The sequence below is a fragment of the Pongo pygmaeus genome, chromosome 12 (assembly GCF_028885625.2).
Source record: "Pongo pygmaeus isolate AG05252 chromosome 12, NHGRI_mPonPyg2-v2.0_pri, whole genome shotgun sequence".
NCBI classification, from domain to species: domain Eukaryota; kingdom Metazoa; phylum Chordata; class Mammalia; order Primates; family Hominidae; genus Pongo; species Pongo pygmaeus.
In genome coordinates this window covers 94,167,038-94,666,717 of record NC_072385.2, presented here as the reverse complement: position 1 = coordinate 94,666,717, position 499,680 = coordinate 94,167,038, and the positions used below count along the sequence as shown (strand labels likewise).

Sequence of the window (499,680 nt, the reverse complement as noted above, 5' to 3'; positions counted from 1 at the left end):
AAAATTAGCCTGGCATGGTGGTAGGCACCTGTAATCCCAAATACTTGGGAGGCTGAGGCAGGAGAATCGCTTGAACCTGGAAGACGGAGGTTGCAGTGAGCTGAGATCATGCCATTGCACTCCAGCCTGAGTGACAGAATGAAACCCCATCAAAACAAACAAACAAACAAGAAACAAACAAAAAAGAAGAGAGGGGTCTGGTTCAGGTTCTGATAGTCTGAAAAGCCTGCCATAGCTGGAACCTCATCTCTGCTACCCACAAGTGGTGTTCATATCGACACAAGCATCCTATTTTTGTGTGTTTTTATTTTCTTTTTGCTTTAATAAAATAGTGATGGGGTCTTGCTATGTTGCCTAGTCTGGTATTGAACTCTTTGGGCTCAAACGATCCTCCTGCCTCAGCCTTTCAAAATTCTGGAATTACAGGTGTGAGCCACCACACTCCACACTTGGCCTAGCATCCTTTTTTAAATACACCTTTTATTTTCAATAATTCTAGATTTATAGAAAAGTTGCAAAGATAACATTGATAATTCCTTTACATTCCTCATCTGGCTTTGCCTAATGTTAATATCGTATGAAACTATGGTACAGAAACCAACAGTGGTCCATTAAACTCCCGACTTTATTTTAATTTCACCAGTTTTTCCACAAATGTTTTTTTCCTGTTCTAGTATTCAATCCAGGATCCCACATTGCATTTCATTATTGTGTCTCCTCAGCCTCCTCTGCTCTGTGACAGTTTCTTGGTTAATAGTTGTGAGGAATACTGGTCAGGTATTTTGTAGACTGTCCCTCAACTTGAGTTTGTTTCATGTTAATTTCTCATAATTATACTGGAGTTATGGATTGTGGGAAGAATTACCAGAGGTACGGTGCCCTCATTACTCCAGATAGGGGGTACATGACGTCAACATGATTTATACTGGTGATGTTCACCAGGTCACATGATTACAGTGGGCTCTGCCAGGTTTCTCCTTTGCAAAGTCTCAGTTTTTTTCCCCTTTCCACACTCTGTTCTTTGGGAGACAGTCACTAAGTCCAACCCATTCTCAAGGGGAAGGCGAGCTAAGCTCCACCTCTTGGAGGGAGTAGTGTCTACATAACAGTACTTGGAATTCTTCTGTAAGAAGGATTGCTCCCCACCTCCCAGTTTATTTATTTATTCAATAATTTTTATAAATAGGCTTCCTTTTAATTAAAAGTAATAAATCCTCTTAAGTAAAAGGAGTCAGGTCATGACTTATGCTTTTAGCAAATTGACCATCCCAGGTGAGAAAGAATAGACTCCTCTAGAGGCTGCTATTGGACATAAGAACAGGGGCTCTGAATATAGATTAATTTCAGCTCTGCCACATGTCAGCTGTATTACCTAGGATCAGTTTCTTAATTTTTCTACTCAGTTTTCCTTTTTATAAAAAAATGGAAACACAAATACTAACAATACTATTATTATATGGGGGTATAAAGATTCGAGGAGCTAACTCACTTTAAACCAATGGAATAGGATCTTGCACAAAGTAATATTAAGTAATATTAATATGTACTATTAGGTAGTTTTTTTAATTTTGTTTTTGTGGGTTTTTTTTTTTTTTTTTTTGAAACAGAGTCTTGCTCTGTCACCCAGACTGGAGTACAGTGGTATGACCTTGGCTCGCTGCAACCTCCGCCTCCTAAGTTCAAGCGATTCTTGTGTCTCAGCCTCCTGAGTAGCTGGGATTACAGGTGTGTGCCACAATGCCCAGCTCACTTTTGTATTTTTAGTAGAGATAGGGTTTCACTGTGTTGCCCAGGCTGGTGTCAAACTCCTGGCCTCAAGTGATCTATCTGCCTCAGCCTCCTGAAGTGCTGGGATTACAGGCACTATTAGGTGTTATTACTTCCATGATTTAATTCTAGTAAATTAAGAAATATAAATGTACATGTGCATATAAGTACATGCAGAGTAACAGAAAATCAGTGATTGATGGTATCATTAGTGATTTTTATTTTCTTTATTTGTTTGTACATTCTAAGTTTCTATAACAAACCTTTATCATTTTTTAAATAAGAAAAAAATAATAAAAGTTAGTCCCCAGATTGGTAACATCTGGCACTGCTGAAAGTGTGGAAAATGACCACTGTCTCATACCACTGCTGGGAAGAAAACTTGCTAAATCTTTTTCTGAAGTATCTTGGCAATAAGTATCATAAACATTAAAATGTTGCAGACTACCTGACTCAGCAATTCCATTTCTAGCTATTTATCCAGATGAATTTTTTTTTTTCTTTTTGAGATGGAGTCTTGCTCTGTCTGCCCAGGCTGGAGTGCAGTGGTGTAATCTTGGCTTACTGCAACCTCCACCTCCTCCACAATCCACACCTACCCCCGACTTTATTTATTTATTTATTTATTTTAATTTTTTTTGAGACGGAGTCTCGCTCTGTCCCCCAGGGTGGAGTGCAGTGGCATGATCTTGGCTCACTGCAAGCTCTGCCTCCCAGGTTCATGCCATTCTCATGCCTCAGCCTCAGTAGCTGGGACTATAGGCACCCGCCACCACATCCGGCTAATTTTTTGTATTTTTAGTAGAGACAGGGTTTCACCGTGTTAGTCAGGATGGTCTCGATCTCCTGACCTCGTGAACCACCCGCCTCGGCCTCCCGAAGTGCTAGGATTACAGGCGTGAGCCACCGCACCCGGCTTTTTTTTTTTTTTAAGACAGAGTCCTGCTCTGTCGCTCAGGCTGGACACTGCAACCTCCGCCTCCCGGGTTCAAGCAATTCTCCTGCCTTAGCCTCCCAAGTGGCTGGGATTAGCACCAGCCACCATGCCAGGCTAATTTTTGTATTTTTAGTACACAGGGTTTCGTCATGTTGGCCAGGCTGGTCTCAAACTCCTGACCTCAAGTGATCCACCTGCCTCAGCCTCCCAAAGTGCTGGGATTACAGGCATGAGCCACTGCGCCTGGCCTCCAGATATTATACAGTATACATGCACAAAGATTTATCCATACAAATATTCATGCATCAATTATGAAAGCAAACACTGGTAACAACTGAATGCCCATATATGAATTTTAGTACTGTGTGGCCAAATAATCATTTTGTAGAAGAGCATTTAATAATATTTAAAAACTGTTCACAATACATTTAAGTGACAAAGGGCAGTTATAAAAATTATGGCCAGTATAATTTTATTTCTGTAAAATAGAAAACACACAGTATTATCTAAATGGCAATAGTTATTATCTCAGGATAGGGAGATCATGAGTGACTTCCTATTTTTTATCTGGGGTTATCTATATTTTCCAGTTTGCCTACAAAAAAAAAACTATATTATTTTTGGATATAGAAAAGCCAGTACTATTTTTAACATGCCAATCATAGAAAATTTGGGAAATATAAAAGCAGACTGCAAAGCAGTATTATAGGATGATCATATAAAACATTCACCAAGCACTTAATTTTACTTGTCTCTTAAGAAAGAGGGATTGTGGCCAGGTGCAGTGGCTCACGCCTGTAATCCCAGCACTTTGGGAGGCTGAAGTAGGCTGATCACTTGAGGCCAGGAGTTCCAGACCAGCCTGGCCATTGTGGCAAAACGCTGTCTCTACTAAAAATACAAAAATTAGCCGGGAATGGTGATGGTCGCCTGTAAGCCCAGCTACTTGGGAGGCTGAGGCAGAAGAATCGCTTTAACCTGGGAGGTGGAGGTTGCAGTGTCCAGCATGAGCGACAGAGCAAGACTTTGTCTTAAAAGAACATGGGGGTGGGTGGGGAGGGAGGTGCAGATTGCGGGGAAATATTTGGAGGTTTAATTTTTTTTTTTTTGCAATTTTTGTATATTGCTATTATCTCTATAATCTGAAAACTAATACAGATTTTTAAAACCCCTTTTTTAAAAGGTCTTTGCCATATTTCACTATGCCCTAAAATTATCCTGTTTCTGGACTTTTAGGTTAATTTCCACGTTTTCATTATTATAAATCATGATAATGCTGTGATTAAGATCTTTGTTCTCAAACCTTTTTCTGAGTTCATTACATGCTATGATTAAATTTGAAGAAGGGGAATTCCTAGCTCAGTTTGTGTATACTCATCTTAAAGCATTTTGCTTGAAATGCATGCTTGCGTATATAAAGAACAACAGATTCAACTTTCTGTTTCCTAGTTGAAATCAACAAGACTCTTTAGTTTATGGTTTTTAATTTACTCAAAGATTTTCTCATGAGAAAAATGTATTCTCTTTGGAAATACATTCCAGAGTCTTACTTGGAAATAATTTCTCAACCCCAATAGGAGCTTTAAAATCTGGCCTAATACTCTACCACAGAGAAATGGAGGCAATAGGTCAATGTTCATGATTCATTAAGCTAATAATATAGTGGGGGCCGTTTCACTGGTGATATTCTAAGATAGACTTGAAAAGAAAGAAGTCATCATTCCCTGGTTTTGTTTTGTTTTGTTTTTGAGATGGAGTCTTGCTCTGTCACCCAGGCTAGAGTGCAGTGGTATGATCTCAGTTCAATGCAACATCTGCCTCCTGGGTTCAAGCAATTCTCCTGACTCAGCCTCCTGAGTTCTTGGGATTACAGGCATATACCACCAGGCCCGGCTACTTTTTGTATTTTCAGTACAGATGGGGTTTCGTCATGTTGGCCAGGGTGGTCTCAAACTCCTGACCTTGTGATCCGCCAGCCTTGGCCTCCCAAAGTGCTGGGATTACAGGTGTGAGCCACCGCACCTGGCTAATTTTTCTATTTTTAGTGGGATGGAGTTTTACCATGTTGGCCAGGCTGGTCTCGAACTCCTGACCTCAGGTGACCTGCCCTCCTCAGCCTCCCAAAGTGCTGGGATTACAGGCATGAGCCACCGTGCCCAGCATCATTCCCTGGTTTTATCATCTATTCTATTAAAAAGATATATATATATAGTGGTGCTTTAAAGACAGTTTCATTGAAATTTAATTGATATGCCATAAAATTCACCATTTCCAAATATGCAATTCAGTGTTTTTTTAAGTCACAGATTGTGCAACTATCACTACTATTTATTTTTTAACAATTTCATCATTCTTGCTTTTTGAAATTGTTTTTCCATTTTATTTTATAATTATTATACATAAAAGTGGCTTCAAACCCAGTTAAATAAGGTAATAAAGAGACATAAGTAATTAAACAAATATGGTTTTGACCACCTATTTAATCTATGTTTACCATTTCTTTTGGTCCTTTAATTTTTTCAAGGCTTCAGTTTCTTTATCTGTAAAATCAGAATTTTGGTGTGATCCCACAAAAGACTCCCTGATTTAAATTCTATCTTTTTATGTAGCATTCATATGACTGTTCACATTTCATGATAATTTTAATGCTGTCACTTTGGTTAGAGTCAAGCCTTGCATATACAGAAGAATATGCAGATAACTTTATTTACAAGTATGATGAGATGTCCACAGAAAGAGATCATTTTGGGCTGGGTACAGTGGCTCACGCCTGAATCCCAGCACTTTGGGAGGCTGAGGTGGTGGATCACTTGAGGTCAGGAGTTCCAAACCAGCATGGTCAACATGGTGAAACCCTGTCTCTACTAAAAATACAAAAATTAGCTGGGCATGGGGGCACACACCTGTAATCCCAGCTACTTGGGAGGCTGAGGCAGGAGACTTGCTTAAATGTGGGAGGCGAAGGTTGAAGGTTGCAGCGAGCCAAGATCATGCTACTGCACTCCAGCCTGGGCGACAGAGTGAGACTCTGTCTCAAAAAAAAAAAAAAAAAAAAAAAAAAGATCATTTTGTTATAGTTGGGAGGTAGCCATGCTAAGGACACAGTGTTCTTACACAGTTGTTTTAACTAAGGTTGGCATTAGAGAAATCACAAGTTATCAAGATGTAAAAGTTGATGGGAAATTGAAAATGGCCCAAGCAAGGGACTTGGCTTTAGGGAGTCAGTGCTTACCAACTTTAAATGCAAAAATAAGTTAAAAATTTGGTGGAAATTTTCTGAAATTTTTAAAGGGGCTCTGCCGCTTTCTGGCTACCTCTCTGAACCTGAGATTTCTCATTTGTAAAATGTGGATAACAAAACCTACTTCCTATGTTGTCTGGGAAAGTAAAGAAGAGAAAATAGATAAAGCATCCAGTACAATGCCTGGCATCTGACGAAGGCTTAATGCACTTTAGTTCTCTTGAACTGGTTAATGTACGAAGAACTTAAAGGCAATCAGAAAAGAGGTAATAGTACATGTATGTTGGGGAAATGTTGGTCAAAGGATACAAAATTTCAGTTAGAAGGAATAAGTTCAAGAGGTCTGTTGTACAACATAGTGACTCTAGTTAATAACAATGTAATGCATTTATAAAAATTGCTATGAGAATAGACTATATGTGTTCTTACCACACACAAAAAGATAAGTATGTGAGGTAATGTATATGCTAATTAGCGCAATTTAGCCATTCCACAATGTATATTACTTCAAAACAACATCTGTATACGCTATGTATTATTTTTATTCATTAATTAAAAAGTAAAAATAGTATGTATATGTAACTATGATATTTGCATAAATGGGTAAAATTAAAATGAGTTGAAAAAGCCATAATTTAGCTCTATTATGTATTAATGATTTGTATTTCAATATATGATAGCTGCTTTATATTTAGAATATTGATTTAAATTATTTCTTTCCTTTTTACTACATTAGGTTTGAGATTTCTCCAGTTATTTCATGCTTCTTCCCTGTTTTGATGCTGTGAAATTCCCTAAAATATTAAACTGCATTGGTCATTATTGTTCTAAGGGTTTAGAATTTCTGACAATTAGGAAAAAAAAAAAAACAAAAAACACTAAGTTTGTCCAAGATAAAGTAAGTGATAGTTAGCAAGTTCAGATAAAATTCAAAATACTGTAAATGATGTTCTGGGACTTTTACATACTGAGAGAGTGCTGGAAAATCTTCTGGCAGTGTTGCTAGATGGAGCCTTCTTGGGACCCTGGCCAAGGATTTACTTTAATCCTTAGGAATTTCGCAATTTGAAATTGAAGTTTCAATTTCACTTGCATTTAATAGCTATGCACATTCTTCTTTGTCAATGTTATCGATCAAAGGGCCTGTTGTGCACTTATTAGGTAAGAACAGCATTCTTCCTCTTCGGAGTGGCGTCCAGCTCATCTATTTATGGCATGCTATCATATGGCAAAAAGGAGTTGAAAGTGCTTACAAAGGCAAGACTGAACAGCAGCAACAACAAAACAAAAACCAAGCCCAGTGTTGAATAACAAAACATCTTCTACCTCTATCATTGGCTTGCTTAAAAAATAAAAGCTGGGCTTTTTCTTGCAAAGCAACTACACCCTCAGGATCCATTTGCCACTGTAGTGCTAGCAGCTCTCCACAGCAGACAAGACGGAGAATGGAGATCTCAGAGCAGATCAGGAAGGTGGAAAGATGCTGTACTAGTTTCTTCCCTGTGAAGCGGGAGGAGCGCGATTCCTAGCCAGGCCCTCTCTCTATGCTCACCTCTCAATTCAATCTGCAACAGACCTGAGAAAAGGAGGGTGGATGGGGACACAGGGGCAGGACAATAGATGGATGACAGCTGTTTGTTATGTCATTTTATTTAATTAATTAATTTTTTTTTTGAGACAGTCTCACCCAGTTGCCCAGGCTGGAGTGCAGTGGCATGATCATGGCTCACTGCAACCTCCGCCTCCTGGGCTCAAATGATTCTCCCACCTCAGCCTCCCGAGTAACTAAAATTACAGACACTGGCCACCACACCTGGCTAATTTTTGTATTTTTTATAGAGATGGGGTTTCACCATGTTGACCAGGCTGGTCGAACTCCTGACCTCAAGTGGTCCACCCACCTTGGCCTCCCAAAGTGCTAGGATTACAGGCGTGAGCCACTGCCCCGGCCTGTTACATCATTTCACAAAGTGTCTTAGCTGGAAGAATCCTTAAAATCATCTAATGCAGCTCGATACCCCTTATTACAGACTGAGGGGCCAGCGAGAGAAGCGGACATACCCAATGCTGTGAGGTTAGGTAGCAGAGGTGGCCCTAGATCCCAGCCAAGGTGTTTTCCACTTTCCTACACTTTGATGGATCTCTTTGGAAGAACAGACGGCTAAGGTCTGAGTTGGTAAATTTCCAAAGCAGACACGGTTTGCTATAGGCAAATTTCCAGCATCTCTGTTTCTCTCTTGTGGTGCCCTCCACTCCCAACCCCTAAGAAAAGCCCCAGTGCCCTCCTGTTGCCCTGTGGTCACCCAACAGTCCTACCACCCCAGCCCCACATCCATTTTCTCACCATACCGATGACAAACAGCTCTTGGGAAAGCTATCTCTTTAAAACTGGTACTTAATCTCCCTAATCTTCTCAGTGGGATTGCTTTGAAACTCTAACTTCTAATTACATTCTAATTTTTAAATGTTAAATATTTAAAGCAGAACGAGAAAGGGATTTTTAATCTCTTCTAGGCCAACCAGTCAATAGTGCAGATTTAGTTATGGTCTTGCTCAATTTTCAAGTCAAAAAGGGCTCAACAAGAAGGGAAAAGCAAGCTGGTATGCAGATACTTTGTTGTAGGTGGGAAGTACTGTGAGCTCTCAGGGTGTGAACCCAGTAGAGCTCTCAGGAGTTTGGAGCAGTAGCAGCCCTGGGTTACATCTGGAAATTGTATTTAGAAATTGAAGAGGGGAATTCCAATGAATGCCTTGAAGTCAATTCATGACTAAGAACGCTTAATTAATTAATTAAGACAGAGTCTTGCTCTGTTGCCCAGGCTGGAGTGCAGTGGCACGATCTCGGCTCACTGCAGCCTCCACTTCCTGGGTTCAAGCGATTCTCCTGCCTCAGCCTCCCAAGTAGCTGGGATTACAGGCGTGTACCACCACACCTGGCTAATTTTTATATTTTTAGTAGAGACAGGGTTTCACCATGTTGCCCAGGCTGGTCTTGAATTCCTGACCTCAAGTGATCCGCCCGCCTCAGCCCCTCAAAGTGCTGGGATTACAGGCGTGAGCCACTGCGCCTGGGCAAGAACCCATAATTTAGAGGGAATATTTGATGGAGTCAATTTTGGTGAAGGATTGTTTTTCCCAAATGGGATTACCTTTAAAAATAAGAAGGTGTACAGCATCCAGAGAGATATCAATCTTTAAAATATATTGTAGGGATTTATTTGAATTCAATCTAAGGTTATTTTCAAATGTAGTTTATATAAAATAGCGCTGGTTTTTGCAGGGAGTTCTTATATTAGACACAATTAAATATAGAGTGATTTTCTCTGATCTGGAAATTGTAGGTAGTAGAAGGGGGAGATTAGCAAATTTGGGAAGAAGGAAATTGGATAATGGAACCGATCTTTGTCAGAGCAGAGAGTAGAATACTGGGGATTTGATGAAGGATGAAACTGATGAATAGGAAAGGGATTCAAATCCAAGAAAAGTAGATATTAGCTGGAGAGGAGAGTAATTAGGAAAGAGGAGGGAGGAACAGTGGAAAAAAGATATTGAAATGGGGACTTCTTCAAGATAAATAACAGGTAGGGATTTTTTTTTTTTTTTGAGGCAGAGTCTCACTCTGTCGCCCTGGCTGGAGTGCAGTGGCTCAGTCTCAGCTCAGTGCAACCTCCAGGATTACAGGTGTGTACCACCATGTCCAGCTAAATTTTGTATTTTTAGTAGAGATGGGGTTTCACCATGTTGGCCAGGCTGATCTTGAACTCCTGACCTCAAGTGATCCACCCTTCTTGGCCTCCCAAAGTGCTGGGATTACAGGTGTGAGCCACCACACCCTGCCACAAGCATGGATTCTTTCTAGCTAGTACTTTCTTTTCCTTTTTTTTTTTTTTTTTTTGAGACAGGGTCTTGATCTGTTGCTTAGGCTGGAGGGCAGTGGTTTGATCACAGCTCACTGCAGCCTCCATCTCCTCGTCTCAAGTCATCCTCCCACCTTAGCCTCCCTAGTATTAATAGTTGGGACTACAGGTGTGTGCCACCATGCCTGGCTAATTTTTTCATCTTTTGTAGAGATGAGGTCTCGTCACATTGCCCAAGCTGGTCGCCTCAGCCTCCCAAAGTGCTGGGATTACAGGCGTGAGTCAGCACCCCTGGCCACCAGCTAGTACTTCTAATGGTTCCTTTTCTATTTTTTTCACTGCAACTATTTCTCAAGGATTAGAACTGAATTTTCTTCTTACTCATAGCACTTCCTCACTGCCTCAGGAAAATAAATTGCTCATATGATTTTAGTGGCCAGAATATACAGCTTTAATTAAAATTTGTGTTTCTGAGCTGAGTGCCATGGCTCAAGCCTGTAAACCCAGCACTTTGAGAAGCCGAAGTGGGCACACAGCTTGAGCTCAGGAGTTCAGGACCAGCCTGGGCAACATGGTGAAACCTGTCTCTACTAAAAATACAAAAATTAGCCAGGCATAGTGGTGTGCATCTGTAGTCCCAGCTGCTTGGGAGGCTGAGGTGGGAGGATGGCTTGAGCCCAGGAGGCGGAGGTTGCAGTGAGCCAAGATCATGCCACTGCACTCCAGCCTGGGTGACACAGCGAGACTCTGTCTGGAAAAAAAAAAAAAAAAAAAATTGTGGTTCTAGCCCAGTTCGCCTATCCTTTCCCTAATTGTTTTTTACACCTAATCACTATAAGAAACACAATGACTGTCTAATAGACGCAATATTAAATTTGTTTTGTGTCTTCCAAACCAAAAATGTTTTTTCTTCAAAACTTAGTGATACGACCCCAGCCACTCTTCTGCCTGTGATCATTCCAATCCCTCAGGAGATCTCTTGGAGTCATAGTCAGATTTATTTCATGATGTTCCTGTTGGTGTTTCCTTTAAGTTTTCTGGTGAGGTCTTATGTCTTTCAGGTTAAGCTTATTAGGCTGTTTCCTCTTGGTGGCTGCGTATCCACTGAGGGCTGATTTTCTCCAGGTGATAGTGTTTGCTAAACAATAAGCAAACTTTTTCAAAGAGTGTCAATGAACTAAATTGGTGTAAAGAAAATAACCTGACATTTTTTTTTGCTGTAAGATAAGAGCCTTTTCATATTAGGAATGTAAAAGCCACCAAATGGAAGATACAAGCAATTGGGTAAGATGAGGTTTCATGCTTCTTGGGGAGGGAACATGGCAACTACTGCATTAAAAAAAATTCTATGAGGGCGCTTATGGTAGCTCTTGCCTGTAATCCCAGCACTTTGGGAGGCTAAGGCAGGAGGAGAGCTTGAGGCCAGGAGTTCAACTGGCCTGGGCAACATAGTGAGAACCCCCATCTCTACAAAAAAAAAAAAGCCATGCCCAGCTACTTGGGTGACTGAGGTGGGAGGATCACTTGAGCCCAGAAGTTTAAGGCCAGCCTGGGCAACATAGTGAGACTCCTGTTCCTTCAGTTTTTTTTATTTTGATACTGAATTTTGCTCTTGTTGCCCAGGCTAGAGTGCAGTGGCACAATCTTGGCTCACTGCAACCTCCGCCTCCTGGTTTCAAGAGATTCTCCTGCCTCAGCCTCCCAATTCACTGGGATTACAAGCGCCCGCCACCACGCCCAGCTAATTTTTTGGTATGTTTTAGTAGAGACAGGGTTTCACCATGTTGGTCAGGCTGGTCTCAAACTGCTGACCTCATGATCCACCCGCCTCGGCCTCCCAAAGTGCTGGGATTACAGGCGTGAGCCACCGCGCCCGGCCCTTGAGACTCCTGCTCCTTAAAAAAGAAAAAAACAAAAATGGAAGTTTCCTTTTAGGCCACTGTGAAAACTTGAGCAAATTTCTTTTTTCTTTTTTTTTTTTGTTTTTTTTTTTGAGACGGAGTCTCTCTCTGTGCCCAGGCTGGAGTGCAGTGGCGCGATATCAGCTCACTGCAAGCTCTGCCTCCCGGGTTCACGCCATTCTCCTGCCTCAGCCTCCCGAGAAGCTGGGACGACAGGCGCCCGCCACCACGCCTGGCTAATTTTTTTTTTTTTAATATTTTTAGTAGAGATGGGGTTTCACCGTGCTAGCCAGGATGGTCTCCATCTCCTGACCTCGTGATCCGCCCGCCTTGGCCTCCCAAAGTGCTGGGATTACAGGCGTGAGCCACCACGCCTAGCAAACTTGAGCAAATTTCTAGCATGTGTTCATATATTTGGTAAAATACAATGTTTGGACCATTTCTTTAATACACTGCTTTAGATTTCCCCTATATGGTGCTCACACATGTTTTATGAGACCCTTGGAAGTATAGCAGCCTTGACTGGGTAGGTGGTGAGGACAGACTCCCTAGAATGTACTTAGAGTTCTAGGTTAAATAACATCAGATCTTATGCCTTATCTTAACTGTGCATATTATTTGGGAACGTGTTCAACTGTAATGCAATCTAAAAATATACTCTGTTTTGGCTGGGCACGGTGGCCTGTAATCCCAGCACTTTGGGAGGCCGAGGCGGGTGGATTGCCTGAGCGCAGGAGTTCGCAACCAGCCTGGGCAACATGGTGAAACCGTCTCTACTAAAATACAGAAAATTATCCAGGCGTGGCGGTGTGTGCCTGTAGTCCCAGCTACTTGGGAGGCTGAGGCAGGAGAATTGCTTGAACCTGGGAGGCAGAGGTTGCAGTGAGCCAAGATTGTGCCACTGCACTCCAGCCTGGGCAACAGAGTGAGACTCTCTCTCAAAAAAAAAAAAAAAATATATATATATATATATATATACTCTGTTTCAGTTACGTATTGCTGCATAACAAATCATCCCAAAATTTGGTGGCTTAAAACAATGATTTATTATTTCTCACAATTCTGTAGGTTGGCTAGGCTCAGCTGGGCAGTTAACCTGTTCCACTTGGTGCTGGCTGGGGATCCTTGTTTGGCTATATTTGGCGGGTGGCTGCGTGGAGTTGGAAGGTCCAGGAAGTCTTCACTCATGTGTCTGGCCCTTTAAGTGCTTCTCCAAGGGTCTCTGTCTCTCTCCATGTGGTATCTTAATAGTCCAGCCTAAGCTCTTTTGCAGCGGGGTAGCTGGCTTCCCCAGAAAGGGAACAGAAGCTTCCAGGCCCTCCAAGGGCTAGGTCCAGAAATGGCACAGCATCACCTCTGCTGCATTCTGTGTGCCTCAGGAAATCACAAGGCCAGCTTGGACTCAAGGTAGGGACAGAGGAGGACAACTTCACCTCCTGATAAAAGGAGTGGCAAAGTATTATTGCAAAAGGCATGTAGGCTAGGAGAAATTGTCACAGTCATCAATGGAAACAATCTGCTATGCTCTTTTTAACACAGACGCCATTAAAAAGAATAAAAGCGGAACTATTAGTTCAAAAGAAAATAAAAGAATTGGAGCATATTTAAATAGTGACCTCATTCATTATTTTATAGTTGTTTTTCTCTCTTTTGATCATCAGTCTGAGTTTGGTCTTCAGCCCTTTTCACCTTTTACAACCCACAACAGAAATTACTGTGATAGCCTGGAAATGAAGATGCAAGAAAGTTTCATATCCTGTAGCTTCAGTATTATAAGGGATCAGATAAATATTTTGATAAATTGAAAGAAAAAGAATCTTACAGCCTCAAAGTAAAGTTGTAAAGATTTTCTCAAGGATAAGCATCTAGTTAGTTAGACTGGAAAATATTTTGTTAGTTTTTCCATTTGTAAGAATTTCCAACCCAAGGCACACACAAAAAAAGTTTGCCATGCCAGCTGTTCAGATATTCCAACCAATAGGAAATTAAATAACAAGTTGTGGAATTTACATATGAAGATGACAGTTTTTCTCATTTAAATACGAAGTATTAGAAAATTAATGAATAGCTGAGTTGAATAGAAATTAGGGGACAGAAATATTTCTTTTATTAAAATAAGCTAAAGAACATAGTCAAGTTATATATACAAATATAAAGTCGCCAAAATATTTAATCTTATATGTGGGTTTTCAGAGTATCTTAAGCTAAATTTTTAAAAACCATAATATTATGTATATTTAACATAATAAAACTAAAATTGCTTTTAGTGAATTGTTTCTAGTAGTTTAAATTACGATTAGGCTAATTATCAATGTTAACTAACATATAGCTACAACTTCAAGTGATTTGAAATATACCTTCTTCTACACAAATATGTTCTAAAATAGTAAATGGACACACAGAATCTTCAATATGACAATATTTAGACATATAATCAATGAGTAGTGTTCATAACAGAAAGAAAAATTTTAACTTTAAAAATACAAGTCATTTATATGCCTGTTGAGTAGGATTACCAATTCTCAGCTTGAGCAAATTTTGGGGTAAATTAAAAGCTGACTGAGCCAGGCCGGGCGCGGTGGCTTACGCCTGTAATTCCAGCACTTTGGGAGGCTGAGGCAGGTGGATCACCCAAGGTCAGGAGTTCAAGACCAGCCTGGTCAACATGGTGAAACCCCGTCTATATATATATATATATATATATATTTTTTTTTTTACCCCGTCTATATTAAAAATACAAAATTAGCTGGTGTGGTGGCTCATATCTGTAATCTTAGCTACTTAGGAGGCTGAGGCAGGAGAATCACTTGAACCCAGGAGGCGGAGGTTGCAGTGAGCTGAGATAGTGCCATTGAAACTCCATCTAAAAAAAAAAAGAGAGCCTGAGTCCTTGTTTTTTTTTTTTTTTTTTTTTGAGATAGAGTCTCACTCTGTTGCCAGGCTGGAGTGCAGTGGTGCGATCTCAGCTCACTGCAACCTCCGTCTCCTGGGTTCAAGTGATTCTCCTGCTTCAGCCTCCCGAGTAGCTGGGACTATAGGCGCATGCCACCATGCCCAGCTAATTTTTGTATTTTTAGTAAAGACGGGGTTTCACCATGTTGGCCAAGATGATCTCAATCTGTTGACCTCGTGATCCGCCCGCCTTGGCCTCCCAAAGTGCTGAGATTACAGGCATGAGCCACTGCACCCGACTTGAGACCTTGCTTTTGAAACAAAAATGTATACAATTCAGATATATCTGTAAAATTTAATTATCATTTACTGAAACTACTAAAAGTGTTGCTGAAGTTAAAACTTGATTAAATGTTCTTCCTTGATGATATGCATCATTTCCAATTCTTTGATGAAAACATCAAAGAATGATTACATATTACTCTGCATTTTAAAAACACACCTATTTTATTTACACTCATTAAAATCTAGTGATAATTAGCTTCAAAACCCACTTTCATTTAGAAAATGTAACCTGTGTTAGATGGTTGCCTGTAAACTATTATTGGCTTGATGGAGCTAGTGGGGTGTAGTCGTGTGTGTGTTCGCGTGAGTGTGAAAGCAAGGCAGGAAGACAGAGATGAGAGAGAGGAAGATAACTCCTGGCTCCTGGCTAGATCATAAACACTACAATTTTATCATGGTGTTGTTAATGAAAAACACTCTCTAGAAAGCCTCTTGTAGTGGGAGACATGACCAGGATACAAACACTGTGTGCCATAGAGAATCACAGAAGTTTAGAGTTGAAAGGGAGACTTAGAAATGATCTAGCTTCACTACTCTCTTACTTTCCAAATGAGAAAACAGCAAAGTTACAGAAGGCACAGAAAAGTTAAATGCTGTGTCAAGGATACACAGAGAGTTGCAGTTTAGACCTAGAACCTAGCTGTCCAAACTTCCAGACCAAATGATTTTTCTATTTATATTCTCTAATGACCACTCTTATTATTTCATTTTATTTTTTGAGACAGGGTCTCACTCTGTCACCCAGGCTGGAGTGCAGTGGCATGATCTCAGCTCACTGCAACCTCTGCCTCCTGGCTCAAGCAAACCTGTCACCCAGGTTGAAGTGCAGTGGCACAATCATGGCTCACTTCAGCCTTGACCTCCTGGGCTCAAGGAATCCTCCCACTTCAGCCTCCCAAGTACAGGCCCATGCCACCACTCCTGGCTAACTTTTGTATTTTTTGTGGTAGAGACAGAGTTTTGACATGTTGCCCAGGCTGGTCTCAAACTCCTGGGCTCAAGCAATCCAACTACCTTGGCCTCCCAAAGTGCTAGGATTACAGGCGTGCACCACCATGCCTGGTCCTAACTACTACTCTTAAACACCTTTAGTCTTCTACTAAAACAAGAATGAAGTTGTTAATTTTCATATAAAACAAACAACACTCCAGCCTGGAGACTGAGTGGGACCCTGTCTCCAAAAAAAAAAAGAAAAGAAAAAAAAGATAAAACAAACAAACACATATGCAGAACATTAACTTGTGAGTGGCATTTTATCTTTATGTCCTAAAAATCTGTATCTTTGTGATGAAGCTAACACTGACTCCCCAGTGTTTAGTTTTTCTTTTTGTTGTTGTTGCTGTTGTTGTTGTTTTTGAGACAGAGTCTTGCTCTTGTCACCCAGGCTGGAGTGCGAAGGCACGATCTTGGCTCACTGCAACCTCCACCTCCTGGGTTCAAGCGATTCTCTTGCCTCAGCCTCCCGAGTACTTGGGATTACAGGTGCCTGCCACCACGCCTGGCTAATTTTTGCATTTTTAGTAGAGACGGGGTTTCGCCATGTTGGCCAGGCTGGTCTCGAACTCCTAACCTCATGATCTGCCCACCTCGGTCTCCCAAAGTGCTGGGATTACAGATGTGAGTCACCACGCCTGGCCTTCCGGTTTTTTAAGGATATTAATGTTTGCAAAATTTTAGGATCATTCCTCTTCTGGTGGTATTTTTTAATTAAAAAAAATATTTTTTTTTGAGAATTCTGTGACCAGGATTAGAAATCAATAGTGGTGACAAATGACTAAGAAAGTGCTAACTTTTTTGAAACTTGTAATTTTATGGCAAGTAAGCTAAAGGAGCACAAAACGTCTTCAGGTCAGGCTAATTCCTGTAATCTCAGCAGTTTGGTAGGCCAATGTGGGTGGATCACTTGAGGTCAAGAGTTCGAGACCAGCCTGGCCAACATGGTGAAACCCCATCTCTACCAAAAATACAAAAATTAGCTGGGCATGGTGGCACATGCCTGTAATCCCAGCTATTCGGGAGGCTGAGGCAGGAGAATCGCTTGAACATGGGAGGTGGAGGCTGCAGTTAGCTGAGATTATGCCACTGCACTCCAGCCTGGGCAACAGAGAGAGACCGTCTCAAAAAAAAAAAAAAAAAAAAGATTTTCAAAATAACCTTAATTTTGTGGTTGGGAAATCTGCAAGTGCAATGAAGAACCATGATACACCTAATTTAGAAGGAAAAAAAAAACCTACTTTCTGTTTCAACTCTTCATTCCCCGAGAACTTAGTTTTTACCCTTTACTCAATCATCTCCCTTATCCCAAGGATTCAAAAGCTTCTTGAATACAACTTTTCAGCAATTCAGTCTAGTTGAAGTAATCTTCAAAAAGTGATCTCCTAAAAGGGCTTTGTGGTTGGGGCAAGTTGGAACAATTACATTCAAATATCACCAGGACTGAAATAGAGACTAAAGACAGAGCCCAAGCACATAGGCCTCCAGGGCTGAGAGAGGTCTAACGAAATGTCCTTTATGTTGGAGCTCTAAGAATAGGCAAAGTCGGCATTTTGAATGGCCTGAAAATACTGTGAAAAGCAAACAAACTAAAAAACAAACAAACAAAAAACTGTTTGGAGACCCTAAGATACGTGTGTGTGGAAAGCCTGATAAGATACGTGTGTGTGGAAAGCCTGATAAGATACGTGTGTGTGGAAAGCCTGAGGAAACCAAGGCGGGAAGGGGCCACAAAGAGGCGGAGCACAGAGGAGTGTTCAGGCGGCGTCACTCACCATGATGGCGCAGTATTTGGACAGCATCGGGAAGGAACTGCATAAACAAATTAAAAGGCTTGAAAGTTGGCATAAGTAAGACAGAACCCAGGTGATCCAGAAACTGCACAAGAGCCTAACAGAAACTCATAATTACGGGATCAAGTAGGCTTCGGTGAAGAGTCCGGGACAAGACTATTTGCTAAAGATAAAAAATGCATTACACAGGCTGGGCATGGAGGCTCATGATTGTAATCCCAGCACTTTGGGAGGCTGAGGCAGGCGGATCACGAGGTCAGGGGTTTAAGACCAGCCTGGCCAACATGGTGAAACACCATCTGTACTAAAAATACAAAAAAAATTAGCTGGGCACGGTGGCACACACCTGTTATCCCAGCTACTGGGGAGGCTGAGGCAGGAGAATCGTTTGAGCCTGGGAGGCAGAGGTTGCAGTGAGCCAAGATTGCGCCATTGCACTCCAGCCTGGGCATGACAGGGTGAGACTCTGTCCCCGCTCCAAAAAAAAAAGAAAAAGAAAAAGAAAAAAAGGCATTGCACAATTTGGGAACCAGATGCTGAAGAGCAACTGTTGTTCATGGGCTGAAGGGTGTGAGAGAATTTGTGTAGTACAGAGGTGAAAGATATGTATTTGAAACAGGAAGGAGTTACAGCTTGAGACTTGGGACCCTGGGCAACGCAGGCAGCAGCAATGCTATGCTGTGGCCTGGGCCACCCAGGGACAATTAAACAGGCACATGGCATCAGAAACTGATTTTTCTTTTCTTTTCTTTCTTTTTTTTGAGATGGAGTCTTGCTCTGTTGCCCAGGCTGGAGTGCAGTGGTATGATCTCAGCTCACTACAATCTCCGCCTCCTGGGTTCAAGTGTTTCTCCTGCCTCAGCCTCCCGAGTAGCTGGGATTACATGCGCCCACCACCACGCCAGGCTAATTTTTGTATTTTGAGTAGAGACGGGGTTTCACCATGTTGGCCAGACTGGTCTCGAACTCCTGACCTCAGGTGATCCGCCTGCCTTGGCCTCCCAAAGTGCTGGGATTACAGGCATGAGCCACTGTGCCTGGCCTTTTTATTTTTCTTCATGGTAATATGACTATATTAGAGCATTTTTCTAAGCATTAGATGCTCTCTCCTGTCCCCTCCCCAGTGACACCTAAGTGATGGATTTGTCTGAGGAAACAAAAGAGAAATGCTAGTTTGAATTAATTTTTTAATGCAAGCAAAAATAAGGAAAGACAGTCACCCCACCATCCCTGCCAAAAACTTCGTTGTTATTTGAAACATAATTACAAGCAAAATGGGCAATGGAATACTGTCTTATTTTCTGCATGTGTATGTGTATATCATATTTTATGTGCGTATATATGGATATGCATAAATATATTATCTGTATAGATACATAATATATAGAGATATATATTTAGGATAGCTAGAGCAGTATGAGTGGTTTGGTAATAAGAAGGCTTAAATGAAAAACATTATGAAAGCTAAAAATAAATTGTTCAGGAAAGTTGCCTTTTATCTTTTATTTCTCATTTTCTTTGCACCCATGGTATCGTCCTGTTAAAAATGCAGGAAACCGGCGGGGTGTGGTGGGTCACACCTGGAATCCTTTGGGAGGGCGAGGTAGGCAGATTGCTTGAGCCCAGGAGTTTGAGATCAGCCTGGGCAATATACCAAGACCTTTTCTCTACAAAAAATTAGCTGGGGCCGGGTGCGGTGGTTCACGCCTGTAATCCCAGCACTTTGGGAGGCTGAGATGGGTGGATCACGAGGTCAGGAGATCGAGACTATCCTGGCTAACACAGTGAAACCCTTTCTCTACTAAAAATACAAAACAATTAGCCGGGCGTGGTGGTGGGCGCCTGTAGTCCCAGCTACTAGGGAGGCTGAGGCAGGAGAATGGCGTGAACCTGGGAGGCGGAGCAGCTTGCAGTGAGCCGAGATTGTGCCACTGCACTCCACCCTGGGCGACAGAGTGAGACTCCATCTCAAAAAAAAAAAAAAAAAAAATTAGCTGGGCGTGGTGGCATGTACCTGTAGTCCCAATTACTTGAGAGACTGAGGCAGGAGGATTGCTTGAGCCCAGGAGGTCGAGGGTCCAGTGAGCCACGCTTGCGCCACTCCATCCTTGGTCACAGAGTGAGACCCTGTCTCAAAAAGAAAAAAAGCAAGAAATATACAAATTTGAAAAGGTATATTCCTGATAACAAGATGAAAATAAGAAGGCCTTACTTAACAGGTTATATTTACACTAAGAATGTAGGCCAGATCAGATCAGCTCACTTAAAAAGTCCTTCCTTGCTGGGCGTGGTGGCGCACTCCTGTAATCCCAGCACTTTGGGAGGCCGAGGTGGGAGGATCACTTGAGCTCAGGAGTTAGAGACCAGCCTGGGCAACATAGCGAGACCTTATCTCTACAAAAAAAGTTAAAAATTAGCCAGGTGTGGTGGCACCCGCTGTAGTCCCAGCTACAGGCTGAGGTGGGTGGATCACTTGAGCCGGGGAGGTACAGGTTGCAGTGAGCTGTGATTGCGCCACTGCACTCCAGCCTGGGTGACAGAGCAAGACCCTGTCTCAAAAAAAAAAAAAAATCCTTCCCGTGAACAAAAAGCTATTGTTTAGATGTCATAATTCCTTATTAAATGGATGCTTCTACATAACTGAATGAGATTCTCCGGGAGTTTATGTGTTTCTAAATGCGGAAGACTTTTAGACATGAACATAGGATATTATGTTTCTTCAATAATAATATATCCTTAACTCTTGGTGCTGGACATAGAAAATTTCTGGAATAAAGTGTATTTGCAAAATTTGACAACATTCAGTTAAGTATGCCAGACACAGGAGCAGAAATGAGTTAACAAAATACTCTTTAATTTTTCCTGATAGGAATATCACTGATTGTGCCTTTTTGCCTAACAGTGATAGCCCTATGCTATTATTTTATATGAGCTCCTTGTTAGCAAACTAAAAGTACTTTTAAATATTCTGCATCATTTTTGATGTCCACGATAAAAGGCACCTAATATGGTGCTGCAAAATTTATAATTTTAAGTATATATTTACAAATACATGTATATACGTATGTGTATATACGTATGTATGTCAAGTTTAGTTGGGAAAATATATATATATTTATATTATTATGTATATATATATTACTATGTATATATATATTTATATTATATATATATATACATAGGTATGTCAAGTTTGGTTGGGAAAATATCCCAAAGTAAATTCAGCTCAGTTATTGAGGGGTTTGCTTTGCTTTGTTGTTTTGTAAGAGATATGAAATAATATTAACTGAAAGATAATCTTCCTGCTCTTGTGTTTACAAACCAACCTGATTAAGATGCACTCACTAGTTTTGAGCTGTACAGTTTCATAGAGGCTATGGATGCAAACGTTTGCAAGAGAGTACTGGCCATGAGCTATTTAGACAACACATCCAGGAGGATCGGCTTGGGTCCTGAGATGACTTAGACAGGAGGAGAAAAGGATAAGGAATGGTGATATAGCAAAGGACAGCAGACGACAATTATCCGAGGGCGTTACTGATGAGGATGGCAATTCCTTGTCGTTGGTCCACTGTTTGCTCTGTATTGGAATTTGTATGTAATTTTCTCTAGCTAGCTTTAAAAATAGAATCATCAATGCCTCATGAGACAGACAAAGGAGAGCCTGCCGTGGAATCTAGAGATAAACCTGAATGACTTTTCAAGGTTCCCTTTCTACACCAATATAAAAACACAGAACAAGATACCAGCATTACTCAACAGACCTGGTTACAATAAGTATGAATTACAATGCAGGAACATATGTCATTTCTTACACAAACAGTGAGGCAGCCTATTTGATATTGCTTTAAGAAATTATGTGGTCAGCTGAAGCAAGATGACACATGTAAATCTTTTTCATAAATCAAAGTATAAGCTCACAAATTCTCCATATAAATAGGCTCAGGAGGGGCTGCTCTGATGAAATTGAAAATGTCTCTTCCATATGTGCAGTTTTAGGCTTTATAACATTTAAAGAAAATATTCTAAAAGATAAAGTTGGCATGTAAAAGCACGGGGAAAGGAATCAGCAATGATCAGAGCAAAACAATTCTAGAAGGCATCTTAATTTTCATATGGCTCATTTGCATTTGAAACACTGAGAATTCCTATCTCACTTGTACAAAATGTGTACATATTAAATTACTTTGCACTTGAAAGAACATTTTCCTAAATGTTTGGAAGATGATCAAATTTTAACTGGAGGACTTGTTTTCTTCCATCAGGTGTGGGGGAGATGTGGCTTCCTGGTATGAGAGGCAATAGTTGATTCTAATAGCAGAACAAGACAAAAATAAGAAAGTAAATTGAAAACAATTCCTATTTGTACAGTTTGATTGAAAGATGATAAGACAAGCGGATACTTATGGTACAAAGATGTCAAAAGACATCAATTTTAAAATTAAGTAGGGTTACCTTTCCAAAAATTGAGATTCTCTGATACCTGAAAATTAGGTTCTATTACTTATTCTAGGATACCCATGGATATACTACTATTTATTTCAGTACACTTAATCTGAGTATCTAGTCAATACTTTAAAGGTAGATGCCCATCAGCTACTATACAATAATTCCAGGAGACTACATTGTACCCATCTCAAAAAAATTATTTGTTTTTTGGACACCATTTCACTCTGTTTCAGCCTGTTGCCCAGGCTGGAGTGCAATGGTGCAATCTCGGCTCACTGCAACCTCTGCCTCCAGATTCAAGCGATTCTTGTGCCTCAGCCTCCCAAGTAGATGAGATTACAGGTGTGAGCCACCATGCCCAGCTAATTTTTGTATTTTTTGATAAAGACAGAGTTTCATCATGTCGGCCAGGCTGTTCTTGAACTCCTGACCTCAGGTGATCCACCTGCCTCAGCCTTCCAAAATGCTGGGATTACAGGCGTGGGCCACCCACCTGGCCTCAAATTTTTAATAGCTAGGATATTGGCAGAATAGCAAAGGCTTAAAACCTCTTTACTATCAACTTTAAACATTATTTAGTCTTAAGGAAACCACAGTGAATGAAAAGATTTTTTTCTGTAACATTTATTTTCTGATATGGTAAAATATCTAGGATTCAGGTGTGTCTCCTGAAGGAAAACCAGAACTTGAAAGGCACCCCTGTCTTTCTCTTGGCCTGGCTCCCTGGGCACCTCACTTGAAGGAGACAGCTGCTTAGGACCGGCCTCATGTAGGTGCTACAGGGGGACCCACCATGCAGCGGTGGATAGAATGCAGTTTACAGAGGATGGAGAACATGGGCTGATGTCTGTAAATGAGATTCTCTAGGTGCATGCTGCCTTTTGTGTTTCTTTCCTTTTGCTGCCTCTGGGCCTTTTGGAAGGCCTTGTTCACAGTCCCTGATCTGTATCAGCTGGGTTACAGGCATTGAAGGAAGGGTAGCACAGCTGTAAACCCAAGCAGAGAGCTGGAGCTGTGAAGGGAGAGAGCACCCAAGCCCTCGAGGCAAGGCAAGGTCTGTGACAGATTCCCAGGTAGACAGTGATTAGGGCAACCAGGAGGCCAGCTGGGGCAGCTGACACTGTGCAACCTCCCAGGCCAGTGTGGGGGGGAATCCAGTGAGTTGTTCTTTTTTTTTTTTTTTTTTTGAGATGGAGTCTTGCTCTTGTTGCCCAGGCTGGAGTGCAGTAGCACGATCTCAGCTCACTGCAACCTCCGCCTCCAGGGTTTAAGCGATTCTCCTGCCTCAGCCCCCCAAGTAGCTGGGATTACAGGCGCCCACCACCATACCCGGCTAATTTTTGTATTTTTAGTAGAGATGGGGTTTTGCCATGTTGGCCAGGCTGGTCTCGAACTCCTGACCGCGTGAGCCACCCGCCTCGGCCTCCCAAAGTGGTGGGATGTTTTTATTTATTTATTTTTTATTATTATTTTTGAGATGAAGTCTCACTCTGTTGCCCAGGCTGCAGTGCAGTGACACAATCTCAGCTCACTGCAACTCTGCCTCCCGGGTTCATGCAAGTCTCCTGCCTCAGCCTCCCAAGGAGCTAGGATTACAGGCGCCCACCACCATGCCTGGCTAATTTTTGTATTTTTAGAAGAGATGGGGTTTTGCCATGTTGGCCAGGCTGGTGTCAAACTCCTGACCTCAAGTGATCTGCCTGCCTCGGCCTCCCAAAGTGCTGGGATTACAGGCGTGAGCCACCGCGCCAGCTGAGATGTTTTTAACAGGAGAGTGTCCTTTTACACACAATTCACACTGTCTTTCAGATTGCTCCCTCAGCGATCTTTAATTTTTTTTGTTGTTATTTAAGTATAAGCTGCATTGGGCTTGATTTGCAAACATTTAATAGCAAAAGGTAAAATGGCCCATGTAATCAAAATATGGATACCTAGAGATTTTGGATACACAGAAATGATTTAACATTTCATCTTCTGGATTAGTTTGATTTTTCTCTCCCAACAAACTTCTATTTTTACTATTAAAAGGTTGGGAAAAGACAACACTTTCTTCCTTTATGGAAAACATGCTAATGAGAAGACAAATGACTGAAAATTAGATTGAAGATGAAAGATTAAGCAAACGCAAACTGTGAAAATTGCTAGCGTCTGATGAATTGGAAATTACTAACTCAGTTTATTATTAGGCAATGTTCGTCTACTTATTTATTTTAATAATATTAAGGACCTTCTATGTGTCAGATACTGTTTCAGGTGCCAGGTTTACAAGGCGAGAAAAAGCCCTGAACCAAAACAAACCTATTTCCATGGAGTTTACGATTTAACTTCAAAGTTTTCTGAAAGCAAGTGAAGGACAGTCACCTGATAAATTGCAGAATTAATGTTTGTCATAAGAGTCACCACACTGTTCTGCAATATTGGCCCATTGGGTAGAATTTGGTTCCCAGACGTCTGGGTTTCATTCCTTTGTACCTGGCAGATCTTGGTTTTGAGAAAAAGCCTAGGAAAGGCAGACTTAGGTGCCTGCTGTGGGTGAAAAGATGGAAGAGTCAAGTTACCTTTATTGCACATCTGGAGGCTACAGAAAGGCACTTGGATTCCTTTGCAATGCTGGCAAAACTCAGTCCTGTTGGAATCAGCATTTTATTATATGAAGTTGTTATATTATGGGTATATGATCTTGTGGGTGGGATATCCAATCAGAGCAGCCAAAGAGTTGTGTAACGATTTGATTCAGGTGTGTTCGGAATAAGATTTTTTGCAATAATCTTGATATTTTCATAGTTCTATGGTTTTATTACATCAATTACCAATATTTATTAAGCTAGACAAATACAACTACACCAGTACAAATGAAAGGTCTTGGTGTCCACCTTGTCTCACTTTGAAAGGCAGACAAACAAAAACAAAAATGGAATTCTTTTTATAGCACTTTAACTTTGGAGCGGAAGTACCTGCTGGCGTCTTCTGTTTCTTCCTTCATTACGTGCTTTTCTTTTAATTTGGTCCTCTTGAAAAGAATCAAAGTAGGAGCTCTCCAGGAGTTGGGAACAGGTTAATCTGTCATCTGGATTCATCTTCAGACACCCCTTTGGAGGAAGAGAACAGCAAAGAAGATGTTAAGGGAGGGGCTCATTCTGTCACCGTGCCCACAAACTGAATAACTTGTTAGCATAAATATGAGTTTAGAAAATCTTCAAGTCTGTGTATTATCAAGTAGTTGGAGCTTGCTAATAGCTAGGATTGCTCTTCTTTTTGCTACTTCAAAGTCTTTTGAGGGCAGAATGAATGGATGGTCAGTGTCTCTCTGAAAGAGGCTACCTGTAGATCCGGGGTTCCCACCAATGACATTTTAAAATCACCACTGAAAGCAAATCGTTTATAGCAGTCTGCAGAGTGTAGTCCCTGGACTAAAAACATCGGCGTCACAGGAACTTGCTAGAAATGCGAAGTCTTGGGTCCTATGCCCCGCCTGCCAAAGGGAATCGAGGCACTGGAGGTGGAGCCCGGCAGTTTGTGTTTAAGAAGCTCTCTGGGTGATTCCGATGCCCATATGCTCAGGTTTGAGAACCACTGGGTTAAGGAGACGACTGAGGAAGTGAGAACCTCAGTCATGAGAATGAACCTGAAACAAGGACAAATTGACTATATATTCATATAAAAATAACTACAGGCAAAACAGAAAAGGTGACATTATGACCCTTCTATATTTGAGACCATTAGAAGCCTCTAGGTCGGCTTCTGAGAGTGGGCAGGAGTATCACAGCAGAGGGGTCAGTGGGGATCCTGACACAAAGAGGTTTTCTCTGAGAAACACTGATACTCCAGCCAGACAGTGGGACTTTGCCCATCAATAAACACAGACTATGATCCATAAAGAGCAGCTTTAAGCCAGACCTGGTGGCTCATGCCTGTAATCCCAGCACTCTGGGAGGCCGGAGGTCTAGACCAGCCTGGGTAACATAGTGAGACCCCATCTCTCCTTTATTTGCATTTTTAAAAGGAGCAGCTTTACAATACCCAGGCACAGATGACCTGACAATTATTACCTTCCATCATAAGAGAGAAATAAGGATCACCACCATCACATTGTTTTGAGGCATTCTCAAGCCCACACAATTGCGTTGCCTGAGACTGCCCCAGCCGGGCACTGCCCTGTGGTGTCAGTTCCTCCCTGACCCCAGCTGACCTCCGATCTCTGAGATCCCTGAAGCTGCCTGCCCCTAAGCAGTGTCACCTGGCCCTTGGCGTGGGATCTGATTAGTCCTGTTCTTCAAGAAACAATCCTGCTCAGTAAAACTAGACTTACCTGTCCCTCCATGTCAACTGCCTGGTCCAAGCAGATGACCCCTAATTAATGACCCATGCCATATATCAACTCCAGCTGCTGCTGGAAAAGCATTCTCCTCAAATCCTGTCAGGGCTATAATTAGGAGAGAAAGACTTTTTTTTTTTTTTTGAGACAAACTCTCATTCTGTCACCCAGGCTGGAATGCAGTGGCGCCACCTCAGCTCACTGCAAACTCCACCTCCCAGGTTTGAGCGATTCTCATACCTCAGCTTCCCAAATAGCTGGAATTATAGGCATGCACCACCATGCTGAATACATTTTTGTATTTTTAGTAGAGACAGGTTCACCATGTTGGCCAGGCTGGTCTCAAACTCCTGACCTCAAGTGATCTGCCCGCCTCGGCCTCCCAGTGCTGGGACTACAGACGTGAGCCACTGCACCCGGCCAGAAATACTATTTTGAATACAAACTGTGATAGTCTCTATTTCTTTATCACTCTATTCTGGCTTTTGCTTCCACTGTTCCATTAAAGTGGCTCTTGTTATTAATACCTCTGACCTCTACTTCCATATCCTTCAACCCATGATGTATTTTGAATTCTCTCTCGTCTCAATAGTATTAGACACTACTGGCCAAGCCCTCCTTGAAACTTTGTTTCTCTTTGGCTTCTCTAATCTCTCACTTTCCTTGCTGCTCCCTCCTGGCCACTCCTTTTCAAACCAGCCTTTGCCAGTTTACCTTCTTCTCTACTATGTTCTCCACTATGGCTGGATAAAATTCCTCAAGGCCAAATCCTAGCCACCCCTTTTTTTCTCATCTGTTCTTGGTTTCGGTGATCCCTTTGCTGCCTGTGGCTTCAATTATCAAAGTTTACCAGAGATTTCCACATCTACAATTCCATTCCAGACCTCCCCTATGAACTCTAGACCTGCAGGTGCAACTGCTTACTTAACATCTAGCTCGAGGTCCCTGTTATGGGTTGAGTTGTGTCGCCGCAAAAATATGTATGTTGAAGTTCTAAGTCCCAGTACCTCAGAATGTTAACTTATTTGGAAATAAGGTCTTTGCAGATGTAATTAGTGAAGACAAGGTCATAATGGCATGGAGTAGACCGCCTAACTCAATTACAATTGGTTTCCTTATAAGAAGAGGGAAGATGGTGTAGACAGACACACAGAGAGAATGCCATGCTATGATGGAGGTAGAAATTGGAGTTACATTGTCACAAGTCAAAGAATGCCTGGGGCTATGAGAAGCTGGAAGAGGCAAAGAAAGAACCTCACCAAGAGTTTTCAGAGAAAGCCCAGACCTGCCAATACCTGAAAAACCAATACAGGCACTGTACCCTTGCCACCTCTTCTACTTTATTCCCCATATATCCATCATAATTAAGTCCTATCGGTTTTCCTTTCAAATATATCTTGAATTTATTCACGTTGATTTTATTTTTTATTTTTTAAAGATGAGGTTTCACTGTCGCCTAGGCTACAGTGCAGTGGCACAATCATGGCTCACTGCAGCCTTCAACTCCTGGGCTCAAGCAATCCTCCCGCCTTAGCCTCCAAGTAGCTGGGACTAAAGGCAAGTGCCACCATGCCTGGATAATTTTTATTTATTTTTTATGTTTTGTAGACACAGGGTCTGACTTTGTTGTCCAGGCTGGTCTCAAACACCTGGGCTCGAGTGATCCTCCTGCCTTGGACTCCTAAAGTGCTAAGATTACAGGCATGAGCCACCATGCCCAGCCTCATTCATGTTTTTATATGGGCTTTCAAAACTATTGAAATCTAGTCCATCACTAAATACCCATGAATTTTCATTTTAAAGAACATTTTTAGATTCTTAGAAGACACTGCTAATGCTGAGCTCTCGCCATGGCGTCTGAGCTGGAACAATGTCCTGCTTGATTAATTCTGAAGCATTGAGATGAGCTGAGTAGAATTGAGGCTTCTGAGTCCTTGCCTGCCTGGATTAATAACTTTTTGTATATCAAGAAACTGAAGAATTAATCAGAGGTGTTCCCTGTAGATGTGCTCCTAACCCAGAAAACGTCTTGAAGATGAGAGATGAGAAATCAAAACTGTAAAGTCCAAGTCAGGATCCTTTTCTTAAATCCAAACTTCAAATTTCACAGAAAACGCTCCAATAAAATTTCTAATAGTCTATAGTCTTCTTCTTGATGGACCAGCTGAAGCTGATATAAGGATAGGATGGTCATGACTATGGAAATAAATGAGTAATAAATAAGAAAGATTGTGCTCATGGTCTCATTTTAAACCTAATGAAGAGAACACAAAAGACCTGCCATAGATTGGCCACTGCATGCCACCACTCTCCTTGACTCTGCCATTGCCAAATACGCCATCCACCTGAGCAGTCCCTGCATAGGTTATGATTCGGTCCCATGGGATAAACACCAGTTACGGTAGCCAGTACTTATTTGCCATTAAAGATGTCTTGGGCCGGGCACAGTGGCTTACGCCTGTAATCTCAGCACTTTGGGAGGCCAAGGTGGGTGGATCATGAGGTCAGGAGATGGAGACCATCCTGGCCAACATGATGAAACCCTGTCTCTACTAAAAATACAAAAATTAGCCCAGTGTGGTGGCACGTGCCTGTAGTCCCAGTTACTTGGGAGGCTGAGGCAGGAGAATCGCTCGAATCTGGTTGCTGGAGGTTGAAGTGAGCAGAGAAATCCAGCCTGGGTGACAGAGCAAGACTCTGTCTCAAAAAAAAAATGTCTCAATTGCAAAGAATTAAAGTCTTCTTTCATCTAACATGGGGCAGGAGTCTATAAGATAGTGTGTGGCCCATGAAACAGCACAATCCTTGATGCACCGAGAGGATTCTTGGGTCTTAGGTTGATACTTATGGGTCCAAATAAGATAGTTGAGTAACAAACCTAGCTTCATCTAAAACCTTAGGCAGCCAACCAGGGCTTTTCATCTTTGGAGATGAGGAGAGGGAACTTGTCCTACATCTTGCAGTTTTCATGCCCCAAAGTTGCTTTCCAGGGAACTACAGGTTGTCTCTGGCTTCCATCTGAGAATTCTTTGGGCTTGCAGTGCTTGATGCCTCCCTTCTCCCTTGAAGGTTTTGCTAAATTGCAGGTGGGTCAGAACAACCTGTCAAGAACAAGGTCACGGAACTGCGCTTCTAGGACAGGACCTGCTGAGTGCTGGGTGAAAGCAGGTCTGGGCAGTAAGATAGGGCAGATGGCAGCTGAGGTCAGATGGAGCAATGGTATCGGGAGTCCGAGAGCACAGGGGTATCAGGCTCTGACTCTCAGGAGGACCTAGGTTGAAGCACTCCAGCACTCTGGATAGCACCATGGCAGTGACTAGCACTTGCACAAAGGCTGGTCTACAAAGTTGACTCTAGGTCACCCAAATGGCCCCACCGTCTAGATCAGATGAGTCTCAAACTGAGCTGTTTATCGTAATCACCTAAGGGCATGTTTAAAGATACACATGCCAAGGTTCCACTCATGAAAATTCTCCTTCTGAATCTGAGGATAGATATTGGAATCCATATTTTTCAAAAGCTCCCAGGCCATTCTGATGAATAGCCACATTTGGAAGACACTGCTATAGACAGAACTTAATTGATTGTTAAAGATAGATACCCTCTCTGGTATCCTCATACCCTTTGTCCAATGAGCTTTTGGTATACACAATGGATGGCAGGGTCATACACCTTCTAGTGTGGTCCCATTTGGTCAAGCATGAATGGCAGACTAGGCATAGGTAAGTTTCTTCTGCTTTTTATTTGAATCTGTCCTTGGTTTGGCATCTCTCTTGGGCCTACTGCAGGAGCTAGGTCTGGTGTCTGCATGGCTCTGATTTTGCCTCATCTACTAATGTTAATAGATATGTTAGAACAATTACTGCTTAAACCACTGATGTCCCTTTAACTGGAATTGTTTTATAGTTCTTTATCATTTTCAATGACTACATCCTATTTTGGCATTATTTAATCCACTGTCCACCCCTCCTCAAATTACCAGCTTCAGTCATTACAATTTATAGCTAAAAAGAGTTAGAATTAATTCTTAAGTACCTTCATGAAGTTCAGAGCCACAGGATGAGCATCTGAGAACTTTTCCTCAAGAGTTTCCTGAAAAACAAAGTTAAAACATTCAATATTACATAAGAACAAAGTAATATGTGTGTGTATATATGTGTGTATGTTTATGTGTGTGTGTGTGTGTGTGTGTGTGTGTATATTTAGAGACAGGGTCTCCCTCTGTCTCCCAGGCTGCAGTGCAGTGGCATGATCATAGCTTACTTTAACCTTGAACTCCTGGGCTCAAGAGATTTTTCCACCTCAGCCTCCTAAGTATCTAGGACTACAGGTGGGTGCCACCACACCCACCTAATTTTTAATTTTTTTGTAGAGATGGGGTCTTGCTATGTTGCATGAGCTGGTCTCAAACTTCTGGCCTCAAGTGATTCTTCTGCCTCAGTCTCCCAAAGTGCAGGGATTATAGGGGTGAGCCAACTCATCTGGCCTATATTTTGAATATATTAGTAATAACAACACTTTAAAGAAAGACTCTCTAGTAGGTTAGATAATTCATTTTAAATATATATATATACATATATACATATATATACACATATACATATATATACACATATACATATACATATATATATATATTTTTTTTGAGACAGAGTCTCTGTCGCCCAGGCTGGAGTGCAGTGGTGGCACGAACAAGGCTCACAGCAAGCTCCGCCTCCCGGGTTGACGCCATTCTCCTGCCTCAGCCTCCCGAGTAGCTGGGACTACAGGCGCCCGCCACACGCCCGGCTAATTTTTTGTATTTTTAGTACAGACGGGGTTTCACTGTGTTCGCTAGGATGGTCTCGATCTCCCGACCTAGTGATCCACCTGCCTCAGCCTCCCAAAGTGCTGGGATTACAGGTGTGAGACACCGCGCCCGGCTTTAAATATATTTTTTAAATCATACTGTTATATAATTGTACACTGTAGTGTAAAGATCTGAAATACATAAAACTGAAGTTATTTTCTTAATTTCACAATGTCTTGCAGTTGATGCTGGGTAAATGTGGGTTCCAAATGCTCCCATCTGAAATCCTACAACAGTGCTATAAAATCTGTGCCTGATCTACTTCTAAGGATGCTTTTGAGTATTCATGAAAATACATTGGACTACATGCATAAGAGGACTACAGAAATCAAAAGAATGAAAAACACAACATACAGAATGATGAGGAAAGAAGGGGATGGAGATGCCTGAAAGATAATGGTGGGAAACTTAAGACACTTAAGTTTGTTGTAGTTTATTCTTTAAACACATGTTATATAAATATTCCTTTGTAACCTTTAACCTTGCAGTTCAACCTTTAACCTTGTATTACATTTGTTAAAGGTTTTAACAAAGACAATAAAAAAGAAAACCAGTATATAAATCAAGATATTATATGAAATAATTGATTTAAAATGAACACGGTGTCTAGAGATGGTTGGGACCATTTGGACCTCAGGTTATTTGGACAGTTCACATCTATCACAGATCATGATTTGCCTTCTCAGACTTTGCCCCATCCCCGAATGGCTCTGACTCCAGCATAGTTGGAGTGCGGACACATGCTTTTCCTGACAGTTTTTTCTTTTACAGGCAGATTCTGGACCATATGGAGCTTTAAAGAGCATAGCCTGAACTTAGGTAACACACACAGGAAGTCAATGTCTACAGAGAGTAAGAGAGAGAGTCAAGTAGTCATTGATATGTTTGCAAATAAAGGCAAAGACCATTGCAAGAGTAGAGAGATGATCCCTGTGATTTGGAGTTTAATGAGTACAATGGGGATCATTTTGTAAAACAACCTCCCATGTAAAAATATATGTTGTGAAAAAAGCTTTTGATTGATTTGAGCTTTGTTTTACAAGCCGAAAAAATTTTAAATGCATTTTTTTCAAAATAAAGAAGACTACTATAAGTAGTTTTTATGAGAATATAATTATTTAAGGGAAAATTCTCCTAAGGCTTTGACCAATGGATTAAAAGTATGTAGTATCTAAGATACTAAATATATTTTCACTTTAAATTTAACATTAATTTTTGAATAGATAAGACAAGTAAACATTTAAAGCATTTTTCCTGGCTCATTGTAATGTAGTTTTTATATAGTTTCTTCAATATTTGTGATATGGTTTGGCTCTGTGTCCCCACCCAAATCTCATCTCAAATTATAACCCCCATGTGTCGAGAGAGGGAGGTGATTGGATCATGACGGGGGTTCCTCCATGCTGTTCTCATGATAGTAAGGGAGTTCTTATGAGATCTGATGGTTTTAAAAGCGGCAGTTTTCCCTTGTGCCCTCACCCCTCTCTCCTGCCGCCTTGTGAAGAAGGTGCCTGCTTCCCCTCCTGCCATGATTGTAAGTTTCCTGAGGCCTCCCCAGCCATGCAGGACTGTGGGTCAATTAAATCTCTTTCCTTTATAAATTACCCAGTCTCGGGGAAGTTCTTTACAGCAGTGTGAAAATAGAATAATACACTGTGTTAATATGTCACAAGGAAAACAGAAGCCAAAAACACAAATATTAAAAAAGAAACAGGCCAAGTATGGTGGCTCATATGAGTAATTCCAGCATTGGGGAGGCTGAGGTGGGAGGATCACTTGAGTCTCGGAGGTTGAGGCCGCAGTGAGCCATGACCTTGCCATTGCACTCCAGCCTTGGTGACAGAGTGAGACATCATCTCAAAATAAATAAATAAATAAATAAATAAATAAATAACAACTACCTCTTTAAAGAAAGCAGCAACACAAGTAATAAAACATTCAAAATAGAGCAGCTTACCATGTCTTCTGGTTCAGGTATACTGATGCCATGGAAAAACTGGTTACTTTTAAAGATTGATTGATGTCTTGGGATTAATTTTCCTGTAAAATACAAACCACATAATTCATCATAAATTTGGCAAAGAATAATCAAGTGTTTAAATGGTTAATGCCTGAAGGCCAGGCATGGTGGCTCACACCTGTAATCCCAGCACTTTGAGAGGCCAAGGCAGGTGGATCACTTGACGTCAAGAGTTCGAGACCAGCCTGGTCAACATGGTGAAACCCCGTCTCTACTAAAAATACAAAAATTAGCCAAGCGTGGTGGTCCATGCCTGTAATCCCAGCTACTCAGGAGGCTGAGGCAGGAGAATTGCTTGAACCTGGGAGGCAGAGGTTGCAGTGAGCTGAGATCATGCCATTGCACTCCAGCCTGGGCGACAGAGCAAGACTCCATCTCGAAAACAAAACAAAACAAAACAAAACAAACAAACAGAAAACAAAAAACAGGGTTAATGCTTGAAGTGCAGGTGTGAAAGAAATATTGTGCCTGATTGTTCCCTCCAGAGATGAGAGGAATGGGATTCTGCAGATGCATGCCTTCTCAGGTAAGGCCAGTTCTCCCAAACCAGTCTCTTTGTCACATGTGGTCACCATTCAGCCTCCATCAAAAGGTGAAGGCTGGGTGCGGTGGCTCCCACCTGTAATCCCAGCACTTTGGGAGGCCGACGGAGGTGGATCATGAGGTCAAGAGATCGAGACCATCCTGGCCAACATAGTGAAACCCCGTCTCTACTAAAAATACAAAAAATTAGCTGGGTGTGGTTGTGCGCACCTATAGTCCCAGCTACTTAGGAGGCTGAGGCAGGAGAATCACTTGAATTTGGGAGGTGAAGGTTGCAGTGAGCCAAGATCATGCCACTGCACTCCAGTCTGGCAACAGAGTGACAGTCTGTCTCAAAAAAAAAAAAAAAAAAGACAAGGTGAGAGAATGGTACTACGGTCTTTACACACATTATCTCATTTAATCTCATAAATGAGATTTTATGAGACTTCATCTCATAATCTCACAACAATAGTTGTTATTATTATTATTTTTTCAGACAGGGTCTCTCTCTGTTGCTAAAACTGGAGTGCGGTGGCACGATCATGGCTCACTTCAGCCTCGATCTCCATCTCAAGCAATCCTTCCATCTTAGCCTCCCGAGTAGCTGGGACTACAGGCATGCGCCATCGTGTCCAGCTAATTTTTAAAAACTTTTTGCAGATATGGGGTCTGCCTATGTTGCCCAGCCTGGAGTAGTTGCTATTTTAAATCCCCATTGTACCAATGAGGAAAATGAGGCTTAGAGAAATTTAATAACTTGTCCAAGATCACACAGTAACTTAACAGATCCAGGATTTAAACTCAGGTATGTAATGTAAATTTCCAGAATCTTTTTAGGGAATGAATCAGACAAACAAAGTGTGGCCTGTAGTGGTACTCTACCCCACATTTTTCATGTTGCAGAATTTTCCATAATATGTTGGAACTGAACAGGGAACTGTCCAGCAGCCATGCTGCCAGGAGAGCCTGTGGGAAGGAATTAACAAATTCTCATTTTGCGTGTAGACGTATCACTTTCTTTGCATCCATGCTGTTGGCATGAAGCTGTGGCTCACTTTTCAGGTTATGCTGACACATAATGAAAGCTCACAAAAGAAACCCTTGGAGTCCCATTCCTATTCTGCACTTATCTGGCTATATGACTTCAGGCCAATCATGGAAGCTCCCTAAGCCTCTGTTTCCTCGTTTATACATAGGCACAATTTAAAACATTATAACTTCCTTAACAGGTTTTTCTTAAGACTGAAAAAGATGATGCGTATGAAAGTAATTTGTAAATTCTTAAGTACTATACAAAGAAGATGTGTTAACATTATTCTAAACTTCAGCAGCCACCCCTAATCAGGAAGTAAAATCAGACTCTTAAGCTCTTGGGCAGGAGTCTGCCAAACTACGACCTGAGGGCCACATCTGGCCTACTGCCTGTTTCTGTACAGCTTGTGACCTCAGAATTGGTTTTACATTTTTAAGCAGATTTTTAAAAGTCAAAAAAGATTTTTTGATATTGTTACATGTGAAAACTACAAGAAATTAAAATTTCTGTGTCCATAAATAAAGTTCTGTTGGAACACAGCTATGCTCATTTGTTGACATGCTGTGTATTGCTGCTTTTGCACTGCAATAGCAGAGTTGGGGAATTGCAACAGAGACTGTGCAGCCTGCATAACCTAAAATATTTACCATACAGCTTTTTATAGAAACAATTTGCTGATTCCTGCTCTAGAGTAAAGGGGGGAACCTCTTTTACAGTGGACAGAAATTGCATTTGATCAAATATCTTAGATTAAGCTCTAGGCAGCTGACTCATATCCTTATCCCTATCTTAGTCCGATATGGAAAGTAAATGTATAGTTTATTCCATGGCTAATTGACTTTTCCTGGAAAGGGATCTGAGAGCTCCCTGAGAGGAGTCACGGTTCTACATGTTTAGAAAAGGATTGGGCTTTGGCTACAACCCAGACCCCAGAACAACCATCCTGAGTGGCACTTTGAAGAAGCAATAAAACTCTTGTTTTTTATTTATTTTTATTTATTTATTTATTATTATAGTAACATATGAATGCTATAACATTTCAGCAACTCTGTCGCCATAAAATGCAATTCATACCTAGTGTTCTGATTATCAGATAAAGTTGGTCCACATCTGATTTTCCAGGCCACAGTGGCTGGCCTGTCAGGAGCTCTGCAAAAACGCAACCAATAGCCCATATATCGACTGAAGAACCATACTGAGTATCTCCCACAAGAAGTTCAGGAGCTCGGTACCATCTCGTAGCTACATAATCGGTGTAGGCATCTCCTGGAACTGCAAATGCATCAATCAGATCACGTAAGTCAATTCTCCCAACATGTGAACTGCTCCCAAGAACACATCAGGCATTCAGGCTTCGATAACCATCAGAGGCCATGATACTCTTAACGGTTAATGCAGTGAGGCACTAATTGAGGAAACAGTTACTGTGCATTGAGATAGTAAATTTGACATTCAAGAGCACTTTGGATAATTAACATCTATTATTACTCCAAATTGGGGTGGCAGGTGGTGTGGTAGGGATAGGGGGAATGAGAATTTCCGGAGTGTGACTTTAAGTCTAAACCGCGTTGTTGGTTTCCACTTTACCATCAGCACAGTGGTTGTTGTGCGCTGAATTGCGTCCCCTCAAAAGATAGGTTGAAGTCCTAATTCTTGCTATCTGTGAATGTGACCTTATTTGGAAATAAGGTTTTTGCAGATGTAATTAATTAGTTAAGATGAAGTCATACTAGATTAGGGTGGACTCTAAATCCAATGACTTGAATCCTTACAGGAACACAGAGACACGGAGAATGCCATGTGATGAGGCAGAGATTGGAGTGATGCAGTTGCAAGCGTAGGAATGCCAAGTTTTCCCACATCCATCAGAAGCTGGGCTAGAGGCCGGGCATGGTGGCTCATGCCTCTCATCCCAGCACTTTGGGAGGCCAAGGCAAGCAGATCATTTGAGGTCAGGAGTTTGAGACCAGCCTGGGCAACATGGCAAAACCCTGTCTCTACTAAAAATACAAAAATTAGCCAGGCATGGTGGCACGTGCTTGTCGTCCTAGCTACTTGAGAAGCTGAGGCAGGAGAATCACTTAAACCTGTGGAGGCTGCAGTGAGCCGTGATCGTGCCACTGCACTCCAGCCTGGGGGACAGAGTAAGACTCTAACTCACACGTATACAAAAAAAGAAGCTAGGATAGAGACATGGAAGGGTCCTCTCCTACAGCCTTCAGAGGGAATGTAGCCCTGCTGAAACCTTGATGGCAGACGTCTGGCCTCCAGAATTGTGAGAAAATAGATTTCTGTTGTTTTCAGCCACTCAGATTGTGGTAATGTATCATGGCAGCCCCAGGAAACTAATGCAGCACTAGACAATTGCATAAATTAATTTTTCTATCCAAATGTGTTAACTTAGGACCCACTGTGACAAAAACCTCAATTTGACTCCTTGTACTATGTATGAGTCATGTGTGGTATGTGATAGACAGATGACAGAGAGCTAGGTGCACCCTCAGTGCCCAGCCCTGTCCTATGCCACAGGTGTGGACTGCCTGGACCCAAGGCACCTGCCTCCAAGTGAGTGGAAGCCAATCCCAGAATCATCACAGGACCCTGAACGATCAGGAGCCATACAAATGCATTACAGAGGAGGAACAATTGGAAAGCAGCCCGGCTTGCAGAGATGAGGTAATGGGCAATTATCCTTAGTAAAGTCGTCGGGTAGCCCCAAAGACACTGCCACAAAAGGCAGCTCAGAAAATAGCGGCTGCAGCTCAGGTCAGAGAACAGTCCTCATAGGAGTGGGAAAAGGAAATAATCTTTACTTGCTCATTGCTCTTTTATAAAGTTCTATAAACTTTTGAAGGATAAAAATTAATAAATGCCATAATGGAAATTTGGAAAATGGAGAATAAGAAGGAAAATAACAACCACTAACAATTTTCGCTATTCACAGGCTAAGTCAGCTGTTTTATTTGTTTGGAACATTTTTCGACTTAAAAGTCATATATGCTCACTGCAGAGAATATGAAAAAATACATAAGAAAACAGAAAGAAGGTAAATAAATCCAAGTTTTACCACCCAAAGGTACTTTGTGTTAATCTTTTGGTGTATTTTGTTCAAGTCTTTTTCTTATTTACAGCATAGTTCTGCGTACCACTTTTTTGGAGGCAGGGTCATGCTGTCCCCCAAGCTAAAATGCAGTGGCACAATCATAGCTCACTGCGGGTTTGAACTCCTGGGCTCACGCGATCCTCCTGCCTCAGCCTCCTGAGTAGCTGGGACTATAGGGGCTTGAAACCATGCCTGGCTAATTAAAAAAAAAAAATTTTTTTTTTTTATTGGTATAGATAGAGGTCTCACTATGTTGCTCAGGCCTGTACAAGTACTTTTGATCATACTACATATAAAATTCTGTGTCCTGATTTTTTTCATTGAATTCTATGCATTTATCATGTTATTATAAACTCTTCCTAAACTTGAGTTTAACGGCTGCATAACAGCTTACCAAGTGTATATGCCAGGATTTACTTTACCTTACCCAAATTTTCCAATATTTTGTCACTATAAATAACACCACATTATTTTTCAATAATCCCTGCACAAAGCTTTTTCTGTATTTAGAATTATTTCAAGGCCCGGCACAGTAGCTCACGCCTATAACCCCAGCACTTCGGGAGGCCAAGGCAGGCGGATCGTGTGAGCCCAGGAGTTTGAGGCCAGCCTGGGCAACATGGTGAAATCTTGTCCCTACAAAAAAATTAAAAAATCATCTAGGCATGGTAGCATGCGCCTGTGGTCCCAGCTACATGGGAGGCTGAGGCAGAAGGATAGCTTGAGCCTAGGAGGTTGAGGCTGCAGTGAGCTACGATCATATCACTGCCCTCCAGCCTGGGCTACAGAGCGAGACTCCATCTCTAAAAAAAAAAAAAAAAAAAAGAGCCAGGTTTGGTGGCTCAAGCCTGTAATCCCAGCACTTTGGGAGGCTGAAGGGGTTGGATTACTTGAGCCTAGGTAGTCGAGACCAGCCTTGGCAAAATGGTGAAATCGCTCTCTGTTAAAAAAAAAAAAAAAGAATTATTCCTTTAGGATGATTTTCTATGGCTGGAATTATTAGATTGAGAGGTGTAAACATCATTTATAAAATTATTATTATTATTATTATTATTATTGTTGTTTTTGAGATGGAGTTTCGCTCTTATTGCCCAGGCTGGAGTTCAATGGCACAATCTTGGCTCATCGCAACCTCCACCTCCCGGGTACATGCGATTCTCCTGCCTCAGCCTCCCAAGTAGCTGGGATTACAGAAATACGCCACCATGCCCGGCTAATTTTGTATTTTTAGTAGAGACGGGGTTTTTCCACGTGGGTCAGTCTGGTCTCGAACTCCTGACCTCAGGTGATCTGCCTGCCTTGGCCTCCCAAAGTGCTGGGATTATAGGCATGAGCCACCGTGCCTCGCCCATTTATAAAATTATTAAAGAAATTTATGTTCTTTGTAGAAAACTTGGAAAATACAAAAAAGCATAAAGAAGAAAATAAAACATCACCCATCACCCAGAGAGAAACCAAGTTAACCTTTTGGAATAGAATTGGGACCAGTCTGTGTGTGCAGCTATGTGTTCTTTTTCACTTAGCCCTATGTTGTGAGCTGGAGCATTTCTCATGTCATTAAAATCCTTTAAAAATATATTTTTACAGTATTAAGTCAGATAACTTCTTTAGCCATTTCCTTATTTCTGAATGATTGGGTTCCTCTTAATTTTTTTCTCAGTAATAAATGGTTCTACAATGAACATTATGTTCTATTATTTTGGGGGGTAGTATCTTGGATTATGAGAGATTCCTAAAAGCGAAATTAAAGATACAAAGGGCACTAGTACTGCTTTCTCAAGGATTTGTTTGAAACTGTGTTCCCACTAAAAACAATCTCGTGAGCTCTGAGTAGTTATTGTTTGAAAAATCTGGCTGGGCACGGTGGCTCACACCTGTAATCCCAGCACTTTGGGAGGCCGAGGTGGGAGGATCACTTGAGGCCAGAAGTTCGAGATCAGCCTGGGCCCCATGGTGAAACACTGTCTCTACCAAAAATACAAAATTTAGCCGTGTGTGGGGGTGTACATCTGTCGTCCCAGCTACTTGGGAGGCTGAGGTGGGAGGCTTGAGCCCTGGAGGTGGAGGTTGCAATGAGCTGAGATAATGCCACTGCACTCCAGCCTGGGTGACAGAGTGAGACTCTGTCTCAAAACAAACAAACACACACACAAACAAACAAACAGAAAACACTCTGCCAGCTTCATCGGTGAAGAGTAGTATTTTAATGTGCATTTATTCGGTATCAGTGAAGAGGAAGATTATTTCATGTTATTAGCCTTTTCTTTCATCTGTCAACTGTCAATATCTTGCTAATTTTTCTACTCAGAGCTTTTGTGGTTTTCTTTTAAACCAATTTATATTCGCTCTTATCTATCAACCTATTACCAATTTTGAACTATTCTCTCCTTTGGTTATTGACTTTAAAATTTTTATCTCTCTGTGTGTATCTATATATCTATATATAGGAGGAGCTTAAATTTATTTTGTGGTAAAATACACATAATATAAAATTTACCACTTAACCATTTAAGATTGTACAATTCAGTGGCATGAAGTACATTCAGTGTTGCACAACCATCACCACTATGCACCTCCAAAGTTTTTTCCATCATCCTAGCCTGAAACTCTGTATCCTTTAAACAACAACTCCCCATTCTCCCTTCCCCCAGCCCTGATAACCACTATTCTTTTTTGTCTCCATGAATTTGACTATTCTAGGTAGAGCATGTAAATAGAATCATACACTATTTGTCCTTTTCTGTCTGTCTTATTTCACTCAGCTTAGTGTTTTCAAGGTGCATCCATGTCGTAGCATATATCAAAATTTCATTTCTTTTTAAGATTGAGTAAGATTTCATTATATGTATATACCACATTTTGTTTATCCACTCATCCTTGATGGACATTGGTTGTTTCCACCTTTTGTCGTTGTGACTAATCCTACTATAAGCATTGGCATACAAATATCTTCAAGTCCCTGCTGTCAATTTTTTTGGGTATGTACCTAGAAGTGGAATTGTTGGATCATACAGTGATTCTATGTTTAATTTTTTGAAGAACTGCCATACTGCTTTCCACAGCAGTTGCACCATTGTACATTTCCACTAGCAATGCATGAGGGCTCTAATTTCTTCATATCTTTAGCAACACTTGTTATTTTGTTCTGTGTGTTTTTAAAAAATAATAGTCATCCTAATGGGTGCAAAGTGGTATCTCACTGTGGTTTTGATTTGCATATCCCTAATGATTACCGTAAGCATCTTTCATGTTCTTATTGGCCATTTGTATATCTTCCTTCTTACTTTTTATTTTTTACATTTTTAATTAATTTTTTTTTTTTTTTTTTTTTTTGAGACAGGGTCTCACTCTGTCACCTGGGCTGGAGTGTAGTGGTGCAATCTCGGCTCACTCCAACCTCTGTTTCCTGGGTTCAAGCGACTCTCATGCCTCAGACTCCTGAGTTAGCTGGTATTACCGGTGTGAGCCACTGCACCCTGCCTTATATACCTTCTTTAAAGAAATGTCTATTCTGATGGTTTCTGAGGAAAATGGTGGATAGGAGGCAGGACTAACTTGCAGGTACGACTTGGATGGACACAGCAGCGTGTGGAGACTTACATCATGAACTTTTGCTCCAAGAACTACCACAGGAACATACCAGGAAAGCCAAGAGAATCCACAGACCCTTTGAAGAAGGTGGATTACTGCTGCAGGATCTGTGGGACAGCCAAGGAGCTCCGAAGACAAAGGTCATATTCTCCTGGGAGCTCTATAGCCCCACCCACTGCCTGATCCACCCTATGCTACTGAAGCTGATGTGCTCTTGAGAGCACCGCCTCCTGGCTGGAGGTTAACCAACATAAAACTAGTGCACATAACAAAAATACAACCAAGTCAACCAACATAAAACCAGTGTGCTTAACAAAAATACAACCAAGGACCCTCATAGAGTCCACTTCGCTCCCCTGCTACCTCTACCAGAGCAGGTGCTGGTATCCATGGCTGAAAGACCTGACAATGGATCACATCACAGGACTCTTTGCAGACACTTCCTAGTACCAGCCCAGAGCCTGGTAGCTTCTCTGGGTGGCTAGATCCAGAAGAGAAATAACAATGAATGCAGTTCAGCTCTCAGGAAGCCCCGTCCCTAGGGGAAAGGGGAGAGCACCACATCAAGGGAGCACCCCATGGGACAAAAGAATCTGAACAGCAGCCCCCAAGTCCCAGATCTTCCCTCTGACATAGTCTACCCAAATGAGAAGAAACCAGAAAAACAATCCAGTAACAAGATGACAAAATAAGGTTCTTTTTTTTGAGATGGAGTCTTGCTCTGTCACCTAGGCTGGAGTGCAGTGGTGTGATCTTGGCTCACTGCAACCTCTGCTTCCTGGGTAGAAGTGATTCTCCTGCCCCAGCCTCCCAAGTAGCTGGGACTACAGGTACATGCTGCCACGCCCAGCTAATTTTTGAATTTTTAGTACAGACAAGGTTTAGCCATGTTGGCCAGGCTGGTCTCGAATTCCTGACCTCGGGTATCTGCCCACCTTGGCCTCCCAAAGTGTTGGGATTACAGGCGTAAGCCACTGTGCCTGGCCCAAAACAAGGTTCTTTAACACTTCCAAAAGATCACACTAGCTCACCAGCAATGGATCCAAGCCAGGAGAAAAATCTCTGAATTGACAGAAAAAGAATTCAGAAGGTCAACTATTAAGCCAATTAAGGAGGCACCAGAGAAGGATGAAGTCCAACCTAAAGAAATAAAAAAAGATGCAGGATATGAATGGAAAAATCTCCAGTGAAACAGAGAGCATAAATAAAAAAACAATCACAACTTCTGGAAATCAAGGACATGCTTAGAGAAATGCAAAATGCACTAGAAAGTCTCAGCAACAGAGTTGCACAAGTTCAAGAAAGAACTTCAGAGCTTGAAGACGAGACTTTCAAATTAACCCAATCTGTCAAAGACAAAGAAAAAAAGAATTAAAAAAATGAACAAAGCCTCCAAGAAGTTTGGTATTATGTTTAACTATGAAACTTAAGAATAATTGGTGTTCCCAAGGAAAAAGAGAAATCTAAAAGTTTGGAAAACGTATTTGAGGGAATAATTGAGGAAAACTTCCCCGGCCTCGCTAGAGATCTAGACATCCAAATACAAGAAGCTCAAAGAACGCCTGGGAAATTCATTGCAAAAAGATCATCGCCTAGGCACATAGGCATCAGGTTATCTAAAATCAAGACGAAGGAAAGAATATTAAGGATTCTGAGGCAAAAGCATTGGGTACTACAAAGGAAAACCTATCAGATTAACAGCAGATTTCTCAGTAGAAACCCTACAAGCTAGAGGGGATTGAGGTCCTATCTTTAGCCTCCTTAAACAAAACAATTATCAGCCAAGAATTTTGTATCTAGTGAAACTAAGCTTCATAAATGAAGGAAAGATATAGTCTTTTTCAGACAAACAAATGCTGAGAGAATTTGCCACTGCCAAGCCAGCACTATAGGAACTGTTAAAAGGAGCTCTAAATCTTGAAACAAATGTTTGAAATACACCAAAGCAGAATCTCCTTAAAGCATAAATCTCACAGGACTTATAAAAACAGCAACACAATGAAAAAAACCCAGGGTATTCAGGCAACAAGTAGCATGATGAATAGTACCTCACATCTCAATACTGATGTTGGATGTAAATGGCCTAAATGGTCCACTTAAAAGATACAGAATGGCAGAGTGGATAAAAATTCACCAACCAAGTATCTGTTGTCTTTATGAGATTCACCTGACACATAAGGACTCACATAAGCTTAAAGTAAAGCGGGGGAGAAAGGTATTCCATGCAAATGGACACTAAAAGTGAGAGCAGGAGTAGCTATTCTCATATCAGACAAAACAGACTTTAAAGTAACAGCAGTTAAAAAAGACAAAGAGGGACATTATATAATGATAATAAAAAAAAAAACTAGTCCAACAGGTAAATATCACAATCCTAAATATATATGCACCTAACATTGGAGCTTCCAAATTTATAAAACAATTACTATTAGACCTAAGAAATGAGATAGTAACAATAATAGTGGGGGACTTCAATACTCCACTGACAACACTAGACAGGTCATCAAGACAGAAAGTCAACAAAGAGACAATGGACTTAAACTATACCCTACAACAAATGGACTTAACAGATATTTACAGAACTTTCTACCCAACAATTGCAGAATATACATTCTGTTCATCAGCACATGGAACATCTGCCAAGATAGACCATATAATAGGCCACAAAACAAAAAAATTTAAGAAAATTGAAATTATAGCAAGAACTCTCTCAGATCACAGTGGAATAGAATTGGAAAGCAACTCCAAAAGGAATCCTCAAAACCATGCAAATATATGGAAATTAAATGACCTGCTCCTGAATGATTGTTCAGTCAACAATGAAACCAAGATAGAAATTTAAAAATTCTTTGAACTGAACAATAATAGTGACACAACCTAGCAAAACCTCTGGGATACAGCAAAGGCAATACTAAGAGGAAAGTTTAGAGCATTAAATGCCTACATCAAAAAGTCTGAAAGAGCACAAATAGACAATCTAAGGTCACATTTCAAGGAGCTAGAGAAACAGGAAAAAAACAAACCTAAACCCAGCAGAAGAAAAGAAATAACCAAGATCAGAGCAGAAGTAAATGATATTGAAACAACAACAACAACAACAAAAACCCACAAAAGACAAATGAAACAAAAATCTGGTTCTTTGAAAAGATAAATAAAATTGATAGGCCATTAGCAAGATTAACCAAAAAAAGAAGAGAGAAGATCAAACTAAGCTCAATTAGAAACGAAACAGGAGATATTATAACTGATACCACAGAAATACAAAAGATCACTCAAGGCTCCTATGAATACCTTTACGTGCATAAACTGGAAAACCTAGAGGAGGATGGATAAATTCCTGGAAATATGCAACCCTCCTAGATTAAACCAGGAAGAAATAGAACCTCTGAACAGACCAATAACAAGCAGCGAGATTGAAACGATAATTAAAAAGTTACCAGTGAAAAAAAGTCCAAGACCAGAGAGATTCACAGCTAAATTCTATCAGACATTCAAAGAAAAATTGGTACCAATCCTATTGACACTATTCCAAAAGACAGAGAAAGGGAATCCTCTCTAAATCATTCTATGAAGACAGTATCACCCTAATAACAAAACCAGAAAAGGACATAACAAAAAAAGAAAACTACAGAGCAATGTCCTTGATGAACATAGATGCAAAAATCCTCAACAAAATACTAGCTAACCAAATCCAACAGCATGTCAAAAAGATAATCCACCATGATCAAGTGTATTTCATACCAGGGATGCAGGGATGGTTTAACATCTGCAATCAATAAATGCGATACACCACATAAACATAATTAAAAACAAAAATCACAAGGTCATCTCAATAGATGCAGAAAAAGCACTTGACAAAATTCAGCATTGCTTTATGATGAAAACCCTCAGCAAAATCAGCATAGAAGGGACATACCTTAAGGTAATAAAAACCATTGATGACAAACCCACAGTCAACATTATACTGAATAGGGAAAAGTTGAAAGCATTTCCCCCGAGAATTAGAACAAGACAAGGATGCCCACTTTCACCACTTCTATTCAACATAGTACTGGAAGTCCTAGCTAGAGCAATCAGACAAGAGAAAAAAATAAAGGGCATCTAAATTGGTAAAGAGGAAGTCAAACTTTTGCTGTTGGCTGATGATATGATCATATACGTAGAAAACCCTAAGGACTCCTTCAAAAAGCTCCTAGAACTGGTAAATGAATTCAGCAAAATTTTAGGATAACAAAATTAATGTACACAAATCAGTAGCCCTGCTATATACCAACAACAACCAAGCTGAGAATCAAACCAAGAACTCAACCCCTTTTACAATAGCTGCAAAAAAATAAAATACTTAGGAATATACTTAACCAAGGAGGTGAAAGACCTCTATAAGGAAAACTACAAAACATTGCTGAAAGAAATCAAAGATGACACAAACAAACGGAAACACATCCTGTGCTCATGGACGGGTAGAATCAATATTGTGAAGATGACCATACTGCCAAAAGCAACCTACAAATCCAATGCAATTCCCATCAAAATACCCCCATCATTCTTCACAGAGCTAGAAAAAACAATCCTAAAATTCATATAGGACCAAAAAAAGAGCCCGCATAGCCAAAGCAAGACTAAGCAAAAAGAACAAATCTGGAGGGATTATCCTACCTAACTTCAAACTATACTATAAGGCCATAGTCATCAAAGCAGTATGGTATTGGTATAAAAACAGGCATATAGACCAATGGAACAGAATAGAGAAACCAGAAATAAAGCCAAATACTTATAGTCAAATGATCTTTGACAAAGCAAACAAAAACATAAAGTGATGAAAGGACACCTTATTAAACAAATGGTGCTGGTATAATTGGCAAGCCACATGTAGAAGAATGAAACTGGATCCTCACCTCTCACCTTATACAAAAATCATCTCAAGATGGATCAAAGACTTCAATCTAAGACCTGAAACCATAAAAATTCTAGAAGATAACACTGGCTTAGGCAAAGACTTCTCATGACCAAGAACCCAAAAGCAAATGCAACAAAAACAAAGATAAATAGATGGAACTTAAACTAAAAAAGCTTCTGCACAGCAAAAGAAATACTCAGCAGAGTAAACAGACAACCCACAATGTGGGAGAAAATCTTCACAATCTAAACATCCAACAGAGGACTAATATCCAGAACCTACAAGTAACTCAAATCAGCAAGAAAAAACAAACCATCCCATCAAAAAGTGGGCTAAGGACATGAATAGACGTTCTCAAAAGAAGATATACAAATGGCTAACAAAAACATGAAAAAAATGCTCAACATCACTAATTATCAGGGAAATGCAAATCAAAACCATAATGCGATACCACCTTACTCCTGCAAGAATGGCCATAACCAAAAAAATTAAAAAAAAAAAAAAACTACAGATGTTGGCATGGATGTGGTGAAAAGGGAACACTTCTACACTTTGAAGGGAATCTAAATTAATACAACCACTATGAAAAACAGTGTGGAGATTCCTTAAAGAACTAAAAGTAGATCTACTATTTGATCCAGCAGCCCCACTCCTGGGTATCTACCGAGAGGAAAAGAAGTCATTATATAAAAAATATACTTGCACATGCATGTTTATAGCAGCACATTTGCAATTGAAAAAATATGGAACCAGCCCAAATGTCCATCAATCAACAAGTAGATTAAAAAAATGTGGTATATATATACCACAGAATACTACTCAGTCATACAAAGGAACAAAATAATGGCATTTGCAGCAACCTGGATGGAACTGGAGACCATTATTCTAAGTGAAATAACTCAGGAATAGAAAACCAAACATCTATATTCCAGTAAGTGGGAGCTAAGCTATGAGGACGCAAAAGCATAATAATAATACAATGGACTCTGGGGACTCAGCGGAAAGGGTGTGGGGGGGTGAGGGATAAAAGACTACACATTGGGCACAGTGTACACTGCTCAGGTGGTGGGTGAAACCAAAATCCCAGAAATCACCACCAAATAACTTATTCATATAGCCAAGTGTGGTGGCTAACACCTGTAATCCCAGCACTTTGGGAGGCTGAGGCAGGCAGATGACTTGAGCTCAGGAGCTCAAGACAAACCTGGCCAACATTGCAAAAACCTATCTCTATTAAAAATTTAAAAATTAGCTGGGTGTGGTGGCGGGTTCTGGAAGTCACAGCTACTTGGGAGGCTGGGGCAGGAGAATTGCTTGAACCCAGGAAGCGGAGTTTGCGGTGAGCCGAGATCACACCGCTGCACTCCAGCCTGGGCAACAGAGCAAGACTCTGGACTCTGTCTCAAACAAAACAAAACAAAACAAAACAAAACAAAAGAAAACAAAACAACGAACTTTTTCAAGTAACCAAACACCACCTGTTCCCCAAAAACCTATTGAAATAAAACAACAAAAAAGAAATGTCTATTCAAGTCCTTTGCCCACTTTCAAATTAGTTTTTGTTATTGAGTTATAGTTCTGAACATTCTGGCTATTATTTCTTTATTAGGTATACATTTACTAATATTTTCTCCTTTTCCATGGGTTGCTTTTCATTCTGTTTATAGTGTCCTTTGATGCACAGAAATTTTTAATTTTGATGAAGTCCAATTTATCTATTTTTCCTTTTGTTGCTTGTGCTTTTGGTGTCACATCCAAGAAATCACTGTTAAATTCAATGTCATGAGGCTTTTTGTCTATGTTTTCTTTTAAGAGTTTTATAGCTTTTTTTCTTGTGTTTAAGTTGGTGATTCATTTTGAGTGAATATAATGTAAGGTAAAGGTCCAAGTTCCTTCTTTTGCATGTGGATATCCAGTAGGAGCTTACATTTTTATGTGGATGTCTATTGAGTCAGTGTTAGCGTTTTATCACATAATGGGACCCCTTCCTTTGCCTTTCTCATTATAAATGGCCAACAGTGACCCCAGCAATGACTCATACCAGTACTTAGAAGACTGGAGCTGTAACCAGTGCCTGAGCTCATGTCTTGTGGAGGTTTAAGTCAGCACTAACAAGTTGGCAGTGTCTTGTACTACCACTTTGTTTACAATAATATGGCAAAAGGTATCATTATTGGAATTGCCACAGTGGGTTCACCATTCAGACTTTTGGATATGTTCATGCAGTCAAAATTTCTGAGACAGATGACCCTAATACTGAACTCCGTTCTAAGGTTCTTCATTCAGACAAGAATGACTATGTTTGCTACAGGAAAACTCAGTAGGAAAGCTGACTTGCATATTCAGCTCAGAAATGCAAAGGAAAATGAAAAAGGAAAGGAAAAAAAGAATGCATATTCATGAAAAATCAAAAATATTTATATTTTTGGAAGTATTGCCAGTTTAAGAAGCTTTGCTTGCCCATGGAGAAAAATCCCCAAAAGGAACAATTATGAGGTAACTTTTATATGAAATGCTGCTCTTATGTTCTTAATGCTTGTAATGACATATCTGTGTAGGTTTTTTAACTTATTTTTGTGACTAAATTGGGTATTTTGGTAGTATATAATGGATTTCCAGGAAAAAAAACCCAAATCTATGACACCGCATCTATACCATGCATTGGATGACTATCATTCACTTAATTTCCTAAATTGAGGGTTATATATATTTCAGTAATTGTTTTCTATGTATTTCCTGTATAGTTGAGATCATACTGTATACATATGTTTTCACTTTCCTTTTTCTCTTACCATGTCTTAAACATTTTCCTATGCCACTGAAACTCTGCAAACATCCCTGCTAACGGCAGCCCAGCATTTCATGATACTGATGCACCATGGTACTATGTGCAGCGTTCGTAACTCGATAGTTTTCCAGTGTTTGTCTATTTCTCTTTTCAGCCCCATGGCACAGGGACCAATTATCATGAGGATCCTATTATCTTTACCACAAAGCACAGCAACCTCAGAAAGCCTTGATCAGGTTTTGTTTTTGCCTAACCCTTCCAAATGCATTGCCAAGTCACTCATGTTTGGGTCCCATCAGGATACCAATTATGTCCACACCCAGACTGCGAGGTGTATGTTGCTAATGCATATATTTGTCTGCTGTAAAGTTCTAGATTGAGGGAGAAACAATGATTTGTCCCCCTTTCCCTTCAGTTCCTCCTTGCCTGGAATGATTTCCTTTTTCTTAGCACTGTCTCTGAATCCTCTCTCTTTAATTTTCAGTTTACTCTTCTAGTCTCACCAGCTCTGTGAAGTTTTTTTCAACCACTCTCGCCCACATTAATATCTCCCTCCAGGGAACCGTCTGCACCTTCACTTTAGTACTTTATTGCCAATCATCTTGTATTATTCTTTGTTTCTTTTACTGTAGATTATAAGTGCATGAAGAGCAGAAACGCTTTTAGAAATCTTTTCCTTTCCTATGGGGCAAAGCACAGAAAGGTGACATCTGATAAATTCTAGCTGAATGGAGCAGAGTTGAAGTGCAAACGAATGTACTGACTAAAAGGCTAAAGTGAGATTTTCCTTTTTGAATAACAACAATACAATATTTGGCATATGTCCAATATCCAAAGTAAGAATTTAAACTATGTCATTTTATCATCATCTGAACTGGATATTAGTAAAAAAAAATTGCTACTTACTCAGAATTCGTGCAAACCCAAAGTCACAAATCTTGATTATTCCTTGCTTAGTTATTAGAATATTTTCAGGTTTTACATCTCTGTGAATACACTGTAAGATCATTATTTGATTATTTTTCTGAACCATCAAAATGACAAAGAATAAACATTAACTACTAGTTTAAGTAATAGATACACAGCCTATGAGATAAAAACAAATGTGGGCTTCCTTCATTTTTCTAAAAGAACTTAAATTGGCAGTTTTTCACTTGTAACTCTTGTCATACCAAAATTAAAAATTTTATTAAAATATTGTTTTATTATTGAAAAAATTAAAACTATAATTGTATATGAAAACTGTCTTTTTTTTTTTTTTTTTTTAAAGGAGGGATTATCAGACTGGGTGTGGTGGCTCATGTCCATAATCCCAGCACTTTGTGAGGCCGAGGCGGGAGGATAACTTGAAGCCAGGAGTTTGACACCACTCTGGGCAATGCAGTGAGACCCTGTCTCTACGAAAAAGTTAAAAAATTAGCCAGGCGTAGTGGCATGCACTTGTAGCTACTCGGGAGGCTGAGGCCGAAGGATCACTTGAGCCTCGAAGGTTGAGGCTGCAGTCAGCTGTGATCACACGGCACAGAGCCTAAGCAACTGAGCTAGACCCTGTCTCAAAAACAAAAAATAAAAATAAAAATAAAAAATTAAATTCAAGAAGAGAGTATGATACAATTATTTCTTTCACTTTCTGCTGGGCCCTATTTAAACTGTAAGAGGTAAAACCCTAAATGAGATTAGACTCAGAGTACCTCTAATAACTGCTGCCACCCAAGAGTCACAATTCAGGTTGAAAAACTTGCAGATTTGAGAAATTAGAAAAACATTTAAATGATAACAAAAAGCAAAATTCACTTAGAATGACCATATTATTTATTATCCAAATCAGGAGACTTCCAAGTGTGAAAGAGGGGCCTATTAATAATCATGTCAGGACAACAGGCACAAACCAGGACTGCCCTGGGCGAGCTGGGGCGCACTGTCCCCTATTTAGCAGAGATTCCGAAGCATTCCGCGCCAGGGGATGGGGATCACTTCCACCTTCTCACCACGGAGCTAGCCTGGAACGATCAGCAACACTCCTGAGATGGCCCACGATGCTGTCAGAATCCATACTGGGAAAGTGGGACCCGAGGCACGCTGACCTCAAAACAGCTTTTTTTTTTTTTGAGACGGAGTCTCGCTGTGTCGCCCAGGCTACTCAGTGGCGCGATCTCGGCTCACTGCAACCTCCGCCTCCCGCGTTCAAGCGATTCTCCTGCCTCAGCCTCCCGAGTAGCTGGGACTACTGGTGTGTCCCGAGTAGCTAGGATTACAGGCGCTCACCACCATGCCCAGCTAATTTTGTATTTTTAGTAGAGACTGGTTTCACCATGTTGTTGTCCAGGCTGGTCTTGAATTACTGAGCTCAAGTGATCCGCCCACCTGGGTCTCCCAAAGTGCTGGGATTACAGGCGTGAGCCACCGCGCCTGGACCCCGCTGTTCTTTCATATGCAGCGGCCTTACAATTTGCTGCCTCACCATAATGACCCTGAATGAAGCAGATGCTCCTCGCTGGACAGGAGCGGCCCGGCTAGGGGCCTGGGTGAGGGCAGGCTGAGTAAGCCCGCGCGCACATGGGCATTCCAGAAATGGGTTTCCATGTTGGGGAGGTGCTGTGAGAAAACAGCTCAGACCTTACCCTTCAGAACTTTCCAGTTTATCCACGCTCCCAAAAAAGAAAATGGATGAAAATAATATCGATCTCCACAACTGGACCCTCACAAGGAACTCTGTACTTTTCAAAGCACTTTCAATTCGAAGCATGAATTATTTCATCCTTGCAACAATCCTGTGATTGCAAGTGGCCACTGACAGAGTCCATGAATTAAGTGTCACAATAATCAACTCCTTCTGCCTCCTTTTCTACTATGCTGTCAGGCCCTTTAAGCATTTTTGTCAAACTGACAATTCTGAAATGATTATCTTTGGTTCTCTAATAGCTATCTAGGGAGAGAAAAAGAGCTGAGCTCTAAATTCATTTTAGGTTGCAGAAATGACACTGGCAACAGGAGCTTGTTCCTATTTAGTCTCAATTACTGTCAACTGCTTCATAATTTGTATGAAGAGCAGTTAGAAGAAACTTTTTTAGGTCTCTTAAAAGTACTAAGGCCTTAGACACTAATTAAAAAAAATACATAGGCCGGGCATGGTCGCTGATGCCTGTAATCCTTGCGCTTTGGGAGGCCAAGGTGGGCGGATCGCTTGTGCCCAGGAGTTTGATACCAGCCTGGGCCCAATGGTGAAACTCAGTCTCTACAAAAAATACAAAAATTAGCCAGGTGTGTGGCGTGCACCTTTAGTCCCAGCTACACAAGATGCTGAGATGGGAGGATGGCTTGTGCCCAGGAGGTGGAGGCTGCAGTGAGCCAAGATGGCACCACCGCACTCTAGCCTGTGTGACAGGCTAGAGTCACACAGTGTGAGTCACACAATGTGACTCACACTGTGTGAGACCCTGTCTCAAAAAAAAAAATTGTTGGAATATAAATGAACATAGTTTTGATATCCTACCTTTTAAGCAACACACTTAAGAAATTTAGACTAACACTCTGAGTCAGTAACACTCATAGTTGGTGATTACATTAGAACAGGTTATGTCCTTTAAATGAGTTTGCATCAAGTTCTAGAATTTCTAGACTATGTGTGTAGCATTACCAAGTAAATAGATTTACATCGATATCTGTCCATTGGCCTATACATATGTTTTCTGCATCTAATCCATGTGAAATTTGTAGCACTTATTTTCAACCAAATATACAAAAGGAAATGAAGTATTGATATATTCCCAAGAAACAGGAAAATTTATTTTATAGGAGCAGGTAAGAGAAGTTATTGATTAAGAGTGAGAGGATACTGAAGAAATTTAAAAGGGAGTAAAAATAATTGGAACCTGGCTGGGTGTGGTGGCTCATGCCTGTAACCCAGCACTTTGGGAGGCTGAGGCAGGCAGATCACCTGAGGTCAGGAGTTCGAGACCAGCCTGGCCAACATGGTGAAACCCTGTCTCTACTAAACATACAAAAATTAGCCAGGAGTGGTTGTAGGTGCCTGTAATCCCAGCTACTCGGGGGGCTGATGCAGGAGAATCACTTGACCCTGGGAGGCAGAGGTTGCAGTGAGCTGTAGTTGCGCCACTGGACCCCAGCCTGGGGGACAGAGCAAGACTCTGTCTCAAAATAAATAAATAAATAAAAATTAAAAAATAATTAAAAAATAAATAATTGGAACCATAAGAAACAGGGCGTGGGGGGAAGAAGATGCTTAGACATACAGCATTCACCTACTCCACTGCAAAGCCACACTCAGTGCAAACTCTCTGCAATGCCTCTTGCAATCAGCTTATTTTCCCTCAAAGAACAAGAAACATGCAAGTCTCTGTTAATAAAATAATTTTAATAAGTTGAGCTTTATACACAGTTTTTTTTTTTCTTTTTTTTGAGACAGAGTTGCTCTTTGTTGCCCAGGCTGGAGTGCAGTGGTGCGATCTCGGCTCACTGCAACCTCTGCCTCCTGGGTTCAAGTGATTCTCCTGCCTCAGCCTCCCGTGTCACTGGGATTACAGGTGCTCACTGCTACGCCTGGCTAATTTTTTGTATTTTTTAGTAGAAATGGGGTTTCGCCATGTTGGCCAGGCTGGTCTTGAACTCCTGACCTCAGGTGATCCACCTGCCTTGGCCTCCCAAAGTGCTGGGATTACAGGCATGAGCCACCATGCTCGGCCTTGTACACAGCTTTTAGCAAACAAAGCTCAGGTTGAGTTGTTGTGGCTGACGGGCAATCTTCTTTTTTTTTTGGCTCACAAGCCAGCCTAAAGAGATATCCATGGTATTTTAAAACTGACTTTTAACTTTAAAATCATCTCTGCAAACTTGCACACCAGAAATTGCTTCTTAAATAGCCTGATAAAAACAATAAATAGACTTTTATTATCTGAGAAATTTACTCTCTTTGAGCCTTAGGCATGGATGCTCACACAGCGAGGAGAGACAAAAGCGATCCCCTCCTCAACAACCAAAACATGAGTATCAACAAGATGCTGATGGAGGTTGCAGCCTGACCCACTCCTATCTCAGAAGTCATTTTTGCCAGCTGGGCATGGTGGCTCATGCCTGTAATCCTAGCTCTTTGGGAGGCCGAGGTGGGAGAATCGCTTGAGGTCAGGGGTTTGAGACCACCCTGGACAACACAATGAGACTACCTCTACAAAAAAAAAAAAATTTTTTTTTTAAATTAGCCATGCATGATAGCATGTGCCGTAGTCCCAGTTCCTTGGGAGGCTAAGGTGGAAGGATTGTTTGAGCATGGGAGGCTGAGGTTGCAGTGAGCCGTGAAGGCGCCACTGCATTCTAGCCTGGGAAACAGAGCAAGATTGTGTCTCAGGAAAAAAAAAAAAAAAAAAAAAGAAGTCATTTTTGCCATTTTGAGATGAAGCCCCTGTTCTCTAATCAATACAGCAAATACATAAAAATCCATGGGTTCATTATGGCGTTAAATGGATCACTTTGGTTACCTCACTCTAGTGATATTATAGGGTAAAACAGAACCAAATGAGTGGGTATTTTCTTAAGTCCTGTGCTTCTCCAAATTTAATGTGCACATGAATCACCTGGAGCTCTGGTTAAAATGCAGACTCTGATTCAGCAGGTCTGTAGTGGACCTCAGATTCAGCATTTCTAACAAGCTCCCAGGTGATCTCTATGAACCATAGTTGGAGTAGCAAGGACTGAATCCCTTGGTACTTTAACCTTCAGTGTCCTGCTTAGGATCCCGACTCTGGAGATGATAAGGTGCACATGGTCTCTACAGGTTGAAAGCTGTGAGTCGTCAGCAACACCACTAGGTCAGATTGCCTTTTCTATTCTTTGAGACTATCATGGGAGTTCCTTTAAAAATAAGGAGAGTATAAAGGTTTTAGTTGTATTATTGTGACAGCTTTATATATGGCTTAGATTTTTTTCTTTGCAAACATTTTAATTATAGATAAATAAAAAGACAGATACACAAAGGCTTACCATAAGAAAATGAGAAGCAATTTCCATCTCGGAGGAGGGAAGTTAGTCTGAAAAATTATCTTTTTTGAGACAGAGTCTTGCTCTGTCGCCCAGGCTGGAGTACAGTGGCCCGATCTTAGCTCATTGTAACCTCTGCCTCTCGAGTTCAAGTGATTCTCCCACCTCAGCCTGCCGAGTAGTAGCTGGGATTACAGGCATGCATTGCCATGCCCGGCTAATTTTTGTATTTTTAGTAGAGACAGGGTTTCACCATGTTGGCCAGGCTGGTCTTGAACTCCTCATCTCAGGTAATCTGCCCACCTCAACCTCCCAAAGTCCTGGGATTACAGGCGTGAGCCACCACGCCTAGCCTGAAAAATTACCTATTTTTAATAGAGGCCATATATTATCAATCATAAGTTTTCAGTGTTTTAAAGCTTAGGGTATAGAATGTGTTGTTCCAAGCACAGAAATGACAGCAGTTGCGTTGGTCTACGATAATGTTTGGGTCCACTAGAAATAGTCACAATCAGTTAGGCAGTTTGGGTTGACTGACTGATTGACTCATCCAACCATCCATCCATCCATCCAGTTATTCAATAAATATTTATTGATCACCCTTTATATAAAAACACCCAATTTAGGTATTAAAGAGATACAAAGATAAAGCAGCCACAGACATTGCATTCAAGCTTATAACCAAGTACTCAGAAAGTGTCTGGTTATATAGGGATAAAGTATAAACACTTGTGGAAAGTGGTATTTTTAGAAATCATTTTAACTACCCATAAAACTCCTGCAGCAACTTTGATACCTCCTATAGCATGGTGGAAAGCAACAGAGATAAGGATTCCATTTGGCAACATCTTTATTAAGCATCAGAAAGCACAATTTGCATCATGAAAAACAGGTTTACGTAGTTTGTGAAAAATATCCCTCTACATTAATAGAAAATAAAAGCTTTTGATTTAACCTAATAAAAACTTCACTGACTTTCCTAAAACTAAAGAAAGCTTCCCCTCCGTACTGAAATGTATTCTCATGATCTTGTACTTTCTTTTTCAGCAATCCTAGACTGCTATGATAGACATTCTGCTGGCATCAAAACTGACCATATGGTACTCTGTATCATTGCCTCAGCACTGTCTCTGTCTAGGCATCAACTCAAAAGGGCTAGATATATTTTTTAAAAGCTATCATTGGCTGAGTGCAGTGGTTCACACCTGTAATCCTGGCACTTTGGGCAGCCAAGGCAGGAGTTTGAGGCCAGCCTGGGCAAGATAGTGAGACCCCCGTCTCTACAAAAACAAAAATTGGCTGGGTGTAGTGTCATGTGTCTGTAGTCCCAGCTACTCAGGGAGGCTGAAGTGGGAGAATCACTTGAGCCCAGGAGTTTGAGGCTCAAGGGCGCTATGATCACACCACTGCACTCCAGCCTGGGCAATAGAGCGAGACTGTCCCAAAAATATAATGATATATAGCAAAGGTACCAGGAGCCAACTTGAAGAAGCTCATGTTGGCCTAAGATGGGAAAATCTGAGCATGGGAGAGACCAATAACAGCAAAGAATTGAAAACACCACAATACAAAATTTGTGTTTATAATGGTGCTCCAGCCACCTCTCCCCAAAACTTGTCATTGTTGCTAACATATCATCTCATCACCGTGAGTGTTGATAAATAAAAGTAACCAGAGTCCATGAGGGTGAGTTCTTTTCCATACAATTCCAATTATTAAATGCAGAAGGAATAATAGAATTAGAAAATTACTGTCACGAAATACTAGATACAGGCAATAATCATCATTGGATGCTAAAACCATCAGAGAAACAACGTTGACAGGGAAAATGATAACGGAGGGGACCAAACGAATACCTCCTGAGCCCACTCATCAATTTTAACATTATCGAAAGTGGGACAAGTGGATGCTATACACCTCACGATGGGGATGCGATAGGAAGTGTACAGCACCACATAGGAGGCATTCTTATCTAAAAAAAGCTGAACCTGAATATGATCAAGCCTCTAGATACAAACTCCAATTTACAGGAAATACAAGTGAAAGAACAAGTTAAATTACATACAGGAAACAGTCAGCCAAAATTATTTCTCTAACATAGTCATATTCAAAGTGTGGTTCTTGAACCAGCAGCTTCAGTAGCATCTGGGAAAATATGAGAAATGCACATTCTTGGGGCCCTACCCCAGACCGACTGAATCAGAAACTCTGGGGGCGGGGCCCAGGAAGCTGCGTTTTAACAAGCCCTCCTTGTGATTCTGATGCATGCTCAAGCTTGAGAACTATGGCTATAAAAAATTAATGAATTTTTTTTTTTTTTTGAGACAGAGTCTCACACTGTCACCCAGGCTGGAGTGCAGTGGCACGATCTCGGCTCACTGCAAGCTCCGCCTCCTGGGTTCACGCCATTCTCCTGCCTCAGCCTCCTGAGTAGCTGGGACTACCCGCCACCACGCCCGGCCAATTTTTTGCATTTTTAGTAGAGATGGGGTTTCACCGTGTTGGTCAGGATGGTCTCGATCTCCTGACTTCGTGATACACCCGCCTCGGCCTCCCAAAGGGCTGGGATTACAGGCGTGAGCCACCATGCCCAGCCGGAAACAGTTTTTAAAAAGGAAAGGAAAGGGGGACTTAGATTGCTATAGAGTAAAGGACTTAAGAGACTTAAAAATAATAATTAAAAAAAAAAAAAGTACCATGGAGGATTACACCAGCAATATCCTGAAAACTTACTATTATTTTTGGAGACAGGGTCTCACTCTGATGTCCAGGCTGGACAGTAGTGGTGTGATCTCAGCTCACTGCAACCTCTGCCTCCTGGGTTCAAGTGATTCTCCAGCTCCAGCCTCCCAAGTAGCTAGGATTACAGTTGCGCACCACCATGGCTGGCTAATTTTTATATTTTTTCATAGAGATAGTTTCTCCATGTTGCCCAGGCTGGTCTTGAACTCCTGAGCTCAAAGCCATCTGCCCGCATTGGCTTCCCAAAGTGCTGGGATTACAGGCATGAGCCACCATACTGGCCCTGAAAAATTATTCTCGCCCAATTTAAAAATAGTTTCAGGGGTCACTGGCACTATGGCAAAAGGAATCATTACATTTATTCAAATTTTTAATTCATAAGGAATTAGCAATTTGATTCTTAGAGAAATTGGAAAGAGCCATGAATAATGCATCACTTTTTTCTCATATTTTGAACTTTCTTTTGTTATTCTCTTTTCTTCTTTTTTGCAGAGACAGGGTCTTGCTATGTTGCCCAGGCCTGTCTCAAACCCTGGGGCTCACGTGATCCTCCCACCTCAGCCTCCCAAGGTGCTGGGATTACTGGCTGAACTTCCTTTTGTTTTGTTTCTTTGGCTCTTACTTTCCCTTTGTCTTCAGCTCTCCAAACAAAACCCTGAGCTATTTAGAAGAAAAGAGTCATCATAAAGAAATGAATAAATACATTAGAAAATGTTACTTACGTTATGTATATGACAGAAATTAAGAGCTTGAAGTGTTTGCCATAATACACTTTTGATCACTCCATCAGCAACTCTGAGGGAAAAAATAAAAAAGGAAATGAAAACTCATAGGATAGAGTTCCAGAAGCAAGGGCTGGGAATAGAAGTGGAGTGGTGAGGGACTGTCCTGTTCAAGGAACACCATGCAGAAGGGTCCTAAAAAAAATTTTAGTGAAAATTGGGCTTTACTATCTTTTTATTATGGTTATGTAATTTCCTTTTGTAATTTGAATTTTTTACATCCATAAAATGATGCATGCTTATGAAGATTCAAAAAATATAGAAAAGTAAAGGAATAAAAAAAAGGAAAGGAATAAAAAAAAGAAAAGTAAAGGAATAAAATGTGTTGGGTCAAATCTTGCTACCCCAAAATAACTGCTATAACTTCTGGTGGCTGTCTTTTCAGGCATCTCTGTTCCTCTCGCTCCCTGTCTCTCTCTGTACTTTTTTTTTTTTTTTTTTTTTTGAGGCAGGGCCTGGCTCTGTCACCCAGGCTGGAGTGCAGTGGCACGATCTCAGCTCACTGCAACTTCCTCCTCCCAGGTTCAAGAGATTTGATTCTCCTGCCTCAGCTTCCCAAGTAGCTGGGATTACAGGCACGTGCCACTATACCCGGCTAATTTTTGTATTTTTAGTAGAGACGGGGTTTCGCCATGTTGGCCAGGCTGGTCTTGAACTCCCAACCTCAAATGATCCACCTGCCTCGCCCTCCTAAAGTGCTTGGATTACAGGTGTGAGCCACTATGCCTGGCCAGTATTTACTTTTTAACTTTAACTTTAAAATAAAAACATTCGTATGGTTCAAATTTTAAACATATAAAAGTATATACATGAAGTCTCTCTGACACCTGCCTAGCCACCCATTTATTTTCTTCAATTTCACACCTGACCACTTTGAGAATTTTATGCGTAGAGGTACAAATACCAACATGTACACATATATTTTAGTGGCTCCAGAGGAGATCATTATATGGATGTATCATAATTTACTTAGTCTCCATTGATGAGCAGTTAAGTTCAGCCAATTTTTGGTTCTAGAAACTCTTGAATGAATATCTGTAATCATCCATCTTATGATATTTATGCAATTACCTTCTTAAGGTAAGTTCTAGAAGTGGGATTTCTGAGACCAATGGTAGGCACCCATTACATTTTGATCCTGCAGGGATGAAATTCAGGTAGACCTGAGACTTGATTTTGCAGGAAAAAAGGTATACTTGGAAGATGGCTCTTCAATTCATCCAATTCATGTTGGTGGTAGACACTCAAGTTATTTTGTAATAGTCACTTGTCCCTGGTAAGCAGATAGCCCAAAAGGAGGCCAGGGAAAATAAGGATCTCATAAGAATGAGAGGGTGTAAGCTTCTTGTCCCTGGCAGACTCATCCCTCTGTATAGAAAATACTGGGAAGTATCATGGGCAGGTGTATTTTCCACTGGGGATTCGGGGTCTGGGAAACTTACTCTGTTTGGGAGTATTCTACTTTATGTAACCATCTCCATGAATTATAGCAATTACATTCTCTGTAACTTTTCTATTGGTAGCTTTCCATCACTCACATCACTGTCCCATGATGATGCCTTCACATTTGCACACTGACAAACTACCCTTTCTGAGGAAGGTTATACCCATTTTCACTCCCACCAAACATCTGTGCATCAAAGTCCCTGTCTCCTCATTGTCTTGCCAACATTTGGTTTTGCCAATGTTATGTTTGCCAATCTGTGGTTAAAATAAAAAGATGTCTCACTGTGGTTTTTATTTGCATTTCACTAATTTTTAGTGATTATTATTTTTCACACCCTTATTGGATACTACATTTCTTCTTTTGTGTAATTCCATTTTATGCCTTTATTGCTTTTTAAATTGGTCTGTTCACTGTTTTATTACTGATTTACAAAGACTCAATGTATATCACGGTCTGTTACATATGCTGCAAATATTGTGCTCAGTGTTGTTTGTCTTTCAGCCCTGTTGATGGAGATGCGGCTGTTGTTTGTATATTTTTCAAAAATCTGAAACATAAGGGTTTCTTTTACTAAATGTCAACTGTAAGGATTTTCTTAATTTAAAAAAAATTATATTACGTAATACCCCAAACATATCCATCACTCAGATTTAATATTTTATCATATTTGGATATTTAAATCATATATTTAGATCACTTTTTAAAAATTGAACATGTGCAGATATAGCTGACTTTACAGAACAGTGGGAAGGCCTAGGCATGACTCAGTTATGACACTAGCTACAAGATACCACCGTGTGAGTCTAAAGTATATGCAGAGAAACAGCAAGCAATGTATATGGTATTTTCCTCAGAGCAGTTTCCTGATATTGTACCACAATTATGGTGGCATGCCCTTGACATCAGTGGCCTAGCGGCAACCCTTGACCCCAGTTCTCCTAATTATTAATATTGCAAATGTACCTAATTCTCATGATTAAATCCCTTTCGACTTGAAGTGTCTATTTCCAGCATTGAATACTGATATAACTGTATTCTTCTCCCCACTTCACCGAGAGCCAAACCTGAAGCAACATTGCGTACACTTTTAAAATATGAGGCAGGAAGAATAGTATAGCCATGTTGAGCACTGTGAGACAGGTTGCTTGAGTTCAAATCCCAGATATGCTGCTTCCTACTTTATAATCTTGAACACGTTATTTAAGCTCTCTGCACCTTCAATTTTCCTCATGTGTAATACTAGAATAATATCTCATAAGTTTATTGAGTAATCTATCCCCTCAATGTCTGGTTTTAACACCCACATGGGTTCTGGAGATACAGGTCTGAGATCAGATAAGGCCAGTCGATGGGATTGAGACCCCTGTACAAAGATGGAAGAGGTGCAGAATAGCAAGAGGCCCTGAGGAGAGAAAGAACTGGGAGTGTGGGGAAAACAGTATGAGGCCAGGGTGGCTGACACTTGATTGAAGAAGCCGGGAAGGTTGGCAGAAACCAGTCCACGGAGGGCCTCAGAGATCTAGATCTTGATGAGAAATTTGGATTTTATGCTAAATTCAAAACCATTGAAAGAAATCAGGCAAGGAAGTGACATAATATGGAGAATGGATTTCTGGGAGGCAACATACATACAGAGAGAGAAATTAGGAGGCTAATTCAATAACCCAAGTGAGATTTGGACACTTAGATTATGGTGGCAGCAGTGAGAGGAAGGGAAATGGATTTCAGTCCTTGGGAGGGATTAGCCAGGGTGGAGCACATGCTCCTACTGACGTGGGAACAGAACGCTGGTCTGGTTGGGATCTAAGAGCCTACAGGTGCAGGAGAGTAAGTACTGGAATTGGGAAACAAGGTAGGGGGTAGGATTCAGAAACTGCAAAGCCCCAATTACTAGCCTTAATAACACAGAATGGAGAATGAAGTAATTTCACAGGAAAGTAATTTCATAGGATGTTAAAAATGCCTTTAACATGAAAGAGGATGTTTAAAGGCATCTCACAGGAAGTGTCACATTCGGTTCAGTTAGCTTCCAAGAAGGCAGATTCCGTCAGGGGCAAAACAACACCACTGATCATGCAAAGAGAAGATAGCCATCAAAGAGAACCACAAACCAACACCACAGATCGTGCAAAGAGAAGATAACCATCAAAGAGAATACACATCCACGCGGCGCCCAGTCCAGAAAGATAGAGCGCTGCAGCACCGTTCAGCCACAGGCAGCATTTTTCAAAGCATCTTGGAGCAAAATGAACCTCTGGTGAAATTAAAAGATGCTAAATGTTTAAATATTATATTTTGGGCGAGTGCAAAACCAAATATTCGGTTGGTACAAAAGTAACTGAGGTTCTTGCCGCTGAAAGTAATACTAAAAGTCGTAATGAAGGCCTTAAAGCAAACATGAGACATCACAGTTCAAGTCTGAATGGGTTAACAAGAAAGCGTAACATGATGGGGGAATTCAGACTGAACTGCTCAGAATATGCTCTTTGAACCACTCAGAGGAAGACCTGATGCTGACATCAGAAGTCATTACCTGGAAGTTTGTTATAAAAACTTAACAGGGGAAACTGGATTTCATTATTATTACTCAAGATGAATTCAGTTCTTCTCAGTAAATCTTTACTATTCTAGAATAAAATCCAGCCTTGTTACTATGGCCTACCAGGCTGTTAATAACATTTTACTTCCGTTTCCCTTCCCAACTTTATCTCCTCTCACATCCCTAAACTCACTCCACATCAGCCCATTATTTTCTGCTATTCTCTGAACACGCCAGGCTTATTTTATTATTATTTATTTATTTATTTATTTTTTGAGACAGTTTCACTCTTGTTGCCCAGGCTGGAGTGCAATGGCATAATCTCCGCTCACCGCAACCTCCGCCTCCTGCTTTCAAGCGATTCTCCTGCCTCAGCCTCCCGAGTAGCTGGGATTACAGGCATGTGCCATCACACCCGGCTAATTTTGTATTTTTAGTAGAGATGGGGTTTCTTCATGTTGGTCAGGCTGGTCTTGAACTCCTGACATCAGGTGATCTGCCTGCCTCGGCCTCCCAAAGTGTTGGGATTACAGGCACGAGCCACTGCGCCTGGCCCCCAAGGCTTATTTATACCTTCAATCAGGCTGTTAATAACATTTTACTTCTATTTCTACTTCTATTTCTATGTTTACTTCTATTTCTACTTCTATTAACAGTTTACTGTTCCTTCTACTTCCTTTTAGTTATGAGTAGTTTTCTCTGTTAACTTGACTAGGTTAAGGGATGCCCAGATAGCTGGTAAAACATTATTTCTGCCAGGTGCAGTGGCTCATGCCTGTAATCCCAGCTCTTTGGGAGGCTGAGGCAGGAGGATTGCTTGAGCCCAGGAGTTTGAGACCAGCCTGGGCGACATGGCAAGACCCCACCTCTACTCAAAGTTTCAAAATTAGCCAGACATAATGGTGAGTGTCTGTGGTCCCAGCTGCTCAGGAGACTCAAGCAGGATTTGCTTGAGTTCGGGAGTTTGAGGCTGTAGTGAGCCATGTTCAGGCCACTGCAGAGAGTGAGACAAGTCAAAAAACAAAAAAAACCCAAAACATCATTTGTGGGTGTGTCTGTGAGGGTGTTTCTGGAAGGGATTCACATTTGAATCAGTAGACTGAGTAAAGAAGACCCACCCACAATGGTGAGGGCAGGCAGGCAGGCATCATCAAACCTGTTGAAGGCTTGGATACAACAAAAAGGTAGAGGAAGGGCTGCTTCTCTCTCCTTGAGCTGGGACGTCCATCTTCTCCTGCCCTTGGATGTGGAAGCTCCTGGCTCTCAGGCCTTTGGACTTTGAAGCTCTCTGTCCTCTCGGGCCTTAGGACTTGGCCTGAATTAGACCATCGGCTTTCCTGGATCTCTGGCTTGCAGATGGCAGATTGTGGAACTTCTCTCCCTCCATAATCACACGAGTCAATACCCATAATAAATCTCCTGTTATCAATACCTCTATGTATCCCATTGGTTTTGTTTCTCTGAAGAACCTTGACTAATACACCTCCTGGGCATTCTCTAACTCCATGCTGTGCTTTATTTTTCTTCAAAGACTCATAACTCTTCTTTATTGTTGGACACATCAGAATGTAAATTGCACAAGGGCAAGGACTTTCTCTTGTCCATTATTATACCCCAGCACCTAGAACAGGAACTGGTACCTAATAGGAGCTCAATTAAGCTTGTTTCTCTGGCACTCCCAGAAATTTTATAAACTAAAACCCTGTGACAAATCTTTCTCTTTAAACTAGCTAGAGTGAATTCTGTTGTTGAATCCTGACCAATTCAGGATATGGTACAAGAAGTGGATGTGGGAAACAATCCAAGGCTGTGAGAATCTAGGATTGGGTATCTGATGTAATGGGGACTGAAGGGCAGCATCTAACTACCATTAATGGCTGGGATGCTGGCAGATGGCCACTCAGTAATAAAACAGGTATTTATTTATTTATTTATTTATTTTTTTTGAGACAGAGTCTCACTCTGTCACTCAGGCTGGAGTGCAATGGCGTGATCTTGGCTCACTGCAACCTCTGCATCCTGGGTTCAAGCAATTCTCCTGCCTCAGCCTCCTGAGTAAGTGGGACTACAGGTGCCTGCCACCACACCTGGCTAATTTTTTTTATTTTAGTAGAAACGGGATTTCACCCTGTTGCCCAGAGTGGTCTTGAACTCCTGACCTCAAGCAATCTGCCTGCCTCGGCCTCCCAGAGTGCTGGGATTACAGGTATGAGCCACTGTGCTTGGCCTGAAAAGGGAATTTAAATAATCACCTGAGGCCATCTGGAATAAAATGCCTATTCAAGGCAAGGCTTTGGTGAACTAAGTGTGATAGAACAATATGGGGAACATAAGTAGTAACAGATATGTGAGGTGGTCTGGCTGCTTCTAATTTCACTGGAGAAATTAAAGAAAAAAAAGCACAGGTTCAGAGCTTTAATATCTTGGTTCAAGGCACAGTTAGGACATCAGGCATGTTGATATTTACCCTAAAAGAACCCCTTACTTCTTGTTTCTGTAGGACCCACTTCACAGATCCACTGGGACCTCCATGAGATTACTAAAAAACTGACACAGACGATAACCCTGCAGGGTGCTCAATGACAACAAAGACCGAATTTATGTGAGGATAATTAGTTTCTCAGTTAATGAGACGAGAAGGAGAAATAGCCCAGGAATTGGAATGTGACACTTGAAAGTATTCATGTAACTAAGAGCACCCTAACTTCCTTCCAAACTTCTCTTCTCATAGGAAGTAGCCCCCAAACTTGTACAATGAGGCTTGCCTTGCTGCAGACTCTCAGATCTCACCTGAGGCAGGTGCGTTGTGTGGTGATGCCCGCTGTCTTCAAGCCTTCTCTCCCTACCTCCCCTCAAGGTCTCTAAACCTTAACTAAAGTCTGATCCCAGCATGACCCAGGGGGCCTATAACAAAGTGAAACAGAGGAAGAGGAGATTTACATAGCAAAAAGAACTACAAAATTTTGCTGATTTGTAATGGGGAATGTGTGAAGAAATGGATTTCATGGGTGTTGGACCAGAGGGGAAGAAATATGACTTTAGATTGGGCTGATTATAACAATATGGGTGCAACTTATTCGAGATTCTGGTTTTTTTTTCTTTTTTTTTGAGATGGAGTTCCGCTCTGTTGCTCAGGCTGGAGTGAAGTGGCGTGGTCTCGGCTCACTGCAACCTCTGCCTCCCAGGTTCAAGCAATTCTGTCTCAGCCTCCTGAGTAGCTGGGATTACAGGCACCTGCCACTATGCCCGGCTAATTTTTTTGTATTTTTAGTAGAGACAGGGTTCCACCATGTTGGCCAGGATGGTCTCGAACTCCTGACCTCAGGTGATCTGCCCTCCTCGGCCTCCCAAAGTGCTGGGATTACAGGCATGAGCCACTGTGCCCGGCCCAACTCTTCTTTATGCTGTAATTTAGTCGTTGGGTCCCTTCATTATCTCACCATCCCATGGCTTAATCCACATTCACTACATCGATGATCTTTTTTTTTTTTTTTTTTTGAGATGGAGTCTTGCTCTGTCGCCCAGGCTGGAGTGCAATGGTGCAATCTCGGCTCACTGCAAGCTCCGCCTCCCGGGTTCACACCATTCTCCTGCCTCAGCCTCCTAAGTAGCTGGGACTACAGGCGCCCGCCACCACGCCCGGCTAATTTTTTTGTATTTTTTAGAAGATACGGGGTTTCACTGTGTTAGCCAGGATGCTCTCGATCTCCTGACCTCGTGATCCACCCACATCCGCCTCCTGAAGTGCTAGGATTACAGGTGTGAGCCACCACGCCTGGCCACGTTGATGATCTTATGCCCACACACCAGTTATTTCTCCTACGTGTTTCCTCTAATAAACAATAGTCCAAAAGGCTTAGTATGTATACTAGCTGGTTGTTTATCTCTGTTTGCTATTCATTGGACTTAGGCCTTTAAAAAGACTCTCTTGCCTGTTATTTAAGTAGATTTTAGGAAGGGAGTACAAGTAGAAGACTTCTGTCTTCAAAAAAAAAAAAAGAGAGAGAAGGAAATGACCAGTACACCTAAGAAAACATGCTTATCCTTCCCTATTAATCAAGGAAATTCAAAACTTTTTAGTAAGGTACCATTTCTCATCTGTTAAATTTGGCAAAGATTTTTCAAAAAAGAGATGGTGTCTCACTCTGCTACCCAGGTTAGAGTGCAGTGGCATGATCTCTGCTCAATGCAGCCTCCACCTCTTGAGCTCAAGTGATCCTCCCACCTCAGCCTCCCAACTAGCTGGAACAACAGGCTAGGTTAATTTTTGTAGTTTTTGTAGAGATGGGTTTCACCATGTTGGCCAGGCTGGTCTTGAACTCCTGAGCTCACCTGATCCACCTGCCTCAGCCTCCCAAAGGGCTGGGATTACAGGCATGAGCCACCGCACCCAGCCTCCTTCTCTTTTTTAATGATTTGCTTTCCATGTTCACTGGAAGGTAAGGTGAGGCTCCTTTTCTGTGTGTGCTTTGTTCAATGCTGTAGACTTAGCACTGGCTGGGTGCACAGTCCACATTTATGAAATTTTTTTTTGAATAAATATATTTATTAATTGGATGTTAACCTTTTAAAAATGTTATTTGTAAAATCTGCATAGGTAGATATAAAATTTATTAATTCTGGCAAATAGTTTACCCAATATCTCATTTCTATTTTAGTTTTGTTTATGGTACTTTTTTGTCAAAGGGAATCTCTCAAACTACTGTGATTTAGTATTTGACAGTTAAAAGTCCCTTTTTTCTCGATTTAGTCTTTTTCAAATTTCCAAAAAAACCCTATTGGTATTCTGATTAGAATTTTGTTTAATAAATAAATAAACTGTAGAGGCAATATTTTTATAATCATGAATATTTCCATTTAGAAACATATTCATTTAAATAAAATCCTTACATGACTCAGTTTTGTAGTTGTCTTCATGCAGAGTCAGAACAACTCTTTATCTTTATTCCTAAACTTTTGTTGTTGTTAATATTTGAATGGGATCCTTCTCCACTAGTTTTTTTCTTTTTTTTCTTGAGACAGAGCCTCGCTCTGTCACCAAGGCTGGAGTGCAGTGGCGTGATCTCGGCTCACTGCATCCTCCGCCTCCCGGGTTCAAGCAATCATTGTGCCTCAGCCTCCCGAGTAGCTGGGACTACAGGCACCCACGACCACACCCAGGTAATTTTTATATTTTTAGTAGAGACAGGGGTTCACCATGTTGGCCAGGCTTGTCTCGAACACGTGAGTTCAAGTGATCCACCTGCCTCGGCCTCTCAAAGGCATGCCTTGGCCATCCCAAAGGCATGAGACACTGCACCCAGCCATTTTCTGTTAGATTTTCTAAAGTGCTGTTTGATACAAACGCTGTTAATTTTTGCATGTGGAATTTGTAGTGTTATAGGGGTCACTGTACTGAATTCTACTGATTTTAATAACTCTTTAGGTGGTTCTCTTAGATTTTGTAGATCAGTAATATCTTGCAAATAATGACAATTTTATTTCATTTCCAAAAGCTATGTTTTATTTGTTTTTCTTATTACATTACATTGGCTAGAGTTCTCAGAACAACGTTACATTATAGTGGTGACAGCTGACATCCTTGTCTTGTTCCCTCACTTTAATGAAAGTTCTTTTAGTTTTACCGTTGAGTATAAAATTGGCAGTTGATTTGAAGAGGGGTGGGTGTGCCAACACTTTGGGAGGCTGAGGCAGGTGGATCATGAGGTCAGGAGTTCAAGACCAGCCTGGCCAAGATGGTGAAACCTCATCTCTACTAAAAATACAAAAATTAGCCGGGCATGGTGGCGTGTGCCTGTAATCCCAGCTACTCAGGAGGCAGAGGCAGAGAACTGCTTGAACCCAGGAGGTGGAGGTTGCAGTGAGCTGAGATCGCGCCACGGCACTCCAGTCTGGGCAACACAGTAAGACTCCATCTCAAAAAAAAAAAAAAAACTATTCTTTTAATCCTAGATGCTAGGGATTAAAAAAAAAACATCAGGAAAGGATGTTGAATTTATCAGCATTTCAAATTTTCAAATTTATCAATCATATGTATTTTTTATCTTATTAGTGAATTATATGAATAGGTTTCCTAGTATCAAACCATGGTTCATTCCTTGAACTCAGATAATCCAATACATAATTTAGCCTCAAATTCATTTTGATTTTATATCTGCTGTAGGTTTTTCTCCTAATTATAACTCCTATAGGTAAATCATTGTTTGCCTTTTGAAGACATCCTGAGACTGGATGGGGCAGCCAGACGCATTGTGGTAGAAAGGGGAATTGTGGCTGGGATTTCAAATTTGCCATGGTTAATTCCACAGAAAATGAAACTGAGAACTGGCTGTACAGAATTTCAGTTTCCAGATTACTTACCCATTTGGGTTTCTTTCCAGCTCATTTAAAAGTGTATGATCACAGTATTCAAAAACTAAATGCATTTTCCTTTTTCTCCTGAACACCTCAATGAGGTTCACAAGATTTGGATGTTTTAATTGCTGTGAAAGAATTGAAATGCAAAGTTAAGTGATCTGTTACTAGTAAGAGCTTCTCCCCAGACCCCTTAAAGAAACTTAAAGTTGGAAGAAATTTAAGATTCATCCAATGTACCTATAATAAGTGGTAACAAAATTGCTTGAATCTCTCTGGTGATAGCAAGTAAAGTACGTAACTTAAAATACTGCACTAAAACAAAAAACACTTTATGTATTTTATGGAAATTCGATATATACAAGTCATAAAATAACCTGAGGAGAAAATTGAGGAAATGAAATTATTGAGTAAGGACTATAAAAATAATCAATATCCACTCAGCTTACATATTGCCATGGATTTTATGGATTTAAATCCAGTCTGGATTCTAGTGTTGGCTCCCAGTAATACTCATTCCTAACCATCAAATCGGAATAAACTGTCTATTCTAGAAGTTCCCACAATTAGTCTGTGTTTTAAATTTACTTATTATATGTTCAGCATTGTTCTTTGATTCTGTTGTTCTCTCTTATGCACAGATATTTTGTGTGTTAAATTCTATTCCCAAACTGAAGCATTTCACAAGACAGCCTCTGTTTAATATTGTAAACCCAAGGAAAAATGCTGATTAGGTAGGACAGACTATCACTACAGCGATTAGATAATTTTATCCTCCAAACTATGGTAATGCATAGAAGCCAGGACTATCGCAGGCAAACAGCACATATGGTCACTCCGCCTGTAACTAGGGTGACCACATAATTCAGCATACACACCAGGACACTTTTTTTTTTTCCTCGCTCTGTCACCCAGGCTGAAGTGCAGTGGTGCCATCTCGGCTCACTACAACCTCTGCCTCCTGGGTCCAAGTGATGCTCATGCCTCAGCCTTCGCTGTAGCTGGGACTACAGGTGCGTGCTACCACGCCTGGCTAATTTTTGTATTTTTAGTAGAGACGGGGTTTCACCATGTTGGACAGGCTGGTCTCAAACTCCTGACCTCAAGCAATCCATCTGCCTCAGCTTCTCAAAGTGCTGGGATTACAGGCGTGAGCCACTGGGCCTGGCCACACCAGGACACTTTTGAAAGGGGATGTGAACCAGGCAGGACACTGAGACAAAAACTATACAGCAGAACTGTCTTGGGCAAATCAGGATACATGATCACTCTTATTCCTAACCCATCTTCCCTGTTGTTTTCCCAGTATAGTAGACAAATCTACTTTCCAAACTCTCTACCATTTACCCAGAAAGATATATAGAGAGAACACAGCATTTTGCATATAGTAGAAGCTCAACAAATAGCAGGCCCAGTAGGAAGTTTTAGGTACAGAGACTCACAATGCATGACTCTACCCTCAGTATTTATTAACATAAGCATAGCTTGACCAAAACAAATGTCACCCTAAAACTGTGTGCCTGCTGCTCCACAGCTGGGGAAAAGAGAATCCATTATATATTAAAAATATGCCCAGGCTGAGGCAGGAGGATTGCGTGAACCTAGGAGTTCGAGATCAGCCTAAGCAACACACTGAGACCCCATCTCTCTAAGGGGAAAAAAAAGAAAAGCCCAAAACACCAAACCAATTTGTTTTCTATGTGCTCCACTGCCTAAAAGAGCAGAAAGGCAAAGAGTGGAAGAGACTAGGTCATCTAAAAAGCCAGTGGCTTTGTGCTGCTGCAAAACCACAGTGTGGAAGCAAAGCAGGGTCTCTACTAGGGGAGTAAAAGATTTACAGATACTACAGTTTGATGCAATGCCAAGGTTAAACCTGGTCCAATCTCCTGTCTTTGGGTAGGTCAGCAATTTATATCGCCTTTACAAATGAAGCTAACCTAGCCCAGGAAAACAGTAACTTGCCTAAAGAAAAACAGGTAGTAAGGAGAGAGAGGCAAACAATTTAAATAACAAGACTACGTGAGGAAAGTAAGGTCGATTGATCACAGAAGGAGCTGTTCAGGACATACATGGACACAACACACCAAAAGCAGAAAGATGGACATTCTGACATTCTGAGGGCCTTCATCAGAGACCAAGCTGAGCCGTAATCAGGCTAGTTTTTACCTTACAGCCTCATTCTCAAGTTGGGGCACTTGTAATGCAGAAGGTACTACCTGAGCATTAACTTCATCTGAAGACTTGGGACGGAGAGGCTGACAGGTAAAAAAAAGCATTATTTTTATTAGAAAGCCACACTGCCTGGTTCAGGCCCGCCCTGCAGCTTAGCTCAGTGAGGGTGCCAGAGCTGGCTAGCTGACCGGCGCGCCCTCTGCTGGCTGAGAGGTAATAGTGAACTTTTTTTTTTTTTTTTAATCATGATGGATGTGTTCCTGAAGACTTATCAAGTTATATTTCAAACAAAACCCTAGTATGTATTAGTTGAGGAAACCTGTGGGAAATAATATTTGAAAATGAGAGAAAATATGATAATTATTAGTGACATTATCCTCCCTTACAAACTGAATTTCTGGGGATTTTCTAAAAACCGACGACGTGTCAAAAATGAAGGTTGCCTGTGTGTCCTCGAAATCACAGGGTCTTGTTACATAATGTGTAGCCCACAAACCAGCAGCTTCCGCACTCCCTGCGGAATCTCGGGGCCACCCCAGACCTCCCAACTCAGAATCTGCATTTCAACAAGGTCCCCGGGGATTCCAATGCATATTAACATTTGAGAAGTGCTGCCCCAGACCTCCGTTTCCTCTGCGGAAAATATGGTTGTTGGATAAGAAGCATCTCTAAGGTCGCTTATAGTTCTAAAAGTGTAAGATATTTAGCGTAAGAAAAAATTTACGTTGAGAACTTGGGAATCTTACATGTCAAATCTTATCAGAGTGAAAACAATTATAACAAAAACCTTTATGTAAAAAATGTGTATGTCACCGGGGGTGATATTCAGTATGTCTAAGAACCTGTGGTGCAGTGCAGACAGGAACCAATGAATGTCGATGCCTACCAGGGCACTGGTGCGGTCCTGTGGGACTGACTCTCTGTGCCAGGAGGTGCTCTTTTAGTTGCTGGTTGGTAGGGGAAGTATTTGGAGGGATATCCAGAGGAGGGCCAGGGTTGGGGACGAGTGTAAACACTGGGGTGAGTGGACTTAGGATATTTACTAACAAGAATAAAAGTTCTTTTCAATATAACAATCTATAGCTGTATTCATACACAGACAAAATCAGAGTGGCCAAAGTCCAAAGTGATAATCAACTTATTACCCAAAGGTGCTGATACAAAGGAATTTAAGTCCAATGGGGGAAAAATAACTTTAAAATTCTTTGTAATTTTAGCATGCATATTTCACTCAATTCCATGATATTTTACATATATATAAAGTTAACTTACCTTCAACATACGTATTTCTCTTAGTGCTATTTTCTTAACAACAGGATCATCTTCAGATTCCACAAATTTTTTAATAGCTACTATTTGTCCAGAGGTTTTGTTTCTGCATTTGAATACAACCCCATAAGACCCTTCTCCAATCTTAGCTAATTTTTCATACTTTTCCATTATAGCTGAAGTGACTTAAATTATTATTGTATCGATTGACTTGTAGTACAATGCTGCTCCTGGAAAATAAGGTAGACTTGCCTTAATCAAGCTATAAAAGATAATGTTCTCACAGGTTATATAAAACCAATTTGCCCACATGCCAAAGGTTTATATTCATCAATTAATTGGAAATCCACTTAAAAATATCTGGATATTATTTTGTTAGTTTAGTCCTCTGCAGTTCTTCCAGCTATCAAAAGATTTCATATGCTATTTCTGACAATGGTTCTATGTTGACCTCAGTTGAATTAAAAGAATTTGTGGAAAGGAAACTTATATCCCATCTATTGTTTTCATTATCCTCAAGCAAATAAATGAAATATGATGCTGTAAAATCCAGCTGAAGGAACATTTCATACTCTGGAATATGCTGTTTATCTTTTCTCTTCTAACCCAAGTGCATACACAATGACTAGGAGGAGTTGTGTAAGAAGACATGGTACAAAAAGTGCTATACTTCCACCTGGTGGAGAGAAGAAAGAGCGTGGGCCATTGAACAAAGGAGCCTTTAAAAACACTAACAGGCCAGGCACAGTGGCTCAAGCCTGTAATCCCAGAACTGTGGAAGGCCAAGGTGGGCGGATCACCTGAGGTTGGGAGTTCAAGACCAGCCTAACCAATATGGAGAAATCCCATTTCTACTAAAAATACAAAATTAGCCAGGTGTGGTGGCACATGCCTGTAATCCCAGCTACTCAGGAGGCCCTTGAAGCCAGCTGAGATTGTGCCATTGCACTCCAGCCTGGGCAACAAGAGTGAAACTCTGTCTCAAAAACACAAAACAATAACAAAATCCTTTTAGGGCATTTATTGCTCCTAGCTTTTATTTTCATGGAAGAACAGATTCTTAAGTTCTTAGCCCCAAAAGAAAATAATAAACGCAAAGAAAGCATTCATTCTTCATGAATTCTTTCACATCTATAGCGATTTCTATGGAAATACTGGGTTTTTCTGTTTTGTGTCATCCATTCTTGAATGAATGTTTTGGTGACCGAATTAAACGTTAAACATGATGACTAAGGCCAACATATTTAAATAAATCAGTCTAAGAATTAAAAATAGAAAAATTCTAATTAGTTTCAAAAACCCCAACCCACTTTATCCAGCAGAATCTTGTTAATATAACCTAATAACAATTACAATAATAATGGCACTTAACATTGTTCTATGCAAATTACATAGAATCTGCACAAATATTCTATGAAGTAGGTGTTATTTTTATCCAATTATACAGATGAGAAAAGACACAGTGAAGGTAATACAGAATTAGAACCCAGGCAGTGAGATTTCAAAGAACACAATTTTAACCACTACATTACACAGCCTCTCAGTTAAGTGCAAAAGAATGCATAATTCAGCCAGGCGTAGTGGCTCACACTTGTAATACCAGCACTCTGGGAGGTCGAGGCAGGTGGATCACCTGAGGTCAGGAGTTCGGGACCAGCCTGGCCAACATGGTGAAACCCTGTCTCTACTAAAAATACCAAAAAATTACCCGGGTGTGGTGGCACAGGCCTGTAATCCCAGCTACTTGGGAGGCTGAGGCAGGAGAATTGCTTGAACCCGGGAGGTGGAGGTTGCAGTGAGCTGAGATCGCACCACTGCACTCCAGCCTGGGCGACAGAGCAAGGCTCCGTCTCAAAAACAAAAAACAAAAAATCACCCGGGTGTGGTGGCACAGGCCTGTAATCCCAGCTACTTGGGAGGCTGAGGCAGGAGAATCGCTTGAACCTGGGAGGTGGAGGTTGCAGTGAGCTGAGATCGCACCACTGCACTCCAGCCTGGGCGACAGAGCAAGGCTCTGTCTCAAAAACAAAAACAAACAAACAAACAAACAAAAAGAGTGTATCATTCGAAGAACCACTTTATCCAGGTCTTGGTATTAACAAAATGTCAAGTGAAAGAGTTGACTACTTGTAAATTTCTCTTGTTTCAAATGAGTACACATTTTTTAAAACTTCTCTAATAATATTGTCTTTTCCATCTACAGATTATCTCAATGGTGAAAGAAATCATCTACTTTCACTTGCCACCATAAAAATATACAATGGAGAAAAATGTTTACCTGGATATAATGACTACTGACATACTATTTTTTACAGTGGTGCTTTTTTTGGGGGGGAATGAATTCGATTTCCTCTCTTATTAAAGAAAGAAAATTCAAGCATACACACTCAAGTAACACATGGAAAATCCATCACAGATTATGTTCTGAAAGCCCTATTAGTTATACTGTATTTTTACCTATGTATTATTATTTTAAAGATATTTAGATGTGAGCATGCATACCTTTGCATAGTAATAGATGGCTGGAAAGAGAGTAGGAGAAACTGGGAATTTGCTTTAGAAAGTTATTGGCATCTGGCTGGGATCATTGGCTCATGCCTGTAATCCCAACACTTTTGGAGGCCGAGGTGGGAAGATCACTTGAGCCCAGGAGTTTGAGGTTACAGTGAACTATGATTGTACCACTGTATTACTTCCTGGGTGACAGAGTGAGACCCTGTCTCTAAAATAAAATGCGATAAAGTTATTGGTATAAAACTTTATAGATTTGTTAATTTAACCTACTTGATAAGTACTACAGTCATTGGGGGAAACTATAAATATGACAAGAAGCTTAATTATGAAGTTTTAATTTATGCATTATTTTATTATTTCTCTCTAGGTAGTTGTTTGACCTATTGATGTATGTTTTTTCTTTTTCCTCAACAGATTCAGTAATGACTGATTCCTCAGACTAATATTTAGATCTCGTAATCACATCAACCAAACTGCTAAATACAATAAAATAAAGCTCCAGAAAATAGTACTTCACCTAGTAACCGCTCAATATTTCTGTTTTCAAAAGTCCTACTATATGTTCATGGAAAATGAGTCTGAGTATGCAAGCAGGAATTAGACCAATTCCTGTCAATTCCTTTGTGGAATTTACAGCTCTAATTCCAGCTTACTAGGATTATAACACAGTTTCTGGAGGCAGTAATTCCTAATCTCTTATTTGAGATCCAGACCAACTATCCAACTGCTTGATGAATATCTCTACATGAATGGACACAATCATCTAAAAATTGGAACATTCTAAACCAAATGCCTTCTCTTCTTTCTTATCCTCTGTCCATACCCAATGTTCACAAACATGCTCCACATTATGCCTAAATGGCTTGTCAAGGTACACGTGGTGGGGAGCTTTGAGGTAGCCAAGGACAGTGACTGCTGCCTAAACCTAATCTCTTCATATATCTTCCACGAAGCAATACAAATCAACCAGGACAAATAAAACCACATAAATCCAATGCCTTCAATATAACAAGAAGACATAGGACTCTACAAACTTAGGTAGAAAAGCAAAGCCTAGCTGGGCGCGGTGGCTCACGCCTGTAATCCCGGCACTTTGGGAGGCTGAGGCAGGTGGATCATGAGGTCAGGGGATCGAGACCATCCTGGCTAACACAATGAAACCCCATCTCTACTAAAAATACAAAAAATTAGCCAAGCATGGTGGCGGGCGCCTGTAGTCCCAGCTACTCGGGAGGCTAAGACAAGAGAATTGCTTAAACCCAGGAGGCAGAGGTTGCAGTGAGCCCAGATCATGCCACTGCACTCCAGCCTGGGTGACAGAACGAGACTCCATCTCAAGAAAGAAAAAAAAGAAAAGAAAAGCCTAAATTCTGGAGGGGTTATCTCGAGCTCCCACTGTAAACCTTGGCAGAAGGCAAAGATATGAGAGGGATGAGATCTAAAAAGCTGTAAGAAACACAGAAGAGTAAAAGAAGGGCCTAAGAAAGACTTAAGATCACCTCCTTCCCAAAGAGAAAACACATCACAAGTGTAAAAATACCCTAAGAGTGTCCTGGTAGATCAGAACACTCACTACAAGGAAGGGCTGTAAAAGTACATGGGTCTCAAGGTAGCACTAGTCAGTGTGGCACCATTTTTGGGGAATAAAAGGACAAGAGGGAAGGGAAAGACATCTGCTGGTGACTGGACAGTGAAGGAAAAAAGAAGCGAGAAGGATACGTTTGGCATCTTGCAAGACAAAAGAGAATTCTGAATTGAAGGACATGCGAATCCTCCTATCACCACTAAGACAGGGAAAAAGTGTCATCAATGAAAGAAACTGCACTTTACTACAGTGACAGAAAAGACTCTCTTGGCCTAGGATGATAGCCAGTTTCTAACAGCCAAAACCTGCCCGAGAAATGAAACAGGGGAAAGCCGTCCCCATACAAGCTATTATTGTCAGAAAAAAGAAATGAGAACCCAAAAATTTCAGTTAATGAAAATCATTTACAAAAAAAACACACACACAAAATCTAACCATGAAGCAAAAGAAAACTAACACAAACACTCCAAACTGATTTAAATAGCCTCTCACAATTTGGAGATATGAAAAAGTCACACTGAATCAGAAATTCAAATCACAAGTGGACAAAAATTATTTAAGAAGATATATATATATAGATGAATTTTATTTTTACTTTTTTTTTTTTTTGAGACAGAGTCTCGCTCTGTCACCCAGGCTGGAGTGCAGTGGCACGATCTCGGCTCACTGCAACCTCTGCCTCCCGGGTTCAAGCGATTCTCCTGCCTCCACCTCCTGAATAGCTGGGACTACAGGCGCATGCCACCACTCCTGGCTAATTTTTGTATTTTTTAGTAGAGGTGGGGTTTCACCGTGTTAGCCAGGATGGTCTCGATCTCCTGACCTCGTGATCCACCTGCCTTGGCCTCCCAAAGTGCTGGGACTACAGGCGTGAGCCACCACACCTGGCCTATATTCTTACTTTTTTCTTTTGGCTACTGATGTGTAGATTTGGATAAAAAGATATAAAAAGATAGTTGATTGAACTCAGAAAAGAATCATCAGAAAAAGACAAAATCATATCAGAAATGACTAAATTATGAGATGCTGATAGGAGAATAGATTCAAGTGAAAATTTGATTGGGGCATTAAAGAAAGGCAGAACAGTAATTATGAGAATTAAAATGAAGAAAAAAAGGTAAAAGTTTAGACAGAAAGTTGAAATGGAGACAGGAAAAGAAGTCCCAACATATGTATAACTGGAGTCCCTGAAGAAGACAAAACAATGAAACAGAATCAATAGTTGAAATAATAATCCAAGAAAATTTTCTGGAAATAAAATAAAAGCTAATTATATCTATTGAAAAGGCCCACTAGGTAGTTGGGAAAACTGACCCAGAACAACCAACTCCAAGACATATTTGAATAAAACAATCAAAGATAAAGAAAATACTCTCTGAGCCTCCAGACAAATATATTAAATAAGTGTGAGAGGATTAGAGTGACATCAGACTTATCAAGAGCAATGTACACTACAAAGTAACAGTGCAGCAGCATCTTAAAGAAACTCCAGGGAAAATGAAAACCAAGGATTTTATATTCAGCCAAGCTGTGTCCTTCAAGTTTAAAGCTATAGATAAACATTTAAAATTTTTTTTATTGTTTTTTTTTTTGAGACAGGGTCTTGCTCTGTTGCCCAGTCTAAAGTGCAGTGGTGCAATCATGACTCACTGCAGCCTTGACTTCCCAAGCTCAAGCAATCCTCTCACCTTAGCCTCCCAAGTAGCTGGGACCACACCTGGTTAATATTATTTATTTATTTTTGTAAAGATGGGGTCTTGGTTTGCTGCCCAGGCTGGTCTCAAACTCCTGGGCTAAATTGATCTTCCCACCTTGGCCTTCCAAAATGTTGGGATTATAGGCACGAGCCTCCACACCCAGCTGATATTTTAAAACATGCAAGAACTCAAGGAATACTGTACCCATAGTCCTCTTGAATGTATTGGTGAAAGGCCTTCATCCAACCAAGAGTTGACTAGAAAAATTTCAGCAAAAGGATTTATGGTGAGCATCTGATATATTTAAAGACCAAAGTAAAGGTAGAAACAAGAGTGGAAGAATAAGAAATAAATATTATAAATTCTGACAAAGTAGAAAGTAATGCAACTAAATTATGTTAAAAGAATGAAGAGGGAAAGAAAGATGAACAAGCTTATTGATAATCAAATAGGCAATAGGTGAGAGTAAAAAATGCCCTTAATCTATTTAGGAGGCTGAGGCCTGAGGACTGATTGAGCTCAGGAGTTCAAGACCAGCCTGGGCAATACAGTGAGACCCTATCTCCACAAAAAGATTTTAAAAACTATCTGGGTGTGGTGGTACATGCCAGTAGTCCTAGCTACTCAGGAAGCTGAGGCAGAAGGATGGTTTGAGCCTGGGAGTTCAAGGTTACAGTACAGTAGAACTATGATCATGCCACTGCACTCCAGCTTGTAGACAGAGTGAGACCTTGTATCAAAACAACAACCACCACAATAACAAACACCCCAGAATTGCTATAATATTACCTAGAATGTTAAGTTTTCAACAAAAAAATTAGGAGATAAAACTGGATTTTAGGAGGAAGTAGGAAAGAAGAAGAAAGAAAAAAAAATATGGGACATGCTAAGAAAAAGGAAAGTGTGACTGATACTCAGAAAAAAATGAAGTCAATAAAAATGGATTCTGAGTAGACTCAGATGTTGGATTTAGCTGACAGTCTTCAAAGCAGCTGTTATAAATATGTTCAATAATTAAAGCAAATTATAATATAAAGAATTAAAGAAAAATATGAGGACAATGACTCAATGAAGAGGGAATTTCAATCAAAAAAATGAAAATAAAGAAAAGAACCAAACGGAAATTTAAGAGTAAAAAAAAAAAAAACCAGAAACGAAAAATCCTGTAGATGGGACAAACAGGAGATCTGAGATGACAGAAGAAAGAATCAGTAAAATAGACCAATAAAAAATAGTCAAAATGAAAGAAAGAAGAAAAACAAGATGAACAGAGCCTCAGAGACCGATGGAGGCAAAATCAATAATACCAACAGACATGTAATGAGATTCCCAGAAAGAGAGGAGTAAGCGGAAATGGCAGAAAACAATATTTTATGAAACAATGGCCAAAACCTTCCAAATTTAATGGAAAACATTAATATACAGGTCTGAAAAGTTCAATGAATTCCAAATAGGATAAACACAAAGAAATCCACGCCTTGATACATCATAGCCAAACTACTGAAAGCTAAAGACGACATCTTGAAAAGAGAGAACGATTCGTATACAAGGGAACAACAATATGCATAATGGTTGACTCTTCATCAGAAAAACAATAGAAAACAATAAACAAAAACTGGTTCTTTGAAAAGATCAACAAAAGTGAAGCTCTAGCTAGAGTAGGCAAGAAAAAAGAAAGAAAGAAAAGTTATCAAAATTAGGACCATACTACAGAAATTTAAAAAAATTAAAAGACAATATTCCAAACAAGTTTATGCAACAAAATTAGTCAAGTTGGTTGGACAAGTGCCTGGAAACATACAAAATAATCAAATGGACTCCAGAAGAAATAGAAATCTGATTACAACCATAACAAGTAAATAAATTCAATCAGTAATTAAAAATCTGCCCACAAGGAAAGGCCCAGGATCAGACAGCATCACAGGTAAATACTACCAAACATTACCAAAGAAAAATTAATATCAATCCTTTGCAAACTATTTGAAAAAATAGAAGAGGAGGGAACATGTCTCAACTCATTCTATGTGGCCAATATCACCCTGATAGAAAGTCAGACAAAGAAATCACAAGAACACAGATTATTCTCGTGAATGTAGACACAAGAATCCTTAACAAAATAATTAGCAAACCAAATTCGGAAACATAAAAAAGATTATATATCATGACTCTGTGGTACTTATCTCAGGAATGCAAAGTGGATTTAATACTGAAAATCAATAATGTAAAATACCATATTAATAGAATAAAAGAAAAACATCACATGATCATCTTAGTACACATGAAAAAGGAATTTGACAAAACCCAGCACTCATTCATGATGAATACAAGAGGACTTCCTCAAGGGCATCTGTGAAAAATCTACAGTTAACATCATGCTTAATGATGAAAGATTGAATGTGTTACCCCTAAGACTGGAAAAAAGATGTTTGCTTTCACTATTTTTATTTATCATTGTATTGACAGTTCTTGTCAGTGCAATAAGGCAAGAAAAAGAAATTAAAGGCATATACATTGAAAATGAAAATTAAGGTCAGGCACGGTGGCTCACACCTCTAACCCCAACAGTTTGGGAGGCCAAGGTGGGAGGATTGCTTGAGGCCAAGATTTTGAGAGCAGCCTGAATAACCCAGCAAGAACCCCGTCTCTATAAAATAAATAGTTATTAAATGAAGTGCTCAATATATATGAATAATTTTTTAAAAAAGAAAATAAAAGTAAAACTGTCATTATTCAGAAATGACATGATACTATCTACAGAAAATCCTAATGAATCTATAAAAAGTCTACTAGAAATAATGACCAAGTTTGCAGTGCAGTAGGATACAAGATCAATATGCAAAATAAATCGTCTTTTTATATAATGGCAGCAAACTATTTGAAAATAAAGTTAAGAAAACAATTCCATCCACATTAACGTAAAAATGAATAAAATACTCAGGAATACATTTAACAACTGAAGTGCAAGACCTGCATACTGAAAATTACAAAACACCATTGAAAGAAATTAAAGATCTAAATAAAAGGAGAAAAATGCCATGTTCATGGATTTGAAAACCCAGCAAGACATCAGTTTTTCATAAATTCATCTATAAACTAATTCCTGGCCAGGAGTGGAGGCACATGCTTGTAATCCCAGCTCTTTGGGAGGCTGAGGCAGAAGGATTACTTGAGCCCAAAAGTTTGAGACCAGCCTGGTCATCATAGTGAGACCCTGTCTCTAAAAACATAAAAAATAATTAGCCAGGGTCTAGTGGCCCTCGCCTGTGGTCTCAGCTGCTTGGGATGTTGAGGTGGAAAGATCACCTGAGCCCAGGAGTTTGAGGCTACAGTGAGTTATGACTATGCCACTGCACTCTAGCCTAGGCAATGCAGCAAGACCCTGTGTCTAAAAGCCAAAATAAACAAAATTTAAAAAAATTAATTCCTTATACAAATTCCAACAGGCTTTTTTTGGGTAGAAATTGAAACTAAGATTTATATGGAAATGCACAGGAACCAGAATAGCCAAATCAACTTTGAAAAAGAACAAATTTAGAATATTTATATTTAAAATGTATCTTAAATTTGACTTAAAATTTTACTATAAAGTTATGGTAAATCAAGACTGTGGTACCAGCATAAAGACATATATCAATGAAACATAATAATGAGTCAAGAAATAAACCCTTCTATTTATGGTCAATTGACTTTTTAATTTTTATTTTATTTTTATTTTATTTTTTAAGACAGAGTGTCACTCTGTCACCCAGGCTGGAGTGCAGTGGTGTAATCTTGGCTCACTGCAACCTCTGCCTCCTGGGTTCAAGTGATTCTCCTGCCTCAGTCTCCCAAGTAGCTGGGATTACAGGCGTGTGCCACCATGCCCAATTAATTTTTGTATTTTCAGTAAAGATGGGGTTTCACCATGTTGCCAGGCTGATCTTGAACTCCTGATCTCAAGTGATCTGCTTGCCGTGGCCTCCAAAAGTGCTGGGATTACAGGCATGAGCCACTGCACCTGGCCCAAGTGACTTTTGACAAAGGTGCTGCAGCAATTCGACAAGGAAAGAATAGTCTTTTCAACAAATGATACCAGGACCATTGGATATCCATATGCAAAACAAACAACAAACACACACAGTAGACAGACACCTCATACAATATAGCAAAATTAACTCAAAATGGACAAACACCAAAATGTAAGAGTTAAAACTGTATAACTTCTAGAAAAAAAAAGAGGAGAAAAATCTTTGTGACTTTCAGTTAGGCAGATTTCTTAGATATGACACCATTAAGCATGACTCATAAAAGAAAAAATGGATAAAATGGAATTTATCAACATTAAAATCTTCTGCTCCTCAAAAAATTTCCCCATTAAGAAATTGAAAAGCTAAGCCACAGACTAAAGAAAAATATTAGCAAATCTTATATCTGATAAAATATTTGTATCCAGAATACATAGAGCATGCGTACAACTCAATAGGAGGTTAAACAACCCAATTTAAAAATGGACAAAAGATGTGAATAGACATTTTACCAAAGATACACAAATGTCTACTAAGCACATGAAAGGATGCTGTTAGCCATTAGGGAAGTGTTAATTAAAATTGCAATAAGATAGCATTACATACACATTAGAATGACTAAAATCCAAAGACTGACAATATTAAGTGTTGATAAGATGGAAACTGGAACTCACACACATCACTGGTGAGGATGTAAAGCAGCACAGCTCCATTGGAAAACAGTTTGGCAATGTCTTAAAAGTTAAACATAGGGCCAGGCATGGTGGCTTACGCCTGTAATCCCAACACTTTGGGAGGCTGAGGCGGGTGGATCACCTGAGCTCAGGAGTTCAAGACCAGCCTGGCCAACATGGTGAAACCCCATCTCTACTAAAAATACAAAAAGTAGCCAAGCATGGTGGCGCACACTTGTAATCCCAGCTACTTGGGAGGCTGAGGCAGGAGAATCGCTTGAACCTGGGAGGCGGAGGTTGCAGTGAGCCGAGATTGTGCCACTGCACTCCAGCCTGGGTGACAGAGTGAGACTCTGTCTCAAAAAAAAGTTAAACACAAATTTAACTTAAAAATTAACCATAAACAGCAATTTCACTCCTCAGTATCTATCCAGGAAAAATTTTAAAATAGATCTAACAATGACATGTAAGCAAATGTTCACAGCACCATTATTCATAAGAGGTCCCTATACGGAAAACAATCCAAATGTTCCTCAACTGATGAATGTGTAAACAAAATGTGGATTATCCATGCAACGAAATACTATTCAGCAACAAAAAGGAATGAACTTGTTATAATGTAGATGAACATTAAAAAAAAAAAAAAAAAGAACCAAATGCCCCAAAACATAATGCTAAGTGAAAGAAGACAGACACAAAATCCTACATATTTTATAATTCCATTACAGGAAATTTCTAGAAAAGACAAATGTGCAAGTGAGAAGGGCACATCTCCTCTGTGGTATTCTTGGCAAAAATGCAAAACCTAAATCTAATTATGAGTTAACAATAGACATGGCCAAACCGAAGGGCATTCTACGAATAACTGGCCTGTACTCTTAATAAAAAATGTCAACATCATGAAAGAAAAGATCAAAGCACTGTTCCAGATTGAAGACTAAAGAGATGGGAAAACAAAATTCGATGTGTGATCCTGAACTGGATCCTGGACTGAGGAACAACATGACCATAGAGGATACTACTAAGATAATTGGCGAAATCTAAATTTCGACTGTGGATTTGATATCAGTTTCCTGATTTTGGTAATTTGTACTGTGATTATATAAGAAAATGTCCTAGTTCTTGGGAATACACTGAAGTATTTACGGGTGAAGGGATCTGATGTCTGCAACTTACTCTCAAATGGTACAGAAAAATTAATATGCATGTGTTATACACACACTGAAAAAGAAAACAATAAACAACATAAAAATTGAGCAAAACGTAAACAGTGAGTCCAGATATATGAGTTTATTACACTCTTATTGCCAGCTTGAAATTATTATATCAAGAGTTATTTTAAAGGGTGTTATCTCACTTTTCTCCTTTATATTTACTTTCATTACACCAAAGACATCTTTCTCAAACATCAACAGGATCAGATATCATCATCCTTTCTCGGAAATGTCTTATGGGCTCAAACGCCACAGAATAAAGTTCAAACTGTAATATGATATTTACAGTTCTGTATGCCATGGCCCCAATTTACCTTTCCAGCATCACTTCTCAGATTCTTCCCCAAACACTTCCAGGACTCTAAGCCTCCTTTCATACCCCTGCCTAGAATGTCTGACCCTTAAATCTTCATCTTTTTCAAGTTCAAGTCAAATGTCTTTCTGCTTAGCTTCTCCCAATCCCCAAAAGCAGGCTCTTTCTCTGCTCGCACGCTATGTTAACGACTTCCTTTCACCCTTTCAAAAACATTATCACATTGCCTTCTATTGTTAGCCTATTGTCTGGCACATAGTGGACCTCCATTGTAGCCCTACCATAATGTTATTTTCCAACCTTTCTACTAAATATGTAAAATGACTTACTTTTTAAAGCAAAGGCAATAAGTACATTTTGATTATTAATACAGTACTTGGACAAGAAATCAAGATTAAATGGTAATATAGCTATTGGCAGAAAGTAGATTCAATTGGTTGAAAATACTTTTCTTTTTCCTTTTTTTTTTTTTTTTTTTTTTTTTAACAGACAGGTTCTCACTCTGTCACTCAGGCTGGAGTGCAGTGGCACGATCAGGGCTCACTGCAGCCTGTACCTGCTGGGCTTGAGCAATTCTCCTGCCTCAGCCTCTTGAGTAGCTGAGACTACAGGCATGTGCCACCATGCCTAGCTAATGTTTGTATTTTTACAAACATTAGAGGTGGGGTCTCATTATGTTGCCTAGGCTGACCTTGAATTCCTGGGACCAAGTGATTCTCCCATCTTGGCCTCCCAAAGTGCTGCAGTTACCAGCATGAGCCACCCATGCCTGGCAAATTATTTTTCACAGTCATCTTTGACCTTCAAACTGAAGCTTTATACCTTTTGGCTACAGGGCTTCCTGACTTCAGAATTTACTAAGTATTTGACTCGCAAGTTAAAGCTCTGTGTACAAAGGCAGATAGGTATAGAACTGAGCCCACTTATGATTATCGAAAGAGGTAGATAGATACTTCAGTGGCTCACTAAATTCTTTGAAAATTTCTATTTAATTTCCTTAGTCTCAAGGATTTGCAAAATGATGTACACAGAAACAGAACAGACTTGGAGGTAGGTTATTTTCCATGATTGTATCACAAATCAAGTCCTGAGGACTCAAGCCAGCCTAAGGAATACACTGAAAGAAGGAAAACAAAATCAAGAAAGGGAGAGGTAGAAAAAAAGAACAGCGAAAAAACACATTTTCTAATCTAGGAGCTTTAGGAAACTCTTACGTAAACAGTGGCATTAGGAATGATGGGGATGGCCGGGCGTGGTGGCTCACACCTGTAATCCCAGCATTTTGGGAGGTCGAGGCAGGTGGAGCACTTGAAGCCAGGAGTTCGAGACCAGCCTGGCCAACGTGGTGAAACCCCATTTCTTCTAAAAATACAAAAAAAGTTGCTGGGCGTGGTGTCCTTCCTTTGTAGTCCCAGCTACTTGTGGGGCTGAGGCAAGAGGATCGCTGAACCTGGGAGGTTAAGGTTGCTGAACCTGGGAGGTCAGCGTGCCAAGGTGGCGCCACTGCCCCCAAGCCTGGGGAACAAAGTGAGACCCTGTCTCAAAAAAAAAAAAAAAAAAAAAAGGAATGACGAGGGAAAAAGAGATTTTGAAGACCAGGCCAGATCAGTTAGGGGATCCACAGGCTGTTAAAGTCACAACCTCCTATGTTGTTCTTATTGTTTTCAACCAAACAAAACATGAATTTATATTTAATAAAACTAATCAGTAAAATGGGCCATTAAATCATTGTTTTATCAACATAACACTGAATTATTGAATTTCAAAAGTACACACACCTATTTATAAACCTGTCCAGTTGACAATACAATCAGACTAATTAAAAGCATCCCCAGAAAACCAGAATACCACATAATTATACATAATCTGATAAAGTAATTTTGTTTAAATATATCACATTTCGTGTGTGCACATAACAGATCTGCAAGTCAAGCATAAATCCACTTTATTTCCAGGCCTCTGGTCTTCAGCCTTCTTCATTTAATGACAGTTCTCTTTCTCGGCCATAGGTAGGCCTCCGCCTCGCGCGCTCCTCGGCCCCCGCCGCCGCCCACTCCCCGGGCAGCACCGCTTCCGCCCCGAAGGACCCGCACCGGGTCAGTGCTGCCACCTCTAACCCGACCCTTCCCTTCCAGGGGCCACCGAAGCGGAAGGCGGTCCCGCTTTTCTTTCGGGGAACTTTTCTTGGTTCCCGCAACTGGGATCCGCGGTCTAGACCCCGTGGCTCACCCCATCAACCCCGCACGCTGCCCCCAGTTCCCCCGCCTCTGGCAGAATCCGCACTTACTGCACGGACGAGGCGACGGTGACGCAGCCTCGAGCAGCGCCGAACAGCCCTAGCCCCAGCTCCCGCGCGTGTCGCTCGGAGGAGGCGGCCGTGTACCCAGCGACTTCGGAGCCAGCGGAACCGCCGCAGCGTCTCCCGGGCAACCGGCACGCTAGGGCGCGCGGGGCAGGGCGGCTTCCGGAGCGGGTTTCCCTGGCGCTCGCAGCCCCAGCCCTGATCCTTCCTCTTGGTGGGTATAACCTCGGGGCCGAGCTTGTAGCATCAGGTTGTGAACGGAGCAAAAGTTGCATGAGAACGCTCAGGAAACATTTCAACCCCTTTCCCCTTAATACTGTGATTACACCATGTCCCCTTCTTTCCCAAGGCATCGAGAGCACTAAAAAACAGCACACGTAACTCGAATATTAATTAGTTCGTTTCCCTGCCTGGGCAGAGACCTTCAGTTTGCAAGATTCTCTGTCATTAGTCATTACTTTGCGGTCTTGTTTAATTATCCAAATACCTTTTCAGCAGACTTCTGTAGGTTTTTGCGTGAAAAGCAGCTATGGATCAGAGGCCATTTTCCTAATTCACCTAGCATTGTACTAGTACCTGGGGCCTAAGAATCAGACACAGGTTTGACACCTATTAGGGAAGAAAGTCAATGAAACAAATAATAATGTAATGAATGCTATGTGGAGATAATGTATTACTTGGGAAAGAGAATTTTGGCTAGAGCTTACCCATTTTATTCCCAGGACTAACTTAGAAATGCTATATGTTAATAAGCACACACGTACTTTGTTTCAGCATTAGCAAAATGCTCCCCATGATCATGGCCAGGTTTAGCATCTCCATACTTCCCTAAACAGGTGACTGTCTTCTCCTTTTCTCATCCATCTCATTTCTTTTCCACTTCTTTCATTTGCTTAGATACATGCTCAAATCTCCCATCTTTAACAAACAAAACCAAACCAAAAACCTTTATCTCCTTCTTTTGAGAGCAAATACACTTCCACGAAAGTCAAATACTCATAAAATTCACATCTATCCAATTCCTATATAATTTCCACCATCTATCATGCTATAGAAAAATTTCTCATTAAGTATGCAAGTATCACCTTATGTACAAATCCATCAACCCATTTATATCTTCATGATACTTGCTCTCCAGTTTCTGAAACTGTTGATTCCTAGCTGCTTCTCTCATAAGGAGGCTCTTCACAACCAGGCCCATCTTTTTATGCAGCTTCCTGCCCTATTACTCTGCTTCAGGCACCCGAAACTCTGGTTCATTCAATTCAATGTCACTATTTCTTGAACATGCAGTATTTGCATATGCCTTGGTCTAGGTTACAGGTTCCTACCTTGCTTTCTTCCTGCATATGATAAATTTCTCTTCATCTATCAACAACCTGGTTTACAAATCTTACTACACAAAGCAGAATTAGGCACAACCTCTTGTGCCTTTTTTTTTTTTTGGAAACAGAGGCTCACTCTGTTGCCTAGGCTAAAGTGCAGTGTCACAATCATAGCTCATTGCAGCCTCAAACTCATGGGCTCAAAGCGATTCTCTTGCCTCAGCCTCCCTCCCCAGTAGCTGGGACTATAGGCATGTGCCATTATACTTGGCTAATTTTATTTTTTGTAGAGAAGTAGCCTCGCTATGTAACTCAGGCTGATCTTGAACTCCTAGGCTCAAGTGATTCTCCCACCTCAGCCTCCCAGTGTTGGGATTAGAGATTTGAGCCATCACACCGGGCCTTTACCTTGTTTTAATACTGCTTACTTCTGTTTGCCTTTATTCATCCAAGTGTGCTCCTTGGATGAATACTGGTTGGGAATTAAACCTTTTCCATCTCTTCTCCAGTGCTAGTAAAGTGCCTTGGCTACACTGTAAATAATCACTATATGTTGTATAAGTAATTGTCTCACAAAAGTTAAAAAAAGTCTTTGTTATAATGACTTTTGACTACTTAATATACTTTAACTGTAAATTTTATGTAAATCCTTTTATCTTTATACCAAATTTGGATAAGAAAAATGCCTTTCGGTAAAGCAAAAAATTAAGACAGAAGTTAATATCTCTTGTGCAGAAACAGTGAAAATAAAAATCTGAAATCCAACACCTGGAGAAAAAAATATCTAATTTTAGAAGAAAGAATGAGAGAGTCTGTTTTAGTGGGCAGTGGATATACCACATGTATTTTATATAATAGTCTTGCACAGTGGTTAAGAGAATACACTTTGAATCAAGTGCTGAGGTTCAAATTTTGCTGTATTATTTACCAGCTATAGTCCTGGGCAAGCTGCTAAAACTTTCTGTGCCTGTTTCTTCATCTGTAAAACAGAGTTAATAATACCTCACAGGGGTGCTCTGGGGCTTAAGTGGGATTATATAAAGCATGCAGATGAGTACCTGGCACACATATACGTGGACTGGGAACGTATTATATGCCCTCTTAGTGTTTACCCATTATTTTGTATAGCACATACTTTCACCTCTCCGCCAGTAATGGTGAAAACTAATAGAATCTGTCCTTTGTTTCCTGGTCTCTAATGAAATCAGAGTAACATGTGCAAGCTGAATGATGCCATTAGGCCCATAACCAGTTGATCTCATTCTTCTCAAAACCAGTGTCTATGCAATTAGCTAATAAGAAGATTGCTTTAACTTCAATAAAGACGAAATAGATTGTTTCCAACATTTAAGTGAGTGGCTGTCTTCCTTTTGTGTACATAAAGATCCATAATCAAAAATTCCTGGGTGGAATCTAGAAATTTGCACTTTTAACTATTACCAAAGATGATTCTGAGGCACACTTGGACACACTCAGAAGCACTGATTTAAATTTAGTGCCCACCAGTGGTTTTCATGCTGCGATGCACATCAATCATTTGTACAACTTTATTAAAATATAGGTTACTGAGCCTCAGCCCTCAAGATTATGACTCCAGATATATCTTAGAAAGCTCCTGGGTAATACACAGCCAGTTGTGTATTTGATTTTTTGAAAATGTTTCTAACTGTTTAACAGCTAAATGTGATGACTAACGTTTTTTGAGATATGACCCTTTATATAACTTATGTCTTAAAAACTGAAAAAAAAAAGTGGTTCAGCAAAAGGATAAACTAAACAACCCTGTCAGTAAGAGCCAAGAACAGAATCTTGATCACTTAAAAATCTTCACTTAAAAATCTTTTCCAACAGTCTCTGCTTTTCAGCAAATTGATAATGTTATACTGACAAAGATGTGTCAAAAAAGTCATTAGTCATTAATGATAGGATTATTCACAATGTGGGAAAAGTGATAAATGAACTCAGTTGTTATGGTTATTAGCATCTGTATGATTTTAGATGTGGAAACTGTTAAATTATTCAAGGCCATTGTGACAGGTAGTGGCATAAGCAATAGTGGAAATGGTGCCTCTTGATCCCCAATCCAGTTCTTCCCTCTTCATCTTCCCCTTCCTTACCTCCAGAACTGCATTTCCCAATGCTTCCTTACTTTCTCTAACCCAGGCACTAGCACATTTTTTTCTGTAAAGGGTCAGCAAAGTAAGAATTTTAGGCTTTTCAGACCATATAGTGTTTCAGAAGCCACTCAACTCTAATATTATAGCACAAAAGCAGCATAGACAACATGTAAGTGAATACGTGGTGTTGTGCTCCATTAAAACTTTATTTACAAAAACAGGCAGTAGGCTGGATTGGTCTGAGGACTGTAGTTTGTGGACCCCTGCCTCTAACCAGAAAAGTGTGAATGTTTGACTTTTCTTATCAGGAAGTCAAAGTTTCTGCAAAAGATGCCCTTCTCTCCTGTGTGGAAATATTAATGCTTCATGAAATTGAAATCACATATCAAATACAAATCATGATTTGAGGGACCAAAATTCAGTACTTGAGAATTTAACTATGAAACAAATAAAGCTTTCCCCTCTTAATATATTTTAGTGTTACTATATACAGATTAAACCAGATGACAAGCTACTATACAACAGCATGTTAAAAAACATGTTTATTTTACAATATGTACAATCAGGAACATATTTTAAAACCATTATCAATTAAAATAAATGAAGATCATAAATCACAATTTAGTTTGTTCTTAGTGTATATATTCACATTAAAATATAAAGAACATATACCAAAAAGAGCCAAAAGTGTGCATTTTGCTAAAACCTGGTATATACATATTCCATTGGAAAAAAGCAATCAAAAATGACTTAAACCAAAAATAAGTTCCTGTGATGTGTAGTAACCATTATATTGTTTGTATGAGGTAGTAACTAAATTGTTGTGGCCATGTATTAATACTCTAAGTCAAAAGAAATATGAAAAGGATCATAAAATAAGGCCAACAAAAGTAAAAATTCCAAGAGAAATTTGAACCACTTCACTCTATGGAATGTTACAGTTCTTCAGTGTGATTATATGAAATGTTTAGTGAGGACTCTTTAATAATGCTAATTAATTCTTTGTGCATACTGTAATTCAGACCACAATTGCAGTATTATATCATGGTACCGCTATTCTGTGATTCAAAAATGTTCAAAGGTATTGTTTTTAAGCAAAGACAAGCAATCTTACAGGATTCTGCTTAAATATAAAAAGACCAGTTACTACAACATGTGGTTAATTATAATTGGTTTGCTTCACATAGAAAACAATCCAAATACATTTGTGGAGCCAAATGCTTATAGACAATGTCACAGCTTACTTTTGTGACTTAATACATCACGTATCAATACTTTGTGCAAATATAAACACCAGTGTACTTGCATTAAAATTAAAAACAAGATTATAAAATGATTACAGCCTCCATTACAATTTTAAAAGTTACAAGATTTATATTCATATTACTAAATTACATATAATAAAAATACAAGAGTGTTAAATGTATTGTTTCATTGCCAGCATCCCATTTTGTAATATAGCCACACCCAAGAATATACTAAAGAATTCTTAAAATATTAACCCCAATTGCATTTTCATCAACATTTACATCTGTACAGATAAGACACTTACTTGTACATCTCATAAAAGTACATTATCTACATAAATTCTTAGTGTATGTCTTCAGCAATATGAAGTTTCACAGAAAAAATACTGCCTATATGTACAAAGATTACATAACAATGAATTAAGCACTTGTGTGGTTCAATATGCTAAATATATCCATACCACTTAAAACAAAATTTTCCCCATCTTGTCTCATGCCACAATAAATTACAAAGTAACTGAAGACAGGTTACTGCAGCTTTTGTACAGCTTCAAGCTTCCATTAATGTTGCAGTGGTAGTGTTCTTTCTTTCTAGAGTTAACTGTCAAAGCACAACAATTCTCAGTAACTGTTTTCATGACCCGCCAGGATGTACAAATTGCTATTTGCTGTGGGGTTATCAGTTGGCCTACTTTCCAAAACCACGACCCTAAAAGTAATAAACAAAAAACATATAACAAAACAAAGTTATTCTTGAAAACTAATGTTAGCTCCCAAATTTTCCATTGCTTCTCCAATATGTGCCTCTATAAATGCTGCTCATTTGATCGTGGGCAGAAATCATTTGCTATCACTGTGATTACAGGGCCAGTTCTAGCTCTGGGAAGTAATTTTGCTGTCCACTACCTCCCATCTCTAGGCCAGTGTTCTTCTAAGAGTCAGAAGTGGGGAGAAACCTATATTAGAAATTATTTGGGGGAACTTAATTCTTATTACAAGTTCTAAAAACGATTTGCAGTTCAAGAATCAGAAGCTAAATTGCCAGGGTCTGACCCAGAGACCCAGGCTGCACGACGGATGAATAACGTACTCAGACACTGGTATTCAGTGAAAGAGCGGCTAGGGGGCCAGAGCGCTAACAGAAAGAGTTGTAGCAGCCATGTGCCCTGACTAGCTGTCCCTGCGGGCATTTATTCGGCACAGATTTAATGACAAAGGCTTTGAGTCAACACACTTGTGGGTAATTTATCTGGTTGCCCTCCCCAGGAAACAGCAGTCCTGCCCGCATGATCAAAGGTTGGTTTTAGGACAACATGAGTAAACAAGGTATTTAGATAAACTCCTCTACATTCCTATGTATCTATGCCCTAAGCTTTTAAGAGTGAACAGCTGCCTTCAGCCAAATCTTTTACTGAAGCTATGCAAACCTTCTGGCCTTCCAAGAAGGTTTGTGTCTATTTCCTATAACTTTATCTTTATAATTTCTCCCACTACTCTGACCAATCCCTTACAGTCAATCAGAATAGATCTCCAAAATCCTATCGGCATTAACAACAAAAAGTTCTGTTCATTAACATATGGTATTTCCTCTTTCTTCTGCTGCAAATCAGATGTCAGTATGTTTAATGCAAACTAGTACTGACAGATCCATACATTCCTGTTACTTGGAAGACCAGGTACATTTTCAAAGGCTTTCTAACTTTCTGACTTGTGAAATCTTATAGTGTGAAAAATTCTATGTTGAACATATTGCAGACATTTCAATTCTCTTGAAAAAGAAATCTGTTTCATGCTGGATCTATAAAACACGTTTACTACTATGTATTTAATACAGCCCGTTTTCATACCTGTCAGATCCAAGCAGCCTGAAAATTCTTGTGCTATCTGAAATTTCTTGTGTTACCTGTTCAATTAAAACATAAATTTAATTTCTGAAATTAAAGACACAAAATTTTTAATGGGCACTTCATTATAATTCAACAGAAAAGAAACATAATCCCTAAAATGAAAATATATTCCTGCATGACTGTTAAAGTCAGCATGTAGGTACATCAATTTGTTAGTCGAGGGGAAATGTGGTTAATTTTGAGTTAATCATGAAATGCAGGCAAAGGAAAATGATTTCCTTGTTAAATCATAAGACTTCAAGGGAAAAACTTAAAAGCAAAGCACTAAATCCATTTTATTTATTAGAAACTTTCATCATTTATGTTAACGCTAATGGCAAGGTTACTGGCAGCAGTAAGCTACTTAGATCTGGTTCTTTTACTTAAAAGGCTGCCACGTAGTGTAACAGGAAATATTTAAAAGCCAGACATGCCTTGAGTTTGAATCGCGGTTCTCCCACTTACTGGGCAACGTATGTAATCCGCTAGAAATGGTTTTGCCTTATGCAAGATGGGATTGAAAAGATCTACCATGCAGTAGTGCCCTGCAGTGTTCTTATAAGGATTAGTGGGTATAATGCCTAGCTAAGGAAGTGCTCAATACATAATAATTATCTTTCCCACTTCTTCCTCATTCTCTTGAAATAATATTTTCTAATGACCATATATCCTTCAAGAAGTCCTCAGTGTGACCACCTACCAGTTGGGGAGTTAAGAATAAATATACAAGAAAAAGAGAAACCAACTGTTCACAGCTTACTGAACACAAAATATTATGAATTAGAAGGGCAGTAGCATCTCCCCAAAATTTGGTAGGCTGAAGAAAAAATGGATTTGAAATTAAATTTATTCCATCAATACCCCTACAATTAGATTTTCTGGAAACACCAATGACTCTTAGCTTCTGTTGTAACCCAGCACACCTGCAGGAAACAGCATGCTCAGCACGCTCACTTCAACGCCTGTGGCTCATCATGACTGTGATTACCAATATATTCTGGGGTTTGCCTACTAGAAGAAGCTAACATTTTTGGAGGTGTGTATTGATGGGCTACCTGTGTAGTTCTCAGGTGACTTTTTGGGTGAACTTTTTCCTTTTAGTTTTTAAACCACTTCTGTATTTGTCTGTAATGCTTTTCTTTCTCTGACTAGTGTTTATTAGCTGTTGACTGTTCTTATCTCCCTGCTCAGTTCCTCAGGTGATTTTAGAAAGTGTGAGCCCACTTGTGGGGATTACTTTTAGAAACATAGTAGCAGCCACCTTTTTTTTGGAGGGGGTACGGAGTCTTGTTCTGTCCCCAGGCTGGAGTGCAGTGACGCGATCTTGGCTCACTGCAACCTCCGCCTCCTGGGTTCAAGCGATTCTCCTGCCTCAGCCTCCCGAGTAGCTGGGACTAGAGGCACGCACCACCACACCCGGCTAATTTTTGTATTTTTAGTAGAGACGAGGTTTCACCATGTTGGCCAGGCTGGTCTTGATCTCTTGACCTCGTGATCCGCCCGCCTCGGCCTCCCAAAGTGCTGAGTGTACAGGCATGAGCCACCATGCCTGGCCAGCAGCTACCTTTTAAACACTTACTATAGGTCAGGAACCAGGCCAAGCACATTACATGCTTTGTTTCATTTAATCGTAATAACTCAATTCACAGATGAAAAAATACAGGTAGAAAGAAGTTAGGTGACATGCCAAGGTCACTCAGCTACTAACTAGCTGAACTTGAGACCTGAAGCCTAGTGTCTCAACTCTGGAACCCAGGCTCATGAACACTGTGGTATATTGCTTACTTTGTTAGAAATAAATGCTCTGAGCTTAATGAATGACAGTTTAAGAAACAAATAAGCTTCCTTCCAAGTTACATGACTGAGATTGGCTTGGGGGTACTGGAAGAATTTCTGACAATTTTACGTGCTTGTAACATTCTAGGGGGCAAGTGCCACATCTTGTTCATGTTTATAACCTCAGAACTTTCCGGCATAAATGTTGAACTGACTTGAATATGTCACACAGCTTGGAGTTAAATTATTTCTGTGAGGTAGGAAGGACTCATGAGATGCATAGCTAAAGGTTAATAAAAAGGAAAGGTAAAGGGGGCAAAGAATTATATACATGTCAAATGAATAAGGATGTTGAAAATAAAGAGGCAAGTGGGCTTCCAGAGAAATATAGGACTCTTTACTTATAGTCTGCACTAGTCATTATTTCTGAAGTACAAGGTAGAAAAGGTGCTTAAGGCCAGAGAGAGCCAGCACTAGCACTCTTGCTCCTGGGGTTCCTCTGGGAAAGTTGAAAGAAAATCATAGTTGGCTCACTTTTAGCAGATTAGCAAGTTCTTGTTCTAAATTTCAGAGTGATTATCTGGAAGCATATTAAATATGCACTAAAGTTGTTTGAGTAGTGGAGAGAGAGAGGTAGACATAGAGTATGGGCTACTGACTTTATCAACAGACTAAATACAGTAAGTATTAATAAAGTTAGCCAATCAAGCGTTACTTGTATCGTTTAGGAATCGACTTGTTTGAAGTGGAATTTGATAATGTCTTGTGACTACTTAATGGACATAATTTACTTACCTCATTAGATCTAAAACTTCTACCTTGCATTCCATGTTTCCAGAAAGCTAGCACACTGTCTTGTAGGCACACTAGCAGGCAAGAACAGCTCAATTACTGTTAATAGTACAAAAGTTCAACTGATAAGCATCATTTCATCCCTCTATCTCATACAGCAATATTTCAATTCACAACTAATGTCAGCTATTCCATATTTATATGGCATCTTTACATTTGAAAAGTTTAAAAATATACTATATAGAGCTTATGCATCTTTTTGGTAGGAAAAAATTCACTGAAAATATTTTTGTTATAGTTTTGTTGTATTTTTAGTAGAAATGGGGTTTTACTATGTTGGCCAGGCTAGTCTCAAACTCCTTGCCTCAAGTGATCTGCCTGCCTCGCCCTCCCAAAGTGCCAGGGTTAAAGTCGTGAGCCACTGCGTTCGGCCTGTTTTGTTAATTTTCAAAAATAAAATACTGCAAACATACAGAAAAATACAGAAAACAGCATAAAAATACACGTGTATCCACCACCCAACAATCAGAACCTAACATTCTGCCATTTTTGCTTTAAATAAAAGCAAATACAGCTGGCATCCCCTATGTACCCTGCCCTATTCCCAATTCTGGCCTTTCCTTCCTCCCTGAGATAACCACTATTATAAATTTGGTATTTATCATTCTCATGCATGTTTTTACTATTACTATAAGTTTATACTATCAATATAAATTTTATATTGAATGTTTCCAACCTTCATACATTCAGTAAGATGAACACTGAGGTTATTTCTAGTTTTTCATTATTACAAACAATTTTGCAATAAATATTTTTGTACATCTTGAATACATGTACAAACCTTTCTTGAGGGTAGACACCCATAAATAGAATTACTGAAGCACAGGGCATAAACAGAACAAGATTTAGTTTTGCTTTTTATATTTACATTTTTAATATACTTTTTGGCATGTATTCAGGGAGGAAGAAATCTTATTTTGTTTTCTGCAGGTAACCAACTGTACCAGCATCATTTGTTGAATGGCCCATTTCTTCCCCACTGATACATAATGCCATGAATTTCCATTTACATGTGGGTCTATTTCTGGGCCCTTTCTTCTGTCTCACTCTTCTACCTATTTATTCCTGTGTTGCTACCACACTACCTTAATCATTATGGCTTTATAGTAAGTTTCAATATTGGGTAGAAAAGGATTTGTCAACATTTATTTTATTATTCTTGGTCTTTGGCTCTTCCATATAAATTTATTTTTTATTTTTAAAAATTATTTGTAGAGATGGAGTCTCCCAATGTTGTCCAGGCTGGTCTTGAAACCCTGGGCTCAAGCAATTCTCCTGCCTCAGCCTCCGACAGTGTTGGGATTACAGGCATAAGCCGCCGCGCCTAACCATTCCATATGAATTTTAAGAGCAGCTTATCAAGTGGCACAAAACATCATGTTGGGATTCTTACTGCAGATCCACTGAACCTGTGGATTAACTGAAAAACTGGCATCTTTCTCATTTAAGTCTTTCTACCCATGGACATGATGTAGTTCTTCACTTGCTGAATCTTTTATGTCTTTAAAAAAAATAATTTGGAGTTTCCTAGATAATGATCTTAAAAATGTTTGGATTTCATTTATTCTTATGTATGTTACTTTATTGCCATTGTGAAAGGGATCTTTTTTCCAATTAAGTTTTTCACTGATTATTTAGGAAAGCTATTCTTTGGTGTTACTCATATCCAGCGACCCTGAATTCTCTTATTAACTCTAGTAGTTTATTAATAGGGTTTTATATTCTATGTACATAATCATACCATCAGCAAAAAATGATCTTTTTATCTTTTTCTTTCTAATCCTCATACTTTCCCTTTCTCATCTAATAGACAATAATGAAATGTGATAATAGCAAACATACTTATTTAGTTCTCCATTTTAATGGGAATTAATTTGATCATTAAACATATTTTTAACAGGCTTTGCTAGGTGAAGGACATTCCTTTCTATTCCCAATTTGCTAAGAAGTATTATTAAAAAAAATCATTAATGACAGATTTTACTGAATGCTTTTTGGGCATCTACTGAAGAGTTACATGATTTTCTCTTAATACTTGGTATCGTGTATTACATAAATACATTTTCTGATGCTGAACCATCCTTGCTTTCCTGGGATAGTTTACTATTTGCTAATGTGTAATTCTATTTGCTAATGTGTAATTCTATTTGCTAATATTTTATTTATATTTTTAAAAATGATTTTCATAAGATTATAATTTTTGTTTTCTGTACTAATCTTGTTTGATTTTAGCATCAGTATTAAACATTGATTTATTCAGAATTCCTTGTCTGTAGTCTGAAACAGTTTGCACAGGATAGGGATTATCTCTTCCTTTAATGGGGGAGGTAAATAAAAAAACCATCATGTCTGATTATCAGGTACCACAAGCAATGAACTTGGCTGTGGTTCTCCATCTCCTGTGGGATACTTTCGTAACTGGAGCCCAGCAGGCCTGTTAGCTTCAGACCTGTATACTGCTTTGAGATTCTGCTGTTGATCTTGCTTTTTGAACCTGGCTATGTCTTTGAAAACAGATTCCATTTAACATCTTGATCAGATATCCCTTGAAACTGACTTATTATAATCATTTGTTTGTTGGATGAATGACATTCTAAGTTGGGAGAATGTAGAAAACAGAACCAGGAATAAGACAATGAACTAACTGCCTTTAGCCTTACCCTCTGGTAATATACATACATGCAAATATCTTTATTTCACTGATAAGGAACACCAGAAAAAGTGTGCCTAGTTAAATATTAATCACCATTCATTTTCCCAGCACTATCCTATATAAGATAATTTTCACCTTATTTTTCCTGAATGTAGTCATTTAAAAATATTGATTCTGTCAGAAATCCTTTTCCAGAAAAAAACTCCTATTAAGCAAAATGTGAGAATGACAAGAAGAAACTTCCACATACTTAAAATTCTCTGATCAGCAGATACAACAGCCAAAACATAATCTGATATACTGAGTACTAAATTTTGAAGTACTTATAGAAAAACCCTATAGGAGTCTGGAGGAAATGGGAATTCAAAACTATGTTATAAGAAATGATACTATTTCAAGGCCAGGCGTGGTGGCTCACGCCTGTAATCCCAGCACTTTGGGAGGCCGAGGCGGGTTGATCACGAGGTCAAGAGATCGAGACTAGCCTGGCCAACGTAGTGAAACCCCATCTCTACTAAAAATACAAAAATCAGCCGGGGGTGGTGGCAGGCACCTGTAATCCCAGCTACTCGGGAGGCTGAGGCAGGAGAATCACTTGAATCGGGGAGGCAGAGGTTGCAGTGAGCTGAGACTGCACCATTGCACTCCAGCCTGGGTGGCAGAGAGACTCCATCTCAAAAAAAAAAAAAAGAAATGATATTATTTCTTACAAGGAAGATAACATTATCTACACTACAGTTTATTAAACTATTTTAGAGAATGTGTAAGAATGAAGGCTGATAGTGACCTCATATTTATTATATCCTCTAACTTTATTTTACTTTTTGAGACAAGAGTCTTGTTCCTCACCCAGGCTGGAGTGCAATGGCGCAATCTCAACTCATTGCAACCTCCCCTTCCCAGGTTCAAGTGATTTTCATGCCTCAGCTTCCCAAGTAGCTCGGACTACAGGCGTGTGCCAGCACGCCTGGATAATTTTTGTATTTTTAGTAGACACAGGGTTTCACCATGTTGGCCAGGCTGGTCTGGAACTTCTGGCCTCAAGTGATCCACCCACCTTGGCCTCCCGAAGTGCTGGGATTACAGGCATGAGCCACCATGCCCAGCCGTATCCTTTATTTTAAAAAAAGAACCTTAATAATATCAATCTTTAATTTTGGATAATTAGCAGATAAATTATTTTAAGGAGTTCATAATGCAAAGAATTATAAAACTTTGACTTACCTATTGATTCAATCTGGAAATCAAAGGTGAGTTCTGACGATAATTTCCTGCTAGATTTTAATCTTCCTTGGAGATTTACTATTTTTATACAACCTAGAGGAAAAAAAGTCACTCAGAAACTAAGATAAAAGAAGTCTTATTAAAGTAAGACATTCATAAATAAAAACTTACAGTCCAAGCATACAAGGATGGTATCTCTCTCCAGTTGGGTTACATGAGTAACATTTGTCTGTGGGGTATCTACAACACAAACAAATTTTGGTAAACCTACAGAAACTTTGATACTTAAAGCATGGAAACATTTAAGAAAAAGAATTCTGAGGATAACAGTACTTGAAATGGATACGTCTTTTGTAATACACATGTAGTGACTGAGCCAGGCTATGTGGGTTTAAATGCTGATGCAAGTGCCAAACAATGTAAGTGCTCAACAGAGCATATGTTGGCTGTTGTCAATACTACTGGTAATGCAGAACACATGGATACAGAATGCCGACTGCACTAGAAAACAAACTATACTTAAAATATCCTATAATGCAACTTTTCCTCTTTTAAAAACCAAATTTTCTATTAGTGGGAGATTTGTAAATACATGTAGTTCTCAAACCATGGTTCCTGTATCAACACCATTAGCATCACCTGGGAATTTACAAAAATGAAATTTGTTTTTTTTTGAGCCTGCTGCTCAGGCTGAAATGCTGTGGTGTGATCATGGTTCCCTGCAGCCTTGAAATCCTGGCCTCAAGTGACCCTCCTGACTTAGCCTTCTGAGTAGCTGAGACCATAGGTACACGCCACCATGCCTGGCTAATTAAAAAAAAAAAAATTAAGAGATGGGGTCTTGCTATATTGCCCAGGCTGAGGTTTGTCTATATATGCCAAAACTATGGTCTTTGTGTCAACCTCACCAGCAACACTTGGGAATTCACAGAAATGAAAATTCTCAGGTCCTATGTAGACTATAAATGAACAGCTCTGGGGGTGGGGCTCAGCAATGTCACAAGTCTCCCAGTGATTCTGATGAATGCTCAAGTCTGGTAATTGCTGCTACGTACTACATACTCAACGATCACTCTTACCAATACTCCTAGTAAAGTGATGGAATATGATCAAAAAGGTAACATCACCTCAGGGAGGCAGGGCAACTGGAGTTGTGTAAAATGAAAATTTTCAGGTATACACCATTTAAAAGTACATAAAATACTTAAAATTTCTGAGAGTTACAGAAATGTTAAGTACCCAAGTTTTGTTTTAAATGTTTCCTATGTTAATATACATTTTGTATTCATTTTCTTATTAATGAACATAATCAAAACAATTTGATGCATGTAAAATTCTCTAAAAAGGAAATGTGAAACATATAAAAAGTATTATCAAAATATTAAAAATATTTGAGTCTATATAAATTATTTCCCTTTTATTTGTTTGAAGAAAAAAAGTGCTTTAATTGACATTCGATTTGTAATATTAATTTAATTATTTCCAAGAAAGATTAATGCAAATATGACTTTACGGGTTACCTATACTCAGTGTCCTTCGAGAGACACTGTTATTTAAAATACATATCACCAAAATCAAATAACAACCCAGGTGTATACCTCATTTTATAGCAAGAGGTGTGTTCATGCACAATTGTTTATTAATATATACCAAATATACATACCAACAATATACACAGGACTTTGAGGATCAGATCCTTATATTCATTTCTAAATAAAAACACTGGTGTATGTGCTCTCAGTATCATGTTTTGGCAATGTTTGCTTGATTTAGTTGGTTAGGTAGAGACAGGATTTCATTCTGTCACCCAGGGCGGAGTACAATGGTGCTTGTACTCCTGGGCTCAAGTAATCTTCCTTGACCTCCTGGGCTCAAGTAATCTTCCCATCTTGGCCTCCCTGGTAGGCGGGACTACAGGCATGCACCACCATGCCCAGCTAACTTATATGTAATTTTTTTAGAGACAGGGTCTTGCTACATTGCCCAGGCTGTTCTTGAACTCCTGGACTCAAGCGATCCTCTCACCTTGGCCTCCCAAAGTACTGGGATTACCAGTGTGACCCACCATGCCCCGCCAGCCAATGTTTTAAATGTGTCATATGAATTAGCTATTTTAAAGAGAGTAAACTTTCCTTCTTCCAGTTTAATAATAGTTATTGAAGACTGGCAGTGTATGCAGTTTTTGCTTAATAAGAGATACAGTAAACTTACTACTTATAAAACCAGTATATGTTTTACCCTTAATAATTCCATCAAAATTACAAACCTGATTCTGTAAACCACGAAGAGGTAGAATTTGGATTGACCGTCTCAAATCGAACCACTTGGTTGAAGTCTCTACCTCTACTGACACCAACACAAACTAAAGGGTACTCCTGTTCAGGAACTACCAGCATTTCAAACATTCTAAGTGGACACGGTATAGGAAAATCTATGTGCTAGAGAAAGAAACAAAAATAATTAAACCAAGGAAAATAAAACCAAATAATTCTATGAGAATACTATAAAACAGCTTTCTACAATAAAGACTGCATCTTGTCACAGAAATTCAGGTAATGCAGAAAAATCTAAATTATGTACTTTCTTTTATAAAGATTTTAAGTTTACCACCGCAAAATATTTTAAAGTTATAATTACATGATTTTAGGACATTAAGGCTGGAAGGGAATCTATAAGTCATGTGTCCAACCCTCTCTTTTCAGAGTTGGAAACTAGGGCCCAGGAACTGGGTGACCAGCCCATGGTCCCCTGGCCTTTGTGGCAGAGTCTCCTGTCTCCCAATTTGATGCTTCTTCAGTTATACTCCTCTGCCTTCTTAATCAACTGAGCAAACATGGATGAGAGAAGTGAAATGCTAATTAGCAAGAGACACTCCTCTTGTAAGATGTGAGCAGAAAAAGTCATAAATTAAAAAAAATTAGCTTCACATCTGAAGTGATTTTATCAAATCGACTCAGTTATAATACAACCCATTTTAATTTTACATAAGTTTAAAATTTCTTTTATACTGCTACAAAGAATAAATTCACATTCTGAAGGACTAAAAAAATAGATGGAAAACATTAACTTCATTAGTAATCAAGAAATAAAAGCACAGTGAGATAAATACTATACATACCCACCAGAATGGCTAAAATTAAAAAGAATGACACTGAATAACCATCCCAGAGGAGTAAGCAAATGCTCATACAACACTGGTGGTGGGATATAGAGTGGCACAGTCACACTGGTTAACTGCATTATTTATTAACGCTGGATGTAGGCATTCCTTAGGACCTTGCAATAATACTCCTAGGTATACATTCTAAAGAACATGAGTACACATATACAAGAGACAAATGCAGAACAGATAAAATTATGGCACATTCACAAAATAAAAAATTATATATAGAGAACTGAAAAATGAATAAACTATAGCTATGTCCAGCAACTATACAAATATAATGCAGACACAAATGAACATATACTTTGTAATTCCACTTAAATACTGTTGAAAAATTAAATAAAATTAGTTCTAATGTTTAGGGATATGAGCTTAGATAGTAAAAAAGAGAAAAAAAGTAAGAACTTTCTAGGTTTCCTTTGTAAAAAAAGAGGCAGGGAGCTGACTAAAAGGGAGGATGACAAAGGGAATTCTAAAATTTTTCTTCACAAATTAAACAAAAAATACCACTCTCATGCATATTTTATTCAGTTCATTCTTACATATTTTATATTTTTGTTGCTTTTACAAACTGGCTATGTTTTCACTGTATTTTCCAAATGGTTATTGCCAGCATTTTATGAAGCTACTGGATTTAATTTGTTTTCTTTTTAATCTGGCAACTCATAAATTCTAAAGAAAAGTAAAAAGTGCAACGGGGGATATCCTAACAGGTAGTTTTAAAGTGTTGGAAGACACAAAATGGTACTCGTGGCTGGAATGTGAAGCTCTGTGTTCACCTGCTGTTCCCACATTCCTTCTTTCCCTGTGGTTGCTAAAGTGCCTCCATTCCACGGGCACAGACACTTCATCAATATTCTCCAAACCTCTTCTCTAGGAGCTTTCCCATTACCTTGGGGCACATGCTTTTGATAAAATCTGACATTTTTAATAAGGTACAGCAACTTAAATAATTCTCTTTGAAATAAAAAGCAACGAAGCAGAAAAAAACCCAATGCTTCTGATTAAAGATGCATCTTTAAACTTTTACAGTTTAAACACAGAAACAATGCTTTAAAAAAAACACAACAGATTTTGACTACTTCTACATTGCTTCCAATAATAACTAAGCAATTTGTATAAATCATTAACAGAAGGGGATTCATGTCTAATAGTTTTAAATCCAGTTGCTATTGTCCTTGAGGGCAGCAAGTGTATCTAATATATTTTTGTCTCTCTAGTAAATAACACGGTGCCTTGCCTGCAATAGGTACATTATGTTTGCTGGAGAGATCTTTAATTTTTAACTTTTATTTATAATGAAAATGCAGTCCAGGCTGGGTGCGGTGGCTCACACCTGTAATCCCAGCACTTTGGGAGTATGATGCGGGTGGATCACCTGAGGTCAGGAGTTCGAGACCAGCCTGGCCAAGATGGTGAAACCCCATCTCTACTAAAAATACAAAAATTAGCTGGGTGTCTGTAATCCCAGCTACTTGGGAGGCTGAGGCAGAGAACTGCTTGATCCTGGGAGGCGGAGGTTGCAGTGAGCTGAGATCACGCCACTGCACTCCAGCCTGGGCAACAGAGCCAGACTCCATCTCAAAAAAAAAAAAAAAAAAAAGCAGTCTAATGATGCAAAAACTGTCAGAAATGTCATTACGAGGAAACAAGAATATAGAAAGCATAACAATGTTTTTGAATACATCTGATTAAGGGTTATAGTATAGAAACATCATAAATACTGATAGAAATAATGTTAAATATGGAGACAAAATATACATATAGAAGTCTTGATGCAGAGAGACACAGAAAGGAAAGCTAGGTTAAGATTAAGGAAGGTAGGCAAACATTATAGTTCAGAGAGTTTAAGGAAAGGGAGAAGAGTGATTAAAATCTTGAGGGAGACCTGCAAGTAGTATTGTACTACAGGTTCACTATCTCACAATGCTGGTAACAGGCCTCATTAGAGCCAGGCCAAGCACCCTGGTGACATCTACCGGGAAAAGAGAAGCCATGGATAGGTAATTTTTAAGCGTCCTATGTCTTCAAAGTATATATTCCCTCCTGCATGCTCTTGACATGGACAATTCCTCTAACAGAGAAAAGCATCTTTCATTATATATTAGGATAAATGGTTTACCATATTAGATAACATATAAAATTCATTCATACCAGGTTAATCAGTATATCAGTATACAAGAATAACTGATATGATAAACATTTTCATTTTGATAGAGGTTAGGAATGAAAATAATAGGAAGGACATATTTAAAATAGACTGAAGAAAGAAAGGAAAAAGATAGGAAAGGAAGAGGTTGCTGAAAAATCAAACTGTGTAGACTTTACCATTCCATCTTGGATAGAGCATTCTTTTGTCAAATAAACAAGAACAAAGAGGAGCTGAGAACAAAACAATTTTTGCCATAAATGGGCTGTATTCAGTAGTTCTGCTTTAGACAACTTATAAGGATATTTTCCCCTGAGCTTTCAGTTTAAATAATTTTTGTTTCAGTGCATTTACCTGTGAAATTAATACTTCAATAGGTTTCAAATTCTTGAAACTATATTTTCATCTGTTTAGCCCTAGTTAATCTTGAGGTTAAAACTGATATGAAAACAAAAACTAGATTTCTTAGTCACTTACAGGATTTTAAACAACAGGGAGTCAATACTTTAAACATCTTAATACTATAAAATTTAGGAAGAACCCCACTCCAGCTATATTCCGACTCTAATTTCTACGGAGATCAAATGCACATGAAATAAGACCACTTAGTCCATATATAATAGCATGGAAAATGACTTTAAAAATTCATTTGGTATTTCCTTGATGTAATTAACTGAGCCTGTACTTCACACATTTTAAAAGTTAGTTTTTCCTTAAATGTAAGTTACAGATGAGTAAAGTAAATATTTTAAAAATTATTCATTAATTAAATGATTCTAGAAAAACTTAAGCAAAAAAAAAAAAAAAAAAAAAAAAAAAAATCTGTGGAAAGGCCTAGGCAAATTAATGGGTATGTATATAACTAAAAACAACTTGTTTCCTCATCATTATGGTTATCCCTAGTTCTCCTAGGCCAACCTGCAACCTGTATGTTGTTTTCAGCTGTGATGGAGGTCAACCAGAGAGTATATTCAAAACATTTCACTGATCTTTTAGTACTTCCTGTTTCTGCCATCAGGCTCTGTATGTGAGACACTATTTCCAGCTCCCCACCGCCATACCCTTGAATTATTTCTCTAGTCTCTTATAAAACTTTTACTAGGCCAATTAAGTTCCTTACAATTGGGCAGATTTTTACAACCCTGCAACGTTATCTGAAATCATTAAATTAACTTGAAATTAACTGAAAAAAAGTTTCTTTAAAGAACAGTAAGGTTGATAAGCTTTTATAGTAAGAATAAGATAGTTTGACTTTTATGCTTACCTTAATTAACATAAATTTCTGCATTGGTTCAACCCATTCTAATAGAACAATGCTAGTCTGAAGTGCTCCACATAGGTATTTATGGCCCGTGTAAGGATTTCTTACTGTCAAAGCAAAAATATAAATGAGTTCTCTTATAAAACAAACAAAGTCATTATGACAATAATTGCATGCTCAAAAAAACAAAAAACAAAACTAAACATAAAACAGAATCAAAAGCTGGTTGCCAGTTCAGTTTCTTAATTAGAGGGCTAGGTGAAAAAAATACTGTTTCAGGTAATAGCAGGAAATGCCCTCTTAACTTGCAGGATTTTTATTTGTATGCACAAATGAAACTGCTGGTTATAATGAGGCTGTGGGGTAGGAGGAAGGACTTTTGGTCTTATGATGGCAGGAAAATTACCTGAGGTGGCAACATTCTGATAAAAGGGTCAAAGTAAATTTGGGAAGAAGTTGTCAAACTCATAAGATACAACACATTCGGGTAGTTCACAAGGTGCTTTTGGTGGTAATGTTCAGAAGCAATAATGTTTTGTTTCTGAAAATAAAACACTTGTCTATCTTCCCCCTTTTGATTAAATTCTTATGGTCACTAGAAAACATCACAGATATTAATCGAACCTTAAAATAATGGTTTACAAATAATAAAATTGAATTACCTCAGATTTTGAAATTTTCTTTTGGTTATAAACCAGAAGAAGTAAAGTAAATATATGTGAAGTAAATATATTTGGAATAAAGATAAAAAAAATTGAACTGTGAAAAGGGGGAACAGCAGTAAAGTTCACAAACTTCACATAGATTTGAAATATTTAAATGGCAGAGGAGGAGAACAGCAAAACTGTCCCGCCAAAGAAAACAGAGAAGTCTATATAGGAAATTCTTTCCTATAATTAACTTTTCCTAAAAATCTGCCCCTTTGTCCTCAGGCAGAGTCAAGTCAGTTTGCTGGAAGTTCTAACAGAGACTCAACCACCATGTCTAAACCCAACCTTGTCATCCTCTTTTGCTCTAAACCAGCTGTTCTTGCTTCCTGTTAACAACACTTGCCCTTCTGCCAGTCTTTTGGGTTTGAGGCCTCAGTCATCTCTGACATATTTTCCCTTCACACCCAGACACTCCTTCCCTGCTATATGCACTGCTACTGCTCTAGCACAAGACTTCCTTCCTTACTTATTGCATAGTAATAAGCACATGCTCACACAAGGCCAATGGCTCACACTCATCTGCCACTCTCCTTTCTATAATCTGTATCCAGCTAAGCGAATTGTCAGCATTTATTATGTAACCTTTATGATTTTTTTTTGCTTCCACATGTTATGTCATTTCTTCTGTTTGAAATGGCCTCTCCATCTATTCAGTTCAAATCTGAACCTGCCTTATTTTGAGGCCTGGCCCAAATGCCACCGCCTTCAGTGACCCTATGTTTAGAGTCCTTTCCACACTATACTTTGTGGTATAATGACTCATGTGTTTATCGTCCCTTTTATAATAATAGTAACTTAACGGAAAGAAATCATTTTTTGCTCTGGCTACATGCAAATAGAACAACTAATTGTTATAGGGGTGGGGGAGGAATGAGAGGAAGGTGAACATAAAAATACATGCTGAAGGAATAAATGCCATCTCACAAGCCATTGCTAAGCAGAATGCTGAATGGTACGTAACAGGACCCTTGGAAAACAGGGTGTGATAAAAAGTGGTAAAAAAAAAAAAAAAAAAAGTCATAATACTTTCTCCATTTACCTAGGCAATAAATTATTTGTTTAGCAAATAATTTTTTTGCTAATAAACATTTATTTGCAAATAAATTATTTGCAAGGTACTATGTATTAGGCTTAGTCTACACAGAGATGAAATAGCCAAGAAATTTGTTCTACTTAAGGGGGAAAAATAAAGTATTGCTGGCAGAATGCCCTGGGGTAGTACTGTTTTATGCCAGATTTTACAAGGAGTCTCAGAGAGCTATATGCTATTGGACAGTTTACTTACCAACACAACACTTCTGGCACCATTTGGTTTCAGGGATTTTTGCTGATACAGAAAATTTCCTAAATGTAAATAAAAGTGAGTACATAATATATGTAGGCAAACTTAGTATATGAAAAAGCGACTGTTAGAGATCAGTGGAGAAAGGATGAGTTCAAAACTGGTGCTGACATACTAGGTCATCTATTAAAATTAGAATAAAAAGGCCGGGTGCCATGGCACATGCCTGTAATCCCAGCACTTTGGGAGGCCGAGGTGGGCGGCTCACGAGGTCAGGAGTTCGAGACCAGCCTGGCCAACATAATAAAACCCCATCTCTACTAAAAATACAAAAAAATTAGCCAGGCATGGTGGTGCATGCCTGTAATCCCAGCTACTTAGGAGGCTGAGGCAGGAGAATCGCTTGAACCCAGGAGGTGGAGGATGTGGTGAGCCAAGAGCACACCATTGCACTCCAGCCTGGGCAACAACAGCAAAACTTGGTCTCAAAAAAAAAAAAAAAAAAATTAAATAAATTGGATCCCTTTCTCATGGCCCCCAATCAGTTCCAAATGGGTTAAGGGTTTAAATATGAAAACAAACTATAGAAGTCTATAGAAATATATGACCTTGGGATTTAAGAAAATACAAAAAGAACAAATCATACAGGAAAATGCTGTTACATTTTAATTGGCTTTTTTGCCCCCACTGATTCAACCCTAGCACCTCAAACTACAGGTGGCAGTCAATTATTGAATTAGTAACTTTGGTTTACCAAAAGATATCATTGAGAAAATGAAAAGCCAAAAACTGGAGAGAGCTATTTTTAGTACATGTAATACATTTACATGTACTGTAAAAAGCTGTCTTATTATAAAAATTTGTGAAGAATTTCTTTTTTAGAAATCTTTGTTTCTTTACTCAGGAAAAGTGGGATACAGATGTTCTGCAAAGGTGCTATAGGGGTTTTGCAAACATCTGACTCGAATTTAATAGATAAAAATCAATTCTGAATTTTTTTTAAAACTACAATTTAAAAACTACACATACACTCAAATGTCCTTTAAAATGTAATATAATAAAGACTGTCGGTGCATCAAATTGTAAAAACCTCAAATTAAACCCATTTCTGTACATACTTTTTTTTTATTATTAAATTTTATTTTATTTTTTGGACAAGGTCTCGCTCTGTCACTCAGGCTGGAGTGCAAGGGCGTGATCTTGGCTTACTGCAACCTCCGCCTCCCAGGTTCAAGCAATCCTCCTGTCTCAGAATGCCGAATAGCTGGGACTACAGGTGCCTGCCATCACGCACGGCTAATTTTTGTATTTTTCGTACAGACGGGGTTGTGCCACTTTGCCCAGGCTGGTCTCGGATTCCTGAGCTCAGGTGATCCGTCCGCCTTGGCCTCCCAAAGTGCTGGGATTACAGGTGTGAGCCACTGTGCCCGGCTAATTTTTTCTTTTTTTTTTTTGAGACAAAGTCTCGCTCTGCCGCCCACGCTGGAATGCAGTGGCTTGACCTCAGTTCACTGCAACCTCTGCCTCCCAGGTTCAAGTGATTCTCCTGCCTCAGCTTCTCAAATAGCTGTGATTACAGGCATCAGCCACCACACCCAGCTAATTTTTGTATTTTTAGTAGAGACGGGGTTTCAACATGTTGGCCAGGCTGGTCTCAAACTCCTGACCTCAAGTGATCCACATGCCTTGGCCTCCCAAAGTGCTGGGATTACAGGTGTGAGCAACTGTGCCTGAGTTCTACAAACATCTAAACTCTTTTTTTTTAAAAAATAATTTTTATAAGAAAGAGACAGATTTCACCATGTTGCCCAGGCTGGTCTCAAATTCCTGAGGCTCAAGTAATCTGCCAAAAGTGCAGCCTCCTTAAGTGCTGGGATTACAGGCACGAGCCACTTAAACTTAAATGTGTAAATTTGCCAAAGATTAGATAGATGCCAGTGCTCTGTACAAGTCTTTTTTTTTTAGAGTTGTACAATTTTATATAAAATTGTACAGCACACGTGTGAAGTTCAGTGCAATTCCAAACAAGCTCAGAACAATTTTCCTGATGGATGTTCTTGTAACCACACAATTGGCAACTGAGTGATAAGCATAAATATAATATTAAAAAATATAATATTGTAGTACTGTAATTTTAACCCTTAGTACATTTTATATATTGACCTATTTATGAAAAGCTATAATTTTAGCTTCACTTACTGATTCCTTACTATGTGCCATGCATTTTAGACATCTGTGTCATTCAGTCCCTCCAATAAAGAGGTAGGTTACAGCATAGAAATCTGAAGCTTAGATTTTTGCTCAGGTCTTTTTTTTTTGTTTTTTTTGGAGACAGGGTCTCACTCTGTCGCCCAGGATGGAGTGCAGTGGCTCAATCTTGGGTCACTGCAACCTCTGCCTCTTGGGTTCAGGCAATTCTCCTGCCTCAGCCTCCCAGGTAGCTGGAACTACAGGCTGTATCAATTTAAATGAACATTATTCGGAGTGTGCAAGGTAAGCTGTCAAAAACTGTTACCTCTTTTTAAGTACTTGTCTTTGTGAATCAAAACGTTTTTCACACTGTGACAGCTAAACAATGACACAGAGTTTATTCAGATGTTGAAACACTGAACGACTACAATGGCAATCTAGAATATTCTGATTATGATTTTCTGGTTAAAACACCTCATTGTACCCTTGACTAGCTTTACATTAGGAAAAGTTTTACATTATAACTTACAATTATAAAAATGCCCCTTTCATATACGTTGGAGTTTAATGCAGCTTAAAATAAAACAAAACAAAAACTCCCCACACTCTTAACGAATCTGCTTTGAACCAAAGCGCTTTTTAGAGTTAAAAAAAATCTGAACCAAGCTCCTGACAGATTTCGGCTGGCAAAAAGTTTAATGCTCCTGTCCACACTTGTAAACTTGTCTCCTAGCTCCCAAAGCTAACTTAGGGGTTAAAACACTGAACTAGTCAAAACCCAGGAGGATTAACTGCCAAGTTCTGAAAGACCATAGGGATGACTACTACACAAACAGAAAACAACTATTAAGTATGGCTGTGAATTAAGGATTTCAAAAACCTTTCAAAATAAGAGTTGTGGGCAGTACACTGAAATGTTTCAAAAATTTAGTTAATGTTCTATAGTGATCTACAAACTTGCCTTAATTTTAGTCATGATTTTATGAAACGCAATACAACTTATTTTACCAGCACCCAATTAACTGGAATTCTAAATTAACTGTCTGAATGTATTTAACATAGGATATTTTAGAGTACACTACAAGGCAGAGTTCAATTTATCATGCCCAATAATGATGACAAAAGGTCTCTTTCTTGAGAGCTTACTAGGTGCTGTGGTAGGTACTTTACATACATGATTTATCATTTTCAAAACAACTCTACCAGATGAGTATATAGGTTCCATTTATAGCTGAATTCATGTGGAGAGGTTGTATAATTTATCCAAGGTCCCATACCTAGTAAGTAAATGATACAACTGTACTTGAATTCCAAAGCTTATGCTTTACTAAAAATGGATTACAATATGGTACAATGAGTACCTATCTTCAGAATGAGAACCATGAGGCTCTTTATCGTCAGATTAAGAATAAGACACTCAGTAGAGGTTTAAGTTGTGCTCACTGTATGGCAGAAGAAATGGTATGAATACGCATATATAAAATATTATGATGCTAAAAGGGTTTTTTAGGTTTCCTGCCAATAAGTGAGAGAATTAAAAGATTTTACAGTAATTACTAGATAATGAAACTGAAGAAAGTGGGAAGGACATATTTGTAGCTGTTACTATTAAAAAAACTAAAGATTGACTATAATAAAATTCCTGAAATAATAACCTGGAGGTGAAATACCCTTAGAGCTGAACACATGGGGAAAGGTTGTATAATTTATCCAAGGTCCTATATCTAGTAAGTGAATGATCTAGGATTTAAATTCAACTTTACTTGAATTCCAAAGCTCATGCTTTACTAAAAATGAATTATAATATGGTACAATGAGTACCTATATTCAGCGTAGGTAAAATCATACCATATGGAAACTCCTTAAAAGAAGAGACTATATCTTATTCAATTTTGTCTCATCTATACATGGGACATTTCATACACATTTGGTGTATTCAGTAAAATCTGGAAGAAACGAACACAGGTAAAAGCAAATAAGCTAAAAAGGTCTCTATTGAGAACAGCAGATTCTCAAGGTACTCGAAAATTAAGGTTTTATGTTAGTTGCTTTACAACAAATATTATAAAAAAGAATAGCCATATTATAAAGTTTTTGTAAAATACAATTTATACCAGAGTTAGAAAATCTTTCAGTCAATAAAGAGGTCCAATATTATATTAAACAACGAAAGAACAGAGCATAATAAGAAATTACTGAAAGTAGAAAGGCAAAACCACTCAACTTCAAACTAATTATCTTCTAATGCAAAACACTGAGACACGGTCTTGCCTTGTTACCCAGGCTGGAATGTAGTGGCATGATCATAGCTCACTGCAGTCTCAACCTCCAGGGCTCCAGTGATCCTTCCACTTCAGCCTCCTGAGTAGCTGGAACCACAGGCTCAAGCCACCATGCCTGGCTATTTTTTTAAAAATATTTTTTGTAGAGATGAGGTCTTGCTATGTTGCTCAGGCTGGTCTTGAACTCCTAGCCTCAAGCCATCTTCCTGCCTCAGCCTCTCAAAGTATTGGGATTACAGGCGTGAGCCACCATGCCAGGTTGCAAAAACACTTTTCAATAAATCATTTTGATTTTGTAGGTATAGAAACTTTGAGAAAAATTTTGGTATAAAGTTAACACATATGTCAAAAGCAAAGGCACTAAATGCAATGTAAAATTATGGCAAAGTACAAGAAAAAAACTAGTTTTAAACTTGCAGAAAAAGAATAAAAAATTCAGAGAGAAAATGTCTGATATAATTTAAAAGTACAAAGTAGAAAAATTTTAGAACAAGAGTGTGATCACTAAGCACTTGTTAATGTATACTACTTATTATTTTTTCATCATGATTTCTATTAACCCAAACTGAGTGCTCTTTCACTTTCTGTAGCATAAATATTTATGAGAATGAACTGTTAATATCATATTGCCTCTAAGGATGTACCCTTACCTTGGCAGTATTCTGTCAGGGAGTTTGTGTGCTGGAATAGCAACAGGTAACTTTTGCATTTGTCTTGCATAATCAAAAAGCCCTGGTAAATTATGGGAATAAAGCTGAGAAGCTTTACCTATAAAGAAAAACGGATATGACATAAAAGCTAATAATAAATAGTAACAATTGTAAGGTATTTAAAAACTAAAATACTTACCAGATATTGATAGCAAGCAATTGTTCATTACATACAACCATGTACACCTTCGAGGGAATAGCTGATTAAAAAAAGGCACAAAGTTTACAAAGAATAATACATAATGGCAATGTAAATCTGTACATAGTAATCACGTAAGCTGTCTTATCTATAGGTCAGTTTAAAAGTAAGTTATTTTTAACATAAGTTAACTTTATCAAGGATTCAAAACAAGATGATATACACACATACATATTTATGTGAGAGAAAAAATAAATTAGGCTAAATTTTAGCCTAAACACGATATGATCAGCTCAAGTCTCCCTTATGATTAAGGGCTTTGTAACCCTAAACTATGCAGGGAATAAGAACATTTTCAAAAAACATCTATTCTTTTATTTTGGTTCTCGGGTTGAATAGGATTCTTCTGTCTACTCCTCCCAAAACAGACTTATCTAGGCATAATATGCATTCTAGGGTGTATGATACAGGAAAAAGCATCATGGTGTAGTGGAACACAGGATACAGAAACACTAGGTATGGAGGGAAAAAAAAGGCTGAGACAGAAGATGATGAAAACTCATAAATCACAAAGGAGATATATATATATGAAATTCATTACTAGAATTCAGTACCATAAGAACTGAGAGGCATCTCTGGAAGCCTGAAAGTGGTCACAATTTAGAGCAAAGAAAAAGGAATTTCATGGAACACAATCTATATATTAAAAAAAAATACTCTCATTAAGACATTTCGTTGTGCATATCAGTGGTTTTTAAATGGTCCTTGGACCAACAGCATCAGCAACACCTGGGCACATGGTAGAAATGTAAATTCTTGGACCTCACCCCAGACCTACTGAAGCAAGAAGTTCTGAAGGAGGACCCAGGAATCTATGGTTTAACTAGGCCTCCAAGTAATTCTGAGGCGGACTGAGGTTTGAGAGCCACTGATGTACATAATTAAGCATCCTGATTTAACAACCTTTGTTGCTGGGTTTGCTCTGGCAATTCCTACAACTAAGTTACTCCAAAATTAATTGAGATGAGAGAAGGGAATAGAGAGGACGCAGGGGTGAATGATGAAACACATCAAGGCCTCTAAGGGCATTACTTTATGGAAACACAGCCATAATAATGGGACTGAATAACTAAAAGAGAAAAGGTAATAATAAAAGGGAGGAGAAACAAAGTAACAATAAAAATTTTATTTCATTTACTGAGAAAATGTACTTACATAAAATAACCAATTTCTCCAAACAACTAAAATGTGGCATTGCCAATACAGTTTTTTAATTTGTAAAATGTGCCTATACCTGTGCCTCAGATAGAGAAGATATCAACATCCATTTCCTACTTTCTGCTTTTCACAAAAAATTCACAACAAAATTGGGACTTCATTGGCTATACTGAAAAAATCAGGCAGAGAAGGGGCAATGACTTATTCCAGACCACATATCAGTACATGTTATCAAAGTAGCAAGATATAGATTTTTATTTAATTCAGTGTTGAACTGGGTTTTCATACACATATCCACTAAAAACGTATCTAATACCACATCTATGGTTTATTATAAAATTATATACTTGCAAATATAAGTAGGTTTGCTTATTTAATATAAACATATATAAAGTAGCAAGACAAGACACAAATTGCTTTCATATTTTCAACATAGGGACAATGAAAAGGTATTTATGTATAGTTTTATTTAAAAAGTACTGGATTTCATTTTGAATTTTCTTTTTCTTTTTCTGAGACGGAGTCTCGCTGTATTGCCCAGGCTGGAGTGCAGTGGCACGATCTCCACTCACTGCAAGCTCCGCCTCCCAGGTTCACGCCATTCTCCTGCCTCAGCCTCCTGAGTAGCTGGGACTACAGGCGCCTGCCACCACGCCCAGCTCATTTTTTTTTTGTATTTTTAGTAGAGACGGGGTTTCACCGTGTTAGCCAGGATGGTCTCGACCTCCTGACCTCGTGATCCACCCACCTTGGCCTCCCAAAGTGCTGAGATTTCAGGCGTGAGCCATCGCACCTGACCCTGAATTTTCATTTTTAACAACAACTTTTACAACTCTAAAGCTTTACTAGATTTTTAATGCTTTCTTCCTTTAGAGAGTTAGGTTCTAGGTGAAATGATCAGTTTAATAAATAACAATATAACAGTTAAGAAGGGTAGCTTCTATATTCTGCCTAGACTCATATATCTGTTTTATCAATGACTGTGTGATCTTGGGTAATTTACTGAATCTCTGTCTCAGTGTTCTTATCTGTAAAACAGAATACCTGTATCTCATAGAGCTATATGGTAATTAAACAAGATGATACTTGTAAAGCACTTAGAAGAGTGCTGAGTACTGAATAAATGTTAGCTATAAATAATAAAAGCAGATAAAAAATTTTAAATCAGGACCCTGATTTGTGTCATCTTCTCACTTTTCAGAATCTTCCCCTATCTAGTAGGCTCATGCCACCCTGTTTCCTCTAAAATCTAAAGAAAATCAACCTAATCATCAATTTCACAGTAAGATGAAAAATTCAGGCTCCACATATACTAATTCTTTACTCTTATAGGCTCCCTCTAGGAGGGAAAAATGTTTCCTTTGAAGGGCAGTGTTTCAAAAAAAATTACTCTAGTAATGTAATTCAAATGCTAAAGCAACTAAGAAGGGAAGTTATTGCAGACTGGGGCTAGGTGTGGTTGATGGGTGCCTTCTCTCAAGAGTCCTGGCCCGGCCTGGTGGCTCACACCTGTAATCCCAGCACTGGGTGGGTGAGGCAGAAGGACTGCTTGAGACCAGAAGTTTGAGACCAGCCTGGGCAACAAAGTGAAATCCCAGTCTCTACAAAATACCAAAAAATTAGCTGGGCATTGTTGCATGTGCCTGTAGTCCCAGCTACTCAGGACGCTGACGTGGGTCACTTGAGCCCAGGAGGTCAAGGCTGCAGTGAGCTGTGTTCATGCCACTGCCCTCCAGCCTGGGTGACAGAATGAAACCCTGTCTCAAAAATAACAACAACAACAACAACAGAGTTCTTCAAATTAGGTTGATAAATGCTTACTCCACCTATGCATAAAGCTGGCCTTATTCCTTACAATTAATATTGTTACCAATATTATTTTTGGATATCTCATTATACCCAATAAAAATATGACCACCTTTGAATTATTTATTTACTAATTATTATAATTACAAGATCCTTTTCCTCCCTTTCCCTGTTCTTAGGCACTTTTCAGCCATTTCACTGTACACCATTTCCAGATTAAAAGATTTACAGTATATCATACAGTTTAGGATCTTGCTAGAAAGTTTGATTTAAAAAAATGGAGATGAAAATGTTTAGTCATGAATAAATCATTACTTATATATTTTTCTTTCCGTTTTATTTGTAATCAATTTATTTTTATTTTTATTTTGTTTTGAGATGGAGTCTCACTCCGTTGCCCAGGCTGGAGTGCAGTGGCGTGATCTCGGCTCACTGCAACCTCCGCCTCCCGGGTTTAAGTGATTCTCCTGTCTCAGCCTCCTGAGTAGCTGGGACTACAGGTGCACATGACCATGCTTGGCTAATTTTTGTATTTTTAGTAGGGACGGGGTTTCGCCTTATTTGTTAGGCTGGTGTCGAACTCCTGACCTCAGGTGACCACCCACCTCGGCCTCCCAAAGTGCTGGGATTACAGGCATGAGCCACCACGGCCGGCCTTGTAATCGATTTATATTGATAAAAGAATTAGTCACACATCCTGAAGGCACCCCAAACTCAGTATGACCAAATTGAAAGCATTACCATTCTCTTCAAATCAACACATCCTTCAGTATACTATACTCCATCTTTCTGTTACTGTCATGCACCCACTCACTCAAGTGGAAAACCTGAAGTTAACCTAGACCTCTTTTCAACCTCCATGTTGAATTGGTCATTCAATTCGGTCAATTCTAGATCTCTGATCTTTCTCTAGGTCCAGCATTTCTCTACAGGAACTATACAATCGGGAGAGAGAAAATGGTGAAGTAGTTAAGCGCATGGAATCTGGAGCTAGCTTGCTTAGGTTCATATCACAGTCCAGCCACTGAATAGCTGTGGGGTCTTTGGCAAGTTATTAATCCTTTCGGTGCTTTAGTTTTCTCATCCGCGAAATGAGAATATCAATGGTGTCTACCTCTGAGAGATTTCATGAAGACTAAATAATATATGTCAAGCATTTAAAAACACTGGGTGGACACATAGTAAGCTTTATGTAAGTATTAGCTATTAATCACATCATCATTATTATCAGTTTGTAGGTTGTTTTATGTTCCTGACTCATGGGTACTAAATGACAAAAGCTCTCCCCACTCATTGTGATACTCAAAAACATCCCCAGACTGGGGGAGAGGAGGAGAGAAATGGGGAATGACCACTAATGATTATGGAGGTTCTTTTGGAGATGACAAAAATGTCCTAAAACTGATGGTGTAATGGCTGCACAACGCTGTGAACATACTAAAAGCCACTGGATTGTACCCTTTAAGTGGGTGAACTGTATGATATGTGAATTACATCTCGATAAAACTGTTTTTGAAAAATATCTTTTCCCCTCTGTTCTCTACCTTTGCCCTGAATTAACACTCTTTTACCATTTGACCATGGTTTCTAGTCTCATCTCTCACCATACTGCAAACAGATATTTCTAAAACACAGGTCTGTTCCATCAGCATGGTACACCAAGCTCTGGTGTTTGGCTTCTGCCTGCCTACCCAGCTCCATCTATTGTTACCATTCTGTACTCCAGTCAAATGCCTAGTCATTGTTCCCATACTTGCCATGCTATTTCACATCTCTATGCCATCATGCTTATCCTGTCCGTGTGACAAACTTCTATTCATCATAATTTAAGGTCCATCTCAAATGCCTCTACTCATCTCCCCACAGGAGGTGCTGGTGACATCCACCTCTGTGGCCAATATCTTATACTCATTCCTAATATGACATCTAATCCTGAGTGTTGTAGTTACTGGTTTATACATCTGTTTTCCCTATTAGATCATGAGCTTCTCAAGGGTATGGACTAGTCCTGTGAATCTGTCTTCGGTATCTGGTAATTAGAACATGCTCCAGAAGGTTTTTTATTTTTTGAGGTGGAGTTTCACTTTTGTCGCCCAGGCTGGAGTGCAATGGCGTGATCTCGGCTCACTGTAACCTCCTCCTCCCGGGTTCAAGCGACTCTCCTGTCTCAGCCTTCGAAGCAGCTGGGATTACAGGCACACGCCACCACGCCCAGCTAATTTTTGTATTTTTTAGTAGAGACGGGGTTTCACCATGTTGGCCAGGCTGGTCTCGAACTCCTGACCTCAGGTGATCTGCCTGCCTTGGCCTCGCAAAGTGCTGGGATTACAGGTGTGAGCCACCATGCCCGGCCTCATGAGGATTTTAAGAATAAAAGACGCTGGGGCGGGGTGGCTCTTATCTGTAATCCCAGCACTTGAGGCCAGGAGTTCCAGACCAGCATGGGAAACATGGTGAAACCCTATCTCTACTAAAAACACAAAAATTAGCCAGGCATGGTGGCTCATGTCTATAATCCCAGCACACTGGGAGGCCGAGGCGGGCAGATCACCTGAGGTCAGGAGTTCAAGACCAGCCTGACCAACATGGTGAAACCCTGTCTCTACTAAAAACACAAAAATTGGCTGGGTGTGGTGGTGTGCGCCTCTACTCCCAGCTACTTGGGAGGCTGAGGCACGAGAATTGCTTGAACCTGGTTGCAGTGAGCCGAGATCATACCACCGCACTGCAGCCTGGGCAACAAGAATGAGACTCGGTCTCAAAAAACAAAACAAAACAAAACAAAAAAGAATAAAAGAGGCAGCAAGTCATGAAACTGAATCTTATTTCTGGTCTAATGTGTACTTATGGTAACTTAAAAATTAAAAAAAGAATATACAAAATAACATACCTGTTCCATTGATGTTTCATGAAGTTCATTAAGATTGAGGGTATAAATCCCTTCTTCGGCACCAAATATCAAGTACTGATCTGAAATAAAAGTAATTCACCGATTGATTTTGGTAAATAAAATATTTTTAAATAGGATTTCTATAATCTAAACTTCCGTAAATATGTATTAACATATAAAACAAGAATTACTATGATTTATAACCAGTGAATACAAAGAAGAGATTAGACACTTTAGACCCATAAACTGAATTATATGTAAACATTAGCCTCAAAGCAGTGAAGAGAATTTTTATGTAAGGGAGGTTCTGAAGAGTGGCATAGTAGATTCTTCACTCATCAGAGAGTGCTAAGAACTGGCAAAGAATCTGCAGCTCCTTTTTCTAAAACCCCCTAAAGACAGGATCATGTGCAACTGACATAAAGAATATAAAATTGAGAGTGGCTGATACAGATTCTAATTATTTCTACAGAATTTTTTTTAGAGCTATACTGTAAGTACTCTAATTTAAAAAACCCCAGAATCTGACCACAGTCTATTAAAAAGTTAACTAAAACTTGGATACCTGCTAGGGTACTCAGTATCTTCTAAAAGATATGAGAAGCATGGCCATGGTCCTTTCTGTTTTTGTTTCTTTGTTTGTTTCCCAAAGCAGGAGCGGAAATTTATTAAAAAGGCTTTAGGACAGGAAAGAAAGGAAAGAACAATTCCAAGAGATCCAAGCAGGCAACTTGAAGAAAAGTGCCCGATCCGTTTTTAAGATAATACAGTAACAGGTCAAGAACTTTTCTAGACTAACTAGACTAAACTGAAGTACGCTGAGAACAGTATAGAATGCTAAGAGCATTCCTAAAGTGCCCAGCATTTAAGATTAGTACTGGGAGATTAATGGCATGAGATTTGTGGTCAGACAGTACTGGATTTAAACTGACCCTTTCTAGCACTAATTGGCTATAAACAATGAACCTCTCTGAGTGCCAGTTTCCTTGCCTATGACATAAAAGTACTCAGAATATTTAATAAGAGTATATGTGTATGTATGTAAAAATGTTCACGTATATATGTTCTATGTGTATCTTACATAGACAGCTATTAAGATTCAGATATACAGTGAGAGGACATAGACAGTTCTTAGTGGTTGCCTAAGGACAACTGTTCTGATTACGGCCCCTTTTAAGGTCAGAGATCCTCTAAAGTGGTCACTAAACCCCGGATCCTTGGTAGTTAAATTCCTTCCATAATGGCTGTTTTGAAAAAAATGAAGCTATTGGCCAGTGGCTCATGTCTGTAATCTCAGCACTTTGGGAGGCTGAGGCGACAACTGCTTGAGCCCAGGAGTTCGAGACTAGCCTGGGGAACACAGAGAGCTCCCATCTCTACAAAAAATTAAAAAACAAAAACAAAAACAGCCAGGAATGGTGGCATGTGCCTGCAGTCCTAGCTACTCGGGTGGCCGAGGCAGGGGGATTGCATAAGGCCAGAAGTCTGAGGTTATACTGAGCCATGATCATGCCACTGTACTCTAGCCTGGGTGGCAGAGCAAAACCTTTTCCCTATAAATAAAAAATAAAAAAAGATACCAGACTACCGTGCAGCAGCAGCAGCAGAAACATTTCTGGAGGAAACTAGGGTGGCTCAGAATACATGGCTTCACTATATTGATATGGTAACTATACAGTGAAATTTTAATGTTATGTGTCGCCTCAAACACTGGTAACAGCACAAAGAAACATATTTACCTTAAAATTAAAAAAAAAATTATAAAACTTTTTTTCCCCAGAAAGATACTCAGAAAATAAACAAAATCACAAATGCTTTCATGGCCCCAGTTTTAAAAAATTAGGAAGATAACAGATAAAACGACACAATACTACCTCTTGTATCTGGGTTTATCCATGATGATGCACAGTGAATTTTCAAGGGACACCCATTAAAAACTTTTGAAAAACATGCACCCATCTAGGGAAACAAAGAATAACCAATATGAAACTGTGACAAGTAACAGTCTTTAATATATAAAATGTAACTATTATCTATTTTAATGTGAGAGTCTATAGATAGTATACTGAAATTATGATCATCTTCAAATTTACAGAAGTAAGTGTAAGAAATCATCATAGTCATTTGCCTAACAGTGGTACCACAAGTTTCCAGGTGCCACAATAATTTTACTTGGAAAAAGAGAAAAAAAAAAAGGTCATATTTTTTCTATCTTTTCAACTAAACAAAGCAATAATAGGAACCAATTCTGCACAATAATGTATCTTACATGCTCCATGTCAAGAGCAATATAATAGTCTCTGGTAAAAAGGAAATCATAATCTCTACAAAGAGATTATGTTTGGTTTTATGAGCCTAAAAATGGTATTAAAAATTGAATTTCACATTACAAACGGAAACAGGTATGGCTGATTTGAAATTCATATATGTGCTTCAACCTCCAAACACAGACTTTATTTTTTATTTTTTTCTATCAAGCAATCTGATTATTTCCCTGGAAAGATTCATTAAAAAGCTTAACTCTTTGATGTTAATATTACTTATCAAGTCCATTTACAAACTTTTCAGATAATAAATATATCATAATGAAATATATCACTCATTTGAACTTTATATCGTCAAAGAGCAAAATATTAACTCTGAAATTATCCTTCTGGTTAAATACTCAAGATACAAGAATGGTGACTCAGGTAATCACTTTTACTACTGACAACTTGAGGGAAAAACAGTACAAAAATATTTTTGGTCAGAGAAAATTTCAGTATTTGCCATGTTGGCCTAAATTTAAAGAACAGCATTTGTGCATCATTTTATAGAAGGAATGTCTTCCTCACAAACACAGAGGTAACATACTGAACGAAAACATCACTAGTTGACAATAATGGATTAAAAATATTAACATAATTAAAACATGGACCTTAAAATTTCCCTTTTAATGACAGAAATCTACCAACCAATATATTTTTAAAGACTCTGGTACCAAAAAAGAACAATTTAGCTTGGCAATACCATCAAGTAGTAGCAAACCAATAGAAACATGTCTTTAGGACGCAGGGCAGAAACTATCATTTAACTAATCCTAATAACGACCTTTTAAGAGAGCTATGGAAATTTCTATGTTAGGGTACTGCTAACCCCTAAAAATGTAAATGACAAAATGAAGAACAAAACAATCAAGTCAGTTCCCAATCTTAAGCTAATTTGTATAGTTGGAGTCTACCTGGCATTCCATAGATAGCTTTTCCCTGTCAAACTGCAAGCCTGAGATAAGTGTTTTATCTTACAGTCAAGTGGGAAAATCTGCCCTATTGTATATATTTCTCTGCTATAATATATATGCTATATAATATAAAGTATACTGTATAAATCAACATTAAAAATTATTTTAAAATATTTATAATTTAAGTATGATATAAATTACAAATATAAAGTATATGTATTTTGTAACATACAGTTTATAAAGTATACTCTGTACTAATTAAAAAGTAGAATTTAAAGGTAAAAAAGGGCGGGGCATGGTGGCTCACACTTGTAATCCCAGCACTTTGGGAGGCCGAGGTGGGCACATCACCTGAGGTCAGGAGTTCGAGACCAGCCTGGCCAATATGGTAAAACCCGTCTCTATAAAAACACACAAAAAATTAGCCGGGCATGGTGGCAGGCATCTATACTCCCAGCTACTCAAGAGGATGAGGCAGGAGAATGGCGTGAACCTGGGAGGTGGAGCTTGCAGTAAGCTGAAATTATGCCACTGCACTCCAGCCTGGGGAACATAGTGAGACTCCGTCTCAAAAAAAAAAAAAAAAAAGGCCAGGCATGGTAGTTCATGCCTATAATCGCAGCACTTTGGGAAGCCAAGGTGGGCAGATCACTTGAGGCCAGGAATTCGAGACCAGCCTGGCCAACATGGTGAAAGTCTGTCTCTACTAAAAATACAAAAATTAGTGGGGCATGGTGACACATGCCTGTAATTAAATTAGCAATCTGAAATTAGCAATCTTATAGATTTTTTTCAATAATAATGAAAGTTCTTTCAAACAGACAAAAAAAAAACCTACGCAAAGATAACACATACAAGTGACTTAGCTTGAAACTTAGCCTACTCCATATTTAGTACTTACATGCACTTTAGGTGTTGGAGGAAGACCATTACTAATAGGCTTCTAGAAAAAGAACACATGTACGATTACACTTTTTTTGCTGCTGTTTGATATAACAATACTGTATTTCAAACACATTTATTCAAATAAAATACATGAATACATTCTTTGTAAAACAAAACATTACAGTTAAGGCTGAAGTTCCCCATAATTCTTTCACAATGCACTATTTCTAGTACTTGCCCCAGAAAAACTAGTTTGGTATAAAACCTTCCAAATTTTTCTCTAGTGAATCAGATATACTTATGTAATCATATGGCTTTCCAGACATTTTTGGTAAATATGTAAATACATGTTCCCATAGAAAATAGTGTTTTCGTGTGTGTTAGGAATTTAAAACACAAATAGTTATACACTATCTGCGTGTTCTTTGGCTTAAAATTGGACAGTAATCCATATCGGTCACATAGACTTAGTTCATTTGTTTTAACTGCAGCATTGCATAAATATACTTTATTTAGCTATCCTTAAACATTATTCGGTATTTAGATTATTGTCAATATTGTACTAGAACACAAATGCTGAAATAAACTTTCCTGCATATACCTACTTACACAGTGTATGAGTGGATGTCTTTATTGGTATATGGTGAGAAGTATATCGCAGTATGAGTATACTGAGAAACTACTGATATACAGGGTCTCTACCTTTTACATTTTAGTGTATATTGACTGTCAAACTGCTTTTCAGAGTGTACATATCACATCACACCCACCAGCAATGTATGAGAGCTCCTGGTTCTTTCTAGTCTCACAGCGATATCACCAAGCTGATTAGTAAAAAACCTTTTCTCCTGTGCTCCTCATTAATTTGCATGCCTCTGATTGCTAGGAAGACTAAGAATCTTTTTAAAAACAGTATTTATTTGCTATCTGTATTTCCTCTTTTGTGAATTCTTTTCCCATTTTTTTAACTGAGTTATCTTTTTTCATATCTATTTGTTGGAGCTTTTAAAAATATATTCTAGGTTTGAGTATTTTATCTGTTATATATATACAACAAATAGTTTCTCCTTGTGTAGATAATCTTCACCATGTTTACAATGAGTTTTGCCAAGTGAAGTTCTAAATTTTGATGAATTCAAATATATTAATCATTGGTTAGAGTATACAGGCAATTATAAGGAGAAGAAATGTCACACATTTGCTCACCCACACTATCCTGAAGAATGCCAGATATTTCTCCAAGTGGCCACATTCTTGAGTATACGAACTGTCCCCTGAGAGGGAACCCCCTGGGTATACTTCAAACAAGAACTTTGTGACAGTCTACATTTCTTTTGAGGTTAATCTCAGTAACATCATTTTAAGGAATGACATTCTAATTCTTCCCTAGAGCTGCCATACATCAGAATCACTTAAACAATGAGATGAAAACTAATAAAAAAGCTATTGTTAATTGATTTCATATATACAACACAAAAATATAACATTTCTGAAATTAAAATGACATATTTACTTTGTAGGTATATTTTTGAGGATGCACACATCTTATTATTGCCAATTTCTGATACCTTTTTATTCCATTTTGCAAATAATTTATATTTTTTCTTATATTGATGTTATTAAATTATCTGATGTCATCTATTTTAGCAAAACATCTTTTTTTATTGTTGTTTTTTAATTTTTTTTGAGACAGTCTTGCTCTGTTACCCAGGCTGGAGTGCAGAGAAACGATCTCGGGTCACTGCAACCTCTGCCTCCCACGTTCAAGTGATTCTCGTGCCTCAGCCTCCTGAGTAGCTGAGATTACAGGCGCCTGCCACCACGCCCGGCTATTTTTGTATTTGTAGTAGAGATTGGGTTTTACCATGTTGGCCAGGTTGGTTTTGAACTCCTGGCCTTAAATGATCCACCTGTTTTGGCCTCCCAAAGTGTACAGATTATAGGTGTGAGCCACCGTGCCCGGCCTAGCAAAACATCATTTTAAATTAGGGAGCTCTGAGTGTTATAACTCTCAGATTTAACCTAAGCACTAATAGAATTGGTTGTAAATATTATTTAAAATAAATAAGGTTGGGCGCAGTGGCTCATGCCTGTAATCCCAGCACTTTGGGAGGCTGAGGTGGGCAGACCATGAAGTCAAGGGTTCGAGACCAGCCTGACCAACATGGTGAAACTCCGTCTCTACTAAAAATACAAAAATTAGCCAGGTGTGGTGGCATGCACCTGTAATCCCAGCTACTCAAGAGGCTGAGGCAGAAGAATCGCTTGAACCCAGAAGGTGGAGGTTGCGGTGAGCCAAAATTGTGCCACTGCACTCTGGCCTGGGCGACAGAGCAAGACTCCATCTCAAAATAAATAAATTAATTAATTAATAAAATAAAATAAATTTATTATTTATTATTATTTAATTTTTTTTAGAGATACGGTCTTGCTCTGTCACCCAGGCTGCAGTGCAGTGGCAGGCAAGCACAGCTCACTATAACCTCGACCTCCTGGGCTCAAGTGATTCTCCTGTCTCAGCCTCCTGAGCAGCTAGGATTATGGGTGCATGCCACCATGCCTGGCTAAATTCTTATTTTATTTTTTGTACAGACAGGGTTTTGCTATGTTGCCCAGGATGGTCTTGAACTTCTGGTCTCAAGTGATCCCCTTGCCTTTTCCACTGAAAGTACTAGGATTACAGATGTGAGGGCTGTAAATAATTTCAAGAATTACAGCATAAACTGTAAGCATGCTTCAATATATCACTGATACTGTTTATCCTATGATATAGCCATGGACATATTTATTTCAGAATTACTGAAACAGTTCCTTATCTTAATGAAGTAAGGTAACAGAAAAAGTGAACTAAAAATGCATACATAAAAAATGTTTACTTAGTACCATAGGAAAGGTTAAAAAAAAGTTTACATCTCTCAAAGGCTATTTATTTTATACTGTGTTACAGTCACTCAGCGCATTTTTGTACTATTATGTTAGCAGGTCTGTTAAAATTTAAATTGTTGAAAGCAAAAAGGCACTGCTCAGTTGGACAGAACTTCATAAAACCCATTCCTGAAGAACAGTTTACACTTTTGTTAAAAATAACCTAAATTTCAGAAATTACAATGAATAACACCAAATACTTCACATGAATTTTAAGAATATGTCATATTGTATAGTGAAATATTTTTAAAAAGTTAAACAGATAAAGCACAAAAGCCTCTAGTGATGTGCTTACTGCAGAAACCATAGCATACTGAATATACTAGACAAACGTACTGAATATACTAGAAATTTCTATAAAAATAACAAATATTAGTATATACAAAAACTTCCAAAAAATCCTATTCATCTCGTTGACATCTGTTGAGATACTGGGGATTTTAAGGATTTTCTACTATTTTAAATTCTATGATGATAGTTGAATGTCTTCCAGTGATTATAAGTCAATTCTTTACAAATGTTTAAAATGTTTCATCTCTTATGATCCCTGATGAATAACATTTATGTTTTAATAGTTATGATGTTTTAGCTAACATTTGTGATAGGAGTAGCTGCTAAGGCTAATTTCACCTTTCCTGAAGTGGTAAGAGCAGCAATGTCACTACTCATGTAATCTCTAACAGTGGTTCCCCAACCTTTTTGGCATCAGGGACCGGTTTTGTGGAAGACAATTTTTCCACAGATGGGGGTTGAAGGGGAGGGATGTTTTGGGGATGAAACTGTTCCACCTCAGATAATGAGGCATTAGTTACATTCGTATAAGCAGTGTGCAACCCAGATCCCTTGCATGCACACTTCACAATAGGGTTTGCGCTATGAGAATCTAATGCTGCAGCTGACCTGACAGAAGGTGGAGCTCAGGCGGTAATGCTCACTTGCTCACTGCTCACCTCCTGCTGGGTGGCCCGGTTCCTAACAGGCCACTGACCATTACTGCTCTGCAGCCCAGGGGTTGGGGACCCCTGATCTATAGTTAGAAATTTGTCCTGAGGTAGAAGCTACAGCTTTCTTTATCTATGTCCTTCTTTCCATAACTTCATGAGACTGTAAGAGAAACTACTGAGAATCAATTATCCTCAATGAGAATAACAGTAGTTATTTGGTGAACAATCACAAGAATACTAAGCATTTATCTGTATAAAGAAGATGTTTTATAATGTACTACATAACAAATTGGTCTAAATAATGTAAATGATAAAAAGCCATCATTCAAGTTTACCATAGCTAAGTTAGTTTTTTCAAGATTTAAATAATATAGTCACCATTATAATTAATATACTAAAATATCAATATAGTAATTGTAAAATATACTAGTGCTATAGTGTCACTAATTGTAAGCATAAAACTAACTTAACAGTTAAAAAGGAAACAAATACAAGTAGAACTTATGAATATCAATACCTACTGGTACATCTTTCTTTTCTTTTCTTGAAAGGTTTGTGCCTCTATGTTCATTCTGTTGTTGACATAATGAGCCATCTCGTTCACCATTTAACTGGAAGGAGCTCATTCCATTTCCTTCAATAAGATATATTCATTGAAAATGATTAATCTTCATGAAAATTTTTATTCAGAAAGTTATCAAGTAGGGAAGAAAAAATATTAACTCTGAGATAGTGTCATTATTCATTTGGGATCACCCAATCAGAATATTTACTATGAAAGTAAGACGTCATTTATATATATGTTCTTCTATTTATACCTCTATTTCTGGCATATTAGGTGAATTTAAATTCAGGTTGTATATAAGTGCATGTATTTGTTAGCATTAAAAAACCAAATACTGAATTCATAACTACTTTTAGAAAAGGGGTGATTTATATTATGTCATCCGAGAAACTTTGGTTGCTCTTTTTCTGAGAAGGAGTTTCGCTCTTATCACCCAGGCTAGAGTGCAATGGCGTGATCTTGGCTCAGTGCAAACTCTGCCTTCCAGGTTCAAGCAAGCGATTCTCCTGCCTTAGTCTCCCAAGTAGCTGGGATTACAGGCATGCGCTACCACGCCCAGCTAATTTTGTATTGTTTTTTTTTAGTAGAGACGGGGTTTCACCATGTTGGTCAGGCTGGTCTCAAACTCTTGACCTCAGGTGATCCACCTGCCTCGGCCTCCCAAAGTGCTGGGATTACAGGTGTGAACCACTGTGCCCAGCCTAGTTGCTCTTTTTAAAAATTGCTTCTTCTGGATAAACACAGAGGAGTCTTTACAGTGTTAAAATAGCACCTTCTAGTATTAATTTGGAGGCAAATACCTAGCAAATAATACCAATTATTTTTTCAGAAATGATTAAATGAAATAAGGAGTTAGACAAGGTATTCTCTTCTAAAACAGAAATAACCTAGATGCAAAACACATTTTCCATGTTTGTTCATAGTTTAATTTGCATTGTTTCCACACTGTAGCTAAATGAATGGGGAACCAGTCTCTAGAAGAGAGAAGGCTAAATATGAAATGAGAAATGAGGACAAAATATCTCAGACTGTGTTATAGGGAATGCTGTCATAAAAACACTTTAAGCCAGTAGGCAAAAAGCAGAAAACATCTCCATAGCCATTGCTTTCCTTCTCTCCTCCGCCAAAAGAATTTCAAATAATCTCTTAAAAGAAAGTTTTTTTTCTCCCCATAGTATGAAAACCTGGTAACATATTTGCTGTCACCCTCCACCATTACCTAAGGCAACAGGTTTTTGTGGGGGTAATCTGGGAGGTGGTGGTCTAGGTGGAACTTGGGATGGCTTTGCTGGGCTCCCTGACATGGGACATCTCTTGATTGTTCCTTGATTTTCATCCTCAGTAGAATGCATTTCCTGTGGTATGAAGATAGACTTAGGCTGAAATAATATAGAAAAAGAGACCAACGATGAAACATCAAATTATTCTCCTGAAGTAAGTACTATTATACGTTAGAAGCTCTCAAATTATTTCTACTATACATTAGAGGTTTACCAGATGAGTTTAAAGGTTACTCAACCATCCAATTCAGACTATCTTATTGTTTTAAATATATTCTAAAAATGTACACTAAAATGTGCACATCTCAGGTTTTGCTGCTGTGCAAATAAAAGGGCCTCTAAGTAGACTTTTTTATTAATTCCTCACAAGTCTCCCCACTTAGACTAGCCAAATAAAAATATTTTAGTCTTTCTTATCTCCTTCAATTTAAATGAATCTCTTTTTATTTCAAATATTCAGGCTAGTCAAAGTTCAGCTCCTTATCAAGGCTAATCTAAGCCGTCTCTTAGATGACTCAATGTCTTTATGGTAATGCTTAATCTTTCAGACCAGGGGCATGAGAGGATACCAATTAAAATGTTATCATGTGGCCGGGTGCGGTGGCTCACACCTCTAATCCCAGCACTTTGGGAGGCTGAGGCGGGCGGATCACGAGGTCAGGAGATCGAGACCATCCTGGCTAACACGGTGAAACCCTGTCTCTACTAAAAATACAAAAAATTAGCTGGGCGTGGTGGTGGGCGCCTGTAGTCCCAGCTACTCAGGAGGCTGAAGCAGGAGAATGGTGTGAATCCGGGAGGCGTAGCTTGCAGTGAGCCGAGATAGCGCCACTGCAGTCCAGCCTGGGCGAAAGAGCGAGACTCCATCTCAAAACAAAACAAAACGAAACAAAACAAAAAACGTTATCATGTTGGAGAATACCAACACAGCAATATGGGATGCCTGAGACACTTTCTGTACAAACAATGGAAAAACCTACAGTTGGCTGACGGTTTGTAGAATTTATAACGTGTCTCTTATTATTGCTCAGCACTTATTTCTTTGAAATTCAGATCTCTTTACTTCTGCTATGATAAAACCAAACAAGCAAGTACAGCATTATTTACTTGCATGAATCAGGATTTTCTCAATTGTATAAAATGAAAATAAATAAAAATAGTAATAAACTGAATGACAAGATTGGTAAGACTCCAACTCTCATTTTAACACTTTGATTTTAAACTTTAAAGCAGCTCATATTATAATTAAAATTTGCTATGCATATTAACTTATAAAATAAAATATATATTAGCTCATTTTACCTTTTAAAAAAACAACCCATTAGTTGAAATTACTATTTTAGAATGATTTTGTTTGGGCAAATAATTTTGTTGTTAAAAAGCATTTAAAAATTGTACTATGTTATATTTTTAATTAAAATTATCTTTTGAAAATTAAATATCTATGATGATAAATTACTAACCTTTATTCATTCTTAGAAGTCAGGAATAGATTGCAGATTTTGAGAAAAACAATCTTATAAGAAATGTAAGTTTTCTAACCCAAGTCAAATAATGCTAATCTATTAATACAATCATTTTCAGTGTAAATTCCTAGGACTTGTTACTTAGAATGAACATTAAATAAGGTCAGGCACAGTGACTCATGCCTGTAATCCCAAAACTTTGGGAGGCCAAGGCAGGCAGATCACCTGAGATCAGGAGTTTGAGCCGAGCCTGGCCAACATGGCAAAACCCAGTCTCTACTAAAAAATACAAAACTTTAGCTGGACCTGGTGGTGCGTGCCTGTAATCCCAGCTACTGGGGAGGCTGAGGCAGGAGAATTGCTTGAACCCGAGAGGAGGAGGCTGCAGTGAACCGAGATCATGCCACTGTACTCCAGCCTGGGTGACAGAGTGAGACTGTCTCAAAAAAAAAAAAAAAGAGAATGAACACTAAATATAAGTTGGGCATTATAAAAAGAGACAAATATAACAAAAAATCATTTACTTATATCAACTTCATGATTTTTCTTTGTGGATCACAAATGAAAATCTAGGAAAACTCTCAACAAAGTATTAAATTGGCAGAACAATAACACACATATATCAAATTGAAAAATAAATCTGTCTACCTTTGGTGGCAAAGGAGGTGGAACTTTTGCTTTCAGAGTTGAACTAAAAACAGAAAAGTTTAGAATCAGAACTATTCATTTTACAAATGAATCAATCCTAAAACATAATAATTTTTTCAAAGACACATAAAAAAGCTGCAAAGACAAATATCATTTTCTAAGATTGTAAGTTTTTTCTAAAGTATTTTGTGAAATGTTGCTAGAGGTATTATTCAGAAGTAACTGGGAACTGGAGGACATTATGTTAACTGAAATAAGCCAAAATAGAAAGTTAAACACCACATGTTCTTACTCATGTGGAAGCTAAAAAAAAAAAGTTGATCTCATAGAAGTAAAAAGCAGAACATAGGATACTAGGAACCGGGAAGGGCAGGGAAAAGGGGAAGAAAGGGAGAGATTTGTTAAAGAATACAAAATTACAGTTATGTAAGAGGAATAATAAGTACTACTCTCTTATACCACTGTAGGATGACTATAGTTAACAATAATGGACCAGGCGTGGTGGCTCACGCCTGTAATTCCAGCACTTTGGGAGGTCAAGGTGGGCAGATCATGAGGTCAGGAAATCGAGACCATCCTACCATCCTGGCTAACATGGTGAAACACCGTCTCTACTAAAAATACAAAAAAATTAGCCAGGTGTGGTGGCGGGCGCCTATAGTCCCAGCAGGAGAACGGCGTGAACCCAGGAGGCAGAGCTTGCATGCAGAGATCACGCCACTTCGCTCCAGCCTGGGTGACAGGGCAAGACTCTGTCTCAAAAAACAAAACAAAACAAAAAACCAATAATGTGTTACTTAGTTTCAAACAGCCAGAAGGAGGATATTGAATATTCCCAACACAAAGAAATGATAAATGTTTGAGATGATGGATATGCTAATTATCAGATCACTACATTATATTATGTAATGTAATTATCAGGTCACTACATTATATGTATCAAAACGTTACTATGTACCACACAAATTTGTATTATAATTATTTCAGTTAAAAGAATTCAATTTAAAAAGAAGTAATTGGGTAATACACTTTCTTGGTTCCAAGTACTATATTGTAATTAAAACTGGAAAAGATAATTATAATTCCAGTTTATATCAACTGAAAGGTAAATAATTAAGAACATAAGCCACATCTGGCTTATGAAATAAATGATACGGTATAAAATATATCACACTGTAAACTTCATTTTTGCTACTGTTAGATATGAAACATCTTTGATGAAGCTCATCAAAACCTATATATATGCTTTATGAAATTATAGGCAGAATGTGACTGAAGTTAGGATTCATTGTAACTCAGGATCAGTTTTAGAAATAGAAAGAGGCTGGTCACAGTGGCTCATGCCTGTAATCCCAGCACTCTAGGAGGCTGAGGTGAGCAGACTGCTTGAGCTCAGGAGTTCAAGCCCAGCCTGGACAACATGGTGGAAATCCATCTCTACAAAAAAATAAAAAATTAGGAAGCGTGGAGGTGCAGTCCTGGCTACTCAGGTGGCTGAGGTGGGAGGACTGCTTGAGCCAGGAGGTCGAGGCTGCAGTGAGCCAAGATCACACCACTGCACTTCAGGTGGGCCATAGAGCAAGCAAGACCCTTTCTCAAAAGAAAGAAAGAAAAAAATTGTAATATGATGAACCACAAATGTCTCAGATGAGGATTTCAAGGCCTAGAAAGGTTATATAACTTTACCCAAGATCACAGAGTAGTGAGGTGAAAAGGAAAACCTATGCTCTCAACTGCTAGTCAAGTGCTCTTATCATTTTACCATGAAACTGCATCTTTATTTAAAAAAAAAAAACCAAAAAGGTAAACATCAATGCATACATAATAGTAAAAATATTCCTCCTTTAAAACTATATATTTACATCCAAAGTATTTGTTTGCTTGAAATATAACAGATTAAAATTTAATCAAATTTATAAGCTTCTTTGTAGTTGTAGTAAAATTACAGCAGCTATCAATTACTGAGAAATCTACAATAAAAAATTATTGTCCTTGTTAGTTTTTTTCTGAAGTTCTTTGGAAAAAATGGACTGAAATGTGTCGATATAAAATGCACATGTTGAAGTCCTAACTCACAATGTGATTATATTTAGAGACGGGTTTTTAGGAAGTAATTAAGCTTAAATGAGGTTGTAACAGTGGGATCCTAATCCTATGGGATTGGTGATCTGACAAGGAGAGAGACAGAGATCACTCTTACCCCTGATCCCACCATGTGCATACACTGAGGAAAGGCCATGTGAAGACACGGTCAGAAGACGGCTGTCTGCAAGCCAAGAAGGCAGCCCTCACCAAGTTGGTTGGTACCTTGATCTTGAACTTCCCACCTCCAGAACTGTGAGAAATAAATTTCTGTTGTCTAAGTCTATGGCATTTTGTTATGTCAGCCCAAGCTAATGTAACTAGAATAGAAAAAAGGAAGGAAACTGAGGTACAACCCATGATATTGTGTTACTGATATTAAAATTTCCATCAATATTAAGCTGCCAGATTGATGAAATCAGGTCAAATGACACCTTTTCTTTTTACAAAAAACAGAGACAGAACTTACTGTTTAGATTCATCATCATCTCCTTCATCATCTTCTAAATGTGCCACGTGTCCTCTAAATAAAAAGGATAATGTCATTGTTATTAAATGGATTTTACCAAAACGGTGTAAGAAGAAATTTTAGAAAATGCAGGAAAAGCTACTGTAAGATAAAATTTTATTTCTGCATCTTTATAGGATAGGATAGATTCAGAATTAAAACAAGGAACTGGGAGTGGTGGGTCATGATGTCAGTTACTAGGGAGGCTGAGGTGGAAAGACTGCTTGAGCCCAGGAGTTCAAGGCTGCAGTGAGCTATGATCACACCACTGCAATCCAGCCTGGGCAACAGAGCGAGACCCTATCTCTACTAAAGAAAAAAAAGACAACTCAAACAAATAGGCTACATAACAGAGAAGGGAGCAAACTGACTTTACTTGTCTGTGACATAAAGTACTTTAAGATTAAAAATTAAAATTACCGCTGATGCAATTCTTCTTCAACAGACTTGAGAAGACTCCTTTAAAGAAAACACAAAAACAAAAAATAACGTGAATAAATTATCAAAGGAATATCAAATGTGTTTTTATCATTTTAACCTTACCCATACATTTTTTGAATGATTACTTTTTTACCATTTACTGAAAATTTGCTAGTGATCACCTCTGCAACCATAAAACATCAAGTTATATTTAATGAGATACCTCTCTTTTCCTGTTGCTAATGTCTTTATATATGTATTTTAAATGAACAAAATAAATCCTAATATTTATTGAAAAATACCAATTCAAACAGAAGACAACTCACCATGGAATGTCACAACAGTACTGACAAAACAATAATTGCAGGGTCATAGTCAGGAGTTTCCAGGATTCAAATTTTACCTGGAATTTTATACCTGACACCTGAAATTATATATACTTTCTTTTTCTTAAAATAAGGAAGGTGACACACTTTAAAATAACATCATGCTCTCAGGCAATCCTACAAAATGAAACTCACCATGTTGGATCTCTCTGCGGAAGCATGCATGCATGTGATGTGAATACATGAATGTAGTAGCACTTTGCTTTCACGGAAGACACTCACTTACCTGAAGGATTTGTTCTCCAGTGGTGCACGGGCAAACACATTTACACTTTTGGGAGACTAAGCCTGTATCAGACCAGGTCGAGGATTTTACCATTAGGAGCAGTATACAAAACTTTAATTTTCAGGAATGTAAGAGAGAACTTATGGCATTCCTGAAGTTCCCTTACTTCTTTTTACTGCAAGTTCATGCAGCATACCTCCTAAATTACACTCTTCAAGCATAAAGACTCAATAAACTTCTCAAAGCTAATAGGGGAGATAAATATAGTTACTAATATACTACTGGGATAAAAGAGAGTCAGCAAAAATTTTACTCTCTAAAAGTTATAAGGTAGCACCTTTTAATTATTTTCCCTCCTAATACATATCAGGAAAAACTGCCCTTAAAATTACAAAACATAAAACTAGAGAAACTGAAAGGTATGGTTATCTACTGTAAGCAATTAATAGAATAGCTTTTAGGCATCAATATTTTAATTAGCCTAGATGAACAACAATTTAAATTTTAAAAAATGAAAAACTTATGACTCCAGAGTGGTAAATCCTATAGGAAAACCATAAACTAATTGCAAGTCCTATTTTGGAGATACAAAAAGTGAGGTACCATAGTCAAATATTATCTTATTCACAAAGCTCTCCAAGGGCCAACTCTAAGAAAGCAGGAGCTTCTGTCTAGAGGCAGTAGAGCAAAATGCAGACAGGCTTTAAAGCCAAGATGGCCTGAATCTGAATCCTGCCTTCACCATCGCAGGATATGGCACTGGATAAGTTACTCTGATTTCTCTACGCTTCGGTTTCCGGCTATGTAAAGTGGAAATCACCTCAGTACTTATTTCAAAGTGGCTGTCAGAAGATCTACTGAATTAATGTAGGTAAAGTGCTTAGAAGGGTAATTTAGGACAGAGTTGGGACTTGATTAGTATTTTCTTTATTACTATTGGCTAAGTAACATTTCCTTAAACTAGCAGTTCTCAAATTGTGGTATAAAAATCCTGGGGTCTCTTAGTCTCCTGTAGGGGTCTGCAAGGTCCAAACTATTTTCACAATATGTAATACCTTTGTTGCTCTTATTTTCTCATGAGTATACACTGGAGTTTTCCAGAGACTACAAGATGTGTGATACCACAACAGATTAAACGCAGTAGCAGACATGAGAATTTAGCTGTCTTCTATTAAGACAATGTTAAGAAGACTTGAAAAAAAAAAAGTAAAACAATGCTACTTTTTTTTACTAATATTATTTTGTTTCATAAAAAATAGCTATTTTTTTCATTAAAAAATGTTATTAGTGGACCTCAACAAAAAGTGTTCTGCAGTGCACTGACATATATAATAAAACCTTTTATGGCAATTATTCGCTGCCTCTGAGTCTCAGGAGAGAAATCAGAGGTGTTATAAGAAACCACTGTAAAGAGGTGGCATTTGAGCTGGTCCTTAAGAATGGAGACTTTTTTTTTAAACACACACACAAGAGTATGTTATTTATAACAAATAATATTATTTAAAAAATATATTAACATTTTGAAAAGTTCTAAAGTTTAATTTTGAATACTATAAATACTGACAGTTATAACCGCTATAAACAAAAGCTCTTTGGAATCCTCAATAATTTTAAACACTGTAAAAAAAAATGAGACCAAATATTTGAGAAGTGCTGCTTTAAACTATTTTACCAAATTAAACATAATGTCTCTGAACTGTACAGTGGGCTTTTATGTAATTTTAGACGTGAAAAAATACTTTTTTGTTAAGGACGTGACAATCTTTTTTGAGATATTTCTTTTTACAATAGAAAATATTAGGATTTGAATATAGGAAGATAATTTAAAATGTACCATATTTAATTGGATTTATATTGCATTTGCATTCCACTTTTTTTTTTTTTTTGAGATGGAGTCTTGCTTTTTTTGTCCAGGCTGGAGTGCAGTGGCATGATCTTGGCTCACCGCAACCTCCGCCTCCCAGGTTCAAGCAATTCTCGTGCCTCAGCCTCCCGAGTAGCTAGGATTACAGGCGTGCACCATCATGCCTGGCTAATTTTTGTATTTTCTGTAATGACGGAGTCTCACTATATTGCCCAGGCTGGTCTTGAACTCCTGGCCTCAAGTGATCCTCCTGCCTCGGCTTCCCAGTGTTGGGATTACAGGTATAAGCCGTGAGCCACCACACCTGGCCAGCATTCTACTTTTTTAAAAAGAATCTTCCTGGGAGTTCTCTAACAATAACAGAATGGTTGAATAAGTGAATATGAAAAAGCAGATAGCCCATGGCTCAGGGATTCATATGTATATTTTAATTCATTTACCTATAAATCTCCATTATGTGTTAAGATATTTTATTAATGAAATTACAGAATTAATACAGTCTTAATGAAAAGTAGGATGCATGATTTACTTTTTAGGCTTTATAAAAGAGAAAATGAAATATGGCTAAATTTGCTAAAAAGTCTGTTTACAGTAAATATTGCATCTTGAGAGCACTGGAGAAAATGTGATACTGATTTATTCACCAAGATTGAGTGCTACACAATAAACAATGTCACTATTCACTAGTCCACTTGAATTCTTCTCTTATGGAAGTTTTAGAAAGTAAATAACAAAACAAAACAAAAACAATGCTTTCAGATGCTGAATTCTAAGTCAATCTAAAATGAGTAAGAAATGTTGACGAAAAGGTTAAAAATAAAACAATGTACAAACATATGGCAGAGGTCTAAAATGACCACCAAAATACTCAGCATATTTGCATTCGCTAAGGAATCAGTGCTGCAGGTTATTAACATCTTTCAAAATTGTCTAACTGCCCCCAATCTGTAAGTACTGCTCTGATTACATTTCAAACAAACAAGCAAACAAACAAAAACCCTATTTCTCTAAAATTAAACAGCAGTTTTATTCACTCACATTACTACTTGTTCATACAATCAACAATTATTTACTGAATAACTACCATAAATAAAGGCAACTAATAAGTATTTACTAAGTCCTAAATGTGCTAAATGCTTTATAGCAATTATTCCATTTCATCCTTAGCACCCTATGAGGCAGGTACTATTATATTATCCATTTTACTAGCAATAATAGAGGTAAATTTCTCAAAGTCATGTAGTTTATAGGAAAAGCCATCTGGTATTTACTACTACTATACTCAACTGTGCCAGGAATTGTGTAATTCAATGTACTCTTTAAACTATTACTTATTAGAAGAGAATTTACCTTCAACATTTTTTGCCCTAAATTAAAACAAAACATAAATAATTTAATGTTTTCTTTTCTTTTTTTTTTTTGAGATGGAGTTTCACTCTTGTCGCCCAGGCTGGAGTGCAATGGCATGATCTTGGCTCACTGCAACCACCGCCTCCTGGGTTCAAGCGATTCCCCTTGCCTCAGCCTCCTGAGTAACTGGGACCTCACGCGTGTGCCACCATGTCCAGCTAATTTTTGTATTTTTAGTAGAGACGGGGGTTTCACCATGTTGGCCAGGCTGGTCTCGATCTTCTGACCTCAGGAGATCCACTTGCCTCGGCCTCCCAAAGTGCTGGGATTACAGGTGTGAGTCACCATGCCTGGCCTAGTGTTTTCTTTTAAAAATAATATTTTGTTGGTTTTAAATAAATTATCAGAAAAGCTGACCTTAGTGAGATTAGAATTCCAAAGAAAAGGAGACAAGCAAGTATAAGTCAAAATACATATGCTTCCTGTTAGAAAAAGGAAAGTCCTATGTTAACAATTCTAATCAGATAGTTCCTGCATGGTCTGGAATAGGTAGAAACCCATCAATGGAAATCTGTCTGCCTGATCACCTATGGAGAAAGCAGGAAATCCCATTTTTAAACCACTGCCTAATCACAAGAATAAAGCAGACATATCAATACAGCAAGAGAAGTGCTACATCCATGCTCATGTCACATGTATGTCTATACCTACACACGAAACACAGCCAAAGAGCAAACTTTTGGCCAACCTACCTTGCCAAGGGTTCGTTATATAGAATACAGTTCCTTAAGCAGGGATCCAATTCATCAAAAAATGAAGGTTGGGCAAATTATTAACATTTTACCTAGCCAAAATAACTATACACTATGAAAATGTCTAACAGTCAGAAATCAGACAATGGAAACTAAGGAATCTGGAAAATCATTTAGTGAGGGGACACATTGTTTTTTTGTACTTTGCATGTACAAATTTTTAAAATGTATTTTAAATGAATCAAAAAAGGTAAAAAATATTTTCCCAAATTTTTCAGTCTCTTAAAATACCCTAAAATTTGCTAACAAGGTCCTTAAAATTAGGGACTTCATATTTAGAGAAAATAACATAAAAACACTTCAAAATATTTTTTTATTTGCTAATCCACTATGAGACAAACTTTCCTTTGTTTTTCACCAACAAACTAAGACAATTTATAAATCACAAATAGTTAACTATTTAGGTAAAATTTCATTTTTTCTACAAAGAAAATTTTACACTTATTTTTCATTTTAAAAAACATAAATGCTAATAATAATAATGACTTAATAATAGTATCAAAGCTAATAATATTTTTTAAACTCTGATAGTATTTAACTGAAGTTCAGCTTAAATAAAAACTAATATATTTCTCCAGGTTGTTATTAAAGCCTTTTCTCTGTGTTAGGAAAGGATAGTATATTTAAGTAAAAAATTAAACATTTGGTATTTAGTTTATTAAAAAAAGAGAGAAACACTATTTTGCATTATTACCCTTAAAACCAAGCTATTTGTCTTTAGTTACTATTTCTCAACTGCTTAACTTAAAATATGGGAATATATATGTCTCAACTCTCTAATGCAACTGAAATAATATTTTGAAATTTTGCGAGGCACGGTGGCTCACACCTGTAATCTTAGCACCTTCTGGGAGGCTGAGGCAGGTGGATCACTTGAGGCCAGGAGTTCGAGACCAGCCTGGCCAACATGGTGAAACCCAGTCTCTACAAAAATACAAAAAATTAGCTTGGCATGGTGGCAGGCCCTTGTAGTCTCAGCTACTGGGAGGCTGGGGCATGAGAATCACTTGAACCCGGGAGGCGGAGGTTGCAGTGAGCCAAGATCACGTCACCACACTGTAGCCTGGGCAACAGAGTGAGACTCTGCCTCAAAAAAAAAAATGACTATTAAAATAATATATGCACTGCTGGAAGATTTTGGTAATTTAAATTATATTCCCTTATAAATTAGTTTTTATCATGATAATTTATCCACAAACTTAGAAAATGAGACTCTAAGGGGAATAGCAAAGTTCTGTCTCCCATCATACCTGGCAAATGAACAATTTAAATTGTTAATGTTTGTAAGCTGCCTTTTAAACCCTTGTGCCTCTATCAATTAGATAGTGCCTGGTGTAGAAGAGGCATTAAATAACTGCTGAATTTATTTACTGCATAGATTGGTAACTTTTAAGAATTCAGACACGTTTTAACTACTATCTTACTTAAAAAAAAACCTTATAGCCAAAAAGTTAAGATTTCTAAGTTGTATGAATAATTCCAGCTGTTTTCAGTGACCAACCCATCTTAGAGATGTACCAAAGCAAGTTTTATAAGAAATAAACAGGTCAATTTTAGAAATAAATAAAGTGCTAAAACATGTATCTGCCTTCAGTGGCAATACACGTGGTTTTCTCTAACATACAAGATCAGCAATGTAGCTTGATAAAAAAAATTACGTTGATGCTTCCCATTATGACAACTATTAACTAAATAATGAGCAAGGAAGCAATGGAAAAAGGTTAAATGCATATTGTAAAATATAAATATATCTACCAGCCTAATACAATTTTCTACCTTAAATATTAAAATATAATATTAAAGGTAACTTAATCATTCTTGAATTTAAATTAAGTTTTAAAAGAACTTTACTTACTTGTTTGCACCTAAAAAGTAACTACCTTGGTGTCCTTGTCCACATTCCAGTTGCAGATCCTAATAGTACAAAACAAAATATTTAGCACAATAGTAGTATATCACACACTATGATACATTAATATATATAATATATATTTTTAAAAGGCAAGTCCCAGACCCCCAAATAAATCTGTATTGCTATACATTCTTAAAAAGAAGGATTTCACGAGTTCATAGTCCTGATTTAAGTATTTTATTATTTGAGTGTTTTTCTTGGAATTTTTCTGAATAATATATGCAAAGTTTCATTTTTGGTTACTGTTACTTTAATTAACTATTGTAAAAATCAGTTTTTAGAAAGAAAAAAGCTCAAATAAGGTGTTTATTCTCCAGTTATAATGAAGCAAAAATGTTCAGAGAAGTGAATAAGCAACAAACATCTTGGTTTACTTTGTATACAGTATCTAAAATAATTACGTATATATATACTTTCACATATTTCTACTGCTGTTTCACGCAGGTAATAATTTTTTAAAGATACAAAATTGGGTGCTATTTTAAAAGTAAATTACATATATGAACTTGTACAATATTATAAATTGTACTGAAGGACTTTTAATTATTTTTTAAGAGTATAAAAGCAAAACTTCAAATGAGTATTAAGGCAGTTCCTCAACTATTTAAACACCTTGCGACTTAATGCTGTGGGTTATAGAGTGTTAAGAATTAACATTTAAAAGGATGAACAGTATACATGCTCAACTCAAATGCCTTCTTGAGAAAAAGAAATGTGCTTTCCAACAACCATGAAAAGAATGAAGTAAAGCTGCCTTTTGTCCTCTTCTTAAAGAGCCACTGTAATCTATGCACTGTTTTAACCATTAAGGGGGAATATTTGACATTTTAAAAATGAATCTTATTTACATTAGAATACAGTGTATTTAAAGTGCTTTTTATTTTTACAAGATATTCTCAGATTCATGATCAGGGCTTAACACAAAAGTCACCTTGGAGCAGCCGCCTTCCAAGACTGCCAGGGAAGATTATCTGCAGGCTTCTCTAAGTCTCCACAGCATTTAACACACAGAGCTCCTCTAGCACTTACACTGCATTTTAATCTATTTACATGTTTGTAAAAGTGAGCTCCTTAAACAATGTGAAATAATCAAATCTATCTTCTTTCCTTACAGCCTGTGGTCTAGCATTGTTCCTGGCACAAACTCACTGCACCATAAATAAATGCTTGTTCAAATGCCAACTGTTTATTTTCCCATAAATAAAACTTCAGCCTTGTTAAGATACACAAAGCTAATTCTAAATGACACAAAAAACTAAGCCTCAGAATATAAGGATTTTAAGCAATACATTACATTTAAGAGAAAAGCACTTTAAAATTTAAATATTCCAAGACCTGTCAAAAAAAATCTGATGAAAATTAAAATCAAAATCCTGGTTTAGACAAGACTCAAATTTTGTCTTCTTCAGTATTTGTGTTCTTCCATGCATAATAATGTGTTCTTATCAGTGTCAGAAAAGATACACATCATAAAAAAGATTAGTTGACTGTCACACTGGTATCACACGAAATTCTAATGAAAAAGGACATCTGTACTCTTTAATTTGTAATGATATATCTTAATAAGAAAAAATCATTGTTATCACAAAACTGCACAGTTTAAGTGGTCATGACTTTACTATTGAATCCTTAAACTGCAGTATTCAGTAAAAAGAAGTACTAAATTAAATAAACACAAAATTTGTTTTCTTCAGCTATAGATAACTGGGCCCTCTATCAGCCCAGCTACATATTTAGCCAATATAATCTCTGAAGCCTTTAATCAAATGACAGCTTCCAAAAGCACACATTCATGTGGAGTGGCCATGGCTCTTCTGTTACATAAACACAGATGTGTCACAAGAATACTCAGCTCATCTGATATAAGACAAGTAAAAGGCTGGTAATAATGATTAAAAATAAAGTAAACAGGCCGGGCGCGGTGGCTCATGCCTGTAATCCCAGCACTTTGGGAGGCCGAGGCGGGCGGATCATGAGGTCAGGAGGTAGAGATCATCCTGGCCAACATGGTGAAACCCTGTGTCTACTAAAAATACAAAAGATTAGCTGGGCGTGGTGGCTCGCGCCTGTAGTCCCAGCTACTCGGGAGGCTAAGGCAGGAGAATCTCTTGAACCTGGGAGGCGGAGGTTGCAGTGAGCCAAGATCGCGCCACTGCACTCCAGCCTGGCGACAGAGAGAGACTCCGTCTCAAAAAAAAAAACAATAAAAAAATTAAAAAAAAATAAAGAAAATAAACTGAGATCAGCAGTATATTTAGAAAGGTAAGAAAAGTATCTAAAATAACTAAAGTAATATATTAATAGAAAATTGAGCATAGGCTCATATAGAGAATAACATTCAGGCCAGGAGAGAAGTTGTAGATAGATCCAAGTCCGATGATTAAATAGGTCATGTCCCAAGTCTTACCAGGAAAGGTGAAATTCAAAGGGGCTAATTCTTTAACAATTTCTTCTCCTTAAATTATGTTATAGCAACCATGGAACTAAAACAATGTGCTAGGAATACCACAAGTAAAATATTACTTTAAATCCTTCTAAAAAGTTTCTAATCTCATTTAATACAACCATTGTTTACCAAGCACCTATTATCTGACAGGAATTCAGACAGAAATCCGGATAGGGAAAATGAGAAGAAATAAAAAGGAAAGGAACAAAAGTGAAACCAGGGCAAAGTTAGTAGTTCATTATATGTCTTTGGGGCAGTCTTAAGAAAGACTGATATAAAATGCTTTTCAAAAAGGATTTGGAAGTTATTCCATATCAGAAAAATGCTACCAAAATAATGCTTGGAAAGGCACTCAAACTATCCCAAGATGATGGTATCTTATGGCCATTCTTCACAAGCTAAACAAGAAACACTTCAGTATGCCAGCATAAAAAAAGTTAGTAGCACTAATTAGGCATCGACTTGTTAATGAATGACAGTGTTTACACAGTAGAGTCAAATAAGTAACGGGAGCTGAAAACATGCAATAACCTGGTACAGATTAAAAGTTCAAGATCATTATCCTAGCCCAATTAAAATATCTTTTTGGGTTGCAAAGTCCTAATTTCAGTAGTTCATTTTAATGAATGGGAGACTATTTCTAAATTTCAGATGGAATTTCTAAGAACACAAAGTGTGAGAAAGAACTGAAAATGAACGAAGGATGTAACATGGAGCACTGGAAAAGGAAAAGCATATGACCAAAAACATCTTATTGTAGTTTTAAAAAGAAATCCCCTTGGGAGATTTAAGTCTATACCTGATGAGAAAGCAGCAGGAAGTCAATAGAATTGATACAGTTCGCTACAAAAACACAAAAGAAAAAAATACTTGAGCAATATATCTTGACCAAGAAAAAGAGAACAGGAGAAATATTTTCCCATCAAAAATGAGAAAATTATGGCACAAATAAGGTTGTTAGTGAGATATCTTTTAATGCAGTAGATAATTTATAGAAATAGAGAGGGGTTGAATCGAGGATAATTCAAATATTTTTTATTTCTTAAAAAGTCAGAAAAGCAAGTAGAGTCAGAATATTAACTGATCAAGTTAGGATTCTGACTAATAAAAGCAGATTAAGGAGCCTGAAAATTGAATAATATGACTTTTGTACTGCAGGCTCAGAAGTGAATATTGGCAGGTGAGGCATAGTATATACTTCTTCAGAGCAATGATTATGTTACTTTTATTTATGCCCCTCCATAGCCATTAACATAGTGTTTTTTTGGGTTTTTGTTTGTTTTTGAGATGCAGTCTCGATCTGTCGCCCAAGTTGGAGTGCAGTGGCGCGATCTCAGCTCCCTTCAACCTCTGCCTTCTGGGTTCAAGAGATTCTCCTGCCTCAGCCTTCCAAGTAGCTGGGATTACAGACGTGCACCACCACGCCCAGCTAATTTTTGTATTTTCAGTAGAGATGGGGTTGCCACGTTGGCCAGGCTGGTCTCAAACTCCTGACCTCAAGTGATCCACCCGCCTTGGCCTCCCAAAGTGCTGGGATTATAGGCGTGAGCTACTGCGCTGGGTCAACATAGTCTTTTATACAGAATTAACTTTCAATTTTTTTTTTTATTGGTATATGGGCTTAAATAGCCAGTAAAACTATGCAAATTAGAAAAAAATAGCATCAGTTAAGACAGATATGTAATATAATCTTTTAATCTGAAGATAGCATTTTGCAGATCAGATAAACTGATTTTTATGGTTATGGGAAAAACTCTTTTAATTAACTTACAGTGAGTTTTTGTTTTAAACTCAGGCATCTTTCAAAAACTCTCATACTGTCAATTCTAAAAAATGAAGCCCTATTCTTCTGGCTTCATATATTAATTATCTGATTTTTTTTTTTTTTTTTGAGAGAGCACTTTTGGATAGCACAAAAGTTTAAATACAACACTCTAAATTCACTTACAAAGTCATAAAATAAAAACAGTTGGCATTTAAAACAACCAAAATCACGGGTAATATGGAATGCTTATGTAGCAAGCTCTTTAAAGGGGTAAATGTTTCTTCTGGTCCCAAAGGGATTTAGGGTTTTTACCTTGGTGCCAATTGCCAGCTAAGATGAGGGCCAGACATTTTGGATTCCTCAGGCTTTTAGTGGCTAGCCACAAGCATTTGTAAGAGATGAAATCTTGTTCATAGCCAAGATTTTAGAATTGATAAAATTAAAACACAGAAATAACTATGGCTACTTTATACCCATTAGGATAGCTATTATCGAAAGTTAAAAACAAAACAAAACAGAGGATAATAACAAATGCTGATGAGGATGTGGAGAAAGTAGAAGTCATGTGCATCGCTGGTGGGAATGTAAAATGTTGCAGCTGCTGTGGAAAATAGTACGGCAGTTTCTCAAAAAATTAAAGATAAAACTACAAGTCCATTTCTGGTTACATATCAAAAGAATTGAAAGCAGGGACTCAAACAGATATTTGTATATCCATGTTTATAGCAGCATTATTCACAATAGCCAAAAGGTAGAAGCAACTCACTGTCCATCAATGGATGAATGTATAAACAAAATGTGGTATTTACATGCAATGGAGTATTATTCAGCCTTAAAAAGGAAATTCTGACACATGCTGCAACACGGAGGAACCCTGAAGTTATTATGAAATTATGCTAAGTAGTGAGCCAGCCACAAAAGAACAAATATGCTATGATTCCATTTATACAAGATAACTAGAGAAGTCAAATTCATAGTCAGAAAACAGAGTGTTCACTGCCAGGGGCTGGAGGGAAAAAGGAATGGGGAGTTATTGTTTAATGAGTATAGAGTTTTAGTTTGGGAAGATGAAATCATTCTGAAGATGGAGAGTGGTGGCAGCTGCATAACAATGTGAATGTACTTAATGCCACTGGACTGTAGACATAAACATTAAAATGGTAAATTTCGTAATGTGTATTTTACCAGAGTAAAAAAAACAAAAACAAAACATAACCATGGGACATATATATTTACTTTAAAAAGGTGGGGGGCCCAGTATTACTTTAAAAATATATACTGATGATGTTGGGTAGAGGCAATACAGTACAGTGGCTTAGTTTTGAATTCCTGAGCCAGGCTGCTTAGGAATCCCAGCTCTGCTACTCTTAGCTAAAGACTAACGAATTTCAGCTTCTTTGCACTTTAAATCACCTCATTTGTAAAACAAGAATAATAAGTTAATATATTTAAAGTGCTTAGAATAATGCCTGGTATATAAAAACCTCTAGATAAATGTTAGCTTTTGTTACCATTGGGAGTGAGCTTTAAGGTTGATTTTGTAAGTTGTATACTCTGACAAAAGTTTCATTCATCCCTCTTCTGCCAGAACTATCCTAACAGTCCCTAAATCCCTCCATTGTCACAAGACCCCCATCAACTGCTCCCCTGTACCACAAGAAACTCCTGATTATAGGGCAGGGAGCGGGGATGAAGGTGGGAGCAGTTACAGGGAACAAAGTCATAATATGGTAACTTATTCAAGTTACTAGGCTAGTTCCACATGTGGCACAGAAAAGAGTATTTGTAATTTTTTTTTTTTTTTTAAGATAGAGTCTCGCTCTGTTGCCAGGCAGGAGTGCAATGGCACAATCTTGGCTCACTGCAACCTCCGCCTCCCAGGTTCAAGCGATTCTCCTGCCTCAGCCTCCCGAGTAGCTGGAACTACAGGCGCGAGCCACCACGCCCAGCTAATCTTTTGTATTTTTAGTAGACACAGGGTTTCACCATGTTGGCCAGGATGGTCTCGATCTCTTGACCTCATGATCCGCCCGCCTCGGCCTCCCAAAGTGCTGGGATTACAGGCGTGAGCCATCGTGCCCGGCCGAGTATTTGCAATTTTAAAGTATTAAGTTTCCAGTTTTGTTGTTATCTTTTCTACATGGAGGATATTAATAAATACTGGAGTCAATTTAAAATTTTGATTGTGCTATCTTTATTTCTGCAATTAATTTCACTAATTGTCATTCTAGCCTACATGTCTAATTCTGAAAACATTTTAAATCCAGCAATCACCGACTGTGTTTTCTTCAGACAGTCTATCTCACTTGGCCCCTATGGGTTAATTCTCAATCCTCACACATTCTGTCTCTTTAGGCGATTGAACACATCCCCTCTTTATTCTGAGACAGCGCATTTACTGGCTCTCCTAGCTTTTCAACTGCTTCTTCCCTACTTCCAATGTTGGTTCTACCTGAATGTTAAACATAGGCATCATCCACTGAGGTAACCAGTTTCTTGCACTCTTTCTTCAGATTTAACAATGGGGAACACATGCAATTTCATGGCTTCATCTATCACTTCCTCTTTGATAATTTAAATCTACTTTTTTTAAAGGAATCCGAGATTAGTATGATAATTTCAAAATCTCAGCTCTCTGCCTGACATCTCTCAAACCTGTGGTCTGTGCCGGCAACTGTTTCCAATTCCCATGAAACAGAGCCAGCATCTGTCCCTTTTCTTCCTGAAGAATCTACAATGTTCCTACACAATACTGACATTAGTCTTAGTCCCTCCCAGAAGCCAGATAAGCCACATGTGCCCCAAAGCTCTTCTCCTTCTCTCATCTCTACAGTACCTATTGCATGTTAGCTTCCCCTCATCAACACTTGCCACCTGGCAAAATGTTGGCAAGCCATTATGTATTTTGTTGCATGGCTAAGAGTTTATATGTGTAAGTATATTCTGTCCAATAGGACAGCAACCTCCCTAAAGAAGGGAAATTATGTCTAAAATCTCTTTTATATTTTACAAATGTCAGAGGTCCTAGATTAAAAAATTTACATAAAGAATCATTTAAGCCAATCAAAACTGAAAGATGTACGTTACTAAGGTAAAGAGGAAGGAAAGATAAGGAAAATTCCATTTAAAAGTCAGAAAAGTAGAATATGGGAGTAAATATGGGGGCAACTTGGGGCTCTCGCCAACCACAGTAGCAGAAAGAACTATTTACTTAATAACAACTATTAAAAGTATTATTTAATATTTAATAGCATAAATTTCTCATTTTTTCTTATGTAATGGAAAGACAGTATTTATAACTTCAGGAATGCTTTATAATCTACATTTTGTCCTAAGGAAACCAGTAATGCTCAAAAATTAAAATTTCATCTGAGAATGATTTCATTGTTAATGTAGGAATAAATTATCTTTAAAAATTACATATGCACCATATATTATCTGAATAATATATGTACCATATATGAATATATATTATATATATAATGCATATGAATATATGTACCATATAACATATGAACTGTTTATATATATACATGTGGAGGGGTAGTTTCTAGTTCATTAAAACAAGTTACATCATTAAACTGGACATTTCTACAGGGAAATGCCATTTCTTAAAAAAAAAAACCCTAATATATGAATGAGAAAATTAAATATTAACATTTTTCATAAAAAAGACAAGCATGTTTATTACTACGGCATTGTATTTGAGTAGATATATATATGTAATTTGTTATGGGAAAAAATTGCTACAATTCTTAATATATAGAAGTTTGCTAAATGATAGCAACTTATAAAACAATGCTTTAATTGGACAAAATGTTTGATCTTAAAAGAAAACAATTAAGACTAAAACAATGCTGACAAAGAAAATCAGAAGATGAGAAATACCAGATTAGATCTTGCAGTGTAGTATATTTCTTCTGAACTGTCCAAAAAACCATCACTGTCGGGCTGTTTAGCAGAGACCAAGAAACCCAAGTTATTTATGCTTAGACTAAAAGCCACAAATTCACAAAGGGAAACTTTCACAAATGAAGTAAGTCCTGCTAATATAATTTTATTAAGGCAAATGGAAAGTCAAACTGTATTAGGCAGCTTCTAAAAAAGCAACATTGCAACAACTTTGCTCTAAAATGCAGTTACTAAATTAGTACAGAATTTAAATACAAGCAATGCCAACTTACAAAGGGAAACAAAAAATAAACTCAAACTGCCTTAACAAAACACAATTAGCATTTATAAATATCATGACTACTTTTTCTTAATTTTCCCCACCCCTCTTCATAAATGTCCAGCTTTGGTATTACAATACGATCATTTTAAGACTTTTTCTTTAACATCCTATTCCTCCACACTGGTACATTGAATTAGAGTAACTATAAGGTAAAGGCTAATGACACCCTTTGTATGCTTCAGTCAAGTGAGCTAAAATAAGCATTAAGCTGAAGAAGAAAGCTCCTGCTTCAATCCTTAGTACTTACTAACAGTTACTTTCTTCTCATTATTAAATAGCAAATAAAAAAATGAAACACATCATATGGAACTCTGGCAAACTAATTTCTTTAGAATTTTGTATTTTCCAATGTCTCTTTTTTTATTGTTCTATAGAATATTAACATCTCAAATAGATGCAAAGTATTTTACTTTTATGATTGCATCTAATATATTATCATTTATCTGGAAAGGAATATATAAAACAACAACAAAAGAATCATGCAAAGTATATTCATAAAGTTATAGCAAGCCTTAAATGAATGACAAACTTCATTTACTATGTATGCCTCATCTCCCTAATTTTCAGTACTCTATACAGATACGACTCTACTCTAATGTTTGGAAACCATGGCATTTATCATAAAAATACACATTTTAAAAAGCCCCTCAAAAACAGAAAAAATAAAAAATAAAAAAATTTAAAAGTCAGCATTAAAAACATTTAATCAGAGAATGGTAAAACTAGTAAGTTTCTCCTAAAATAATTTTGAAAATATTCAGCAACACAGATTTATTTATTATGAATTTGAGAATTACTTACCTTTTTGTTTCCCACAATTTTTTAAACAATTTTATTTTATGTTTTTAAAGACAAGGTCTCACACTTTCGCCCAGGCTAGAGTACAGTAGTGTGATCATGGCTCACTGTAACCTTGAATTCCTGGGCTCAAGGGATCCTCCTGCCCTAGCCATCCAAGTAGCTAGGACTACAAGTACACACCACCACATCAACTAAGTTTTAACGTTTTTTTGTAGAGACAGGGTCTTACTACGTTGACCAGGCTGGGGCCTCAAATGTTTTTGAAAATATTAATGACTAGCTTTTTTGGTCAGTACTAATACATCACACAGAGACAAATTAAAACATTTATTTTCAGTGTTAACATTCTAAGGCTATACTACTTACAAGTTCATGATGTGGTTCTGTCTCCTTTCTTAAGGGTGGATCAAATTTCACTTGGCCAACTAAAAAAGAAAAAAAAGTAAAACCAGGATTTTTTGTTTTTTTTTTGAGGCGGAGTCTTGCTCTGTCTCCCAGGCTGGAGTGCAGTGGTGCAATCTCGGCTCACTGCAAGCTCCGCCCCCTAGGTTCACACCATTCCCCTGCCTCAGCCTCCCAAGTAGCTGGGACTACAGGCACCCGCCACCACGCCCAACTGATTTTTTTGTATTTTTAGTAGAGACAGGGTTTCACCATGTTAGCCAGGATGGTCTCGATCCCCTGACCTCATGATCCGCCCGCCTCGGCCTCCCAAAGTGCTGGGATTACATGCGTGAGCCACCGCGCCCGGCCAAAACCAGGATGTTTTTATATTCTTAACGACATAATAATTTAAAAAGTTATTCCATGGTAAAAGACATTTAATGCTACCATCAACCACACACTGATCTCCAAAGATTTTTGTTTTCAATTTTTAAAACTGACTCTAATAATTGTAAATATTCATGGTGGTGCATGCGATATTTTGATACACGTGTAAAATGTGTAATGAACAAAACAGGGTAATTAGGATATCCATCACATCAAACATTTATCATTTCTTTCTGTTGGGAACATTCCAAATCTTCTAACTATTTTGAAATATACAATAAATGATTGTTAATTTCCCTACTCTGCTACTGAACACTGGAATGTATTCCTTCTATTTAACTTTATTTTTGTACCTATGAAACAACCTCATTTCATCCACCTATCTCTTACCCTTTCCTGCCTCTGGTAACCATCATTCTACTCTACCTCCACGAGATCAACTTTTTTAGCTACCACATATGAATAAGAATGTGAGACATTTGTCTTTCCATGCCTAGTCACTTAACATTAATGTCCTCCAGTTCCATCCATGTTGTTGCAAATGACAGGATTTCATTTTTTTATGACTGAATAATATTCTGTTGTGTATATATACTACATTTCTTTTATTTATTCACCCGTTGTTAGACATATAGGTTGATTCTTTATCCTGAGTATTGTGATAATGCTGCAATAAACTTGGGAGTGTAGATATCTCTTAGATATACTGATATCCTTTCTTTTGGATGCATAATCCAGTAGTTCTGAATCATTCGGTAGTTCTATTTTTAGTTTTTGAGGAACCTCCATACCGTTTACCATAGTGGCTGTACTAATTTACATTTCCATCAATAGTATGTAAGAGTTCCCTTTTCTCTGCATTTTCACCAGCATGTGTTATTTTTTGGCTTTTTAACAACAGCCATTTAAACTAGGGTGAAATGATATCTCATTGGGGTTTTTCTTTTTTGATTTGCATTTTCTTTACAATTAGTGATGTTGAACATATTTTCATGTATCCGATGGCCATTTGTATGTTAGCTGGAAAAAGCCCAATAAAGTCTTAACTGCTAAAGCTTAATTTGTTAATTCTAGGCCTTTTCCACAGTAAGAAAAGAAGATGATTAACAAAATTATATGTGTATACAATCAGGTTCTAACTTGCTACTTTGTTGTGACCAGGCATAAAACAGAGACAATCTTTTTTTCGTTTTGTTTTTTGAGACGAAGTCTCTTTCCGTTGCCCAGGCTGGAGTGTAATGGTGCGATCTCGGCTCACTGCAACCTCCACCTCCTGGGTTCAAGCGGTTCTCGTGCCTCGACCTCCTGAGTAGCTGGGCCTACAGGTGCGTGCCACTACACCTGGCTAATTTTTTGTATTTTTAGTAGAGACGAGGTTTCACCATGTTGGCCAGGCTGGTCTGGAACTCCTGACCTCAGGTGATCCGCCCACCTCGGCCTCCCAAAGTGCTGGGATTACAGGCGTGAGCCACTGTGCCTGGCTGAGACAATCTTAACTCAGTATTTAGGTGGGTAAACAGCCGCTAATACAGGGTACTTGCGGAAGCCAGCCTGTAAGATGGCCCCCAGTGACTCCTGCCTCTTGGTATTCAAAATGCTTCCACATTGGATCAGGGTTGGCTGATGTAACCAAAAGACCAGAGCAGAAGTAACTGTATATGAGTTCCAAGATACAGCTTCTGTCTTGGGCTCTCTCTGTTGGATCACTTGCTCTGGAGGAAGTCACATTGTGAGCAGCCCTAAAGAGAGGCCTCCTGGCAAGGAAGTGAAGCCTCTGGCCAATAGTTATGTGAATGAGCTTGGAAGTAAATCTTCCAGTCCAGTCAAACATTCAGATGACTCCGGCCCTAGCTGATATCCTGTGTGCAACTTTATGAGACCTTGAACCAGAATCACTCAGCTAACTTGTCCTGGATTCCTGACTCTCAAAATCTGTTAGAGACAATAAATGTTTATTGTTTAATATGAGCAGATATACAGAAAGTGAGAGAATTCAATACCTTCAGACTTAAAGAAATACTAAAAGGAATTATTTAATCAAAAGAGATCCATAAGTAGTGGTACAGAAATACAGTATTGAATGAAGAGCAAAAAATTGGTAAATATACAAATACAAATTAATATTGACCATGGTTAATGACAATAATATTGTCTTATAAGATTTAAAATAAAAAATATGGGAGTTGATTTAAAAAATGTTTACTGTTTTAAGCTGCTAAATTTTGGGTTTGCTACACAACCAAAAACAACCACTGCAGCTAAAGTATAAACTAGCCAGAGTAGACACAGATTAACTGTACTACATTCATCTTTTCTTTTTCTTTGCTTTCTAATGTATTGAATGTTTCAGCACCTTTACCTTTTATTTCCATAGCTCATTATTATTTTCTGATCTTATAACCTGGGTAAAGCCCTCAAGTCCACTGAGATAAAAGCAGAGGAAAAAATATAAAACAATAAAAAGAAAACAAATAGCCACAATATATTACATTTCAACTAGTAACAGCTTCAGCCAAAACCAAAACTTCTCAACCAAGGTGAGGAAAAGAGTGAGATTTCAAAGCATAATCACTTTTCTAACGGTTTGATTTCAACTTTGTATGTAAATTTATTGTGAATGTTAATACCAATGAAAGAAGATCATGGGATTTGAATATTTAGCAACAGGAGGCATAAGGAAAAAAACGGTTGAGAAACACAGCCCTGTAATATCTCCAGTTATGTCTGGGTGTGTATATGCTTTTAAGCTGTTGATGGCTCAGATATCAAATGGCCCTTAGATCTGATAAGTAGGTTAAGAATGAGTCCATCCTAACTGTTCACAATTGATCACACATCAAAGATTACAAAATAACTTTTAGTAAGGTATCAAAACTAACATATACCTCATCTTGATAAAGGCCTATTGAACAGCTTTCACCTATACTTGTCTTCAAATTCCAAAATGAAGTCTGTAATAAAATTACATGAGGACAGTCTTGTGCATCTATCTGCCTTGTGTTATTGTCACCTGTGAACATGCCCATTTCTCCCACCAGATTGTATAACCCCTGAGTGCAAGGATGCTGTCTTACTAAAAGCTGTGGCTATAGCAGGTATTTAGTATCACTGTACCTGAACTCTGTGGATGGAGAATGCATTTCCAGAAAGGGAGCAAAGTCCCTATGGAGATTCAAACCTTACACTGGTATCACTCTTCTGCTCTCTTCAAATTCCCTAAAGTTATGACAAGCCTCTGCCACAGAATCTTCCAGTTACTCTTCAAATAACTGTTGGTCAATCATCCTGGTCTGCAGCACTGTTTATGATGCTCTTTTTCATTTTTATTTTTTAAACTTTTATTTTAGGTTCAGGGTACACATGCAGGTTTGTTGTAAAGGTAAACTTGTATCATGGGGGTTTATTGTACAGATTATTTCATCACCCAGGTACTAAGCCTAGTACCCAATAGTTACTTTTTCTGATCTTCTCCCTCCTCCTAACCCTTCACCCTCAAGTAGGCCCCAGTGTCTGTTGTTCCCCTTTGTGTCCATGAATTCTCATATGATGTTCTTCTTTCTTTCCTTTTTCTTTTTCTTTTCTTTCTTTTTCTCTTTTCTCTCTCTCTCTCTCTCTTTCAATTGAGACACTGTCGCCAAGGCTGCAGTGCAGTAGCAGGATCTCGGCTCTCTGCAACCCTCTTTCTCCCAGGTTTCAGAGAGTCTCCTGCCTCAGCCTCCCCAGTAGCTGGGACTACAGGCTCACACCAACAGGCCTGGCTAATTTTTCTATTTTTAGTAGACACAGGATTTCACTATGTTGGTCAGGCTGGTCTCCAACTCCTGACCTCAAGTGATCCACCCGCCTCGGCCTCCCAAAAGTACTGGGATTATAGGCGTGAGTCACTGTGCCCAGCCTAGACATCTAGTTTGAAATAGCATACACATGCATATGCACTTAGAAGTTGAGAATCACTGATATGTTACCACAGAGTGATTCAGAAATACTATGCTATAAAGGGACTGACAATGTAATTTTTTAATAAAATCAGATAACAAGATAGAGAGTACTTTAAATTACATTTTCAACAGTACTGAATACATAAAGTTTTCTAAATCAACTGCAAGTCATCTCTAATTACTTTTTTTTTTCCAGACAGAATCTTGCTCTTTGCCCAGGCTGGAGTGCAGTGGCAGGATTTCAGCTTACTGCAAACTTGGCCTCCCAGGCTCAAGCAAATCTCATACCTCAGCCACCCAAGTAGCTGGGATTACAGGTGCGCATCACCATGCCTGGCTAATTTTCGTAGCTTACGTAGAGATGGGGTTTCGCCATGTTGGCCATGCTTGTCTTGAACTCCTAGCCTCAAGTGATCCGCCCGCCTCGGCCTCCCAAAGTGCTGGGATTACAAGCATGAGCCACTGTACCTGGCCTCTAATTACTTTTTGTATATTAAAGAAATGATAAAGATATTTCATAATTACTTTTTGTATATTAAAAATATGAGAAATGCTCTCACATGCTAAGGATGCCATTTTCAGAAAAATAATTTTGTGGTGAAATTAGCAAATTTAAAATGTGACTTCAGCAGGAGCTTTAAAGATAATTTTATATGATCAGACAACTGTTGGCAAACAAAGTACCAAATCCCACTCCTGAGCTTTTTATATAACCCACCATACTTTCCAGGTATCACTAGAACAAAACTCAGAGAATAAATGCTTCTAACGAATAAAAAAGTCAAGGCACTATTGTTCGAGGGACTCCTGTTGGCAGTTTATCATTGATGAGTTGACAGTATTGGATCCCATGTGAATGAATGGCTTGTCTTAGTGGGCCCATAACTTGGCTGCCCCTAAGAAATAACTGGAGGCCTATTTTAAAAGGTTTCTGGGCCAATCCAAGACCTATTGAATTGGACTCTATGGAAAAGTGGTGCCTGAGAATCCCTTTTTAAAAGTTTCCAGGTTACTCAGATGCTGGGGCAGTTTGCAGACCTCTATTTCTCTGTTACCCTTGGATCATGAGTGCATGAATGACGTGGGAGCTTGTTAGTAGAACTCAGATCCCATCCCAGGTCTACTGAATCTGAAACTGCATTTAACAAGCTCTCTAGGTGAGTTACATGCACACAGGCATTTACGGCACTGCCTTAATTACTTCTACCCTGCTTATTCCAGGAATTAACTTATCCTCTCAAACAGTAACAACATAAATACATCCCATCCTGCCACCAAAAATTCCACAAGAATAAGGAAAATGAAATTTTTACTGCCCTAATTAAACTTTACCTTTAACAGTGTTTAGTAAGAAAAACTATTCAGAAGGAAATAAAACAAAAATAACTGTAACTAAATTATAACTTATTTTCTATCATTAAATCATAAACTGTGTATAGTATATACTTACAGTTTATCTCTGAGCGTGTTTTTTCTTCTCTCACATTTCTACTTGTTGAGTGAATTCTATGTGGTACAGCAACAAGAGGCTAGAAAAAAACAAAATCAATGATATACAGCATTTGATAATCAAGTCATAGTTTGGTCCACAAAATTACCCAAATAGGAAAAAATACTTCATTTTAAGTAAAAAAGAAAGCAAAACAGCACTTTGCAAATTTTTTTTTTTTTAAAAAGAGCAAACCACAATAGCAGCTCAAACTATGAAGGTGAAAAAATATTTTTATTATCCACAACATAAATTATTATTTATACTAGAAAGGGCACTTCTTTGGCTAAATATATATGAAATTAAACACAATTAGTAACATATTCTGCTTATCTGTATGTGCAACATCAGACTTGTCTAGATCCAGTCTACAAGGATGAATCAAGTACACTTGAGTATTCTGGATCTATTCTGACATCGAGAAATTCTGAAGGGAAAGGAAATACAACAGTGGAAACATTACCACTTGCATCTATCATTTAATGATGGTTGAGCTTAGAAGGCTTTTAAGGTTTATTTTTCAATTTATGGATTTTTTTGAAATAATTTTTAAAAACTACACATAGACATTTATAGATGATGTAGGATATTTGTGTTTCACTTTTGGCGCTATCTGAATCATAATTGATTTAACTAAGACTGGAAAAATTACATAACTTATGCTTATGTGAACATACAGTATTTTATGTTTTTCAGAAGCTTTATTTTTTTTTTATTAAAAAAATGCTCTCCACTCCATCTCAGTTTCTCTTGGTTATAGATGTGCCATTATCATTTCCATGAGTAGGAAACATACCAATATTTAATTATTTGCCTTTAATTTGCAAAGAAGATTCACACCTTGAAATTATTTACAGAGCCTAACTAATTAAATGTGATCGCAAAGGAATACTGGAAAACTTATACTCTGAATGTCCAATATAAGATTTTGTCAAGGGCTCCAACATTAGAAAAAGAAAAAGCTGAAAAAATAAGATTTAGAGAAACCCTGTGAAAACTGAACCTCTAGCATGTAAGGAACAAAACTGATAACTAACTCAAGTCAAATGATTATAAGAAAGGCTATCCAGGTATACAGAGGCCATATTTCACCCTTTAGAACAGAGGTGAACTGGAGACTTGACTTATTATTTTCCCTTCAGATGTACCAATTCAGATGGTTGGATATGAAAACAGTATTTTTTCATAAATTTCTTTTGAAAATGAAATATTTCATGTAAAAAAGGAGAAAGGGATTGCCACAAGATTTTGTTAAATGAGGCCAGGGAATGAAAGATGCCCAACCTGAACTTAAAGTAGGCAATAGAATGTTAGGCATCATCTTCTGAAATGCTAAATAATTTGTTTTGTTTCTAACAATGAAAGATTACACTTAACATCTCTAAAATGGTATTACATTTACTAGAATTTCAAATAAGCAGAATTGATTCTACAATAGCTCATCTGAACTTAAAAAATTGGCCTTCTAAGAAAAAGGATATCCTTTAGAATCATTTAATTAGACAAAGGCCATGTAGATACATTCTCAAAAATTAAAATTTATAGAAAACTCTATTCTAAAATTCACGTGGAATCAAAAAAGAGTCCAAATAGCCAAAGCAATCTGAAACAAAAAGAACAACACTAGAAGCATCACATTACCTGATTTCAAACTATACTACAAGGCTACAGAACCAAGAGAGAATGGTACTGGTATAAAAATAGACATATAGACCGATGGAACAGAACAGAGAGCCTAGAAATAAAGCCATACATCTACAACCATCTGATCTTCGACAAATTTGACAAAAAGAAGCAATGGGGAAAGAACACCCCATTCAATCAATGGTGCTAGGATAACTGGTTAGCCATATACAGAAGATTGAAACTGGACCCCTTCCTTACGCAATATACAAAAATCAACTCAAGATGGATTACAGATTTAAATGTAAAATCTAAAACTATAAAGACCCTTGAAGAAAACCTAGGAAATACCATTCCAGACATAGACATAAGCAAAGATTTCATGATGAAGATGCCAAAAGCAATTGCCACAAAACCAAAAATTGACAAATGGGACCTAATCAAACTAAACAGGTTCGGCACAGCAAAAGAAACTATCAACAGAGTAAACAGACAACCCACAGAATAGGAGAAAATTTTTGCAAACTATGCATTTGACCGAGATCTAATATCCTGAATCTGTGAGAATCTTAAATTAACAAGCAAAAAACAACTCCATTAAAAAGTGGGCAAAGGACATGACAGATACTTTTCAAAAGAAGACATATACGCAGCCATCAAGAATATGAAAAAATGCTTGAACATCACTAATCATTGGAGAAACGCAAATCAAAACCATAATGAGATGCCATCTCATACCAGCCAGAATGGTTATTATTAAAAAGTCAAGGCAGCAGGGAAAAGGGAACAGTTACACACAGCTGGTGGGAATGTAAATTAGTTCAGCTACTGTGGAAAGCAGTCTGGGGATTTCTCAAAGAACTTAGAACAACCATTCAACCAAGCAATGCCATTACTGAGTATATACCCAAAGGAATATAAATCATTCTACCATAAAAACACGCACATTATGTTCATCGCAGTACTGTTCACAATAGCAAAACACAATAGCAAAGATACTGAATCAAACTAAATACCCAACAACAGTAGACTGAATAAAGAAAATGTGGTATGGATATGCAGCCATAAAAAAGAACGAGATAGTGTCCTCTGCAGCAACAAGGATGGAGCTGGAGGCCATTATCCTAAGTAAACTAACACAGGAGCAGAAAACCAAATTCCACATGTTCTCACTGATAAGTGGGAGCTAAACACTGAGTACACATGGATACAAAGAAGGGAACAATAGACACAGGGGCCTACCTGAGGTTGGGAGGAGGGTGAGGATAAAAAACTACCTATTGTGTACTAGGCTTATTACCTGGGTGACACAAGAATATGTACATCAATCCCCCGTGACATACCATTTATCTACAGAACCAACCTGCACATTTACTCCGAAACTAAAATAAAAGTTAAGAGAAAAAGAAACACAATGAATTATTTTTTCAAGATCACTAATAAAAATGGTAAGATTTTTAAAAATTAAAATTTAGCCTTTAATTTCTAAACATACTCTCATTTTTCTCTATAAATGTAATACACACTAACCACAGACACCTGCGATAATGGGCTTATAGTAACTAATTCATGATATTTAGAGAAGCACTGATGAAAATAATCTTTCTAATAAATGGTATTTAAAGAAACAAGCCATTCACAATGATGCTTGGTGTCTATTTTTTTTTTAAACAATGCTTTACATGCCACGTGATTACAATTATTTTTATTACTTCTTGAAAAAATCAAAACCCTGACCTTATAAACCATTTCATGTTTATTCAACTTTTATAATCTTAAAGTTCTATGATTGTTGTATCATCAAATAATATAAATACGAATAACAGGCCCTTTGCAATGGGAGCCAGATGAGAATGTCAAGTTTGTACGGGAAGGAAAGACATAGACAACATGATAAATCCTAGTTAACATAAGCCAGTGGTTTTTGACCAGGGGCAATTTTGTCCCTGAGGAGACATTTGGCAATATCTGGGGACATTTTTTTGTTGTCACAACTCGGGATTAAAGGGTGTTAACTGGCAACTAATGGGAAGAGTCCAGAAATGCCGCTAAACATTCTAGAATGCACAGGGCAGCCCTCCCAAAACAAAGGATTGTCTGGCCCAAAATGTCAACAATGCTCAGACTGAGAAATTGTCTGGCCCAAAATGTCAACAGTGCTCAGACTGAGAACTCCTACAAGCAAATGCCAATACATGTTTAATGCTGTCAAATTTACTTTTAGGTCTTCTCATCTTTTTCAAGTATATACACTCAATTACATACTTTTTTTTTTTTTTTTTTAAACCACAACTACAAAGAACCTCCTTACCCTAGTTTTCTCCCTAAAAATTGCTAGGAATTTTAGGAAATATGGAAACTAAAACCTTATTGTTTCTTCATTCCACGTACGGTTTATCCTTGAACAAAAGTTTGAACTGCAAAAGTCCACTTCTATGCAGATTACTTGGGGATACAAAACCCATCTATAAGGGGGACCAACATTTCATATACATGGGTTTTGCAGGGCTGACTGTGGGATTTGGGTATGCACGGAGTTTGGTATACTTGAGAGTCCTGGAACCAATCCCCCTTGTGTATATCAAGGGACAACTGTATTTTCAATGTTTTTAAAGAAAGGTAACTGTTAATGATAGTAAAATCTCAAGTAATATTTATTTTGTCAAACATCTCTTAAAATTCAAAATCAAGAGTCTAAATATTTCTACTATATAAATGTCATGTGGTAAGCTATTATTTAATGTAAGAAGAATCCACTCATCTACTATTTAGTAGATAAGAACCTAAACAAATGAAATTACAAACATTCACATACCTGACGTGCTCTTAATCCGTATGTAACCCTCTCTTGATTGCATTCATTTTTACATGAATCTTAAGGCTAAAGACCATAATTTACCATTTCTAAAATTTATGAAAGCTAGTGTATTCAAACATTTAGATATGGGGGATGGCTATCATTTTTTAAGTGTCTTGATGAGTTTGTAAAAGTCCCCAATTCTTTGTATTTTTTAAACCTTGGTCTTTGTGGCATCTTCCTATTGGCAAACTCCTTTCTAGCAATGTCACTTCCTTTGTGACATCTTCTCTGACTTTCCTAACAAAAGTTGGCTGTTTTTTCTTCTCCTGAAATGGTGAACGTCTCAAGATTAGGAAATAATGTTTTATCTACAGCAGGTCCCAGTGAATGTTCATCGAGTTGAATATAAATAAATAGTCAAAAATTAAGTATTTCAATAATTCAATAGCTGTTTACACGTTGCAAGTAGCTTTCCCTATTGCAGAGAAGACTGCAATTTAAAAAATCTGCGTCAACTTCTTGTATCAAAAGGATAACACATAAATGCAATGAAATAATGCTAAAGGCATTAACCCATTTATACCTGAGGTTGCAAATTTTGTGTGTGTGAAAAATCAAACCTTGACGATGGCCTTGAGCAGTAGGATATAAATAACTCCCACAAGCCTAGTTCCAATAATGGAACACTAGGCATAAATGGGTTAATGATTTATGGTACTGTTTCTTGGTCAACACAATTTTTTTTTTTTTTTTTAGCCCTTTATGTTTTCTTCTTGGAGGATTAGTCCTCTATTTTCTTTCCTTTTACTTTATTAAAACCATTCTATGTGCACTGCCAACTTCATATAGGAATATTCTGAAGGTGGGTAGAATGGAGATGAGTTCTATTTAATGTTAATTCATGGACATTACTATAACCTTTGGAAGTAAAAGAGGTCTTATTCAAAAAACTTTTGCAGCTCCATACTCACACTAAGGTCTCTCAACCAGCATCTATTTCACGTAATTACTGCAATACCCAATAGCTTCCTCTATGGGTGAAATGCTACCTTTGAAGCTATTGTATTACCTTTGAAGGAGATACACTTTTAGATCTATCTTCGTGGAAACATAATTCATAAACATTAAGCTCTAAGTCTTAGATTCAATAAGGCAAATCAAGAACAAGACTCAAACTAACTACTCACAGTGTAGGTACATCTCAGGGAAAAAATATACAAATTTAAAAGACTGAAATATTAAATACTCGTGATGGTGAAACAGTAGCAAAAGTAATTTCAAAAATTAGGTATTTAAATTTTACATGTGCAACCTGCTTTTTAGTTTACAAAGTGTTTTGATGCACCTTAGCATTATATCCTTAAACTCGTGAAACAAGCATTATTCTTCATTTCATAGATGAGGATACTGAGACTTAAAATTAAGTGGCAGGGCATTCAGCTAGCTAGCCATAGAGCTAGGAAAAACCCTAGACTTTTGATCTAATATATAGTAGCAAAACCAAACAAAAACAGGTAACATGCAGGTTAGTCACACAGACTGTTATTAATGAACATGGATGAAACCCATGATTATTTCTGAGAACAGTTTTACCTTCCTGGCCTAAACAGCATAATAAATTATTAATTTATTAGCATAACAGATTAATAAAATTGTTAAATCTTATAACGCTGTACATAGTAAGTGGGCTCACATATAGGAGACGAAAATTGAATAAAAATCAGAATTAGAATTACACCAGTGTGTAATTACTTCTAAAATAGAAACTACAGGGGAACTCAACATTAAAAAGTCAAACTTTCTTCTGCAGTGCATAACCTATAAAAAACTTAAACTAGACTTAGATGTGGTATGTGTGTGTGTGTGTATATATATATGTATATATAGATAAATACACATATATATTTTTTTCTTTTTCTTTTTTTTTTGAGATGGAGTCTCACTCTGTTGCCCAGGCTGGAGTGCAGTGGCATGATCTTGGCTCACTATAACCTCCGCCTCCCAGGTTCAAGCAATTCTCCTGCCACAGCCCCCCGAATAGCTGGGATTACAGGCGTGAGCCACCATGCCCGGCTAATTTTTGTATTTTAGTAGAGACAGGGTTTCACCATGTTAGCCAAGCTGGTCCCAAACTCCTGACCTCAGGTGATCCACCTGCCTCGGTCTTCCAGAGTGCTGGGATTACAGGCCACTGATAAGCCACTGAGCCCACCCTTATTTTTAAGAGTATGCATACAATAGTTTTAGTATCACAGCAAGTGCTGAAATTCTTAGATACATTCGTATTTTGAGTGACAACACTGCACTTAGCAATTACAACTACAAATCATTTGCAAATAAAAAAGTTATTAATTTCTCTTAAGAAAAACATTCTAAGCTACTGTGAGAAGGAATGTACCAGCTTCCCCTCATCCTACCCCTGGAATAATTAAATTCCTTTATTTTACGTACTTACCATAGAGATTTGTAACAATTTATAATTATAATACCAAAACAATGTCTGGAAAAGAAAGATGAGTTTCTTTCCCTGCTATATGAGAAAGTTTTAGAAGAATCTTCATGCCACAGATTGCTTCTCTATTTGGTTTATTATTTCTGTTCTTTGAGTACATTTTTAAAAAGACATGATAAATACATAGGGTGAGGTAAGAAACAATCATGTAGCATTTAGTGCACTGAAAAGGATATAGGCAGTCCTTGTTTTACAGTTTTGTTATGCACCAATTTCAGTTACCATAATTTAGTTAAATAACACTAGTTCCCTACAACATGGTTCAAGTAACAGTTACCACTGTATATTAATTGTAATTGCATAAAATATAAACTTTATTGGTAGCCTTTCAGTTCACAAATTACTATGTAAATAACAGATGCACGTCATGATCATGATTAGAAAGAAAATTAGAAAGGAATATGACAATTTGCCAAGGCATAGAAAAGATAGTTACTCTGTGTCACAGGCACATGATGAGAAGGCAAACTACTCAACAAGCAGACTACTAGATAAGTAAAAAATGTGCATGAAAAGTTTATTAACAAAGAAATGAAACACGTTAACTCTCAATGATTCTAATATTTATAATACACTGTAAATAATAGTTTTACTATTTTTTCACATTTCTATAATTATAACTGACAGTAACAGAGTTTATGCTTTAACAAAAAATTTTAAAGGTCATGAAACAATTATAATTTTTCCCACTGATTATTAAGATTACTTTGCAGAATTTTAGCTTATGCAGTCATTTTTACAGTCCCATACTACCATGCACATCAAGGACTGCCTGTATACTAAATAAGACTAGAAGAGTTTATAAATCTTAACTTTCTTAAAAATAAAATTAAGCAAATCAACACCAAAAAACTTCTTCAGGCCAGGTGCGGTGGCTCATGCCTGTAATCCCAGCATTTGGGAGACCAAGGTGGGCATATCACAAGGTCAGGAGTTCGAGACCAACCTGGCCAACGTGGTGAAACCCCATCTCTACTAAAAATACAAAAATTAGCTGGGCGTGGTGGTGGGCTCCTGTAATCCCAGCTACTCAGGAGGCTGAGGCAGGAGAATCGTTTGAACCCAGGAGGCAGAGGCTGCAGTGAGCCGAGAGCATGCTATTGCACTCCAGCCTGGATAACAGAGTAAGACTCATCTCAAAAAAAAACCAAAAACAAAACAAAAAAAACTTCTTTAGAGTATAATTATAAGGTTAATTATACTTTACATTTCTTACATTTTTATGCTCCAAACTCCTTTCCAGACCTTTAAACAAAAGGACAAATAGCTTATCTATCATAAGATGGCAAGCTGGGACAATGCTGAATTGATAGAAAGGTTCTCTCTGACTTAAGACAATCTGTGGCCATCTTTCTAAACACTTCACCTTCAGTCATTAATGAAATTTACAATATTTTTAAGGGCCTCCCATAAAGCCAGTAGAGTTAAAGGCTATCCACTTCTGTTACAGACCCAATAACAGAATTCTGCCATGTCACATATACTGAATTTATCTTCGTTGCCACAACTATTAGCAGTGCTGGGAATGTTACATATGCAAACAGAAGTGAAGCTTCCATTAATATCAATGCTTCTGTCATATTAGAATTATTTTATTAACAACTATACTGGCTCATTTTAAAACATTTCCATAGTGAATAACTGAGTTTTAGTCACCGGCAAAGTCAAGCCTACACTTCCTACTAACCTCTAATAATTTATGAAGTATTGTATAAGAATTTTTTTTAAAGATAGAAACGGGGTCTTACTATGTTGTCCAGGCAGGTTTCAAACTCCTGGCCTCAAGTAATCCTCTTGCTTCAGCCTTCGAAAGTGATGGGATTACAGACATGAGCCACCAGGCCAAACTGAGGATTCTTTTTGAGAAGCAAACTGAGGGGAGATTTTGAATATTCAAACGTCTTGTTTAGGCACTTCCCATTTGCTTTCCCTTGTACAGTGAACAATTATTTGGCAACTTCATCGAAAATGGCTATTTTGAAATAACTACAGTGATTTCAACAAGTGGATTAAATGATTTGCCTTTGCCATTTTCACACTATAGTCACCTATAAGTAGTCAATAAGAAAAACCTAGCATTTGATTTTCCATGAAAGGCAAAGACAAAGAATTAATTGTTCCCTCAAGAGCTTTTTTATTTAAACTAGACTCCAAAATTAAAAAAAATGGATTTTGAGACATACATACAGACACACATATATACATACACATATACATGTTATATATGCCAGTTGGTAAAAGCAATTCCTACCTCAGGATCATCATCATCGAAATCATGGTAAGTGGAATGATCTGGATTATTTACTTTATCCAACAGCTCGATTGCCAAAGACCGTGTCAAATGTTGTGTTACAAAAGGATGCTACAAAAATCAAATACAACGCAGAACACTTACTATAAATCTGATTCAATGACATTTTATCTTTTGAAAAATATATATATATACATTTCAGGGCAAAAATAATACCTGTAATAATTTTTCAGCAGTAGGTCTTTTTTTCGGATTTTTGGTAAGTGCCATTTTCACAAAGTGATGAAAACTATTTGACCTAAGAAATTTAGAAAATTAGACTTTTACATTCCAATTCATTTTTTGCTCATCTTACCATAAAAGTAAATAACATAAAAATACTTACCACTTCATTTTATCCTTTAGTTTAGGAGGCTGAAAATTGCTTTTTGTCATTAGAAATAATGCTCTGAAAAATCAACACATCATTACACAGCATTTTAATATTTCACATTTTAATCTATTACACAAATTCTATTACTATTTGTTCCCCAAGTAAGGTAAAACAAGACTAATAAATTACTTGTTCATGACAGCATACTAAGAGGAAAAAAACCTTAAGCATAGGATTCTTCAATGATGATGCACTGACCTCATTGGGTGTAAGTCAAACATAGGAGGCTGAAGCTCTGCAAGTTCTATGGCAGTGATTCCCACTGCCCAGAGATCACAGAGTTGATTGTAACCCCCCTTCCTCTCAACAGCTGCAACTTCTGGAGCCATCCTGAAACAAATATTCCAGAAAATAAAAAACTTCTATTATATGTTTTCCTTTATACTCCCACCCAGAGGCACAAGGAATTATCACTATCTAAATTAAGGCCTCTTTAGGCCTTGGTTTTTGAAAAATAAATATGTAGTACTTAAAAGGTCCACCTTTTCCAAGACCTTGACATCTCATAAGACCCTCATTAGTAACTTGCTTTTGATTATACAGGCTCATAGGTGGAAGGGACTTGCCTTGCCTCAGATGAGACTTTGGACTTGGACTTCTGGATTAACGCTGGAATGAGTTAAGACTTTGGGGGGACTGTTGGGAAGGCATGACTGGTTTTGAAATGTAAAAAGGACCTGCAATTTAGGGGGTGGGCAGGGGCAGAATGGTACGGTTTGGCTCTGTGTCCCCACCCAAATCTCATCTCCAACTGTAATCCCCATGTGTCGAGGGAGGGGCCTGGTAGGAGGTGACTGGATCATTGGGTCAGTTTCCCCTATGCTTTTCTCATGATAGTGAGAGGGTTCTCACAAGGTCTGATGGTTTTAAAAGTGGCAGTTTCCCCTGAGGGCTCTCTCCTGCCACCTTGTGAAGAAGGTGCCTGCTTTTTTGCCTTACTCCACGATTGTAAGTTTTCTGAGGCCTCCCCAGCCATGCAATAATGTGAGTCAATTAAACCTTTGTTTATACATTTTAAAAAAGACCCTCCACTTCAGTCCCCTATTGGTGATTCCATTGTTACTTCCTTATACTAGTTACTAAAAAGGTTTATAAAAATATACAATTCTAATAGAGCAACACGTCCAAAATCATTCATGCTCCCAATCTCTCTGTACATGCAAAATTCAATAAATAATATTTGTAATAAACAATCTATAGCTCTACTTCCTTTTATCAAAAAACTGCAACCTGGCAATCTCTGTTTTTACTTCACCAAAACTATTCCTTTGGGCACCAATAATCTTCATATTTAGTATTTAATTCATATTTACTAAAAACTTATTTGGCATTTTTTCCAGTTCTATTGTAATAATGGAAAAGTTATAAAAACGTGTGTCTACTTTTAAAAAATGTATTTATTCAGAGGAAAGTTACCCAAATTCAGTAATTTTTTTGTTTCTCTTTCCTTTGCTACAGTCTTATTCTAATTATACTTCCATAAATTTGAATTTGACTGATTTAAATTATTAATTATCAAATATAAAAATTTTCAAATCCTAAACAATATTTTTAAAAGCAACTAATTGAAATAAACATCTCAACTCTTCCATACTAAAGAGCAGTCTAGATAATCTTACAAATATACATTTATCTTCCTGGTATGATTTCAGGAAGGTCAAGTAAGTCAGTAAAGTTAAAAACAAAAAACTCTTTAACTTTCAAAACCCCTGGTCTCAAAATCTTTTAAATCTGAAACAGATCTTATGAAAATTTAAATTACTATTAGAAAAGTGAATTTCAAAGTGTCAGTTATTACTTTTATGATGACTAGATTCCAAGTAGCTGGTAGAAATGCCCTAGTGGAGTGGGAAATACATACAAGTGATATGCTTCTAACTTGCCTCCCCTTACTAGTTCCATTAGCTGATGCTCTCCTTTCCTCTATGAAAATACAAGGGAAATATTCCACTTAGTACATGTCTACTCCAGCCAGCTAAGTTGTGTGCTTATCACAGTCAACTGGGTTCATCTCTGAAACTGTTTATTCCAGTTACATTTGCTATTGTAAACACATAGTTATAATGAAGGTTTAAAAGTTAGTGAATGCTGGCCAGGAGCAGTGGCTCACGCCTGTAATCCTAGAACTTTGGGAGGCTGAGGCAGGCGGGTGGTTTGAGCTCAGGAGTTTGAGACCAGCCTGGGCAACATGGCAAAACCCCATCTCTACCAAAAATGCAAAAATTAGCTGGGCATGGTGGCGCATGCCTGTGGTTCTAGTTACTTGTGAGGCTGAGGTAGGACGATCGCTTGAGCCTGGGAGGTAGAGGTTGCAGTGAGCTGAGATCACACCACTGCACTCCAGACTGGGTGACAGAGTGAGACCCCATCTCAAAAAACAAAAAGAAAAACAAAACAAACAAACAAACAAAAATTAGTGAATGCTTTAGAAATACTTTGCTTTTAGAAAGGCAAATTTCTAAAGATGAGCCAAAAAACCTGGTACGTTAGATAAGAACATGACGATGGCAGAACACTGGGAAGACTACAGATTATATGATTCTATTTGTATGCCACTCAAGGAAAAGGCACAAATATAGAGACAGAAATCAGATCAGGGATTACCAGATGCTATGGATGGAGGGAGAGCATTTACTAAAAAGGGGCAAAATAAAAGATTTTTTGGATAGTGTCAATGTGTTCTGGAGGTTTCTTACCATCACAGCATACAAGTTTCTCAACATTCATACAACTGTATGAATTTGCACAACTGTACACCTAATAAGGGTAAATTTATACCTCAATAAACCTGACTAAGAAATGTAGTTGATGCATTGGGGTGTGTGTGGTTTGCATTACTAAAATGGAACTCTAGTAAGTAATCTACTCTAAGAAAAGCTCTTGATTCTTTATCAAAAGATTGTTGAATAAATGTACATATATGTCTTAAATTGAAATAAAATGTTCAAGGTACATATGTGTTTAATTTTGAGAACTGTCATTTCAAGCAGACTTTTTCGAACAACTGAATAACTGCCGACCTAATCACTTGGGAAGAGAGAGGTTCTAAATTTTTAGATTTTAGGTAGGAAAGATACAATACGAGAAAGACAGATACAGGGAGAGTGTTTCCAAAATTAACTTTACCTAATTCACAATTTCACATGTTCCCAAGATATTTTCCACATTATTGCAAGAGCAATGACATAAATTTTTAACCTGAGAAACTGGAGTTGGAAATGTCATCATTAACATTCAGTGAATAAATATTGTACAGAATCAAGTCAGATCCTGAAGATTTAATGAGAGATGTTTACAATAAAACTGAGAAGACAGTGTACTTAAAAATGACAGCAATTCAAGCTCTCACTCTGCTCAACCCAAAACAATATAGAGAAGAACAAAGAGAAATATATACACATACCACCATCTTTGAAAAGTCCAGCAGACATATTTCACCTAAAACCATAACACACAGACTAAAAATAGAAGAATAGTAAATGATGTAGCAAACAGGAGGCAGGGCAAACCTAAGCAGGTGCCAAGGAAAAGAACAACTAGCAGCCAATGAGCCTCAAATATCCTGGAAATGTTGACAAGTTAGGTTTAAAAAGTAGCAATAGTAGGTTTGAGGTTGGGCTGGAAACAGGAGTATTAGAAAGTGTCAAGAGTCAGTCCGTGGCATTCCTACTCTCATCCATTAAGCCCCAGCAACTATTCCCTCCCCATTCCCATTGGATAAGGACCAAGACGAAGAAGAGAGACTGCAGACTCAAGAGACACCAGGAACCAAGGAGTGAAGAGGTTAAAGGGAGAGGACATGATTAAGTAGAAGTACGTATATAGAACAATGAACACCTCTGCTTCCTTCACTCGACCAGTTCTAGAACACTAACAACCAGGTTTACCACCCGACTTCCCATACAAAAAGAGTTATGAAACAGTTTTTAGTGCCATGCTCTTCAAAGTGAACCAAAATATAAGGATTAGTGGACATTTGAGGGAAGCCTCCATCATGAAAATATGAATGTAAAGAGTTGAGGAACTCTTATAAGTAGAACAAAAAAGATTTTTTTGTTCTTAGAGAAAATATAAGAAAATTAATGGATTAATTTAAGTGGTCCAAGATACAACCAATGAGTTCCATAGAGAGCAGGAAAAAGTATAGCAAAGAAATTATCAAAGAAATAATAGAGGAGTACTTCCCCAAACTGAAAAGACATGAGTCTTTGCATTATAAAGCACAAATGCCAAGCCAAGTACAATGAATAAAAGTAAAAACAATAAAAAAAAAATTTTTTGAGGTATATAATTATGGAATATCAAAACACCAGGAATGATTCTGGGGGGAGGAGTTACATTCAATAGATCATAGATAATGGTATCACACCATGGGCACCACAGAAGACACTAGTACAATACTTCAAAAACTCTATCCTAGAATTACCCACCAAAATTATCAATCATGTACAAGGATACACATGCAAAATCTCAAAAATGTTACTCCCATGCACGGTTTCTCAGAAAGTTATTAAGATGTGTTTCACACACACAAAAAGGAAGGAGTACATCATGAAAGAAGAAGACCTAGAATCCAAGAAAGGAATGCTAAGCTGAAGATGAAAGACTGCCAGAGCAGAGCTAGGCAAAAGAGCTAGAGAATTCAACAGTCCAGACTGGAAAAGGAGGGAAAATGACTCCAGGAAGGATTATTCTAGGAAAACAAAAACAAAAACAAAGCAACACCAACTAGACAAAAATCAGCACTGACAGATAATGTGACAGACTTTATAGTATAGAAAAGTACACAGAGGCATCTTACAAAACTGCAAAATGTGGGAAGGTATGGAAAGTGTTAATCAGGGATTTTAAAAACAGAAACAAGAAACTAAGTAAATTAAAAATGAAATTATTAAATTCAGGAAAAGCTTTTTTCAGGAAAGTACTGTTAATTGACTCAGCAAAGTACACTGGAAAGATAAGATGATTGGAAGATGAATGATGAGAGCTAAGATCTTCAACTATCACAACACAGTATCTGTAAATGAATAATGCTAGAGATGGCAGAAGTTACAACTAAGAGTTTTTCTCATATGCCTTTTTAGCATTATTTGACTTTTAAAATATATATTGATGAAAAGATAAGTTGACATGAAAATGGTATATACATCATATTCTAAATACAAAAAAATCAGTAGTAGTAATTAGTGCTATATGACTGCTGATGAGTCAGATGAAGAGGGCATCAGGGGAGTGGCTGCACATAAGCTGAAAGCAAGGTAGGAATTCCAGGGTGCTGTTACTTCAAAGTAATGGTATGAACAAAAAAAGCTCTATACCAATCCACCATTATAATCATACTGCTTAATATCACATCTAGCACATAGTAAGTGGCCAAAAACTATTCTGTAAATAAATATGCGAGTAGGATAGTTTTTATACTATGATCAGTATCTAACAGACAAACATGGCTAGAAAGGAAGGTCCATGGAGAAGACCGGTAGGAGCTAAGGCTAATGAAGCAGACAGAGGACAGATCACAGAAGACTCAACTGTCAAGAAATCTGCATTTGATCCTATAGGCAACCAAGACATGCCAAAAAGTTTTTGGCAAAGAGGTACTTGAATAATGTAATGTTGAAAGATTAATCACAATATGGACTGGAAATGGGGGTGAAGAAAGATATAAAAACACCTGTGAAAATACATGAGAAATGTACAGGAAAAAGAGTCAGGATTTTCCAGCAAGGCTAGAACAAATATTAAGGTTTCTGAAAGCCATATCAATCATTAAAGCCTTTTCTGCTTAGTGAAAAATAACATGGTAGAATATTTTCTGGCCATGTAATCCACCCGTAAGTGTACATGCCTGAATTACTTTGCCTGTTGATGACTTTTTTCTTAATCTTAGTCTGAAAAATTCTGACCAGTCTATTTTTAGAAACGCTATATCCAATAATGATAGAACAAAGTATTAAATATCAATTAAAATACAATTACCAATATGGTGTGCCAATGAAAGACTTCCGTTTGGCAATTGTAGCTGTTATCTGTGCAGATACTCCAAAATCAGCTATTAAAAAAAATGAGAAACATTTAAGAAACTGAGAGAAAATAAAATTGTTTAAGGCAACGTAAAAAGAAACTTTTAAAAGTTATTTTTATTAAGTTAATTTCACAGCAATACAGGATATTCTCAAACATCACATTACAAATTTTAACTTTAATGGACTAGCATTAAAATATCACAAAGTAGTGAATACATATCACAGCCAAATAGATTCTCACATATCCCCACATAAATCAAATAACAAAGGTCAAGATCAAATAATTTTGAAGAGAAAGTGACAGCTGAGAGAATGTAAATTGCCAAACTTATTAATATTGTAATTTCTAATTCTCAGGACCAGAAATCCAAGGAATATCACTGGAAGGGATCTTTAAGAGACATTATATTCCATTCACTTTCTCCATACCCATGATTGACATCAGATAAACCAGTAAGTCTACTTGTAGCTTGAAAAGACATCCAATCAGAATATCCCCAAACTTAACAATACATTTAGTACCAGTATCAGTCACTATCAGGAAATTATTTTTATGTATGATTTGTTACTATTCTTTAAGGTAAGTATTTGGAGATCTAATATTTTCTAGTTTACTGATGACTTCTAAATCCTTCTCAAGTAAGATATATTATAAATAGTATGTCTTTGAGTAAGGTACATAACACTGGCACAAAATATTAAACTGCTGATAAAAAGCTGTTCACTAAGCAATCAATAGATAGCTAAAAAGAACAGGACATATCTTTTCTGTTTTTCCCATATTTAGAAGTCACGTAGGAAATTTTTATTATATGTTAATTTCTAGATACATATTCTTAAATCTGATTAATCTCACAGGTTATAGTTCAAAATAGTTATATCTATATTTTTATAAAATACTTATTTTTAATTTGGGTTTATCTAATAGATATAGTTTAAAATAACTGTTTTGTATTTGTTATTAACTATTTCATTTAATACTAACAAATATGACTTTGTTCATAAAACTATAACGAACACTTGTTCTTAAACTTGCAAATTAAGTCATTATTTAGGTTTTGAACTCTATTTTAATTGAAAATTTAACAACCTACAGTTACAAAATGAAATATGTTACTGTTTGAAATAAAGCAACATTCAGCATCTAAATTACATTCTTAAATAAGTAATGCTGTATTTTATTTTAAAAGCTTTATGTAAAGAATAAAGCGTTTTTGGAGTTATTGATTTTTTGGTTACAAAGTAATTCTGTACAGATTTCTTACTATTACAGAAGTCACATTCCTGGGTTTAGAGGTGAAAGAATTCAGAAAGGATATTCTTTCACAGTATCTTTACAACAGATATGTCTTATGTGAAGGACAGACTTTATCCCTGTTTAAGAGAAGTGGATGTAGAGAGGCGACGGCACAGCAACGAGATTTCCATCTAAAAATACATAGATGCCGTCTTAGGAGAGGGAAAACCTGGTCCTACAAAGGAAAACATACACTTTACTATGTTTTAGAACAGATTTGTGCATGTGACAAAATTCCAATTTACTTACCCAATTTCACATGACCATTATCCGTTAATAGAATGTTAGCTCCCTTCAAAGTAACAATATTTTAGTTAAAGTAGGAAATAGATATTTTATCAGACAGCATGTATATAATAAATATACATATTTAAAATAATCACAGCCTTTGACCTAGAAGTACTTAAAGTGTGCTTAATGAAAATGTCGTATCATTAGAGTCACAGGTAAATCTACTGTCCACTTTTTAGGCAATTTGACTACCCTTGTAAAACGTTCTGCCTTGCAAAAAAGCTGCTACTAACATAGTATGAATGTTAATATAAAAGTGATATATTAGTTTTCATCAAAATGTTATTTCCTCATTGATCAAACACTATCACCACACTAAAATGTAACCGTACAATGCATTTTCAACTGTTTACATTACACTTTAAACTTGATTATTGTTTCCTGTTTGTGTGTGTGTGTGTGTTTTTTTTAAAAGAACCTCCCTTTCTAGGAACTCACCATCAATTGAACCAGGGTTGGTATGTGAGACTGTACCTTGCTGCTTAGTACATGAGGTTGTCTATCCTAATGTGCCTTGCCAAGTGCTTAGGCCCATCCAGTACATAAACAACTAGCCACAGGCCCACACAATTAAAATGTCACCCCTTTGCATGATCTGGTTGCATTTTAGCCACTTTTGCTTCTTGACCTAAGCTCAAAGAAGATAATGATGACTTCATCTTCAATAAGCTCAAAGCTTTTGGAAGAGGTAGCAACACTATATCCCAAAGGTATTGTGGGCTCTTTGGTCCAAGGTGCCATCAATCATGTAAGTATGGGTTTGGTGGAAAAAATACTGGGAACCCTCCTACTCTCAACCAACATGAGGAAGAAATATTAAAAGACTGGCACAGGAGACAGGCAGTTGGGGAGGAAAAAAAAAGGCTCCCAAACTCCAAATGTCACCAGTGAAGCTGAGCTGCACCCACCCACTGATACTACTGTAGCTCTATGGAATAGTGGGGGAAGGAGAAAAAGGAAAGAGACTAGGAGCAGGGATTTTAACTTGATCTAGTCGGTAGCTATCTAAGACTTCTGTCAGAGGCTTCAGTTCGGCCTTTCTCCAGCTCAGACTAACTTTCCTAAGTTATAGCTTATATCATGTCACTTGTACGTCATGGCCTTCCTCTTCTCCCTCCTTTCCCTCCCTGAGAGGCTACTAGTAGTCAGGTGCTATTTTAAGCTCCGGGGTTACAGTAATGAATAAGTTCCAATTCCCATGGAGCTTACATCCAAGTAGGAGAAAAAAACTTAAAATAAATATATTTATCATCTATGAATGAATGAATCAACAAATGATTCAAAGTCAGGCAGAGATAATTACTCTGAAGACACGGCAGGGAAGGCCTCTCCAAAGGCAGTAATATATGAGCAGAGATCTGGGTGAAGTAAGGGTACAGAGCCACACCAAAATCTGCGAGAAGAGCATTTCAGGAAGGGAGGAGGAAATTTGAAGACCTGGGGCTAGAATGAGCTCAACATATTCTAAGATCGGCAAGTTTAGTGTGGCTGGAAAAGAATGAGTAAAACAGAGAAAAGTGGAATGTAAGATGAGGTCACAGGGAAATGCATGGGTGAGACCATGTGTAACCTTGTAGGTCATGCTAAAGGCATCTGAACTTTATACTGAGTATGATGGGAAACCAATGGTGGTTTATAAGCAGGAGAGTGACAAGATCTGGTTGAAAAGGTCCCTTTGGTCGCCAAGCGGAAAAGTGACTACAAAACCACTAAGAATGGGAGCATTGAGACCACTCAAGCTATTACAGAAGACCACATGATATAACATTATGGTGGCTTAGACAGGAGTAGAAATGGTGGTGATGGCCCAAATCAAATCAACCCAATTAGGCCCAGACTCTGAAGTCTGGCACAGAAGTCCCCGCATAATGGAACACCAAACTACCCAACCAGTCCCATCTCTAATTAGTCTCATACATTCTCTTCTCTTCAATAATATGGTACAGATTTATGTTCTCTAAAATGGCCTCACACTTTCTAACTTCTGTATCTGTTCACACTGTTTTCTCTGCTTGAAATGTACTCCAACTTCCATTTCTGACAAAAATCTATCAATCCTCCCAGATCATCTACATGCCAACGACACAGAACCTTTCTTGAGCTGCTCATCTTCTTGTGAGCTCTTCTACCTTTGAACTCCAAAAGCTCTTTATGTCTTTTAAGTAGACCACAAAAAAATACCTCCAAACAAGGGATCTCAGCAGGTTATCTGTGAGTCCATTGAAATTTCATGGAAAACTTGAAGACATGCGCATAACGACATTTTCTCAGAAGACAGTTCATGGTTTATTATCAGAGACCCAGAGAGCAGTAAGATTTGTCCCAACCTCTATCCTCAAAAAAGGTTAAAAATCTTTATGTTAGAGAAAATGTTAGAAAACAAAAGGGGAAGAGAGAAATACGAGGAGGGATGAACAAAGAAGGGACAAGAAAAATAAGTGAAAGAAAAAAAACCTAAACTGGGGAGATGGCAGTATCTTTAGAAATATGCTAAGGATTCCTACCATAGCACCTGCTGTACCACTGAGCTAACTCCAGCACATCCAGAGCACCTGCTCTCCTCTGCCAGCTAAATAAATAAAAGATTATGAGAAGGCGGGACACAGTGGCTCAGGTCTGTAATCCTGGCACTTTTAGGAGGCCAAGGTGGGATGATCACCTGAGGTCAGGAGATTGAGACCAGCCTGGCCAACATGGTGAAATCCTGTCCTTACTAAAAATACGAAAATTAGCCAAGCATGGTGGCAGGTGGCTGTAATCCCAGCTACTCGGGAGGATGAGGCAGGAGAATCACTTGAACCTGGGAGGGGGAGGTTGCAGTGAGCCGACATTGTGCCACTGCACTCTAGCCTGGGCAACAGAGTGAGACTCCATCTCAAAAAAAAAAAAAAAAGAAAAAAAAAAAAGAAAAAAAGACTATGAGAAAGTGTCAAAGGTCAATTTATCCATTTTGATGCATTACTAAGACTTTGACTTAAGACTGCGAAAGCTCACTGAAATAGTCAAAGCATAAAACTTACTAAAAACTATAACTTGATGAAAGCTATAAGCTCACTCTGCATTTTACTAATAACTATAAAGAAGCTAAAATGAGTTATTAAAACATTAATCTACTGAATGATATACTTTAAAAGGGTGAATTTTATGGTATGTGAATTGTACCTCAATAAAGCTGCTATAAAAAATTAAACTATTAAAAGTATCACTCATTTTTATTGTGGTAACATTTCAGATAAATTTATCAAATAAAACAATTTTGCTCAAAACAATTTGATCAGAGTATTTAAAAATGAAGACAGGGTTGTTATGTTAAAAATATAATGTATACCTTTATATCTCTGTGCATTTTTCCTTTACTGTGAAGATAATATAATCCCTGGAGTTTCAAAAAACAGAAAAATAAACAAGATTTTATCAAAGAGCACTCTTTGGGATTTTATGTGATCAAACGGGTAGTATTCTGTGTATTTTATTTAATCTTTACAGGAGATCTAGTAGTAATCATTAACATATTTTAATGAGATATCCTAAGAAAAAGATCAAGAAAATGACTAATTTTTCTAAGAAAATTTTCAGTAAATTCTACAAATAGTTTGAAATAACTTTTAAAAAGTATATACCTAATTAGTATCAGAGTGTTTGAATTCCCATGATAGTGCTTAATTTTCAAGCCTTTCTTTGGTATTAAGAGGAAAATATACAATAACATGCACAGTGCTTAAATTTTAGGTTATATCACCATATTTATGCTTTAAAGTGTTTATCTGTAAATATAATTTGAGTTCATTACACAATTTTCAAATGTATTGAAACTCATTTTAAGAGTCTACCAAACTAAAATATTTAGTTCTTACTTTGCTGAACAGGCAATGCACAATAAGTAAAGACTTGGTTTAATGGAAAATGTTATTTTTGAATTAGCACTTGATTTACCTGCAGTGTTTCTCTGCTAACATAGGCAATTTGCAGTTCTGACAGAGGTCCAGTTACTGTAAAAGAAGAAAATTAATACTCATAAAATTAGTCAGTGCATGTTTTTCAATATATAATAAAGTTTTGCAAGTTTAAGCAACAGACTTAGTATACCTAAACAATCCTACTGAAATGTAAGCTAGGACTACAGGCATGAATTACTGTGCTACTGTGCCTGGCTCCAGTTTTTTTTTGAGACAGGGTCTCATTATGTCGCCCAGGCTGGAGTGTAGTAGTGCAATCACAGCTCACTGCAGCCTCAACCTCCTGGGCTAAAGTGATCCTCCCACCTCAGCCTCTTGAGTGGCTGGGGGCATAGGTGCATGCCACCACACCTGGCTAGTTTATTTTTTATTTCTTGCACAGATGGGGTCTCATTATCTTGCCCAGGCTGGTCTTGAGTTTCTGGGCTCAAGCAATCTTCCTGCCTCAGCCTCCTGAAGTGCTGGAATTACAGGTGTGAGCCACTGTGCCCAGCCAATTTTTTGCTTTTTAAAAATCTGATTTGCTCATCGTTGTATCTCCAGCATGCAGAACAGTGCCTGGCACAGAAAAGCAGACCGATAAATATTTATGGAATGAATGAATGTCTAAAGTAGTCACTGAAATTAATTATATTCCCATTTTTATATCTCATTCATCAATATCATCTCTTAAACATCAAAAGAAACGATGTCCAACAGGTTTAGCTAGTTTTTATTAAAGCTTTTTTAATTGATGTAGAACATGTATTATGACTAGTTTTAAATCAATACTTTTTATAAAAATATTAGCCAGATAGCTATAAAATTAATATATCTTCACTCTAAAGTTCCAATCAATAGAAAAGTTTGGAAATTAAAGGTCTCTTCTTTATCCAAAATGTTACTCAACAGTAAGCAATACCAATAGTTTGGTCTATAATCTACCAGACTATTTTAAACAGACATTTTATAAACTATATGTATCTCAGAAACACATAAGTGGAATCATATTACAACATACAATTCTGAAACCTACTCTTTTCACTTATGATGAACATCTTTACATCAATATATAGGTCTTAATCTTATAAATAATATTTCCTGTGTGTGCATCTGCTAAGTTCCTCCAGAACTCATGTTGAAACTTAATCTCAAAGAGGCAGGACATTGAGGAGGAGATTAGGTCATGAGTGCTCCCCCTTGTGAATGAGATTAAGACTCTTAATAAAAGAGACTTCAAGCAGTGTCCACTCTTTTTTGCCCTTCCATCTCTTCTGCCATGTGAGGACACAGTGTGTGTGCACTCTATGAGAAATGGGTCTTTGCCAGACACCAAACCTGTTGGCACCTTGATCTTGCACTTCCCAGCCTCCAGAACTGTGAGAAATAAATTTCTGTTGTTTATAAATTACTCAGTCTCAGGCATTTTTTTATAGCAGCACAAACAGAGCATCTGTTTAGCAAATAGTTTTAGCAGAATAAAAATAGTTTTAGCAAAACTATTTTGCTAAAATAGTTTTCTTTTTCACTATTAAATCACTTTAGAATAAAAAGTGGGAGACTATTCTAGAAATTGAATTAAATTCCAAAGATAAAAACCTTGGCTAGATAGTAAACTCACATTTACACAAACTTAACAGATTTGTAAACATGTTTAGTTTGGAGTACTTGTGGTATTTTACAATTATGAAAGAGAGAAATCTATTCCAATTAGATTATTTTAAGGACAGGGTTGGGTTTAAATGTCTACGGATAAACCATATAACTTATTTCTGTGGCTTCCAAGCCCACACACATTCAGTAAGATAAACCTCCTTGAGATTTCTGTTTCTAAAATATGATAAATAAGATAATCTGAAAACCCTGAAAATAACACTTAGAAGTGAAAGACAAATTTTTTTTTTTAGAAATAACCTTTTCAATTACTAGCTAACTTTACAAACAGTAAGACACTTTCCCAGAAGATGAAAACAAAAACTGAAACGAAAAAGAGAAGGTAAAACTGTGAAAGAATATTCTAGCTGTCTCTTAGGGGAAGGTCAATCTTGGTAAGCTAGGGCTTTAGCATTGTCCTCTACATGGGTACAGAAGACAAGGCCCTAGGTCTGCAGAAGAGCTAAAATAAACACCCACATAAAACCAGAACCCTCAGAGGGCTACATCCTCATTAAAGGTGTAGACAAGCACAGAAGATAACTAGGGATTTTGGCTGTTATAGGGATGAAGGAAAAACGCCTCCTCTTAGAATTTGTCACCATAGGCCTCCTTACTCAAGTTGAGCATTCAAATCTATATTGGAAACAATGAGGCCACCAGGATCCCAGAAAAAAAAACAACAACCCAAAAAACAAAAAACAAAACTCTGGAAGGACACACCTTCAAATGCCACACAGAATTCCCACTGAAAAACCTCACTAAAGATGATCTCAAAATCCAAAATTATGAAATAAGTGAGAAAATAATTAACCATAAAGATATAATGGGTTGTGGGAAGTTGTTAAAGAACAATATTAAATAAACAAACACAAAAAGCTCAATGGAAAATAGAAAAAAATCCTATTATGTTGGGACAATAAAAGGTTCTACTGTTAGTTCTTCAAAGTAAAAGTAAATAAAAGTTAAAGATGAAACCTTGCAAGCACTAGGGTTATTAAAAGAACTTCCCCTTCATCAAATAAATTATTCCAGGACATAATACTCTCTCTATATAATGACAATGTGATAAAACAGAGGCAGAAGAGAGAGACACAGAAAAAATGGAGGTACATGTCCTATATGACGATGCAAGTATACAACACTATAGACTAGCCAAAGATTATTACACATTGCCAAGAAAAGGTTATTTGGTGAAAACATGGGTACAGCCAAAAGAGTGAACACAGAGGAAGATAGGATTTGGGGTTTTGCATAAGCATATGAATCCCCAATATTCATATACGAGAACATCCAGGGTACCTGAAAATTGCCATTTTTTTCCACTGACCCAGTTGCTGACCAGTATAAATAAATCAGTATTGATGAATTCATATTACTTTGTTACTTTTACCAGTTAGGTTAAAATGGAATGGTAAGAATCATGACAACCTATTTCTGTAACTAAACTGGTCTTGCTTCTTAATGAAGAAAGCAGAATCAGACACCTAAGACCAATCACATGGATATACGATGAAATCACTAAACAATCTGAGAATGACTAAAAAAAGGTACGCCTTAAAAACTAAAGATGTAAAAGAAGGAATGAAAACTGTAAGAATAAGACACAAAGGAAAAAATAATGGAGGGAGATGTAAAATAGAACCAAATAATTTCTGGACATGAAAATATATGGTAACCAAAAATAAAATCTAATGGACGCTCTAATACAGCTGTAAAATCAGTAAACTGGAAGATAGATATGAGTATCCCTAGGCTCTCCTGAAGGATAAAAAACTGGTAAATAGGAAATGGAGTTGAAGAGACATGAAGATCTACTGTACATCTAACTAAGATTCTAAAGGAGAGACTGTAGATTGGGGGAGAAAATATTTGAAGAGATGATAATTGATAATTGTCCAGATGTGATAAAAGAGCAAAATTCACAGAGGTAAGCCTGTTAAGTCCCAAGCAGAAAAAGTAAAAATAAACCCATCGTTAGGCACCAGAAATTAAGAGAAAAAGACTAAAAGCAATTAGAGAGAAGAACAGATTACCTGCAAAGGATCAATAATTAGACTGACAGAAGGTTCTAATAACTATAGAAGCTAAAAGACAATGGCCCACCTTCTTCAAAATGCTGAAAGAAAATACCTGTCAACCTAGAAAATACCTATCTATAGCCACTTAAATGATCAACTAATAGTGAGGGTCAAACACTGAGGAAGTTTACCAGTAAAATATCGCTGAAAAAACTTCAGGAGGCCGGGCGTGGTGGCTCATGCCTGTAATCCTAGCACTTTGGGAGGCTGAGGTGGGCGGATCACAAGGTCAAGAGTTCGAGACCAGCCTGGCCAGTACGGTGAAACTCCATCTCTACTAAAAATATAAAAATTAGCCGGTGTGGTGGCAGGCGCCTGTAGTCCCAGCTACTCAGGAGGCTGAGGCAGGAGAATCACTTGAACCCCGGAGGTGGAGGTTGCAGTGAGCCGAGATTGTGCCACTGCACTCCAGCCCGGGTGACAGAGCAAGACTCTGTTTAAAAAAAAAAAAAAAAAAATTCAGGAAAAGGGAAATTAAACCAATTGTAAGGGAATCAATAATAGAGAAATTCACCCAAATTCCAACCAAAAAAAAGGGGAACAGCCATTTGAATTTCTAACATAGAAATTACAAGCTTCTAGAAATACTGTTTTGTAATGTAAAATAATGCCAGATATCTCTTCATTTTCACTGAATCTTTGAAATCAAAATGCCACAAATAATAAAGAAAAGTTTCTCAAATATTTATTGAAGAACAACTATACTTAATCAAAAGTATCCTCAAAAAATAACTTTTCATAAAGCAGAAACCTTCTCATACTCTTTCACCTGGTCTTCAAGGCTCTCCCTATTCGACCCCACGCCCACACCGACAGGAGTGATCACACGAGTCACACCTTCATGTTACTGTACCACGGCTTCACCTCTGAAAATGCACTTGTCTTTTTATTATTATTATTATTATTATTTTGAGACAGAGTCTCATTCTGTTGCCCAGGCTGTAGTCCAACGGTGCAATCTCGGCTCACTGCAACCTCCACCTCCTAGGTTCAAGCAATTCTCCCGCCGCAGCCTTTGGAGTAGCTGGGATTACAGGCACCCGCCATCATGCCCAGCTAATTTTTGTAGAGACGGGGTTTCACCATGTTGGCCAGGCCAGTCTTGAACTCCTGACCTCAGGTGATCCGCCTGCCTCAGCCTCCCAAAGTGCTAGGATTACAGGCATGAGCCACTGCACCCGGCCCTTCATTGTCTTTTTTCTACCCAGTTTACCTATCTTTTAAAGACCAGTGTAAATAGCTTATTTCTTTATTAAGCTTTCTGAAATGATTCCAGAAAATCCATCATTTCCTTTTTCCTATTTCAACTGTAATTCCAGTAAAATACTATTACGTCAATCTTTATGTTAAGTAAAACCTATGCCAAGAAGATAAAGTGAAATGAAGTAAAACAGAAACAGTAAAATTCGGACCCAAATAGTCTTACATCTCTGCTTTAGTGTAATTCGCCCCTCAAATTACTTAAGTGGCCCCACGCTAGAAAACAGGAGCCCAAATTCTATGAAAAAATGAGAAAAAAGGTCCAAAATATTTTCTCAGAAAATAGACATAGATATTATTTTATTTTATTTTACATTAATCAAAAGCCTACTCTGCAGTTTGTGACAATAATCCACTAATAGAAACAGAAAAGGAAGAAAAAGAAAAGGCTGTTTATTTTACTTTACAAATCTCTCTTATATACTCCTTGAAATCCCAGTGAAAAATGTTTTAATCATTTTTGAATCCCTCAGAATCTGGTAGTATCTAAGAGAATAAACATTTAATTGATATTTCTTGAATACATGAGAGCAAAATAAATTATCTTTGTATTATCACTACTCATGTATACACTAGATATTTTACCAGCTTAGCATTAGCCAGCAAAGCTCTTGCATTTTTACAGGTCTGAGTTTAAATTTTTGAAATAACTACAATATGCCTCTTCAGAATTAGCAAATAATTCAAATGCATTTAATTTTCCAACTTATAAAGCAAAGACTCCTCCTTTCTTCCATCTATATCTAAAATACCTTTATATATCCAAACAATATAACGATAAAACATAGCTTGCTTTCCTTAAGATAATGTTGATGTTTTAATATAGTAAATAGCTGTATTTTAAGAAATTCAACCTAATCCCTATAAAAATACAACTTTGGTCTTACCGTGATAAATATCCTGTAAAGAACCACCTCCACAAAACTCCATGCAAATCCAAAGCTTATCTCGCCTATAAAGAGAAAAGAAGCATGTATCACATTTTCAAGATTAAAACTGTCTGTGTGAGGTAACAAGTATTTTAAGGTTGTAAGCTATAACACTGAAAAACAACAAATGCAACGTGTTATCTTTAAAATAACTAATTAATCTTTACGAGTAAATGAATTACTTAATATAATGTGTTACTATAATCCAACCTGAGGTTTTAAACTTATAATACACCATTTGTTGGATATAAAGCTGTTATCAGGCACATCCAAATAATGAAAATATTTCCCTTTAGTTAAAAATTTCTCCTCCCCAACAGTTTATACATCTACCCAGATTCTTCACAGACAAATGGCAATAAATCTCAAAGTATACTACTTTGATAGCACTCTCATCAACAGGCGAAATATAAATGTTACCTTCATATCTAGATTCAACAGTGATTTTCCCAAAACAATCTTAAAATTTATCACTCACTTCTCTTTAGATAGCACTTCTCTCTCATAGTCGAATTATAAGCTGTTGTAATCATATAGTCATAGGAGAAATAATCAGCTGTGATTTATATAGCTCATTCCTTTGTTCAGTCATTCATTATTTAATCTCTTAAAAATGTACCAGGAAATGTACCATTCATGGTACAGAGATGGGACAGAAAATCTCTGAACTCGGCAAGCTCTAATGCAGAAGAAAGATTCTACCTTAATATATGTCTGTCTCTCTCACCACTACCTTCTCAGTGTCTAGAAGAATATCCAGCAAATAAATATTTGTTCCATAAATGAATGACTGCATGAGTGACTGAAAGAATAAACATATTGAATTAGATTGAGGTCAGGAAAATATGGCCAGTGGACCAAATCTAGCCTGCTGTCTGATTTTGTTCACCTCTGTAACTATGAATCATTTTCCTATTTTAAAATGGTTGGGAATGGTTCTGTTACTTGTAACTAAAATTAATAAATAAAATGGTTGAGAAAATAATAAAAATATTTCTTGACATATGATGATTATATGAAATTCAAATTTTAGTGCCAATAAATAAAGTTTCATTGGAACACAGTCATACTCATTTATTTCTATACTCTCTATGGCTGCTTTCACGCGAGAACAGAAGAGCTTAGTCGTGGTGACAGAGACCATGTAGCCCACAAAGCCTAAAATATTTACTATGTTTCTCTTTACAGAAAAAGTCTGCTCACTTGGGTTAGATCATAATTTGATTAATGCATAATCCAGGCATGTATAAAGTACTGTGGGAACCTAGAGATGAAAATACCTAGGAAAATGAATGGAAAGTTTTAGGGAGGAGAAAACATTTGAATTGGGTCTTGAAATTAAAGTAGAAATTTACCAGGGAGAGACAGGAAAGGGATCTGTGCAAAAGAATGAAAACTTGAAAGAAATGCACATGTGGGAGACTGTGGGTGATTTAGTGGGAGTTGAAGAAAGACTGCCTGAAGAGACAGTAGTAGCAGGAAATAAACCCAGAATAGGTTGGGTCACACTGTGAAACAATCCTTTGTTTACAAACTTCTCAGTTTAGTTACCTTCCTGTAGATAATCTCTAGTTGGTCCTTGTCTCTCTTAAAATGTGGCATCCAAAAATCAAGTACTAAGATTCTGAGTGTTACATGAACAACATATTAAAAAGTGGAGATGCTGAGCCAGGCCCAGTGGCTCACACCTGTAATCCCAGTAACTCAGGAGGCTGAGGGAAGAGGATTTTTTGAGGCCAACAGTTTGAGACCAGCCTGGGCAACACAGTGAGACTCTCATCTCTTAAAAAACAAACAAAAAAAGTTAGCCAGGAGAAGTGGTGCATACCTGTAGTCCCACCTACTCAGGAGGCTGAGGCGGGCGCAGGGGGTGGGGGTGGGGCGTATTATTTGAGCCCAGGAGTTCAAAGTTATAGTGAGCTATGATAGTGCTACCACACTCCGGCCTGGGTGACAGACCGAGATCTGAATCTTAAAAAAAAACAAAAGCAGAGATGCTTTTATCAGCCATAGGTCACATATGGTTGGTAGTAGCAGAATTAGCTAGACCTAAGAGGTGAGCTGACTTGACCATAGTGGACAAGGTAGCATACAAAAAGAAAGCACAAGCTATCAGAGTGCAAAGGTCAACCAACTTAAGAGTATGAAGTAGCAAGGTATCATGGTTCTAGAAGGTAATGCTAAAAAGAGTGGGCCGGGTGCAGTGGCTCACGCCTGTAATTTCAGCACTTTGGGAGGCCAAGGTGGGCGGATCAGGAGGTCAGGAGATCGAGACCATCCTGGCTAACATGGTGAAACCACGTCTATATTAAAAATACAAAAAGAAATTAGCTAGGCGTGGTGGCGGGCGCCTGTAGTCCCAGCTACTTGGGAGACTGAGGCAGGAGAATGGCGTGAACCCGGGAGGCGGAGCTTGCAGTGAGCAGAGATCGCGCCACTGCACTCCAGCCTGGGCGACAAAGCCAGACTCCGTCTCAAAAAAAAAAAAAAAGAGTGAAGCCCAAAATAAAAAATCTGAAGCCACCCAGGATCTGCAATTCACAGGTGGTCCACATAACAATGAAACTGAAGCATACAGCTGATATAAAAATTTGTTTTAATTTCTAATATGGTACATACCAATAGCTATAAATTACATAAATATGTGCCAGCTGCCCAGTGGCCTGGTATTAAGAACTTTCAGAATGGATGTCTGAGACTGGCAGATGTGTGGTCTTTCTAATCCCCCAGAGAATGTAACTACTATCTCCTTTATTTGATCACTGTATTTCTATTAACTTAGCTGAAAGCTATCGTTAACTTCTCAGCAACTACGTTATACTGCTAGTTTACTGTTTGTAGTTAATCAAAACCTCTGGATCTTTATAAAACAAAAGGCAGACCAGTTCTCTCTCCAGCTTCATATTTGTCTATCTGGTTCAATGAAACTACGCATAGGACTTTTTTCTTATTTGTTAAATATTATACTTAAAAAAAAAATAGTAGTTTTGATTCATTTCCCTTTATTTCTGATAGGTGTCTTATTAGCTCTCCCAGCATATCACTTTAAAATGCTTCGGCAAAGAAAGCATCACATACATTGCATTAGGTTTAATCCACACCCTTGGGGCAGTGAGCTAACTTTTTAAAGTATCCTAATTGGAAATACACCTCTCCACTCCTGCTCCCAACCCCCACAATCCAGAGGCAGTTGGTCAGCATCTGAAAGAACCTAAATCAGGAGTCTACCCTCCAGAAGCTGCAATTGTAAGAACTTGGCTTCTAACTACTTTATCTGCACTAGTGGGTTTACTAATGAGCTTAACTAATATTACAAATATTTTAAAACATGAAAGACACTCTATGTAGATTACTTAGAATTACCATTTGGCACTTCTCTGCCTCTGCCTGAGGTATAAAGATCCTGGCAAATCAACAATATTTGGAATGCTGCTTAGGCTCCAATTTGGATATATCTAGAATGCAGGATTCCATAGCCTGATCTCCCTAGGTTAGTTGAATCCTTCCTCTAGAAGAGTGAGTGGTTCTCAAAGTGTGATCTGGGGGTCCCATGAGAGTCCCTGAGACATTTTCAGAGGGCCACCAAGGTCAAAACCATTTTCATAACACTAAGAAATTATTTGCTCTTTACATTCTCTTTCTCTCATGAGAGTACAGCAGAGTTTTCCAGAGACTACATGAAGTGTGAAAATGATGTCATCCCTGACAGCTACTGGAATATGAGCTTATGTTGTATTCTTGAGTTTTAAAAATGTCTCAGCTTTAATTTCTAATATGGTAAATATCAATAGATATAATTCTTCATATAAAACAAAAGCTCTCTTGTGGTACTCGGCAATTTTTTTTTTTTTTTTTTTTTTGAGACAGAGTCTCACTCTGTTGCCCAGGCTGGAGTGCAGTGGCGCGATCTCGGCTCACTGCAGGCTCCGCCTGCCAGGTTCATGCCATTCTCCTGCCTCAGCCTCCCAAGTAGCTGGGACTATAGGAGCCTGCCACCATGCCCTGCTATTTTTTTTTTTGTATTTTTAGTAGAGACGGGGGTTTCACCGTGTTAGCCAGGATAGTCTCGATCTCCTGACCTCGTGATCCACCTACCTCAGCCTCCCAAAGTGTTGGGATTACAGGCTTGAGCCACCGTGCCTGGCTGTCAGCAATTTTTAAGAGTATAAAGGGGTTCTATGACCAAAATGTTTGAGAACCATAGCTCTAAAATATCTTCACATCTGCCCCAAGTGAATCTTTCATGCTAAATGCCAGCCTAGAGTTCTTAAGATGGAGGCAACTAGGACTTCACAGAGGCTTACAAAAAAACAGGTTGAATGACTGTTCTGGGGTCTTCTTAGGATTAATAGAATAACATGTAAACTGCTTAGTAAAGGACCTGGAATATAGCACAATAAATGTAAGCTGTTTTCTACTCCTTTTGTTATAATTTATCTTGTAGTGTACAAGTCATCTTAATTTAAGTGTAGTATAACTTAAATTAACTTGTAGTGTAGTGTAGTATAACTTAAATTAACTTGTAAATTAACTTAAAGATGTTTAAGTCATCTTACATTGCTCCTGGAACTTGGTGAAAGTATAAATAAATAAATAAATTTTTTTCTTTTTTAAGGAAAAAAATTAAGAGAGACAGGATTGATCAGGCATAACTTCTTACTAAAGTCATGTTAATGACTTCTTTCTTATAAGTGGTCACTAATTATCTGATTAACAATTTATCCTATAGCTTTGCTAGTGACCGATGAGTGAGATCAAATTTAATAGTCTGCACTTTCTAGAAACCAACTTTTCCTTTCATATACAAACTGTTCATTGTTGATCTCTAATCTTTGATACCTCTTCTGTTTGTCAATACTCATTGATAATGGACTATCATCACATTTGCTGAACTTTCAATATGAGATATAATTGACATAAATCTAAAAGTGTCTAAAAATTTAAGGTGTCTAGCTGCTCTATAATTATCTACTCACCATCTTGTGTTTCAATTCCATCTTAATAGTGTTTTTCCTACCCCTTCCAGTTTGAAAACAATTTTCCTTGCTAGAGAAAATGAATGCAGGAAATGAGTTCTCGCTTTTCACATATTTCAATATGACACTACCTTCTACTTGAAGTTGGTCTATTCTCCCTTTGCTTAAATATACAATTTTCTATTCACCCTACGTAAAATGACTTTCCAGCTACGTAAAATGACTTTCCAGCTACGTAAAATGACTTTTCCATCCTACGTAAAATGACTTTCCAGGCAGAAAAAAAAAATGAGGACTATATAGTAATACTTTACTTTTTAAGATGCCTAAAATACTTTACTTTTATAATATTCTATTTAGTTAAAGCCTAGTATTATCTAAAAGCTTGAGTAGTCGTAGTCTATTAGAGAAATGACTTTCATCTGTCCCCTGAATATCTTTCTTAAAATGATAAATCTACATTTGCTTTTGGTCATTGACCAAGCCATATGCCTAATAGGAAAGGACTTGAGTCAATCAGCCCATTTTATGCAGGTCAATTATAAAATCTTTGTCCCTAGGTATCCGAACTGAAATAAAATTAACCACTGAGGTAAATATTCATTGTATCAGTATAACGTCCTGACTCAACAAATCCTCAGAATTTTTCTCATTTTGTAAAATTATCTATCTTACAAGAAACAGAAAAAGAAGTATAGGGGGAAAAGTTAACTATTTTGATGTCTACCAGAGTATACAGGGACCAAAATTCTAATAGCTATTTTATGGTTCTGAAATTCTTATAATTCCTAAAACACACTTTTTAATCTTCCCACATTTTGTAACACATCACAGACTTAAAACTGACCAAACTATGTATAATTATTTATATATTTTTCTCAAATATAGCATAATTTAAAAAGCAAAATAAAACATCACCAAGACCACTGAGGATCAGCAACTCTAATATCTGCCTGAAGTTGGCACATGGAGTCATCCTCCCTGGGAGAGGATGGGTAGCTATCCTGTACACTGCAGTCCCCTGATTCCTGTACTGTACTGTGAGTTGTTGTCTTGCTGACCAAAGCAATGGCTATTCCACTATATTCAGCAAAATAATTCAACTTTAATCATGAATTAGAAAAATAGAAAGTTTAGTAACTGCTAGATGTTTTAAACATAGAATAACTTATTTAATGTGAAGAAAATTTTTAAACTTCTTTGGTTCATTTAAAAATTACTAATAAGCAAAAACTATTGCAATCCAAATTTATTTACAGGTAACCTATACCATCTGCTTTCCCTTTAATAATGAGGGGTAAGGATGCTGTACCTGGGGGATACAAGCTGATCTATTTCTCTACAATTATACCTAATAATCCCCCAGTGTTCAGCATAATATTTCCAAAGGGTGGGCCACTGAACATCAATCCTACATGAAATATGCTTCCAAAAAGAAACCACTGTATAGTTAAATCAGTTTTTTAAAATATCACATAGTCTTTTCTTGGAAATTAGCAAGGCCACTGGTATATTAAAGGGTACCAGAAAGAAGATAAAGTGGGAAGAGGTGGAGGAAGGGAAAAAAGAGGAGAAGCGGGATGGGGAAAAATTGAGAGGGGGAGGAGATGGAGGAGAAAGAAAAAGAAAACCTCTAATTCTGTTTAGTTTACTATTTACCCAGATTATTTTTTCAATACACCCATTTTTTTACAAAACACGTATTTGCATCCCTCAGAACTAATGATCTATAGAAAATATCCTAGCAACACTGGTAAAGGAAGGTATCTGTAACTTCACCAAAGTTTTTTTGCTTAGAGCAGTGGTTCTTAACTGGGAGCAACTGTGTCCCCCAAGGAACATTTGGCAAAGCCTGGATACATTTTTGGTTGTCACATCTGGGGGAAAGGGTGCTCCTGGTAACTAACAGAGGACAGGGGTACTAATATTAACAACTATCCTACAATGCACAGGACCACTTCCCACAACAAAAAAGTATCTGTCTTCAAGTGTTGATAGTGCCAAAGGTGAGAAACCCTGGCTTAAACAAATAACAAATTAACATCAACTTTATCAACTTGAAGATATATTCCTAATTCCTCTCAAAAACAGAAAAGAGAAGGACATTAACAGAAAACTGATAAAATCCGAATAACTATACTGAGTTTAGCTAATAGTATTGCATCAATGTTAATACCGTAGTTGTGAAAAGTGTGCCATGGTTGTGTAAGATGTAAACATCAGAGAAAGCTGAGTGAAGGAAATACAGAGAACTCTGCACTATTTGCAACTTTTGGTAAATGTAAAATATTCCTAAATTAGAAAGTTCCCTTTTATAAAAGCAAGAGTAGCTGGGTATAAAGTGACTTAACTGTAATCTTTATTCTCATATTCTAAGTATTCAAAAAGACATTCATAAATATATTTTGAGTTAAGATCCAGTTGTGTCTCTTCTTAGCACTGTTTGTGACTCTAGAAAAATTTTTTTCCCAGTTTTATATAACTCAAGAGACCAACATCTCTTTCCTGGATTACTGTAATAAATATACCGTAATTAGTTTAACTAAATTGCCTGTTTTAATCTCCTCCACCCTAGGTCCATCCTCCACAGAATATACTAACTCTGTGAAAATCTTTCAGCAAGTATGCTCAGTCCCTATAGGTCCTAATTAAGGCATAAAAGATTCATTTTTGCCCGTATCTCTACAATCTTATCTACTCCAACTGCACTCAGCCCCCTGGAGGCCACAGGTCCAGCACCTGTGGGGTTTAACCAATCGCAGGTTCACCTAACCAGAGACTGAAAATTTTCAGAGGGGAAAAAATAAAAATAATACAACAATAAAAATAACACAAATTAATAAAGTATTACACTATTTACATAGCATTTACACTGTGTTAGGTATCATATGTCACCTAGAGATAATTTTAAATTGGAGGATGTGCATAGCTATGCCACTTTATATAAGGGTCTTGAGCATTCACGGGTTTTGGTATCCACTGGGGTTCTGGAACCAATCCCTGCACATACTGAGAAGTAACTATGTAGCCCCTTTTCCCTCTCAGGCTCTAATGTGAGACCAGTTAGCTGTCTCCTGAATATGTATGTCATGGTTTTTCATGCATGTGTTCCCTTTGCCAAAAATTCCAATTCTCTATACACATAAATATCTGCCAATCTTTTAACACCCAATATTTGGGAATTACATCATTCACAGAGCTTTCTGATTCCACTACTTTGACATAAATCAGACAGTCTATCATCCTTAGCGCCTCTGTGCCTTACTTCTAAATTATTACTGCATCTAGCATATTATGTTATGATTATTTGCTCATGCCTACTTCTCCTGTTAGATTATAAGCTCCTTAAAGGGAAAGATTAGGTTTTAGATATCTTTATATCTGTGGAAATCAACACTGCACTCTACATGCTAAGAAATAATGTATAAACACTTTGTAAATGGTGGTGATTTACATATTTGTTACTGAGGTAAAGTATACTCATCTAAACTAGTACTCTGTACTTCAAAGGTTTATTTATTTTATTTTTGAGATACAGTCGCGCTCTGTCACCCAGGCTGGAGTGCAGTGGAGTGATCTTGGCTCACTGCAACCTCTGCCTCCCGGGTTCAAGTGATTCTCCTGCCTCAGCCTCCCTAGTAGCTGGGACTACAGGCAAGTGCCACCATGCCCAGCTAATTTTTTTGTATTTTTAGTAGAGATGGGAGTTTTGCCATGTTGGCCAGGCTAATCTCAAACTCCTGACCTCAGATGATCCACCGGCTTCAGCCTCCCAAACTGCTGGGATTACAGGCGTGAGCCACTGCACCCAGCCCAAAGGTTTAAAACATCTATTCTAAATAGTTTTTACTGTATGGATCAAATCTTCTACTGGCTTATTGTTTAAGGAGCATTTGTTGGCCAGGTGTGGTGGCTCACGCCTGTAATCCCAGAACTTTGGGAGGCTGATGCAGGCGGATCACGAGGTCAGGAGTTTGAGACCAGCCTGGCCAATATGGTGAAACCCTGTCTCTACTAAAAATACAAAAATTAGCTGGGCGTGGTGGCACGCGCCTATAATCCCAGCAACTCAGGAGGCTAAGGCAGAAGAATCTCTAAAACCCAGGAGGTGGAGGTTGCAGTGAGCCGAGATCGTGCCACTGCACTGCAGCCTGGGAGACAGAGCCAGACTGTCTCAAAAAAAAATAAATAAATAAAAATAAAGGAGCATTTATTGCTTTTCCCCCTAAGCTTTACTGAGCTCAAGCTTGAGAGGAATGTCTCCATTTTCTTAACTTATTTTTAAATGATATGCTGGGCTAAGGAATGCTTAGGAATCTGAAATTAACTTAAACTCATCTTTAGTTTAAAAGAAGTAATAGTTAAGCTCCAAAAGAATTGTAAAGAATAAGTCTATGATGATTTAATTCTGTTGTTTTATAAATACACAAACATAAATATTCAGATACAAATACATACCAAACCAGGACTATTTAAATTTTTTAAATGTTAAGGCTTTGTCTATCTAGTTTTTATTGCAGGTATATTAATGATCTTCAACAGTGGAGTAGGAAAGGCCTTGTTAAGAAGAATGCCAGGTATTCTGCTTTATAGAAGCTCAGTTTCAGTTTTCTTCAGAAGCGAGCACAGCTACCCTGATATAAAATGGACTTCTGAAACTTAATTATATGCTAGTCATCTACTAAGAAAATTCATAGCGTAAGTCTGATTCTCTGAAGGGGAAATTTATCAATGGTCAAACTACATTTGCTCAGTTTCCTTAACTTTTTGTCTAAATTTGTTATACAGGTTGTAATAGCAACAACATAGAAGGAAGAACGTTGCAATGAACAGTATATATTTTATGGGGTTTGTAACAAGTTCAAACAAGATCCTCCTTTGTAAAGTCATTTAATAATGAGAAAGAATTCAAGAAATCATGTTCCCTCTGAGACTAAATCTGGCCTTTCTGGGCTAAGCAATACAGTATGCCAAAAAAGACAACAGATTAGCTACCTGTAAAGCCAGGTTTAAATCCCAGTGCCACTAATGAGAAGTTGGATAGACTAAATAAGTCATTTATCCACCACTCTGTTTTCTCATCTATAACCAAGAGTGGGCTGTATGACAACATCTGTTAGTCCCTTACAGCTCTAACATCCTACAAGTCTAATCATTAGGATTCCCTACTCCAACCTGGGCTGAGCCTGAACTTCAATTAGGGAATAAGGGAAGAATCTCTACAGAAGAAAAGAGCAAGAGAGAGATAAAATTAATTGCTATCCTACATTAGACTACTATTTACCTTCATATCACTTTGGTCTGCTACATCCTTTTACAGAATAAAATAATATATTTAAATCAGTGTTTCTTAATATTAGATTATACAACACTAAAAAGAACATAGTTTTACTGAAAAAAATGATCCTATTTTTGTCTGTTTTACTTTGGTTTCTGGGTAATTTTGCTTTTTGTATTTAGAATGAAGCAAAATCATAAAATAAAAAACTTAGATGTTAAATTCTCTCAAGAATCTTATTTGTAAAATGGAAATAATTTCTACCACAGTTATACTGCTATCCAGGTTGCTGAAAGATCAAATGAGGCACTAAAATAATGATACTTTTAAAAAGTTAAGAAGTAGTAGTAGTAGCAGCAGCAGCAATAGTAGTAGTAGCAGTGGCAAATACCTATTGAGCATTTATTACATTCTAAGCACCATTCTTACTATTTCACATGTAGTTACCCAGGAAGTACTCACAGCTATCCTGTCATGTAGATATTATTATCATCTCTGTTTTATAGATGAGGAAACAGAGGCACAAACTGGTTAAATAATTGATAGAACCAGGTCTCAGACCAGACAATCTGTCTCCAGAACTTAACCTCTTAACTACCAAAGATACGATTTATCTCTGGCAAAAAGATCATGCTCATTTTACCATACCAAGGGTGCCACGTAAATGAGTGGGGTTATCCTGGAATAACAGGTTAGATTTTGGATGGTTCCATAGTTCTGGAAGATTCAGATCATGTTTGAGAGATACTCTTAGATCAATGTCCCTGGTGAAAAAAAATGCTCATTTAAAGACCAGCTTGCCCTTGGGGGAAAAAAACCTTTGTAATACTTCTCCTAGTTGAGCCTAGTAGGTAGGTCATTTTGTTAGGACCAAAAGCAGTAAAACAAATTGTTTTGAAGTGGTGCTTTTAATTGTATTAGCAGCAATCAGTTATTCGTATCATGAACTTCAATGGTTTTAAGAGAATATTTCTTTGAACTTATACAGTAACTGCCTGTGCTGAGTAGGCTTCCTAACATACAAACTGATGGAGAAACTGTCTGTGTTAGGTTGCTGTTTCAATCACTCACCATATAAGTAGTTTTAAATTGGCTGCTGAAGAACCCATTTAAAATGTGTAACAGCCACTGACCTGGGGGTAGTACCTAACCCTATGTGAAAAGGGTTAGTTAATTCCCTGAAGTCTCTATAAAACCCACAACTTGGCTGGGCGCGGTGGCTCACTCCTGTAATCCCAGCACTTTGGGAGGCCAAGGAGGGTGGATCACCTGAGGTCAGGAGTTCGAGACCTGCCTGACCAACATGGTGAAACCCCGTCTCTACTAAAAATGAAAAATTACCGAGATGGGTGGATCACGAGGTCAGGAGATCGAGACCATCCTGGCTAACACGGTGAAACACCGTCTCTACTAAAAATACAAAAAAAAGGCCAGGTGTGGTGGCTCACGCGTGTAATCCCAACACTGTGGGAGGCTGAGGTGGGTGGATCATGAGGTCAGGAGATCAACATCATCCTGGCTAACACGGTGAAACCCCGTCTCTACTAAAAATACAAAAAATTAGCCGGGTGTGGTGGCAGGCGCCTGTAGTCTCAGTTACTCAGAAGGTGAGGCAGGAGAATGGCTTGAACCCGGGAGGTGGAGCTTGCAGTGAGCTGAGATCGCACCACTGCACTCCAGCCTGGGTGACAGAGCAAGATTCCATCTCAAAAAAAAAAATTTTCGCTGTGCGTGCCTATCGTCCTAGCTACTTGGGAAGCTGAGGCAGGAGAATCTCTTGAAGCCAGGAAGTGGAGGTTGCAGTGAGCCGATATCGCGCCACTGCACTCCAGTCCGGGAGGTTGCAGTGAGCTGAGATCGTGCCACTGCACTCCAGCCTGGGCAACAGAGTGAGACTCTGTCTCAAACAAACAAACAAACAAAAAACCCCACACCTCTACCTTAACCAAGGTGGGGCAATCAAAGCTGTACAGGAGTGGTTACAACCATGAACAGCAGGTCCAGTTGGTTTTTCAAAAGCTGGAAAGATGACAGGGCAGAATACCCTAGTCTTTTCTATCTGTTGTGCCCAAAAAAGAAGAGAAAAAGTGCTTTGTACCTGGATCATATGAAAATGGGAACCTGCAAAAAGTTACAATATGTTGGATGTTGCTAAAGTATGCTGAAGAAAAACTGAAGAGTTTTTTTAATACACAGGGAAGGCCAGGCAGGGTGACTCACATCTGTAATTTCAGCATTTTGGGAGGCCAAGGCAGATGGATCATTTGAGCTCAGGAATTTGAGACCAGCCTGGGCAACACAGTGAGATCCCCCATCTCTATAAAAAATACAAAAATTAGGCCAGGTGCAGAGGCTCACGCCTGTAATCCCGGCACTATGGGAGGCCGAGGCAGGCAGATCACGAGGTCAGGAGATCAAAACCATTGTGGCCAACATGATGAAACCCCATCTCTACTAAAACACAAAAAATTAGCTGGGCGTGGTGCCACGTGCCTGCAGTCCCAGCTACTCAGGAGACTGAGGCAGGGGAATCACTTGAACCCGGGAGGCGGAAGTTGCAGTGAGCTGAGATCACACCACTGCACTCCAGCCTAGCGACAGAGCAAGACTCCATCTCAAAAAAAAAAAGCTGGGCGTGGTGGTACGTATCTGTGGTCCCAGCTATTCATGAAGCTGAGGTGGGAGGATCACCTGAGCCTACGGAGGTCAATGCTGCAGTGAGCAATGATCACAGCACAGCACTCCAGCCCGGGTGACAGACTGAGACCCTGTCCCACTCCTGCCAAAAAAAAGAAAGGAAAAAAACAGTAAAATATTCTCTAATCTTCCCTTGGAGGAAGCTTAAAAACAACTAGGTCACCAGTGATCAACTCACAGCTGCATGTAGAAGTGAATGGAAAACAAGATTTGACCCTAAGGTGATTGCCTATGCAATATAACCTAGGAACCTGGCCTGGGTCTGGCTACCAAAACAAAATAAGAGAAAGGAAATTCACAGTCCTAAATTCACAGTCCTAAGTTCACTTTAGGACCTGAAAAAATAAGTTACTGAGATGATTATAGTTCCCAGTTCTTTGGACAAAATGAAGGAAAGGGATAAGGTAAGATAGTACTCTTAGACCAGAAGCACAAAATTTAAAAAAAGTTTCTGATAAACACATAACTGGAAGAGATGCTCCTGACTCTACACTGACCTAAGTCCAGAAGAAAGGGGCAAGAGAATGGCATATTTAGATCGCTAGTCCACCACTGGAAGACTAACCATAACGTTTTTACTTGCCAGCATTTTCACTAAAAGCACATCTAGAATTCCCAAGTCATACGACTGTAATATTGGTTACAGAATTAACATAGGTCCTAAGTAAAAATTCCATTCGTATGAAAATATCCTATCTTCAAAGCATGAAGAAAAAATACAAAACATGGTATTAAAACTAACTTTATTTTGTTTAATGTATTAGGTGATGAAATCATTATTGCTTTTCAAAAGGGAAACAAACAATATACCTGAGATAGCTTCCAAAATAAGCAACAATATTTGGGTGTTTACAGTCTTTCATCATAATAATTTCTTGCTGCACAACTGCAAAGTCTTCTCCTAGAATAAAAAACAAGCATGTTGAATATTTAGAGGTAAGTTTCAAAATGCTCATTTATTTCAAAACACAATAAAATAATTATACGTATTAATAAGTATAACGTAATTAATGAGTTATAAATAAAACATAGCCAATAAGTTAATGGTATTACTTTTAATGACAATTTCAGTCCTGACTTGAGAGAAAATATAGCATAGTAATTAAAAGCATGAACTCTGGTCCCAGACTTTCTAGATTAAAATCCTAACTCGGTTCCTCACTAAGCTGTGTGAGCTTGGGTAAATTATTTGACTTCTCTGTGCCAATTCCATCCTCAGTAAAATAATAATAGCCTATCTCTTGGGAATGTTGTAAGCGTTAAATGAACCAATACATGTAAAATGCTTAGAACGGTGCCTGGCATGGAGTATGCTTTATACAAATATTTGCTATTATTATTATTATTATTATTATTATGCCTTGGACATAATCATCGGTATAATCCATATGTAAATTACTTTTTCCTTTATTTCCAAGTAATATTTAACATAATTTTAGCACAAAGAAGTAATTCTTTTCTAAGTTAGGGCAGGAACCCTTATACACCAAGTGTGTCAAATTTATCTCCACAGGCTGTTTTCAGAGCTGAGAGGCCTATACTCAGGCAGTACTGGATTACCAGATGGCCCACATTCACAGGCTTATCCTGTATTTGAGTGCCTGTTCCAACTGTGTTATAATGCAGAATGGGATTGTATTTTAGCCTGGTCAGACTATTAGCAAATAATCTCTCTCCTACTGCCTCCTTGTCCAAATTCTCTAAAATAAGATCTGGCAATCCTATAGCAGTGTCACATGCTGTGGCTCCTGAATGAACACTTGTCATAGAGAGAAACAGAACTGCAGTGAATGCAAATGTGGTGAACCAGAGACTATGCAGAAAGAGAACAAATGGAAGTGCTTACTCTGAAATAAAAGTAGCTTTGTATTACTAATTCAGCTTTTAAAGTATTATATACTATGAATAGCCTGATTAAATGTAAATTAGTAGCAAAGTAAAAAACAGAAGGCTTCCCCAATTACTGCTCAAATCATAAGTATGAGGTCATTGTGGTAAGCCCTGACATTTCTGGCCTTGGCATTTTGCTACTGCAAATGTAACTGAGACTTGAAACAGCCCAACCATGAACCGTGTGAACCCAATATCAAAATCCACCTTACTGTCCCAGTTACAAGGAAAGAAATAATGGAGAAGAGACAGTTGTTATGTTGGGTTCTTAATTTCTGCGTTGATATGAGCACAAAACCACATATCTCCAAAGACATAATTTTTAGGCTTTCAAAAATTTGGAAGATTATTGAACTATGATCTTATCACTTTACTTCCCACCATTAAGGATTCCTGATTTTCTGTATATTAGAAGAAATCAAAATTAGGAATAATAAAGCCAAAATAAGACTAACACCAATTTTTACAGGTATACTAGGTACTTTGGAAGTTCTGGACTTTTAGTTTCTCACTCAACCCAAAATTATACTTTTAGTCAATCTAGTGAAAGAGTTGCATACAATAAAAGTTGATCTAGTCAGAGTGAATCCAAGACTTTAGTTTGATGGTTGGAAGACAAAAGCTCTCTTTCTGGGGGTGGCCCTCACAGTTATTAGTAGTCATGATACAACCTCAAAGGGAGTCAGCCTTAGGATAAAGTTAATATGTGGAAAGCATTGAGGAGAAACAGGTAAAAGGAAGCATATTGAGCTATTACAGCAAGCCTCACCTGTCTCTGTAATTTTCAGATATACCTGTACATGACCAATAAACTGTGTGTATTGTTTAAGCCACTTCAGCTGGGGTTTCTGTTACAGATAACTATAAGCATCATAACTTCTACAGTGATCTTTGTATTGAGCACTTTTATTATACTACACTGATGTCTGCATGTCTATGCCTTCACTAGAATACAAAGTCCTCAAGGATAGGATTATGTCTTCATCATCTTTGTACCCCTAGTACCTAAGATGTGATCAATAAAGAACTGTTGACTGAATGAATCTACAACACCACGTAATTCCTTTCTATAATGACTGTAAATCCAGAATATCAGCTTTTGGTTTAATTTCATCCAATTGTTAGCATGTTTTATATAATTAATTGCCTATATATTATTCCTTTTATTTCTAACAGAACGTATTAGTGGCTTTAGGTTTTCAACTGCAGCTTTCCCATGAAATACTACTGATCCAAAGTGTATCATTTTCTACTATTAAGTCAACTCTATGTGATTGTGAGAATGGTCAAATTAAATTCAACATTTTTGTGGGAAAAAAATTCAAAGAAAAATTCCACATACTCAATTTTTAAATGTAAATAAAAAATGTAGATTTGGGTAAGAAAAAAGTAGAGTTTAATACATTAATAATCCAAAGGATTTAAAGAACTTTGTTCAAGGCTCATGAGAAATACATTATAAAGATAGGCCTCCTATCACGAGTAGAGCAGCAGGGGGTAACTGCTCCCATGATTCAGTTACCTCCCACTGGGTCCTCCCACAACACATGGGGGTTATGGGAACTACAATTCAAGATGAGATATGGGTGGTGACACAACCAAACTACATCATTCTGCTCCTGGCCCCTCCCAAATCTCATGTCCTCACATTTCAAATCACAATCTTGTCTTTCCAACAGTCCCCCAAAGTCTTAGTTCACTCCAGCATCAACCCAAAAGTCCAAGTCCAAAGTCTCATCTGAGACAAGGCAAGTCCCTTTTACCTATGAGCCTGTAAAATAAAAAGCAAGTGAGTTACTTTCTAGATACAATGGGGGTAGAGGCATTGGGTAAATATAGCTGTTCCAATGGGAGAAACTGGCCAAAACAAAGGGACTACAGGCCCCTGGCAAGTCTGAAATCCAACAGGGTAGTCATTAAATCTTAAAGTTCCAAAATGACCTCTTTTGACTCCCTGTCTTACATCCATGCAGGTCATGCTGATAACAAGAGGTGGACTCCCATGGCCTTGGGCCACTCCACCCCTGCAGCTTTGCAGGGTACAGCTCCCCTCCTGGCTGCTTTCACAGGCTGGTATTGAGTGTCTGCAGCTTTTCCAGGCGCACAGTGCAAGCTGTCGGTGGATCTACCATTCTGAGGTCCAGAGGACAGTGACCATCTTCTCACAGTTCCACTAGGCAGTGCCGCAGTGGGAACTCTGTGTGGGGGCTCCAACCCCATGTTTCCCTTCTGCACTGCCCTAGCAGAACCATGAGGGCTCCACCCTTGCAGCAAACTTCTGTCTGGACATCCAGATATTTCCATATATCCTTTGAAATCTAGCCAGAGGTTCTCAAACCTCAATTCTTGATTTCTGTGCACCTGTGGGCTCAATACCACGTGGAAGCTGCCAGGCTTGGGGCTTGCACCCTCTGAGGCAATGGCCTGAGCTGTACGTTGGCCCCTTTTAGCCACAGCTGGAGCGGCTAGGATGCAGAGCACCAAGTCTCTAGGCTGCACACAGCAGGGGGAGCCCTGGGCCTGGCCCACAGTACCATTTATTCCTCCTAAGCCTCCAGGGCTGTGATGGGAGGGGCTGCTGCAAAAGTCTCTGAAATGCCCTGGAGACATGCTTCCCTTGTCTTAGTGATTAACATTTGGCTCCTTGTTACTTATGTAAATTTCTGCAGCAGGTTTGAATTTCTCCTGAGGAAAACTGGGTTTTCTTTCTATTGCATTGTTGGGCTGCAAATTTTCCAAACTTTTATGCTCTGTTTCCTCTTGAATGCTTTGCTCCTTAGAAATTTCTTCCACCAGATACCCTAAATCATCTCTCTCAAGTTCAAAGTTCCATAGATCTCTAGGGCAAGTGCAAAATGCCGCCACTCTCTTTGCTAAAGCCTAACGAGAGTCACTTTTGCTCTAGTTCCCAACAGGTTCCTCATCTCCATCTGACAGCACCTCAGTCTGGACTTTATTGTCCATATCACTATCAGCATTTTGGTCAAAGCCATTCAACATGTTTCTAGAAAGTTCCAAGCATTCCCACATCTTTCTGTCTTCTGAGCCCTACAAGTCTCTCGGAACTTCCAAACTTTTCCACATTTTCTTTTCTTCTTCTGAGCCCTCCAAACTGTTCCAACCTCTGCCTGTTACCCAATTCCAAAGTTGCTTCCAGATTTTCAGGTATCTTTACAGCAGCACCCCACTCGTGGTACCAATTTACTGTATTAGTCCATTCTCGTGCTGCTAATAAAGACCTACCCAAGACTGGGTAATTTATAAAGGAAAAGGGTTGAACTGACTCACAGTTTGGCATGGCTGGGGAGGGCTCAGTAAACTTACAAATCATGGCAGAGGGGGAAGCAAACACATCTTTCTTCACATGGTAGCAGGTGGAAGAAGTATGAGCAAAAGGGGGAAAAGCCACTTATAAAACCATCAGATCTCATGAGAACTAACTCACTATCACGAGAACAGCAGCAGGGGGTAACTGCCCCCCACGATGCAATTACATCCCACAAAGTCCCTCCCATAACATGTGGGGATTACGGGAATGACTCAAGGTGAGATTTGGGCGGGAACACAGCTAAACTATATCAACAATCAAAACAATAACAGCTTAAAGATGAACCCTGAAAAGGTCCCTTATTTCTGTCACATTAAGTCCATACTTTGCTGTTGGCCTTGTCTACATATCTAGCACAGTGTCACTATTAAGGATATGCACTTTGAAATCAGAATATCTAATTATGAAACTTGGTTTCACAACTTAATAGTTGTATCATCTCAGACAAATCTGTCTCTGCCTCCCATTTCTCTTCTGTTTCTTTCTTTCTCTCTCTTTCCCTCTCTCCCCCACACCCTTTTGTCTCTACATTATAGCAATTATGTTTTATGTAATAATGTGATATATTATATTATAATAATATATATTATAGCAAATACCCATAGTCACAATTCTATGCCCCCTTACTCTATTTTTCCCCATGTACCACACTTAACATATTATATGTTTACTTATATGTGTGCTTCCCTAGCACATTAGACTCTTTCAATATAAATGAATTAATGAATTATTCTAAAGGTAATAACCAATTGAAACCCACAAGAAAAAAAAATAAGGTGGTATAAACAGTAGAAATACAAAATTTTCATTATTTACTATATATGACTGTGCTCCTGGAAAACAAACACTTGAAAAAAAGGCAGAAATAATTTTTTAAAATCCTTCAATAACATATTAGAATATGTCAAATTAAATTGTGTACCTAAGAATAAGCTTTAAAACCCATAGGCTCCATACAAAGTTTAAACTTGCTTTTAAAATCTTTAAAATGATTATTTAAACATTATTTAAATTAAACTACATTTTATTTAAATATTAAATATTTAATTTAATATTATTAAATTATCATTTAAAACAGAATCTGCTCTGTTGTTAGTTTTCATGTTAAATAGCTGTTTGATACTGCAAATAATTATTTCATTATAATGACATCTGTCAAGATGCTTCTGGAAAACTATGTTAGCTTATTAGAGTCATGAAGATGTTATACATGTAGAAGACAGAAATAAAGATGACTAAAGGAAAATAAGAAAACAAAGTATTCTGTGAGATAAAAGACCTGAAAAAAACAAAAGACACTTCCCTTCTGAATAGAAGAACTTACTATGGTAAAGACAGCAAGTACCTTATGAATTAATAACTGTATTAATGAAATTTCAATCAAAATGCCAGTTGAATCCTGAAAAAATTATACTTAAATTCACCTGAAAAAATAAACATGAAGGGACAGTTTTCTAACAGATATTATTTTGAAATAAGTAGCTTTTATTTAGAATTGATACATGTGGAATAATTCTCATCTTTCTGATTCTTTATCCTGGATCATGTTAAATGTCCTATGGCCAGAAACAGGAAAAAGAAATAAAAGACATCCAAACTGAAAAGGAAAAAGTAACATTATATTTGCTGGAAGATGACACGACATTGCATATAGAAAGCTCTAGATTCCACAAAAAAACTGTTAGTACTAATAAATTCAGCAAAGTCGCAGGATACAAAGTCAAGTGCATTTATATACACTAAAAACAATCTGAAAAGGAAATTAAGAAAATAATCCCAATTACAACAGCATCAAAAAGAATACCTAGTAATAAATTTAACCAAGGAGGAGGAAGACTTGTACTCTGAAAATTACAAAACGTTTAACTAGAAAAATAAATGGAAAGACATGCCATGTTTATGGACTGAAAGAACATTGTTAAAATGTTCATACTACCCAATGTGATCTACAAATTCAATGTAATCTGGAAAACAAACAGCAACTTTTTTCTTTCAGAAATAGAAAAAACAATCTTAAAATTTAGATAGAACCACAAAGAATGCCAAATAGCCAAAACAATCTTGAGAAAAAAGAATAAAAGCTGGAGGTCTCACACTTCCTGGTTTCAAAACATATTACAAAGCTACAGTAATCAAACAACATGGCACTGGCATAAAGACAGACACATAGACCAATGGAATAGAGAAAAGAAAACTCAAAATAAACACATGCATATAAGGTCAAATCCCCTTTTACAAGGATGCCAAGACTATGCAATGGGGTAAAACAGTATTCAACAAAAGATGCTGGGAAAAACTGGATGGCAGCATGCAAAAGAATGAAATTGGACGTTATCCTACATACACAAAAAATTCAGCTTTAATTTATTAAATACTTGAATATTAATTAAATACTTACATGCAAGGCCTGAAACTATAAAACTCTTATAGAAAAACACAGGCCAAAACATTCATAATATTGGTCTTCGCAATTATTACTTGGATATGACATTAAAAGCACAGGCAACAAAAGCAAAAACAGACAACTGAAATTCCATCACTAAAAAGCTTCTGCACAGCACAAGAAACAGAATTAAAAGACAACCTATGGAATGTAAGAAAAAATTCGCAAACCATATATCTGATGAGGGGTTATTAGGCACTCCTACAATGCAACAGCAAAACAAAACCCACCAAATAACCGGATTCAAAAATGAGCAAAGGGCTGGGCGCAGTGGCTCATGCCTGTAATCCCAGCACTTTTGGAGGCCGAGGTGGGTGGATCACCTGAGGTCAGGAGTTTGAGACCAGCCTGGCCAACATGGGAAAACCCAGACTCCACTAAAAATACAAAAAATTAGCTGGGCATAGTGGCAGGTGTCTGTAATCCCAGGTACTTTGGAGGCTGAGGTGGGAGAATTGCTTGAACCCAGGAGGTGGAGGTTGCAGTGAGCCAAGACTGTGCCACTGCACTCTAGCTTGGGCAACAGAGTGAGACTCCATCTCAAAAAAAAAAAAAAAGAGCAATGGGTGAATGGGTGATGGATATATGAAACAGCTTGATTTGATCATTTCACAACATACATATGCATCAGAATACCATGTTGTAAACTGTAAACAAACAGTATACAATTTTTGTCATTTATACAGTAATCATACTGGGGATTTTTTTTTTTAAGAGCAAAGGACTTGAACAGAAATTTCTCAAAAAAAGATATACAAATGGCCAACAGATCTATATCAAAAGATGCCCAACATCATTGTCTTCAGGGAAATGCAAATCAAAACCATGATGTCACCTCTCACCTGTTCAGATGGCCATTATAAAAAACAAAACAAAACAAAACAAGACAATAGCAAGCGTTGTCCAGGATATGAAAACCTCCGTCCACTGTTGATGGGAATGTAAAATGGTGTAGCCACTATGGAAAACAGTACAGAAGTTCCTCTAAATATTAAAAATAGAAATGCAATATGATCCAGCAATCTCACTTGTGGGTATATACCCCAAAGAACTGAAATTAGAATCTCAAAGAGACATTTGCACTCCAGAAAGCAGAATGGTCATGGCCAGAGACTGGGGGAAGGAAGAATTAGGAGTTGCTGTTCAATGTGTAAAGAATTTCAGTCACACAAGATGAAAATATTCTAGAGCATAATGTATAACATAATGGTTATAGTTAACAATACTGTACTAAATATTTAAATTTGTTAACAGAATAGATATCATGTGATGTGTTTTTACCACCATTGATAAAAAGAGACAAACTCTAAAATATTTGAAGAGATTTATTTTGAGCCAAATATGAATGACCAGTGGTCTGTAATACAGCTCCAAGAGATCCTGAGAACATGTGCCCAAAGTGGTTGGTTTTATACATTTTAGGGAGACATAAGACATCAATCAAAATGTGTAAGGTGGGCCAGGTGCGGTGGCTTACGCCTGTAATGCCAGCACTTTGGGAGTCCAAGGTGGGTGGATGACCTGAGGCCAGGAGTAAGAGACCAGCCTGGCCAACATGGTGAAACCCCATCTCTACTAAAAATACAAAAATTAGCCAGGCGTGATGGCACATGCCTATAATCCCAGCTATGTCGGAGGCTGAGGCAGGAGAACTGCGTGAACCCGAGGCAGAGCTTGCAGTGAGCCAGGATGGCGCCCCTGCACCAGCCAAGGCGACAGATAGAAACTTTGTCTCAAAAAAAAAAAAAAAAAAAAAGATATCGGGTAGCGGAGACCAAGGTTTTGTCATGCAGATGAAGCCTCCAGGTAGCAGACTTCAGAGCTTTTGTCAGACCTATAAAGTGCCAGACTCAGTTAATTCTCTCCTGGATCAGGAAAAAGACCTGGAAAGGAAAATGAATCCTCTACAGAATACAGATGTTCCCTACAAGAGACAGCTTTGCAGGACCATTTCAAAATATATCAAAGAAATATACTTGGGATAAAATACTTCTATTTCTTTCAGGGCCTGCTATCTGTCATGTGATGCTATACTAGAGTCAGGCTAGAATTTGGTGTCTTATTGCTGTAAAAAGTCTGTTCACTAGTCTTAAGATCTGTTTAAATGTTAATGTGGGTCAGCTGAGCCTGAATTCCAAAGGGAGGAGGGTATAATGAGGATGGTGGAGTCTCATTATGATGGTAACATCATGGCCTGAACTAGTTTTTCAGGTTAACTTTGGAATGCCCTTGGCTGAGGAGAGCCTCCATCAGTTGGTTGGGGGGCTTAGAATGTTATTTTTGGGTTATGCCATAGTAATTTTTAAAATGTCCTATAGCCAAGAGAAAAATGTAAGCTTAGACTATGAAAAATAAACCAGGCTTCTCATGCCATTGTTACGGGTATTTCACTGTCAAATCTTCCCATTTCCATTCTATTTTAAACACAGAGAAGTGAGAACATACATCTACGTTACACGTAAAAGTGTTTTAAAGTGAATTTCAAATTAACTTTTAATTTCATGTGTGGTGTCATTCAAAATACATAATTTCTAAACTCCATTTCATATGGTAGAAACAATAAATGAAATTAACAGTACTTCAGTTGTTCATGAAAGGAGTCAAACTCTAAAATATTTAAAGAGATTTATTCTAAGCCAAATATGAGTGACCAATGGCCCATGACAGAGTCCTCAGGAGACCTGAGAACATATGCCCAAGGTGGTCAGGGTACAGCCTAGTTTTATACATTTTAGGGAGATCTGAGGCATCAATTGAATACATTTAAGATTTACATTGGTTTGATCTAGAAGGGTGGGACAGCTTGAAGCAGGGTGGTGGGGTGGGGGTGGAGGTGGTGGCTTCCAGGTTAGAGGTAGATTTTTAAAATTTTCTGATTGGCAATTGGTTTAGAGTTATCATCAATAGAAAGGAATGTCTGGGTTCTGATAAGGGGTTGCGGAGACCAAGGTTTTATCATGCAGATGAAACCTCCAGGTAGTAGGCTTCTCTTCAGATGTAAATGTTTCAGACGAAATGTTTCTCTTGAGACATAAGATCTGTACTGATGTTAATACCAGTCAGCTTTCCCTGAATTCCGAAAGGGAAGAGGGAGTAGTTCCACCTCCGCTTCTGTCATGGCCTGAGTTTTTCAGGATAACTTCGGAATGCCTTTGGCCCAGTGGAGGGGTTCATTTAGATGGTTGGGAGGCCTTGGAACTTTATTTTTTGATTTACACAGTAATCTATGGCTAACATTCCAACTTCTCTTAAGTTGCCAATTACTGTGTCAAACTACTGGAGTACCAGGAAATACTCTGAAACACTACATTAAACTATCAGGGTATCTTGAAACCCACTGGCTAATCTTTAAAAAGATAAGAAATTGGCTTCAGTAATTACAACATAAAATTAGAAAAAACTTTTCTAAAACCATAGAAGCAGCACCCAACTTTGAATTTTTGAAGAAATATTAAAGCCCTGATCAATAGCACAGAAATACAAAGGAAGTATTTAATAATCCTATTGATTCCTAGTTATTTCAAAACAAATGAAAAAATGATTAAAACAGCAATATTCGTATTTTTTTTCAGAAATGAGAATGAAGAAAACAACCCTTCAAATACTTCACCTGATAAAAATAACTTAGAGTCTATTTATTTGTTTGGCTGTATTTTAGTAAGTGTTCTTGATTAATGCTTAAGATAAGTATCACTTACATTTACATACACTGTTACTGAATGGCCTTTGAACTTGGGTTCCACAAAGCCAAGAAGAAATTCCCTTGCTCAAACTATCTAAACAAAAAAAGAAGCCAGACACAGTGGCTCACACCTGTAGTCCCAGCACTTTAGGAAGCTGAGGCAGGTGGACTGCTTCAGCCCAGGAGTTTCAGACTAGCCTGGGCAACATGGTGAGACCTCATCTGCAGAAAAATTAAAAATAAGCTGGGTATGGTGGTGTGAGCCTGTAGTCCCAGCTACTTGGGAGGCTTAAATGGGAGGATTGACTGAGCCCGGGTGGTTGAGGCTGCAGTGAGCTGTGGCTGTGCGACTGCACTCCAGCCTGGGTGACAGAGTGAGACTCTATCTAAAAAAACAAAAAAAGAAAAGGAAAAGGAAAAAAAAAAAGAAAGAAACCATGGCCCTGGCTCCCTAAAAAAAAGTCTTTTTTTTTTTTTTTTTTTTAAAGGTACTCAAATGTCAACTTTATTGTTTCTATATAAACACCTTTTTGTGCTGAAAATGTAAAAATAACAAAGTTTACTGTGATTGCAATTCAAATTTTTGAAAGCCAGAAAATCTAATTATGCTATAGCCAAACTACCTAATGCTTTCTTTATCCACAAGTAATTTTGCTTCAATTTCTTGATGTTGGGTTTCATCTCAATGACTTTGGGCTTCTAAGACACATGGGAATACTTGTATCATCTTGGCTTCTTTGGGTCAAATCAAAGAGTAGAGCTAAAGTTATTCAAATACATTCAGATTACACAGATCCCTTATGAATTACTAGTATCATAGTAGGAAGAAAAAGATACAAGAAGAAAAATACATCCTAGATAGAACTCATTACCAAAATTATTGGTGTATAGTCTATACTAGCACAGAGTAGCTTTCTCAACCTGCTATATAAAATTACCAGCAAGAAAAAAAGGTGCAAGAATAAGATTTATGGCTGAAGTGGCTTGGTGTCTTGATTCCCTATTCTAGCATTCTCAGAAGGATCCCATCCGTTAGACATGCAGAAACTGCAGGGACATTTGAGTGGTCTTGATTCCTTCTTAACTCCCTTAGGCCCCTTGTTTGTTGGTATTCTTTCATGCGTACGAACTCTGCCGAGTAACATGTATCTCAATCTTGCCATCTTTTCTCTCTGCACAGACAGCAATGTTCTTACTCCTTTCCCGCTGTAAAGCCACTCATCTTCGATTTCCTTGAGGACTGCTGCTCTTGCAGACTCTCAACGGAGTAAAGCTTCTGATAGAGGGGAAGCACATTGGCTACTAGCATTGATAGTCAAGTTACTAAGGTTCTTTATCAACATCTCGGAGCAGATTTGAGAGGCCCCTGAATCGTCCCGGGAATTTTCTTCGATGAGCATTTGTGGAGACTCTGGGATGTAGGTTGGATTAAACTTCTGTGATGGGTCCATCGGCGTCTTGACACAACACTAATCTTCTCCTGGATCTTTGAAACCTAGCAGAAACTGATGACGGAGCCTCAAATTGCTACAAGGTAGCCCCAAAAAAGTCTTACTCTAGAGCTGGGCATGGTGTTGGAAGCCTGTAGTCCCAGATATTTGGGGGACTGAGGTGAGAGTTCGATCCAACCTGGGTAACATAGTGAGACCTCAACTTTAAGATAAAAAGAAAAAATGTCTACCCTAATGCTGTGTTTCCCAACTCTGTTTTCCTAATGCCTCTCCCCAAGAAATTTTAATACCACAGATATTCTGCACGTTTATGTATTATGCATATATACATACATACATCTGTGCTTTATACATAAAAAGAATTAAGATGTTTTTCATCCCAAAGAACCAGTTCCACTCCTTTCTTATTTTAAAGGAATATTTGAGAAAACATTCTCTAGTGTAAACGGATTGTGTCCAGGTAGTCAGGGAAGGAGGGCTTAACTTGAGCTTCCTGACCTATAAACCTGTTGGATCTCCTTTTTTACCTGGATCCAGCTCTTTTGAGAGCCAGGTTTACCCAAGTGGTTCTGATGGAAGGCCCAAAATAAGGAAGGTACCCGTAACTCAGGACTGAATTTCTAGTGAAAATCCTCTGGAGTATATCCCCCCCCCACCCCGCCCCGCCTACTAAAAATTATGGCAGCATCCCTACAGTTTCTATATGTAAAGTAAGTATTATAGTAGCCTCAAAAAATGTTTCTGGAGTAAGGACAGAAAAAGGAAAAATAGAGCACGGTGTAGATTTTAAGGGAAGTGAACAATACAATGGGCAAAAATTTTTCTGTTTTTATCATGCCCACCAACAAGAACAATGACATATTGTTTAAAATAGTTTTAGCTGGACACAGTGGCTCATGTTTGTAATCCCAGAACAATGGGAGGCCAAGGCAGGACAATCACTTGAGGCCAGGAGTTTGAGACCAGCTTGGGCAACACAACCAGACCCAGTCTCTACAAAAAAAACTAAAAAATTAGCTGGGTGTGGTGATGCACACCTGTTAATCCCAGCTAGTAGTGAGGCTGAGGCAGGAGGATCGCTTGAGCCCAGGAGTTGGGGCTGCAGTGAGCTATGATCACATCACTATACTCCAGCCTGGGTGACAGGGTGAGATCCTGTCTCTAAAAGAAAAAAAAAAAAATCCCAAAAAAGAAAAAAAGTTAAATAAAATAGTTCTAATTTTGGACCTTTTTAATCTCTCAACTTTCTGTTCTCTCACCAGACCTGATTTAAAGACATTTTTTTTTAGCAACTCCTGATCTATTCTTGAGGTTACATAGGCATAAACCACAGCTGTATAAAACTCATGAAAATGAGTTTCTAAAATCAAAACAATAAAACTATTCTTCCCATAAACTCAATTTTTATATATATCGTACCTCTCCCTTATCCCTTGTAACCTATCAATCATGTTTTAAGTCCTATCCACCCTAAAATCTCATGCAGTCACCCCTTCCTTCCCTCTGCACGTAACTCAAGTATGGCTGTCACAACAGTAATGTCTTCTTACCAGCAGGGCTTCTCTCCCATCTGCCTGTGTACACTGACTCTTCCTACAGTTATACTCTGACCATGTTACTAACCTGTAAAAACAAATGAAATCCCACTGTTTTACAGGGTAAAATCTAAACCTTTGGGCTAGTGTTTTTTTTTTTTTTTTGAGATGGAGTTTTGCTCTGTCACCCAGGCTAGAGTGCAGTGGCGTGATCTTGGCTCACTGCAACCTCCGTCTCCCAGGTTCAAGTGATTCTCCTGCCTCAGCCTCTCAAGTAGCTGGGAATACAGGTGCGTGCCACCAAGCCAGGCTGATCTTGAACTCCTGACCTCAGCTGATCTGCCCGCCTCGGCCTCCCAAAGTGCTGGGATTACAGGCGTGAGCTACTGCGCCTGGCTGCTTTGGGCTAGTATTTAAGGCTCTCCATAAACTATCATCAGTTTTCCACTTATTATTTCCCACCATGCTCATATAGAGCACACTACTCTAGACAAATCAAACTACTACTTCCAAACAGGCCTAGTACTTTCATACTACCTTTGCTTTTATACTATCCTCATGTGGAATACCCTCCATTCTCTTATTCTACTAGCAAAATCCTAGCCAGTCTTGAAGGCTCATCTGAAGTTTTACTTCCTTAACTGTCCCAAGGGAAATGGAACTCACAGCTTCTATGGAACCCACCAAGTATAAGTTAGGAATATCAGCCACTCTGCACTATGTGTATCCTTTCACATAGCATCCTACCTAGATATTCCCAGCCCAGAGTATTTCAGAGTAAATAGTCAAAGGCGGATCTTCAGTGACCCACGAATTAAGTCTTTCTAGTCACAGCCATCACCGTTCCTTACTGCCAGCACCACCACCTACATATGCACACACATTCTGCTCAATGGGTTCTCCATAGTTACGCTGCTACTTACATAAACATTCTAGTTTTCATATTGGATAACAAGTTACTGGAAGGCAGGAACCATATCTCTGTATCTTCCTTCTAAATTAAGTGCTAAATAAACATCCTTGAAGCCAAATCACTGTCATAAATAGAAGACTGAGAATAAGAAATACATTGCAGATAAACAAAACAAAAAGTCCTTTGTCAGTTGCTTTTTTATTTTGGAGCATTATTACCTTTCAATGTGTAAACATTCAATCTCTCCAGCTCAGTCAGCCTCAAGTCATAGTATGATTCTAATATATTTAAGAGTGGCTAAGCAATCCATGATTAACCTTTGAAGAATAATTATCATGAATGATGTAACAACTACTCTATTCATGAGGGCAATAAACACAAGGCAGCACTGAATAAGGACATGGTGGCAAGGGATCCACAAAAACACTCAAGGGAGATGGGAAAAGGCACCAGATAAATCATATCCCCAATGTTTCACCACTCTATGATGAAAGATAAGGAGGCAGAAAGCACCTTTACTACCTCTCAGGAAAGAAAAAACTAAAGTCAAAGGCTGGCAGGAGAGAATATTCCATAACATTTAACTTTGGAGGTCCATGAAAAAATAGTGGAATAAGGTCTTACTGGTACTTTTTCGCACTTTTAAAATTTAGCTTTACAATTTAATGCATGTTACTCTCACGGAAACAAAGCATAATACCCTATTTTCTCACTACAAGTTTCTCTGTTTATCAATCTCAGTAGTTTTCATTGTGTTGCAAAAGGAATGAGTTTCCCCATTTAGAAGAGTTTTTCCTATCAGTTGCTACCTAATGAATCACTGTTATCCATCTGCATTTGTATCATATTATAATAACTAGTGCTGCAAACAATACCACAAATGAGAATAAGTAACTTTTAAATTCTGACTTTAAATCACAAACAGAAAAGATTCCAGATATATAACTTATTTATATAATAATACATTATCAGAACTTGAAAATAAAGCCCCAAAGAATATATATCTAAGTTCTATTCTACTAGCAAGCTCTGCCATAGCTCTCATCTTGATCCATTTTTAATTTTTTTTTCCAAATAAGTCTCAAGAATTGGCAGCGTTCTAGCCGGATCAGCCACAGACCACAGGAACAAACCCATAATCTCACAAATTCAGGTTTATTGACCCAGTGCAATGAGGAAAACCACACGCCAGAGAAATCTTAGGGCATCTTACCAAAAGAAAAGAGTTTTTGTAATATTTTGAATAAAATGGAATTGAGGTGAAATTTAAATGAAGTGGTGTTTTGATAGGCTTAGAGCAAAGGAGAGCTGTATGTAAACGGGCAGACTTCAGGATTGGATTACAAAGTGAACCCAAGGTTCTTTTTTTTTTTTTTTTTTTTACCTTTTTTATTTTTTATTTTATTATTATTATACTTTAAGTTTTAGGGTACCTGTGCACAATGTGCAGGTTAGTTACATATGTATACATGTGCCATGCTGGTGTGCTGCACCCATTAACTCGTCATTTAGCATTAGGTATATCTCCTAATGCTATCTCTCCCGCCTCCCCCCACCCCACAACAGTCCCCAGAGTGTGATGTTCCCCTTCCTGTGTCCATGTGTTCTCATTGTTCAATTCCCACCTATGAGTGAGAATATGCGGTGTTTGGTTTTTTGTTCTTGCGATAGTTTACTGAGAATGATGATTTCCAGTTTCATCCATGTCCCTACAAAGGACATGAACTCATCATTTTTTATGGCTGCATAGTATTCCATGGTGTATATGTGCCACATTTTCTTAATCCAGTCTATCATTGTTGGACATTTGGGTTGGTCCCAAGTCTTTGCTATTCTGAATAGTGCCTCAATAAACATATGTGTGCATGTGTCTTTATAGCAGCATGATTTAAAGTCCTTTGGGTATATACCCAGTAATGGGATGGCTGGGTCAAATGGTATTTCTAGTTCTAGATCCCTGAGGAATCGCCACACTGACTTCCACAAGGGTTGAACTAGTTTACAGTCCCACCAACAGTGTAAAAGTGTTCCTATTTCTCCACATCCTCTCCAGCACCTGTTGTTTCCTGACTTTTTAATGATTGCCATTCTAACTGGTGTGAGATGGTATCTCATCGTGGTTTTGATTTGCATTTCTCTGATGGCCAGTGATGGTGAGCATTTTTTCATGTGTTTTTTGGCTGCATAAATATCTTCTTTTGAGAACTGTCTGTTCATGTCCTTCGCCCACTTTTTGATGGGGTTGTTTGTTTTTTTCTTGTAAATTTGGTTGAGTTCATTGTAGATTCTGGATATTAGCCCTTTGTCAGATGAGTAGGTTGTGAAAATTTTCTCCCATTTTGTAGGTTGCCTGTTCACTCTGATGGTAGTTTCTTTTGCTGTGCAGAAGCTCTTTAGTTTAATTAGATCCCATTTGTCAATTTTGGCTTTTGTTGCCATTGCTTTTGGTGTTTTAGACATGAAGTCCTTGCCCATGCCTATGTCCTGAATGGTGATGCCTAGGTTTTCTTGTAGGGTTTTTATGGTTTTAGGTCTAACGTTTAAGTCTTTAATCCATCTTGAATTGATTTTTGTATAAGGTGTAAGGAAGGGATCCAGTTTCAGCTTTCTCCATATGGCTAGCCAGTTTTCCCAGCACCATTTATTAAATAGGGAATCCTTTCCCCATTGCTTGTTTTTCTCAGGTTTGTCAAAGATCAGATAGTTGTAGATATGCAGCATTATTTCTGAGGGCTCTGTTCTGTTCCATTGATCTATATCTCTGTTTTGGTACCAGTACCATGCTGTTTTGGTTACTGTAGCCTTGTAGTAGAGTTTGAAGTCAGGTAGCGTGATGCCTCCAGCTTTGTTCTTTTGGCTTAGGATTGACTTGGCGATGCGGGCTCTTTTTTGGTTCCATATGAACTTTAAAGTAGTTTTTTCCAATTCTGTGAAGAAAGTCATTGGTAGCTTGATGGGGATGGCATTGAATCTGTAAATTACCTTGGGCAGTATGGCCACTTTCACGATATTGATTCTCCCTACCCATGAGCATGGAATGTTCTTCCATTTCTTTGTATCCTCTTTTATTTCCTTGAGCAGTGGTTTGTAGTTCTCCTTGAAGAGGTCCTTCACGTCCCTTGTAAGTTGGATTCCTAGGTATTTTATTCCCTTTGAAGCAATTGTGAATGGGAGTTCACTCATGATTTGGCTCTCTGTTTGTCTGTTATTGGTGTATAAGAATGCTTGTGATTTTTGTACACTGATTTTGTATCCTGAGACTTTGCTGAAGTTGCTTATCAGCTTAAGGAGATTTTGGGCTGAGATGATGGGGTTTTCTAGATATAAAATCATGTCATCTGCAAACAGGGACAATTTGACTTCCTCTTTTCCTAATTGAATACCCTTTATTTCCTTCTCCTGCCTAATTGCCCTGGCCAGAACTTCCAACGCTATGTTGAATAGGAGTGGTGAGAGAGGGCATCCCTGTCTTGTGCCAGTTTTCAAAGGGAATGCTTCCAGTTTTTGCCCATTCAGTATGATATTGGCTGTGGGTTTGTCATAGATAGCTCTTATTATTTTGAGATATGTCCCATCAATACCTAATTTATTGAGAGTTTTTAGCATGAAGCGTTGTTGAATTTTGTCAAAGGCCTTTTCTGCATCTGTTGAGATAATCATGTGGTTTTTGTCTTTGGTTCTGTTTATATGCTGGATTACATTTATTGATTTGCATATATTGAACCAGCCTTGCATCCCAGGGATGAAGACCACTTGATCATGGTGGATAAGCTTTTTGATGTGCTGCTGGATTCTGTTTGCCAGCATTTTATTGAGGATTTTTGCATCAATGTTCATCAAGGATATTGGTCTAAAATTCTCTTTTTTGGTTGTGTCTCTGCCCGGCTTTGGTATCAGGATGATGCTGGCCTCATAAAATGAGTTAGGGAGGATTCCCTCTTTTTCTATTGATTGGAATAGTTTCAGAAGGAATGGTACCAGTTCCTCCTTGTACCTCTGGTAGAATTTGGCTGTGAATCCATCTGGTCCTGGACTCTTTTTGGTTGGTAAGCTATAGATTATTGCCACAATTTCAGATCCTGTTACTGGTCTATTCAGAGATTCAACTTGTTCCTGGTTTAGTCTTGGGAGGGTGTACATGTCGAGGAATTTATCCATTTCTTCTAGATTTTCTAGTTTATTTGCGTAGAGGTGTTTGTAGTATTCTCTGATGGTAGTTTGTATTTCTGTGGGATCGGTGGTGATATCCCCTTTATCATTTTTTATTGCGTCTATTTGATTCTTCTCTCTTTTCTTCTTTATTAGTCTTGCTAGCAGTCTATCAATTTTGTTGATCCTTTCAAAAAACCAGCTCCTGGATTCATTAATTTTTTGAAGGGTTTTTTGTGTCTCTATTTCCTTCAGTTCTGCTCTGATTTTAGTTATTTCTTGCCTTCTGCTAGCTTTTGAATGTGTTTGCTCTTGCTTTTCTAGTTCTTTCAATTGTGATGTTAGGGTGTCAATTTTGGATCTTTCCTGCTTTCTCTTGTGGGCACTTAGTGCTATAAATTTCCCTCTACACACTGCTTTGAATGTGTCCCAGAGATTCTGGTATGTTGTGTCTTTGTTCTTGTTGGTTTCAAAGAACATCTTTATTTCTGCCTTCATTTCGTTATGTACCCAGTAGTCATTCAGGAGCAGGTTGTTCAGTTTCCATGTAGTTGAGTGGTTTTGAGTGAGTTTCTTAATCCTGAGTTCTAGTTTGATTGCACTGTGGTCTGAGAGATAGTTTGTTATAATTTCTGTTCTTTTACATTTGCTGAGGAGAGCTTTACTTCCAACTATGTGGTCAATTTTGGAATAGGTGTGGTGTGGTGCTGAAAAAAAAGTATATTCTGTTGATTTGGGGTGGAGAGTTCTGTAGATGTCTATTAGGTCTGCTTGGTGCACAGCTGAGTTCAATTCCTGGGTATCCTTGTTAACTTTCTGTCTCGTTGATCTGTCTAATGTTGACAGTGGGGTGTTACAGTCTCCCATTATTATTGTGTGGGAGTCTAAGTCTCTTTGTAGGTCACTCAGGACTTGCTTTAGGAATCTGGGTGCTCTTGTATTGGGTGCATATATATTTAGGATAGTTAGCTCTTCTTGTTGAATTGATCCCTTTACCATTATGTAATGGCCTTCTTTGTCTCTTTTGATCTTCGTTGGTTTAAAGTCTGTTTTATCAGAGACTAGGATTGCAACCCCTGCCTTTTTTTGTTTTCCATTTGCTTGGTAGATCTTCCTCCATCCTTTTATTTTGAGCCTATGTGTGTCTCTGCACGTGAGATGGGTTTCCTGAATACAGCACACTGATGGGTCTTGACTCTTTATCCAATTTGCCAGTCTGTGTCTTTTAATTGGAGCATTTAGTCCATTTACATTTAAAGTTAATATTGTTATGTGTGAATTTGATCCTGTCATTATGATGTTAGCTGGTTATTTTGCTCGTTAGTTGATGCAGTTTCTTCCTAGCCTCGATGGTCTTTACAATTTGGCATGATTTTGCAGTGGCTGGTACCGGTTGTTGCTTTCCATGTTTAGTGCTTCCTTCAGGAGCTCTTTTAGGGCAGGCCTGGTGGTGACAAAATCTCTCAGCATTTGCTTGTCTGTAAAGGATTTTATTTCTCCTTCACTTATGAAGCTTAGTTTGGCTGGATATGAAATTCTGGGCTGAAAATTCTTTTCTTTAAGAATGTTGAATATTGGCCCCCACTCTCTTCTGGCTTGTAGAGTTTCTGCTGAGAGATCTGCTGTTAGTCTGACGGGCTTCCCTTTGTGGGTAACCTGACGTTTCTCTCTGGCTGCCCTTAACATTTTTTCCTTATTTCAACTTTGGTGAATCTGACAATTATGTGTCTTGGAGTTGCTCTTCTCGAGGAGTATCTTTGTGGTGTTCTCTGTATTTCCTGAATCTGAATGTTGGCCTGCCTTGCTAGATTGGGGAGTTCTCCTGGATAATATCCTGCAGGGTGTTTTCCAACTTGGTTCCATTCTCCCGGTCACTTTCAGGTACACCAATCAGATGGAGATTTGGTCTTTTCACATAGTCCCATATTTCTTGGAGGCTTTGTTCGCTTCTTTTTATTCTTTTTTCTCTAAACTTCCCTTCTCGCTTCATTTCATTCACTTCATCTTCCATCACTGATACCCTTTCTTGCAGTTGATCGCATCGGCTCCTGAGGCTTCTGCATTCTTCACGTAGTTCTCGAGCCTTGGCTTTCAGCTCCATCAGCTCCTTTAAGCACTTCTCTGTATTGGTTATTCTAGTTATACATTTGTCTGAAATTTTTTCAAAGTTTTCAACTTCTTTGCCTTTGGTTTGAATATCCTCCCGTAGCTTGGAGTAATTTGATCGTCTGAAGCCTTGTTCTCTCAGCTCGTCAAAGTCATTCTCCGTCCAGCTTTGTTCCGTTGCTGGTGAGGAACTGCGTTCCTTTGGAGGAGGAGAGGCACTCTGCTTTTTAGAGTTTCCAGTTTTTCTGCTCTGTTTTTTCCCCATCTTTGTGGTTTTATCTACTTTTGGTCTTTGATGATGGTGATGTACAGATGGGTGTTTGGTGTGGATGTCCTTTCTATTTGTTAGTTTTCCTTCTAAGAGACAGGACCCTCAGCTGCAGGTCTGTTGGAGTTTGCTAGAGGTCCACTCCAGACCCTGTTTGCCTGGGTATCAGCAGCGGTGGCTGCAGATCAGCGGATTTTCGTGAACCGCGAATGCTGCTGTCTGATCGTTCCTCTGGAAGTTTTGCCTCAGACGAGTACCTGGGCGTGTGAGGTGTCAGTCTGCCCCTACTGGGGGGTGTCTCCCACTTAGGCTGCTCAGGGGTCAGGGGTCAGGGACCCACTTGAGGAGGCAGTCTGCCCGTTCTCAGATCTCCAGCTGCGTGCCCAGAGAACCACTGCTCTCTTCAAAGCTCAGATGGAAATGCAGAAATCACCCATCTTCTGTGTCACTCACGCTGGGAGCTGTAGACCACAGCTGTTCCTATTCGGCCATCTTGGCTGCCCTCCAGTTCTTTTTCCTTATAAACAACAAAGTTATGATGGATGTGAACACTGTGTCTCTTACCTGAAGCTATGCCATCTGGGGTGTAAATCAAGAGTGCTTCTCTATGTCAAAGTGACTTAGATTCTCCAGGAAAGAGTGGAATGTTTAACTCTTGCTGATACAGGTTGAATTTCCCTAATTCAAAAAGCTGATATACACAATGCTCCAAAATCCAAAACTTTTTGAGCACTGATGTGATGCAAATGAACTAAATTCTGCAATCAAAAAACAGAGTGGCTGAATGGATAAGAAAATAAGGCCCAATGATCTGTTGCCTACAAGAAACACACTTCACCTATGAAGATACACAGACTAAAATAAAGGGATGGAAAAAGATATTCCATGCCAATGGAAACAAGAAAAGAACAGGAGTAGCTATATGAGAAAAAATAGATTTCAAAACAGAAACTGTAAGAAGAGCTAAGAAGGTCACTATATATACATATCCTCTCTCTCCCTCTGTATATATATGTACATATATGTATACATACACACACATCTATCTATATACATCCTCTTGCTGAATTGATCCCTTTATACATATAATATATATTACATATATTTATATATTAAATTTTTGTAGAGCATTCAGACAAGAGCAAGAAATAAACGAGCATCCAAATTGGAAAGGAAGCAGTCAAATTATCCTTGTTTGTAGATAATATGATCTTATATTTGGAAAAATCTAAAGACTGTACCAAAAAACTATTAAACTGATAAATTCAGTAAAGCTGCAGGACACAAAATATACAAAAATTAGTATCATTTTTGTATGCCAAAACTGAACAATCCGAAAAAGAAATCAAGAAAGAAATTCCATTTACAATAGCTACAAATAAAATAAAATACCTAGGAATTAACCAAAAAAATGAAAGATCTCTACAATGAAAACATAAAACACTGATGTAAGAAATTGAAGAAGTCACAAAAAAAAAAAAATGGAAAGATATTCCATGTTCATGGACTGCAAGAATCAATATTGTTAAAATGTGCATACTACCCAAAAGAATCTAAGGATTTAATGCAATTCCTATCAAAATATGAATGACATTCTTCACAAAAATAGAAAAAACTATTCTAAAATTTTTAGGGACCCACAAAAGACCCAAAATAGCCAAAGCTATCCTAAGAAAAAAAGAAAAGAAACTGTAGGAATCACATTACCTGACTTCAAATTATACTACAGAGCTATGGTAACCAAAACAGCATGCTGCTGGAAAAACAGACACATAGATCAGTGAACAGAATAGAGAACCCAGAAATAAATCCAGACATGTACAGTGAATGCATTTTCAACAAAGATACCAAGAACATACACTGGGGAAAGGACAGTCTCTTCAATAAGTGGTGCTGAGAAAACTGGATATCCATATGCAGAAGACTGAAACTAGACCCCCTTCCTCTTACCATATACAAAAATCAAATTAAAATGGATTAAAGACATAAATTGAAGACCTCAAACTATGGAGCTACTACAAGAAAACATTGGGGAAAATCTCCATGACACTGGTGTGGGCAAAGATTTCTTGAGCAATATCCTATAGGCAGTGGCAAGCAAGCAAAAATGGACAAATGGGATCACATCAAATTAAAAAGCTTCTGCACAGCAAAACAAACAATCAACAAAGAGAAGAGACAACCCCATGAATGGCAGAAAATATCTGCAAACTACTCATTTGACAAGGGATTAACAACCAGATTATATAAGGAGCTCAAACAACTCCACTGGGGAAAAAAACCCTAATAATTCAATTTAAAAATGGGCAAAAGATCTGAACAGACATTTCTTCAAACACATAAAAATGGCAAACAGGTATATGAAAAGGTGCTCAACATCACTGATCATCAGAGAAATGCAAATCAAAACTATACCATGAGATATTATCTCCCCTTATTCAAAATGCCTTTTATCAAAAAGATAGGCAATAAATGCTGGTGAGAATGTGGAGAAAAGGGAACCCTCCTACACTGTCAGTAGGAATGTAAATTAACAGAACTACTATGGAGAACAGTTTGGAAGTTCCTCGAAAAACTAAAAATAGAACTACCATACAATCATGCAATTCCACTCCTAGATATATACTCAAAAGAAAGGAAATGAGTATATCAAAGAGAGATCTGCACTTCCATGTTTACTGCAGCACTATTCACAATAACCAAGATTTGGAAGCAACCTAAGTGTCCACCAACAGATGAATGAATAAAGAAATGTGGTACATATATACAATGGAGTACTATTCAGCCATTAAAAGGAATGAGATCCTGTCATTTGCAACAACATGGGTGGAACTGGAAGTCATTATGTTAAGTGAAATAAGCCAGGCACGGAAAGACAAACATCACATGTTCTCATTTATCTGTGGGAGCTAAAACTCAAAACAATTGAACTTAAGGAGATAGAGAGTAGAAGGATGGTTACCATAGGCTGGGAAGCTTCCAGGGCTTGGTGGGGGGATTTGGAGATGGTTAATTGGTACAAAAAATTAGAAAGAATGAATAAGCCCTAGTATTTGCAAGCACAACAGGGTGACTTTAGTAAAAAAAAAAAAAAAAAAAAAAAAAAAATCCAATCATACATTTTAAAATAACTAGAAGAGTATAACTGGTCTGTTTGAAACACAAAGGATAAATACTTGAGATGATGGATATCCATTTACCCTGGTGTGATTATTATGCATTGCATGTCTGTATCAAAACAGCTCATGTAACCCAGAAATATATATGCCTACTATGTAGCCACAAAAATTAAAAATGGCTCACATCTGTAATCCCCACACTTCGGGAGGCCCAGGCAGGTGGATCACTTGATGCCAGGAGTTCGAGGCCATCCTGGCCAACATGATGAAACCTTGTCTCTACTAAAAATACAAAAATTAGCCAGGCATGGTGGTGCATGCCTGTAATTCCAGCTATTCATGAAGATTGCTTGAACCCAAAGGTGGAGGTTGCAGTAAGCCAAGATCACACCACTGCCTGGGTGAGAGAGCGAGACTCTATCTCGAAACAATAAAAAATTAAAATTAAAATTAAAAATAAATGAGGCCAGGTGCGATGGCTCACGCTTGTAATCCCAGCACTTTGGGAGGCGGAGGTGGGTGGATCACCTGAGGTCAGGAATTCAAGACCAGCCTGGCCAACACAGCGAAACCCCGTCTCTACTAAAAATACAAAAATTAGCCGGGCGTGGTGGTGCACCCCTGTAATCCCAGCTACTCGGGCAACTGAGGCAGGAGAATTGCTTGAACCTGGGAGGCAGAGGTTGCAGTAAGCTGAGATCGTGCCACTGCACTCCAGTCTGGGCAACAGAGCAAGACTTCATCACAAATAAAAAAAAAAAAATTAAAAAAATTTTTTAAATTTTTAAAATTTAAAGCTGCATAATTAAGATGAGAAGCAACAGTCAGACACCTTGGAGTAACTTCACATTTAAACAATTTGGTCAAAATGTCTGAGTAAGTTTTTATTTTGCTTCAGGTTCAAACTGCTTATCAGCTGTAAAAAAAGGAAAAAGGAACAAACTCTAGATAGAAATTCTTAAAATCCAACATGTTGCACTAGACTATTTCAGACTTAATTTTTGTTTCCAAAAAATGGAAGACTAGCCATCAAAACTCTAATTTAGGCCAGACACAGTGGCTCATGCTTGTAATCCTAGCAGTTTGGAAGGCCGAGGTGAGAGGTCGCTCGAGACCAGGTATTCAAGAGCAACCTGGGCAATATAGTGAGACCCTGTCTCTACAAAAAATAAAAATTAGCTGGGTGTCATGGCACATGCCTGCAGTCCTAGCTACTTGGGAGGCTGAGGTAGAAGGATAGCATGAGCCCAGGAGATCAAGACTGCAGTGAGCCACGATCATACCACTGCACTCCAGCCTGGGCTACAGTGAGACTGTCTCTTAAACACACACACACCCCTCTACCTTAGAAAAATGTGAGCGTAACACCACTCGTGAAGTAGTTCCCTCCTCCATACCCCAAATAAAACCGGAGTCTACTCAGTTCTCTAGAGATATCTATCAATTCACCAAAGAATATATTACATGATGCTACAGCAAGGCAATCAGCAAAATCTGGACTGAGGGGAACTTTACAGGATAAATGATCGAGTTACTTCCACAGAAAATTACAAGGAAAAAAGATAAGAAGAAATTAAGTGAGAACCTATAGATATAACGTAGCAACTATTTGCTAAGCGTAGCTCTTATTAATAAAGAACTGTAATGTTGTTAATGGTTTTAGTTACGTATCTTTAATAATTTTATTAAGGCATATGTTTAAATTGGATAGTTCAGCAATTTCAAGTGTATAATTCAATGGTGCTTTTAGTAAATTTACCAAGTTGTACAACCATCACTAGATTATTCCCATAAGACCCTTCACGTCCAATAATTGTTAGTCCACCCCGTCCCCAGCTCACCAGATTAACTTTCTGACACCACAGATTTGCCTTTTCTGAACCTTTCACATGGAATAATACAGTATGCAGTTTTGTGTGTCTAGCTCCTTTCACTTAGCACTTTTTGGTCATCTACGTTATAGCATGCTATCAGCAACTTGTTTTTATGGTTGAATAGTATTCAATTGTATGAACACAACATATTCATTCACCAGTTGATGGGCAGTTAGACTGCTTCCAATTTTGAGACATATTGTGAATAATGCTACTATAAACATTTGTGCATGACAATCATTGTGTCGGCAGATATGCAAGAGTAGAATTGCTGGGTCATTATGGCAAATTTATGTTTCACACTTTAAGGAAGTGACAAACTTTTCCAAAGGGATTGCACCATTTTACATTTCCACCAGCTGTGTATGAGGGTTCCTGTTTGTGATTATACTTTGAGTATTTATACTTTAGGCATATATACAGAAATACTATGGGCTGAAATTTTATGATTGAGGGATCAAAATAACTGGTGGTGGGGGGAAATGGGTAGCTGTAATAGATGAAACATTTATGGTGATAACCTTTGTTTTCTCTGGGTGGCAGAATATGAATGATTTTTATTTTTTTCCTTTTGTATACTTGTATATTCTACTTTTAATACATTGATCAATATATACATGGCAGTGTTCAAGACTGACAGTGCAACAACTTGAACATTTCATGAACAGAAAATAATTGACTTGAACAATAAGCTTTTTCAAGTTTTTAATTTTTTAAGGAAATTTTAAGATGTACAGAATGAGTACTATGTGCCAGGCCCTAAGCTCAGTGCTGGGGGCACAAATTTGATTAAAACTTAGAAACAAAGAAAGGCAAGTCTAGAATGACAATATAGCTATGGTCAGTGCTACAGCAGAGCTATTCACTCAGGAGTCATCTTAATTAGACCCGGGGTCAGGGAAGGCTTCCTGAAAGAGAAGGTACTTAAGTGATTTGAGGGAATAATATATACACAAAATACTTCTCATTAGAACCATTTCATTAAGTAACACAGTCACTTCTGAATGATTAAAAATGAAGGCCCTGCTTTAAATGCCAAATTTCTTTTTGTAGCTAATATTTCAACAACTTCAAATATCCTTTTTAAATTTCTTATGAATTGAAGAGTAGGAGATTCGGAAAAAAGATAAACATCTTGTCTTGTGATGTTTAGAATATAATGACTACATAAAATCTCTAAATATGTATAACTGGAAAATTTTTAAAATTCATTTTATTTCTGTGTGGTTTGATCACAGTCAGTCAGTACATCCTTAGATTTTCATTTTAATATCACTTCTAAAAAGTTTATTGATGCTCTAAATAAGGGGTGAGCAAACTATAGGGAAAGAGGGAGAACTGAATATAGAGACCATACATGACCTACAAAGCCTAAAGTATTGGCTACTTGGCCTTTTTTTTTTAAAACAGAAAAAGTTTTTCCACTCTTGCAAAGTCTCTGAATGGATTTCTGTTCATACTGGAGCTAAAACTTGTTTCACCAATAAACTCTTATTATCAGCTTGTAAAGAAAGAAGTCATCAGAAAGGCACTAACTGCTGTGGAACTCAGTCTAGACACTAGCACAATTACAGACTTGCTTATGGTTGGAAGGAGAAAGAGTGGGAAGGGGTTTCTAAGAGAGAATAAACAAAGAGTGAGTAATTAGCTAAGAAAAATGTGGGTTTTGAGGGAAGTAGGAGGAATTCAAAGAACATAGTTGAAGCAGACAAAAAATGCGGAGTAGCCTTAAGGGGCTTTACAATAAGCTGCTCAATTTGGTAAACAACTGCTGGGATATCAATGAAATACAGAATGTGGAAGCTAGATCTCCTGAGAAAAACTGAGACTCAGAGACATGAAGCTATTTGCCCAAGTTCACAGAGCAAGGGAGTGGGAGACAAACTGAACTACAACTACCTAAATTTCAGTTCTGTTTTTTCCACTACATCACACTGACACCACAAGACGTTAGCCTGGAAATAAAACCACTATCAGCTTGTCACAAGTTAGCTCAACTGAGTTCAGAAAGAACAAAGTCTTTTCAGGAGTTCCCCTTCCTCCCCCAATTATCAGTTACTTTTCAGGGAAGAACTGAGCAAGGTGTGTTGTATGCAGAACTTGAAGAAGTGGAAGAAAGGGCATACAAGCAGCTCTATTTATCCCAGAAGATGTTGGCAAAAACAAGAGAATGTTGACCAAACATCATTAAAATAAGCCTTAACAGATCCCATGGCTTTCTAGCAGTAAGAAAAAATGAATTTCAAACAATTTACCTGGTTCCAATTTTATTACTTTAATTGCTGCTAATTCACCAGTGTTAACATTCCGTGCCTAAAAGAAAAAGGAAAAAAGGATTATTGTGAAGAAAGCTTTCATAAAAAGTGTATAAAATTTCACTTTAGCTTACTGTTTGTTTTCAGTTATATAAAAATATTTTAAAAGAAATGCAAATGTAATTTATATTTACAAAACAGTTTATACTTCACAATAAATTTCAACATTTATGTATAAATTTAATATTGGCAAAACTAATAGCTAATATACACTTAGATGTTAGTATGGATGTGCCAGGTACTATTCTAAATGTTTTAATATTAATTCATTTAATCCTCACAACAACCTTATAAAATAGGTATTGATATTATTCTCATTTTGCAAGTGAGGAAACTAAAGGACATAGAACTCAACTTAACAAGGTCATATAGCCAGTGAGTCGACAGTGCTGGGATTCAAACCTAGAAAGTCTAACTCCACAGTCTGAGCCTGTAAGTATTACACTGTATTGCTCTTCATTCAAAGGCTAGTTGAACTAATTAACTAGCCTTACATTTTTTCATTTAAAAGCTTTAGGATATGAAAGGCTAACACAATTGTGTATATAATTATGAAAACAGGCCCCCTGCATCCTTTTAAACACACCTGATGGTACAGTCAAATACATGTAGTTCAATGCAAAACCTATTTTTGTAAGCCACATATTAAAAATCACTTTAAAAAATCAAATTATAGATTCCTGGCATTTACAACTGTATAATTATGTATATAAGTGCACATAATTATGTGTATTTATGTGTACATGTAACACAATATATATTATATATAATACACATATAAATAAGCAGAAACTATATTAAAATGGCAGTCTTTGTCAATTTAAAATGTTTTATAATTGGATCAGAACTTTCAATTTGATATTTTAAACTGTTAACTACAAATAAATTAATTTTCATACCACCAGTGAAGAACAATACATGCCATTCCCTGATCACAGAAAGATCCATTCATGTGACCAGATTTATTCCTAGTTGCAACACTCTATTAATGGATTGGTGAAAATCAGTGAATCACTTGGCAAGAGATGGTAACACCATTAACAGTGGAATTCTTCTAAGAATACTAGGGCACTAAAAATACCAGCCAAGGATCTAAGATCTAAGATATGAGACACAGCCATTGCTGAAAATATAAAATTTAACCATTTAACTCTAAGAAGAACAAAGATATTAAGAGATCTCATATAAATTAATAAAATTTGCAGGGAAAATTCATTTAAAAATTGTTCCTTCAAACAAAATCCCCATAACTAATAAACACTCAAGGCAGTACAAAAGAGATTTGAAGACTTATTTCAAATTAAACTTAATTTCCATAAAATGGGATAGATATTTCAAATAGACCGTGCTGGATACTAGTTCCTTTCTCTAGGAAGAAAACATATATAAATGATGAAATAGAAATAAAATCAGAATATCATTCTGGGAGCATTCTGTAAAGGAGGCAGAGTGTATCTGAAAAATATTCAGGTATAATAGTCATAAAGCTTTTCAAGCACTATCACAACTACTTGCCTCTCCTCACACTTTGATATCTTTTCTCTGGTAGGCTTCTCCTTTAGCATCTCCTCCAAATAAGACAACTGCCACCATTTAAAAATCGTGCTATGGTTTTTTACTTACTGAGAAGAAATTCAGAGTATGGGTGATTCTACTATGGAAGAGCAGACAAATGTGAACTCAGAAAGCTAGGATGATTATAGCTGAGATTTTTGTTACCAATGACCACAGGAGGGCACACTCTCTATTTACAAGTTACACAGTGTTTGTCCAAAATGGTTGCTGTACACAATGTACTCTTCTAAAAATAGATTTACTAACACCAGCATATATTTAACAGAAAAATTATGACACTAACTACTGATGAGTGGTTTACCAAGGTCAATATTTCCTATAGGGTTGACTTATGAATACAATTATTTCAAGTGGTAAATCAGTCTAGAATTTCCTAAAGGCTAACAGTTTTTAAACTACATTTTTTTAGGGTTAATTAAAAAAACATAGAGCTAAAATGATTACTGTTCTTTTGCTTTCTATGATGTTAGAAATATCTTCCAATATGTAATTTATTTGGCAGTATTAAGATATTTCACAAAAAGAAGGGGAAATAGACAATCAAAAGGCCTTAAGAAACTTCACTTCTAAGCCTTTCCTTATTAAAATCCATGTTTATTAATAAAGGGTCTTTAAAGCTTTATGATTCACCAAGAATCTTGGTCTTTTGCCTAAAATAAGTCATATTTTGCTATCTCTAAATTGACAGTAGTCAAGGTTACACACAAAGGTAAATTTAAAAGTCAATATTATCTCTAACATTCTGCAACTGCTATTCTTTTTTTCAATCACCTTGAGCAGTTTATTTTTTAAAAAGGAGAGCAAGATAGAAATTATAAAATATTAGCATGTATAAAGTTAAAAATTTTGAATTCAGAATTAGTAACATAAAATGTTCATACTTGTTAAGGGCAGAAAACAGGATAAAATATTCTAAGCAGCTAGATCTAGTCTGCGGCAACACTGATCTGACCACCATTCTTCAAATGCTCCCACAGTGATGTTCTCATCATGCTGTTCTCGACTTATAACTCTGCAAGGGTACACATCATTGCTTTAAAGACAAAAATCCAAATTCCCTGTCAGAGTATTTAAAGCTTTCACTAAATACAGCACTTGTTATAACAGCTTTATTGGGACAGAATCCACATACCATGAAGTACACCCTTTCATGGTGTATGATTCAGTGGTGTTTAGTATATTCAGAGTTATGTAACTATACTAACTAATTTTAGAACACTTTCATCACCTCAAAAAGAAACCCCAGACCCATTCACAGTCACTCCATATTCCTCTGCCTCTCAATCCCTGGCAACCACTAATCTACTTTCCATCTCTATGGATTTGACTATTACAAATATTTCATGTAAATGGGATCAAATAATACATGGTCCTTTGTGACTCTGGTTTCTTGCACTTGGTGTAATGCTTTCAGACTCATCCATGTCTCAAACTCATTTATGTGTTACTGCCAAATAGTATTCCATTGTATGGAAATACCATATTTGGGTTGTTTCTACTTTTTAGCTGTTATGAATAATGGTGCTATAAACATCAGTGTACACATTTTTGTGTGGACCTGTTTTCAATTTTCCATTTGAATATCTTCTTTGGAGAACTGTCTATTCAATTCTTTGTCCATTTTAAATTCTTTTTAAATTGTTAACTTGTAAGAGTTCTTCACATACATTCTGGATATAAATCCCTTATCAGTCACATGATTTGCAAGTATTTTCTCCCATTCTGCATGCTTTCATTTTCTTATGGGTATCCTTTGAAACACAAAACTTTTTCATTTTGATGATGTCCAACTTAACTAATTTTTGTTTCTTGTGTTTTTAGTGTTGCAGCTAAGAAACCATTTGCCTAATCCAAAGTCACAAATACTTTTTTCCTATGATTTTTTTTTTCTAAGAATTCTAAGTTTTATAGTTTTCTTAAATTTACGTCTATAATCTACTTTGAGTGAATTTTTATACTGTGTCAGATAGGGCTTCAGTTTCATTCTTTTGCCTGTGAATATGAAATTGTGAAATACTACATTTTAATCTGGCCCCCATCTATATTTCTAGTCACTCCCTAACCTGTACTTTATCCTCTGGCCAAACTAAACAACTTGCTATTCCCCAGAGCTATCCACACTTTGTGCCAGCTCCCTCCCCTGGCCTAACAGACATCCTTCGAAGCTCAGCTTAGGCTACCACCACTTCCCACAAGCCTTTTCCTGACCCTGGTCTCACACCTTATTTCAGTATACACGTCCCCCACCACATACTCCCATAGGTTCTGGGTAACCTTTCTAAAATGGAAGTGGACTGGTGAGGAAAATCCTGCAGGTCTAGACCGATCTCGGCTTAGAGGGGCTCTTGGAAAGTACCAACTTTCAAAGCTGTACCAGAATTTAGTTTGATTCAGTGAGCCTTTTAGAGGCCATTCAGATTGGAAACTAGTTTTGGAAAGAATTTTTCTGAGACGATTTCACACAGATTGCGGAATTATCTCCAACTATCAGAAAGGCATTCCTTGAGAGTGAACTGAGGGTTAACAACACATTCAAGCAGCAATCACTAAGAGCTAAAAAATATGCTAGGTACAATATAAAGTGGGTTAGAAACAGTCATTATCAGTAAAACATCTGACCATCATCTACTATGTATTGAGCCCCTTGGAGTACTCAAACCTTACTATGTAGAAGGGAATGTCCAATGTGAATATGAATAAAAGTTCTGAATGAGAGTTAACAACGTTTAGTCCTGGCTCTGCCAGTAACCAGCAATGGGATCTGAGCAAGTAATTTCCCTTGTGTCTTCTTCCTGACCCCTCTGCCCACAATTTAATAACATGAAGGTGAAGATAGGCTATTTCTAAGGTTCCCTCTAATTCTAAAAGTCAATGTTTATATCAAATAATTTCATTCTAAATCAACAGATTCCAAATACTGAACCAGCTACCTGGTTATATAAAAATCATATAAAGAGTCTAAATACAAAACAATACAATAACAAAATACTGCTACAAATTTTGAATTCTAGGTCAAGCAATTAAGAATGGGACCCAGGATTCTGTATTTTAAGCTACTGAGGTACTGCTGATACACAGCCAGGTTTGGGGATCCAGTTTAAAGTACTATGTTACTGACTTTTAGAAAATGTAACTACCAACTTATAAGCATGAAAAGGTATTACAGGAATGACTGCATGAAGGTGATACCATTTATGCAGAGGTTTGAAAAGATGGCTGAATTACGAAAAACATACAAAAGGGATGGGGGAAAGGGCACAGAACGAAAAGCATGAGCAAAGGCTTGGGGACAGAAAACACAGACTATTTTGAGCGTACCAAGCCAGCCAAACCTCAGAGTACCTCCCACACAACTACTCCCTTTCAGAAAAAAATGGATAACCCATACTCACTGTTGAAGGGATGGTTTCGTGTTCGCTTTCCCATAGTTGATTAGACTAGGTGTATTAGTTCATTCTCATGCTGCTTTAAGGAATTGCCTGAGACTGGGTAATTTATAAAGGAAAAAGGTTTAATTGACTCACAATTCCGCAGGGTTGGGAAGCCTCAGGAAACTTACAAGCATGGCAAAAGAGGAAGCAAACATGTCCTTCACGTGGCAAAAGGAAGGAAAAGTGCCAAGCAAAAGGGGGGAAAGCACCTTATAAAACCATCAGATCTCATCAGAACTCACTATCATGAGAAGAGCAAGACGGTAATCACCACCATGATTCAATTACCTCCCACCAGGTTCCTCCACAACATGTGGGGATTATGAGAACTACAATTCAAGATGAAATTTGGGTGGGGAAACAGCCAAATCATGTCACTAGGTATGTGTCCACTACAAGGGCAACCAATTCATAGGAAAACTAACAGAGTGACATACATCCCTGGTTTACCCAGAGTACTCCTGGTTATGCCTATTGTACCAGTAGAATTATTAATAGTGCCTGTGTTCACTCTTTTTTTTTTTTTTTTTTTTTTGTATTTTTAGTAGAGATGGGGTTTCTCCCTGTTAGCCAGGATGGTCTCCATCTCCTGACCTTGTGATCTGCCTGCCTTGGCCACCCAAAGTGCTGGGATTACAGGCGTGAGCCACTGCGCTGAGCCTGAAAATCTTATTACCTAAATAACTTCCCACTCCACTCCCACAATCTTTCTATAATACACATTCTCTCCTGAGACAAGAGCTTGGGAAGTTCCGTCTTGCTGAGGGAACTTTATATTGTTCAGGAATTTTTTTTTTTAATTTTTATTTATTATTATTATTATACTTTAGGTTTTATGGTACACGTGTGCAATGTGCAGGTAAGTTACATATGTATACATGTGCCATGCTGGTGCGCTGCACCCACCAACTCGTCATCTAGCATTAGGTATATCTCCCAACGTTATCCCTCCCCCCTCCCCCCACCCCGCAACAGTCCCCGAAGTGTGATGTTACCCTTCCTGTGTCCATGTGTTCTCATTGTTCAATTCCCACCTATGAGTGAGAATATGCGGTGTTTGGTTTTTTGTCCTTGTGACAGTTTACTGAGAATGATGATTTCCAATTTCATCCATGTCCCTACAAAGGACATGAACTCATCATTTTTTATGGCTACATAGTATTCCATGGTGTATATGTGCCACATTTTCTTAATCCAGTCTATCATTGTTGGACATTTGGGTTGGTTCCAAGTCTTTGCTATTGTGAATAATGCCACAATAAACATACGTGTGCATGTGTCTTTATAGCAGCATGATTTATAGTCCTTTGGGTATATACCCAGTAATGGGATGGCTGGGTCGAATGAAATTTCTAGTTCTAGATCCCTGAGGAATCGCCACACTGACTTCCACAAGGGTTGAACTAGTTTACAGTCCCACCAACAGTGTAAAAGTGTTCCTATTTCTCCACATCCTCTCCAGCACCTGTTGTTTCCTGACTTTTTAATGATTGCCATTCTAACTGGTGTGAGATGGTATCTCATCGTGGTTTTGATTTGCATTTCTCTGATGGCCAGTGATGGTGAGCATTTTTTCATGTGTTTTTTGGCTGCATAAATATCTTCTTTTGAGAACTGTCTGTTCATGTCCTTCGCCCACTTTTTGATGGGGTTGTTTGTTTTTTTCTTGTAAATTTGTTGGAGTTCATTGTAGATTCTGGATATTAGCCCTTTGTCAGATGAGTAGTTTGCAAAAATTTTCTCCCATTTTGTAGGTTGCCTGTTCACTCTGATGGTAGTTTCTTTTGCTGTGCAGAAGCTCTTTAGTTTAATTAGATCCCATTTGTCAATTTTGGCTTTTGTTGCCATTGCTTTTGGTGTTTTAGACATGAAGTCCTTGCCCATGCCTATGTCCTGAATGGTAATGCCTAGGTTTTCTTGTAGGGTTTTTATGGTTTTAGGTCTAACGTTTAAGTCTTTAATCCATCTTGAATTGATTTTTGTATAAGGTGTAAGGAAGGGATCCAGTTTCAGCTTTCTCCATATGGCTAGCCAGTTTTCCCAGCACCATTTATTAAATAGGGAATCCTTTCCCCATTGCTTGTTTTTCTCAGGTTTCTCAAAGATCAGATAGTTGTAGATATGTGGCATTATTTCTGATGGCTCTGTTCTGTTCCATTGATCTATATCTCTGTTTTGGTACCAGTACCATGCTGTTTTGGTTACTGTAGCCTCGTAGTATAGTTTGAAGTCAGGTAGCGTGATGCCTCCAGCTTTGTTCTTTTGGCTTAGGATTGACTTGGCGATGCGGGCTCTTTTTTGGTTCCATATGAACTTTAAAGTAGTTTTTTCCAATTCTGTGAAGAAAGTCATTGGTAGCTTGATGGGGATGGCATTGAATCTGTAAATTACCTTGGGAAGTATGGCCATTTTCACGATATTGATTCTTCCTACCCATGAGCATGGAATGTTCTTCCATTTGTTTGTATCCTCTTTTATTTCATTGAGCAGTGGTTTGTAGTTCTCCTTGAAGAGGTCCTTCACGTCCCTTGTAAGTTGGATTCCTAGGTATTTTATTCCCTTTGAAGCAATTGTGAATGGGAGTTCACTCATGATTTGGCTCTCTGTTTGTCTGTTATTGGTGTATAAGAATGCTTGTGATTTTTGTACTTTGATTTTGTATCCTGAGACTTTGCTGAAGTTGCTTATCAGCTTAAGGAGATTTTGGGCTGAGATGATGGGGTTTTCTAGATATAAAATCATGTCATCTGCAAACAGGGACAATTTGACTTCCTCTTTTCCTAATTGAATACCCTTTATTTCCTTCTCCTGCCTAATTGCCCTGGCCAGAACTTCCAACGCTATGTTGAATAGGAGTGGTGAGAGAGGGCATCCCTGTCTTGTGCCAGTTTTCAAAGGGAATGCTTCCAGTTTTTGCCCATTCAGTATGATATTGGCTGTGGGTTTGTCATAGATAGCTCTTATTATTTTGAGATATGTCCCATCAATACCTAATTTATTGAGAGTTTTTAGCATGAAGCGTTGTTGAATTTTGTCAAAGGCCTTTTCTGCATCTGTTGAGATAATCATGTGGTTTTTGTCTTTGGTTCTGTTTATATGCTGGATTACATTTATTGATTTGCGTATATTGAACCAGCCTTGCATCCCAGGGATGAAGACCACTTGATCATGGTGGATAAGCTTTTTGATGTGCTGCTGGATTCTGTTTGCCAGCATTTTATTGAGGAATTTTGCATCAATGTTCATCAAGGATATTGGTCTAAAATTCTCTTTTTTGGTTGTGTCTCTGCCCGGCTTTGGTATCAGGATGATGCTGGCCTCATAAAATGAGTTAGGGAGGATTCCCTCTTTTTCTATTGATTGGAATAGTTTCAGAAGGAATGGTACCAGTTCCTCCTTGTACCTCTGGTAGAATTCGGCTGTGAACCCATCTGGTCCTGGACTTTTTTTGGTTGGTAAGCTATAGATTATTGCCACAATTTCAGCTCCTGTTATTGGTGTATTCAGAGATTCAACTTCTTCCTGGTTTAGTCTTGAGAGGGTGTATGTGTTGAGGAATTTATCCATTTCTTCTAGATTTTCTAGTTTATTTGCGTAGAGGTGTTTGTAGTATTCTCTGATGGTAGTTTGTATTTCTGTGGGATCGGTGGTGATATCCCCTTTATCATTTTTTATTGCGTCTATTTGATTCTTCTCTCTTGTTTTCTTTATTAATCTTGCTAGCAGTCTATCAATTTTGTTGATCCTTTCAAAAAACCAGCTCCTGGATTCATTAATTTTTTGAAGGGTTTTTTGTGTCTCTATTTCCTTCAGTTCTGCTCTGATTTTAGTTATTTCTTGCCTTCTGCTAGCTTTTGAATGTGTTTGCTCTTGCTTTTCTTGTTCTTTTAATTGTGATGTTAGGGTGTCAATTTTGTATCTTTCCTGCTTTCTCTTATGGGCATTTAGTGCTATAAATTTCCCTCTACACACTGCTTTGAATGTGTCCCAGAGATTCTGGTATGTTGTGTCTTTGTTGGTTTCAAAGAACATCTTTATTTCTGCCTTCATTTCGTTATGTACCCAGTAGTCATTCAGGAGCAGGTTGTTCAGTTTCCATGTAGTTGAGCGGTTTTGAATGAGATTCTTAATCCTGAGTTCTAGCTTGATTGCACTGTGATCTGAGAGATAGTTTGTTATAATTTCTGTTCTTTTACATTTATTGAGGAGAGCTTTACTTCCAACTATGTGGTCAATTTTGGAATAGGTGTGGTGTGGTGCTGAAAAAAAAGTATATTCTGTTGATTTGGGGTGGAGAGTTCTGTAGATGTCTATTAGGTCTGCTTGGTGCACAGCTGAGTTCAATTCCTGGGTATCCTTGTTAACTTTCTGTCTCGTTGATCTGTCTAATGTTGACAGTGGGGTGTTAAAGTCTCCCATTATTAATGTGTGGGAGTCTAAGTCTCTTTGTAGGTCACTCAGGACTTGCTTTATGAATCTGGGTGCTCCTGTATTGGGTGCATATATATTTAGGATAGTCAGCTCTTCTTGTTGAATTAATCCCTTTACCATTATGTAATGGCCTTCTTTGTCTCTTTTGATCTTTGTTGGTTTAAAGTCTGTTTTATCAGAGACTAGGATTGCAACCCCTGCTTTTTTTGTTTTCCATTTGCTTGGTAGATCTTCCTCCATCCTTTTATTTTGAGCCTATGTGTGTCTCTGCACGTGAGATGGGTTTCCTGAATACAGCACACTGATGGGTCTTGACTCTTTATCCAATTTGCCAGTCTGTGTCTTTTAATTGGAGCATTTAGTCCATTTACATTTAAAGTTAATATTGTTATGTGTGAATTTGATCCTGTCATTATGATGTTAGCTGGTTATTTTGCTCGTTAGTTGATGCAGTCTCTTCCTAGTCTCGATGGTCTTTACATTTTGGCATGATTTTGCAGTGGCTGGTACCGGTTGTGCCTTTCCATGTTTAGCGCTTCCTTCAGGAGCTCTTTTAGGGCAGGCCTGGTGGTGACAAAATCTCTCAGCATTTGCTTGTCTGTAAAGGATTTTATTTCTCCTTCACTTATGAAGCTTAGTTTGGCTGGATATGAAATTCTGGGTTGAAAATTCTTTTCTTTAAGAATGTTGAATATTGGTCCCCATTCTCTTCTGGCTTGTAGGGTTTCTGCTGAGAGATCTGCTCTTAGTCTGATGGGCTTCCCTTTGATGGTAACCTGACCTTTCTCCCTGGCTGCCCTTAACATTTTTTCCTTCATTTCAACTTTGGTGAATCTGACAATTATGTGTCTTGGAGTTGCTCTTCTCAAGGAGTATCTTTGTGGTGTTCTCTGTATTTCCTGAATCTGAATGTTGGCCTGCCTTGCTAGATTGGGGAAGTTCTCCTGGATAATATCCTGCAGAGTGTTTTCCAACTTGTTTCCATTCTCCCCGTCACTTTCAGGTACACCAATCAGATGGAGATTTGGTCTTTTCACATAGTTCCACATTTCTTGGAGGCTTTGCTCGTTTCTGTTTATTCTTTTTTCTCTAAACTTCCCTTCTCGCTTCATTTCATTCATTTCATCTTCCAGGGCTGATACCCTTTCTTCCATTTGATTGCATCGGCTCCTGAGGCTTCGGCATTCTTCACGTAGTTCTCGAGCCTTGGCTTTCAGCTCCATCAGCTCCTTTAAGCACTTCTCTGTATTTGTTATTCTAGTTATACATTCTTCTAAATTTTTTTCAAAGTTTTCAACTTCTTTGCCTTTCGTTTGAATATCCTCCAGTAGCTCGGAGTAATTTGATCGTCTGAAGCCTTCTTCTCTCAGCTCGTCAAAGTCATTCTCCGTACAGCTTTGTTCCGTTGCTGGTGAGGAACTGCGTTCCTTTGGAGGAGGAGAGGTACTCTGCTTTTTAGAGTTTCCAGTTTTTCTGCTCTGTTTTTTCCCCATCTTTGTGGTTTTATCTACTTTTGGTCTTTGATGATGGTGATGTACAGATGGGTTTTTGGTGTGGATGTCCTTTCTGTTAGTTTTTCTTCTAACAGACAGGACCCTCAGCTGCAGGTCTGTTGGAGTACCTGGCCGGTCGTGTGAGGTGTCAGTCTGCCCCTGCTGGGGGGTGCCTCCCAGTTAGGCTGCTCGGGGGTCAGGGGTCAGGGACCCACTTGAGGAGGCAGTCTGCCTGTTCTCAGATCTCCAGCTGCGTGCTGGGAAAACCACTGCTCTCCTCAAAGCTGTCAGACACGGACATTTAATTCTGCAGAGGTTACTGCTGTCTTTTGGTTTGTCTGTGCCCTGCCCCCAGAGGTGGAGCCTACAGAGGCAGGCAGGCAGGCCTCCTTGAGCTGTGGTGGGCTCCACCCAGTTCAAGCTTCCAGGCTGCTTTGTTTACCTAAGCGAGCCTGGGCAATGGCGGGCGCCCCTCCCCCAGCCTCGCTGCCGACTTGCTGTTTGATCTCAGACTGCTGTGCTAGCAATCAGCAAGACTCTGTGGGCGTAGGACCCTCTGAGCCAGGTGCAGGCTATAATCTCCTGGTGCACCATTTCCTAAGCCTGTCGGAAAAGCACAGTATTCAGGTGGGAGTGGCCCGATTTTCCAGGTGCCTTCTGTCACCCCTGGAAAGGGAACTCCCTGACCCCTTGCGCTTCCCGAGTGAGGCAATGCCTTGCCCCTGCTTTGGCTGGCGCACAGTGCACTCACCCACTGACCTGCGCCCACTGTCTGGCACTCCCTAGTGAGATGAACACGGTACCTCAGATGGAAATGCAGAAATCACCCGTCTTCTGCATTGCTCACGCTGGGAGCTGTAGACTGGAGCTGTTCCTATTTGGCCATCTTGGCTCCTCCCTCTCTGTGTTCACTCTTAAACAACTAAACATTTATTAAATTTGGATGATAAATTATAAGGTTACTATACCAATAAACCCCGAGCTGACACGAAAATAGGAAACAGGGCAAATTCTCTAAAATAGGGATCAGCAAACATGCCTATTCTTGTAAATAAAAGTTTTACTGGTACATAGCCACGTGTACATGGCTCATGTCTGTAATTCCAGCACTTTGGGAGGCCAAAGTGGGCAGATCACTTGAGCCCAGGAGTTCAAGACCAGCCTGGGCAACATGGTGAAACCCTGTGTCTACAAAAAATATAAAAATTAGCTGGGCTTGGTCTTGGTAGCATGTGCCTATAGTCCCAGTTACCCAGGAGGCTGAGGTGGGAGGAGGATCAATTGAGCCCAAGAGATCAAGGCTGCAGTGAGCTATGATCACACCATTGTCCTCAAGCCTGGGCAACAGAGTAAGACCAGTATTAAAAAAAACAAAAAAATTCAATGGCAGAATTGAGTAGCTAAGACAGAGGCCGTATGGCTCACAAAGCCTGAAGTATTACTATCTGACCCTTTATCGACAGTTTGCTGATCCTTGCTTTAAAACAGCACTGTCAGCCAGGCACAGTGGCTCAAGCCGGGTGTCGTGGCTCATGCCTGTAACCTCAGCACTTTGGGAGGCTGAGGTGGGCGGATCACCTGAAGTCAGGAGTTCGAGACCAGCCTGACCAATATAATGAAACACCATCTCTACTAAAAACACAAAAATTAGCTGGGCGTAGTGGCATGTGCCTGTAATCCCAGCTACTCGGGAGGCTGGGACAAGAGAATCGCTTGAACCCGGGAGGTGGAAGTTGCAGTGAGCTGAGATTGCGCCACTGCACTCCAGCCTGGGTAACAAGAGCAAAACTCCACCTCAAAACAACAAGAGCAACAAAACAAAGAAAACCCAGCATTGTCCAAAAGAACTTTCTGCATTGATGGAAATGATCTGTATCTGCAATATCCAATATGTTAGTCCCATACCACATGTACCTACTGATCACTTAAAATGTGGCCAGTGCAAATGAAAAACTGAATTTTGTTTGATTATACGTGTGTACAAAATGAAATATTTAAAATTTGGAGTTTTTAATTTTTTTAACTACCAGACAATAAAATGGATTTTTAAAGATACAGTTCTAGTAATTTTAACACATATATTAGATTGTGTAACCACCACCACCACCATCAGGAAATAAGAAAGTTCCATCACTGCAAAAACTCCAATGGAAGTCATAATCCTCCCTAAACCCTGGAAACACTAACATGTTCCCTATGACTACAGTTTTTCTTTTTGAGAATGCCATATAATTCATTCATTATATAACATCTTGAGATTCTTCTTTCACCAAGTTGTTGCATATATCATTCGTTTATTCCTTTTTATTGCTGAGTAGGGTTCCACTGCATGGATTTACCACAGTCATCCATTTACCAGTTGAAGGGTATCTGGGTTGTTTTCAGTTTTTGGCAAATACACAAAGAGCTGCTATAAACATTTGTATACAAGTTAGATAAATACCCAGGAGTGGGACTAGGTCATATCATATGGTAGGTATATGTTTAACTTTATAAGAAATTTCCCAACTTTCTAGAGTGACTGTACCATTTTTCATTCCCAGAAGCAACGCATGGTGGGGTTCCACTTGCTTCACATCCTTGCCAAGAGTTGGCATTGTATTTTTTATTTCATCCTAATAGGTATATAAATGCTATTTCACGGTGGTTTTAGTTTGCATTTCCCTGATGACTAATGATGCCTTTAGTCTATTCATGTGCTTACCTGCCATCCTTTGATAAACTGTTTTCCAGTCTTTCATCCATGTTTTAATTGGAATATTTATTTTCTTACTGAGTTATGAGCGTTCTTCATATATATATATGTATATATATATATTCTATATATGAGTCCTTTGTCAGATACATGATTTGCAATTTTTTTTTTTTGAGACGAAGTTTCACTCTTATCGCCCAGGCTAGGGTGCAATGGCGCAATCTTGGCTCATTGCAACCTCCACCTCCCGGGTTCAAGCGATTCTCCAGCCTCAGCCTCCCAAGTAGCTAAGATTACAAACGACTGCCACCACACCTGGCTAATTTTTTTGTATTTTTAGTAGAGATGAGGTTTCACCATGTTGGTCAGGCTGGTCTCAAACTCCTGACGTCAGGTGATCCGCCCGTCTTGGCCTCCCAAAGTGCTGGAGTTACAGGCACGAGCCACTGCACCCAGCCAAATGTTTTATTCCAGTCTGTAACTTATTCTTCATTCTTGTTAACAGTGTTTTTTGCAGAATTTATGAATTGAATTGTGCTCCCTACCAAATTCATATGTTGAAGTCCCAACCCCCAGTACTTTAGAACATGACTATATTCAGAGGAAGGGCATTTGAAGAGGTAATTAAGGTTAAATAAGTTATATGGGTTGGCCCTAATCCAACAAGACTGATGTCCCTTTAAGAAAAGGAAGAGATACCAGAGATATATATGCACAGTGAAAAGGCCATGTGAAGATGCACCAAGGCGGCGGCCATCTGCAAGCCAAGGAGAGAAGCTTCAGGAGAAATCAACCCTGCTGGCACCTTAACCTCGGACTTCCAGCCTCCAGAACTATGAGAAAATAAATTTCTACTGTTGAAGCCACCCAGTCTGTGGCATTTTGTTACGGCAGCCCTGCCAAACAAATATACAGAGCAAAAGTTTTTATTTTTGATAAAGTCCAATTTATCAATAGTTTATGAATTGTGCTTTTGGTATCATATCCAAGATCTTTTTGCTTAACTCCAGGTCACAAATATTTTCTCCTGTGTTTTCTTCTAAAAGTTTTGTTCTTACATTTAGTTTCATGATACATTTTGAGATAATTTTTGTGTAAGGTGTACAGTTTAGGTTTAGGTACTTTTTTTGCATGTATATGTCCAACTCTTTCTTATCATTTGTGGAAAAGTCAATTTTCCTTTCATTGAACTGACTTCCACCTTTGTCAAAAATGAATTGGCTATATTTCTGTGGATCTATTTCTGGACCCCATGTTGATCTATATTGATCTAGTGATTGTGTGTTTATCTCTTACCTACACTATACAGTCTTAATTAGTGTGATTTTTTTTGTTTTTTTTTTTTTTTTTTTTTTTTGAGACAGAGTCTCACTCTGTTGCCCAAGCTGGAGTGCAGTGATACAATCTCAGCTCGCTGCAACCTCTGCCTCCTGGGTTCAAATGATTCTCCTGCCTCAGCCTCTTGAGTAGGTGGGACTGCAGGTGTGCCACCACGCCTAGCTAATGTTTGTATTTTCAGTACAGATGGGGTTTTGCCATGTTGGCCAGGCTCATCGCCAACTCCTGACCTCAGGTGATCCACCCACCTTGGCCTCCCAAAGTGCCGGAATGACAGGCATGAGCCACCACCACGCCCGGCCGATTACTGTAGTTTTATAGTAAATTTTAAATTTACAATCACAATAATTTTGTGATTCCTCCAACTTTTTCTTTTTCAAAGTTGCTTTGGCAACAAAGGTCCTTTGCCTTTCCATATAAATTTGAGTCAGCTTGCCTGTTAAAAAAAAAAAAAATCTGCTGTTGGGACTTTTATTTGGAAGTACATTAAATCTATAGATCAATTTGCAAAGAACTGACATATTTACTATGTGGAGTCTTCCAATCCATGAACACTACTGGCAGGTGTCTCGTTTATTTAGATTTTGATATCTTTCATCAGTGCTTTGCAGTTATCAGCATACAGATCCTATACATAATTTCAATTTTGATTTTAAAAGCCACACATGGCTAGTGATAACTGCATTAGACAGCACAACTCTAAAATGTTTGAAACTGGAAATACTCAGAAATAGCATCACCATGCAATGTAACTCACTGTGAAACCACGCTATGTGCCAGTGTCACAGCACACAGGACTTTGGGCGTAAAGTGAAGTTTTGAAGAAATAGAAAAGATACAATGAAGAGACAATCAATAAAGAGCAAAGAACCCAACAGATGGACAGAAAAAATTACGAGACCATGAGAAAAGAGCAGATCTCCAAGCTGCCTTGAGTTCCTGACAACTTTCCAGTTCCATATATCATGTATCTTTACAATAGCCTCTCTTTTCTTAAGTTAACTTGAATGGCTCTTTGTTTCTTAAAACCAGATAATTAAAGATCTACATTTCTAGGACTACATGGTCCTAATTAAAAAAAAAAAATTAAAAAAACAGATTGAGGCTATCATTAACTTTCAAAAAATGCACTTAGCAGATAATAATTGGATATAGACATGGAAAATAATCTGTGAGTGATAAAAGAGTACAGACAGTTCCAACATATCAGTAATTTGTATTTCAAAGTTTAATTCTGAATTTTGGAATTCAAAAATGGACCTGTTCCATATCAATAACACTTTTAAATGGTAACTGGCAGACCACACTAATAATATGGATAAAACTTAACAGTAGCACTGAGTTTGGGAAAGCATAAGAGATCAGGTAACCAATTCCAACTTTGCACTATAGAAGCAATAGCAGCAGCATTTCTAGCCCAAAGGTGCTCAGACCCCAATGTGCGTAAACACCTTCCAAGATTTCACTTTCGGAAATAAGTTAGACTAGATATAAAATATCCTTCCATTACAAATATCTAGAAATAGCAGACAAGATACAACAAACACTCTTTTACATGCACTGAACTCACAAGCAAAGAAATTCACAGGTGGCACAAAGAGATGTAGCATAAACAGCTTTAAAAAATCTGTTAAATGTATTTACTGAATAAAATCAGAGCTGTAAACAAAAGCTCAAGCCATGACCTTAGATTAAACTTGAAATCTAGGGACTTCAGTTTTGATTTTTATTAGATGTGGTGAAAGCTGAAATTGGGACCACTGCATAAAGCCAGCAATGCCCTTGAAGAGTCACACCTCACAGGCAGGTTGGGGAAAAGGGCTCTATCCACAACAGGCAACTTGTTCAAATCAGGCCTTCACTAGAACCGAAGTATCTTCCCTGGAAATCCATAATCACAAGTCTGTCCCCAGTAGAGTATAGGGTTAAAATCTACACTGATTTTGAGGTCCAGGAGCCTCAAGTCAAGAAATAAATTTAAGTTGTTTCTGGGTTGGTGGTAACACAAGGCACTTGGCAGAGGGAGAAACAAATTCTCTGTAGATAAACACATCTTCAACCCATACTCCAGGAAATTACTATATAATATTATTAGGCAGATATGAGCTTAAAACAAAATTATCAAGCATAAAAGGAAACAAACCACCAGAGCAGCAAAAACTATGAAAAACCAAATTAAATCCGCAGAAGTTAAATTTTAGGAATTAAAAGATACATAACATTACAATCAAGTATGCTTTAAAAGTTTAAAGAAATAAAAGAAGGTATTAAATACACAGGTCAGATTTTTTTAAAGTTAACACTAGAAATAAATAAATACATGGGTCAGAAACAAGAGGCTAACAAAAATGACTTGGCAGACAGGATAAAAAGAACAAAATAGAATTTCTAGAAATAAAAAATGAAATTAAAAACCTAACTGGTGTACACAGACATAAAATTAGACAAAATGGCAGATCTGAAGCAGCAAAGAGAGCAAGAGATAGAAAATGAGAGATTAAGAGACACGAAGAATAGAATAAGAAAATATACATCTAATTAAACAAGGAAGGAAGACAGAACCAATATTTCAAGAGACCATGGCTAAAATTTTTCCAGAATGGGTAAAAGACATAAAACCTCAGATTCAGGAGCACAGTCTCAAGGAGAGTAAATAAACAAGAAATCCACATCTAGACACACTACATGAGACTGCAAAAAAACTAAAGAAAAAGAAATGATCTTTAAAAGCACTCAGAGAAAAGGAGTCAGATTATCCACAAAAGAACAACAATTAGACTTTTCAGAGAAAAAAGAAAGCCAGAAAGACTGTAGAAAATACAGTGCTGAAAAAAAGTTAAGTCAATCTAGAATTATATTATCAGGTAAAACATTATTCAGTAAAATAGGGCAAAATAAAGACACTTTCTAACAAACACCAAGGGTTCACCGCCAAAAGATGTGCAATAACATATTCTTCTAAAGGATGTATTTCAGGATCAAAAAAGACTCAGAAAGAAAGTTTAAAATGCAAGGAGCATCAAATAAACTAGCAATCTTGGGTAGAGATAAACATTGATGACTGTAAAAAAACAATAATGTCTATGCAATTTTTTAAAAACTAGAACTCAAATATGGGGCAAAATACCATGGAAATGGGAAGGTGGAAGTACAATTAAATTGCTCTGAAGACTATACAGTTTGGGAAGTGGACAGAGTTAGTGAATAATTTGGGGTCTTAGGTTAGGTATGTATATTAAATTATTAAGATCAACATCTAGAATAATGATAGTATATAACAGTGATTCTTAATTGAGGATACTACCCCCATAAAAATGGAAAGGAGGTGTTTGGAAATGTGGAGGGATATTTTGGGTTGTCTCAATAACTGGGGATGATAATAGTATTTGGTAGGTAGGACCCAATGATTTTTAAAGTCCTGTTGTGCCTTCAGATTGCCACATGATAATCCTGGCCAAAATGCCAGTAGCACCTACACTGAGAAATACTGTATACACCTACCAAAAAATGAAATTTAAACAACTCAGCATGGAAATTAAACAACTCAATACAAACCACTTGTAGATCTGCTTTAAATCACAGTCTTGGCTTCCACACCACGCAGACTCTGAATCAGCAGATCTGAGGTGAGCCCCAGGAACCTATGGTTTTAATACCACTCAAGTGACTGATTCAATCAATAGCCTATCAATCACACTTGAGAAACACCCTAGTCTAATAAGCATGAAATGGCAGATGAATGCGGTTTAAGAGACTCCCATTTCAGCGACAGGCACTGGAGGAAGGGATGCCCAGGGCTGAGAAAAAGTCTAGCAACAGGGAGTAAGTGGTGGCAGAAATTCATGTACATATATCAAGTGTCCCCAAATCAGAAACTGGAGATCAGAAGAAAAAGAGCTTTTCTAAGATTAAAAACATATAAGTAGAGCAGTGCTTTACATAAAATTAAAAAAAAACATACTGGAAATGAAAATACAACAGGATAGTTCAGGAAAACATCAATAAAGTAACTAAATCCACAACCTAAAAATCAATCGCCCTATAAACACGATGGGAAAGTCTGTCTTCAGAAATCCTGCCCATACTCTGACTGACATACATCTCTTGAGTAATGACCTTATTCACCAATTTCTAACATCTGTGATATGACTGCCTGGAGCAGCAGAACAGTACTTCTAAAACGTGTTAAATATATTCTGGAAAAAAAAAAAAGAGTTCTTGGTTAAGTATTAGAAATAATACATACTATAGGCCGGGCACGGTGGCTCAAGCCTGTAATCCCAGCACTTTGGGAGGCCAAGGCAGGCAGATCACGAGGTCAGGAGATGAAGACCATCCTGGCTAACACAGTGAAACCCCATCTCTACTAAAAAAATACAAAAAAATCAGCCGGGCATGGTGGCGGGTGCCTGTAGTCCCAGCTACTCGAGAGGCTGAGGCAGGAGAATGGCGTGAACCCAGGAGGCAGAGCTTGCAGTGAGCCAAGATCGTGCCACTGCACTCCGGCCTGGGCGACAGAGCAAGACTCCGTCTCAAAAAAAAAAAAAAAAAAAAGAAATAATACATACTATACTCTCCTCCTAGAGATCAACTGTGCACACCAGCACATTAAAAGATTCTGAAAGTTCTGTGGCAAAAAAACCCATTTACTTTTGTTTGACTCTTCATCTCCCACCATTATTTGACTAAGGACCCCTAAAACTCCCCAATTTATCAGAAAATTTAGGATTTAGAAAAACACATTCACTTAAGTAAACACTGTCTATTCACTACTATATCCTTGGCACCTTGAACAGTGCCTGGAAGACAACAGGTGCTCGAAATGTTTGCTGAATGAGTAATTAAAATCAGTTGTGTGCTGGTAAATGTTTAAAAAAACAGCTTGGGGGAATGAAGGCAGAATGAGCATTGATTTCTAACATTTTCATGGTGTAAACACTCCCACCAAGGCAGATCACAACCTACCAACCTAGCATCTCTGCACATGGAGTTGGGAAGAGATGCTCATAATCTCGCTGGTACAAAAGTCTCCTGGACATCACTGATTAAAATGTCAAAATGGGCCAGGCGTGGCTCACATCTGTAATCCTAGCACTTTGGGAGGCCGAGGCAGGCAGATCACGAGGTCAAGAGATGGAGACCATCCTGGCCAACACGGTGAAAGTCCGTCTCTACTAAAAATACAAAAATTAGCTTGGCATGGTAGCGCGCGCCTATAGTGCCAGCTACTCGGGAGGCTGTGGTAGGAGAATCGCTTGAACCCGGGAGGTGGAGGTTGCAGTGAGCCGAGATTGCGCCACTCCACTCCAGCCTGGCAATACAGCGACACTCCGACTCAAAAAAAAAAAAAAAAAATTACAGTGAAGCTTATTTAATGCAAATGCAGAATATTACTTCTCTAACGAGTATCCCTGGGGAATGAAGACTAAGTTTTCCAGATAATGCGATAAATGTTAAGTGAAAAATGCATATTTTTTAATTCAAAAAAGAAACATTGTATGTTTATTAAGCATGTGATACAAAATTTAACATTTTCTGCTAACTCAATATTGCCTATTATATAAATTATCTATAAAGCATCCCAAAGTGACGCTCTTAAATTAGACACATAAAGGTATTTGCCCCTATACTAAATCATGTTTTAAGCCTGGGGCCCAAGGCTGGGCTTCAGTGAGCCCAAGAATTCCTAACACTGAATACAAACTGATATATGTTTTATATTTCTTGCTGAGAAAAATGTTTACAGACTCCATTAGGTGTCACTATGGTCTGAATGGGTCCCTCAAAGCTTATGTGTTGGAAACTGAATCCCCAGTGTAACAGTATTGGCAGGTGGGGTGATTGGGTCATGAGGCCAGAGAATGAATTAATGTCATTTCTGAGGAAGTAGGTTGTTTATCTTGAGACTGAGTTGGTTATAAAAGTGAGTTTGGCTCCCTTCTGCTCTCTTGATCTTTTGCCCTTACTCTTCCACTTTCTGCCATGGGATGACACAGTACAAAGACCCTAACTGGATGCCATCACCATGCTCTTGGACTTTCCAGCCTCCAAAACTGTGAGCCAAATAAATCTTTGATCTTTATAAATTACCCAGTCTCGGGTATTCCATTATAACAGCATAAAGTGGACTAAGCCAGGTGTCCATAAGGTTAAGAACCAATTCTCTAAGTAAATCTAGGCTGTTCTGCTTACTTAATTTGAAGCATTTTGATTTTCTCCCTCTCTCTCATCAGGCTGTTAGTGGTTATTTCTTACTGACTGTGTGTACAGCATCCCCACCTGCAGTTTGTTTTGAGTTAGAGAAATTGATTAAGTGAGCTCATCAGAAAATGTTTTCATTAAATCACTGAGGACTTCACCTGTGAATGTAGAGAATAAAACACAAAAATGTACAAACTGGTGGCAAATGTGTAAAATAAACAGAATGTTTACACAGCTGATGGTAGTCCAGATTAGGTATATTATAAAAACACAACATATTCTACCCAATAAAATCTCTTATCTCCTTAGAAGCCTTTTATTTAATTTCCATCTTACAACAGAATATACTTTTCAAATGTATCAGTCATAAAACTTAGAACCTATCCATTTCAGAATCCCGTTTTTACCTGTAGTCATTACAATCTATCCATTTTTTTAAAAAAAGCTATGTATAGCAAACTTCATTTTTTAAAATTTTAATTTTTTAAAATAATTTTTGTGCAGGGCCCATGCTAATCTTCTCTGTATCATTCCAATTTTAGTATATGTGCTCCCAAAGTGAGCAACAAACTTCATTTTTTAAGATCACTTATGTTTAAATCTGGGGTGAATGAACCAATTTCTAGAATTTGTGCCTACTATTTGAGGGCTGGATCTGCACCTGACCTTTGGTATATGCAGGAGACTGGTTCCAGGACCCCTGAGTGTACCAAAATCCACACTTGCTCAAGTTCCATAGCAGGCCCTGCAGAACCTGTATATATGAAAAGTCAGCCATATATATATGGGTTTCACATTACACAAATACCAAGTTTGGTTGAAAAAAATCTGCATATGTGGACGTGTGTAGTTCAAGTTCAAGCCTGTGTTGTTCAAGGGTCAGCTGTATATCTTTCATTAAAATCAGTGAAATGAGAAGGACATACATATGCTTTTTCATGACACAAAATTTCAAAGTAAATTAAATTTATTTATAACTAAGTTCCATCAAGGCTTTGAACATTACTCTTACAAAGCACTCCTAGCAATATTAGAAACTTTTGTTATGCTTTATAAAAATTTTTCTACCATTACTCCTCTCGCTAAAAATCTGCCTACTACGAGAGAATGGCCAATATGAATACCACTGTTTTCACATTTCTCCTGTTCCCAATACCCTTCAACAACATCTGATTTGCTTCTGTTACTGCTGGACATTTACTTCAATTGCATTATAGTAATCTTGGGAGAAACATAAAGGAGGAACCAGGGAAAGGCAGAACAACTTCTAAGGACACGTTGCACTACAGCAAGCCTGAAATGAGCACAGCTTGAACTAAGGTCATTTAATGAGAATGGAGAGAAACGGTTAAAAATCCTACTTTATCCCAGGTTTTCTAGACTGTGGTTCTCCAGAACAAAAATTCACAAGAGCCACATTATTTTTTGCTTGGGTAACTATTTCCAAGTATAAATAGCTATGTTTTCTGTTGTGCTTTTAATCCAGAGGTGTCTAGAACAGTCCTCAAGGGAAGGGGTGATACTGGAGGAGGGCCGTTCCTCTTCACAGAGCCGGACCTGAGCTCACTCAGTCAGCCAAGTATCAAAACAGCACATTCACAAATAAGTTATAAAAGAGCTTGGCCAGACGGACAGGAGAAAGAAATGTAAGACCAGATTATGGAGAAACGAAGAGGGCCACTTCAGGGAATAAAACAGGCAGAACGTGGTTATGATGCCAAGGATAAAACTAAACAGAAAAAGGCCTGGCAGCAACTAGATCTTTGATAATAACCAGTTTCTATCACCCTTTGTCAGTGCTATATCCTCCTCCCAAAGTTTCTTGAGACTGGCCTGGAAAGGGGCTTTCCTGTGCATCAGGAGGAATTTGAATCCATCAGACTCTAATTATTCTTCCAGAAATAGGAAAATCATAATGTAACTCTTAACATCTGAAACAAAAATGGAACAAAAGAATGATTCCACTATGACAGCAATTATTTTTAAGACCAGATAACATACCAGTTCAGATATACACTGATGAAATTAAACAACCTTCCAGCATTCTAATATCCAGTTTAATTAAAAAAAAGAGATGGATGCCATTGTTTCCACTCAAGAAATAACACCAACTCATAATGAAGTACTAATATCGTAATGTGCAATAAACCCACCTGCAAAGGGATCTGTTGTATAAAAATTACCAAAGAAATTAAGCAACATAGCTTGCTGCTGACAAATCTAAGCAAGTATATAAAAAGTGGATTTTACCAAACAACCTACATGCACGTACACACACACACACACACACACACACACACACACACACACACACACATTTTTTAAATAATGGTTTTATTCAGGCTACACAGCAAGTATTAATAAGCTTTTCCGCTATCTGATAATGCTGGCTTTTTAATCTGAAAAAGAAAACGGAATGCTTCTGAAACTCTTCTTTTATACAATAGAGAAATTACATAATTTGACCTCATGAGGCTAAACTATCAGCTCCCTTTCTCACTATTAGGGTTAGCTAATTTGTCTTCCTGCTTACTGCTTTTGTTCTTTTAGGATGAATGTAATTTCCCAAATATAAGACACTCCTGTTATCCTATTTATCCATTACCATTTACTGTGACATAACAAAACTTTGTTTACTAAAACTTACTGTAGCGCTCTACATTTCAATTTTCAATTTTCTCACACTCATTATTGAAAGAATCAGACACTCAAATATGCTACATTATAAAGGGCTCTGGAAAACACTATCAAATAATTCTTTCCATCTGTTTAGTTAAAACGAGGGGGAGAAACTGAGATTTCAATTACTCTTCAAAATATTTTGATATGTATGCTTTATTTAAAGCCTGAAAGCTTTAGTATACACAAGACTAGAGCTGTTAAAAAGTTCAGATGATAGATACAGTGTTCATTATGTAGAATATATGTATACTTAAATATTAAAATATCGGGAAAAGGGGAAGGGAAATACAAGTTTGGTTTTTGGGGTTTTTTGTTTGTCTGTTTTGAGACAAGATCTCACTCTGTTGCACCAGCTGGAATGCAGTGGCATCATCATAGCTCACTGCAGCCTCTTAACTCCTGGGCTCAAACAATCTTCCTGCCTTGGACTCCGGAGCAGTTGGAACTACAGGCATGCACCACCACACCTGGCTAATTTTAAAATTTTTTAATGTAGAAATGGGGTCTCACGATGTTGCCCAGGCTGATCTCAAACTCCTGGCCTCAAGTGATCCTCCCACCTCGGCCTCACGAAGTGTTGGGATTATAGGTGAGCCACTGCACCCGGCCTACAAGTATTTGTATACCAATAGCTTAATATTCCATAGTCCACTTAGGTAAAATAAGATAAAAGACAATTCAGTTTACATTTCTGAACTTCTACCAGTATCTTTTACTCAAGGCAATGTGCTTTAACTTCAAGCCCCAAATTTTTAACTTACGAAAGTTTTTCATAAAACAATTTTAGCAAAAATACTAGCCCAGAAACAGCATCTCTCTTCACCTCTTATAAGAGACCAAAGAGTCATTCTTACTATCTAAGGTAAATACATCTCAATTTAAGAGATCTATTACTTGATCTAAAAGACCATTTGCTTTTGAATGATTTAGTAGTATGTACTGACTATTATTGGACTTAGCTAAGTTGTAACACATACCAATAAATGGTTGGATTTCACATCACCCTTGCCACAATAAATGACAACTTTTTATCAATTTAAAAACTTGAAATTTCAAGTCAAAATAAAGAAATGATTCTTTTTAAACTTGCTGAGGTTCATCATGCTACATATCTAAACCAGTAAAAATGGATAGTGTAATGTCTCTCAACCAAGACTTTGACACTAAAAAAAAATCCTATATAGTACTCACCAACTTCATAAAATGTGCTTTAAAACAATATTAAGAATTAGTGACTACAAACATAAGAGAATTCAGTAAGATAGTAACCTATAAAAAGAATATACAAAGATCAATAATCTTCATATATACAACATATTATAATACAAACAACAGCAAAAATAAAGACTTCATTTCCAATAGCAACTAAATAAAATATTTATATATTTTCACTTAATCACAAATGTGCAAACTTAAAGAAAACTTTAAAAACCTTTAAAGAAATGAAAGTAGAATTGAATGAAAAGAAAGTTATAATCATATTCTTAAGAGAGGCTAAACATCATAAAGGTATCAACTCTTCTTAAGGTATTATAATTCATACAAACCCAATAAAAGTATCAATTTTTTTCCTCCAGGAACTAGAAAGGCTGATTCTAAAGATCTTATTGAAAAATAAACAAGCAGTAATTGCCAGGAAAACTCTGAAAATGAAAAGCAATGAGAAAACAGCTCTAACAATATAACTTTATATGGCCTCAAGAACTAAAAGTACACGAGTGGCAAATGAATAGACAGACCAGTGGGACAAAATACAAAGTCCGGAAATACACCCATACAAAGAATTCTTAGAAACAGAGGAGATAATCCAATGGAAAAATGGACAAGTATGTGAAAAAGAAAAGAAATACAAATGGCCCTTGAATATATGATAAGCTGAAAACAGAAATGCAAACAAAAAATATACAGTGAGATAGTGTTTCTTATCAGATTGGCAAAATCTGATTTAAGTCCAACCACTTGTCAAGCTGTAGGGAAAAGTGGGCATTCCAAGGACCCTCATATATTGCTGCTGAAATGCAAAATGCAAGATGTATATAAAGGGAATCCAATAATATCAATCAAAATTACAGATGCATGTACCCTTTCACCTAGCAAACACCCTTCTAGGAAATGAAACCATCAGGAAACCTACATACATACGAAATACACATGTACAAGCTTAATCACTATGAAATTGCCTGTAATAGCAAAAGACTGAACAAATTCAAGTGCAAAAGGACTGGCTGAATTAACTACAGCATATACCAACAAATGAATACTATATAGTAAAAAAAGAAAAAAAAAGATAAGGAAGGTCTTTATATACTGACTGATATAACGAGAGAACTCCATGGAATAAAAATAAAGAAACCAGGGTGCAAAGTATTAGTGTGAATTAGCCTTTTGCATAAAGTCTAAAGGAATAAACAGAAACTAACAAAAATTAATAAAAATATAGTTAGTAACACATATAACGAACTAAGGAGAAGGGACAGATGGGGATGGGTGGGAAACAAGACTTCTCAGGGGATACTTTTTAAAAACAGCACTTTGCATTTTGAGACATGTAAATACATGCATTCTTTATTAAAATTATAAATTAAATTTGAAATAAAAAGATAAGAAATTGGTGGCATGGTTAATATTTGGCCGAAAAAAATTTACTAAACCATGGTGTAAGCCTTTCCTTTGACGGTTTCAGGAATAATTAAAATAATAATAACAATAATAATGATAATAATTGGCCAGGCATGGTGGCTCATGCCTATAACCCCAGCACTTTGGGAGGCTGATGTGGGTGGATCACTTGAGGTCAAGAGTTCGAGACCAGCCTGGCCAACATGGCGAAACCCTGTCTCTACCAAAAAATATGAAAATTAGCCAGGTGTGGTGGTGCACACCTATAGCTCCAGCTACTCGGGAGGCTGAGGCAGGAGAATCGCTTGAACCCAGGAGGTGGAAGTTGCAGTGAGCTGAGATCATGCCATTGCACTCCAGCCTGAGACAAAGCAAGACTGTCTCGTTAAAAAAAAAAAAAGAAGAAGAATTGTGTGAAACATAAACATCACAAATGCAATCACACTTGTCAATCTGCTCATACTAAATTTCCAATCTATCAATTAAAACTAAAGAATGTACTATGCTTTGAAAACGTATGTTGTACTATGTAACAAAAAGCCACATTGTTTACCTTGTTCAAGCTTAGTTGTACTTTATATGTCACTAAGAAGCCAGCAAGAAGAGTACCACTTGTGACAGGCAGTAAATACTTCAGACGACACAGACAAGGTTTTTAATAACAGCCAGTTCAGTGCAGGTCAGGCTAGGATTATGCTAAAACTGGTAGGCTTAAGGTAGTGCGCAGCAGCCTTCAATCCAGTCAAAGAATGAAAGCCTCAGAGGAAAGGCCATTTCCAACATACATCACATCTCTTTAACAAAATAAAAACACACGGGAACCATCTCATTTCCATCTTTGAGATGACTCGGAGTTTTGTTCAAGCCAAGAGGAAGACAAAAGTCTACATGTAGCACCTCAGTAACATAAATGAGTACAGCTGATTTTCAAGTATTTTAGGAACTTAAGTAGTTAAATGCAAGGATTTGAGGCGGTATTTTAGTGAAGCCTGCCTAGCTACCTAGCAGCAGGGTCAGACAAGCCTGGCAATAACTTTTAGAGAATCAGAATCTAAGTCACAGCCATATCACTCAGAGAAATCTGAGTTCTTACATAGAAACTATGCCAAAAAGTTAAGGGCTCCTGTTACAAGCATACATTTTAGTGTTTATTACAAGAGACTGCTGTAAGTAGGATCTTTGTTCTCATATCTAACTAAGATCTAGCCAGGTACATAATATTTATATGGGGGAAGGTTTAATGTGGTTTAAAAAGAGGATATTTTATATTTCTGGAAACATTTAGAGGCATGCTCACAAAAAGAAAAACAAGCTGGTAAGTTTATAAGACAATTTCCCCAGACTTCAGTAAGCTCAGACCCATATAACCAACAAGACAATGCTACTGACACCCATGTACCTCAAATTAATCCCCCCAAAAACCCTGCTATTCCTTAGGTGTAGTGACACCACCCAACATCTTGCAACTGCCCAAGGGAGAACCCTATAACCCAACACCTTAACCCTCCCCATCCCTCCATTCACAAAATTATAAATGTCTATTGTATGTTTTTAACTTCTCTGTTTCTATTACCAGTGCCCTAGAGTTCAGGCCACCATAATCTCTTCTCTGGAATACTACAGTCTCCAGTCTTGACTCTACCATCCATGCATCGACGCTTTCACGTTTATTAGCGTAAGTTGCTCATAATATTTTAAAGTACTGCTAAATTAGTAGGTATGCTCTTTATATTTGCAACAATAATTAACAAATAATATTTATGCCTTCTCTTTTATTTCTTGGGTGTTCTTACCAGGTTTTTCTTTTTTACATATCTTTTCAAATGTTGAGCTTAGGTTTTATTGATTCCCCCCCCCTTCCCCTTCATTTAGTTCCTGTTCCTCCTTATTATTTACATTTCCAGTGCCTATGAGTTTACTCTGCTCTTTTTTTAATTCCTTGGTGTTCATACTTAATCATTTTATTTTTTATTTTTTTTATAAGTGAATTTATTATTATAAATTATGACTGGAAGTCCTGCTTTATTTATATCTATAGCTTTAATCGTTTTTCATCAAAATAGATACCGTATAATTTTCACTGTAATTTCCTCTTTAACCAATGAGTAATACAGTAATTTTCAGCTTCCAAAAGAAAGGTATCTGGCCAAAATACAGTAGCAGAAAGCAGCTATACCCTTTCACCTAAAAAAAAGCTTTAAAAATGAACAAAACATATAACACTTAGTCTTTAGATATGAAATATCGGTTAGCACACTACAGTGATTCCTTAAAAAAGAAAAATAAAATCCTACAGAGTTTTACAATTCTCCCGGCTTATATTCTAGAGACAGTTTCCAGGCCTCAGTGCAGGGCAAGGGAACCCAGATGGAGCCTGATGGTCACCCTAAGTTGAGATGATGAAGCTAAGAATACAGGAAAATGAAGAAAGCTAGAATTCGTAGGAAAGAGTATCAAAACAGAGAGAACTACACAGACAGGAAGGTGAGGGGGGTGTCCCATCTTCATCTCAAAATTTCAGCTCAATACCAATCCCCATATCCTTGTGAGGAAACACGCAAGGCCTAGAGCAGAGTCACCAGAAAGGAAGAGAGAGAACAATTACCAAAGATTTCTAAGGGTTGGGAATAGTTCATGCTCTCACTGGCCGGACTGGAAAACTTCACAATTTAAGAGACACCAGGTAGAATACTCAGAAGAATACTGTCTTAATATTGGAGAAAATTAGCTCTAGGCTACCAGCTGCTCTGTTCCCACCTAACTGAGCTTTGAAATAATACCTGCAAGGCCAGGCGCCGTGGTTCATGCCTGTAATCCTAGCACTTTGGGAGGCCAAGGCAAGTGGAGCGCTTGAGCTGAGGAGTTTGAGACCAGCCTGGGTGACACGGCGAAACCCATCTCTACAAAAAAATAGCCAGGCATGGTGGCCCGTGCTTGTAGTCTCAGCTGCTTGGGGGGATTAGGTGGGCATTTCGCTTGAGCAGGAGAGGTTGAGGCTACAGTGAGCCAAGATGGCAATACTGCACTCCGGCCTGGGTGACAGGAGTGTGACCCTGTCTCAGAAAAAACAAATACAAGAATCTGTTTCTGAAGTAATTTCACTGCACCACAGAAAAAAGCCCTAGAATACTAACAGGAATACAAAAATATCCAGGGCACAGAGTAAAATTCACAATGTCTGAAATACAACAGAAATTACTAATCATGTAAAAAAAGTAAGAAAATACAACCTATAAGGTAAGAAGAAAAATCAATAAAACAGATTCAAAAACAGAATTAGCAGACAGACATTAAACTAGCTATAATAACTACATTCCATATGTGCAAGAAGTAAAGACTAAGCCATTAAATAGAAACACGGACTACGAAAAAACCCAAATCATATTAATACATGAAAACTAAAATAACTGAGATTAAACTACAATGGATAGAATAACAACAGATCAGACATCACAGAAGAAAAGATTAGTGAACTTGAAAAAAACGGTAATAGAAACTACAGTCTTTTTTCTGTCTGGAAAAAATGAACAGAGAGCATCAATTAGTTGTGGGATAATTTCAAGTAGACTAAGAAACAGGTAATGAGCAAAATTTTTTTGATTAATTGCCAAATTTTTTCCAATTTTGAAGAAAACCATAAACCTACACCTCCAAGAAACTTAATGAACTCCCAGCAAGAGAAATGAGCAGAAAGCTACATTAGACATATCATAATCAAATTGCTTATAAAGAGAAATATATCAAAATTTGTGATACACAGCTAAAATAGTACTTAAAAGGAAACACAGCAACAAATGCTCGTATAAGGGAAAAAAGAAAGGAAACAGGAAATCAGTGACTTCAGTTTCCTCCTTAAGAAACTAAAGTAAAGCAAATGGCCAATGAACCTCAAGTAAGCAGAAGAAAAAAAATAAGATCAGAGTGTACATCAATTAAATAGAACAGAAAAACAATAAAGAAAAATCCATTAAACCAAAAATTGGGTCTTTGAGAAAAATCAATAAAATTAAGGCTGTTACCTCTAAGAAGATAAACTTCTAGCCAAACTAATCAGAAAAAAAAGACAGTCCAAAAGAAAAAAGAAAAAAAAAAAAAGAGAGAAGATACAAATTTACCAATGTTGGGAAGTAGAGACATGACATCACTACAGATTGTACATATATTAAAAGGATAATGAGAAAATATTATAAATAATTTTATGCCATTAAATTTCAACTTGGATGAAATGAATGAATTCTTTGAAAGACACAAACTACCGAATCTCATTAAAGAAATAAACTAAATAGCCCTATATTTCTCAAAGAAACTCAATCTATAGTTTAAAATGCCCAATAATAAAGCCTCCAGACCCAGATGGCTTCGGTGATAAATTCCACCAAACACAGAAGGAAGAAAATATTTTACACAAACTCTTTCAGAAAAATGAAAAGAATACTTCTCAAGATAGGGGCAGAGCAAGAGGGCCGAACAGGACTCCACCCACCGACACCCAGCAGGAACACCAAATTTAGCAACTATCCACACACAAAAAAGCACCTTTATAAGAACCAAAACTCAGGTGTGCACTCAAAGTACCTGGTTTTAACTTCATATCACTGAAAGAGGCACTGAAGATGTCTGAAAGAGGCACTGAAGGAAAGGCAGTCTTGAATTGCCAACGTCCCCCATCCACCCACAGTGGCAGTGTGGCGCAGAGAATGTGTGTGCTTGAGGGAGGGAAAGCACAGTGATTGTGAGACTTTGCATTGAACTCCCACCCATGGAGGGAGCATTTAGATCAGCCCTAGCCAGAAGGGAAGTGCCTGCCCCAACAGTCAGAACTTGAGTTCTGGCAAGCCTCCCCACCATGGGCTGAAGTTCTCTTCAGCCCTCAATAAACCTGAAAGGCAGTCTAGGCCACAAGGACCGCAACTCTTAGGCAAAGTCATAGGGCTGAGTGGGGCTTTGGAGCCAGTGGACTTGGGGGGCATGCAAGCTATTATGACACCAGCCAGGGCAGCTAAGGGAGTGCTTGTGCCACCCCTCCCCTAACCCCAGCTAGCGACTCCAAAAAAGACCCCTTTCTTCTGCTTGAGGAGAAAAGGAAGAGTGAAGAGGACTCTGACCTGCATCTTGGATACCAGCTCAGCCACACTAGGATAGGGGACCAGTTAGGATCGTGAAGCACCCATTCCAGGCCCTAGCTCCCAGATAATATTCTAGACACACCCTGGGCCAGAAGGGAACCAGCTGCCTTGAAGGGAAGAACCTAGTTCAGGCAGGATCCAGTATCTGCTGACTAAAGAGCCCTTGGGCCCTGAATAACCAGCAGCAAAACCCAGGCAGTATGCTGTGGGTCCGGGGTGAGACTCTGACATGTGCTGGCTTCAAGTGAGAACCAGCACATGCCCAGTTGTAGTAGCTACAGTGAAAGACTCCTGCTTGAGAAAAGCAGAGAGAAGAGTAAAGGGGACTTGGTCTTTCACCTTTCACCACAGTGGGGCAGAGCACCAAGTGGACTCTTGGAGTCCCTGATTCTAGGCCTTGGCTCTTGGACAGCATTTCTGGACCTGCACTGGGGCAGAAAGGAGCCTGCTACCCTGAATGGTGAGTCCTAGGTCTGGCAGCACTCACCACAAGCTGACTGAAGAACCCTTGGGTCTTAAGTGAACATCAGCAGTAGCCTGACAGTACTCCCCATGGGCCTGTAGTGGTGGTGGCCAATGCGTGAGGCTCCTCTGCCTGTGAAAAGGGGAGGAAGGAGTGGGAAAGACCGCGTTTCATGGTTTGAGTACCAGCTCAGCCACAGTAGAATAAAACACCAGGAAGATTTCTGAGGTTTCTTTTTTTTTTTTTCTTTCTTTTGAGGTGGAGTTTTGCTCTTATTGCCCAGGCTGGAGTGCAACGGCACGATCTCAGCTGACCACAACCTCTGCCATCCGGGTTCAAGCGATTCTCCTGCCTCAGCTTCCTGAGTAGCTGGGATTATAGGCTTGCACCACCACACCTGGCTAATTTTATACTTTTAGTAGAGACGGGGTTTCTCCACGTTAGTCAGGCTGGTCTTGAACTCCCAACCTCAGGTGATCCGCCTGCCTTGGCCTCCCAAAGTGCTGGGATTACAGGCGTGAGCCACCACACCCAGCCGATTTCTGAGGTTTCTAACTCCAGTCCCTGGCTCCCAGATGGCATCTCTGGACCCACCTGGGGTCTACAGGAACTCCTCAACCTGAAGGGAAGGACACAAGCCTGGCTGGCTTCACCATCTGCTGATTATAGATACCTAGGGTCTTGAGCAAACATAGGCAGTAGCCAGGTAGGGGTCACAGCGGGCCTTGGGCAAGACCCAGTTCTGTGCTGGCTTCTGGTCTGACCCAGCCCAGTCCTGGTACTGGTGGCCACAGAGGACCTTGTGTCACCCTTCCCCCAGCTCCAGGCAGCTCAGAACAGAGAGAGAAATGACGTTTGTTTAGGAAAAAGTAAAGGAAGAGAATAAGAGACTGCCTATAATACAGGGAATTCTTTTGGATCTTATTGAAGACCACCAAGGATGTACCTCTACAAGTCTGCAAAAACTACAGTGTTACCGGGCTTGGGTTGCCCCTTACTGCAGGTATGGCTTAGATTACAAAATCCAAGTCCTTTTGAATATCTGCAAGGCCTTCCCAAGGAAGACAAGTACAAACAAGCCCAGACTAGAAAGACTACAAGAAATACCTAACTCTTCAATGCCCCGACATGAACAAACATCCATAAGCATCAAGACCATCCAAGAAAACATGACCTCATCAAACAAACTAAATAAGACACCAAGGCTGGGCATGATGCTCACACCAGTAATCCCAACATTTTGGGAGGCTGAGGCAGGCAGACTACTTGAGCCCAGGAATTCAAGACCAGCTTGGGCAACGTGTTGAAATGCCGTGTCTACAAAAAAAACAAACATTAGCCAGCTGCAGTGGTGTGCACCTGTGGTCCCATCTATGTGGGAGGCTGAGGTGGGAGGATCACCTAAGCCTAGGAGGTAGAAGTTGCAGTGAGCCGAGATCATGCCACTGCACTCCAGCCTGGGTGACAGAGTGAGACCCTGTCTCAAAAAATAAAACAAAATAAAAAAGACACCAGGGGCCAATCCTGGAGAAACCAAGATATGTGATCTTTTAGAAAGAGAATGCAAAATAGCTGTTTTGAGGAAAACTAAAAAAAATTCAAGGTAACTCAGAGAAGGAATTCAGAATCCTATCAGACAAATTTAACAAAGACGCTGAAATAATTAAATAGAATCAAGCAGAAATTCTGCAGTTGAAAAATGCAACAGACATACTGAAGAGCACATCGGAGTCTCTTAATAGCAAAACTGATCAAGCAGAAGAAAGAACGAGTGAGCTTGAAGACACGCTATTTGAAAACAGAGGAGACAAAAAAAGAATTAAAAAAACAAGCACATCTGCAAGATCTAGAAAAAAGCCTCAAAAGGGCAAATCCAAGAGTTACTGGCCTTAAAGAGGAGGTAGAGAAAGAGACAGGGGTAGAAAGTTTATTCAAAGGGATAATCAGAGAACTTCCTAAACCTAGAGAAAGATATTAATATCCAAGTACAAGAAGGTTATAAAACACCAGCACATTTAACCCAAAGACGACTATCTCAAGTCATTGAATACTCAAACTCCCAAAGGTCAAGGATAAAGAAAGGACTCTTTAAGCAGCAAGAGAAAGGAAAATATACACTGGAGATCTAATACATCTGACAGCAGACTTTTCAGTGGGAGCCTTACAGGCCAGGATAGAGAGGCATGGCATAAAGTGAGGAAGGAGAAAAAACTTTTGCCCTAGAATAGTATATTCAGCAAAAATATCCCTCAGACATGAAGTAGGAATCAAGACTTTCCCAGACAAACAAAAACTGATAGATTTCATTAACACCAGACTTGTCCTACAAGAAATGCTAAAGGGAGTACTTCAATCAGAAAAAAAAAGGATGCTAATCAGCAACAAGAAATCATCTGAAGGTATATACTCACTGGTAACAGTACACAGAAAAACAGAATATTACAACACTGTAATTGCGGTATGTAAACTACTCTTAAGTAGAAAAACTAAAAGAAAAGAATACTTCTCAATTGAGGCTAGCATTATTCTGATAACAACACACAGATGTTACAAGAAAACTACAGACAAATATACCTCATGAACATAAAAAATTCTTAAAATTTTAGCAAATCAAATACAATGTTAGAAGGGATAATACATCATGATCAAGTGGTATTTATCCTAAGAATACAAGGTTTAGTATTAGAAAAATCAATCAGTATAATTCACCATATTAACAGACCAAAAATGAACAAAAATTGGTCATTTCCACAGAATAAAAAAGTAAATAAATAAAATCTAAAATCCGTTCCTGATACTAACTCAGCAAACAAGAAATGAAGAGAACTGTGCCAATATAACAAATAGCATATACAAAAGACCTAAAGCTAACATCAAAGGAAATGGTGAAAGCCTAAATAGTATCTTCCTAAGAGCAGGAACAAGGGAAGAATGTCTGCTCTCACCACTTCTATTAACAACGTAAAGGAAAAAAAAAAAAAAAGAATTTAAAGTTGAAGAATGCCAGTTGGAGAATGGTTTGATAATTTGAAAAAGCGGTTTGGCTTAAAAACATCAAGAAAACAGAAGAAGCAGCTACTGCCAACCAAGAGGCAGCAGGCGAGCTCCCAGACACCATTAAGAAAATCATTCAGGAGAAAGGTTATCTGCCTAAACAGGTTTGTTTGTTTTTGTTTGTTTTGCTTTGTTTTTTATAGAGTGAGAGACAGGATCTCACTCTATTGCCTAGGCTGAAGTGCTGTGGCATGACCTTGGATCACTGCAGCCTCAACCTCCTGGGCTAAAGTGATCCTCTCATCTCAGCCTCCTGAGATGGAAACTGAGACCACAGGTGCATGCCACCACATACAGCTAATGCTCTTATTTTTTACAGAGATGGGATCTCACTATGTTGCCCAGGCTGGTCTCAAATTCCTGGGCTCATGTGACCCTCCCATCTCGGCCTCCCAAAGTGCTGGGATTGCAGGTGTAGGCCACTGTGTCTAGCACTTAACAGATTTTTTAATGCAGATGAAAGTGCCCTATTTTGGAAAAAAAATGCCACAAGACATTAGTAAAGAAGAGAAGTAAGCACAGGATTTATGGCAGGAAAGGACAAGCTAACTCCATCCACTGTTTTGTGCAGATGCAGTCAAGTTTATGATCAGGACTGCTCTTATCTACAAAGCTTTTAACCCTTGAGCCTTAAAGGGAAAAAATAAACACCAGCTGCCAGTCTTTTGGTTGTACAAAACAAAAACAAAAAGCAAAAAATAAAAAAAAAAATCTAGATAACAAAACCCTTTTTCTGGATTGGTTCCTTCCATGCTTTGTCTGTGAAGTCAGGAAGTACCTTCTCAGTAAGGAACTGCCTTTTAAAGTTCCTTTGATATTAGACAATGCCTCTGGCCACCCAGATCCCAGGAGTTCAACACTGAAGATGTCAAAATAGTCTCCTTGACCCAAGCACAATATCTCTAATTCAGCATCTAGATCAGGGGGTCATAAGGACCTTTAAGGGTCATTACACACGATACGCTAGGGAAGGGACTGTCAATTCAATGGAAGAGAACACCAATAGAGAGAACGTCATGAATGTCTGGAAGAATTTCATCATTGAAGATATATTGCTGTTATAGAAAAAATCTTTAAAGCCATCAAGCCTGAAACAAAAAATTCCTGCTGGAGAAAACTATGCCCAGATGTTGCACATGACTTCACAGGATTTATGATAGTCAGTCAAGGAAATCATGAAGGAGAGTGTAGATATGGCCAAAAAAAAAAAAAAAAAAAAAGGGGGTGGGGGGTTATTTAAGAGCTAACAGATACCACACCAGAGGAATTAACAGAAGCAACTTGATGGAGATGAGTGCTTCCAAAGCAGTGCCAGACGATGAGGAAGAAGACAAAGAAGAAGCAGGGCCAGAAAGCAAAGTAACATCAGGCAATCTGGCAAATGGGTTTGATTCTCCAAGACTGCTTTGACTTCTTTTATGACAGGGATCCTCCAATGATACAGGCACTGAAACTAACAGTGGGAGGATTGGTACCATATAGAAACATTTTCAGAGAAATGAAAAAGCAAAAAAGCCAGAGAGAAATTACAATGTATTTCTGTAAAGTTATACTGTGCCTGCCTTTTCTGTCTTTCCTTTCACTTCTGCCACCCTGAGACAGCAAAACCAACCCTTCCTCTTCCTCCTCAGCCTACTCAACATGAAGACAAGGATAGACACTTATGATGATCCATTTCCACTTAAGGAGTAGTAAATATATTTTCTCTTCCTTATGATTTATTCACATTTCCTTTTCTGTAGCTTACTATACTGTAGGAATATAATACACAATACATATAAGAAATACATATTAATTAACTGTTTATATTATCGGTAAGACCACTGGTCAACAGTAGACTATAAGTGGTTAAGCTTTGGGGGAGTCAAAAAGTTATACATGGATTTTCGACTACATGGGGGGCTGGCTCCCCTAATCTCTCTGTTGTTCAAGGGTCCACTCTAATATTGCTGAACTTCAATAAATGATCCACTTGGAAGCTGGCTGCAGTGGCACCAGCCTATAGTCCCAGCTACTCTAGAGAGTGAGGCAGGAGAATCATGTAAACCCAGAAGTTTGAGTCCAGCCTGGGCAACATTTAAAAACAAAATGACAACAACAAATCACTTAAAGCTAAATTAGATGTTTCAGCCAGTTTGTAAATTTCTCCAGAAAATATTGAGTATGCAGAGAACAGAAATCGGAAGAGAAAAATAAAGCATTGTAGATACTGAGATATACTCAGAGTTGAAAATAAACAAAAACAAGGTAATTTAACAGTGTGAACAGAAAGACTAAAAATAATTATCCATATTTTACATGGAATCTCTGTTTATGTTACAGTTGGTATAAATGCCGATTTACCTAGTACTATAATAAATGTAAAGACAGATCTCTAATTCACAGGCACTGAGATAAAGGACAATGTGGTTAAGCAATAACTGAAGACTCAATAGCACTTAAATGGATAGTTTCTAAGTGCTAATTCCAATGATGGAATGAAAATAGCAGAAAGGTATTTCCATTGTTAAGGTACTTTGAAAAACTTCTTACCACAAACAAACATAAAATGCTGCATATGATGATGCCCAACATTTGCTTTTTCAATATCCTTTACGTTTTTCTGACTACAGCGAAGAAGTAACTTTGGTTAATCTCTTTTTAGTTTCTACTTACACCTAGGTCTGGGTATGGCAGTTTGGGATTGTGGAGGAGGGAGCTGCTAATCTGTCATTTAAAGCAACAGCTGATTTCTAGTTCAGCAACAGGCTACTGCATCATCTACACATAAGAGGCAGCTGAACCCTTTGTAGATTGGCAGGACATACCACAAATAGCCACAATCAAGAATTTGGAGTTCCCTGTATTCATGCAACATCCTGCACCCATGTCAATAATTAGACATAATTTCACAATCCTAGAAAATTAGAGCAATAAAATCATAACAAAGCAACTGGTAATATTATGAAGATCTTAGCATTTCTTGTAAAGCTTTCTATCTTTATAAATTTTGGTTCTTTGCTAATACATTATAATAACAAACTCTACTGAAAACCATTATAGTCACATGTCACTCTAACAGCCAAAAATCTTATTACATGATTTTGGAACACATACACAAGTGTGTGCAGAAAAGCAGTATTTCTCTTCCACAGACAAATGGTAAATTATCTATCATGAAAATAATATTTAAAAGATTATTTTTAAAAAGGTCTTTGCATGGTGGAAGACTGAAACTAGTACTTTTCATAATATGAAGGATAACAACATTTCCAAGTTTTGAAAAGCTCTTCTAGCTCTTCAAAAATGTAATTTTCACTACAGCAATTAAACCAAAATGCACAGAATAGCCATTTTAGCTATACAAAAGAATATATGGTACAATGACATCAAAGGCACATGTCACAGTTATTGCTACTGATATCCTAGAATTGTTTTTGTATGTCATCTTTTCAAAGAAACATATCTTCACCATATAATCTACATTAGCATTAAATACACCTTTGAGAAATTGTGTTTAAAAGAACAAAATATTTTGATATCATTATGCCATTTTTTTACTTAAGCTGGAGATAAATGAACAGAATCTATGTCTTTTTAAATACAGGACAGTAATTCAACAGTAATTTTTAAAAACAAAGTATACTCCATATAATTGTATGCCTTAAATTTAAGTGAATTTCCTGTGAGGACTGGGAAATGGATATTTACATCAGCGAAATGTCTTCTTCTTGGCGTCTATTTTTAGTTAAAACCGTTATTTAAAATCCAATTTTAAAGCAGAGTACAGACAGAAAGCCAGTAAGTTTGACTCCCTCACTTCTGACATGAAGGCAGATGTTTTCCCTACATTTTTCCTACTTAAATCATACTAGAAAGTTGTGGTGCATATTCCACATTGAGTGTACCAATTTACTTTCCCTCTCTAAACAGTGACTCCATTTCATGATGTGAGCATGAGGAAAGAATGGTGTATGGTTTCAGTGTCTTGTTTAATTATTAAATACTTACTGAGAGCTAATCACATGCCAGGTATAGTGCTAGGTACAGGGACACAAAGATATGGTTTATGCTTATGCTTAATGTCTTTGCTAGATGATTAAACTACAATGTTACAATTCTGGAAATCCATTTCTCTGATGACCACTGGTGAGAAAGTGGATGGAACCAGTAAGCTTTTATCTGGCAAAGGCTTCGTCATCCATTCAGTTCTAAGTGCATCAAGTATCTGTCAAGTACTTTCATGAGCACAGAAGTCTGTCAGAATTGAACAAAATAACTCTAAGGAACTGTGACTGTTAGGTTAGCAATGAAAAAAATGTGACGATCTGCAGACAGGGAAAGTGACTAAACGTAATGGCTTCAGGTTCGAAGGGTAATGGCTATATATCTACATGGTGACTAATAAAAGGAGGCTTAAACACTTGACAACACGCTTTATGGCACTCTAGAGAGTTTACAAAGTATGTCACATACACTATTTCATTTTAACTTTCCTGACCATATCATTTTACAAGGCAAGAAATGAGTGAGGGTAAACCAGGCTTTCAGTAGTACACTAACTCTGCATTTCCCAAAGTGTGTTCTGTGGAATTGGAATATTACAGTCATTAGGAAGATCACTTTAAAGATCTAATGTTCCAGAAAACACACTTTGGTAAACTGCAATGATCTGCCAAACAAGACCAAAATAATTAAGTCAGAGAACATACTTTCAAGGGCAAAATCAACAACAGCTAGCGTGGGTCAGGGCCCTGGAAAAAGACCACAAAATGGATCTACAGGAGATTGCGCCATACCTAGCTGCAGTCACCACCATCTCCTTTCAGCTATATGCTGAACAGCTCACTGTAGTAATTAATGTCGTCCCCCAAAATATTTGCTGAGCTTCTATTGCAGTCCATGTATTCCACTAGAAGCCAGAGATACAACAAGGAATAAGACAAAGAAGGCCCCTGATCCCACGAAGCCTACATTCCAGTTAAGGGAAATAAAAACAAAAAAAATCAGATTGATTAGTGCTAGGCAGGAGGAAAACCAAAAATACCTAGATGATATGATAGAATATGATTGAGATAAGCTATTAAAATAAAAACAAACAAACAAACAAAAAAAACCCCAAAAAACACTCAGAAGGGCTTTCCTAAACAGCCATCATGAAAATAGCCCTAAATTTACATGACAATGAAGAACAGGAACAAATACTACTGCAATAGTAGTTAACGTTTATGAAGTACTTACTATGTACAGGTTATGTACTAAGATTTAAATGCTTTATTATTTAAACTTCACAATTTAAATATCATTAATTATTCTCGTCTTACAAATGAATAAATTGAGGCATAAAGAAATTAAATAACATGTTCAAGATAAAAAAAAACTTAAAAACTAGTACAGCTAAAATTCAAATCTGGCAATCAAGAGGCTAAGTTCCTAACTACTTGGTCATCTGACCAAATAGTATCTATCTGGTAGACAGTAACCTGCCATTTCAATATTTTTAAAGATTTCTTGCATTTTCTAATTGTCTATTACATGCAACTAACTTGTCTGCCTCACTGAAGTGACCAACGAGGAGAGACCCAACAAAGGATTATAAAATGTTAAGCTTTTTGTCTTAGAAATGAGCAGAAAGTACATCTCAATGTTCCATTTTACCTAGAGTATAAGGAAATTCATCAAAGCTTTCATGCAGTAAAAGTTAAAGAGCCAGGCTAAATTCCTTGTATCAGAAAGAGAAAAATACATGAGTAACCAAGTTCTATTAATAATACAGAAACTGAAGAGGATTTAAGCAAGAGATGAGAAAACTATAGTCCTAAGTGGTAAAGGAACTGAATCACAGTCATTTACCTAATTAACGAGGGAGCTAGGACCAGAACCACCATTCCCCTTAATGTCTCTCCACCATTATACTGAAAGGGGGCAATCAAGGCAGAAGTGTGGAAATGCCAGTGCAGCCCAGAGGACAGACTGGGTACAGAGTCAGTGGTCAGATACTGGTATTGCTGAGAAAAACAAGCACAATCACAAAATATATGAAACCAAAGACAGCCAAAAATGGGTCACATCCAGTCACTACAATGACTGCAATTAACTGTGAGAATCCATTGACGGTACATGCAAAGTAACAAGGTAGAGGTGCAGAGTCCAGGAATACGGACTAAATAGAAAGTGAACACAATCAGAAAAAGTTGTAAGATAAGCAAGACCAGGGTAGAGGTGGGCCCCCTGTATCACCAGACAGGGGAGTCCGTTAACAACTGTCTTCTCAGAACTACCTGTAGAGTTCTTGGCATACAAGATGCCCAGGCTCCACCTCGTAGGTGCTAAGAACCTCTTAAGTGAAGCTCTGCTTTGGATCATTTTGTCACTCAAGAGGGCCTTTTAATTTCTTGCTTTTTAACAGAAAATACACGATTCAGATATATTCCCAAAGTACATTATTCCTTTCCTCCTATCAATATCTACATCTTTAAGTAAGAGCATACACAGTTACTCGCTAATTCCTATTACAATCTTTCAAGGTGACTGCAAGGGAAGCGTAGTTCAAGGAATATCTGCTAGAGAATATGATTCTCATGGTCAGCTTTAAAGCACTGTCATAGTTAAACTTGATTTTGCTCCTCTCTGTCTTGATACTTCACAATAAGCAACATGTTCCTAATCTCTACAGAAATAGCCAAGTCTAGAAAACAGAAACACTCACCAACCTCTCCATCAAAAGCCAAAATGAGAAGCAAAGAGAGGCACCAATCTTCTCTGAAGATCACTGCACCCCAGACGCAGGAACAAAAATCCTTCTCTTAACCTTAAAATTGTATCTTACTACTAAATCCTAGTTAGTAGGTGGAATTTTGGAGTTTACATTAAAATCTTCTATTAAATAGTTTTCAGAAACTATTGCAGGGGAATTAAGAGGCTAGTAGCAATTCCAAAACAGCTTACAAGATAATGTTAGGCAAATTTTTTAGAAGAATACATGTTCTTCAGAAAACATTTCAGTAATGTTTTTGAGAAATGGCCCCCACATTCCACCCCCACTACCACCTGCTTGCAGATCTCTTTCTTCTACTCTGTCTGCCTACTACGCCTCAATTCTCTTAAGAGTATGTACCAACCTAGGCCGGGTGCGGCGGCTCACACCTGTAATCACAGCACTTTGGGAGGCCGAGGCGGACGGATCATAAGTCAGGAGATCAAGACCATCCTGGCTAACATGGTGAAACCCCATCTCTAGTAAAAATACAAAAAATTAGCTGGGCGTGGTGGCACATGCATGTAGTCCCAGCTACTCAGGGGGTGCTGGGGCAGGAGAATCGCTTGAACCTGGGAGTCAGAGGTTGCAGTGAGCTGAGATGGCGCCACTGCACTCCAGCCTGGGCAACAGAGTGAGACTCCATCTCAAAAAAAAAAAAGAGTATGTACCAATCTAATACTTTCAACCTTGTATGAAAGCCAAGTATTATGTAAAAAATGGGAATTCAATGATCCAAAATTAAACCACCAACTTCATAGAGAATCTTAAATGTTATCACTAACAATTTTTTAGAGAACTGAAAAGTTCAAGAGGTTATAAGCAATTCCATGAGCCAGACGCAGAGGCCCCTAAGTTGGGTTTGGTTCACAACCAGATTTTCTTTTCTGCAAAATGACAGCCTACACTTGTAAAAGTCCAAACTTCTCCTAGATGTTATTTAAATGTTATAGCTCTCAGTTCCAAATGAATGGGCTTCACTTTAAAAGTATGTACTACAACTGAACAAGCATCAGAAGTATTAAAATTTCCTTCAGATTTTTTATGCTTACTGATAGGACTTTGTTTAAGCAACAAAGGAAAATTTGACATGTTCTGCACTAAAATAATGGGAATTCTCAGTGCAAAATCCTTTTGCACTTATTGGTGGACAAGTAAGTAAGTACAATCCAGTTTCAATTCAATTATTACTTAGAAACAGACTTACGGAATTAAATGCCCTTAAATTTGAGTGGGAAAAAGGAGACAGTCAATTAAAAGAAAGGAAAGTGAAATTATGGTGAAAAGATAACCGTACGTATTACTTCAATGAGGTTCAATCAAACTAAGCCACTTTATCAAGTTCCTGTGGTTTTTATGTCTCTCCAATCCTTATACATTAATGTCAGGCATTAACAGTCACTTTTGGTGTTCATTAATAGTACTTAATATAAAAATAATTATAGGCCAGGCACGGTGGCTCACGCCTATAATCACAGCACTTTGGAAGCCTGAGGTGGGTGGATCACCTGAGGTGAGGAGTTCGAGACCAGCCTGGCCAACATGGTGAAACCCCATCTCTACCAAAAATACAAAATATTAGCCAAGCATGGTGGAGGGAACCTGTAATCCCAGCTACTTGGGAGGCTGAGGAAGAAGAATTGTTTGAACCTAGGAGGTGGAGGTTGCAGTGAGTCGAGATCGCACCATTGCACTCCAGTCTGGGTGAGAGAGCAAGGCTCTGTCTCAAAAAAAAAAATATATATATATATAAGCATTTATATATATATATAAACATTTGGAAGAATAAATTCCCTCTATCACTATCTTGTTTCTGATTTTAGGACTCAAATTTAAGTCATACTAACTGTGTAACTCATTGAATTATATGGTAAATTGTATGGTATATGAATTATATCTCAATAAAACTGTCAAAAATTTTAAATCAGATGCTGGGGAGGATGGAGTTGGGAGGGCTGTCCTGTTTGAAAACAAAACTTCAGAATAACTAAGCCTTTTAAATGAGCTTACCAATGAAATCAAATGCTAAACAGGCTCTGGTAAAACCGAATAGATAAGATGTTTCTGGCATGTTAATAAAGAAATTCCTTCAACTAATTTGGTTCTTGACTTGATCGGCAGCCAATAAAACGCCTTTACTAACTGCAATTCTGACCCACTCCTTTCCCCTCTGTGCAAGAGACATATGTGAAGAGGGTGAGAACCACATGCTTCTACCAGAAGGAAAAAATAATCTGGCAATCATCATGGAATGGTTTAAGGAGGGCAGAAAAAAAAAGCTGTCCATGTTTTATTCCAGAAGATTTTTAAAAGCATGAACTATTTTCCTCACAGACACAATCTCTTCAACCAGAAGAAAGCAAGCATTATTTTCCTTTAATGAGTATACAGTTCCATTTCTGCAAGTTTGCCTTTTTGAAGAAATTTACTCTTTTCTAACCACTGTCCCCTCTCATATCCAGAAGGGTACTTTGGGGATTTTTCTGAGATCACTGAACCCTCTTCTTCCTTAGCATAAAAAAGAATATTTTTAAAAATGATAACCAACACTACAATGTTTTCACACATCTATTTTTGGCAGTATAACCGGATGTATGGAGTCTGGAGGCAAACTGGGTTCAACTGCTGGCTCTGCCATTTACTAGCTGTGGACCCTTGGGAAAAAAACCACATAAGCTCTCTGGGCCCCTCTATTTTCATTTGTGAAATAGAGATAATTAAAGTTCCTACAACATAGCATAGATTAAGACTAAAATTGGTTGTTACATGTAAAAGTTCACAGAATAATGCTTAGCACATAGTAAGTGGTGTATAATTATTATTATTTCAAAGAGTAAATGAGTAACTTAAAAACACGAGAACAGTTTGGCTTGTCAACTTGTAACACAGAGTTGTAAAAATTTCTAAAAAGCTATACAGATATACTGAGACTGAGCAAATTGGTAAATGGATACCAGACAGCGAAAGCCAGGTTTCTTTCCTTTTTTTTTTTTTTTTTTGTGAGACAGAGTCTCGCTCTGTTGCCCAGGCTGGAGTGCAGTGGCGCAATCTCGGCTCACTGCAAGCTCCGCCTCCCGGGTTCACGCCATTCTCCAGCCTCAGCCTCCCGAGTAGCTGGGACTACAGGCGCCTGTTACCACGCCCGGCTAATTTTTTGTATTTTTAGTAGAGACGTGGTTTCACCGTGTTAGCCAGGATGGTCTTGATCTTCTGACCTCGTGATCCACCCCTTCGGTCTCCCAAAGTGCTGGGATTACAGGCGTGAGCCACAGCACCCGCCCGAAAGCCAGGTTTCTTACTACTGGATTAGGAAGCTATAGATAAGCAACGGGGGAAGGCCAGAACAAACCATGTGATGCTAGATTAGATCAAGAGATAGCAGTTTAGCTTAAAACAGAGAGAGAGAAAGAGATACTAAAATAATTATAGATATGTATGTATACGTGGTTTAGTAATATACACATGTATTTCCTAGCTTCATCTATTAAGAGAAATCCTAGAATCAATGACACGCCAATAGCAAACATACTCAGAGCCCAGATCTTGGTATCTAATACCATTCTCTAATAGAAGGAACCAGGGCTCCTTGGAAAAATGTCTGCTTATCAGGCTAGGGCAGAGAAATAACAAGATGAGCCTAAAGCATCTTGCAGTGCCAGAAAGTAAGTGTTAAAAACAAAATGATGGCTGGGTGCAGTGGCTCACGCTTGTAATCTCAGCACTTTGGGAGGCCGAGGCGGGCAGATTATGAGGTCAAGAGACAAAGACCATCCTGGCCAACATGGTGAAACCCTGTCTCTACTAAAAAACAGAAAAATTAGCTGGACGTGGTGGCGGGTGCCTGTAGTCCCAGGTACTCAGGAGGCTGAGGCAGGAGAATCGCTTGAACCCAGGAGGCAGAAGGTTGCAGTGAGCAGAGATTGCGCCACTGCACTCCAGCCTGGTGACAGAATAAGACTCTGTCTCAAAAAAAAAAAAACAAGTGATGGGGACCTATGAATGGGACACAAGAAAGAGCCTGAAAGAGCTCCCAATGGCTAAGTTGGGGCAATCTGGGCAACAAAATAAATCATGTAGTACTGGATCATAACCCGAAGTATAAAATAAATATCCATACATCCATACTAATATAAAATAACTGAATAAATACATAAATGAGGACAAAGACATAAATCCCTACAGAAGAATTTCAAGTAATTTACGAAGCTACTCCCTTCCTCAAAGATGTGAAGTTTAACTTCTTACCTCTTGAGTGTGGCGCTGTGTTTAGTGACTTGCTTCCAAAAAGAACAAAATGGAAAAGTGGGGAAAAGTAGTTTTACAGTGCAGAAACCTGGTCCGCTAAAAAGCCAGGTGATCAAAGTTAACATTGCTGGTGATCAAAGTTAACACTGCTGGTGATCAAAGTTAATATTGCCAGTGATAAATTATGTCAACAGCATGCATACTTCATTCTCCCTGGAATCTATAACTGCAATTTAACCATGACAAAAAAAAAAAAAAATCAAAAAACCTTAAATTTAGAAACCCTCTACAAAACATTGACCAGCATTCCTTAAAACTATCAAAGTTATCAAAACGTCTGTGAAGCTGTCACACACCAGAAAATTCTGCTTAAGGGGACATAGTAACTAAATAGAATATGGTATCCTGGATGGAATCCTGAGACAGAAAGAGGCATTAGAGAAAAACTAGTGAAATCCAAATAGACGGTGGAGCTTAGTTAACAGTCATGTTCTGATACTGGTCCTCAATTGTGCCAAATGTACCATGGTAACATGTTAACAAAAAAGGAAACTGGGTTAGGAGTCTTTATGACTTTTTGTAAATCCAAAAATATTCTAAAATAAAGTTTATTTTTTTAAAAATCTTATATAGTAAGTGAAATATTTTAATTAATGTTTTAAATAGTATGAACTTAAAAAGGTAAGTTTAAACAAAAAGGTATGTTTTGGATGTTCTCATCCAAAACAACTAATTTTATCATGTATTAATAAGTGAATACTTTCTGCAAACAATAGTGTTAAAAAAAAAAAAAACTAGATCCCTTTACTGCCAGACAAAATAAGTTTAGTTTACAGACTTTTCTTCTAAAGCCCACCAAAATAAGTTAAATTATATTTTAAAAATATATTGTCTAAAATCTTATAAAGCAGTTTATTTAAATTTCACCTTTTTAGATTATTTTCTATAAAAGTAATATTACCTTATAGAAATATTCTCTACATTTTAATTCAAATATTGTATCATAGCGCGATAGAAACAGCTAAAGAAACTCAACACAAACAATACAGACCTACTATAAAAATAGCAACTCTGCCCAGTAATTAACAGAAACCTCCAATTTTGGTTTTTGAAAGAAAAAAAGTTTGTCAAACCTCATGTGAACACAGTTTACTGGAGGAAATAAAATCTCAACATTCCAAATAAAAACATCTTCTATGATTAGCAGATCCTAGTAGTATTGGTGAATTAACATCACAGCACTAACCAGAAATAAGAGACCCCAGAAAAAAAATATCAACACGATGATTATGAAATAAAAATGACTAACTTGTTCAAGCTGAATGGCATTCAAAAAGTAAACATAACTGTGTGTGGACTGTTTCTGCAAAAGGCTTTATATTCTCTGCTCAATGCTTTTTGAAGATTTGGAGTTTGTGGTTTTATTGACGGGAGAGAAGATGGTGGAGCACAGGATGGGGACAGGCAAAAGCAAGGCATGGAAACGGAAAGATGAAAAAGTTTTAGTAATGACATATCCCATCTGAGTTTCCTATCATTCAGCACTTTCAATGCTCTCTTCTTTCCACTGTGTCACCTCCTGAGAATGAAATGGAGGAAGAGGAGTATGAATCTCCTGGCCTAGGGTCAGAGAGAGATTCTAAGTCACCTATTCCTCTGAGGCACTGAAAGGAATACAGGAATCCAAAAAGGGCTTTTAAGGACACACAAGTGTTGAAAGAAAACTCTAAACAATCATGGGTAATCAATCTTTCACTACTCTTATTTACTCCATTATTCTTAACTTATTTCAACTGGGAAATATTTAGTAACTTATAATACTTAAAACTAAAGACCATAACTTCCATATACACATGCACTTACAGAATAGGTGTTTTATATGTCATTTATTTGCTCAAATATCACTATTCAAAGGAAAAACTGAAGTCATGAATCATGAATTCCTTATTTTTTTTAATTTTGTTTTTTGTTTAGAGACAGTCTCACTGTGTTGCCTAGGCTGGAGTGCAGTACTGCAATCATAGCTTACAGCAGCCTTGAACTCCTGGGCTCAAGTGATCTTCCTGCTTCAGCCTCCCAAGTAGCTAGGACTACAAGCATGTGCCACCATGCCTGGCTTTGTTTTTTTTGTTTTTTTTAAAAGATGGGGTCTAGCTATGTTGTCCAGGCTGGTCTCGAACTCCTGGCCTCAAGCAATCCTCCCACCTCAGCATCCTGAAGTGTTGGAATTACAAGCATGAGCCATCATGCCCGGCTGCCATGAATTTGTCAAATATTAAAAGTGAGGAAGAAGTTAAGAGAAGAGCTATTATTCCTTTGAAAACTCAAGCAAAAGATGTCTCTTTCCTTGACACTCCCATCATTGAAGAATTCTTATTCTCAGGTGTCCACTATCCCTCTTGACGATATTTCCCTACTGGTTCCTTCAAATCTGCTAGTCTATAGACATTACACCTCAATCAATCTGTCCAAAATCTAACTCCACATCTTGCTTCACTCAACTTTCCCATCTCTCCAGGTCATCTATGCCCCCAATTTCCCCTGTCATTAATCTAATTCACATCATTTCCATTCACTCCTAACTAGTACATCATCTTACACATAATCTGAAATATCAGATTGAGGATTAACTGTCCACTCTCCACAACATCCATCTCTCACAGGACTAAGAAGTGGTCCCCGCCATCAAGTAGCTCACTATCTACTCTTCGGTTCATCAAACACCTCAAATTGCTTCCCTTATTTCTATCACATTTAATTTATAACCTGGAGACAGTTTCTCAAGACATATTCTGGTCTCACCTACCTCTCTACAGCACAACACAGTGACTACAAGGCATGGGTTCTGGAGGTAAGACTGCCTGAATTCAATCCTGGTTTCACCACTTACTACTTACTAGATTTATTGACTTGGGCATTTTTTTTTTTTTTTTTTTTTTTTGTAGAGATAGGGTTTTGCCATGTTGCCCACCCTGGTCTTGAATTCCTGGTTTCAAGCGATCCATCCACCTGGGCCTCCCAAAGTGTTGGTATTCCAGATGTGAGCCACTGCACCTGACCTGGGCCTATTCTTGACCTTTCTTTTTGTGTCTCAGTTCCTGTATCTGCAAAATGGAAATAACAACAATACCTACCTCGTAAGACTGTGAAGAGAATTAAAATGAGAATACCTATAAAGCACTTACATAAAATAAGGCCTAGTACATAGTATGTACTCTGTAAATGGCATCTGCTATGATTATAACTATTGTTATTAATATTTAATGTTCCTTATTATTCTCCAATACAAATCATTTGATGTAGTTTGTCCCGTTTCCTGCGTGACCTCTTCTTGCTTATTCCTCCCATACTAGGACTTCATTCTTTGATATTCATCTCAACTACAATGCCCTTCAACTTTATCCATTTAAATCTAAACAACACATTAAAGCCAAACTTTCATTCTATCTCTTCTAAAAAGCCTTTATTTTGCCATGGGCTGCAATTTTTCTGATCTTCTGAACTTTTATTGGGAATTACATAATACTTAATCACAAAATACCCCATATTACTTAACGCTATAATTACTCCATACTATTCTTGTATCTAGTCTGCCACCACCTTGAGAAGAGGGATTACATTCTGTTCATCCTCTGTGTCAGCCATGGTACACAGCTCAGCACGGGTGCTCAATAAATACTCCTGAGAAAAACACTAAGATAAAGATAGAAATGATATGGTACTAGAAGAAAGTAGCATGATCAAACTCCTTGAAAAGAGACCACAGACAATGTCACCATTTCCTCCTGCCTTCTCAACCATTTGTAATTAGGATGCTTTACCAACTACTCTTTCTGAACAACAATTATACCCTCCTAACTAGACTCAATAGTCTTCTCCCAGTCCTTATCTCCCCTAGTTCTCTGCTATATATCTGACTCCAAATTACAACCCCAAACTCCTCATATTTGGAAACAGAGGAAAGACCATGTATAGACACCAGGAGAAAACAGCCAACTATAAGCCAAAGAGTGAGGCCTCAGAAGAACCAAACCTACTGAGACCTTGATCTCAGACTTCTAGCCTCCAGAACTGAGAAAATAAATTTCCATTGTATAAGCCACCTAGTCTGTGGTACTTTGTAATAGAAGCTATAGTGAATTAATACAAGAGTCCAGAAACAGACCCACACAAATATATTCAACTAATCTTTCACAAAGCAAAGGCAATCCAATGGGAAAAGGACGGTCTTTTCAACAAATAGTACTGGAATAACTGTACATCGACATGCAAAACAAAATACAATAAAATATAAAAATCTAGACATGGACCTCACATCTTTTACAAAAATTACCTCAAAATGGATCAGAGACATAAATGTAAAATGCAAAACATAAAACTTCTAGAAGATAACATACAAGAAAATCTAAGTGACCATGGTCTAGCATTGAGTTTTTAGATACAACACCAAAGGCATGACTCATGAAAGAAAAAACTGATAAGCTGGACTTCATTAAAATTAAAAACTTCTGCTCTGCAAAAGACTTAAGAGAATGAAAAGACAAGCCACACACTGGGAAAAAATACTGCATAACATATATCTGATAGAGGACATGTATCCAAAATATACAAAGAACTCTTTAAATTCAACAATTAAAAAAAATCCAATTTTAAAAAGGGAAAAAATCTTAACAGACACCTTACCAAAAAATATATACAGATGGCAAATATGCATAGGGCATAGGAAAAGATGACCAACATCATATAGCATTAGGGGATTGCAAATTAAAACAATGCGGTAGCACTACACACCTATTAGAATAGCCAAAATTCAAAACACTACACCACCAAATGCTGGTGGGGATGTGGAGCAACAGGAACTCTCATTCATTGCTGTTAGAAATGCAAAGTGCTATAGTCACTTTGGGAGACATTTTGGCAGTTTCTTATAAAGCTAAAAGCAGTCTTACCACACAACCCAGCAATCACACTCTTTGGTATTTGCCCAAATGAGCTGAAAATTTATGTCCATATAAAAACCTACACATGGATATTTATAGCTGCTTTATTCATAATTGCCAAAACCTGCAAACCACCAAGATGTTCTTCAATAGGTGAATGAATAAACTGTGGTATAAACATACAATGAGATATTATTCAGTAATTTTTTAAAAATGAGGTATTGAGCCACAAAAAGTTACGGAAGAAACTTAAATGCATATTGCTAAGGGAAAGAAGACAGTCTGAAAAGGCTACATATTGTATGATTCCAACAATATGACACTCTGGAAAAGACAAAACTATAGAGACAGTAAAAAGATCAGTGGCTGCCTGGAGTTGGGCAGAGGAGAACGGAAGATGAATAGATAGAAAATGGAATTTTTAAGGCAGTGAAACTATTCTGTATGATAGTATACTGATGGAAACATTTGTCAAAAGCACAGAAAATGTGCAACACAGAGTGATCCCTAATGTATGTAAACTATGAACTTTAATTAATATAATAACAGTTTATCAGTATTGGTTCATCAATTTTTTTTTTGAGACAGAGTCTCGCTCTGCTGCCCAGGCTGGAGTGCAGTGGCATGATCTCAGCTCACTGCAACCTCTGCCTCCCAGGTGCAAGCGATTCTCCTGCCTCAGCCTCCTGAGTAGCTGGGATTACAGACGTGTGCCACCACACCCAGCTAATTTTTGTATTTTTCGTAGAGACAGGGTTTCACCGTGTTGGCCAGGCTGGTCTCCAACTCCTGACCTCAGGTGATCCACCCGCCTCGGCCTCCCAAAGCGCTGGGATTACAGGCGTGAGCCATCGCGCCCGGCCTGGTTCATCAATTTTAACAAATGTATCACACTGAATTAAGATGGAAAGTGGTAAACCAGAATTGAGATTTCCACCAACAGGGGGAGGGGGATTAGAATCAAGGTGGGAGGGGATGGAGGAAGGAAGACTAGTGGATCTCTGCAATCTAGGTGCTTGGGGGTTTTAAAATCATCTGAGTACAGGTGAACAGTCATGGGCCCACTCAAAACAGCACATTGGAACGGAGACCCCTGAATAATGCTAGGACTCTGGCATTTTAGTAAAGCAAAAACAATTTTTTTAAAAAAGGGTTAGGCCAGGCGCAGTGGCTCAAGCCTGTAATCCCAGCACTTTGGGAGGTTGAGGTGGGAGGATTGCCTGAGCCCAGGAGCTTGATACCAGCCAAGGCAACATAGTGAGACCTCGTCCATACAAAAAATACAAAAATTAGGCGGGCGAGGTGGTGGACATCTGTAGTCCCAGCTACCTTGGGAAGCTGAGGTGAGAGAATCACTTGAGCCCAGGAGGATGAGGCTGCAGTGAGCCTTGATTGTGCCAGTGCACACCAGCCTAGGTGACAGAGCTATAACCTGACTCAAAAAAAAAAAAAAAAAGTTACCTACAAGCACAAGAGGATAACAACAAAATCTGTGCTTGGGCAGAAGAAAAACAGTCCTCCAAGAATTCAAATCCAAGAGTCATTGCTCTTTTGATTTGGGGTTCAAGTTTGTATTATCTATAAGATGTGGGGAATCCCAAACTGAGAAATTAAAATAAAAATTAATCCGAGACCAAAAAGACTCATGAGGTTACTGGAAGAAACAAAAGCAAAACTGTTTTGGAAGGACAGCCACAGTCTCCCACCCACTCCTCACCACCCCCCCAGCCCCTCCACTCAGCCCTCAATTTAAACCACAAAGATTCTTACAGAAAAAAAGTAGATGAATTCAAAATTAACATACAAATTCACAGGCATGAGTCAGCATAAAACAAAGCAACAAACTGCAAGATGAAATCCTCCAAAATTTGAAATTATAGACTAATCCGAAAGCACTAAGAACAATTAAGTATGCAACAAGAATACAAAGACTTGAAAAAGAATAACACAGATCTAGAAATACAATTAATAAAATGTAAAAAGCAATGGAATCTGCTATGGACTGAACTGTGTCCCTCTAAAATTCACATGCTGAAGACCTAACCCTCAATGTGGCAGCATCTGGAGATGGGGCTTTTAGGAGATAACTGGGTTTAGATGAGTTCCTGAGGTAGGGAAGGCCTCAGGATGGGATAAGTGCCCTTATGAGAAGAGACACCAGAAAGTATGCCCTCTCTCTCTGTGAGAAGGCCATCTACAAGCCAGAAAGAGAGCATCACTAGAAACCTGGCATCTTGATCTTGAATGTCTAGCCTCCAGAACTGTGAGAAAATTAATTTCTGTCATTTAAGCCACCTAGTCTGTGGTATGTTGTTATGGCAGCCCTAGCTAAGATAAAATCCAAATGGCAAAATCTGAAATTGTTTGAGCATCAAAATAAAAGTGATGAATCAAAACCCAATGAATAAAAGAAGAATCCATGAGCCCAAAAATAAATAAACAAAAATAGTTCTTCACAGTAGAATGTCAACCAATACATGTAGAAGAAATTAATGGAGTTAGAAATCATTATTTGGGAACCATTATAGTAATAATTCAAGTACAAATCATCATGGATATTAAAATTAGTGGGTATACGTTTGATGAGGAACAAATTATATAGTCTCAAAGTATCTCCCCATAATTTACTTATTAATTAGAAAAGGAAGAGATAATCTGATAGTGAAAAAACTTGGCACACCCACCTTAACCAAATAATCAAAGTCAACATTAATAAGGGGACTAATCAACATCATGTTCTTCCTGATACGATTCACTGAGGATACACATCACTATGAATTTCTGCCAAAAAATGTGTAACATGAATTTAAACAAATGAGGAGCATTCTACAAAATAAATGGTGTGTACTACTCAAAAATGTTGGTGTCTAAAAGACAAAGGCTGAAAAACTGTTCTAGGTTAAGAGACCGAAGAGTCTTAGAAACTAAAAATAGCATATGATTCTCCTGGATTTCTGGAGTTGGGGGGAAAATGCTATAATAGACATTACTGGGACTCCTGAAATTTCAATAAGGTCTGTAGATCAAATAATAGTATTGTCTTAATATTAAAATTTCTTGATTTTGATAATTTATTGCAGTTTAAGTAAATGTCTTTCATTTTGAGAATACACATCAAAGTGTTTACTACTAAAGGAGTTTGATGTCTGAAACTTACTCTCAAATGGTTCAGAAAAAAAATAATATGTATATATACAGAGAATAAATGTGGTAAAGTATTAGCCATCGGTGAATCTTGGAAAGGATGTATGAGAGTTATTTTATTTTTATTATCTCTCATTCTTTGCAATTATCCTGTGAATTGAAATTATTTTTTAAAAAGTAAACTTTTTTCAAAAAGTGGAAGTTTCAAACAGCAGATTAGACAGACATAATTAAAGATAATAAAGATAAGAACCATAATACATGACACAGAATAAAGAGAAAAATCATGAGAAGTCATTGAGAACTATAACAAAGTTAAACAATACAACAGGAGCTCTGAAGAGAAACAAGAAAGAGATAGGGGAAGAAAAGATATCAAAGATATTGCAGTTTACAATTTTCCAGGACTGAGGAAATATGCTACTCTTCAGATTAAAGAAAAACAGTAAATATTTTTATTAAAATCCACACATAACATTGTGAAACTGTACACGCCAGAATCAAAGAAAAAAATCTTAAAAGTTAAACAAGGAGGAAAGAAAAAGTAAGATTAGCTACAAGCAACAATAATTATATTGACAACAGACTATTCCACAGCACAACAGGTAACCAGAAGACAACAAAAGATCTTCAAAGTGCTGAGAAAAAAACAACCGTCAACCTAGAGTTCTATACCCCACTAAACTGTGATTTAAAAGTAAAGACAAAATAAAGACAATGAGGAGGGGGAGGAGGAAGACTGAGTTTACCTTATACAGTTCCTCACTTAAAAAGGAAAGTTAGAAGAAAGAAAAAAAATCCTGCCAAATACAGCTTCAAGATTAAAGAAATCTGAACCCAGAATGAAGGAATATAAGGCCAAGAAGAAACAGTGAGCAAAGAAATTGAAAACTCCTACAGGTAAATGTAAAGAAGCACTGTCTGTATAAAACAATAATAAAAACTAAACTGGGACATTTAAGAACAGTAGAACCAAAGTAAGAGACAACACAAAACAGTAAGGTAGTGAATGAAATTAAGCCTTCTAAAATCCACATACTGACCAGAGAAAGATCAGTTAACTTCAGACTAATTACACAAGTTGCAATTTTAAAGGTAACCACCAAAAGCATAAAAGTAAAATCTTTTAACTTCTAAATCAATAGAGATGAAAGGGAAGAAATAAAACTTACTGAATACCATCTAAATAGCTACCCAAGCAGGTTAGAAAAAAGAGCGGCCCTAATGAATTTGAAAAATACTACATTGTAGGTCAAGTGAGTTCTAAATTCTTCAACTGGCATTCATTTATCTGTATCTTACATATATGAAACATTATCTACCACATTTCCCAGTATGCCTCCTTAGAATAGTTGTCTTATTACTTCTTTGCCCACTTAGGTTCCACAGCAGTATTTTTAACCCATATTTACTCTTTTGGAATGACTTCACAGTTCTCTACAATCGCAAATCCAATTTTTCTTCAAGTCCCAGGTCAAGATTCACTCTTTCAGGAAGTCAACTCATTTTTCCCCTAAATTAAAATTCCTACAGTATTCATATAGTTTTATTGTTTTCTTCTAATTGTTAAAATAGTGCCTTAGGCATGTTCCTTAGATGTTCTATACATACAGATTTTGTTTCCTCATATCAGGGTTTAAATTCCTCAAGATAAGAATTTTTTTTAGGATCTCCTAAACAACCTAGCAGTGTTATTTTTCACTTAAGGATGAAGTAAACTTTAAGTGTATTTTCCTTTAATAAGCTCAAAAGCTGTGAGTTTTGCAAAATACACAGAAACACACACATCTCATATATAAAAGTAAACCAAGTTTATAAGGTATTTGTTATAATCTTTGGGGCCGGCACAGTGGCTCAGGCCTGTAATCCCAGCACTTTGGGAAGCTGAGGCGGGTGATCACCTGAGGTCAGGAGTTCGAGACCAGCCTGGCCAACATGGCGAAACTCCATCTCTACTAAAATAATACAAAAAATTAGCTGGGCGTGGTGGCGGGTGCCTGTAATCCCAGCTACTCAGGAGGCTGAGGCAGGAAAATCGCTTGAACCCGGAAGGCAGAGGTTGCAGTGAGCCGAGATCGCGCCATTGCACTCCAACCTGGGCAACGAGAGCAAGAGCAAAACTCTGTCTCAAAAAAAAAATCTTTGGATACATAGAAATAATGGATATCTTTTTAAATAGTCATTTTGCCTGTCTCCCTTTCATTTTTGACAATTTTTATTAAAAGGAGTCCATGGGCCGGGAGCAGTGGCTCACACCTGTAATCCCAGCACCTTGGGAGGCCGAGGCAGGCGGATCACGAGGTCAACAGTTCGAGACCAGCCTGGCCAACATGGTGAAATCTCATCTCTACTAAGAATAGAAAAATTAGCCAGGCATGGTGGTACATGCCTGTAATGCCAGCTACTCGGGAGGCTGAGGCAGAATTGCTTGAACTCAGGAGGCGGAGGTCGCAGCGAGCCGAGATAGCGCCACTGCACTCCAGCCTGGGCGATAGAGCAGAGTCTCGAAAAAAATAAAAATAATAATAAAAAAAAGGAGACCATATGCTCAGGGTTAAAAATGAACAAGACTAAGCCAAAGGAAGTCAGAAACTACTAGTACAATGAGAATTTTAATGAAAACTGAAAATATGGCTCATATTATCATTACTATGCAATCCTGGAGAAGTTTTCCATAATTATGTTTCACTGCAATATTAGTAGGAAAAGCCAGGGATAATATTAATTAATTAAAATAAAGCAACATATTGATGAGATAAAGATCATCTAAATAAATGTAAAGATATATCATATTCATAGATCAGAAGACTCAATGTTTTTAAGATCTCAATTCTCCACTAACTGAGTGACAGATCCCACACAATCCCAGCAGGCTGTGTATATAAAATATTACAAAATTATATACAAAGATATAAAAAATGAATGCATACAAAAACTGGTGAAATCTGACTAAAGCTTAGTTAACTGTATTGTGCCAACTAATTTCCTCGTTTTGATAATGTGCTATAGGTATGTAAAGATATCACCATTGGGGGAAGCTGGGTGTTGGGTACATGAGACCTCTTTTACTCTTCTTGCAATGAATTTAGAATTATGTATCTCAAAATTTAAAGTTAAGACAAAATTCCAGTAGGCTTTTATATTTAACTTGAAAAGCTGATTCAAAAATTTGTATGGAAAAGCAAAGGACCTAGAATAGATAAAACCATTTTGAAAAGGTAAAACAGAATTGGAGGACTCACTCTGCCTAATTTCAAGACTTTTGATAAAGCTACAGTAAACAAGACAGTGAGGTATTGGTGAAAGTACAGACATACAACTCAAAAGAACAAGAGTCCAGAATATACTCACTGTCAACTGATTTTCATCAAAAGTGCTGAGGCAATTCATTCATGATTCATTTATACAAAGTTCTAAAAGAGCTTTCATGGTGACTGAAATGAGAACAATAATTGTGGGTGGGTGGTATTTATGACTGGCTGGGAAGGGGCATGTATTAATCTGTTCTCATGCTGCTAATAAAGACATACACAAGACTGGGTAATTTATAAAGGAAAGAGGTTTAATTGACTCACAGTTCCACATGGCTGGGAAGGCCTTACAATCGTGGTATATGTAGGTTAGCATACAGGCAATGAAGAGGAGATTCTTTGAGCAAGGTAAGGTAGATGATCCTTTATACAGAAAGAATTTTTACAATCTCAAATTTCTAAGAGCTTAAACAAAATAAGTGTCTTATTTCAACATATCTAAATTTATGGTCAAATCTAAAATTATTCTACAGAGTTTAAGGGCTAACGTAGGCAGTACATTATTACATTAGGAAACCAAACCTATAAGCAGGTCAAGGCAGTTAGAATTCAGAAACGTGGCATCTTCCAGAACAAAAAAAGACTGTAAAAAAAAACCTAAAGCAGAAAAGAAATATGATTTTTGTACATATAAAGGTGGTATGAAAAAATAAATAAAAATTAAAAAAGAAACATGATTTCATCTCTTGAATCGAAGGTCTTTTTTGTATTGGTGAACAAAGTCCTCTTCCTAAAAGCCCAATTTAATCGTATTTTAAAAAAACAAAATAAAAGTCATATGTGATAGCCTACTGCTGTATTCACTAGTCAGTCACTAGGGGTCTTTAGTTCAAAATGACGGAGTATCTTCATATGCATATAACAATTATGAACATTGCTTAATATGCCAAAGATACATTAAGCCCACTGATTTTAGATTTAAGACCTAATAATAACCCATTACATTTAACTCATTCTGTACCCACTATTGCCAGAACTCTAAGTCAAGCCCAATGCCACCTCCTCTGCAAGGCCTGCTGTGATTTCTCCCAGTCAGAAATAATGATCTCCTTCCTCTAAACTCACGTAGCCATGGTTTGTTCCTCTCATGTTGGTTCATTTATTCATTCCATAAATATTTATTAAGAACCTAATATGGGTCAGCTACTCTTCTAGGCTCTGGGGATACAGCAATGAACAAAGCAAAATCACCAGTTTCCTGGATTTACACTCTAGTGGGGAGAGACAGGCAATAAACAAACAAACATGTGGTGATACATTCCATAATGAAAAATTAAGTAAAGAGTCGAACTGAATTTTTTGTGAAGCTAACAAAACTTAAAGTTCAGGCCCCTTCACTTGCATGGTCCTCTATGAGTGCTGAGAGTTGCTGGGACATGTAGAGTATTCCAGGTGGAGACAGGGAGCCAGGTAGTCATCAGAAAGCATTTTTTTGTGAACATTTCTGATTAAATGCCTAAGGAAATCTCAGAAGAAAGGGACCTAAGGTTACAGTATTTTGTTGGGATATCTTTTCTCATTCTAAAGACTCACTTTCACACCTTTTTTAATTCTAGTTTTGTTTTCTTAATGAGGGTCCCAAAAACTGCATCAACTTCAGGTCCCGTAAAACCTGGATCCATCCCTGAATTGCATTCCCGAAAGTGGTGGGAGAAGTGCTGTTTTTGGTAGGGTGGAAACAAGCAGGCTCATTAAAAGGTGACATTTGAGCTGAGAGTTTAAACGAAGAAGCAAACCAAACAGATATTGGTGGGGAGGGGTGGATTTCAGGCAGAGACAGCAAGCTAAAAACCCTGAGGCAAAGCATGAGGAATGCAGTAGAAGGACAGTAGGAGGAGAAATACATAATAATAAATACTTCTAGACACTAACAGCAATTAACAATGACCACACTTTTATGTGTCAGGTACTGTCCCAAGCACTTTTCTAAGCATCTCCATTTTACAGCTGAGGAAACTGAGACACACAGAGAGGGATTAAGTAATTGGCCTAAAGACAAAGCTAGTGGGTGGTGAAACTAGGCAGCCTGGCTCCAGAACCCTGTTCTCAAATCACTATGCTGTGCTACAGAGGTCGGTTGTGCAATTATGGAGTATCTAGAGAGTCTCTCAGCCAGCAAGAGATTTAATATGATATAAATGAGGAAACCAAAAGGTTCTGATCTCAAACTACGATAGAGCTAACAGCAGGTACACATTTTACGTTCCTGTAAATACCAAGTACCAAGCCTTGTCATTTCTGCTACTCTACTCACAGTTCCTAACACATTTCCTCTCATATTACAGCTGTTCAATGTATGATGGCTGTTCAATGTACTCTCATGAGAGAACTTACTATTCATTCTTAATAAAAAATGATGCATTAGATACATTTCACCAATAAATGCATATACAGATCAAAGGTTGGAGGTAAGTACCTCCTTTAGGGAATCAGATCTGCATCAAAGTTATCTGACTTTGTTTTTCAAACATTTTAGAAAAATTACCTCGCTATCTGTTTCACTGTCACTTTTCATCTCAAATAGCTACTGATGATGGGAAATTCTACTTTATTCAACTTCAAATGATCTTTCTGAAGTTTAGGGCCATTTCTTCTGGTCTCTCTAGAGTCTATCCTAAATGGAAGTAAATAAAAGTGAGCATAACTCCAAATAACAATGTTTGAGCTTCCTTCAAATGTTCTTTTCTAAATGCTTAAGGTCTTCATATTCCTTATCAGTTAGGTTTAAGAATTGAGTTTTCCAGAAAGGTTCTCACAAATGCTGATTATAATGGAAGAATTAGTCTATGATGATATTAAATAGAACGCCTTGAAAGATGCATAATTACAAATAAACTAACACATAATTCTCTAAATGCATATAAATTGGTTTCCTTATTTTACTGCCCAATCCTCACCTTTTTTCCTGCCAGCTTTCACAGACACTTTAAATCTATTTACACAGACTACCATGTGAATCCTACCTGGAAGCTTAGCAACACGGCAGCCCGTGCTTCAGAGGGAATGGCTTCCAAACACACAAAGATGAAAAAAAACCAATATCAACCTTTCCAAAACATGTTCTACAATAAACTAGTACTAAGGACAAGCAATATGTATTACAGAGAAAAAGAATCTAATAGTCAAGTAAGTTTGAAGTTTGCTAGGTTAAGCAAAGTTTACCAGGTTTCTTTACCATAGGACTTCTCAGTCTTTAACCTACTCATGGTATGGCTTTTCCTGAAGCACCCCAACCACACTTTGGAAAACGCCTGTGTACAGAATTTAGCTAATGCCTAAAAAGTTCAGTCCAGAAGTCACTAAAGATGACTCTAAGGCTTAAAGCCTGGAGTCTTTGTGTATCCAGTCTTGGATACATAGGCTAGGAATCGTTCACAGGGACCAGACTAAAACCATAAGACTAGGTAAGATACTTCCTCAGAAACCATATTAAGGCTATTCCTTCAAAACTTCTTTTGCCTTATCCTATCTCCAGCTTTACTATCTCCTGCTTCTTTCTAGCAAAAAATCTAGAAAAACATAAGGACATGAAGACTTAAAGGGTAGGAATAATAAAAATTAAACTGGAAAACTGCCTGACAAAAGATGGCACAATGCATGTGAAAATCATATTATGATCTATTATAACTACCTAATTTCTCCAAGAAAACTTTTTTGAATGGCAAACCTATGGATCATTTTTTCATTTTTTTGGATCATAAAGCTCTTTAAGAATGCAATGAATGCTATAACCCGTCTCCACAGAAAAACACAAATACATACAATATTAAGCCTATTAATTTCAGAGCACTCCAAGGGCCTCCTGAGGCCCAACTAAAGAGCTTTAGTTGTCAGCTCCCAGGTCCCTAGGTAACCCAAGCTGCAGGCACTTCATGACAGATAAAGCCTGCAGAGTTACAGGACACTTACAAGATAACGACTTTTTTTTAGACAGTGCAGATAAAATGTATATATGCATTAGCCTGAAAAAAATAAAGATAACTTACTTATTTAGTAAAATTTGAGTCATTTATTCAATACCAAAAGAAGAAGGGCATATGATGGTAATAATATCTCCACAACAAAACAGCTCTGAGAGGTTGATTCCACAAGGTCACATAGCTAATAAATCCCAGACTGTCCACATCCTCGTTCAGTGCTTTGGAACTAAACCATGCCACCTTAAGTACAATAAATATGTTATTACATTGAGTAGGAAACCATTTTCAAAATAAAAATCTCCACCAACCTTCCAAGAATGACTATAATCGGGTCTCTTATTTATTTAATCCAATCATTCCATTTTTAGCACGTAAATGCTGACAAATTAAGGAACAAATTATATATATTGGCTTTTGAAAACAAAATGTACTTCTCTCTAAAACAATTAATTTGTATAAATAAGAAAAATCTAAAACAGCAAAACAAATAACAAAAATATGTAACTTTATAGCATAAACTTCATTATAGACAAAAACACAAACAAGAGTTTAGCAGGCAGGCGGATATGATGCCAAGAACCACATGAAGTTTCTCTGCTTTGGTCACTGGTATTGGAAGAGTCTGGCAGGCAGGGACCAAGCATCTATTATCTGATATCCACTTGGCAGACTACATAAACAGTGAGGCCTAGCGGCACAGCAGGAGTTAGGTATTCCAACTACTACTTAAAGATCTACACTAACTCAGAGTGTGGCTACAACTCAAATGCTAAACTAAATGTGTGCCTCAGTTTCTCCGCTGGAAATGTAATAAATTATCTGCCCATCTCCTATCTTTAGAGAGGCAGTACTGCCAATTGGTTAAGAATACAGTCTCTAATTGGTTCAAATTTTGGCTTTGCCACCTACCAACTTTGCCAAGTTAATCTCCTTGTGCCTCAGTTTATTCAACTGCAAAATGGAGTTAACAATAGCACCTATCTCACAGGGTTGCTGTTAGGATTAATTAGAAAAATCTTATAGTGCCGGGCAAGTAATAAGCATTCCATAAACATCAGCTAGTATTATCATTATTTTAAACGAATGACAAGATTAACCAACTTACTATACCTCTATTACACTTAGGAAATTACAGGCCCTAATTTTTTTGCTTTTTAATCATGTGACTTTACTGTTTTTTTAATATAGCAAGTACCCAGCCAATTATTCCTGTAAAAAAATTTACTGTATACCCTGCCACCTAAAACGTATACATTCATCGAGTTTTAGTTAACTTTTCATCGCAATATAAGTGAACTCCCCCAACCAGTCATAAGCGACTTGCATCCATCCACTTCTACTTTCAGTCATCACCATATTCCTTAACACCATTATTCTTACCTAGACTATCACAATGGCCTCCCAACTGCTCCATTCCACTCTTCATGCTGTAGTAGGGAGTTCTTTTAAAAACCTAAATCTAATGTCACTCCTCTGCTTAAAAGCCTGCAATGGTTCCCCATTGTCCTAAACAAGTCCGATCTCCTAATGAGAACTAAGAGGCCTGCAAGATCTAGGGCCACCCTCCCGCTCTGGCTGCTCAGGCTATACAGGCCTTCTTTCAAATCGGGCCTCAGAGCCTTCACATATCATGCTCCCCTATCTGGCGTAATCCCCTCTCCCCAGTACCCTAAGCAACGCCTAATCATCTCTGGGATCTCAGCTAAAAGGCGATGAGCCTCTGACACCCTAAACAGGATCAGGTCCTCCTATTACATGCTCTCATAACCCTGATCCTAATACTCTTCTCTGCATCACAAAATAAAACTGCAATAATTATTTAAATGGCTATTTAATACTGTCCTTGTCCACGAAAATAGAAACCCTTAGTAAGATTTGGAACCAAGTCTATCGTTTACTGCTACAACCCAAAGTGCTTACTTGCCAAGCATCTCATATATTGTAGGTGAGCTCAATATATCTATATTGCATAGTAGGAAAAGTGATGAGATTCACGATGGTGAAAAGCAGATCATCCAGAAAATGAGACTAAAGCAGAACATTGGCTGCACTGTATTAAATATGTAAGTTACCACAGGCATTACACTGAAGAATAAAAACCTGCTTAAACATGGGCAAAATAATGTTAAGACTAAATTTTCCAATGCAAAATTAAGTTTCTTTGTGCATCCTCAGGTGTTATGTGAAACTGGAGGATTTCAACTTCAGTTACCAGTAAGAAGATACACAACTAAATCAAGACTGCTGCCACATTTGGCAACAATCTCCTCTCTTCTTGGCAGTAACTGCGAGGCCAAGAGTTGAGTAGGCCAGGTAAGAGGGATTTATCTTCCCACATTTAGAAGTGGTCCCTCTACAACAGGAATGCTGTACTGCTAATGGACTTTGAATTCTAACCTTGTTAAACCAGTACCTTCCCTTAAGTATTCAAGTCACTTTTTTAAAAAACAAGTTTAAACGGCATCGCAGTCCAATTCAACTTAGAGAAAACAAAGTTGCTGTTTCAGAAAAAAAAAAGTCATTACTTTGGAATATTAAAAGAAACTGATAGGGGGATGGATAAGGCACTAAAGGCTGAGAGCTGTCGATGGAGGATGGGGGTCGCCCAGCATAGTATAATAACTACCACCAAGGCCTGGTGGGCAGCAGCTACCAACCTAGAGCGGACGATCACAGGTTGGTGTGAAGCAGGCAGGTTTGACAGCACCAGACCCCTGCTGTCCGGTTCGTCGCGCTGACCCTGCCAATGCAACAAACGCCCAGACCCTCTCTGCACTATGGATGAGCAGAGTGGCCCACTCTCCTTCTGCCCTTCCCTGGAAATGCGCGCAAGAAGGGAGGTGGCAAAAATCACGTCCACCGGGGGGCTCAGGTAAGGGCTGGGGAGGTCTCGGGGTTAAACATTTGGCCCTTTGTTCACCAAGGCAGCAGAGCCCTTGGCGTCCGCAGCTCCTCCTCCCCGACTGCTCCCAGGCGCCAGCGTCTCCCGAGGACAGGCGGCACGGGCTCGGGCGCCTAGGCTTGGCTGCGGGTCGGGACCCCACGGCCTTGGCGGGGCGCGGCCCCTGCCTTTACCTTGTAGACGTCGCCGTAGGTGCCGCTGCCGATGCGCTGAATCAGCTCGAAGTCCTCCTGCGGGTTCCGGCGGGATAAATCGAAGCCGGGGTTCATGGCGGGCCCCAGGTGCCCCCCGCCTCCCTCCCGGGCAGGGGAGGGGGGCCGCTCAGGGGGCCACACGGAGAGAGGGCGCCGCGGCCGGCTCCCGGCTCCCCCGGCGGTCACAATCGCCCGGCTCCACGCTGCGGCCGTCGCCGCCGCCGCCGCTCCCCTCACGCCGCTGCGGACGACGACAAGCGGCCAACCGTCCCCGCCCCCCGCGGCCCGCCGCCGCGCCGAACCCGGTCACACCCACAAGGAGAGGAGAACCCTCGCAGCCCCTCGCTCGGGGTGAAACTCCAACATGGCTTCCGCTTTCGCCGCTCCTCCCCCTCCCCTTACTCCGGCTCCTCCAACCTCCTCCCCCTTTTCCCGACTCCCGCCCGACTGCGCAGCCGCGATCCCGGAGGGAGCGCTCCAGGCCTGGCGCGCACCCGACCCCTTGCGCGTTCCGGCTCCGCGCGCCTGCCAGGTCGGGGCCGGCGGCGGAACAGCTTGGGACCCGAAACGCCTCGGCTTTTCTGTGGACCTGCGCCCGGCCGCTGCTGCCGGACGCTTGAAAAGGTTTGGCCCAGGGACCGTGGTTAGGACTAGCAGAAAGTGGCTTCTTTTCGTTTCTGATTCCCCTAACGACAAAGTTGGACCTTGGTCTATCTGGTCCCAGTTCCAAGCAGATAGCATAGTGGTAATATCCAAGACAGCCAATGTCCCAGCCTTTATTATTTTAGAAGCAGCTACACGTGGGATACCACGGCGTGCTGCAGCCTTTCTGGGATTGCGGGGAGGGGTCACTAAACACACCCTGAGGAAAACCGCCAGCAAAAGTGAGCTGTGCTTGCTTGCCCCTGTCCCCGACACTCGGACCCTTGGAGTTGGCCTGCCAGGGTGCAAAGGAGGGCAGGCCAGGAGGGCCGCGAGGGAGGTGTGTGCAGTGGGCAGCGCGTGAAAGCTCCGGGAGGAAAACACGCGGAACAGCTGCCCACCATCCCGCGTGGGAGGCAGGCAGAGCGCAGAACTAAAGCAGTGATTGACCTCCCTTTTCGAAGAGGGTTGGATTATCAAAGACGGGCGGGGACTGCGCAGGCTGTCAAGCAACCCTGCAAAGAAGGGGTGGAGGGTGGACTAGATCTATTACCGCACCTGAAATAGAAACACGTGACGATCCGGAAACTCTTTAGCTGTGACCTCACCTACCCAAAAACCCCACCCTGCTTAAGACCCAGATTGCGCGTCTTATATCTGAGCTATGTGGACTCCAGCTCCGATGGTTAATACTGGTCCAAGAAAGCTTGAGGGTAATGAAGGTTATTTTTCTGTTCTTATTGTACTTCCCAATAGACATTTCCAAGAGCTTTAATCAATTAGGTGATGGCCACTTTGGCAATACCACGTTGGAGTTTTGCTTCAGAAATGCTTTCCTAATCCCCTTAGGCACCACACCTTCTAACCACTAATATTCCCTAATTCCTCGTGGCTCCTGAGAAACTAGGTCTCATCAAACCTGTTAAGAATAAGTATAATAAATTAATAGTAGAGCAAGCTACTTAGAGTTAACCGCTTCATACTTTTTCAAAAAATCTTTTCAATCCTTTTGCTCATAGGAAAATTGCATATATACTAAATTCTCAAATTGTTTACTTTGAGTATCTGTTGACTAAATTGATGTTTGAAAATGGTTATCTCTTCACCTATACAAGTAGCCTTTCAGTTGTGTAATTTTTAATTATTAAATTTTAAAGCATCAGTAATATGAAAGTATCACTTAAATTATTGCCTTAGGAGTACATATCATTGAATATCTTCTAGATGGATCTACCTTCAGGCTCTGGTATCTTGAGAAACTCCTGACTATAAATGTTATTCCATAGCCAAGGATCTTGCTTTTGCTTGTTTAAAGTACTTGCCCAGGACCCAGATTACAGGCCTGCCTTCGGTTAGTCCACATTTGGAGAATTGTTTGCCATCTTTAGGCCAAATGCAAGAATACTTAGCCAAGGATTCAGATAAGCAGACCTGACAAATCCCAAATGGGAGCCAGGTCTGCTCTTTTTCTCTGCCTTTTTTTTTTTTTTTTTTTTTTTTTGAGACTGGGTTTCGCTCTAGTTGTCCAGGCTTGAGTGCAAGGGTGCAATCTCAGCTCACGGAAACCTCTGCCTCCCGGGTTCTAGCGATTCTTCTGCCTCAGCCTCCCGAGTAGCTGGGATCACAGGCATGCAACATCACGCCCAGCTAATTTTTGTGTTTTTAGTAGAGACAGGATTTCTCCTTGTTGGTCAGGCTGCTCTTGAACTCCCGACCTCAGGTGATCCGCCTGCCTCGGCCTCCTGAAGTAGTGGGATTACAGGCATGAGCCACTGTGCCCGGCCTCTGCCTTTTTAGTGCCAGAAAGCCAAATTCTCAGGACTGAAAGCTGCACAAGAAAGTTCTAATGATTTCAGTGTTTTGTTTGCTGAGATTATTGTCTGTCCAAATAACTTTGCATTTGCATCACTAATAGACTTCTTTCAAAAGGAAAAGACATTTCAGTAGGGCTAGAAAAGTCTTTAAAGTTTTGTCTGTTCCATTTTGGCAGGGCCAAGCTAGTCCTTTTGAGAAGAGATGAATTTCCGTGTAAGGGCCTGATTTGCCATGTGGGTTATGACATAAGTAAAACAACTACTCACAAAGAAAATATTTTGTTTTTTGTAATATATACATGTGGCCAATTCCAGTGCCTTTTTCCCCTGTTCTAACAATCCTCAATTTTGCTAGAAGTAACACTAATGATCACACTTTCCTAGAATCAGAGAAAGAGCTTCCCTCTTCTATGATTAGAAGCATTCTTAGAAGTCATCTAATCTTTTTAACGTAGGAACTGCTTCTACAGCATCTCTGCTGGATTTACTGCTGCTTGAATATTTTCAATAAAAGGTGACTCATTGCTTCCCAAAACAACCCACCTCGTTGTGATACAGTGCTAGTAAATGATCATAATAACTAGGAGAAAAGTAGTAATTTCTAACATTGCTAAGTGCTTACAAGATGCCAGGAATGGAGCCAAGTATTTTTCGTGTATTATTTCATTTAATTCGCACAACAACCTAATGACATAGGTAATATTATCTCCATTTTATGAGGCACAGACAGATTAAGCTGCTCAAGGTAACACAGAAGGCTCAAATTTGAACAAAGGCAGTATGATACCAAGGCCAGACTCTTAGCCACTAGTCTATACTCTGCTTATATACAATATACTTAAAAAAATTTCTCTTATGGTAAGCCAACCTCTACCTCCCTGTAATGTACTTAGAGGCAATGATTATTAGATTCTGGTGGTATTGAATACAGAAAAGAAAAGCCACAATGCCTGCTCTCAAGGAGTTTACAGTCTCATAAATAGTGTGAGAAGCACAGAGAAGGGGCATTAATGCAGACGGGAGGAAGATTTAGGAATGACCCCTTGGCTGGGCGCGGTGGCTCATGCCTGTAATCCCAGCACTTTGGGAGGCTGAGGTGGGTGGATCACCTGAGGTTAGGAGTTCAAGACCAGCCTGGCCAACATGGTGAAACCCCATCTCTACTAAAAATACAAAAATTAGCTGGGCGTGGTGGCACGTGCCCTGTAATCGCAGCTACTCGGGAGGCTGAGGCAGGAGAATCACTTGAGCCGGGAGTTGGAGGTTGCAGTGAGCCGAGACTGCACCATTGCACTCCAGCCTGGGCAACAGAGGAAGACTCCGTCTCAAAAAAAAGGAATAACCCTAAAGCTGAACCTTGAAAAATGCATAGACAGACAAGGGAAAGTGGTGCATGCCAGGCTGGCTGCTTAGCGCCTTGAAGCACCTACCCGTTTAAGCATCACACAGCAAGGAACACAAAAAGGCCAAGATAGGCAGCAGTCCCCACCTGCCAGCATGTCTAGGCCATCCTTCTGTTGCCCCATCCCCTATGGGTTTCTGGCTTAGGAACCCCTTGATTCCCTGCACAGGCTCCCAATTTCATCCTTGACCTTTTGTCTGACAACGCACTGGAGCCCCTTCTTTGGCCTATTAACCTCAGCCCTCCTCATATAACATAACCACCACTCACATTTTCAGTACATTAGCTGCTCCGGAAACAGGATACTGAGCAAGCCTTAGCTCAAAAAAATGCTACAAGCAAGTCATCCACCAGGGGAGGAAAATCACACAGAGACATGTATGTGAAATAATACGGCATATACAACAGACAATTGTGCCTAAATTCTGAAGACAGAGGGAGATGGTGGCAATGGAGCTAAAAAAATCAGATTTCTTTTTTTAATTAAAAAAATTTTATTTATGGCTAGGCACGGTGGCTCACACCTCTAATCCCAGCACTTTGGGAGGCCGAGGCGGGTGGATCACCTGAGGTCAGGAGTTTGAGACCAGCCTGACCAACTTGGTGAAACCCTGTCTCCACTAAAAAAAATACAAAACTTAGCCGGGAGTGGTAGCACGTGCCCGTAATCCTAACTATTCTGGAGGCTGAGCCATGAGAATCGCTTGAACCTGGGAGGAGGAGGTTGCAGTAAGCTGAGATTGCACCACTGCATTCCAGCCTCAGTGACAGAGTGAGACTCTATCATTAAAAAAAAAATTATTTATGTATTTCATTTCTCCCCAGCTTTAAATTGAGGCATAACGGGCAAATAAAAATTGAATGTATTTACAGTGTACAATGTGATATTTTGATATATGTATATGTTTTGAAATGATTACTACAGACCAGCTAGAAAAATATACTTACAAAATTCAAACATGCTTAAGAAAAATCTATACTTTTTTAAAAAAGTCAGAAACTGGCTTGTGAGGAGCTGGTTTTCAGGTGGGTTATCATATGTTTAAGCTGCAGAGAGTTCCAAAAGGTTATACAGCCTTACCTAGTACAGCTCTGAACCAGGCTACCTAGGTTTAAATCTTATCTCTGTTCCCTTACTGAAAAACCTTGGGAAGTTATTTAAAACTATAGCTGTTTTGATTAATCAAAAAGAAAATACATGGAAAAGTAGTGCCTGGCACTACAGTAACCCCACAAAATATTAATTATTATTATTTTGAGTGTTCTTTTTTCTTTTTCTTTTCTTTTTTTTTTTTTTTTTTTGAGACAGAGTTTCGCTCTTGTTGCCCAGGCTGGAGTGCAATGGCACAATCTTGGCTCACCGCAACCTCCGCCTCCTGGGTTCAAGCGATTCTTCTGCCTCAGCCTCCTGAGTAGCTGGGATTACAGGCATGTGCCACCATGCCTGACTAATTTTGTATTTTTAGTAGAGATGGGGTTTCTCCATGTTGGTCAGGCTGGTCTCGAACTCCCGACCTCAAGTGATCCGCCCACCTCGGCCTCCCAAAGTGCTGGGATGACAGGCGTGAGCCACCACGCCCGGCCTATTTTGGTTGTTGTAAAGACATTCTAAAGATGCCAGTCTTATAATGTCAGTTCTAAAGATGACAGTCATGGAGATGGAGATGAAGATATGATTTAGGAAGCAATTACAATAACATATATAAGAGACCCTGAATTAGGGTCTGGAGTGCTGAGAATGGAGAAGAGAGAAATAACGCCGGAGATAATTGGGAGATGGAATTCATAGGCTTGGGGAAGTGAGGAAGGAGGTAGAGACATTAGTGACTCGCAGGCTTGTGGCTCAGGCAATTGGGAGGGTCATGATAGCATTTGCCATGATAAAGGGAACTGGTATAATTTGGGAGAGAGTTTTTGTACTGGGTCAAAGTAGATGATCTGTTTTGTAGCTAAGTTTGAAGTGCTCAACTGGAAATATAAAACTGGTGATAAAAATGTGGATCTGAAATTTAGAAACGATATCAGGGCTAATATTTAGATTTGAGGAGTCATACTTCAGAAAAATTTATTGGGCATTGATATGGTTTGGCTGTGTTCCCACCCAAATCTCAAGTTGAATTATAGTTCCCATAATCCCCACGTGTGGTGGGAGGGACCTGGTAGGAGATAATTGAATCACGGGGGCAGTTTCTCCCATGCCATTCTCATGATAGTAAAGTTCTCACAAGATCTGATGGTTTTATAAGGGGCTTCTCCCTTCGCTCCACTCTCATTCTCCCTCCTGCTGCCATGTGCAGAAGGACATGTTTCCTTCCCTTTCTGCCATGATTGTGAGCTTCCTGAGGCTCCCCAGCCATAGGGAACTGTGAGTCAATTAAATATCTCTCCTTCAAAAATGACTCAGTCTCGGGTATGTCTTCATAGCAGTGTGAGAATGAACTAATACAAGCATTGATCATGTGTCAAGCACTATATTAGATTATGATGATGCAATAGGGCATGGTCTCTGAACTTGAATTGAGAATACAGAGAAGTTCTCTGTGAAAACTTCAGAGAGGTACAGAGAAGCAGAGCCAGAAGGAAATATTAGATGCCCCTGGGGCTAATAATTTGGCTCTTTTTCAAACCAATATATGTTTTTTAATTTTCTTTAAATAATTTTTTTTTTTTTTTGAGACAGGGTCTCACTTTGTTACCCAGGTTGGAGTGCAGTGGCATGAACATGACTCACTGAAGCCTTGGCCTCCCAGGCTCAAGATATCCTCCCACCTTAGCCTCCTGAGTAGCTGGAACTACAAGCACACACACCACACCTGACTAAGTTTTCTTTATTTTTTGTAGAGATGGTGTCCCATGATGTTTCCCAGGCTGGTGTCAAACTCCTGGGCTCATGTGATCCTCCTGTTTTGGCCTCCCAAACCAGCCTAAACCAGTATTTTAAAAAACAAGTACTCAATATTTATTTACAAATGAGGGACAGCTCTGCCTAGCCGTGAGTGGACCTGGGAGTTCTCACGTGTCAACTTTCAACCACTCTTATTCTGAGCAATTTGGCTCAGTTCTCAGATTTGCATACCCCCAATAGTGTTTCTCAGTGGAGGTTTTATTAGCATTTTGGGTAGAACAATTTTTCCTTGTGTGGGACGATCCCCATGCATCATAATATCCCTGTCCGCCCCATGTCAATACTGCTCCCAGCCATACTGACATCAACAAAAATAGCCACACAAATTTTTGAATGCCCAAGGTTTGGCTGGGAGGGTGGGGGTGTGAGTGGTTGGATTGAGAATGTTTGCCTAGCATCTCCCTTGGGAGAACTGTCACCCACACCAATCTGTTTATCAAGGTATTTCTTTCTATCTCATACAGTATATTTGCTGAGAGAAGTTCTGATATGTAAAATATTATCTGTTTTGTTACATTTCCAATGTCCAAATGATGTTGTTTCACTGTCCTCCATAGATTCACAGCCAACATTCCGCTTCCACCTGCCTCTTATCATATACTTCCTGGACTACTTAGGAGAGCACCAAATGTAGTCTTTGTAAGTTTTTAAAGTCTTCGCAGAGGAAGGAACATCTCAGCAGATACTTAAAAGACAAGTAGAGAATTAGCCAGGCAAAAAGGTACACTCCACACATACACAAAAAACCTAGTTCTGTTTATGGTGAATGTGGTAACAGATGAGTCTGGGATGGTAAGCAGGAACCAGTCCATGATGGACCATATAAATTGTGTTAAATGATTTGGATTTCTCTCTCTTTTTTTTTTTTAACTGAGAACAAAAGGGAGCTATTGATGAGTTTTTGGCATGTGAATAACAAGATCTTATTTGTGACTTGGAGATATTTCACTAGCTGCAGTGTGGAAAATGAATTGGAGACAGGTGACAAGACTGGAGACATGATATGAGAATAATCAGGAGACCTTTGCAATGGTATAGGTAAGAGAAAATGGTGGCCTGAATTAACATCTGGAGTGCATATCAACATACAGTGATGGTAGTATTTGAAATTGTAGGCTGAGATTAATTCTCATAGGGAAAATGTATGGAATAGGCAGAAAATGGGTTCCTACAAAACCCCAACATTTAGGGTGTGAGCAAAGTACGGGAATTTAGCAAAAAAGGCCAAGAAGGTGGGACCCAGTGTGATATATGATCATAGAATTGTATGGCACCTATTGGAATGAACAGTCAGGTTTCCCTCCAGGGAGGTACTTGCTGTATGGGCTGTGATTAGCTGACAGCCTCCCACCACCATGCCTTTGGGTTCTATCACAGCATTTACACAGAGGTCTCCCTCTCTCTAGATCCTTCCAGCCAATGCTTGAGCATGGCTATTGCTTTCCAATGTAGTTTCTTCTGATGGGCAGTCTTTGCTCTGGGGTCCCCATTGGCCTAATTGAGCCTTTCTCAGAGCTGCCATGCAGATAGACTCTACTCATTTCTTCCTTCTCCTATTCCCTTTATGGTATTAAGATGTGGATTGCAATCTGACATTCTTCCCTCCTACTGCTACTTTTCCTCTTTATCCTTCACAAGTGTTTTCACAGATTTCTTGCACTTCAATTCAATCTTACTATCTACTGAAGTAGTACAAATGGTATCAATGAAACAAAAGAGGAAATTTTAAGGAGATTGGATCAACAGTGTTAAATACCAAAGTGAGACTGGGAAAGAGGGGGACAGAAAAGTATCATTAGTTGTCATTATGGAGATCAATGCTAACCTTAACTATCAAAGTTCATATTTTCTCTTCTGCTATCATGTCTCCTCTTAGTTATATTCTCCCAAATCCCCTTTAGCCTTTCTCATACATCATGAACTCTGTACATCTTATCTGGACCCCTTCATATGGACACATTTAACTTGTTAATATCTTTCAGAGTAAACTCTGGCAAAGAATTGAGCTCAGTATTCCAACTGCAGTCTGGTCACTGTTTACTATGGGGGGATTATAACTACCTATTACTGGAACACTTTATTATAGCCTAAACTTTTATCCAATTTTTTTATAGCCCAACAAACTCAGGGTCACTGTACTGCTCGACTCTGGGAGATGCCATTCATACTGTTATCTATAATTCTAAAATCCTCAACCCCAACCTGGCCCCTTGGTCCTGATCAAGAAAAATCTCCAAAAATGGTATTTGCCCTCCTCTAAGATCATCACAAGTGTTCTTGAACCCACGCTTTCATAAACTGTCAGGGACAAGAAACCTGGTCTCATGCATCTCACTGTGAAGTTTCTGCCCTGACATCAATCTAGCAGGCTAGATGTTATCTTCTCACCCCCAGGCAAATATAACACCACCAACAACAAAACTGAGCACCCAGTACCTGTACGTTATATTGCTACCAGGTGAGATCTTGAAAACACAAAAGAATTATCTGATGAGAATCTTTCATCTTCTTGGGAAGCCAAGATTTTAATTGATATCTTTTCAGACTCATCCAGTCCTGGAGGGTACAGGCTACATCAAAAATAGACAATAAAATATGGTCACGTACCATATGACAACATTTCAGTCAACAACAGGCTGCATATATGACAGTGGTCCCATAAGATTATAATGGAGCTGAAAAATTCCTATTGTCTACTGATATCATAGCTGGTGTAATGTAGTAGTGCAACGCATTACTCACATATTTGTAGTGATGCTGGTGTAAAACCTACCCTGTGCTGCCAGTCATGTAAGCGTTCAGTGCATATAATTATGTGTAGTACATAATACTCGATAATGATAATATATGACTGTTATTGGTTTATGTATTTACTATACTGTTTATCCTTCTTTTAGAGTGTATTCCTCTTACTTATTTAAAAAAAAAAGTTAACTGTAAAAGAGCCTCAGGCAGGTCCTTCAGGAGGCATCCAGAAGAAGGCATTGTTATCATAGGATATGACAGGTCCGTGTGTGTTACTGTCCCTAAAGATTTTCCAGTGGGGTCCGGGCGTGGAGGCTTATGCCTCTAATCCCAGCGCTTTTGGAGGCTGACACAGGAGGATTGCTTGAGCCTAGGCGTTCAAGACCAGGCTGGGCAACATAGCAAGATCTTGTCTCAAAAAAGTTTTTTAAAAAAACTTCCAGTGAGACAAGATGTGAAGGTGGAAGACAGTGATATTGATGATCCTGACCCTTTATAAGCCTAGGCCAATGTATGTGTTTCTGTGTTAGTTTTTAACAAAAGTATTTTAAAAGTAAAAAAAAAATTAAAAAAATTTAAGAATACAAAAATGCTTGTAGAGTAAGTATATAAAGAAAGAAAAGACTGAACATGGTGGGATGCATCTGTAATCCCAGCTACATGGAAGGCTGAGGCAGAAGGATCATTTGAGTCCAGGAGTTCAAGACTAGCCCTAAAAGAAAGTATTTTTGTACAGCTATATCATGTATATGTTTTAAGCCAAGTGTTATTATGAGTTAACTTTTTTTTTTTTAATTTAAAAGTATATAAAGAGGTAGTGGCTCACTCCTGTAATCTCAGCATTTTGGGAAGCTGAGATAGGAGGATTGTGTGAGTCCAGGAGTTTAAGACCAGCCTGGGCAACACAGGGAGACCCCATGTCTATAAAAAATTTTAAAAAAAATTAACCAGGCCTGGTAGTGCATGCCTGTGGTCCCAGCTATTCAGGAAGTTGAGGTGGGAGGATCACTCAAGTCCAGGAGGTTGAGGATGCAGTGAGCTGTGATTGTGCCACTGCACTCCAGCCTGGGTGACAGAGCAAGACCCTGTCTCAAAAAACAAACAAATAAAATTACAGTAAACTAAGATTAATCTATTATTGAAAAAAATTCGTATAAATTTAGTATAGCCTAAGTATACAGTATTTATAAAGTCTACAGTAGTATACAGTAATGTCCTAGGCCTTCGCATTCACTCACTACTCACTCACTGACTCACCCAGAGCAACTTCCAGTCCTGCAAGCTCTATTCATGGGAAGTATCCTATATAAGGGTACCATTTTTTAATCTTTCATATTGTGTTTTTCACTATGTCTTTTCCATGTTGAGATACACAAATACCATTGTGTAACAATCGCCTACAGTATTCAATACAGCAACAGGCAGTACAGGTTTGTGGCTTAGGAGCATTAGGCTACACCATATAGCCTGGATGTGAGGTAGGCTCTACCCTCTAGGTTTGTGTAAGTACACTCTATGATGTTCATACAACAATGAAATCACCCAATGACACATTTCTCAGAATGTATCCCTGTCATTGAGCGATGCATGACTGTATTGAAGAATGCTAAGGAAGTACACGCTGCTAAGAGACTGACCAAGGGATGGTTGAGATCATTTTTTTAATAAAATCTTGCTTATATTTATCTGTTATCCCATGATATATTAGAGCATAGTGTTTCCCTGATTCCATTTTACATAACATCCAGCCTAGAATTCCCCTCAGATGCCTCTGGTTAAGAGGTGTTGCCCTGTGTCCTAGTTCCCAAATACAGAGCGCTGTTGGGCCAGACCGACCTGGCCCAGAACAAATATAGCCACATACATTGTGTTTCCAGAGTTGCTCACTGCCCCAGAGTCATATCCTGCTGGCCTTTTCACTAGAAGCTTTATTGTATGTTACTATTTCTCTCCTAGGAGGACTTCACCCCTGCACAACAAAACCTGTATAATAGTAAAGCAAATCTATTTGTAGATTTAGAAAGTTCATCTTTTTTGAAAAAAATCATCCACTAATTTGGTTTAAACCTGGATTGGAGTTTTTCTTTCTCAAAGCAGATTAAAACGGGAAATAAAAGCTCAGTTAAAGCTGGGTGTGGTGGCTCACGCCTGTAATCCCAACACTTTGGGAGGCCAAGGCAGGCAGATCACGAGGTCGGGAGCTCGAGACCAGCCTGACCAACATGGTGAAACCCCGTTTCTACTAAAAATACAAAAATTAGCAGGGCTTGGTGGCGCGTGCCTGTAATCCCAGCTACTCAAGAGGCTAAGGCAGGAGAATCACTTGAACCTGGGAGGCAGAGGTTGCAATGAGCCAAGATGGTGCCATTGCACTCCAGCCTGGGCTACAGAGCCAGACTCTGCCTCAAAACAAAACAAAACAAAACAAAACAGCCAGGCGCGGTGGCTCATGCCTGTAATCCCAGCACATTGGGAGGCCAAGACAGGCAGATCACGATGTCAGGAGATCGAGACCATCCTGGCTAACACGGTGAAACCCTGTCTCCGCTAAAAATACAAAAAAAAAAAAAAAAAAGCTGGGGGTGGTGGCGGGCGCCTGTAGTCCCCCGCTACTCGGGAGGCTGAGGCAGGAGAATGGTGTGAACCCAGGAGGCAGAGCTTGCAGTGAGCCGAGATCACGCCACTGCACTCCAGCCTAGGCGACAGAGCGAGACTCCCGTCTCAAAAACAAACAAACAAAAAAACTCAGTTGAGGCTGGGCATGGTGGCTCACGCCTGTAATCCCAGCTCTTTGGGAGGCCGAGGCGGGCGGATCACGAGGTCAAGAGATCGAGACCAGGGTGAAACCCCGTCTCTACTAAAAATACCAAAAATTAGCCTGGCGCGGTGGCAGGCGCCTGTAGTCCCAGCTACTTGGGAGGATGAGGCAGGAGAATGGCGTGAACCCAGGAGGCGGAGCTTGCAGTGAGCCGAGATTGCGCCACTGCACTCCAGCCTGGGGGACAGAGTGAGACTCCATCTCAAAAAACAAAACAAAACAAAAACAAGAAACTCAGTTAAAATAGTTAAAATACCAGGAATTTTCCATTAATCCTATTCCCTGCTCACAGTTCAAGGTCAATGGGAAGATAACTCATTTCTCAAACTGACCCAGATCTCTGCACCGGGAAACAGATCCGTTTGCTGGGTCTGAGCTCATGGCAAAGCCTGTCTAAATCAAGGTATGCCTCTTCTATTTTTTTTTTTTTTTTTTTTTTGAGACGAAGTCTCACTCTGTTGCCAGGCTGGAGTGCTGTGGCTCGATCTCGGCTCACTGCAACCTCCACCTCCCGGGTTCAAGCGATTCCTCTGCCTCAGCTGGGACTACAGGCACGTGCCACAATGCCTGGCTAATTTTTTGTATTTTAGTAGTCACAGGGTTTCACCATGTTGTCCAGGATGGACTCAATCTCCTGGCCTCGTGATCCACCTGCCTCCGCCTCCCAAAGTGTTGGGATTATAGGTGTGAGCCACCGTGCCCGGCCAAGGTATGCCTCTTCTTAGTATTAGAGCCAGACCTTCAGCCTGGGATCATATCATCTGGGTTACTTAGAGATACTTTAAAAATATATGAATCTTTTTTTTAACAGAGTTTTCTTTTCGTTGCCCAGGCTGGAGTGCAGTGGCGCAATCTCGGCTCACTGCAACCTCCACCTCCCGGGTCCAAGCAATTCTCCTGCCTTAGCCTCCTGAGTAGCTGGGATTATAGGCACGCGCCACCATGCCCAGCTAATTTTTTGCATTTTTAGTAGAGACAGGGTTTCATCATGTTGGCCAGGCTGGTCTCGAACTCCTGACCTCAAGTGATCCACCTTCCTCAGCCTCCCAAAGTGCAGGGATTACAAGTGTGAGCCACTGTGCCCGGCCAAAAATATATATCTTTAAATTAGCAGTTAAACATAAATTAGTAGTTAAATTGTAGTATGACCTCTCTCAGCTAAGCATCTGATACTATCAGGATAGTTTTAACATGTGTTGATGGAATAATTGTTCTCATTGTAAAAGAAACAAAAGGAAGGAAATTCATGAAAGTTTCTCCACCACTTTGTATTTTATTTACAAATGGTTAAGCTTGTATATGAAATTTGTGAATAGCCTCTTTCAAATTTAAGTGTGGAGCTTCTTATGGTCAATCTGTGCCTATCTCAATGTCTGGAAATGTTTCTATGAACCTGTACTGCCTAAAAGCATAACACTTTTGCATTGCTGATGCCAGTATTTAGGGTTTTTGTATCCTCTTACCTAAGGAGAGCATTATTCTGTCATTCCACATAAATTCAAAACACCTATCTGCAAATCTGAGTGCAGTCTGTTGTCTGCTATGTGGTGTGCAAGCTCTTAATTAGTCTCTCTGGCCCCAGTCTCTTCCTCTTCTTATAATAGCACACCTGGCCAATAAGCATGCTTCCAGAATGCCAACAATGGAAATATGGAAGTTCCGAGGTGAAGCTAAATTTGGAATAAATGTGAGTTTACATTTAGACATGTTGACTTGGAGGAAATGAGAGGGCATTCAAGGAGGAGCTATTACAAGGATAATGACAGATTCTGAATACGAAGTATAAGAGGGTAAATTCAGCCATACAAATAGAGACCATAGTTGGAGTCATGAGATTTATGAATGGGGTCTGAGGGTGTAGAACAATGTGAGCAAACTTCTTTCTTTCTTCTTCTTTTTTTTCTTTTTAAACAAGGGGCTCTTAAAAGTAACAGAGATGGACCTTATTTTTGTAAACATTGAAAGTGAAAATAATGTCACTGAATTCAATGACAAAAATGTATGCTTTAGGATGATTTCATGAAGTATGACTATTCTTCCTCCAGGCAAGTGTTTTCTGGCATTTCCTTGATACATATCAGTCATGGGATTTAAGGGATGGATAGTGGAGGTCCGAGTAGAGAACTGAGAGAAGAAGGGGAACCAGAGAAGAGCTGTCAACTTTCAAAATGTTGGAAGAAGGAAGAAGGAGAAAATAAGCAAAAGTTCAATAAACTGAGTACTTGTGAAAGAGATTGTGGGTTTATGTTTGAGGACTAAAGAGAATAGAATAGAACTCAAGTGTGGCTCTATAAAATGAATGGGTTCCTCTTTGATGTTTTTTTTCAGAGTTGGAAGTAAAGGTTAGAATACCCTTTTAAAATTACTGTGTATCTTGACTGGGAGTGGTGGCTCACGCCTGTAATCCCAGCACTTTGGTAGGCCGAGGCAGGCGATCCCCTGAGGTCAGGAGTTTGAGACCAGCCTGCAACATGGCGAAACCGCGTCTCTACTAAAAATACAAAAATTAGTTGGGTGTGGTGGCATGCGCCTGTAATCCTAGCTACTTGGGAGGCTGAGGCAGGAGAATTGCTTGAACCTGGGAGGCAGAGGTTGCAGTGAGCCGAGATTGCACCACTTCACTCCAGTCTGGGCAACAGAGTGAGACTGTCTCAAAAATCAATCAATCAATCAATCAATAAAAATAAAATAAAACAAAATAACTATATCCCTATATGTGACTCTGAGCAGAGTCTCAGGCATGTGAGACTCCAGGATTTATTAAGGCTACAAGAAGAATGCCAGTGAGAAACTTGGCAATGCTTTTGAACCACTAAAATGTTATCTGGTCACATCTAAGATGTCACAACACAGAAGCAGCTTTCTAATCTTTTATAACTTAATTTGCATGGCTCTTTAGAGCTTATAAATGTCTTCACATTTATATCTTATTTTATCTTTGGAATGACTTCCTGAATTATTGTCATCCATAATTTATAAATGGGGAAATTGAAGCTTAGAGAAGTAAACTAGAAGCATACCAGAGTTTATAATTAGTTCCAGTCAATTTAACATCTACCAAGCCTTGATCTGAGTTTCAGGTTGTACTAGATACTGGGGATGCAAAAATTAATAAAATGTGCAACCAGTCCTCAACAATTATACCATTACTTTCTTTGCTTTTCCCAAATTCTCTCCCAGAGGTTTGATATCCACACTTCCCTCGGGTTGGGCCGGTTCATAGTGAGATACAATACTGAGCATCACCTACACAAATACCAGCTTACAGAAAGTATTGACTCCAGGGTACTCTGGAAGTTCCACACCTATGATGTAGTTAGCAGAATTGCAAAAGTGGTTCATGCCTGTAATCCCTATGCTTTGGGAGGCCAAGTCAGGAGGATCGCTTGAGGCCAGAAGTTTAAGGCTATAGTGAGCTATTAGTTGTGCCACTGTACTCCTGAACGAGACCCTGTATCTAAAAATGAAAAATAAAAACAATTGCAAAGGTAAAGAAGATCAGGGAACTCTTATACAACCACATTAGAAGGCAATTCAGCAAAATCTAATAAGTTAAAGATATCTTTATCTTACAATCTAGCAATTTCACTTCTCCATGTAGAAACTCTCTGTTAAACATACAAGGAGACGGGTAAATGAATGTTCATTGAAGTGTCATGTATAACAGAAAAATAATTGGAAATGATGTAAGTTTCCATCCACCTGAGAATGGATAAGTAAATTGTTTTGTGATCACACAGTGGAATACTACATATTAGTTAAAATGAATGAACTAGAACTGGAACTAAAATATGCATAAATCTCAAAAAATGCAATACTGAGTGATAAAGTAGCAGAAAATACATAAAGTATGCTACTGATTACACTAAGTTTAAACACATGAAACAATACTAGATATTTCTATGTGTGATAAGCATTTTAGAATATCCATGGTAATAATAAAAAACGTCATATTCAAGATGGTTGTTATATCCTGTTGAGGAAAAAAAGATTATCATATAGCATGCAGAAGGCTTTAGCTGATTCACTTCAAAAAAAAGAATCTGAAGCAAATATTGTACAAGTTAATACTTGACAAAGATGAGTAAGGAGGAAAAAAAGAGCTTGTTATTACTTTCTATATGTTGATGCTTGAAATATTTCATTTAAAGAGGTATATGGCTCCTAGACTTTGGAATTCTTGGCTTTTGTGATTTTGTGTGTGTGTGTGTGCAGAATTTTCTTTTTTTTTCCTCTTCTCATGTTGAAATTCCATCCATTCTTTGATAACTAGCTTGTCTCACCACCTTATTGAGGATTTCCATGATGACTTTGTCAGTTCACAGTGTGTTCTCCTTTTTTTTTTAAGATTTATTTATTTATTTAGAGATAGGGTCCCACTCTGTCACCCAGGCTGGAGTGCAGTGGTATAATCATAACTCACTGCAGCCTCAAACTCCTGGCTCAAGTGATCCTCCTGCCTCAGCTTCTCAAGTAGCCAGACTACAGGCACGTACTACCATGCCTGGCTAATTAAAAATTTTATTTATTTATTTTTTTATAGAGGCAGAGTCTTGCTTTGTTGTCCAGGCTGGTCTTGAACTCCTGAGCTCAAGTGATCCTCCCGCCTTGGCCTCCCAAAGTGCTGAGACTACAGGTATGAGCAACCATGCCCAGCCTTCTCCTTTTTTAAAACCCCCTCTAAGTGTATAAAGTTCTCTTGTATATATGTTTGTATCACTAGATTTTTTTGATGTTGTTGGTTAAATATATATTGTCTTGCATTACTATTTGACTTTAATATACATAAATCTTGTTTCTCCAATTATATTGTAAAAAGTCTTAAGAGCAGGGACAATGTCTTCAGCTTTGTTCATTCTTCCACAGTGCCCAGCAGAGCCTAACCAAATACTTATTAAAGTAAAGTGGTATTTTTACCAATAATTATAACTCTTCCTACAAAACCTTTACATAGAAAGTTTAAAATAATAATTTGAGCTACATTTGCTTTTTTCTTCCCAGAGAGAGAATGCTAATGAGCTGTGAAATGACCAAAGATCTGGCAGCAGAAGGGAAAAGAAAAAATAACGGGTTTGTATATTACACATTCTGGATAATCAGCTCTTGAATGATTAAGTGTGGAATACGTCTTATGGGGAAAAGCAGATTTTTAAAACTCATTTTGGCCTGGCGCGGTGGGTCATGCCTCTAATCCCAGCACTTTATGGGAGGCTGAGACAGGCGGATCACGAGGTCAGGAGATCGAGACCATCCTGGTTAATATGGTGAAACCGCGTCTCTACTAAAAATACAAAAAATTAGCTGGGCGTGGTGGTGGGTGCCTGTAGTCCCAGCTACTTGGGAGGCTGAGGCAGGAGAATGGCGTGAACCCAGGAGGTGGAGTTTGCAGTGAGCCGAGATCGCGCCACTGCACCCCATTCTGAGCGACTGAGCGAGACTCCATCTCAAAAAAAAAAAACAAAAAACTCATTTTATGACCATGGAATTGTTGTATTGATCATTTCCAGTTTTGAGATGATCCTATGCCAAACTTACACATTATTTTGGAAAAATACAATTCTCTTATGATATGTCGTATAACTATATACAAATGTACCTTATGATTGTTCTGCCTTCACATCAATATTTATTGGACTAGACCTGGAAATGGTGGTCTGGGAGAACTAAGAAACAAATATTATTCCACCTGTGGAACCAGGAAGGGGTTTTGAAGAAAAAAAATTACCTTGAGTTCAATTCACTCTTGGTATATCTTGTAAAAAGTGCTTGCGGCTTGAAGCAACCACTCGAAATTAAGGTTTTCCTGAAACCTCAGAATGAAAGTTTAATCTAGTCCAGATGAAAGCTAAAAAGCGCAGGAAATAGTAAGAGGTCTGGACTACATTGTCTGTCCTTGGAACTGAAAGTTGGTATCTAAGAAGAAGACACGCTTAGGAATCAGTATTGTTACTTTTAGCAAAAGGGGCAGTTGCCATGGTCTAGGTCAAAATTACCACCATTTAGTCCCTGGAGATTTTCCTAATGGACCTTTGTAATGTTTTATTAAACCAAGTCACCATCTCCTGTTTCTTTGGGATAGGCACTACAACACCCAACATAGAGTTCCCTAAATTAAACTTTACCTACATCTGTATTTATGAGTGCATTTTAAACTTTGCAGTATATTTCAGGGAGAGTATATCTCTGAAAATTATTACTCCCCTCTAGCTCTATGTCATTTGCCTGGCAAAGAAATCAAAAGGCACAAAAATATCTTGCAATTTGGTGAGAGATTATATAGTCCTTCATGTTCACCCCATTTGTAGGTATTAATGTTGAAACAAAATCCTAAAGCAACATGACCAGAGTATTATTGCAGTCATCATGAGCCTTATCATTTGTCTCTGCAGTTTTTTTCTTTTCTCAAATAAATAGAAGCAAGATAAATAATGGTATATAGAGAATATATATTATTAATGTACTGGGTTCTCAAAGTTCCTAAGTCTAAGTGTTTATAACCTAGAATTAATTTCCCATGGAAATAATGTAGTTAATTATGGTTAGGTGCCAAGGCCAGGCCACAAAACCTCATATAATATTAGTAGGTATGGCAGGATAAATTGATTGAGAGGCCGTATTTTATTTTCTTGTCTACTGGCTCATGGTGGAAAAACGAGAAGTATTTCTTTTTCTCTTCTGTCTAAAGGGTGGGTTAAGCTGTGGTGATTTTCTGATGCCTAAGCCCATGAAGGCAGATGATTCAATGATTTGGAATGGGAAGGACTCCAAGAAAAGGGAAATGGCCTGATGTCAGGAGAATTTAGGTCTCTTGAACCTGTCTGGAGAGAACCAGACAAGAATCAGTTTCTATAAATAGTGAGGAGCTATGTCCACTCTCAAATAGACCAAAATGGTATAGATGTCCAATGGGGATGTCGGCCAGGATATTTTGTCTCAGAAGTGATAAAAATACTAAATTACACAAGGATATAATAAGCCAAGGGTGAATGTTGTAAACTCTAGGTCACCATTAAGAGAATAATAAAAATATTTATAACTAACATAATATGGAAATAGCAAAAGGGAGAAAGGATAGTTAATTAAAAATAATTAAGCTAAAGGATGGCAAGAAAAGGCCAGGTGCGGTGGCTCACGTCTGTCATCCCAGCACTTTGGGAGGCCGAGGTGGGCAGATCACCTGAGGTCGGGAGTTCGAGACCAGCCTGACCAACATGGAGAAACCCTGTTTCTACTAAAAATACAAAATTAGATGGGCGTGGTGGCACATGCCTGTAATTCCAGCTACTTGGGAGGCTGAGGCAGGAGAATCTCTTGAACCCGGGAAGCGGAGGTTGCAGTGAGCCGAGATGGCGCCTTTGTCCTCCAGCCTGGGCAACAACAAGAGCAAAACTCCATCTCAAAAAAAAAAAAAAAAAAAAAAGGATGGCGCAAGAAAAAAGATAAAAAAAGTAACGAGTGGGGCAAATAGAGAAAAATAGTAAAATGGTACCTGTGAACCCAAATATCTCATTATGTACCTTAACTATTAAAATTAAATATAAATTAATTATAAATTTAAAATATTAAATAAAAATGGCATAATATTCCACTAAAAGACAAAGATTGTCATACTGGTTAAAATAATTGCATATGCTTTTCTACAAAAGATACAATAGTAAAAGAATAGAAAAAAAACATGTTATGCAAAAGCTATCACCCCAAAACTCTTATAGCTGTACAATGACATACAAAGTAGACTTTAAGGAAAGAAGCATTATTAGAAGTAAAGTGGGATATTTTACAATAATAAGAATATCAATCCATCAGGAAGATACAGTAAGTCTAATTCTGTGTACAACTAGCAATATACTTCAAAATATATTAATTCAAAAATTCCCAAAACTGCAGGGAGAAATAGGTCTACAATAACAGTAAGATCTTTTCAGTAACCAATGAAAAAGTAGGCACAAATTAATAAGAAAACACAAAATGTAAACAACATGATTAACAGAATTTACAAAATTGATATATATTGAATATTTCACCAAACAACTACAGAATTCATTTTCATTTCATATGAACACGGAACATTTACTAAAAGTGCAATAACTTGGGCCATAAAGCAAGCCTCAATGTATTTCAAAAGATTGACATAATACAGAGTACATTCTTTGAGCAGAGGGGAATTAACCTAATAATATTTTTAAAACTAGAAAAAATTCAAATATGTGAAAATTAAGCAGTCTGCTTCTAAATAATCCATAGGTCAAAGAAGAAATTGCAATGAAAATTAGAAAATATTTTAAACTAAATCATAATGAAAGTATGACATAAAAAATTTTAAGATGTAGCTAAAACTGTGTATTGGGGGAAATTTATTATCTTAAGGGCTATAATTGATAGCTTTAAACAAAAATTACGTAAGTATTTATCTCAATAAGTTAGAAACAAAATGCAATTAAACTTGAAGAAAGCATAAGAAAAGTTAAGAGAAAAAAGTAATGAAGAAAATGTACAGTAGGCTGGGCATGGTGGCTCATGCCTGTAATTCCAGCTCTTTGGGAGGCTGAGATGGGTGGATCACTTGAGCCTAGGTGTTTGAGACCAGCCTGGGCAACCAAATGAGACCCCCCATCTCTAGAAAAAATTTAAAAATTAGTTGGGTGTGATTGTGCATACCTCTGGTCCCAGCTACACAGAGGCTGAGGCAAGGGGATCACTTGAGCCCAGGAGGTCGAGGCTGCAGTGAGCCATGTTCATGCCACTGCACTCCAGCCTGGGCCTAGGTGAAAGAGTGAGATGCAGTCTCAAAAAAAAAGTACAGTAGAGAAAAGTCACTGAAAGAAAATAAAACTGATAACTCCCTAGCAAAACTGATGACACATACAATATACAAATAAAAAGGAGGGAGGACACATATTACCTCTATTAGACATAAGAAAAAAAAAAAAGACACCACTGTGGACCCCACAAACATTACAAAGTTGAAGAGAAAATATTTGGGACAACTTAATATCAATAAATTAGAAAATTTAGATAAACTGGGAAATTTCTAGAATAACCCAATTTACCAAAAGTGACACCAAAAGAAATAGAAAACTCGAATAGTCCTGTTATGACAAAGCATGCATCTATGAACAAATTTTTAAAATAAAACAGAGTAAAATGTTTATGACCTTGTATTTCACAAATATTTCTTAAATACTACACACACACACACACACAAACTACACAAATACTACACATAAATATAAAAGAAGGCCAGGCACAGTGGCTCACACTGTAGTCCCAGCACATTGGGAGGCTAAGGTACAAGGATAGCTTGAAGCCAGGAGTTTGAGACCAGTCTGAGCAACAAAGCGAGAACCTGTCTCTAAAAAAAAAAAAAAAGGAAAAAAAGAAAATTAATAAATTAGATTTATGCAAATAAAAGTTTTGTTCTTCATAAGTAACTATTATGAAAATGAAACTGCAAACCACAGACTGGAAGAAAATATGTGTAAAATAAACACCTGATGATAGGCTTGTGTTAAGAATAATAAATAATTCTTACAACTCAATAAGAACTCAAATTAAAATAACTCAATTTATAAAATGGGCAAAAGATTTTAATAGACATTTCATGAGTGTCAATAAGCATATGAAAGCATGCTCAACGTTGTTGATCATTGGGAAAATGCAAATTAAAACCATAATGAGATACCATTAGATATGCACTAGAATGGCTAACATTGACAAGACTGACAATACCGAGTGCTAACTAAGATGTGGAGCAATTGGGACACTCACATACTGCTGATGGGAATGTAAATGGCATAGTCACCTTGGGAAAGTTTGACAGTTTCTTAAGTTAAATATAAACTTATAAGACCCAGCAATCCTAATCCTAGATACCTACTAAAGAAAAATGAAAACATATGTATATACAAATACATGTCTTGAATGTCCATTTCAGCTTTATTCATAATGGCTAAAAACTAGGAACAACAAAATGTCCATCAAAAGATAAACTGATAAACAAGTTGAGATATATCCATAAAACAGAATACCATTCACCAATAAAAAGTAATTAACTGGGCCGGACATGGTGGCTCAGGCCTGTAATCCCAGCACTTTGGGAAGCCGAGGCGGGCAGATCACTTGAGGCCAGGAGTTTGAGACCAGCCTGGCCAACATGGTGAAACCCCATCTCTACTAAAAATACAAAAATTAATTGCTGTAGGGACAGGCGCTTGTAATCCCAGCTACTCAGGAGGCTGAGGCACAAGAATCACTTGAACCTGGGAGGCAGAGGTTGCAGTGAGCTGAGATCGCACCACTCCACTCCAGCCTGGACAAAGAGCGAGACTGTCTGAAAAAAAAATAAAAGTAATTAACTACTTGCTGAAATGACATGGATGGGATTTCAAAATTATGCTCATTGAAAGAAGCCAGACATTAAATACCACTAACTGAATGATTCCATTTATATAAAATTCTAGAAAAGACCAAGTTATAGTGACAGAACACTTATCAGTGTTGCCAGTTGTCGGGGAGGTGGAAGAAGAGAAGTAACTTCAAAAAACACATGGGAGCTTTTTTGGGATAATGGAAATATTCTGTATAATGATTATGATGATGGTTACCTTGTAAAATACACTTATAAAATTAATGCAGTTGTATTCTTTAAATTGGTGAATTTCATTGTATGAAAATTATATCCCAGTAAAGCTAACAAAAAAAAATGGGTCAAAGACTTGAACAGGTACTTCATAAAAGAGAACATCCAAATGACCAATAAGCATATGAAAAGGCATAAATTAAAAGTAGAATGAGATACCATTGTGCTCCTATCATTATGTCTAAAATCAAAAAGATGGAAAATACCAAGGATTGCTGAGGACATTGGCACAACTGGAACTCTCCTATGCTGTTCACAGGGATGTAAATTGGTATTACCACTTTGTAAAATTGTTTGGCAATGTCTAGGAAAGCTGACTATGTGCATAAACTATGACTGGGTAATTCTAGTTCTGTTTGTAGTCAAAATTTGGGAACTAGTAGAAAGGATAGATAAATGGTGGTAAATCTGTGCAATGCAATACTACACAGCAATGAGAATGAATGAACTACTGCTACATATGACATGGAAGGAGCATATGAACATAATACTGAGTGAAAGAAACCATATGCAAAAGGGTACATTTATTTAAAGTTAGAAAGCAGGGCCTGGCACGGTGGCTCACGCCTGTAATCCCAGCACTTTGGGAGGCTGAGGTGGGCAGATCATAAGGTCAAGAGATCAAGACCATCCTGGCCAACATGGAGAAACCCTGTCTCTACTAAAAATACAAAAATTAGCTGGGCATGGTGGCGCATGCCTGTAGTCCCAGCTACTCAGGAGGCTAAGGCAGGAGAATAGCTTGAACCCGGGAGGCGGAAGTTGCAGTGAGCTGAGATCGCACCACTTCACTCCAGCCTGGTGACAGAGCGAGACTCCGTCTCAAAAAACAAAACAAAACAACAAAAAAACAAAAAACAGAAGACATTAAGTTATAGTAATAGATGTCAAGATTGTGGTTACCTGACAGAAGGTAATAACTGGGTGAGAGCATAAGGGGCCTTCTAGAGTGCCAGGACTCCTCCTTGATCTTCATAGTAGTTACATGGGAGTTCACTTTGTGAAAATTCATTAGGATTCTATCCTTATGATTTGTGCCATTTTCTTTATGTATGTTATATTCAATAAAATTTCTATTTAAAAGTTCCAATCACACCAATACCTATATAACAATCATAACTCAGAGCATAATCTATAACCAAGTAAATCCTACTCATCTGACTTTGCCTGACCTAATAATATAAATGAAAATCCAAACATTCAAGACAGAAAATTACTTGTAGCACAAAAGCACCTTTCACTTTATAACGCAACATATCAAATGCATGAAAGGAACGAGGATAACATCACAACAGATCCATTTTTCAATTGTGTAGATGTATTCGAAGGAAAGACGTGCTTGCTGTGAATATGTTCACTTTAAACATTATGTCTGTTAGTAAAACACTAAAATCAGCCCAAATATCCAACCACTGGATCAAGATTTAATAAATTATGATATACTAATACAAGATAATAACATACATTAAAAATGACGAATAGAAGACCTTGTAGAAACACTAAACATTTTTGCAGGTGTAATGTCATGTAAAAAAATCTAAATGTAAGAGGATGTGTACATCATGAGTCTATCTATGCAAAAGTGCACCAATAGGTAAAATGAACAAATACAAAACTGCTGTGTTGGAGTGGCAGATTTATGGGTTTTTGTTGGGGAAGAGGAGGTACCCTTCTGGAAATAGTCTTTGTTATTATTTGGGTCAGTTGAGTTTTTTTGTTGTGAGCAACAGAAACTAACTTAAATGAAAAAGAGATTTCCTTTCAAGCCATATAGGAGTAGCTTACAGAATCAAAGGCATTGCTGAATGACCAAGAGGAAGAGGAACCGGGAAGGTGACAGAAATCTTAGAAACAAAAGTTCTTTAACCAACTCTCTAGGATTCTGCCTCCTTGTGATTAGCTTTAAATACCTTTTGTTGGCCGGGTGTGGTGGCTCATGCCTGTAATCCCAGCACTTTGGGAGGCCAAGGAGAGTGGGTCATTTGAGGTCAGGAGCCAGGCCAACATGGTGAAAACCTGTCTCTACTAAAAATACAAAAATTAGTCGGGTGTGGTGGCATGTGCCTGTAGTCCTAGCTACTGTGGAGGACGAGGTATGAGAATTGTTTGAACCTGGGAGGCGGAGGTTGCAGTGAGCCAAGATCGTGCCACTGCATTCCAGCCTGGGTGACAGAGCAAGACCCTGTCTCAAAAAAATAAAAAAATAAAATAATAAAAATACCTTCTGTCCCCATGTGCCTCCACTCAAGATTCAAATTAATAAGAGAGAAAATCTGATTGTTCCAGTCTGAGTCACATATCCACCTTGTCCCTTGATTGGTAACCATATCAGAACCACCTGGAGTTGAGGAAAGGCACTTCCCTAAAACAGAAGGGTAGTGCTGTGACCAGAAGAACAGGGAGCAGAAGGATGCTAGGTGGACCAAAACAACAGTTCCATGAAATTTTATGCCATCTTTTCCATAAATAGAATATTACTGTTTTTTCTTATATTAAATGAAGATATGCTTATTGAAGATACTTTGCAAAATTTAGAAAAGTATAAAGTGAAAGAGTAATGAAGAGAAAAATCATCTTTTATCACATTATCTGCAACCCTGTGTTATCTATTGCTGCATAATAAGTTACTCTCAAAACTAGGGTGACCAAAGATGGAAAGTAGATTAGTGAGGGGGGTCGAAGGACTGAGTAGTTATAGCAAAAGAGTATGGGATTTTTTTTAAAGTTCTAAAACTGGATTGTGATGGTTGCACAACTCTGTGAATGTAGTAAAACCATTGAAATTTTAATGGGTGAATGTTATGAGATGTCAATTATGTATATCAATACAGCTGTATTTTTAAAAATACTAAGGTGACTAACTATCCCAGTTTGCCCAGGATTTCCCTGGTTTCAGTATTGAAAATCCTGCATCCCAGTAAACCCCTCAGTTCTGGTAAAAAACTAGACAGTTGGCCAGGCATGGTGGCTCACGCCTGTAATCCCAGCACTTTGGGAGGCCGAGGCAGGTGGATCACAAGGTCAGGAGTTCAAGACCAGCCTGGCCGACATGGTGAAACCCCATCTCTACTAAAAATACAAAAATTAGCTGGGTGTGGTGGCAGGCACCTGTAATCCCAGCTACTCAGGAGGCTGAGGCAGGAGAATTGCTTGAACACAAGAGGCAGAGGTTGTGGTGAGCCGAGATTGTGCTATTGCACTCTAGCCTGGGCAACAAGAGTGAAACTCCGTCTCAAAAAAAAAAAAAAAGCTGGACAGTTGATCACCTTACTCAAAATGTAACAACTTAAACCAGTAAGCATTTGTTATCTCAGTTTCTCTAGATTAGAAATCCAGAAGGAGCTTAATTGGATGTTTCTGGCTCAGGGTCTCTCATGAAGTTGCAGTCAACACATTAGCTGGGGCTGCAGCCATCTGAAGCTTGACCTGGGCTGGGGACCAGCTTCCAAGCTCACTCATGTGATGCTGACAAGAGGCCACAATGTCTTGCCATGTGGGTCTCTCATTGTGTGCCCTCATAACGTGGCAACTGGCTTTCCCCATAAGCAAGTGATAGAGACAGAGAAAGGAGGAGAGAGAATTTGCCTTATCTAATATCTCATAAAAGGAAAGGGAGAAAAACTAAGGACTCAGATAGATGTTCTAGTGTCTTTTAACATTTTTGTAAGTTTATTTTATTTATTTTTTTTGGAGACAGGGTCTTGCTCTGTTACCCAGGCTGGAGGGCAGAGACGAGAAAAGGGGTCCCAGAACCTCCGGGGATCAAGCGATCCTCCCACCTCAGCCTCCTGAGTAGCTGAGCTGGAACTACAGATGTGTGTGCCAACACTTCTGGCTTTTTTTTTTTTTTTTTGGTAGAGACAAGGGTCTCACTATGTTGCTCAGAACTCCTGGCCTCAGGCAGTCCTCCTGCCTTGGCCCCCTAAAGTGTTGGGATTACAGGCATGACCCACCATCCACCATGCCCTGCTCATGTCTTTTAAAACCTAATCTTGCCATCACTCCTGTCATATTTTACTGGTCACACACTTCACCTCTGGTACAGTTTGAAAGGGAACTACACAAGGGTCTTCATGCCAATGTATGAATATAAGGAAATCAGATCATTGAGCATTCCTGGAACCTCACTTCTACAAACTGTTATCCTAACTTTTTTTTTTTTTTTTTTTTTTGAGATGGATTCTCGCTCTGTTGCCCAGGCTGGAGTGCAATGGCATGATCTCAGCTCACTGCAACCTCTGCCTCCCGGGATCAAGTGATTCTCCTGCCTCAGCCTCCTGAGTAACTGGGATTACAGGTATGTGCCACCAGGCCCGGCTAATTTTTGTATTTTTGGTAGAGATGGGGTTTCACCATGTTGGTCAGGCTGGTCTTGACCTCCTGACCTCAGGTGACTTGCCTGCCTCAGCCTCCCAAAGTGCTGGGATTACGGGCATGAGCCATTTTGCCCAGTCTCCATTTTACTGATTTTTAAATTAAAACATCCTCATTATAGAATGCATGGACAATTCAAGAGTATAATAGAGACGCATGTTACAATGAACACCTTTGAACGTAAATTTTACTCCTATCTCTGATTAGATAGATTTCTAGATGTGCAATTATTAGGGCACATGGCTTACACATCTTGAGACTTGTTCCATATTGCCAAAATGCTTTTCTGATACTTGCAGTGTATCAGATGCCCATTTTGCCATACCCTTGCTAGCCTCCAGTATTATTTTTAGTAACTTGGCCAATTTCTAGGTGAAAAACTGTACCCCCTTGTTTTAGAGTGCTTTTTAATAGTAAAGTGGAACATTTTCTCATAGGTTTAGTGGACACCACTAATAAATAATCATTTAACAGATTGTAAATCCTTTCCATATATATATATATATATATATATATACACATATTTATTTAATATTTCTTGAGTGCCTATTGTAAGAACAGGAAGTATCCCTGCTGCCAAAATACTCACAGTCAAGTGAGTGAGACTGACCAAAAAAAAAAAAAAAAAAAAGTTCAATATATTCTAATCTGAGGAAACATTTAAAAAGCAAAGTAAAGAAACAGTTTGGTTGCTAATTGAGACTTTAAGTACTTTTCCTGCACTGGAACATCAAGTAGAGAGGTGAGGAATGATGGAGTATTAAAAGAATAAGACTAGATAAATGAGATCAGATCTCATTGGCCTGTCCAGCTCTGTTAAGAAACTTAGGTCTAATCCCTGAAGGCAATGGGAAAGCAAGGAAGAGTTTTAAACAACCACAAGTGAAATGATCAGATTTGTGCTTTTGAAATCTCCTTCTGCTGAACTGTGGAGGAAAAGCGGAAGAGTGGTACTAATGGAAATAGGACAGCCAGAAAGGAAACTGAAGCTGTAGTTCAGGAAAGAGACGAGGATGGCCTGACCCAGTGGAACAGCGAGAAGGATGTTGAGAAATGTTTTAGGTTTAAATGGCAGCCCTCATCCCAGCCTAAGCCTCTGGAAAAATAAAGCAATAAAACAAATGATTGGAAGACAGGCTCTAAAACATCTATTGCTGAAAAAAAAGCTAAGGTATAGGTCTTAGCTTAGTGTGAGAACCAAATGAGATGCTAAATAAACCCCTTGATTAGGGTATGTGCCTCTGATGTGAATGTTGTGGTGTGCCACCTAGATTTATTTTCGGAAATATACAATTTATTCTCCCTGCTGGGAGTGCTGCTTGCAGACACCGTCAACTAGTGGTCATCTTTAGGGATGGCCTTGTCTAAAGAGAGCCACTAGCCCAAAGTCATGCTCCCTGCCTGAGGTGGTCCATGTGTAATGACTGATCCGAGTAGAAAATATAAAGTCTTGATCCCAATTTGAGACAATTTCGTAAGGCCATCCCAGCTTTGGTGCTCCCCAAAGTCCAGCTGAGGTCTGCATTGAGACTGAATCTCAGCTCAACTTCTCCCTTTGCCCAATCTTGCTCCCTTCCCTTCTTTTCCTGTTTTTACCCTTTCCGTTCTACCCTTCTCTTCTCATTCTTTCCCCTTCCTTTTCCTTCCCTTTCCTTAGGATCCACAAGGAAACACCTGTCCCTTGGCAACAAGCGTCGATCCCAAGAGCATTCCCCAATAAAACATCCTACACACTAATTTCCATTTCAGAATCTATTTCCCAGGGAATCCAACCTGTGATGCCCCTTGAGAAAAACTATACCTGGAGGATTAGAATGTGTGCCCCCTGTGGCCAGCAGCCACGAGGAGGAAGGGTGGCAGAAACTAGCATGCCTAGTTTGTCCTTTCCAAATTTACAAATCATAGGTCATTCAACCTTCCCTGAGATAGAATGGTTAAGTATGTGGACATATGCCAGGATTTACACCACCTGTGTTTCTTCAATAAAGTGGGAAACATTGAGATAACATCCAGTGATTTTAAGGAGCTAGATTCGCTAGGAATAAATGTATTGGATATAGTTGAGGAAAAATAGCGCCAGTCAAGAATTGCTGATGGGTCTTAGGTAACTGAGTAGGTGGTAGTGTCGTTTACCGAGATAAAAGAAAAAAACAAGCCTGGAGGGATCTATGAGTTTCATTTGAAATGCCTTTGGGATGTCAGAGCAACTTGTTCACTAGGCAATTAAAGATATAAATCTGGAGTCCAGGAACATGACCTAGAGAACTGATATGAATGTATACACATACCTATCAGCATACACCCAGTAATGACTGGTATCCTGCAAGGCCGACAGATATAATTTAGGAAACAGAAGTCAGTTAAAAAAAAAAAAAGACCAACAAACTCTAATTAGTATTTTCAGAGATTTGAGGGGTATTACCTAACTAAAACAAGAAAAAAGATGCTATGAAAAGAATTATCAGAAATACAAGGAAATCTTGGGAATGAGAATACGATTGGCAAAGTTAAAATTTCACTGGAAGGATTAGAAAAGAGTTGAGGCTTGGCACAGTGGCTCATGCCTGTAATCCCAGCACTTTGGGAGGCCGAGGTGGGTGGATCACCTGAGGTCAGGAGTTTGTGACCAGCCTGACCAATGTGGTGAAACCCCGTCTCTACTAAAAATACAAAAATTAGCTGGGCGTGGTGGCGTGTGCCTGTATTCCCAGCTACTCAGGAGGGTGAGACAGGAGAATTGCTTGGACCCAGGAGGCAGAGGTTGCAGTGAGCCAGGATCATGCCACTGCACTCTAGCCTGGGTGACAGAGCAAGACTCCATCTCAAAAAAAAAAGAAAAAAAAAACAAAATAGAGTTGAGAAAATATTCCAGAAAGATGAATATGAATAAAAAGGAGACAGTCGTGGGGATGAAAAAAATCCAATGGTCAACTAATAGTATCTTTAATATAGATCCTTTCCTGGTTTTTTTTTTGTTCATTAATTCTTGGATGAATTTCTGAGCAGTTTTTAGTAAGAAGTCTGTAGGAAGAGAGGCCAGAGGTTTTGTGTTAGGCTGAAGGAAAGGACCCAGCAGAGGGAAGAAATGAATGGTGAGGTAAAGAAGGGAATAACAGATGGAGGACCCTTCCTGAGAAGACTAAAGGGTGGTGTATCCAAAGCTTGGGTGCAGGTGCTCACCTTAAATGGGAGGACACCCTTTCTTTGTGCAGGATGGAAAAAAATATGTGCAGATGCAAAGAACCTTCTAGGTGGCATGATTGGAAATGGAGTTTTCCAATGGTTTCTATTTTGTCTATGAAGTACGGACACTGTCTACAGTGGGTGAATATGATGGTTGGGGTGGCATATGAGCATGGAACTTTAGGGAGTATGAAGATTTTTAAAAATAGCCTAAATGAAGGGTGAAAGCAGGGGAGAAAAGCTGCTTAGGGAAATAAGAAATGATTGCCCGACTACTCTGAGGGCCCAGGTGAGCTGGAGGCATGTAGCAGTGAATGGTTGAGAGTAGATTTTGATAATTAGAGCCAAAGTGAGGACTCACTACAATAGAGGAGACAAGCTAGTTTCAGAAAGAAAAGTCATCTAGGCTCTTTTCAGAAGAGGCTTGTATAAGTGAAAAATAGAAAAACATCCTTCTATGAGTCATCATTCTCATTTTCATCAGCTCCCTGGGCCTGCTTATTTTCCTTTGATGTTTACAAAGGGACATGTGATTACATAAGGGAAGGGTAAAGGGTATAATAAACCAGGGTTGTAAGAGAAGGAACAACAGAAGGAAGAGACTTGAAACCCAGCTGGGAGCAGACAGGGGAAAGGGCTTCCTTGAATTGTCTTCATGGTTTTGTGAGAGGTGTGTGAACCAGAGCAACTCCATCTTGAATAGGAGCTGGGTAAAATGAGGCTGAGACCTACTGGGCTGCATTCCCAGATGGTTAAGGCATTCTAAGTCACAGGATAAGACAGAAGGTTGGCACAAGATACAGGTCATAAAGACCTTTCTGATAAAACAGTTGCAGTAAAGAAGCCAGCTAAAACTCACCAAAACCAAAATGGCGTCAAGAGTGACCTCTGGTTGTCCTTACTACTACACTCCCACTAGCGTCATGACAGTTTACAAATGCCATGGCAATGTCCGGAAGTTACCTTATATGGTCTAAAAAGGGGAGGCATGAATAATTCATCCTTTGTTTAGCATAATCCGCCCCTTGTTTAGCATAGCCTAAAAATGGGCAACCAGCAGCCCCCAGGGCTGCTCTGTCCATGGAGTAGCCATTCTTTTATTCCTCTACTTTCTTAATAAATTTGCTTTTGCTCTGCACTGTGGACTTGCCCTGAATTCTCTCTTGCGCAAGATCCAAGAACCCTCTCTTGGGGTCTGGATCAGGACCGCTTTCCTGTAACAGTTTGGTCCCCAGGCACAGAAACTCTGAGGGAGTCAGACGCTTAGTTGTCTTTATTGCTCCCTCTTCAGCATATAGAACAGAGCCTGGCACACCTAGGTGCAAAATAAATATTTGGTGCATGAAAGAAGTCCACAGTGCAGTCACTGGCTTTTTTAGATGGTTAGCTCACTAGAGTCTCATTTTTTTTTTCTCCTCCTCCTTTACAAAAAGTTTTCAGACAGACTTTGGGCCTGCTGGGGCTCAAAAGACAAATAGTCCTGCTGCTGCTCCAGAGGACCCGCCGCCCACCTCCCAGTCAGAACTATGTCTCTCTGTTCTTGTTGGAAAGGGGGACACAGCTTGCTTTGCAAGAAACTTGCATAGGAAATGGTGCAATCTGGGCTGTTTTTCATCTTCTTTCAACCTAATTTCCTAAGTTAAAAGAAAGAGAAATTTAAGGAATCTTAGGAATATGAAGCTTCTCTGGAATGATCTTTATTGAGCTGTGTTTGGAATCAGCTGAAATCCTGAAGGGCTGTCAAGCCAGCCAAGAATAAAAGAAAATAAAAAATAACTTAAACAATCCTAGCCAAAATCTGAAAATGATATCTAGAGCAGCTGCTATTTTTTTCTTTCCCAGAATGGTTTGCCTTTCCCCCAGTTTGTAATTGTTATAGGATTGTTTAGGTTATTTTGGAGTAGAAAAGAAGAAGGAAGGAAGGAATCGAGTGTTTTGGAAGTAGTATGATGCGGTTAGTTCTACCTTTTAAGCTTTATAATTTACACAGCTGTTGTACACATGTGAACTCCCTCTCATTAGGATGCTGCTGTCTGGTACAGGAAGTTTTTATTCATGGCATTCTCCTTACGAGTTTGTTTATGGCATTTGGGTCGTCTCTTGCCTTCCCTCCCCATCCCCACCCCAAATCAATCTATATTTGTAATTTATGGATGATCTTTCCAGGGCTTCATCTGTGGGGTAAAAGACTGTCTTATCTGCTCTACATTTACTGAAAAAGGGTGCAAGAAAAACTGTATCTAGTTGGCCAGATGGGTAAGGAACACTTTGTTGCACTAAAAATTTTCCAGCAATGGTATCCCCAGCCTGCCCTTTTGCTCGAATAGCGCACAAAGTCAGCAAGCATTTCCCCTGAAGTCTCCACCTCCACACGGCCAAGACTGGCTTGGCTGGTTACCAGAGTCACTGAGAAGACTGAGGAGGCAGCTTATAGAATACTTTGCTTGCATCCTTGTTCTCATCCCATTGTGAGGTAACTGCCCCACAACTGAGCTAGATAAGAGAAAGGAACTGAAACTGATTTGCCCATGGTCAGTCTGGGTGGATATTGAGCCTAGAATAAAGCACAGAATAGCTGCATCTGGGGCTGGCCCAGGGCATACTCAGATGAATCACTGGCTTCACCAGGAATGCAGCTAGTCTGGAATGCAGTGCAGGGGCCCAGATGCCTGACACTGAGCAGTAACTTAGAAAGGGGAAGGTCTTTTCCTACACATAGTGAAGCTTCAAGGAATCTTTAAGAAAATCACATAAGAAAGATAAATAAAAACTTTTTCTTCCTCCTCTTCCTTCAACCCCTATTTCGGGTTCTTCCTTAGAGCAAACACTGATTTCAAGTTGGAGTGTGTCTTTTCATCTTTTTAGTTATTTATATATCTTTATTGATCTATCTGTATACATACATCTGCATCTATATATGTGTGTATATGTATCTATCTATCTATCTATATCTATACACAGACAGAGAGAGAGCCAGTGAGGGAACTTTGCTTTGTTTTGTTTTGACTGAAATGGTATCACACAGTGGATTGTTCTTCAACTTTGCTTTTTTTTTTTTTTAGTTTAGCCATATCTCTCAGAGATTTTTCTGTGTCAGTACATTTTAGTTTTTTTCAACTGCTGCATGCTCTTACATAAGTCAGATGCATCACTAAGTGTCAGTCTTTCAATGATCATTTACGTTGCTATGCTATCAGTTTTTACCACTATAAATAGTACTATAGTGAAACAACCTTGTACCTGCTTCCTTTTTGCATATATGCAAGTATCTCTCTACAATGGATACCAAGGTGTCAGATTGCTGAGTCAAATGATAGGCGCATCCAAAGTGTGAAGGACTGCTGCCCAATGTGTTCTCCAAAAAGGTTGGCCAGTTTATATTCCCAGGAATACGGTAAGAGAAAGTCTGTTTTTCCAGATGCTTGCCAACACATCAGTCTTTCTTATTTATTGTCAATCCAATGTATAAAAAATAGCATCCTCTTCTTTTTATTTGTATTTCCCCCCAAAACCAGTAAGACTGAGCATCTTTTCTGATGCTCGTTTGCCATTCATGTTCCTTCTTTTGTGAATTGCTTATTTATGTTCTTTGCCCATTTTTCAATTTTGTCTTTTTTCTGGGGACATATAAAGGCAAGTCCTTTGCTACATACATTACAATACTCTCACCCAGTCTCTCCTTTGGATTTGAATCTCATTTTGTTGAACAGATGTAAAGTTTTGATATAGTAGCATTTATTAATCCTTTTCTTTATGACTTTGGCATTTTTTGTATTGTTTCAGGAGGCCTTTTCTACCCCAAGGTCATAAACATGGTCTCACTGCAATTCTGGGAAATGCAAAATTTTTAAACGAAGTATTTTTATGGTGGTCCAAGCTCCCATCATCTTTTTGTCTGAATTATTGCAATAGCCTCCCAACTAGTCTCCCTGCTTCCTTCATCGCTTCCTGATAGTCTGTTCTCAACACAACAGCCAGGGTGATTCTTACAAAACAGTCAAATCATGCCATTTCTCTGAATCAAATCCTCCGATAGCTTTTCATGTCACTTCAAATAAAAGCCAAAGTTATGACAATGGTGCCACATGCATCCTCTGCACACCATGACCTTTTTTTTTACCTCATTACCTACTACTCTTTTCCAGTTCTTGACGCATACTAGGTTCTCAATAAATATTGGTAGAATTCATAAATAAATTTTATCCCCATTCATTTCGGGGAAATAGTATTGAAAATGTTGGCATTGATATGGGGAAGCTCCCATACACTGCTGGTAGCAGTGTAAATTTGAACAAACCTTTACAATTTATAAATACTTGAGGATGAGCAGATCCTTCCCCTAGGCAATGCTCCTTCTAAGTATACACTCTAGAGAGGTTATTTTAAGTGTGCATAAAGAGACTGTAGGAAAACACTTATTATAGCCTTGCTTTTAATGGTAGATGGGGGGAAGGAAACAAAGAATGAATGAATGAAGAACTGGTCAGAGGACAATTTATCCTAATAAAATATATACAAAATTTACTAACTCATGAATGAATGTTTACTTTTATAGAATGTCTTTTTAAAAAAAAATTCCATAGAGGGTTTTTTTGTGTGTTTTTCTATATGTAGTCAATATTGTGAACAAATTTATAGATATTTTCTGATGTCAAAACATTCTTATATTCTTGGGGTAAATTCTATTTGGTTATGATGTATTTTTATTTTTTAAAATACATTCTTAAATTTAATTGATTAGTATTTTATTTAGAATTTATCTTTTCCTAAGGTTTCTAATTAGAGATGTAGGGTCTTTTATTTTTCTCTTTCTTTCTTTTCTTTTCTTTTTTTTTTTTTTTTAAGTGAAAGCGGTTTGTTAAGAAAGTTAAGGAATAAAAGGATGGCTACTCCAGCCGGGCGTGGTGGCTCACACCTGTAATCCCAACACTTCCCAACACTTTGGGAGGCTGAAGCAGGCGGATCACGAGGTCAGGAGATCAAGACCATCCTGGCCAACATGGTGAAACCCTGTCTCTACTAAAAATACAAAAATTAGCTGGGTGTGGTGGCGCATGCCTGTAATCCCAGCTACTCGGAAGGCTGAGGCAGAAGAATCGCTTGAATCAGAGAGTCACAGGTTGCAGTGAGCCAAGATCACACCTCTGCACTCCAGCCTGGTGACAGAGTAAGACTCTGTCTCAAAAAAAAAAAAAAATAAATAAAATAAAATAAAATAAAATAAAATGGAATGGTTACTCCATAGACAGAGCAGCCTATAGGATCTTTTCAATTCAGTTTGTAAGTGAGTTTGGTATGTAATATTTTTACTGCTATTTGTTTTGGGTGTTAGGGCTACCCTAGAATCATAGAGTGAATTGGATAGTACCTCCTTTCTTTCCAATTTTACAAAGTAGTTCCTGTATGATAGCTACTATTTCTTAATAGAAAGCTTGATAAAACTCATTTGTAAAAAAACATTTGAGGCCGGGTGCAGTGGCTCACGCCTGTAATCCCAGCACTTTGGGAGGCCAAGGCAGGCAGATCACCCGACGTTGGGAGTTCGAGACCAGCCTGACCAACATGGAGAAACCCTGTCTCTACGAAAAATACAAAATTAGCCAGGTGTGGTGGTGCATGCCTGTAATCCCAGCTACTTGGGAGGCTGAGGCAGGAGAATCGCTTGAACCTGGCAGGTGGAGGTTGCAGTGAACCAAGATCGCACCATTGCACTCCAGCCTGGGCAACAAGAGTAAAACTCCATCTGAAAAAAAAAAACAAAAACAAAAAAACAAAAATACTTGGGCCTGATATTTATTGATAAGGAATAATTTTGATTGATTGTTGTTTGATCTATTACTGATTTTTTTTTATCTATTCAGGTTCCCTATTTCTTCTTGAGTTTATTTTGATAATTTGTATTTGTTTAAAAACATTTCTACTAAATCCATGTATACAAGTTTATTAGCGTGAGGTTGAAAAATAACATTTTCTTTCTTTCTTTTTTTTTTTTTCGAGATGGAGCCTTGCTCTGTCGCCCAGGCTGGAGTGCAGTGGCGCGATCTCAGCTCACTGCAACATCCGCCTCCCAGGTTCAAGCAATTCTCCTGCCTCAGCCTCCTGAGTAGCTTGGATTACAGATGCTTGCCACCACACCCATCTAATTTTTGTATTTTTAGTAGATACGAGGTTTCACCATGTTGGCCAGGCTGATCTCGAACTGGCTGGTCTCAAACTCCTGACCTTGTGATCTACCTGCTTCGGCCTCCCGAAGTGGTAAGATTACAGGCGTGAGCCACCGTGCCCAGCAATATTTTCTGAAGAATTAAAAAGCTTGTATTTGTAGCCAGGCACGGTGGCTCACGCCTGTAAAACCCAGAACTTTAGGAGGCTAAGGTGGGTGGATTGCTTGAGCCCAGGAGTTTGAGACCAGCTTGGGCAACATGGTGAAACCTCCTCTCTACAAAAAATACAAAAATTAGCCGGGTGTGCTGGCACATACCTGTAGTCCCAGCTACTCAGGAAGCTAAGCTGAGAGGATCGCCTGAGCCTGGGAGGTCGAGGCTGCAGTGAGCCTAGATAATGGCACTGTACTCTAACCTGGAAGACAGAGTGAGACCCTGTCTCAGAAAAAAAAAAAAAGTTGTATTTATAAATTTTACTTGAATTGTTTATATTACCTTTTCCTTCCTAATATTTTTGTGCCTTCTCTTGTCTTTTTGATCAGCATTAATAGAAGTGTGTCAATTTTATTGGTTTTTCAAAGTACAGTGGTCCCTTGGTATTTGTGGGGGATTGGTTCCAGGTTGTGGATTTTGCATACCAAAATCCAAGGATGCTCAAGTCCTTGATGTAAAATGCCATCCTATTTGCATGTAGCCTACACAATTCTCCTGTATGCTTCCAATTATCTCTAGGTTACATAAAATACCTAATATGATATAAATGCTATGTAAATAGTTGTTATGCTATATTGTTTTTATTTGCATATTTATTGTTGTATTGTTATTTTTTATTTTTCAGAATATTTTCTGTCTACAATTGATTGAATCTGTGGATGTGGAAAGTGCAGATACAGATGGAGAGCCGACTATACTAGCTTTTTGTTTCATTTTTCACTTCTGGTGTATGTGTGTGTGTGTGTGTGTGTGTGTCTGTGTATCTGTGTGTGTGTTTTATTAATCTCTTTGCCTGCGTCTTGGTTTCTTCCTCTTTATTTGGATTTTCACTAACATTCTTTTCAGCTTCTTCAGTTGCATACTTGTTGCCAATATATTTTTTTTCATTCTAAGAATTAAATAAATGGGCCAGGCATGGTGGTTCATGCCTGTAATCCCAGCACTTTGGGAGGCTGAGGTGGGTGGATCACAAGGTCAGGTGTTCGAGACCAGCTTGGCCAAAGCTGGTGAAACTCCAGCTCTACTAAAAATACAAAAATTAGCTGGGCGTGGTGGTGTGCGTCTATAATCCCAGCTACTCAGGAAGCTGAGGCAGGAGAATCACTTGAACCCAAGAAGTGGAGGTTGCAGTGAGCCAAGATTGCGCCATTGCACCCCAGCCTGGGCAACCGAGCGAGACTCCATCTCAGAAAAAAATAAAGATAAAAATAAATGAATGTATTAATCACCAAACTGCTCTTCATCAGAAACTCTTAGCAGTGGTATGTTGAGGTCTCCCTGTCTACCGTATATGTCTCTTAACTCTGCGGGTGCATATATTTTGTCATGGGTCAGTTTAGCAATATTGTACTATTTCCCAATTTTCTAAGTGTGTTCATTTCAGAGTTTATCCTATTCATTGTTCTTTCTTTCTTTTAAAAATTTCTGTGACTGAGCCAGACATGGTAGCTCACGCCTGTAATCCTAGCACTTTGGGAGGCTGAGGTGAGTGTATCGCCTGAGGTCAGGAGTTCCAGACCAGCCTGGCCAACATAGTGAAACCCTGTGTCTACTAGAAATAAAAAAATTAGCTGGGCATGGTGGCAGGCGCCTGTAATTCCGGCTACTAGGGAGGCTGAGGCAGGAGAATCTCTTGAACCCAGGAGGCGGAGGTTGCAGTGAGCCGAGATCATGCCATTGCACTCCAGCCTGGGCAACAAGAGTGAAACTCCATCTCAAAAAAAAAAAAAAACTTTTCTATGACTGTATTTTTAATTCTCAGGATTTTAATTTGTTATTCTTCATAATCATAGCTATTTTATTTCTGATTGTTTGTGCTTCATAATTTTTATGAATGTTATTCCTCCGCTTAATTCCTTTGAAAGCCTTGAACAAATTCTTTTTAAAGAAGTAATTTTCAGATACTCTAGTATTTTCTTTTTACCTGGTGTGAATGCTTCTCCATGTTGTGGTTCCTATTTTTGGCAGTCTTTCTTATTTCTCTCCCTCTCTCCTTTTCTCCATTCCTTCTTGTCTTCCTTCATTCCTTCCTTCCTGTCCCCCTAGGCTTAACCTTCCTGGTCTCATAGTTTTGCTGTTACCTACTCTCTGGGCCTCCCAGGCCTAGACCTTGGTTTTATCCTATAGTATTGTAGATCCAGTTCCTTCTCTAGGGTCAAATTCCGTCTTTAAGACTATGCCTGGTTCTTCCATCTCCCTAGGTATACAGATGTGTACAAGCCTGTAGCCCTAGGCAGTTCCTTTCAAGGGGGTAGCCTTATCCCAGCCCTTGATTTCATGTGAGTCTTCTGCCTCACATGGGTTATTTAGTTCTTAGTACCCTGTATGAGTCTTGCCCCGGATGCCTCTGTTTGCTGTTGGCAGAATTGAGCTGGTCTACATCTTCAGGCTACTTACCATATTGTTTCTGTTCCATTTCTGGGCTATGGAGATGTTTTTAAGTGTGAAAATGGCTTACATTTTTCCCATTTTATATTTAATCTATTATCACTATCATTTTGGATCGGCGTGGTCCTCAAAGCCCCATTTTGACTAGAAATCAACTCGCATTTGCTTCTCTGCAGTTCGTAATCTAGCTTCCTCTCTCACCTTTGTCTTGGCAATTGCCCTCTCTGAAGTCACTGCTGTTGTTTCCGAGTCACTGAATGAAACCATTTTTCCTTCAGCCCCCATTTTCCTTCACTCCTCTGCAGCATCCAGCAGTGTTGACTGGTCTTCCTTTTACCTCTCTCCTGTTGGCTGTTAGGATGCTCTGCTCTCCCGGATCACTACCTCTTCTGATGCTTCCAGTTTTTAAACTGCTTTCACTTTTTCTTCCCCTTTTGTAACTGTGGATGTCCCACAAGGCCAAGTCCTTGGTGCTCTGGTTTTACCCTCTATTTCAGCTAATTTTGCTTGTTCTCATCTTTGGTCATTGCCCTATCTGTTCACCAGGGCTTCCCCCTCCCCTGAGTTCTAAGCTACAGATCTGCTTGTGACACGTTCCACTTGATGCCCTGCTGTTCCATCAAATTTCCTCCCCTTTGACCCTCCCAAATGCCATTACAGATATCCCCAGAAACCAAGAAGATGACAGCATCATGCTTCCTGTATAGCACAAAGAACTGCGAGCTAGTTAAACCTCTTTTCTTTTTAAATTACCCTGTGTCAGGTATTTCTTTATAGCAATGTGAGAATGGACTAATACAAGGGGGAAGCACAAGCAAAGACAGAAGGAAAATACAACAGGGTGCCTGTGAGTGTGTGTGCTCATTTGTGTGTGCATGTGGTGGGGTCTACAGAGAGTCACTATGAGCCAGGGAGTGGGGAGTGCTGAGAATGGACAGAAAAGATTCATGTGCCAAGTTGAGAAATATAATTGGGGAGTTACAGAAGTATTGTTAAGTGAGAGTTGAGATTGCATGGCCACGTTCGTCACCAGGTTTCTAGCTTTGGATGGCATCTTTCACCACGCAGGACTCAATGGGGAGGAAGCAGGGATATGGGTTGAGGATCCTGATGAGACTGTCACTACTACTCTTTCTTGCTTCATTAGTGGTGTTTGTGACACCCAGAAGAGCTGAAGGGGGCATCTTTGTGGGGAAGGAGTAGAAGGGTAGCCCTCAGAAAGGGGGTTCCTGGGATAGTCAGAATGTGTTTACCAGGAAGAGAGGCAGAATTAAGGGGCTGGCAACATAGCTGGGAAGTTGACTGCATGGGTTGTCATATCTAAAAGAGATTTCAAAGATGGAAACAGGAGCATGGGCGAAGTTGAGATCTCAGCCCCCTCATTTTACTGTTCCCCTACTTGTGAAATTCATTTTAGTTCTTCAGGGCCCATCTGAAATGCCAGCTCTCTTTCTGAAGGTTTTCCTTTAGACCCTGGCTGGAAGATATCTCTTTCTCTTTGGAAACTCTATAATTTGTGGTTTGCAAGTATTTTATGGCTTTGTACTCCCCCTTATGTGTAAGATCCCTAAGGATTGTTTTGCATATCTTTGTATCTCCTCCACCACCTGAGACTTTCTGCTGTGTGTAGGATCTCTGCTGAAGAAATCATAATGGAACTGAATCTGCACTTTCACAGGAAAAGTACATGCTACAGGATTTAATAAATATGAATCTTACATAAGGAAATAGCTCAAGGAATTTGAATATTTCAAAGCTCTATCCATATAAAGCCTGAATAATTCATGCAAATATTTGAAGAAAAGAACAAAAGCTTATCTAATAATTCAGTACACTGCTCTTTATTTTGGTCCATAAAAGGAGATCTTGTGCTTAGTTTTGGTGGTAAACTCAGCTTTAGCAGCTTTGAAATGCAGATTAGATCAATTACATCACAATTATATTTGAAAATTGAAAAGCAGCATTATCCAAAAGTCAAATTCCAAATTTATGCCTTTTCAAAGGAAGTGTCGTTTGGAAAGAAACTGATTCACACCATGAAATATGTGGCATTTCTTTTGGTTTCCACTCTCTTCTATAGTAGTAGAAGGCTCATGTGATATGCAGACATGTGCTTAATCAAATTTAGCTTTCCTTTTCAAGTTAAGAAAATGTACATGAAGTATTTCTGAGATAAAAAGAGACACAGTCCTTTTTTTTTTTTTTTTTAGCACAAACATCTCCTATGCTGCTGCATTTGTCTTAATTCCTTATTTGAAAATTTGGCTTTGTTTATATAATGTACAAATTCCTATTCACTTAAAAGTGGACCAGAATAGCCTGGAACCCTATAGAGCTAAATGATATTTTAGAGTGCTGATCCTCATTTTCTTTTCGGTAAAGAACACAACACGATTATTTGTATTTATCTTGTTGTACACACACTCAGGATTACTCACCAAGGAATGGGGCTCAAGTTTGGTTGCAAGACTTCCATTTACTAGGCAGTGTGATGTTGAGCAAGTCACTTAATCTGTGAGGTAAAATGAGGAGCCTGTTGCCTAAAATTCCGTGCTTCTGTAATTTAAGTATAATTGACCCAGATGTTTGATGATTTCTTGGAAAATTGAAAAAAGATGCTAGTGGCCATAAGAAATTTGTACCACTGTGCCCTGAGTAGTGCTTCTGAAATAGTAACACAGGGAGAAGGTTGGGAGGCCCCTTCTTTGTCATTTGCATAGGGTTTTTTTGTCTGAAGTAGCAGATGCCAAGTGTTAGGGGTCCAAAGATGCTACCAGAATTAGAGGAGATGGAGAAAAGGCTAATGGAATTTTCTTAAGTCGAAAAAAAAAAAAAAGGCCGGGCGCGGTGGCTCACGCCTGTAATCCCAGAACTCTGGAAGGCTGAGGCAGGAGGATCACCTGAAGTCAGAAGTTCAAGACCAGCCTGGCCATGGTGAAACCCCGTCTCTACTAAAAATACGAAAAATTAGCCGGGCATGGTGGTGTGCACCTGTAATCCCAGCTACTCGGGAGGCTGAGGCAGGAGAATCGCTTGAACCTGGGAGGCGGAGATTGCAGTGAGCCGAGATGGCGCCATTTTACTCCAGCCTGGGCAACAAGAGGGAAACTCCATCTCAAAAAAAAAGAACAACAACAACAAAAAAACCCAAAGCAAAACAGAAATGAGTTTCTAATTGTATTGCAAATTACTTGCAGGACTGAAAATGATTGAACTGGCTGTCACACATTTCTACATTAATAAGCACTATGCAAAAGAATCAGTTACAACAGAGTAATTTACCAAGATTAATCTTTAGAAAGAATCTCATTTTTAAGAGCTCATTTTCAGGGTTGTATATATATATATATATATATATATATATATATATATATATATATATATTTATTTATTTTATTTTTTGAAACGAAGTTTCGCTCTTGTTGTCCAGGCTGGAGTGCAATGGTGCGATCTTGGCTCACCGCAACCTCTGCCTCCCGGGTTCAAGCGATTATCCTGCCTCAGCCTCCTGAGTAGCTGGGATTACAGGCATGCACCACGTCGCCCAGCTAATTTTGTATTTTTAGTAGATAGGGTTTCTTCATGTTGCTCAGGCTGGTCTCAAACTCCCGACCTCAGGTGATCTGCCCGCCTTGGCCTCCCAAAGTGCTGAGATTACAGGCTTGAGCCACCTGCACCTGGCCGGTTATAGATTTTTAAATCAATTTGCTTATTGTTTCTTAGTTTGTCTATTGTTACAAGAAGGTTTTTCTTGGAGATTTGTGAAGGAAATATATGTGGTCACTTTTGTGATGTGTTCAGATGGAAAGAAAATCTAACTTTCATAAGAAAAATCGTATCACACTAGATGCAGGAAAAAAATAGATATTCGAAGAACCACATACCAGATGCAGATAATATGTAATGTATAAAGACTATTTTTATAATGATTTTTTAAATTTAGATTTTTACAATACGGACTTTAAAATTTTATTTCACTTTTAATTGACTAATTTTATACATTTATAAGGTACAATATGTTGTTTCAATACATGTATACGTTGCAAAATGATCAAATCAGGCTAATTAACATCTATCACCTTACATTCTTATTTCTTTGTAGTGAGAATACCTAAAATTGAAATACAGTCCTTTTTATTGTAACTGAGAGAAACAAGAGCAATGTATATGTGGTAGAATTTAAAAGTCATATGTGTATATTTATATATGTACATCTACGTACAATTGCCTGTGTACATATAATTATCTGCTATATATATTATGCATATGTAATACATATGCACCTATGTAAGTTGGAATTCTTATCTATTCTATAGAAAGAAAAGTACTACATTGAAATATAGCCAACATCCAGTGAACTCTCAAAAAAAATCACATTATTGCTTGGCTTTTTCTGTTGTTACTTCCTGTTGGCCTAGTGGCAATGATTCATTATAATGTAATGTAATTCAATATCACATGGTGAATTTAAATGGCTGTATAGGAAATCTGTAACACTGTTCTTGCTTAAAAATGTAAAACTTCAATAGGTGGTTCATCAGAGAATTTGGTAACACCAAATAGTAAACGCTTTGATTTCAGTAATACTAAGACCCTGATAGAATTAAAATGTGACTGAATTTTACTTCTTAGTAATTATTTTATAGGTAATATGTAAAAAAAAAAAAACCCACCCTTTTCATCAGTTCATTGTCTTTCTGAAAGTAGGCTGCTTCCATTATATATACTGAAATATATTTTCCTAAATGTTAGGCTTATTTGATACAAGCACTCATTTTATTTTATTTATTTATTTATTTATTTGAGACAGAGTTTCGTTCTTGTTGCCCAGGCTGGAGTGCAGTGGAGTGATCTCGGCTCACTGCAACCTCTGCCTCCAGGGTGCAAGTGATTCTCCTGCCTCAGGCTCCCGAGTAGCTGGGATTATAGGCGTCCACAACCAGGCCCGGCTAATTTTTTGTATTTTTAGTAGAGATGGGGTTTCACCATGTTGGCCAAGCTGGTCTCGAACTCCTGACCTCAGGTGATCCACCCACCTTGGCCTCCCAAAGTGCTAGGATTACAGGCGGCAGCCACCACACCTGGCCTGCACTCATTTTACAGATGGAAAAACAGAGGCCTCAGTGATTAGCTTTAGGAGGGAAACCAGTAAACAGAAATAAAAACACACAAAAATATATACATATATATACCTACACACATCTATACATATAAATGTATATATATGTATATACACACATATACACACACCTGTATAATATATACATATTATATATATTATTTATTTATTTAAGTTTTTATTCTTTTTTTTTTGAGACAGAGTCTCACTTTGTTGCCCAGGCTGGAGTGCCATGGCATGACCATAGCTCAGTGCAGCCTCGAGCTCCCGAACATAAGCAAACCTGCTTCAGCCTCTCAAGTAGTTGCGACTACAGGCATGCACCACCACACCTGGCTAATTTTTGTTTTATTATTTGTACACATGGGGATCTTGATATGTTACCTAGGTTGGTCTTGAACTCCTGGCCTCAAGTGACTTTCCCACCTCAGTATCCCAAAGTGCTGAGATTACAGGTGTGAGCCACTGTGCCCAGCCAAAACAAAACATTTTTGAGTTAAAAGCCCCTAATAAGGATGGCAGAATTAGATAAACAAATACGTTCAATAAAGAAGATCTTGACAAAGTTTTAATCTGCTAATTTAATGATAATGGAAATTAGTGGAATTCGAGAGTGAAGAAATTTCTGCACTTATAAAAGAATGAATAGAATTTTGGCAGAGAAGCCACTTTGTTTTTGAAACGAGTTGAGAATCAAGGAATAAATTAGGATGGTAGCAATTACCTTGTTAATAATATCCAATATATGTAAATTATCCTTGCTGTGGGTAGGAAATTTGTTTATTTTCCATGAGCACTTCAAGAACCCTATTAACAAATTGAGTTACATCTTTTGACTCAACTTTCATTATCTGAATAATCCTCCTGGGACAGGTAATATTCTCCATTTGGGGCTACAAACGTTTGCATTAGAAATCAATCTATTTGTAAATGTTGTATTCAATTTTACATGATCTTGATCTTATTTTGTTTAAATTTGTTGTTTTTTTCAATGACAAGTTGATGCTTCCATAATACATTTAAAAACATAACATACAATCCTGTAGTTCTGACTGAACTTTCATCAGGTTTCAGCACTGTAAACCAAGAAACATCAACAGATGGAAAGTTCTCCTCCCAAAAGGGTTAAAAGTCTCCGGGGTTTCTAAATAGATTGACTTCAGTATATTCTAGACATTCTTTTGCTGTTGCTTGGCTCATTTCCTTATTGATAAGATTCTGTTTTCCTTCCTCTTCCTCTTCTCTCTGTTACTTAATATAGCTCCAAAATATGGTATAGTCCTCCAAACCATTGCTTTCAGTGAATGTGTTTATTATGAGATAACTGAAGATTCTGGGGGCACGTGTGTTTCTTATGTTCCTGTCAGTTTGTTGCTTCCCACTCCACTTCTGATATAATAGAATTTGGCACCAGATTTTTTTTTTTTTTTTTTTTTTTTGCTACCATTCTGACATTGTAACATCAGCCTTTTCCATTCTCTTTGAACCAAGATTAAGCCACAATTCAGTCTTAAAACAATAAATCATCTATTTGCTCCACATTCTTGACCCTTGGCTTAATAAGGAGAAACCTTAGGAGCAAACAAGCCTCTTTTACTCTTTCAAGTATTATCACTGTGGTTTGAATTTGACCCCCAAAGTTCATGCATTGTAAACTTAATCCCCAATGCAACAGTATTGAGAGGTTGGATCTTTAAGAGATTAGGTTGTGAGAGCTCTGCCCTCATGCATGGATTAATGCCATTGTCTCCAGAGTGGGTCACTGGTTGTGGGGGTGGGTCCTGATAAAATGATGAGTTCAGCCTCCTTCCCCAGTCTCTCTTGCTTTCTCCCTTCCTCACTTTCCTGCCTTCCGCCATGGAATAACACAGCAAGAAGGCTGTTTCTAGATGCTGGCACTTTGCCCTCAGGCTTCCCAGACTCCAGAACTGTGAGAAATAAATTTCTTTTCTTTTTAAATTACCCAGTCTATGGTATTGTTACAGCAACACAAAATGGACTAAGACGGTAACTTTGGCATCTCAAGAGTGTAGTGAAATAAGGACAATTCCAATTCCCTTTTTTTTCTGTGACCCATTCCCTCACCTGGCAATGAAGGATCTTTGCTGCTTGATTGACATGTGCAAATGGTTAGCTGAACCCCTTGATTCCATATGTCTCCCTCAAAATAACTTTACGTCGTAAGGCCAGGATTTGGCCCCTCTCCCTAGGGCCACTGAAGTTTTGGCTAATTCCATTTGTATTAAAATACTGGTTAGGAGCTATAATGGAGGGTGATTGACTGTGAATCTTGATGAATTTAGAATCTTTTCCGGATATTCAATCAGGCTTTGCCAACCTTCATTTCCTTTATTTTTCAAATGAAGAAAATGAAGCAGGTAATTAAGGATAAATTTCTTATGTGAGACAACATGGGGAGCCTGTGGCACTTCCAGGATTAGGCCAGGAATCCCTCTGCCAGGGAATTCAGCAGAAATCTCTGCCAAGTTATCTCTTTGATGTCTATCTCCACAATTCTTATTTGCTATGAAAACTACTGCCTCCTACCTTCGTTTCAGATGTGGAAATTGAAGCTGTAATAAATGTTAAGTATCCTAAAAGCAGCACTCACATAGCAAATTCAAGGCACAACAAGGATTCTCAATCCTTGTGTGTTTGTGCTTTTTTTCTAACAATTCCTGCCTACTGCCTCCCTGTGTTAAGACAGGGAGAAGAAGATTGTGGCAGATTCTGGTGTTTTAGTGCCATATGCTCTCTTCATATGAATGCTATTAATCATCTGATTACAATACATTGATTTAAGTCCTGGTGAGATCAACATCTCCTGAAATTTATTAATCCGTTTATTGAACACCTACTGCATGCAATGTAGTACATTAGGTTCTTTTGGGGGAAAATGAAAAAAAAACAAAAAAACAAAAAGCATATGCTCCTGACAGAGTATCTTATACTATAGTTAGGAAACACATCTACATAAACTGATATTAGAAACAGCATATGAAAACATATTTCCTTCATCCCATAGTAAGATGAAACTGTTTTTCCTCTTTAGTGGTTTTGCCTTTTCCACAGCATTCCCATTATAGCCAAAGCCTCTTTTTTTTTTTTTTTTTTGAGACAGAGTGCCACTCTGTTGCAATCTCAGCTCACTGCAACCTCCCCCTCCCAAGTTCAAATGATTCTCCTGCCTCAGCCTCCCAAGTAGCTGGGACTACAGGTGCCTGCCACCATGCCTGGCTAATTTTTTTGTATTTTTAGTGGAGATGAGATTTCAACATGTTGGCCAGGCTGGTCTTGAACTCCTGACCTCAAGTGATCCACCCGCCTCCCAAAGTGCTGGGATTAAGGGCGTGAGCCACTGCACCCAGCCAAAGCCGCTCTTAATATGACCCCTTAGAATGAGATATATTTTGCTCGCAAAGTGGGATCAAACCAGAATCCATTTCTTCCACATTTTCTTGACATGCTTTGCATTTCATTTAGCAATTTCTTTGAGTTTCTCTTCCATGTTACATTTCTTCTTGACATAGAAACTAGATTTTCTTTTTTTTCTCTGTTATACAATGTAGTCTTTATTTTAATTTAATTTTTTCCATGATTATTAGAAAATTACATTTTTATCTATTGACAGGAAAAAGAACACTATTAGAATTTCTAGGACCCAGATACTCCAGGTTATGGGATGTTAGACAGACATGAATGATAAACAGAAGGATGGAATTTACATAGGAAATATATGGGTAGAGATAACAATGATCTACTTTTTTTTTTGTTTTCTTTTTCTTTCTTTTTCTTTTTTTATTTTTTATTGTTATTATACTTTAAGTTTTAGGGTACATGTGCACAATGTGCAGGTTAGTTACATATGTATACATGTGCCATGCTGGTGTGCTGCACCATTAACTTGCCATTTAGCATTAGGTATATCTCCTAATGCTATCCCTCCCCCCTCCCCCCACCCCACAACAGTCCCCAGAGTGTGATGTTCCCTTTCCTGTGTCCGTGTGTTCTCATTGTTCAATTCCCATCTATGAGTGAGAGCATGCGGTGTTTGGTTTTTTGTCCTTGCGATAGTTTACTGAGAATGATGATTTCCAATTTCATCCATGTCCCTACAAACGACATGAACTCGTCATTTTTTATGGCTGCATAGTATTCCATGGTGTATATGTGCCGCATTTTCTTAATCCAGTCTATCATTGTTGGACATTTGGGTTGGTTCCAAGTCTTTGCTATTGTGAATGGTGCCGCAATAAACATACGTGTGCATGTGTCTTTATAGCAGCATGATTTATAGTCCTTTGGGTATATACCCAGTAATGGGATGGCTGGGTCAAATGATATTTCTAGTTCTAGATCCCTGAGGAATCGCCACACTGACTTCCACAATGGTCGAACTAGTTTACAGTCCCACCAACAGTGTAAAAGTGTTCCTATTTCTCCACATCCTCTCCAGCACCTGTTGTTTCCTGACTTTTGAATGATTGCCATTCTAACTGGTGTGAGATGGTATCTCATTGTGGTTTTGATTTGCATTTCTCTGATGGCCAGTGATGATGAGCATTTTTTCATGTGTCTTTTGGCTGCATAAATGTCTTCTTTTGAGAAGTGTCTGTTCATATCCTTCGCCCACTTGTTGATGGGGTTGTTTGTTTTTTTCTTGTAAATTTGTTTGAGTTCATTGTAGATTCTGGATATTAGCCCTTTGTCAGATGAGTAGGTTGCAAAAATTTTCTCCCATTCTGTAGGTTGCCTGTTCACTCTGATGGTAGTTTCTTTTACTGTGCAGAAGCTCTTTAGTTTAATTAGATCCCATTTGTCAATTTTGGCTTTTGTTGCCATTGCTTTTGGTGTTTTAGACATGAAGTCCTTGCCCATGCCTATGTCCTAAATGGTATTGCCTAGGTTTTCTTTTAGGGTTTTTATGGTTTTAGGTCTAACGTTTAAGTCTTTAATCCATCTTGAATTAATTTTTGTATGAGGTGTAAGGAAGGGATCCAGTTTCAGCTTTCTACATATGGCTAGCCAGTTTTCCCAGCACCATTTATTAAATAGGGAATCCTTTCCCCATTGCTTGTTTTTCTCAGGTTTGTCAAAGATCAGATAGTTGTAGATATGCAGCATTATTTCTGAGGGCTCTTTTCTGTTCCATTTATCTATATCTCTGTTTTGGTACCAGTACCATGCTGTTTTGGTTACTGCAGCCTTGTAGTATAGTTTGAAGTCATGTAGCGTGATGCCTCCAGCTTTGTTCTTTTGGCTTAGGATTGACTTAGCGATGCGGGCTCTTTTTTGGTTCCATATGCACTTTAAAGTAGTTTTTTCCAATTCTGTGAAGAAAGTCATTGGTAGCTTGATGGGGATGGCATTGAATCTATAAATTACTTTGGGCAGTATGGCCATTTTCACGATATTGATTCTTCCTACCCATGAGCATGGAATGTTCTTCCATTTCTTTGTATCCTCTTTTATTTCCTTGAGCAGTGGTTTGTAGTTCTCCTTGAAGAGGTGCTTCACGTCCTTTGTAAGTTGCATTCCTAGGTATTTTATTCTCTTTGAAGCAATTGTGAATGGGAGTTCACTCATGATTTGGCTCTCTGTTTGTCTGTTATTGGTATATAAGAATGCTTGTGACTTTTGTACATTGATTTTGTATCCTGAGACTTTGCTGAAGTTGCTTATCAGCTTAAGAAGATTTTGGGCTGAGACAGTGGGGTTTTCTAGATATACAATCATGTCATCTGCAAACAGGGACAATTTGACTTTCTCTTTTCCTAACTGAATACCCTTTATTTCCTTCTCCTGCCTAATTGCCCTGGCCAGAACTTCCAACACTATGTTGAATAGGAGTGGTGAGAGAGGGCATGCCTATCTTATGCCCGTTTTCAAAGGGAATGCTTCCAGTTTTTGCCCATTCAGTATGATATTGGCTGTGGGTTTGTCATAGATAGCTCTTATTATTTTGAGATACGTCCCATCAATACCTAATTTATTGAGAGTTTTTAGCATGAAGGGTTGTTGAATTTTGTCAAAGGCCTTTTCTGCATCTGTTGAGATAATCATGTGGTTTTTGTCTTTGGTTCTGTTTATATGCTGGATTACATTTATTGATTTGCATATATTGAACCAGCCTTGCATCCCAGGGATGAAGCCCACTTGATCATGGTGGATAAGCTTTTTGATGTGCTGCTGGATTCGGTTTGCCAGTATTTTATTGAGGATTTTTACATCAATGTTCATCAAGGATATTGGTCTAAAATTCTCTTTTTTGGTTGTGTCCCTGCCCGGCTTTGGTATCAGGATGATGCTGGCCTCATAAAATGAGTTAGGGAGGATTCCCTCTTTTTCTATTGATTGGAATAGTTTCAGAAGGAATGGTACCAGTTCCTCCTTGTACCTCTGGTAGAATTCGGCTGTGAATCCATCTGGTCCTGGACTCTTTTTGGTTGGTAAGCTATTGATTATTGCCACAATTTCAGATCGTGTTATTGGTCTATTCAGTGATTCAACTTCTTCCTGGTTTAGTCTTGGGAGAGTGTATATGTCGAGGCATTTATCCATTTCTTCTAGATTTTCTAGTTTATTTGCGTAGAGGTGTTTGTAGTATTCTCTGATGGTAGTTTGTATTTCTGTGGGATCGGTGGTGATATCCCCTTTATCATTTTTTATTGCATCTATTTGATTCTTCTCTCTTTTTTCTTTATTAGTCTTGTTAGCGGTCTATCAGTTTTGTTGATCCTTTAAAAAAATCAGCTCCTGGATTCATTAATTTTTTGAAGGGTTTTTTGTGTCTCTATTTCCTTCAGTTCTGCTCTGATTTTAGTTATTTCTTGCCTTCTGCTAGCTTTTGAATGTGTTTGCTCTTGCTTTTCTAGTTCTTTCAATTGTGATGTTAGGGTGTCAATTTTGGATCTCTCCTGCTTTCTCTTGTGGGCATTTAGTGCTATAAATTTCCCTCTACACACTGCTTTGAATGTGTCCCAGAGATTCTGGTACGTTGTGTCTTTGTTCTCGCTGGTTTCAAAGAACATCTTTATTTCTGCCTTCATTTTGTTATGTACCCAGTAGGCATTCAGGAGCCGGTTGTTCAGTTTCCATGTAGTTGAGTGGTTTTGAGTGAGTTTCTTAATCCTGAGTTCTAGTTTGATTGCACTGTGGTCTGAGAGACAGTTTGTTATAATTTCTGTTCTTTTACATTTATTGAGGAGTGCTTTACTTCCAACTATGTGGTCATTTTTGGAATAGGTGTGGTGTGGCGCTGAAAAAAATGTATATTCTGTTGATATGGGGTGGAGAGTTCTGTAGATGTCTATCAGGTCCGCTTGGTGCCCAGCTGAGTTCAATTCCTGGGTATCCTTGTTAACTTTCTGTCTCGTTGATCTGTCTAATGTTGACAGTGGGGTATTAAAGTCTCCCATTATTATTGTGTGGGAGTCTAAGTCTCTTTGTAGATCACTCAGGACTTGCTTTATGAATCTGGGTGCTCCTGTATTGGGTGCATATATATTTAGGATAGTTAGCTCTTCTTGTTGAATTGATCCCTTTACCATTATGTAATGGCCTTCTTTGTCTCTTTTGATCTTTGTTGGTTTAAAGTCTGTTTTATCAGAGACTAGGATTGCAACCCCTGCCTTTTTTTGTTTTCCATTTGCTTGGTAGATCTTCCCCCATCCTTTTATTTTGAGCCTGTGTGTGTCTCTGCACGTGAGATGGGTTTCGTGAATACAGCACACTGATGGGTCTTGACTCTTTATCCAATTTGCCAGTCTGTGTCTTTTAATTGGAGCATTTAGTCCATTTACATTTAAAGTTAATATTGTTATGTGTGAATTTGATCCTGTCATTATGATGTTAGCTGGTTATTTTGCTCGTTAGTTGATGCAGTCTCTTCCTAGTCTCGATGATCTTTACATTTTGGCATGATTTTGGCAGCGGCTGATACCAGTTGTTCCTTTCCATGTTTAGTGCTTCCTTCAGGAGCTCTTTTAGGGCAGGCCTGGTGGTGACAAAATCTCTCAGCATTTACTTGTCTGTAAAGGATTTTATTTCTCCTTCACTTATGAAGCTTAGTTTGGCTGGATATGAAATTCTGGGTTGAAAATTCTTGTCTTTAAGAACATTGAATATTGGCCCCCACTCTCTTCTGGCTTGTAGAGTTTCTGCTGAGAGATCCGCTGTTAGTCTGATGGGCTTCCCTTTGTGGGTAACCCGACCTTTCTCTCTGGCTGACCTTAACATTTTTTCCTTCATTTCAACTTTGGTGAATCTGACAATTATGTGTCTTGGAGTTGCTCTTCTCGAGGAGTATCTTTGTGGTGGTATTTCCTGAATCTGAATGTTGGCCTGCCTTGTTAGATTGGGGAAGTTCTCCTGGATAATATCCTGCAGAGTGTTTTCCAACTTGTTTCCATTCTCCCCGTCACTTTCAGGTACACCAATCAGATGTAGATTTGGTCTTTTCACATAGTCCCACATTTCTTGGAGGCTTTGTTCATTTCTTTTTATTCTTTTTTCTCTAAACTTCCCTTCTCGCTTCATTTCATTCATTTTATCTTCCATCACTGATACCCTTTCTTCCAGTTGGTCGCATCGACTCCTGAGGCTTCTGCATTCTTCATGTAGTTCTTAAGCCTTGGCTTTCAGCTCCATCAGCTCCTTTAAGCACTTCTCTGTATTGGTTATTCTAGTTATACATTCGTCTGAAGTTTTTTCAAAGTTTTCAACTTGTTTGCCTTTGGTTTGAATTTCCTCTTGTAGCTCAGAGTAGTTTGATCGTCTGAAACCTTCTCGCAGCTCGTCAAAGTCATTCTCCATCCAGCTTTGTTCCGTTGCTGGTGAGGAACTGCATTCCTTTGGAGGAGGAGAGGCACTCTGCTTTGTAGAGTTTCCAGTTTTTCTGCTCTGTTTTTTCCTCATCTTTGTGGTTTTATCTACTTTTGGTCTTTGATGATGGTGTTGTACAGATGGGTTTTTGGTGTGGATGTCCTTTCTGTTAGTTTTTCTTCTAACAGACAGGACCCTCAGCTGCAGGTCTGTTGGAGTTTGCTAGAGGTCCACTCCAGACCCTGTTTGCCTGGGTATCAGCAGCGGTGTCTGCAGAACTGCGGATTTTCTTGATCTGCGAATGCTGCTGTCTGATAGTTCTTCTGGAAGTTTTGTCTCAGAGGAGTACCCGGCCATGTGAGGTGTCAGTCTGCCCCTACTGGGGGGGTGCCTCCCAGTTAGGCTGCTCGGGGGTTGGGGGTCAGGGACCCACTTGAGGCGGCAGTCTGCCTGTTCTCAGATCTCCAGCTGTGTGCCGGGAGAACCACTGCTTTCCTCAAAGCTGTCAGACGGGGACATGTAAGTCTGCAGAGGTTACTGCTGTCTTTTTGTTTGTCTGTGCCCTGCCCCCAGAGGTGGAGCCTACAGAGGCAGGCAGGCAGGCAGGCCTCCTTGAGCTGTGGTGGGCTCCACCCAGTTCCAGAGCTTCCTGGCTGCTTTGTTTACCGAAGCAAGCCTGGGCAATGGTGGGCACCCCTCCCCCAGCCTGGCTGCTACCTTGCAGTTTGATCTCAGACTGCTGTGCTAGCAATCAGCGAGACTCCATGGGCGTAGGACCCTCTGAGCCAGGTGCGGGATATAATCTCCTGGTGCGCCGTTTCCTAAGCCCGTGGGATAAGCGCAGTATTCGGGTGGGAGTGGCCCGATTTTCCAGGTGCCGTCTGTCACCCCTTTTCTTGACCAGGAAAGGGAACTCCCTGACCCCTTGTGCTTCCCGAGTGAGACAATGCCTCGCCCTGTTTCGGCTGGCACACAGTGTGCTTTCCCCACTGTCCTGCGCCCGCTGTCTGGGACTCCCTAGTGAGATGAACCCGGCACCTCAGAGAAATGCTGAAATTACCTGTCTTCTGCGTCGCTCACGCTGGGAGCTCTAGACCAGAGCTATTCCTATTCGGCCATCTTGGCTCCTCCAGAAACTAGATTTTCAATGGTAGACATTACTGGCTATTTTGAGCCAGACTTGACTATGTGGTTGGTTGGATTCCCACTGACAAGTATCATGGTGGACACTCTGACACACCATTTCTCTAGCTGCTTCCATGTGAGTGCCTCCAGGCAGCCAGAGATTATTTTCTCCTCCCTTGCCTCCATCTTTTTACTCCTCCCCATTAGATGGGGCCAGGTTGGGTGACAACATTCCATTGGACTGTAGCACAGTGCATGATCTAGCAGCTCAATTGGGATTCTGACTTTTGGGAAGTGCTTCCTTTCAGGGACTAGAGAGGTAAGAGAAACTAGTCCTGCCTGGTAGGAGACCTGGCTCATTCTTCCCCCAATCTCCTTTGCCTGTTTTTGATGCTTTGGTTCTGCTCTTTGCTGGGTGAAGGAAGATAGCAGAGTTGGCTGCTTTAGTCTTGGGCTTCCCTAGAATGGCACCATTTGGGGCAGCAGCCTAGATGGTGCTGTACTTGGTGGGGGACAACCCCTCACCACCAAGCATTTTGCTGCTTCTCTGTGGCTGATGTGTTTCCCTTTTAATATGTACTGTAAAAGAAAAAAAAGAGGAATAAAGAGAGAGGAAGGGAGATGAGGGAGAGTGGGAAGAAGAAAAATATTAATTTTTGTTCTTATGTGAAATTGACATCTTACTTGCTTTGTGTCTCCTCTTACCCAAGTTGGCTGCAGTTGTGCCCTCTCTGATGCGGTGGGTCAGAGACCCTGAGATTCTGCATTTCTTTCTTTCTTTTTTTTTTTTTTGAAATGGAGTCTCACTTTGCTGCCCAGGTTAGAGTGCAGTGGCACAGTCTCGGCTCACTGCCACCTCCGCCTACTGGGTTCAAGTGATTCTCCTGCCTCTGCCTCCTGAGTAGCTGAGATTACAGGTGCACACCACCACACCCAGCTAATTTTTGTATTTTTAGTAGAGATGGGGTTTCACCATGTTGGCCAGGTTGGTCTCGAACTCCTGACCTCAAGTGATCCACCTGCCTCGGCCTCCCAAAGTGCTAGGATTACAGGAGTAAGCCACCGTGCCTGGCCGGCCCTTCATCCTATTTTGATGTCAGAGACCACGTATGGATATAGTGCTGAATGCTTTATTTACCAACTTGAGCCTTTAATTTTGCCTCTGAAACTAATTATTTATTAGCAAATACATTAACATAACATTTTTCATTTGGAGGCATGCTAAAATGTTGACCTCTTTCATAAAAATTCTAAGGGGGCTTGAAAAGGAAAAACCTAGAAATTTATAAATACTGAATAGAGTGTCCCTCCTTCTTCACTTTGTTTCCTAGTAGCTCTTTCATCCTGTCACAAATTGGTTCAGCAGCAGAGGAGTTAATATGCACAAGCACTTTTCTTTGTCATAGGAAGACATTCCATTTGAGTCCTTTAAGGATGTGCTGGAAAGGGAGTGGGGAAGTTACACTGCAAATATTATCTTCCCCAGATGCAAACAAGTTTCTTTACTAGTAGAACTGGAAAATATGTGCCACTTGCTAATTTTTTACTTCTAAACTTTTGTTAGACTATTAAATTTGGTGAATAATACCATGAATTATTATTATAAAGATTAGCACATCTGTTTATAATAGAATATTTCAAACAGACAGAAAAGCATACAAAATAATATGACAAAAAATCATCTATCTACAATCCAGCCCAAAGTGCTAGGTAGTATTTCATGTAATAAAATTTTGCCATATTTGCTTCAGATCTCCCTTTTTCCGTCCCTCTCCCTTTTGCCCTCTTCCTCCCTTCCTTTTTTCCCCTTTCCTCTCTTTATTCCAAGTTAAAAGCTTTTTTTCCTCACCAAGCCACCAGAAGTGCTGACAAAGTTAAAATCTTATAGATGTAGTTAAAACCCCTGAAACCAATCTATCTCATTCCTCTCTTGTCATCTGCAGGGTGACAACTACCCTGAATTTAGAGTTTTAATTCCTGTGTGTATTTTTATATTATTTAAAATTTTTTTTATAAGAGCTGGAGTCTTCCTGTGTTGCCCAGGGTGAAGTGCAGGGGCTATTCACAGGTGCAATCCACTACGATCAGCACAGGAGTTTTGACCTGCTCTGCTTCCCACACAGGTAGGTTCACCTTTCCTTAGGCAACCAGGTAGCCCTCTGCTCCTGGGAGGTCACTATATGATGCCCAGAACTACTGGACTCAAGCAATCCTCCTGCCTCAGCCTCCCAAGTAGCTGGGTCTATAGGCACACACCACCACACCCAGCTATTTTTTATATTTATACTATATATGTATCCATAAACAAGACATAAAGTTGATTTGCAAGTTTTTCATCATTAAATGATATATTATGTGCTTTCTTCTTAGTCTCTCACTCAACATGTATTAATACTCATCTTTTTTTTTTTTCTAAACAGTCTCACTCTGTTCACCAGGCTGGAGTGCAGTGGTGTGATCATGACTCACTGAAGCCTTGACCTCCTGGGCTGCAGCAATCTTCCTGCCTCAACCCTGCAAGTAGCTGGGATTACAGGCACAGCCACCATGCTTGGCTAATTTTTGTATTTTTTATAGAGACAGGGTTTCACATGTTGCCCAGACTAGTCGTGACCTTCTTAGCTCAAGTGAGCCACCTGTGTCAGCCTCCCAAAGTGCAGGGATTTCGGGTGTGAGCCACCATGCTTCACCCCTAATACACATCTTTTTTTTTTTTTTTTTTGAGATGGATTCTCGCTCTGTCTCTCAGGCTGGAGTGAAGTGGCACAATCTTGGCTCACTGCTGCCTCTGCCTCCCAGGTTCAAGCGATTCTCCTGCCTCAGCCTCCCGAGTAGCTGGGATTACAGGCGCTTGCCACCATGCTCTGCTAATTTTTGTATTTTTAGTAAAGATGGGTTTTGCCATGTTGGCCAGGCTGGTCTTGAACTTCTGGTCTCAAGTGATCTGCCCTCCTCAGCCTCCCAAAGTGCTGAGATTGCAGGCGTGAGCCACTGCGTCAGGCCAATACACATCTTCTAGTTCATTTAAAGTGCTAGATAGTATTTCATTGTATAAAAAGACCACAGTTTATTCATTCTTTTGTTGATAGATCTTTAAATTGTTTCCATTATTTTTCCCTTACAAACAATGCAAGATAAATGTTTTTGTACGTGTCTCCTTCTGAGAGTTATATGCCTAGATGTGGCATCACTGGGTTCCATCACAAGTCTTTGAAAGTAATTTTTATGTGGATAGTACAACAATCTGACTAGTTACTTAAAAGAAAAAAGTTAAGTCAAGTCAAGATAAGTGGTGGAAGACACAGAAATTCAGAAATAGGACGTAAAATAGTAATGGAATAGTAGGTAAGTTAGATACGTAATCCTATGCCTGTTTCTTTTTTTTTTTTTTTTTTTTTTTTTTTTTTGAGACGGAGTCTCACACTGTCGCCCAGGCTGGAGTGCAGTGGCGCCATCTCGGCTCACTGCAAGCTCTGCTTCCTGGGTTCATGCCATTCTGCTGCCTCAGCCTCCCGAATAGCTGGGACTACAGGCACCCGCCACACGCCCTGCTAATTTTTTGTATTTTTGTATTTTTAGTAGAGACAGGGTTTCACGGTGTTAGCCAGGATGGTTTCGATCTCCTGACCTTGTGATCCGTCCGCCTCGGCCTCCCAAAATGCTAGGATTACAGGCATGAGCCACTCCGCCTGGCCACAATCCTATGCCTTTTTAAAAAGATAATTCATCTTTTGGCTGGGCACGGTGGCTCATGTCTGTAATCCCAGTACTTTAGGAGGCTGAGGCAGGAGGATCACTTGAGGTAAGAGTTTGAGACCAGTCTGACCAACATGGTGAAACCCCATCTCTACTAAAAATACAAAAATTAGCTGGATGTGGTGGTGCACACCTGTAATCCCAGCCACTTGGGAGGCTGAGGCAGGAGAATCACGTGAATGCAGGAAGTGGAGGTTGCGGTGAGCCAAGATTGTGCCATTGCACTCCAGCCTGGGCAACAGAGCAAGACTCCGTCTCAAAAAAAAAAAAATTAAAAAAAAAGGAAAACATTAATGAAAAGGTAATTCATCTTTTGAAAAAAAAGTAGAGTGAACATACTGAACATCACAGATTTTCATCTACATTTAAGATGCTACCTTTAGGCCGGGCAAGGTGGCTCACGCCTGTAATCCTAGCACTTTGGGAGGCCAAGGTGTGTGGATCACCTGAGGTCAGGAATTCGAGACCAGCTTGACCAATATGGTGAAACCTTACCTCTACTAAAAATCCAAAAATTAGCTGGGCATGGTGGCGTGCACCTGTAGTCCCAGCTACTCGGGAGGCTGAGACAGGAGAATTGCTTGAACCCGGGAGGTGGAGGTTGCAGTGAGCTGAGATTGCGTCACTGCACTCCAGCCTGGGCAAGAGAGTGAAACTCTGCCTCACACACCCAAAAAAGATGCTACCTTTAGTGTCACTGCTTCTGTGAAGCCTTCCAAAAATTGCCTTTTTTTCAATTACTTTCTCCTTTTGACCGCCATTCTCCCTACCTCTGTTATATAATATTGTGCATTATATTTGCTATAGTTTGTTTATATATCTCTCTCAGCAGGCTGAATGTATTTTGAAGGTGGAGTTCATGTCTTATTTGTATCCCCAGGGTGTGGTGCACAGTTGGTGGTTAAGTCTGAGGAATGAATGAATGGCCCAAATCATCGAAGATCTTTCAGAGCTGGCAGTGGGATTTCTTTTTTTCTTTTTGAGATGGAGTCTCGCTCTGTCACCCAGGCTGGAGTGCAGTGGCACAATCTCAGCTCACTGCAACCTCTGCCTCCCAGGTTCAAGTGATTCTCCTGCCTCAGCCTCCTGAGTAGCTGGGATTGCAGGCACACACCACCACGTCTGGCTAATCTTTTTATTTTTAGTAGAGATGGGGTTTTGCCTTGTTGGCCAGGCTGGTCTTGAACTCCTGACCTCAAGTGAACCGCCCGCCTCAGCCTCCCAAAGTGCTGGGATTACAGGCGTGAGCCACTGTGCCCTCTGGCAGTGGGTTTCTGATGATAGGCTAGTTTAATGGAAGTTAGCTTAAAGTATGAAAAATCTTTTTTGTTTTTTTGAGACAGAGTCTTATGCTCTGTCCTCCAGGCTGGAGTGCAGTGGCACGATCTTGGCTCACTGCGACCTCCACTTCCCAGTTTCACGCCATTCTCCTGCCTCAGCCTCCTGAGTAGCTGGGACTACAGGTGCGTGCCATCACGCCTGGCTAATTTTTTGTATTTTTAGTAGAGACAGGGTTTTGTGTTAGCCAGGATGGTCTCAATCTCCTGACCTCGTGATCTGTCTGCCTTGGCCTCCCAAAGAGCTGGGATTACAGGCGTGAGCCGCCATGCCCAACGAAAAAGCTTTGATCCTTTGTCTTCAATTGCACCATGAAAAGGAAGTTTCATATAAAAGCTGATATAAATGGCTAACAAAGCAGAGAAATCACTTAAAATTTGACTGTAGACATTTGCTATGTATCAGTTTACAGTTAATTTTAGGAAACTTAAATTTTATAAATTGCCAAGAAATCACCCATGAAAAACTAATTTTCACTTAGGGGTTTAATTTTATTTATTTATTTATTATTATTATACTTTAGGTTTTAGGGTACATGTGCGCAATGTGCAGGTTACTTACATATGTATACATGTGCCATGCTGGTGCGCTGCACCCACCAACTCGTCATCTAGCATTAGGTATATCTCCCAATGCTATCCCTCCCCCCTCCCCCCACCCCACAACAGTCCCCAGAGTGTGATGATCCCCTTCCTGTGTCCATGTGTTCTCATTGTTCAATTCCCACCTATGAGTGAGAATATGCGGTGTTTGGTTTTTTGTCCTTGCGATAGTTTACTGAGAATGATGATTTCCAGTTTCATCCGTGTCCCTACAAAGGACATGAACTCATCATTTTTTATGGCTGCATAGTATTCCATGGTGTATATGTGCCACATTTTCTTAATCCAAAGGGTTTAATTTTTTATTAACTGTTAGGATTTTTAAGTTTCGCTAGTCTTATCATCTGGGACACTGGAATTTTGTCTTGTTGGGATTGCCGATTAAACAAAATAATTCTTCAAAAGTGCTTAGCACAATGTTAGGTAGATAGTAAGTACTAAGTAAACATTGGCATTACTATTATTAGGTGGTCCCATATTATGATTTCTCCAATTTATATCACGTGCTTCTTGGTGTATATTTGAGGAAGCTCTCATCTATATGTTTGGACTAGTGCATTAGTAAAGCTGCCAGTTCAGGTGAAGAAAGCCATTTAAAAATTTAAAGTTGATCACATGATGGAAAATTCTTGAATATGTTGTGAGTATAGGGGGATTGTATTGTTGAATACAAAAAGCCATTAGACTGTTTTAAGAATGCTCTCTTTTGTCATTAGGGCTTGGTTATGAATAATATATCACATGCATGAAAGGAGGTGGTGGCTAGTTTCATTTCCCTAAAACATGTTTCAGTGGTAAATTGGAGGCAGCTGTGGTTTACTGAAGCATAAACCCAGTGAGGTCTACGATAACTAGTATATATTTACAGTTTGACTCATGGTGCCTGTCAGGCTTTAATCATAGGGGAACAAGTGATAGTACTTAGACTTCACTGTTTAATCTTCCATTCATTTGTTTTCCAAGTTTGTTTCAGTCTGTGGGCAGGTTCCCTTTTGATTGCAACATGCAGTCCCTATTTCTGTAATTTATCTTCATTTGCCATTTTGAGAGGGCTATGAAAGTCCTATGATAAGCTCCTTGTTCTCCAAATCTATGCATATAAGTCTCATCGAGTTGGATTCATTCTAAAGACATTTTGAAATCACATCAGCACTTTCAGATCAGCAAGTTATTTCTTAATAAATTACTGTCTTAATGTTAGATGCTATTTTAAAAACACAAAAGAGAGCAGTTTCCAAATATGTGTTACTACTTCCAGGGAATTGTAAACTGGAGTGTTTAATTAAATGAAGGCCCTAAATTTTTATTATGCTGTCACTGGATATTTGAATAACTAGCTGTAAATGAGTTCTAGTTGTACAAAAGTGATTTTCTAAATCCAGTTTTTCCTATTTCAAAATATAGTTCTAGTTCCTGGGTGAAACTGAAAATGAAATGGCCATGTCTTTATAACTAAAACAAAAACACATTAGAGGGTTGCAGCAATAAAATGAACCCACAGAGGGGAAAAAAAACCTTTGAATCAGGTTTTTTTTTCCTCTCCTGAACTGATTGGGTAATTTACTCAACTAATTTTGTCTAGTCATTAGAAAGTTAATACTCCATTCTATAACTTCCTTCCACTCAAGTGAGCAATATTGGTGCATATAATTTGGATTAAGAACATTCCTCTACTCTTACAAATATTTGGATATATGCCTTGAATATGCTTCCTCATTTAGGCCACAGAAATTTATTCAAAGACAAATCAATCAAAGATAATAACATTAACTACCATTTATTAAGCATCTCCTTCATGACAAAACTTTTTCCCATATTGAGGTATAATTGACAATTGAAAATTGTACATATTTAAAGTGTACAACATGATGATTTGATATGCATATACATGCATATATATCCATATCCATATCCATGCATATATATGGATATATATGCATATATATGCATATCAAATCATGTTTTACATTTAAGTATGTACAAATTTCAATTACGCATATATATGCATATATATGTATATATATGCATATATATGCATAATTGAAATGCATATATATGGATATATCCATATCAAATCATATATATAATATGCATATATATCATGTACATATCCATCACCTCACATAGTTACCATTTTCTTTTGTTCTCTCTCTTTCTCTTTCTTCCTTCCTTTCTTTCTCTTCTTTTTTATTTTTTGGTGGTGAGAACACTTAAGATCCACCCTCTTAGCAAATTTCAAGTGTACAATATAGTGTTGCTAATTGTAGTCACATCATTGTAGAATAGATCTCCAGAATTCATTCATTTGGATAACTAAAACTCTGTAACCCTTTTCCAATATCTCCCCATTCCTCTATCCCTCCAGCTCATGGCAACCAACATTCCACTCTCTGCTGTTCTAAGTTTGACTACTTTAGTTTTCACATATAAGTGAAATCAACACAGTATTTGTTTTTCTGTGTCTGGCTTAGTTTACTTAGCTTAATGTTCTTCAGGTTCATTCATGTTGCAAATGACAAGATTTCCTTTTGTTTTGAAGGCTGAATAATATTCTGTTGTATATGTATACCATATTTTCTTCATCCATTCATCTGTTGATGGACATTTAGGTTGTTTTCGTATCTTGGCTATCATGAATAATGCTGCAATGAACATAAGAGTAGAGATATCTCTTAGAAATCCTGATTTTCCATTTTTTTTTTTTCAGACAGTCTTGTCACCCAGGCTGGAGTGCAGTGGCATGATCTCGGCTCACTGCAACCTCCGCTTCTTGGGTTCAAGTGATTCTCCTGCCTCAACCTCTGGGGTAACTGGGATTATAGGCATACATCACCATGCCTGGCTAATTTTCGTATTTTTAATAGAGATGGGGTTTCATCATGTTGGCCAGGCTATTCTCGAACTCCTGACCTCAGGTGATCCGCCCACCTCGGCCTCCCACAGTCCTGGGATTACAGGTGTGAGCCACCGTGCCTGGCCTATTTGATTATCTTTTACAGCTTAGGGAATTAAGGTTTAGATGTGGCACAGGACAGAAACAGACTTTGAAAATAGGTCTGTTTGACTTCAAAACCTGTGCTCCTTGCCAGGTGCAGTGGCTCACGCCTGTAATCCCAGCACTTTGCGAGGCCAAGGCAGGAGGATCACTTGAGGTCAGGAGTTTGAGACCAGCCTGGCCAATATGGCGAAACCCTGTCTCTACTAAAAATGCAAATATTAGCCGGGCATGGTGGTGTGCTTCTGTAATCCCAGCTACTTGGGAGGCTGAGGCACGAGAATCACCTGAATCCCGGACGTGGAGGTTGTAGTGAGCTGAGATCGTGCCACTGCACTCCAGCCTGGGTGACAGAGTGATGTCTATCTCAAAAAAAAAAAAACCCACAAAACAAAACCAAAAAACCTGTGCTCCTTACTGTGCTCTCTTGCCTCTCAGTGCGAGATAAACAGAGTGGGCAAAATAGCCTATGATGTCATCATCGGCAAGGCCTGTTGCTACTGTATGATGCCTGCTCCCTAGATGACTTCCTGGGGGGTGAAGCGAGAGGAAATCTGGCACCAAGCTGGTTGAGGGGCAGAGCGAGAATGTCTGGGCTTCCCCCACCCAGCTTGGAATGTGATTGATGCAAATCGTCTCATTGAAGGCTCAGCCTCAGCCAGGAGACTCCTCCAGTGATGATGACAGTGTACAAATGAAGTGCAGGAGCGGGGGAGCCTTCACACACCTCCAGCCCTTCCTGCTTCTTGAAATACTCATATCCTCTGGCAGAAACTAGCTACAGAAATCCATGTCCACTTACTCACAGCCTGAAAGAAACCCACACACTGGACCAGGAAGGTTGTTGCATGGTAATTAGAGCTACTATTGAGTTTCTATTGTGCATCTTCTCAATTAGGCACAATTACCACATATAAGAAATGAGGAAATTAAGACTCAGAGGAATTAGGTGAATTGCCCAAGGTTATTACATAGCTTATACCTGGCCAACCAGGGTTTAAACATTGGTCTATATCCTAATCCAAGACCCATGTTCCTCTCACTACTCAGGTTTGTTTCTTTCACACGGGGATATTACAAAGTCATTATATCTCCTGATTATATTTTTGCTGCTGCTATATGACCATCTCATTTCTTGTCACTGACTTTATCCAAAAGCAAGAACATGGTATGGAATTTTGGGAGAAGCAGTTGAAATGAAGTGTTGGAATTTCAGAGCTTGCATTATTGGATTATGTGTGGATTGTTGTTTGTACTGCCTCTTTCTTCCTCCTGCTATCTCATATAGGTACTTGATATCTGGTTATTACAGTCTTTTTAGGGGTTCTTGAACATATTCACTTGTAGAAAAGTGCTGGTTAAAATCGTAACAGGCAGACATTTGGGTTCTCGTAGACTTGCAATAAATGGAAGGAAGTAACTTTTGGGCTTATGAAAATGTATACTGCAAGGTTTTCTTTCTTTCTTTCTTTCTTCCTTCTTTTTTTTTTTTGAGACAGGGTCTCGCTCTGTCACCCAGGCTGGAGTGCTCACTGCAAGGATCCTTCTGCCTCAGCCTCCCAAGTAGCTAGGACTACAGGCATAGCCACCGTGCCTGGCTAACTTTCCTTATTTTTTGTTTTATGTAGAGACAGTACGTTGCTGTGTTGCCCAGGCTGGTCTCAAACTCCTGGCTTCAAGGGATACCCCCACCTTGGTCTTCCAAAATGCTGAGATTATAGGCACGACCCACCATGCCCAGTGGTTTTCTTAAAGTTCTCTGCAAGGTGTAGATAGTTTCACGAGTAAGATGATTAGTCAGTACAGCAGCAACATTAGGTAATTGGTTTTGCCATTTTGAGCTCGTAGCAAATTATCCATTCTTATATGACAAAGCCTATGGGAAAATTAGAGGACATGAACTGTTTCTCTTCAGTGCCACTAAAGAAGGGACTGAAGCTTCATAAATCTAGTCCTTCACTCTCCTAGCTCTGATCCTCTCCTTTCTATAAGTAATGATCATGTTGCCTTCAGTAGGTGTTTGTCAAGTCTGTATTTTGTTTTGTTTTGTTTTAGAGACAGGATCTCAGCCGGGCGCGGTGGCTCAAGCCTGTAATCCCAGCACTTTGGGAGGCCGAGGCGGGCGGATCACGAGGTCAGGAGATCAAGACCATCCTGGCTAACATGGTGAAACCCCATCTCTACTAAAAATAGAAAAAAAAATTAGCCGGGCGTGGTAGCAGGCGCCTGTAGTCCCAGCTATTCGGGAGACTGAGGCGGGAGAATGGCGTGAACCCGGGAGGCGGAGCTTGCAGTGAGCCGAGATAGCGCCACTGCACTCCAGCCTGGGTGACAGAGCGAGACTCCGTCTCAAAAAAAAAAAAAAAAAAAAAGACAGGATCTCGCTTTGCTGCCCAGGCTGGACTCGAACTCCTGGGCTCACTTTATCCTCCTGCCTCAGCCTCTCTGAGTAGCTGGGACTACAAGCACTGCCCTGGAGACCAATTTGTCAAGCCTTTTAATACCATCTCATCACTGTAATGATGAACCCATGTGCTCTAAAAATCTTTTACATGGCAGTATAAAGGGCTTGAGCCATGTCCGTATTAAAACATAGGTGGTATCCTCATCCTTTAATCTTAAGATGTTGAAAGAGTTCATTAACTGTCCTTGCTAGCTATCTCTAGGAAGAATAGCTAATAACTGTTTTGCTTTTGCTTTTGTGTGTGTGTGTGTATGTATATGTATATGTATATGTATATATGTGTGTATATATATACAAAAGCAAAAGCAAGACAGTATTTGAAATTTGAAGACATTGATTCTCATAACCAGTCTATTTCAGGATTAAATCACATAACCACCAATCTCTGCCAACCCACTCTCCAGTAACCACTCCACCTCCAATTTGCTGTAAATAGCAAACACTCTGTAGTATTTCATCTATAGGGAGCACTGTTGAGTAGCTGGAATAGTAACTGTATTTGCTTATTTTTTTTACTTGAGAAGGCTTTTTGTTTGTTTGTTTTGAGATTGGTGTGTGTTGGGGGGTCTCACTATGTTGCCCAGGCTGGATTTGAACCTCTCAAACCTCCTGCCTCAGCCTCTTGAGTAACTGGGACTACAGACGCGTCACCACGCCTGGCTACTTGAGAAATTTTACAATTTTTACGTTTTAAAAGCAGAAAAAGAAAACAATCTAGAACTTGTCTCTGTCATAACATCATCCATAAAAAGTGATTTTAAGATGAAGACTTCTCCTAGAGAGATACAAGCTGGTGGATCTAGCATTCAGCTCTCACTTTCATTCAATATAGTTGTCATTTTAGACCCAAGCTTTCCCTAGAGATAGTGATTCCACCAGGGGAAGCAATATGTGAGGTTATTGCAAGAAACTTTGTGTGTGAAATTGTGACTGCTGCCAGAGATGTCATATGTTTTAGTTAACTTTCTTCCCAGGAACCAAGAAAATTTCCCAAGCCCCAGATAAATACAGCTGGAATGCTATTCAGAAGTCAGTAGCATGGGGCTGAAGAGAGAGACTGAATTTTACACACTCCATTTGTTTCCAGTTGAGATAAAGCCTCTGTTCTATTTTGCTTAAGGTAAAAATCCAATTCACTTTGAAAGTTGTAAAGCCCAAAGAACTCAAACAAATTTACCAGAAACAAGCAACCCCATCAACAAGTGAGCAAAGGATATAAACAGACAGTTCTCAAAAGAAGACATTTATGCAGCCAACAGACACATGAAAAAATGCTCATCATCACTGGCCATCAGAGATGCAAATCAGAACCACAATGAGATACCATCTCACACCAGTTAGAATGGCAATCATTCAAAAGTTAGGAAACAACAGGTACTGGAGAGGATGTGGAGAAACAGGAACACTTTTACACTGTCGGTGGGACTGTAAACTAGTTCGACCATTGTGGAAGACAGTGTGGGGATTCCTCAGGGATCTAGAACTAGAAATTCCATTTGACCCAGCCATCTCATTACTGAGTATATACCCAAAGGATTATAAATCATGCTGCTATAAAGACACATGCACATGTATGTTTATTGCAGCACTACTCACAATAGCAAATACTTGGAACCAACCCAAATGTCCAACAATGATAGACTGGATTAAGAAAATGTGGCACATATACACCATGGAATACTATGCAGCCATAAAAAATGATGAGTTCATGTCCTTTGTAGGGACATGGATGAAACTGGAAACCATCACTCTCAGCAAACTATCACAAGGACAAAACAAACACCGCATGTTCTCACTCATAGGTGGGAATTGTACAATGAGAACACTTGGACACAGAAAGGGGAACATCACACACCGGGGCCTGTTGTGGGGTGGGGGGAGGGGGGAGGGATAGCATTAGGAGATATACCTAATGTAAATGACGAGTTAATGGGTATAGCACACCAACATGGCACATGTATACGTATGTAACAAACCTGCATGTTGTGCACATGTACCCTAAAACTTAAAGTATAATAAAAAAAATTTTTAAAAAGTTGTAAAGCCTTATGCCATTGGAAAAAAATGATTAAGATTTCTGTCACTATGATTACAATTTATACCATAATAAATTTACCTAAGGACGTGATGGCCTCTACTGGATTCCTTCCAGAGTTCTCCAAGGAATAAAAGCATGCAACTGACAATCTATAGGACATTCTGGTTCTGCCTGGTCCTTCTCATCCCGTCAGCATTGGAAACTGTCTACCCCCATGCCATTGATTAGCAACTCCGCATGTATGCAGTGCAACAGTAATTAATGTTCCCCATGTTGACGCTCAGGAACTACAATACCATGAAGTGCCCTTCAGAATTATGAAGGAGAAATTAAATTATGCTCAATACAGTTTTAGAATAATTTCTCTCGTGATTTAAAGCACCTCTACAGGGAGGGGCTGGAGCTGGCTCCTGCTGGCTTGTGCAAGCCGATTGTTAAATGGTAAGGAATTTTGCAAGCCAGATGTTACACCTTTGAAATTGGGCCATGGTGGCAGTATTTGCATCACAGAAATTGGTGTCTGCTAAAAATAAAGCCTCCTTCCCTCCAACAAACTGGTTTATCAGCACCATTGTCTATATCTTTGAAACTGCATCATTCAATTGATACCTATTAGAACAGCATATCTCACTCTTGCTGGTCAGTCATCTACTGATGAGTCTTGCTAGGTTGAACAGCCAGTTCATACCTGGATTAGTTTCCTGTGGCTACTGTAACAAATCACCACAAACTTGGTAATGTAAAGCAATCTAAATGTATTCTTGCCTAGTTCTGGAGGCCAGAAGTCTAAATCACTGGGCTGAAATCCAGGTGTTGGCAAGGATGGGCTACCTCCAGAGGCTCTGGGAGAGAAGCTGCTCATTGCCTTTTCCAGCTTTTGGTAGCTGCTGGCATTTCTTGGCTTGTGCCTTTGTCCCTAGAATCTTCAAGGCAAGCATCTTCAAATGTCTGTCTTCTCTATCTTTGCTATTTTCACCTTGCCTTTTCGTGTGTGTGTGTGCACATGTGTGTGTGTGTGGCGTGAAATCTTCCTGTGTCTTATGAGGTTACTCATGATTGCATTTTTTAGGGTCCACCCAAATAATCCAGACAAGCTCCCCATTTTAAGAGTCTTAACTTACTCTTATCTACAAAGACCCCCCACCCTTTTTTTTTTTTCCAGTAAAGTTAATTTTACAGGTTCCAGGAAAATAACCTGGTATCTTTGGGAGGGCCATTTTTCAGCCTATCACAATACCCAGCTTAGTAGCCCCTTGTGTATACAGATACCGTGCACCGTGTAATCTCTTTAACAAACTACAGTCTTTTTTTTTTTTTTTGGGGATGGAGTCTTGCTCTGTTGCCCAGGCTGGAGTGCCATGACCTCCGCCTCCTGGGTTCAAGCAATTCTCCTGCCTCAGCCTCCTGAGTAGCTGGGACTACAGGCGCATGCTACCACACCCAGCTAATTTTTTGTATTTTTAGTAGAGACGGGGTTTCGCAGTGTTAGCCAGGACAGTCTTGATCTTCTGACCTTGTGATCCACCCGCCTCAGCCTCCCAAAGTACTGGGATTACGGGCGTGAGCCACCACGCCCGGCCACAAACTACAGTCTTAATGATAAAGAGCAAAGAGCAAAGTCTTCATTCTAATGACAGCGGCAGCTCTTTCTTATTGCCTACTTATTTCCTATGCACCAGGCAAAGTGCTTAGCGTATCATCTCATTATTACTCCTTCCCAAACCAATAAATAACGTGCTCAAATGTCATAAATGCTCTTTTTGGAACACAGGTATCAAAACAGATATGTCATGATATACATTCCCTGCTTCCCTCCACCTCAAAGCCATTCCCTGGGGCTGCTCATAAAGTTGTTCCAGGGGCTCCTATTTATGTAGCCTACTTTTCCTATCCTTGTTTCATAGTTTCCAACCCTGTCCTTTAGTTACCCTTAGTGAGCTTATCTTAACACCAACACAAGGCTTGTTTAAAGGGAATGTGGAAAGTCTATCTATTGGCTGGGAATGACTTCTCTGGTATGCAAAGTCCCTGGCCAAGTGAATTGAAGGCTCTGGGCCAAGGTCAGTTCCTGGGTAAAACCATAACTGGCAATATCATCCCTCGAAAGGTGGTTTGGAGGGGGCCGTGAACCACGCCTGTTGGTGATAAGCCTGTAATTATCTATCCTGTTTCTGGTTAACCTGCTTTCCAGGGGTTCTCTCCTAATCTACTTGCTTAGCTCACTATTTAATTTCTACAACTTGCACTAGAGGAAGGGAAAGATAAGGGAACTAATATTTGGTGGTTGCCCACTCTGTGTTAGGCTCTCTGCCGTGGGAGTTTTACGTATTGGACTAAGGATGACGTAAAATCCAAGAACATTTTCTGGGGTTATTCTTTGTAGCTGCAGTTAATAATCTGGTAGAACTGTTTTAGAGATGTGATGTAGTAAATTGATCAGGTTTGGGTAGCACATCCATATTTCTGTTAAAATTTCCAGTTGTGCATAAAAGCTGGTTGAATCTGGACTATATGGTAGCTAGTGTTTTATGAAGGAATTCAGGTCACATTTGCTTAGTTTTAGAAATGCTCTATAGGCCCTGTGCGATTTTTTTTCGTGCAAGCAGAAAATGAATTCCTAGAAACTGGACGAAGTCAGCAGTAGCAGGTTAAGGGCACAGTTGGGAAAGACGGTCTTGACTTTATTACTCTGGCTGAAAGGTACCTAATCTTTCAGAGCCTCAGTTCCTTCCTTCCTTCCTTCTTTCTCTCTCTGTCTCTCTCCTCTCTCTTTCTTCCTTTTTTTTTTTTTTTTTAGAAATGGAGTCTTGCTATGTTACCCAGGCTAGAATGCAGTGACTATTCATAGGTGCGACCATAGTGAACTCCAGCTTTGAACTCCTGGGCTGAAGCGATCCTCCTGCCTTAGCCTTCCAAGTAGCTGGGACTACAGGTGTACATCACTGTGCCTGGTGGTTCCTTCCTTCCTTCCTTCCTTCCTTCCTTTCTCTTTTTTTTTTTTGAGGCAAAGTTTTGCTGTTGTTGCCCAGGCTGGAGTGCAATGGCGCAATCTCGGCTCACTGCAACCTCTGCCTCCTGGGTTCAAGCAATTCTCCTGCCTCAGCCTCCCAAGTAGCTGGGACTACAGGCACTTGACACCACATCCAGCAAATTTTTATATTTTTAGTAGAGACGGGGGTTTCACCATGTTGGCCAGGCTGGTCTTGAACTCCTGACCTCAGGTGATATACCCGACTTGGCCTCCCGAAGTGCTGGGATTATAGGCGTGAGCCACTGTGCCTGGCAGGTAGTTTCTTTATCTGTAAAATTGTGATAATAATTTTTACTTTTCAGGGTTTTTGGAAGGATTAAAAATGAATTGAAGTATATAAAATGCCTAGCATATGCCAAGCATTCAATAAGTGGTAGCTATCATTGTCAATATTAGTAGCTTTGCTATAGAGTGAATGTTTGTGTCCTTCCAAATTCATATATTGAAATCTTAACCCCCACAGTGATAGTATTAGGATACTGGGGCCTTTGGGAGGTCATTAGTTCACCTCATAGGTGAAGCTCTTATGATTGGGATTAGTGCCCTTATAAGAGACCCTAGAGAGCTAGCTTGCCCCTTCTTCCATGTAAGGTAATAGTGAGAGGTTGGTATCTGCAACCTGAAAGAGGGCCCTCACCAGAACTCAACCACTGGCACCTTCATGTTGGACTTCCAGCCTCCAGAACTGTGAGAAATAAATTTCCATTGTTTATAAGCCACCCAGTTTGTGGCATTTTGTTATAGCAGCCTGAATGGACTAAGACAAACTCAAAATGAACAAATACACTAGTAGTGAATTTCAGACAAAGCACCATCTTGCTGTAGTCACTTGAGTAATGCAAGTAATTAGTGACTTCCATTCTTCTTTTTTCCACTTCCGCAGTGCATAGGCAATACCAATACCTTTTTCTCCTCTGGGAAGGATTCCCTGGCCAGGTCCCTGCCCTTTCCCTCCTTGGGAGCCTCAAGACCTTCAATTGCTTAAGAGCAAGGAGGATATCTTCTTTTTTCATCTTTACTGCCTATCATAATTCCTAGAACTTGAAAGGGGCACTAACCATTCTTATTGAATTGGAGTAAAGTTCTAACTTTTAAAAATGAAAACAAAATATGTGATTCAGTATTTATTTGACTCCAATCTTCCCTCATGAGAAAGGAGATCAATGGTATGGCTCTGCTTTTTGTCTTCCTTCTTAAACCTCGATTACTTTGGCTTTTGGTTGGCTCTTGGGACAGAGAAAGGCAATGCTCGAGTTTTGTGACTTTGGACCCCCTTCCCCCCGCAAAAGACTAATTACTGACATTACTTTTTGTACTTTTTGTAGAGATGGGGTTTTGCCATGTTGCCTGGACTGGTCTTGAACTCCTGAGTTCAAGCACATTCTTCCCACCTGGGCTTCCCAAAGTGCTGGGATTACAGTTGTGAGTCACAGCACCTGGCCCAGACTCAATTTTTTTTTAAACTGAATTAAGAAAATGATTCCAAGAAAGAAAAGGTAATTCAGTCTTTCACTAAATGCTAATTGAGCACCTGCTAGAATTCTGTGGAGGTACTAGCCCACTCTGTTTAAAAAAAAAAAAAAAAAAAAAAAGAAAGAAAGAGGCCAGGTGTGGTGGCTCACACCTGTAATCCCAGCACTTTGGAAGGCTGAGGCGGGTGGATCACCTGAAGTCAGGAGTTTGAGACCAGCCTGACCAACATGGTGAAACCCCATCTCTACTAAAAATACAAAATCATCTGGGTGTGGTGGCACATGGCTGTAATCCCAGTTACTCGGGAGGCTGAGGCAAGAGAATCGCTTGAACCCGGGAGGCGGAGATTGCTGTCGGCTGAGATCACATCATTGCACTCCAGCATGGGCAACAAGAGTGAAACTCTGTCTCAAAAGAAAAAAAAAAAAAAAAAGAAATAAGGAAAATGGCAGAGCAGGGTATAGATGAAGGTGAGGGAAGCAATGGACCTAAGGTACACTGTTCAAGGAGGCACTCACTCTCGGGTGACCTTGCACTTGAATGACCTGCAATCCCCAAAGCCGAAGCCGAAGCCGTGTGCCTCACTTGCCTCACCCTGGTCCCAGCCCTGCCTTTTGCCCTTGGGGCGTTCAGCGTTTAGCAAGGATCCCATATCAGTATGGGTCAGACCCGAAGAGAGAAACCACACTGTGATTGGAACAGGGAGTTTTAATATAGGGAATTATTAACCAGTAGTCTATTGTTTAGAAACCGACAAGGACACAGAGGGAGAGAATAAGACAAGCCAAGCCATGGAGTTTTGACCTTCAGGACAAAGTGAGGACTTTGTTTTTCCCTTAGGGCTGTGCCTGAGAGAGCATGACTTCCCCTATTTATTAGCAACATTAGACTGCAGCATTTCCTTTCAGATCACCCCAAGCATTTAGGCTATTTCAGGAATCTAAATAACATCTCAGTCAAACTAACATTCCGAGAGAGAAATGTTTTAATATATCTTTTCCCAGAGTAGCCTTTAGGTCTCGGAGTGGGTGCAAACAGGCTGGGTGATGGTCGATATGTTTGAAGATTCATGGGAATCCAGAAGTTTTGGCAGAGGTACATATGAATCTCAAGGAAAAATTAAATATAATTTGATATAATGCAAACCGCGCAGTAGAATTTGAATGCAGGAAAAATCACAACAGCTGTTTGTCATCTCTCACTTAAACAGCAGTAACAGGATTGCTTAAACAAATTCCGTTCCTTTCTAGAATGTTCAGAGTATTTAATATTTGCATAATGATTAATCTCCTGCTCCAGAGGAAATTCCCAAAGGAAGAGACAACACAGAAGCACTTTAAATTGCAACACCACGGCAAAGGGATAAGGGGGAGCATGCCAAATCCTTAGTTTTGGGGCTACTCTCTCAGGCGAATTCTAAATAGTGGTGGTCATCTTGCTGAATATTAAACCAAGAACAGGATGGCTAAGAGGACACATTCCCAAACACTGGGACAAAGCATACTAACTAGGCCAAAGGTACACCACCAATTAAGGGATTACATCACGCCCATATTATGGGCTGGTAGATCTTAAATATTTCAAGTTTTATTCTGTTCTTTGAAAAGGCTAAATTCTTATCCTTGGTGCCGTACAAACGCACCCAAACCTATCCCCACCCACCCATCCAAGGAAAGTTCTGAATATATATATATTTTTTCATACAGGGTCAGTTGTTTATTTGCTGTGATTTGGGGGCCTCTGAGAAGCTTTTGGCTGCAGACAGGGCAGCAGACTTGAAGTGTACCCCTAGGCTTCAGTAGGAATTTGCCTGGATTAATGGGCTTTAACCTGGCTGTACTTTAGAATCACCTGGGGAACTTTACAATACCCTGGCCCATAACAAAAACCCCCAGCCTGGTATGGTGGCTAATGCCTGTAATCCCAGCACTTTGGGAGGCTGAGGCAAGAGAGTTGCTTGAGCCCGAGTTTGAGACCAGCTTGGGCAACATAGTGAGACCCCCATCTCTATAAAAAGAAAAAAAACAAGAAAACCCCACAAATTATTAAACACTAAACACTCTCTGCTTCCTCTCCCTTTTTGCACTTTTGGGTTTCAGGCTGTTTTTCAGAAGGCTCTTAAAGTCTGGCCTCTGAATGTGATAAAGACATCAATTGGCCAGGCACGGTGACTCACACCTGTAATACCAGCAGCACTTTGAGATGCCAAGGCGGGCAGATGACTTGAGGTCAGGAGTTCGAGACCAGCCTGGGCAACATGGTAAAACCCCCATCTCTACTAAAAATACAAAAATTAGCTGGGTGTGGTGGTGGGTGCCTGTAATCCCAGCTACTCGGGAGGCTGAGGCAGGAGAACCGCTTGAACTCAGGAGGCAGAGGTCTCAGTGAGCTGACATGGTGCTACTGCCCTCCACCCTGGGTGACAGAGCAAGACTCTATCTCAAAAAATAAATAAATAGATAAAAATTAAAAAAAAAAATCTATCTGTGTCATTTAGTCACAGCTTGTCAAATAACTTTCTGTCTCTGCTCTGAAAGGGCGTTTTATAAAAAGTTAAAAATTTTATATGGATATTGACATTCTCATTGCTGAGGGGTTAATATAGTCATTTGTAATGACTAAACATATTATTCAGTTATAATGACTAAACATATCTCATGACTCAGTTCTGAAACCTAGTACTAAATACATAGTTAATGAATAATATTCATTAACCATGGCCATCATAAATATTCATCTAATGCCTGTCTTCATTTGAGGGTTAGTAACAGTTAAGGATATTTGTGGAGAGAATGAAAGTGATAAATTCTATCTATATTTACTCTTATTTAAAAAGCAAATTCATTTTTTAGAATACTCTTTAATAAAATCCTTTAACAAAAGGAAATTTCCTTTTAAAAAAGTCTTTTGTCTTTGAGTTAATACTCTTACACAAAGACTGTTTACTAATGTTTTGCTTGTTAAATGGCCAGTTGATGGACAGTGTAAACAATCCAATTCAACGAAGAGTAATACAAAGCAGTGTTCTAAAACGTTAAACTGATGCCTTCCTAATAGTACTTTGGAGTTATTTTTCTAATGAAAAGAGGTAGCAGTAATTCACTGCCACCCTTTCCTGGTCTTCTTGATCAACGACACATCTTAAAGGTTGTTGGATGTAGTTGGTATATAGTCTTTGAACAGAATGGAGTAGGGACTGGTAACCTTTTTCTTCAAAGGGCCAAATAGTAAATATTTTAGGCTTTACTACCCAACTCTGGTATTGCGATACTAAAGCAGCCCAAGAAAATATGTAAATGAATGGGTGTGACTGTGTTCCAAAAAACTTTATTTTCAAAAACAGGCGGCAGACTGAGTTTGGCTTGCGGGCCCTAACTCACCCACTGCTGGAATACAGCAAACCCAATAGGGTGTTAAATTGGCTCTGAAGTTGCAATGGAAGTGTAATCTAGGATTAGGAAGAAGCCAATGGGTGCCAGGGTTCTCTATGAGCAGGTGGCTCCACTATGATGGGAAAAGTCATGAGAAAAAATTAATAATGATGAGTGGTAATAGCAATGGCTAATGTTTACTGATAATTTGCTATATAACTTGGGTTAAATACATGTTTTATCTCATACAATCTTTATAATAACCTTGAGGTAGGTATTAACCTATTCCCGTTTTGTAGATGAGAAAATTGGGGCAGGGAGAGGTTACATACAATTCCCAAAGACATACAGTTAGGAAGTGTCATGGCTGAGATGTGAATTCAGATAGACTGACTTTAGAGACTGCTCCTCTAAGGATGCATTACTACATCCCCCCAGAGGACAGAGCCACATCCAAAGTCATCACAGCTGGGAGGGAATAGAAGGGTCTCTATATAGACACTGTATAGGTTCTAGGATTTCTATTCTGGTTCTAGGGGTTCACCATGCTGCAGATGGGCCAGGAATTGTGCCCTGGGATATGCACTGGGGGAGACAGTTCTCCATAGGTCTTTCATATTTCTTCATATTTTCAAGCAGAAGCATTGATAGCATTTTTCAAACATGTTTGCATATTGGAAAGCAGCCTTGGAAGACAGAGGTGGTATCTCCTTCTGGAACAGAGAGAGGATTTGCTTGCTGCATAGTATGATAAAGACGATGCCTCTTTTTGGGGCAAAGTTGAGCAAGTTTGTTTGTAGCTCATTATAAATTATTGGAGTTCTTCGGCCATGATGGAATCCATTGTGTGTGCTACTGGGCTACTCTATGTTACCCTCTTGGACCTTGGGGGGCAAGAACTAATATGAACATAAATCTCACGTTGCTTGCTGTGCTGAGTGAAATAAAGTCCTTTGCCTTTGGCCCAGGAGTCTCATGTCTTCTGCCAGTAACCTGAATCTGTGGCAGGCTAGCTTGTTTTGTGCACGCAGGGTAAAATGTCAGTTCTTGACATACACAGGTGGCACAGTAGATCCTAATGGCTGGTCTGAGGAGGAAAGCTGTTCACTCTTGGCTTGGTTTTGTGTCTTTTTAAATTATGGATGAATGAGGCCTGTGCTGAAGCCGGGGAGAGGCAAACCTCTACAAGCACCTGTAGCTCTTGATTACATAACTGGCAGAGTGCTATGGTCTTCTGAGAAGTTCTAAAGCTGACCATATGGAGTTAAAGATGTACAATTGATTCGTTGGAATGATTTTCAATGAACCATAGCTGTAACATAAATATTACATTCCAGCTGTCTAATGTAGTGGTTCCCAAAGCTGCTCATTAGATCACATGGTAACATTAAAATAACAACGATAAAACAACAGATTCCTGAGCACCGCCTCATATATGATAAATCAGAATATCTGGGGGAGAGGCTCAGAAATCAATATTTTACAGATTTCCCAGATTATTTAGATGCAGTCAGTCCCTGCACTGTTCTAATGATAAAGATTGAATTCTATCACGGACAAGTCCTGCTTCTCTGTACCTAAATTTTTTCATTTGTTACACAAAAAGCTACTCTAGAGCTGTGCTGTTCAATATGGTGGCAACTAGTCACAGGTGGCTATTTGAAATACAATTTATCAAAATTAAATTTAAAATTCATTTCCTCAGTTCCATTAGCCACATTTCAAATATTTAATAACCACATGTAGCTACTGGCTACAGTATCATATAGCACAGATGAAGAACATGCCCATCATCATAGAAAGTTCTATTGAATAGAACTGCTCTAGAGTATCTTATTACACCAGAAAGGAAGGATGCTATCAAAGATGACTGCAGTTGTACCGAAAAGACTAGGAGCTAGCATAAATAAGCTTCCATTGGCCAAAGATGGGATAATTTGAGCACTAATTAGAATAATAACTGCAATGGATTTAAATATATCAAATACATTTAAACTCATGAGTTCATAATCATACTAAAATAATATTTATTGGTGACTTTTGGAGGATGCTAAGGAATGAAGTCACTATCTGAAAACTGGAAGATAAAGGGTTATCAAGCATTTAATCAGTACTGTTCATAAAGGAAAGGCTGGATAAATGCTTGAGATGGACAGAGTTGCCTGTCAGAAGGCTCATTAGCAGGTCCTACAGAATGGGAGCACTGCTTGCCCTTTGCCATGCCCAGTTCAATAACAGACCCTTGTACTGATTTTTCTTCCTTTCTTTTTTCATTTCCCATATCCTGCACTTCTATTCTCTGGGATCCTTAAATAAATTACTGCCTGCAAATCTCTATCTCAGGCTCTGCTTTTGGGGATGAGGAACTCTGGCTAGGACAGCATTCTACTTCAAATTCTTGAAAGGGAATCCAACCCCACCTGGGTATAGATTTGGTTGCTTGGTTCAGACTTCTATTCCTGGTCCAATCTCTTGTGAGAGGCTGTTTCTTCCTGAGGTATAGTTGGGACTTCTTAAAGTTGAAGAAGTAGAAGGGAGAGAGAGTTATGGGGTCAAAACTGAATGCAAACCTGCATTGGAAAAAGATTCCCCAGGTGATTTTATGTACCTTAAAGTCAAATAACTCTACTTTAGAGGTTGTAATAATTATCTGGCTCAGGAACATTTTAAAAATAGACAAGATGTTGAGTCCAAAGGTCAACGGGAAGCACATTTGGGGGAAGAGGAACACACATTGTTACATGGGGGGTTGGAAGAGGAAAAGCAAGATTGAATATATGTGAAACCTTTAAATCTACAGAGGAAAATGGATAATATGCAACATATGGTGCATGGTATAATAGCCTAATACACAGAAAGGTACACAGTGTGTACCTGGGTTATTATATTTTGTACCATAAACCTCAAAAAATGTTTGAGCAGGAAGGTATCCAGCCCTCTAAATCAATAGAAAGCTGCCTCCACATCCCTGTAGATATGGAACAGGTTCTTACTGAATGACTGTTAAATACTGAACCCAAGGCTGGGGTTGGGGCTGGGGTGTGTGTGTCTGTGAGGGAGGCAGAACCAGTCTTGGCAATTCACCACTTCCCACCCAGCACTTTGGGCTTCTCTGTTCCCCTCCCCAGGCTTCTAACATTGTCCGCCTCAGTACAGGGCCTCTTCCTCCCATGCAAAAACTCTCAGTCATAGGCAGGATGTACTGGGAGCTGTTTAACAACTGGCTCTCCAGAAAAAAAACAGAAAGCTCTGATTTGCAGCATTTTCCAATTTCTAAGGCATAAACACTCCCATCGCGGCTGATTGTAAATTACTGAACACAGAGTTGGGAGGTGGTATAAACTGGCCCCCGCTCACCACTGGGAATAAGTGGAAGAAAGGCAAGGGGGGAAATAAATGGTGGAAAGACACTGTAGAGGGCTTTAAGACCTTCCCAGAAGTGAGGGAAAGGAAATCAAGGTAGTGATGACCTGGAGTCATTCCTTTAACTTCGGTTACTATGATTCAGAAACATTGGTATCTGCCTCTTCATGTCAAATGGGACTCTGCAGAGGCTTGCCTTGCTTCTTTGGCTCCGTGTGGCATATTTGGCCATCTTGTTCAATCTACGGCCTCGTAGCTTCAATGTTCCTGAGAATGTCCTTATATTGTGGCTTTTTTTTTTTTTTTTTTTTTTTTTTTTAAGATGGAGTTTCGCTCTTTGTTGCCCAGGCTGGAGTGCAATGGCACAAACTCGGCCTACTGCAAACTCCACTTCCCAGGTTCAAGTGATTCTCCTGCTTCAGCCTCCCGAGTAGCTGGGATTACAGGCATGCGCCACCATGACTGGCTAATTTTGTATTTTTAAGGGAGACAGGGTTTCTCCATGTTGGCCAGGCTGGTCTCAAACTCCCGACCTCAGGTGATCCGCCCGCCTCGGCCTCCCAAAGTGCTGGGATTACAGGCGTGAGCCACCGTGCCTGGCCTATATTGTGGCTTTAAAAGAGTCAGAAACTCAGCTGGAGAAAAGGTTTTAGGACAGCGAGAGTGCCTTGTATTCTGTTTTGATAGAAACTTCTTCCATAAACATCTAGGCCCTGGAATGCTCACACCCACCTTTCATGGGCACATCACACCCATTCTTCCCTGCCTGAATGCTCCTGACCCCCATCTAGCCTCCTCAGGTGTTACACACCCTGCTTCGCTGGCAACAATTCAAGCCCTCACCTGGTTTCCTTGGACATCATCTGAGAGCTACCTATCTGTCTTTCCTGAGAGAGCTCCAGCTGGCACAGAACCCCTTCCCTTGGGGATACTGGCAGATACATATCCAACTTGCCATAGGCACTGGCAGGGAGCTTAGACCTGTCCTCCTGCCCACAAGCACTGCCTTGAAGGCTCATGCTGGCTCTCTGAGTGCCTGATCCAGTGGCCTGGGTCCTCTGGTCACCTCCCAAGCTGCAGACCATTGATTTCGTTTGCAGCTCTGGGCCAGCGGAACCCCCCGTTCTCATCCTTACCAACAAAGCGCACACTTGAATTTCCCATAACTGTTCTGGTTGCTCACTTTTTGCTTTTTCTTGGAAAGCATCCAGGACAGGAATCTAGCTTAGTACAAAGAACCTAAATTAATGCTTCTTAGCCTGCACAAAAAAATAATTTTTTATTATCTTCTCTTTGTTGTCTAATCTGATCCAAGGTGACTTGCAGGAAAGAAATGCTTCCACTAGCAAGTTAAAAGTGTTCATTTTTGCAATCCTAATAGCTGTTTGAAATATAACAGCTTGTTTAGTCCTCTCCCCAGATGAATGTACCTTCATCTTTAGATTTATGATTTGGTTTTTATCTCTTCTGAAAATAGAGACAGATGTAGTGGAAGTTCCCTTATTTCTGCCTCTCAGAACTGGGGCCTCTTTTCTGAGTTTTACTTGTCTTCTAGACACCCAAAGCAGCCACTAGTTAGGTTTATTCTTCTTAATTCTCATTTTCTCTCCATATGTTTTCTTCTCTGAGCCCATAAACACATCACCACTCTTCTTTACAAAGGCAGGGCCCCTTACATGATTTAGAACATTCTACATACTGACAGAGCACTCCAGGTGGCTCAGCTAACTCACCACAGCTTTTGTGTCTTTCCAGGTTAGGGAAGGTATTAGGGCCAGAGGTCAGCGTGCCCTTCCTGCCAACAGACAGCCTTGCTCCACCCACTGAGTGTTCTGTTTGGAGTGAAGGCCAAAGGTCTCTGGACTAAAAAAAATGCCTTTAATTCAAGCCCAAGTTATAAAAGAAAGAATTCCAGCTTCTGCTGTCAGGCCTGCGAGGCTGGCCAAGCTGGAGCATCCTTGACCTTTCTTTTTTCCTTCAGCCATCCAATGAATTTGTGTCCAATTTGTCCTCCAACCCTCCACAGACAGTTGCATTCTATGATGCCTCTGGTGATTTGGAAGGCAGCCAAGCTAGGCACAAAAATAGGAGCGCCTGAGGCGAGAGATTCTTCCAAGGTTCTTGGTTGTCAGAAAGATGAACATCACCAAATGGTTCTAAAAGAAGAGATGAAAGGGATTAACATTGTAAGCAGTTGTGAGATTAGACTGTCCAAGTCACTAGGCTCCAGATGAAGCAGGAGGCATAGCAGAGAAAATCCTGTGCTGGTATCAGTAAAATTATGAGCAAGGTTTTAGGGGAATCATCAGAGGAAGGCTAAGTTGAATGGGCACTAATGAGCTGATGACTCAAATCTAGGAATGAATAAGATCATAACAACCAAAGCTCTGCATGAAGGCGGGTGCTATGTAATTGTCACATCTACTAGAGACAGGCACTGGTCCCCAAGATGAGACTGGCTGGCCCCTTACCCAGTGAGCAAGTTATCAAATACTTAACTAAAATAAGAACTGTGAATACGCCCAGAAGGATTCTTAGCGCATGCTCTTAAATATGTTATTCTCCCTATCTTTTATTAAGGCCCTTGTTTGGAGAAGGGACTGAACTAGATGTGGGAATGTCTTAAAAATGCTTACGAATCTTGAGCCTGGTATAACGTAAACACTCATAAAACACTTTATTGTTTACAATATAGTAGGACTCATCCCGTCGTGGGGAGCTACAGCAGTGGCCTTGAAAAGAGTGGGTATTAGTACACACATGTTCAGAATGTCCCACAGTGCTACATAGTGCCCAGTTCATGGATAAGCTGCCACTCTGCTGGGACAGGCTTCATCTGTCTATTTCAAATGTATAAATATTGGGTGTGCTCTTGGCCTTAAAAGGGGTTAGATGTAGCACAGGGCATTTCTATTGCCATGAAATCAGTCTGAGAGTGTTGGATGGGGGCATTAATATATGAAATCAGGGAAATAGCTTTTCCCTCATCCTCTTCATCTCCAAGAATATCTTTCTGAGATATTCTCTATTGTTCTGCCCAGCGCAGTTAGGTCTTACTTAGTTTGCCTTATAAGGTCATTTCAGATTTCAAGAGCTCTCCCCATAGGAAGTTTTTCCTGCTGTTCTGCCTGAGTTGCCTTCTGCTTAATTTTAGTCCATTATGTCTGTAAAGAGAGGGAGGGTTTTATGGGGCAAAAGGCCCAATCATCGTGGGAAGAATGAATCATTCCAAGAACAGTGAGATGGGCTGGAAGGAGAAGGCAGCGAAGGGGCAGGAAGTTGTGGGTGGAATGGGTTATTGAGAACAGCATCAAAACAGTCTGTCTTCTCTCTCCATTACTTCCACTAGGGGGTGCCCAGCATCCCAGAATAATCACTATTATTAGGAAGTTTGATGTGTCATCTCCTAATAGAAGGGCACTGGTTTCTCCCCCAGGGTTTTCTATATCTCTGCCCTGAGTTGAGAAGAGATCTCTGTGTGTGTATGTGTATGTGTATTGTGTGTGTGTATTTGTTTGTGTGTATGTGCTTGTGTATGTGTGGGTTAGAATCAGTAAGTACACAAATGCCTCTTAAGCATTTATTTAAAGATTCTCAATTCATGAAAATCCTTAGGGATACACTGAGTTCTCCAGGACCCAGCTGACTTGATCTTGAAGTCAGTGGCTGGAGTAGTTGTGGGCCAGAAACATCCTCCTCAGCCTAGGAGAAGTGGCAGCTGTTGTATTTTAATCACTGGGAGTCAAGAAGTTGTAAGGATAAGAAATGAGTGCAGCTGAGGGATCAGCTGGAGGTCAGGGATGGAGGAAAGACTGAGGGTGTGTGAGATTCTGAAGTAGAGTGGTGAACAGGGGTGGGATGGATGTCAGGGAGAGGTGAGGGTATCTGGAGGGTTTCCAAACAGCCAGGCCTTCAGGATGGCCACAGCAAAACTTCCAGTTCTGAATGGTTTTGTGGAAAGAACATGGAACCTGGATCTTGGAAGACATGAATTGAAATTTCAGTTCAAGCATTCTATAGCCGTGAGACCTGGGGGAATTGGGGCAAGTTATTTCACATCTTTGATCTTCAATTCTCTCATCTTCAAAAGGAGACTAAAGATACTAGGGTTAAGTGAGAATTTAAAAAATAATGCATATAATGCACTACATAAATAGAATCTTCTTCCTTTCCCTTTCTCCTACTTGGAAATGGCTGAGAGCAAAGATGCAGTTCTTACTGCATCCCATGACCACAGAGTTCTAGGACTGCAGCCCTGGGCAAGAGGTTCCACCCTGGCTGCTGGAGTTTTCTGCAATGAAGAACTTCAGTGAGTGTTCAGGGCATGCCTGCAGAACCCTGGTCCTTCTGTTTGGACCAGCGCTCCAAATTTGTAGGCCTTTGGGCCATAATTTAGAACCTATTTCTAAATTTTTGAAGGTCTTCTGTCTAGTCCTGAGGATTTTAGTCTCAGAGAATTAAATTGTCTTACCCAGGGTCGGTCATACAGCCTGCCAAAGCCTGGCCTGGAATCCAGGTGCAATGTTCATCTGTGTTACCAGTTCTTCCATGCTAACCTGACAGTGACTCACAATTCCTTATAGCACAGTGTTCCAAAGTCTGAGCCACAGACCACCTGTACTAGTAGCAGCAGGTGGGCTTGATAAAAATGCAGATTCCTGTCTCCCTGCCAGCCCCGTGCAATCAGATTCTGTAAAGTTTAAAAGTAATGACTTATAAATTTCCCAGACCCGGGTTATACTTTTATATGGAAACATAATGCCTGAATCTGACAGAGCGCTTTTTCATGGAGGACAGTTGGGACTCTTGGGCAGACTTCTTGTTGCTTTCGTACTCTACAGGTGTTCCTGACCCTGGTATTTATACAGCCCTCTCCGCCCTACCTACTTACTTCCTTCCCCCAGAACTTCCTAAAGTGGTTAGGAACAATTGTTGTGAAGGTCATAGGAGACCATTTCTGTGAATGCCAGATGTGTTGGTGCAATTTGAAAAGGTCAATTTGATTGACGCCTGAGCCACAGTGATAACCCAAGGCAGCAGCCCTGTCACTGCTAGCTCTCAACAGTGGTGGCACTGCAGCCTCGAGCAAAGAGATTGTTTAAACTGATGGCGGGGAAGCTTTAGTTCTTATTTCTGGGAGATCGAGTGGCACCAGGAGAAAGGCTGATCACTAGTTGCAACTTCCTTTGTATTTACAATAGCGTTTGCTGCTAGTTTAGCTGTGTTTAGACTGAAGGTGGGGGCAAAAATTACCCCTTCCTCTAAAGCTATGAACTCTGACCTCTTGGTCTAGAGAGAGATGGACTCTGGACATGTGGACACGCTCTACGAGATTCTTCCTGACAAGGGCTGTATGAGCTGGCTTTCAGAAGGAACTTGTTCATGACGGTGGATCACTATTCAGAGAGACACACTCTGTCTCAAAGAAATGACAGGGGCAGCAGGGACAACATTAAGTTTTGATAGGGTCCTGCAGCTGTTGGGGCAAAAGTGTCTGCCTTGGCCTCTGGGGGTCTCTGCACTGCAGAACTGCAGTGGATGTACAGGGATTGCCAGGGGCTGCAGAAGGATTTTGCAGTATGCATTCATGTTAGCTTCAAAGTGCCCAAAATGAGCATGAAAATGCTGTCAGAAAGGCAATTATTGCTACCTGAAGTCCCTGTTGGAACAAAGTGCAAATTAAATACTGGTAAAAGAAAACAAAGCAGATCATTGTTGTGTAGCAAATGTCACTGTCCTGTGTACCTATCTGGCCTACTGGCTGACTCCAGGAGGTGGGAGGCGCGACTGCATGGAGCCACGTTTGGCCTCCTACCTTCAAAGCTGGTTGCATCTCTGAATGGGGAGCTGGTGAGAAAGAGCTCTCCTTGATAAAACATCATTTTTGTCCTTCCCAATCTATTCTTTCCTTTTCTGTTTTCTAGGAACAAGAGGATTTATCTGACTCAACTGGAGATGGCTCCCTTCCCTAATTTATTGTTGCATCCTGAAGCTTCCCCCATGCTGGGCTCGGTGTGAACAAACAGCGCGGGAGAATGCAACCACTGCAGAGGTACAAGTTCACAGAGGGAGAGCTGTCCCTCGACTGGGCCAGAGGCAAAGACAAACCCCAACCTCTTTCTTGTCATTCATTGAATTTTGCTGAACCTGGAAAGGAAATAAATTCCAAAGGCAGGAAGTGACCCAGAGACCATAACAATATGTGAAAAGCTTAGCCGGTGCTTCCGCCCCTTTGTTTCAAACTATTCTAATCTGTGTCCCAGGAAGCCTAGCCCATGGCCAGATGGAGATCTGTTTTCAGATGCCTCCTGGCATCTGCCACTCCTGGCTGGTGACATTTGCACATTTCAGAAGGCAAACCTGTCCCAACATCTTTAAACTTCCAGAGAGGTGTAACACCAGGAAAGTCCTTGGGTCTCAGAGGGCTGACGGCACCAACCAGCTGATTTGCTTCATCTGCAGCTGAACTGCTGCTGGACTCCAGCCTAGAACACTAGCACACCGGGTCTGCTCTTGAAGATTTGCAGATTCTGAAATCCAAATGCCCTTTGTTGCCAGAAAAGGCTGGCTCCCTTGCCTGCTTCATAATCCCTTCTCACCAGGCTTTCCTAAAGAAACTCAATGAGTCAGAAAGGAAGAAAACATGTCTGAGGGAGATCTGGAGGTGGGCCGTTCTCTCTCATTGCTTCTGAAAATTCCTTTCTGTTTTGCAATGTGGGTAATGTTTAGGGATTTGCTTTTACTTTTTCTCTGTTTCTTCCTCTGTTAGCTCTCACTTTGAGAGACCCTTCATTTACCACTCATGAAATTAGCTCTGCAATAGCAGGATGCTCTCTGATGGGGAATTAGTCACTGTTGCAAAAAAGTTTAGACTTTACTTTCATCCCCAGGAGCAGAGCAAGAAATTGTTCCCGCCCTGCTCTCAGAAGGAACCATCACTCAACTGCTCTACTCTGCTCTGGCTCTGAGTCCTGTACTTTTCCTAGGCTTTTAATTTTTACTGCGTACCTTCCATCAGCCTTCCTACTGAAGGCTGTATGCCAGCTGACGTCTATGCACAGCAAGGTGGCTTCTGGGACACCTGCTTCAAACAGGTATCCAGCTAACTGCTCCCCACCAAACCCTGCCAGGTAATTGGAAAGGAACTTGCAGTTGAGTGAATACCTCTTTCAAAATGTTAAGTAGATCAAAATGTAAAGAATCCAATATATTTGTTGACAACTGATTTATAGAAAAGCCCCAGCAAGAAAGAAGGGAGAGGTTCAGCATCAGGCTGGTGAAAATGAGATCGTGGGTAGGGCACCACTGTACAGCATTCTGGCATCAGACCTCTGTCCTAGGGTGCGAAGTCACTCTGTGCCACTATCTGAAATTGTGTTCTGTTTATTATGAAAGAGGTTTTCAAAAGTGTTTTGATAAGCTTGGATTTATCTCTGGAAAGGCAATATGGTCTCCATTACAAGACAGGAGCTTAATATCAGAGACAGGTTGTATCAATGTATGTAGCTGCTAGTAATAGTAGATAAAAGAAGCTTCAGAAAGGTCGGGGGAGGGAGTCTTTTCTTGTTGTTAGGAAGGAACAATCTTGCAGGGGATATGAGAGATTTTCTCTCTCTTTCTCCTTTCCTCTGCCTACGGAAAATCAAACAGGAGAAAGCTAGAAATATGAGACAGAGAGAAGTAATTTCTCCAACTATTGACACTGGCCAAACAAGATAAATAGTTCATATTCTGATGATGATGACAGCAGTTATGATGAGAAAATATTGACCCAGAGGGAGAAAACAAAGGCTTTTGATTTCAAGCTGTGTGTAAGCCCCAAAGAACTGTTGTCAGAGTCACTTTTATGATCTAAGGGAATTTTGGCTACAATTATAAGAATTTAGGGTGAGTGAAATAAATATAATTGGTCAGAAAAATCAGAATTAGATTAAGACATGATTGAAAATGGTTAACCGTTAGTGAGAAGTATACCAAATTATATGTATTTTTGTGCTTCTTTCAGTCTTTATCTAATTATCTGTTAAAAAGTAACATAGTTAAGAACTGTATTCTGGTTTAAATATAACACAAAGCAAAATATTTTGTTGTGCTGTCTTAGGCATATGTTTGAGATGCCTGGCCACTGGAGGTCATCTCGTCTGCTATGTTCACCACAGATAAATAATGAAAAGAGAATACACAACCTTGTGATTGCTAGCAGTGAAAGCTCAGAGTTATGACATAACAGTAAGTGTTATATTCTACATAACCTTAGGTTTAACAGAGGTAGTTACTAGACACTTAAAGAACATGCTTTTATTTTGCACAAGAGAAAATGGAATTAAAAATGGGAAAAGAATAGAGTCATGACTCCCAAACTGTGTCCTAGGCACCCAAGACTTTGCAGCAAACTTAGAGGGGCCTGTGGCATAGTTTAAATATCAAGGAAGTATAGTGGCACTTGACATCTGTTGGATATCAACTGAACTATTAGCTCAAGGTAGTTCATTGTTCCAACATTAGATTGTGCTACATTTCTTCCAAAAAATGTCCTGTCTTTGGGAAGCTGAGTTTTCAGCAGTTGTTGTAAAATGCAAGTACCCGGAGAAAATCACTGTGGAATAGGAGGTGAAGGTGCTTGTGTCCACATGGGTTCCAAGATTTGAGAAGATATTTGGTACCCAATTGGCATACACATCCCTTTTTCTTTTTTTCGGATGGAGTCTCACTCTGTTGCCAGGTTGGAGTACAGTGGCACAATCTCAGCTCACTGCAGCCTCCGCCTCCTGGGTTCAAGCAATTCTCCTGCCTCAGCCTCCCAAGTAGCTGGGACTACAGGTGCACGCCACCACACCCAGCTAATTTTTGTATTTTTAGTAGAGACGGGGTTTCACTACGTTGGCCAGGATGGTCTCGATTTCTTGACCTCGGGCACACACATCCTTTTAAAAGTAACCGAGTATTTAAGAATGAAATAAATTTTTTTCTTTCGATTTATGTGTATAATTTTTTTCAAACAACTAAGTTGTTGAGACTTAACTACTGGATAAATGGAATTTTGGGTAGGTATTTCTTTTTGCCTAGGGACTCAGTGAAAAAATTACAGGGATACAAAATGCCGTGACATGAGACAGTTTGGGAACTCTGAATTAGAGCAATACAAAGGTAGATTTTAATGGTTCAGGCTCATTGGTCAGAATTAAAAAGTGGTTAGATCTTCCTCTCCCACACCAGCCAGGACACTGCTCCCAGGATTTTTCCCTGTTCCCATATGAAATAAGCAATCTTAGTCTGAATTTTTAAATTAATACAACCATTTGGTAGACTATTAAAAGTTATATGACACAAAGCTTCTCAAAATATCTCCAAGGCAGGACTTTTTTTTTCTTTTTAATTTTTTAATCTGTCATGGACTACATGATGGTTAATTTTATGCACCAACTTATCTGGACTACAGTGCGCAGATATTTGGTCAAATGTTATTCTGGATATTTCTGTGAGGGTGGTTTTTGGATGAGATTCATGTTTAAATCAGTAGACTTTGAGTAAAGCTGATTATGATTCATAATGTGGATGGGCCTCATCTAATCAGTTGAAGGCCTTAAGAGAACAGAGACTGATCTCCTCTGAGCAAGAAGGAATTCTGTCAGTAGTCTGCCTTTGAACTCTGCATCTCTTCCCTGAATCTCCAGCCTGCAGATCTACCCCATCCGATTTCTTTGGATTTTGGTTCCACAATTACATGAGCCAATTCCTTAAAATAAATCCCTATCTATACATATACACACACACACATATCCTGTTGGCTGTGTTTCTCTGGAGAATCCTAATACAGACTGATGCTTTTAAAAAATGTGATAAAAATGAACTTCTAGGAAAAGAATCATATGCTTAAATATTTCAGAAATGTCAAATTGTTATAAAAGTTTCTAAATGCTTGCTTCCATTTTCTATATTTAGCTTTAGCTTGTCTATGATTGGTAATAAAAGGTTTGTGGAACACACTTTGAGTAGCACTGGTCTCATAAAAATGGAAATATATGCATATACCTATCTATATTTATATCTATGTACATACATTTATTTACTTTTAACTTGAAACTAATTTTAAATTTATAGAAAAGTTGCAAAACTAGTACAGAGTATTCCCATATATTGCCTTCCTCAAGTTCCCCAGTTTTAATATCTGTATAACTATAGTATGATTTTTAAAACTAAGAAACTTAACATTAGTATAATACTATTAACTAAACTAAAATCCTGTATTAATCTGTTCTCACATTGCTATAAAGAACTACCTGAGACCAGGTATAAAGAAAAGAGGTTTAATTGACTCACAGTTCTGCAGGCTGTATAGGAAGCATGGCTGGGGAGGCCTTAGGAAACTTACAATCATGTCAGAAGGTGAAGGGAAAGCAGGCACATATTACATGGCTGGAGAAGGGGGGAAGAAAGAGTGAAGGGGGAGGTGCTACACACTTTTAAACAACCAGATCTTGTGAGAACTCACTCACTATTATGAGAATGGCAAGGGGGAAGTCTGTCCCCATGATCTAATCACCCTCCCACAAGGCCCCTCCTCCAACATCGGGAATTACAATTTGACATGAGATTTGGGTGAGGACTCAAATCCAAACCATATTATTCCACTCCTGTCAATCCCAAATCTCATGTCTTTCTCACATTTCAAAACACAATCATCCCTTCTCAACAGTCCCCCCTAAATCTTAACTCATTTCAGCATTAAGTCAAAAGTCCACAGCCCAAAGTCTCATCTGAGACAAGGCAAGTCCCTTTTGCCCATGAGCCTGTAAAATAAAAAAAAAAGTTAGTTACTTCCAAGATACAATGGGCATATAGGCATTGGGTAAATACACCCATTCCAAAAGGAGAACTCAGCCAGAACAAAGGGGCTACAGGCCCCATGCAAGTCCAGACCCCAGCAGGGCAGTTATTAAAGCTCCAAAATGATCTCTTTTGACTCCATGTCTCATATCCAGGCCACATTGATGTAAGGGGTGAGCTTCCAAGGCCTTGGGCAGCTCTGCCTCTGAGGCTCTGCAGGATACAGCCCCTTTGTCTTCTTTCATGAGCTGGCGTTGAGTGCCTGTGGGTTTTCCAGGCACATGGGGCAAGCTGTTGGTAGATCTACCATTCTGGGATCTGGATGACAGTGACCCTCTTTTCACAGTTCCAGTAGGCAGTGCCCCAGTGGGGACTCTGTGTCAGGGCTCCAACCCTACATTTCCCCACTGAACTGCTCTAGTAGAGATTCTTCATGAGGGCTCTGCCCCTGTAACAGACTTCTGCCTGGACATCCAGGTGTTTCCATGTATCCTCTGAAATCTAGGCAGAGGCTTCCGAGCCTCAACTCTCACCCTCTCTGCATCCGCAGGCTTAATACCACATGAAAGCTGCCTAGGCTTATGGCTTGTACCCTCTGGAGCAGTGGCCTGAGACATATCTGGGGCCCTTTTAGCCATGGCTGGAGCTGGAGTGGCTGGGATACATGGAGCAGTGTCCCGAGATTGCTCAGGGTTTGAGCAACTTTGCTCAACCAAGGTTACTCAAACTTTTCTGGGCCAGGCCCAGAAAACCATTCTTCTCTCCTAGACCTCTGGGCCTGTTATGGGACGGGCTGCCACAAAGGTCTCTGAAATGCCTTCTAGGCATTTTTCCCATTGTTTTGGCTGTTAACATTCGGCTCCTTTTTACTTATGCAAGTTTCTGCAGCTGGCTTGAATTCCTACCTAGAAAAATCAGTTTTTCTTTTCTACCACATGGCTGGGCTGCAAATTTTCCAAACTTTTATGCTCTGCTTCCCTTTTAAATATAAATTCCACCAACCTCTTTGCTAATGTGTAACAAAAGTGACCTTTGCTCCAGTTCCCAATAAGTTCCTCATCTGCATCGGAAACCAACTCAGCCTGGACTTTATTGTTCATATCGCTATCAGCGTTTCGGTCACAACAATTCAACAAGTCTCTAGGAAGTTCCAAACTTTCCCTCATCTTCCAGTCTTCATCTGAGCCCTCCAAACTGTTTTAACCTCTGCCCATTACCCAGTTCCAAAGTCACTTCCACATTTTCAGGTATCTTTATAACAATATCCCACTCTTTTTCTGTATTAGTCCATTCTTGCATTGCTATAAAGAACTACCTGAGACTGGGTAAAGAAGTTTAATTGACTCATAGTTCTGCAGGCTGTACAGGAAACACGGCTGTGGAGGCCTTGAGAAACTTTTAATCATGGCAGAAGGTAAAGGGGAAGCAGGCACATCTTACATGGCTGGAAAAGGGGGAAGACAGAGCAAAGTGGGGGTGCTACGTACTTTTAAACTCATTCACTATCATGAGAACAGCAAGGGGGACATCTGCCTCCATTGATCCAGTTACCTCCCACCAAGTCCCTCCTCCAACATTGGGGATTACAATCCAATCTGAGATTTGGGTGAGGATGCAAATCCAAATCATATCAGACCCTATTCAGATTTCACCAGATATATCTTAAATAGTGAAGTCACAGCTCTAGGATGTGCAAATTTGGTAGGCACTGGGATAGAAAATTGTTGCAGAATGAGTTGAACCACTGCTTTGTTTTATTTGTAGATCAGCTAGCTGAAAACTAGAAATGTTTGTCAGTAATTGTGAACTGTTCTGTAGAAGAAAATACAAATCATCAACCTCAATTAAAAACATCTCACACACATTGATTGAGCCAATACCATAGCTACTAAGCATGCCTTTTATTACTGCCAGAAATAACAAATTCTTTTGTATCTGGACACATTACTCCCTTAATGACAGACCGTATAGAAAAGCGATGCTTGGACATGTATCTGAAATGTCATGCATTTTTGGCCAATCCACTCTTTCTCATCTCTTCTGTGCAGTTTGAGCTTCCACAGTTTGAACCCAGCTCTGGCTTTTTGGGCCCTTTCTGTAGTGACTATGCAGATTTCTATCATGGTACCTGTAACACTTTGTTGCTATAACTGGTGTGGGTGCCTGCTAAACTATGAGGAACTCATGGGCCTGGCTCTGTCTTATTTGCCCTGGTATCTCAGTGCCTGGCATAATGCCTTAGGCATAGCAAGCAGGAACACATGCTCAATGAAGAAATGAATGAATAAATTTAACATATGATAAGTTCACATTATTTTTTTCCTACTTGATCTTGTTGGGAAAAGAGCCCATAACTTAAAATTATTCCAGTTTATAAGACAATGTTGGGTGTATATTAAAGAGGAAAATCTTTCAAGGGCTTTGTGTTTGAGAAACAGGCTTTGAATGCCAGTTGTGACTTAACAGCTGAATGAAGACTATCACTTTTACACATAGCATACATGTATGGGTGCTGACTCACTTTATTCAGTAGACACAATGTACTCCTTAGGTAATTTGATCCATCTCAGTAAAATCTGCTTTCTACCCAGACTGAAGGGTTGTGGTTAGTTATCATTATTATTCTGCATTGCTACAGTTTGTGTTTTCAAAGTACTGTGTTCCCCATTTTTTTTTTTTTTTTTTTTTTGAGATGGAGTCTCACTCTGTTGCCCAGGCTGGAGTGCAGTGGCGCGATCTCGGCTCACTGCAACCTTTGCCTCCCGGGTTCACGCCATTGTCCTGCCTCAGCCTCCCTAGTAGCTGGGACTACAGGCGCCTGCCACCACGCCCGGCTAATTTTTTTTGTATTTTTAGTAGAGACGAGGTTTCACCGCGTCAGCCAGGATGGTCTTGATCTCCTGACCTCGTGATCCACCTGCCTCGGCCTCCCAAAGTGCTGGGATTACCGGTGTGAGCCACCGCACCTGGCCTGTATTGCCCATTTTTAATGAGCTAGGCAGATGATAAGTAATGAAAGGGGTTTTAGCTAGTCTCACATGTAGCTGGTGTTCAATCAATTTTTGATGACTGCTTAATCACTGAGGTTAATTGGGGACGGGCTGGTGTAAACTCACAGGAAGAAAGGCTCTCTGACTTTTTCATGGATGGAGGAGGTGTGGGAGTGGAGAGAGGAGAAGCTGGGAAAGACTATGAAGGTGGGAGAGGGAAGGAAGTAGGAATTCCTTCTGATAGTAGTGGAGCAGGCTTCTGAGTCTCTGACCCACTTCAGCAATCCTCAGGGCTCTCTGGGGCACATCATGTTCATTTGCCCTGTGAAGGAGTAGATTCTTTGGGGTTGGAGCTACTAATTCTTAAGAACAAGTTGTTTAGGGACTACTTTTATAAGTTTTGTGGTCAATTTTTAGCATTCTACTAATGCTTTTCATATCACTGACTCTAAAGCTGGAAAAAAAAAAAAACCATGCCAAAACAAATTTATAGGAATTCAGGACATCAAAGCTGAATAATGATTTATTCTCATAGGAGGTATTGCAATTAGGGACAAGAAAACTGTTGATCCTAAGGGTCCCTAGTGGCAGGACAGACTGAATATACAGTTGAGACATAGAGAGAGGGATAATTTAACTTCTCTTCCTTGGAAAATCCATCTCCTCCTTGAAGCCCTGCTCAGTGGCTTGCTCTGGCACTGTCAACTGAGAGATGAGAAATGTTTTGAGTGTGGGGACTGGGAGTGAGTATTGTCGGCTTAAAAAAGAATAACGTATTAGGTTTGTGTTAAGTGCTCCATAAACCCTTCCTACCCCCTTTAAAAAATGGTCAGATGATATTTGTATATTTTGGTGTTATTGGAACATAACTTGGAGAGAAGAAAAGTTGAGAAGATAAAAATATAAGCCCTTGCCAGCCATTGGGTTGGCTGGGGAAGTGTGGAAAAGCTCAGGGAAATGTCCTGCCATACACTCTAATTCCTATGTCATCATGGGCCTGGCAGGCCCAGCTAGCCTGGGGCCATACATGAAGGCCAGTGGAGAGGTAAATTCAGCAGCCTGGAGCTCCCAGCAAAGCAGCAAAGCCGATTTGTCTCATCCTGGGTAGAAGCTTAAATCCAGTTGCCATAGAGTATTTTGAGGATTAAATGAGCTAATGTCTGCAAAAGCAACCTACACAGAGCCTGGCACCCAGAAGATACTCAAACAAAGTAGATTTTCTTCCTTGCTGTGACTTCACAAGGGATTGTGGGTGTCTCAGGACACTGTGTCTCAGTTAATGGCTTTATGCCATGTGGGCATTCTACCTTTTTGAAGACACTGGAAACTTGGACCGAAACCAACTCCAAATTCTTCCATTCTGGGTGAGATGAGCCCCAGCTAGAGATGCAGCTCAGTTTCCTCATTTGCAAAATAGAATGGTGTGGGGAAGTTATTTTGCGTCCTTGAATAAGGAAACATGGTTCATATCATTTCCTCAGAGAGTGGCTGGTCTGGATTTCAACTCAGCAGAGGTCTATGGGAACTCACATGGGGCTGCTGCAATTTCTATTTTGAGCAGAGACATTATCCCTGAGATATCCGAGCTAGGATTTCTTTAGTGATACCTTACCAACTTCTCACAAATACTTCACTCGGAACCCTAAACCCGGGGAGCACCATGGAGCCTTTGGCCCCAACTGCTTCACTCTCCATCAGTATTTGCATAATGTCAACAGAGTCTCACCATTTGTGACCACCTTGTGACCAGGCAATTCTACCTGCCTCTTGTCCCTGGCCAAAAGGCTAGTCCCCTTTGTCATCTATTCTTTTTCAGTTCCTTGCCCATCTACTGCACTCTCACTCTCTCATTATGTTTTCATATTTAATCTCTCCTTCTCAACTGGATTCTGTTTGCCAGATTTAAAGTATACACAAGGCTCCCACTGGGGGGTGGGGTGGGGGAGTGGAGATAACTCTATCCCAACCCTACCTTCCCCTCAAGCTTTCATATTCTCTTCTCCCCTTTACAGAGACTTCTAGAGAGAACATCTATACTTGTTGACTCGTTTTACTTTCATATTCTCTTCTCAAGCTTTCATATTCTCTTCTCCCCTTTACAGAGACTTCTAGAGAGAACATCTACACTTGTTGACTCTTTTTACTTCCTGCTCACTCCTTAGGTCACTGCCAGGCGGGCTCCTACCTCATCAGCTCGACAAACAGCTTGTGCCAGGGTTACTCACCTTCCTTCACATCTCGGCAGTGGTCAACACTGTTGACTGTCCCTCCTCCTCGAAACACTGTCTTTTTTTGTCTTCAGTGACGCAAGGCTCTTTTGGTTACCTTCATCTTCTCTGACTGCTCATTTTCTATCTCTTTTGCAGTCTTATCCTATGCTCCCCGGGTCAATACATATTAAAATACTCAAGGCCCAGTCCTAGATAGTCTTGTCTTTTTTTGTTTTTTTGTTTTGATATGGAGTCTGGCTCTGTCACCCAGGCTGGAGTGCAGGCTTACTGCAATCTCCGCCTCCTGGGTTCAAGCGATTCTCCTGCTTCAGCCTCCTGAGTAGCTGGGATTACAGGTGCATGCCACCACGCCTGGCTAATTTTTATATTTTTAGTAGAGATGGGGTTTCACCATGTTGGCCAGGCTGTTCTCAAACTCCTGACCTCAAGTGATCTGCCCGCCTCAGCCTCCCAGAGTGCTGGGATCATAGGCGTGAACCACTGCACTTGGCCGTCTTCTCTTCTTATTCTATACTTCATTCATGGCAAAAATGTTTCTCCAGCCCAGGTCTCTTCTTTGAGCTTTAGATCCACGTATCCAATTTCCTACCTAATACTTTCATTTGGAAGTTTCACATGCATCTAAAACACAACATAGCCAAAACCAAACTCTTGATTCTTCCGAAATCTTTTGCTGTTCCCTATGTCACCCGCATTGTTAAGCAGGCCAGAACTTGGAGTCACCATGACCTTTCCCTCTGCCTTACCCTTCACATTCAATTTTGCCTCCTAAACCTCTTTGAATTTGTACTTTTTTCCCTACTTCCACTCCCACTATCCTAGTCGAAGCTACCTTCACCTCTTCCTGGATAACCTTAAAAGCCTCTTTATTGGTCTATCTGCCACCGTTTTGACCTCCACCTCCCAAAATGTATGCTGAGTGAGTTCTTCATCTGATTTTCATGTCTTCCCTGAGAGGTTTAAAATGTTTGTATGCCCTCCCATGATCGTAGGATGCGACATTCCTTAACATGACCATAGGCCGTCTACCTAGCCAGCTTTAGATCAAACCATACTCTGCTTTGCTCTCTTTACTCCAACCACTGTGGCCTTCTTTCACTTTTTTTTTTTTTTTTTTTGAGACGGAGTCTCGCTCTGTCACCCAGGCTGGAGTGCAGTGGCGCGATCTCGGCTCACTGCAAGCTCCGCCTCCCGGGTTCACGCCATTCTCCTGCTTCAGCCTCCCCAGTAGCTGGGACTACAGGCGCCCGCCACCACGCCCGGCTAATTTTTTGTATTTTTAGTAGAGACGGAGTTTCACTGTGTTAGCCAGGATGGTCTCAATCTCCTGACCTTGTGATCCACCCGCCTCCGCCTCCCAAAGTGCTGGGATTACAGGCGTGAGCCACCGCGCCCAGCCTCTTTCAGTTCTTTTTACCTGCCACGCTTCCTCTCACCAACTGCTCTTTGCCCAGAATGCACTTACTTCTGTAAGTTTCACCCTTTCTTCAAATCTCAGCTCAGTTATGGCTTCCTCAGGGCTGTCTTCCTTGACCTCTCTGACCAGGGCAACTCTCTACCATATGGCCCTGGGTGCTTCTCCTTCAGGTGCTGATCACAACTATCATTTTATGTTTCTTGGTGTCATTTTTTGGTTGAAATATATTTACCACTGAATATAGACTCCATTAGGGCAGGAACTGTGCCTGGTTTCCGGGGCTTAGAACCAGTACAGTGCCTAGTGCATAGTAGGTGCTCAGTAAATGCATTTGTTGAATGAATGAACAAATAAATACATCAATAAACACAGACTTTTGTTTTCTGTCATTCCTTTGGCTGCTTCTTCTTCTTCACTCCACCCTTTGTCCAGGCGTTGGGACTTCAAATCATGGATTTTTTTTTTTTTTCTTGAGTCAGAGTCTTTCTCTATTGCCCAGGCTGGAGTGCAGTGGTGCTATCTCAGCTCACTGCAACCTCTGCCTCCCAGGTTCAAGCGATTCTCCTGCCTCAGCCTCCCGAGTAGCTGGGACTACAGGTGCCCGCCACCACGCCCGGCTAATTTTTTATGTTTTTAGTAGAGACAGGGTTTCACCATGTTAGCCAGGATGGTCTTGATCTCCTGACCTTGTGATCTGCCCACCTTAGCCTCCCAAAGTGCTGGGATTACAGGCGTGAGCCACCATGCCCGGCCAAATCATGGATTTGATTTATACGTCCAGTGCCACCACTGGGCCTGCTTCCTATTCTGGGTAATGAAATGTATGAGATGCCGAGTAGCTTTTGGATACTTCCTTTGTAATATATTTTGCTCTCCTGCAATAATTTTGTTATTATCAGGGTTCTATTCAGGAGTACAGGCTTAGGTAATAAGAAAGTGCCACCTGAGGAAGGGTGCTCCTTGACTTAGAACAATAAGATAATGAAATTGGAGGTAAGTTTTGGTATTCATTTAGTCTAGTTTCTCAAGCAAGGCAAAGATTCTTTATGTACCACTTCTGACAGGTGATAATAATGTTTATTGAGCATAGTCCAGTTATTGTCTTAAGGATATTGATACAGATGAATCCTTTTAATCCTTAGCGACCATATGGACAAATACAGTTACTATCATGCCCTTTTTATAGCTGACTAACTAGTGGAATGCCTCAACTAAGGCCATGCCTCGTCTAAGTCAGTAGCATAGCCAAGGTGCAAGCCCAGGCAGTTTGGCAGAGCCAGAGATTTTCACTGCTATGCGATGCTATGCTATGCTATGCTATGCTATGCCACTTCTGTAGTTAGCCAACGTTTATGTAAACACTTCCAGGGATGGGAACCCACTCGATGGTGAGCTGAGTACTTAGGCTAAAATTGTGTCCTATAACTTCAAGCCATTTTCCCTAGTTTCAGCCTCTAAAACTATACGAAATAGCCTGCTCCAATGTCCATAGGACAGTTATTAAAATAGGACAGTTATTAAAATACTTTCAAATTCTAAGAGTAGTTTTTCTGTTCATAAAAATAACATATGTGAAAATTTGGAAAATCCAGAAAAGTATAAAGAAGATAAGAACCCTTGATAAACTGGGAGAAAATAAGTATTAACTGCCAAGAGTCTATTAGCTTTTTGTTATAATTTTTTAGCATTCATATTTCATTAATGGCCCATATAAAATCTGTGGCTGATCAAAACACCTAGTTCTGTGTCAGATGACCTTCCATCAAGCCGGATTTTGTCTCTATATAAAATTCTCTCTCTCTCTCTTTTTTTTTGAGACAGAGTCTTACAGGTCTTTAAATCATGGATTTGGTTTATACATCCTGATAAAAAGACAGAGTCTTATAGACAGGATCTTACAGTCTTACAGGCTGGAGTGCAGTGGTGCAATCTTGGCTCACTGCAACCTTCATCCCCCAGGTTCAAGCAAATCTCCTGCCTCCTGAGTAACTGGGACTACAGGCGTGTACCACTATGTCTGGCTAATTTTTGTATTTTTAGTAGAGATGGGGTTTTGCCATGTTGGCCAGGCTGGTTTCGAACTCTTTGCCTCAAGTGATCTGCCTTCCTCGGCCTCCCAAAGTGCTGGATTTACAGGTGTGCACCACTGTGACCAACCATAAAATTCTTAATGTAAAATTTTATACTTATCCCTTTTAAACTATATTTATTTGTTTGTTTTGATTCTTCTGTCTTACTGAAAACTTTTCTAATCCAGATTCTGCTATCTAATGTTAGCCTTCCAGCTTCCAAGATACTATGTGATCTTGATAACAGGGCTTTTTGAACCTTTCCCCTAGGCATTGCTAAAATGCTAAGCCCTGTGACACATATTAGGAACCTCCCTGTAGGTTCACATGGGTCTATTCATCAGCCATTAATTTGGCCGCTGAAGAAAATACAAATCTGTATAACTGCATTTTCACTGAGCACATATATATTTTTTTCACCTTGTCTATGATGATTTCATGACTTAATGAAATATGTCACTAAAATTGGGTATGTTTCATCTACGGAATTTCTCAACTTTACTGGTATAGTAAGTCTTTTTAAAAATAGGATATCATTTTCTTAGTGAGCCTAGGCTGACTCTGAATAATCACTTCTTAATTTCTAAGTGTTCACAAATCATCATCTAAATATTAATACTTCATTCTAGAACCTTCCTGGAAATCATACCAATCTGTTACTTCAGACTCTTCACTGCAGTTGAAATAGCTACGTGCAGACATACTGGCCCTGACTCACATTTAATGGGGCTGAAGAAATGATCCCATGGGTATATATTGTCTTATTCTTTCTCCTTCAGGAGATCAGCTTCCTGTCAACATACAGGAAACTGGAAAGCTGCAGTCTAATAATATAGCCACTGACAGGAAGATTGTTGTTTAGATTGCCTTTCCAGATTTCTCAATTGAATAATGCTGGTGAAGGATGACTGCTTATTTTATTTATGACTTTGGATCAACTACAAGGATATCTGACTTTACATAGTAGATGTGCTGCTTCCATGTTGCATATAAATCACTTTTTTTGTAAGTCAAATTCCACCTAAAATGTACTACTCTGGGAGTTTACTTTTAAGGCCATCTTGTGGTGAGACATTTTATAAAGTGAAGAATTCTTTAGTGATGTATCTGTTTGCTTGGATTTTAAAGATCAGGGTTGCTTAAAGCAAGGTGAAATTATACTATTTCTTTATTTTTAGAAAAAGTAGCCTAGCATTATCTTTTGTGAATGTCACCCTGAGCAAACAGGACTGGGAAGATCTTGGCCAGGCAGCCTGCAAATGAGTAAAAACCAGAGCCTCCACGCTAAACCACATTCTCACCTCGCAATTCTCTGATGCACTCCTGCCGATGAAAGACTGCTTCCGTGATTGATATTTTTTCATTTTTCAATATCCTCAATCAATAACTGAAAAAGAATTCTATGTACTCATCTTCTGTGAGAGTCCTCTTGTCACTCAGCTGTCAGAGGCAGGGCTGGTGGCTCACTGGTGAGGCTTCAGTTATACTTTATGTGCTCTTCCCTTCCTTGGATCGGAGCTGTGTGAAGGCCAGAACCTCAGCTTGTTCACCTCTGTATCTCCATTAAACTAGCCCGAGCCTTCTGTGAAATGGGTTCTCACTACATATTCATAGACTCAATGCTGACTCCCAAACTCGAGCTGGAACCAACTGCAGGTGATATGATGGGCTCACTCCATCTCCACCAAGGGGACTGCAACAGTGTGGAATGTGTGTGTCTTAGTCTGTTGGTGCTGCTATAACAAAATACCATAGACTTGGTGGCTATAAACAACAGAAACTTATCTCTCACAGTTCTGGAGGCTGGGAAGTCCAAGCCCTTCCTTGGTGCCAGCAGAGTCGGTGTCTGGTGAGGGTTCACCTTTGGTTCATAGATAGTGCTTTTTTGCTGTGTCCTCACGTGGTGGGAGGGGGATGGCACCTCTCTTAGGCCTCATTTCTTTTTTTTTTTTGTTTATTTGAGACGGAGTGTCACTCTTTCACCAGGCTGGAGTGCAGTGGTGCCATCTTGGCTCACTGCAACCTCCACCTCCCGGATTCAAGCAATTCTCCTGCCTCAGCCTCCCAAGTAGCTGGGATTATAGGTGCCCACCACTGCGCCCAACTAATTTTTTTGTATTTTTAGTAGAGATGGGGTTTCACCATGTTGGCCAGGATGGTCTCGATCTCTTGACCTCGTGATCTGCCTGCCTCAGCCTCCCAGAGTGTGGCGTGAGCCACCACGCCCAGCCTCAGGCCTCATTTCTAAGGAGACTACTCCCATTCATGAAGGCTCTGCCCTCATGATCTAATTATCATGAAAAGGCCTCACCTTCAAATACTATCACGTTGGTGATTACATCTTAACATATGAATTTTAGGGGGATACAAACATTCAGATCATAGCGGATTGGTTTTCTGGTTCCTAAGATTCCCCTCGCCCCAGAACTTCCGCAACATTCTTTGACTCTGAGGCTCACTGGCCCTTAACGAAGATTTCCTTCTTGAGCGTATGTGTGTGTGTGTGTGCTGTATATTTTATTTATATACATAAATAGCCTGCCTAAGTTTCATGTTTAATAAGTCTCCAGGTGAGGTACTGAATCTTAACTCTAACTTCAATCCCTCACCCTAATCCTAACCCCTAACTCTAATCCTGACCCTAATCCTAACCCTAGCTCTGAAATCCCAGAGCCTAGGAAAGTTTCTCTATTCATATTCAAGCTTTAATAAATGTCTACTTTTCATTGTGAATATTACCATGATCCTGACATAATTAAGATAACCAGAAACTAAGGCAGACACATATTTTGTGTATGTTGTGTTGTTCAGTGAGAATTTTACTGTTTAGAATGAGCAGCCTTTGGCAATGAAAGAGTCAGAATATTAAAATACTTTCAGTATAAATTTCAGTGTTTAGTATGCAACTGAGTATCTTAAGGCAATGACAATCTATACAGAGGAGTTCAGCTAACCTTATCAATTAATTGGAGTAGTCAATTGAGCAACACTAACGCCATACCATTTGCAAATAAAGTGTGTTTAAGGCTTGTTCTCTTCCTAAAACTTTCCAGGCTCTCATGATCCTGATTTCATAGGATAATTTTATAGACAGCTTAAAAACCAAATAAACGAATCTTTAGTATAATCCCAATCACTTAAAACTCCCCTCTGCGTAATACCCCAGCTACATAATTTGATGGGCTTGGTGCAAAACGAAAATGTGGTGCCGTCATTATAAAGAATTCTAGATGGTGACAGCAGATATTAAATCAAGTGTGGGGCCCTTCTAACCATGGGATCTTCTGAGCACAGTTTGCACATCCATGACGTTGGCCCTGCTTAATTACAGGTGAGGGAGCCAAGGTCCAGGAAGGTACAGCAAATTGCCGCCATCACACAGCTGATGAGTCCTATAAACAGCTGAAAACCTGGTTCCTGGACCCCTGGAACTCTCCTGTCTCAGACTTTTCCCACCATCTGGAGTCACCACGGGGAGGCAGCGGGGGTACATCCCCAGTGCTGTGAACTGGACATTCTATCCTTAATACATTTCTTTAGCTGTTTCAACCCTCAGCCCGATTTCTTTCCTAAACCCACACCTGAGCTTGTTTGCATGCAGCTTCTTCTCATTGTCAGCCTGTTCTCTTCCACTGGTTTTCTTGGAGACTCTGGGGAGATGATTTGCAAGGTGCTGGTGGAAAGAAAGCTAATTAGGGACATTATGCAGATTGGATTCCTCTCCTTGGCTCTCAGTAGAAATATATTCTTTCACACTGAGTTTCTCCTCTCTTCCCAAACCCCAACATACACTAATTCCTAAGGGCAAACCTAAATGTCTCTGGTAAAACAGCCTAGGGACAGGCTCCTGAATAGGTTGAATATTATTAAAGAAATTCAATTTTGAGAATTTCTCAAATAAAAAATTCATTACTTTAATCCCTGGGAAATCAGTTTCCCAATCTCCTGCACCACCTTAATTCATCCCCATCTTGAATTAACCATGTCTGTTGTGTGCCAGAATTCCGTGGACTTGAGAATTTTATAAGGAATTATATTTCCTTCCTTCTCCCCAGAGGCTGCAGGAATTTAGACCCTTTTATTGTGCTAGAGTCCCCAAAGCAGCAGACATTGCATTAACTTCAGAATGTGGCAGAGACTGTCCCTTTGAGTAGAAAATGTTGCTGCTGTGAGCTTGCTGTCTATGCTGGCCCAGCCTCATATCTAGCCTACAGGCTGGATTTTGATAAAATTCGAAGAAGCCCAGAGAAACCCTTGATTCAATGCAAATAAGAGTAGCGAGTTTTAAAACAAAAAATGGGGAAAAATGGAAAGAAATTCACAGTCCCCCACAGCAAATGAAGAAACAATCTCAGAGAGATTTGAACAGAATCTTATAAAGTCATTTACAGTCCTTCTCCTTCCCCCTAAAACTTTTAGAATGGACTCAAAGCCCAAGCCCAAGCCCGAGTCATCGACACAATATTGGTTTCACACTGTCAAGGGGCAACATTCCTGAGAGTTCCTTCTTCTGACAGTAAGCACTCTGGGGACACACCCAGCAAATGAAAGCCACAGTAGATGGTAGATGAAATAAAGATACGAAGGCATAGATAGACTTCAATAATGATGTAAAACAAGCTGCTTAGGACCAAATGCAAAATACAGATGCACTTGCTATGGCAAAGAGGAGCCGAATGACAGGATCATGTCAGTTAGCCAAGGAGGGCTTCCTGCGGGAGGCATTGTTCTAAGCACAGTTTTGAAGGTGATCTGAGAGAAGGGACCTGGCTAGGGAAAAAGAAGGAGGGCAATCCCTCTGGGATTATCTGTTCAACAAACTCTGCTTTTTCTCTTAATGATTCTATTTCATCCGTCACACATATTTTTGCTTCGGTCTAAATAATTCAGACCACTCTGTCTGCATAGATGTGATCTCTCAAGAATCCTTGTTTGGCTTTGCAGGTGTTTATAGTTCCACTAAAAAGTGTCTCTTTTTTTAAACATAGAGTGTGAATGTATAATGTGCAGATTTAATTCTGGATAAAAATGCCAAGATGTGGACTACGCTGCCTCCTTCTAGTAATTACTCATTTCTGACAAAAAAGTAGGAGGCTTAATTTACCTCTAGGGCAATTTAAAAACGCTATTGCCAGTTAATTCACTCCCAACCCCGTTCCCCAGACGGGTTTGTTTTTCCTTTCTTCTCTCAGTCCTTGTTTTAAAAGTTGTATGTCTTTTCTGATTCATGGCTGTGTAGGCATTTAGTTAAAGTTAGTCTGGATAAAGTTAACACTTTCCTCTAAAGACAAATATGTTTTGTCTTTCTGGGAATACGATACTTAGAGAAGAGCTGTAGATTACATTCTATGAATGTGGACAAATTACATATGCATTCTATGCATGTCTCTATCAGTACCTTCCCCACTGGTAAGCGAAAAACTTTGTATATCTATTAAAGCAGGAATTTAGATCCCATTCATGGGATTATAAATCGTTAATCTTCATGGATCCGATGGACAAAATGGTGGGTGGGGGAACCTCCTGTTGCTTCATAGAACAGGATGGCTCCACATCATTTTACTACGAGGGTTTAAAAGTTAGTTTCAAACAGCTGTCAGAATGATTCCCCCCTTTCTTAAGGCACTCATTAGAAAATAAAACCAGATATAATTAACAAACAAACAAACCTATCTGCCTGCTGTTCTGACTTGTTATAATAAGTGTTATTTCTACTTACAAACACTATCCTGTCAGCATCATGCTGTTTCTTTAATAAGACTTCTGCACTGGGGGGAAAACAAGGTCTGTATTAAAATTAAGTCTTGACTTGTCTCTATTCTGTTCTTGCTCATCTGCATTCAGATCCAATTTGCTTCGAGGTTGAAAGGAACTAAAGTGTCTAAACCATCTCCGAGAGAGAGGAGGGACCTTTCTGCTCTTACAGTTGGATGAAGGATGGGGCTGCCCTGAGGCTTGGACAGATACCCTCATTTCCTTGCTGTTGGGCCTAGATGGCCCCTGTAGCCAGCAGAGTAGGCGAAACCCCCTTCTGCTTCCTGGGGTTAGTTTTCCAGGTGAATGACGATGTTTTCATATGCTTGATAAGTTCCAGAGGCTCATGTGAGTGGACAGATCTAGAGAGGACTTCGGCTCCAGAGCTCGTCTGTGGTTTGGTAAGAATGGCAAACTGAATGACAATAATTGGGGAGTTGCTGAGGTGGCAAATACAGCAGCAAAGATAATGCTATGTGATCGAAATGTTAGGGGCTTATGGCTTTTCTTCTTTGGATTCTTAAAATTAGTTTTTTTAATTCTGGAAAACTTCAAACATATACAAAACAAGGCAAAATAAAAATAATGAACTCTCCCCAGATGCAGTGCCTCACGCCTGTAATCCCAGCACTTTGGGAGGCTGAGGCAGGTGGATCACCTGAGGTCAGGAGTTCAAGACCAGCCTGGCCAACATGATGAAACCCAATCTCTACTAAAAATACAAATATTGGCCTGGCATGGTGGCACACGCCTGTAATCCCAGCTTACTCAGGAGGCTGAGGCATGAGAATCACTTGAACCCGGGAGGCAAAGGTAGCAGTGAGCCAAGATCGTACCACTGCACTCCAGCCTGGGCGATAGAGCGAGACTCCATCTCAAAAACAAAACAAAACAAAACAAAACTATCATGCCATCACTCATTTTCCGTAATTATTTTCTGATATCTTGTTAACCTATATCCCTACTAATTTCTCCCTCTTGTATTATTTTTGAAGCAAATTCAAGACATCATATCATTTAATCTATAAATATTTTAATTTGCTTTTCTAAAAATTAAAGACTTCTTTTTAAAAATATAACCACAATATCACAAATACACTTAAAGGTAATTAATAATTAATTTCTTAATATAATCAAATATACTGTATTTAAATTTTCAGTTGTCTGATAAACAAATTTTTAAAATAGTTTGATCATGATTCAAGTAGAGTCCTACAATATGACTGGTTGATATGTTTATTAAGTCTTTCTTTGCCCCTTTTCAAAATAAACTGTTTATTTTGGAATAATCGTAGATTTACAGAAAAGTTGCAGACACAGTACAGAGAGTTCCTGTGTACTTTTCACCCAGTCCCCCTTATATTAGCATCTTACATAATTACTGCATACTTGTCAAAACTGAGGTAATCATTGGTATATTATTATTAACTAACCCATAGGCTTTATTCAGATTTCACTAGTTTTTGCATTGATGCCACTTTTTTTCTGTTCCAGGGTCCAATTCAGGATATCACAATACATTTATTAATAGTCATCATGATGCCTTAGACTCCTGTGATTTGTGCGTTAATCAGTCTTGTTTTTCTCTGTTCAGATATTTTGTAGGAAGTCCCTCAATTTGGATTTGTCTGATGCTCTCTTATGATTAGACTAAGGTTATGGGTTTTGGGGAAGAATACCACTGATTCTTCTCATAGAATAAAGTTTCCTTCTCATGGCCTTATATCTGGGGGTACAGAGTACTCTATCAACATGACTTTAAGTCTCTTTAATCCACCTCTATATCTCTAGCTCTTTATCTTTCTTTTGTCCTACTGCAAGTTACTTTCTGAGTCACTCAGGGTTTTTTGGTTTATGAAAGAAAAACTTGGCTGGGCACAGTGGCTCTTGCCTGTAATCCTAGCACATTGGGAGGCCAAGGCAGGTGGATCACTTAAGCCAGGAGTTTTAGATGAGCCTGGGCAACATGGCGAAACCCCATCTCTACTAAAAATACAAAAATTAGCTGTGTGTGGTGGCACATGCCGGTAGTCCCAGCTACTCGGGAGGCTGAGGCAGGAGAATTGCTTGAACCTGGGAGGCAGCAGTTGCAGTGAGCTGAGATCGTGCCACTGCACTCCAGCCTGGGTGACAGTGAGACTTCATCTCAAAACCAACAAACAAAACAAAAAACAAGAAAAACTTCAACCAAGTTAAATTTAAAGGAGTTAAATTGAGCAATAAACAATTTGCGAATTGGGCAGCCTCCTGAGCCAGGGTAGGCTCAGAGGCGCAGTGCAGCCACGTGGTAGAAGAAGATTTATGAACAGAAAAAGGAAAGTGATTTACAGAAAATGGAAGTGAGGTATGGAAACAGCTGGATTGGTTACAGCTCGGCATTTGCCTTATTTGTACATGGTTGAACAGTTAGCTACATTGGATTGGCCAAAACTTGGTGACTCGCACAAGTGTAGGCTGTGGTCTGGTTACACCTCCACTTGTTATAGTTCACAATGTACAGAAAGACTTTTAGGCTGAACTTAAAATATGTAAGCAGAGAGCTTTAGGCTGAACTTGATTTAACATGGTTTTATTTTGTTTTTAACAGATAGAGGCCATGATGACTGTTTAGGCTGAGTAATGGAGGCCTCTGCTCCAAGGTCAGGCTGATTTTCAAACAGTTGCCACCTCAGTAATTTTTATCCATTTGCCTCTCACAACATCACAAGACAGGTTTACATAAAAGCCCAGGTTACCCTGCAGGCTGCATGGTAACCTTTGATTTTAGGTTGATACTGGAGAGAAGGTCCGAGAAGAAGCCATCCTTAACAGGAAATACATTAAAAAAAATTCTTAGAAACTGGTTCCTGTGTCATTGAAAGGCTTGGGTAAGAACACACACACGGCTGGGCATGGTGGCCCGTGCCTGTAATCCCAGCACTTTGGGAGGCTGAGGTCAGTGGATCACCTGAGGTCAGGAGTTCAAGATCAGCCTGGCCAACATGGTGAAACTCTGTCTCTACTAAAAATACAAAAATTAGCCACACCTGGTGGTGGGCACCTGTAATCCCAGCTACTCAGGAGGCTGAGGCAGGAGAATCGCTGGAACCTGGGAGGTGGAGGCTGCAGTGAGCCGAGATTGTGCCATTGCATTCCAGTCTGGGCAACAGAGGAAGACTCTGTCTCAAAAAATAAAAAATAAAAAATAAAAGATAAATAAAAAGGACACATATACATATCCCCTGAAGAGGTACATATTATTGATATTAGAAAGAGAATACACTGTCTTAGTCCATTTTTGTCTTAGCTGTGACTGGGTAATTTGTTTAAAAAAAAAAAAAAAGAGGTTTATTTGGCTCATGATTCTGGTGGCCAAAAAGTCCAAGGTAGGGCAGCTGCATCTGGTGAGGTTCTCATGCTGCTTTGACTCATAGCAGACAATGAAAGGGGAGCAGGCTTGTGCAAAGAGATCACATGGCAAGAGAGGAAGCAAGAGGGGAAAACTGGGGAAGCCAGACTCTTTTTTAACAGCCTGTCCTGGAGGAAACTAATCCATTCACACAAGAATGAGAACTCATTCACCCCTGTAGAAGGTCATTAATCTATTCATAAGGGATCCACCCCCCCATGACCCATGACTCCCTCTAGGTTCCACCTCACAACATTGCCACATTGGGGATCAAACTTCACCATGAGTTTCAGCAGGGACAAAGCACATCCAAACCATAACATACACCAAGACTTCAGGAATTCTTGTAAATGGACACTGGGGATAATTAAAATCTTCTGACATTGGCTCTGACTAACCAGAGTCCTCAAGTTTTCACATGGCAGGATAATAGCACAAGCAAAGAAAGAAAAAAAAACATTTGTCTCCCTCATGACCACAGTGCTTTACTTTTTCCCGTGTGTCTTTGCCTGTATTACCTAATGTCATTGTTGAAGTACTTGCCTTAGTAGGAAGTATCACCTCTGCTCTGATAAGGAAACTGATAAGGCTGAGAGAGGTCCTATAGCTTTGTCACATGGCCAGTTATGGCAGGAAATAGGGTTAGGATACAGGTGTCCTTGCTTTGCATACTGTTGTCAGGTAAGATTCAGGCAGATGCCATCCAGGATCAACCTTTGAAGGCTTTTTGATATCAAAATATCAAACATCTCAGGATGAATGATTAAAATTAGAATTTAATGGTATAGCCCCAAGCTTCTCATAGTGAACAACTCAAATGTTGTTTTGGAAGACTTGTGCTCTAAATCTGGCTTAGTGTTGCTATATCAATAGATACCTTCAATAGCAATCCTCTTTTGCTTTGACTACTGGGGTTCAGGCAGCAGCTCTGATCCTCTCAGCACATGGTCTTGGTCAGGAGGACCAATAACTGGCCATGTCTTATTACAGTTGGTTCCTGGAGGTGCTCCTTGGCTTCCAGCCTCCCCAGGGCAGGGTCACACTTGGAGCCCACATAGCCCAGCATTCTGGAGCAGAATGGTACTTCTGAATCCAGCCCTTGGTAGCTCTCATCATAAATGTGGAAGCACATTTGTAATTGCAAAACATGCAAGGCAAGGGGATGGAGAGAGAAAGAAGAGTGATTCACCAAGGCTCTCCTGCAAGAAAAATCCAGCATTTAAACATAGCTTGACATCTCAGATACAATGTCTACCTCTGGTAATGAAGATGCTGACACAAGAGTGCTACTGTGATGGGGTCCTCTTATTAATAGAACCATGATTGTAATATGGGTGAAAAGCTCAGGCTAATGAGGGTGACTTTGAATATACCTTTAGTTTTACAAAGAGGATCTATTGCTCTTTCCCCTTGCTTGGTCCATGGGCAGGCAGTGGAGTTTAATGATGCTTCACACACAGTGTGCCTCCACCGTGGTAAGGCGTTTCAAGGAAACTCTAGTTGGGCTTTTGCATTGTTGGACCATTAATATTTTCAACGGTGACAATAAAAGCTGGAAGAACTCAAATCTCAGCAAGGATTTTCAAGAGGCAGTATAATAATGAGGCAAGCTGAGCCCTGGGTGGTGGGGCCTCCAGGCTCTTGCTCTGCCCCTGGCTGGCTCTATATCCTTGATCTTGCCACTTAACCCTGCTTTCTGAGTTCCAGAGGAATGTGCAGGTGAAACTCTCCTTGCCCTGCCTTGTAGGTAAGCTTTGAGAAACAACAGATTGGGAGTGTAGAAGGTGGGGGGAGTTTGAAAGAAAGAGAAAAGAGGAAAATAGATTACATTTTGAACACAGAAATTACTTAATAATAAGCAGTGACAGAATGCCTACACAGTGGAGTTTTGTATTCAGAGTGAAGATTTATTTGGCATTTAAAATTTGTTTTTTCAGTGAGCACAGGCTATTTGAAGGAGTTGAGAGAAAGCAGAAAAGGGAAAGAAATTTAAAATGTCAAGAATAATCTATGTAGAGGTTTCTACCAAAAATTCTACTGATTTACAACTCTTCCTACTTACAGGAAACAGATCTTTCTATTAGGATTATTCACACCATGGCTGTTTTCTACACTGTTGCATAGCGCGAGGTTTCTTCACCTACCCCATTTCGCCAGCAATTGTCTAAAGCTCAAAAAGCAAAGCCATTTAGATTGTTGGCCCTCTGAGGCCTTAGAACAATGAATGACCTAATTTTTTCCACAAGTCCTGTTGCTGAACCTGTGTGTCCCACCTTTTTAGCTGGCTTATCTTGGGGACCTTATGAAACTGTGTGCCTAAGAATAACCTAGTGTTTTGAAAACAAATAGACTAAGTCCTGTGTGTGCCTCTCATGAAGGGCGTTTCTGATTCCTTCTTGGAAGCTTGAGCTTGGATTGGTCATCAGTATTTTAGGGTTATCTGCTGAGCTTAGTTTTCCCCCAACCCCGTTTTGTCAGGATCTTGCCTTCCCTGACCTTCCTCATAGTTCCATATGACACCTGGGTCGTGGCAAAATGTGGACACTCTGGTGAAGCCCTGAATCTGGCTAGAGAATGTGGCTCTGCATTCAGCCCAGGGTACTGAAGGTTCCTGGCTGGGTGAGGAGAATCATGAATCTTATGGGAGCCAGCAGGGTTAAAGTTGCTTCTGCCTCTCATAGACCAAACTCAGATCTTGCTGGGCTAAGGGGTTAATACATCTGAAGTGGCTTAACAACTACCCCCCATCAGTATTTCTTGTCCATTTGTTCTTGAGGATGCTATCTCTGACAAATCCTGACTCAACCTCCTAGGGGAGACAATGTGAGGATTGTAGATGCTTACTTGGTCACACTTCTGTCGTCCGATGAAGGCCTGTGTCTGTTCCCATTCCTCACCTTAGTAGACATCTTTGCTCCTAGTCCTTTCCAGGGTTTATACCCATTGACAGGGCACTTTCCATGGTGGTTCAACTTTCTAGAAGATTCGTTGGTGACATCTTGGTCCTGTTTTGAACAGGTCTTACAAATTCTGTCTTGGTTATACACTTGCTAAGGATGTGGCTTGGAATGGAAAAAGCACTGGCTGGGGAGTCAGGAGATGGGATTCTAGTCTCAGCTCTGTCACTCACTTTATGACCTAGGAAATGCTCTTTCAGTTCCAAGGGTATTATTTTTCTTCCTTGTAAATTGAGGGGTTAGTCTACTACTAAGAGGATCTCTAAAGGCCTATGCAAAAAGAAGTAGAACATTAATCTGGTGAAAAAGGTGAACAACTTGTAGCGTTCTGCAAGTGTGCTGTATGTTTATGTGTATAAGTACCAATAGGTCTGAGAAAAAGAAGATACTGATAAAAGAAACTGCCTAACTATTCTCACCTCTATGATTGCATAGAAATCAGTTATTTGTAATGGAGTTTTGCCTCCTCAGTATAAACAAGGAAGGAAAAGTCTTCCTGTATTGGCCTACTGGGTCTAGGCTTCTGAAGACCGCCAGTGGCCATTTTATCACCTGTAAGTGTTATCAAGATAGCATGTGAGGGCTGCAACCATGGGGATTTGTAAGCTGCTGACTATTTTTTTTTTTTAAACAGTAGTGATGGTTTACCAAAATCCGTTCTTTCTGAAAGTTAGCTATACAAGGCTGTTATTTATTTATAAGTGTAAGATAGGAAAAGAGATGGAAACAGTGCCTTAAACCAGATGGAGCAGGGACAGATGCTGGCCAAGATTTCCTTCCACTAGTGGCCCTTGCAGGCTAAGCATTCAGCCTCCAGGGCAAAGGCAGGCAATTATGTTAAATCACGCAAAACAGATTGGCAGTTTGGTAAGGCACGCAAAATGGATTGAAAGTAGCGAGCTACTTAATTGTCAGTAGTGATCCCAGACCCAATGGCTGCAGAGATAAAGAATAAGGATTAACTCTTATAATGTGCCCCACTCCTTCTAAAACACTTTTTTTGTGGAAAGCACAATACACACATTTCAGCTTATTACCATTTTCCAATTAGTATTAACTCATTAGTACAGCATGAGTGAGTTTGGAATTTTCAGCCCAACAATCATGCAGTAGCATGGGGGTCTTCATAAACCTCCTGTAATCTCACCAAAATGTCCAAGATTACCCCCTCCTTTGCTTTAATTAGAAAACTGGATTGCAAATCAGAATAGGAATATAAAATTGACTTGTCTCTCTTACTAATTCCGTCACCTGGAACAAGTCACCTAACCTATTTGGAATTCAGTTTCTGCAACACCACCTTTTTATGTTTACATCTGTAAAGATGTCCACACTATATTGTTACGTAGAACAAGCAGGTGATAAATAATTCATTTATGCATTGGTCTGCTTTGCTATAGTAATCATGACCCCCCCCCCCAAGTCTCAGAGGCTTATAATAATAATGTATTCCTCTTTCATGTATATATTCCTCTTTTATACATATGTAAATGGCTACAGTAATCTGCATTTCAGCTCCTTGTGTCTGCTTATTCTGGGACCCAAGTTGAGGAAGCTGTCTCTTACTCATAGCAGAGGGAAAGAGCAAGAGAACTCAGAGAAACACACAATGGCTCTTTAAACTTCTGGTCTGTTGTGGTGTATGTGATGTCCACCACAGGCCATTGGCCAAGGCAAGCAGCATGTTGGCCATGATGATAGAGTAGGGATATATATTCTTCCCACAGAAGGCACTCCAAGTCACTTGGCAGCTGAAGGTTTCATTAATTCTCCTATAGGAGAGGGGAGCAAATAGTTGGCAATGATAACATAGCAAAATATATTTACCTGTCGATCTAGATATGCATAGAAAACAGTCTGAAATGTTATCTATGAAAATATTCTTAGGCAAAGAGATTTGAAAACATATGTTCACACAAAATCTTGTACATGAATGTTCATTGCAGTGTTACTCATAATAGCCCCTAATTGGAAACAACTCAAATGTTCAACAAATGACAAATGGATAAATAATATGTGGTGTATCCATACAATGGCATGTTGTTCAGGCATAAAATGGAATGAAGAACTGTTACATGCTACAACATGGATGAGCCTTGAAAACACTGAAAGAGGTGAAACCCTCTTTAAATGAAAGAGCTAAGTGAAAGAGGCCAGACATAAAAGACCACATATAGTATGACTTTATTTTTATGAAATGTCCAGAATAGGCAAATCCACAGGGACAGAAAAGTAGGATGGGTGCGGTAGCTCATGCCTTTAATCCCAGCACTTTGGAAGACTGAGGTAGGTGGATCACTTGAGGCCAGGAGTTTGAGACCAGCCTGGCCAACATGGTGAAACCCTGTCTCTACTAAAAAAAAAAAAAAAAAAAATTAGCTGGGCATGGTGGTGTGTGCCTGTAGTCTCAGTTACTCTGGAGTCTACGGCAGGAGAATCACTTGAACCCAGGAGGTGGAGGTTGCAGAGCCAAGATCATGCCACTGCACTGCAGCCTGGGCAACAGAGTGAGAATCTATCTCAAAAAAAAAAAAAAAAAGAAAAAAAAGAGGTAGATTAGTGGTTGCCACGGACTCAGGGGATGGGAGATGGGAAGTAATTGCTAACAGGTAGGGGGGTTTCTTTGGAGTGATGAAAAATTTCTGGAACTAGATAATGGTGATAGTCACACAGCCTTGTGAATATGCTAAAACCCTCAAATTGCACACTTTAAAACAGTGAATTTTATGGTATATGACCCATATCTCAATTAAAAAAATTCTCAGAAGTTGTTGGATATGGTATTGTAGATAATTTTCACTTCTTGTATATGTTCTTATGCTGCCTGCATTTTTATGATGAACTAGTATTATCTTCTTATTCTGAGGAAAGAATGAAGATATTCTAATTGGGAAAGACACAACAATATTAGTTATACAAAATAAAGTTCCCTTGCACATTCATTAGGATGCAATCCATATGCCTTAATCTCAAGTACTTGCAAGTTAAAATTTTGAACCATCCTTGAGTTGAGCACTTAAAAAATCATCTCTTTTCTCTATAATTAACCTGGAGAAGTGCAATAGCAATGATAAAAATATCTGAAATCAGGAATATGTGAAAATGAGATCAGTAAAGAGTATTTGTGGTTGACACCAATCTATCTCATAGGGAAAAATGTTTTTGCAGAGTCAGAGTCAGAATCAGTCAGTAGCACAACAACCTCCACATTCTTGTTTCTTCCCATGGGGAAAAATCAAAACCACAGCTTCATCTCTTAGTTCTACCATCAGAAAAATTATGAACTTAATTAAGTCTTTTGGGCAAGGGTCCCCTTTCAATTTTGAGTGAACATGAGAACTAATATCCTAGTCAGGAAACGTGTTTTTCGGTTCTGGATTGTGGGTGGAAGTAAAAGACAGAGGGCTGGGTGTAAGGTGGTCCAGGAGAAGTGAGACAAAGACCCAGGCCAGAGTGTCAAGTTGACATCAGAGTGTGGGATGTATTTGTGTGGGTAGTAGGGACTGATGAGTCTGAGAGGGTTAGAGTTCAGACATTTAGACCAAACTGAAGGCTGCAGACGAAACCCAAGCATCTAGCCTACCCACTCAGCAGGGATTCCTTCCTTCCAGGATGCCCCTGGATTCAAAGTTGATTGGAGGATCAGTGGTGAGTGTCTTTTCCATAGTTCTCGGTAAGCAATTTTTTTTTTTTTTTGGATGAAGTCGGGCTCTGTTGCCCAGGCTGGAGTGCAGTGGGGTGATCTTGGCTCACTGCAACCTCTGCCTCCTGGGTAGCTGGGATTACAGGTGTACACCACCACACCTGGCTAATTTTTGTATTTTTAGTGGAGATGGGGCTTCACCATCTTGGCCAGGGTGGTCTTCAACCCCTGACCTCAAGTGATCGGTCCCCCTCAGCCTCCCAAAGTGCTGGGATTATAGGCGTGAGCCACCACGCACCCGGCCTCAGTAAGCAATGTTAAAGGAGGTGAGTAAACAATAATGAAAGAGCTATTAGAAGTCCAACAGCTCAGTAGGCATGAAATATATCCTACTAAACAGGCAAAGCCTCTGCCTGCAAGAGATTTAGAGTAAAATATGGCAGATGTGAGAGACCAACATGCAATCAGCAGAAAATTGGTACTTAGAAGAGTTGTACAGAGCTATAGGTGGGTGCAAGCACATATGTCTAGAAAGGCCACAGTTCATGTTCTTTACAAATAGCACATCATAATGTAATTGTCCCACACATTGCGGTTAGTCACAGTTTTGATCTGAAAGGTCAAATGGAACTAAAAAACAAAAACAAAACCAAGCCCGTGACCTAACACAATTCTTTTAAATGTTCTTTGACCAGGAGCATTCATACACGATGCAGTGATGTAGCCTATTACTCACAATTTATTCCTTGAACAAGGAAAGGGCAGAGAAGTTGTCCTCCCTTACAACCTTGGCAGGAAAACACTAAGTCTTGCTATGCTCTTCTTAAAGTGACTTCCTGAAGAATAAAACCAAATCCAAAAACAGCACTGTGGCTCAGGCCATTTTTGTCTGGCATTACCCATATAATATTATGCTAATTCTAATCTGCAACACAGATTACATTAGCAAGATGTAGCAAGAAGCAATCAATGTTTATAAAGTGTGTTTTCTTTTTAGCCCCACCTGACACTGTGCCCCAGAGGTTGCATAAACCTGTAGGTCGAACATTAGAGATGGCTTAATATGCTGCCAGAATGCTGAAGCTCTGCATTATAGTGCTATTATTAAGCCCAGATATTATGCAATGGCTCCCATAATTTTCCTGTACCTAATAAAGTGACTTTGTAAATATGCTTAACATTTTTTTGACCATCCCAAAGTGTATACAGATAATAATGTGAATGCATTCCTAGTTTCACATCTAAGGTACAAATCTTTCAATTTTTTTTTTTTTTACAGTTTAATTTTCACTGTGGTAAAGAACATATAACATGAAATTTACCACCTTAACCATTTTCATGTGAAGTCTTTAGATTTTAAAGCTAATCTGGGAAAGGGCAACTTTCACAGCTGAGGGAGTACATGCTGGTTTTATTCAAGCACTTTAAACTGTGCCTGAAACATAGTAGGCTCTCAACAAATGTATATTTTTAAATGACTGAATGAATAAAACACAATTAGGGTATATAGTGTAAAAATTCCCTGCATACTCCACCCTCACAGTAGGACAGGTTGTATGAACCAATCACCCTTTTTCTGACTTCTTTGGTAATGAATGACACATAAGGCTTAAGTAAACTGTGTGTTTTGTGACCACAGATCAGAATTTTGTGTGCATGAAGCTAATTGGCACAAAAGTATCAAATCTGTGATTTCTAAGAGCATTTAGTACCTGCCAGATACACTTGATTAAATGGGATTGTGCTTCTTTAATCATCAGCCACTCCTCAATTCTTGTGTAATCAAACCAACCTCAACGTGTGGGATGCTGGGACTAATACAGAGGACAGGGAAGGGGACAGGGCAGAGTCTGAGAAGGCGGGCTAGCATCAGAGAGCAGAGAGGTAGACTGAGCAGAAGGTCTCAGTTAACATGGAAACATCTCAGACACTAGCTTTCTGTTAGAACTGCCTGAGAAGCTGTAAAAACTACCCTATTCCTGAGCCTTTTTCCAGATCAATTAAATTAAAATCTCTTGGGTGGTGGGAAGTAGCCAAGCCAAAACACAGGTATTTTAAATGCTCTAACAGGTGATTCTGAAGTGCGACCTTGATCAAGAACCCTGTTCTGGGTTGTTCAGTTAGTTCTTTATTTGAATAGAGTGAGATGGATTCAACCTGTGAAAACCAATTCAGTGGATAACAGTGGTTTCCAAACTTCTCTACACATTGGAACCATCTGGGGAGCTTCAAAAGCCACCTATGCCTGGGCCCCACCCCAGAGACTGTGATTAGGTGGGTCTGGGGTGTAGCCTGGGCTACAGAATTTTAAAAACATCCCTAGATGATTCTAATATATAGACAGGAAAGGATAAGGTAAACATGATATATGATGGATGCACTGGATAACAATAAGTTAACTTAAGCATACCATGAGAATGACCCTACGGTCTAAGAAGAATGTGTGTTAGGAGTTCTGAGCTCAGGAATCCGGAAGTGACCAACCTGGCAATTCATTCCTTATATATGAGGAACATATGAACCCCCAGCCCATCCCGTGGAACACAGGCCATACAGGGGATTGAGGCCCTTTGTTTTTGGTTAAATGAAGGTTGCCTAGTGGAGGTTGCTAAGGAAAAAGTGCTAAGTGAAAACGTGACACAAGCTGCATGCTTTTTACAAACAGTAGCAGTTTTCCTATTCAGCCTGCTACCATTGGACCACCCCGTATGTAAGTCCCCTCAGTAAACCCTCTGTCTTGTTCACTGGCTCTGGGTCTAACTCATTGGCCTCTCATACATGGTACTGTCCCTTTTGAAGTCAATAGGGGTCGGGGATGACACATGGTTAGAAATGCAGGATCTTTAGCTCCATCCTAGGTTTACTAAACCAGAATCTGCTTTAAAAATCCTTCTGGTGGTAAAATACACATAACAAATTTTACCATCCTAACCATTTTAAGTATATAGTTCACTAGTGTTAAGCACATTCACATTATTGTGCAACCAATCTCCAGAACACTTTTCATGTTGCAAAAGTGAAATTCTATACCTATTAAACAACATGTCCCTTTCCCTGCAGATCGTGGCAACCACGATTCTACTTTGTCTTTATAAATCTGACTATTCCAGGTACCTATGTAAGTGAAATAATACAGTATTTGTCTTTTTGTGGCTGGCTTATTCCACTTAGCACAATATCCTCAAGGTTCATCCATGTTGTAACATGTGTCAGAATTTCCGTCCTTTTAAAGATGGAATTATATTCTATTGTATGTATATACAACAGTTTGTTTATCCCTTCACCTATTGATGTGCATTTGGGTTGCTCCCACCTCTTGGCTATTGTGAATAGTGCTGCAATAAACATGGGTATTATATCTCTTTGAGACTCTGCTTTCAATTTTTGTGTATACCCAGAAATGGAATTAAGGAATCATATTGTAATTCTACTTTTAATTTTTTGAGGAACTACCACTCTGTTTTCGATAGCAACTACACCATTTTACATTCCCATCAATAGTACACAAGGGTCCCAACTTCGCAACTTCTCTGCATGCTCGTCAACACTTGTTATTTTCTGTTAAAACAATTTTTTTAAATAGTAGCCACCCTGCACTTTAACCAGTTCTCCAGGTGGTCATATTTGGTTGAAGTTTGGGAAGCTGCTTTACTGCCCAGGCTGGTTTTCTGGCTGGCACAATGCCTCCCTCACTGCACATTCTCCCATATTTAATAGCACTGATTATGGCATTGCCTTCCCAATGTTTGTTTGGCTTTTTATTTTTACATAAATAACCACTATGACTTGAGCCTGCTCAACCTCCGTTCTTTGCACTTGGGCTCAGATCTAGTGGGTTGATTTTAATCACAGCTGAGTGATGTGAATAATTTGCCCACACATTGGGAAAGCTGAGTTCTGCTTCTGAGGTCCCACCTGGTCTAGTCTCTACAAAGAGACGACAAAAAGGAACAGTTCAAGTAGCACAAAGTAACGAAAAGGAAGCCCAACCTTTACAGTTGCAAAACAATTTTAAAAGGAACCAAGACTGGAATGCCTAGCAACATTTCTTGAAACCCCTTTCTTCTCCCCAAATCTCTCCAATCACAGTGCCCTGGAGCCTTTCCTACTTCTACTCTTCCGTCTTTTCTCTCCCCTTCCTCTATTTCTTGGTACATCTGCCCAATCTCTGCATAGCAGGCCCCCTCCTTAGGTCTTTACCTTTTCATTCTCCAGGACTGCAACCCAAAGTCCTGGAAGTGTCCAGGAAAGCTGCATACTCCCCTGATGGCCAGGGAGGCACCAGCAGGCAGGGGAAGATAGCATTTAGTATGTTGGGGGAAAGGTGGGGACTGGAAGCCCTTATCTTCCAGCTAATGGCTGGCTTGTGTATTTGTCTTCTCTGCTGAACTGTGAGTTTCTTGTGAACTCCTTGTCTTACCCCATGTGTATCTTTCACCATAGTCCAGTTTCTGATCCATGGTATATGTTCAGGTGTGTGTGACAGTTGACTTCTCAGTGACCCATGAAACTCAGCTTCCAGCATCACCTAAGGATTAGTTCCCTTCTTCCCCTGATGCCATAGAAATAAAGCTTTGGCCAGGTGCGGTGGCTCATGCCTGTAATCCTAGCACTTTGGGAGGCTGAGGTGGGTGGATCGCTTGAGCCTAGGAGCTTGAGACCGGTCTGGGCAACATGATGAAACCCCGTTTCTACAAAAAATACAAAAATCAGCCAGGCATGGTGGCACATGCCTGTAGTCCCAGCTATTCAGGAAGCTGAGGCAAGAGGAGCGCTTGAGCCCTGGAAAGTGGAGGCTGCAGTGAGCCATTATTGTGCTACTGTAATCCAGCCTGGGTGACAGAGTGAGACCCTGTCTCAAAAAAAGGAAAAAAGAAAGCTTCTCAGGGGCCCCAGTTGCTCTTGCAGTCTCCAGCATGTAGCTGACATTCTCACCAGGATTCCTTGATGGAGGTGATATTTTGAAAATCCAGAAACCAGCGGGTCCCTTTGGAAGTGATATTTCACTACTGCCTTCTCATCCATAAAATCAATGCTTGTTTCTGGCCCAGAGCTGGGTACAGATCATCTTTCTTATTTGTAAACCATACATTCTCTAAATCAGTTCATCACTATATACCTCTGCTCCTAATGACAGATGGCAGCTTTTCCTTGTCTTTCCTGCTTTAGGACACAGACATTAATCTGTGAACTAAACATTATGGAAAGTGCACTGACTGTCCTCCATAGCACATGTGTGTGATCTTGTCCTGTGGTGCTTAGGAAGCTGGGCCCTAGGAAATAACTTTAACATTCACCAGCAGAGGAAGCTGTAAATATTGCACTGTTTGCTTAACTTGTAACATTGATCTTCTGTGGCTCTGGGCATAACATAATAAGGAAAATATCACAACTTACTACAGCAAGTCAATGGGCTGATAAGATAAATGCTGTTATGTTTCAAAATTGTGCCAAGTTTATGTTGATAAAGTGACTTTCTTCTGGGAATCTAAAAACCAGTGCCTATGGTTGTAATCCTGTATGACTTTAACTTTGTCTTATATTTACATAAGACAGGAAATTGGCCCAAGGTGGCCTCATTCATCTTTATAACTCCTCTCCTGATAGAATTTATAGTGAGGGTAGTGTTATTATTTTTTCACTACAGAGGTGTAGAGAGCTTAAGCTTTCAGTCAAACTAGCAAATTCAGTATTGGTTCCAGAACCAAGAGAAAAGGAATAGGTCTGCGGCTATGGCTACATTAATAATAACAACAAACAAACTTTAAAAACTGCTATTGTATGGTAAGAATGAGGACATTTTTTAAATCAAAGAGAGTTGAGTCTCAGACTAAATCTCTTCAGTGCTATTGGTTAGAATTGACTTGTCACTTCCATAGAACAACTTTGTCATTCAGCCTAACCATCACTTTGATGGATTTTTTTTTTTAAACTTTGAAGAATGTTCGGTTGATCTACTAAATTGCATGTGATCCAGCAGCATGTGGACCATTTCAATTAAGGTAGTGTTTCTAATAGCCCTTGAGAAAAAGAATGACTCTAAATTCTTGTTTTTGGGCATTTATTAATAGAAAAGGCCCAAATATCCCCAACTCCTCCATTCCACATTCATTGACTGTGAATTTTGAGGTGGTCCATATTTCTGTTAGGAATTTTATTTAGCTATTAGTGCAGGAGACCTGGAAAAATAGTACTTATACCTGGTAGACGTTCATCTTCCCTCACATGCAAAAGAAGTATAGGGAATTGACGCAGTTCAGAAGCAGAACACGAAGATACTGTTCCTGCCAGGTGAAAGCAAATTGCATATGGTGTTTTAGGCTTATTACTATAGAGAAAAAAAGAGTTGTAAGCATAACTGCATACTAGATGGCCAGAAGGGTGTCTCCAGTAGAGACAACGTTAAGAACAGTAGCAGCAATTGAGGTTACTGATTAAGATTTTGATAATCCATAAAATCCATCTGTTCACTGCACATTTTAAGCAGGTGAGTTAAATGGAGATGTAATAGAAATCACCACTTATGCAGTTTTCATTTTTTAAAATTTTATTTCTTTAATTGACAAAAGTTATATATATTTATGGTATGCAACATGATGTTTTGATATATAGAATTATGGAATGAGATAAATCAAGCTAATTAGCATATGTATTATCTCATATGTTATCTTTTTCTGTGGCAAGAACACTTAAAATCCACTCTCGTAGCAATTTTCAAGTATACAGTATATCGTTATTAACTATAGTCACCATGATGTACAATAGATCGCTTGAATTTATGCTTCCTATCTAACTGAAATTTTGTATCCTTTGACCAACATCTCCCCAGTCCCCCCAACCCCTGGCCCCTGGTAACCACCATTCTACTCTGCTCCTATGAGTTCAACATTTTTAGGCTCCACATATATGTAGGTAAGATCATTCAGTATTTTTTTTTTAAGTGCCTGGCTTATTTTACTGAACATAATGTCTTCCAGGTTCATCCATGTTCTTGCAAATGACAGGATTTCCTTCTTTTTAAAGGCTGAGTGGTATTTCATTGTGTATATATACTACATTTTCTTTATCCATTCATCTGCACATAGACACTTAGGTTGATTCTATATATTGGCTTTTGTGAATAAGGCTACAATGAGCGTGGGAGTCCAGATATCTCTTTGACATACTGATTTCATTTCCTTTGGATATATACTCAGTAGTGGGAATGCTGGGTCATATGGTGGTTCACTTTTTATTTTGAGGAACCTCAATACTATTTTCTATAATGGCTCTACTAATTTACATTTCCAACAATAGTACCCAAGGATTCCCTTTTCTCCACATCATTACCAACACTTCTTATCTTTTATCTTTTTGATAATATCCATTCTAATGTGTGAGGTGATATCTTACTGTGGTTTTAATTTGCATTTATCTGATGTTGAACATTTTAAAATATACCTGTTGGCCATTTGTATATCTTCTTTTGGGAAATATCTATTCAGGTCCTTTGACCATTTGAAAATCAGGTTATTTGTGTTCTTACTATTGAGTTGAGTTCCTTTTATATTTTGAATATTAACCCTTTATGAGACATATGGTTTGTAAATATTTTCTCCTATTCCATAGATTGCCTCTTTACCCTGTTGACTGTTTCCTTTGCAATATAGAAGCTTTTTAATTTGATGTAATCTCACTTGTCTACATTTTCTTTTGTTATCTGTGCTTTTACAGGTCATATCCAAAAAGTCTTTGCCCAGACCAATGCCATTGAGCTTTTCTCTTATATTTTCTTCTAGTAGTTTTAGAATTTCAAGTCTTACATTTAAGTCTTTAATTCCTTTTGAGTTGAGTTTTATATATGGTGTGAGATAAGGGTCCAGTTTCATTCTTCTGCATGTTGATGTCCAGTTTTCTCAACACTATTTATTGAAAAGACTGTCCTTTCTCATTATGTGTTCTTGGCATCTTTGTCAAAGTCAATTGACTACAAAAATGTAGATTTATTTCTGGGCTCTCTATTTTGTTTCATTGGTCTATGTGTCTGTTTTTATGCCAATACCATGCTGTTTTGAGTTTTATAACTTTGCAGTCAATTTTGAAGTCAGGCAACATGATGCCTTCAGTGTTGTTTATTTTTCTCAAAATTTCTTTGACTATTCGGAATCTTTTATGGTTCCCTACAAATTTTAGGACCTTTTTTTTTCTATTTCTGGGAAAATGTCACTGGAATTTTGACAGGGATTGCACTGAATTTGTAGGTCACTTCAGATAGTATGGACATTTTAATAATGTCAGTTCTTCTAATCCATAAACATGGAATATCTTTCCATTTATTTTTGTCTTCTTCAATTTTTTTCATCAGTGCTTCATAAATTTCTGTGTGTATATCTTTCATCTCCTTGGTTAAATTCATTCCTAAGTATTTTGTATATTTTTGTAGCTATTATAAATGAGATTAAAATTTTTTGGAGAGTTTGTTGTTAGTATATAGAAATGTTAGTGATTTTTGTATTTGATTTAGTATCCTGCAACTTTGCTGAATTCATTTATTAGTTCTAACAGTTTTTTTGGTCAAGTCTTTAGGGCTGCAGTTTTCTTTGATAAGGTCACTAATATCTAGTGTTCTCCTAAAAGTGTAATGTTGTTTTTGGTTTACTATTTTGTTAGGAAGGGGCAGTCCCAGTAGTGCTTACTTTGGGTCAGGAAGCCAGTTTGAGGATTCTGCTATTACCTGGGTTTATCCATTCAAACTATAAATTAGGAAATGGGGGAAATAACCAGAAGTTGGATTCACAGAAACTCTGTACCCATCATGAGATGGACTTAGACTCAAACTCTCTATCACTGGATTCCCACAAATAAGGCCCTGTTCTGAGTAGGGGGAACAGTGATGTTGTAGGTTCCCAGGGATTAGTACAAGTTCAAAGCCATGTTCAATAATTTGTGAAAGGTATAAATATTTCTCCTTCTCTAGTACACAGTTACCTTGGTGGATGGATGCTGGTCCTTTTGGGGAAGGGGTAGAGGAAGATTTTCATAGGTTCTTGTGATGTCCTTCCTCAAAAGTCCTCCCTTTCATTCACTGAATTGAGAGTGTGGGTATTGGGAGATAGGTCCTGACTCTCTAGTGATAATGGAAGTCCAGTGTAATGATTTAATTCTAGATTCACTAGGCCTAGAATTTTTTCAGTTATACAGGTCAGCTATGTCCTCTGCAGGCTGCTCATCTAGTTCATTTTTAGGCATACTGTGATCAATTAGCTACCACCAAAAGATCCCTGCAAGTCAAGTTATTTTGCTATTACAATAATCATAGCTACTAGGTTTCTGGCAGTTAAATACTGCTATTTGGTGTCTGCCCCTCTGGGAATCCATAAACTCCACTGAAAACAGAGAACTAATTCCGATAGCAGTATCTCCCATCTTCCTCTCCAGAGTACAGAATAAATTCACCAAAGCATTATTCAAGGATTCTTGTTCTCGCCCCATCAGTGTTTTTCTTGATGACTTGGAAAAGGCAGTGTTCTCTAGGCTTACTTTGGGTATATGTGAGATGTTGTATAAGATATACTTATTCCAACATTCTTATCACTATAAGCCTCTAGTCTTAGCATTTCAACTTCTTTCAGCAATAGGCCACAGTGGAGTCCAGGTTTCACTCAACCACCCAAGTTAACAATAAGCTCCCTCTCCCTCTCCCTCTCCCTCTCCCTCTCCCTCTCCCTCTCCCTCTCCCTCTCCCCTCTTTTTTCGGTCTCCCTCTCCTTTTTTCGGTCTCCCTCTGTTGCCGAAGCTGGACTGTACTGCCGGGATCTCGGCTTGCTGCAACCTCCCTGCCTCGGGCTCCTGTGACTCTCCTGCCTTGGCCTGCCGAGTGCCTGGGATTGCAGGCGCGCGCCGCCACGCCTGAATGGTTTTTGTATTTTTGGTGGAGACGGGGTTTCGCCGTGTTGACCGGGCTGGTCTCCAGCTCCTGGCCTCGAGTGATCTGCCTGCCTCGGCCTCCCGAGGTGCTGGGATTGCAGACGGAGTCTCGCTAACTCAATGCTCAATGGTGCTCAGGCTGGAGTGCAGTGGTGTGATCTCGGCTCTCTGCAACCTCCACCTACCAGCCTCCTGCCTTGGCCTCTTAAAGTGCTAAGATTACAGCCTCTGCCCCACCGCCACCCCGTCTAGGAAGTGAGGAGCGTCTCTGCCTGGCCGCCCATCGTCTGGGATGTGAGGAGCCCCTCTGCCCGGCCGCCCTATCTGGGAAGTGAGGAGCGCCTCTGCCCGGCCGCCCATCGTCTGGGATGTGAGGAGCGCCTCTGCCCGGCTGCCACCCCGTCTGGGAGGAAGTGAGGAGCGCCTCTGCCCGGCTGCCCCGTCTGGGAGATGAGGAGCACCTCTGCCCGGCCGCCCCGTCTGGGAGGAAGTGAGGAGCGCCTCTGCCCTGTTGCCCTATCTGGGAAGTGAGGAGCGCCTCTGCCTGGCCGCCACCCCGTCTGGGAAGTGAGGAGCGCCTCTGCCCGGCTGCCACCCCATAAGGGAAGTGAGGAGCGCCTCTGCCCAGCCGCCCCTTCTGGGAGGTGAGGAGCGCCTCTGCCCAGCCGCCCCGTCTGGGAGGTGAGGAGTGCCTCTGCCCGGCCGCCCCGTCTGGGAGGTGAGGAGCGCCTCTGCCTGGCCGCCACCCCGTCTGGGAGGAAGTGAGGAGCACCTCTGCCCAGCTGCCCCATCTGGGAAGTGAGGAGCGCCTCTGCCCGGCTGCCACCCCCTATGGGAAGTGAGGAGCGCCTCTGCCCGGCCGCCCACTCTGGGAAGTGAGGAGCGCCTCTGCCCGGCCGCCCACTCTGGGAAGTGAGGAGCGCCTCTGCCCGGCCGCCCACTCTGGGAGGTGAGGAGTGCCTCTGCCCGGCCGCCCCGTCTGGGAGGTGAGGAGCGCCTCTGCCTGGCCGCCACCCCGTCTGGGAGGAAGTGAGGAGCACCTCTGCCCGGCCGCCCACTCTGGGAGGTGAGGAGCGCCTCTGCCTGGCCACTCCGTCTGGGAAGGGAGGAGCGCCTCTGCCCGGCCACCCCGTCTGGGAGGTGAGGAGCGCCTCTGCCCAGCTGCCACCCCGTCTGGGAGGAAGTGAGGAGCACCTCTGCCCGGCTGCCCCATCTGGGAAGTGAGGAGCGCCTCTGCCCGGCCGCCACCCCATATGGGAAGTGAGGAGTGCCTCTGCCTGACCACTCCGTCTGGGAGGTGAGGAGCGCCTCTGCCCGGCCGCCCCGTCTGGGAGGTGAGGAGTGCCTCTGCCCGGCCGTCACCCCGTCTGGGAGGAAGTGAGGAGCACCTCTGCCCGGCTGCCCCGTCTGGGAGATGAGGAGCACCTCTGCCCGGCCGCCCCGTCTGGGAGATGAGGAGCACCTCTGCCCGGCCGCCCCGTCTGGGAGGTGAGGAGTGCCTCTGCCCGGCTGCCACCCCGTCTGGGAGGAAGTGAGGAGCACCTCTGCCCGGCCGCCCCCTCTGGGAAGTGAGGAGCGCCTCTGCCTGGCCGCCACCCCGTCTGGGAGGAAGTGAGGAGCGCCTCTGCCTGGCTGCCCCATCTGGGAAGGGAGGAGCACCTCTGCCCGGCCGCCACACCGTCTGGGAAGTGAGGAGCGCCTCTGCCTGGCTGCCCCGTCTGGGAAGGGAGGAGCACCTCTGCCCGGCCGCCACACCGTCTGGGAAGTGAGGAGCGCCTCTGCCTGGCTGCCCCATCTGGGAAGGGAGGAGCACCTCTGCCCAGCCGCCACACCGTCTGGGAAGTGAGGAGCGCCTCTGCCCGGCCGCCCACTCTGGGAAGTGAGGAGCGCCTCTGCCCGGCCGCCCAGTCTGGGAAGTGAGGAGCGCCTCTGCCCGGCCGCCCTGTCTGGGAGGTGAGGAGCGCCTCTGCCTGGCCGCCACCCCATCTGGGAGGAAGAGAGGAGCGTCTCTGCCCGGCCGCCCCGTCTGGGAAGTGAGGAGCGCCTCTGCCCGGCCGCCCCCTCTGGGAAGTGAGGAGCGCCTCTGCTCGGCCGCCCCCTCCGGGAAGTGAGGAGCGCCTCTGCTCGGCCGCCCCGTCGGGGAAGTGAGGAGCGCCTCTGCCCGGCCGCCCCGTCTGGGAGGTGAGGAGCGCCTCTGCCCGGCTGCCACCCGGTCTGGGAGGAACTGAGGAGCGCCTCTGCCCGGGCGGCCCCGTCTGGGAAGCAAGGAGCGCCTCTGCCCGGGCGGCCCCGTCGGGGAAGTGAGGAGCGCCTCTGCCCGGCCGCCCCGTCTGGGAGGAGAGGAGCGCCTCTGCCCGGGCGGCCCCGTCTGGGAAGCGAGGGGCGCCTCTGCCCAGCCGCCCTGTCTGGGAGGTGAGGAGCGCCTCTGCCCGGCTGCCCTGTCTGGGAGGTGTACCCAACAGCTCCGAAGAGACAGCGACCATCGGGAGCGGGCCATGAGGACGATGGCGGTTTTGTTGAAGAGAAGGGGAGGAAGTGTGGGGAAAGGAAGGAGAGATCAGATTGTTGCTGTGTCTGTGTAGAAAGGGGTGGGCATAGGAGACTCCATTTTGTTCTGACTAGGAGAAATTCTTCTGCCTTGGGATGCTGTTGATCTATGGCCTTTCCCCCAGCCCCCTGCTCTCTGAAACATGTGCTGTGTCAACTCAGGGTTAAATGGATTAAGGGTGGTGCAAGATGTGCTTTGTTAAACAGATGCTTGAAGGCAGCATGCTCTTTAAGAGTCATCACCACTCCCTAATCTCAAGTACTCAGGGGCACAAACACTGCAGAAGGCCGCAGGGTCCTCTGCCTAGGAAAACCAGAGACCTTTGTTCATGTGTTTATCTCCTGACCTTCTCTCCACTATTATCCTATGACCCTGCCATATCCCCCTCTCTGAGAAACACCCAAGAATGATCAATAAATACTTCAGAAATTAAAAAAAAAAAAAAAAAAAAGAATCCAAAAAAAAAAAAAAAAAAGAAAAAATAAATTGGAAACAACCTAAATTGTTTAACTATGAGGACTGTTAAGTAAATTATGATACATCCATAAGATATAATCCTATGCAGGCATCTTAAATGGTGTAAAGTGTATTTTTTACATAGAAAGATATTCATTAGTGAGGAAAAAAAAAAGTCACAAACTAGGAAATGTAAGATGGGTTGTTGTTTCCTTTTAAAGACAGGGTCTCATCACCTAGGCTGGAGTGCAGTGGTGCCACCACGGTTCACTGTAACCTCGACCTCCTAGGCTCAAGCCATCCTCCTGCCTCAGCCTCCTGAGTAGTTGGGACTACAGGCATGCACCACCATAACCAGTTAATTTTTTTTTTACTTTTTCCAGAGATGGGGGTCTTGCTATGTTGCCCAAGCTGGTCTTGAACTCCTGGCTTCCAGTGATCCTCCTCCCTCAGCCTCTGAAAGCACTGGGTGGTGGTGGGGGGGGGGCGGGGTTACAGACATGAGCCACTGGCCAAGATCTGTCTTTTTTTTTTTTTTTTTTCAAAGAATATGCCCAGAAAAAGGTTAGAAAGGTAGATACCTACAATGTAATAAATGTTCAACACTGGGTCATAGGATTATGAATGATTTCCATTTCTTTTTTGTACCTCTTGTATTTTCTAAATTGCCTACAATAAATTGTACCACTTGTTTACTAATAAAAAAAAAAAAAAAAAACAAAAAAAAAAAACAATAAGCTCAAGCTGTGTAGAATGAATCCAGAACCTCTGGTTAGTTTATCTTTGTCAATAATTTGTGCTATAAAATTATGTTTTTGGTAGAAATTCAATATATTCTGAGGTTTTTGCAAATATTAATTAGCAAAATCTTGCAATTCTTCTAGTGTATGAATCTTTTCCTTCTAGGTTTGAATTTTAAAATTGGCCTTTATGGGCATGTTGGAATCTGGAACTAGTTATAAATGTGGAGGAAATAAGAGGTCATAGGTGTAGGGTATGAATTCCTGTAGGAAGTAACTGTCTCAGGTGAGGTCATTGTAAGGCAAGCTTGTCCAACCCGTGACCTGCAGGCTGCATGCAGACCTGGATGGCTTTGATGAGTGTGGCACAACACAAATTTCTAAACTTTCTAAAAGTATTATGAGATTTTTTTGTGTGAATTTTTTTTTTTTTTTTTTGAGATGACGTCTAGCTCTGTCACCCAGGCTGGAGTGCAGTGGCATGATCTTGGCTCACTGCAACCTCCACCTCCCGGGTTCAAGAGATTCTCCTGCCTCAGCCTCCCGAGTAGCTGGGATTACAGGTGTGCACTACCACACTCAGCTAATTTTTGTATTTTTAGTAGAGACAGAGTTTCACTGTGTTGGCCAGGCTGGTCTCAAACTCCTGACCTCATGATCCACTTGCCTCGGCCTGGGATTACAAGCATGCTGGGATTACAAGCGTGAGCCACCATACCCGGCATTTTGTGATTTTTTTTTGAAAGCTTATCAGCTATCATTAGTGTTAGTGTATTTTATGTGTGGCCCAAGACAATGCCGCTTCTTCCATTGTGGCCCAGGGAAGCCAAAAGATTGGATGCCCCTGTTGTAAGATCTTTAACCAACATCTTCAGATTGGGGAGGAGGGGCTCCTTCTTTTGGTAAGGGAGGCATAATGGTGTTTGAGTGTGCTGAATAATCCAGTTCCTCCTAAATGCTTTCATTCCAATTCTTTTGGCCCATTCCTTCCCAGTCCCTTTCATGTGTGACATCTAGCAAGGACCATGAATTCAGCCTCTATTGAAATTCAGTAACTGGCCAGATTTGACTCTGCATTTGCTCTTTGGCCATGACAGCTGTTTGGCCATAAGAGATAAAAATTCTTTAAGAGGAGTCCTATAAACTCTAACAATCCCTTCCCTAACAATCCTTTGATTTGTGAGTTTAAATTCTTTGGCCTTTTACTTTTCCTTCTTTTTTTTGTTTGAGACAGGGTCTTGCTCTGTCACCCAGGCTGGAGTGTGATGGCACGATCTCAGCTCACTGTAACCTACACTTCCTGGACTCATGCCATCCTCCCACCTCACCCTCTTAGGTATTAATAGCTGGGACTACAGGTGTGGGCCACAGGGTTTTTCCATTTTGCCCAGACTGGTCTCAAACTCCCGGACTCAAGTGATCTGCCTGCCTCGGCCTCCCAAAGTGTTGGGATTACAGGCGTGAGCCACCGCGCCCGGCCGCCTTGTTCTTTTTTAAAGCTCACTGATGCTAATAAAGTCAGCTATCCTAACACATACTCCCTGTATTCCTTAGCCCCACATAGTGGCATATTGCAGCAATCCAAAGGGAAGCCAAACCTTGGCTTCAGAAGGCATTTTACTCCAAATGATCACAGGTAGTCATTTAAGAAGCTGTTTTACCACCTGGTATAATTACTAGTGTCCAATCACCTAATGGTACCCGAACACTCACTTCAAACCCAACCAGGTCAGATAGCCAATCCAAGTTTTTCACGTTTTTGAAATCTGTTGTTTGCAATCATTTCTGGTATAGTTTTCTTAATTGGTCAGAGTTCCTTAATTGCAGCCAGTGAATTAACTCTTGTTACTTTAAGCATGAAGGAATTTATTAAGGGATAAATTATTAAAGAAACATTATGAAGGCTGAAGAAATAGACTCTGGGTGAACTTTCAGGAATAACCCCATTGTGCATTTCAACATTCTAAAATGGCTTTCCAAGGGAGTTACAGCATCTGCTATGATCAGGAGGCCAACACAGCTGCTAGTTCCAATCTGTGCTAGAAATGTGGGTGCCCCATGCCCTGCCTTTTCTCCATATTACTTCGTTCTGAATATGTCTAATATGGGTGCATCTGTTCCATGAAATCTCCATCACCTACTGGCACCTTAGCACAAGAAATGCTGGGAAGTACAGTTTTTAGAAATTTGTTTTTGAAAAGGCAAGATCAACAAAGTGGGAAACTTTCAAAATGTTAAGAAGGTGTTCAAGATATTTTTGGGCATCTGGTAAAAAGGCTAGAGAATAGAAAAGAGGAGAGCAATAGTAAGCTATTTCTTGGGTTGGGTGGTAGACCTACAAGTATTCATTACTTTCTAGTCTTTTATAATGAATGTACTTATTAGTCTGGGTTCTCCAGAGAAACAGAACCAATAAGATATATATTTATAAGGCCAGACGCAGTGGCTCATGTCTCTAATCCCAGCACTTTGGGAGGCTGAGGCGGGCGGATCACCTGAGGTTGGGAGTTCGAGACCAGCCTGACCGACATGGAGAAACCCCATCTCTACTAAGAAATACAAAATCAGCCGGGCGTGGTGGTGCATGCCTGTAAGCCCAGCTACTTGGGAAGCTGAGGCAGGAGAATTGCTTGAACCTGGGAGACGGAGGTTGTGGTGAGCCGAGATCGTGCCATTGTACTCCAGCCTGGGCAACAAGAGTGAAACTCCGTCTAAAAAAAAAAAAAATTATCTATCTATCTATCTCTCTCTATATATCCATCTATCTAATGAGAGATTTCATTTATTATCAGGAATTGGCTCATGTGACTATGGAGGCTGAGATGTCCCAAAAGCTGGATACCCAGGAGAAGCAAAGGTATAGTTACAGTTTATGTCTGAAGGCTGGCAAAGACCAGTGCTCCTGCTTGAAGATAGGTAAAAAGAAAGAATTCTTTCTTACACTCTCTTTAGTCTGTTCAAGCTTTCAGTGGACTGGATGAGGCCCACTCACACTGGGGCGAGGTGAATCTGCTTTACTCAGTGTACATACTCAGATGTTAATGCCATCCAGAAACACCCTCAACAGACACACCAAGAATATTTAACCAATTTTTAACCAAAATATTTAACCAAAGACACACCAAGATATTTAACCAAATATCTGGGCACTCTGTGGACAATCAAGTTGACACATAGAATTAACCATCACAATATGTTACCTTCTCTTTAATATATATCAGCATACATTTCTTTGGTAAGAGATATTAAAAAGATTTTGGGGCAACTACAAATGACAGATGTCCACTACAAAATGTAATCCCTTTACTTAAGATGTTGATTTAGTTTAAGTGTAAATGCCTGTGGAAAGAGTAGTTCTTTAAGTTACTATTAGTCATTTGTACCTTGGTTTGAAGGAAGAATGAGTGGATTAGTAAATGGAGAGAGATAATTTAATCTAAATATTTGAGGAATAGGTGGTGGTGAGAGCACCACTTAGGAATAAAGGGAGGAAGAATGGAAGGTTGAGAGCTTTAAGACAGATTTTTGCTAGTTCACATTTTGATTGGAACAGCTCTAACTCCTAACACCTGTGTGAGATTGCTTCCTTTTTATTTTTTTCACTTTAAAGGCTATTGGAATTTTCAGATGCCTAATGGATTATTTCAGATTTGTCATGTATCTATCAATATTCCAATTTTCATTTTGAAATATACGTGACAGAACTCTGAGTTAAAACCCACTCTCCCAACCTGTCTCTGGTTATCTGGGCATTAGTTCACACAGATTGAAAGCACAAGTTGGGCTATCTACTTCATTATCTGCTGCTATTTATTTCAATCCTGGATTGAAGCCACCAGTGAGCAGAATTTGCATAGGGAACTTTATTCAAATCTAAAGTTTATGAATAATGCAGAACTCTCTGTGACTCATCAAAAGCAATGATAAACAAAATGCAAACAGTTGGCCACCCCCTCAGCAATCCAGACAGTGGTCCCACCCCTCACAAACTGTGAATGACAATATTTGAAGGTAGCAATGGAAATCAGTAGTGTTGGTTTATCTTTAGCATCACCCATATGTTTACTGGCACACGGTTAAGTCAGAAAAATGAGCACAAGCAAAGAGAAAAAGGTGTTCTGTCTACTAAGGTATTGAAAGTCAGTGGAAATGGAAAGACCATTCCTTATCCTAGTCCACAGAGTGTTCCTTCTGTGAACTTTTTCCAGTTAATAGATTGAAAACAACACCAGCTTGGTAGTTAGATAGTCCTGGGTTCAAATCCTGCATCTGCTACTCATGAGCTGTATATTGGGCAAGTTACCTATGTTTTCGTTTTTTTAGAAACTTAATGTCTTTTTTCTTTTTTAAAATAGTATAACAGCAAACCTTTACTTATTTTTCCCTTTTTATTGATACATAATATTTTACATATTTATGGAGTACATGTGATATTTTGTTACATATTAGAATGTGTAATGATCAAGTCAGTATTTGAGTGTCTATATATTGAGTATTTATCATTTCTATGTGTTGGGAACAATTCTAGTTCTCTCTTCTAGTTACTTTGAAATATACATTGTTGTTAACTATAATCACTCCGTTCTGCTGTTGACCAATAGAACGTATACCTTTTATCCAACTGTATGTTTGTACCCATTACCTACCTCTTTTCATTCCTTTCCCCACTCATTCACCTTTCTCAGCCTCTAGTGTCTATAAATCTCCTCTCTCTTTTTTTTTTTTTTTTTTTTGAGATGGAGTCTTTCTCTGTCGCCCAGGCTGGAGTGCAGTGGTGAGATCTTGGCTCGCTGCAACCTCTGCTTCCTGAGTTCAAATAATTCTCCTGCTGCAGCCTCCCGAGTAGCTGGGACTACAGGCGTGTGCCACCACATCTGGCTAATTTTTGTATTTTTGGTACAGGCGGGGTTTCACCATGTTGGCCAGGCTGATCTCGAACTCCTGACCTCAAGTGATCCACCTGCCTCAGCCTCCCAAAGTGCTGGGATTACATGCGTGAACCACTGTGCCCGGACTCTGTCATTCTACTCTCTACCTTTACAATATCAACTTTTTAAGCTCCCACATATGAATGAGAACATGCAGTATTTGTCTTTCTGTGCCTGGCTTGTTTCATTTAACACAATGACCTCTAGTTCCATCTGTGTTTTGGCAAATGACAGGATTTCATTCTTTTTATTGGCTAAATAGTATTCCATTTTGTAAATATACACCACATTTTCTTTTTTCATTCATCCTTTGATGAACACTTTGGTTGGTTCCATATTTTTGTAATTGTGAATAGTGCTGTGATAAACCTGTGAGTGCAGGCATTCCTTTGAAATTCTGATTTCTTTGCCTTTGCATAGATACCCAGTAGTAGGATTGCTGGGTCATATGGTAGTTCTATTTTAAATTTTTTTGTTAATGAGATGGGGTCTCTCTCTGTCTCCCAGGTTGGAGTGCAATGGCACAATCATGGCCCACTCCAGCCTTGACATCCTGGGCTCAAGGGATCCACCCTCCTCAGCCTCCCAAATAGCTGGGACTATAGGCAAGTGCCACCATGCCTGGATAATTTTTAAAAACTTTGTGTAGAGATGAGGTCTCACTATATTGCCCAGGCTGGTCTCAAACTCCTGTGCTCAAGCAATTCTCCGGCCTTGGCCCCCTCATGTTAAGATTACAGGTGTGAGCCACCACACCCAGCTATATTTAGTTTTTTGAGAACTCTCAATACTGTTTTCCATAGTGGTTGCATTATACTAGTTTACATCCCCATACAATGTATAAGAGTTCCCTTTTCTCCACATCCTCAGCAGCATAAGTTTGGTGGACTCTGGTCCTGGGCTTTTATGTTGTTGTTGGGGGACTTTTTATTACTTTTTCAATTTTGTTGCTTGTTATTGGTGTGTTCAGGTTTTCTATTTCTTCCTGGTTCAATCTAGGTAAGTTGTATGTATCTAAGAATTTATCTGTTTTTTCTCTGGGTTTTACAGTTTCTTTTTTTATTATTATTATTATACTTTAAGTTTTAGGGTACATGTGCACAATGTGCAGGTTAATTACATATGTATACGTGTGCCATGCTGGTGTGCTGCACCCATTAACTTGCCATTTAGCATTAGATATATCTCCTAATGCTATCCCTCCCCCTTTCCCCCACCCCACAACAGTCCCCAGAGTGTGATGTTCCCCTTCCTGTGTCCATGTGTTCTCATTGTTCAATTCCCATCTATGAGTGAGAACATGTGGTGTTTGGTTTTTTGTCCTTGCGATAGTTTACTGAGAATGATGATTTCCAATTTCATCCATGTCTCTACAAAGGACATGAACTCATCATTTTTTATGGCTGCATAGTATTCCATGGTGTATATGTGCCACATTTTCTTAATCCAGTCTATCATTGTTGGACATTTGGGTTGGTTCCAAGTCTTTGCTATTGTGAATAGTGCCACAATAAACATGCGTGTGCATGTGTCTTTATAGCAGCATGATTTATAGTCCTTTGGGTATATACCCAGTAATGGGATGGCTGGGTCAAATGGTATTTCTAGTTCTAGATCCCTGAGGAATCGCCATACTGACTTCCACAATGGTTGAACTAGTTTACAGTCCCACCAACAGTGTAAAAGTGTTCCTATTTCTCCACATCCTCTCCAGCACCTGTTGTTTCCTGACTTTTTAATGATCGCCATTCTAACTGGTGTGAGATGGTATCTCATTGTGGTTTTGATTTGCATTTCTCTGATGGCCAGTGATGATCAGCTTTTTTTCATGTGTCTTTTGGCTGCATAAATGTCTTCTTTTGAGAAGTGTCTGTTCATATCCTTCGCCCACTTGTTGATGGGGTTGTTAGTTTTTTTCTTGTAAATTTGTTTGAGTTCATTGTAGATTCTGGATATTAGCCCTTTGTCAGATGAGTAGGTTGCGAAAATTTTCTCCCAATTTGTAGGTTGCCTGTTCACTCTGATGGTAGTTTCTTTTGCTGTGCAGAAGCTCTTTAGTTTAATTAGATCCCATTTGTCAATTTTGGCTTTTGTTGCCATTGCTTTTAGTGTTTTAGACATGAAGTCCTTGCCCATGCCTATGTCCTGAATGGTAATGCCTAGGTTTTCTTCTAGGGTTTTTATGGTTTTAGTTCTAATGTGTAAGTCTTTAATCCATCTTGAATTAATTTTTGCATAAGGTGTAAGGAAGGGATCCAGTTTCAGCTTTCTACATATGGCTAGCCAGTTTTCCCAGCACCATTTATTAAATAGGGAATCCTTTCCCCATTGCTTGTTTTTCTCAGATTTGTCAAAGATCAGATAGTTGTAGATATGTGGCATTATTTCTGAGGGCTCTGTTCTCTTCCATTGATCTATATCTCTGTTTTGGTACCAGTACCATGCTGTTTTGGTTACTGTAGCCTTGTAGTAGAGTTTGAAGTCAGGTAGTGTGATGCCTCCAGCTTTGTTCTTTTGGCTTAGGATTGACTTGGTGATGCGGGCTCTTTTTTGGTTCCATATGAACTTTAAGGTAGTTTTTTCCAATTCTGTGAAGAAAGTCATTGGTAGCTTGATGGGGATGGCATTGAATCTATAAATTACCTTGGGCAGTATGGCCATTTTCACGATATTGATTCTTCCTACCCATGAGTATGGAATGTTCTTCCATTTGTTTGTATCCTCTTTTATTTCATTGAGCAGTGGTTTGTAGTTCTCCTTGAAGAGGTCCTTCACGTCCCTTGTAAGTTGGATTCCTAGGTATTTTATTCTCTTTGAAGCAATTGTGAATGGGAGTTCACTCACAATTTGGCTCTCTGTTTGTCTGTTATTGGTGTATAAGAATGCTTGTGATTTTTGTACATTGATTTTGTATCCTGAGACTTTGCTGAAGTTGCTTATCAGCTTAAGGAGATTTTGGGCTGAGACAATGGGGTTTTCTAGATATACTATCATGTCATCTGCAAACAGGGACAATTTGACTTCCTCTTTTCCTAATTGAATACCCTTGATTTCCTTCTCCTGCCTAATTGCCCTGGCCAGAACTTCCAACACTATGTTGAATAGGAGTGGTGAGAGAGGGCATCCCTGTCTTGTGCCAGTTTTCAAAGAGAATGCTTCCAGTTTTTGCCCATTCAGTATGATATTGGCTGTGGGTTTGTCATAGATAGCTCTTATTATTTTTAGATACATCCCATTAATACCTAATTTATTGAGAGTTTTTAGCATGAAGAGTTGTTGAATTTTGCCAAAGGCCTTTTCTGCATCTATTGAGATAATCATGTGGTTTTTGTCTTTGGTTCTGTTTATATGCTGGATTATATTTATTGATTTGCGTATATTGAACCAGCCTTGCATCCCAGGGATGAAGCCCACTTGATCATGGTGGATAAGCTTTTTGATGTGCTGCTGGATTCGGTTTGCTAGTATTTTATTGAGGATTTTTGCATCAATGTTCATCAAGGATATTGGTCTAAAATTCTCTTTTTTGGTTGTGTCTCTGCCCGGCTTTGGTATCAGGATGAAGCTGGCCTCATAAAATGAGTTAGGGAGGATTCCCTCTTTTTCTATTGACTGGAATAGTTTCAGAAGGAATGGTACCAGTTCCTCCTTGTACCTCTGGTAGAATTCGGCTGTGAATCCATCTGGTCCTGGACTCTTTTTGGTTGGTAAGCTATTGATTATTGCCACAATTTCAGATCCTGTTATTGGTCTATTCAGTGATTCAACTTCTTCCTGGTTTAGTCTTGGGAGAGTGTATGTGTCGAGGAATTCATCCATTTCTTCTAGATTTTCTAGTTTATTTGCGTAGAGGTGTTTGTAGTATTCTCTGATGGTAGTTTGTATTTCTGTGGGATTGGTGGTGATATCCCCTTTATCATTTTTTATTGTGTCTATTTGATTCTTCTCTCTTTTTTTCTTTATTAGTCTTGCTAGCAGTCTATCAATTTTGTTGATCCTTTCAAAAAATCAGCTCCTGGATTCATTAATTTTTTGAAGGGTTTTTTGTGTCTCTATTTCCTTCAGTTCTGCTCTGATTTTAGTTATTTCTTGTCTTCTGCTAGCTTTTGAATGTGTTTGCTCTTGCTTTTCTAGTTCTTTCAATTGTGATGTTAGGGTGTCAATTTTGGATCTTTCCTACTTTCTCTTGTGGGCATTTAGTGCTATAAATTTCCCTCTACACACTGCTTTGAATGTGTCCCAGAGATTCTGGTACGTTGTGTCTTTGTTCTCGCTGGTTTCAAAGAACATCTTTATTTCTGCCTTCATTTCGTTATGTACCCAGTAGTCATTCAGGAGCCGGTTGTTCAGTTTCCATGTAGTTGAGCGGTTTTGAGTGAGTTTCTTAATCCAGAGTTCTCGTTTGATTGCACTGTGGTCTGAGAGACAGTTTGTTATAATTTCTGTTCTCTTACATTTTGCTGAGGAGAGCTTTACTTCCGACTATGTGGTCAATTTTGGAATAGCTGTGGTGTGGTGCTGAAAAAAATATATATTCTGTTAATTTGGGGTGGTGAGTTCTGTAGATGTCTATTAGGTCCACTTGGTGCAGAGCTGAGTTCAATTCCTGGGTATCCTTGTTAACTTTCTGTCTCGTTGATCTGTCTAATGTTGACAGTGGGGTGTTAAAGTCTCCCATTATTATTGTGTGGGAGTCTAAGTCTCTTTGTAGGTCACTCAGGACTTGCTTTATGAATCTGAGTGCTCCTGTATTGGGTGCATATATATTTAGGATAGTTAGCTCTTCTTGTTGAACTGATCCCTTTACCATTATGTAATGGCCTTCTTTGTCTCTTTTGATCTTTGTTGATTTAAAGTCTGTTTTATCAGAGACTAGGATTGCAACCCCTGCCTTTTTTTGTTTTCCATTTGCTTGGTAGATCTTCCCCCATCCTTTTATTTTGAGCCTATGTGTGTCTCTGCACGTGAGATGGGTTTCCTGAATACAGCACACTGGTGGGTCTTGACCCTTTATCCAATTTGCCAGTCTGTGTCTTTTAATTGGAGCATTTAGTCCATTTACATTTAAAGTTAATATTGTTATGTGTGAATTTGATCCTGTCATTATGATGTTAGCTGGTTATTTTGCTCATTAGTTGATGCAGTTTCTTCCTAGTCTCGATGATCTTTACATTTTGGCATGATTTTGCAGCGGTTGGTACCAGTTGTGCCTTTCCATGTTTAGTGCTTCCTTCAGGAGCTCTTGTAGGGCAGGCCTGGTGGTGACAAAATCTCTCAGCATTTGCTTGTCTGTAAAGTATTTTATTTCTCCTTCACTTATGAAGCTTAGTTTGGCTGGATATGAAATTCTGGGTTGAAAATTCTTTTCTTTAAGAATGTTGAATATTGGCCCCCACTCTCTTCTGGCTTGTAGAGTTTCTGCCAAGAGATCCGCTGTTAGTCTGATGGGCTTCCCTTTGTGGGTAACCCGACCTTTCTCTCTGGCTGCCCTTAACATTTTTTCCTTCATTTCAACTTTGGGGAATCTGACAATTATGTGTCTTGGAGTTGCTCTTCTCGAGGAGTATCTTTGTGGTGTTCTCTGTATTTCCTGAATCTGAATGTTGGCCTGCCTTGCTAGATTGGGGAAGTTTTCCTGGATAGTATCCTGCAAAGTGTTTTCCAACTTGGTTCCATTCTCCCGGTCACTTTCAGGTACACCAATCAGACGTAGATTTGGTCTTTTCACATAGTCCCACATTTCTTGGAGGCTTTGTTCACTTCTTTTTATTCTTTTTTCTCTAAACTTCCCTTCTCGCTTCATTTCATTCATTTCGTCTTCCATCACTGATACTTTCTTCCAGTTGGTCACATCGGCTCCTGAGGCTTCTGCATTTTTCACGTAGTTCTTGAGCCTTGGCTTTCAGCTCCATCAGCTCTTTTAAGCACTTCTCTGTATTGGTTATTCTAGTTATACATTCGTCTAAAGTTTTTTCAAAGTTTTCAACTTCTTTGCCTTTGGTTTGAATTTCCTCCTGTAGCTCGGAGTAGTTTGACCGTCTGAAGCCTTCTTCTCTCAACTCGTCAAAGTCATTCTCCGTCCAGCTTTGTTCCGTTGCTGGTGAGGAACTGTGTTCCTTTGGAGGAGGAGAGGCACTCTGCTTTTTAGAGTTTCCAGTTTTTCTGCTCTGTTTTTCCCCCATCTTTGTTGTTTTATCTCCTTTTAGTCTTTGATGATGGTGTTGTACAGATGGGTTTTTGGTGTGGATGTCCTTTCTGTTTGTTAGTTTTCCTTCTAACAGACAGGACCCTCAGCTGCAGGTCTGTTGGAGTTTGCTAGAGGTCCACTCCAGATCCTGTTTGCCTGGGTATCAGCAGGGGTGTCTGCAGAACCGCGGATTTATCTGCGAATGCTGCTGTGTGATCGTTCCTCTGGAAGTTTTGTCTCAGAGGAGTACCCGGCCATGTGAGGTGTCAGTCTTCCCCTACTGGGGGTGCCTCCCAGTTAGGCTGCTCGGGGGTCAGGGGTCAGGGACCCACTTGAGGAGGCAGTCTGCCCGTTCTCAGATCTCCAGCTGCATGCTGGGGGAACCACTGCTCTCCTCAAAGCTGTCAGACAGGGACATTTAAGTCTGCAGATGTTACTGCTGTCTTTTTGTTTGTCTGTGCCCTGCCCCCAGAGGTGGAGCCTACAGAGGCAGGCAGGCCTCCTTGAGCTGTGGTGGGCTCCACCCAGTTGGAGCTTCCTGGCTGCTTTGTTTACCTAAGCGAGCCTGGGCAATGGTGGGCGCCCCTCTCCCAGCCCTGCTGCCGCCTTGCAGTTTGATCTCAGACTGCTATGCTGGCAATCAGCGAGACTCCATGGGCGTAGGACCCTCTGAGCCAGGTGCGGGATATAATCTCCTGGTGCGCCGATTCCTAAGCCCCTCGGAAAAGCACAGTATTCGGGTGGGAGTGGCCCGATTTTCCAGGTGCCGTCTGTCACCCCTTTCCTTGACCAGGAAAGGGAACTCCCTGACCCCTTGTGCTTCCCGCGTGAGGCAATGCCTCGTCCCTGCTTCAGCTGGCGCATGGTGCGCTGCCCCCACTGTCCTGCACCCACTGTCTGGCACTCCCTAGTGAGATGAAACCGGTACCTCAGATGGAAATGCAGAAATCACCCGTCTTCTGCATCCCTCAGGCTGGGAGCTGTAGACCAGAGCTGTTCCTATTCGGCCATCTTGGCTCCTCCCCCCCCCTACAGTTTCTTAATGTATAGTTGTTTGTAATAGTCTCTAATGATTCTTTTTATTGCTTTAGTATCAGTTGTAAAGCCTTCTTTTTCATTTCTGATTTTATTTATTTGGGTCTTTCTTCTTTTCTTGGTTAGTTGAGCAAGCAGTGTATTGATTTTGTCTTTTCAGAACACCAACTTTGCATTTTATTAATTCTTTGTATTTTTTAAGTCACTGTTTAATTTCGTTCTCTGATCTTTGTTTCTTCATTTCTAGTATCTTTTTTTTTTTTTTTTGAGATGGAGTCTTGCTCTGTTACCCAGGCTGGAGTGCAGTGGCGCGATCTTGGCTCACTGCAACCTGTGCCTCCAGGGTTCTAGTGATTCTCCTGCCTCAGCCTCCTGAGTAGCTGGGATTATAGGCATGCACCACCATGCCTGGCTAATTTTTGTATTTTTAGTAGAGACAGGGTGTCACCATGTTGGCCAGGCTGGTCTTGAACTCCTGACCTCAGGTGATCTGCCCGCCTTGGCCTCCCAAAGTGTTGGGAATACAGGTGTGAGCCACCGCACCTGGTCCATATCTAGTCATTTTGATTTTGATTTGTTCTTGCTTTTCTACTTCCTTGAGGTACATTGTTAGGTTGTCCATTTATAGTCTTCCTACTTTTTTGATGCAAGTGTTTATTGCTATGAAGTTCCCTGTTAGCAACGGTTTTCCTGTATCTCATAGATTTTGGTATGTTGTATTTCCATTTTTATTTGTTTCAAGAAATTTAAAATTTTCCTTCTTAATTTCTTCGTCAACCCAATGGTAGTTTAAGAGTGTGATGTTTTATTTCCGTGCATTTTTACAGTTTCCAACACTCCTTTTGTAATTGATTTCTAGTTTATTCCATTGCGTTCTGAGAAGATACTTGACATGGTTTTAATGTTAAAAAATTTGTGGAGATTTGCTTTGTTACCTAACATATGGTCAATCCTGGAGAATATTCCATGTACTAATGAGAAGAATGAGCATTTTGCAGCTGTTGAATAAAATGTTCTGTTAATGTCTGTTAGTTTCATTTGGCCTAAAGTGCAGTTTAAATCCAATGTTTTTTTGTTGATTTTCTGTTTAGATGATCTGGTCTAATGCTGGAAGTGGGGTGCTAATAGTCCCCAACTATTATTGTATTGGAGTCCATCTCTCCCTTTAGATCTAATTATATTTGCTTTATAGAGCTGAGTTCCACTGTTGGGGGCATATATATTTAGAATTGTTATATTCTTTTGCTGAATTGATCCTTTTATTATTATATAAAAAACTTCTTTGTCTCTTTCTATAGGTTTTTTTTTTTCACTCTGTCACCTCGACTGAAGTTCAGTGGCACAATCATGGCTTATTATAGCCTCCACCTTCTGGGTTTAAGTGATTGTCCCACCTTGGCCTCCCAAATAGCTAGGACTACAGGCGCACCCATGCCCAGATAATATTTTCTATTTTTTGTAGATATAGGGTTTTGCCGTATTGCCTATGCTGGTCTTGAACTCCTGGGCCCAAGCAATCCACCCTCCTCATCCTCCCAAAGTATTGGGATTACAGGTGTGAGCCACTGTGGCCAGGCTTTTTGCAATTTTTGACTTAAAGTCTGTTTTATCTAACATAGGTTTAGCTACTCCTGTTCATTTTAAATTTCTGTTTGCATAGAATATCTTTTTCCATTTTGTCACTTTCAGTCTATATCTCTTTATAGGTGAAATGAGTTTCTTGTAGGCATCATATAGTTGGGTCATGAAAATTCATTAACCAGTCTATATATTTTAAGTGGGAAATTTAATTTGTTTACATTCCGGATTATTATTGATAGGTGAGGGCTTACTCTTGTCATTCTGTTGTTTTCTGGTTGTTTTGTATATCTTGTCTTCCTCTCTCCTGTTATTGTTTATCATTGCAGTTTGGTAGTTTTTCGTAGTTGTAACATTTGAGTCCTTTCTTTTATTTATGTGTCTGCTCTACCAACAAGTTTTACATTTTTCTGTGTTTTAATGATGGTGGATATCATGCTTTTGCCTCAAGATGTAGAACTCCCTTAAGCATTTCTTGTAGGGCCAGTCTCTATGGGTGATGAATTCTCTCATTTATTTCTCCCTATATTTTTGAAAAGTAGCTTTGCTGAGTATAGTATTCTTGGTTGACAGGTCCCCCCAACCCCCTGTCCACTGCTTTCAGCACTTTGAATATATCATCCATACCATTTTCTGCTGTCCTGTAAGGTTTCTGTTGAGAAATCTGTTGTTACTCTGATGGATATTTCCTTATATGTGGCTTGATGCTTTTCTCTGGCTGTTTTTAGAATTCTCTTTGTCTATGACTTTTCATAGTTTGACTATAATATGCCTTGGAGAAGAATTTTTTGGGTTAAATTTATTTGGGAACCTTTGAACCTCTTGTATGCAGGTGTCCAGTTGTCTTGCAAGTCTTGAGTAGTTTTAGGCTATTATATCATTAAATAAGTTTTATATGTTTTTGCCTACTTCCTTTTCCGAAACTCCAAAAATTTGAATAGTTGGTTGCTTTATGATTTCCTATTTGTAACATAGGCTTTCTTTCTTTCTTTCCTTCTTTCTTTCTTTCTTTAATCTGATTGAGCTATTTTTTAAAAGTTTCAGCTTGAGCTAGTCTATTGTCAAAGCTCTCAATTATATTTTTTATTTCATTCAATGAATTCTTCAGTTCCAGGGTTTTTGTGTGATTCATTTTTGTGATATCTATCTTTTTGTTGAATTTCTCTTCAGATTATGTATTATGTATTGTTTTTCTGATTTCTTTGTATTACTTGTCTGTATTCTCTTGTATCTCACTGAATTTCTTTAATATCATTATGTTAAATTATTTTTCAGGTTTTTATGATTTGCTTTTTGTTGGATTCTGTTGCTGGAGAATTATTGTGTTTCTTTGGAAGTGTCATGTTTCTTTTTTATTTATTTATTTTTTTTGGTCTTTACATTGATATCTGTGCATCTAGTGTAACGGTCGCTTCTTCCAATTTTATGGATTAGCTTCTGGAGGGAAAGACTTTTTTCTGTAGGTGTGTCTATAGTGTTGGGTTGGGTACAGTGTTTTGGCTTTGATTCTGGGTGGGTGCAGTAGTGTAGTCTTCATATGATTTGTCAGCTATAATCAGTGTCAATGATGTCTGTAATTTGCACAGTAGCTTAGGCTATGGTTGTTAATGGAGGCTGTGGTGAGGTTTTGCTAGGGACAAGGATGCCAGGAGGGCTGGACCTCAGGTACCAGTGATGGTGGTGGGCTGGGTGTGTTGGTCCTTGGGTTTCCAGGTAGTGTATGCAGGAACCAGTTGTAGTGGGTCCAGGCAAGCTGATTCTTGGGACTTCCGGTGGCTTTCTTGGGTACCAGCAGTGGTATCAGTGGGTTCATTAGGTGATCAAGTCCTCAGGCCCCTAGGTTGTGTGTGTGGCATCAGCAGTGGCACTAGTGGTGCAAAGTTAACCCTTAGGCCCCCAAGCATCACATGTTGGTGCTAGCAGCATTGGCAGTGAGCTAAGCAGGCCCCAGGCCCCCAGATGGCTCATATAGAAGGGTGCTGCTGCTGCTGCTGCTGGTGGTGGTGGCAGGCTGGGTAGGCCAGTCCCCTTCCAGGAGACATGTATGGGCAGTGGTGGCAGGTGGGGTGTGCTTGTCTTCAGGCTCCCTGATGGTGAACATGAATGTTGGTGGCAGCACAAAGGGCAGGGTGATCCCCAGATCCCCAGGCCCCTGGATGATGTGACTGGGCACTGACAGGAGTGGCAGTGGGCTGAACAGGCCTGTTTTTAGAGCTCCCAGTGGTGTGTGTGGGCACCACTGTGGTGGGCCATTTGGGCCCAGTAACTTGTCATCTTTCAACTTTGGTCTTTTTTTAATAAAAAGGCATAGTAGCATACTTATTTTTAACACTCAGTGTTCTTAGTTGTAAGCAATAGTACCTGACTGTGGCTGATTGAACAGATAAAGAGCTAATTAAAAAGATTATTGCCTGCACAAAGTAGTTGGAAGAGGCAGGCTTGAGGCTAAGCTTCTGGGGTCAAGGCCTGACACTATGCTGCAGAAGTGACCCAATAAAGAAGCTGATGACCTTGCTTTCCCTCAGAGCATGAAATGGCTGCTAGGACCTCAAACTCTACTGCAGCTCTGCCAGCGCTGATACTTCTGGACCAGGAACTGATCTTACAACAACTGGTTCCCCAGAAAACTAGATGAGTCTGTTACCACCCTTGTCAGCAAATGAGTCCCAGGCATCATGTCCTTCCTCTGGCTAATTATTTCTAATTAACTTCTAGGTTGGGTACATCTTAGTGGCAGATCCTGGGCTTCATGCCTGTGTTCGAACTACCAAGGTCTCTAGGGAAGCAAATTTTCTGACTTTACTCTGAGGACACAAAACTCACAAGATGGGAAATTCCCCAAATATAGTAAGATGCACAAAAGGTGTGAGGCAGCCAGAAAATATATGTTATCTCTCCAAGAATTGTAAAGACTAAGTGTTATGTCAAGTGTTTGGCATGCCTATGAGTTCAATATTTTTTTATTTCCTTTTCTTTTTTTCTTTATCAGAAATATCCGTTTTATCATCAGGTTAACCCCCCAGCCTGGCTTTTGCTTAGGTAGGATTTATAAATAGTGTGGAATAGAGCCTTTCACCCAGGATGAGGACACATGGAAGGGTCTCCACTTTGTACTGCCAATCCCTGGATGGACCTGACCTGTTGGCTTCTGACCCTAGTCCACCCTAACCCATGAAACCTGTTCATTCCTTGCTGTAATATTTGACCTTTTGATTCCTACACTGTTGGCTTGCTCATGACCACAGCAACCCACTGACACCCCCCTTTCCATTTTGTCTTAATCTCTTGGCTCTTAGACTTTTAGTTTATAATGAAACCTGATAGCTGTTTGATTCTTTCCTAGCTCTGACTTATGGACAGCTTACACAACATTCTCTTATTTTGCATAATTATTGAAGGAGAACTACTAAGAAACATTTGGTTGTATCTATTTCTTTTTCTTTTTAGATTTATAAAATAAATTTTCTATCTGTAATGAAAGTGAAGTGAAGAAGGTCTGAAGAGGAGATAAAAAAAGACAAAGGGAACAGTTACCAAGTGGTTTCCCTATTACTTACCCCAGTGTTCTACTCCTCTTCCTAAGAAATATTCATTAAGACTTTATATAGAAAGGGAAAAATCCCCCAAACCAAAGCCAAAACAAAACTTTATTGAGGCAGTAAGTGTCTTTCTTACTGACATTTTTTTCCCCCAAACTCTTTTAAGACAGCTTCTGCTTTCTCTTTCATGAAAACTACACTCACTAAGTTGCCAAAATTTCTTTCCAACTTAAACAAAAGGGAGCATTCTCAACATTATCAGCCTGGTATCTAACTGCTGGGACTCTGGACTGAGTGAATGCCATGAGGTGCTGGGGAGAAAGCAGAATGATCATGTTCTGCCATCATGGCTCAGGGAGCCAGGAATGATCTGTCCATGATTATTTGTTCAAATTGTCCTAATATCTCTCAGCTTCACTTGGCAATCTGGGAAATGTTCTACTCAGTTGGCTGGAAATGTCTTCGGAATTCTTTAGGCCTGTCTGTATCCTGGAACATGTGAGTTAGAAAAGTATACACAAATAGATATGAAAGATGGTTCTTGTTCAGAGTTGTTTTTTTTTTAGTGCAGTGACTGACTCTTCGGGTTAATGGCAATTGAAGCAATGTCCTATTTTATATCATGGATCTCCTAGAGAGAGCCAGGAAGTTCCACCAGAAAATGTTGCAAAGAGTCACCAGACTTTTCTTGCTCAACTGAATGTCTCAAAATAAGACATTATTAGAAAAAGCTGGAGGACATCAGATCAAAACAACTATCACATCTTTAAGAAATGTAACTTTGAGTGTGGCCCCATCCATTTGCAACAGCGGGAGAACGCGACCTAGATTCGGGCCACTTTGAATCCTACCTCTCCTACTTTTAGAAGAGCATTTTGGATGAGATATTGGTTCCACTATTATATAATTTCTTTGTTTTACAAAAGCAAAGGGCACAGTTAAAGTACAAATATATTATACCAGCATCCCTTTCTAGCATCTACATTAACTAAGATTCATTATCTTCTCGGCCATAAAGGTCCTGAAAGAATGGGACAGAGAGTGGTAATTCTGCAGAGGGAACAGTTGGGAAATGCCTAGAGTATAATACCATGGAAATGGCAATTCTAGTTGGGGTGCTCAGGTTGTGGTCTCCTGTTGACCATGGGACAGCAGGAGGTCACTGGCATAGCAAAAATCATGCCAGGGTACTCAAAGGGAAATGGAAGTAAGCTCTCAGGCAGACTTCATCTATGGTTAAATTTTGCCTACACTTGGCCCTGCTGAGCATACTTAGGTAAGCAGCAGGGGAAGCAGCAGTGGCAGATCAGAAAAAGTATTCTGTGGATGGGAATGGGAATGAACAGCCAGCATATTCCTAGCTAGTTGATTTCATGCTGAAGGTATCCATGTTCACAGCCCTGTTGAGGAAGGAGATCCCAGACTTGCTGCCAAGTTTCATCATAGGGCAGTATGGACCTTATTCTTTCAGGTTCAGTGGTTTTGGCCCAGCTGCAGGAATAACTTGTGCATGGATTGGCAATAGAAACAACTGGAAAGCTACTGGATAAGGACCAGGTGGATGGCAACCTCTCTGCCCATTTAATATGTGTCTGGTTGTTGGAGGGTTGGCCTGGTTAATTCTGGCAAATCTGTCTGTGGGGCTTCTAAACCCAGCTTCTGGGAGCTCAAGGAACCTGCCTGTTCGCCTTGCCCTGGGTCTGTTACAGGTTTTATTTATTTATTTATTTACTTACTTACTTATTTTGAGACAGGTTATGAGACTGGCTAATTTTTGTATTTTTGGTAGAGATAGGGTTTCCTTATGTTTCCCAGGCTGGTCTTGAACTCCTGGGCTTAAGCAATCCACCTGCCTCGGCCTCTCAAAGTGGTGGGATTACAGGCATGAGCCATTGCTCCTGGCCGGTTACAGGTTTTAAGAACAAGTTCTAAGAACAGTCTAAGATTTTTTGGAACTTCAGTGCTGTGTTGAGAGCATAGGTGAAATATTTCTGTTAATACACTGTCATAAAATAGACTGGAAAAACAGGAATGAGCTCTTTTATTCACCAGGTTCAGGAGGAGACACAGGTCCTGAGAAGGGCTGTGATTTTCCCAAGATAACCTGAAAAAGTTTTCCATAGAAGTGGAAACTTCCAAAAAGGAATGAAAAATTAACTATGGGCATGGTTATTACCTCTCATCATCAGGCAGAGTTTGCGCAGTAAACTATTGTCATTAAAAAGGGAACAAATATCTTCCACATGCTTCAGAGTTTAACCCAATGAACAAAGACCATATTGCTAAGACACAATTTTACATAAATTCTGGCAGAAAGGCATTTTTTTCCAGTTTAATGCAGCCCTGGATTTCATGGAAATAAAGTTTTGTTTGGGAGGGATAGTGATAGCTATTTATGCACAGCTAATTCTTGGGCCCTGAAATATAGCTCTGTACTTCCTGTCTTTCTAGGCTGACCATGACTCACTGAATAAGAATCCTTCAATTATTTTGAAAACAGCTGGCTAACTGCAATTTTTCTTCTGTCCTTCCATTTCTACCATTCATCAGTGTCACTTTCAGGCTTGAAACTGGCTTCTCTACTAGCGTCTCTCTTTCCGGGCAGTGCTTGGAGGTACAGCCACAGGGCATGTCCTTGCCCTGTAATGGTGCAGTTGTTCCTCCCCACGTTGAAGGGAGAGCCCTCATTCCCCATCTCAGATGAGGCCTCCAAGAAAAATGAACCAGGTCAAGACTGCATCCGGGTTGTGGCTGTGTTTTATTGGCTAATCTTTTGGCTTTTTTCCTTTAGATAAAGTTGATCGTTGCTCATCTTTAATTTTCAGTTTTTCTTTTCTCAGCGAGGGTCCATTTTGAGCATCTTTTCTTTTAACCAAGAAAGTATAGTTCTCTTGCGAATCAGATATCTCATTGTTGACAAAAAGGACCAGATCCTTCCTTTTTCTCCCTCCTCAAATATCTCCCTTTCCCAGCATAAACAAGCTGCTTTCGTATAGAGACTTGATTGATACTCAGCAGACATTTGTTTACTTATTCAGTAAACACTTACTGGGGTTCTGCCTTAAGAAGGGGACTGCTATGGTTTGAATGATATTGTCCCCTCCAAAATTCATGTTGATCTTCAATGTGACAGTATGAAGAGCTGTGGCCTTTAGGAGGTGACTGCTCTCATGAGTGGGATTAAATGCCCTTATAAAAGGACTCGATGCAAGGATTTCAATACTCTCTCCTCCGTTTGTCCCTTTCACCATGTGAAGACACTGTTCCTTTTTTCTGGAGGATGCACCAACAAGATGCCATCTTGGAAGCATAGAACTGTCTTCACCAGACAATGGAACCAGCTGGTACCTTGATCCCAGTCTTCAGAACTGGGAGAAATACATTTTTGTTCTTTATAAATTACTCAGTCTGTGGTATTCTGTTACAGCAGCGCAAATGAACTAAGAAGGTGACCAACTGCCCACTTTACCTGGTACTGCCCTGGCTTTAGGACTGAAAGTTCTACATCCCAGGAAACCCCTCAGTTTGGAGCAAACTCAGGCAATTGGTCACTCCAACCGTAGATCAAACACAGTCTAGGAGCTCGGTGTGTAACTGACCATGAGCTTCTTAGGCACTCTGTGACCTTCTGTGGTTCCACGTTCTTTTCTCACAGAGGAAAGCATGCCATGGTGGAAAGGGCACTTAATTGGAACCTGGAACCGTGGGCTCTGGTCTCAGCTTGGCCATTAAAGAGTCAGGGGCTTAAGGGTAGATCAATGAGCTGCAGTTTCCTCCTCGAAGAGTACAAACGTTGGGTTTGGTGTTCTTTGACTACTTTATGACCCAGAGTCTAAAGGCAATGTAGTAAACCAATTCACACTGATTAATATTCCTAGGTAAGTGTGAGTAGGTCATTAGATATGTTGACATTTGCTGATGATGCTAATATTTACAAAGTCCTCATTCTATACCAGACATATCCATTGTTTAATTTAATCTTCACAACTTTTGATGTAGGTGCTTCCTTTACTTTCATCTACAGATGGGGGACTCAGGCCAAGAAAGGTTACATAATTTGCCCCAAATCGCAGAGAAGCTTATGGATCAAAGATCAGAACCTAGGAGGTCTGACTTCCAAATCCAAACTTGAACTGCTGCGCCCACTGGCTAGAGATAAGTCAACAGTTGAAATGAACAGGCTAATTGTTTCCCCCTCAAAGCGCTGGAAAAAGGAAACAGCGGCTATTTGGAGTGAGATCTTTGCATCTTGGTCTGCTAAAGATCATGATCCTAAAAAACAGAGCATGGTATTTGAGAAATTAGTGTTCTTAGTTTATAGAAGAGCCCCTCCCTGCTCTATAGGACTAGCTAAAGGGCGGTAGAACCAGATTGAGCGTTAGAGCATTCTCCATCCCCTACACCTCTCTTTCCATTTTGGGTAACTTGAGGACATTCTCCACACTCCCTGCAAGATCTGTAAAGTACTTTAGGTGCTGTTAGCAAGGTTCAGAGGGCCACTACCAACTGCTCCCACTGCTTCTCACTGTTGGCCTGAAAAACAATTCCATTTAGATCTGGATTGCCTAAAAGTTTGCATGTGTGTGTAAAGGGTGTAGAAAGATTACTACTAGGCACGATTCTTCTCTTTTTTTGGAAAGAATAATTTGAAATACAAACAGAATAAGGCTGTGGGGTCTTATTCCCAGCAGCTGGCAGACTTTCACTTTAATTAAACTACCGTGATTGCTTTATTCATATATTTTGCTTGCCCCCATTCTCTTCCTCTCTGACTCCTTGTAAAAACAATACTATTTCATGAAGGGAGAAATTAAATGCTGTTAGTCTTTAAGACCAACACTAATTAACAGCATTTATTTTTACTGTGATTGCCTACGTGAAAGTATGCAAAAATAAATTTGTATTCTGAGAATGTGGTTGCTTTGGTCTGAAGCGGTAAAGGGAATTAACTGTTCCTGGGAACTCATCATTCTTTGCTTGAAATTCTCCAGAGAGCAGTGAAACACCAGTGCCAGGGGCAGAATATAGAAACAAGGGCCAAATGCTGTGGCCATTTGAGCTGCCAGCCACCAGTATGATCATTCTCAAACCCAGGTCTGACCTACTTTTTCTCCTGTTGCAAAACCTGAGATGGATCTCCTGCCTGCTGGGTCAAGGTGAAGCTCCTCAGCCTGGCATTTAAAACATTTTGCAGTCTGGCTCCCTCTCTCTCCAGCCTTATCCCCCTGTACTCACCATGGCATGCCAACGCTCGGATTGTAGCCCTGCCCCTCATCATTCTTTTTACATCTCTGTGGCTTTTTGGAAATGACTCCCTTCTGTTTTAAGACCTTCCACACCCACCACACCCCTGCTACCTGGTGAGTCTTGTCATCCTTTAAATTGAAGGTTGGAGCTCGCCTTTTCTGTGCAGCCTGTCTGAACTCCCCCGGCAAAGTTAGTTTTTCCCTCCCCTGTGCTCCCACACTACTTTGCATATTTTTATCAGAGCATTTATCATAATGTATTGTAATGTTATTGGCATGGCTGTCTCCTTCCTTAAACTGTGTCCTATTTATTCTTGTTATCCACTTCCAATTTCAGGGTCTGGCACAATCCTGTCACATAGAAATACTTAATAGATGCTTACTGAATGACTGAATTATGGCTGTTATTATATGTCAATTAATATTTACTGTGTGTTTACTATGTGCAAAGCCTCATGTGTGCTGTGTTTGCCTGTGTATTGAGAGAAGGAGAGAAATATGTAATGTGGGTCACAGTCCTAAAGAAACATAAAATTCTGTGTGAGACAAAAAATTAAAAAGCAAAGCAGAAAGACCTAAACATTATGCCTAGATATAGATATAGTCAGCCCTCCACATCTGTGGGTTCCACAACCATGGGATTCCACATCCATGGATTCAATCAACTGTGGATCCAAAATATTTGGGGAAAAAATGGTTGGTTGCATCTGTACTGAACATATACAGACTTTTTCCTTGTCATTATTCCCTAAACAATACAGGATAGCAATTATTTACATAGTATTTACATTGTATTAGCTATTATAAGTAATCTAGAGATGATTCAAAGTATACGAGAAGAGGTGCGTAGGTTATGTGAAATACTACTGTTACCGGGAAGGGGTCCTCATTCAGACGCCAAGAGAGGGTTCTTGGACCTCGTGCAAAAAAGAATTCAGGGCAAATCCGTAGAGTAAAGTGAAAACAAGTTTATTAAGAAAGTAAAGGAATAAAAGAATGGCTACTCCAAAGACAGAACAGTGGCTTGGGCTGCTCACTTATTATACTTATAGTTATTTCTTGATTATATGCTAAACAATGGGTGGATTATTCATGAGTTTTCCAGGAAAGGGGTGGGCAGTTCCCAGAACTGAGGGTTCCTGCCCTTTTTAGATCATATAGGGTAACTTCTGGACATTGCCAGGGCATCTGTAAATTGTCATGGAGCTGGTGGAAGTGTCTTTTAGCATGCTAATGTATTATAATTAGCATATAATGAACAGTGAGGACAACCAGAAGTCACTTTCATCACCATCTTGGTTTTGGTGGGTTTTGGCCAGCTTCTTTACCACAAGCTATTTTCCTGTTTTATCAGCAAGGTCTTTGTGACGTGTGTCTTGTGCCAACCTCCTATCTCATCCTGTGACTTAGAATGTCTAACCCACTGGGAATGCAGCGCAGTAGGTCTCAGCCTTATTTTACCCAGCCCCTATTCAAGATGGAGTTGCTCTGGTTCAAACATCTCTGACACTGCAGCATTTTATAAAAGGAACTTGAGCATTGATGGATTTTGGTATCTGCAGGGAGTCCTGGAACCAATTCCCCAAGAAAAATGAGAGACAAGTGTGTATAGTTATGAAAGCATGGAAGAGGGGAGAGTCGTTTGAATTGGGGTTGGGGCAGGAGGGCAGCATCACAAAATAGGTGGCATAGGGTTTGATGGATATAGAAGTAGTGGAGGGGAGAGGGAATCTAGACTGAGGAAACAGTAGGAACAAAGGCATGAAGATAAAGGCATGGTAATTTCCGTGGAACAAAAGGGCTGGAGAGTTCTGGTCTCACCATAACTAGGGAGATTGCATACTTTAAAAAAATCTGAAATAAATCCCATTAATATCAATGAGTACATTTTCCCTAGTTGCCTATATTTGCATCCTCTAAGCAGGAGTGGTGATTAATCATCTCCAAATTGCTCAAGGATATGAAACAGGGTGTTCATAAGTCTTTAGCAGCAGGAAATGCTTGTTGCAAATAAACTATTTACAATTTAGCTTGTGAGCATCATTTCTGTTGGAACTGTGCAGCAGATAACAGTAACAGTAGGTGTTAGCCCAGTCTTAACAGAAACAGAAAGAAAATGTTTGTGACAGCCGTTTCATATATATATATATTTTGAGACGGTGGAGTCTTGCTCTGTCACTCAGGCTGGAGTGCAGTGGCGTGATCTCGGCTCACCGCACCCTCCGCCTCCCAGGTTCAAGCAATTCTCCTGCCTCAGCCTCCCAAGTAGCTGGGACTACAGGCGTGTGCCATCACGCCCAGCTAATTTTTGTATTTTTAGTAGAGATGGGGTTTCACCACATTGGCCAGGCTCGTGTTGAACTCCTGACCTTATGATTGGCCCACCTTGGCCTCCCAAAGTACTGGGATTACAGGTGTGAGCCAGTGCTCCCAGTGTGACATTTTTTTTTTCTTTTAGAGACAGAGTCTTGCTCTGTTGCCCAGGCTGGAATGCAATGGCACAATCTTAGCTCCCTGCAGACTTGAACTACTGGGCTCAAGAGATCCTCCCACCACAGCCTCCCAAATAGCTGGGACTGTAAGCACATGTTGCCATAACCAGCTAAATAAAGATTTTTTTTTTTTTTTTTTTTTTTTTTTTTTTTTTTTTATGGAGAAGTGTCGTTGCCACATTGCCCAGGCTGGTCTTGAACTCCTGCTCTGAAGGAATCCTCCCACTTCAGTCTCCCAAAGTGCTGGGATTACAGACGTAAGCCACCATGCCTAGCCCAGTTTTAGGCTTTTAACATATATCCAGAAAGCACAAAGTTGATTAATAATTTACACTACAGTTATATTTTTAAAATTAAAAGAAACAACCCTAAAATGTGGCCCTTAGTATTTCTTTTCTTTCTTTTTTTTTTATTTTTGAGACAGAGTCTTGCTCTATCGCCCAGGCTGGAGTGCAGCAGCATGATCTCAGCTCACCGCAACCTCTGCCCCACCGGGGTCAAGTGATTCTCTCGCTTCAGCCTCCCAAGTAGCTGGGATTACAGGTGCACGCCAGCACGCCTGGCTAATTTTTGTATTTTTAGTAGAGATGGGGTTTCACCATGTTGATCAGGCTGGTCTCGAACTCCTGACCTCAAGTAATCCACCTGCCTGGCCTCCCAAAGTGCTGGGATTACAGGTGTGAGCCACCATGCCTGGCTCATTATTTCTTTATGAAAATAAAATATTAAAAAATCAAATACAAATGCTATAAATGAACCAACCAGGAATTGTACATGGTCAGTTTCTAATTTCAGGATGGAAGGCGTTGAATTTGCTGTCATTTATGTTAAAAACTTTTAAACTTTAACTCATGGATCCACCATTATTAACAATATTCATAAAGTCCCCAGTGTGGCTTGTATAAAGTGTGGCTTGTATAATGCGAAGCTTGTCAAAGCACTATTACATAGGCATTGTTGCTACATTCTGGGTGTGATCATTTTATTTTATTTTATTTATTTATTTATTTATTAATATTCTTTAAGTTCTAGGGTACATGTGCACAACGTGCAGGTTGGTTACATATGTATACATGTGCCATGTTGATGTGCTGCACCCATTAACTTGTCATTTACATTAGGTATATCTCCTAATGCTATCCCTCCCCACTCCCCCCACCCCACGACAGGCCCCGGTGTGTGATGTTCCCCTTCCTGTGTCCAAGTGTTCTCATTGTTCAATTCCCACCTATGAGTGAGAACACGCAGTGTTTGGTTTTCTGTCCTTGTGATAGTTTGCTGAGAATGATGGTTTCCAGCTTCATCCATGTCCCTACAAAGGACATGAACTCATCCTTTTTTATGGCTGCACAGTATTCCATGGTGTATACGTGCCACATTTTCTTAATCCAGTCCATCATTGATGGTAATTTGGGTTGGTTCCAAGTCTTTGCCATTGTGAGTAGTGCTGCAATAAACATAGGTGTGCATGTGTCTTTATAGCAGCATGATTTATATTCCTTTGGGTATATACCCAGTAATGGGATGGCTGGGTCAAATGGAATTTCTAGTTCTAGATCCCTGAGGAATTGCCACATTGTCTTCCACAATAGTTGAACTAGTTTACAGTCCCATCAACAGTGTAAAAGTGTTCCTATTTCTCCACATGCTCTCCAGCACCTGTTGTTTCCTGACTTTTTGATGATTGCCATTCTAACTGGTGTGAGATGATATCTTATTGTGGTTTTCATTTGCATTTCTCTGATGGCCAGTGATGACAAACATTTTTTCATGTCTGTTGGCTGCATAAATGTCTTCTTTTGAGAACTGTCTGTTCATATCCTTCGACCACTTGTTGATGGGGTTGTTTTTTTCTTGTAAATTTTTTGAGTTCTTTGTAGATTCTGGATATTTGCCCATTGTCAGATGAGTAGACTGCAAAAATTTTCTCCCATTCTGTAGGGTGCCTGTTCACTCTGATGGTAGTTTCTTTTGCTGTGCGGAAGCTCTTTAGATTAATTAGATCCTATTTGTCAATTTTGGCTTTTGTTGCCATTGCTTTTAGTGTTTTAGACATGAAGTCCTTGCCCATGCCTATGTCCTGAATGGTATTGCCTAGGTTTTCTTGTAGGGTTTTTATGGTTTTAGGTCTAACGTTTAAGTCTTTAATCCATCTTGAATTAATTTTTGTATAAGGTGTAAGGAAGGGATCCAGTTTCAGCTTTCTACATATGGCTAGCCAGTTTTCCCAGCACCATTTATTAAATAGGGAATCCTTTCCCCATTGCTTGTTTTTCTCAGATTTGTCAAAGATCAGATAGTTGTAGATATGCAGCGTTATTTCTGAGGGCTCTGTTCCATTCCATTGATCTATATCTCTGTTTTGGTACCAGTACCATGCTGTTTTGGTTACTGTAGCCTTGTAGTAGAGTTTGAAGTCAGGTAGCGTGATGCCTCCAGCTTTGTTCTTTTGGCTTAGGATTGACTTGGTGATGCGGGCTCTTTTTTGGTTCCATATGCACTTTAAAGTAGTTTTTTCCAATTCTGTGAAGAAAGTCATTGGTAGCTTGATGGGGATGGCATTGAATCTATAAATTACCTTGGGCAGTATGGCCATTTTCACGATATTGATTCTTCCTACCCATGAGCATGGAATGTTCTTCCATTTGTTTGTATCCTCTTTTATTTCATTGAGCAGTGGTTTGTAGTTCTCCTTGAAGAGGTCCTTCACATCCCTTGTAAGTTGGATTCCTAGGTATTTTATTCTCTTTGAAGCAATTGTGAATGGGAGTTCACTCACGATTTGGCTCTTTGTTTGTCTGTTATTGGTGTATAAGAATGCTTGTGATTTTTGTACATTGATTTTGTATCCTGAGACTTTGCTGAAGTTGCTTATCAGCTTAAGGAGATTTTGGGCTGAGACAGTGGGGTTTTCTAGATATACAATCATGTCATCTGCAAACAGGGACAATTTGACTTCCTCTTTTCCTAATTGAATACCCTTTATTTCCTTCTCCTGCCTAATTGCCCTGGCCAGAACTTCCAACACTATGTTGAATAGGAGTGGTGAGAGAGGGCATCCCTGTCTTGTGCCAGTTTTCAAAGGGAATGCTTCCAGTTTTTGCCTATTCAGTATGATATTGGCTGTGGGTTTGTCATAAATAGCTCTTATTGTTTTGAGATACATCCCATCAATACCTAATTTATTGAGAGTTTTTAGCATGAAGGGTTGTTGAATTTTGTCAAAGGCCTTTTCTGCATCTATTGAGATAATCATGTGGTTTTTGTCTTTGGTTCTGTTTATATGCTGGATTATATTTATTGATTTGCATATATTGAACCAGCCTTGCATCCCAGAGATGAAGCCCACTTGATCATGGTGGATAAGCTTTCTGATGTGCTGCTGGATTTGGTTTGCCAGTATTTTATTGAGGATTTTTGCATGGATGCTTATCAGGGATATTGGTCTAAAATTCTCTTTTTTTGTTGTATCACTGCCTGGCTTTGGTATCAGGATGAAGCTAGCCTCATGAAATGAGTTAGGGAGGACTCCCTCTTTTTCTGTTGATTGTAATAGTTTCAGAAGGAATGGTACCAGCTCCTCCTTGTACCTCTGGTAGAATTCGGCTGTGAATCTGTCTGGTCCTGGACTTTTTTTGGTTGGTAAGCTATTAATTATTGCCTCAATTTCAGAGCCTGTTATTGGTCTATTAAGAGATTCAACTTCTTCCTGGTTTAGTCTTGGGAGGGTGTATGTGTCGAGGAATTTATCCATTTATTCTAGATTTTCTAGTTTATTTGCATACAGGTGTTTATAGTATTCTCTGATGGAAGTTTGTATTTCTTTGGGATCAGTGGTGATATCCCCCTCCTCATTTTTTATTGCATCTATTTGATTCTTCTCTCTTTTCTTCTTTATTAGTCTTGCTAGCAGTCTATCAATTTTGTTGATCTTTTCAGAAAGCCAGCTCCTGGATTCATTGATTTTTTGAAGGGTTTTTTTTTTGTCTCTATCTCCTTCAGTTCTGCTCTGATCTTAGATATTTCTTGCCTTCTGCTAGCTTTTGAATGTGTTTGCTCTTGCTTCTCTAGTTCTTTAAATTGTGATGTTAGGGTGTCAATTTTAGATCTTTCCTGCTTTCTCTTGTGGGCATTTAGTGCTATAAATTTCCCTCTACACACTGCTTTGAATGTGTCCCAGAGATTCTGGTATGTTGTGTCTTTGTTCTCGTTGGTTTCAAAGAACATCTCTATTTCTGCCTTCATTTTGTTATGTACCCAGTAGTCATTCAGGAGCAGGTTGTTCAGTTTCCAAGTAGTTGAGGGGATTTGTGTGAGCTTCTTAACCCTAAGTTCTAGTTTGATTGCACTGTGGTCTGAGAGACAGTTTGTTATAATTACTGTTCTTTTACATCTACTGAGGAGTGCTTTACTTCCAACTATGTGGTGAATTTTGGAATAGGTGCAGTGTGGTGCTGAGAAGAATGTATATTCTGTTGATTTGGGATGGAGAGTTCTGTAGATGTCTATTAGATCTGCTTGGTGCAGAGCTGAATTCAGTTCCTAGATATCCTTGTTAACATTCTGTCTCATTGATCTGTCTAATGTTGACAGTGGGGTGTTAAAGTCTTCCATTATTATTGTGTGGGAGTTTAAATCTTTTTGTAGGTCTCTAAGGACTTGCTTTATGAATCTGGATGCTCCTGTATTGGGTGCATATATATTTAGGATAGTTAGCTCTTCTTGTTGAATTGATCCCTTTACCATTATGTAATGGCCTTCTTTGTCTCTTTTGATCTTTGTTGATTTAAAGTCTGTTTTATCCAAGACTGGTATTGCAACCCCTACCTTTTTTTGTTTTCCATTTGCTTGGTAGATCTTCCTCCATCCCTTTATTTTGAGGCTATGTGTGTCTCTGCACATGAGATGGTTTCCTGAATACAGCACACTGGTGGGTCTTGACTCTTTATCCAATTTGCCAGTCTGTGTCTTTTAATTGGAGCATTCAGCCCATTTACATTTAAGGTGAATATTGTTATGTGTGAATTTGATCCTGTCATTATGTTAGCTGGTTATTTTGCTCATTAGTTGATGCAGTTTCTTCCTAGCCTCAATGGTCTTTACAATTTGGCATGTTTTTGCAGTAGCTGATACCGGTTTTTCCTTTCCATGTTTAATGCTACCTCTAGGAGCTCTTGTAGGGCAGTCCTGGTGGTGACAAAATCTCTCAGCATTTGCTTGTCTGTAAAGGATTTTATTTCTCCTTCACTTATGAAGCTTAGTTTGGCTGGATATGAAATTCTGGGTTGAAAATTCTTTTCTTTAAGAACATTGAATATTGGCCCCACTCTCTTCTGGCTTGTAGGGTTTCTGGCGAGAGATCAGCTGTTAGTCTGATGGGCTTCCCTTTGTGGGTGATCCAACCTTTCTCTCTGGCTGCCCTTAACACTTTTTTCCTTCATTTCAACTTTGTTTAATCTGATAATTATGTGTCTTGGAGTTGCTCTTCTTGAGGAGTATCTTTGTGGCATTTTCTGTATTTCCTGAATTTCAGTGTTGGCCTGCCTTGCTAGGTTGGGGAAGTTCTCCTGGATAATATCCTGCAGAGTGTTTTCCAACTTGGTTCCATTCTCCCCGTCACTTTCAGGTACACCAATCAGAAGCAGATTTGGTCTTTTCACGTAGTCCCATATTTCTTGGAGGCTTTGTTTGTTTCTTTTTGTTTTTTCTCTAAACTTCTCTTCTTGCTTCATTTCATTCATTTTATCTTCAATCACTGATACCCTTTCTTCCAGTTGATCAAATCAGCTACTGAGGCTCGTGCATTTGTCACACAGTTCTCGAGCCTTGGTTTTCAGCTCCATCAGGTCCTTTAAGGACTTCTCTGCATTGGTTATTCTAGTTAGCCATTCGTTTAATCTTTTTTCAAGGTTTTTAACTTCTTTGCGATGGGTTCAAACTTCCTCCTTTAGCTCGGAGAATTTTGATCATCTGAAGCCTTCTTCTCTCAACTCGTCAAAGTCATTCTCCATCCAGCTTTGTTCCATTGCTAGTGAGGAGCTGCGTTCCTTTGGAGGAGGAGAGGCACTTTGATTTTTAGAATTTTCAGTTTTTCTGTTCTGTTTTTTCCCAATCTTTGTGGTTTTATCTACCTTTGTGGTTTTATCTACCTTTGATGATGGTGACGTACAGATGGGTTTTTGGTGTGGATGTCCTTTCTGTTTCTTAGTTTTCCTTCTAACGGTCAGGACCCTCAGCTGCAAGTCTGTTGGAGTTTGCTAGAAGTCCACTCCAGACCCTGTTTGCCTGGGTATCAGCAGCGGAGGCTGCAGAACAGTGAATATTGCTGAACAGCAAATGTTGCTGTCTGATCATTTCTCTGGAGGTTTTGTCTCAGAGGGATTACCGGCCGTGTGAGGTGTTAGTCTGCCCCTACTTGGGGGTGCTTCCCAGTTAGGCTACTCGGGGGTCAGGGACCCATTTGAGGAGGCAGTCTGTCCATTCTCAGATCTCAAACTGCGTGCTGGGAGAACCACTACTCTCTTCAAAGCTGTCAGACACGGACATTTAAGTGTGCAGAGGTTTCTGCTGCCTTTTGTTTGGCTATGCCCTGCCCCCAGAGGTGGAGTCTACAGAGGCAGGCAGGCCTTCTTGAGCTGCGGTGGGCTCCACCCAGTTCGAGCTTCTTGGCCGCTTTGTTGACCTACTCAAACCTCAGCAATGGCAGGCGCCCCTCCCCCAGCCTCGCTGCCACCTTGCAGTTTGATCTCAGACTGCTGTGCCAGCAATGAGCAAGGCTCTGTGGGTGTGGGACCCTCTGGGCCAGGCGTGGGATATAATCTCCTTGTGTGCCATTTGCTAAGACCATTGGAAAAACGCAGTATTAGGGTGGGAGTGACCTGATTTTCCAGGTGCTGACTTTCACAGCTTTGCTTGGCTATGAAAGGGAATTCCCTGACCCCTTGCACTTCCTGGGTGAGGTGATGCCTTGCCCTGCTTCGGCTCACGCTCAGTGTGCTGCACCCACTGTCCTGCACCCACTTTCCGACAGTCCCCAGTGAGATGAACCCGGTACCTCAGTTGGAAATGCAGAAATCACCTGCCTTCTGCATCACTCACGCTGGGAGCTGTAGACTGGAGCTGTTCCTATTCGGCCATCTTGGAACCATGCCCCCGAGAACTGATCATTTTAGACTCTTCTGTGTTCATGCCTTCAAGGACTTGCAGATATCAGAATAAAGATAACCAACTGACAATGATCTCTTGCATTTCCTCCTTACCCTTTTCAAATAAACATTATCTATACCTTCTTTTTAAAATTCTATCAATATTGGCAGGGCGTGGTGGCTCACGCCTGTAATCCCAGCACTTTGGGAGGCTGAGGTGGGTGGATCACGAGGTCAAGAGATCGAGATCATTCTGACCAACATGGTGAAACCCCGTCTGTACTAAAAGCACAAAAATTAGCTGGGTGTGGTGGTGTGCACCTGTAGTCCCAGCTACTCAGGGGGCTGAGGCAGAAGAATTGCTTGAACCCGGGAGGCGGAGGTTGCAGTGAGCCAAGATCGTGCCAGTGTACTCCAGCCTGGTGACAGAGTGAGTCTTAGTCTCAAAAAAAATTATATCAATATTAATGTCTTGATTTTTATTGATATATAATAGTTGTACATATTTTTGGGGCACATGTGATATTTTGATATATGTATGCAATGTGTAATGATCAAATCAGGGTAATTGGGATATCCATCACTTCATTTATCTTTGTTTGTGTTGGGAACATTACAATTTTTTTCTTTTAGCTTTTTTGAGATATACAATAAATTATTGTTAACTATAATTTCCCTCCCATACTATTGAATGCTATAACGTATTTCTTCTATCTAACTTTATTTTTGTACCCTTAACCAAGTTCTCTTGTTCCCCTCTCCCCTCTTCCTTTCTCAACCTCTCATAACCACAGTTTTACTCTCTATCTCCATGAGATCCAGGTTTTAGCTCCCACATGTGAATGAGAACAGGCAATATTTGTCTTTCTGTGCTTGGCTTATTTTACATAACGTAAGATCCTCCAGTTCCAACCACGTTGCTGCAAATGGCAAGATCTCATTCTTTTTTAATGGCTGAATAACAACCCATTGTGTATATACATCACATTTTCTTTATCCATTCATCCATTGATGGACACAAAGATTGATTCTATAGCTTTGCTATTGTGAATAGTGCTGCAATAAACATGAGTTTACAGATGTTTCTTTGATATACTGATTTACTTTTTAAAAATATGTATCCAGCAGTTGAATTACTGTATCATATGTTCTATTTTTAATTTTTTGAGGAACCTTCATACCATTATCCATAATGGCCATACTAATTTGCATTCCCACTCACAGTATGTGAGCATTCCCCTTTCTCCACACACTTGCCAGCATCTGTTTTGTTTTTGTTTTTGTTTTTTTGTTTTTGTCTTTTTAGTAATAGCCATTCTAATAGATGATATCTCACTGTGGCTTTGATTTACATTTCCCTGATGATTAATGATGTTGGGCATTTTTTTATATACCTGTTGGCTATTTGCATGTCTTCTTATTTTTTACTTAAAAATTTTTTTTCCTTTTTTTTGTCTTAGTTCATTTTATGTTGCTTATAACACCATTTGTATGTCTTCTTTTGAGAAATGTTTATTTGGGTCTTTTGACCATTTTAAAATCAGAGTATTTGTTTTTGCTTTTTGCTATTGATTTGTTTGAGTACCTTATATATTCTGGTTATTAACCTTTTATAGGAGAGATTGTTTGCAAATATTTTCTCCATTCTGTGGGTTGTCTTTTCACTTTGTTGACTGTTTCCTTTGCTGTGGCAGAAGCTTTTTAGCTTGATATAATCCCGTTTGTCTCTTTTTGCTTTAGTTGCCTGTGCTTTTGAGGTCTTATGCAAAAAAATCTTTGCCCAGACCAATGTCCTGGAGCATTTCTCCAGTGTTTTCTTCTAGTAGTTTTATGGTTTCAGATCTTACGTTTTAGCCTTTAATCCATTTTGAGTTGACCTATTTACATGGTGAAAGATGGGGATCTAGCTTCATTCTTTTGCATGTGCCTTTCACTTTTCCTGGCACCATTTATTAAAGAGACTGTCCTTTCCCCGAGGGATGTTCTTGCCACCTTTGTTGAAAATGAGTTGGCTGCAAGTGTGTGGATTTATTTTGGGGTGTCTATTCTGTTTCATTGGTCTATTCCCTCATTTTCCCTTTTTCAGTTTTTCATAGCCTGGTGAAGTAAATAGAGCATGAAAAATGATCCTCACTTTATAGGTGAAAAAATCAAAAGGCAGGAATGATAAATAAATCACTTACACTCACACAACTGGTTGTTGCCATGGAGAGAGCCAGAACTCTTGCCTTCTGACATCTTGGCTGTTGCTGCACTATGGTGCTCGTGAATACATTTACCTCATATAGAGTGTTGTAGAGATGGGAGCAACAGTAATATGATTGCCATAGAGATCAGTATAAGAAAGGATGCCAGTTTCATGATAGAGGGGAATGACTCGGAGAAAGCCTTATTTCACCTCTAAGGACCAGGCCCACTAGCATGGATATATTTGATGTTCATGCAGTGGACATATTCCTACTAAAATTTGAATTTAAAAATCTCCAGGTCTTTCATAGGTACCCAAATAGCATCACATTTCCAGGGCAGAAGACAATAACAGCAATCATCAGGAATGCCTGTGGAATGCTCAGTCTGGACCAGGTGCTGCATCAAGAGCTTTGTATCCATCATGTCCTTTAATAACTACCCTGTGAGGAAGGTACTAGGACTATTCTTGTTTTACAGCTAAGGAAATCGAAGCTTAAGTGGTTTGTCAAGGTCTTAAAACTAATAAACCACAGAGCTGAGAATGAACCCGAGCAGCCTGTCTCCAAAGCCCTTGTGTTTCCACGACATTATTTCCAGCTCCTGCATATCAACTGTAATGTCTGTGAGGCAGAGGAATGTGGGGTGGACCTGACCCTGAAGATTGAGTTCAGTGGTTAGACTGCATCTGAGAAGGCAGATTCCAGAGGGGCTGCCTCAGTAAAAGGAGCCTGGCACCCACCAAAGCTTTTCTCCTGCGGCCTTTCCTGCAGTGCTGTGTCTCAACAGACAAATCTGTTGGTAAAGGGCAGCAGAGTGTCAAGGAAGAAACTATGATTTTCTCACCCCTCTTTCCCTCTTGTTCAGAAGTTTATTTCTGCTTGTTGGTTCCTTTTCAGAAGTGATTTTCTAGATCTTGATGTGGTCGCCAGTAGAATTAGGTTTCCATCTTCCTGAATTTTTAGCATGTTTTCTAACTTTAGAAGACTCACTGCTTCTGAAGAGACAAATAAAATATTCCTTAGACACGGGATGTGTAGAGCCTTCTCTCAGTGGAGTGTGCTTTCTGTTCATCCCCACGTCCTGCCTCAGTTCCTAAAGCATAGGTGAGAAGCAAAGCCAGCGGTTCTCCTGAGAACCCATCATTTGTTCTCTAGGGACCTGATTCATTGCTTGTGACTCTCAAAAATGCTATGCAGCAGCCCTTTGAAATGAAATGCTTTTCTATTGAACCAGAAAATAATCACGTCCTCCCATTTACTCTTTAGGGTACAAATTGATCTGACTTGATTTGTCAGAGAGCCAGAACTGCAGGCAAATAGACGCCAGAGAAATCAACCAATCTTTTAAGCCAGCAGTAATTGTTCCTCCTGTTGGCTAGCTAAATGACTTGTATCTGGAGGAGATGCTCAGAATGAATCAGAATGCTTGAGGTGACAGAAACACAGAGCATTCCAAAGTGGGCTGTAACAGAGTGAGTGTTTCCTCATGTCTTACAAGGGTTTGGTTTCATGTTTTTTCCCCTTTCCCTCTTATTCTGTCTCCTGGGGCTAGTGTTATCTGGCAGAGACCAAGCTGATGCATGTATGTAATAGCAAGGAATAGTAGTTTGTGTGGGGATGAGGGGAGGTGAGTATTAGCATTTAATTCTAGAATATACTTACCTGTATCTCAGTCATTAAACCCAGGAAGTTCCTATAGAATAGGCATCATCCAAGAGGGGGTAAAATCCCTTTGCTGGTGAGCTGTCCATCTTTTTTGTTTGTTTGTTTGTTTGTTTGTTTGTTTTTTTGAGACAGAGTCTCACTCTGTTGCCCAGGCTGGAGTACAATGGCACAATCTCAGCTCATTGCAGCCTCCGCCTCCTGGGTTCAAGTGATTCTCGTGCCTCAGCCTCCTGAGTAGCTGGGATTACACGCATGTCCTACCACACTCAGCTAATTTCTGTATTTTTAGTAGAGACAGGCTGGTCTCAAATTCCTGACCTCAAGTGATCCGCCTGCCTCGGCTTCCCAAAGTGGTGGGATTACGGGCATGAGCCACTGCGCCTGGCCCCATTGTTTTTAAATTAAAAAAAAATTGAAATAGTTTGAATATACAGGAAAACTGCAAAATATAATTTACACTCATGTACAAACTACCCAGATTTAAGAGGTATTATCTTGTCATATTAGCATTGGTTCTCTTTTTTTTCTTCCTTCTTCCCTCTCTCCCTCTTTTCTTCCCTCCTTTCCTTCTTTTGAAACAAAATGTTGCAGTATAGCTAAATCTCCATTCTTTTATCACATTGTTTTATTTATTTATCTTCCTTTCCAGAGGGAGCTGATATCATAAGGTTAGAATTTATCTTTCTTGTTCATTAAAATTACCTTATATATATGCAGAAATAATATGCAGTGCTCTTTGGGGGTTGGTTTTTAATATTAACTTATGTGGTATATTTTATATGTATTCTTTTACAACTTTTTTACATTTGATGTTTTGTTGGGATTTTTCCATGCTGATACTAATAGGTCTAGTACAATTGTTTTAACTGCTGCATTGAATTGCTTTATATGACTAACCCCAACTTTATTTAACTTTACTCTGTTATGAACATGTTTTTTCCTACTACAAACAATGCTGCAATACTTGTGAGGTCTCTTCAGGCCCAAGTGTAAGGTTTTTTTCTACAGGGTATATATTTAAGAGCGGAATTGCTGGGTTACAAGATTGGCTTTTCTTCAACTTTACTAGCTATTATCAAATTGTTAAACTGTGCACTTAAAAATAGTTTATACAACATCCCCCTAAAGGATAGACCAAAAAGGAATAAGATGTAGGAACTGAAGAGCAAAAAGATGTAACAAAAAAACTAGTTCAATAAAGCACATTATGTTTATTTTCTGTAACCTGGTCCATGATATTTATGGTTGTATTTCCTTTCTTGAAATAAGACACTAATGCAATCTGTATCCTACTTGAGGTAAAATAGTGCCTAAACTACCATCTCTATACTATTCCATTATAAATAGACAAAGCAAGTAGCTGGGTAAGAGCTCCTAAGTTATCCCTCTGAGCCCCAGACTTTCATTCCATAACTTTGTCTTCAGACTTAGTTGCAATATGTGCCCAGGTTGGGAAAGTAGCTTCATTTTGCAATCATCTATGAAATCTGAAGAAAACTAGGTCTTGAAAAAGTGGAATGTACCAATCCCCTGGAGGATATCAGAGTATCTGGTGCAGGTCACAGAAACCTCTGACCATCGGAAATAGAAACTGAAAAAAGATCTTCATTTTGTAATGTAACCAGCCTGTGAGTACACGTTCGGACACACTCATTTTGATGCTTCCATTTACTGTGGTTCTAAACGCTATAGGCTTATGCTAAACTTCTACCACCTTCCCCTCAGAGGCACCCCACAGTTATTTCAAGGGAGTCCCCAAGGTGTTGGCTCATCACATGTGCTGAGAAACAAGTTTGCTCGTGTGATGCCTTGGCTTCTTTGTCAGGGGACTGCACCCTGAGTTGGCCCTCAGTGAGAATGGGACTCCATTAGGCACATCCATATTATTCCCTTCTTAGGAAGCCAGAGCTATCCGTGTGCATGGCAGGGTTGGGATAGGGTGAGAAAGGGAGCAGGAACTTTTCTCCAGCCCTGCCTCTCAGGCTCTAAAGCAGCACAAATGTGCCCAGCTTTGCTGCGATAGGGTTGGAGTCAGGGTGGGGAAAATGTTACTCTGTGCTCGCCATTGTCACCCTATTTCCTGTCTTTCCTCCTAGGCACCATGTCTCAGCACTCTCCCAACTTTGTCCCCAGGCAGTGAGTGCTTCCTGGCCAGAAAGAGATAGGACTGAACCCTCGTACCTTCAAACATATCTAAATCTCTGTTGCAGTTCAAGTGAGACAGCCTGCTAAATACAGTCACTAAAGACACAAAGAGGCCCTTTGGGGGACATTCATTATTTTCCTCCCATGGCAGATCAGCAACAAAAGCATATGAAGACACCAGCCTTGTTTTGAATGGAGAACAGATCTGTGCATGTAAAGAAGAAATAGCTTGATTGGGGCTAAATCAAACCTTTGAACATTTCTTTTTTTTTTTTTTTGAGACAGAGTCTCACTCTGTTGCCCAAGCTGGAGTGTAGTGGCACAATCTTGGCTCGCTGCAACCTCTACCTCCCTGGCTCAAGCGATTCTCCTGCCTCAGCCTCCCAAATAGCTGGGATTAAAGGCACGCGCCACCATGCCTGGCTGATTTTTTTGTATTTTAGTAGAGACGAGGTTTCACCATGTTGCCCAGGGTGGTCTCGAACTCCTGAGCTCAGGCAGTCTGCCCACCTTGGTCTCCCAAAATGCTGGGATTACAGGTGTTAGCCACCATGCCCAGCCCTCTGAACATTTCTTAAAACATGGAATCATGGCTGGACGCGGTGGCTCACGCCTATGATCCCAACACTTTGGGAGGCCAAGGCAGGAGGATTGCTGAGCCCAGGAGTTCAAGATCAGCTAGGGCAATATAGCGAGACTTCATCTCTACAAAATAATAATAAAAAAAATTAGCCAGGCATGGTGGTTCACACTTGCAATCCCAGCTACTTGGGAGTCTGAGGCAGGACACTTGCTTGAACCTGGGAGATCAGGACTGTAGTGAGCCATGATTGTACCACTGCACTCCAGCCTGGGCAATATAGTGACTTCATCCCAAAACAGAAAACAAAAACACACAGGATCACGTTTGAAGAGATCTTAGGTGTTATCTAGTTCACTATCCTGTCTATTTTGATTATCTACTGTTTTATTACAAACCACCCTAAAATTTAGTGACTTAATAGTGATTCATTGTTTTTCACAGTTCTGTGGGTTGGCTGAATGGCTCCTCTGCTGTTTTCACCTGGACTGACTTATGTGGCTCTGTTGAATTGGAGGGTCCAGGATGGCCTCATTCATGTGTGGCAGATGGCATTGACTGTTGGCTGGAGTGCCTTGGTTCTCCTTTTAGCCTCTTATCCTCTGGAAGGCTTCCTTACATGGTGAGTCTCAGGGCAGCACTTAAAGAGGACGGAAGCTGCAAGGCTTCTGGAACTCATACAACCACATTCTTGTCACATTCAATTGGTCAAAACAAGTCAGAAGGCTGGCCCAGAGTCAAGATGGAGAAATAGACTCCACCTCTTGGTGGGAGTTGTTGCAAAATATTGTGGCCACTCAATCCCAGCTATAGCATCTCTGATGGTTGTTCTAATTAAATAAGGCTAATGAAGGGGTTCTTTTTCTTTCTTGAGATAACTTGTTTCATGTAGACCACCTACAGTCTTTTTCTTTTGGATGAACACCCCTTTGGTTCAAAATAAGCATCAAGGTCTCACGCATCCTTATTCATTACTGTGGATATGAAACCTGTAGGGGATGAATAAGGAAATTGTGCCTTTAGGACACATGGATGGAATAACTTATTTTGTCTAAGCTACACTTGAGCTAGATGTGCCTCCTGGGGAGGCAACCTTGTTCTGGCTAAGCTGGGCCAGTGTAGAGCTGAGGGGAAATAAAACATATGAGTTGAGTGCACCTGTCTTTGGCTTAGATTTTAAGGGGGAAAGAGAAAGGGGGCCCTTGAGGTTTCCGTGCTATTCAGCCACAGGAGAACAGGGAAGTTAGTTGGAGAGGAAGCCCTGGTCCAAAATAAAGGGTGCCCAGGGCTAAAAATCTCAGGAAATTTTGTGTTGTCGTAAGTATCTGGGTGGCATGCAGATCCGGGGGAAGCAAGAGGATGCGAACATACTTTTGGTCGGTGCTCTGTTACTCACAGTGTGTTCATTGCGTCACCAGGAGAATCTTGGGCCCACTGCATTTTAATAAGATCACCAAATAACTCATCTGCTGATTAAAATTTGAGATGCACTGACTTAGCCTTCCCCCAATGGGGGGACTCATGTAAATCTGGCCTTATTTCTAAAAAAGAACTAGGTTTGGTACCACTCAAGGCTTTCTGGGAACAGAGAGGATGCAGCCTTACTGTCTGTAGGTACCTGCAAACCATGGCCCTTTTGTCTAAGCTGGGGTTTTAAACTTTTTTTGAAAGCAGTTTTAGTGAGATATAATTCACATACCATGCAATTCACTATTTAAAAGTGCACAATTCAATGGTTTTAAAAACATATTCACAGATATGTGTAACCACTACCACAGTCAACTTTAGAACATTTTCATTGTCTCAAGAAGAAATCCCATATTCTTTAGCTATCACCCCCCTCCCCACTCTCCCATCCCTGATCTCCCCAGTTTTTAGTAGCCATTAATCTACTTTCTGTCTCCATATATTTCCCTATTCAGGACTTTCATGTGAATAGTATCATATAGTGTGTGGTTCTTAACCATTTTTTTGGGTAATGGACACCCGTTGAAACTCCTGGAAGCCATAAACCTGCCCCCCAGAACACACATGACAAGTATAGTCACCCAAAATTTCATGAATACTCTGAATGCTTAGTTTAGAGAGCTGAGCCTAGATTAAAAACTCATGCCCTGTGGCCAGTCAAAGCAGATAGTTGTAAGTGGGTCCTGATCTAATTGGAGCAACATTGATAGGGATGGGACTGCACAGGGATAGGTCACACAAGGTCATCATCACTCCAAGGTGGAAAGTGACTAAAGCAAAGGACAGGTACCAAGTGTTTACAGAGCTAAAGGAACTGTGTTTATAACACATAGTTTGCCAAGGAGGGGGAGATGGTGAACAGATGTGTCATTTGCAATTATTCCTAAAGATGTTAATTATGCAAATGAATCTCTGATTAGGGTTCTAAAAAAAGAACCCTATATATTATGGGGTGTTGGATGTGTACAATCAAGCATCCTTGCTGACTGTTCGTCCAGGTAATCACTGTTGGTGCCAGACTTATCACCTGTAGCTCTTGTTTTCAACGTGAGCTGGAAAGGGGTTCTATGGGCATTTTCCAACTACAGAATATTAAACTTGGAAAGTGATATCTGAGATCATGGAGTACAGCTCTGTCCTTGTTCAGAGGCAGAAACTGAGATCCAGAGAAATTATGTGACTTGTCACTAGCAGAGCAAGGATAAGAGCCCATATCTTTTATATCATTGATTCCCTTTCCCTTGGCTTATTGCATCAAACAAGACATAAGTCAACTCTGAATTTTCCAGTCAGGGTCTACCTTAAATCTATGTGGAGCGAGGGCCAAGGGAATGATGTGAGCAAAATATTTCCCTTACCTACTCAGCAAGTGCATGCGAGTGTGTGTGTTTGTCGGGGAAGGAACAGGGGGAGAGTAAGTGACTAGGATAACACAAAGGCTATATTTTATTTATTTATTTATTTATTTTATTTTTTGAGATAGAGTCTCACTCTGTCACCCAGGCTAAAGTGCAATGGTGCGATCTCGGCTCACTACAACCTCTGCCTCCCAGGTTCAAGCGATTCTCCTACCTCAGCCTCCTGAGTAGCTGGGATTACGGGTACCCACCACCAAGCCCAGCTAATTTTTGTATTTTTAGTAGAGACAGGGTTTCACCATGTTGGCCAGGCTGGTCTTGAACTCCTGACCTCAGGTGATCCTCCTGCCTTGGCCTCCCAAAGTGCTGAGATTACAGGTGTGAGCCACCGCGCCTGGCCAAAGCCTATATTTAGACCATGCTATTCAGTAGAGTGGCTACTAGTCATCTGTGGCTATTTAAATTAAATTTAATAAAAATTAAATAAAATTTAAAAATCAGTTCCTCAGTTGCAGTCACATTTCAAATGTGAAGTAGCTACTTGTGGCTAGCGGCCACATTTCCATCACTGTAAAGTCCTGTTGGACAAGGATTTCTAGAATTTAGAGCCAGATTTTCTGAGTCTGAATCCCAGTCCGAGCCCTTATAATAAAAGCTTGCCTGAGTTATTTAATGTTCCCAAGCCTCAGTTTCTTCTTCTGTAAAATGGTATCTGCCTCAGTGGTTTGCTGTGAAAATTATGAATGTAAGTAAGAAAACATGTATCAAACTCTTAGCCAAAGAACTTTATACTTACTAAGCACTAAATAATGATCATCAGTAAGTAGCTTAGCTTCAGGCTTAGACTGTACAATTGGCTGGGCGCGGTGGCTCATGCCTGTAATCCCAGCGCTTTGGGAGGGTGAGGCGGGTGGATCACTTGAGGTCAGGAGTTTGAGACCAGCCTGGTCAACATGGCAAAACCCCATCTCTACTAAACCTACAAAAATTCGCTGGGCGTGGTGATGCACACCTGTAATCCCTGCTACTCTGGAGGCTGAGGCAGGAGAATCGGTTGAACCTGGGAGACAGAGGTTACAGTGAGCCGAGATCGCGCCATTGCACTCCAGCCTGGGTGACAGGGCAAGACTGTCTCAAAAAAAAAAAAGGAAAGAAAAAAGACCATGCAGTCTCTTCTAATTGGAACGATGCAACTTGTTCTCTGGAAGAGTAAGAAGTTACTTGCCCGGGGCACTGGGACTCCAGGAAAGCTAAGTTGTGGTTGGGTTACAGTGGAAGGAGGTTGGGGCCATATGGGGAAGGAGGTGGGAAGAGACTGGGGTGGAGGGAGGATGATCAGAGTCCTGGAGACCAAGAAGATAAAGTGGCCTGAGTTGTGAGAAGTGACAGAGAGCTGTGAAGATCACTCTCTCTCACAAGTTTGTCAAGAGCTGGCCAGACAAAGGCCTGTGTGGTGAAGACCTCAGTCTATCAGTCTGTGTGGCCCTGGAGAACGCCTCACCGCCTCAAGTCCATTGTACTAACTGCTTGTCTGCTTGTCCACCAGAGGGAGGCAAGGGGAAGGAGAGAAAGGAATCTTAAAAGCCCAGCTGGTTCTTTGTTGGCAGCTCTGATCAAAGTTTGCTGTGAGGGAAGCTGAAGTTTCTGGTGAGATGAGACTGCCTTTCACACAAGCTTCCAGGTCTCAGCTGTGTTTTCCTTGAACCCATTACCTCAGTAGAGAGGACCCTTCCAAAAGGCTGTGTGTTCTTAAGAGAGTCATACTTCATTGCCTCTCAGAGGGGCTAGGACAATTTCCACACCTGGCTAAAAGCTGTGCTAGCCCCTAGCAACCCCAAAGCCCAGGTTCACAGGCACAGAACACAGAGGGTGCAAGTGGAGAGTGGTGGCCGTCACCCAGGTGATTTAGCCACATGGCTGGCCGCTCCACAGCATCGTTTGCTCTGCCAGGGCTCATAAAGCATTGTGTGCAGAACTGGGAGGAGATAGTAAAAAAAATCATTCATTTTTCCCTTAGGAAATTTTTCAAGTAATTCCAGAGCTACCAAGCCAAGGGATAAAAGGAGCGTAGTGTGATAGAGGGGAAAGAATACCACAAATGGAAATGTATTTTTTTTAAAAAAATAGAGACAGGGTCTTGCTCTGTTGCCCAGGCTGGAGTGCAATGGCACAATCATAGCTCACTGCAGCCTCGAACTCCTAGGTTCAACTCATCCTCCCTCCTCATTCTCCTGAGTATCTAGGATTATAGGTATGTGCCACTGTACCCAGCTAATTTTTTTTTTTTTTTTTTAAATAGAGATAGTGGTGCCAGGGGTATCCCTATGTTGCTCAGGCTGGTCTTGAATTTCTGGCCTCAAGCAATCCTTCCGCCTCAGCCTCGCAAAGTGCTGGGATTACAGACATGAGCCACTGTGCTCGGTCTGGAAATATGTTATATTCCTTGGTCTGTCATTAATTAGCAGTGTGACTTTGGGGCAGTTATTGCAATTCTTTGGTCTCCTCATTCTCATCAGGGATAAATTTAAGCTGATGGACTAGGTGATTTTAATGTTCTCCATTTCTAGAATTCTGAGATTGCAATTCCCGTATGAGGAAGTGACTATGCCACAGAGGAAGATTCTTTCATTAGGGTTGTCAGATTTATCAAATGAAAATATAAGACAACCAGTTTAATTGGATTTGAGGAAAACAGTATTTTTTTTAGCATAAGTATATCCCATGCAATATTAGGGATATGCTTACACTACAAGATGATTTGTTGTTTATGTGAGATCCAAATTTAACTGAGCATTCTGTATTTTTTCTGGCAACCCCTGCCTTCCACCAAACATGTCTGCCCCACAGACAATGGAAGTGCTGGGAAGGGCATTTCTGCCTGTCTCTATCTTCTCACTGGCATGTCCTGATAGAAGGAGCTGACTAATCTGGTTGGCTTTTTCAACCAGATTGTAACATTCCTTGGCCACATTTGACTGACAGGGAGAACTGTGTCTAAGGCAAAGCACTTGGCTTCCCCATTGGGCTTTACTGCCTGGACACAGGAACCACGTGCTCTTTTTCCCCTCCCTCTGCCTTGGGAGAGCCCCCAGAACAAGGCTACCCATGGGAAAGAGGTGGGAACTTCTCCCTTTGTCCTGCCCCTGCGCCCTCATTCATTCCAATGGCCGAGTGAATGGACTTGCAGTTAGCTCTGCAGGCCCATTGATCATAGGCATTCCAGAACTCTTAGGTCCCAAGGTAGAGATTTGGAATGAGAGCAGAGGCCCCATTTGTCCTAACGTTTAATCTTTTATTCTCTAATCTAGCTTATACCAGTGAACGCTGAATTTGGAGGCTTATAGGATGTTTGCTGGCCTAGTAATAAACTGACTTTTGGTTCCCACTGGGCTGGTGGATTTCCGTGTTTTCCTGTTTGACCTAGAAGGGAGGAGCTTTGATACTTAGGTCCCAAGCCTCTTATATTATTGCTTTCTCTACAAGTCAGACTTATTGGCCCATCTTGATTCAGCCTCACTGATTGTAAAAAAAGAAAAGAAAAAGTGGGTGGCATGTGAAATCATTAGAAGGACTAGAGTAGGAGGACGGGATCAACTATAGGTCATCTTGGGATGACGTCTTACTTACTTTTAGGAATGATCTTGGAACTTTATGTTGTGAATAACTGCTTGCTGTGAGAAAAACGATGGGGAGAGCCTTAGTCTTGTTATGCAGCATTTCCAGTTACAGAGTTTAACAATGAGATGCTTATCAGAAGATACTGCTGGAGATCTTTTGCCGGTGGATGCTATCATCATAGTTACTGGGATTTTCATAGCTCAGGCCCTTATTTCTTGCCTGGACCTTTGCTACACGCAGCACTGTAACTCCAAGCCTCCTGTACTTGTCTTTCCTAAACGCAGAACTGATTACAACACAACACTGCCTAAAGGCTTACCCTTTCCTACAGAAGCAAGTCCAGACCCCGTAGCACGGCAGAAAAGCATTCCCAGGCTGATATGACATTTCCTGCATTGCCACTTTTCTCCCACTACCAGACTCCCAGCTCCTGGGCACACTACGTATTCCCAAATAACCTTTTAGTGGTCACCCAAATATTCTCCTTCATATCTCCAAGACTTTGTTCATGCTGGTCCTTTTGTTTTTAACGCCCTAACTCTTGTCTTTCTGGCAAACATTTTCTTTTTTTTTTTTGAGACAGAGTTTCGCTCTTGTTGCCCAGGCTGGAGTGCCATAGTGCGATCTCGGCTCACCGCAAACTCCGCCTCCTGGGTTCAAGCGATTCTCCTACCTCAGCCTCCCGAGCAGGTAGGATTACAGGCATGTGCCAACACACCTGGCTAAGTTTTGTATTTTTAGTAAAGATGGGGTTTCTCCATGTTGGTCAGGCTGATCTTGAACTCCCGACCTCAGGTGATCCGCCCACCTCGGCCTCCCAAAGTGTTGGGAGTTACAGGCATGAGCCACTGTGCCCAGCCAAACATTTTCTTTTGAGTATTAATTCAAGTGTCAGCTCTCCAAAGACTTGTTGAATTCCTCTCTCCCTGGCAGAATTCCTGTTCCCCTCTGCTGTGTGCTCAGACTCCACCATCTCGCATGGTGATGACTGGGCCAGGTATCTATTTCTCCCATGGGTCTAAGAGCTCCCTGAGGGCAAACAGCTTGTCTCATTCATCTTTGCATCCCCTCTTCAATGTCACAGGCTTCTCCTTTTCCTCGATCACAGACCCTGGCACAGCAGGAGCATTCAATAAGTGATTGTTGCATAAATGAAGACGTCAGAATATGGTCTAGATATCTCATATTTAAGTTGTTTTAATTAGGTGGTGTGTGTGAATTGTCAGATAAAATAAATCTTCAGGGTGGAAATGATCGAATTGAAATATTAGTGTAGGAACATACTGTGGCTCATAAAAAACAAATAGATACTGTAATTTAAGAGTGGGATATTAAATCTTTATCTCAAAGCGCAAATCAGAATAGTGCCACAGCATGAAACACTTGTAATAGGCTAACATTAGCATTTAGTATTAGCACGCAGTAATCCTTCCTTCTTTGGGGTAGAGAATGCCTTTTTGGTATCAAACAACATCTCATCAACATATGCATTATGATTTATGGGAGGGATTTTTTTTCCTTGTTATATAAAATTCATCGGATCAGCAAAATATCTCTGTTGGCAAGTACTTTGTGAGATGCTGTGAGACTGATCACAGGGATAAAAAGTATTTATTTGGTACTTTGCCTAAATGAAATCTGGAGTGATAGCTCTTCTAACATTTTATTTCCTTCAGTACACATTGGGCATAAATTCAGCTCTCAAAGTCTAAGGACCTTAAGGGGAAAACCGCAAAGCTAGAAGCACTCTAGTGAAGGAGCACTGGACTTGGAGTCAAGATTTGAGTCCCAGTTTTGTTACTAACCAGCTGTGTGATCCCGAGGAAGTCCCATAACCTCTGAGGGCCTCAGGTTTCTCCATCTTTATATCGAGTGTTGTACTATGTGATCTCTGAAGGTATTTCTCTGCTCCATCACTTTGATTCCACATGCTCGTCTGCAGAGACAGATTTACTGTGACTTTAATGAAGCTGAAGCTTCAGGGCTCTTTATTTGCTCGGCTCCTTCCAAAAGCCCCGAGAGAGGCCCCATCAATGTCTTTTACATGGTCATATATTTTTGCAAAGTTTCAAAAGTAAGATATTTTTACTGAAATTGGTTAAGACAGCTGTCTCTTTCCACTCCCTCCTCCTCATCACAAATCTTCAGGTGCAGGTAGGCCTGAAAGTGACAGCGGACATTTTTGGAACGGAGTTGGGGCTATGTCGATTTTGGAAGGCAAACTGAGTTGGGGATGTGTTGATTTGGGGTTGGTGGGTATATATTTTGTAGTTTATAGCTACTCTGTATACAGTTACACTGTTGCTAGCCATCCTAGTATAGGTATGGCTTCCAGGAATATTTCTACTGCCCACTGTGCAGGCTCCCCCAGCACTATGGCATGAAGGTGCAGGGTATTATGGGAGTAGGTACTTGTCCTACAATACCTGGCACTAGGAGCATGTGGGGAGTGGAAGAGAAACAAGATTTGAAATGGATAGAGCCAGAAGCAAATCTGTGGAAAATTCTTCCAATCATCAGACATTCAGTTCACAATGATGACTAAACAAAATGGAAATATTCTTCTGTAAGAAATATATGCAGTAATGCAACATACACAATTATAAACACACTCTTAATTTTTTATGGTAATTGCTCAGAATAGAATCCACCAGAATTCTTGTGTTTGTAAGGACAAAAATCTTTAATAATATGATGAACAGTCAGTCTGTGTGTGCTGTTTCAGGTTTTATGTATCTCAAAATGTCTTAGTATATTTGATGCATCTTCTCTTGACAAATTCTGGTAGTTTTAGATGAAATGGCATGCAATTTTGACACAATGAAACAGAAAGTCCCGAAGAAACAAGGGTTCTAGCGACAGAACTCCTATGTTCATCAGTATGGCAGCAATAGATGTAGTATAAGAGTAATTTGATCCTACTATTATGTAGCTCAATATATTTGTATTACATTATATTCAAATACAATATATTATATTTACAATTTTAAAATGTGTCTTTTTTCTTTTCTTTTTTTCTTTGAGACAAAGTCTCACTCTGTCACCCAGGCTGGAGTGCAGTGGTGCGATCTCGGCTTACTGTAATCTCTGCTGCCTGGGTTCAAGTGATTCTCCTGCGTCAGCCTCCTGTGTAGCTGGGATTACAGGTGCCTGCCACCATGCCTGGCTAATCTTTGTAGTTTTCACAGAGACGGGGTTTCACCATATTGGCCAGGCTGGTCTCGAACTCCTGACTTTATGATCCACCTGCCTCAGCCTCCCAAAGCGCTGGGATTATAGGCGTGAGCCACCGTGCCCGGCCTAAAATGTGTTTTACTTGTTCTTGTTTATGCCTTAATTTCAGATGAATTTTGTTTTTATTTTCAGAGTGATTGATCATACTGTAAAACTCAAATGTGAAGGGAAGGCTGGAACCTACTGGAAACTGAAGACCTAACGCAAAGAAGGAACTTTTAGGAACTAGCAGAGACTTCAAAATGTTGAGAACTCTCTTTTTTCATAAGAGAAGATAAAAACTCTGATGGTCACACTCATAAAGACAAAAAACAAATAACAAACAAACAAAAACTCAGAATCACAAGAGCAAAGAAAATATGGGTAAAACAATAACAAAAGAGGTAAAGAAATGTATGTGAATTGGGACACTCTGGGGCACAGAACAGAAGAGGAGAAGAAATATGAAAGTAATCCTGTGCCCAAGGATGTAAGGATGTCTGAGTGTCCTTGATTCCAAGGGCATTTAAAATTAGCCACTGGATGAGAACCATGAAATGCCACGACTCTTACAGCTCCCATGAAAGACATTGGATGGAGCTTATCCTAACTGGACCAAATTCTAAAAAATTTTACATGATATTATAATGAGTTGAAAGTTGAAAAAAAAAAAAGCTTTTCTAGATTACCAAGAATAAAACACAAATTTCTAGCTGACTGAATTAATTCTCATCTCTCTATAGAAAGATCATAGAAATTTTTTTTTATCATGCAAAGAGATAGCTAAAAATTTACAAAAATATAGAAGTGTGTTAGGCAGCTCATGAGTAAATGCGTTTTTTCCTTTTTTCCTCCAGAATTTTGTGATGTTTATGGTACTTTTCGGCTTTTAAAATTTTGTATTTAATCAGGATTTATTACTTCATTGTAAGTAAATATTAAATTTGTACTCCATCTTTGTTTGTAATTTTGTATATTTTTCAGTAAAAAGGACTCCCCAGGTTATGTAAGCTTTAGGCCCCACAAAATCTAGGCCTGTTGCTGTATCCTTTCTAGAGCAGTGTTTCTCAAACTTCAATGTGCATTTGAATCTCCTGGGGCTCCTGTTAAAATATAGCTTCTGAGATGATGCATTTCTAACAGACTCCCAGGGCTGACACTGCCCATCTGGGGACCACACTTTGAGAATCAAAGATCTAGAACAATGGTTCTTACCTGGCTGTGCATTGGGATCGCTTATAGTGCTTTTGGAAAATACATTGTGTCCAGGTCCCACCCAGTTCTCAGTAGGCTTGGAATGGGGTCCTACACTTTTTTTTTTTTAACTCCACAGTTTGGGAAAGAAGCCTTTTCATATATTGTTGGTGGGAGTACAAATTGATACAGCCATTTTTGAGCTTGATTTGGCAATATCTTCCTTGGAGAAATCAAAAGCCAGTTGGCAAGCCAGTCTGGAAAAGGCAGTTTACTGATTGCCACCCGAGGGTCACAAAGCAGGTATAGAAGGATGGGCTTTGGCTGAAATATATGATGGGTACAGGTATATTCTCTATAATCCAGTATTTCCACTTCTAAAAATGTATCCTAGTAACATTATACATGTCAAGCCTACATATAAAGTTGTTCAATTCCATATTATTTGTAGTAGGGGAAAACTGAAAGCAGTCTACATGCCCATCAATAGATTATTCAAATTATGGAACAGTTTTCCGATGACATAACAATAGCTAATCTTAGTTAAGCAATTATTATGTTATGTAAGGTAGACATTGTTCTACCTTATTTATAAGTATTAACTAAGTTAGTTTTTATAACTATCATATTTCCATTTTACAAATGACATAATTTATATTATTGACATGGGAAGATGTCTAAGGATATAATAAGCAAAAAGCAAGTAGCAGAACATTATGTATATTATGCATTACCATTATAATATACTGAAAAGTAATGCACTTGATATTGATGCACACTCCCCAGTAGGTAACAACTGATCTAGTGTAAAAATGAAAGAACATTCTGGGCCGGGCGCGGTGGCTCACGCCTGTAATCCCAGCACTTTGGGAGGCTGAGGCGGGTGGATCACAAGGTCAGGAGATCGAGACCATCCTGGCTAACATGGTGAAACCCCGTCTGTACTAAAAATACAAAATAAAATTAGCTGGGCATGGCGGCGGGCGCCTGAAGTCCCAGCTACTCGGGAGGCTGAGGCAGGAGAATGGCGTGAACCCGGGAGGCGGAGCTTGCAGTGAGCGGAGATCGCGCCATTGCACTCCAGCCTGGGCGACAGAGCGAAACTCCGCCTCAAAAAAAAAAAAAAATTCTGTTACCTCAAACAAGCTGTTTTCATGCGATTTAGTTAACTGGTATCACTTTCAGAAGAAGACAAAGTAAAAATGGTTAGGTCAGTTTGGTGGTGTAGAGTATTCTATCGATCAATGGTCAAAAGAGTAGTCATTCTGAGTGATCTCTAATATTAGGGTTGATGGAAGAAATGACCCATAGATGTCCCTACATCTCATTTCTCTTAGGACACACACTTGGGAGAAATCGTCCAGTGCACTTTGTCCAGGCCTTTCACTCGTACCAACTACTTTGCATTATGCTGTTTTCACTTTAGTGGTTCTGCCTTCTAGTCCACAGAAAAGTTTTTTCTTAACGTATTTTTTTCCCAACACTTTGTTATGGGAATTTTCAAACACACAGAAAAGATGAAAGAAATTTACAGAGAATACTCGTGTCTCTATCAGCTAGATTCTGCAGTTAACATTTTACTATTCTAGTTTTATTGCATATCTATTTATCTCCCCGTGCATCCATTGATCCAATTCATCTTTAGGATGCGTTTCAAAGCAAGTTGCTGACATCAGTACCCTTCCCCCTCAATACTTTAGTATGTGCATCAATAACCCTAGTTTAAGATTTGTTGATTCTTTTTCTTTCCTTTTGAAGTAAAATCTACACACAAAGAAATGCGCACATCTTAAGTCGACCATTTGATGAGTTTTGAGTAATGTCTACATTGGGTAACTCAAACCTCTATCAAGAAAGAACATTACCATACCTGAGAGTATCTTCATGCTCCTCCCCTGGGGTACTCCCTGCCCCTCCACACCAATCCCCCCAGGTAACAACTGTTCTGATATCCCCCTCACCATATATAACTGCTCTAGAACATCATGTAAATGGAATGATACAATATGTCTTTTGTATAAGCTTTATTCCACTCAGCATAATGTTTTTGCCATTAAGTACCTTGCTCCTTCTTATTACTGAGTAGTATTAGATTGTATAAACATAGCGTAGTCTATTTTCCTATTTTGATGGATTCGTGGGCTTGTTCTGATTTTTGCTTATTATGAATAAAACTTCTGAGTATTCCTGTACAAGTATTTTTGTGGACATACATTTTCATTTCTCTTGGCAAAATACCTAGGAATGGAATTGCTGGGTCATAGGGTATACTTTTAGTTTTGTAAGAAGCTGTCAGATCTCTTCCCAAAGTGGTTGTAACATTTTACACTCCTACTAACAGTGCATGGGAAGCCAGTTTCTCTACATCCTCTCCAACATTTGGTGCTGTCAATCTTTTAAAATTTTAGCCATTTTTGTGGTTGTATAGTGTTATCTCATTGCAGTTTTAATTTGCAGATCCCTGAATGTGTGTAGGTGTGTATATGTGTGTATTATATAATATATATATTATTGTTTCATTTATTTTGAAGTAATTTCAAAGTTTCCAGAATAATATCAAGAACTCCTATACTCCCTTCACCAGATTCTCCAATTGTAATGTTTTATCGCGTTTGCTCCATTGCCCATTCTCTCTCTACTTATAGCTGCATTAGTGTTTTTCTAAACCTTTAGAGATGAAGGTGAAAAAAGATGCGCTATCACCACCCTCCTGTTCTAGTAGGCGTTTTCCCCAAATAAAGACATTTTCCTACAGAATCAGCATATGATCCTTCATATCAGGTTATCAACAGTGGTATAATACTGTCCAGTCCACAGACCCCATTTGCCAATGAGCCCCCAAATCTCTGCTTTTTCTTTGTGTTCCAGGATATTATCCGTCAGCTTGTGTTTCATGTAATTGTCATGTTTCTCTGGATTCCTTCAAACTGCTACAGCTTCTGTGTCTATCCCTGTCTTCCATGTGCTTGACAGCTTTGAAGAGTACAGGTCCTTCATTCAGTAGCATGACCTCCAAGCTGGGTCCACCAGATGTTTCATTGTGGTTTTAGTGAGGTTATACATTCTGGGCAGTAATTCTACAGAAGTGCTGCTTTGTTTTTCTCAGTGCCTCACACCCAGTGGCACATGTCATCACCACTGGTGATGCTAACCTTGATTGCTCGACCACATTGTCTGCCAGCTCCCTCCTCCTTAAATTCAACATTTTGCCTTTTGCAATTTATTTGTGTTTTGTGGGAACATATTTTCATTTCTGAAATTAGTCAATATCCTGTTCCTTATCAAACTTCCAACTCTGGTCTTAGCATCCATTGACTGAATCAACTGCCTTTATGTAAGTTTCCACATGATGAGTGTCTATTTCCATCATTGGTTCTATTTTTATGAGCTGGTAGTTTACTATAAGAAATAGCATATTATTTTCTATGCTTAAACCACTGCACATTTGACCCTTTCAAGCTGGTTTTTGTGTCCTTTTGACATATCCCCTTTGTTCATTGAGCATTTCCTTATTTTCTGTCATAAGAAGATGTTCCAAGTGCAACTTGTATATTACCTGTTTCAGCCCTGGAATCAGACATTTTCCTAAGGATCCTTGGTTTCTTTTAATAAAGGATACTATTTAGAAGCCAAGATCTGGGTAATCAGTATGTTAATTGCTACTGGGGTATCATTGCTTTAGGCCCATTCAGTGGACAGAGCTAGGAAAAATACACATTTTTCATGTCTGTCTAGCTACATATGTATGTATTTATACATCTATAAGATTTTGATATCAATCTCTATGTATGTTATATGTATGTATAATGAAAGGCATAAGTCCATACTAATACCCCTGTTTCAATCCAACCCCTCAGGATTATTTTCTAGATTTCCCCCTTTTGATATTTATAAATATCTACTTCAGTAATGAGGGTTTGGCTCCTATTATCTTCAATATAGTTACTTATTTACTTAATCTCCCAACTACACTGCTGTCTCTTCTGCCCACCACCTCCACATCTCATCTCCCTCCTGAGCTAGGTCTCACTGGCTCCTGCCCTGCATCCTTGGTTTCTGGGCTGCCTGTCCATGCCTCTTCACAGCTCTCTAACCCCCTCACCTCCTTGTGATTTCAGCGACTGTGCTGACTTTTCCACACTGGGAAGGAAAATGAAGAGACAATGTAGCAGGCTTCAGGGGTAAAACAAATAAACAAAAAATTGAACAAAACCAACCCTTCATTTTCATTTGCAGTAGTTCTGTTTCCCAGCTCTCATTCTTGAATTTTTTTTTTTTTTTTACAAACAAAAGCACTCAGTCTTTAAAAAAAAAAACAAAAAACAAAAAAAATGGGAAAGATCAAGTGTAGCGAGTTACAATTTTATCTAAGGTCCCCAATAAAAAAGCTTTTTAAAAAGGTTATCAGAATTATAACCTGTTCCTGCTGTGCAATCAGCTCAACCCCATCACAACTCTGCCCAGCAGGAGCTAATACTACACTCTATCAAGTGAACATGCTTATGGCCTGCAAAGGGGTTAATTAACAATAAGTAGTTTTAGCAGAAGTCTCCATTTGCACAAGTGTTGGCTGTCCTTTGATGGGCACAGTGGGCGAGGATTCCAGCCACCTGCACCAGTCCTCTGACCTTGGTGTTCACAAGGTCTCAGCTGTTGCAAGCCTGCAGGCACCAATGTCAGGTTTTCAGCATAAACTGGAGCTTCATGGGGGCTTTCTCATCAGGGCCTTTGCCTATTGCCTTTGGGGAGAAGCACTGCAATCATTAGCTTCACATTCCTTAAATCAGAGAAATGATCTGGCTTTCGGAAACAATCTGATAGCACTTCCTGGAAACTGGGGATGGTAGACACACCTTGAGAGCACCAGGCAGCTCTTTCATTTCTTGCTTGGCATTGACTCACTCCCCTCACTGCATTCCCTGCACTAACCAGAAGCACAGATTCTTGGCTTAGCATAGATGAGATTGCACAGAACGGGGGCACCCTTGAGGTCTGCCTTTGTCTCTGGTCACACACTCCCCATTCACCAGGGAATCCACTTAAGCATCTTTGAAATAAGCCTCATTTGCAGGTGTAAGGCGGCCCATGACCTACGATAGGGAAGGAAAATTTGCCTCAATACATATGCTGGCTCTGATTGTGAGTGGAAGCCTGGGAGAGCTGTGTGGGAAAGGACTTTGAAGCCTCATCTGGGCATGATAGAGAAGAGTGCTGCAATTGATTAGTGGTATCTGCCATGAGCATGGAAGGGAGGACTGGGACAATGTACAATACATTTGCCATCCCTATCCTAGGATTTAACTCCATCTTCCAGCAGAAGATTACTAAGGCAGTTTTGCCTGAGATATTTGGTAATCATCTTAATTTCAAGGCTGTCTGGTGATATCTCATGTTTGTTATCCTTGTTTATATCACTAAGATTTTGGCACTTGTGTGTTCCCTGACTAATGATGAGAAAGTGAGATAAATGAATATTTATTAAGCACCTACTAATTGTCAGTTATTCTTTTAGGAGCTTTAAAAAATGTATCTCATCAAATATTCAAAATAAACCTATAAAAATCAGAATATTACTCCTCTTTTTAATAAAGAAATGAAGGCTCAGAGAAGTAAAATATTTGCTTAAACCATAATAGAAAATTTCAAATCCAAGGATAATACTCATTCTGATATACTTGGGCAGTGGGTCTCAATCTTGGGAAGATTAAAAAATTTTTTTTAAAGTACAAATGACTGCATCTCATCATAGAGAATTACATCAGAATCTCCAGGAAAGGGAAGCTTAGGCATAAGAATGATGTTAAAAATTCCCCAGTTGATTCTTACCTGCAGCCAGGTGCAAGAACCACACACCAAGGGGGTATGGAGCAAGATAATTCACCTCTATAGAATGCCTACTCTGAGCCTAGCTTTTTCTTTCCCCCTATATTTTTCTTTCCCCCTATATTCTATCTAATTTAATTTTTACACAATTCCTTAAAGCTTCATTTTTCCTATGAGGGAAAACTGAGGCTCAGATAACCTCAGTACGTTTCTGAAGATCATGCAGTAAGACTGGAATTTGAATGCAAATCTGTTTGGTTTCAAAGCACTTGCTCTTTCCACATCTCCATGCTTCTTTCATTAGGTTTCTGAACCCAGGCTCCATCCTTAACCTTAGTGTTGAGCAATTCTGGATCCCACCTGGCTTCCAAATCTGACCTGAACCTGTCATTCTAGCTTGGGCTGGAAGCATCATTTGTAGTCTCAGCATTTAGTTTCGTGGGAGAAAAAATGTAACAAGTGCTTCCTTAAGCTACTACCATTTATCCTGTGGAATTTGGGCAGCTCAGCATGAGGCCGTTTTCAGAGCTAGGGGTCCTGAACAAACAGTGTGACCTTGCCTCTGAAGAATGTCTATGTTTAGACCACAGGAGTTTGGAGTTTTTTCTTTGGTCCCCAGGCGGTTCAAAGCAGTACAAAGGAGTTGTGGGGTCCAGAGTTCCTGATCCTGTGGGTTGTGGGAGCCTGGGTTCCTGCTTTGGCCATCATGGTATCACACTGACTTTAGCTCCTGTGGTCAGAATCATGGGTGTCCATGAGATAACTAAGCAAACTAACAGAACCTCAGAGTTGGGATGGATCTCCAACTCAATCTAGTTGCAACCCCTGCCTAGGGCAAAAATGCCCACTCTAGCATCATTGTCAGAAAGGGAATTCAAACTCTGTTTAAATGCTTCCCAGGAGGCCGAGGCAGGCGGATCATGAGGTCAAGAGATCGAGACCATCCTGGCCAATCAACATGGTGAAACCCCGTCACTACTAAAATTACAAAAATTCGCTGGGCGTAGTGGTGCACGCCTGTAGTCCCAGCTAATCGGGAGGCTGAGATAGGCGAATCACTTGAACCCGGGAGGCGAAGGTTGTGGTGAGCCGAGATCGCACCACTGCACTCTAGCCCGGGTGACAGAGCGAGACTCCATCTCCAAAAAAAAAAAAAAAAAAATGCTTCCCAGGGATGAAAATGCATGATCTCTGCATTAATTGGCACATTGCTGGGCAGCCCTTGCAGCACAAAAGCTGTTTTAAAATTGAGCTTATATATTGCTCCCTTTAATTTTCAAATTCCTTGGTTGGTTGATTTTCCTCAATCTTATCAAAGACTGGTTTCTATAAAGCTGATCCATCAACCAAGTCATTTATGCAAGTCAGAGTGGCCTAAGCAAGGCTAGTTTCAGGCAAAATTATTAACAAGGTCTCCAGTGGACTTTATTTTCAGTACCCTTAACCATGCGGCTTTCCTTTAGGGACAGCTGCTTCTCACTCCCTCTAGTAAATCTTGCTGTCAGAAAAAGTTTGGAAACTCAGCCACTATCAGCTATAAATGACTAATAAAGCATGATGACCCCCGTCCAAGAGCAATTACACTTTATTAAGGAGGACGCCTTGAAAGGTTTAGCATAAAGGAACACATTTGAAATGAATGGTAGTCATCAGGCAGTTTGAAGGAGGGTAGGGAGGAGTAAGGCAACATAACTTCCCAATGCTTCTGACATCACCTCATGTAGGGACATCTGACACACCCCATGTAGGGACGTCTGGTCGCATGTCCCCACCTTGGGGCCGCTGCCTGGTTGGAGGTTGCTTCTGTCCTAACTGAACACTGGTGGTCTCATGCAAAGTTGGAGCGAGCCTAAGGAGGTTAGATCCCTGAGTTACTTGAGGTCTAAGTGCAATAAAAAATGGCTTGTTTGCTAAAATTAGAGCCCTGTAGGATTTGAATGGACACCCTGGGTTTGACTGATAATCTGTTTTAATTTTCTTCTCCAAGATGACACCTCCAACAGTGCAGTCTCCACTAGGCCGTTCCCGCTGCCAAAACAGGAGTCTGTGATCATTGGAGGGAAGTTTTCCTCAGAACAAAGAGCTGTGTTTGTTAATGCAGGGCACAGACGTTCCTTGAAAGGCTTTTTGTTCAAAACAGACAAGGTCCCAGCCCGCCTTCCTTTAAGAGATGAAAATATCACAGCCTGCGGTGGTTGAGGGCGCCGCAGAAACCAAAAACTTCTTAGCCCTGAGGTGCAGGGATGGCGTGTGTGTTTTATACATTATTTACTGAGAAACCTGTCCAAACACTGCATTTTAGGAACTACTAAGAAGCACTGATGAAAATGTGAGCACTGGAGGCACAAAAGAACCTTTGAAACTAGGACACACTTTCCATAGAGCCTACCTGGACTCTGTGGGTTGAGGCAGTTTGCATGCGCCACCCTCTCCTCATTCCAAATCAATTTTTCAACTTGGTTTAGACTCTGAGAAGCAGTGAAATTGGGGCTTTCAAATGAGCCTCTCAGTCCAGATGTGTCCATAATAGAAGCTACTGGGCACTGGCGCATAATTAACAATCTCTCCTTCACTGAGACCACAGAATGGCATTAATTTTGCCAGCTAGGCTTGATGTGAATTGGCTAGAATGACTGAGTAGATTTCCAGCTGCTGCTCATGTAGCTCTGGCTTCCAGCAGTATTTGCATTCCAAATAAAACGAGGCCTGAAATAGATGTGTGATACATGTTCAAAGCTATTTTTAATCAATGATCACTTGGTTAGCCGTGAAAGATTATCAGCAGGTCACAATCCATTTTGAATTTTGCTGTGTCCTGCAGAACTGATCTAAACACGCAGCGACTTCAACTTCCCTTGCAATCCTTGTGCTTTGTCAGCTCTTTGGGTGAGGGGTAGGAGGGGAGTTAGGTGGGCTGTGGCAGCACAGATGTGCCACAGTGACAAGTACTTGAGCTGGAGGGCCATTTACTCAGGGTAAGGCTGCATTTAAGTTGGCCCTGCTCCCCCAGAGAAACCTTCTGGCGCAATCATAAGACTGAAAACTCTGTCCCCTGAATGTCCCTCCTGAAACTCACCACGTTACTGTCCCGCAAGCCAGAGAACTGTTTGTTTTTTGTTTGCTAACCCCTGTCTAGCTGTAGGGAAGCTATGGGCAGTGTACATTTCTTCATAGACAGTGTCTTACTGGAAGCTTGAGATTTCTGTGGGGACTGTTGCCAATATCATTCTCTAGTTGTGTGTGTGTGTGTGTGTGTGTGTGTTTAAATAATAGCCCCTTACATTTACTTAGCACACTTACTATTTGCAAGCAAATCTATAATCTCATTTGCAAAAGGCATTTACATAGTATGAATACTTAAATACTTATAATTGCATATTAAATTTGTTTAACAGAATATGCAAATATTATTTTCCCCTCCTTTATTTCTCCCTTTTCTTTTTCTATAATGTGTTTTTCTTTCTGATCCAAGTTTTGTGACATACTTTTGCACATGCATTGCCAACTTTATTTCAGTTGAACTCAAGAGTCTTGATCCCGAGAACCATTAGCTTTAAGGCTTATCTTTCTATTTAAAAAATAATAACCCACTGCCTTTTGCCCATAATATTAATTTAGCCCTCATTTTTTATCCTTCCCAAATATTAACGTTTAGTTTCCAAAAGCTTTCTGCCGTGATTTATTTACAGCTTAGATGTGGCGCTTTGTCTTTTCTCAAAAAAGTTCTCATAAGCATTCTTTTCTGTGCTTAAATTTTACAAAGGTCGATCTGTCTTTTCTGTCAAGAATACTTGATTGCTATGTAAATGAAAGAAGAAGGTAGGAGCCCTGAGGTGAACATGGATCTCAGATACACTGTAAAAAAACAAAACAAAACAAAAACCACAGGTTGGGCGACCAACTGTCTCAGTTGCTTGGGACTGTCCTGGTTTTAGTACTGAAAATCCCATATTTTGGGAAACCTCAGTGTCAAACCAACTGGAATGGTTGATTACCCTAGCTCTTGGGGTGACCTCCATTGGGGTGACCTCCGCAAGAAAGAGAGAAGATGCAACTGACCAAGAGGCGTAGAGGAGATGCCTCCACTTTCTCTGGTTAAATCCTAAGGTGATTAAAGAGCATCTACTACTTCTCTGGTTTGTGCAGGGGCTGGTTTACTATCAACTCTTCCATTGTTTTTTCTAACCCCACCTCTCCTTTTATTTTATTTTCTTCACAATTTATCCCCATCATTTAGAAATCCTGCCTCTGTGTTTTGACCACAGCAGCCAGAACAGATCCCTAGAGGTAAACAAAGGAGAGTTTAGTAAGAAATTTCAATTCAGGGTAGAGGGAGTTGGAGATGGGGAACTGGGGAGGGGGTGGAGTAATGCATACACTGAACACATGAAACCTCAGATCTATGCTTATTTTAATCGATAACTTATGTGCTACATTCCACATTCTTACAAACTTTTTTTTTTTTTGAGACGGAGTCTCCGTCTGTCACCCAGGCTGGAGTGCAGTGGCGTGATCTCGGCTCACTGCAACTTCTGTCTCCCAGAGATCACGCAATTCTCGTGCCTCAGCCTCTTGAGTAGCTGTGATTACAGGCACCCGCCACCATGCCTGGCTAATTTTTGTATCTTTCATAGAGATGGGGTTTTGTCATGTTGGCCAGGCTGGTCTCTAATTCCTGACCTCAGGTGATCCGCCTGCCTTGGCTTCCCAAAGTGTTGGGATTACAGGTGTGAGCCACTGCACCCCACCTGAGTCCTACTTCTGATGCCGATCACAAGCCCTAAGTTATTTTGCCTGTGCTTCTCACTGAATGGCTGTAAGTATGGGTTCCCACAGCTCCCTCCTTGGGTTAGATTAATTTGCTAGAGCAGCTCACAGAGCTCAGGGAAACATTCACTTTTACTGGTTTATCATAAAGAATATTACAAATGATACAGATGAAGAGATGCATAGAGTGAGATATGGAGAAAGGCTACAGAGAAATTAATTATGGCTAGATTGTGAGATTTGCGAGAAAGAAATGAGTCTGGAGAGGAAAGTTACATATCTCTATGCGAATTTTGCTTTACAAAAATTACAAATGTATGGTATAGATCTTTTCTAGAAGCCTATTGTTTTTATAATAAAAGTGGTTAAAGCAAATTTGAAAAGTAAGGAAAAGAATAAAAACAAAAATATAAGGCAGCTAGATTTCAAAACCAAGTGCCATTCCCTGTGCAGTTTATATAACAACCACCACAATAACAGTGAACTTTGATTTAGTGCTGACTGTGGGCCGGGCACTATTCTAGAGGCTTTGTATTTAATAACCCATGTAGTCCTCAGGCAACCTCATGAGGCAGGTGGTCTTGTGTTTCCTATGTTACAGATGAAGGAACTGAGGCACATAAAGGATGGGTTTCTTTTCCAAACACATGGCCGCTAAGGTGATCAATAGTGATTCAAACCCAGGCAACTGGACACTACTTCCTATATCTTATAATAATACACTATTGTATTAGACTTTCAAAACCTACTTTGGGTGCCACATTTTCTGTACTAATATTTGCCACTGAAACACTCACAGGTTTAGATGGAAGATGACATGCAAAATATTAGGGGTGTTTGGTATTATAAAATATAGAAATTCTTCTTCAGATTTCTCATCAATGAAAATGATTATATTGTTCCATATGTTTCTATCTTTGGGGAAAGGAAACACTTCTAGTTATTAATTTTCCCACTCCCATGGGCAGTTTAGACACTGGTAACAAATGCCAGCACAGAACAAGACCAACTATGGTTTTTAAGTTTTTATTTTGAAATAAGCTTAGACTTACAGAAGTGTAAGAAAAACAGTACTGAGAGTTTACATATACCTTTCATCCAACTTCCCTAATGTTAACATCTTACATAACCATGATACAATTATCAAAACTCAAAAATTGACATTGATACAGTACTGTGAACTAAACTGCAGACTTTATTCAAATTTTACGTTTTTCCACTAATGTCCCTTTGCTGGTGTAAAGTCTATTGTCTTTGTCTGTTTGTGCTGCTAGAATAAAATAGCTGAGACCAGGTCATTTATAAACAACAGAAATGTATTTCTCACAGTTCTGGAGGCTGGGAAGTCCAATATCAAGGTGCGGGCAGGTTCTGTGTCTGGTAAGGGCCTGTTTCTCATTGATGGTGACATCTAGGTGTCCTCACATGGCAGAAGGAACAGAAAGGGCAAAAGGAGACTAAGCTTGTGTCCTCACATGGTGGAATAGTGGAAGAGGGTGAACCCACTCCCTGAAGCCCTTATATGAGAGCCCTAATCCCATCCATGAGGGCTCCATTCCTGTCAGCTTACCTCTTAAAGTCCCTACCTCTTAATAAGATCACATTGGCCATTCAGTTTCAACATATGAATTTTGGGGGACACATTCAGAGCCTGATACCTATCCAGGATCTCTCATTGCACTTAGTTTTCTCCAAATGTGTGACAGTTCCTCAGCCTTTCCTGGTCTTCCAGGATCTATTCATACTTTTTAAACAGTCTGATCAGGTATTTTGTAGAATATCCCTCAATTTGGATGTACCTGATGTTTTCTCATGGTAAGATTGAGATTTTGCATTTAAGAGAGAAATACTGCAGGGGTTATGCACCCTTCTCAATACATCATATCAGTGGGTACATGATTCAATGTGTTTTATTACTGGTGATGTTAGCCTTGACCACTCAGTTAAGGTGGCATCTGCTCTGCTTCTCCACTGTATAGTAACTTTTTTTTCCTTTATAAATAGTAAGTAATTTGCGGACAATATTTTGGGACTATGCAAATATTCTGTTCCTCTTCAAACTTTCACCTACTAATTTTAGCATTTGTCAGTAGAACTTGCCTGCAGCAGTTATTACTGATGTTCAAATGGTGTTTTTCTATTTCCTTCATTCCTTCTATATTTATTCATTGGAATTATTCTGTAAGGGAGAGTTGTCTCTTCTCTCTGTTTATTTATTTTGTTATTTACTTATATCAGTATGGACTCATGGGTATTTATTTGTTATATAAGCTATAAACCAATACTATAGTTATGTATTTTGTTATATTAGTTCATCTAGTTTTGACCACTGGGAGCTCTTTTAGATTGGCTCTTGTCTCCTTTTGACATACCCACATTTTGTTTTTGGGCACGTCCTTATTTCTGGCACCCAAAGATGCTTTAGCCAACTATGGTTTTGTTTTTCTTTTAAATTTTTAGACTTCACCTTTAGAGCAGTTTTAAGTTTCCAGCAAAAGTGAGCAAGAAGTACACAGTTCCATACATGTCCTCAGGTTTCCCTATCATTAACATCTTGCATTGGTGTGATACATTTGTTACCATTGATGGGCTGATATTGACACATTATTATTAAAGTCCATAGTTCACATTGGGGCTCACTCTTTGTTTTGTACAGTTCTACTGGTCCTCACAAATGCATGATGTCACGTATCCACCATTACAGTATCATACAGAACAGTTTCACTGCCCTAAAAATCCCCTGTGCTCCCCCTATTACTACACCCTCCCAAACCCAAACCTCTAGCAAACACTGATGTTTCTATTGTGTTTTTTTTACTGTGATTTTAAGTTTTGCTTTTTCCAGAATATTTATATAGTCAGAATCATACATATGTACCCTTTACAGACTGTTTTTATTTTCACTTGGCAATATGCTTTTAAGGTTCTTCCAGCTTTTTGTGGCTTGATAGTTAATTTCTTTTTCTTGATGAATAATATTCCATTGTCCAGATGTACCACAGTTTTTCTACACATTCACCTATTGAAGGACATCTTGGTTGCTTACAAGTTTGGGTAATTATTAATAAAGCTGCTATAGATGTTCATGTGCAGGTTTTGGTGTTGAGATAAGTTTTCAACTCATGTGGGTAAATACCTAGGAGTACAGTTGTTGACTGGTATGGTAAGACTATGCTTAGTTTTGTAAGAAACTGCCAAACTCTCTCCTAAAGTGGCTGTACCATTTTGCATTTCCAACAGCAATGAATGAGAGTTTCTGTTGCTTCACATCCTTATCAGCATTTGGTGATGTTAGTATTTTCAAGTTTAGCCATTCTAGTAGCTGTGTAGCAATTATGCTAGTTAACTGGTCAAATCTAATAGAGATGCTATCTAAAATGTGTTATAAAGAATGTGACTTGAGAGTTGGATTTCCGGAATTGGAGAAAGAACCAAAGGAGAAGTAATGTTGAAAAAGAGGTTGGGGGCAAGTGTCACCCCAGGATGGCAAGATCTACCTGAAAACACAAATAAAACTTGATTTTCAAATTTAAGGTCAAGACAAAGGAAAGGAAGTACACCAATATTTTTTAGTATCTGGACATTTCTCTTCTTAATATAGTTATTTTGGTTCTTTTTTTTTGGTTTGGTGAAATTCTTCAAGTACTCTTTTCAAAAAAGATAAATGGATAGTATATTTTCTGAGCCCATGAATATCTGGGAATGCCCTCAAGCAGAGAAGATAAGTCTGTCAGAGTGATAGAACATTGTACTTTTCTACCCAGTATCTTGAGTTTTTGGTTGAGGGCCATTTTCTCTCCAGACCTCTGTATTTTTAGTGTAAATATCATTTCAGCATGTACACAGACCCAGATCTGGTTAATTGTGATAACCTGTCCACAAATACTTATCAAAACTGTGGGCATACACTCTAAATGGGCCAATCATGGTCCTTGAATAAATTACATGGATGGATTGTGAACCGTATGCATGCAGGGTTGGGCTGTCTGTGACCATTTTTCCTGTGATGTGAACAGTGTCCATCTATGGCAAGAGAGAATGAGGTTAATTTAAACAAATAAAACAAACAAAAGACAGAAAGAAGTAGATCTGAGAAAGGCAGAGGAAAAGAGGTGTAAACAGATAGATGATAGATAGCTAGACAGACAGATAGACAGATAAATAGATGGAGGGAGAGAGAAAGAGAAAGTGGGAACGAGCCCTGGTGAATAGTTTGAGATCCTTAATCCAGCTGTGCTTGAAGTGTAATTTTCAACTTCCCAATCATACAAGCCAATACATTTCCTTTTTTTAAAGAAAATTGTATGAGTTGGTTTTCTATTCTTTACAACTCAAAAAGGATAGAATTGGTATTAGGGGTAGGCCATGGCTGGAGACAGACTCTGCAATGAAGAGTTGGTTAAGTGTGGCGCAGGATGGAGAGCACTCCTGTACCCCGGGCAGGAAAGTTGCCATTCCTTGTCATGCTGTTCTGAAACATGTGGTCAAATGGTCACCTGTTACTTCTTTGGACTCAGATCATGTGCCCACTGAGGCCAGAGCTTTAGGGGAATTGTCAAGAGTTCAGGATGTCTGCTTTTTGCATGTCTTTCAAGAAAAGAAAAAGCTTCAGTATAAATTGATCCCCCTGAAAGCAGGAAGGAAATAGTTTGTAACTTCATTAAGAGATGCCTTTCTCCCATTTGGATGTGAGCAGTAATCTTAGACTGCAGTTGTTCAGATAATCCTGCACCTCTTGGAATTGCAAAAGCCAATATCCCTGCCCCAAGGTGAAGTTACCGTTGGCAGAGGCTGGGAGGTGGGAGACACAGTGGAGGATGTGGCTGGGACACAGGAGGAATTTCAGAAATCTGGAAGCCTGATCCTTTAAGTCCCTCCCCACTCTCCTGTTCTCCTGTGAAGAACTTGCTGGTGGTAAAGGTAATTCAGTCCATAGTAAACAGCCAGCCAATGGGATTCAGTCTGGGCACACGGCTAGATTAGTTCTACCTGAACATCTTATTTAAGAGTTATTTAGCTGAAGGCTAAGACCTGTTGCTAAGGGACAGATATGCAAAAGAGTCTGGCCCATAATCAAGGACATGACAAGACAAGATTTTCTGGTGTGCTCATTCACAGAAGTAGGCTCCAACAATAGCTGTCTGGAGTTTTAAAGGTGCAGAATTGCCAGAGAAATGCCAACCCCAAGGAGCTTGGGGTTGTTATGTTTCTAAGGCAACAATAACAAAAGTAAGAGGGATGCTAAGGGGCAGGACCTCTAGAAGGGACCCCCTCCTGGCATTTATTTCAGGCTCAGCTTTAAAGAATAATGAATTTGGGTGGTCTGTCCACAGAGCAAATCCTGGGGGCAGTCAGACTGGTTCCACTGTTAAGATGCAAATCCTTGCTATGCCATTCTGCAGAACATGGTACATGCAGTGGCATATGTCATGTCATCCTTTCTAAATGGAGTTTTAATTGAAGATATCCTGTTTTCCCTTCTCTACTGTGTAATGAAAATGTAGGGGATTATTACGTTAATCATTTAAACTGCAGGTTGTTGGACCAAGAGGTACCATATCTGGATATGAGAGCTGTGTGCATCACCGAGAGATCCTGGAAGTGGAGATGGGTTGCTGACTATATGTGTTTCCGGGTTGTTTCATTTGGAGTAAATGTGATTTGGGATATACATTAGTTGGACAAACATTAGGTGGAGGCACTTTTGAAATTAAATATGCAGAGATGTATATGAGTATGTGTTAAGCAGAGATGGGGGGAAATGTATTAATAGTTGACATTTGCTCTTATTGTCCATCCACCCTTTTTTCTGTGAAGGAACTCCCTCTCTCCCATCTCATTAGTTTCTTGTTGGACTGTTAATCACAGTGTATCCCCTGGCTGTAGGAGCATCGAGTGAACCAGGAATGACCATTAATGGTCTAATCTCTTATTCATGGTGATGGGACATGTTCTGAGTACAGGTAACCAGAAGATTTTCATGAAATTAAAATCTCATGGATGCATGAATCTATCTTCCATTTGAAACACGAACTAAAACAATGTGGGCTGGACATGGTTTCTTTGGCCGTGTTTCTTAGGATAGGGAAAGAGTGTACATATGTGTTCATTAAAACCTATTGAACATCACGGCTTAGTCCAGCCTACCTCAAACACGCTCAGAACACTTGCGTTAGCTAAACTACAGTTGGCAAAATGATCTGGCAACACGGTATGGTTGACCCTTGAACAACACGGGTTTGAACTGCATGGGTGCACTTACATGTGCATTTTCTTCTACCTCCGCCACCCCTGAGACAGCAAGACCAGCTCCTTCTCCTCCTCCTCTTCCTCCTCCTCCTCAGCTTATTCAATGTGAAGATGACAAGGATGAAGACCTTTATGATGATCCACTTCCACTTAATGAATAGTAACTATATCTCCTCTTCCTTATGATTTCTTAGTAAAATTTTCTTTCCTATAGATTATTGTATGAATACAGCATATCATATATATAACATACAGAATGTGTGTTAATCGATTACTTATGTTGTTGGTAAGGTCAGCAGTAGGCTATTGGTAGTCAAGTTTTAGGGGAGTCAAAAGTTACGTGTGGGTTTTCAACTGCACAGGAGTCAGTGTCTCTAACTTGTGTTGTTCAAGGGTCAACTGTACTTTAAGTGGGAGAGAATGAGTCAAATATAGAAAGAAAGGCAGAGACAGGATGAAGCAAGATTGGTGGGGAGGAAGAGAGAGCAGGAGAATGACACTATTTGAGCCCCTGGATCCAGCTGTACCTAAACTTACATTGGAAGGTTTGTGAGCCAATATATTCATTTATTTCCCCTAATGCCAGTTTGAACTGATTTTCCTCGCATTTGCAACTAAAAGAATCATAAGAGCTAGGTGTGAAATCTTGAACGACAACGTTTGCCCTCAAAATTCTGTACATTTTGCTTAATTTCCTTCTGACATATAATAATAGAAAGGAAAATTCTGAGAGCAGCCTGACTTTCCCTTCTTTATATGCAATGTACTATTCCTGTCTGGATGCTTAAAGAGTTTTTTTATACTCATATTAAATCTCTTCCAAGAATGCACTTAGCTGTAGGTATTTTACACACATACACACACACACAAAATCTGAAATATTGTAAGCTCTTTGAATCTGCATACTTGAGACTTTTTTCAATTCATGATTTTTTAAAAATTATGTCTTTGATTATGGTTTCCATTCCATTTGCTTTGGTTTCTTTTACCTGTAATTCATAAGTTGGATCTTCATCCATTGGAGAAGTTATGAAAAATAATATTCTGATAGCCTCCAAAAGCAGCAGCTAGCCAGTAAAGGTCAACTGTCCCTCTTCTGGGTTGAAACAAATCTGGCATTCTTATTCCAGGGAGCCAGATTGTTTAGAGAAATGAATGGTCTTTGTACCTTTTTTCAGATGGGCTGTCTTTCTGTTCAGGCAGAATAACGCAAGGGGTTACCAACTGCACTCCTAGCACAGTTCCATTAGTATGGTGGTTTGCGAAAATGTCTGAGCTTCAGAGTGGTATGTTTTTATTTTTTTCCCCTTCATATTCATAGATGTTTTAAGAGAAATTTTAGAGAGACTGTGAAATGCTATTTAAAGTTAGAAGTCTTCTGTTGACTTAAGAGCCAGCCAGCCAAAGTATCATGTAATTTGTGTTTTCAACATTCACTTAATTAATCAATTCACAATCCAGCATTATTGAGCACCTTTTATGTGCCAGATCCTATGCTTACTAGGCTATAAAGTTGAGTAAGATGCTATTCTAATTCTTAAGGATCTAGCAATCTAGTGGGTAGACAGATGTGTGAAACAATCAATAACTTGGTGAGCATATGATATACATAGTTCTCTGAGAGCAATTTGGGGAAGGCTTCACAGAGGAGGTGACAGACATCTGTATCACACATTGTAGAATCAGCAGTTTACCAAATAGATGAGGAAGTGGCGTTGGTGTGTTACTCTATCATTGGTCTGTGTCCTTTCAGTGGGAGTGTGATTGGGGCTCAGTCTGCATACTGATGATTCTTTTCAAAATTTTACCCCACTGCTTTCAAATTTTAGTGTTTTCTTATGACTGACAGATCTGTATGCCATGCACAATGTATGGGATTACATGGGCAGCTTTGTCTTTCTCTTTGTTAGTTTAACTTCTCTTTCTCTCCACTTACTGGCCGTAGGGATGCTGTGTTCTTACACATTTTTTTTTTTTTTTTTTTTGAGACAGACTCCTCTCGCTCTGTCACCCAGGCTAGAGTGCAGTGGCGTGATCTTGGCTCACTGCAACCTCTGCTTCCCGGGTTTAAGCAATTCTCTTGCCTCAGCCTTGCCAGTAGCTGGGATTACAGGCATGCGCCACCATGCCCAGCTAATTATTTTTTGTATTTTTAGTAGAGACGGGGTTTCACCATGCTGGCCAGGCTGGTCTCAAACTCCTGACCTCGTGATCCACCCGCCTTGGCCTCCCAAAGTGCTGGGATTACAGGCGTGAGCCACCGCACCTAGCTTCTTACACATTTTAATTGTTTATCTATTGCAACATATATTTATGTTAAGTTTGAGGAGAAATAATAACTTATATAAGCAGAGAATGTGAAAGTTTAAGGATAATCTAGTCTAATCTCTTAATCTCTACTACTATTTTATAGCTGGCAAGGTCACACTGCTGAGTAGGAACTAAGCGGGAATAATGGTAATGATGATGAAGATTGATAGTATCAGCAATTTATAAGACTTTTTCACAAACATCATGGCATTTAATGTTCCCCCAAATCCTCAGAGCTTAATATTATTATGATGCCCTGTTTACCAGTAAGGAAATTAAAGTTTAGCAATGTTAAAGTATTTGTTTGAAGATATTATCTTAAATCTTTGGACTTTCAGTCCAGCACTTTCTCTACTACTCAATTAAACTTCACTCTTTTTTGTTTGTGCAACTGAAATGTAGTTAAAAATACTTTCCAAACTAGGATTATCTTTTAAAAAAATTTATGAGAAAATACATATATGGTATTTAGCACCAATACTTGATTTCCTATATTTCTCATAGCCTGTATCAAAAGTATATCTTCCCATAATACACTGCTTTGTGTTATTGTCTAGTTTGTGTTTACATGGTTTGTCTTGTCTGAGCAAAAACTTTTTCCCTTCTCAAAATCTAGTAAATTTTCTTTCTCACCCCTTCTTTGCGACTTCTCGTAAGTTCACCGCCTGTCTATGGCAGACTGCCAGATTTCATTTATCATGCCTTTGGCTGTGGTTATCAGCCATTGCAGCAGGATTTTGGCAAAAATCTTATAAACAGTGTGCTGCAATGTCAGTGGCTAATACCTTTCTTCTCTTCCTTTTAAAATAATGCTTCGACCTCTTGTTTTATTGGTGGATCATTTCACCTTTCTCACATGTGCAGAGAAGCTCTTCTCCTTTAGTAGAAGCAGATCCTGAACTTTTCATAGTCAAAGGTACTTCCCTTCTTCAGTAATTTCGTCTTGTTGCTCCCTAAATCCCTTGCTCCTTTAGTTTCTATTAGGATCTCTTAAGGGAGTTGTGCAGTGTTGAATACTGGTCATAGGCTTCAGATTTAGGGTCTTGTCTTCAAATCCTGGCCCTGTCACTGTCTGGTTGGGTCATCTTAGGCAAACTTCTCTGAGCCTCATCTGTAAAATGAGATCACATTGTACATACCTACCTGGTAGAATTGAGAAGATGGAATTAGAAGAGAAATTAAATTGCCTAGAATAGTGCTAGACACATTATAATGGCTACTATGAAAAAAATGTTAATTTCCACATGTACTATTCCTGTAAATAACTCTTCCACTGAAGTTTCTCTTTGCTGCCATGCCAACCACTCAGTTGGAGGTCACAAAATCACCAATGCCCTCTCACTTTTGAAACATTCTAAGTCAGCTATTTTGTTTCTTTTTACTTAACTTGTATATTTCTTGAGCACTTTGATTCACCTATCTCTTTTTAAACATTTTTGCTCATTCTTTTCCTGAAGAGTTTTTAGGACCTCCAACTCTCTGGCATTTTAGATTGGAGTAAATATTCCCTCTGGGCCATTCCTCTGACATTTTTAGTCATGTCCTAGTTTCATAGTAGTTTGCTAACTCCACATGTAGTCTGATAAACTAATTTCCAAAAAAAGTGAATTTTCAGTATGTTTGTGGAAAAATTGGTATCTGTCACTTTACAGTGATATGTTCTGATAGTTCTATTGGCTCATTACTCATTTTTTCTAAGTTCTTAGAAAGAGCATTTTAATAAATATTGTATTATTTATTATTTTGTATTATTTATATTAACTCAAAGCCTGTGATTGATTACTTTTCATCTTATCTCCTTTAGTCGAGAGGCAGGCCAGATCCTCTTCCAGTCCTAATGCTTGTTTCTATATTAGGGAAATGTACCATTTTGCAAACATTTATTGAAAACAACTATAAACAAATTCTAGGATTTAGGTACACAAATAAGGATTCAGGTAAATCCAATATTGTCGATCCTTTAAGGAACACACAATAAGCAAGTTGTCCCTTTCTTATGTCTTTATAAGATATTCATATCTTTTTATTTTTATATCATGAACCTTGGCTTCCTACACAAATGGGCATATAGGCCTATCTCCTTGGAAGAATTCTCACCACCCAGGATTATTCTAAGGCCTACATTAAGGTGAAAAAAGAATTAGTTGGTTCCCAAAAGAAGTGGTTCGTCATTTGTGTGTAATATTTGCATGACCCTGTTTTGAAAAGATGTTTCATTTTGAGTTAAAACGCTGTGGTTACAAATGAGAGTGGACTAACTGCTTCATGTTTAGCAACCAGCATTACTATAGATTCCCTATTCCAGAAACATGCAGCCAGAAGTGAGCTGATAGCTAAATGAAACAGAGATGAGGAAAAGAAGAATCCCAAGAAATCTTCTAAGACAGTAATAGCCCCCATCTGGAATTTCCTTCTCTTTTGCAGGAGCTATTGCAGTTAATTAGAGCACAGCAGGACCAGAGGGAGCTCTGGTTTGCATGATGAGAGTTGATGGATACTCCAAATCTGCCCATGTTCAGGGAGGCCTTTGAGTTAGGGCATGGAAGGGCCCCCATCAAAATAGAAATGTTTAGTCATAGAATTTTATTGCTGCAAGAGATCGTACAGATCATTATACCACGGAGGCTCCCAAGCTTTTTCAAGTATAAGAATCTCTTTTCAACATCAACATTTTCCGGATTTCACATTGTTATACTAACTTATACCATCCATGGATTGAAAAGGTGTATAATGACAATATGCTGCTATAAATTCAAGAATCATTTTATATAAATTTAAGCTTTATGAATTAGAACAGCGATTACACATATTTGAAAGAAATAGCTATTCCTGTATTCCTACATGAGTGAGACATGCTACATATGGATTTGGAAATCTCCTGGATTTGGAGGCCCCCAGGGATTTGCACCTTGGGAAACCATGGATCTAATCTAATCTCATGTTTTAACAGATAAATTAAATATGGTTCATGGATATTAAGTGATCTTCCAAGACACAAATTGCTGGTGGCAGAGTCCAAGTCATTGATACGTTTTCCACTGTACCACAGCTGTCTTAAACTTTTCTGAAATTATTATTCATCCAGATCAGCAGAGAGAAGTATCATAAATGAACTAGCTCAGAGAAAATTATGATGTACTTACCACACATGGGAGGACATGCTTTTATATTTAGCAACAACAAAAAAACCCGTTTAAATTAATTAGATTGTGAATAGAATTCTTGCATAACTTGTCCCAATTGACAATTAAATATTTCTTGAAGATTTCAAGGAGTCAGAGGCCTATGTTAGGTACTTTTTAAACCGTAGAGTAAAGTTGGAAAATACTGTATTAAATCTCTGGTTATAGATAATAACCACTACACACACACACACACACACACACACACACACAGACACACAAACACACACCAGGGAAATTTTTTAATATCTTAAAAATTATGAATTTTTGGTAATAAATGGGCACAAAAGTCAGCAAGAATGGACATCTTCAACTTCTGCCAATTCAAGAGAAGCAGTTCTGGCTGCCAAGTTGAGAAAAGAAATAAGAAAATCATCAGCCATATAATACATTATAATATTGGCAGACGTAGAAGGAGGAGTGTGTCAAAGATATTAAAAAGCTATTTAGTGTTAGAATGACTCGATTCAGCTGGGGAAAAATGAAAAGAACAATTGCTACTTCTTAGATATTTTTTAATATTTAGATACAAGTGGGTGTTTCAAGAGTAGCCAGGTCTTCAGCCAGGATTTCTCTGAGTGATTCATGTGAAGTTAAAGTTGCTAAACTGAATGCTGATCAAATTCATGATCTCCCTGGACAAACCATTTCTCCCAGTACTGATTTGGTTTAGAAAACGTCAGAGGTTCAACAGATTGGCCATAGGCCTCTCTTGATCTGGATGACCTTGGAGATTCTGGGTTGATTTTGATTCCGATAAAAATCTGGGTCATTTTGAGGTTGATCCTGGGTAGTTCAATCATTTCTTTTATGTGGATATTGTAATTGTGTGGGTTCATTCAGTTAGCTCCAACAGTGTCTTAAGAAGGTCAAGGCTACTTATCTAGATATTATATGTCCATTCGCCCTATCTTATGATAAAAGTTTGCTATTTTCATCCCAACCAAATGATCCAGAACCATGAATTTCAAAAGGAATCTTGGGGTGGGGGGATAGTGCCAAACATGCGCAAATACTCTGCCATCACCAGAAGATGTAACTCAACCTGTGTGGTCTTTGGGGGACAGCACATCTGAGTCTTAGAGAAGCAAAGAGTAGCTATAATTGGTGTTGATAGAAATGCTGTGCAAACAGACCTCAATTAATTAAAAATTAATTCTGTAGCCCCTACAGCTAAATATAATAAAAATGGGGTCCAGGGAGTATTGCTTTGCGTCTGAGTTCCCTTACCCTCTAATTCCCAAGACTCTCAGGAGTCTCAGGGAAGAAACAGTGTTTACCATGGAGCAGAAATCCTTTCTCTTCCCATTACCTCTCCCGATAGTGCTGCAGTGCTGGCAGCAGTCCCAAGAAGGCTCTGAAGAGTGGGCTGGTTAACAGGAGCGTTTTCGCTGCAGGCAGACTCGGTTGCCTTGGTGAAGTCCCCGTGCATCTGAAGAGTGGCTCATCTGTTCCTGCCTGGGGATCACTTGTGCTCATCCAGGCATGGCCCCCACAAGAAATCTGGGAGAATGGCGAGCTGGTGCCAGCTGAACTGTGAACCTCTAAGAATAAGTGAATAAAACAATTTTATGCACTACAATTCCAGGAGGACTAATTCTTGGAGTAAAAGTAGTTGGAGAAGAGTTCTGGGTATTAGGGGCTGGGACAGGAATGGCAGTGGAGAAGGAGGAGGGAAAAGGGGAGAGTAGGGCCAAGCAGTGAGGTGACTTGGGATAAGTGGGGTGAGAGATTCTTAGCAGTTGCCTTGGGTGGGAAACTTTGCAGACAGTCATCTGAAAAGGGTTTTCATGATGTAGCCTTTACATATGCTGTGAAAAATCTTGCCCTGCTCCTCCAAGGAAATCACACTGAAGACCTACATTCTGCTCTGTCGGGTGGTAGGGGTAGTGGCCATATGTGGCTATTGAGCTCTGGCATGTGGCTGGCCCCAGTTGAGATGCACAGCTAGTGTAATATACACACTGGATTTCAAAGACTTAGGATGAAAAAAAGAATGTAAAATATCTGTCTCACTGGCAATTTTTTTTACATTGAATTTGTTGACAATTTTTTGACATTGAATATGTTAAAATTTTTATATATTGGATTAAAGTATATTAAAGTTAATTTTACCCGCTTCTTTTTACTTTTTCTTTTTTTTCAAAAAAAGTAAGGCCAGGTGCAGCAGCTCACTCCTGTAGTCCCAGCGCTCTAGGGGGCCAAGGTGAGAGGATCACTTGAGCCCAGGAGTTTGAGACTAGCCTGGGCAACATGGTGAAACCCTGTCTTTACAAAAAATACAACAATTTGCTGGGCGTGGTGGCACGTGCCTATAGTCCTAGCTACTTGGGAAGCTGAGGTGGGAGGATTGCTTGAACCCAGGAAGACAAGGCTGCAATAAGCTGAGATCACACCACTGCACTCCAGCCTAGGTGACAGAGTAAGACCCTGTCTCAAAAAAAAAAAAAAAAAAAAAAAGGGTTACTAGAAAACAAATTACATGTTTTTCTGGTATGAATTTTTTTATTGGATAGAATTGATCAACATCATTCTTCGCTTCTGGAGTTAGATTTGTGTTTGTTTTGGATTGATGTTGATGATGACACAGAGTTATACAAGCAAACACCCACACCCATGTCTATCAATGGCCAAAAAGGAAGGATCGGGGGAGACGATAAATCTCAGGGCCCAGAAGGAGACTTTGTCTGCAGCCTTTGGTAAGCATGTGTGTGTGCAGAGACCTGCAGACATTCACAAAGAGTTGAAATCCAGGAGAAATGGTGCCTGCCCTTAAATACATCAAAAGGAGACAAGTTCCCCTGTAAGAATAGAATTTGTGTTAACAGAGAAATTTTATGAGACAAAGATTGGAAGTAAAAGGAATGCCCGAGTGAGAAGTGGCGAGAGGATGTGGCCTTCTCCCTGAATGTAAACACAGATCTTCTCTCAGTAAGAATGCCTGGGAGGGAGGAGAAAGGGGGAAGAGGAGAGTGGGGAGGGGAATGGAGGAGAGGGGAGGAATCAGACAGAACTGAATGGAGAAAGCGGAACAAGACACATGGTTCGTGTGGTTTCTAACAGATCTTGTGAAGCAATGATCACTCCATGGCACAGAAATCCTCTGTGACACCAGTGCGAGCAAAGCAGAACACAGCTTTCATGAATGCTCAGTAGCCGCAGTGTTGAGTTTATTTATTGGAAAATTGCTTTGAATGGCCCTAATCCTTTGTCAAAACAGGACTGAGAAGAAAGGAGCATTTGCATAACTGATGAGGTAAAATGGCTCCAGGGCTTCTCAAGGTGTGTCATGTTTCCTGTGGATGTGCCCTTTGGTGCTCAGCTGTGGCCTTAGGGGGTCCCCACCTTCATCCCTGGTGTGGTATGATGATACGGCATTATATATAACTCAACTATCCAGAGCGCAATTGGGCCCTTCAATTAACCACATAGTGTGTTTTATTTCACAATAAGGCAAGAAACGACGCTCCTTCCAAAGAGTTAGTAGAAACACATAAAACCTGTCAACAGAGTTCAGCCCATGCCTGGGATCCGAACAAATTCAGTTCAATTTCTTATCCTATAACTCCTGTATCTTTAGGACAGGAAAGTGAAAATGAATGTCTAAATAATGACCTGAGGCATTGCAAGGGTCTGAAGTGCCTCACAAATCATCAAAGAAAGATTAAATTATGTCCCTTACTCACCAAAGCCAAAAAGTGAACTAATAATATATTTTAGAAACCGTTGCTCCAGGAGCTGAAACTGAAAACATGGTAGTGTTTAACCCCAGCTTAACTAGAACATCTAAGTAACCAAAGGCCCCACAATTAAAGCTTTACAGTTAATTCTGTTGCAGAATTTCTGCCCCGTAGTTCTGCTAAATCCAGGTTCTTGTGTCATGACCAGGAAAAGTTAGGCACGTAGACACATCACATTGAAAGGTGAGGGAAATGGAATTTATTGGGCAAAAAGGGAAAAAGAAAAAACTCTCAGCAAAGTGAGAGAGGTTCCTGCTAACAGGCTCCCACCTCACAGATTGAATACCAACCCACCACACAGGAACTGAAGAGGAACTCCCCCGTGCAAACTATGGTAACTTCCATGGTTCCACCCTGTTCTTCCTGTGCACAGGCCTGTCGGAGATTCTCCAGGGACCCACCCCCTTATCTGCCTCCTGCATCTATGAAGTCTTTGGTATATTGATAATAGGTATGAAAAACCCTTATATGTTAGGTATTGTTTGAGGCAAAGTTGTTAACACCACCAGCCTGGCTGCACTGGCAACATCTCCAAGGGATTCATTTGCACACTGAAGTTTGAGAAGCATTGGTGTAGAGGTGGGGAATTAATCAGTCTCTTGGAAAGGAAGGAACCCCCTTTCCTTGAACAGGATCTTTTTTGGGGATACACTTTCTTCAATGCTTACTTTGTGTTCTACGGACTGTGCAAAGAACTTTACATGACTTACCTCATTTTAATCCTTATAATAGTCCTATGGAGTAAGTATCAACATTAATTCCATTTTACAGATAAGAAATTGAGATACAAACCCATTAAGCAATTTGCCCAAACTCATACATATTAAGCACTTTAACCAGGAGTCAAATCTAAACTGCTACTCTGGGCAGGAATTATTTGGGCTTTCTTCCTCAGGTTTTAAGCCATCTACAAGGTGGGCAGATACGGAGTTCTGTGGGTCTTACCCCCATGAGTTTTCTCTATCTTCTCCAGAAAGCCTGGAATTTTCCGCTTGAAATTCCCGCAGAATTTAGATGGTGAAATGACTTCCCAAAGTCACTCAATTAATGGCAGAGTTCTGAGTGGAGTGTAGACTTTCTGACATTTTGTGTCATAATGTTGCAATCAGAAAATACTGAAAAGTAGAACTGAGACCATAAAATTGATTTGAAATTCCATCTTTCAGAAACACTATCTGTAAGCTTAGAGATTTACTATTTTTCTCCAGCTTAATTGAGGTATAATTGGACAAATAAAAATTGTATATATTTAAGGTATACAGCATGATGTTTTGATATATGTATACACTTTGAAATCATTACCACTATCAAACTAATGAACACATCTATCACCTCATAACTTTTGCCTTTTTCTTGTGTGTGGTGAGAACACTTAAAATCAACTCTCTTAGTAAATTTCAAGTATACAATGCAGTATTATTAACTATAGTTACCATGCTGTACACTAGATCTTTGGAACTTATTCATGGAGGTTTACTCATATATGACTCAAGATAGCTCAATTAAAGGGGACTTGTTTAAAAGTGGGGAGAGGAGGGAGACAGTAACGCCTCTTCTTCTACCCATCAGAGTCTCAGGTAGCACCATTCTCTGTTTCTTCTCTTCCTCTCCTCTCTGCAGACAAGGCTCTCTCCGCTTACTCCTCTGCTTTCTTGTGGATGAAAAGGGCCATGCCACCCCTGATTTGACAATATCCTTTAAGTTCACATCTCAACAAGCATGTGAGCCTGGTGTTTGTGTCTCTTATTTCCAATTCTCCAGAAAGAGAATGCCAGAATATTAATTGGTTCCTCACATCAATCAGCCAAAGTCAACTTGTTATTAAAACAGAGCCAAGAAACTGCCTCTTTTGGTAGAGATTGTGGGTGCAAAGTAATTCCAAATAATGGATCATGGGTTAGGCAGGCACGGCCAAATATTTTATATTTTGTCACATATTTTATAACTATCTTTAGCTTAATATTTTGCCAACATACTTCTTTGTCGAGATAATTATATCTCATCATTTTTCGTGACAGTGTAGTATCCATCGTATGTACTTGCCTCAGTTTGCTCAACCAATTGCTATTGCTGGATATTCTTTCGTCCAGGTATTTGCCAATATAATCAATGTTGTTATGAACAACCATCATAAATATTTGTGCCTAGCCTTAATTATTTTTTAGGGCAAATTATTATTTTTGGAACTTTTATTTTAGGTTGGGGGTACAGGTGCAGGTTTGTTATATAGGTAAACTTGTGTCACAGGAGTTTGTTGTACAGATTATTTCATCATCCAGCTATTAAGCCTAGTACCCAATAGTTATTTTTTCTGCTCTTCTCCCTCCTCACACCCTTCATCCTCAAGTAGACCCCAGTGTCTGTTTTCCCTTCTTTGTGTTCGTGAGTTCTCATCATTTAGCTCTCATAAAAAAGAACAGGATCATGTCTTTTGCAGGAACATGGACGAAGTTGGAGTCTATTACCCTTAGCAGACTAGTGCAGAAACAGAAAACCAAGTATCTCATGTTCTCACTTATAAGTATGGTAAATTATTAAAAGCAAAATTGCTAGGTTAAGAAGTATGAACAGTTTTAAGACTTTAGAAATATTACCCTTAGCAGACTAGTGCAGAAACAGAAAACCAAGTATCGCATGTTCTCACTTATAAGTATGGTAAATTATTAAAAGCAAAATTGCTAGGTTAAGAAGTATGAACAGTTTTAAGACTTTAGAAATACGTACCCCAATTTTCTTCTGGAAAAACTGCACCAGTTCATATTCCCACGAGCCATGTGTTAAAGTGCCTGCCTTTCCACACCCTCACCAGCACTGGGGATTATTCTCTTATCTTTGCCAGTTTGATAGGCAAAAACTGAGCTCATTTTTCTTTTAATTTGTGTTCTTAATAAGGTGGAACAATTTTTCATATGTTCATTGGCCTTTTGTATTTCTTATTTTGGGACACATTTTTAAAACTCAACTGTACTTTATACAAGGGAAACAAATGATTTCAACAGCTGTGATTAGTTGTCTGCTTGATTCTTGCCCTAATTGCACCTTGTGTCTTCTTTTATTTGATTATCTTCACCTAAAAATAAACCAGCATCATGTTGTTTTCCTTAGGATAACATTATTTGAGTCATAAAGTAATACGTAAAACTAAGCCTTTAGTTTATTACATGTTATTGTCCTATCAACCCTTTAGGGAAATGCTCTTGGAGAGATGAATTGCTCTTGTAAGCCACGTGATAAAATGTCTGAGATGGAAATACCCAGGAGGGTTGAAATGGTGCGACTGAGGTGAAGGGAGAATGTGATAGACACTGAATTCATCTACTTTCAAGGCAGTTGAATCCTGATCTCTAAGGAAGGGGAGGGAAATCTTTATGAAAAGTTGACTTTTTCTTTTTAATCCCTGCTTTACAGCCAATATGTCTCCTAGTAAAGTTGATGGATGGGTAATATTGAGTCTCCTCACAATTACTTCCCAAGACCTTGAAATGATTCAGGATAGAAGACTCCTAAGATATCAGGCCGAGGAGAGGAGGCTCATTGAGAATCACAGGCCAAGACATTTTGAGGAATGCAGGATGGAGGGCTTGGCTGCATTAGTCAGAAATGTCCTTATCTGCAGCAGTCAGTGGCCTCTGTGGTTTGATTCAACAGGGTTTCCCAAGCTTCCCTCATCGTAAAAGTTGCCAGATGCATGGACTAAAAGTAGACATTTTCAGGCCCCATCCCACACTCACTGATTCAGACTCTCTAGGCAAGGGTCTGATGAATCTATCATCAGGAAGTGTGGAAAATGCAATTTAGAGTCTGAGGCAAGGCCCCTAGTAAGATATAGCTTTTAGGATGGCTGTTCAGTCTGTGAGAGACCCACCAACCAAAGTCTCTCCCCATCGGTAGGGCCTTAACATTCATATTGAATCTATATCATCCCCACATCCCTGGCCTTGAAGGGATTCAGTTTCTTTCTCTGCAAATTGGAAATGGTATTTAGAGACAGCCAGTCTATCTCTTAAACTTTGACATGGAATCTCAAAAGTGTGGACACCCTTACTCTGCCATGTAGTTGAAGAAGCAGTCAATGGTCTACAGGGAGAGGAGACAGAAGAATGAAATTCAGATTCCCCTTTTGTTCGAAGTAGCTTGGTATGCTTTTTAACAACTTGACACTCTAATACTTTCAAAAATCACCTATACATTATGAAAATCTTTAAATTGAAGATCAATTGAGGTTAATAGGTCTTGTATTTTAAAATGCAAATTCTTCTGGAAAGATTAAGGCTGTCAAACATTTATAATGTAGTGTAAACTACATTAACCAGGTTACTGCAAACTGAGGGAATGGAGTGTTTGCTATTTGTAGGGAAAGGGTGGGGAACAGGTAATGAAGATGATTGGAGAGGGGCAGCCTAGGTAAAGAGTCACAGTAGGAGTGTTAGAGACCAACACAGTAGGGCAGCATGAAGGCTGGATGTGGTCATTACACATTTTCTCTTTGTAACAGGAAATGTATAGGCCTTTCCAAGGCAGGCTGATCTGTCCACCATCTGTGATGTAGCATGGGCATCAGATGATAATTAGGACCTGTCAGATCAAGTTTTTATTGGTATAAACAATACCTGGTTAGGGTTCCTGAATCAAAGCTTGAAAAACATGAATCGGTTATCTGAAGATAACTCAGTGTGCCCAGTGGAGGTGATTCAGTGTTCACTCAACTAGTCAATTCACTGCACAACGAATTGTGTTTAGCCTTTGCTCATTACACAAGCGTGAGGCACATTCTTCTGTGGCTGAGAGTTGGCAGTGGTTCCCTAACTCCTAGGGTTGAGTGCATGTCTACTCTGCGCGTCCTGGTCTATTGTCTCCTTTTGTTCATGTTTCAAGGGCTTGCAGACTCCATTGGAAGTTATTTCAGCACTCCATTTTAATCACAATTTCTAGACTTTCTAATGGAGTTAGTAAGCTCTTAAAAGCTGGTTTCTGAAATTTCTTTTGCTTTATGAACACTTAGTAAAAAATACCACATTCCAGTCCTTTTTGATTCCACTGCCTCTTGTTTTTCCCACTATTTACCTATTTATTATTTCATGTGTAAAGTACATGGGATGGGTGACTATTATCCCCCAGGAAGGCTTGCTGTTGAAGAGGGAAATCCTTGGTCTCTCTAAGATTCTTCATGTTGCAGTTCTTTAAAGGAAGCCCCAACCACGGAGAAGGAGCTGAAGCCACTGCACATGGAAGATGCTGGCAAACCTTTTAGGATCTAATGCACTCCTACCTTTAACCCTTTATTGCCACACTAATGATTCATTTTGTTGTTTTATGGGATTCCATTGCTTTGCCAGGGAGGTAACTTCAAATTTCACTCAAAGGTCCCCAGAAAGTTAAAAATGTAGGATTAGTGTAGACTGTTTGATGCAACTAAAATTTTTATCTTGGTGATACATTTAGAAAAGGAGTGTCTGTGGGTGAGTCCTGAAAGTTCAATCCTGAATCCCTGGCCGAGTCCACAGGGGAAAATGCATTGCAAGGAGGACATATCTGATCTCTTGAATCAAATGGACTCCAAGACTGCATTTGGCCTGAAAGTGACTGGCTATGGCCTACTAATGCTGGTTATTCAGTGGTGGGCTGGGAAGGCATATGAAGATGATGCTTAGAAAATCCATGCTTTCTTGACATGGGGAACAACATAATATACCTATTTGCATATAGAACAAACTCCTTTTTATTATCTTTTAAATAGGTACTTAGGGACTTTGCAAATATAACTCCAACTCTTACTAAGTCTGTGCTTTATTTCTCTTATTTATGGCTGGGCAAACAGAAGAGTAAAGAGATGCAATGACTTGCCCGAGATCGGCAAGTAAGTGAAACAGGTAGAGCTAATAACCTGATTATCTCTTACTGCTCCTCTTGCCCAGCCAGCCTACTTCACACACTGACTTCTGAGACAGCTGCCATCCACAGCTCTTTGGGAAAAGGAAATTTCAAGTGCAAA

At 39.4% G+C, this 499,680-nt stretch overlaps 3 protein-coding genes and 2 pseudogenes across 21 annotated transcripts; 1 reads left to right on the top strand and 4 right to left on the bottom strand.

Annotated features, from left to right (window-relative positions):
- Window positions 1–14,118: 14,118 nt before the first annotated feature.
- CDKL4 (cyclin dependent kinase like 4) lies at window positions 14,119–87,010 on the bottom strand. Of its 4 annotated transcripts, XM_063648799.1 has the most exons (11): window positions 86,881–87,010; window positions 72,596–72,822; window positions 69,158–69,279; window positions 58,752–58,824; window positions 50,203–50,293; window positions 35,992–36,189; window positions 33,297–33,379; window positions 30,526–30,582; window positions 25,130–25,264; window positions 21,913–22,037; window positions 14,119–14,566 (listed from the first exon to the last, which is right to left on the bottom strand). In XM_063648799.1, exons 2-10 carry the CDS (start codon window positions 72,761–72,763, stop codon window positions 21,936–21,938), a joined length of 1,029 nt encoding a protein of 342 aa, XP_063504869.1. In that variant the 5' UTR covers window positions 72,764–72,822; window positions 86,881–87,010; the 3' UTR covers window positions 14,119–14,566; window positions 21,913–21,935. The 4 variants fall into 4 exon arrangements, with proteins under 4 accessions (XP_063504869.1, XP_054331479.1, XP_054331477.1 ...); XM_054475504.2 differs by lacking the exons at window positions 14,119–14,566; window positions 21,913–22,037 and adding an exon at window positions 18,767–19,853; XM_054475502.2 differs by lacking the exon at window positions 14,119–14,566 and having other exon boundaries at window positions 20,896–22,037.
- Window positions 87,011–90,849: 3,839 nt separating this feature from the next.
- On the bottom strand, window positions 90,850–290,438 carry MAP4K3 (mitogen-activated protein kinase kinase kinase kinase 3). 5 transcript variants are annotated; one of them, XM_054475488.2, is made up of 34 exons: window positions 290,307–290,438; window positions 225,768–225,825; window positions 197,565–197,655; window positions 183,762–183,826; window positions 177,879–177,934; window positions 177,274–177,321; window positions 173,904–173,946; window positions 172,311–172,383; window positions 166,530–166,661; window positions 166,284–166,346; window positions 166,115–166,196; window positions 165,899–166,009; window positions 156,674–156,752; window positions 150,881–150,939; window positions 149,368–149,430; window positions 141,212–141,270; window positions 134,719–134,757; window positions 134,260–134,313; window positions 131,709–131,751; window positions 129,534–129,693; window positions 128,271–128,383; window positions 123,897–123,938; window positions 121,650–121,734; window positions 119,776–119,855; window positions 113,862–113,922; window positions 113,663–113,780; window positions 108,544–108,602; window positions 106,552–106,655; window positions 102,242–102,413; window positions 100,147–100,215; window positions 99,976–100,068; window positions 96,042–96,112; window positions 93,432–93,487; window positions 90,850–92,293 (listed from the first exon to the last, which is right to left on the bottom strand). In XM_054475488.2, exons 1-34 carry the CDS (start codon window positions 290,400–290,402, stop codon window positions 92,206–92,208), a joined length of 2,685 nt encoding a protein of 894 aa, XP_054331463.1. In that variant the 5' UTR covers window positions 290,403–290,438; the 3' UTR covers window positions 90,850–92,205. The 5 variants fall into 5 exon arrangements, 4 of the variants coding, with proteins under 4 accessions (XP_054331463.1, XP_054331464.1, XP_054331465.1 ...); XM_054475489.2 differs by having other exon boundaries at window positions 129,534–129,669; XR_008500605.2 differs by having other exon boundaries at window positions 92,272–92,293; window positions 96,042–96,137.
- Window positions 209,066–209,548, bottom strand: LOC129030296 (developmental pluripotency-associated protein 3-like; annotated as a pseudogene).
- Window positions 247,461–247,557, bottom strand: LOC129030930 (U6 spliceosomal RNA; annotated as a pseudogene).
- A 124-nt stretch (window positions 290,439–290,562) lies between the features above and the next one.
- LOC134737807 (uncharacterized) lies at window positions 290,563–470,009 on the top strand. Of its 12 annotated transcripts, XR_010123114.1 has the most exons (9): window positions 290,696–290,951; window positions 307,197–307,289; window positions 307,655–307,723; window positions 317,468–317,589; window positions 375,037–375,164; window positions 376,003–376,242; window positions 377,214–377,341; window positions 420,831–420,895; window positions 466,577–470,009. XR_010123114.1 is itself a non-coding variant. In XM_063648796.1 (3 exons), exons 1-3 carry the CDS (start codon window positions 290,692–290,694, stop codon window positions 327,871–327,873), a joined length of 351 nt encoding a protein of 116 aa, XP_063504866.1. In that variant the 3' UTR covers window positions 327,874–331,337. The 12 variants fall into 12 exon arrangements, 2 of the variants coding, with proteins under 2 accessions (XP_063504866.1, XP_063504867.1); XR_010123118.1 differs by lacking the exons at window positions 317,468–317,589; window positions 376,003–376,242; window positions 377,214–377,341 and adding an exon at window positions 457,212–457,389; XR_010123117.1 differs by lacking the exons at window positions 317,468–317,589; window positions 376,003–376,242; window positions 377,214–377,341.
- The last annotated feature ends 29,671 nt before the right edge of the window (window positions 470,010–499,680 follow it).

Coding starts and splice junctions, on each gene's coding strand:
- CDKL4 (XM_063648799.1), bottom strand. CDS start 72,763: ATGGAAAAGTATGAAAAATTAGCTAAGATTGGAGAAGGGTCTTATGGG. Junction 58,825..69,157: donor CTGGAAAGAAACCCAAATGG/GTAAGTAATCTG, acceptor TTTTTCCCTCAG/AGTTGCTGATGGAGTGATCA. Junction 22,038..25,129: donor GAAACAGAAGACGCCAGCAG/GTACTTCCGCTC, acceptor TTCTGCTATTAG/AATCAACTATTGCCTCTCAT.
- MAP4K3 (XM_054475488.2), bottom strand. CDS start 290,402: ATGAACCCCGGCTTCGATTTATCCCGCCGGAACCCGCAGGAGGACTTC. Junction 225,826..290,306: donor CCTACGGCGACGTCTACAAG/GTAAAGGCAGGG, acceptor TTTTTCTTTTAG/GCACGGAATGTTAACACTGG. Junction 156,753..165,898: donor TCGATGATGATGATCCTGAG/GTAGGAATTGCT, acceptor GTTTTTTTCTAG/CCTCTTGTTGCTGTACCACA.
- LOC134737807 (XM_063648796.1), top strand. CDS start 290,692: ATGGCTTCCGCTTTCGCCGCTCCTCCCCCTCCCCTTACTCCGGCTCCT. Junction 290,952..307,654: donor GCTGCCGGACGCTTGAAAAG/GTTTGGCCCAGG, acceptor TTTTCTTCCCAG/AGAGAGAATGCTAATGAGCT. Junction 307,724..327,851: donor GGGAAAAGAAAAAATAACGG/GTTTGTATATTA, acceptor TTTATTTTTCAG/AATATTTTCTGTCTACAATT.